The 576,716-nt window shown below is 37.8% G+C and overlaps 3 protein-coding genes, 1 long non-coding RNA gene and 1 pseudogene across 8 annotated transcripts; 3 read left to right on the top strand and 2 right to left on the bottom strand.

Annotated features, from left to right (window-relative positions):
* Positions 1-2,945: 2,945 nt before the first annotated feature.
* LOC109264240 (40S ribosomal protein S20-like) lies at positions 2,946-3,296 on the top strand (annotated as a pseudogene).
* An 85,638-nt stretch (positions 3,297-88,934) lies between these two features.
* REEP3 (receptor accessory protein 3) lies at positions 88,935-185,887 on the bottom strand. The gene is made up of 9 exons (XM_019444300.2): positions 185,730-185,887; positions 144,633-144,705; positions 117,301-117,377; positions 114,739-114,859; positions 114,454-114,567; positions 102,342-102,489; positions 93,657-93,802; positions 92,266-92,569; positions 88,935-92,173 (listed from the first exon to the last, which is right to left on the bottom strand). The coding sequence occupies exons 1-8, from the start codon at positions 185,759-185,761 to the stop codon at positions 92,513-92,515; spliced, it is 768 nt and encodes a 255-aa protein (XP_019299845.2). The 5' UTR covers positions 185,762-185,887; the 3' UTR covers positions 88,935-92,173; positions 92,266-92,512.
* A 280-nt stretch (positions 185,888-186,167) lies between these two features.
* LOC109264313 (uncharacterized) lies at positions 186,168-196,473 on the top strand. Its single transcript, XR_008425069.1, has 2 exons — positions 186,168-186,446; positions 191,941-196,473. It is a non-coding gene; the product is annotated as an uncharacterized LOC109264313 (long non-coding RNA).
* Positions 196,474-244,453: 47,980 nt separating this feature from the next.
* JMJD1C (jumonji domain containing 1C) lies at positions 244,454-505,729 on the top strand. Of its 3 annotated transcripts, none has more exons than XM_053910336.1 (26): positions 244,459-244,854; positions 307,873-308,037; positions 420,134-420,247; positions 460,349-460,454; positions 463,031-463,155; positions 465,111-465,179; positions 465,275-465,467; positions 465,585-467,272; positions 470,699-470,871; positions 471,147-473,356; positions 477,871-478,072; positions 480,158-480,372; positions 481,278-481,430; positions 483,674-483,763; positions 484,256-484,383; positions 484,573-484,786; positions 485,311-485,525; positions 486,212-486,490; positions 489,445-489,613; positions 490,172-490,262; positions 491,262-491,392; positions 491,768-491,890; positions 493,954-494,093; positions 495,864-496,040; positions 504,371-504,502; positions 504,808-505,729. In XM_053910336.1, the coding sequence occupies exons 1-26, from the start codon at positions 244,681-244,683 to the stop codon at positions 504,895-504,897; spliced, it is 7,566 nt and encodes a 2,521-aa protein (XP_053766311.1). In that variant the 5' UTR covers positions 244,459-244,680; the 3' UTR covers positions 504,898-505,729. The 3 variants fall into 3 exon arrangements, 2 of the variants coding, with proteins under 2 accessions (XP_053766311.1, XP_019299844.2); XM_019444299.2 differs by having other exon boundaries at positions 244,460-244,854; positions 465,032-465,175; XR_008425068.1 differs by lacking the exons at positions 486,212-486,490; positions 489,445-489,613; positions 490,172-490,262; ... (4 more) ...; positions 504,371-504,502; positions 504,808-505,729 and adding an exon at positions 485,086-485,190 and having other exon boundaries at positions 244,454-244,854; positions 465,032-465,175; positions 485,311-485,418.
* Positions 505,730-520,115: 14,386 nt separating this feature from the next.
* Positions 520,116-555,244, bottom strand: NRBF2 (nuclear receptor binding factor 2). 3 transcript variants are annotated; one of them, XM_019444294.2, is made up of 4 exons: positions 555,006-555,244; positions 536,886-536,970; positions 531,896-531,936; positions 520,116-521,642 (listed from the first exon to the last, which is right to left on the bottom strand). In XM_019444294.2, the coding sequence occupies exons 1-4, from the start codon at positions 555,033-555,035 to the stop codon at positions 520,932-520,934; spliced, it is 867 nt and encodes a 288-aa protein (XP_019299839.2). In that variant the 5' UTR covers positions 555,036-555,244; the 3' UTR covers positions 520,116-520,931. The 3 variants fall into 3 exon arrangements, with proteins under 3 accessions (XP_019299839.2, XP_053766310.1, XP_019299840.1); XM_053910335.1 differs by lacking the exon at positions 555,006-555,244 and adding an exon at positions 532,406-532,466; XM_019444295.2 differs by lacking the exon at positions 536,886-536,970 and having other exon boundaries at positions 555,006-555,216.
* Positions 555,245-576,716: the final 21,472 nt, after the last annotated feature.

Below are 576,716 nucleotides of genomic sequence, written 5' to 3'. Positions count from 1 at the left end.
GCCCCATTATTCATTTATTTTTGATGGGCATTTAAGGTAATTTCTACATGCAACTATTATGAACAGTGTAACTCTGAACATTTTTGTGTGTCCTTTGGTGAACATACGGGGGTATTTCTGCTGGATAAACACCTAGGGGTACATGTCTACTCCTGGGTCATAGGGTCGGTATATGTTTAGCTTTGATGAGCTTGCCAAATGGTTGTACCAATTTACCCTTCCACCAGCAACGTATGAGCACACCTCCTGTCCCACACCCTTGCCAGCACTTGGCATTTCTGTCTTTTCATTTCAGCCATTCTGGAAAGTGTGTTGTATATATCCAAACTTATGAAATACAGGCAAGTACCTAGAAGACCAGGGATATTAATTTCTTCAGAAGGGATCCACAAGAGAAAGGAAAATATCAAATTCATATGAATACAAGAAAGCTTAAAAGATCAACTCTACATTAAAGGAAAACAGCCATCAGAAGTAGAGGGACCTATGGAAAGAAATAATGTTAATTTAACAAATATTTATTGAAGACATGTTGTTACGTACTGAATTATGTCTCCCCTCCCCTCACAAATTTCATGTTTAACATTCAGGCCCCAAAATGGTCACATCTCACTTACATGGGCATCAACAAGCTTGAGCCATGAAAACAAAACTACAGATGATGAAAAGGTAACAAAAGGGAATTATGAATGGAGCTTAATTAAAGCTTATAATGAGGGGCACCTGAGTGACTCAGTTGGTTGAGTATCCAACTCTTGATTTTGGCTCAGGTCATGATCCTACAGTCATGGAATTGAGGCCAACCTTGGGCTCTATGCTGGGCATAGAGCCTGCTCAAGATGGTCTCTGACCCTCTTCCTCTGCCCCTCCCCTCCCTCAAAAGAAAGAAAGAAAGAAAGAAAGAAAGAAAGAAAGAAAGAAAGAAAGAAAGAAAGAGAAAGAAAGAAAGAAAAAGAAAGAAGAAAGAAAGAAAGAAAGAAAGAAGAAAGAAAGAAACTTATAACAAAACTTATTATAATAATAATTAATAATTGGCTTATAAAAAATCCTTCCTCTGTAAATTGTAGACCCCTAACCAATCCTCATGAAAGTAGACAGAAAATAGATGTTTTATTCAGAAATTTACACATACCAAAAAATGTACCTATAAACCAAAATTCCAGAACCATGAGAACTAGTATCTAATGCTAAGAAAGTCAGCCAAAACTTCAACATTCCAACTGTAAATGGATTCCAAAACAAATTAATTTTTTGAAAGAATCTGACAAAATTTGAAAATAAGTATATTTATTAACTTAAGTGAAGAGTGTTTCATCTTTGTAAAGCAAGAATTTGTGAAGCAAACAAAAAAATAAGAAAAAGCTATATGAGAAAAAATGAATTTTCAATCTTAGAAGCAAAAATGGAGTCACTGAATTTAGAAATTCAATAACCAGGAAAATTCCAGCCCAGACACACAAAACCAGAAAATTAGTGAATTAGGAGATAGTAGTAAAAAACTTATCCAGAACACAATACAGAGAAACAGGCATAAAAATATGAATGATGAAAAAGTAGTTAAGAGGGGTGCCTATAAGCATCCGACTTCAGCTCAGGTCATGATCTCACAGTTCGTGAGTTCCAGCTCCATATCTGGCTCTCTGCTGTCAGCACAGAGCCCACTTCGGATCCTCTACCTCCTTCTCTCTCTGCCCCTCACCTGTTCACACTCTCTCTCTCTCTCTCTCTCTCTCCCAAAAATAAATAAAGACATTAAAAAAAAAAAAGTAGCTAAGAGAAATGAGGGTTTAGGCACCTGGCTGGTTCAGTCGGTGAGTATCTGACTCTTGATCTCAGGGTTGTGAGTTAGAGCCCCACATTCAGTGTAGAGATTACTTTAAAAAAGAGAGCAGGGATGGGGTGGTGCCTGGGTGGCTCAGGCAGTTAAGCTTCCAACTCTTGATTTCAGCTCAGGTGGTGATCTCACAGTTCATGAGTTCAAGCCCTGAGTCCAGCTCTGCACTGATGACACACAGCCTGCTTGGGATTCTCTCTCTTTCTCTCTCTCTCTGCCCCTCTCCCATTCATAGTCTCTCTCTTTCTCTCAAACTAAATAAAAAGTTTTTCAAAAGAGAAAGAGAGAAAGAAGTGAGGGACAAACTGAAGAACTTTGATGTATGCAATGATGCCTACTTCACAAAGACAAACTGAAGGTAACTTAAGAGAAGCAATATTTAAATAGATAATAATTGAAATTTTTCCAAACTTGCAAAAGGGTATCAGTCATCGGAGCATAACTTCGATCCAAATTATCAACCAGGAGATATAAAAAATAAAGCCATGCCTAGACATATTATAATTTACAAGCCATCAAGGATAAAGAAAAACATATTAAAAGATTCAGAAGAGCAGACACATTTTCCATAAAGGAATGATAATTAGACTGACAATAGATTTCTCATCAGCAATAAGCATTGCCCTAGAAATGTATACCCAGCCAATATATCACATAAGAATAGGAGCAAAATAAAGAGTTTTAGAAGAACACTAAGATTGGGGGTGCCTGGGTGGTTCAGTCAGTTAAACATCCAACTTTGGGTCAGGTCATGATCTCACCATTAGTGAGTTCGAGCCCTGCATGAGGGGAGCTCGAGCCCCCCTTCACTGGAGCCCAGCTTGGGGCTTCACGCTGTCAATGTGGGATTCTCTCTCTCTCTCTCTCTCTCTCTCTCTCTCTCTCTCTCTCTCTCTCTCTGCCCTTCGCTCACTGGCACCCTCTCTCTCTCAACAACAACAAAAAATCTCTCTTGTTAAAAAAAAAAAAAAAAAAAACACCACTTAGCTCTTTGAGGAAGATTGGTCCAGATGAAATGGAGCTAGTTCTGCCCAGAGGCAGCTCCTGCAGCTCCTGACTCCTTGGTGTTTACTCTTGCAGAGAAACAGGTGGGTCAGAAAGCCCCAAAGCCATGGCTTTTAAAAGATAGAGAAGGACACTCAAGGAACCGGAGGTGGTGAGTTAGAATTATTCTAACCAGCCAAACTGTAAAATCTTTGGAGGTGGTGCCTGCGGATTTGATCAGAGGCACAAAGAGAAAGAATCTCAAAGTAAAAGGAACAGTCCAGATGCCCACCAAGACTCCAAGAATCACTACAAGAAAAATTCGTCGTGGTGAAGGTTCTAAGACATGGGTCATTTTCAGGTGAGGATTCACAAGCAGCTCATTGATTTACAAAGTCCTTCCAAGATTGGTAAGCAGATTACTTCCACCAGTATTGATTCAGGAGTTGAGGATGAAGTCATCACTGCTGATGTTTAAATCAACCTTTTTTACAAAACTGATTATCCGCTGTTCATTTTTTGTTAATGTTTATTTATTTTTGAGAGAAAGAGCACAAGAGGGGAGGGGCAGAGAGGAAAGACACAAAATCCAAAGCAGGCTCCAGGCTGACAGCACAGAACCTGACACGTGGCTCGAACTCATGGACCACAAGATCATGACCTGAGCCAAAGTTGGATGCTTAACTGACTGAGCCACCCAGGTGCCCCTGATTATCAGTTGTTAAAAGAGGAAAGAAGAACACTAACGGTTTAATATCCACAGAATCTCATGAAGACAATAATCAGAGAATACATTTCAGTAAGAATAAAAGTGAAAAAGAAGGAAGTATAGAATTAAGAAAAAGCAAAAGCGGAAAAAAATGACAAAATGTGTTAGTAGTTTTAATTAATGTGTATGACAAATAATAATATCTCATTTATATGTTAAAAAAGAACAAAAACAACAAAAGAACAAATAAAGCACAACCATAACAAGATGGGAATGAGGTTGAATAATGTGTGGTCAAAATGTGGTAAATATTTGGGAGGGAAACAGAACTAGTGAATAACTGTATCTATTTAGAGAAAGAGATAATTAAATCTATGTTTTTAAATTAAGTATTGGTACTAAATTAGAAACAAAATCTGTAGTTTATAAAACATCAAAGAGGGAAAAAAAGAGGAATATAAAAAGCTTTATCAATTCAATGTAATAATAACAATAGCAAACACAAAGAGTTCTTACCAAGTGCCAGACATTGTAGTTGAGGAAAGAAGGGGAAAGAAGCTATAAAAGAGGTAATACACAGAAAACACAAAATAAGATGTTAGAAATAATTCCAGAGGCTCCTGGGTGGCTCAGTTGGTTGAGCGTCCAACTCTTGATTTAAGCTCAGCTCAGATTCCAGGGTTGTGGAAGTGAGCCCAGCGTCGGACTCCACGCTGAGTGTGGAGCATGTTCAACATTCTCTCTCTCTCTCTCTCTCTCTCTCTCTCTCTCTCTCTATCTCTCCCCCTCTCCCATGCTTGCACTCTCTCTCTCTAAAATAAAAAAAAATAAATAAATTTTAATTTAAAAAACTCCCCCATATGCATTCCTAATGTCTGAATTCTATATTTATAATTTCTAGCTATGCATAGAACCTGAGAATTTCAAATTAACATAAGGACTTCATCACAAGGCAGAGAGGTTTTCTCATGGCCTTGTGATGATCTAGCCCAAAAGATATAAAGGAAGACCAGAGTAAAGAATATATGAAAAGATGCTCAAAAATACTAACAGCCAAAAAAGTACAGTATACAATTTAGGGGGATCTAGGTGGCTCAGTCAGTTAAGCGTCCAACTCTTGATTTCAGCTCAGGTCATGATCTCACCATTTGTGACATTGAGCCCCCCATCCCCATCAGGCTCTGCACTGACAGCATGAAGCCTGCTTGGGATTCTCTCTCTCTCCCTGCATCTCTATCCCTCCCCACTCACCCTCACTTCTCTTCTCAAAGTAAAAAGTAAACATTTTTTTAAAGTACAATATACAATTTAAAACAAGATAATTGGCAAAAATTATTTAATCCAACGATACCAAATGTTGCTGAGGATTTGAATTTGCTGGCGGTGGCGGAAAATAACATGAGTGAGCAATCTGACGTCTAGGAGATATGTAAATTAGCATATCCTTCAAACTAGCAATTCCTCTATACTTCTTTTAGGTATATGTTCTATAATATATAACTAGACAAGTACCAGGATGATGATTGTTCTGTCATCTGCAATAGCAAAAAAGAAAAAGAAAGAAAAGAAAATTTTACAAATCATCTCAGGGGCACCTGGGTGGCTCAGTCTGTTAAGCAGCCGACTCTTGATTTCAGCTCAGGTGGTCATGTCATGGTTCCTGAGATCCAGCCCCACAACAGTCTCCAGGCTCTGGCTCCAGGCTCCGCACTGACAACAGGGAACCTGCTTGGGATTCTCTGTCTCCCTCTCTCCCCTGCTCCTGCATGCAAGCGCTCGCTCTCTCTCTCTCTCTCTCTCTCTCTCTCTCTCTCTCTGGTGCATGGATGCGCTCTCCCTCTCTCTCTCAAAATAAATAAATAAATAAATAAATAAATAAATAAATAAACTTTAAGGGGAAAAGAAAAAAAAGCTCCTTTGGGAGGTAATTAGTTCCTGAGGGCAGAGCCTTCATGAATGAGAATTAATGCCTTTATAAAAGAGGCTCAAGAGGGCTCCTTTGTCCCCTTCCACCACGTGTGGACACAATGAGAAGTCTGTGACCTGGACCAGGGCCCTCACATGACCAGGCTGGCACTCTGTTCTCAGACTTTCTGCCTCCAGAACTGTGAGTAATAAATTTCTATTGTTTATAAACCGCCCCTCTTCCCCGCCCCGTGCTGTTCCGTCATAGTGGCCCAAAGGCACTAGGGCAAGTAGTGAGTATATATGGTGTTGACAAACACCCTCTAGGCAGGCAAGGAGGGGAGTGGAATTGAGGACAAGTACACAGAGGATTTCAACTAAATCTGTACATTTCCACATGTTTTAATCTGAGCAAAATGTATTATGTTAAAAAGGGGGGTTCTCTTTATCTTTGAAATTCAAATGAGGCCCTGAAGCCAGAGACTTGCTAGACACATTTCTGCAGAATTTTATAGAAAATGACCAAGCTGGTCCTTTAAATATCAGTCCCTGTCCCTTATCTCCAGCCATTTTACGAGAAAGCCATACATTCATTGAATGGGATTTCTTGGTTTTTTTCCCCCTCCCATAATCAGGCACTTCTCACTCACGCCCAGGCCAAGAGAAAGGCTCCACGTAAACCAGTCACAGGGACCAGGAGTGCCTATAAGGGAGTAAATCGGCGTCTCACCTTCTGGCTGGATGTTTACAGAGCCCTCACATCGCAGGTGCTGGTGCTGCTTGGAGACCAAAGAGGAAAGCAGAGAGAGTTCTAAGGAAAGCCAACCAGCATCTGCAAGCATTTGTCGGCATCTGCACCTGGGCTCTTGCGCCCATCTGGAGAATTCCAAACGCAGAAGACTGGCTGGAGCAGTGCGGTTACAGGGTGGAGAGGGAGGGCCGACTGGACGGGAAGGCATTTGGCAGGAAAAAGACACATGATGTTTTCCTGTTGACCAAAAGGACCTGCAGGGAGCAGGCATAAGCCATCCTGAAGAGACCCTGCCACCCAAGAACACTGCTTCCTGAGGCCAAGGTCCCTGGCGGGAAGAGGCTGCATAGGGTGAAGCCTCAAAGAGAGCAAAGGCCGAGTGTGGATTTCAAGAAGCCAACTGGAGAATACTTGAAGAGTGTGAAGCATTCACGGGTTCTCCAAATAACCCACATCCTCACCTGAAGAACCTGTACTTGGATGTTTAGGTTAATGGAGGGAATGAGTATCAGCTAGCATTAACCAAGGGAAGACTATATACAGTATCAGCTAAATACAAAGATATTTTTTGCTCCTCTTTAACCCACATGCTGGACCCCGGGCTAGAGCAAATTAGAAAGCAAAAAAGAAGCAAGAAAAGTCAGAAAAAAATCCTGAAAGAACAACCATGATCTCCTTCCTCACAGAGTCAGCAGTATGAGGAGGTAAAAAGATGGCATTCGAGCTGCGTATGAGATTGGACTGAGCTTTTTCACGTCTCCTACAGCCAAATGTGAGCTCTGGGATCTGGCAGAGCTCAGTCACAGAGGGAGGAAGGGAGATTCAGCAGTGGGGTGGAAAGTCCATGGGAAGAAAACATTCTTTCTCTTTGGTAGCTCCCTGAGTTTAGCCCAGGGCTAGTAGTAGTTACACAAATGGGGCAAAACGTTACTATTTAGTAAAGCTAGACGGTGGGCGTTTCAGCCAGCCTTCAAGATGGTCCCAATGATGGCCGCCTCCTGTTTTTCACCCTGTCTATAGTCCCCTGCCACATGGTACCAGGTTCAGGAGTGACCAATAACGTACGGTAGAAGTAAACCATTCCTTGTGAAATTAGATTCTAAAAAAGACTATAGCTTCCCCCTCTCTCCCTCCCGCCCTCTCTTTCTCCCTCCGGCTCCCTCCCCCTCTCTTGCTCTGGGGGAAGCCAGTCCTATAAAGAGGCCCACACTTTCAGAAACGGAGCCTCTGGCAGACAGCCTGCAGGAAGCTGAAACCTGCCGACAAACAGGCATGAGCTCAGAAGCTGTCTTTCCCTCCCCGGTTAGGCTTTGAGATGCCTGCCCAGCTTAGGCTTGCCAACAGCCCCGAGGGAGAGAGGCGCTGAGCCAGAACCACCCAGCTGAGCCACTCGCTGACTCCTGACCCTCAGAAACTGTGTGAGATAATAAATGTTTGCTGTTTCAGCTGCTGCACTGGGGCAATTTGTTATACAGCAGGAGATAACTATTACAGCAAGTGCATAAATGTTTGATATACTGACTTTATGTTCTTCTGAAAGCCTCAACTATTTCATAATAATTTAATATATATCATGAAGATTTTTTCCCATGTTTGTCATCCTGAAGCTAAAGCAAAGGGATCTTTAAGGGGTGAGCACACTGTCTCTAACTTGGATGAAAGTTTTTATGGTGCCCTGAGAACACTCTCACAAAATAAACCATGCTTTGGAAGTAAGAAATGACCTGAAATGAGTTACTCTGAAATCCAATTACTAAAATAGTCTACAGGGGCACCAGGGTGGCTCAGCTGGTTAAGTGTCCAACTTTGGCTCAGGTCATGATCTCATGGTTTGTGGGTTCAGGCCCCACATCCAGCTGTCTGCTGTCAGCTCAGAGCTTGCTTCGGATCCTCTGTCCTCCCCTCCTTCTGCCCCTCCCCATTCTCTCTCTCTCTGTGTCTCTCTCAAAATTAAAGAAACATTGGGGCACGTAGGTGGCTCAGTCGGTTGAGTGTCCGACTTTGGATCAGGTCATGATCTCACAGTTCGTAGGTTCAAGCCCCACATCAGGCTCTGTGCTGACAACTCAGAGTCTGGAGCCTGCTTCAGATTCTGTGTCTCCCTCTCTCTCTGCCCCTCCCCCACTCATGCTCTGTCTCTCTCTTCTCTCAAAAATAAATAAACATTAAAAAATGTTTTTAATTAAATAAGCATTTTTAAAAATAAATAAAAGTCTACAGATTCAGTGGGTCACTGGTACCACTGGGAGTGCTAGTTAATACTAACATAGATCTAGAAGGAAGCTACTGAAGAGAGAAAATAAGCAACATGACTGCAATGCTCCTTACTGACACTAGATGGTGACAAAGTTTTATCATGCAATTGAATTTCACTGACCTCATTTGGCTGGGGTGAAAGTCCTTTAATGAGCATACCTCAAAGAAAGCAAAGGAAACATTTACTTAATTATGACTTAGTAAATACTATTTTAGAATTATTTCTAAGTGGGAATTAAAACTGGATTGCTTGTATTGATTCCTGACCTAAATACATTTTTTTAAAGGAGGAAAATTAATTTTTTTTATATTTATTTATTTATTTTGAGAGAGGGAGGAGGGAAGACAGAGAATCCCAAGGAGGCTCTGGGCTGTCAGCACAGAGCCAGATGCAGGGGCTGGAGCTCACAAACCGTGAGATCATGACCTGAGCCAAAATCAAGAGTCTGATGCTTAACTGACTGAGCTGCTCAGGTGCCCTGAAAGGAGGCAGTTTAAATGAAGTAAATGTATCTATTGTTCACTTTATAAAAATAAATAGTAATTTTAATAACTGTACTCTTAGCATGCGTTCAGTTATTCCTTAGCATACCTGAATTTTGGGATAATTTACATAGAGTTGAGTCATAGTTTGCTTTTGAAAGATTAGTACTTATAAATCGAACCAGGAGAGCACTCTAATAATAATTACAATACATTTTCATTCCTTTCCTTCAAAATATTTCCTGTGATAAGAGGTTGTCTAACTTAATAATTAAGAGCACGGACCCTGGAACCAGACTGTAAAGGTTTAAATCCTACCTCTATTTTGGGTTGTATCTCAGTATCCACCTCATAAATGAGTCACAAGTGAAATAGTATATGTAAAGCACTAAGAATAATGCTTACAATTTAGAAATGCTATTTAAACATAAACTATTATTATTATTCCACAGAAGTTCCCTCTGTCTGAGGTAGAAAGTGCTATGGAAATATATAGCAAAAACTGAAACTTGAAATCTAGGTCAATTTCCCAATGTTACACAATCAATGGAGTCAAAGTCCACAGATAAAAGAGACAAACATTTGGAACTGCACTTTACTGTTGACATAGAAAGTGTGCTTCCAAAGCACAGGCATAAACTAGGACTGGAACACAAACCTGTAAATCTGAGCCAATGAACCTTCCCACTGCACCACAACAGATAATTCTTATTTATTGGCTGAAGAAACTCCTAAAAAGACACGTCCTTGGCAATATTGGCTGCAAGTTAAGTGACAGATGAAATCTTGAAATATTAACAAACACTTCCGTCTATCTGCGTTATTTTAGTTATCACCACCCTCTACCTCATGGGATGTTCTGCCTTAGCTGCCTCAGAGAAGGAATGATACCTCAGAACCCAGAAAAAGAAAACATTTTTTTCTTTTTAAGTTTTTATTTGAATTCCAGTTAACACACAGGGTTGCATCAGTTTCAGGTGTACAATATAGCGATTCAACAATTCCACACAATACCAGGTGCTCATCACGACCAGCGCGCTCCTTAATCCCGATCACCTATTTCACCCATCCTTGCCCCCTCCCCCCGCCCGCCCCCCCCCCCCCCCCCCCCCCGCCGTCCCCTCTGGTAACCAACAGGAAAAACAAAATATTTGTAAAGCTTGGCCCAGGTATTAAGGCAAAATATTTAGAAGGAAACCTGACATGTTAGAACAGAGCTCCTCATACTGTTAATACTCAAAAAGATTCTGATAAGGAGGAATAGGGAGATTCGAAAGAAAAGCAAAGACACCAGTGGGCTCCTAAGAAGGGCCCCTAGGCTGATCTCACTCTTATCCTAAACTGAGCCCTCTGATTGAGGTTGGGAGAGGAATGATAAAACTCCCAGACATGTTTGGGGATTCTAGAGCAAAATATTCTGCCCCCTCTTTAGGTGGAATCCAGAAACTAGGACTCTCTATTCCACCATGTATAGGAGTAGGCAGAAAATCTGTATGCTCTATCTAGGCAGATGGTCCTGTGAGTCCCCCAGAGTTCTCAAAGCCACAGAGTGGTGTGGTGGCAGCAGAATGATGCCAGAAATGCAAGAGAAGTGCAGAAGCAGAGTTTCCCATGGTGCAGCTGGTAAGGAAGCATTAGAATATCACTAACACAGAGCTGCAGCCGCTGAGAAGCAACAGACAGGAAGAGGCTCGGCCATCAGAAACAAAGGGGACACAGCAGGAAGCACCCCGGAAAGTGGGTGTGTCCTTTAAGATACTGGCTCAGCTGCTTTCACAGAGACCAAAATAACAGAGCCTTAAGGAGAGAGAACACTCATTTCTATCACATACAAGGTCAAAGCAGCAGTAGACCAGAGAGCTGGAGCTGCCCCACTCTACCAGGTCATCCAGGAGCCCAGCGTTCCTTTTCTCTTACTGCTCTCCACCCCCCCTGGAATATTGCCCTCCTGCCCTCACAGAAACAAACCTGGCTCATCACCACCATGTCTTCATTCCAGCCTTGGAGAAGAGGAAAAAGGACCACGGAAAGCTGAGGGCCAGCAGATGTCACTTAAAGGCATGACCCAGAGGTTAACACATCATTCCCATTCACCTCCCATTGACCGGCCCTTAGACACATGTCCATACCTAGCTTTAGGGGAGCCTGGGAAATGTAGTCACTGCGTAGGCAGTCATGTACTCAGATAAGAATAAGATGGTTTTTAACTAAAGAAAGAGAAAACGGATACCTGTTTGGTGGTGATCTCTGCCGCTGTCCATATCTCATGATAGCCTGGGGGCTACAGACAAAGTACAATATTGTCCACTTTCAAATGCCTCTGGCCAGGCGCGGTGGCTGGGCGCGGTGGCGCGCGCCTGTGGTCCCAACTACTCGGGAGGCTGACGCAGGAGGATCGCTTGAGCCCAGGAGCTCTGGGCTGTAGTGCGCTATACGTCGATCGGGTGTCCGCACCTAGTTCCGTGACCTCCGGGGAGCGGGGGACCACCAGGTTGCTGAAGGAGGGGTGAACCGGCCCAGGTCGGAAACGGAGCAGGTCAAAACTCCCGTGCTGATCAAATGCCTCTATTCTTTGTAAATCCATAGATACTCTGAATCTTAAATGCGACCCTGGGTAGGTAGGGGAGGCCTGCAATTTAACAAATTTAAGTCTCTTGCACTCAACAGAGTGGAAACATAAAATACAAATTAAATTCAACGATTGAAAAGATGAAAGATATATTTTAGTACATCTTAGTTTGTAGACTGACATTTACAGCAACTATTCTTAATCCATACTACTTAAATATGCTTGAAAAAATAAAGCTGTCGCATTGTACAAAACCTCGACAAATTGTGATTTCACGATTATTATGATATAGTAACAATTTAATAACAATGAAGACCTTGCTAGATATATTTTTAAATCTTCACTATTCAAAACAGTTCTGCCAAATTTATTTATCCATTTTATCCCCAAATTCCTACGCAATTTATTCCCAAACTCCTTTCCGCAGATGGCTAAAACAGGTGTGGGCACATAATCAAGAGGAGTCCGTCTGTAGATGGGCCAGTGCATTTCAGATGGCTTTAAACAAAGGCTCTGCCTAAACAGATCATGATGATAAACAAGACAATAAGACTGTCCTTCTTGGACATCTGATCCTGAAATAGATTGCAGAGAGTAGGATAGAACTAATCAGAGAAGCAAAGAAGTCACAGAATCAGGCCATGAGTCAGCAGCAAAGGTCTCAAGGCACCATCAGTTCAATCAGCTTGAGGTGTGAGATAGAAATCATCAGTACTTGGGCCTGTGAACTCAAAGGCAATTGATATGCTTCCCTACATTTTCTCTTTTTTCTCACAGGCCAGTTGGAGACATGTATCTAATTCCAGCCCATGAAAAGTGAAAGGTGTCATGTATCACTTCTAGCTCCAGGTTGTGAGACCCAGGGGGAGCCCTCCAGTCCTTCCATTCTTTGTCCAATGACTTTGGAAGCCATGTTAATATGGCCACATCACAAGATGAAGGGGCCCGGGGTCTTCGAGTGGAAGAAAATCTCTACTGACTACATCGTTTTGTGTGGGCAAGAAATACATTTTTGCTGCATCAAGTCCCTGAGATTTTAGAGCTGGTTTATTGTGGCAGCTAATGGCTAGTTATCCAGACTAATACAGTAACTAAATGTTTCAGTGTTTCCCATATGATAATTATTCTGGTGATAATAATTGCATGGTTGCAACTTGTTGTTAAAAAGAACCAGTAAGTCTGGAACGGTTGTTCACAACTGGTGTTTGTCCTCACCATGGCGGTATCCATTCTGATTATGCCCTTGCCATCTCCTTCGGTAAATATTTCACATATTGCCCTGCTAATGGGGAAATCCTATTTACTGTGTCCTCCAATTTAGGCTCTAAGTGAAAGGTTAAAAATGTAATGTGTATTTTTAAGTTATAAGTCAGAAACATTAAATTAATGGATCAAATCTGAGACTTACTATTTACATTAGACAAAAAGATAAAAAGCTTAAATACAGGGGAAGAAAAGGAGACCAACTCAGAAGAAAGGAGAATAAAATCTTTATGTCTTGAGTTAGTGAGATCAAGGGGAAAAAAACTGAAAAGAGAAAATGGCTCTCCATGCAGGAGGAAATGCTTTTATATTAGGTAACCTTCAATTATTCTAGTCTGTGAAATCATGGCATTCCAAGAAGAGAAATCATTTCATCTTGCTTCTTAATAATTTACCTGTGCCTATTTGTTATTGCACATCACTTGAATACATTTAGAACAAGAGTAATGTATTTCATATACATTCCTGAAAATAGAATTCATGTTTCTTATGCAGGCAAAATAGGAAAAGAGGTCATCTAACCACTAAAATGAATGTTTTAAAGGATTAAATCCCATTTTCGTTTAGTTCTCCCTCAAGATAAAAAGATTGCCTAACACTTTAGCACGCAGAGAACAAAGGATCTCTCAAGTTGCTTTTGTCTTTTGTGGACTTATGTTGCAATCATTATAGTATTATAGAACACATATGTATCCAAATAATAGAAATTTGATTAAAATGTATATTACCTTGTACTATATAAATCTGTAACATTTAATTATATATTAAAATAATATTTTCTTTAATATGCTGATGATATAAAAGGCCACCATTATTACAAGGCAAAATAAAATTCTCAAGTTTATATATATATTCCATTTATAACCTGCTTTTCCTACAAGGCTAATAACATGAAATCAATTTCATGTTATTATTCACATGAAATCATTCACATGAAATCAGTGTGGATTTAGATAATAAAAGTATGTTTAACCAATAAAAGAACAGGTCGATTAACTTCCAGGCCAAGAGTTGATTGGGAACCTGAATATGACTAAAATTATTTTCCTGAAATTTACCCTCTCATAGGGCATTTCTTTTTTTTTTTTTTTTTTTTTTTTTTATTTTTGGACAGAGAGAGACAGAGCATGAACGGGGGAGGGGCAGAGTGAGAGGGAGACACAGAATCGGAAACAGGCTCCAGGCTCCGAGCCATCAGCCCAGAGCCTGACGCGGGGCTCGAACTCACGGACCGCGAGATCGTGACCTGGCTGAAGTCGGACGCTTAACCGACTGCGCCACCCAGGCGCCCCTCTCATAGGGCATTTCTATATTGAAATACCTTTCAGGTCGATAGTACGTTGCTGCAGCTTACAACACACTTTTAAATACACAGACCCTCTGAACATCTCTGTGAGATAGAGAAGACAGAAAATTCTTACATTCTTAAGGTCCACGAATTGACCCTCTTCAAGTTGAATTCAGTCCACAGACCTGCACATCTACTTTATGAGACTCATAATTTCTTTTTTGTAATTAGTTACCAATCTTGAGAAGTTTCAGACTTTCACATTAAAAAAAAGAAAACTAAACTCGGGGTGTCTAGCTGGCTCAGTCCATAGAGTGTGGGACTCTTGATCTCCTAGCTTGTAAGTTACTCAAAAACATAATCTTTAAAACAAAAAAAACCTCTCTGTCCCACAGGCCACAACAAGTGGCCTCAGCTGAGGTGGGTAGAGGCTGCCCCCTTTTTGAAGAATCTGTCTCTTCAATTCACTCCAATACCCACTACTGTTTATTACCACCCCCCACCCCCCCCACCCCCGCCAAGACCGAGATAACAGAATCGGTGGCCGGTGGCCGTTTATCTTGCTTTGCAGGGCCTCCTTCTCGCTTACACGTGGCCCGCCTGGCCCCCAGGGGTCAGTGGGAAAAGGAGGCCCCGTCAGTCCAGGAAAGGTGGGGATGCATTGCTCCGAGGAGAGGCTGGTGGTGTTTGTTGGAAATGCACACAGCTGAATTTGGAGATAACTTAGAAGGTTAAATATGGAAAAGACCTTCACACATCATCTCAGACTCATTGTACAGAAGAGGAAACTGAGGTCCCAGGGGGCCCACTGACTTGCACCACATCACACCGCAAATTTACAGAAAAGCCCAGCCCTGAGCGCAGGCCTTTTAACTCCAGGCTGGAAAAAGAAACAGGAAAAAGAAACAACTACAGAGAAAGGAAGGAGAGTAGGGACGAGTTCTCCCTTCCCCCTCCCCCAGGCTGTGGCAAGCAGCCAACTGCAGCTCACTGCATATTTAATTTAAACCTTTGTCTGCCCTGGCAAGGACAAAGTACAATCTGTTTTATGTAAAAAGTCTTCCCGGAGGAAAGCCTCGGCCTCCAGCTGCGAAACTGATTGATGTTCTTAAAGCCCCCAGGAACCTCTTCTGGGACGCGAGGTTGCGGTTTCCAAAAAAAGAGTTTGTGAAAAGGGAAGCCCTGAAAACAAAAATTTTTTCCCCTTTATTGTGTTTCTCTCAATCTGGGAGAATTAGACTGAAACATGGGGGGGGGGGGGGGATCATGCAAATAAAGACTATATTTTAAAAGCAGATTTCGGAGCTCCACCTGGGAGGGGCTCCGGAGGCAATCTGCTGGGGGAAGAAGACGGGAGACGAGTCTGGAAGCTTTATTTGCATAGCGAGCTCTCTGCTTTTACTTATTACTTAGATTGCTCATTCCAACCAATAAAGCTATGAAAATGGTCTAAAGACGCTTTAGCCACGCTTGGTGTTGTATTTGAAATATGTGTGAAGTGTCCTAATAGACAGGAAAATCCATTTTATTTTGAGAATTCTGCGGTATTCCTGATACCCGGTTAGGGAGACCCTGATTTGGGATGACCTTTCTTGTGCAACCAAGGCCAGTTTTGAAATCCAGTCCTTAGGTTGCCTCAGAGTGCTCCTGGATGAATTGGGGTCAGGGGGATCTCCTGCCAGGTTTCTTTCCATTCCTCGTGATCTCTACGCCAACTGGCAGCCTAGGGCCCCGACAACACAGCAGCGCCCCCAGTTCTGGAGTGGGCAAAACGACTGCAGAAGTTCTGAGAGTAACCCCAAAGGACCAGCCCTGGCCCTGCCCGTGGGCCCTTAGTCTCACCTGGAGCAGAGGGCATGTCAGTCTGGGAGGAGCACATAGGTTAAGGTTCAAGGGCCTGCCTTCACCTTGTACTTCAGGGGGCTGAACTTCAGTTTAGAGCTAGAACAAAGCCACTGCCAGATCAGGGCTAAGGAGCTTGGGCCGATCTTGGGATAGTGCCAGGACCCAGAAACCATTGCCATGAGCACCAGCTGGCTCTGGTCCCAGGAACATGTGCAGCTGCTGTGGAGGCCAGACTGGGCCTGCAGACTGTCACCGGTGCCAACCGCTCCATTAGGCCTTCAGGGCTGTGCTCTCCGGCAGGCTCACGCCCAAGGTCCCATGTATTTTGGCATCAGCCTGACTTCAGGTATATCCGGAGGTGACTGAATAAACCTTCAGAAAAGCCATGTGACCTGCTGGCTCTGCTCTGGACATTACCCTGTTGTTCTAAAAATCCGCAGAGGTCAAAGTGTATAGTTGCAAATCTCTGAAGTGTGTTGGCCCAAAGAAAATGAAAGAATCAACTATTTCCCTTAACTCCATGTGGGCTAATTTAGGTGCCTGTCATTAGTACAAGAGCAACCCTCGCGCCACGGCTGTGGAAAGAGGAATCCTACCTCATGTGCCCTAACGGTGGGGGCAAATCAATGATCAGCCATCTACACAGCTGTTTCTAGACGTGCTTCCCGGTATCCTGAGCATGCCGCTTTAGTAACAAAGTTAACAGCAATACAATCAAATTGAGAAAAGGCCAAAGGAGGGGAGCATTATTTTAAAAACTATTCTACTGTTCCATTTATCGGTGGCCATTCTCCAAAGCCAAGTTTCCTGACCTGCTGGGAACTTGTTCCAAAAGATCAAGCTTCTTTTCCTAATTTTGTTCCCTTCCAAACTCATTTGGCCCTCTCCAGCTTGGGTGCAAATTCCAGCATTTTAACAGGCTGTACCTAGTCCATCTTTAGATTCTTTTTCATCAGAGAAAATCCTATATAATTTCTTGGTAAACTTTGGCCTTAAGGCATGCTCCCTAATGAGAATTAAGGTCAGGATCCTACAGAGAGGCCAGCAGGATCAGTCCCATGGAGAGCAGCCCAGTGGGGCTTAAGCTATAAAGACAAATAAGACAAGATCTCTATGCTAGGGAAACTCATAATCTAGCGGAGGCCATGGATATGTTGCTTAACAAGGTGATAAGTGTGAGCTAGCAGTGTGAACCAAGTGCTATGGGAACGGAAAGGCAGTAATGATTAATTATGCTGGGTGTGGGGATTAAAGCTCTGGGACTGTTTCCCAGAGAGAGTAACAGTTGAGCTGAAACGTAAAGGATCAACGGGCTTTGATCATGAGGAAATTGAGTGGGCAGAGTGCTCCATGAGACGCATTCCAGGAAGAAGTATGGTGCACGAGTCTTCCAGACACTGAGGGGTGATGATATACAAAATGTTTGGAGCCCAGAAGATCATCTGCTATAGCTGAAGTTTATGGTACAATGTCAGGGCAACACAAGAAAGACTCAAGAGTTAGCTTCATTCAGATGATGACTATATTGGAAAACAAACTCCATGGACTTTCTCCTGAAGGCAGTGGTGAAGCATGTGAAGGCAGTTTTAAGCAACTGGCTAGGAAAAGAGTTTAGGTTAGTGTGGGTGCCAAGCTAAATTTTCTAGAAATGACTCTGGGAGGTCACTTTAGGCAGCCTGGACAGGCTAGCTGGATCAGGGCCCTCCCCCTTCTCCTAGTGGGATGGGCTCCTCCAACTCAACTCAGCTTCCTATATAGGACTGTTGGCTTCCTCCCTCAGGCCTCAAATCTCCAAAGCTGCAAAACTGGCTCTTCTGGACATGCTGAGAACACTTAACACTATTAAACACCCTGCCCCAGTATCTGTTTGTACCCCCATGGACGAGTTGTTCTCTCACTTCCCCTTTATGGAAAGCAACAAGGATATAGTGTCCTTTGCCTGGAATATACACCTTCCGTATTCCAGTATGCCTTTCCTTAGATCAATGAGAGGTTAAGATCACAGACTTGTGCCATTCCTGCCGACACTTTCTTAGTAAGTTTCGCAGTAAAGTCTGTTTCTAAATCCATGCCATAGAGTGTTGTAGAATGCTTTCTGACCACATTGACTTCTGAAGGTACCCATATTGTACCATAATGGGATGTCCTAGGAATGGAGTAAGACATTTCCCACTGTCAGTTAAGATTCTATGTTGTAACAAAAAATCCAACTAAAACTGGCTTTAAAATTGAAGGCAATTTTTGGTTCTTGTAACTTTTGGGTGGACATAGGTCATCCAGTGTTTCAGTGATGTTATCAGTGGCCCATTTCTCTCTGTCTCTCCATGCTGCCTTCTCTAGTGTCAGCCTCATTCTATGGCTGACTTCCTAACAGTTGTAGGAAGGCTGCCAGTCAAAATTAAATCTTGAATGTTCACATCCATTGGCAAAGAGGGCTTCCAGACCAGCATTTGAAGCCAGTGTCCTGAAATCCATCTAAACTGGATAAGCTCGTATCATGTATCTGTGCTCACATCAATTCATGTATTCATTTAACAAATATCTGTTGTCTACTACTTGTTAGCCACTGTTGTAGATTCTGGGCCATTGAAATAACATTGAATGACAGATGGGGTCAAGCCAGTTGGTACCCACCACTAGAACTGGGAGTATGTTCAATTTCCTCCAAAGCATAGAGATCGTATAGGGGTAGAAATAAATACTTGGATAATTTGCTGTGCTATTAGGAGGTCGGGGGGAGAGAATGGATATTAATTAGGTGACCAAAGTAAAAGTGTGGTCCATGGATTGGCATTATTGACAACAGTTAGGAGCTTGCTATAAAGGCATAATCTCAGGTAGTACCTGAGTTCTGCTGGGTCAGAATTTACATTTTAAGAAGATCCCTGGTGGGGAGGGGGACACCTGGGTGGTTCATTCAGTTCAGCATCTGACTTCGCCTTGGGTCATGATCTCACAGTTCACGAGTTCAAGCCCTACATTGGACTCATTGCTGTCAGTGCAGAATCCGCTTTGGATCCTCTGTCCCCCAATCTGTGCCCCTGTCCCGCTTGCGCACACGCTCTCTCTCTCTCTCTCTCTCTCTCAAAAATAAACATTAAAAAAAAAAAGATCCCCGGGTGATCTATTTGAACATAAAATGTTGAGAAGCACTCATTTACAGGATAGATTAAAATGTTATGATTGGGGCTGTAAGGGAAAGAAGTTGGAGAACAAAGCAAACGGTCTCTGTAGCAGACACAGGACGCGATGGCTACCAGACCACGACAGTTCTCCCAATGGGAACTGTGCAGTCAGCCCCTCTGTCAGAGAGGATGATTCACCCAGAAGACTGTTGGGGCAGTCTCAAGTTGATAGAACCCTATTGGGTCCAGAAGTACCTAATCTGAGGACCCCCAAAGTGCTCTGAGGCTTGGTTATTTGGCAACTACTCTGATTCATCCATCCTTAAAATATCCCCCTTTTAGCTTAAATTAGCCAAAAGGGGCTTTTATTGCTTGTCATTGAAACAGTCTTAACTTACATTGTTTCGACTTTCTCAGTATAGTCATCATCATAGATGATGAGAGTGTTTGGTCGGCCCGGGAAGACCAAAGTTAATCCATTTCACCAACACAGTGTCTGAGATGCAAACGTTGCTTTTCTCCTCAGCCTCGGTTGACCTGCAACACAAGCCATGCACGCTGAATTTCATACATTATTGACATAAGCATAAAAAGCCATCTTTGCAGTATTTTTTTAAAATTCTACGTATTCTGAAATGCTCATGGGTTTCATAATAAATGTTCCATTTTGGGTTTACTTTCTGTATATAAATTAATGTATCCTTCTAGAAAGATCAATCCATGTGTCCTCTTTAATCTGACCATCTATTGTTAACTTTTTCCCAAATGCAGCTGCCTTTTATAAATATATCTACCAAACGATTGTTGTTATACCAATTTTTCTTCTTTTACATGCAAAATGTTTTCAATCAAATGTTGGCTAATAGCTAGGCTGTTTGGAAATTAACCATCCTAATAGATGGGAACAACAATATAAGCATTTAAAGCTTAATTATTCCTCCAGGCTCACTATGGGAAAATCAAGGCCTTTTTTTTATTAGTCTGATTCTGTATTCCTTGGAGTATTTCATCTTATTCTACAATATTCTCATTTTCTTCCTCTATTTCAAAAAAAGAAAACAACCCCAATACAACAAAACAACGAGGAGGTCACATCTTACAAGGAACAAACATGACATCACATAGGGAAGTGAGTCACTGTGCATCAGACTGGGAACTGAGTCAGGACTAAACTGACTCACATCTTTCTGGGCCAAGTACCAATTCTAGTTATATCATGTTGGAAAATGACTCATTTACTACCTTTATTAGGTCCCCTCAACATCGAATCAACTGCAAATTGGAACAGGTCTTATGAAACTCAGGTGGCTCTGCTTGAGCCATTACTCTCTGGTAAACAGACAATTTGTGTGTATGAAACTCACCGGTTGTCTGGCCACAAGCGCTCAGAAGACTAGTTTGATCAACAGTGTATTGCAGTGATCTGCGCTGACCCCATCTAATTTTTTTTTTAACACTTATTCATTTTTGAGAGACACAGAGGATGGGTGGGGAAGGGGCAGAGAGATAGGGAGACACAGAATCTGAAGCAGGCTCCAGGCTCTAAGCCGTCAGCACAGAGCCCGACACGGGGCTTGAACTCACGAGCTGTGAGATCATGACCTGAGCCAAAGTCAGACGCTTAACTGACTGAGCCACCCAGGTCCCCAAGCTGACCACATCTAATTTTAGTATATGTGCTGCCGAAGCGAGCACCCGAGCAAACCACATCTCAATAGAAGAGTATGCATAATCTTTGTAGTCTCTCTGTAAGCACATCTGTAGATAATCTATTTATTGGTTGACTGAAAATCTGTTCTCTTTCACGTGTCTTTAAAAAATTGTTTGTCATGGCAAATAATCTGAAAAGGCAAATAACTAGTCAGCACTTTTGTCAGTAGAAGGTGAAAGTTCAGCAATAGTTAATAGCGGTCTTTTCTGCCTTTTAGATATCTCTGCCACTAAACTGAGCAAAACAGAAGGTTGCAGTGGTAAAGTACTCCCGTTAAAACTGGAAAGGAAGACAAGGAAAATTAGAGCTTCAAAATCATAGGATAATTCCCAAAGCATCTTCAATAAATACATTATTAGGAACTATAAATATTATTAACCTCGAGAAGTCTAAAATGGATATTGTTTCTAGCAGAATTCCCTAACTAGCTAATCCAGCCATAAACATATACAAATTTCACATATATATCCAGAAGTTTTGCCAATACTGCTGCCACTCTCTCATCCAACAGTTGGTGAGGACAGAATGTCAGCTGCCCCCTGTAGAGAGGACATTCAGAGTGCTCTCCAATAATCTCCAGCTCTCCAAGCTCCCCACTATTCTCTCTCATCACAGCCAGGATCATTTCTCATTATTTACTTGATCCCTGGCAGGCATTTGAAAGTTTATTGTTTTAATATTTATTTATATTTCAGAGAGAGAGACAGAGACAGATACAGAGCACAGGTGGGGGAGGGGCAGAGAGGGAGGGAGACACAGAATCAGAAGCAGGCTCCAGGCTCTGAGCTGTCAGCAGTGGGGCTCGAACTCACGAACCGTGAGATCATGACCTGAGCTGAAGTTGGATGTTTAACAGACTGAGCCACCCAGGTGCCCTGCCTGGTAGGTATTTGAGTTTGCAATCCCTGGTAAGTAGATTCTAAAATCTTCTTCACTATTAAATAATAAAAAGAAATAGAAACATTTAAAAGAATATAAATATTCTAAAAGCTTATTCATATTGCAGCTTGGCCAATCTTATACTCAATTTTTCAATTAGATCTTTAATAAACATGTTCCCAGGATTTTGTTCGTGCAAGACGGTATGCTCGATGCTAGACATAAAAATGTAGGCTACTGTCCCTTGCCCTCAAATTGCTTATGATGTAATTGGACAGGTCACAAAGGCATGGTCTTTATTTAAAATTCTATCTTCAGGGACACCTGGGTGGCTAAATATTCCAACTCTTAATTTCTGCTCACAGTCATGAAATGGAGCCCTGCCATGAGCTCCGTGCTGAGGGTGGGGAGGCCTGCCTGGAATTCTTTCTTCGGTTGCCCCTCCCCCCATCCCCCCACCCCGGCTCGCTCATGTGCTCTCTCTCTCAAAATAAATAAATAAAATAAAATTCTATCTTCAAAAGCATTAAAACAAGGCTCAGAGACTTTATATAACTTAACCAAAACCATTAGATACTAGAGCTTATCTTTCTCCATTTAGGGACATTTACCTTTCAATTAAGAACACTGAAGTACTTAATATTTGAGTAGCACTATGCGATGGGATATAAATCTTGTAGGGCTCAGCCCTTCTCCTCAAGAAATCTATATTCTATCAGGATTGTGAAGACATTAACCAAATAATTCAAATATCTGGCAACATGTGATGACACACAGGACAAAGAACCCACCATAGTGCTCAGAGATGGCTTTCTGTGTGGATGTGTGAAGGCCCCATCCCACCTCTGAGGCTTGAGCAATTTCTCTGCAGGCATCATCCTCGACTCAATTATTCTAACTCCAACCCAAGTCTGTAAGCCTTGAAGAAGGGTTGAGGTTTTCCCCAGAAAACCTCCATGATTCTAACTAGTAACCACAGGGAGTTTTTCAGCAAGGAAGTAGCGGTGAGGGTGGGAGGAAGGAGAAAGAGAAACAGAAAATCCCGAAGAGAAGCTTAATCAGGTCATCCAAGGACCACTGGCAGACTCTGGAGAACCTTCAGATCTGTAGTCCCCGCCCACCTGGATTCATAAACTCCCTGAAGATTTTGCCAGTATTAGGGGTCAAGAGAGCTCAGTTAGGGTTAGATGGTGACCTCCGTGCGGGTGTTCTGAGTGTATTCACTACATGATCCACTCTCCTCTTCCTTCCCCTTTTGTCCCTCCTCCGCCACCCCACTCTGATCTGTATTGCCAGCAAAGGGGAGGTGATCTCCATAGTTTTCTTCTCCTGAGCTCCTAGGGCCACTGGCTGCCCACTGCAATTGGCCAACAAGAGACACTGGCATGAGTTGTGGAGGAGGTGGAAAGTGGAGAGAAACTTGAGGCCACAGCTTCCTCCACCTTGGATGGCATCTCAGATGACTGAACGGTCTCCTCTCTGGCTTTAGCTCCCATTGGACAGGGCTGTCATGATTCCAGCCAAAGTAGGTAACCCTGGCTCCCACGGCCTTACCTGTGTGTAACTCTGCCTTCTTCACTTCTCTCTCAGTTGATAAACCCGTTTTCCCCAGCTTCATCATCACCTGTGTAAACAGTTCCTGTGCTGAATTTCTTCTCTTGTATATGCTTAAAGTGGGTTCTGATTTCCTTGCTAGGTCCTGATATTTGATCTATTACAATATATATGAAATATATATGAAAAAACCATACTTGATATATTAAAATGGTGACTTGCCTAGTAGGGCAGTCAGTTTCAATATTCAAGAGTAGAGCACAACTACTAAGTCTTTCCTATCCCTCCTCCCCAGCCACCACCCCCCCCCCCATGTAGAAATTGCATAAATGACTATTCAAAGAGAAGATCTATCTCACTGAGCTTCAGGAAAAACTGGGCCACTAGCTGAGTAGGAGCAATTGTAATATGAATCCATTGTCCTGAAAGTGTGTTATAAGCAACCAAGTGCCCCACGGTCACCATATCTTTGGCTCATCACCTATGAGAAACTACACGTATTGTGATTGTAATGGGCAGGCAGCTCAGCCCACAGCTTGGGTGTGCCAAGAGCTCTTGCAATGCTTGAGTTTATTTAAATAAACAGAAGATTTAAAGAGGTAGTGAGAGGAGATAAAAGCAGAAATGTTTCTATTTTTTAAAGAAAGAGGAAGGCAGAGATGAAAATCAGAAAGAGAAGGGGTGAAAGGACTCATGGGGTCTTGTGGTCTGAAAGGCAATGCACTCAGTCCCCATCATGGGACAAGGGACAGAAAGGGAATGAACTAGTGGCCAAATGAGGAAGCAGGAAAAGTGCTAGTTCCTCCTTAATTAGGTCATCCTCATGGCTTCACAATTTAGTCAAAATGTCTGCATTTTGGAAAAACAGATATTTTCCAATAAAATTCAAAGCTGTATTTTGTAGTAAACAAAGAATGATTTTTGCAAATGGACTTCCTTCTTACAAATCAAAATATAAAGTTTCTCTCCTCTAACATATAAAGGAAGGTTTACATACCAAATTTCTCTTATCTCTTAGACTATAATTTACGAACAACTATACAAATTATACACACACACAAAACGCGTGCATATATAAAATGTCTCCACGTATTTAAACTATACCAATTAAACAATTCTACAATTTCTAAGTCACTAAACCAAATCTTCTCTGTCCTACCTTCCAAGGCCTGTTGTCTTTTAAAACACATACCCAAAAACCCCTTGCACTTCTCAAGATACTGTTAAACAAATTCGCTTTATTAATAGAAATCAGGCTCAGATTTTTTATGCTCTATATTCACCTGCATTGGTCCATTAAAAATGTAATAAAAATGCAGGCGCATGCTGCAAATACTAAATTAGAAAAACAGCTGTGCTTTTTACATTGTCCTGCCCTAGAAAAAAGGCACCCAAGACAATCCCAGCAGCTGGCATCTTCTACATGGTGTGCTCATTACCACAAGTAAATAAAGTCAGTAAATTACTGGCAGAGCGCAGGGGGCCATGACGAGTCTAGGAAATAACCCTTTCATCAAACTCTCTGCACACTGTATATTGCCAAGGCAAAAAGCAAATAATGATGATCAATGGAGGATTAATATTTTAGTCAAAGAGGAATGGAGACGAATACATACTATAAATTATTAACCGGCACTTGTACTCTATCCCCTTGGCACAGCGTGAACTGAGCTTCTAAAGAAACAGGATACGAATCTTCTACTTACCTAGCAATATTTTCTTCAACCAATGAATAATATTCATGAAGATGCACGTTTCTGAGACATTCAAGAGGGAAATTTATACCTGAATTTCTCTACCTTTCTACAACAGAATGTAAGCAAAACATAAATATTTCTGTTTCGATTTTATAAACATATATGTGTGTTATATGTTTATAAGTATTCTGAGTGGAAGCAGGGAAACAAAAGACTCCTCAGTTCTAGCTCCTTCTTGACCATGACCAGCAGGGATACCTTAAGCCTCTCTGGGCCTCAATTTTCTGTAAAATAAGGGGTTGGAATCAGAGATGACCTTAAATGACTTTTCACCTTTAAAGTTCTGTATAAGGGCTTTATAATAAGCAAATAGTAGGAGGAGCTAGGAGATAGTTATAACCAGAGTTACAGCATAAAAATGAAAAACAAGTATAAAAAGGGGCACCTGGGTGTCAGCTGTGCTGACAGCTCAGAGCCTGGAGCCTGCTTCAGATTCTGTCTCCCTCTTTCTCTGCCCCTCCCCTGCTCTCTCTCTCTCAAAGATAAATAAACATTAAAAAAATTGTTTTTAATATATAATAATTGTTCACTTGTTTAAGCCAATAAAATATATACTGGTGCAGGAGAAAATGCATATTGTGTATATAAAATCATAAGTACATGCAATCATCTGCATATACAGGTTGCTGTTCCCTTAATGAGAAAAAAAAAGTAATTGTCAACCAATAATTGTATACTTAAGTAAAGGAGCCCTATATCTGCATATCAGTAGCATGCCACAAAAGTTGCACAAGAGATTATTAAATAATGAGCACTCAGGGGTGCCTGGGTGGCTCAGTCGACCTCAGCTCGGGTCATGACCTCGCGGTTCATGGGTTCGAACCCCACATCGGGCTCTGTGCTGACAGCTCAGAGCCTGGATCCTGCTTCAGATTCTGTGTCTCCCTCTCTCTCTGTCCCTCCCCCACTCATGCTCTCTCTCTGTCTCTCAAAACATAAAACATTAAAAAAAAAAATGAGCATTCAAAATTTAAGAAATAGTAATACTTGAAATATGGAGCAGTCATAGACTTGCAATTTCCTGGATATGCAATTCTACCAAACAAAAGGCAAGGCAACACTCACTATGTGCTCACTCTAGTGACCCTAACATGAATGACTTGGGATCTGTTTGCCAAGAGCCCACCACAGAAGAGAGGGGAATCAATCTCCAGAATACAAATTAGTCTGGGATGAGACAACCTAGAGGAGGGTGTTTGTAAGCTAAAGAAAACACAAAGCCAGGGCAGAGGGAGACCATGGCAAGAGAGATCCTTCTGATCCTTTAGGATTTATTTTGAAAATTAGGAAGGCTCCTAATCACGGCTGTGACACAGAAGTAGACATCAGAGCTTAGAGACCATCTAGTCTTATCCTCACATTCTATGGATTGAAAAAGTTAAGGTCAGAAGGGTATGTACTTTGTCCTATGTTAAGTGCTTGGCAGAGTTAGACTAGAAGCAAATTAAGTCTTCTAACTTCCAGTCAGGCTCTCTTTCCCTCACTGCTTCTCTTTTCTCTGTGTGGGTCCAAAACAAATTCTTCCCTGACTGACTTATGGCAAATGGTCCTCCTGGGATGAATAGAATGTACTGTTACCTTTCCCTCCCTGAGAAGTTCCTCCCAAGCCATAAAGTTTTTCCCAAGCTGACTAATGCTTTGCTTGGTCAGAACTGTTTTTAAGTCATCATTCTAAATATCATCTCCCAGCTGAGTGATCTGGGAACCAAGCTGTTCGTACCCACTGACTTTACCGTGTTCCTCCCAGAGTGGAGAGCCAGCATGGCCTGTGTGATGTAGGTCAGTGACTCACAGGCAAAGTATCACACAAGGGAATAGACGCTCTCTGAAGGACTCAGGGTTTGATGTTAGACGGGCTATAAATGTCTCTGGGTCTCAGTTGTCTTATCTGTTTGTTACACAGGGATAGATATTCATTTAAATTTCCAAGGCTGTGGAAACAGAAAACAATTCTTAATACATTTTTTTTTTAATCTGACTTCAGAGATACAGATTTAAGTCTTCGAGTAGGAAGCACATCTTACAAATTATCCAGTGTATTTCCTCATTTCACAAGAGAAAAAAAAGGATCAGAAAAATTTTGCTTTGCTCAGTATGCGCCTGCTAGATGGTTCTAGAGTTGAGGCTAAAAACTGGGCCTTTCCGCGTGCAATTCGGTGCTTTGGGCTCCACGTCACGTTGCTCACCCTCTTTTAAGGGCTTTGTAAATGTGATGATCTAGGACATGTAAAATAATATACTCATACTGAGTCTTGGTAAGACACAAGATGGCAGTCTCCTACACTATCAAGACAGAGTCCCCCCTACACGCACACCAAATTAATTGTGTTTCTCGTAAATTATGTGGTAGGCCTTACCGTATAATTTCAGATACAGAGATGGATTGGGAGTCATCTCCTACAACCTAACAATTTGAGACGATCAAGCTGGGTCATGATGAGGGAGGAAGCCAGAGGAGGAGGGGCTGACTATACTAAAACAGTGCTTCCTAAGACCACAGGGCCACAGATTATAGAGGCAGCTCCAGCCCTCCCTCCCCCAGCCCCCCTGCAGCAAGGGGAGTCAGTTGACCTCTCTCTCACCCAGTTCCACACATATCACTCAAACTTCAGATTACTTTTGGGCGATTTCATTCAGGCTCCTAATCATGTGACAATACCTGGATGAAAATGACAGGTGTGGAGAAATAGACCCAAAGCTTCAAGGCTCTCACTCTCCACTGCGACTGGTCATTATTTGGCACTTGCCTGGGGCTGCTGTACTCCAAAGCACTCAACTATAATATTCTTTTGAGGAATAAATTCTACTCTACGAGTCCCCACTAGGCTCTGCAGAAAATGATTTAAAACAACATAACTGGAATGGATTCCAGAGGAAACATCACCCAGAGCTCTGTGCTGGAGGAGGAGGGAGGAGGCAGAGGAAGGTGGGAAGAGGGCAGGACAGTGGCTAGCTATTCTAGGAGTTTCTGGTACGACTGGGCTACTATGGAGCGGAAGCACCTTGGAGGAGTTAAACTGTTCGCCGGTGCTAGGCTGGGCTCACTGGCCAGAAATGCCTCTTAGACCACTCTTCTCTGTACAAAACAATAGCAGCATTTCAAAATAAGAAAGGAAGCATCCTCCTCAAAGACAGGAGTCATTCCACAGACTTGAAATCAGACCACACTGAAGTTCCGTCTGCAAAAATAATGGTTTTTCCTGACATTTTAAACAGCACAATTTAACGGCTCAATGTTGCACTTGACATTTAAGAAGTCGTCCATCTCCAAAAAGCTTATTGGCAGATCTTCTCAGTTCCCAGAATTAGCAAATGTAGTATGCATGTGAGCTCCTTCTACAAGAGCCCAGAGGACTGCTTTAAGAAGGAAGCCCAGAACACTGAGAACTAGCTGCTACCTCCGCACTGAGCTGGGTCTGCCCCTTACCTCAGGCCCTGCCCGCCCACCCGTGTACGCCATTCACCTTTCTGATCAGTCTCCCCATGACAAGAAGGAAGAAAAATCCCCATCTCAGCTTAGTGAACGGTTGCAGTTAAGAAGATAGCTGTCCTGATAAAGTGGAAGAATTAAATTACTTGGTGCCCACAACGGGAAAGCAGGTATTTAAGGGCAAGATTGTGTCAGATGGAATTGTGACTACAATTCTGTAGATTACAAGCTGTGTAACCTTGGGCACATTAGTTGACCTCTCTGTGACTTGGTTTTCTCATTTCTGAAATGGCAATAGCAATCGGACCTATCTCATTGGGTTGTTAAGATGATTAAATGGGTTAATGTTTGTAAAGTTCCTGGAACAACCAGGCAGAGTAAGTGCTATATAATTGTTAGAAAATAATAAATCTCATGTCTATATGAACTTTTTCAGATAATCTGTGTCCTGATTCTCACTGTATGTGACGCAAGCCTAAGCCAATCAATGTATCACATTTCTCCTCGTCTCTGCGATTTCTATGGAAATGCCCCATAGTCCCCATCACAGCCAATAGGATGATATATGTCTAACTCTAGAGCTCCTGGTTCTTTCCTATTAAACTTGAGAGGATAGAATCTGAGAGGATATCGAGCCTGGAGCTGTTGCCACCATATTTCAAATATGGAAGAAAAATCTGTCAGACAATAACAGCATGAAGCCAATCCATGACAGAAGAAATGGGTTCTGTTGACACTATTTGAGCTGCTGGACCATGGGATGCTGGAAGCCAAACCCCTCCTAGACTCTTAATGACCAGGAGCCAATACATCTTCCTCTCTTCCTTAAATTAGCTGAAGCTAGGTTTTTGGAGGTTTTTGTTTTTGTTTTTTTTTTTTTTTAATCACTTGCAACTGAGATAAATCAAACTGGTATAATTTACAATATATCTCTGGGCCCATGGTAGGTATCATGGCCAAAAACTCACAGACTTACCAACATTTAAAATTTCAAGTTCTGGGGTGCCTGGGTGGTTCAGTTGGTTAAGCATCTAGCTCTTGATTTCAGTTCAGGTCATAATCTCACAGTTCCTGGAATTGAGCCCTGCATCAGGCTTTGTGTGGACAGCACAGGGCCTGCTTGGTATTCTCTCTTCCTCTCTCTCTACCTCTCCCCTGCTCATTCTCTCTCTCCCCACCCCCCTACCCCCCCACCCCCCGCCTCTCTCTTTCTCTCTCAAAAATAAAATAAACATTTAGAAAAAATGAAATGTCAAGTTCTGGCTTTGTAATTTTTGTCAGGTCATTTAACTTTTCCTGGTCTCAGTTTCCCCATCTGAAAAATGCAGAAATAGGGGCGCCTGGGTGGCGCAGTCGGTTAAGCCTCCGACTTCAGCCAGGTCACGATCTCGCGGTCCGTGAGTTCGAGCCCCGCGTCAGGCTCTGGGCTGATGGCTCGGAGCCTGGAGCCTGTTTCCGATTCTGTGTCTCCCTCTCTCTCTGCCCCTCCCCTGTTCATGCTCTGTCTCTCTCTGTCCCAAAAAAAAAAAAAAAAAAAAAAAAAAAAAACGTTGGAAAAATGCAGAAATTGAGCTAAGAAATCTTTATGGACCCTTCCAACTCTAAAATTTTATGACCATGACTTAAATTAAGGTCTTCTTAGCAACCTTCAAGATTCCTCTTAAATTCACTCTTTCCATTCACTGCAAAGCCAAGAAGAATAATTCTAGAAGAATGGATTGTTTTGTTTTTTTTTGTTTTCTTTTTTTTTTTTTTTTGCTTGTTGGGTATTTTTAAGGTGGAGAGTGAGAGGAAGTGGGGAGTCAATCCAGTGATGACTTACAGGAGTTTTCAACAGCTCTGTCTTGTTTCATACATCATCAGTGGAATTGCACATCTACTTTCATGTAGAAGAGACACAGGTTAGGTTAAAAAAACTTAAAAAAAATTTTTTTTAACATTTATTTATTTTTTGAGAGGCAGAGAGAGACAGAGCATGAGCAGGGGAGGTGCAGAGAGAGGGAGACACAGAATCCGAAGCAGGCTCCAGGCTCCGAGCTGTCAGCACAGAGCCCGACTCGGGGCTCAAACTTCACAAACCATGAGATCGTGACCTGAGCCGAAGTCGGTCACCCAACCGACTGAGCCACCCAGGTGCCCATACAAAACCTTTTAAGGAAACCTTGCTAGTCCAGAAGCTCACAGAGAATTACAGCAGTTGTCTGCAGTGAGCGATAGAGTGGAGCCCAGGAGAGACTGTCTAACCATCACCTTCCATGACATCCATTCCTTTCCCCCTTAGCCCACCACATTCTGTGTTATCCCAGAATGATTGTTGAGATATTTAAGCATTTGTATAAATGGGGAGGAAAGAGGAAAACACTGTGATACAGAATATATTTCACCGAATAAAAGATAGTATGATAAACTCTGTTAACAACAGTTAGCAAATGAACTCAATTATTCAGAACATAATTGGTGTTTGGAAGAGGAGGAAAAAGGACCATTCCTGAGCAAGTTAGGTAAATCTCTCCTCATCCAAAAAATAGAGATTTTTCCACTATTCAACTTAATTTTATTTTTTAATTTTATTAACTTTATTTTTTTTATTTTGAAGAGTTAGAGAGAGGAGGAGCGGGGAGGTGGGTGTGGGGAGAGAATGTTAAGCAGGCTCCACATTTAGTGCAGAACCCAACTCGGGGCCTGAACCCACTACCCTGAGATTGTGACCTGAGCTGAAATCAAGAGCCAGACACTCAATCGACTGAGCCACCCAGGAGTCCCTCAACTTACTTTTAGACAAAATTCTAATAAGTTGATATCTTCATTTCCCAGGTCACCACAAATTCACTTAATAAGAGAGTGAGAATGGGTGCTAGAAATGGACTCGACTGGAAACCAACAGAAAAAGAGGAGGCCGAAAAACTGTAAAATCCCAACATAACTTAAAATGAGAACCACGGCAGGTCCAAGGTAACTCACTTAACACCTCAGAAGCACTTGCTGAAATGCATGTATTTTTAACATACACAGAAATAGTGCTTATATGTGAGAAGTACTATTCTAAGTGTTCTGCAAATATGATTTGTACACTCATTTAATTTGTATAATAACGTTGTAAAGTACAAAGAAGTTAAATAGCTTGCCCAAGGCCATACAACTCATTATCGGCAGCACCAGGATTCAACCCAGGAAACTAGCTCCTGGTCTCCTTCATTTAACCACCACGCCATGGTGTTGTACCTGTCCCTGCTGTACAGCAAGCATCCTAACTACCAGTCACTATTCACGACGACTGCCATCAACAAATCTAGAATAGACAACTAATATATTCTGCGCAATAAAGCCAAAAAGCGAAAAATTCAGTGTAAAATATTTTTCTTCCAAAGTAACACACCAATATTACTAATATCATAGCATTGTAATAATAATATTTGGCTTTTCAAATTAAAAACTTGAGGTATCTGGGGCGTTCATTAACCTGAAGGTCCTCATTCCCTGTTAATGAGAGCTAACTAAAATAGCAATGTTGGATCTCAAATTCTTTCCGTTCTAAGTGACAAACATTGTCTTCAACCTCTATATTGAAATTTGCATACTTTACAAAACCTCTAAACACCAAGGCAAAAATCATAGACAAAAAAAGAAATCATTAAGTTGCGATCACAGAAAAAGTTGCAGGGTGCAAGCTCTACCTGGTGATGGGCTTTATGACCATCAAAAGTTTTTTCCTTGGGGAGCCTGACTGGTGCAGTCAGTTAAGCCTCCAGCACTTTGTTTTGGCTCAGGTCATGATCTCGAGGTTTGTGAGTTCAGGCCCCGAACTGGTCTCTGTGATGACAGTGTAGAGCCTGCTTGGGATTCTCTTTCTCCCTCTCTCTCTGCCCTTCCCTTCTTACTCTCTCTCCCCCTCTCTCTCAAAATAAACAAATAAACTTAAAAAAATTTTTTTTCCCTCGGTAAAATATTAAACCTATCGTCTATAGTAGCATAATCCAAATACTTAGATTTGGGCTATGGGAATGGAGAATATGATAAAGAATAACAAGTTTGGGTTCCTGGTTATCTCTTTCTTTGTGGAACAAATAACTTCTTAGAATTCTCTGGGGCATTTTCGTTCACAGTGTCATATTTATACCACCTCTTTTACCCTTGTATTAAATTTCACTCCTAAGCCACTAATTGTAGAGTTGGCTTGATTCAATGTCTTATGAGTAGCTGTGTGTGTGTGTGTGTGTGTGTGTGTGTGTGTGTGAAAGAGAGAGAGAGAGAGAGGGAGGGAAAGAGATAGAAAGGGAGAGAGTTTACATTGTGTGTGGCCAAAGCAAGAACTGTTTACTTCTTTAAAAGAAATATCAATAATGTTCATGCCAAGACAGCAGCCAAAGGAAGAGGAAACCCAGTACTGGCTATAGAAGCAAGCCAGAGAAAGTAGAGCCAAAAATAATCTGGCTGAAAGAAGGAAAGATGACAGAAACAATGAAGCTGGTGAGTGTCCAATGCTGAGCACATTTAACCTTTCATTGTTATGACATGTGGATTTCCTGTAAATTTTTCAAGGCCCAAATCTGACCCGCATTCACACATGTGAACTGGGGACCTGAGTCTGAAGTAGAAGTTTTGACCGTTTCCTTAAATTCACCTTTCCTAATTTTATCAGTAAGTTTGAATTTATATGAGAAGGTATATACTGCCTACGTTTGTTAGCATAAATTTATGTTTCATACTATTCTTGGTCAGTATTTTTGGTGTTGATTCTTACAAGTTCCTCGTCTTTCTTGAGCAAGTGACTGTTATAGAATTTTGTGTGTGCACAGAATTGAGTTAATGATACCTTTTATTTTATAACACTCTGGAATCACTGGTTCTTAAGACCTTTCTTTCTACATCGCGCCCCTCTGTCTTCAACATCAGGCCCAATACCAGCCCCACTGTAGCACCTGATGGATTTAACATATGTATTTGAATATCCACCTGTCTTTGTAAAATGCATGCAGTTGTTTTGTGTTAAAAATAAGTATTCATAATTTATATAACGTATTATTCTATAGAAGTGATTGTTCCTATATATATTTTACTATATGCTATGTTTTTAAGATCTATTCACACTGCAGTATGTCCATCTAGTTTAGTGTTTGTAATAGTTGAGGGATATCCCATGGTAATCATGCTACCCAAATCACTTACTCTTTCTCCTTGTGTGTTCCCTAGGTAACTACCACAACCCTCCCATTATGAATAATGCTGGCACAAACATTTTCATATATCAGTCTTTTGTTAAAAAAAAAAAAGAGGTTTTAATCATATAGACCGTTTCAGACGTCTTTTTTTTTACAACTTTTTAATGTTTATTTTTGAGTGAGAGGGAGCATGCATGCGCAGAAGGGGCAGAGAGACAGAGGGCGACAGATGATCCAAAGTGGGCTCTGTGCTGACCACAGCGAGCTGGATAGGGAGATTGAATTCACAAACCACGAGATCACGACCTGAGCCAAAGCAGGACGCTCAACTGACTGAGCCACCCAGACGCCCCTGTTTCAGACTTCTAGGTCTAACGTTTTTATTTCATTGCCAAGGACCCTATGTTGAAAGAGGTTAAGAATTTTGCATCCAAAGGAGAAAAATCATCACATTGCAGAAAAGTAGTTAGTAGCAAGACCAAGACAAAAACTAGCTCCCCCAGCTCTCAGGCTGCATGCTCTGGCATATTTAACCTATTTACCAGATATATAAAATACAAAACAATCTCTTAACATTAGATATTTTTCGAGGTGCCTGGGTGGCTCAGTCGGTTAAGGATCAGACCTTTGATTTCAGTTCAGGTCATAATCTCACGGTTCCTGAGTTGGAACCCCGCATCCCCTGCTTGGGATTCTCTCTCTCTCCCTCTCTCTCTCTCTGCCCCTCCCTCGCACTCCCTTTCTCTCTCTCAAAATAAATAAATAAACTTAAAATAAATAAATAGATAGATAGATAAAATTAAGTGTTTTTCATCACACAAGTGTTGAAAGTGGGTACTGAAATGGCTCGTTTAGATAAATTCAATATGCACTATCCTAGAAATTGTAAGTTCTGAATATGTTACTATATTCTACTAACTGATAAGAAGGATAAAATCACAAGCTAAGAGGAAATACATTGGCATTGTTGCACACTGGTACATAGCAGGCTGCAGTTATGTAACGTATTTAAAGCTAAAATGCCGGGAAACAACCCAAACTCTACCTCCGACCAGCTGTGTGGTTTGTTATTTTTGTTAAGAAAGCTTCCAAAGGGATGTGAGTCTGTATCTTTGGGGAAATATTCTGTGCTTCTGAGCTCCACTGCCGGGGAATGGCCTCATTTATCATTTTGCATCTTCTGCACCAGGCCCTCTACAGAGCATTCGAACAGAGTCATTTCGGAATCACTGGTGGGAGGCTGGAGCGATAGAATACAAATAGCTGTATCTCCTTGGACAGCTTGCTTTACTTCTATGAGCTTCTGTTTCCTCATCTAAAAACAAGGGAGAGTCTGGCATGTAACAGACAATGAATAAAAGGTATCATTTTTCCTTAGCCTTATTTGTCAGCTAAAGCCCATGTGTTCCACTACTCTTTATAATAAATATGCTTTTATTCTTTTATTATGACATAAAAATGAAATATAGATTCCTTGATGTTTTTGGATTATACTGTGTCTTACAAATAGCGAAATAGTGTGCATGATGTGTGCAGAAACAGATTTACCACGAAGCTGATGAAACCACAAATGCTGGTTGTTGCTGGGGCTTGTGGAGTCTTCTCGGTGGGGAAGGGAAGGCCAACTGCGCTCAGAAGCATTATTGTATGTGTTTCTGGTAAGTTGCCTAAGAGATCTCTGAAGAAAGGGACTGGAATCTCTAAATCTTCAGTAATTTATCTGATAGTTTTCTATTTAAATACATATTCCCTTTTATACTTAATTTTATATTTGTAATTTTATGTCCTTTTAAAAAAAAGTACCCCCCCAAATTAAATTACTTTAGACTCCACAAAATTTGGATTTGCCCTTGGATGTACGAATAGCATTGTAATTAAGCAATTTGAGAAAAGCACATAGATAAATCTCAATTCACCCGATGACTTGTCTGGAGCAGAAGAGGTCCCCTAAGTTGAACTTTTGGGCAAGTGACTCTTTTGTCTGGACCCTTAGCTTTCCCATCTTAAAACGTGCAGGGTTGACTGGCTCCATAAGATCCCTTCCCACTCAGATAATCCTGACTTGATAACTGTCTTTCTATACTTCCAATATTATTTTCCAGTAAATAATGTTTTAAAGGAAGTCCGTAGTGAATACTCAGTTTAAACTTTTCAAGTCTTCAGTACTGAGAATAATCACATCCACCCTCCAACAAGTATTTATCTTGTAAATGTAAATGAATGAATAGAGTTTAAAATAAAGCACACTGGTAGCAGCGCGTCACTATGTAACTAATTTGCTTTATAAGGGCAGGAACATTGCTTCTGGTGGTTCTAGTTCAAAATAACCGAGAGAAAACTACATGCTGATTTTCATTTATATCATACTCAAAATAATCCATTCTGAAAGAGGAAGAGGTATTTTTACCGTCCCAATGAGACCAACTAAACTTGTAAACCAAGTTGTTTTAGAAAGAATGAAGAAAATAGATGAGGCATTTATGAGAAATCAATGGTACTTGTTCTCTTCTGAGCTTAGAGAGTTGACAAGATCTGAGAAGATTTTAAAAGGAAAAAAAAAGATAATCTAGTTTAGTCTTTGAACATAACAACAAAACATTGGAGGTTGGAGTCATTCTTTTCTAGTGGTGAATTCCACAACATATTGCTGCTTATTGGGCGCAGGGGATAGGTTCTGGGAAATCTGGAAAAACAGGTATGATGGAGTCAAGATTTTCTGAGTGGGAAGGAAACTCATGGAGCCAATCAAATTTACGTGTTTTGAGATGAAAAAAGCTGAGGCCGAGACAGAAATGTGATCTGCCCCAAATCAAATACCCAGATGAGGCAAAACTGAGGCCACACCCATGACGTCAAGTCTGGTACAGTTTGCTTCTCACTAACCTGGGTTTACAGAATCATTTATTTGAGTGCTGGCATACTTCAGTGCCCAACTGGGAGCTTGTGGTACAAAACACAGAGCAAGTTTTCACTACTCAATATTATATTTTATGATAAAGTTACAGTAATTAAGAGAATGGGTGTTGGTGCAAAGCTAAGCAGAGACCTGTGGAACACAGTGCGGTACCTCAAAATTAGGTTCACACACATAATCTTGTTGCATGAAAACAATGGATTCGTAGATTAGAAGGTAACAATAGCCCATCAATCAATAGTGCTTGAACAAATGGTTTTCCATATGGGAAAAATAAATCAATAAAACAACCCAGACCACTACTTAAAACCTCTCTCTCTCTCTGTCTCCAGGTTCATGAAATGTAAAAAAATAAAACTTTAATATGTTTAGAAGAAAAATAAGAGAATGTATTTATGACATTGGGATGGGGAAAGACTTCTTAATCAAATCACAAAAACATAAATCATAAAGGAAAAGATTTGTTATTTCAACCACATTCTAAAATTCTAAAAATGCATCAAGATACATAATATATATATATAGTATTTTTATTTCTAAAAAATACTGAACTATATCTTTAAGATTTGTGTACTCTGTTTATGTCTCTTATACTTTAATTTTTTTAAGTTTACCAAAAACAAGACACTATAATAAAAGTGAAAAGGTTGGCCACACTCTGGGTAAAGATATTTAGAATACCTACAATCAACAAAGGATTAATATCCAGAATATATAAATTACTTCCTCAAACCCAGGGGAAAGGATGAATATTCAAATAGAAAAATGTGCAAAAGATGTGATGAGGCAAGTCATAGATAGGAATCATGAATGGTCAACAAAAATGAAAAGATGTTTAACCTCACTGGACACATGAAAATGAAAATCATAACAAGGAAACATTTTATATACATTTAATTAGCAAATGTTAATAAGTCTGGTAGGACCAAGGATTAGTGAGAATATAGAGCATCAGAAACTTTCATACATTGCTGGTGGCAGCAAAACTTGGTAAAAAAAAATTACTTAGGAAGTTTTGGGAATATCCATTAAGTTATATATAAATGCCATGACCCAGCAATCCCTCCCTAAGCAAGTAATGAAGAGAAACTCTTACACGTTCACTGGAAGACATGTACAAAAATATTCATACATTCATTGTTTGTAATAACAAAATAGTAAACCAACTAAAAGTTCAAACAGCAAAAGAACAGATTAATAAGTTATAGTATAGTCAATAGAATACAGACTGTGAAAATAAACGAACTAGAGCCAAATATATCAACATGGGTACATTTCACAGAAATAATATTAAATGGAAAAGAGGAATTTACAGAAGGATGTTGACAGTATGATTCTGGGTCTTAGTCTGACTGTAGTTTCACCGAGAGTTTACCAAACCCCTTTGGAGAGACAGCAGACTAGGCCATGAGTGAGTCCTAAGAAACACTGGACTCACACACTTGGGACAATTGGCAGGGCATAGTATGGGCCAGGTACTGGACAATAGGCAGGAATATGGTCTGTATTTGCTGCTTCTGATCTCATCTTGGTTAACATTCAGCTCTCAGGAACAGGTCCAAGCAGAACATACATATGGGGAACATACAAGTGTCCTCACCTGACCCAAGCAGAAGAGAAGAAATGGAACTTCGTCTGCATATGACCCAAGAAAGCCAAGTACAGGTAAGCAGAGGGCAAGCCTCACTCGGCCATTTTTAGGTTGAAAAGATAATGACATATATGCCTCTGAGTCACACTGCTCCAATGTGGACTGTAAGCATGACACACAGTTTTCACCCTGGGAACTCCCTGCACCATCGTCCTGGGGAGCCCCTTCATCTCTTCCCTGAGTTGTGTGTCCTGTTTTTTGTATCCTATGTTTTCTTCTTTCTTCATATGTTCATTTATTGTGGTAGAGCATATCGCCCCACAACTTTCTAAGAAATTATTTTGGAGAGATAAATGTTTTAAATCTGAAAATATCTGGCCTTGATACTTCATTAACAGTTTGGCTGGATATAAAATTCTGGTTGAGAAGTAATTTCCTTCAGAATTTTGAAGGCCTTTTTCCATGGCCTTCTAGCTTCCAGTGTTGTTTTTTAGTACAAATCTCTTTTAATCCATTGTGCTGAGAATTCATTGGGCCCTTTCATTTTGGAAAACCGATGTCCCTTGATTCTGAGAAGCATTCTTGAACTACCTTGTTGATGATTCCCTCCTTTCCATTTCCTCTCTTACTGCTGTTTTTCTTTAGTTCAGATTTTAGAAACTCTGTTTTTGGTTCTTTACTTGTCTCATGTTCTCTGCTGTGGTGGCAGTGAGGGGCCTTGGGATCTGAATGCTTCTTAACAATACACTTTAGCTTTCAATCAATCATCCTTAGCCAAGCCCTTGCTTCCCCTCTCTCCACCTGTCCCCCAACTCTGGTGCCACCAATGTGGAGGTGTTTCAGGATTGTGTGGTAGAAATCTAATTGGTTCTCATCTTTACCCAATATCAGTTTAGGATTTGGCTTTCTCCGGTTTACTGTCAATTCCCACTCATGCATCTATTTTTACGCTTCTAAAATGCTGTTGCTATGGATTCCCCTTGGCTGTGAAACAAAATAAAAACTAAGCCTGGTCATAAAAAGAAAAGACCAACTAGGAAGTGTATATTACATGTGATTTGGAGGTAGGTTCTCACTGTTCAGTCTGTGGAGATGGTCATACTCTCCTTGTCATTGGAGGTTTATGCCCTCAACTAAAAATGTGTCTCTGTGTGGCTTACATGGGAGTTCAGGAGGGATTGAAATTATACGTGTGTATCAAAGCCACCATCTTTACCCAGCAGTTTATATAATGATGTGACTACTGTTTAATTCCTTATATCTTTTATATATCTTAAGTGTCATACAATTAACTAATGAAAGAGTTGAGATACCACACTAAAGTCATGAAGTTTAAAGAAAGGTTCTTCTCTATATACATAGACACCTTGAAAATTCCGTCTACATTTGGAAAGGGCAGAATTACAGAGCTTGAGACTGTCAGATCCAACACTTTCCCCCTCATTTTCAAGAAGAGCAAACTCTGCAGGGTGCTAATGTGATTTGTTCATGAACATTAGCAGCAGAGCTAAACCTATCAGAAAATCTTGTGATTGTGGGTCAAAGGTCTTTTGCTAAGTATCCAGAGACCTCAGTCTAGTGTTTTTTCACAGCAGACTAAACTGCTTCCCCAATTATTTAGTTATTCTATTTAGTGTTTTTCCTACTGAAAACATTCAAAAGATTCAAATTTCTTATAGGTCACACCATAGTCAAAAAGAACTAAATTTATATACATTGTTTGAACCAGTCAGCCAACTGGGTATTTTTATATGAAAAATCTATTCTTAGATAAGTGATAAAATGGGACAATCTTAAGCAGTTTCTCATGGTGGTTAATCTGGACTAGCTCAGGCCTTCTCCTTCACGTTATCACTCAACTAATTTTATACACACACATGCACGCACACACACACATACACACATACACACACACATATCTCAGATACAGTTTGCCAAACCCTGGGTGTTTCACTTGGTTGGGGACACTAGATGTTAAGTCACACATTTTCATTGTTCCTACAGATGTCTTTAATTTTATATTCAGACTTACATTTGCATTCTCATGGGTAATGTGTTGCAACACCCCCTCTGCTTTTCCACATCGCCTTGGGAACACAGCCATCTTGGGGATTCAGGAAGCACGAACCCCAGAAAGGATTGAATTGTGAAAGTTCATTCCATTTAAACAAAGTTGGTTCCCTGGCTTTTCTCCTTTGCAAACTAATGTGCACAATAGCTTATAAGGTAATTATGCATTCATTTTAAGACTTCAAGAATTGAGAACTCAGAAAGATTTTTCAAAGCAAAGAAAATAATCAAATAGTTTTTATATCCCAGAGTTTTAAAATACTGCCAAATAACACCATAAAAAATGTCTAACACACACACACACACACAGCTACTGGGAAAGTATTTCTGAATAAATGAATATTCCAGAATGTCTTCACCTATTATGCTTTTTTTCCACAGAAAAAATTTTAAAATCCACTCACTTTTATTTCAAGAATCTGAACAGAATTTGTAAATGCCTGCACAAAAAGCAGATAAGACAAGCAGAGGAAGACTACATTCCTCAGACATATTTTTAAACTTAGCAGCAACGCTATCTTCAAATACACTTCATTCTCTATTGATTGTGTTCACGGATCTTAAATAGTGGATAGTTTGAGGTTAAATATAAAGGTAGAATCTGAAACCAGAACACAAGATGATTCACAGATCCTTGATTTGTGGTTTTAAATGTGGACACGAGGTAACATTTGGTAGGGCTTTATTTTTACCTTTGCCTGATGTGGTCCGGAATCACAGGTGAAGGAGGTAAGTGGTTGGCGAGCAGCTGCCTGCCATTAAATCCATCTGCTTCTCAAAACCATGAGGACAGACAGAATGCTGCAAAACTCACCCTTATGCTTTCTGTTAGTTCAATCTCTCAGTTTCAGCCCCATGTCCCTAGTCTCCTTCCTTCTGGGAATAAACAATATTCCTTTCATGAGAGCCTTAAGTACATTAGGACAGAAAAACAAAAACCAGGGGAAAAAACCAGATTTGTATCTACACAGACTGTGTTCTCCCTTCTCTGGAGCTTCATGTTCCCGTAAGGAGTGAAACGAGAAATAATAGCTGATAGTTATGAAGCATTTCCTGAATCCTAGGCTCTTTACATAAGCTGTCTCCTTTCATTTCTGCACACACTACGACACAGAGACCATCGTTATTCCTATTTTATACATAAGAACAGTGATGCTTTGAGAAATTAACTTTCCCAAGGTGACTCAGCCAGCAGATGGTGAGCTAGGTTCAAATCCTGACAGCCTAAATCTAGAGTCACAAAGCCTAACCCACGCTTGACTGAAAAAGAATCACCTCCTAGCATTTGCTAGACAGCTTCCCCAACATCAGTATCCTACTTTTCACTAAATTATAAAAGTGTTCCCTATCTCACCACTGGGCACCATGTTGAGACTAATTTGGATCCTCTATGAAAGAATTATCCTGTGGAAAATAACTTTAGTGCTAAATCACAATAAAGATAGGAGTATTCTTTTTAAATCAACTTGATTGAGGTATAATTTTTATACAATATGTGCCACTTTTGTGTATAAGTTGATGATCTTTGACAAATTTATAGACCATGTACCCTCATCCCAGTCAAGATATATGCTATTTCCATCATCTCAAGAAATCCCCTCGTGTTCTTTTGTAGTCAATCCCCACCAACCCCCCACATTCAGTCCTAAGGAACCACTGATCTACTTTTTGCCATTATAGATTAATTCTGACTGTTAATTCAGATAAATGGAATCATGTTATATGTATTCTTTTGTGTCTAACTTTATTAGCTTTTGAGATCCATCCATTCCTTTACATGTATCAATAGTTAATTACTTTCTATTGCTGAATAGTATTCCATTTTGAATTGAATGAAGATATACCAAAACTTTTCATCTATTTACCTGTTGATAAACATTTGGGTTTACAGTTTGGGCTATCATGAATAAAGCTGGTAAGAACATTCATGTATAAGTCTTGAGTAGAATTTAAGTCATATGATAAATGTGTGAGTGTTCCAATCATTCTACATCCTTACAAATACTTGGTATTATCAGTCTTTTCAATTTTAGCCATTTTAGCGGTTGAGTAGTAAGATCTTGCTATTTAAATTTACATTTTTCTGATGACTAACAATAATAATAACAATAATGTTGAGCATCTTTTCTCATGCTGATTGGTCAAACATATGTTTTTCTTTTTTTTTTTTCTTTTGATGTACACAGCAAAAGTAGCAAACTCTGATACTCTTTTCTTTACAAACTAAAGAAAGCCAAAGGACTGTTACCCCTGTACTTTGTATCTCTCTGTGGGAGAGGTGACACCTGATATCTCCAGTTATAATCTGCTTTATGAGGCCCTGGGATTCACCTGTAGGTTTGAGTAGCACTTGTGGCTTCCTGTGTCTGAAGCCCTGATGCTCCAGCACGAAGTGGACATCCTCAAAATGTTTGAATTAAAATGAATTGGATTGGGGCACCTGGGTGGCTAAGTTGGTTGGATGTCCCACTCTTGGTTTTGGTTCAGGTAATGATCTCGCAGTTCATGGGTTTGAGCCCCATGTCGGGCTTTGTGCTGATGGTGCAGAGCCTGCCTGGGATTCTCTCTCCCTCCCTCTCTCTGCCCCTTCCCTGCTCTCTCGCTCTCTCTCTCTCTTTCTCAAAATAAATAAATAAACTTTTAAAAAATTTAAAATGAATTGAACTGATAAATTCTTTAGACTGAGTAGAAGTTGCAGTGGGGGTGGGGAGGATGGGACTCCCCAGGTTTATTTATAAATATCCATTCTGATACAAGCATTGTTTTCTATGTATTATACTTTCTCACCTTTCAGTATTAACTATTTAATGTCCTCACACACCATGATGACACAGAATAATACACCACCTTTGATTCAGAATAAAATCAGTTACTGTTAGGTTAAAAAATTCTACTTTAACTCTTCATGATTGCTTCTATTGGACCCTTGTCTCATTTCACACATTGTTTGACCTTCTGTGAATAACGCAGGATGGACTAACGTGGGAGTGTTTGTGACTTGCTCCTGATTTCTAGTTTTCCTTCAGCCTTTAAAACTCCCAGATGCCCAGCAAGTTCACACTGCTTCTAGTCTCTCAACTGTAGGTCTCCTTTCTATCCAACCTCCTCAACCTCAAAGCCCAGGTAGGAGATGAAATTTAAGGTGACAGATTGACACAAAAATCTTAACTATTATTTTTATCCATCGTCCTTACCAGATAACACTTGTTTTTAATGGTAGCAATCGATGTCTTATCCCAAAGGAGTGAAGATTGAAATTCACTGGTCCGATGGTAGGACAGAATGATGAGTAGGAAAGTTTTTGGATCACATTTTTCTATGCTTCCAATGTAATGTGGATGCCTTATGACATGCTGTGTTTGAACTTTCCACATAATCTCTTATTTTCAAAAGACAGTAGTCAACCCTCTGGGAAGCTACATACAAGCTTTGGTTTACTCCATGTGAATATTTCAACAATCTAAAAGGATGTGTGAAGGACAAAACCTCAGCGGTATTTGGTACATGTGGTAAGGTGGGCCAGTCATGATGCCATAACCTGACACTGCATGGAATTTCATGCCACCTGCAATTTTCTAAACTAACTTAACAGTAAAGCTGAAATCCATTTGAAATTGTTAGAGAAAACCTACATAAAGCTTCTGCAAGGAATAAAATACAATCCGTAACCAATGTGTCTTTTAAATGTCTATTATTACGTCATGAAAGCGTATTCTTACGTTAACAACAACAAAGTCTACTACAAAGAATACTATGATGAGAATCAAGAAACCCAGAGCCTTTGTTTTTACTTCTGCCACTCACTAACTTTGCAACTCTGGACAAATCATTTATTCTCCACCTACAAAATTGGGATTGTGGGGGCACCTGGCTGGCTCAGTTGGTAAAGCATGGGTCTCTTGATCTCAGGGGTTGTGAACTCGAGCCCTAAACTGGGTGTAGAGCTTACTTAAAAATAAAATCTTAAAAAAAAAAAAAAGAAACTGGGATTGTAATAAATGTTTCTCCCTCCTGAGGATAATAGGAAGATAAATGTCTGCAACAGTGACTTGAGTTGCAACATAAATCCGAGGCGTTATTATTTTTAGTACAGAAAGCCTAGAAATAAATGCCATATTGTCCTAACATTTTTGTTATTTTAATTGGTCCAAATTATATGTTTTCTTGTGGGATTTTTATTTGGCTCTTTGTGCAAGAGATAGACAAAAAAGAACAAAGTCATGGGAAAACAGAGAAATAAGGAGAGGAAACAAATAAGACAACTTTGATTAACATATTATGCTAAAATTACTGTGAGAAATGACAGGCGATTCTAAATTAGATAGCTACAACACAAGAGATCCCCTTCCTGAGCTATTTCAAACCAAAGCTCTGTGCGAGAAAACGAAGCCAAACAAAGAACATATGTCACTGTAAAAGCGAAGTAACCGAAAGCTCAAATAGCTAAATGGTCTCCATGATTAGAAGTAAAGAAAGGCACATTAGCTACGAAGTGGATCCCATAAGTATACAAATCTCTCTAAGGGTCGGGATGTTCTCTCTGGATTCTCTTTCAGAGTAAAAGGCTGAGCATCAGGAGTTTCTACTAGATGAAAATCTGGACTCTTCCAGGGCCTAGGCCTGCAGACATTCAGCCAGGGGCTAGCCACTGGACTTCAACAGCTTCATCTTCTGTCACCCAGCAGAACAGCCTCCAAAAGCAAATGACATCAGTCTCAAGATGTACATCTAGTGGGTGGAAATGCATGTAGCACACTTGAGGGTCATGACCAGCAGCTATTGTTCATTTTCATATAAAAACATAAAAAGATTCGGGACACCTGGGTGACTCAGTCAGTTGAGCATCTGAGTCTTGATTTTGGCTCAGGTCACGATCTCAGTTTGTGAGTTTGAGCCCCACATCAGCTTCGACGCTGGCACTGTGGAAACTGCTAGGGTTACTCTCTCTCCCACTCTCTCTCTCTCTCTCTCTCTCTCTCTGCAAAGATGCAGTACTCTTGGTCTGAAAAAGGTAAATGTTAAAGATACAAAAGTTAATGAATTGTATGGATAAAACAATGACTCTGTCCTTAACTTGCCGGGATAAGTGCCTCTCCTGAAACTTGAGTGAGGTGCACTTGGGACAAGCAAAGGGAAGTTCTACTGTGAAGCATGGAAGGTATCATACTGCTTATCACAGTAGTATAATTTCTGATTACTTGTCTAAATAATCAGTTCCCTGAAGGCTGGATTTAATCACTGTTCTGTCCCTAGCCATTTAGCACAGTGCCAGCCACTTGGAAGGTGCTTAACGAATCTTAGTTCTCTTATATGGCCCTTCCTGGGTCCACTTCTCTCTTAGAGGGTCTGTGGTAATGGTGACCCAGATGCAAAGATTTCTTCTAGGATGGGAAGATTGTGCAATTACTTCATGTTCCTAGAGTAGTCGAAGAAGAGGAGGGGACCAAATAAGCAGCACATACTTCAGTTACTCCTGCTTCATTCGTTTTCTGTTTCCATAGCAACAACACTTCACCTCTCATCCCTTTTGATATAGAAACACTGGTAAATAGCAGTCCAGAGAGGATGAAACATGCAATTTTGAGTGGGCACTTCAGACATTACTTTCTTAATTTCTCCTTTTTTAATGTTTATTTATTTTTGAGAGACAGAGAGAGACAGAGCACAGCAGGGGAAGGGCAGAGAGAGAGGGAGACACAGAATCCGAAGCAGGATCCAGGTTCTGAGCTGTCAGCACAGAGCCTGAGGTGGGGCTCGAACTCACGAACCACGATGTCATGACCTGAGCCGAAGTTGGAGGTTCAACCGACTGAGCCACCTAGGTGCCTCTATTCTCTTAATTTCTGAAGACAATCAAAGTTGATCTTTAACTTGTGTTTATTTCATTAACAGTGCTACACTACTTTTTAAAAAATGTTTATTTATTTGTTTTGAGAGAGAGAGAGAGCATGCACGAGTGCATGTGCATGAGCAGGGGTGGGACAGAGAGAGAGGGAGAGAGAATCCCACGCAGGCTCTGTGCTGTCAGCACAGAGCCCAGTGCAGGGCTCAAACCCATGAACCTTCAGATCATGACTTGAGTGGAAACCAAGAATAGGACTCTTAACCGACTGAGCCACCCAGGCACCTCGCAATGCTACACTACTCTTACCCAAAATAATTACCTCAAATAATTTTCATAGTAGAGATATCATTCGTAATTCCAAAAAGGGCACAACTTAAACAATTTGGGGGAAATCTCAGTCAATTAAAAAACATATAAAACAAATGGATATCTGTATAGCTCAAAATAGCTCAAATATCTATTATGTATGTATATTTATATATATGTATATACACATTTATATATATATACACACACACACATATACATACACACACAATTTATAATTTGCTGTGTGATTACAGGCGCCTGGGTGGCTCAGTCGGTTGAGTGTCTGACTTCTGCTCAGGTCATGATCTCACAGCTCCTGAGTTTGAACCCCACGTAGGGCTCTGTGCTGACAGCTCAGAGCCTGGAGGCTGCTTCTGATTCTGTGTCTCCCTCTCCTTTTACCCCTCCCCCAATCATACTCTCTCTCTCTCTCTCTCTCTCAAAAATAAACATAAAAAAAAAAGAAAAATATAATCTACATTGTGATCACAATGCCATGGACAGATAAAACCAACTTTCAGTAGAAGAAATGGTTAAAAGATGCTAAGCCAGTAGTTCTCAAAAAGGGGTCTCTGGACCAGCAGCAATCATAGACTCCACCCTGGACCTACTGATTCATAAACTTTGGGGCTGGGACCCAACAGTCTGTGCTTTAACAAGCACTCGAATTATCAAATCAACAAGTCATACACTTTAAGCATGCACAATGTTATACATCAATTATACCTCAATTAAAACAAAACAAAAAAACAAGCCCAAGTGATTCTGATGTACACCACAGTTTAGGAACAACTGCCCTGATCTATACATATTACTATCCTTATTTCACCAATGAGGGAACATTAGCTCATACATAACCCAGCTAATGGAGTCAGGGACAAGAGCCAGAACTTGTGATTCTGAATCCTGTGTGCAGCATTGGAAGAAAAGAATCAACTGAAGAACCAGAAAATTTCTGATTCCTAGGATGGATGCTTTTTTTAACTGAGGTAGGAAAAAGTTAGTTAAAACTTCTTGGGCTTCAGGGACTCCATTCTGTGATACAGGATGGTAATATCACACTAACCTCAAAGAGGTTTTGGTGAGAAAAACAAATCAGATAATGTATGTAACCATGATTTTAGGCCATAAAGAGTCATAACATTTTGGCCATCATTATTTCTACAGCTTTTTGATCTTCTGAGAAAACATATTCTCCATCACTGTTCCACATTTCTAGCCACAGGATATACATGAACTTTTAAACACAGTCTACTTCTAATTTTGGTTTTTGCTATAATAAGTTTTTCCTCCCAGCTGCAAAATTACATGAGCTACAACTCTACTCAAAACAAAATTACTATGACCCATATTTTTGTATAAAGAGAAGAGAAGAGTATCTATGTGATACTTTTCTAGAAAAGAATCAAGTGGCTTCAATTTTATAAAAAAAAATTCTCAAAGATTAGATTGGTGTATATTTAATGCTTTTTAGTTCACAGAAGTTGCTTTCACAGCAAATTACCATTCTACATTGATTTTATACAACTGGCATTTTTATGGTATCATTTTTGCAAGCTAAGTGGCCTTTATATAACAATCTCATAAACTATGTGTTCACTTTTTAAAAGTAACTTTAACTTTGTTATAAGGTATTATACTATTATGAGTAACTGGGAAATTAGAAAAATACATCTTAACATTTTTTAAAATCTGTTTTCCTTCCAATCAGCAATATCTGCATTTTGGGTTTTATCTTTCCAGAATTTTTTATATACACACAACACATGCATACCTATTTTAACAAAATAGGAGCATCTGATTTGAACATTTATCAGTATGTTGTAAAAATATTTCCAGGTAATCATCTCTGCTTTATCAGTTCAAATGACTCCATTGTATTCCATTGGATGAATGGATTCGATGAATGGATTCCTTAACCAACCACTTATTAGTGGACATTTGGATTTTTCTGGTTATTTCACTTTTATCACTGTTATCAAGGTTCAATGAACACTGCATCCTGATTTAATTATCATCTAGGAATACATTCTTAGAAGCAGAGTTCCTGGATCAAAGAGAAGCACATTTTTAAGGCTTTTGATTTAGATCCCAAATGGTCCTTACAGAAAGATTGTACTTTACCCTCACCAGTAGTATATGTTTTCCAACATTCTTCTTTTGGGAAAAAAATCTTTTCTAATTTAATATGCCAAAATAATGTCAAAATATGTCAAAAATAACATTTCATTATTTTAATTTGCATGTATTAGATTATCAATAAGTTATTTTTTCATATGAGTAACAGACACTGTCAGGCCCTCCCATATCCTTCTGTATCCATCTCTATAGCTTCTGGTTGCTTACTCCAATGCTGAGGGTGTTTCTTTGGTTGTCTAGAGTGGGAAGCTGTGCAAGGCATGTGGGAAGCACTAGAGAATTAATACCTTCAAAAGCAGCCTCAACCAAGTGGAGAGATAAATACCCAAATTGCACCCCTTAAGTGGGATAAGTCTAGGGAATGTTTCACACTCTCTCCCAGAGTAGGGAGGGAGACACTGGGCTGAGCCCCAGTTGCCCAGGGGAAATGGTTCATGACTCACTCTTTGCTGGTTTCTTTGCCTTTGTGGTGTCACTTCTCCACTTCCTAATTAGTGATCATCTCCCAAATAAACTACTTGAACTTGAATCTTTACCTCAGAGTCTTCTTCTGGGCTAGAGAGCCCAAACCAAAACAATCAGAACTTCCCCCCACCTTCTTTAGCTAATTACCTTATTGTTCATGTATTTTTCCCATTTTGATATAGGAGGTAGAATTACCTATTTTAAAATATTAAGAAGAAAGACATATTTATGAAAGGCAACCTTGATAGAACACAAATCAGGAGATTAGTAAATAATTATGGTTACCACCAAATTGGTTTTTTTTTAATTTTTTAATGTATATTTATTTTTGAGAGACAGAGAGAGCACAAACCAGGGAGGGGCAGAGAGAGAGGGAGACACAGACACTGAAGCAGACTCCGAGCTCTGAGCTGTTAACACAGGGCCCGACGTGGGGCTCCAACTCATGAATCGGGAGATCATGACCTGAGCTGAAGTTGGACGCTCACCTGACTGAGCTACCCAGGTGCCCCCAAATTGTTCTAATAAACAAGTTGAGATTTAAAATATTACAAATTATTATTAATAATAGCTACTATATTAAAAGTTAATTACCTCTTCTTTATTTCAAGTGTGCTATATTGAGCTAAGATTTTCTTAGAAGTATAAATTAATTTAAATGTAGGAAAAGGGGAAAAGCTAGCAAAGTAAGGTGAAGAGAATAGGTTAGCCAAAGTGTACTGTGTTAATTGAGTGCCACCGGAAAACCTACATTCAGCAATGTAAATATGCTTAAAATAGATTGCCATCATTTTTAAGGGAGTGATTAAGTCTCCGTGAGAAGTTTGTTGAGAAGGTTTAGAATGGAGAGACATTTTGTGTCAAAAGACATTTTCTAGTATCTAAAATCAATATGTTCTTAATTAAAATACCAATCTCCCAAAATGGCTCTGAAACAGTAAACAATGTTAAACTAAACTGGCTCAGGGCCCAGAAAGTCAGCCAGACCAGGACTGATACAACTAGGCAAACAAAACTGAACAAAACAAAAAACTTTCAAAAGCAGAACCAACCATTTGTAATTTGGGGAAAGGGACAGGGGAGGGCATGCACAAAACAAAAGAAAATTGTCAGTTTGCATCTTGCTCTGGGCCAGGAACCAGACACAATCACTCCAGCAAAATCTGTTTGGAGGCCCTTCTTCCAGCTGCACAATTTTAGCTAAGCCTTTGCAAAGGTAAAACAAGGACAATTAGTCAACCTAACTCGCCTTGTGTGGACAAGGGAAGTTTTTAAGGAGAACACATGGAATACAGATCCACAAGGGTCACACTTAAAAGCTTCCTAAGGATTACGACTGCCCTGAACTTTCATGCTACCTCTAGAGGAGTCAAATGAAAAAAGAAAAAAAAAGTGTGACTCAGTCATTTTAATGTATTTTGTCAGGACAGTTTTTGGGTTTTTTTCAAACTTACAAGATACCTTAAGGCTGTATGTCTACAAACACTCCGAAGAAATTTTAAAACTTCTGTCCAGGGGCACCTGGGTGGCTCAGTCAGTTGAGCGTCTGACTCTTGATCTTGATGCAGATCATGATCTGTTCGTGGGATCAGCCCACGTTGAGATTCTTGCACTCCCTCTCTCTGCCCCTCCCCCGCTCACACTCTCTGTCTCTCTCTCAAAAATAAAATAATAATAAAAGTAAAAAAGAAGAAATTTTGTCCAGATTAAAGTCGGTGCAAATGATGGCTGGTGGCTCTCAAATTTGGATGTTTGAATGATACTAAAAGATAAATGCTCAATAGTCTGTCAGCTCTGTGCTGGTCAGACTCAAAGAGTTCACAGTATAATTGGTAAGGGGAGATTCCCCTGAATATTTCTGTTTCGAACTAAATATTTATTTTTAATTTTTTTAACGTTTATTTATTTTTGAGAAGACAGAGACAGAGCATGAGCGGGGGAGGAGAGAGAAAGAGGGAGACACAGAATCTGGAACAGGCTCCAGGCTCTGAGCTGTCAGCACAGAGCCCGACGCAGGACTCGAACTCACAGACCGCAAGATCATGACCTGTGCCAAAGTCGGCCGCCTAACTGACTGAGCCACCCAGGTGCCCCTCAAACTAAATATTTATTTACTTAAACACGTTTATTAGGTGCTCATCTTAACATTATCGCTAAATAAAGACAACTTATTAAATTGCCAAAAGACTGAATTCTCTAAGATAGTCAGCAGCCATTAACTAAATAAGCAAGAAAAGAGGTAGCCTTGGACAAACTCCATTAAAGCAATACACCACTTTATATTAGTTGGAATAGACTTGGTTTTCTGTGACAACAAACTACCCCAGATCTCAGTGGATTAACCCAAACAGGGTTATTTCTTGCTCATACTACTAGGTCCATGTGAATCAGGAGAAACTCTTAACACACAGTCACTAAAGGACTCGGGCAGATTGTTTCCACTGGCTTATAGTTGTGCCTTTTGGAACACAAAGCCCAAAAGAGGTGGTGGGAGGAAAGGGAGGGACTAGAGAATCCCACGTTTATCACTTTTGCTCGTATTTCATCAGTCAGAATGAATGCCATAGCTCCTCCTAGCAGAAGGTGTTGAGAAGTTCTGTGTCAGCTGTGTCTGGAAGAGGAAGAGAACTGGGGATTAGAGTAATTTCCACCACAAATTCAGTGACCTGGAACTTTGGATGAATTCCTAATGCAATGTAAGGACAGAAACAAACATTGAGAGGTAAAGCTGAGGACATATAACAAAAGGCTGAGTCATGGCTTAGAGGAGATTTGGAGAGCTGTAAGCAAAGAGACTAAGCATCAAAATCCTGAGAAGGTCTTCAAATGACAAAGGCCAACCTGTCATAAAGCTTTTTTCGATTGACTTTATTTTCACACAAAGTAACATTTTTCTCAGGGCATCTTAATATGTCACTTGATAGCTGACATTACTCCATCTGTATTCTCAAAGTACGTCTTTGCACCATGGGGGACAGATATATCTGAGGGGCGTCACAAAAATACAGATTCCTAGGAAGCACCCAAAATCTAATGGATTAAAGGCTCTGCAGATTTTAGGTTCAGGCATCTGCTTTTAAACAAGTATCTCCTGGGTAATTCTAACACATTCTAAACTTTGAGAATCTGTTTTAGACTTCTGCCAAGATCCAGAGCAGGCCTGAGATCTGGGTTGGGTCTGGGCTCTGGGAAAATGCCTCTACTTACTTTACTCACCAGGTAGAGTCTGCTCTAGTACCAGAGGCATTAGGTAAGGTCAAGGTTGTTCATGTAGGCTAAATGGGGAATTCTCTTGGTGAGGAAAATTTGAAAGTATAGAAACTAGGTTGATTTTGAGATTATGCTGAACTTGGTTTGGGAAAGACTGGTTGAACACAAAGTAGCTTCAAGGATAACAGAATTTATGGGAATACAAGCCGGTGCAGCCACCCTGGAAAACAGTATGGAGGTTTCTCAAAAAACTAAAAATAGAACTACTCTACGACCCAGAAATTGCACTACTAGGCATTTATCCAAGGGATACAGGTGTGCTGTTTCGAAGGGACACATGCACCCCCATGTTTATAGCAGCACTATCAACAATAGCCAAAGTATGGAAAGAGCCCAATGTCCATCGATGGATGAATGGACAAAGAAGATGTGGTGTGTGTATATATATATATATATACAATGAAGTATTACTCGGCAATCAAAAAGAATGAAATCTTGCCATTTGCAACTATGTGGATGGAACTTGTGCTAAGTGAAATTAGTCAGAGAAAGACAAAAATTATATGCCTTCACTCATATAAGGACTTTAAGAGACAAAACAAATGAACATAAGGGAAGGGAAACAAAAATAATATAAAAACAGGGAGGGGGACAAAACAGAAGAGATTCATAAATATGGAGAACAAACTGGGGGTTACTGGAGGGGTTGTTGGAGGGGGAATGGGCTAAATGGGTAAGGGGCAGTAAGGAATCTACTCCTGAAATCATTGTTGTACTATATGCTAACTAATTTGGATGTAAATGTAAAAAAAGAAAACAGAAAATTAAAAAAAAAAGATAACAGAATTTGTAGGTAGGATTGCCAGTGAAGTGGCAATCATGGTGATGGAGAAGAGGCCAGAGTTTCTGCTGAGGTTTTGGAAATGGTCAGGTGGAGGAGATGAGGGCCTTGGGATTTTCTAGGCACCTGTAGCAAGTGCTCTTCCTTAAATAGACTGTGCTGGGCAGGGAGGGGACAGACAGCTCGTGAATCCTGTGCCTTCCTTGCTGAGATTTGGGGGAGGGGTACAAAATGCCATCATGGTTATTAGAAACTGTGAGGTAACAGAAAAAATATACATTGATCTCTGCCTCCAGCTTTTGGCACAGAGTTCCTAAATCCCTTGAAGCTTCCTGCGTGACAGCAGTGTCTTTTGTTCTAATGAGGTGATTCTTGGTAGGCTCCTGGATGGAGCCAATTGGTCACCAGAAAGACAAAAGTCGTGATTAGAAGGCTTAGAATTTTCAGCTCCACTCCCCACCCTCTTCTCTGAGAGGGGAGAGGGGCTGAAAATGGAGTTAATGAGCTACCATGCCTACATGATGAAGCCTCCATAAAAATTCTAAAACGTGTGTGTTTGGGAGAGCTTCCCGGTTGGTGAAAATGTGGATGTGCTGGGAGAGTGGCATACCCAACGAGGGCATGCAAACGCTGCACCCCTTCCCACATACCTTGCCCTTAAACCATCTCTTCCATCTGGATATCCATCTGTGTCCTTTATCACATCCTTTTATAGTAAGCTGGTGCACAGTAAGTAAGCTGTTTTCATGGGTTTTGTGAGCTGGTGTAGCATATGAATCGAATCTGAGGAGGGGGTCGTGAGAACTTCCTATCTATAGCCAATTGGTCAGAAACACAGGTGACAGCTTGGAATTGCAACGGGCATCTGAAGAGGGGGACAGTCTACCGGGACTGAGCCCTTCACCCGTGGGATCTGGTGCTATCTCCAGACAGACAGACGGTGTCATAATTGAGTTAAAGTGGAGGACGTCCAGTGCTGCTGCAGAATTGCTTGGTGTGGGGAAACACCTACACGTATGTTGCCAGAAATGTTGTGAGTGTGGTAGTAGCACGAGGGTGAAGGACAAGCACAGGATGTGACAACTGGGGTTTTTTCCCAACACAGAAACATTTTTTCTTTATTTACTTATTTTTTAGAGAAAGTGAGAGAGAGAGAGAGAGAGAGAGAGAGCATGCAAGTGGGGGAGGGGCAGAGAGAGAAGGAGACACAGAATCAGAAGCAGGCTCCAGGCTCTGAGCTGTCAGCACAGAGCCCGACACGGGGCTCAAACTCACGAACCCTGAGATCATGACCTAAGACGAAGTTGGACACTTAACCAACTGAGCCATCCAGGTGGCCCAACACAAAAACTTTTTTAAAATAAAGAGAAAAAACACACACCAGGTAATTGTAAAATAGAGCTATTTACACTTAACAGGAAGGAGTTGTGAAACGCAAATGAGATACCGGAAAGTATTAACATTTCCACAACTACGAGTAATGGCGAGTCATGGGTTAAAATTCACTGCTGTGAAATCTGAGAGGAAATTTTGATACCCATACAGAATGCAACTTGAATCTTGGGTTGAAAAAAAAGAATGGTGTTGTGTATGTATATGAGGGGGTACCTCCATAATGTAAAGCGTCTTGTCATAAAAGTTGTTTACTATCCCAACAGAAATTACTTTGCTTGAATAGAAGTATCTATTACCTAAAGAAAGGACAAGTACTCTGAAACTCTTCAAACCTGTGATCGGGAAGTGAGCTCTCTTTGGAAGTATAACATCATGGCCTACATGATGTGGGGCCTGGGGTCAACATCAGAGGTCTGAGAGTGGAGAAGTGTAGAGCATTATTTAAGAAACAGAGACAAACGGGTGCCTGGGTGGCCCAGTCTGTTAAGTGCCTGGCTTTGGCTCAGGTCATGATCTCATGGTTTGTAAGTTCGAGCCCCACGTCGGGCTGTCTGCTGTCACCACAGAGCCTGCTTCAGATCCTCTGTCCCCCTTTCTCTGCCCCTCCCCCACTCTCTCTCTCGCAAAAATAAACATTTAAAAAAGACGAGGTACTGAGCACAGTGGCTCTTGGTAAACAAAATGAAAGAATGGTATACCAAATACCTACAAACAATGTTATTTTCAAGGTAATCAATATTAGTGGCTATCAATATACACTCCCAATGCTTAACACTAAAGATTTCTCAGTGCCTTAACAACAGGAATTCCTCTCTTTCTTTCTTTCTTTCCCTTTCTTTCTTTCTTCCTTCCTTCCTCCCTCCCTTCCTTCCTTCCTTCCTCCCTCCCTCCCTCCCTCCCTCCCTCCCTCCCTTCCTTTCTTCCTTTCTTCTTTTTAAAGTTTATTATTTATTTTGAGAGAAAGAGAGAATGAGAGGGAACAGAGGAGAGGCAGAGAGAGAGAATCCCAAGCAGACTCCATGCTGTCAGCACAGAGCCCAATGTGGGAATTGATCTCATGAACTGTGAGATCATGACCTGAGCCAAAATCAAGAGTGGGATGCTCAACTGACTGAGCCACTCAGGCGCCCCATCTTTCTTTCTTTCTTTCTTCCTTCCTTCCTTCCTTCCTTCCTTCCTTCCTTCCTTCCTTCCTTCTTTCCTTCCTTCCTCTTTCTGTCTGTGTGTCTGTCTTTGCTTGTTTTTATTGAGGTATAATTGACAAATAAAATTGTAAGACATTCAGAGTGTACATCATGATGATTTGATATAGTATACATTGTGAAAGAATTCTCACTATCTAATTAAAAGATTTTTCTTTCTCACTTCCCTGCCCAATACAGAATGGGCAGCTCTCCCTTAGGGGCTATCCTCTAGACAGTGATGGAGAGATCTGGGTTACTTCTGTGTTATGACTCTGCTATCCCCTAGAGCCTCCGTGGACTCTCTGTTTGATCATCACTCAGCCATCAAGTAAAGACAGAGGGCAAAGAAGGTCACTGAGGATGTTTTACAGACAAGTCTGGACATGGTGGACGTTACTTGCCTACACACCCCATCAGTCAAACCTAGTCAAATAACACCAACCTGCCTGCAGACAGGACTAGAACATACTAGACCATATGTCTTCTTGTTCATCCAGGAGGAGGAAAAGGGATCGGTGTGCAGCCAGCCAGTCTCAGCCACACAATGACAACTCAAAGTAGTCCATAATCTGCAATCCTTAACCTGCCTCTGTTTCAGTTAAAATCCTACAACTTCCTAAAGTTGTTTAAGCATGTTTTACAGTGTAGCTCCTAAAATATAATATTAAAAGCAGCAGTAAATATTTGAATATCATTATTGAAATAGCTGATTCTCACTAAAACTTTTAGAAATGCAGAATTCTACAGTAGTGTGTAAATTTGAAAAAAAAAAGTATTCAAAGTTCAGAACGGGTAAGTTTAGCAATTTGGTCTTGGAATCTGGAGAGTTAGCTAAGCCCTCATAATATGCCTTGTGAGCTTATTTTTGGAAAGGGTATATGATAGAGAACAATGTGAAGAATGTTTGGGCTGTAAATTCCAAAACTTATTTATGAACTTCTAACACATCATTTATAACCCAAGATCCATTCTAATATGATATCTCTCCGCATGCTTACAGCAGACACAGTAGAAAATCTGTTGACTACTGACAGCTAGTTTTGAGCGTTTCTGAGGTACCCCTCCACATACATATGCACCCTCAATGCACTTTTTATTTTCGTATTTTTACTTTTCAACCCAAGATTTATTGCCTGCATTTTGTTTAAACATTAACATCTCCTCTCAATACTCTAGAGCAAGGAAGTTCGACCTGTGATTCCCCATGAATTTTTGTGAGTTGTGGAAGTTTGAAAACTTTCTGGTGTGTCCATTTGGCATTCAACTCTCTCCCTCCCTCTTTCTCTTCCCTCCTATAAAAGATATAACAGCTCTGCTATATAATTATCCTGCATGTACTTTTCTCCTTATTTAAATTTTTTTTTTCCAATAGCCATGACAGCCTTTTAAGGCTTATACTAAGGAAGGCTATCTAAATATGAAACAGATGAATAAGTATATCTTGGGCAAAATAACTTACAGCTATAAGAAAGAAAATTAGAGCAGGCATATGTTTGTGGTTGAGTAAGTATGTCTGTCCAAATGTATGGGAGAGGATTAGTATGGATAAAAAACCCTGCTATACAGAAGGGTATTGTCTAGTTGTTACATAAGCAACTGAGAATTCTGGAGCGACACCCAACCTCTTTGGCTGACAAAATATCTTCGACTAGATGCCTGGAATTAGAAACAAATGATGCCAGGTGGGTAAAAGAGAAAGTTGACTCCATCTACTTTACCATGTCGTTTATTTCTGGGGCAAGATAGACAAAATATATATGCATCAGCATCAAATGATCATCATGTTTCATTTGTTTGCAAAGCTGTCTGTGAATATTGGCATTGAAAACATCTCAAAATCTAAGCAAGAGCAGCCCTTTATAAAAGAAATTAATGTAAACCATAGATTAAAACCAGTGTAGAAAGCATTTATTACCATATTTCAAATAAACAGTAAGGAAAACTGTGAAAAGAAAAAAAGATAAGTTACAGAGGATCCCAACCATGAGACTTAATATTAAAATGAAAAGACAGTTCTAAATAAAGAGGGGGGCGGGAACTAGCTTTACTATTTTGAGTCAATAATACTGTTACTTATAAAGCTTTGGTCAATAAAAGGCCTTTCATTATAATACATTTTTTTCCTCTATGAAGATTTTAATTTTACATTTGTTATGCAATTTATTGTATTAATTGTTATTTAAAAACTGATTAAAATAGACTCACTTTATGCATCATCTTTGTACAAATGGTGGAGACCTCCTTAGATGGAACCTTCTCTGCTAAGTCATAGTGCAGACCTTGATCTCCGACCACTTTTGGAGAGTAACCAAATCAAGACAGGAAAATCTAATCTTGCCAAAGACCACATAGGAAGTTCTTGGCAAAGTCAGATGAGAAAACAGAGTTCATGAACTCCAAGCATGGACATTTTTAACCACTGTCTTCATTCCTTGTTTTGGGAACCCCTTTCCAAAAAAAAAGCAGAAAATTCTGGAATTTTACTTGTTTTTTTTTTCCACGATCAATCGAATAGAGTGGTGGAAAGAGATCTGCACTGAGTCAGACACTTAGACTGTTTAAAAAACAAAACAAAACAAAAAACCTCTGCATAATGGAACATTTAAATGAATCCTTTGACCCATCAGTTTTGAGAATCTCAAACTCATAGTCTATCTTAGTTCAACGAAATCCCACTGAATTCCTTCCTCCCAAATAGTTTTGAAGCCAATCCAAGACATATCATTTTGGCCATGAACATTTCAGTATGTATCTCTAAAAGAAGTGTCTTCAAAACAAATAGCAAAGATACTGTTATCATACCTAAAATATTTGATAATAATTTAATGCTGTCAGATACACAGTGTTCAAAATTCCAACTATCTCAAAATACAGTACTTTTTAACAGTTGTTTGAATCAAGATCCAAATAAAGTCCACTCATTGTGATTCACTCCATATTTCTTAGGTCTTTAAATTTTTTCTAGGCTTTCAAACTTCCGTCTTTTTTTAGATTTGTAACTTATTTATTGAAGAAAGAAACCAGTTCATTTTTCCTGTAGACAGAGATTGGATTTTGCTGACTACAACCCTGTGGTATTGTTTGATATGTTCTTCAATGTTCTGTTTTTAAATCGGTAGTTGAATCTAACAGGTTTGAAAAGATTCAGATTTGGTTAGCTTTGGTAAGGGTATTTAATAAATGGAGTACATTTCCATCAGGAGGCACTAATGTCTGCTTATCTCTTGTTTTACCATGTTAGCAGATGTTGGTTTTCAATGTGTAGGTTCATTAAGGATTGCATAGTGATGATATTATAATTCTATTCGTCCTTCACTTATTAGCCAGAATACTAAGAAAATTTCCCTCATTTACTATATAGCTCATATATATAGCTCGTACTATACAGTTCGTAAAGCAAAAGCAGTATAAATTCTTAGATCTTTTTACTGTATGTTTTCAAAATAGTGAATTGGGTTACTAGTGTCTGACCCACAATGATATCTAACTAGTTGTTATTTTTTAGTATCAGTTTGAACTCATAGGAGTTCATAGTAGGGTACAACTATAATACAACATGATTTTGTATTATAGTAAAAGTAAGTAAGTCTAAGGGCATGTGGAGGTGAGAGTATCTAACTACTTTCTTGGGTATGACAAAGGCCTCAGAGGGGAAACAGTGCTCGAGTTGAGTGCTGAAGGATGAAGGCCAATGGGCTAAGAAAATCAAGAATCTCTTGTCCTATGACTAACAGCTGAGGCCACCTCTACTAATAGTTCCAACCTTTTTATCTTGTACAACTGACAGAGTGGTGGGAAATGGATGAACTTCACTAAGTCAGGATATAAAAGGGATAAGCAGGAGGAGTCGTGTGGTAGGATGGGAACGGTAAGGATGTAGTGAGGAATTCAGTTTTTATATGTTGAGTGTGTGGTGCTTTGGGGATATCCAGGTAGAAATGTTTGGCAGACACCTGGAAATAATGGTCTAAATCTCAGGTAAACCTTGCCTGTGTGGACAGGTCAATTTAAGTTTCCCCAGCATGTAACACTAAAGTCCTACAAGTGGGGTGAGATCCTTCAAGGAGGGTAGAATAAGAGAAGGGACAGATGAATCTACTATCATATTTAAGGGATCTGCAGAGGAAGAGAAATCTATAATGGATACCAAGAAGGAGCAGAGAATTAGGAAATAGTATAAAAGCCAAAGGAGGGGAGAGTTTCAGAATACACAGAGAGGTCTAGGAAAATACCTCTACTGTAGCCACTAGTGATCTCATCAAAGGCTATTTCAGTGGGTTGCTGAGGACAGGAGCTGTATTTCAGTGGATACAAACTGAATCGGAGATGCTTAAATACGGACAGAAGCAAAATTATTTCTTTTCCAAAAAGTTTGGTAGGGTCTGGCAGCATGAAAACTCAGTATTATAGATTGTGTCCCATATGTAACATAAAATCAACCAATCAATAAATATTTGTGAGCTTATAATATGTAAGCCATCGTGCCATAGACCTTGCTATAAAAGATACAATTGTGAAGGAGAAAGTATGCAAATTTATAAATGCATGTTCAAATAGAAAGCTCTTGGGGCACCTGGGTGGCTCAGTTGGTTAAGCATCTGACTCCGGCTCAGGTCATGATCTCACGATTTGTGAGTTTGAGCCCCGCGTCGGGCTCTGCTGACAGCTCAGAGCCTGCAGCCTGTATCTCCCTCTCCCTCTGCCCCTCCACTGCTCACACTGTCTCTTTCTCAAAAATAAATAAACATCAAAAGAAAAGAAAGGTCTTCAGAAACCCTAAGAAATCAAATTAAATAGGCATTTTAAAAATATGTTGGCCTTTATTATCTCTGAAATTGTATAAAGAATGCATACACATGATTCAAAAAAAAAAAAAAAAGGAAAATGTACGCTGTTAAAAATAAGTCTGATGCATAAAACAAAACCAATTCTCTGAATCCACGTATTTTGATTAGGAGTATAGCATAAGATTCTTGTATTTATTCATTAAAAGGTCAGGTTCAGTTTCTCTGAATATATAAAGGATAATCACATTATCTTACCTGTCACAGGTATAATGGATGCATATAGATTCAGTACAGTGTCTGTGAAGAATTACAATAAACAAATTCCTTATTAGCAGTCCAGTAAAGTCAGCGGTGGCTACTAAAAGGCAACATTCAGTGTGGAGGCCCCCTCCTCAGCCTTTTCTTCCCTACCCACTGACTCGCAACGAAGACTTTTCATATTTAATGAGAGTACCCTCATAGTTCTATAAGTGGTTTTTCACCGCCCTGCTTTTGATCAGCTTTCTAATCACAGCCTACTTCAGATTTAAGCGGAGAGTACAACTGACCGTGAAAGAGAACTTTGGGTCACATAAGCGCTCTCTCTCAGCAGCATCCTGAAATATGAGGAGTCTTTTCTTTTGCTGCCTGTTATGGCAGCACTTTGAAATCCAGGAACCAGGTCTCAACACAGGCAAATTTTGGGGCAACACAGAGCCCCAAAAATATATACCAACATAAAAGGAATCACAGTTGGATGGCACCACCTCTTTCTCTAAGAAGGAAATGTTTCCATTTACCTTTAATTCTATCATCCACAGTAGGTATACAGATAAAGGTCAAGGATGACAAACAAGCAGAAAGACCTTCCATGACACTGGATATATTTGTCTTTTCCTTTCCTTCCCAAGACTCAGTCCTGGCCTTCACTTTGTAGGGCAGACGTAACGGACACTGCACCATGCTTGAGTGCGTGGCTCCCACTGAAAGGATTCTCCATGTGTTCTGCAGGTAGTTCACACCTGGAGGAAGGTTGGGGAAAACTTTTCCCTGTTCCCCATTCCCTAGAGAAGAGAGAGCTCACCAGATGATCCTGAGATTAGGCTCTACAGTTCTGCAGTCTGACCAGAGTGGGCCTTTTTGGTCAGCAGACTGGGCCCAGAATAAGCCTTTCAAGTATCTTGGTGCAATGAACTGCTGCTTCATCTGCGTCATACATAATCACCTTCTTTCCTCTAGCGCCTGAGACCAGATGGCTGAGTAAACAAATAAATTACAACCAGGTCTGTTTCAATGTTATGGCTGGGGAGTTTGAGATAATTCCTTTAATCAGCCATCCAACGAGTTGAGTCTTCTTTGTGTCCCGACCTAGACGTGGGTATCTTTCACCATGACTTTCAGAGTCCTTCGGCGATAAGAGACTTTTCAGTAACAGTGAATACAAATTCAAGTTTTATTACTGAATTTTCTGGAGAGGAGTTAGTGAAAACCTCTGGGTCCCATTTCACAGTGGAAAGAGCTGTTGGCCTTTAAGAACCATTGAAGAATTTGAGAGCAAAATACAAAATTATATCGTTGTTGTAGTTTTAAAACAGAGATTTCAAAAATAAGCCAACTTGTTAGAATTCACAAGGGAACTTCAAAAGTCAAATTCCCAGCCCACAACTTTTTTTTTTTTCAGATACCCAGATGCTCATCTTGCTTTCACATTAAAAAAATATCAAGTACTGGGGTGCCTGGGTGGCTCAGTTGTTTAAGCGTCCGACTTTGGCTTAGGTCATGATCCCACAGTCCCTGAGGTCGAGCCCCACATCAGGCAGCACAGAGCCTGGAGCCTGCTTCAGATTCTGTGTCTCCTCTCTCTGCCCCTCCCTGTTCACACTCTGTCTCTCTCTCTCAAAAATAAAATTAAAAAATTTTTAAAAGTCAAGTGCTTAGTTACAGAACAGTTCTACTCCTATCAAAGATTCAAAGATGACATAGCCATAAAACAAACTATAATGGCTGACTTGGGATTGCTGATGAAAAATAAGCCTATGAGCCCAAATCATACTATTAGAATAAGGAAATATTGTTTTTGTATTAACAATTGATGGTCCATGAAACCCCTGTATTACTGAATTATGAGTTCTTGAGAAAGCGGCTGAGCAACAATCAGAAACCTTAGTGCAATTCACAGTGATTTATTCTAGATCAGTAGTAAACTCCAGCTCCACACTAAAATCACAGGAGTGGTCTCCCTCTCTCTCTGCCCCTCCACCACTCGCACTTTGTCTCTCTCTGTCTCTCAAAAGTGAATAAGCAATAAAAAAAATGTAAAATCATAGGAGAGGGGGCATTTCACAAATATTGACACCAAGAGCCCATCCCAGAGATTCTGATATAATTGGTCTATGGTGTCCCTAAGATCATATTTTTTCAAAACTACTCTTACCCTCCCCCATCCTTAGCCAGGTGTTTCTAATGTGCAAACAGATTAAAAACTCCTGGTCGTCTAGCTTTTTATGATGCTGAACCTTTAAAAAAATTTTTTAATGTTTACTTATTTTTGAGAGAGAGAGAGCAAGCACATGTGTGCATATGTACACGCATGCTTATGGGGCAAAGAGAGAGGGAGACAGAATCCAAAGCAGGTTCTGCACTATCAGTGCAAAGCCAAACATGGGGCTCAAACTCACAAACTGTGAGATCATGACCTGAGCCAAAGAAAGAAAGAAAGAAAATGAGCAGAGGAACTAAACAGACATTTTTCCAAATAAGACATACAAATGGCCAACAAGTACATGAAAACATGCTCAATATTACCAATCATCGGAGAATTGCAAATCAAAACCATAATGAGATATCACCTCACACATGATAGAATGGCTATCATCAAAAAAAGAAGGGATAAGTGTTGGTGAGGATGTGGAGAAAAGGGAACTTTTGTGCACTGTCGGTGGGGACATAAATTGGTGCAGCCACTGTGGGAAACAGTATGGAGATTCTTCAAAAAATTAAAAATATGCTAGTACCATATGATTTAGCAATCCCACTTCTGTATATATATTTAAAAGAAGATGAAATTGGGGCACCTGGGTGGCTCAGTCGGTTGAGTGTCTGACTTCAGCTCAGGTCGTGAGCTCACAGTTAGTGAGTTTGAGCCCTACATTGGGCTTGCTGTTGTCAGCACATAGCCCATTTGGATCCTCTGTCCCCCTCTCTGTTTGCCCCTCTCCCACTCATGATCTCTCTCTCGCTCTCTCTCCCTCCCTCTCTCTCTCTCAAAAATAAATAAGCATTAAGAAAAATAATAATAAAAAATAAAAGAAGATGAAATCACTATCTCAAAGAGATATCTGCATTCCCATGTTCATTGCAGCATAATTGACAACAGCAAGACATGAAAACAACCTAAGTATCCAGTAATGGATGAATGGAAAAAGAAAACGTGGTGTATATATAAAGTAGAACATTATTCAGCCATAAAAAAGAAGGAAATCTTGCCATTAAGTATAACAGGAATGGACCTTGAGGACATTATGTAAAATGAAAGAAGTCACAGGAAGACAAATACTGTATGATGTCACTTATATGTGGAATCAAAAAACAGCAACCTCAGAAACAGTAGAATGAATGGTGGTTGCCAGGGTCTGAGGGCTTGGGAAATGGGGAGAAGTAGGTCAAAGGCTTCAGCCTTTCAGCTATAAGATGAATAATTTCCTGGCATCTCAGTACAGCGTGGTGACTGTAGTTATCAATACTGTTATGAGAGTAGAGCTTTAATATTCTCACCACGACGGCAACAACAAAACGATAATTATGTGAGGTAAAGAATGTGTTAACTCACCTCATCGTGGTACACATTTCCTAGTGTATACATGTATCAACTCATCACACGGTACGCTTTAAACTTACGTCAATTATATCTCGATAAAGTTGGAAAATGAACGAGCAATGAAGTTCTTCACATTTGTTCTTCATTAGCCCGTTCTCTACATCAGCTCTTCCTCATACATTTCAAATGGCCGCATGCTATAATAGGGTACTAAATCAGATAATGTGTGTGAATCATGTAGAGCAATGCCTAGAATATAGTATGCACTCAACAATATCATCTTAGTTGCATTACATAGTGTTGCTCAAGGAGGTGGATGGGAGATTTTTGTTTTTGGGGGGTAAGTAAATTGTGTTTCCAACCTAAATAGTCTGTACTATGCGGACCATTCTTCCATGGAGTCCAAACCTCTTCATGGCACATAATCAGTAACACTGGGAATCAACCAGTTAGCTTATATGTGTGCTAAGTTGCAAAGGAAGAGGATAGCATCTTTATCCTCAAAAAAATCTACAACTTAGTGAAGAGGGAGAGAAAGAAGCTGAGTTCTGCCAGCCAAGGGAAGTATCTGGCTGGCCAACTCGCTGAGCTTCTGTTTGGTGTTAGTGTCCCTCATGTCATCTCCTGTATTCTCAGACGTGAGCTACAGTACCATTTGGCGAACTAGGAGAAAAAGTATCTGTGGGTTTACTTAACACATCCGTTCCATTTATATTGTATTTGGGGGGAAAGAGAATTAATTTAACCAAGAAAAGAAACATTTTGATGTCCTGACCCATCAAATAAACTGACTTTCTGCCAAATGAATGTGATCACAGGCCAAGGGTGAGCTTTCCAATCAGGAAACCAGCAAAGGACAAGATGACACCGGCTCATTTTATAGGCTTTGTGTTTGATTAATAGCACCATCAGAGATTTAAAAAGAAAAGAGATTGTACTAAAATGATGTCATCTACTTACGGAAAAACTACATTTCAACACGCCTATAGTAATACCAAGGTTACAGCTGACAGAACATATTCCAGGCTTAAGAAAGAAAATGTATCATCTTTATTCTGTAATTATGTTACTTTTGCAACCAAAGGTTGAAGCTATTCTATTTCATGTTTGTGAAATGTTTCTACAAATGGTTATAATTGCCTATAATTTCATTTGAGGCAAATAAAGCTTTCAAATAAAAAAGTGACTTTACTATATTCATTAATTTAGCAAATATTTATTGTAAGCCTATTTTGAGTTAGGCATGGTGCTATGGAAAAGAAGACAGTGTCTCTACCCTTACAGGTATTATAAACCGGGAAGGGGTTGGGGAAAAAAGGGTCAGTAAATGAGTCAAAAACCTAACAAAACCACAGAGATCATTAATGAAGTACAATGAAGAAAGTAAACATGGACTATAAAAGAAGACAGTGACTTGAAAGTCAGGGGAAGAGTTATTTAAAAAAAAAATTTTTTATTTAATGTTTATTTATTTTTGAGAGACAGAGCACGGGTGGGGGAGGGGCAGAGAGAGAGATGGAGACACAGAATCCAAAACAGGCTCCAGACTCTGAGTGGTCAGCACAGAGCCTGACATGGGGCTAGAACTCGGGAAAAGCAAGATCATGACCTAAGCCAAAGACTGATGCCCAACCAGCTGAGCCACCTAGGCTGGTGGGAGTTATTTATGCAGAAAGAACTACATGTGCAAAGGTCCTAATGCAGAAGAAAGCTCTAGTAACTGACAGAAGGGCAGATGACTAGCATGAAGAAGCAAGAGAGACTGTGGCACGTGGCTTGAGGAATTGTAGGGGAATATAATTTTTAGAGCCCTTGGGCCATGGTAAGGGGTTTGAATTTTTATCCTGATGTCACACATGAGAGGTATTTAAGCAGATGACACATTCTGATATATGTTAAGTGTGTGTGTGTATGTGTGTGTGTGTGTATTTGATTTTATCTTTCACTAAGAAAAATTCAAATTTCCCACAATAAGTGTGAACTATCAGAGAGATATCAACATCGGTATGACTCAAATGTAACTAAGATTTTCTTTGATGCTTGATTGAATCCTTAACGATTTGTGGGATTCCAGAGTGAGGCAGATGCTACATGAGGGAAGGAGAGCAGAGGTGTAGCAGGAGGCTGCCAACTGAATAATCGAGGAAAAAGGCATCTGGACATAAGACTTTTCAGGACTGGTCTGAAGTCTAGACTGAGGTGACATCCTGAAAATTTGGTCCCATATTGGAAAGCCACTCCATGGCTCTACGCCTTTTAAAGTCACTTACTCATCAGGATCTTTCAGTATTGACAGGGAAGGATGCAGAGCCATAGAGACATATCATCTCAAGATTAGAAAGAAATCTAAAGCAGTGGTTTTCAAACACAAGGTCACCCTGGGATCTTGTTAGAAAGTAGTTTGATGCAGGGGCGCCTGGGTGGCTCAGTAGGTTAAGCCTCCAACTTCGGCTCAGGTCATGATCTCTCAAGCCCCGCCCTGTGTTGCGCTCTGTGCTGACAGCTCAGAGCCTGGATCCCGCTTCGGAGTCTGTGTCTCCTCCTCTCTCTGCCCCTCCCATGTTCATGCTCTGTCTCTCTCTGTCTCTCAATAATAAATCAACGTTAAGAAGAAAAAAATATAAAAAAATAAAAAAATTAGAAAGTACTTTGATGGAAGTGGGGCATGAAATTCTGCACTACAAACAAGCACCCAGGTGGACCAGTGCACTCTGAAAAGAAAAGCAGGCTATTGTGTTCAGCCTCTGATGAAACCTCCCAATTGCAGGATTATCCACAAAGGAAACATTTTGGGGGGACAGTTCTGATCATTGGAAATTCCTTATCTGAACTAAGCCAGCATCTGTCTCTCTATGATTGAAATCATTGATCCTAGATCTGTCCTTTGAGGAGACACCTTTGCAGCTTTCTTTTTTGACACAGTCAGGACTGGTTGTTGCTTAGTGAACAAGAAAAAAATAATTTAAAGTGAAGGGTCATGTTCTAAAAAAGATTCATTGAACATTTTTTTAAACTTGAAACATATGAATGTACATACATACACATTCATTCACTAAACTATGTGGATGCAAGGCTGGGAATATAAATCCTTTGAAGATCGCTATTAGCTTACGTTGTCTGTCAGCATCAACCACACCTACAATAACACATCAAGCACATGTGGAAATAGTGGTAGAAAAAAAAGAATGTGCATTGGGGGGGAGGGGAATAAAAACGTGGCTTGGACCAATATGCAATGATATGGCTCATTCCTAGCAAAGGCATTGGGTTAGATGAGGCAGAGCAAAAGCTACAGAGAGAATAAAAAGAAACCTGTGAGCAGTGCTGTGCAGTCATGTTGTGGAGATCTCTCTTCACTTACACGAAGTCTAGGTGATTTATTAACTGCATCAAGTGAAGAAAGCACTTGTGGTGTTTTCAGACTGTCTTACTCATATCCTAAGTACTAATCAAAACATAAAAGTAATTCCGGGGGCGGCTGGGTGGCTCAGCCAGTTAAGCGTCCGACTTCTGCTCAGGTCATAATCTCACAGTTGATGAGTTCAAGCCCCACGTGGGGCTCTGTGCTGACAGCTCAGAGCCTGGAGCCTGCTTCAGAGTATGTGTCTCCCTCTCTCTCTGTCCCTCCCCTGCTCGTGCTCTGTCTCTCTCTCTCTCCAAAATAAATAAACATTCGAAAAAATTAAAAACAAACAAACAACTAAATAAATAATTACAAAGCTCCTAAAAAGCAGGCCAGTATCAAATACATGTATGTTCGTTTTCCTTTCATTTAATAAGACATTTCAAGATTTACCAATTAATGGCATGCTGACACTTCTTTGATTTCCATTTTGAGAACCGATTTCAAGCTCTGTCCAACAAATTGATTTTGACTTGTTGTATAAGTTTCATTATATTTTCTAATAAATTAATTTGTTTTGCCAATGTCTCTTTTCCTTGAATTTTTGGGTCATGTTTTCCTTCTATAATTCTTCAAAGAGGTCATCTATCTGTTAATGCTCAGTTTAAAATTTAAAGATGGAGAAGAGTCTGTATTTGTTCTTAAAATACTATGATATATTTTATTTAATAGGTAGCACCTACCCCGAAATACTCAACTTCACATTAAGAATTGAACAATGTCTTATATTTGTTTGGTACAGTGTGGTTTCACATTGATTATCTTGCTTAAGTCTCAAAGCAACTCTGGGAGGTCTTGCTCTTGAGTGGTATTGCTTCTGTTCTGAAAAAACAAAATGAAGCTCAGAGGTGGTCAGTGTCTTATAATGTATACAGGCCACCCAGTGAGTAAGTGTGTAGGGTTGGAAGGATCCTAGCCTTCTGATTCTTTGGTCCTTATTTTAAATCTTACGGGGCTCCTGGGTGGCTCAGTTGGTTAAGCATCGGACTTTGGCTCAGGTCATGGTCTCACAGTTCGTGGGTTCCAGCCCGGCATCAGGCTCTGCGCTGACAGCTCAGAGCCTGGAGCCTGCTTCGGATTCTGTGTCTCCCTCTCTCTCTGCCCCTCCCCTGCTCAGGCTCTGTCTCTCTCTCTCTCTCTCTCTCTCTGTCTGTCTCTCTCTTTCAAAAATAAATAAACATAAAAAAAAGTTTAAATCTTACAATTGTATCAACTAAGGCCAAAGAGCAATAAATGGGACTTGTGCCATTTCATTCCGTGCCTCTGTGATGCTCAAACGTATTGACAGGTTCAAATCATGTTACTATTTATCTGAGCTACTATTTATCTCATCCTCCTTCCAAAAGTGTGTTAGAGTTCCAAGATTAAAGTGAAATCAAATGATTGGGGAAGTCCTTTTTTTATTAGTTAGTTTGTTTTAGAACTTTATAATATATCTGCCAGTAGTTCTAGATAATATTCACAGCATTTTGAAACTAGAATTGAAAATCCCTATCTAATGTTGATTTAGCTGTGGGGATTGGCATCACTGAAGCATGGCATCATTACTGGTTTATGGTAATCATCTCTTTATTTTGTTATAGCAGAATATACACTAAAATTTAAAAGGCTGTTTAAAAAGTAAACTATATTACACATTTTTACCTAGGTTAGGGGATAAATACAGATAGACCACAAACAGGGAAGAAAAAAAGAAGTATTTTCAACAACCCTGAATCATACTCTGATTTGGATCAGTCTTTGATAATGACTTTAATGACCTTTCTTAACACTCAAGGTAGGAAATTCAAAATTCAAAGGGAAAAACGTCAAAACAATCCTCTGATTCATTCAGTGTAAATTTGGTTTAAATTTATTCTACCTGACAGAAGTCACATTAACATGGCCACAAGAGATGATTCTATTTCCATACTTTTTCTGTTTATGAAGAACGCTTCTCATATTTTTAGTTATAAGAAAAATACAATCTCTAAGTGTGTACGTAATGCCTGAAGAAATCATTCAAGCATCAATATCCTTTTTTGAACTCCAAATAAAGAGTAAAATATGAAAGGCCTAAGAAATTAATATTTTACCAGAAGCTTTTAGGTTTCTCTCTCAGTTACTTTACATGCTATTTTCTCTGTAAGGTGGTCACATTGGTGGTTTTTTTCCATGACTCCAATGACTTTCTTTCTGGTCAAAATGACCTTCTGGTCCTATACTCCTCCAAACAATAAACATAACATGTATGCTTCTAAATATTTTTTACAAGAATACACCCTTTATGTTTGACTAAAGATCTACATCTATCATCATTTTCATTTGGCTTCTTTGTCATACATACTCAGAACTCGACTTTCTTTTTTACTTACAATGCTACAGATTGTTTTCCAGTTTCCACTCTTACCCCTCACTACACCAGTGATTTCTATCACCTGGGTGGGGAGGGGTTGCTAGGAGTGACTTGTTTAAAAGGTTGATGTTGAAAATTATATCTATATGCATGTATTCTCAACATACACTGTTAACTGTAGGGGAACAGTAAAGTATAATAGCTAATGTGATGTGTAAACTATAATTAAATCTGCTTCACTAGGACCATAGTGGTCCTAACTAAACAGAATGTGTCCACCGTGCCCATTTACAAGTCTAAATGAATGTGCAAGAAAAAAGATGATGTACATATTGGTGGCCCTTTGTTTAGGGCTCTTTGGCCAAGTGGGAAGAAGATGGACTCTCTCTAATACATGTCAGGAGCTCAGTGATGTGGTGCTATCTGCTGGCTTCCTAGGACACCTACCACACTGCTTGTGGATTCGAAAATGGAAAGGAGAGAACTTCAAAAGTGGAAATGAAGTTCTTCTACTTCATTCAGGTAGAGGCGACTTAGGTTAGGGTTGTGGTGGTGACGGTGGTGATAATGGTGGTAAGGATGGAAAAGTGGGGACGAGTTTGGGATAGATTTTGGAGAATTCGTGAAAGGTACTGATGAATTAGATCTAGGGGGTGAGGAAAAGGAGGAACCAAGGATATTCTTTTTTTTGTTTTTAATGTTTATTTTCGAGAGACAGAAAGAGAGAGAGAGAGAGCACGCATGAGTGGGGGAGGGACAGAGAAAGACAGGGGACAAAGGATCTGAAGCAGGCTCCACACTGATAGCAGAGAGCCTCATGAGGGGCTCAACCCCACAAACTGTGAGATCACGACCTGACGCTTAACTGACTGAGGGACCCAGTTGCCTCAAGAATCAAAGATATTCTTTAGGTTATCTGCCCGAGCTGCGGGGTGAGTGGTGGTAGTAACATGTATGAAGATTGAGAGGAACAGGTTTTGAGTATTAAATGGGGTGAAAAGTAAGAGTTCTGTTTTGGACATGACATAGTTTAGATACCGGTTAACCATCCAACTAGAGATGAGAGCTGGAATTTGGGTCTGGGAAGTCAGATATTTTGAGCATATAACCCTCTAGCATTGACTCCAATCCTTTGATATAAAATGTTTCCTGGGTGGTCAGTTGGTTAAGCGTCAGGCACTTGATTTTGGCTCCGGTCATTTTCTCACCGTTCATGAGATCAAGCCCCACCTCCAGTATAGCATGATGGCTCTGGCAGAGTCGAGGTATCAAGTAGGAGAGAGGAGTTTCTCACACACGAATGCTTGAAGTATGGACACCACAGCTGAGATTTCCCATTGCTGGCTGTGCCAACATGCCTTTAAATCACACAACCACTTGAACACTTGGCTTGCAATTTTGAAGGTTAATCGGCCTTGTGTCAGAAGGTGGAGAGCACCCAGATGGACCCCTCGACCCTCTCTGATTGAGGTTCTGAGTTCTGTGTAAATATTCTTGAAGGGTTTGGATTTTCCATATTGAATCTCTCTCAGCTATCATGGCATTTCCCTTTCTCTGGAGGAAGACAAGAAAAGATGTCAGACCTCTCGCACTGTACACATTTAATTCCTGTTTGTTCGTTTATAGTTTTTAGCAGGCTCTATGCCCACATGGGGCTCAGACTCACAACCCCTAGATCAAGAGCCACATGCTCTTCCTACTGAGCCAGCCAGGTGCCCTATGATACATGATCATCTAAATGACTGGAATTCACACATCAGCTAACTCCTCCTCCTCCAAGATGGTCTACAATGATCTTCACCTCCTTGTATTTACATCTTTGTGTAGTCTCCTGTTACATTTAATTAGGGCTGAGCACTGCTCTGAGTTACCAATAGGCAAAGATGGGTAATTTCTAAGGCTGGGTCATGATGGCATTGCAGCTTCCACTTTGTTCTCTTGTACTGCTCACTCTGGGAGAAGCCAGTTGCCATATTCTAAGGACACTCAAGAGTGTCCTTAGTTAGCTCTGGAGAGTTCATGTGGAAAGGAACTGAGGTCTCCCCCCAACAGCCAGAACCACTTTGCCAGGCATGTGAGTGAGCCCCCTTGGAAATGAGTCCCCCAGCTTCACAAAGCTTCAGCTGACATCTGATTACAACCTCTTGAAAGACCCCAAGTCAGAACCATCTATCCAAGCTGCTCTAGAATTTCTGACCCAGGGAAACTGAAAGATAATATTTATTATTATTATTATTATTATTATTATTATTTTAAGTTTTGGGGTGACTCATTGTTTGGTAATAGATAACATCCATTTTGTCTTTAAAAAGATAGCATCGTTGTTGTTATGAACAACTGTATGAATAGAACTTTCTATTTTGTCATGTTAAAAACATGGAAAATAAATTCACCCGTGAGTTTTCCGGAAGAGAAACAGTAATACAATCAACTCACAGACTTTCTTGAATTCCAAACTCCACTTTAAGGAACGAATAAAGCAGAACTGTTATCACTTGTGGATACAAATTAAGCCCTATAACTGAAATTTAAATGGTGGTGTTTCAGGAACTCAGCCTACATGACAAAGCATAAAAATATTTTGGATCTTTTGTTTTTATGTCACAAACAGTTCCAAAGTTCAGAGGAAGGAACTCTGGTGTTTCCTTTATACAAAGCAAACTGAGCTGTGCTATTTGATTTATCTGAGAATGGGAAGTTATGCGATTTTGAATTCTGGGTATCAGTCAGAATTATTCACAGCAAATACCTCCTAGGATGTAACTTCTAATCAGAATTTGCCAGAAAGCACTTCTGTTTTTGTTTTTGTTTTCTGGAAACTTGTACGCCTTTAACAAAAATCTGAACTAGTAGAATTTGTTAAATTGTAAGTTCATTTTCTGTGCAAATCACCCCAAAACTTAAAACGTTACACTTTCTGCTGTACTAGCCTGACCCTGCTGTTTCTAACAGGTGGAAGTCCCTTCTTACCTCCAACATAGTGTCTAAATGGCTAAACACTGACAACCCTGTACCATTTTAATAGATTTCGAGTTTATTTTGCATCCATTATCTCATTTGAATCTTAAAACTACCCCATAGGTGGGCAGCTTATCCCATTTAACAGATCCCATTTAACAGATAAGAAAACTGAGGCCCCGGGAGGTTATTCACCAGCCTTATCTCCTTGAATAATTTATGAAGTTACTTTAATCTCTGAGAAATGAGTGGGTTAGACTGTTTTCCAGAAATGTCTTCCAGTTCTAAAATTCCTTTATTCCACGTGATTTGGCAAGATCAAGTCAGTGTGTGAGATACAGAAAGCACAGATGTGGAACGAGAAGATATGGATGTTTGTTCTACAATTCGCCAGCCTTCAACACTTAGAGGAATCATTGAAACTTTCTGAATCTCAGTAGCCTTGTCCATAAAAGGGAGCTAACAAGATATACCTAATAGAATTATTTTGCAGGGCAAATGAAATAAAATATGTAAATCACTTATTGGCTCTGGAAACTTGATCTAGTTACTCTCCCTATGTCCCAGGTTCCCAGGCATAAAATATGGAGAACAGGCAGGAAGCAAGTTCACTTTTGGTAAAATACAGTGGATGCTGTGATGCGCCCCCCAGTTTGCCTTCAGGACAGCAGCTGCCTGGGGTTTTTCGGCTAACAGTGCTCATCTAAGTCTCTCTAGAGAATTGCTTGCTGCCGAAGGCAGCTGCCTCATCCAAGGTCATGTCCCCTTCCCAGGAAGCAGCTCAGATCCAATGACTGTCAATTCAGGGCTATAAAGGATGCAATTTGGGGAAAATATGAAAAGGACTATCCCAACTCCAGAGCTCCTTGTGAGGTCGGCCAAGCCCCCAGTTACACGGCATCCACAGTCCAACCTCTCTCTGGGCCCAGCGCGGTTTCCTCTCACGCCCTCGCAGAGGCTGTTTCTGAGAGTACTCGCCCCCAGAAAATTCTTGCGTGTAAATTTCCATCTTAGAGTCTGTTTTCTGGGAACCCAACCATCCTGTAGTAACATGACGATAGTGAGATAGCAGATAAGAAAGTGCTTTGAAAACTGTAAATTTATCAGCCACAGTGGATACCACTTACCATAGCATAATGAGGATTATCTAGAAAATATTGATGTGTTTTTTCATCCCTCCCATAAACTGTGTTCCTCTGCAGCCCTCCTATCACTGTGGCCCCAGAGAAGAGAAAGGGCAAATGTCACCTTGCACACGAGTAGGATATGACGGAAGGGTGGTACCTTCCTGCCAAGAAGGGAAAGCTTAGGGCAAGTTTGAGTTTAGGGAGAGGAGAGGAGAGATAAAAGGAAAGATTAGGGAAAGGAAATGGAGGTATCCACAAATTATCCCTCTTAGGGTACAGTCTGTGTAGGGAGACGAGAGAAACATCCAGATAGGTTCAAGTGAGACGGAGAACCTTACGGCTACTGGCTTTCTCCTCTGGGAATAGGCAGAGGGAAGGTGCAAGAAGCAATGGCCTCTCACTGGTATGAAGAACTAGTTCCCCATGCTGTGCATGTAGCTGGTGGAAAACAGGCGACGCACGTCCTTCCGCCGCCCCAGCCAGGGAGAGGACAGGACACTGAGAATAGGGGCAGGCTGGCAGGAGCCCAGGGTTGGAAAGACGAGAAAGGGACTTTGCAGACTACCAAACACCAAGTCCTGCTGAAACCATGACAAGCTGACTTCAGGCAGAAGTCTCGATGAGATAATGCCAGTCTGGAGGATGGTTTAAAGACTGCGCAGTAGTCAGGGAGGTAGGAAAAAAAACAAAAACAAAAAAACCATCACTGCCTGTTGCATTACAGAAACAAGTGTTTTCCTTTAATAAAATAATTATTAAAAACAGGGGCACCTGGGTGGCCCAGTCAGTTAAGCGTCCCTTGATTTCAGCTCAGGTCATGATCTCATGATTGAGCCCTGCATCAGGCTCTGTGTGGAGCATGGAACCCACTTGTATTCTCCCTTTCTCTCTCTCTCTCTCTCTCTCTCTCTCTCTCTCTCTCTCTCTCTTTCTGCCCCTCTCCCCTGCTCAAAAACTCTCTTTCTCTCTAAAAAGAAATAATAATGATAATCATAATAGTTATCATTGTTATTAAAAACATAGATTTATAAGTAGGAATATAGTGACATGTTTTGGTTTGTGGTCTGCTGATGTTCTATGTTTTGGAGATGTTTATTTAACATCCTATTCACTTTTTAACAGCATCAATGCTGTGGACTTTTCTATTTTCTAGTATCTAATGTATTCTTTATTTGTTGCTCTGATAGCTTTCATTTTCTGGAAACTATCAAATTTTGCCATCTGTTGTATCCCATGGAAAGTTTAGTAGAACCCACCGTGATACAGAAGTTATGACTTGTTGCCATTTGCATCATAAGCTCCAGTTTTGTTTATGTGCAAATATGGTTTGACCTTACATTGGGCTGAAAGTTGATAGAATTTCACATAGCCTTAGTGAATACTGACTTAGACTCATTATGTACACCAGAACCTTGGTTTTTATAAGACCATGTGATTTGATTTTTACAACTAAAAAAACCATAGTTTCTTAAGTATAAATTAAGCTGGTAGTTTATGTGAATCAGATTATGTTTTGTTTAAAATTTTTTTTGAAAACTTAGATTTCAAAAATAATTCCTTATGTGCAGTTTGAATCATTTAAATATAATTGGAACATTAGTTGAGAATGTGATGCTTTGCTTTCTATGATTTATATCCTCTAATTCAAAGCCTAAGAGAATAATGTAATACATAAAATGAAACATGGCCAACATGCAGATTTTTCTTTTCTAATTGTATTAAGTAAAATAATTTGAGTGCTTATCTAATGAACCCTAAGTGATTCTCTAATAAATCAATAGACAAGAGATGTCTTTGATTTATAAACGTGTTAATATTGGGGCTCCTGGGTGGCTCAGTCGGTTAAGCATCATACTTAGGCCAGGTCGTGATCTCACAGCTGGTGAGTTCAAGCCCTGCATCAGGCTCTGTGCTGACAGCTCAGAGCCTGGAGCCTGCTTCGGATTCTGTGTCTCCCTCTCTCTCTGCCCCTGCCCCACTCATGCTCTGTCTCTCAAAGATAAATAAACATTAAAAAAAAATCAACTTTCACTGCTATTGTTTTCAAAATTTAGTTTCGACCATTTGATTTTTTTTTTTTTTTAACGCACAACAATTTTATCAACTACCACGAAGGGTCCATATGTGATCGATAGGGAGAAAATAGTAATTTGTGATGCTAAAATGTCAATGTATTGATAATAAAAAAGTAAAAATATTATACTGGTATTTATAGAATCATAAAACAATTTCTTGCCAAACCTTTAATGTAGGGCAAATTTTGTATCTAGTTTTAGTCCATGATGTGGGAAACAGCTAATTATAACTGCCTTCAATTATCTCTCCTAATAGAACAGAAGTTAATAGCTGCATTTATGATTTTTAGATTAAGTTATCTATTAAGTTTATTATTAAGCTATTTTATTTAAGACAAAGCAGAGATATACATTGAGAAGGGGTTATGTCTAAGAGGGTTTTCTAATGTACTATATTTCTGAAATGTAACAGGTAAGGAAATAAAACAGAGACATGAAAAATTGTAGTAAAGTGCATGTTATCAAATTCAATCATTTAGGTGGTCTTGACATGTACTTTTGGTTGAATATAAACTTGAATGCAGTAATTCTTGAAGTATAATTTTTTTTAAGATTTTATTTTTTTAAAGTAATCTCCATACCCAACATGGGGTTCAAACTCACAACCCTGAGATCAAGAGTTGCATGCTATCCTGACTGAGCAAGCCAGGCACCTCTTGAAGTATAATTTTTATTTAATAAATGCACCTGAGAATTAAAAGAATGCATACATATGCACAGAAAAAATATGGCCAGAAAGTATTCCAAATGTTAATAAGAGTTTTCTCCTCTAGGCAATTGATTTTTATTTCCTTTTTGATATTTTTGTATTTTCTAATTTTTTTTATAACGAGTGTATTGATTTTTTATTCAGAAAATATACCAGTTAAGTGCTAGCAAAGAGTTTGAGAGGAATGACTGAGTCCACTGATAAAAATTATCTTTAATAAGGGGTGCCTGGGTGGCTCAGTCGGTTAAGCGGCCGACTTCAGCTCAGGTCATGATCTCAGGGTCCATGAGTTTGAGCCCCGCATCGGGCTCTGTGCTGACAGCTCAGAGCCTGGAGCCTGTTTCAGATTCTGTGTCTCCCTCTCTCTGACCCTCCCCCGTTCATGCTCTGTCTCTCTCTGTCTCAAAAATAAATAAATGTTAAAAAAATTTTTTTTTAAATAAAAAAAAAATTATCTTTAATAAGAAGAAAACAGCCCAGGGGAGACCATGGAGCCTGACATGCTATGGTATAAATCTGGAATCTTATTATAGAGTTTAAGGAGAGCTAGTCAAAGATTGGAGTCTTGCAAAGATCATTCTGGGTACAGTGTGAAGAATGGATTAGAAGGAAGCAAATGAGAGGTACAACATCCACTTAGTAGGCAGATAGAAGGATCTAAAGGAAAAAGTATAAAATCTTTTATTTGTTTATTTATTTATTTACTTACTTATTTACTTATTTTTTTAAGTTTATTTATTTTGAGAGAGACAGAGAGAAAGAGCCTGAGCCAGGGAGAGAAAGAGAATCCCAAGCAGACTCCATGCTGATAGCAAAGATCTTGACATGGGGCTTGAACTCATGAACCGTGAAATCATGACCTGATCTGAAACCAAGAGTCAGAAGCAACTGAGCCACTCAGGCACCCCCCTGAAGTCTTTTTTTTTTTTTTTTTTTTTTTTTTTATAATGAGACACAAACCTGTGTACTTTCTCAGATCTCCTGACCGCCTCACTCCTCTCTGGGTCTGAACTTCCCCTGTGTCAAGCTGCTGCTCTACTTTTGAAATCTGATGATGTACCACAAGTTGGGCATGGGATCTGCCTTCCTGGGAGCCACCAAGTGGTCAAATGATACAACCCAGAAGAAGTTCAAAGGTGTTCAGCTTTCTGGGGGTAAACTTTCACCAATGACAAATAGAGCCAGGAGAGAGGTCAGCAGATAGCCTTCCCCTCTCTTGTAGACCAGTGCAAGAGGTGGTTTCTCCTTGTAACCCTTCCAGAGAAGTCTCACAATTCACTGAGTGATTGTTGTGTCACTGCACAACAGTAACCAGGGTGGAAACACAGTGCATCTCACAGGGTCACATCTTCCCTTGCCTCATTCCCTTTCCCCCTTACTCTTGCTGTCCTGGGCTGGAGCCTCCTAAATAGAGTGCCTCACACTCTGCTGGGCTTAGGTTGCCCTTACAAACACAGTGATGGGGGAGCGAGTGGAGCAGAGGACAAAAATACAAGAGATATTTGAAGGTAGTATAGACACCAGTTTGGTGTCTGATCTTGTATGTGGAGAGCAAGGGACAAAGTGCATTTGAGACGACTCCTAGGTCTCCAGCTTGGACAACCAAGTGGCCAGCACTGGTACAATTCCTAGCACATACTAAACCCTTAGTCAATATTTACTGGATGAATAAATGCATGAATGATGCTACCATAACTAAGGCAAAGACTACAGGAGATATGTTTATCAACGTATCGTGTGTAGAATAATCTCAAAGAGATTTTACCAAACCAAGGGAGTGTTTCCAATTCTTTCTAATGCAGATATGTAAGAAGGAGTGAGTGACCAGGACCCTGGGAGGAGGAGTGAAATGTTGATGCCAGAAGAGTGCTGACAGACTGTCCACAGTTCAAAGAGACTTTATTCTTGTTGAATCTAGCATTGAACCTAATCTGTTCCAGACAATACAGCAGAGTTAAAACTATCTCAATTGTCCACTATTCACAGAGCTGACAGGTACAAATAATATAGTGTTAACTCCTGAACCACTCATTTATAAGCTATTTTCATTTTCATGAAAACCATAGAAAAACAGAGCTAAAGAGACTTCCAGAGATTATCTGGCCCAATTCCCCTGTTTCAGGGATGATTTGGCACACAGGTTTAGAAAAAGCACTGGTACTTATTTTCCTGCAGGACTAACATTCAACTACCAAATAACAATATTATGTTATAGAAAAGCTGGCCAAGAAAAGCTTAAAGAACTGAAGAGTAAGGAACACTTTTGTTCAACTGTAACAGGGGTTACCTCCTGAAGGTACAATTTCTTTTTTGTGAAGTTAGGGATATTTTGACCTAAATGGAATTTATGGGCAAGTATAAATGCTAGAGTAGAAAATGGGTGCAAAATAAATATTGTGCTTGGTGCTAAAACTAAAATTACTAGCCTAAAAACATAATGAAAACTCCAGTGCCAGTCACAGTAAAGCAGTATCTTATACTAAATTCCTTGAGAAGTGGAAAATCAAGTAAAGTCAAACATTTAAATAGGTTCTCTTAAAAAATATTCATACATTGCTTACTATGTTCCAGGCACTGTCCTAAGAACTTTACAAATATTATTTATTTAATCATTATAATAATCTTATTGGCCCCTTTCGCAGATGAGGAAACTGAGGCACTGAAAAGGTAGGTAAGTTGCCCCAGGCCACACACCAATGTGGTGGGTTGAGGATTCAAACTCATTGCCCACCTGCTTTGCATGGGCCACGCTGTTCAGACAATGAGCATGTTGAAACACCCAGCACAGAGCACTGATTTTACTAAGAAAAGCAGGAGGAACAGAGAGGAACTGAGAAGAGAGCAGATTTGTGTCTCCCATCCCATGTTTATTTCAGTACATACACTTGCTGAGTAAAATGGTAAACTAATTACCCACACTATTTACATTGTTTTCTTTCTCCATTTCTCTCTCCCCCTCCCCCATTGAGTGAGTGTACTTTGATCCCCATATTTATATGCACCTACAATTAAACTCCGTTCTAAGAGTCAAGATCCATCTTGGAGCAGGAGCCAATCAGAAAGAAGCCCATGAGACGCGGGATGCATGGCATTCTCTTGAACTTACACTAACTGAGGGATACCTTGTTTTCTTACTGCTGTTCCAAGTGGAGACTTTATATTCATCCATTTGGCAATTATTTTCTAGGTGCCCTTTATAAGACAGGCACTGGTTTAGACTGGAGATGCTTTGTTGAACAAGATCGACCATTCCATTCTACTTTTTGTTTTTCACACCCAGCACAGAGCTTTAACTTATGTCCCTGAGATCAAGACTGAGCTGAGGTCAAGAGTCAGACCCTCAACTGACTGAGCCACCCAGGGACCCCTCAGAGCATACATTCTAGAGAGGAGACAAATAATAATCAAGTAACAGGTAGACATATAAGAGATTTGATAAGAAATATGAAAGGAACAGCTCTTTCTGCCCATGGGTCCTGTCCCTGTGCTTTAATAAAATCACCTTTTTTACACGAAAGAAAGAAAGAAAGAAAGAAAGAAAGAAAGAAAGAAAGAAAGAAAGATAGAAGGAAAGAAAATAAACCAGGGTGATTGATGAGAGAGTAGCTATGGCTATGTTGCATCTATATTAATGGGATGCTCAGGGGTCGGCTCTTAGGTGACACTGGCCCAGATACCTGAATGAATTAAGGGGAAGCCCTGTGAAAATCTGAGTTGAAAACAGGGACCCTGAAGTAGGAGTCTGCTTGACATTTTTTGAGGAACAGTGACAAAGCTGGAATGACTAGAGAGGAATGAACAAGGAAGAAAGTGACAGAGGATGAGGTGAGAGAATCAGACAAGAGTCAAATCCCACAGGCTGTCATTGGGAGCGTGGGTTTTATTCCAAACGTGACGGGAGGCAGAGGATTTTGAACAGGAGAGTGAGCACATCTCATTTTTATTTTAAAAGTGTTGCTGCTGCTGCTGCTTCACAGAGAATGAAATGTAGGGTAAGGGAGAAGACGCGGGGATAACAATTAGGAAGCTATTGCAGTAGGTTTGCCAAGAAACAGTGATGCTAGTATCGGAAGTGGTAAGAAGGGGTGGGGTTTGCCATGCGTCCACATCCATATCCATAGGCATAAATTGGAGTGCCTGACAGGCATGGCTGATAGCATGTGGAGTGTGAGAGAGTGAGGAGTGTGGCGTGTGAGAGAGAAGAATCTAGGGTGACGGGAAGCGGGGGGGTGGGGGGAGCTGCATTATTATTTGGAAATATCTCAGGGAAGACGATGACGGAAAATGGTATGGGAGATATTCTGAGGTAAAATGAGATTAGGGCTGTGGACACAAGGGCCACTGTCCTCCTTTCTTGGGGGACTTTCTTGTTAACATGACAGGAGGCCCACAAAAGGGCACACTTTTCTCATCTGGTCAGAATCACGGACACCTTCTGTTATAGCCCATTCTGCTGGAAAGTCAGAGCAGTCATGGCCACAGGAGGAAAATTCTACCTTTTTTTTTTTTTTTTTTTTTTTTTGCAGGTGGTGGAAAAACTTAGTAGAGGAGGGATCTGTGTATATAGAATCTATGCTACTATAAACACATAGGTATGTACCTCCTAGATTTAAAATAGACACACCAGTGTATACAACATAAATATATCCACTGTGTACGTAAAAATATGTTAGCATTTACCTGGTTATAGGTACTTTACCTTGCTCAAGTCAGTACTGATCTGAGTTCCTTCATCACCGTCCCTCATCACCCAATGACCATCATTCTCAAGCCCAAAGCGTCTCCAAATCCCTTCCTTCCCTCCTGTGGGCCCTGGCATACACAGGAAGTATCACCTGGACACCTCTAGAAACTAAAGAATGTTAGTGCAGGAAGGAAAAGGAAATCCAACCCCTTTACTTTACAGTGGAGGAAACAGAAGAATTTAAGATTCAGATAAATTCCAACAGCTGCCCTGTGTTCACAACAGCCTTTACTTTTTCAGACTTACGCCTTGTGTGCCACCTAAAATATTTCTAAACAAACAAGAAAGAAAAGTACATTAAAAAATAAATACAATAAAATATTTCTAAGTACCCACATTTTCATTTGATATGGGCGCTGCCCTGATCAGATTCCTCTGGGAGAAGGAGATGTGTAGACAAGCAAAAGGCAAAGAAAGATGGTTTTTGTGCATGTTATCATCACCCTAGTGAAATCTTCTCAAAGAAGAGTGCTCTTCTCTGGGAAGTGGTTTTAATGGGGACACCCAGAAGTCAAATTCATGTTACAAAAAAGTCACATTCACGTACCATTGCCATTTCACCTAATTTCCTCTACTTAGACTGAAAGCTCTACCAGGGCAAGGATTTAGAGCCATGACTTCAGGGCTGCAGGTTCAGCAGGTATAAAGACTCATATTAAAGGGGTGAGCTCTGGAGCCTACCTTTTCCAACTGCCATTGCCCACAACTTTTATCTTAGTGATACACAGAGCCTGCTCTCACTGACCGTGATAATAACAGTACTGAATTCTTCCTGTGCATTGGGCTTTGTGTTACACGTTTGATTTGCACTATCTCACTAATCCTAATCCTTAAACCACCCCTGTGCTGTTACAGGCAGTTACATTTTATAATGGTGAGACTGAGGCACCAGGCACCAAGAGGTAGAGTACTCCGCCCCAGGTCACAGACTTAAGCAGTGGAAGAGCTATTCTTTGGACACTGTACCCTGACCACTTCATGGACTATGTGTTCTTTTGATTGTTCTCAGTGAAGCCCGGCAATCCTTGGGGAGAGGTAAACAAGCTCGTCCAGTTTCAGCTGGTGACTAGGGTGGGACCAGAGCCCTTTCATGCACTTTGCCCCTAATGGGGGAGATTTGCCATAAATTGAGGGCTGTGAATAGAATTATTTATTTTATTTTGGTGGAGAATATGTGATGACTGGGGCTGTCAGATGAAGAAGAACCAACATCCTTTAGCATTTTCCTGACGGTTGTGGCTTCATTTTAGGATGTTTTTCTCCTCTGTTTTTCTAAATTGTCACAAAACATTTGCGCAATGACCTGGGGCGTTGTGACACCCTTAGATGAAAATCTAAGGACAACTTGGATGAAGGACAGTTTGCAAGCAAGAACACCGCCCGCCCTCACCTTGGTTAAATAAATCAAATGGAAACGATTTGTTCAGATCGGAGGATCTTCCAAAGTGCCCTGACTCCTTGGCAAACACTGTTGCTTAGCTGGACGTCAAAAGTCCAGCTAGAAACACAAAACGTTGGAGGGGCGCGCCGGCCTGCGCCAAGCAGCCTCCTCCGGCAAGCTAGGGTTTTCGAGAAAGTCCGAAGGGCTTGTGTGGCTCCTCCCTCTCCGGGTTAGGAACTGGGTGAAAGAGCTTTAGAGGAGCACGGCTCGCCGGCTCCCTTCGTCTGGGAGGACGCCTCGGGCGGTCCCTGGGAGGCGCATGGAGGCGGGGGCGAGTTGCGGCGCGGGAGGAAACGGCTGCGTCTCCGCGCCAGAGCGGCGGGCCCACAGGGGGGAACCCCGCCCTCGGTGCCCGCCCCTCCCCTCCCCTCCCCCCCCACCACCTCCCCTTCAGTTGTAAAATCCCACGAAGTGGGGCCGACTCGGGAGCCGGGCGGGCCCTTGGCTCAACCCCAAAACCCCCAGCACCCCAGACCCCCCAGCGCCGTCCTCGGCACGTCTCTAGCCTTTACCCACCATCCCAACACCCCTCCCCCTATCCCTCAGTGTGGCTCCAGCACTCCAACAGCCTCCGACCCCGGCTCCAGCATCCTCCCCACCCCCTCAAACAGCCCCAGCTACCCCTTCGGCTCAACCCGCGCGCCCCGGGGGCGGCTCCCGAGGCTGGACTCCAGCCGTTTGGCCTGCAGGGAGGAGCTGCAGCCGCGGAAGCCCCGCCCTTCGAGTTCTTGGACTCCCCCTGCCCCTTGAACATCTGGGTGCGGGGGTTAGTGTTCCAGATGTGGCTCCTGGGCGGCCAGATGTGCGCGCTCCTCCGCCCGGTGCCTGGCGGCCGGCGAGCCTGCATGGACGTGTGGGAGGGGCTGGGAGTTTTCCCTCCGAGCTGACTTAAAAGCCGGCGGAACCTCAGCCCCCTGGGCTTTCAGCCTTGGCCTCCAAGCGCTCCCCGACTCACGCCAAACGGAAAAAATGTCCAACCCATCGCCGCTGCCCAACAGCCCTCGGAACTTCTCAAACCAGCGGGGAAAATAGAGCAGCTTTACAGGATTCCCCAAAGAAAAACCCTTGTGTTTAGACCAAGCAGGCCTTGCGCAGGCCCTGGGACTCCAGGTGCGCAGCCAGCAAACAGCAGGTGTGGGAGAGAAGTTGCAATCGAGTTGCATCTGGGGCTTGCCCTAAAGCGCTCTTTGACCGGTTATGGATTTCATTTTTGAAGTTGGAGGTCGTCTTCCACCTGGTACAAGCAGTTCAGGACGGGAGGAAAGCCAAGTGAACCCTGTGACTCAAACCCCTTGGAATGTGCCTGGAATAATAATGGGAACTTGAAAGGGTTTTATGGCCGAGGTAGCTGGTGGAGACGAGGCTCCTGCTCCTGCAGTTGGCGGGCGGCCGAGGGGGGCAGTATTGCCTTTTGCAGTGCGGCTGCATCTGCTAACAGGACAAAAATAGTCAGAGCATCTGGTTTAAGTCAACCAAAAAGCACTTCTATCAGCTTAACCCACCGTCTTATGGAACCGACAGGGCAGGACAGGCCAAATGTATTCCCGGTGCTCCCAGTAATGGCTAAACGCAATCATATTTTACCACGGGTATTTCTAAGTGTCCTAATGCACAGTTGTCGTTATTTTAATGTTGCAACTTAGACTTCCTTTTCTGAGGTTGTGTGTGGGCATCTGCTCAAGTATTTACATTTGCGAGAAACGTTCTGAATATGTTGCCTTTTATTTCTCTCTCTTTCAATTTATGTTGTTGAACCATGAGGCCCTAGAATAGCAAAAAGAAAAAGTATCTGAGGCCAACATATGGGTTGTTTACACTACTAAATATATAGCCGTATTTCCCTCCCTTAACGCCCTACTCAGAATTCCAAAGGCAAGTTGGAACAAAAGGAAAATGTGTCTGAGTGTAAAGAGAGAATTTGTGCCAAGAATTACAGTCACAGGGTAAATAACCTTGTTTTCTCCTTCATCAGTGGCCGCTACCAAATCTCAATCTTGGAAGGTGGCCAACAGTCTGTCTGGTGGAGGGTGCTGCTAATTAGAGAGAGCCCATAAACCTCTCTGTCAAAGAGGGCATATGACCTTCCCTTCAAGTCTAAACAATAAAGCTGGCGAACTGCAGACTGCACTCCACACTGGCTGCCCTGAGGATTCCCTAAATAGGAACAGGATGAAGGCCAGGCTTAAGAGGTTACCATAGCTCTGCTCTCACACTTTGAGGAATTGGTCACTCCACTTCCCAGTATAACTTGTTTCAATTACCCTCTACAATCTATTTAGAGGAGAGCAGCTTGCAGAGAGAGCTCATTGTCTAATCTAAATGAGGAAGCAATTATTACTTGCCACTGTCTCATGTACTTTGAGACTGTCCGGTCAAATATCAACCACATCTCATGCAACTATGCTTTGCACTTTGGAAGATGTATCCTTTTAATGACAATTACTTCCCCTTGCTTTTCTGAAACTCCCCCTTTCCTAGTAAGGTTACAATATTAAGGGCTTTTCCCCCTCTTCATGCTTCAGTGTCTTTTCTAATTTTAGAATGTAAGTTATGGTAAGGTAAAGACCACAACCTCTCCTCTACATTGGCTAATGTTAAATATTTTAAAAACTATTTTTTGGTTTTTTGTTTGTTTTTTAGGCATCTTCTCAGACTATAGCAAAACAGAGTACCCCAAGTCTTTCCTTCTTTGTCTCATTTACCTCCCTGGGAGCCCCCTGCAAGTTTGCATTTTATACAACATGTTGCAAACTATAAATAATACAGTACCATTTTCTTCCAACATATGGAAACTGTCCCCTGCTATATATACTCACTGTACTTGCTTTGGACTTAAAAGACTGAAAGGAGTTCATCTCCTATGTAAAGAGGCATTTGGCCTTTTTTGTATGTTTTATTGGTTAAAACCCAGTAGGGAACAATGCACAAAAATTCTTGTGAACGGAGCACATAAAAGGGTTTACAAGGTGTGGTTTGAAGAGAGGAAGCCACACAGCAAGTGCTGGTGGAGAGAGGAAGGAAGGAAAAGCACTTCCCGGGAGGATACTCCTCCCGTTGAAGCTACCACCTCTCTTCAGATCTCTTCCTGTTTGTCTCCACCAATAATTAATAGTAAATTATCTGTCTTTCTTTTTTTGTCTCCATTTGCAAAGCATCCTTTCTCTCCTTACTGAAGCTACTCCTAAGAGTGAAATCTATTCTTAACATCAAATGACTCAAAAACTTCACTCCATTCAGTTTTCTAAGAAATAATCTGAAAATATTGCTTTAACACAGATACGCTAAGAATCTTCTCTAGGTGAGCTGTTAAATATTCTGTGATCGCCAAGATAACCAAGTGTAATGGAGTTAACAAGAGACTGAAGCCACAAGTGTTGTGCCTGGGTCCTAGGCTGGTCAATATTGAGTCCTGGTTTCTCTATCTACAAAACAGGGATGACACCTCTTCCCAAAACGTGAAAACAAACTGACAGTCAAATGTTAGGTTATCACAGGTGAATACGAGAGACATTATAAGCTTTACAAGGTACTGTTCTTCCTCTTCCAAACCAACCATGTGCTGCAACAATCCTTTTCTTTGTAAGATAAATAAAACCCAGGACTTGTAATTTTTACATATAACTTTATATTTCAAGGTAAATATTTTCTTTTGGAACTTAATTAAGAATACCGTGATGGTTAATTTTATGTGTCAACTAAGTAGGCCACAGTATTCAGACGTTTGGTCAGCGGTTTGTCTAGATGTTACTATGAAGGTATTTTTCAGATGAGATTAATATTTAGTTTATCAGTAGACTTTGAACAAAGAATATTACACTTCATAATGCGGGTGGCCCTCATCCACTTAGTCGAAGGCCTGAAGAGGAATTTACCTACGGTAGACCTTGGGACTGGAGCTGTAACATCAACTCTTCCTTGGGTCTCCAGTAAGCCCTCTGCCCTGCAGATTTGGCACTTGACGACCTCCACACTTGCATGAGCCAACTCCTTAAAATAAGTCAGTCTCTCTTCCTTCCTCCCTCTTTTTCTCTACACATGTGTGTACGTGCACACCTGTGCGCGCGCGCACACACACACACACACACACACACACACATCTATTGGTTCCATTTTTCCGGAGAACTCTAATACAGATACCTAGTATTGATTCCTGCCACTACCATGATCTGTCGTAGCAGTCAAATTTAGAGTAACTAGGCCTAACATTCTGAAAGGGGAAAAAAATCTCCACCTATTATCCCATATTCTTTCTCAACACTTTGAGATAGCCTCATGACAAAACACATTATAATTCAGCCAGATAGTCTAACCTGGCTTCATCAACTCTCACTCACTTCTTCCAAATTTAGCATTAAACAATGCTTGGAGGAGAAAAACTTCTTTCCCAAGGCTGATGTGCAAGACCATCTGCCCCTGCTGAAATTCTGCCTTCGATAAAAGGTATGCCCTGAGTATTGCAGGTGAGAGATGATGATGGCTTAAACTAGGTTAGTAGGAGGGGAGGGGAGTTTAACAAATTCAGGATACGGGCACACCTCGTTTTATTGTGCTTTGCTTTACTGAACTGCATATATGTTACATTTTTTTTACAAATTAAAGGTGGTGGTAACCCTGCATTGAGCAAGTCTATTAGCACCATTTTTCCAACCTCATTTGCTCACTTTGTTGGGTTTTTGTGTCACCTTTTGGTAATTCTTGCAATATTTCAAACTCTTCCACTTTTATATTTGTTATGGAGATCTGTGATGAGTGATTAATGATTAGCATTTTAAAGCAATATTTTAAAAATAAAGTATGTACATTGTCTTTTTAGACATAATGCTATTGCACATTTAATGGACTGCAGTAAAATGTAAACCTAACTTCTATATACATAGGGAAACCAAAACATTTACTTTGCCTTGCTTTATTGTGATACATTCTTGACTGCAGTGGTATAGAAACAAACTGGCAGTTTCTCCACGAGTAAGCCTGTATATTTTGGACAGAATCAAAATACTAATGTACTGGATATGAGAGGTAAGGAAAAGAAGGGAATCAAGGATTAAAAACAAAACAAATTGGGGCACCTGGGTGGCTCAGTCGGTTAAGCATCCGACTCTTGGTTTCGGCTCAGGTCATCATCTCAGGATTCCTGAGTTTGAGCCCCACATTGGGCTCTGTGCTGACAGCACGGAGCCTGCTTAGGATCCTCCCTCTCCCTCTCTCTGCCTCTTCCCCACTAGGTGCACTTTCTCCCTCCCTCTCTCACACACAAAATAAATAAATAAATAATAAAATTTCATTTTAAAGCATTATCTTATAAAAAGCAAAACCAGACCATGAAGAGAGTGTTTCAAGGCTAGAATATTGATGGGTAGGTAAAAGGGAGGAATGTTTTCCAGGGAACAATCAATCAATCTCTGACATAATTTTCATTGCATAAATCTTTCTCAAGAAGAGTGAACCATTTAAAGGGAGAATAAAATGGGAAAAATGCCACAGTTCATATATTCATTGTGTTCTTTTGAATTTTTATTTAAATTTCTAACTCCTTTGGATCACCACGAGGATGTACGTCCTAATAAAGATGAAAACATAACTCCATTTGGAAATGCTTTAACACATTACATATCAAAATGAAGTAACACAAAGAAACTTTTTTAAACATGGGATTTCTCTCTAAAGCTTAAATGTGAGGCAGACAGATGTCTGACTTTAAAACAGATGGAACCTCAGAACATTTCCAGGATACATAAAACTGAATTGTGTTATATTTTATGTCTGAGGCAGCTAACCAATACAAATTGATAGCTAGGGTTTCTGTACTTTTTTAAAAATCTTCCCATTCCAACATCCAATTTAACAATTCAATGTTTCTTTTGTAATCCTGTGACCATTCCGGAATGTATATGATTTTTTATAATTTCTTCTGTGATTTGGAATCTTAACTGTGTGCATATGTCATCTATTATATACATACATAAATATATATATATATATATTATACACACACACACACACACACACACAATATTACATACATACTCAATAATAAATATTATAAACTTATGGAACCAACATAGGTATTCTGATACACACACACAAATACAAGTTGTCACTAATAAAATGAGTTTATTTTATATTAAAGTTTTCAAAAAACACATCTGTAAAATTACCCCCAGACTAGGCCTAAAGATAGCCTTTACAAAGAGTTTAAAAAATTATAAAACTGCTTTCTCTTAACTATTAAAGTACACAGATTTAAGAGGTGTTAGAGGTGAAAATGTTAATTCATGGTCCATTTTTAAAAAGTTAATGTACAATAAATCTGTAGGACACTACCAGTAGACGAAATCTTAAGCATTTAGAGGAAAAAGCCATATTTTTCTTTCACAAAGTTTTACTCAGTAAAACTTAGTAAACTTAAGCAAATGTAAATGCTGTTTACTAAGAAATATACACTGCCTACCACAGTAACAATGATCGCCTCAAAATCACCAAATTGCTTTGTCAATGAATCAGCCTATACAGGACAACATTTAGGAAACTGCTTGTCAATACATATTAACTCCTTAATCTTCCCAATACAAGAAAATCAAAATAAAAATTTAGTCCATTCCAATTAAACATACAAATTACTAATATTTCATAGAAGGTAACATTGGGTTATTTTTAACAACACAGAAGTTCAAGTATTACAGAAGCTCAAACTGTGTTATTTAAAAAAAAAGACATGAAATAAAATGTATTTAACTAACCAGTGTTTTACAGAAATTTGGAGTATTTACATATTTTATAACACTGTAGAAATCTTTGGTGGTGACATATGGATTAGTTCCCTGAAAATATTTTAATAATTTGTTCCATCAATCTGTATAGTCAAGTACTTATAATTAGCAAATGCTGACACTTACCACTTTCTAGCCAAATCCACGTACATATATGGAATAGTGAATCGTGTGGAGGGAATCTTGTGCAGGACCTAGGTGGGTTTACATAATTAATTACTTAGCAATAAGACATACTTCTGGCTCTTTTTTATCCCAGAAAAAGCATGGTAAACTGAAGAATAGATCAACTGTCACTTCCAAAACCTCTGGTAATAGTTAATATTAGTGCACAAGTTGAAGAAATATATAATAAAACACCGGCTACAATTTCTGCATAAACTTCAACAGCCACCAAAATAGCGCCCTTAAATAGGCTTGTGCAGCGTCTGATGCCCATTCACCAAATGGTGGTGGTGGGAAAGCAAGGCACTGTGGTCTAGAGATAAGTTCCTTCTTTTAAAAGCAGTGGATTCAAAAGCAGAGAAACAAAAAATGGCCCGCTCCACTTTCAAAGAGGCTAAGATTTGTGAGCTTATCATACAAAGTTCAAAGGAAAGGGCATGCTAAAACACACACAAGAGAAAAGCAGCAAAATCTCAGAAATGTAAGAAAAGGAGAGAAAGGAAGTAATAGAATAGCAAAATGACATCCACTGCCTGTAAAGATGTAACAGGAGAAATAGATCAGAGGGAACACTGTGTGGAGAGAGAGATTTAAAAAGGACACTCATTACCTCTTTGTGACTGGTCTTGTCTTTGTTTGTAGGAGTGTAAAGGGATAAATAATCCCTCCGATTTAGAGCAGTATTTATGAGTTTACTATAATTACAGAATAGGTTTAATACTTTAGTCTTAGGAAACATAAAGTGGCACAGAGCAGCCCCCAGAGGTAATGTTTTTATATAAAGTCACTTACATGACTTTGTCAGGCAACTCGAGATGACGCTGCCTTTGGGTGGGAAAGACAAACATGGTGTAGCATTTACATTGGTAAGTCTAGGACTAGGCAATGTAAATAAAAACTCTCTTCCAAGAGTTTATAATCAGGATTTCTAGGAATTTTGAACACAAATGAGTCTTTTTAGAAAACTAAAAGGCTAAAAATTAGTCACGGTAAAGTAATGAAGACACTCATAGAATTAAACTTTCAGAGAAACAAAGTTGAGGGAATTTTTTCTTGGTGTCACATATCAAGAATGTGAGAGAGTCTAGATGTTTTAAGAGGATGTATCAAGAGAAATGTATGAATTAAACTAAGGTAGTCCTAAGTAAACATTCTATCCTCTGCCAACAATCCGAGGAGGTGCTGAATATACATTGCCAGCTGGTTTCACTTCTTAAAAGGTAGAAAGGTCAAAGATCTCACAAATCTCACTCATTGTTTTCTCTTTTGGACAAACAGAACAGTCAAGTAAATTATCTGAATGGTTACAACTGTACCAATTTGATGAGTGATCACTAAAACCACCACCATTAACAGAGTTAATGCATAGTTATCAATGCAACCTAAAAAAGCCTCCACATTTAGTAACTCACAATCTCTTGGATTAAAATACATTTTTCTAATATCTATTCTAATAGTTTCTAGTATGTAAGATTAACATCTGTATTTTGCATTGGCACCTATATTCAGGAAATGATCTCAGCCAGAAAGATGAGTGATTCAAATGTAGTCAATACAGATTTATAAGTCAGCAGCACATAGGAGGTCAACCTTGTGAATGGACTGACTGCTGGATAATTTTGTGACTCTGTTTCACAAAAGCTACTACTTTTTTTTTTTTTTTAAAGCTACTGCTTCTAAATGCTGAAAATGTCACCAGTGTTAACAAAAACATGCTAAGTTTGACTACCAATGTAGGGTTAAATATGGAAAACTAGTTGATGTCTAAAACAGAGACATCTTATCTATAGAGGAGAGAATTAAAAATAGTTAAAGTTGGACAATTAGGTGTATTTTCATATTATTAGAACCTAACAAATTTAACAAATGAAACCCACAGGAAAAGAGATGATGAAATTCGAGGCATAAATGTGACATGTCAGGATATGACAAATAACAATAAAGTGTCAGTAAAGCTTAAAATAAATGTACAGTCGTAAATAAGTAAACAATTTTCAAGTGTGCAAAACTAGTCAGGAATAAAAGTGCTATGTGGAGACCTGGCTTTCAAATATTTGTTTCGAAAATGTTCAGCTGATGGTGGAAAAACCGACAAGTATGTTAAAAGTAAAAATTTGAAGAATATATAAAACACACTATATCTTACATTATGCCCTTGTCCTATCACTGCTGATCAGAGGCCTATCTAATTACTATCCTCATGTGATAGATATAACATAAATGGAGGTAAACACAATACAATACCACAAAGGCTGATGTATCTTAAACTGTAAAAAGACTCTTTTCAAGTATACTGTGGGTTTGTGTTTCATCTTAATGTCCCAGGCACTCAATGTTGTTGAGGAATTTGAAAACAGATAACACAATTTTCTACTATTTCTGAGATATATATGTATATCTATATATGTACACATATATCTATATATGTACACATATATAGATATACATATATATATATATACACACATACATATGTATATATATATATACATATATATATATATATATATATATATATATATATATATATATATATAAATAAGCTTTGCATAATTACCTGGAGTAGTCAGGACATGGAAGTAATGGTTAAAGAAACAAAAGCTACTTAGACTGATGAAAATAAACCCTATCACCGCCACAGTTTAAAGTATTATTTTAATGTGTAAATCCTGGATAATGTTAGAAGAAAAGCTGATGGATTAGCATAACTTGTCTTGGGATCTTGAGGTGCAGATGACTAAAAATACACCTGTGGTCTCTTCTTCACTTTATATTTTAGTGACCCGTATCGCACCTGAAGAGAGAAATGTGTCATTATTACAAATTAGATGATTACTTTTGAACTCAGAACTTAATAGCTCATGATCATAGTAATATTTTTTTAAGCTTTTCTAATATAAACAATCAATTATCCTATAAGTGTGTATTCAAAAGACATGGCTACTTATGTAACATTATAAAAACATTAACTGTTCTTATTTGTGCTTCGCCTGGTAGGTCAATGAACATTGCTCACAATGATCTGACCATTCACTGGAATCCTCCTTTCCAGACACAAAGACAGTATATTATCATAGATAAACTTCTAGTTAGTCCTCATACAGGGTTGGTTCAAAGAAAACTATGTAGTTATTTTTGTCAGTTGCTTTCTTTGCTTAGGCGTAGGGCTGGCACTGGGTGCTCATGACAACCATATGATTTGCTATATAAGAATACCATCTTCTGCTTACAGGGGAAGACTAGGAATTTATCATTTTGCAAACTTCCAGAGATCCTAATATATCCGATCTGAATAAAGAATTTTTTTAATTAAAAATTTTTTAAAAATGTTTTTTATTTATTTATGTTGAGAGAGAGAGAGAGCAGGGGCAGGGGAGGGGCAGAGAGACAGGGAGACAGAGACTCCAAGCAGGCTCTGCACTGTCAGCGCAGAGCCCGAGGCGGGGCTTAAACTACCCAACGGTGAGATCATGACCTGAGCCAAAATCAAGAGTCTGATGCTCAACTGACTGAGCGACCCAGGCACCCCTTGAATAAATAATTTTTTTTAAAAGTTTATTTATTTACTTTGAGGGAGAGATAGAGAGAGCAAGCAGGGGGAGGGGCAGAGGAAGAGAGAGAGAGAATCCCAAGCAGGCTCCACACTGCCAGAGCAGAGCCTGACGTGGGGCTTGAACTCACAAACTGTGAGCTCATGACCTGAGCTGAAACCAAGAGTTAGGTGCTTAACTGACTGAGCCACCCAAGTTCTTCCTGAAGAAAGAATTTTAAATGTAACTGCTGATCTACCACTGGGTTCCTTCCTTTATGGATCGCTAATATCCTGGATGATAATGCCTTCAACACCAATCATTAGGAAAACAACTCTGTACGGGACTAACCTCTTTGCGGCCTTTCACGGTTTTCACGGATTTCATGCTTTGCGATCTTCGAAGCCCTTTGTGCGTTAACATCTCATCATCTGAATACGGCCCTTCGGCTTCTTCATCGGTTTTCTCATCTCCGTCTTTCAGCGGAATTCCATAACCTAAACAGGTCAAAACCAGCATGTTTCGGGGAAAGGACACCGCTCCATCCGAGCACACTTCGATGCATGGTCTGCATTTGCCTGCTTACTCCTTCCTCTCCCTTTCTCCTCTGGAATGTGCTCCCCGCCCTTTATCATCAATCATTGCCCCGTGCACTATTCTAGATGAGGCTCATAACTCACTTCTTCCCCTGACTATTCCTGTTTTCACCATGCATTTTTCAGAATGATTTTAAATAACTGACTTTTGAGGAGGTAACACTTTGTCCAAAACTCAGAGAACATAAGCAGATCTCCTCCCTGCCCTTTCTCCTTTTCCTGAACTCTAAACAATCTAAGCAATTTTGTGTTTCATTTAGTCATTTGTGCCTTTGACTTTAGTTAGAAATTAAGGGTTTCCTCCCACTGTGTGTCAAAACTTTTGTCAAGATTGGGAAAGGGAGGGTGAACGTAAGGAGTCAGATAAGACCCAAAGGGGCTAGAACTTTGTGAGAGGTTGGGGCGGGGGCAGGCCATGGAGATGTTAAAGCAACACTGTTGCAGCTGCTGAGATGAAAGCCAGCCAGGCAGGCCTCAGCAATTACAAACACCACAGGCTACGATGACAGATGTTAGTCAAAGAAAACAGCCGCATCAGGAAGGTCAGCAAGAGGTCCTGCGGGTGTGCTAACAGGGCGCTGTGTGTTGCGACAAAAGACGGGTCATTGGCCAATATGCAAACTTGCAGGTAGTCAGGCTGGTTATTGTCAGGAAGTCTGACAGCATCCTGATGCCCAAGATTCAGAGACAGGAACACTCCCATTCCTGAAGCAGTGGTTATCAAGCTTAGTAGAGTTTATTAGTAAAGGCACATACTAAGAGTCAGAACTTACTAATACAAAGACTGCTAGGCTTAGGGTGGGGCTGAGAATCTATATTTCTATCAAGTTCCTAGGTGATGCTTATCCTAGGGTCCAGGGCTCGAAACATTTGAGAACCATTGCCTGGATGGAGTAAGAGAGGGGCCCAAGTCTGTGGCAAGAAGAGTGCTAGGCAAGTTATCAAGACAAGGGTGAGGTTACAAGGCCCCATTAAGTTTCAAATTCTCCTTTAATAAAGATAAGGAGCATAAATACCTACATCTTCAGGTGAGAAAAAAGTAGTTTTTCCAGGCTCAGGTGGGGGCAGTGGATGGACTTCTTGCATGTGAAGAAAAAGATACTGAACAAACGTTTATTAATCCGCTCTCCCAGGCCATGAGTAACTTGAAACTCACTGAGCAAACCATGAAGAGTTGTTAATAAGCTTTTCTGTCTCATAATAAGAGACATACCTTTAGATGTAAATTATGCAAGCACAATTTTATGCTGCCAGACTACTAGGCTAAAAATTAGGGAGGATTTGGGGATAGAATCGGTCATGATTTAGGTCAAGATCCATTGTCCCCCCACTCCTCCCCCGTCAGTCCAAGGAATTGTGTTCCAGGAAGAAAAGAGGGCACTTGCCGGGAGCGAGGGCAGGGGGCACACGACTGCTTAGAAGAGCTGCAAGCAGGCCAGTGTGGCCAGGGGAGGGGAACGGTCAGTGGTCCTGGGAAGATGCTTCTGATGGGATGGGATTGGAACCTTATTCAAAAGATGATTATATACACACCTTATTCTTTCTTTGTTTCCCAATTTCAGGTAACAAATCTTATTAGCTTTCTAATTATGGTTTCAGAGAAAGTTAATGGATTGATTCATTATTTCACAATATTCAAAAAATTCTGTTTGGCATACAGTGATGAAAAAGACACAACTGTCATCTTTTACCCTAAGAAACTTAGTCCAACAAGGGAAGGGAACAGACTTTAACAGGCATGACAGCACTATAATAGATGCTGTAAATTGAAGATAAGGATGGGGTGGGTGCTATGGGAGCCTACAGTAAGATAATTAACTCAGCCTGGGGGTGGGGGAAAGTGGGCTGTGAGAGAGGACTTCTTGTAGGAGGTGGTGGCTAACTTCTGGAAGGCTCATGATTCAATACAGCCAGCACATGATGGAGTGGGAGAACAAGGCAGGGGAGCGAATACACCACATGCTACTGAGTTTGGACTTCACCAGAGAGCAACGTGGGGGGCCACTGAGGCATTTTAAGCGGACGGGTGATATGATTACACTTGGGTTCTTTCAGGGATTCCTTTTGCACTTTGGGGAATGAAGTGGATGACACAGGACACAGGGAGGTTACTGCAGTATGGCAGGTCAGAGATGACGGGGTCCAAGGAGCAAAGACAGAGACAGGAGCCAGATTTGGGATCCACAAGGAGATGAAATTGACAAGTTTAACTTAGCAATTGATTAAACCAAACTATGCATCAAAGAGCGAGGAGTCAAGTCAAATATCTTCGCTAAAATATGCATTTTTCTATTCCACTTAAAACCTGGAAACGAGTATGTATGAACATTCTGCTGTGAGTGCTGGAAATAGTGTTAATCAAAGTTGTCCAAGGATTTAAAAGTGTTCAGAGTAGGAGGGAGACCTGAGACTATGAGGGAAGCCCAAATCTGGGTGTCCTATCACAGCAGGCGCTCAGTGAGATGGCTGAGTGGTTTACAGGTCTGCCAAGCCCAGGGAAAGCGAAACTAGTGGGGTACTACGGGGCCATACAAAGGTGATGCTAAGTTTACATTAGTGATCTACACTGGACGGAGTCGTTCCACACACATTCCTGAGGAGCAGTGACTGGGGACCCAAGGCTGGGGAGCCTGTATTGCCCGGGGCCCTGTAGATGTCTGGCCAGCTTCAGCCCAAAGCTCTGTTACCATTTTAGGAAACCAGCAGATGCTTTTGCAAACTGACCTGGTATTCACAGCTCACACATGTTACAGTTGGTATATTTTAAGTTTTCCCATCTTATATTAATATAGGTGTAGAATCACAGAAAGTTTGACCTGGAAGGCACCCTGGACCTCTTAGAGGACTTCACTGCCTATTAGCTGTGAGAGCCAAAGTACATCTTGCCTCTCTCTAGGCCTTTCTTTTCTTTTTTAAATGTTATTTTTGATTTTTTGAGAAAGATAGAGGGGGAGAGGGAGAGAGGGAGAGAGGGAGGGAGAGAGAGAGAGAGAGAGAGAGAGCAAGAAGGGGAGGGGCAGAGACAGAGGGAGAGAGAGACTCCAGAGCAGGTTCCGTGTTGCCAGCACAGAGCCCGATGTGGGGCTTGAACCCACAAGCCGTGAAACCATGACGTGAGCCGAAGTTGGACACTTAACTAACTGAGCTACCCAGGCTCACCAGGCCTTTGTTTTCTTAAATGGTAAGGTAGTGAGACAGATGAAAGATGATGGATAAGTTTCCATGTGAATGTGAACTCTGACCCCGTTGAGCTGTTGGGAGCATTATGTTGAGGGGGACTGTGAACTAGTGTCGGAAAGTGCCACAGTCCTTCAGCAATGTCTGCCACCATGGGCACGGGAGCAGGGAGCAGGCATGTCACCCATCTGCCATCTTTGACTAAAGCATCTCTAAGGTCGCTACCTACTCAAATTATTTGAATTCAGAGTTCCAGCCCCAACTGTCTCCCTAAGTGTAGCCTTTTTATAAATTAAAAAGAGAAAGAATAAGAATTTGCTTAGGAACCTTGGATACCTCATTTATGTCATTGACTATGTCAAGGGCTATCTTGACAGGTAATTTAATCTCCTTATGTCTCAGTTTCATCATCTGAAAAATAAGTATAAAATATTTAACCTGTACAGTCATCTTAAGGATTAAGTAAATATGTAAAGCACCTAAAACAAAGAATATGTGCTTTATTTCTTTATGTGCTGGTACTAAAACTGAATATTGAGCCAATTTTAAATAATATGGGAGAAGCAGTTTCTTTGCAGAAAAAACATTCCCACTTATCACAACGTGGTGTTCTTTCAAGGGATGTGAACATCATGTTCAAGGAGTCCATTTTCTTACAGAAATGCATCTGGAGGGAGCTCTTTTTTCCATGGTGACAACATGAAGATTTGAATAGCTTCATCAAAACAGAATTTTTCTTGACCAGCCAACCTCAAACCAGTCAGAGCAGGCCATGAGGAGTTTTCAAAATGGACCCACTTTTCCAAATAATTTGAGTTTGCTTGTGTGAACAAGCAGATCATCTGGGGTAAATGTATTAATCACGTGAACCAGTAAAGAGACTTTGCAATGTGAATGTGATTACCACACTGAAAAACTTATTTTTTTCTTGAGGAATTTTGGAAGTCAATGAAATAAAAAATAATTCATGACCTAAAAATTGAGTACCTGAATTGTTTTTCAAAGGAAAGAGTACTGTTCTTTCTGATTTAGGAAATAGGTTGATTTAAAAAAAAAAAAGATCACTGAAGTCCCATACTCGAACTGAACACTGTTAACATTTTAGCAATACCCTTCCAGACTCTTCCCTATGTATACACATTTGAAAAATAACTTACATATATTAATTCATTTCATCTATTTATTGTGTCTCTACAGTGTTGGATTATAACACACAGATTGTTTTGTTATTGTTTATTTCCCCACAATCTGGATATGTTTTTATGTCAGTAAGTAGAGAATGACATTATCAATTTTCATGGCTAATAAACCATGCTTTTGCTTAACCATTTCTTTTAGGCGTTTAGTTTGTTCCAATATTATGTTACTATAAACAACAAGATAATTGTTCTTGTACCTACATCTTTGAACACTTGTCTGATTATTTCTTTATGACATAGTCTTAGAAGTTTCTTGCTGAGTTAGAGGGAATACATTTTGATAATTATTGCCAGATTGTCATCAAAAGGATTATTCCACTTTAAACTCTCATACAAAGTGTATGAGAGTGTTTGTTTCCCAACATGCTTGCTGTGGTGATTTTCAAACATGTCCACAAATTCTGACACTTTTCTCCTCTTCTATTAAATCTTTTTTCCTTTTTTCTTTTTAAGGTAATCTCTCTGCCCAATGCAGGGCTCGAGCTCACGACCCTGAGATCAAGAGTTGCACGCTCCACCAACTAAGCCAGCCAGGCGCCCCTCCTCCTCTCGTAGGTACCAGTCTCAACAAACTGTCATGAGGCGGAAGTGAGGCTGCATGACTTCTGCCACTTGGGTTGAAACACCCTCTCTGCGAGCTTTTAGCTGCCAGATAAGAAGCCCCCCACACTCTCAGGGACCATGTAGAGAGACGTTGAGAAGGAGAGGCCAGAGAAGCCCCAACTGTTTCAGCCATCACCTGTTTGACTCTTCACAGCTGAAACAGCACACATGTGAATGAAGAAGCCTTTGAGATTCTGACTCGACCCCCAGGTGCTGTTTGTAGCTGCCTAAGACCTTGAGCAAGATCTCCTTCCCTGAGCCCAGTCTCCCCCAGTTCATGAGCAAAAAAATGACTGTGACTTTTTCAGGTCACTGTTTATAGTTCGTTACACAGAAACAGATAACTAGAATAATTACCAACACAGAGAGCACTGCTAATTAAAAAAATATTTTTGCCAATCTGGTGAGGAAAAATTACTGTCATTACTATTTTAATTTACTCTTTCTTTGATTGTGTGTGAGGCTGAATGTCTTTTTCATGCTGTATTCTTTAGTAGAATTAACAATAATTGGCTTGAAAGAATTCTTTGTATTGTTAAAATCTGAACGCTTTGCCTGTATCACATAAGAATATTTCTTCTAGTTTGTTTTGTATGGTATGAAGTATTTTTCCCTTATATGTTATATATATATATTTTATGTAGAAAAACCTCTCAAGTTTTTCCCTTATGTCTTCTAGTTTTGATGTCATGCTTAAGAATTCTGGTTTAAATATATACTCAGGAATTTCCTACTATATTATAGCTTAGTATCTTATATTTAAGTCTTAATCTTTTAAGTATTTTGATGAAAGGTTTGAGATAGAGGAATAACTTCATCTTCTACCCCATCTTCTAAGTCTAGCAATTATCCTAACACCTCCCCCACTTGCCTGAAAGGCCATCATTCTCATCTGATAAATTTCCATGTATATCTTGGACTTATGTTTCTATAGACTGTCTATTATTATCTTCTCTTCAACTCTTCCTATCCTGGAACCTTATCACTTTTTAAAAAAGAAATTTTTTTAATGTTCATTGATTTTTTTTTTTTAATGTTTTTATTTATTTTTGAGACAGAGAGAGACAGAGCATGAGCAGGGGAGGGCCAGAGAGAGAGGGAGACACAGAATCTGAAGCAGGCTCCAGGCTCTGAGCTGTCAGCACAGAGCCCGACGCGGGGCTAGAACCCACGAACCGTGAGATCATGACCTGAGCTGAAGTTGGGTGCTCAACCAACTGAGCCACCCAGGCGCCCCGTTTGTTCATTGATTTTTGAGAGAGATAGACAGAGCATGAGCAGGGAGGGGCAGAGAGAGACAGAGACAGAATCTGAAGCAGGCTCCAGGCTCTGAGCTGTCAGCACAGAGTCCGATGTGGGGCTCAAACTCTCACGAGCTGTGAGATCATGACCTGAACTGAAGTCAGATGCTTAATCGACTGAGCCACCCAGAAGCCCCTAAAAAAATATTATTTAAAAAAAAAATTTTTTTTTAACGTTTATTTATTTTTGAGACAGAGAGAGACAGAGCATGAACAGGGGAGGGGCAGAGAGAGAGGGAGACACAGAATCAGAAGCAGACTCCAGGCTCTGAGCCATCAGCCCAGAGCCCGACGCGGGGCTCAAACTCACGGACCGCGAGATCGTGACCTGAGCTGAAGTCGGAAGCTTAACCGACTGAGCCACCCAGGCGCCCCAGAAAATATTATTTTTTTAATGTTTATTTTTGATAGAGAGAGAGAGAGAGGGAGAGAGAGAGAGAGAGACAGGGCATCAGCAGGGGAGGTGCAGAGAGAGAGGGAGATACAGAATCCAAAGCAGGCTCCAGGCTTGGAGCTGTCAGCACAGAGCCTGATGCGGGGCTTGAACCTACAAACCGTGAGATCATGACCTGAGCTGAAGTCAGACGCTTAACCAACTGAACCACCCAGGCGCCCCCTAAAAAAATATTTTTAAGACAGATTGTTTTTGTTAAATTTTTTCCTTAGGGAAGAGGGCTCAAAGTATGCAGCATTCTGTAGGAAACTTAGAACTTGTGCAAACTAATGCATATTAAAATTTTAATTTAATAACTGAATAAGTTTCTTTCTTGTACTTCTAGTATTTACTTCATATTTCTCTAATCTTGTTGTTTTAATTTCATGGCTTAAAATCTAACAGAAGACCTAAATAGCATCTTACTATCTTAAAATATTTTAGCCCCATTATTTTAAGTTTAATAGATGAATATCACAAAAACAGCTACGCATTTTCATATTTGTAATCTTGTTTTCATTTAACTATTAGAATATCACTCTTAACCAATTCTAAAGTATAATTATGAATAAACTACTGGTAAAGTTGTCAGATAACTGTTCCAAATCAAGCAAAATATATACAGCAGACTCCATAATCAAAATCAGTATATCTAATTTTAAATGTATATTAAGAAAATGCCTATATTATAAACTACTTTTACACTGTTAATGTATTAAGGATGATGGTTCAAAGTTCACTGGTTCTCATTCTTAAAAATATTACTACCTCAATCAATGGCTAATGCTTAATTACTACCTTTTAGGTAACAGCCACCAACTTGGTAAAGTTATTCATTCTACGGAGAACTCAGAAAAAGTTCACTATTTTTTGTCTGTAAGAAGGGACCGTTGTTTTATTTCTCAAATTGGTTTCAATGTAAAGGGTGATTTTTAACCTCCCTCAAAAGAAAACTACCTAAACACACACACACACACCAAAAAGCCTTGTACCTTAAGGAGTTAATAATATATTAATAAGAAATGTCATAATGATCTTAATTTTCATCTGAGCCTTGAACTATAATTTTCTTATATGTGACAAAATAACTAAGGAGGTATATCTTTTTATTTATGTGTATATTTCTAAGATCAGAATGCTTTATCAAAGTTTTAGAACATATCAACTATGCCATGCTCATAATTTATATTAGAAATACCTACAAGTTAGTTCTTGAACTAGACTATGGAATTTCAACATATTTTCCATTGTAGTAATCCTATTTACAAACTGAGTCACCCTTTGTCACCCACTTAAAACTTTTTATCTTGTGAGTCAATATCCTTATTTGTTCATAGCATTTACAGTAAAGAGTGTTTAACTATAACACTCAGATGTCACCACATGACTTGAGTAGAAAGAGCACTGATCACAAGTCAGAACTGGTGCTGGTGGCAGGGAGGTGGTAATAATCACACCCAAGGTTTCTAAAAATTCATGGCAACACAAGAGGCTACTGTTACTTTCTTAGTTGGATTATCTCTGGAGTCAACAAAAGGCAAGCACCAACTTTATTTAGAGAAAATTTAGAGAACGAGAACTATAGTTAAGCGTAAATTTGCAACATAAGCTTAAAAGTAAATTTCCCTCTGCTCAAATTCAGATAGTTACCATGTATTATTTTAGTACCTACCTGGACTCAAAATTCTAATCCTGAAAGGAAAATATATTAAAACAAACAAACACACCTGCTGATTCACCGGAGACTGATTTACTTTTCTTTTTTGCTTCTTGTAGAGATTGGTATGATCTTTGTCCCACAGGCTCATCCCCTTGGATAGCTGTTAGATCGTGCATACTAAAACTTCGTAAACGTTCCGTTATTGCTCCTTGGCTCTATTTAACAGAGAAGTGAGAGATCCGAGGAAAAAAGTACACTTTAAAATACTTAGTATGCTTACATTTAAATTCCTCCCAACACTTTATCATGAAGCTTTATTGATTTTATTATGAAACTTTCAGAAAAGCTGAAAGAATTGCAGAGTGAACACCCATATATTGTTTACATTTTCCTGTATTTTATCACATATCTACTATCAATTATCCATAAATCCATTAAAAATTTTTTTTTAATGTTTACTTTTGAGAGAGACAGAAACAGAGTGTGAGTGGTGGAGGGCAGAGAGAGAGGGAGACACAGGATCCCAAACAGGCTCCAGGCTCTGAGCTGTCAGCACAGAGCCCGACGTGGGGCTCGAACTCATGGACCGTGAGATCATGATCAGGGCCGAAGTTGGATGCTTAACTGACTGAGCCACCCAGGAGCCCCTCAATCCATTTTTTTTAAAGTTTATTTATTTTTAGAGAGACAGAGACAGAGTGAGTAGGGGAATGGCAGAGAGAGAGAGAGAGAGAGAGAGAGAGAATCCCAAGCAGGATCCCAGCTGCTAGCACAGAGCCTGATGTGGGGCTTGAACTCATGAAACCACGAGATTGTGAACTGAGTGGAAACCAAGAGTCAGAAGCTTAACCAACTGAGCCACCCAGGTGCCTCCATCAATTCTTTTTGAAAATGCATTTCAAAGTAAGTTGTAGACATCAGTACATTGCACTCCCAAACATTTCAGTTTTGTAATTTATTTTAAATGTAAAAAAATGTATGATGAGCTTACCCTCAGGGTAGACAGCATCCATTATTTTGCTCTCTCCTAAAACTGGCACTTTGGGGTTTATGATTTAGAATAACTTTTTAAAGTAAAAGACATACTGTTTTAAAGATAAGCTAAGTCAGCAGTGGTAATGGCTCTACTTAGAACAGTAAAAAAAATTAAAAGTCAAAGAATCTTGGATGCAAAATGATATTTAGTTAATGAATTCACTATCTGGCAAGGTGTATGTACTACTATGCAATTTGACTTCAAATCATTTTAAAGCCTTAACAATATGATAGACAATGGGCACATGTGGGTATTTAATTTAAATTAACTAAAATTAAATAAACTTAAAATGTAGTTTCTTACTTGCACATTTCAAATGCTCACTAGCCACATGTGACTAGAGGCTACTGTATTGGATAGAGCAGATACAGAACATTTCCATCACTACAGACAGTTCAGTGATTTTCATCACTGCATGGCTTTGAAAGAGACCCTTCTGAACTTTACAGACCTAATTACATTTCTTTCCCAAATATAAAGAGAAAAAATAATTTCTAAATTTACCCACTTTGAAAATTTGCATAGCATACAGATGACTCATTTATAGCTGCTTTAAAAATATTCTTTTAAAGGTTTTTTTTACTCCTATTATTTCTTCTCACACATGCGAATTTATGATGGCCTCTAGTTATGATGTTACTGTAGAAACTCATCCATAATGGTCCATCTCTAAATTTCCAGATTTCAAAGCCTGAGGCACTATAAACATTTGGACGTTACTGTATTTTACACTGAAAAAAGATCTTCATTCAACTACTCTACTTCATATCATATTCATATTATGTCAAAACCAAAGGCTATTCCTATACCCCACTTGGACTTTGTATTTCTACTATATTTTTTACATTGTGAAAAGAAATGATTAAATTAAAGGGTCTGCATCCTCAATAAAAATAATTGGGTCCCATATATCTTTCCATTCTTGTCATGCCATATGTCCATCAACTGACAAATAGATAAAGAAGATGTGGTATATATGTACAATGGAATATTACTCAGCAATCAGAAAGAACAAAATCTTGCCATTCACAACAATGTGGAGGGAATTAGAGTGTATTATGTTAAGTGAAATAAGTCAGTCAGAGAAAGAAAAATACTGTATGATTTCCCTCTTATGTGGAATTTAAGAAACACAACAGATGATGAACATAGGGGAAAGAAAAAAAAAAAAAACAGAGAAGGAGGCAAACCATAAAACACACTCTTAACAACAGAGAACAAACTGAGGGTTGCCGGAGGGAGGTGGGCAGGGGATGGGCTATATGGGGGATGGGCATTGAGGAGAACACTTGCTGTGTTGACCACTGGGTGTCATATGTAAGTGATGAATCACTAAATTCTACTCTTGAAACTAATATTACACTGTATGTTAACTAACTAAAATTTAAATAAAAACTTGAAATATAATAAATAAGTAAGTAAATACTCTTGTCACGGTTTAATCCATTGTACTTTCTTCCACTTTATCAGATGTCCCTTTAAAGACACGTGAAAGAAGACATCAGAGACACACTAAAAGGAAATGACCAGTGCACATCTGAAACAGACCCTTTTATTTTCTCACAATTGTCACTTTCTCTAGCCCACCTTTGTATTTCTGTGCCCCCTCACAGCAATTCTTGGCTTTCTACCTACTGCCAAACAGATGGTAACTGGTATGCACATCTAGGACACCCTCTATCTGACTCAGGTGCTTTCCAAGACTGGCTGTAACCATACAAACCCTCTCCCTCAAGAAAGAACATCTCAGAATGCAAGTAAGTCAAACTGCCACTGAATCAATCTAACATGGTATCATCTACAAACTTTGGTATCTTTAACGAGTATAATCAATAAATTAGTTAGAGCATGCCTCACAAGTGAACTCACACATTATTGTTAGTTCTATTGCTGTGCTGTGTATATCCTGTCTTCAGAGGAGGAATTTCAGAAATTAATTTTAGGCTTCTTGCATTCTCCTAGCATACTGGTATGGTACTGATGGTGAGCATGTAATAAGTAAACTAAATATTCTTTTTATGCCTCTTCTTTTTCATTGCTCTTGATTGCTAGAGAGTTTTCCATAGACAGCAGTGGGTTTTAATGTACGCACTGGCCTGGATAAGAGAGGTTCGGCAGTGAACTCCAGGTGTGGTCGTGGGTATTCACGCTGGTCGACTACACCATCCACAAGGGGTTTGCTGTGAGTTTAGATTAAAGGTGAGCAATGACCGACCCTGAGGTATCTGGATGAGCTATTTACAGCCTGAATTTTAATGGAGTTCTTAAGTAACCAAATCTGTAGCCCAGGTATTATCAATGTCCTCAAGACTTAAAGGAAGGCCAAGTACTGTAGGGAAAAGCAAAAGGGGGCTGTACACACTTTCTGAGGACTCCCAACACTTCAAAAGTCATTATCACCTCAAAAAACTGGGTTTTCCACTATATATGTTCTCAGGGGCTCAGAATAGAACTAATGTGTGAAGAGAGAATGCTGTATTGTGAACTTCAGAAACATGACATAAATTATAAATATCCAATGTGATCACTTTAAAGAAGTGTAATTTTAAAATATTCACATTTAGAGGCAGGCCTATTCCCTCCAATTTTAATATCTTCAGCACAAAAAAGTCTACTAACAAAGAAATTATGTTCATAATAAAATGTTAAGTGGAAATCCCTCTCCCTGACCTCTGAATTCTAAATCACATCCATAATATAGTTACAAGTATGTAGTTGTACAAGTATAACTACAAGTTACAAGTAGTATGGTTTAATGAGGCAGCAAAAATACGCAAAAATAGAAACTGTATGATGTTTAGGCAGATGGGATGGGCGATTTTATTCTTTTTCTCAACAATTTCTTTAATATTAAAAAATTAGTCATAAATAGATGGTATAGTGAAGTTTTTATTTGTTTGTTGTCTTAGATTTGAATACTATTTATTATAAACTGGATGAGATCCTGGTTTCTTTTAATTTCCTCCAATGCCTGGCTACAACTCTCCAAATGAATGAACATTTTCTAGTTTCATGGTGAAGTTTTAATTGTATTGTGTGCACTGTAAGAATTTCTGATCTATTTTCTGCTCATCTTCCCTATATCCACTCCCTTACTCCCATCATTAAGAGAAACACTGTTTTCTATTTTGAGGGAACAAGTAGGTTTTATAGTTGCTTGTCAATAACAATGCTAAAAGTACTGAGGTTTTGTTTAAATTAATAATGCTTTATTTATTTTCTTCTATTTGGTTTATACTGTATTAAGCAAGAAGTATAAGAAAAATGAAGAAACGTTCTAGTTTGCAGAGCAAAAGATGTGTGGAAACATTAGTCTTAGTCATTAGTCAATAAGGAGGAAGGGAGTTACCATCCACAAAGAAAGTCAATATCTCAGATTTTAGGTCCTATTCTCTACAGAATTGCATGTACGCTGCTTGTGTTAAAATTGATCCTAAAAATTGAAGAGAAAGGAACAGAAAGATTACGATGAGAACACAAAAATCAAAATAATTAAGAACACTTTTGCAGAATAGTTTACATTAAAAATGATCATCACCAGCAGCAGTGTTCCTAAACCCTTTGGGTGACTCAAAGTTCTCAGGGTTTGAACTTGAATGGGCCCAGAACATCCGTTTAAAATGAGAATGCGGGGCACCTGGGGGGGCTGAGTCCGTTGGTTGCCTGACTCGTTGGTTGCCTGACTCGTGGTTTTAGCTCAGGTGAAGATCTCCCTGTTCCTGAATTTGAGTCCTGCATGGGGCTCTGTGCTGACAGTGAGGAGCCTACTAAGGATTCTCTCTCTCCCTCTCTCTCTCTCTGCCCCACCCACGCATGCACACTCTCTCTCTCTCTTTCTTACTCTCAAAATAAATTAATTAATTAAAATGAGAACACTTATAAGGGGCTGACTGGGTTGGGGTCCTGGGTTCAGATCTAACACATTCATCCTCTGGGAAATATTCTTCAGCTGAGAAGTGGTAAAAGGGGACCCCGTATGTATAACTAATTCCAACTTTGCTACTCCCAAACAATTCTTTGTTTTTTTTATTATTTATTTACTTTTTTTTTTAAATTCTGCTTTTGTTTAAATACTTCATTTCCTGGTTAAACACTGTTAAAATTATTATATTTTGTGTTAAATAAGAATTTACTGAGCTTATTAGGTTTTATATAAAAACTTCAACTTACTCTCTTATTTTTTTAAGAATTTAAAAACAATCTTTGTAATCTTACAAGCAAGCTTTTACAGAATAATTTTTACTATACTGTTCAATAATGAATAAGCTCTATTTCTTGTTGATCTCTGACATACTACATTAAAATGCAGACAAGGTTACTTCCAAGTTTTTAGCGAAATATCCTTTTCTTCTAAGGACATTCGAGAATTAATCTGATTAAGCCTAGAATGGAATTGATTGCATTCCTGTTAAGTGAATAATAAATTTTAGTGGTTTTAAGATTAAAGCAATAAAGGGCCGCCTGGGTGGCTCAGTCAGTTAAGCATCCAGCTTCAGCTGGGGTCATGATCTCGCAGTTCATGGGTTCAAGCCTGGCGTTGGGCTCTGTGCTGACAGTTCAAAGCCTGGAGCGTGCTTTGGATTCTGGGTCTCCCCCTCTCTCTGCTCCTCCCCCACTTGTGGTCCCTCTCTCTCAAAAATAAACATTAAAGAGTATATATGTATATCTATATATATTTATCAAAGAACATCTGTAACAGACAAAAACATAAAAAAGGAAGTATATTATTTGTAGCCCACACCAAACTATCTATACATATTTATATGTCCTTTCCATTTTTTCTGACTCATTGTACCTTTAGAGCAGGCTTTCTCAGTCTCAGCACTGCTGTTTTGGAGCTGGATCACAGGATATTAAGCAGCATTCCTGACTTCTACCCCCTAGACACAAGTTGTGACAACCCCAGTTGTGACAACCCCAAATGTCTCCAGACATTGCCAAATGTTCCTTTGGGGGCAAAATCTTCTCCCAGTGAGAGAACCAACTACTGTTTTGGAACTAGAAGAGGTTTCAGAAGTCAGGTATCACCTCTTTGTTTTATAGGTAAGAAAATTAAAACTTAGATCAGTGCAGATGATCTGCCCCAAATCTCATGACTAATTAGGGCAGAACCAGGGCTAGAAAATGCAGATAACCAGACTATTGGTGAATTAAATATTCGTTATAACATTCTGCTTCCCTAGATTGTAGGGAAAATAGTTTGACCCTTCTTTCCATTGTCTGGACAAATGCTCTCTTTTTAAATGGATGATACTAAGCCTGTGAATATCCTCAAATCCTTTCACAAACAGAAAGTCATTAAGGCAGACAGCAAGATGTCAGGATTTGGACCTAATCATCATCATCATTTAAAGTTTATTAGCTTTTAGCAATTTTACCTGGAAGGGTCTAATTTCTGTGATAATTGATTTTTTAAAATAATATTTGCTAAATAGTTTGCCAAGAAAAGGCTGCCAGAGAAAAGTCAGAGATGGTTAATATGACGTTATAATGGTACTTTTCTTCATCGGCCCTTTATCTGGTAGTAATGTTGCTCATCTGTACAAAAGCCACCTGCATTTCTCATGTGAAAGCTATGGAATGCTGAACATCCTCAGCAAAATCCTTGAAGGTCCTTCATATGTCTCTGCTTTGCTCAGCCAAAATAAACTTGTACACTGACCTTGTGAACAGATGCCTGGTAATGAGGTCACAGAACTGAGTAACATTTTCAGAAAATTGCTTTACGGTGTAATAAATGTTCTGATTAGATTCCTATTTTCATCTTTAACATGCTCAGGTGGTTCAACTTGGGAATCCTAGTCAGGGAGTATTACCGATCTTTAAAGGTCATACCAAGAGTCCAATCATTTTTAGCCTGAAAGATATTTTTAACAAACTATATGTTGTAAAAATCATAAATTAATTCTCAAGCTTTACTACTGGCTTTCTTGGAGTTTCTCCTTAAACTTGACCTATTTTCTATTTCAGTTTCAATTTACTCTTTAGTATGAAGTGTCTGGTTCAGTGATTTCTTCCATCATAGGGCCTTTCTTTGACATCTCCAGAGATGAAACTAATTTCACTTACACGAAAATAGGCACAGTACAAACTGAGGCAAATAGTGTTAACATTATGCTATGTTTGGCATATTTAATGCCTATTCCTAATGAATAAAATCCAGGCTGAAGCCAACATTCACAGTGTTCATGCTGAGAATGGTGAGGGCTACCTGACATATAGTGATCTTGATAACAAAAGGACCACCACATCACAGACAAGGAGGGAAAGTTCCAAAACGAATTCAAATTATGGGACATGCATTTGATTTGCAGTGGTAACTTAGATGAATGATTCGTATGCTATTTCCTGCCTTTGAATGGAAAGGTGGTTTTATGATGCTAAATATATAGATAAACACAAACCATGAATCACAAAGAAGAAAGCAGAGAAATATAGGTATAGGATTGCTTTTATAGCCTTTCTAAAGGAAAGTATTTCTGTGAGTTAATGCTTATTTTAATAATGGAGGGCAAGGGGAAAGCTTTTAGCAACCAAAGATGAGATAAAATTTTCAGTTAATGAAAACAGACATTCAGCGAGACAGCAGGCAGTGAGAGTAGTGACCGTATCTATCTTGTTCTCGGCTGCATCCCCAGCACCGACCATACAGTAGGCATTAAACCAGCAGATGTTGAATAAATGTGCAGGATGCTAAACACTGATGGCAGCAAAGAATAAAATAAAAACAAATGAGGAAGGGATGGGGATAAGACAATATAGTGGGGAGTAAGCAAGCAGGCTTGTGGAGAAAGATGTGTAGGGAGAAGAGAGAATCTTAAGCAGGTTCCATGCCCAGTATGGGGCCCCACAACGTGTGAGATTATTACCTGAGCCAAAATCAAAAGTTGGACCTTAACTGACTGTGCCACCCAGGTGGCTCTAGTGGGGATTTTTCTGATCCCCCACATAGAGGGTTTGGAAGCAATAAACATAAGTGAAAGTAAAACACATATCCCATGAAATAGTCACAATATGTATGTAGGAAGGTGTTTCACAGAGTAGCAGGACTAGAAACTACATTTAAGTGTTGAATTGAGTAGGAAAAATGGGATTTGTATGCTTCTACATTTCCCAAAACAATGTTCTAAAATGTCCATATTTTCTAAGCACTTTTTCAAGTTGAAATTTAATGTTTAGGTTTTTGCCATAGAATCATGTTGAGTGATGCTTTTAAAAATGTTAAACTGAGAAAGCATCTTCGTGGCAGGGTGGGGGGGTAATAATACATGTACCATTTGACCCTTGAACAATGTGGGGGTTATGGGCATCAACTACCGGGCAGTGAAAAATCTGCCTACAAGTTTTGACTCCTTTGAATGGAAGCCTCACTAGTACCAGCCGATTAACATGTATTTTGTATGTTACATGTATTATATACAGTGCTCTTACAATAAAGTGAACTAGGGAAAAGAAAATGCTACTGAGAAAATCTTAAGGAAGAGAAAATACATATAGAGGACTGTATTGAATTTATTGAAAAAAACTGGCATGTAAGTGGACCCAGGCAGTTGAAACCCTTATTGTTCAGGGATCAACTATACTTCATTTGTAAAGTCAAATAAAAGTACATTTTATAACAAAGGAAAGCAACAGGCTTTCTTGTTTTGTCCCTGGTCCCCTTCTCCTCTGTATCCTCTTGAAGGCACCACTTTAAACCCTCTACTTTCCAGGGCACATGGGTGGCTCAGTCGGTTGAGTGTCTGACTTCGGCTCAGGTCATGATCTCAGGGTTTGTGAGTTTGAGACCCATATCGGGATCTGTGCTGACATCTCAGGGCCTGGAGCCCTCTTCAGATTCTGTGTCTCCTCCCCTCTCTGCCCCTCCCATGTTCATGCTCAGTTTCTGCCTCTTTTTTTTTTTTTGAATGTTTATTTATTTTTGAGAGAGACAGAGACAGAACGCGAATGGGTTAGGGGCAGAGAGAGAGGGAGACACAGAATCCGAAGCAGGCTCCAGGCTCCAAGCTGTCAGCACAGAGTGCAACGTGGGGCTCGAACTCACGAGCTGTGAGATCATGACCTAAGCCGAAGTCGGATGCTCACCAACTGAGCCACCCAGGCGTTCCTCTCTGTCTCTTAATAATAAATAAATGTTAAAAAAAAAAAAAAAATTAAACCCTTTACTTTCCTAGCTGACAGGTGAGGATTTTCTTTCTCTTCCACTTCCTTTTCTCCTTCCTCCACCTTCCTGAGAGAGCAAAATCACAGTTGTTCAATCTACAGTCTGTGTTCTCATGATTCTGATATAAATGCTGCTTGCTGCTGGGCCTAGTCATGCTCCATTATTACACTTCCTTTCTTATATAACTTTTGTTATTTTCCAGAGTCAACAATTATCCCGTTTTTAAAATACTCCTTTGATTAGTCATGCTATGCCTCCCTCTTCACATTGCCTCCAGTATATTTTTCGTGGTGTTCAGTGTCTTCTGACTGGCTGTAGCATGTGCTGACTAATTTAAGTATCATCCCTGCATAGGGTTAAACCTATTAGATACTCTCATCCTCATACGTTCCCCTGAGATACCTCTCCTGGCACCCTGCACCCATCACATCCAATTTCGGCCAATTGCACTTGACTTGCTATGTAGATGTACATTCTGGGAAGTACTGTCCCCTCCCTTCTGTGCTAGATACCCTATCTCCTGATCCCATGGGTTTCCTTCTTCATGGATTATTCCCTAATTGTGGCAGAGCATATCTACCCTGACAAAGAATTTAGGAGGTAAATTTTGTGACTTTGCATATGCTTTAAAAAAAAAATTAGATTGATTCTAAGCTCACACATGACTGAGAGCTTGACTGTTTCAGAATGTGAGGGTGAAAATTATGGTATCACGGATGGTATTATTCTTTGGTCTTCAAGCTTCCATTGTCACTATTCAGAAATTTAATGCCTTTCCGATTCTTGGTCATTTGGATGTGACATACTTTTTATCTTTGGAATCTTTAAACACTTTTTCCTTGTCTCTGGTGTCTCTGGACTATTCCAATGACCTTGCTTACAGTCAGTCTTTTATTCATTCATTGTGCTGGGTACTATGTGGGTTCTTTCTATTTTTTTTTTTTTTTTTTTTTTTTTAAGTAAGGTTCATACCCAGTGCAGAGTCCAGGGCATAGCTTGAACTCCCAAGGTGAGATCAAGACCAGAAATGAGATCAAGAGTCAGATGCTTAACTGTCTGAGCCACCCAGAGGCCCCGTGGGTTCTTTCAATCTAGAAATCATGTCCTTCAGTTCTGGGAAATATTATTGTAGTATTTCTTCAATAACTGCATCTGTGGTCTTGTGGTAGAATTTCTAGTTGTTGAATATTATGTCTCTTGGATGCTCTTTTTTAGGACATATGGAAATCAGGAATGTATTCTCATTAAGCAAGAAAAAAAAGCAAATGAACTTCTTTTACAATGGATAACAGTCCAATAAGATTTAAAATCTTTAGTATTAAAATTTAAAATTTTTAGTATATCTATACTAATAAAAGAAAAAGCCTTTAAAAGTCAGGTAGCAGGTAAACTATTCTTCACTAAAGTGCTGATAGTTAATAATTATTAATGATACAGTTGTCTTACATGTCTAGGGCTGCATAGTTAATAAGTTTACACTTAATTCTGAATGTAACACTTCTGGGGATATAATCTGAATATAATTTAGATATTTAATGTTTATTTTTGAGAGAGACAGAGAGAGAGGGAGAGGGAGGGGGGAGAAAGGGGAAGAGAGAGAGAGAGAGGCAGAGAGAGAGAGAGAGAGAGAACAAGTGGGGAGGGGCAGAGAGAGAGGGAGACACAGAATCTGAAGCAGGCTCCAGGCTCTGAGCTGTCAGCACAGAGCCTGACGTGGGGCTCAAACTCACAAACCGTGAGATCATGACCTGAGCCAAAGTCGGATGCTCAACCAACTGAGCCACCCAGGTGCCCCGAATATAATTTTGGGTTTTAATTTTGTTGATCATATTAATTGTACTTGAGCCAAAGTTCACTCTGAAAAATTAAGGATCATTCTGGAAACCCCACCGACATTTTATATCCCATCACCATTGTTATTATGCAGAATCACCACTTAGAATATTTATTTCCATAGCATTGTTATTTTAGTTCAAGATAACCAAGTTGAAAAAGTCTAACTCAGAAGCTGGAATACTATTTAATCTCAATTTAACTTCATAGCAACAAACTCAAATTTTCACTTGAAAGAGAGACACACACACATGATATTAATGTTTATTGGACTCCTACTATGTTTTGGCAAGCACTGTGCTTTTTCATATGCTCTGGCAGACAGGTATATTACCCCTCTTTTATACATGAAGCAACCAGTGAATACAGAGGTTAAGTAAATCACCAATAGTTATTTAAAAAGTCACACTCAGCATTTTCGGGATCTGAAGCCTGTTTTCTTTCCATATACTACACACCAAAATCAATTACGCTATGGTATTCAAAATAAACCACACCAATTACTACATGCAAAGAAATCCAAAAGCCATAACGCAAGTTTTCACAGAAGGCATACATTTGATAACTTCACTTGCAAAAAAACACAACACATGACATTAGTAACTGGCTAAGTAAAATCTCAAGTTTTAAGAACAGAATTTTTTCATGCCTTATTTTGAATAATCAGTTACCTCAAATTGGTTGAAGTAGGGGTGCAGGAGTAAGCCAGAAATCCTACCAAGATATTGCCATCGGGAGAGAGAGAGAGAGAGAGAGAAAGAAAGAGAGAGAGAGAGAGAGAGAGAGAGAAAGAGAGAGAGAGAGAGACCAGAGACAGGGAAAGAAAGAATGGTCATCTTTACTATAGGTGATTTACTCAACCTTATTTTAAGGCTATAAAGTAGGAAAATTATGACAAAATGACATCTTCAGGTATGGTTTTATATATTAACTAGCTCTCATTTTGTGATCAGTTAAGACTTTCAGAATATTGAGCAGTTATAAAACACATGCATTAAAATGTTTTTTAAATTATCGTTTACATTTACATTACAAAAATAAGCAAAGCAAAATTCTGCCAAAAGTTTATAATGATCTAGAATAAAAAGCCACCCTACTTTGTCCATTGACTTAATGTGACATTGAATAAAAAACATAAATAATTACCTTCACCGCTGCAGTGACAGCAGCAGTGGCTGCGAAAGCTAAACCTTGCCGCCCGAAGTTTACCACGGTCTCATAGCCCCGCTCCTTTGCTTGTACAATATAGTCATCAATCTCCTGGGGGAAAAACAAACAAACTCATGGGTATAAATTTTATTTAACAATAGTGTCAACAAGCCAAAAACAAGGACTTTTCCCCGAAGATATAATAGTTTTACTTGTTTAATAGCACAAAACATGTGATGATGTCCATTTCTAACAAATGATTTATGGATTTATAGATCTTACCCTTTCCTTTGAAGAAAGAAGTGGATGAAGGAATTTTCTATATATTAAACTTGCTCCTTTGGTATAGGGAGAGAGCAGCCATATGACAAAAGCAATCTTAAGCTCATAGTACAGGGGGAACCTAACAAGAAAAAATTCAAAAAAACCACTGGTGAAAATAAACTACAATGAGGAAATCAATCTCTCTCTCTCTCTCTCTCTCTCTCTCACACACACACACACACACACACACCCTTTCTTTTAAGAAAGTTCAGTCATTGTATTAAGTTTTCACATGTAAAAGTGAGTGATTAAGGAAATAACTATGTTTGAATTGACGAATTAATTTCATTAACTATAAATCAGTTAACCAAAGAGTGACCTGATCCCTGCTGAGATTCCGAAACTTCTACTACAACTGTATAAGCAACCATAGGCAAGCTGCCCGCTGACTGTAGCAGTCCAGAGAGAACATTAACAGCATTTGACCATGGCAGTAAGGTATACCAGCCACCATTCTGCAGAGCCCAACGGGGGCGTCAGTACCGGACATCTCTCCAAGCGCCAGGAGGAAGCTTTGTAATACTCCAAGGGCACAAAGTTACCCCATGAACACATGTCCTTCTCTTTCTCAACACTCCCCCCAGAACTCCCCTTCCAGTCTCATTTGGCCGGAAAACGGCACTTGGCAGACAATCATTCACTTGTAAGGGGAATGGAATTACCATTGTGGTAGACTGGGAATTAGTGTCAGCTACCCATGCCCCTTTCCATGTGACTTTGCACTGTTTTCCCTACGGGCTGAGTGCACTTCCTCGAGGAATGACTGCGGGGTTAGCCATGTGACTTACTCTGGCCAACATAATGTGAGTGTGACATATCACATGCACGCAGAAGCTTTAAATGCCCTTTGACTTCCTCACCCCAACACCCCCAACCTCTTGCTTTAAACTTTTGCTTTCTGCCATGAAACAGCTGCTCCTTCAGCCTTGGGCCTGAAACGAGAAGACACTTAAAACTGAACTGAGCCCCGCAAAGCTGCAGCCAACCTTTTGCCCTTACATAAGTTGAGCAAGAAATAAATGTTTGTTTTTCTAACCCATCATGCCTTTAGGGTTGTTTGCTGCCACAGCAAAAGTGAACAATATACCACAGAGGGCTAGCATCCCATGGGACACAGATTATTAAGATACATGGTTTAACTGAACAAATCTGGGCTCTTCTGATGAGGCAGAGGGGTCCAGGGCAGTAAGAAAAAGCTGTTGTGTAGTCAACAGAGGGTCTTTACCATGGGGCAGTTACAGAGGAGTTTCTGGGCTTTCGCTATTCACAGTAAACTTTTTGTACACCACTCGCTTCTTAATAATATATATAGGTGACATTTGCAATCAGGAAAATATGAGAAGTCTTGAAAAAGAGAACTTGGAAACTTAAGAGACCTAGCATGGTTTGAAATCTGTGTTCCGCCATTTAAAACCACACAAAAAACCCTCCCCCAAAACTCTCCACCAAACATTTAACAGGTAAATGAATGAGCTATGGGACAGAGGAAGAATAACTCACATTTCAAGTCAGAAGAGAAAGATGGCTGCAGACACAGAAAGGTTCATAAATAAGGGCAAGTTGTTAAGAATGTTAAAGTCTGGTGACTTCTTTATTTTTTTCCTAGCAATCCAATATGACCTAATGTGCTGTGAGAATACGATGAGAATAGCAAAGCCAGAAAGACAGTTTAAAGGAGAGAACAGCAAGTGTCTGAAACAGATACAGGAGGGCAGGGAAGCAGCAAGTAAAGGGAATGGGGAGGGTCAAACTGGTACCTACGTGAGAGCAGCTGAATGATGTTCTGGGGGTGCTGCATTTGTAGCCCAGGAAAGGAAACAAAGAAGGGCTAATTTAGGCTGACGGTTTGTACAGCGAGGGCAGTTTAGGATACTGGCAAGGTATGAAGTTTAAAGATTTTGAAAGGAGGACTTCTCCAGTGATGGTAAGGTTTAGATGGAAACGCACCAGTGAAATATGGCACAGGAGATTCAAATTGTTCCCTTTGGTATCGCTTCTTGGTAAAATGTTAAATCCTTGAGGGTACAAACATGCTTTAATTTTGTCTCAGCTATTTGGAACAGAGCAGCCAAGGAGCTGGTGGTGAGTGGGCGTCCACGTGGATGCTGATGTCATCCAGTTTGAATGTTTGTAGTTGAGAGTTTTAAGGATGGGGAGGGAGTTCTAGAACCAGATGCTGTGGGCTTCAAAGAGGGAGTCATTTAGGAAGTGATAAAAATAGCCTCAAGTCATCCTGTGGAAAAAGGGTGATGACAACTAAGTTTTTGTATTCCAAGATATTGGGACCTGTGTGGGAGGAGGGCAGGGAGCAACCCACTGGGAAACATGAGCTGCTTTAATTGGAGGGGGGACTGTAAGGAAAGTAATGTTCTTATGGGGAAACCAGATAAAGAAAGTGAAACACTGGATAAGTAAGTAACTTGATCAAATTCACCGGGTTACCAGCCAAGGGCAGAATAAGAACTCAGGACACCTGATGAGGTGTCTATAGACTGGCCCTTTCTCAGTGCTAGAACTTACCAAGCAACTGTTTGATCTGTTATTGTTTCAATCACAGTATAGAGAGCAAAAACAATCCAGTACATCATCCATCGGACCTGGAAATAATAAAAATACTTATGAAATAACAGATGAAAATTATTTGCAACTCTTAATAATTACATATATGTTTCCACATCTATAGTTGGACCAAGCACGAAGTTGATGGTTTAATTCTCAATAGGTTTATGTCTGAATTCCTCGTACCACAACATCAACAATCTTGGGATACAAGACAAGAATCAAAGAATAACAAATGTAGGAATCTGAATGAAAGAATCAGCACAATAGGACAGATTTTTCTTAACTGGAGGAAAGTTCTTTGAAAGATCTTACTCTTATCAACGTGCTTCTTTATGGATGACGATTAGCCATTTACTTGTTATATAAATAACAGCATAATAAGATATGACCACACTTAATCTTGACTTGTCTTTTAAATTTTACATTCCTTAATTCTCAATATATAGAAACTGTTCAGAAACCAAAGAACGATCCTGGGTTTATTACATCCATAATGTTAGTCACCCAGTTTGAAAATCAGGTACTGTATTCTCTCTCTCTTTTTTAATGCTTAACCATTTATTTTTTAAAGGTTTATTTATTTATTTTAAGAGAGTGAGAAACAGACTGTGAGCAGGGGAAGGGCAGAGAGAGAGAGGGAGTGCAGAGCCCGACGCAGGGCTCAAACCCACGAACCGTGAGATTTTGACCTGAGCCAAAATCAAGAGTTGGATGCTTAATCAACTGAGCCACCCAGGCACCCCAAGTTAGTGTATTCTTTTCCCCCATATGTAAGCCTGTAACTTCTCATATCATTTTCCATCTTCTACCAACACCACAATGGCAGCTGCAATAGGCTGAACGTTTGTGTCCTCCTCCCCCTCAAATCCATATGTTGAAATCCTAACCCCAAATGTGTATTAGGAGGTGGCGCCTTCAGGAGCTGATGAGGTCGTGTTGGTGGAGCTCTCATAAATGGAGTTACTGTTCTTCTAATAGGGCCTCCAAAGAGATCTCTTATGCCTTCCACCATGTGGGAACACAGTGAGAAAATGGCCACCTATGAACCAAGAAGTGGGTCTCACCAGAAATCACACCTGCCTTGATCGTGGACTTCCTAACCTCCAGAACAGTGAGAAATATATTTCTGTTGTTTATAAACCACCTAGTCTATGGTATTTTTGTTACAGAAATCTGGATGGACTGAGATAGTAGTTCAAGACGTTTTTACCTCTTTCCTGGAATAGAGCATCCTAACTGGTCCCTGAGACTCCAGTGTCTCTTTGTACCAATCCTTTTCATTGAATGCTACCAGATTAATTTTCTTGAATTCATTTCCCCGACTATACTTTTCTACCTACTTGAGTACACAAACTCTCTTATCGCTCAAGTAGGTTGGATTTTCATTAAGGATTAAAATCTCTGCTCTCCTGCTCAATATTATAATAATAGCTAATATGTAAAACCATGCCAACTATGGCCTTGGGACTACACTAACTATATCACATATATTAAGTAATTTACTCTCCACAGCAATATTACAAGGTAGGAAGCATAATTATTTCCACTATAGATAAGGAAACAGTGACAGAGAGAGGTGAAATGACTTGCTCAAGGTCATTTAGCCGGAATTTGAATCCAGGCTCTCTGACCCTGGATTTGGTGCTATTAATCAATTATACTATGTAGAGAAAGAATTTGTGAGGATTGGCTAAATGTGAAATCCAAGAATAACCACTGCTTCCCTTGTTCTCTTCTAAATGAGAGGACAAAAAAATTTAGGTCTCTATAAATAGCTAGAAAATTGACCTACTATTTGGTTTTAATATAGAAGCTTGTTTGGGTATTCCATAGACAATAGAAATGAATTACAATTCAAGTGGCTTTTATGGTTTTCTATTTACATGGACAAATCAATTAAAAATAGCCACGAATAACTTTTGAAGCAGTGTATTATGAAATAGAAATCATACCAATTTACTCTAATGTATAGACTCCTGAAAGCTTAAAAAAATTGCCCAAAGCAAATAATAGGGCATCTTATCTATATCTGAAAAACAAAGCAATGGATTTACAATTATCATCTCAAATTAAAAAACAAAACAAAACAGCCCAAATGTACTCTTTAGTTGTTCACTTTTCATGGGTTCTCTAAAATCTTTCACTGCCACCAATTCCAAGCTTTTGTCCAAATATGGGGATTTTCATCCTATGTATACTTTCTCCTCCCCCTCCCTTTTTTAAGTTAAGTGATACTCTGACAAGCTCTGATTCACCTGCCCCTCCAGAGCCAAACACTAACTCAGCACTTTGACCTCTCAACTGTATTCAGAGGGTTAGCTTGTACGCTGATTGACTGACTATATGCCTCTCCCCAAAAAGAAAAGAAAGAAAAGGTTGCAAACAGAAGAATGAGGTTTTATACAGCTAGAAGGAATCTAAGGAGTTTTAATTTTTTAAAACTATACAACTCTTTACTGAAAAAAACCGAGCCAATTACAAAAGAAATGGCTCCCGAGGGGCCCCACCGGTCCACCCACGGTGCGACTCTGGAGGAGACTCGAGCGCTGCATGGGCCAGAGTTTGAGACAATACGGTAAACTCCTCTTACTTTCCTGAGGGGCCTAAATAATCAAGCCGCATCAGGCGGGTGAGCTAAGAAATGGCAGGAGTAGGAACAAGTCTATCAAGGGGGCGGCTTCTCAGGGCGCGGCGGCCTTCGGACCAGATCTTTTCGGTCCCCCGTCCCCCTCCTTGTACTCACCACGGGGATTTCAGGGTAAACTGTTCCCTTCTTGCCCAAGAAAGAGGAGGCTTAAATTGACTCTGAAAGCTTAGGAAACTTTCAGCAAGGTAAAATTATTTAAGTCGGTGCTTGTTACTTTTCGTAATTTCACTATTTCCCGCCGCTGTTACCGTTGTGAGTTTCCAAATGGATAACAACTCCCCAAGTAGTCATAATTTACTGGTTAATAGAGGAGAAGAGAGAGGAAAAGGGGACTGCACGGAGAGTGACTGGTGATACCTCCAAATGACTAGTTCTCTAATGAATGAGAACCGCTAAACGTCCCAGATTTCAAGCGCACACTCGCTTCAGTCAAGTGCTTACTCAGTTTCCAAAGGAAGTTATTAAATTAATTTTAAATCCACAAAATAAAAGTGCTTTAAAGAATGTAATGTTTATCTCTTTAAAAACCCCACTTTATATTTAGTAATGTCAAAAATAAAAAAAGGAGAAAAAGGTCATGCCTTTTAAAAATAGATTTTTTTTTTTTCTTTTAGAGAGAGTGTGAGCAGGGGAAAGGGGCAGAGGGAGAGAGAGAGAATCTTAAACAGGCTTCATGCTCAGCACAGAGCCTGATAGGGGACTTGATTTCACGACTCTGGAATCATGACCTGAGCTGAAATCAGGAGTTGGAGACTCAACTGACTGAGCCACCCAGGAGTCCCTAGCCATGTCTTTTTAGTTAAAACACAACAAAGTATCCAGTCAAGAGGGTATTCCTGGACATTTTCCTGGATTAACAACAATTTTATATAAGCAAAACCCCATGGTATATTAATTTGTCATTAATGAACAAATTCTTTGATAATCTGCTCTTAAACTTAAGGTTATTTTTTGGTTGTCCTTACCAGAAATATGGATCTTAAATTATAATAGCAGGCAATAATTAAATGAATGTAATAAGTGTGTATTATTCGTGCGAGCAACCAGAAAGAAAGTTAACCTTGAAAAGACATTGCTTATTTTTCTATTAATGGATTTGGTTGGGACTTTATACCAAATGATTACTCAGCACAGCTTTTATTAAAATTACACCTCAAGGCCATGAAGCTTACTGTTTAAGGTTTTGCTCCAAGGAAATAGCAAGGAAGAAGTCAAGGTCAAAAAAAAAAAAAAAAAACAAAAAAAAAAAAACAAGTCACAAAACTATAAAAGTATAATTAAGCATGTGAAGAATAAAGATAAAATATTCTTTAGATCAACAGAAAACATCAATAACAAAATGCAAAACTAAAACCAAAAATTGGCAGGAAAACGATCACACTGATAATCTTTTTTTTTTTAGTTTATTTATTTTGTGTGTGTGAGAGAGAGAGAGAGATAGAGAGAACACAGGGGTGGGGCAGGAAGAGAAGGCGAGAGAGAGAATGCCAAGCAGGCTCCGCACTGCCAGCGCAGAGCCTGACACGGGGCTCGAATGCATGAACCATGAGATCATGACCTGAGCCAAAATCAAGAGTCAGATGTTTAACTGACTGAGCCCCCGAGAAGCCCCTCACACTGGTAATCTTATGAATGTATATAACCAAATATAGTCACTATTAAAATGTTATGCAAATGTAAGTTAGTAACTTAACTGTTAAGTTAATAAGTCACACATCTTTTAAGTTCCTGGGGAAAAAAAGTTATTGGCATCATCTTTATTTGGTAAAAATTTATGTTCTTGGGAAAAGTGGGAACAAATAGTACAGTATCTTTCTAGTTCAGAAACAATTGGTAAAATCAGCAAACCATTGTCTAAATATCTCCATGAGGATGAGTAATAAGAAAGCTGTATACCCAACTTTTTCTTAAAAGTCTCTTTGGTCCCAGAGAACTGAATTATCCAACAAGGTGAAGATTATACCTATAAGCACTAAGATGGATATACACACACCATACTTTTGATAAATCTTTCATATCAAACATAGTTTAGACAATTCTTAAGGACTCAGGTGGCATCATTACCTATAACACTGATACAACTGTAGTAAACCCTACTTTATGTTATGAGAATAGAAACATGAGTATGATAGTTCCTGTCCTCACAGATTTAGCATTTTACTAGGGAAAAGAAAAACAAACAAGTAAAAAACTGTGATTAAAAACAATGTTCTGGGGTGCCTGGGTGGCTCAGTTGGTTAAGTCAGTTAAGCTCTGCCTCGCTTTGGCTCAGGTCATGATGTCACGGGTCGTGAGATTGAGCCCTGAGTTGGTCTCTGTGCTGATGGCTTGGAGCCTGCTTGGGATTTGCTCTCTCCCTCTCTCTCTGCCCCTCCCCCACTCATTCTCTCTCCCTCTCTCTCTCTCTCTCTCTCTCTCTGTCTCTCACTCAAAATGGACAAATAAACTTAAAAAAAAAAAGTTCTGCTGTTTTTACTACATTAGATGCCCTAGCTTCCAGTATGAGTCAAGAGTGTAAGAATCTGAGGAAATCTTACTAAAGGGACTATTTATAAAGTTGTGGGCAAGGTTCAGGAAACCCAATGAAAGGATACTGAAGCACCCTGGAGTTAGCAACAGTAGGAACTGGAATCACCCCTGGATGTGAAGGAGGGAGGGCAGGGGAAAGCTTCCTGGAATCCAGAGAGGGCAACTGTAGGGGAGAGTGGTAGCCTCAGGTAGACAGTCACAGCCAACCCCTGGTGGCAGGGAGGAAGGGAGGATGCTGGGAGAACAGTACTCTGACCTCATGCTCATCCTGCCTTCTGATCTTCTGCAGAAGCCTTTCAGGGGCCAAACTAAACGGAAGCCAGATATGATACAGTCTGTATGGATCAGCCTCCTGGGCCATAAGCAAGGTGTAGAAACGTGGAATGTGGAGAGGAAAGTCCACTGGCGGGGCGAATGGAAGGTGCCAGCACTGCTTAGCCTGTCATCTCTTTGATCCACCCAGAATAGATTTCTCTCTGCTTCCACAGATACCTCCCCACCCAGATGACCATCATCTCCTGTCTGCATTATTCTGATAGCAACCTAACTGATCACTCTGCCTTTTTGGGGTCTATTCTGCATACAGCAGAGTCTCTCCTTAAAACAGAAAGAAGGGGCGCCTGGGTGGCTCAGTTGGTTAAGCATCTGGCTCTTGATTTCAGCTCAGGTCATGATCTCATGGTTCATGAGTTCCAGCCCTGGGTCAGGCTCTGTGCTGACAGTGCAGAACCTACTTGGGCTTCTCTTTCTCTCTCTCCACCCCTCCCCGTGTTCCCTCTCTCAAAATAAATAAGTAAACTAAAAACAAAACAAAAACAAAACCAAAATCATGTCATTCCTTTGCTCAGGCCCCTCTTACGGCTCCCATCAGAATTCTCACCCTAGTCTAGAAAACCCTGTGGATCTGGCACCAGCTACATCTCCGGCCTCATCTGCTATTCCTTCCTGCCCTGTTCTGCTCCAGTCATATTGGCCCTTTTACTGTCCCTTGTATGTGCAGATATGCTCCTTGTATGTGCAGATATGCTCAGGGCCTTATTACATGTTTTGTTGTTTTTTTGTTTTGTTTTGTTTGGCCTGAAATGCTCTCCTTCCAGTTATCCACATGGATTGCTTTCTCACTTGCTTCAGATCTCTGCTCAAATATTTACCTGTGAGGTCTTTTAAAATATCCATGTCCTCTTAGCCCCCTTATATCCTGACTCCGTTTTGTCTTTAGAACATTCCACAGATCACTGACACACCTAACAGATAGATGTTTACTTTCTGCCTTTCCCTACTAGAATGTAAACTCCAGGAGGACAAAGACCTTTATTTTGTTCACTGCTGAATTCCCTGTGCCTGGCACAGATCGAGCTCAGGAGTACATGTTGACGAGTTGTTGAATGAACGTGGGCTGCACACAGCTCAGGGTGCTCCTTTTCTGTAAGGATTGCAAAAGGCTGGACACTAGACAGGAGGTGCAGACAGGGCAGGTAACATAAACTAGTCTTTTAAGAGATCTGGTTTAAAAAGGAAAAAGAGGGGCAATAAAAAAAAAAAAACCACACAGCATGAAGCAAAAGAAAGCATGTTTACACTCTCAATGATTGAAAACTTTACCAGCAAGATAAGATTCTCTTCAGAGAAAGCAGGAATATTTAGTGGAACAAGATCCCACAGGAGATAGAAAAGAATTACACTGGGAAGGAGAGTGAGCTTGAGACAGAGGTAGAGATGTGTCCTCCACTGGGATGGAAGGAAAGAGTGGCTTGTCGGGGAGAGGACCACAGCCAGGGCCCCGTATCTAGGGGGCAGGTCACCAACCTTTCAGGCTGGTGTGAGTGGCAAGGAGGGTGGATCTGGGGACAATGGTAAAGGTTTAGACAAGCTGTTGATCTGGATGGGAAAGGGAGCAGCCTAGGGTAGAGATGCTGCAGATCACGTGACGGAGGATGCCCTCAGCTGCTCTGGAGGTTAGATCTAGGAGGCCGCCAGCGGTCTAGGTCTAGGACAGTGCAACAAGAGGGAGACGAAGGTGACAGCTTGCTGTCAAGCAGAAATGTGACTGGAAGCGGCCCTTTGCAGAGAGGTGGGGCCAATTCTTTCCAACCGAATGTGAGCCGAGGCTTTTGAGAAGTGGGGGTATCTCCCCCCTAGGTTCTTCCCCTTTCCTGTGGGCTGGAAGGGCAGAGAGCAGAGCAACCTTGGAGGCTGTGTGTTGAAGACAGGCAGAGCCCCCCTCCCCCCAGTTCTTGAACGACAGCACAAGATTTGTTGCCAAAATGAACACCTAAGGTGGACTGTTATGTGAGAGAGAAATAAACTTCTATATTCCTTCAGCTGTTGCATTTTTGTTACACATTACAATTATAGCAGCTGAGACCACCCTAACATGAAAGGCTGAACTCTAATTTCTGTGGAGACTGAGAAAGCAGGGCCAGAGTAGCATGAGGTTTGCATCAGTCACAGCGCCGTCGGCTGCCATGCGCGACATGGTTAATGCCCTGTGGTGGTGATGGGTGATACCTCCACAGTGCCCTGAAAACAGAGAAGAGGACTGCCATGCTAAGAAATTCTGGTTGAGACACCTTCAGGGGACTCTCAGAAGGATCTGGAGGATAGGAAGGTTTGATGTTCTCATGCAGCAGATTGGAGCAGGGCCAGAGAAATACTACTTGAAATTATTTTTGTGATCCCTTGCCAAATGTGGCTCTGTCTGTGTGAATTTGGTCATTATCACCTGCACTGTCAGTACGGATGGCTTCAGCGGCAATCCCTTTCTACTTCCAGTAGACCAGTAAGTCAGACACAGAAGCTTGTTAGAGATCTGTGCAAAGATTGAAGTGGATATATTCTGAGTGGGAGGCCAAGATATCCAAAGAATGAAGCACATAAACGTCAGTGGGAATACTACATGAGAAAGGTTGTTCGATGGTCTGTTTTTGCAAACTTTGTTTTGTTTCTCGAGAATATACCTGATGCCTACTATGGTACCTGGAACAAAAAAGATGCTCAAAAATATTTAGTATGAGAATTAGTAAACTGGGCTAACTATACGCAAGACTGTAACTTCCATTTTTCCTAACTATTTGGTAATCAACTTCTTTTGAGAGCGGTCACAATGAAATGGCAGTCATATTTAAATCTTGGAACCCTTTATGCACTATATTTTTCATGACTAGAGAAATGTGAATATTTTAATTGAAAATACAATATTTATAAGTAAAAGATTCCTCAAATAGAATCTTAAAATCATTTAAGTATCAAAATGAATTTATATTCCAAGAAAATATACTCTTATAATTAGGCAAGTTCTTTTGGAGATTACGGAATCATCTGTGATGTAAAACCATAGTATCTAAAATTACATTCTGGTTTATATAGTGGATGGATCAGATTATCTTTTTTAACAAGCCAGCACTTGCTTTATTATTACTCAAAATCCATAAGGCTTATACAAAGCTTTAGCATTTCAGAAACCCAGACAGTCACGTGATGGCGTTCTTCGCTTTACTCTCTCAAAGGCATTAGAGGATATTTTAAGCCTGAGTGAACACTGTAAAATGAATATACCCATAGGCTAAATTTACTATCAAAAGACCATGCTCCATTTAATAACTACCCTTGATGCCAAAAGAAAAGTAGGCCTCATTTCATAATCTTTTAACATTTTTAAAGGAAACCAGTTTTTATGATTTACATTCTTAGACAATGAAATTGATTTAAATGCCCAAATAAAGCAAACAAAAAGTCAACAGCAACTGTAAAACAATCCTCATCATTTCCATCACAGAAACTGAGAGTGATGGACAGGCTCCAAATATATAGTGGGACATCATGTTCTGGGGGAAGGGATCTTGCTGTAGATTTATGAGTCAAGGCAATAGCAGTAAATGGCATATTAATTAAAAAATATTTTTCTTAAAAAATTTTTTTAATGTTTATTTTTGAGAGAGAGAGGGCACAAATGGGGGAGAGGCAAAGAGAGAGAGGGAGGCACAGAATCCAGAAGCAGACTCCAGGCTCTAAACTGTCAACACAGAGCCTGAGCTGGGGCCCGAACTCACAAACCACGAGATCATGTCCTGAGCCAAAGTTGGACACCCGACCGACTGAGCCACCTAGGTGCCCCCAAAATATTTTTCTTAAATTGTATCTTTGTATAAATTATTCTTTGTATGCTAGGACCCGTGTGATATTATAACAACAACGATGTTAACAGTAATGTATGTTAAATGATACAACTACTAAATTACACTAGCATGATAGAAAGAAAAATTATGTGATATATTAATGAGAAATATTACTCAGGGCCTTTTATAAACAAAGCCCTCTGACATGAAATAGGCATAAACTCTGATGTCAAGGTGTTCCTGCTGCCAAGAAGCTTTCATGGGAGGGATTAGTAAAAGAAGATAAGGAATAGTTGATTACCAGCATAATGTTTGATCTACCATATAACTACTACTATTTCATGTTATATTATATACTATATATTGGCTTTGTGTGAATGAAATTTCTTCAGTTCTAAAGGAGAGCCTTCCCTAACTCCACCCCCTCTAAAGGTCATATACAATCTTTGTGCACCATACTTTTTCTTTGTAGCATATCTGAGCAACGGTTTGTATAACATCTGCCCCTGTCTTCTGACTGTAACAACCAACAGGGACAGAAACCATCCTGTTCCTCATCATGTTCCCAGTACCCATGGTGAAGCAAGTACAGAGGAAGACTTTTACTTAAAAGTTTCTTAATTCTAAGGTCTGAATTGATGCAAGACTCAAACAAGTAACTCTGGACTGCAAATAGCAGTTTCTAACATCTAAAATAGTCTATTTTGTCAAAGTTGTTCTCAAAGTTATCAGAGATTAAACAATTTTCCAACATTTCTTAACTTCAGATTCTTTGAGTCATAAAGCAATTAATGCTGGTCTTTATGAAAAAATGAAAAATTATATATGCCTAATGATTTCAATTATAACCACACTAAGTAAATCCAGATCATCAAATGCTAAAATATGCTTCCCTGGGGGGGAAAAAAAAATCTTTGCTGAGTCTGAAAAGAAATAAACACTGCTGAATTTCAGACCACCCAAAGAGAACTTTATTTTCTGACCATTATTATTCACTCAAGTCAATTCACCCAAAACATTCATTCTATACCACATTTCAGAGACAACAGAGACCTTCCAATATAGAATTCTTTAGAAACAGTGTAGAGTTGAAAAGATTTCTCCCCTTTCATTAACATTATGCAATAATTTGGTTATTTCATAATGATTTTCCCCCATTAAAAACAAAAAGGAACAAAATGTGAGAAATCAATAGAAAAACTCCCTCTTTTATCCAACCCAGATGGCTCAGTTATGGGATTTTTCCCACAGCTGTGCCAAGTTAGAAGCATGCTTGAAAATGAACTAGTTGAAGTTCAATCCCAAGTGCATAGAGACCATGGCTGAAAAGAGTTCTTTTTAAAAAGATGGGGCATGTGCTCTGGGTGAATACATTAGGCTAGAATTGATTTGAGCTTCCTCAACTCTGAGGTACTTCTTCCCTCCCTGCCCCATTTAAGACTATCTTAACTTTGTACAGCTTGTCCAAACTCAGATGTTTGGGGGTTATACTTTCAGATGCTGAGGTTGCTGCAACATAGTTTACCTGCAGATTCCAGGCATCACTGCCAAAGAGCTCACAGATTATTCTTCAAGTATGAAGGACTGTAACTAGAAAGGGAAAGCTCTGTCAACGACACTGCTTTGGTCCTCCCCAGTGAGTTTTAAAAAAATTTAATATTTATTTATTTTTGAGACAGAGAGGGGGAGAGAGAGACAGAGACAGACAGACAGACAGACAGACAATGAGTGGGACAGGGGCAGAGAGAGAGGGAGACACAGAATCCGAAGCAGGCTGTAGGCTCTGAGCTGACAGCACAGGGCCTGACACGGGGCTCAAACTCATGAACCATGAGATCATGACCTGAGCTGAAGTTGGACGCTTAATCGGCTGAGCCACCCAGGAGCCCCGCTCCCCAGTGATTTTGAATCACAGAAGCCCGGTGTATCTCATCCCTGACCTCAGCAGTTTGAGGAACATGAAAGAAAGCAAAAGTGCAAAAATGTTTAAAAACTAACTGATAATTAATTTAAAAGGAGTGTTGGAAAGAAGACATAAAAAGCAGGATCTGCTTATGGGAACTGTTCCTGGGAGCAGACTTTAGGAAGAAATGACCTCTCGGTCCAAAATAACTCCCCATCCACACTGGCTGAGAATTCAGAATTTGCTTTGTTATGCTATTGAAAGTATTATTGATTTATTTGGAATAATAAATATTTTTGAGAAAGACATTTCCCTTCTACCAGAACCACACAGAATTTCTCAGGATTTTAGCATGGGAAAGAGCATATCCAGATAGGAGTGACATGTGCTCATTTTAACACTAAATTGTCACTCTACCTTCTTCTTTCCCTTAGTGTTCCCAAAGTCTTGGCCCATCATGTTTCCTACTTGAGGTATTCCCAAGGTATTCCATTTCTTAGGCACCTCGGTACCCCCATTCCATCTACCTTCACACAGACAATTCCATTGTACTATTTCTATGAGTGAACCAACCGAGCTACTAAATGGTATGCTCCTTTGTCCAGGTGACAGACAGGTTGATGACTGAGCTAGAAAATGAAGATTTTCATTCTTTAGGTAAGATATGCTCTTTTTTATACAACGTGTAGCTTTATAGTCTAGGCTCTACAGCATATTTTATTTATTTTTAAAGTTTATTTTTTGAGAGAGAGAGAGCGTGAGCAGGGGAGGGTCAGACAGAGAGGGAGAGAGAGGGTCCCAAGCAGGCTCCACGCTGTCAGCACAGAGCTGGATGTGGGGCTTGAACTCACAAACTGTGAGATCATGCCCTGAGCCGAAATCAAGAGTCAGACACTCAACCAACTGAGCCACTCAGGTGCCCCACTGACAGTATACTTTAAATGTACAATAATCATTCAAAGAGTGAGAACCAGCCTTTATACCACATGGGATAACACAGTGTTCTTGAGAAACAAAGACTGGTAGGAAAAAAAACCCAGGAAGAATAAATCTGTCACGACTGAAAATGAACCTACGATATCAAATTACTTTCCTTCAAAAACATGTGCAATCAACCTCACCTAGAGAACCGAAGTTCACATTTGGATGAATGTAGAGACAAGTGACAGGTCACAGGATACTTGGGGTAAGAAAGGGCTGGCTCAGTGCCAGAATGCAAGACAGCATGAAGGACCTAGGTAAACACAGTGGGAGGAATGAAGAGGCTGGAGTAAGGTACAGAAATTTCACTGATGTAGAAAATTTTGTTTATGGTCAGCCCTACAACACGGAAACTAGGAGAAAGTCTAATTCAATATCCTTACCCCGATAATTGTATTGTATGGTTAATTTTGTTAAAATATTATTTTTCTATAGTATGTTCCAAGTTGTTAATCAATCCATGTACATACAGATGTTTCTAAAACAAACTATTTGCTATTTAGTGTCCATATGCATATATAAACTTATAGTAAAAAAGTACAACGTGGTAACTATTCACTTTTCACAATAAGATACCTCTTAATTATTTTCACCTTGGTTGTAGATAAAAATTCCTTGGGAATTAAAAAAAAAATTATTTAGATTCTAGGCCTCATCATTACCATGCCCAGAGAGAGGGCAGACAGTAATTTAAAAGACAAGAGGGTTTTGGGGTGCCTGGATGGTTCAGTTGGTTGAGCGGCCGACTCTTGATTTCGGCTCGGGTCAAGATCCCAGGGTTGTGGGACTGACCCCTGCATCAGGCTCCGTGCTGAGTGTGGAGCCTGCTTCAGATTCTCTCTCTCTGCCTGCTTAAGATTCTGTCTCTCTTTCTCTCTCTCTCCCTGTTCCCTCACCCCCTGACAGCCCCTCTCTCCTGCTTGTACTCTCTAAAAAAAAACACTTTAAATTAAAAAAAAATAAAATAAAAGACAAAAGTGTTTTTGATATGTAATCAGAGATGAGAATGTGCCCAAAGTCTTGCTATTTGAACTGTGGTATATACACAAGTCGTATTGGCATCACCTGGAAGCCTGATAGAAATGCAGAATTTTAAGCCCAGGGCAGACCTATTCGATCAGAATCTGTGTTCCAACAAGATCCCAGGGGGATTCCTATGTGCCTTAAAGTTGGAGAAGAGCTGTAGCAGGAGAATTCTCTGACAATATCACCTAGGGGAAGGTGGGTGTCATTCATGAAGAGAATGTAAGAAGAGTCTTGGGTTTGGAGAAAAGATGATGAACTCAGTTTTGTGTGATAATTTATTCAATGTGGACAGTTAAAATGTACTCCTATTTTCATAACACTGTTTAGGTACACCATCATTTAAAGAAAAAGCTCAAAAAATGAAGAAGCTGAACCTTTAGCCCACCTCTCAGAGGCACTGTTTATAACTTAGAGTAAATTCTCCTGGCAGAGCAGCCTACAGGCTCTTCTACACTGAAGAGGTTCCGTGAGGAATGTCCCTGTTGTCTACCCATCACCAGAACCCAGAGTTATTTGGACACTGACCACTTGGTGCAGACTCCTCCCTCTCCCAAGAAGGAAGTGCCCTTAGATTCTCTTTCTTAGGGTAAATCTAAATCTGCCTCCTACAGGGAAGAGGTAAGAATGTTGACTTAGTAGGCTGAAATTACATTCAAACATCATATCAATGGTAGAAACTTCTCTTGGTGGCTCCAATAATTGATTTTGACAATCATCGTAAGAAAAGATATACCATACTAAAACAGAAGTGTTAAAACTTCATTTAAAAGATGCCTTTTGACAACAACAGATGTTGGCAAGGATACGGAGACAGAGGATCTCTTTTGCATTGTTGGTGGGAATGCAAGCTGGTGCAGCCACTCTGGAAAACAGTATGGAGGTTCCTCAAAAAACCAACAATAGAACTACCTACGACCCAGCAATTGCACTACTAGGCATTTATCCAAGGGATACAGGTGTGCTGTTTCGCAGGGACACATGCACCCCCATGTTTATAGCAGCACTATCAACAATAGCCAAAGTATGGAAAGAGCCCAAATGTCTATTGATGGATGAATGGATAAAGAAGATGTGGTATATATATATAATGGAGTATTACTCAGCAATCAAAAAGAATGAAATCTTGCCATTTGCAACTACATGGATGGAACTGGAGGGTATTATGCTAAGTGAAATTAGTCAGTCAGAGAAAGACAACTATCATATGACTTCACTCATATGAGGACTTTAAGAGGCAAAACAGATGAACATAAGTGAAGGGAAACAAAAATAATATAAAAACAGGGAGGGGGACAAAACAGAAGACACTCATAACTATGGAGAACAAAGTGAGGGTTGCTGGAGAGGTTGTGGGAGGGGGCATGGGCTAAATGGGTAAGGGGCACTAAGGAATCTCCTCCTGAAATCATTGTTGCACTATATGCTAACTAATTTGGAGGTAAATTTTAACAAAAAAAAAATAAAGTTAAAAAAAAAGATGCCTTTTGAGGGGTACTTGGGTGGCTCAGTTGGTTAAGTGTCTGACTCTTGGTTTTGGCTCAGGTCATGATCTCACATTTCATGATCTCATGGTTCACGGGTTCGAGCACTGAGTTGGGCTCTGTGCTAATGGTGCAGAGCCTGCCTGGGATTCACTCTCTCTGCCCCTTCCCTGCTCTCTCTTTCCAGAAATAAATAAACTTAAAAAAAGCTAAAAGAAAAATAAGATGTGCCTCTTGGAAACCTTTCAAAGTTAATGTAATATTTTAAAATAAGACTATTCAACTCCACCGATTTTTGTGACTTTTTCTGTCCGGCAGAAAAAGACAAATACCATAGGATTTCACACATATGTGGAATTTAAGAAACAAAACAAATGAGCATAGGGAAAAAAGGAGAGAGGCAAACCAAGAAACAGATTCTTAACTATAGAGAAGAAACTGATAGCTATCAGAGGGGAGGTGGGTGGGGGATGGGTGATTCAGGAGGGCACTTGTGATGAGCACCGGATGATGTATGGAAGTGCTGAATCACTGGGTCATATACCTGCAGCTAATAGTACACTGTGTATTAACTGGAATTTTAATAAAAACATTAAAAAAAGATGTCTATTGGAAACCTTTGTAAGTTAATACAATATTTTAAAGTAAAATTACTCAAGTCAGTCTATTTTTGTGACTTTTCAAGACCTTTTGAAGTTTGCTTTCCCATGTTACCTACCGAGTTTGGATCTGTGGTTTAAAAAAAAGAAAAGGAATCACTCTATATTCATTCTGATAGCCAAAAGATAGGCAAAATTTCATATATTTGAACTTTAAAAAAATTTGTTTATTTTTGAGAGAGGGGGAGAGAGAGAGAGAAAGAGAGAGAGAGAGACAGAGCATGAGCAGGGGAGGGGTTAGAGAGAGAGGGAGACACAGAATCTGAAGCAGGCTCCAGGCTCTGAGCGGTCAGCACAGAGCCTGACACAGGGCTCGAACCCATAAACCATGAGATCATGACCTGAGACAAAGTCAGATGCTTAACTAACTGAACCACTGAGGTGTCCCAAAATTTCATATATTTGTATAATTAGATATACTTTAAATTTTTTGTAGTCTTTCAAAAGAACTTCATGTTTTTACAATTCTATTATATTTCTGAAGTAACATTTCTCATGAGCTTTTAAAATTACATGAGGTTTGGGGAAAGATTTAATTTTTCTAACTTAGCTAAAATCTTAGGGAACAGTTCTAGCTTTTATATTTTTAGGAGGACCTTTCACAGTGTGGTGGTGATCTGGCTGACAATCTCATTATTACACCTGTGGTTGGGAAAGCACTGTATTTCTAAAATTATGTTATGGAAAGACGAGGTCCATATCTAAACATATCAGAGGTAGATCCTGGTGCTGTGTAAAAGGGAAAATGTCTCTGGAAAAATATTGTCAACTTTAGCTGAAAAGGCAAAAGCTTAGGTATATTTTAGCAGAGAAGATTCTATTTTCTAAAAATAAAAAATTTTTAATAAAAATATAAAATTTAATAAAATTTTTAAACATTTTTTTGGTTTGTTTTAGAGACAGAGAGTGAGTGAACGTGCATATGTGAGCAGGGGAGGGGCAGAGAGAGAGGAAGAGAATCTCAGGCAGGTTCCACACCCAGCACAGAGCCCAATGTGGGGCTTGATCTCATGACCATGAGAAATCAAGAGTTGGATGCTTACCCAACTGAGCCACCCAGGTGCCCCAATAAAAAATTTTAAATGAGAATTTTAGGTAGTTTATTATCTTTAAATTTTAATTTAGCATTGCTTGCTTATATCTTTTCTGATTTCTCATTGTGTCAATCCCTCTACTATTCTTCTCCCTACTTTAACTATTTCAAGTGTTTACCTTATTAGACTTACTTAAGGGAACAACTCTTCCTTTAATTCCCTCAATTTTGTTTTTTATTTGTATTTCTGCTTTTTTATTGCTTTGTTTGTTCTACTTCCTTTACAGATTATTTTATTTTGGTATTTTTTCTTGCTTTGCGAGTGTAGTGTTTCATTTTCTTCCTTTTTAAAATATAGGCTCTTTCCTTTTTTAAAAATGTTTATTTTTAAAAGAGAAAGAGTGTGGGCAGGGGAGGGGCAGAGAGAGTGCAGGGTTGGGGGGAAAGGGGGGACAGAAGATCTGAAATGGGATGTGAGCCCCATGTGGGGCTTGAACTCATGAACCATGAGATCATGACCCGAGGCGAAGTTGGACGCTTAACTAACTGAGCCACCCAGGCGCCCCTAAAATACAGGCTTTCAAAGTGATTCAGAATATAAATTGTAATATGAATTACTGTCATTTTTATTTTTGAATTCATCTAGTACCGCACTTCTGATTTTCCCTTGTACTCAGTTGTTATTTCTTCTTTTTGTAACTTACTGGAGGTTTCTTCACAGCAGAGAGGTTATGGGGTGTGAGTAGATAAGGGGGGGGGGAAGCAGAACACTGGCAGCCTCTGAACACGTTCTCCCCACACTGAGGGTGGTGGCAGTCCTTTCTGGCTGCTGTAGCTTTTCGGATTTTAAGCTGTTCCATCACGGGATTAGGGTGGAGGTGGCTAGGCCTCCCTCCAATTTACTACTTAACAACATTTCCTTTAATGGAAACAACGGTTTCTGTCCCTGTTTTTAAAAAGTCTATTTCCATTGGCACTACAGTTGGTAAAATTCTTCCTAGACATTAGCAAAAGCCCAAGTTAGCCTCTTAGGTTTGAATGTTACTGTGTGGTTTTTTTTTTTTTTTTTTCCCCTTTGTGCATGTTTTCCAAAGCATTTGCACGGGAAGTTAGTAAAGGATAAGACTGCTGCAGTCGGCCGGCTGCATCTTAGCATGAAAACTGTGGGGATGCTTCTGAATTACTTCATAAAAGGTCAAGGGGTGCTCTAATTCACATTCTAAAATTTTATTTTATTTTATTTTAAAAGTTTATTTATTTAGTGAGAGAGAGAGAGAGAGACAGAGAGAACAACAATCGGGGGAAGGGCAGAAAGAGCGGGAGACACAGAATCCGAAGCAGGCTTCAGGCTCTGAGCTGTCAGCACAGAGCCAGACACGGGGCTCACTCACTAACCATGAGATCATGACCTGAGCTGAAGTTGGAGCTTAACCAACTGAGCCACACAGGTGCCCCTCACATTCTAAAATTTCAGAAAAAAACCGTGCTAGGTGTTCATTAAACATCCTCCCCAAGTAAATAACCTTATTTAAATTTAACACTTGTTTCCTAAAGTGGATCCACTGTAATGGTCATGAGATGATCATGAAGAAATCATTTCTAGAAAACATAAGGAAGATATAAGTCACTTAATTATAACAGCATCAATTACTTCAGCAGTGAAGTTACATACTGATATGTATTATACATACAATATGTAAACTTGGCACATCAAGAATTAGGTTTATAAAACAATATTCGTCACCCGCTTTACTTTAAGTAAAAGTAAGTAGGTTTAGTTCATTAAAGGATAATAAACTGTCCCAAGTGACTTTATTCAACTGTCCTAAGTGAAAATTATGATTTTTATGTATCAATACTTGATTTACAAACCATATAACTCAAGACATGATACACATGGATTCCCTGTATGTCAGTTAAAATTAAACTTCAAAATTGTTGTCAAAGATCTAAAACAAATGGTATCTATTACTACTTTAAATCTGTCTTCTATGTGAGCACATTTTAAAAACCAACAATAATGGTTTATTTCATGATAAGTTATATTTGATATCACAGTATATTTCAACCAGAAGTGTTCCACTCACACAGTCAATTTGGGAATCTGGGTAAAGATTGATAAACTGCACATAAACATTTAATTGCATCCTTACCACAAATCTCACTAAAACAACAGTAAACGTGATTTTTTTTAAAAAGACAAGTCCAGAAGAATGAAGAAAAGAAGACAGCAATCTGAATTTTGGGGAGGTAGGAAGGAAGTGGAAGAGGAGCACCTGAGTTAGGAGGCCTGAGAAAATTGGATATTAAGCTGACAGTGGGAAAGTTGAGAAGCAATCCAACTTTACACTGCAGAGTTCCCCAAAGGCTCAAGAACTGGTGACACAATCCTTGGTCACGAGGGCAAAAGCCAGGAAGTATGGCTGTTAAGTCTGCCTGAGGAGCAGGTAGGCTCCCAGATGCCCTCCCCTTTTCGCGGTCAGGCGATGCCCCTCCTTCCTCCCACAGGAACCTTGCGGCTGATTCTCTGGGAAGAGTCAAAGGGCCTCTGGATTTGCAAATCTCTGGCACAGTTGAGAGTAGGCATTAAGTTCTAGTTTATAAATTAAATATTGAGAGCCCCCAACCCTTAGTCTCTCACCGGAACGCTAGAAACCAAGTAGCTTTCAGAATGGAAGAATCTTGTCTGAAGACTCTGACATGAGAGAAAATATCTAAACATACAGACACTGATCATTTTCCCAGGGAACAGTTGTAATGGTTTGAACTGTGTCTCCCTCAGAAAGATATGTTGAAGTCTCTTACGGACTGACCCGTGATTCCCCCAAATTGATATGTTGAAGCCATAACCCCCAAGGTGACTGTATTTGGAAACAGGGCCTTTATGGAGGAAACTAAGATTAAATGAGGTCATAAAGGGGCCCTAATTTGATAGAACTGGTGTCCTTATAAGAAAGAACTCACCAGAGCTTTCTTAACACAGGCATCCAGAAAAGGCCACGTGAGGACACAGAGAGAAGATGGCTGTCTACAAGCCAGGAAGAGCCTTTACCCCAAATCAACCCTGATGGCCCCCTAATCTTGGACTTTCAGCCTCCACAACTGTGAGAAAATAAATTTGTGTTGTTTAAGCTACTCACTGTGGTATTTTGTGATGGCAGCCTGAGCTAATACAAAGTTCTTACCCCCAGTACCTCAAAATGTGACATCATTTGGAAATAGGGCCAATGCAGATGTAATTGGTTAAGATGAAGTCATGCTGGGGTATAGTGGGCCCTGAATCTAATATGCTTGGCTCCTTGTAAGAAGGAGAGAAGAGACTGATACACAGACACAAGAGGAGAACGCCATGTGACGACAGAGAAAGAGACCAAAGTGCTGCACCTGGAAGGTAAGGAATGCCAAGGACTTCTGGCAACCACCAGAAGCTGCAAACAGGCAAAAAAGGATTCTCCTCAGGGTGCCTGGGGGGCTCAGTCGGTTAAACATCCAACTCTTGGTTTCGGCCCAGGTCATGATCTCGCAGTTAGTTTGTGAGTTCAAGACCTGTGTTGGGCTCTGTGCTGACAGAGAGCCTGCATGGGATTCGCTCTCTGCCTCTCTCTCTATCCCTTCCCCCTCCCAAAATAAATTATTTAAATAAACTTAAAAGAAAAGAAATGAAAAGAAAAGAAAAGAAAAAAGAAAAGGATTTTCCTCAACAGGTTTCAGAAGGAATTGGCCCTGTCCACATCTTGATTACGCACTTCTAACCTCTAGAACTGTGAGACAATATATTTCTGTTTTTTTAAGCCACTTGGTTTGTGGTACAACCGGGAACACTGGGAACAAATACAGCTGCCTTGTCAGATCACCCTACAGTAAAGATGACATTCAGCAAGCCTCTTCGTGGGTGCAGGCCTTGTAACCAGCTTTTGATTATCATACTCAAATGTGAGTGGAGGACCAAATATTATCCAACATTTGGGAAAATCATGCATGAGAGACAGAGGCTCAAACAAACAAAAACCAGAAGTCAAAGGAGAGACTATGCAGAAAGAACATATCTAAAAAAACCCCCATTTTTCATATACATAGACAAAAAGAAAGCTATTTTAAACAACATAAGGATAGAACACTATAGGAAAAGGAACATTCAGAAAATAAAAAGAGCTCTTAGAAGTTAAACACACAGAGACAGAAATTAAAGATTAACTAAAGGGTTAGAAGATGACATTGAGAAACTCATAAAATAGAACAAAAAGTGACAGGAAAGAGAAGAAAAAAGATCAGATAATTAGATAATTGGTCCAAGTAGCTTTACAACTGAATAAATGGAATCCCAGACAGAACAAACAGTGAAAACAAAGCAGAGAAAATCGATAAAGAAATAAATTTTAACCAAATTTCCCAGAGCTGAAGGACAAAGGATTTCCCAAGTTAAAAGGGGAGGATTTAGCAAAATCTACCACAATCGATTCACACCAAGGCACATAATCATGAAATTTTAAACCTAAATTTTCCACACATGGAAAAGATCCCACAAGCCGGTGAGAATCAGAATGGCTTCAGACTCTCCACAGCAACACTACAGGCTAAAAGGCAATGGAGAAATGTCTTCAAAATTCTGAAGGAAAATTATTTCCAATCTGGCATCTCAAAAAATTTGTCTTTCACACAGTCTTCTCCGGAAGGATGTACTTCATTAAAATGAGGAAGTAAACTTAAAAAGGAGGAAAACAGGAGATTAAGAAATCTGAGGATCTAAAACAAGAGCTAGTCTGGAATATCCATTGGATGATAATACACTGAGAAGAAATCCACACAACTGCGGCAGAGTTCAGGTGTAAATGTGCAATAATAGAGAATCCCACATAAGTGAAAAACCAACCAACCAAACAACAAACCAGAAAACAAGACAATGAATAACAAGCAGGGAAAACAAACCACTGTGCAGGAAAAAAAATGGTAATGATAGGATACCACAGAGACCAAATGCAAATAGTGTTTCTATCATGAAAAATCCTATACAACAGGTACTATTCTATGTCAGGTACTGATTTGAATGCTTTATGTTCATTAACTCATGTAATTCTCACCACCACCTGAGGAGCTAAGTACTATAACAGTTCTCATGTTACAGATGAGGAAACTGAGGCACAGAAAAGTCAGATAACTTGTACAATGACATAGCTAGTAACAGATAGGACTGGGATGTTAACCCTGGCAGCCTGGTTCTAGGTGCTGTGTTCTTTATTTGTTTAGTCTATTGCTTCTTTCTTTCTAACTTAGCCTACGTAATGCAAATACTGAATACTGATCCAATACAAATTACACTGTAATGACCCTGGGAGGCTATAATGGACAGGGAAATATGCATGTGTATAGTTATATGTGATAACTACTATTAATCATCCTTAATGATAGCAAGAAGTCAACTGATAATGCCCATCTGAAAAATTAAGAAATGGTAATATAAGCATGTCATTTAGATATGGAAATAAATACTAAAGGATTCAGCTAGAAGAGCTGAAAGTAGTTGCCTCTAGAGAGAAATGGGGATGGGGAAGGTGGGGAATTGTTCTTTTCATAATAAGCCTTAGAAACTATTTGATTTTTAAAATTTAAATAATTACAGCTTTGATAAAAACAAAAGCTAAATTAAAAGTAGATCAAAGTGGAAAATAAACAAATAAACATGTGGTCTAACAAGACTAATTTTCAAAAATTCCATCTCAATCAGTGGGTTAACCTTTACACTTCCCAAATTAAAACCCTTGAATCAAATGAGTATTTTTAATCCAAAATATGAAAAGATGGCTGGGGAACACTTCTTGACAATAAAAAAAAAAGTACTTTATTGCATTTTTTCCCTTCTATATCCACTCTAAAACTAGTAAATAACTTCAGATTTTACCAATTGACAAGAACTATAAAGCTAGTATGTGGTATATTTGTTCATTTTCATATCACCCAAGTATTTAGGAAAAATTAGGTCACTTTCAAAACCAAGTCAATAGGGTTTTAGAGGGCTAGCTCCTTTTTTTTTTTTTTTAATGAGTTTATTTATTTATCTTGAGAGAGAAAATGGATGTGTGAGTGGGGGAGGAGCAGAGAGAGAGGAAGAGAGAGAGAATCCCAAGTAGGCTCTGCAATGTCAGTGCAGAGCCTGATGCGGGGCTCGAACCCTGAACCATGAGATCATGACCTGTGTTGAAGTCAGACTCTTAGCTGACTGAGCCTTCCAGGCATCCGTAGAGGGCTATTTCTAAGCCTTTAAAAGAGTAATCTCCCAGAATTTTCCCTGTTCTTTGTTCTTGCTCACAGTAAATCTCTGTGATCAGACCAAATGTCTGATTTTGATTTTTAAGTGCTGTTAGCCAATCTTTTCATTGCCACGTTCTCCAACATTCTTAGAATAAGAACACGGTTTCCTAGAAAAGCTACAGCAATTACACACGACTTGGAAATAAACACTCTATTTTCAAGTCACGAGATGGTATAAGCCTAAAAAAATTTGCAAAACCATACTAATTCTTCAGTAAGTTTACATTTCAATTACTGCAAGGCTGAAAGACTTTAAGTAGGCCATATCAGCCACACTATACAGGAAATTATATCCTAGGAAAGCTCTGTTTTAAAAATAGGCAAAGGAAGAAAGGAAGGTTGCCAAAATACACAGCACTTTCCATTTGTTTTGATTTGAGCACAGCATCTGTTTTATCAGGTGCAATCTACTGTTTGTAGGCTTAAGGGGAATGGTAGTAGTTAGGGTGGAAAGAAGTAAATTAATCTAAAATGTTTGCTTTCTGAAAACAATTTTGAAGTAGATATCAGTGGAATTTAGGTAACAACGAAATACCACAAAGACACTGAGCTTTGGGTTAAGTCAGACTGGACTGTGTACTCCTTAACCCAGCAGAATCAAAGCTGAGAACCTAGACTAATCCCCTTAAGAAATGTACATGTTCTTCAACTCTTCTTCCTTTTCTTAATCATTCATTCACTCATTCATTTAAAAAATATTGAGTACCTATTATATATACCATGTACTGTTCTAGGTAGGGAAATGTATCAGTTAACAAAACAACCAAACTCCATTAACAAAACAACCAAACTCTATGGAGCTGTTTCTGGTGGGGAGGACAAATACACATACAAATAATATAATATCAGATAATATAAAAGGCTATTAAAATATAATAGGGAAATATGAAGGTTAACTTTACTAAGAAATTACCATATGCAAAACAAAATCAATTAGGATGGGATCACTATATAGGAAAACTTTCTGAGAACAGAGTTCTAATAAAACTGTTATAATCAAAGTTTAAAGTAAGGCTAGGTGAGACTCAGCATGATAATAATATTCAAACATTTTGTCAAAAGTAAATTTAGGTTTGGGCACCTGGGTGGCTCAGTGGGTTAAGTTTCCAACTCATGATTTTGGCTCAGGTCATGATCTCGAGGTTTGTGAGACTGAGCTCTGCGATGGGCCCAGCACAGAGCGTGGAACCTGCTTGGGATTCTCCCCCTCCGTCTGTCTTGTCCTCACTTGTGCAGGCACGTGCATGCACCCTCTCAAATTAATAAACTGAAAACAAAACAAAACAAAAAACCCAAAAAACAACTAAATTTAGGTTGGAAATAGTTACCTGCCAACCCTTTCAAAACCTAATTTCATCTTTAGCCGTTCTGATCATAGTTGATTTCGATATGTAAGAGTCCTGCCCTAAGTACTGGTTAAACAGCCTCATTGCCCTTCTTTGAAAATATCCTTATTTTTGTGGCTCCTGGAGGTCTACTTTGGAAGCACATCCACTGGCTGGTTGTGAAAACTGTTTTACAACCTAGAATCCTCACCTACTTTTGGTAGAAGAGACAGAATGAAATATTTGTAACAACATATCCAATCTGGTATGATTCCTGCCTTAATGTTCCATGTTACCCTGGGTAAGTCAATTTATTTCTCCGAGACTGTAACATCAAAACATTCTCCCTGACTTTATTTATTTATTTATTTATTTATTTATTTATTTATTTATTTATTTATTTATTTTTGAAGTGAGGACCAGTGAGATATTATGGTATGCAGAAAAATGTCTCCCTACCCCAAAGATGTCCATGTCCTACCTAATTCCTAAAACCTGTGAGTATGTTACATGGTAAAGGAGTAATCAGGCTGCAGATGGAATTCAGGTTGCTAATCAGCTGACCCTAAGATGCGGAGAAGATCGTGGGTTACTCAGGTGGTCCCAAGGTAACCATAAGCATTCCCGTAAGTGGAATTGGGAGGCAGAAGAGAGAACTAGAGGGATGGAAATGTGTGAAGTTTCAGCTCAACGTTTCTGGCTTTGAAGCTGAGGAATAGAACCATTAGCCAAGGATGCAGGCAGCCTGTAGAAGCTAGAAAAGGTAAGGTAAAAGATTTTCCCTTAGAGACTCCAGAAAGAGTACAGCCCTGTAAATCCATTTCAGATTTCTGTTCCCTAGGATGGTAAGAGAATAAATACATTTGGGTTGGTTTAAGCCAGTAAGTATTTGGCATTTTGTTATAGTAGCTATTGCAAACAATAATATATAAAAGTATTTTTGAAATTGGTAGGAAATCATATAAATGCAAATGTTTTAATATGATATCTCAGCTTGGTCTCTCTAGCAGCCTTGATGGCAGTCAACTTGGTCACCATGTCTTCCGAGTTGTAGCACATTTCCTTGTCAAAAGCAAATGCCCTGCCTTCTGTTTCAATGCCTTACCATTTTTGCTTTTAGCTTTTTCATTTGTGGAGAGTTGATTACCATGTAATTATCAAACCAATTGCCTTTCTACTTCCCTAGTTTTTCCATCAGTTTCAATAAGAATGTTACTGGATTCTCGTCCAAAGGTTATCTTTAACTTATGAAGTAGAATTAAAATTTCAGGGTTAGAACCATTCTTATTCATCCCAAATTTATAGAATAATACAGGAATAAAAATCTGAGTGTTTATTAAGGACTCAAACACAGAAACCCATGTTTTTAAGTCTCTAAAAGATAATACTAACAAAGTTAAAGTGACACATAGTAAGAAATGGATTGGGGTGCCTGGGTGGCTCAGTTGGATAAGTGTCTGACTTCAGCTCAGGTCATGATATCATGGTTCATGGGTTCGAGCCCCGTGTTGGGCTCTGTGCTGACAGCTCAGGGCCTGGATCCTGCTTCCGAGTCTGTGTATCCCTCCCTCTCCCTCTCTCTGCCCTTCTCCTGCTCGTACTCTGTCTTTCTCTCTCTCCCAAAAAATAAACAAATATTAAAAAAAAATTAAAAAAATAAAGAAATGAATTAATATTTTATAATGGTTCTTAGGCTAATCCCTAAACACCATCTTTTCTGTTCTTTTAGCATTAGTTTATAAATGACAGGCCTATTATAATTTATTATAACTTACATACTTTATTTATAGCTTTGTATATTTATTTATAATTTATTATACCTTCATATTTCTTACTGTTACCTCCTTTTTATTTTAGGGCATGGTATCTGTGTGCCCACTGATATCTTTGTATCACTAGAGCTTCTCATATAAACTTCATTTTCAATTTGTACTTATTTCTTTTCCCAACAAAATCACCCAGATTTGGAGGGAAGACAGGAGTATACCGTAAGCACAGAAATATACACAAAGACACACAGAGGCACACAAGTTCTTATCCTGGGTTTATAATACTTTATAGGTGAAAAAATGGGCACAAAGTTGAGAAAATTCACCCTGTGTTTAAACTGTAGAGCTAATCAGATTTAGAAAAAAAGATCTCCTTTAATAACAGTATGACAAACATTCCAAATGAGGAGGAATGTATTGGCTGGTAGAGTTGACCCTTGAACGACACAGGTTTGAACTGTGTAGGTCCATTTACCCATAAATTTGTTTTACAGGCCTATTAACGTATTTTCTCTTCCCTATGATTTTTCTTAACCTCTTTTCTCTACCTTACTTTTCTCTTTTCAATGTTTATTTTTGCAAGAGAGGTGGGGGAGGGTCAGAGAGAGAGGGAGACACAGAATCTGAAGCAGGCTCTAGGCTCCCAGCTGTCAGCACAGAGCCAGATGCAGGGCTTGAATGCAGGGACCACGAGGTCGTGACCTGAGATGAAGTCGGACGCTTATCTGACTGAGCCACCCAGGTGCCCCTCTAGTTTACTTTTAATATAGTACATAATACACATACATGTGTTTACCTTATGGGTAAGGCTTCTGATCAACAGTAGGCAATTAATAGTTAAGTTTTGGGGGAGTTAAAAATTATACTGCTGTCCGCCAGAGCCTGCTTGGATCCTCTGTCACCCTCTCTCTCTGCCCCTCCCCTGTTCACACACTCTCTCTTTCTCTCAAAAAATAAATAAACATTAAAAAAAAAAATTATACTCAGATTTTCCACTGCAGGGGAGGGGGAGGTTGGTGGCTCTAACCCCTGTGCTGTTCAAGGGTCAACTGTAGAGTCTGATTTAAGAAGAAAAAAGACTGCTATTGTCAGCAGTGATAAGACATCTGTATACTTATATGAATTAAAAAGTGACAAACCAGTTATGAAAAAAGGAAAAGGTTTGGAGTAAGAAAGAACTGTGTTCTCTCTCAGTGTACCTATAAATTCACAAGGCTAAAAACCAGACAGCCCCCTAACTTCTTATACTGGAACTGAGACAAAATGAGTAAGAGATCCAATTACTCACTGGATCATACACTTATTTAAATACCAACTGACAGTGAACTTTTTTCGAAACTCCACTTTGGAATTGTATTCAAAATTATTTTTAAAAGACTAACTTCATTAAACTCATATTCATGTAATATTTTTAACCAAAAACAGTATCCCAGCTATTTCTAAAATAATGATTTTCTGGTCTTGTATATCACAGATACATTAAATTAGAATCAATCACTCATAAAACTATACTTACATATTCCTTCACGTTTTTTGTTTTCACAGCTTTGTACGAATAATATGCAGGATAAAGCATTCCAAACACCAACCTAAAAGTAAAAAGAATGAGAGACTAATCACATACAACAATGCTTTTGACAGCTCATGAAAATTTCACCTAATAGTAAAGCAGAAACTACATAGGGAATATGCAATAATATAAATTTGTGTAAATGCATATTTGTGCAGACTAAATCCGCTCAGAAAGCAAAGTAAAAATACTTTTGTAACGAAAAGAGGATTTCAATATTCTAGGTATAGTATCATGGGAAAATCACCTTTAAAAAAAATTTCTCTTTGTATACTTGAAACTAATAACACTGTTAATTATATTTGAATTTTATTTTTTAATTTTTACTTATTAAAAAAAATTTTTTTTAATGTTTATTCATTTTTTGATAGAGACAGACAGAGCGTGAGTGGGGGAGGGGCAGAGAGAGAGGGAGACACAGAATCCGAAGCAGGCTCCAGGCTCTGAGCTGTCAGAACAGAGCCCGACGTGGGGCTCGAACTCACGGACTGTGAGATCATGACCTGAGCTGAAGTCAGACGCCTAACCGACTGAGCCATCCAGGGGCCCCTATATTTGAATTTTAAAATAAAACCTTTTTCATCACAAAAAATATGATTCCTCGAACATTTGGAAAAGGTAGAAAATCACCAAAAATAAAAATTGTCCCAACTCTCCCAGATATAACTGCAGGCAACATTTTACTGTATGCAATCCTACTTTTTATCCACATGTAACATTCCCAAAATCTAAATATAACATGTATGTACACGCACAACCTGTAATACAAAAGTGTCCTTTACTCCATGATTTTGAGAAGCACTGGCTTCTAATTATCAATACTTGATATATTACAACATGCATTAAAATAGCTCTCTGTAAACATTTATAAAATACCTAAATCATTAACAGGACTTAATGCCATCTGTGAAGACTATTTCGCCAAATCCCAGACCCAACAGATATGTACAATCACACATAAAATGAAAGAATAGACATAGAGGTAGCATAACAGTATATATATGGTTTACAGTTGGCATTTTCATGTGACACATCATGGGATTTTTTTGCCCCCAAATATTCTATAGTGTGTATTCTTTTTTTTTTTTTTAAATTTTTAATTACATTTATTTATTTTTGAGAGACAGAGTGAGACAGAGCACGAGCGAGGGAGGAGCCAAGAGAGAGGGAGACACAGAATCTGAAGCAGGCTCCAGGCTCTGAGCTGTCAGCACAGAGCCCTATGCACGGCTCGAACCCACAAACTGCGAGATCATGACCTGAGCCGAAGTCAGACTCTTAACCAACTGAGCCACTCAGGCACCCCTAAATTGTTTTGAATTTTAGAATGTGTCAGGATTAATCACTTTGCCTTTAGCATATTCTAGATTGTATTTTTTAAGGTAAGTGATTTCCAAAACAGGTATTTTCTCATATATAGTAAGGATTTGGTGCTAGTTTATACAACGCATATAGGTGCTTTACCTTTATTTTTTAACCTCTGTATTGAATAGAATCAGTCAAATGAATAAACACAATATCCCCTAACATCTCACTCTTGTAAGAGTAGAAAACAATAATGTATTTCAATTGGAACACAGGAAAGGCTAAATGTCTTAGTAAACAGTGGGACAATTTTTTAAGGACCACCACTATTATAATTTATTACTGCTCTAATGTGAATATTACTGAGTAATTTATTACTAACATCTGTAATATTTTCTAGGTTTTTTTTTTTTCTGGTTTATTTTCTTTAATATTGGGTCTTACTCTGGATGTTTGCGACATGGGAGGTCGGGCATAAAGCCAGAGTATGAGCACAGTGTATAAAATCATATAGTTTATTTTAAAAGGCCACCTACAAAATAAACTCATGGTTTATAAAGAAAGTGTTTGCTACAAATAAAATTCACTCATAAATTTGAATACTGTTTCAGTTCTGGAGGCAGGAAGAAATAGTTACTCATTTCCTCTTAATCTTATTTCTGCCTAAAGAGGGAAAATTTTGCCAAAATACTCATGATACCCTTTCCTCCCACTAAGGTAAAGTTTTATATATGAACACTGGCTATATTGAAAATTCTGTACCTTTTTTTAAAAAGGAAATTTTATGAGAATGTAGTAATAGGGGTGGCCCTTATATCGTATTTCATATGTAGAAAATACCTGAAATAGCTATTTTCTGGACAGATATTCAGACATAAATCCATCATTCACCAAAACTGTCCTAGAGAAAGAAGAACAGTGTATTCAAAGACCAGTCTCTGAAGCAACAAGGAGGAGTGCTCTTAGTACTAGAATAAAATCCTTAATTTTTTTTTTAATGTTTATTTATTTTTGAGACAGAGAGAGACAGAGCATGAATGGGGGAGGGTCAGAGAGAGATGAAGACACAGAATCTGAAGCAGGCTCCAGGCTCTGAGCTCTCAGCACAGAGCCTGACGCGGGACTCGAACTCACGGACCTTAAGATCATGACCTGAGCCGAAGTTGGACGCTTAACTGACTGAGCCACCCAGGCGCCCCTAGAATAATATCCTTAATGCATAAAAGTTATCTGGATTTCATCAAATATTGATTAAAGCTTTTCCTTATTAAGGTTCTAAACACAGTTTACTGTAGAATTTTTAGAAGATGTAAAATAGTAAAAAAAATGACAAAAATCACTAAGTAATCCCATTACTGAATGAACCATCTTTTCTGTTAAATGCCATTCCAAATATTTATATGTATTTGTTATAATTTTTATCAAATGGTTTCAAGTTTGACCTATCATTCTCTTTTTTTTTTTTTTTTTTAAAAGAAGGCCATATATTAAGGTATTAATGGTGACCCTTGGGGAATAGGAATTCTCAGTCTTTTTGAATTTTTTTTTTTAATTTTTTTTTTTAATTTATTTTTGATACAGAGAGAGATAGAGCATGAACAGGGGAGGGTCAGAGAGAGAGGGAGACACAGAATCTGAAGCAGGCTCCAGGCTCTGAGCTGTCAGCACAGAGCCCGATGCGGGGCTCAAACTCACGGACCATGAGATCATGACCTGAGCTGAAGTCGGACGCTCAACCGACTGAGCCACCCAGGCACCCCTGACCTATCATTCTCTTAAATGCTTTAAAAAACCTTCAAGTACCAATAAAATTTTAATAACAAAACTGGCCAAGGGATTAATTTACATCTAAACAAGTCACAAAACACTAATTCCAAGGATTTAAACTTTATTGTCATTCTTTTAAGAAATCATGAAAAATGAAAACTACAGTATAGAAACAGAATAGTATTAATATAACTTCCCTATACCTATCATCTACTTTTAAGAATTACTAACATTGGGGTACCTGGGTGGCTCAGTAGGTTAAGTGTCCAACATTGGTTCAGGTCATGATCTCCCAGTTAGTGGGTTCAAGCCCCACATCAGGCTCTCTGCTGTCAGCACAGAGCCCACTTTGGATCTTCTGTTCCCTTCTCTTTCTCTCCCTCTCTCCCCTTCCCTGGCTTGCACTCTCTCTCAAAAATAAATAAACATTAAAAAAATAATTAAAAAAAATCTTTAACATTAATCCTTAGCATTTTGGCATTTTCCAGTTTTTTCTATGATCTCTTTAAAGAACATTATTTTAAAATATAATTAACATATTTAAAGACAATATTTTAGAAACAATATTTTATAACCTAATTAAAACATAATTTAAGCATAATTAACTGACATCTTAGGGCAGGATAAAAATCTATATACTCTTTCAGTAAACGTGATATTATAAGCCATTTTGTTACGTCTTTACATATCCTTAAAGAATGTCATTTAAAAAGTGCATGGTATGTATGGGGCACCTGCGTGGTTCAGTCAGTTAAGTGTCCGACTCTTCGTTTTTGGCTTAGGCCAGCATGCAGAGCCTGCTTGGGGTTTTCTCTCCCTCCCTCCCTCTTTCTCTCTCTTTCTCTGCCCCTCCCCTGCCAACATGTGCTCTCTCAAAATAAATACATAAACATAAAAAAACTACATGGTACGGGCGCTTGGGTGGGTCAGTTTGAGTGTCCTACTTCAGGTCAGGTCGTGATCTCACGGTTCATGGGTTCGAGCCAGGAGTCAGGCTCTGTGCTGATGGCTCAGAACCTGGAGCCTGCTTCGGATTCTGTGTCTCCCTCTCTCTCTGCCCCTACCCTGCTCACGCTCTGTCTCTGTCTCTCAAAAATAAATAAATGTAAAAAAAAAAAAAATTAAAAAAAAAAAGACATGGTATAATATTAACTCATACGGATGAAAATCATTTAAATCCTTTCCTATGTTTACTACTATTTTAATTAACGCTATGGTGAACCATCTTTCTATGACTACTAATAATTAATAATTATTGACATTTTATACTATGCAGGATAGTAAGCAGTTTCCATATATTACTGCACTTAATTCTCACAATAATACCCAGAGACCGGTACTATTTTCATACCTATTCTACAGATGTGAATACTGAGGCTGATACATTGTATTATTGTTTTTGTATGATTGTTCTAATCCATATCTTAGAAAAACACAGTTCATCTGCTGAAAAAAATGTCTACTGACTATCTATGTGACTTTTTTCTAAGCCTGTTAAAAATAGTCCTTGAATGAGTAATTTCCCCATAAGAATATAAATTGATGCTACTCTTCTAAAGAATAGTTTGGCCTAGTTATTCCACGTTAGGATGTCATTAGGAAATAAACACTAATTTTTAAATGTGGGTTTTGGAGAGTGCATGAGAGAGCCAGTAAACTTACAAGGTGTATGACATTAGTTTAACTTCTGTATCATTACTAAAAAAAAAAAAAAAAATCCCCAAATATTATAGCTAATGATATTAACATTTCTGAACTATTTTAATTTCCTCTGAGATTGTCTTTAGATAATAAATTTCCTCTCTAATAACATAAAAGAATTTGTTGTAGTTCATTAAAAGTAAGTGCAACAAGTAGCTCATTGCCAATAATAGGAACTACATGATACTAATGTGTAACAAGATAATGCTCCCACAGGAATTACGTGACAAATTCTCCTTATTTCACTGCTTTTAGAATCATACTCCCAAACAAACAAACAGTAATGATGATGTTCTATTAGATGAAAGAACTGAAAACAACTCAGACTGGAGATGAACTAAAATGGGATACCAAATATTAAATAGACAAAATAAACTACAGAGTCAAAAACCAGAATGATGATAAATGCACCAGGCTGTTAGCATGAGTTAGTCACAATTAACACAGATACCATATATACTCTCAAAAAGCGACACAGAATATAACACTCCAGGTCCTTATCGAAGATTGTAAACTGCATTTGTCTGCAATCCACTTTACAGAGACCGGTGAAATTTACGTAAGATAGCCTGCATAAGGATGGCAAACACACAGAAGTTTCTCTGCTGTTCTCCATTCCTGTAACCCAGACAGACTGTACTCCTTTCTGCTGACCCTGGTCTCAGAGTCCTCTTCAACACAGCACCATAAACTCACACCTACAAAGGACAGGAGCTGAGTAGACTTATTTGCCATGTTTTGTCAGCCTTGTTCTAAATCTTTATTCCTCTAGGAGGTGTCATTCCAAATTTGAATCAAGCTTGACCATCAGGTTACTGTTAAACCTCTCCTTTAAGGGAAAAGTCATTTCAACTGAGATGCTTTTTAATATTACATTCTTGGGGCGCCTATGTAGCTCAGTTGGCTGAGCATGTGACTTGGCTCAGGTCATGGTCTTGCAGTCTGTGAGTTCAAGCCCCACATCCGGCTCTGGGCTGACAGCTCAGAGCTTGGAGCTGGCTTTAGATTGTGTCTCCCTCTGTCTCTCCCCCTCCCCGGCTCGCACTCTGTTTCTCTCTCAAAAAAAACATTAAAAAAAATTAAGAACCTATTTTTATGGTTTAAAAATTTTTTTTCTTGAGGTATAGGAAACAGCCATATGAAACCCATGGCTATAAATACTAGAGGAATGTGTTAAGGGCATTGTCTATGAGTACCCCTCTACATGAAATTTCATGTATGTGATTTACTTTGGAATTCAGTAAATGCAATGCTTAGCATTCTAGGAGAATATGATGGTAAAAATATTATGCCCTCCCTCCTCCCAATCCCTGATTGCTAGGAAGCTCAGAAACAAAAAATCTGTTGTTCAACTCGATTATCAAGTATGGCGAACCTTAAGATTGGCATATTTGTATTTACAAATTCTGATTTCCGACTTTGCAATTTTTTTCTAGCAGTGAAACTCTTATTTTTCTTTGCATTTTAACATCTACATTTGGCAAAAAAAGTTCTCAAATCATTCTGAAGAACATAAGAGCATGTAAATTAATAGGATATAATCATCACTGCGATGAAGCGCAAAATCAGCTCTAAGGTGCCAGAGAACCAAGAAAAACATTTTTAGTTTAGGAAGCTAGTGGCTGAGAACCATTAGTAGTTCCTCAACTTAGACATACATCAGAATCACCCAGAGAGCTGCTGCTTTAATATTGTGTTTGTTGTTGCTCATAAATTTAACACCAGTAACTAATTTAAAGAACATAAGAATGAAAAAGCAAAGTAAAAGTCTTTTCCTGTTTTGAAACCACATAGTTCCCCAAAGATAGGCATGCAAATAGTTTCCTGTGTATCCTATGGTAAAGTAACTTAAATACATAAGACGTATTAAAAACCGACAGTAAATATTCAAACTACGCATTTTCCAATCATCTTAGTACATTTTACTATGTGGTCTTGAAGTTATTTACATCTATTCGTCTGTATGGTGGAAATGCTCATTGCACCATGTGTCTCTCCTCCCAGCTCCACATTCAGTGACCTCACATTGGTGGCTTGAAAAGGCTATTATTGTGGGGAGAATTCACATCAGGGAAATTAGCAAACGATATGAATCAGACCTTTTTCTCTCAGTTGGTAAGCATTACCAGCACACCACTGGATATGTGTTTTAGCCAAGGGAAACTACAGTATCTTTCCATCAGAAAAACCATGAAACACTGTATGTAGAGGGAATTCACCGAATTTACTGAAGTAAATAAAAGGCAGGCTATTATGGCAACCAAGTTTATAAAGGGTTTCATGCAAGACAGAGAAAAAGAAAAAAAAGTGTTCTGCCCTTTACCATAATTCACTTCAATTCTGTTTGACTATTAGATCTCTAATATTAACAAAGACTCTTGTGAATTTCCAAAATAGAATCTTAACTGATAAGGTATCCTAGAAACAGTATTTTTTAAAAAAATTTATTTTGAGGGAGAGAGAAAATGCATGCACATGTGCACACGAGCAGGGGAGGGGCAGAAGGAGAGGCAGAGAGAATCCTAAGCAGTCTCCTAGGCTGTCAGTGCAGAGCTGGATGTGGGGCTCAATCTCATGACCGTGAGGTCATGACCTGAGCCAAATGACCTATGCCAGACACTTAAATGACTGAGCCACCCAGGCATCCCTCATTATGCTGCTGTTTAAAGCAGCCATCAAAGTTTGTGCATGATCACTGCCAGAATAATACACAACTCTGTTTTACACAAATTTTGAGAAAGATTTATTGCTAAGAATCTTGGCTAGTAGAGAATTCCCATTCAGTAAAACACAGTTAAGTGGCCATCAGGTAACTACAGCCCTGAAGAGAATTATGAAAATTACATAAAGAAAAAGTCAAACCCATGAGAAGAAAACCTCAGATCCTGAATTCTGTAACCAATGATACAAGTTTAAAACTGCCAAGGAGAGATAAAGACAGTAAAAATTCCTCTGAAAGACTTTATACATGTTTTAATTATAGTCATCAAGCACTAGGAAGCTTGGAATTTTCATGTTGTCAGAGCTAAACTTCTAATTTTACCCCAGAGCTTCTCATTTCTACTTTAAAAGGAAAGCTAAAGATAAACTAGGGGACAGAAATCAGTCCACAAGCAAATCAGACTTCATCTCCCCTAGCCACTCCCATCCCTTCCCACCACTAGAGCCTATTATGTGGTAGACCCAAACCAAAGAAAACTGTTTAAAAAGAATGCTGAACTCAGTACACTATAGAACCAAGGGCTGAAGACCCTTGAAGCACTCAAGTAACCTTGCATCCGGTGGGCAGAGTTCCACAGAATGTGGGGACTGTCATCTTGTAACTAAGTGAGCCAATCTCCAGCATTCCCCAGTTTACCAAGTGTAATTTTTCTGAGTGTCACTACAAGTAAACTCCAAGGTGGGGTAAGTATTATTCTATTTCTGCAGATGATAAATGTAAGGCTTGGAGATATTAAGGAAGTTCTGAATTAAGTACCCAGCAAGTGTCAAAGCCAAAACATAAGAAACACAAAACTTCTAATTTTAAGAGTTGTGCTCTTCCCTCCATAGCAAAATAAAACAAAAAACCCACCAAAAATCAAAACAACTTCCTACTTCATGTAATCTATAACCCATAGCAAGCAGATCCTCAACATTAGTTGAATGAAGTCAGTATTCAGAAGTTACCTAAGAAATTGTGACCCATCAATATACTACTCTCATATATAGAAAGATTTCAGAGACACATTTCTTGGTTGTGTACAAAGTCTACATGGAGGAATACCTGCATCTTTAGTTTAAATTTATAGGTTCTCCAATTTTTATCAAACTGGTTAGGTGACTATACTAGATGGGGTTAAGAATCACTCCTATGAGCTGACCAACCCCACTCTTATGTTAGCTGTTAATTCAAGAGGAACGGTTTTCTTTATTCAGCCTTTCAGCACAGGGTATGTTGAAACCCAAACTTAGCATTAGCTCCATCGACACTAATAACAAGAGTTCAGTTGTAATCTAAGGTTTTAAAAAAGCTTGCATTGAAGGAAAATCCCAAACCACTTTTGAAAATGTTGGGAAAATTTCCTTTTTAAAAATACATGCCTCAAAATGACTACGGAAATCCGTAAATGTGGATTCTCTCTTGTTCTGTGCAGTTCATTCAGCACTACATGACCATGAAGTGAACTTCCATGAATTGCACTCAGATCTAAAATTGCTGCCCAGTGGTGCCTGGGTGGCTCAGTCGGTTAAGTGTCCGACTCTTGATTTTGGCTCAAGTCATGATCTCATGGTCTTTAGATCAAGCTCTGTGTTAGTCTTCACACTGGGTGTGCAGCCCGCTTACGATTCTCTCTCCTTCTCCCTCTCTCCCTCCCCTGTTCACGTCTTCTCTCTCAAAAAAATAAAATAAAAAATAAAATTGTGGCCAAGTCCTCCCTTTGGACACTTTGTGTAGCTTGGACTGCACAGCAGTCAACTATGGTCACCTCACAGATGCACATGACAACTCTTCTAGGTTCCACCCACCCTAAGGTGAATTTAATATTCTGCTTTAAAATAATCTTTTAATTCCTCTCCATTACACAAAAACAGGTATCACTGATGGCATCCTATGTGCCAGGTACTGTCTTCTAGCACTAAAGATACATCTGTGAACTCCCCATTGCTTTTTAATTAAAACTAAGTTTGCAGTGATTTGGAAATCAAAACATTCTAGTATGTTTGTTTGTTTTGTTTTAAGTAGGCTCAACATAGGACTAGAACTCACGACCCTGAGATCAAGACCTAAACTGGGATCAAACGTCGGACATTTAACCAACTAAGCCACCCAGGTGCCCAAAACATTATATTTTTATATTTCTTAAACCACTTCATTTCATTCATCCAAATCTTTCCAGTACTTCCAGTATCTCCAACTCAGTGATTTTTTTTTTCCTCATGCCTTTCCCTAGAACTAGAATACCTCCTTTTTCATAAGCATCCTACATGTTACTATTTCTCATTAATGAGGTTGCATGGTTTGGTCTCCCTATTTTGTATAGTGAATGAGTAACAGGAATTTTTATGTTCTGGTCATTTTTGTAATTTAAACATGAAAGAATTAAATAGTCTTTATATTCTCTTCTCTTGAGATAGTCAACTGATTAGAGGATGTCTAAGTACTTTCTTTGTATAAGAAAATTAGAGGGGGAACTTTATACTATCTTGGACAACTCACTAGCAGAAAAAGCAAGCAAACATGTGCTGCAAGAACTACACCACCACCTAATTTAATTCTGATGTCAGTAAGACAGCACAAAACCAGCATGCTGGCTGGTTGGTACTACCAAGCCCTCTGCCTCTTATGAAACATCATTCATTGTTTCATGAGAAGCAGTTTTAGATGACCCTACTCCTGTTTTTGAGAAATAGTATAGTCTCTACCAATTGTGACTTTGCTTTTTGCTCCTTAAAAAAAACCAAAAAAACATATGTGTGTGTGTATACACATGCACACACACACACACACACACACACACACACACACACACAAATGATTAAACAAAGGGCAATTGATCTATCAATTCTAAAGAAAGCGGCGTTAAAATTCCTCTTTATCAGAGGACTGCTGTATGTTAAAGGGACTAAAGAGAAATGACAATTAAGTGCAGTGTGTAATCTTTGATTGGATTCTGGATTAAGAACAACAGTGCAGGGACACCTGGGTGGCTCGGTCATTTAAGAGTCTGACTCTTGATCTCAGTTCTGGTCTTGATCTCAGGGTCAGGAGTTCAAGCCCTGCGTTTTTGTTTTTGTTTTTGTTTTTGTTTTTCAAACAAACAAACAAACAAGCAAACAAACAACTGTGCAGCTACATAAGGCATTATCAGGACAATGTCGGCAGTTTGAATATGAACTGTACTTTTGGTGTTAATATCTCATCAATGTTACATTTTTGGGAGGATATTAGTCTTGAAGCTATATAAGAATGCCCTTGTTTAGAGACATAATAATCAGGGCTGAATGTCACAATGTCTTCAACTTTCTAAAAATTTTTAATTTTAATAGAGATTTAGATTTACAGAAAAATTGTGATAATAGTACAGACAGTTCCCATATATCACAATGCAGTTTCCCCATTAAAATCTTACCTTAGAATGGAACATTTGCACAACAGTGAACCATTAACAATGCATTAGTATTAATTAAAGTTCATACTTTATTCAGATTTGCTCAGTTTCTACATATATCTATTCTAGGATTCCATCTGGGATCCCACCCATTTACCACATTACATTTGATCAGGTCTTCCTGGGCTCCTTAGAAAGTTTCTCAAGCTTTTCTTATTTTTGATGCCTTGACAGTTTTGAGGAGTACTGGTCAAATATTTTTTAGAATGACCCTCAATTGGGACTCTTCCTTTGTTTTTTGTCAGGATTGGATTGGGGATAAGGGTTTCTGGGGGGTTTATCACAAACATGATACGCCATCTTCATTACATATCAAGAGTATGTACAATCAGCATGACTTAATCATTTATGATGTTAACCTTGATCACTTGATTGCAGCAGTATTTTTCAGGACAGTTATAACCATCCCCCACCCCCAACCCCCTCCAAAATCCTGCCCCACTTCCCATACCATACATTTGGGAAGAAAGTCACTATGTAAATCCTGTGCTCGTTGAGTGGCAAGTTATGTTCCACCACCTTGAGAGCAGAGCATCTATATACACTCTTTGGAATTCCCCTGTGTGGGAGATTTTTCTATTTTCCTCCATTCATTTATTCAATCATTATTTATATCACTATGACTCACAGATATTTATTGTACATTTTGGGTTCTATTACACTACTGCTTTATTGTGATGCTCAAATTGTTCTAGATTTGGTCATTGGGATCTCTTTCAGTTGGCTCCTATGTCCCTTTAACATACCATCATTGTTCTTATTTTTATCTTTTTTGAGCACTTTGCTACTTTCTGGCACTGCAAGATAGTCCAGGCTTATCTTGTCAATACTTTTTGCCGCATTCCTAGAATCAGCTATTTTGCCAAGGAGCCCTGGTTCCTTCTATTGGAAAATGTATCTGAAACCAAGATCTGAGTGGTGGGTGTGCTCGCTACTACTAAAGTATTCCTGATTCTAGGCCCTCCTTTGTTTACTTTATATCTTAACCAATATTTTTCTAGTATGTTGTCTTTTGATTTTGTTTATGAATTTTGCTAATATGAACATGGGTATTTGTGAACCCTGGTAATAAGTTTGCGTTGGTGTTAGATTAGCTTTTCTTCTATTTTTAGTTCGCTCATAGTTTAATTTCTTATGGTGGGGGGAATGGGCAGTAAATCCCTGGGACTTCATTATCCCTCACAAAAATGAATCCTGGGTTTGGGGATGATGTCACCAGCTCAGAGGAATACCAAATCTTCCGCTGGGGATTTTATCTTCACCAACTGGAAGCCACATCAGTAACAGTCTCTGTCTCACCTAACAACACTACTAGCAGGAGACAATTCACAGACTCTGGACATGGGATTTTTAGCTGTGCCACAGAACCTAGGGCTTTACGATTTAACACAGGGCACCCCCCCAAAAGGCACAGATGCTATCCAGCCTAGTGACTTCTGAGAAAGCGACTAACCTTAAGAACTTAACAAGAACACAATTTCCAGGTCTGTTGTGTGTTCATCCCCACTGCTGACACGAGGTACAATCCCACAGTCATCATACTTCGAGTTTACATATGCAAGTTAATTTCAGTCCACTTTGTATTTCCCTCTAGACTATGGATGAAATCAATGTATTATCCTCGTATGCCCATATAATCCAGTACCACTGAATTTAAATTCCACATGAAATTCTTCAGGGAAAAAAAAAAACCTTTTAAAATACTTATTTTACTCCATAAATTATAATGATAGTGATATTCTTTTGTAAAGTTGAAGAACTTACAAAACATTTTATATTAAGCTGCTATGAAAAAGTCTTTCTATATTGCTAGTCTGGAGTGGTTCAGCTCACTTGGCCTGTCCAGGTTTGGTATCAAGATAGTATTTTTTTTTTTAATGTTTAATTCCCCCCCCCCTTTCTTTTTTTTAAATTGAGGAGTAATTTACCTATACCATAATAGTTTCAGATGTACAACACAACAATTTGATACCTGTATATATTGCAAAATGATCACAGTAAGTCTAATACCACTCAGAGTTATAAAAATTTTTTCGTATGATGAAAATTTTTAAGACCTACTCTCAGTAACTTTCAAACATGCAATACAGTATTATTAACTATAGTCAGCATGCTGTATATTATATCCTCATGTCTTACTTATAACTGGAAGACTGTACCCTTCAACCCCCTTTACCCATTTCTACAATGGATTTTTGACTCCTCTTTCCCCTCCATCCAACCTGTAACCCAGTCCTGTTGGTTTTTCCTTGGTGAGAGTCCAAGGTACATCTTTTCTATGTGCAAACTGGGAGTGGTCAGCGATACCCTTAGGCTCATGCATCTCTGACTTACTGGATAATTTCCCAAAACGTGCCTCTGGCTCCACTGTCGGATCAGTCTTCCTAATATACCTGCTGTACTTCCTTGCTTGAAGACTTCAATAGCTGGCCTCCTTATCCCCTTGCCCACCAGCCTCTGAAGGGACTCATTAGAACATACTTTGAAAACCACTGCCTTATATAAATCACATGTTCCCACATGGTTTCCTAAATACACCTCTTGTATTTCTACTTCAACCTGGGAGAGTGTGTGCATGCCTCCCTCCGTCATCTTTTTTCTCCACAAGGTCCTCCTGTCGCTTACGTGTCACCATCCATTCCAACAGTGAGAAACAGTTAATTCTAGTATGCATGTGTAATGGTTTCAAAATTGTTAACTCACACTTTGATTGGATACAACTTTATCAACTAGAGGACAGTGCCATTTATAGTTCTTTTTTACTGGAGTCTTAGATAAGCCTTCAATTATTTCCCAAGTTACTTAGATCGGCACTTTTTCCCTCTACTCTCTTCAACCAAAGCTGTTTAATACATTCATATAGTTCGATTATTTTGTCACGTTTAATTTCCCATCCTGATTCCTCAGTCTCCTAAAATGACATTTTAAAATTTGTATATAAAGATTTACTCTTTGTGCTGTAAAGTTGTAGGAGTTTTGACAAATGTGTAATGTCATTTATGCACCATCATAGTATCCTACACAACAGTTTTGCTGCCCTATTAAAACCCTTGAGAATCCTCTATTTAACACTCCCCTTAATGCCTGACAATCACTGTTGTCTAAAATCTCCATAGTTTTGCTTTTTCCAGAATGTCACACAAATGGAATCATACAGTATTTAGCCTTTACAGACTTGCCTCCTTCATTTAAAATTCACCCACATCTTTGTGTGGCCCTGATAAGCTCTTATCTTTTTATCATTGTAGTGTTCTATTGTATGGATATACCAGTGTGTTTATCCATTCACTAGGAGCTAGCAAAGGACATCTTGGTTGCTTCCAGTGTTTGGTAGGTTATGAGCATTCTTCTACGAACATTCACATATAGGTTTTTGTGTGGACCTAAGTTTGGTTCAGTTGGATGATTATGTATGAGCATTATTGAGAGATTCTATGGTAAGATTATGTTCGGCTTTTTAATAGCCAAACCGTCTTCCAAAGTGACTGTACCACCTTGCATTCCCACTAGCAATGAATGGGAGCTTTGTTTTGCATCCTTGCCAGCAATTGGTGCTGTTAACTTTTATGATTTTAGATATTCTAATAGGTGTGTACTGGTATCTCACTGTTTTAGTTTCCATTTCCCTAATGACATATGGGATGTGGTATGACTTTTCGTATGTGCAATTGCCATCTGTATCTCTTCTTCTGGTGAGGTGTCTGTTCAGTTCTTTTGCCCATTTTTAATTTAGGTTATTTATTTCCTTGTTAAGTGTTCCTTGCATACATTTTCTCTCAGTCTGTGGCTTATCTTTTTATTCTTTTAACAGTCCTCAGCAGAGCAGGTTTTTAGTCCAATTTATTTTTTTTTTTCTTTCACGGACCATGCTTTTGGTGTTGAATCTAAAAATTCATCAAACCCAAGGTCACCTAGATTTTCTCTTATATTTTCTTTTGGAGGTTTTATAAAAGTTTTGCATTTTACATTCAGGTCTGTGATCCATTTTTGAAGTCATTTTTGTGGAAGGCACAAGGTCTTTCTTTAGCTATATATATATATATATATATATATATATATATATATATATATATACACACACACACACACACACACACACACACACACATACATTATATATATTGCACAAGGACATCTAATTGGTACAGTACCATTGTCGAAGCAACAAAAGTAGTAACAAAAACTTGTTGCTCTTGGGGGAAGAGGAAGAGATACAGAAATTATGACAAACTTAACAATAAGTGATTCTAGGTGAAGCGTAAATGGATGTTCCTTCTACTTGTTCACATTTTCCATAGCTTTAACATTTTTCTATAAAACCAGTGAAATAATTTTACAAAGAAGGTAGGGAAGAATAAAATGCATTTTAGAAGAATTTTCATTAAGTTCTTTGTCTCTCAAAAGGTTAAGTTTCAGTTATATAAAAGATTGTAATTATGTACAAAACTGGATAACCTAAAACTGAATTAACAAACTACCATATTCCCAGAGAAGAATATAAAAGAGGAACAGCAGCCACTAAAGACAGAAATAGTTAAAATATTCTATATTGAAAAATTCCTACCCTAACTGTGGATTCATCTATTCTTATAGTTTGGTTAATTTTTGCTTAAATACATCCTCTTGTAAATATGTAACTAGATTTGTTATGCTGTCTAAAATCTTTCAACTAGAATTATCAGTTTATACACATTTATTGTAACTTTGAAATATTTATGCTTAAATCTAACATCTTATTCTGTACTATTTTTTCTACTTGTGTTCTTTTTCTTCTTTCTATGGAATGATTGAGACCTAGTCCTCTAGTCCTTGGTTTCTAGCGTTATGGTATTAGACTGCCTACACTGGGTGTTGTTTCTGATCCCAATATGCCCCATGAGAACAGGAAAACCACTCAAGGTCATCAGGTTACAGGAAATGCCCCTAGGTAAATGCTAGCTCCTTTGTGCTCTCTTTGTCTTGCTGGGCTACCAGCCTGTAAGCAGTGTATACTTCCTAGTGACCTCAGTGGTGTATTATTTTTTTTCTTTTCAATAACTCCAAAGGCATTTCTTTTGATTGTTAGAGGAGATCACCATCAGACATTTCTAATTTCCAGCCATTATATAAAACAATACTATTTTCTTTACATAATATTGATTGGTTGTAAAGCTTTTGATTGATTATATTGCTAGCTAGTATTTTCATTTTATTTATAAGAATACTCAGGACTTTAATAGCTTTCATCACTGGTACATTTGAAAACATGTCATAAAATATTTCATCAAGCCGTTTTTCATGTTTTCAGTTCCAGGGCCCATCACAGTTACATTTTTGTCCACCAGACTGCTCAAAATGAAACCCTAAACTGCTGTTTATATTTAAATTTTCAGAGGATTTGCTCTGAAAAGGAGAATCGGAACATTCCATAAGGAGAAAAGAAATCAGTCTCTTATCAAGCACTTCTGGGGCTGGAAGACATAGCTGAGAGATGGGAGTTCCTTATATCTGATGTGAAATATGTAAATTAATCACCTAAACTGCTTATACCTGACAGTACCTAACATTATTTGATGCTTATGGTAAAAGAGCTTAAAATAGTAGTCTCATGTTCAGGGATATACTTTTTTTTCTCCCTTGAAATGTACAACCATTCAAATTTTTGGCCAAATTTGAACAATCTTAATTTCTATTCAATCCAAAAAATTTAATAGTACAAAAAAAAAAAAAAAACAAACCACTTGGGAGCTCTAATTCTTTCCCCAAAGATATATAAAGAGGATGGAAATGTGGTTCAGCATTACATAATGTTGCCACCCACTCTAGGAACAGAAATGAGTGCCTAGCAACAGGAAAGGGTCATCTCAGGAGAGTGCTGATTGCTCATTGGAGCATTCTAAACACAGATGCTTTTCTATCCTTATCACTTCCAGTCCCTGCTAAACACACGCTGGTTACCTTGGATCCCAGGGCCCTCTCATGAAAACCTTCCTCCTATGACCATCAATAACTGACACTCATGGCAACCTCTGCCTTTAGGTTACATTCTTAAAAAAAGGGACAAAATAAATTTTGAAACATTATAAGAAAATATGCATTTTGTGTACAGAATAGTCTCTGCATTCTTCTTTCTCAGTGATATTTCCTTTAAGATATGAAATGTTAGTTTTCATGTTGGTATTTGTCTTGCCTGGCCCCTCATACCCACAGGTTTGGACAGCAAGGCCAAAGCACCCAACTCATAATAATGAGGTTAGGCATGAGTGTGTCTAATATTGCAGGTGCTTATGTTAGGAGAACTCTTCTTAAGACTGTAATCTCATGTTCAAGAATTGGTTTTTATTTTCTTTAAACAGCCATTTAAGTTTTAGATTAAATTTGAACAGTCTCAATTCCTATTCAATTCTAAAGATTTAGTAATACAAATAAAGACCCAAGAAGCTAGATTTTTTTTTTCCTGAAAGATATATGAAAAGGATAGAAATGTGGTTCAGTATTACATAATTTTGCCACTACTCCAGAAAGAGAAGGGAGGGCACCTTTACTCATGTTTATTGCCTATTTGCATGTGTTCCCACCCCCTCTTTTGGTGTGAAGTCCCTTGTCCATTTTCCTTTATGTAGTCTGAATAGGAGCCATTTGTTGTGTTTTATAAATATTTTCTCCCAGTCTGCCTTTTTCTCCACTCTCTTAATGGTCTATTTTGATGAAAAGTATTTTAGTCTGTTTCAATTTATCATTCTTGGTCTTTTCCTTTATGACTAATGCTTTTTGTGCCCTCTTTGTTTGCTTTTCCTTATTTCAAAATCATAAAGATATTTTTCTATATTATTTTCTAGAAACTTTTACTTTTTACCTGTAATGATATTAGAATTTTTGTGTGTGATCTGAGTTTGGGGCTATGATTAAATGGACTTATGATATCCAATTGGCATAGGACTGCTCTGTGGTGCCACCTCTGTCACAAAATAAGCATCCACATATGTATGGGACTCTTTCTAGATCCTACGGTCTTTCATTGGCCTATTTGTCTATCCTTGCCCCAGTATCACATTGTCTTAATTACTGTAACTTTTTAATCTTCATATCTAAATAACTCATCCCACCAGTAATAGCTGATCAAATACGTCATCCCACTATTTTTGCTCTTCTAGTTCAACATTGTCTTGGCTACCCTTGGGCCTTTGCATTTCCATCTATGTTTTAGAGATAAGTTGTCAATTCTCTTCTCTAGGTCTACATACTCCTTAAGTGAACTCCATTTCATGACAGCATCCATAGCCAATCTGTCAAACAGTCCCCTGGGTTATATCCTTAAAACTAAATCTAGAATCTGATGACTGCTACCAACCCGGTCCAAGTAACCACCCATCTCTCACTGATTTATTAACATAGCCTCCTAATTGATCTCCATACTTCCACCCTTACTCCTTTACAGTCTGTTTATCATGGCAGAGAAATCTTTTAGAATAGGATCTGATAATGTCACTCTTATACTCCTAACCCTCCAATGGCTTCCCACCTCCCTCAGAGTAAATTCCCATGTCCTTAACAATGGCCTACATCTCTTGCTGCAGTACTGCTCTGCCCTACCACACTGACTTTCTTTTGCTGAGCACAAGTCTACCTTGGAGCTTGTACTGAGTTAACTCCCTTCCTGAGAAGCTCTTCCCCAGGATCTGCAAGGCTAATGTCTTCACGTCCTTCAAGTCTTTGCTCAAATAAATGTCAACTACTCACCGAAGCCTTCCCTAGCTACCCTAATTAAAAATTCCAAGTCACCCCGAGAGTAAATGGAAACTCTATTCCAACAAGATGCTTTATCTTTTAACAGAAACATAACATAATAAATTATGTCCCTTAATAAATGTAAGCAATTTAAAAAGGAAAGTTTTAGGGTTTTTTTTTAAGTAGCGCTTTCAATATTCCTTGTATTTGTTAAAAATAAGACAGTCATGGAAATTAACCTAATGATGAAAACTACCACAAAGCAGCAGAAGGTAGTTCCTTCTGCTGGCCATTGATCCCATGGCTCTTTTGTTACTTAGTTTTAAATTTTAGTGTGCAGAGAAGGGATTAGGTAAATCAAATAGCCTTTGCTTTAATGGCATTTGACTAAACTCTAATGCATATAAGGAGAATTGGGAAGGTTTCTCAAAATCTTAAGGTGTTAAGAGTATTTTTATTTCTAGAGCAGTTTTCCCAAATGCTACTTTTAAAATTTACGATGTAATACCTGCTCTATACTCAGTATATATAATATATATGCAAGTATGAAGTCAAACGATGCATGTGAACCCAACCCCAGATTAAAATGAGAGCAGTGCCTGTAACATCCCATCTACCTCTGCATGCCTCCCCTGTCCAGAGTGCTCTGACGACCCTTTGTTCCACACCTTGCAGTTGCTGCTGCTCTTGCTCAAGCTTATCATTCCTTTCCCTCTCTAAACCTGTTCTTCCTCATGTTTTCCATCTCACAAAATGGTGACGCATCGCACTCAAATAACCCGAGCCAGACACCTGCAATTCCTTCCTCCTCATCGTTTTTGTCAAATTCCACCCCCAAATCTCTCTCATGTCTGTTCCCATGTCCCAAACACTTACTTCAGCCTTAATTCTGATCCTTTTTAATTTTCGTGGGGACCACCTGGCCTCCTCACTTTCCCCAGGCTTCCTGTTCAAACCTTTCACTGCTTTTCCTTCCTTTCTCAATCAAGAAACAGCTTCTCATCACGCTATTAGAAGTTAGACTGAATTGATCTTAGGCTTCTGACTTCTCTAATCTCATCGCTGGCAGCTCTGTGCTCCAATACTTTTGAACTACCTGCTTTGCTGTTCCCTAAGACAGTCATGTCACTTTGTTTCTATGTCTTGGCATACTTTCCCTCTCTGATTGGGAGCTCTTCTCAAGAAGGATCACTTCAGAGAGGGAATTGGAAAGCTATTTCCTCTCAGAGTATTTCCTTGCCTCCTCTAGGTGAGGAAGCCTTCCTCCCTGTTCTCACAGCATCTTGTATGTAGTTGATGTGATTACTAGCAGTGTGGCTTTTGGTAAGTTATTAACTTTTCTGTTCCTGTTTGCTTTTCTGTAAGATATGATTTAACAGAGACTACCTTGTATTAAATACCTTAAGCCATGTAACAATGCCAGGCATGTGATACACAGTTGACAAATATCAATTATTACTGTCCCACAACAATATGTTCATGGACTTACCCATCTGCTGTCTGTGTGTTTAGCATTCTTCAGGATATATTTAGCTCTTCATCCTCAAAGCCTAGAACACTCTGATACATGATAGGTACTCAATAAATACTTGCACAAAGTATAACACAAAAACAAAAACTCTTTCCCCTACTGTACACAAAAAGGGAGAATGGAATAGTTTTGTATGCATAGTTTGAAAGACAAATATTGCCCAAGCTGAGGCCAGAAAAAGTGACAAAAGAAATGGACACAGTGCTATTCAAACTGACGGTTCTACAATTTTCTTTTATGGCCTTTAAAAATATATGCAGTGGCTACTTCAGATTAGAAAATATGACGGCAGTAGCATCTTTTTCTAGTGGGTTAAGTATAATTACCACTTAGTTAAACATACGTATCAGCAATTCTAATTCTCAATTTGACACATGTGATTTATCCTAATTTATTAAAACATAAATTAAAAACACAGTGAGAAGTCTACTTTCCTTCGGTAGCAGAAGTCTCAATGTTGACATACATATACAAATGGTCATATTTCCCAATATTATTATATTCATTTGGAGTGCTGGTTTTCCTCATTTCTGATTCATCCTTATTTTGTGGAGAGCATTTATGCTCAACTTGTTTAAAATGTATTTGCTTCATTAAAAAAAACCTTCTTTTCACAGAATGTTTTTGTTATTGGTTGATGGCCAAAGATTTACTATTTATTTATTTCCTTCATATGTTTTTAGTTTCCATAGAAGCACACTGAACTATAAGTATGAACATAGCTTTTTCTCGGGGAAGGGATATAAAAAAGAGGAAGGACAGATTCCGAAAATTTCTTTTTAAAGCACATACACACACATATCAGCTGCAGAGAAACAAGGTTCACAAAATGAATACTCCAAGCATTGTATGCTAGAAATAGTATCGTAAATTGTGTGCCCGAATTTGTCACTCCGAAAAAAAAACACTTCTAGAAAATTATATTCTTTCCCACCCAAATGTTTAAACCTGTTAAGTAAGGTTGTTTCAGAAAAGATTTATTCTCTAACAATCAAAGCAATGTTTTTAATAAGCGAAAAATTAAGCTACTTACACTAGTATGAGTCATAATCACATAAGAATTGACAAATTATCTATTTTCCTCTTTACTTGAATCAGTTTTTCTTTCTTATTGACCAAAAAGAGGCAACTTCATGAATTGTCCTAGAACCTGAGTCAGCTTATGATAAAGACAAAAAGCATGGTTTGCATACGGGGGAAAAAATGTGAGTTAAATACTTAAAGATGACACCTGTAAATTTTGTTATTCTACCACTAAATTTAAGGCATTAGGTCTACTAACTAGTACTAGAAAAAAACTTTAATGCACCAGAATCCTTCTAATACATGAAATCATTTTAAAAATTAATTCTAATCAAAAGCAATTGCCATGGGATCATAACATTAGAAAGCCAATTTCCCTTTTCATGTGCAACAGAATCATGAGCTAGACTTTTTCCCGAAGCCATTAGGTATTGGGGTGGTTTGTCAAGCAGCAACAGATCACTGAAAGCAGCCGGGAACTCCAGGTGGCCCTGGTAGCGGTGAGCACAGACTCCCGAGGGCATGGAAGTCCAGGTGAATCAATACTGCCTGACGAATGGCTGTGGAGCAAGTAGGCATAGTAAAGCACAGGAAAGGTGGCATCGATGGCACAAGGAACAGCCAGAGCAAGAAGAGTGTATGCAGGTAGCAACTATATAGGTGGCACCCTATACCCTTAAATGTACCCAGAGACACAGAAGTGAAGAACTGAGGTCTTACCTAAGTCAGATGGGTTAGGATTTGTAATCTATTAGACTAAGGGTCAACTGTTAAGGTGGCCTTACTGAAGTTTACTTAAGGTTCACAGTTGGGTGTTGAGAGAACAGGAAGATATAAAACAAAACTAAACTAAGTCTGTTTTTCCTCCTCTTTCATTTCTTTGTAACTCTAATGACATTTAATGGAAGAGTCGCAACTCTGAAATACTCATTAATGCCTTGCTGTAATGCAAACAGACTGTTTTAAGGAGCAAGGACTGATAGATTTCTGCGTAGGCTCATGTTGGTATAAAGGACATTCACACAGAATGTCACATTTGTGCCTCAAGCAACCTGAGTTAATCAAGAACAGAATTATCTACATTTTAGGGATGAAGTAAAGTCCTACTACTACAATTGACCCTTGAACCACACAGGTTGAACCGGGTGGGTTCACTTACATGTGGATTTGCTTCAATATAGTACAGTAAGTATAAATATATTTTCTTATGATTTTTAAAATTTTTTTTTCTAGTCTACTTTATTGTAAGAATATAGTATACAATACATATAACATACAAAATCTGTGTTAATTGTTAATGTTATTGGTAAGGCTTTCAGTCAATAGTAGGCTATTAGTATTTAAGTTTTGAGAGAGTCAAATGTTCTACACAGATTTTCAACTGTGCAGTGGTCAGTGTCCCTAACCCCTGCATTGTTCAAGGGTCAACCGTACTAAGAAGTAGTGATGTCACTTGTAGTGACTCAAAAGGATAATGATAATGTGAGGTTGCATTTTATGAAACTCTGAATTCTGTAAATTAGAAATAATGACATGAAAGTATTTGTATTTTTACCTTATGCAAAAAAGCCTGAAATGTGTAGCCACAGAGTTATTAGAATTTCACAATAATTTTAAAGCAGGCTGAAGAAAAGATTAAATCTTGTTTTTATACTGCTGCCAGAGAGCAGTGCCATTTTAGCTGGCAAAAAGAAATACCTATCCTTTGTTGAGACCTTATTATTATGAAATCCCGAAGAACTTAAACATCATGTAAAATGCTACCAGCTTATAAGCACCCAATTCTGTCCCTAGTATAACTGGAGTTTCTTAACCTTTAAAAAATACTTTTCTGTATAATAAATGTTAGAATAAAAGCCATTAGTTTTTGTTAAGTTCTGTTGGCAGGTGGTTTTCCTTCTCTATCTAACACATACTGCTATTTGGGTTTAAATGCTACCACTTAAAAGATTTTAGTCTTGTTTGGTATTAAAAGTTGAGACTATAAAATAAAGGCATTTATTTTTCTGAGGGAAACTATTAAAACTAATCTTTGATTTAAAGAATACATATTTTAAACAGCAACATATTTAAAGAATGTTTTTAAACAGAAATGTTCATATTTTTAATAGATACATTACCAAAAAGAACAAAGAAATCTAAAACTCACCCCCAGATGTGCTCCCCAGACATAATGATACCATTTGATGATCCAAACATCTCTTTCAGTATTATTAGTGGAGAAAGAAGATTGATAAAAAGGTATGTAAAGTGGGATCTTAAAATAGATGGCATTTAAAATAACCCCAATTTTGTTTAATTGAACAGATGATAAATAAAACTGAAGGAATAAATAAAATCTTATTTAAACAGCCGAAGTGTCAGAACCTCAAGTAATCCTTTGATTTTAAGAAAAGGAACACGAAAGGCTGGTGCTCCAGCTCCAAACAGCATCTGGCTTTCTCCCATGAAGGATGAAATTTGCCTCGAGCTTCCTCCCATCCTCCCCCTGCCTCCAGATTTCCATTACCTATTATATTTTTAGCCACTCGTAACACATTCTAATCGACAATATTAATTCTATGGATGCTTTTAAAGGCAAGGAATGATTTTAGATGAATTTAAAAATAAATATAAATCCCCACACCAACAAATTTTAAAATGATCTTTTTAAGGCAGTGTAAATTGTGTAGCGCTGCAAATGTGCTATTTAGCCAATCTGACAAATGTGATATTTGCTAGACTTTGTTTCACACGCTAGCTGGGAATATGAAATGCATTTCCAAGGTGGATTTCATGAAGTAGTACTACAGAGAATGCTGTGATAAAATCCAGACATTCCATCCACTACATTCCTTTCCTCTAATACTTTTGTAATTCAATCTAAAAGGACAAGCAAATCTGTCTGAGACGATTACTGCTGTATAGACTACTAATGTTGCTTATTGCTAGGCTTCAGATAAGTATTTTCTAGGTATTCAAATATCATGAAATCACTGAAAACCAAACTAAGGATATTCTACAATTTTTCTCTCCTTGTTTTAAAATGGTAACAATTCATGGCCACCTGCGTGGCTCAGTCAGGCTCAGTCAGTTAAGCATCCGACTTCAGCTCGGGTCATGATCTCACAGCTCATGAGTTCCAGCCCCGTGTCAGGTTCTGTGCTGACAGCTCAGAGCCTGGAGCCTGCTTTGGATTCTCTGTCTCCCTTTCTCTCTCTGCCCCTCCCCCGCTTGTGCTCTAGGTCTCTCAAAAATAAATAAATGTTGAAAAAAAATTTTTTTAAATGGTAACAATTCAGCAGCTCAATTCTGTTATAGTTTCCTGACACTACTATTTCTCAAAATCCTCACTAGGTTTTCTATTTCATAATCTCCAGTGTAAAGATTTTCAAACTAGTACATTCTAATTGCTTGAGGAGCTTTTAAAACTAAGGATGTCCAGGCCTTATGCCAGATCAATTAAGTCAGAATCTTTGAGAATGGGGTCTAGGAAAGGTGTTTTAAAAATCTTTTAAATACCATACAGTGCCTTGTGAGTTCTTATTCTAAATAAAGAATCCAAAGCATCTCTATGTAATTGAGCTACTCTCAATTAAAACTGTCAGAAACAGTGAAAATAATTTTATTAGGATTTTTAAGAAGTGAATGTTATCGTTGTATCAACCATATTTCTCAGAAACAGCATTAATTTTCAACATTTGTAAAGCTATATAATTGCTTTTCTGGTCCAAAGCCATAATTTTAAAGTACCCCATTATACAAAACTTCGTTTTATTTTTTTTATTTTTATCTTTTTGAGGGGGGTGAAGGGAACAGGGTAAAGAAAAAAAAACATCCACAATTTATTCTCCAACAATACAGAGAAGACAAACTTCTTTTTAAAGGGTAAACAGGGTTAGGAAATCTTGTCTGATTATTGGGACGTTTTAGGATTACTTTGAGGGATTAAATGTTAGCAAAACGTAAGACTGACAAAACAATAAAACAAGAATCTGGCAAAGAGTAAAAGGAATAAATGGTCATTGATTTCAGAGCTCATTTGTAGGCGAACTTTTTTTTTCATTTGTTTTTTAGCTTATCCCAGTTTCCAAATCTTTGACTGTTTGTATTAGTTCCATTTTATTTCATGAATTTCCAATCATGTTTCATATGAAATGTTCCATAATAACCCACTTCATTTATTCCCCTAGTACATGCTAGGCTTTGGGCAGCATCATGCACTTGTTACAGAAGCTAATTGATTCATTTTCTGATTTCCTTCTTCTTATACCGTTCTCCCCAAATCCTCCAGGATTCCTCATCAAACAGAATTCTTTCACATTAAAAAAAAAAAAGTATTATTTAAACTAAGTTGGCAATCTTGTTGGTATTTCTGGGAGATGCTAGGCTAGTACAGAATTATGGATAACTTTTGAAGTTAAAGCTACTAAATTTATTTACTTTGCATTCTCAAACTAGAAAAACATACAGACAAATCTCCAAACCTACTAGCTAATCATCTCACAATCATGTTCCTGAGATACTGCAGGGTTCTGAACGTCCTCCTCTACTAACCAAGTGAACACAGCACGTGGAATGACAAGGGAGCAAGGGGACAGCCTAACAGGCCAAATAAATCCTGGCCATCAGTGGGTGACAGATGTCTTAGCCAGATCACCCCCACAGCAATGCTGACCACATGGAAAACACACAGCTCGCTATTCTTTTCCATTTTCTTCCTTTTCTATAAATGAGGTTCAGCATGCATAAGAAATCAGAGCTACACATTGGTATAAAAGGTTACTATTAGACATTACTTCCCTTGATAGGTTCAGACCCATCCCATGTTCTAGGACACATACCCCTCCTTAGTACTAGGCTTAGTACTAGGCTTTGAAACACATAACCTTAAAGTTAAATTATTCTTCTGTAGGCATTAGGGAGTTTCAAGTAACATAAAATTTCTGACCAGCTAAACTCAAAATGGACAAGCAACATCATTAGAACACAAAGCATACTATAGAGTTGAGACTATTATTCTGCATTTCAACAGTAACACTCTCTTAGGTCTGGTTTAGTCTAGAAGTAGCTATAGTGAAGGCACATTAATTTATACATTTTTTAGACATCGAGTTGCTTTTTATAGCAACATCCCACATATCAAACATGAAAACTGTCATCTGAAAATAAGTGGGGGGAAAAAAACAAGAAAACTCCTAAGTGTTTATGTACCTACTTCTAGAACCCCAAAAATCCTTTGGATACATAAGAAATTGGACATTCTTCATTGGACTCCTACCAGCTTTAAGAAAAAGAAGGAACTAGAGACAGCCTGCCTGGCAATTTCATAGGGGTTCTGGCCTTCTGTTCATAAACTCTTTGTGACAGGTGCGGCCCCATCCCTCCCTCCATCTGGGGCCTGGCTAGGCACTAAAACTGGCCTCTCCACCAGCAAGAAGCATATGGGCTGGGGCAGGGGCAGCCTCTCCTTTCTGATGGTATCTGCTCCCCGTTGTCTAAGCTTGTCCCTTTAGTTTCTGTATCTTCGTCCTCACTGTGTTGAGCATTTTTGAAACGTAACAGTTGATATGAAGAAACCAGGACACATGCTTCTAATTTATGAAGCGCAACGAAGTGAATCAGTCATCCAAAATCAAGGTAGAATACCACCATTACCATTGCTTCTGAGCTTTTTCCTCTGCTAGGATATTCCCTCAGGGGTTACTTTGATCCTAAAATTTGCATTTATCATCCTCTTTTTGGAAAAATAGGTTTGCCATATATGTATTTATGTCCTATATTGTTTAGTTTTACCTTTGTTGGGGTCTTTAAACCTGACCTATGTCCTCTATCTCCTGTCCCCTTTAATTTTGGTCTTCTATATCATACTAAATGTAATCCCATCTGGCTTGTTTTTAAAAAACAAAACAAAACACTATAATTTCCCTAACAGTCATCCATGTTGATATTTATAAAGTGGTACCACATTCAGTTTTGTTGCTGTGTAATATTCCATTATGTAAAAATTACAACATTTACCCAGTCTCCTCTTCGTGTAATACTTTGTAGTATACTTTATAGATTCCTGCTTTAAGAACTTTCCTAGAAATATTTTTGCAAATGTCTCCTGGTGCAGGTATTAAGGTCTACTGAGCAGTGGAATTGCTGGGTCAAAGGGTATGTGAATGATGAACACTGTAAGTTTCCATGACTTCCTCTCCTGTCATTCCCAAAAATGTTGCTCTGCCCATCCTTGCCAACACTTGGCATTTTCAGACTTCTTAATTTTTGCAATCTAGAATGTGTGAAATGGAATTTCAATGTGGTCTTAATTTACATTTTCTTGAAAACTAATGAGTTTTGTGATTCTTTTTATATGTGCAGTTGCCATTGGTTTCATCTTCTAGGAGATGCCTTTTACTTTTGTCCATTTTTTTTTTTTTTTAGATCGCTTATTTTCTTATTGGTTTTAAGGAATTCTTCACATTTTCCATCCTACTTTGTCATATATATTACAAAATGGTCTTCGTTCTTTACCCTTACTGGGCCACAATTCTAGTGCTGGCTTCCATTACATCCTCCTCCCCAGCCCTTAAGTTACTGAGGAATTGAGAAAAAAGAAGTATGGGTTTCTAAGCAGAGTTTTAAAACACATATCCTGAAGAGGATATTTAAAATAATTGGGTATTTTTTCCACAGAAATTAGCAAAGATAAAATCATCAGGGATAGTGAAGGTGGTAGAAATAGACATTCAACTACTGCTGGTGAGAATGTAAAGTGAATCTCGATCCTGTTAAGGGTGGTGATACCTGAGTACACACATTTGACAACACTCACTGAAATTATGGCATGCAAATTCTATTACATGGGGAAATGGTGAGGCATATTGGCTAAGGTCTGGTGCTTGAGCTAGACTGCAACTTAGCTCTGTCACTTAGTGAGTTATATGACCACCCTGGGCAGGTTATTTCACTTCGCTAAGCCTTCAGTTTCTTGATGGCAAAATGAGGATAATAGCACTAACTACATTATTAGGGCTATTGTGAGAGAGAAGTATATTTGTGTAAAAGTGATTAAAATAAGGTCTGATGTAGCAGACATATGTTAGGCTGTACCATCAATCATTTATGGTTTCTTGTAGAGTCCGAAAAGTTCTTCCCTTTCGTAACCATAATGATATTCTTTGACATTTTCTTCTAAAAGTGTAAACATTTTCGTTTTTTCACCTACAGGCAGGTAGTCCACTTATAATTTATTTTGGAGTTTGCTGTGAAATAAGGATGTATTTTATTCTTTTTTCGGAGAGATGACCAAGTTGTCACAACACTACTTACTAAGTTACCCATCATTTCCTGCTGACTTTGAACACCAGTCTGTCATATCAGATTTCCACGTGTGCTGGGTTAGTTTCTGGATTCTCGACTATGTTCCCTTAAGTTTACTGTCAATCATTGTGCCAACTCTATATTGTCTCAATTACTACAATATTATAATCAACCTTGATAGGTAATAGGACAGGTCTTCCTTCCTTGTTCTTTATAGCTATCTCGTTGATTGCTGGGCTTTTGCTCTCTCCTGTGAACTTTAAATAATTGGTCTGTTAGGTCCCATGAAAACAAAAACCATAAAAATTCTGTTGGAATCCCAGTGAAATTATAGATCTACTTGGAAAGAATTGATAATTATCAGCTAACACTGATCCATTAACATGGGCTATCCATTTACTCAGACCTTCTTTTATCTTTCAATCATGTTTTACAACTTTCTTTATAGTTTCATCCCCAGTGTTACAGACTCTTTTATTTTTTATTAAAAAATTTTTTTAATGTTTATTTATTTTTGAGAGAGAGAGAGAGTGAGTGTGAGTGGGGGGGGGGGGGGCAGAGAGAGAGAGAGAGAGAGAGAGAGAGAGAGGGAGACACACAGAATCCCAAGCAGGCTCCAGGTTCTGAGCTGTCAGCACAGAGCTCGATGTGGAGCCTGAATTCGTGAACCACAGGATCATGATCTGAGCTGAAGTCTGACACTTAAGCGACTGAGCCACCCAGGTGCCCCACAGGCTCTTTTACCAGGAGAGATGTAATCTGTGTACCTTTACTGTCATTACTGACCTAGGTCCTCCATCTCCTGTCCCCTTTAATTTTGGGCTTCTATATCCCTATAGCCTCCTCTTTCCCAACCCCGCTCTGTTTGAAAACTACAAATTAATATCCTTTTAAATTATCATCTCTCTGCACATGACACAGATAGTCACGCCTTTATTTAGAGTGAGAGGAAAAATAAGACATAGAGAGAAAGGTGAGGCAAGCATAAAGGGGAGGACAAGAGATAATGGTGATGGTGGAGAGCAGAGCTGAGCTCTTCAAAGAAAGGGGGCTGCGTGCTTTCCTTCCTCATGCTGTTCCTTCTCTCATCACATGCTCCGAGGGCATTGAGGTGGTGGCACTTCCAAGCAGTGGGTTGTATCATCTGCAGCGTTTCCTTTATATTTCTCAGTCATTCGAGGTAACCAAGGCCTCTTTTTAATTGTAACTATTTCTGTTAAAACGGCTTACCACTTTTGTTTTTCTCATTAGTTGTAGGTGAGCTATTTTAGCTCAAACACTACAAGAACTTGTCACTAGCAAACATTTAAGGTAATGTGGTATAGATTCACTAGAAAACAGTATACTTTATTTCTTAAACTTAGGAGACCATTTGCAACAAAGCCATATTTGCATCATGTTTACCACACAAAATAATACAAGACTTAGGATTTAGAAATGCCTAAAAAAGCATTTAATCATAATTTAAAAAGCATTAACTGTGCGTGTGTGTGTGAGCGGGGGAGTTTATCTCCAATTTGCATTTCTGTCATTCAACTCGGCAAAGGAAAACACCAGATACCCTTTCAGAATATTTTTACACAAAGCTTTCAGGCCACTTTTCTCACATAATTTATTTTAACACCTTAATGTTTTCAGATTAAGATTTACACACTTCTAAGGCCCCTTTATATGGATCTAGAGGTGTATCTTTAAAGGGTACCTTTCACCTATCCATTAATGATCCATTAAACACCTTAAAACCACCAACATTTCTATTTGCAAGATTAACTTACGTATATAAAGTGAAAATTAAAAGGCCTTATGTTTCAGAAAACCATAAATAAAAACTATGGTTGATGAAATTAATGATTTAAAAAATGTAAATAAATAAATATTGAATGGACAACTGGAAAGTTTGTTCAGTAATCCTGAGATGAATCAGCATCTGAACAGAAAACAAAGACCATAGGCACAAAGCAGCAAGGAACTGATCATGGCAAAATTAACCCCCTTAGGCAAATATCACCAAATTCTCTTCTGTTCTCATATCTGCACTTTTTAAAAATGTTTTATTTATTTTGAGAGACAGAGAAGGTGGGGGGGGGGGAGGGAGGGAGAGAAAGAGAGAGAGGGAGGGAGAGAATATCCCAGGCAGGCTCTGTGCTTTCAGTGCAGAGCCTGATGTGGGGCTCGATCCCACAAACCCACGAGATCATGACCTGAGCTGAGATCAAGAGTCAGATGTTTAACTGACTGAGCCACTCAGGCACACCCTGCCCCCACCCCGCCCCCTGCACCTTCTTTAAATTCACAGTCAAGAATGTCTACTGCTTGGTGCACCTGGGTGGGTCAATGGGTTAAGTGTCCGACTTTGGCTCAGGTCACAGTCTCCCGGTTTGTGAGTTCAAGCCCCACACTGGGCTTGCTGCTGTCAGCCTGTCAGCGCGGAGACCACTTCTGGTTTTCTGTCCCCCCTCTCTCTACCCCTCCTGCCTGCACTCTGCCAAAAGTAAATAAATATTTAAAAAAGAAAATAAAAGGATGCCTACAGCTCATTGTTTCTGTGGGCCTCTGGAAGTTTAAACATGGAAAGGAAGTCCCATTTATCCACTTTACAGTTTTGATGGATGTGTATTCTAAATTTTGGGAGTCCTGAAAATTAGTGATTAAAGTTTGATGATGAAAAAGTGTCACATTGGCAGAATCTTTAGCATATCATTTATTCAGTGCTGTATATATTCATGTTATTTTTTAATACCAAATAATGCCGCTTATTATTCATCACAGATATTCACTTAGTACAAGGTTAATGTATTCATTTATTTAAATATTCAAGTAGTTTTTTTACGCTTTAGATTTTTATTTTATTAAATTTTTACAGTACAGTTGACACTAATGTTACATTAGTTTCAGGTATACAACATGGTGATTCAACTTCTTTATACCTTATGCTGTGCTTACCACCAAGTGTAGCTACCATCTGTCACCATGCAACCCTATTACATCACCATCGATTATATTCCCCATGCTGTAACTTTTATCCCCTTGACTTTTTCATTCAGTAACTGGAAGCCTGTCTCTCCCCCTCCCCTTCACTCATTTTGCCCAGTCCCTCCCCCCCCACCTCCCTTCCCTCTGCCAACCATCAGTTGGTTCTTCGCAAATAAGTAGTTTTATTAAATACAAAGTCAGCACTTCACAGCTTCTCACTGAAAAGTAATCTATCTATGGTTCTCCACTGGAAGCATACAAGTCATAAAAGGCAAGATCTTCAGCAAGGGTTCTACTCTCCCTTTCCTGCTTCAAGTGATAGACAACACACTGTTCTCATGAGGTTGTCCGTCTCAATGGTGAACAACTCTGGGTATTTGAAAGCTCTCCCTTATCTACTGAATTAAATTCTTCCTTATAACATCCACTTATTGCTCTAACCTGGTGTTCACAAGAAGAAAAAAATCAGTACTCTTTCCCTCATGTGACAACTCTTAAATTAAGACAGTTATTTTGTTAGTCATTAATTTTTCTCCTTTTCTGATCCAATCCCTAAAACTTCCTTGGCTTTTTAGTTTTTCTCAGGATATGTAAAAGATATTGTTTTAAGTTGAATTGTGCCCTCCAAAAAAGATATGAAGGAGTCCCAATCTCCACTACTTCGAATAGTGACCTAATTTGGAGACAGGGTCCTTAAAGAGGAAATCATGTTAAAAGGAGGTAACTAGCATGGGCTCTAACCTACTGTGACTTACGTTCTTTATAAAAAGAGAAAATTTGGACACAAAGACCTTCACAAAAATGAAGGCAGAGATGGGTGTCATGAATCTACCAGCCAAGGAATGACAAAGATTGCCAGCAAACCACCAGAAGCTGAGAGAGTGAGTCTTGGAACAGATTTCTTCCTCACAGCCCTCAGAAGGAACGAAGGAACCTATTGATACCTTTGCCTTGACTTTTAGCTCCCAGAACTGTGAGATAATAGATTTCTGTTGTTCAGGCCACGAGGTTTGTGGTATTTCATTACAATAGCCCCAGCAACCTAACACATTTCTCAGAAATGTGACATGATAAAAGGTTAAGGAAACTTGTCACAGCAGAATGCTTGGTTTTATTTACAGGTGAAAATAATTCTTTCCTAAAATAGACTTATTATTCCTTGGAAACATAAAAGGTCTCAGCATTAATATATTTGAATACTTCCTGAAATTATGTTTTGAACTACTGGTTAGTACAAACCTATTATGTTTAGTTTTTTCCTATGACTTTTGCTTTCATGATTTCCTTAGTATCTATGCTTTTGCAGAGCTGATGAAACTGTTAAAAGTAAGGACAGCAAATACTGGTAACTCTCAGCTCTGTATTCAAATCTTCGTATCTGAACAACTTTTAGGACCAAGAAAACTGTAACTTGTAAACTACAATTTACAAATTTAGAAAATAAGGAATAAGACCATTGATGGGGAGAATATGTGATTATATAAATTATTTTCAAAGTATACTATATCAGTGATTCTCATCAATTTTGGGAACTTCTCTGTAAATACTGAAATAGAAATTAATTTTGAGGGGTCCCCGGGTGGCTCAGTCAGTTAAGTGTCTGATTCTTGATTTCAGCTCAAGTTCGTGATCTCAGGAACTGTGAGATTGAGCCCCTCATCAGGTTCTGTGCTGACCGCATGGAGTCTGCTTGGATTCTCTCTTTCCTTCTCTCTCTAGTCCTCCCCCACCTGTGTTCTCGCTCTCTCTAAATAAATAAACTTAAAAAAATTAAGATCAGCAACAGAGTTTTATACAGAAAATTCTTAAGCAAGAGATATCCTGAGACACTTATAAATTTCCAAGTATCATTATAGCCTGTAATTTCTCCCACAAAGTACACAGAAGCAGCAAACAAAGCCATTTTCAAATGGAAATGCTGAGCGAACCATGCCTTATAAGGGCTCACTCTAGTTGAACTTTCTGTAATGATGGAAATGTTCTATTTCTGTGCTATCCAATAAGGTAGTTACTAAGCTTGAATGCCTACTGAACACTTGAAATGTGGTGTGACTGAAGAATTTAATGTTTAATTTAACTATCTAAATAGCCACAAGGGACCAGTGGCTTCCATATTGAACAGCACAGGTTTCTTCTCTTTTCACTTAACACAGTGGTTCTCAGCTAGTGGCAATTCTGCCCACTAGTGACCTACGACAATATCTGGAGACATTTTTGGCTGTCACAGTTGGGAGGTGCCAATGGCATCTAGTGGGCAGAGGCCAGGGATGCTGGTAAAACATCCTACGGTGCACAGGACAGGCATCCCCAAGTAAGGATTACCCAGTCTAAAATGTGAAAAGTGCTAGGTTAAAAAACTTAGACATATTTAAAAGATCTTCAAATGAAATAAAAAATATTTAGAATAATATACAGCCATTCATAATGATATTCAAACATTAGCTAGTCTGCTATTGAAATCTTTTGCTCAATATTTCCAACCTAACGGCTGTTTTCTCTGTCCATAGTATCTTAGCGAGTATGCTACTTCACCTGATTTTCCATCCTAGCAGCCTTTGTAAATTTAACATGACTGAAGCTGGTAACTTTACTTCAGAAATAGCGAGCGATAAGTATGCATAAATGCTTAACAGTTTTGTGAATGTGAAAACACTTATAACAGAATAACTTTTACTTAAAAAAAATTTTTTTTAATGTTTATTTGTATTAGAGAGAGAGAGAGATGTGTAAGCAGGAGAGGGGCAGAGAGAGAGGGAGACAGAATCTGAAGCAGGTTCCAGGCTCTGAGCTGTCAGCATAGAGCCCAACATGGGGCTCGAACTCACAAGCAATGAGATCATGACCTGAGCTGGAGTTGGATGCTTAACTGACTGAGCCACCCAGGTGCCCCTAGAATAACTTACTTTTAACCTTTCATTTAACCTCAGAAATACATGAAAGGGCTAGTTTAGTGCAAATACATAATCAATGACCTAAAAAGCTCATGTTCTGCTAACGGAGACTCACCAGTAATCTTTTTCCACATGACAAAACAGTAATATATTTACAATATTTAAATTACCCATTTATGCCATGATTATTGTAATATACTCTTTATTTGAACATTACAATCTACGCCAAAAGGAGAGAACATGGAAATATCCAAACTAAAAGGGCTCAAAAATCCAGTGGAAAAAGAAGTTATTAAAATAGCTGCAGTAACAAAAAGTGAACAGAAGCAAACTGTTTCTGAAATGAAGGCTAATAAAGGAATCTTGTTGAAGTTCTGGCCTAGGCAATGAAAGCAAGACCCAATAGTTTAGGATATGTTTTCTGTCTCAATGAAGGAAGACAGAAAGGATGACCTCTTGGAGGGCATTCATGACAAATTATATTTTTAAGATTTTAACTTTTCCAATGTCCTTGAAAACATTGCTCCTATTTACTTTATTTCTCATTGCCTAACAGCAATTTCAGTAAGCATCCTATTCTTAGACATAGCTCCTAATTATTTGTTATTCACATGACAAATCTCATCAAAACTGGAAAACAAAATCTACCTTAACCTAATTGAAAGATGATATTTTAGCCATCACTGAGATTTTACAACTATTTAAAAGTATGTAAAGCACATATAAAGGAAGAGAAATATCACTTACAGATTGTGACTGACCTCAAACTTCCACAAGGATTTAAAAAGTACTCAAGATGTTTTTCATTAATCCTATCACGATCTTAACCCACAAAGGGGAGAAACAGGATGCCGTTATAATGATGCATTTAAGAGATGATGCTGGCTTGGACTACAATAATGTAAGAAAGGTGATGAAAACTATATTTTGAAGGTATAGAGTCAACAAGATTTGCTGTAGGATTCAATGCAGGTAATGAGAGAAAAACTGGAATCAAGGATGATCCCAAGGTTTTTGGCCTGAGCTACTGGAAGGACTGAGTTGACATTAATTGAGCTGGTGCAGGCTGCCAGGGTAGCCACACTGGGAAGGACATTCAGAAGCTCAGTGTTGGATATCTTAAGTTCAACATGACTCTCAGATGTTTCCAAGTAAGGTAGGCACCTGAAAAATAGGATCATGAGTTCAGCACAGAGGTCTGGGTTGGAGATGTAAATTACGAGTCCTTATAGAAGATAAAAAAAATTCTAGGAACTGAGCTCCTGGACCTGCCAACTTTAATCAGTCAGGGCATGTGGAGGAATGTGGCAGGGAGACAGAGAAGGGAGGGAGTGGTCGGTGAGTTGTGAAGAGTACAAAAACAAGGCTTCTTGGAAACCAAGTGAAGAGAGCATTTCAAGGACAGAGTGAGCAACTGTACCAAAAGTCCTGGTAAGTTAGGTGAGGACCAGACAGTTTGGTCATGTAGAAGTCACTGATGACTTAGAGAACAGGTATTTCAGTGGAATGGTTGGTGGTGGCAAGGCCTACATGGTGTGGGTCTGAGTGACCCGAAGGAAGTGGAGAAAGTGTATATGGACTGCTCTTTTGAGGAGTTTTTGCTTTAAAAGGAGGGGGAGAAATGGGATAATAAGATGAAAAGTATAGCAGGCTGAAAGAGTTTTTTGTTAAATGGGAGAAATGACATCATGTTTTTGCCTGCTAAAAAGAAAAATCTAGGAGAGAGGGAAAGTATGCTAGAAAGAAGGGGGAAAGCTGCTCGAGTATGGTTTTTAAGGTATACAATTTAGACTTTATAGATAGCCATTAAATATAATTGAGAAGGATCAACTTACTTCTGACAGATAATAAAAGTATCTAGAGTGATTGGTATTCTATATTTAGAGGTGAAAAATAAATCACAAAGTAAAACATGAACAAGTTGAACTGTCTTAAAACTATAAATTTTCTCTTCAACTAAAAACAAAATCTCTAAAGAGAAGTGTAATTAGATTGAGAAACATCTGCATCAAACATGACTTAAGGTTAATTAAGTAAGGAGCTCAGACCAACAAGTAAATTATCCAGTAACCAAGAGTTAAAGTGCTAAAGTACATACTGACCATTTGTACAACATGAGATACAATATATATTAGGACAAATATTAAATGTGGTTAATAAGAAATAAAATACAAAAGAAAACAATGAGATCTATTATATATATTAGGAAAATATGAAAAAATTAAAACACCCAAATCTAGCTACACTGTGATAAAGACCGTGATCATACATTGTTGGTGGCCATGTAAAATATTAACATCCTTTGGATAGCAGTTTGGCAGTTCATATCAATAGTCATAAATATTCATATTCATAGCCTTTGACTCCCTTGGATATTCAGCCTAAAAAAATACTTAAAGAGGGGTGCCCGAGAGGCTCATTTGGTTGACCATCTGACTTTGGCTCAGGTCATGATCTCATGGTTTGTGAGTTCAAGCCCCACATAGGGCTGCTGTCAGCACAGAGCATGCTTCAGATCCTCTGTCCCTCTCCCTCTCTCTCCCTCCCTCCCTCTCTCTCTCTCTCTCTCTCTGCCCCCCCAACTCTTGTGCGTACTATCTCTAAAAAATAAACAAGCATTAAAAAAGAAAATACAAAGAAAAAAGCATATATAGATGATGTCTGGTATAGTCTTATAATTGTATCAGCATTAGTTATGAAAATAACATATTAAAATGATCTAAAAGCAAAATTAAAAAATGAATGGCTATGAAAATTAGAATATTGGCCTGATCATCAAAGAGACAGAATGATCTCAGAGAACACATTAGATGCCTACAATATAGTAAGAATAAGAAAACTTTTTTTTTTTTTTTAACTGTAATTACAACTATGTCACCTACAATGAGACAAAGAAAGATGTAAATTGAAAACAGTTTAAACATTCAGTATTCTGGGACAGTTGGGGAATATGTTCTTCCTTATCTGGTAACAACTACTAATACTTACTGAATACTTACCATGTGTCCAATGCTGGACTACAGACATAATGTATAGGGACACAGTTAATCCTATGGAGTAGGTTATAGCTAATACATGGCAGGGCTAATATTTGAATTCAGGCAGTCTTTCATCTTGATCTTAACCACAATGATATATACTCAAATTAAGAAAACTTAGAAAAATGGGATTTCTCTTAATCTGTAAGTCATGTTTCAATAGGTAAGGTACAGGTATCACAAATGAATGAAATATCATTTGGTAATCTCAGACTACTAACCTTTAATTTTCAAAAAATATTTTAATATTTGTTTCTTTTTGAGAGAGAGTGTGAGGGACAGAGAGAGAGAGGGAGACACATAATCTGAAGCAGGCTCCAAACTCTGTCAGCACAGAGCCCTATGTGGGGCTTGAACTCACGATCTGTGAGAGTATGACCTGAGCCAAAGTCAGATGCTTAACTGACTGAGCCACCCAGGTGCCCATTCCTTAATAATTGCTAACTAACTTTCAATCTTGCCTGCAAAGTTAAAATTGATTTTAGACAGACTGGGAAAAAAAAAACCCAACAAAAACCAAAAAGCCTTTTCATGGCATTACAGAATGCTAGAGCTGTACAAGAGAATACAGATTAACCAGATCCTTTATTTCCACAGAGAAAGAAACAGGTATCTAATCAGTAAGAGGCTGGTTCAAGGTCATTCAGCTGGTTAATATAACTAAAGCTAGTTCTAAATTCCAGGTTTCCTGATGATAGCCCAATGATACTTCTTTCTATATTATCTTATTCCCCTCCCGCCTAAAAAAATATGTTTTATGTGCACAATAAATGCCAGGCATCACATCTGGTGTGTTTTAATTAAACAAATCTTTTTTTTTTTTAATATATGAAATTTATTGTCAAATTGGTTTCTATACAACACCCAGTGCTCATCCCAAAAGATGCCCTCTTCAATACCCATCACCCACCCTCCCGTCCCTCCCACCCCCCAGAGTTAAACAAATCTTTACAACAGTTTTAAGGAGGTAAATATTATAACCACTTTAAGGTGAAGGCACTGAAGCCCAGATGGGCTTCGTACATTGCCCAGCACCACGCAGCTAGTAACTGGCATCCATATCTGATTCCAAAGCCAGGGTTCTTCCTCCAGTATGTACCACAGGGTTTGGGGAGAAAGTGCTCAAGCACACAGGGAGCTCAGGGTATGGAAGGTCCTTGTGTTCCCTGCCCAATCCACCCAGAGGTTCGTGTTGAGAGAACTGTCTGATCTCTTTTCTTCAGGCTCAAAGCTAGCCGGCTGTTCCAGTGGGTTAAAAAGAATGTGAAATTCTATCTCATGGTGTGAAAAAGGTTTCCAAGTTTGTTTAGATCCTGGGATTGGGCTTTTGTGTCCCTAGAGTACAATCAAGGGAGTAGAAAACATTGAGTGCTTAGAGATCGAGAAATTGAGGACCACAGGGGCAAAATATAATGATGCTTATATTCCTTGACAATTGTGCTTTCTAGTATGCTAATAACTCAATGGCTCATGAAATACATTTCCGTGACCTTTTCTCCCTCACATTTTTGCTTCTTTTCTTTTGTCTCACACTTCAAATTCCATAGATTCTAGCACTGCAAGCTTTAATCTTCTCTCTCCAGTTAGGGAGCCCCCTAAGTGGGCTCCCTGTCTTTAGTGTTTCTTCATTTATAACCATCTCACTCAACAAGGGAGAGAATCTCCCAAAGCAAAGCTACTACTGCCTAACAGAATTTATCACTTTTCCCTTAAATTCCTTGAAAACAGGCCCCACTCTACCTTTCCAGCTTTCTCTCTCAACCAAGTCCCTCAAGTCCTCTGTAACTAATCTAGGTTGTTCCTCTGTGCTTTGGCTCACAATGATCCTTTTATCTGGACTCCTTTACGTTTTCATCTTTGGCTGTCTAAATTCAGAATGTCCTTTAAGGCCCATCTCAAATGTAATCTCCCTTGTTTTTGCTGATTCTCCAACCAGATATAATTCCCTCCTTATCTAACCCCTACAGCACTGGGTGTAACTCTTACAAGATTTGACATTCTCACCTGTACTGCAGGGATCAGTGTATCTGAACTGTCAGTTCCATTAACACCAACACTGTTACTAATGTTTGTGTTATAGGTAACACCTAGAAAAGACATACTCATAGTCAGTGATCCAAAACAAGAATCTGCTTTGAGTAATGCAAACTATATCAAAGTACTTCACAATTTTCTATCTCTTGAAAAAAGAAAATAGGTCAAAGGAAACCAGAGTTAAAAAAAAAAAAAAAGTACAGCTTCTTAATGGGGCACTTCATTTTCTAGGTGCAGACACAACAGTTGATATACATCTACTAGGTCAAGAAAAGTATGCCTGTATTATGTAAATGACATTCAAAGGCTTAAAAAAAAAAGCCTTAAAAAAATCTGAACACACCTGTAGTATGCTTTTATTTCCTGACTTTTAGTTCTGTACAGATGAAGCAGGAAGCCCTGCAGCTTTAAAACTAGTAACTGTACAGAGGAAGGACAAACCTCATTAAGACGATCAAATGACAAATTTAGAAGGGTACTGCAAATCAGGTAGAATAGGGATGCTGAATGATTCACTCTCAAACAAAAAACCAAATCTCACGGAGAAATTTTCCTTCTCTCCAGTGGAAAACAAAATTTGAAAATTTGGAAATATTATTTTTTCCACATTCTAAAGCTAATTAGAATAGCCTGCTGCCTCACAAAAACATTTCATAAAGGTACTGAGGTAATATTACCCCTACAGAGATCAAGAATAATGAATCCAAGGCCCCCTGACTGTCCCTACGTCATTGTTTACTTTGTGACTTTTTTTTTTTCTTTGAAAAGCGGGGGCGTAAGATGGGGGAGAATGGGAGAAAATCAGTTTAAAATGTAGTCAAATACCTTTAGTTGAGTTGCGGTGTTTAATTTTTTTTATGGACCTGTAGCACTTGCTGGTAAGAGCACAATGAAATTAACTGATAATCTGAATAAAGGCAACAGGCACCTGCAGCCTCTCAATCACTTAGCAAATATTTCCGACAAGAAAGGGCCAGATTCTGCGATCTGGGCGAACAAGCGGGTGTCCCCATTCAACAAGGAGAGTCTCTCTAGGTAAGCTGTAAATCTCGGGGGAAGCTGGAACCTTTCCCAGAGATCTGAGCTAGGAGCGGTCTCAGGTTTTTAGACAAATCTCTCCTCCTACCACACGTGACCGAATGGTATTCAGCAGCCGAGAGAGACACCTCACCGCACCAACCGCGGGATACAAAGGCTCGACGCCGCCGCCGCCGCATCCCTGGGAGGATCGCCGAGCCTCCCGCGCTCAACGCCTGCGGAGCCTGCGCAGGGCGCCGCCGCGAGGCGCGCCGCTCCCGGGCCCACAGGGCGGTGCCGCGCAGCGCGGGGAGCGGGAGCGGGGAGCGCGCGCCGCCTGCCTTGCGCGCCTGCCCGCCCAGCGCTTCGGGAGCAGGGCCGCCGCGCCGCACGCAGCCCGGCCGCGCCGCAGCCGCCGGGCCCTAGTCCGCCGCAGGGAGCTCCGCAGCGACGTGGACCAGGGTGAGGAGGCCGAGGGCCCACAGCCCCCGGGCAGGCCCGAGGCCGGGGCAGCCCATCCCTGCCCAGGCCTGGGCCTTCCCCTCTTCTAGCCCCTACCCCTCCCTACGCCTTCCCGGGACTCGCGCGGGCGGCGGGGCGCCGTGAGCTGCACTTACACCACGGCTCTGGAGATCATCCAGGACACCATCTTCCCGGGGTCTTGCACCCCAGCTAGGGGGCGGGTGGGCGCCGAGCGTGGCGGACCAGGCCGCCAACGGCAGGCCGCGCGCTCGCCGGCTCCTCGCGCTCCCCGGGGCCGCGCTGGCGCCCTCGGGAGCCGGGCCGGGTGTATGCGCGCAGCGGCCGGAGCTGCGCGGCGGTCGGTCCCCCCTCCCGTCCCCGCCCGTCCCCGCCCGCGGCCGAGCCGCAGCCGAGCCAGCCGGCCCCGCCCCTGCACTCCGCTGATAGGCGGCGGCGGCAGCGGCGGTGCGTCGGTCGTGCCCGGGTCTGGGCGGTGGTGCTCCGGGGGCAGGGCGGTCGGGACCCCGGCCGGCGCCGAAAAGCCTCGCGGCCCACACTCCTGAGCTCCAACCTCCACCTCCCTACTCGTTACATCTCTGGGACGCCCACCTGGCGTACAGGGGCCGAGGGAGTGGCCGGAGGCTGAGGCAGGGGACTTGCGGGTAGGGGTTATCCTATGTGGGAAAAAATAGCAGGAACTCTATGTCCGGTAGACTCCTCTGGACCTGGCCCTAGATTCTAGGGAGTTAAGATTTTGAGATGTGTTTAGCCACATCGGGTGTCCTCACTATTCACTGAAGCCCAGCGCCCTGGGCATCCTCAAGAGTACGGCATTTTAAGGAAACGTCGGGAGGATCTTTGCACAGGCCTCGGTGTGTGCCAGGAGTCGCGTGGTGCGTGGTGCAATGCAGGGAGGGGCAGAGGAGGGTGGCATTGGATTTCATGTTTGCAGCGGTGGGTGTATTGATACCAGTGTTCTAGGGCTTTCACAGCACCTTTCCCATCACAACATCTGCAAGGCCTGTTTTACAAACACACGTCTGAGCCTGCCAGATACACAGAGTGAAAACTGGGCTTAGGATTCCTGCCTTGCCCTGCTATTTACATTTGTCTTTTTTCAGGGGAGGTTGGGTTACTGCTTACTTACACCTTGAGGTTCTTGTAGATAGCATAATTTCAAGAGATGGAATATAAAAACAGCTTTTGGTGGCGGTACCAAATTGAGAAAATGATCTTCAGGTTTAGTCTTGTCTTTTTTTCCCCCTCCAGTTAAGAAGATGGTGAAAGGTAATTCTAATATTCAGATGGTACGAAGAATAAAGGATGAAATGTGGGCTTCAAGCCTTTAATTAAAGTCCAAGAAAATAGCTTATTCTTTGACCATGTTGTAATTTATTCTTTTTGTTCCTCAGTTTCCCCATAGTAAAAACAGACAAATTATACTGTAGCCTGCCTCTTGCCTTTCAGAGTGACATGAGGCACTGCTAAATAACATGTTTAGGAAGTTCTCCAAATTGCTTAGAAGAAGATCAGGGACATATATAAGATCCTGACTTCCTTTAAGTTCCAAGGTTCAATAAATTTAGTAGTATTTTGATTATTTAAGAAGTGAGCTCAGAAGCTGCTTTCTACTTTTAGGTTAAGTTCTTTTTCTTATTTACTCATTAAGAATATATATTTTAGTTTCAGGGATCTCATTAATGAAAACTTGTATTTGTTTGGAACCTTTTATTTTTGGCTGTTATTTCAAGCATTCTTTGGGGATCAGGTGTGTCACATAAGCACCAGTTTTCTGGAAATCTCTCTTGCCCAGTAAAACTCAAACTCATTTGAATAGTATTTAAATCCATCCATGAACAGGTCCTGAAATGTTTTTAAAACTTGGAATTTTACTGCCTTCCCAACCCTTTTGGACCCCTACCCTTTCCCTAGTTCTCTTTTGGGAACCAAATTATATTTACATGCCCAGTACCTTTGCCTAGATTTCATTTTTTCTTTAATGATTTACTCTCTATTCTCTACCTATTAGAATTCTTGTTTTTCAGTATCCTATGCCATGAGGATGTTCTTGATTTTCCCCAGTGAGAATTATTCATAATTTTTCCTAGGCCCCTATGATTTATTAGGTGAATTTCTATTTAATGCCTATTTCATTCTGCTTTATATTATGGCTATGTTTTACTGATGTCTAATCTACTGGATCGTAAAATGTTCGAGGATAGATATTGTATATTAGATATTTTTTGTGTTTTCCAAGTCTCTAGGGTAATTGCCCAATGAAAGTTGGAAAGGTTTGAAAAGTTTGTTAGTACAGTTATTCTCTTAATTATTGAAGCTTTATGAAATTTCAGCCTCATACCATAGAGGTCTCTTAAAGATGTCTTTTTTGCATTCTTGGTTTGGCGGTCATCATTCTGAATATTATTTTACTGCATTGTAATATATGCCTTCAGGGGTTGCTGAGATGTGTAAGACTGTTGGCTGCTCTCTGAAATGTCCCTAGGCTGCTGTGTGTTAAATTTCATTTTGTATGCTTATTGTATCTTTGGCCTCCTTCACATGTCACTTTTTGCTGCTCTCAATCTGGAACAGCCTCCTTCTTTATATATCTCAACATGCCATGTGTTGGAAACCACCTGCCCTGTGTTAAGCACATGCTGTTGAGTCAACCTGCATAACCCAAAAAACATAGGTTTATCCCCATTTGATAACATTGGAAACTGAGGGTTAGAGTACTCAGTGCCAATCACCACGTAGCTCACAGGTGGTAGAACTGGAACTCTAATCCATGCTTCCTGAGTGTTCTTCACATTATACTGTGATAGTTGAGTTGTGTCTAAGGAAGTGGGTCTAAATGGGAGGTGCCCTCTTGGAGGAAGTTGGGAGGCAAATTTTTTGTTGTTGGAATGACTGGGGCTAACCACTAGTATTTAATGGGTGGGGACTAGGGATGCTATACTTTTTGCAGTGCATGGGCTATACTGAACAAAGACTGTTCCCAGTGTCCTGTGTGGTTTACCAATATTCTGCCTGACATTTGTGTATGTAACATTCATAATTATCTGAATCTAGAAACTCCCTTTTACATAAAAACTCCTAGTTTTAACTGAGACTGAACTTTGCAGTCTCTGTTTCCACGCGAAAATGTTGCGTGGAAAGGAAGATTTGTTTTGTTCACAACTTGACCAAGGGTTATTTACAGTTTTGGAAAATTGCATCACAAACAACTTTGTTGTTATGTTCACCTGCTAATTACTTTGATATGTCTTCTAGTTCAGTTTTGTTTCAGGATTAACACTGAAATACTTATCTTATTATAAATTATTTTCATTTCCCTTTTACATTTTTATTTAGGGTATAAAGTTTTGTTTGAAGTAGTCTGTAGGAAGATTGTTACTCCTTTCATTTCAGGGTGATAATGCAGAAATTGGAAAATATTTTATGCAGGGGAAACACTTGAGTCTGATATGGTTGAGAATTCTTGGTCTAAATTAAGAGTAAATTCATCTGATGAGGAGTCTCTTATGGACAGTGCCCAGATTTAGTAGTAGGTGTTTCTCATCTCTATATTGGGCCAAATCTTGGATGGTAGAGATCTAGTAGGTGGCCATTAATTAAGTGCTTTATGGTGTGAGGCAAGGCTTTAGAGACTTGGGAGAAAAGGAAATACATTACCTCCGACCTAGAAGCTTTTAAAGTGTTGCCTCATTTGGCATACTTGAGACATTTCTTGTATAGAAAATATAAAATTATTTTTTTTTATTTTTTTTTTAACATTTATTTATTTTTGAGACAGAGAGAGACAGAGCATGAACGGGGGAGGGTCAGAGAGAGGGAGACACAGAATCTGAAACAGTCTCCAGGCTCTGAGCTGTCAGCACAGAGCCCGACATGGGGCTCGAACTCACAGACCCCGAGATCATGACCTGAGCCAAAGTCGGCCGCTTAACCGACTGAGCCACCCAGGCGCCCCTAAAATTATTTCTTTACATACTAAATTGTTTCTTTTATTTTTAACATATATCACTAGTATTCATTTGTTGTGCTGTGGAGTGCCTCCTTCATTGCACTCTGCAAAGACCCTTTGGGTTTTGAAATTTAACATGGTGGGAGGCAGTATATTTAGGTCAAAGGACTTTCTATGAGGAGACCCGTTTCTACTCTCAATAGTGTGATGTTTGGCAAGTCATCTGGGTTTTAAATGGGGTTGATAATGTTATGATCAAATGCAACGTGTTTTAAACCTTAAAACTAATTAGACTATTAAATAAAGAATTTCTTTCTCTTCAGCATTTTCACTTAGTGTTCCTAGGAGATGTATAGAATGTGCATCTTCTACATGTTAAAGGAGTTCATTTATCAGGGGAAAAAAAAGTAAGAAAGTACATAGGAGAGCAGATAGTGAGAGCAGAATTACATGGTACAGAGATAGTATCTAATTTGTGTAATTATTAATGAGTATACCAATGAGACTAAATACTAGGTCACCTTCCCCTCTCTATTGGGGGAGTATTTTCACATGCTTGAGAATATTTTATTTGGAGGAAGGCTAAAATTACTAAATGAGTCTATGTTAATAGTAGTTTGAAAATAGAGTGAGGGAAAGGATTCTAAAGAGAATAACTTAAAAGATGAAACCTGTTCTTTTTCCATCTCCTGCTAGATGAATATTTCTTTTATCTTAGCCAGTCTGTTTTATAGTGTCATGGTGACAACAAAGGTCAAATTTGCCATCTGACATTGAAATGAAATTTAAAAAAAAAGTAATATTGAAAATACAATAATCAGATTGCAGGGGAATAGAAAGATTCTGAAGAAGATGAAAGCAAAATATGTCTGTGATGGCTGGATCTGGGGAACTCACATAGTAAGGAATTGACCATACATGAAGTTCTTATACATTTGAAGTAGCTTTACTTACAACAGTTAGGGATTTATGTAGAAGAACTTTTTTCCCCCTTCAGGTCATTTGTTTGACCTTGTTAAATGGCAGAGAAACACAAAGCTCAAGACTTTTGGAGCACTTTCACTATTCATTTAAAATAGAATAGATTAGGGGCGCCTGGCTGGTTCAGTTGGTTAAGTATCCGTCCAACTCTTGGTTTTTGCTCAGGTCATGATCTCATGGTTTGTGGGTTTGAGCCCCGTGTCAGGCTCTGTGCTGACAGCTCGGAGTTTGGAGCCTGCTTTGGATTCTGTTTCTCTCTCTCTGTCCCTCCCCTGCTTGTCTCTCTGTCTCTCTCTCAAAAATAAATAAATAAACATTAAAAAAAAAAAAAAGGACAGATTAAATCATAGTTCCCAGTTTTATTTATTATTATTTTAATGTTTATTTTTAAGAGACAGAGACAGAGCACAAGTGGGGCAGGGGCAGAAAGAGAGGGAGACACAGAATCTGAAGCAGGCTCCAAGCTCTGAGCTGTCAGCACAGAGCCCACGCGGGGCTCAAACTCAACAGAACACAGATCATGACCTGAGCCGAAGTCCAACGCTCAACTGACTGAGGCACCCAGGTGCCCCTGGTTCGCAGTTTTAAATTCGAGGCAGACCTGTGATTTCAAGAATTGTTCAGGTACATACAGGTGTTATGATATAATTTGCAGAAAGCTGAAATATTTGATAATTCTACCATGTGTATTAAGCAGACCTTAAAAGTTTTTTTATTGATGTTTTTGAGTGGTAGCTCAAGGCACATGGAATAAAATTCAAAAAGGCTAAACAGTGAAGTTAGTCTTTTATCACCTGTTTCCAGCCATCTAGTTCCTTTCACAGGTTGTCTCTGTTGGTAGTGTTTTGTTTTGTTTTGTTTTTGTTTTTTGCCAGAGCAAAGTCTAGAAACAGACTCAATTATATATAGGTAACTAGTCTAAGATAAAGGTGGAATTTTATATTAGATGGAACATGATATATTTAGTAAATGATTTTGTGACAGCCAGCCATTTAATAAAAACCAAAGAAAAAGTAATTTATGGAGAAAGAAATGTAAATGTGAAAACTAAAATTACCATGAAAGTACAAAAAGAAAGCATGTGAAGGTAATAGGATCTTGATAGTGGAATCAGAAACCAAAAAGGCAAATTTCATAGACATGATTACATAAGAATTTAAAAATTCTTCTGCCTCTAAAAACAGTATAAATGGGATTTCAAGACAGATGACAAACTGGGAAAAAATATGTGTAAAACCAGACAAAGGGTTAATAGTCTTACTATACAATGCACTTAAAAAAATCCCACTAATTAAAAATGTATCTCAAAACTCAGAATCTCTGGTTTCCAGTCTAGCATGTAAGAAGTTGCTTAGGAGTTGCCTCTGTAGTCTAACAAGTAAAAAGCTGAACAAATTCAAAAAATCAACTCTTCTTAGATTCTTCAGGGAAGTGAAGTCACAGAGTAAACTGCCGTCCCCAAATTGGAGCAACAAGAAGGCACAGAGAATCACAACTTACCAGACCAGAAACCTCTGCAGCAACCTTGGCCAGGGTAGGACCACCTAAACTGTAACTGATGAATCTGGAGGCATAGTGTGGACAACTCTGAGAGTTGAAAACTGCAGGAGAATCTAGTCACGGGAGACCCCCACACTTTGGTGAATTTTACCTTCAGGAGCTCTTACCAGGTGCTCACAGTTAATATTGGAGAAAAATACCCAGTGTTTCCAGCAGGAGGAGGGGAAAAGGAACTATTTCAACATTCACCAGAGAATTCTGCTTTTCTTAAGAAGACAGGCCCTCAAGAGAAACTATTTCATCAGAGCCTAACCTTAGTGGGGGAAGGCAATTCTCAACATCAGCCAGCTCTAGCCTTCCACCCGGGAGAAGGGAAAACACCATTTGGAGCTCATTTAGCCATGTAGGGAGAGAGAAATGCGTTACTCCAGCTATCCTGTCCCATCCCTGGGGAGTGAAAAGGTAGGGACTAAAAAGCATTGGTGAAGTTCATGGCCCAGAGCTACCAGCTCACTGAGAAACTGAGCCCTAATCATAGGACTGTAGGATGCCTCCCCCTAACAACCACATACCATACCACTACATTACTGAAGACCTGTTTACCAAACTTCTTTAGCCTAGTGCATCATGCCTGCCTTTCAACAAAAAATTACAAGGCATGCTAAAAGACAAAAAATACAGTTTGAAGAGACTGAGCAATTATGAGAACTAGAGTCAGATATGGAAGGAATGTTGGAATTACCAGATGAGGAATTTAAAAAAACAACTATGATTAATATGCTCAGGATTTTAATGGAAAAAGTAGACAACATGCAAGAATAAATGGATATTGTAAGCAGAGAGGTGGAAAATCTAAGACTAAAATATTAGGTCAAAAATACTGTAACAGAAACAAAGAATGTCTTTGATGGGCTCATTATTGGACTGGACACGGCCGAGGAAAGAATCTCTGAACTGAAGGATGTGACAATAGAACATTTCAAAATTGAAGAGTAAAGAGGAAAAAAAAATGAGAAAAGCAGAACAGAACATGCAAAAACTGTGGACACCTACGAAAGCATACATGTAATGTGAATACTAGATGGAGAAAAAAGAAAAGAGAAGCAATATTTGAGGCAAGAATGACTGAGAATTTCCTCTAATTGAAATCAGACAGACACTGGATCACAGAACCAGGAAGCTTAGAGAGTACCAAGCAGGATAAATGTCAAAAAAAACCCCTCCTATGCCTAGGCAGAATATATTCAAACTTCAGAAAATCAACGATAAAGAGAATAATCTTGAAAGAAGCCAGAGGAAAAAAACACCTTACCTATAGAAGAGCAAGGGTAAGGATCACATTCTTTTAACCTTTCAACCTTGCAGAAAGTATGGAAGCAAAAAAGTTGAGTAGAATGTTTAAAATATCGAGGGAAAACCCCCACCAACTTTGAGTTCGGAACCTTGTGAAATTTCTTCAAAAGTGAAGGAGAAATACTTTCTCAAACAGAAATTAGCAGAATTTGTTACTAATAGCCCTGCCTTGCATGAAATGTTAAAAGAAGTCTTCAGAGAAAAGGAAATGGTACATATCAGAAGCTGATCTACATAAATAAAGGAAGAGCTTTGGAGAAAAAATAAGTGAAGGTAGAATAGAAACTTTTATTTATACTTAATTGATTTAATAGTTTTTGGTTCAAAATGATAGCAGTAGATTCAGTTTGTGTGTATGTGTGTGTGTGTATGCTTAATGTATGCTTATGTATAAGTGAAATGAATGAAGGTAATGATATAAGGGATGGGAGAAAAGAATTAGGAATATTTTTATTCTAAGGTATTTGCGCTGTGAAGGAGTACAGTATTATTTGAAAGTGGATTTAGATAACTTGTAAATATATACAGGCCTACCTTAGAGGTATTGTAGGTTTGGTTCCAGACTGCTATAACAAAGCAAATATCAAAAAGTGATTTTTTTTATTTCCTGGTGCATGTAATCATTGTGTTTAAACCATACTGTGGTCTATTAGTGTGCAGTACCATTATTCCTAAAAATATATACATACCTTAATTACAAACTACTTTATTGCTAAAAAATGTTACCATCTGAGCTTTCCATGAGTTGTAATCCGTGATCACCGTAACAAATATATTAACAGTGGAAGTATTTGAAATGTTAAGAGGATTACCAAAATGTTGACAGAGAGACGCAGAGTAAGTAAATGCTGTTGGAAAAATGGTACCCATAGACTGGCTCAAAATACAGTTGCTATGAAACTTTAATTTGCAAAAAACACAGTATCTGTGAAGTACAGTAAAGCAAAGCACAATAAAACGGGATTTACCTGTGTTGCAAAGTCTAGAGTAATCAGTAAAGTTAAAAGAAAGTATCATTGGTAAGAGCGGAAAGGGAATATAAAGTATTCAAATTCACAAAAGGCAAAAAAAGTATGGAAGTCAAAAGTGAGAACTAAGACAAGGGCAACAAGTAGAAAACAGTAACAAATATGGGGCGCCTGGGTGGCTCAGTCGGTTGGGCGGCCGACTACAGATCAGGTCATGATCTTGCAGTCGGTGAGTTCGAGCCCCACATCAGGCTCTGTGCTGACAGCTCAGAGCCTGGAGCCTGCTTCCGATTCTGTGTCTCCCTCTCTCTCTGCCCCTTCCCTGCTTGCTCTCTGTCTCTCTCTCTCAAAAATAATAAACATTAAAAAAATTTTTTTTAGAAACAGTAGCAAATATGTGTAGAAGTTCATCTATAACAATTCCCTCTAAATACATCATTTAAAAGACAGATTATTAGGGTGGATCAAAAACAAGACCCCAGTATATGTTGCCTACCAGAAACTCACTTTAAAAACACATGTAGATTGGGGTGTTTGCGTGGCTCAGTTTGTTGAGCATCTGACTTCGGCTCAGGTCATGATCTCACAGTTGGTGGGTTTGAGCCCTGCCTCAGGCTCTGTGCAACATCCCAGAGCTTGGAGCCTGCTTCGGCTTCTGTGTCTCCCTCTCTCTCTGCCCCTCTCCTGCTCACACTCTGTGTGTCTCTCAAGGATAAATAAACATTAAAAATTTTTTTGTAAAGAAAAATATGTATAGATTAAAAGTAGAGGGATAGGGGCGCCTGGGTGGCTCAGTCGGTTAAGCGTCTGACTTCAGCTCAGGTCATGATCTCACGGTTTGTGAGTTCAAGCCCCGCGTCGGGCTCTGTGCTGACAGCTCAGAGCCTGGAACCTGCTTCAGATTCTGTGTCTCCCTCTCTCTCTGCTCCTCCCTGCTCACTCTCTCTCTCTCTATTAAAAATAAATAAATGCATAAAAAAATAAATAAAAGTAAAGGGATAGAGGAAGGTAACAGCATACTACCACTAATCAAAAGAAAGTGAGAATAGGTATATTAATTTCAGACAGAAATTGAGAGTGAGGACAGTTACTAGGAATAAAAAGGGGCATTACATATGATAAAGTGGTCAGTACTCCAAAAAGATGTAACGATCCTTAATATGTATAAACCTAACAGAGTGTCAAAATATGTGAGGAAAACTGATAGAGCAGCAAGTATAAATAGATAAATCCACTATTATTGGAGACTTTAATACTCCTCTGTCAGAATTGGACAGATCCAGCAGGCAGAAAATCAGTAAAGACCTAGTTGAATCCAACAGAACTATCAATCAACTGGATGTAATTGACATCTATAGACTCCTTTATCCAATAGCAGCAAATTACATATTCTTCTCATGCTCACATGAACATTCATCAAGATGGACATCATTCTGGTTATAAAACACACCTTAACAAGCTTAAAAGAACAGATAATACAATATCTGTTCACAGACCACAATGAAATTAAACTAGAAATTAATAACATGAACAGAGTTGTAAAGTTCCCATATATCTGGAGATTAAAGAGCATAAGGTCTAAAAAACAGATGGGTCAAGGAAGAAATCTCAAGAGAAATTGAAAAATATTTTGAATTAAATGAAAATGAGTTTATAGTTTACCAACAAAAGCAGTGCTTAGAAGGAAATTTATAGCATGGAATGAATACGTTAGAAAACAAGAAAGTTCTAAAATTAGCCATTTAAGCTTCCATTTTAGGAACTAGAAGAACAAATTAAATCTCAAGTAAGCAGATGTGAAGAAACAGTAAGAACTAAAGCAGAAATCAGTTAAATTGAAAACAGGAAATAAGAGAAAATCAATAAACCCAAAAGCTGGTTCTTGGAAGAGATCAATAAAATCAATAAGTCTCTAGGCAGGCTAACTAAGAAAAAGAGGAGGACACACATTAGTGATCAGATGTGAAAGAGGGGACATCACCACAGATCCCATCAATATTACTATGATAAACAATTCCATGAAGAACTCTATGCCTACAGATTTGATATCCTAGGTGAAGTGAATCTACTGTTTGAAAGTCACAATCTGCCAAAACTCACACCAGAAGAAATAAAGTCTGAATCAACCTATATCTGTTTAAAATTTTGAATCAATTAATAAATACCCTTTTAAAACAACGCGTCAGGCCCAGACAGGTTCATTGGTGAAGTCTATCAAGCATTTAATACCAATAGTATCTATACAGTCTCCCAGAAGATAGGAGAGAGAATAATTTCTATTTAGCATAGTCAGTATTTACCCTAATACTAAAACCAGACAAAGACATTATAAGGAAACTGCAGACCAGTATCTCATGAATTTGGGGGGAAAAAAACCTCAACAAAATATTAGCCAGTTAAATCCAACAATGTGTAAAAAGAATTATACATTACAACTAAGTGGAATTTATGTCAGGTATGCAAAGCTGGTTCGGCTTTTGAAAATCAGTTAGTGTAATCCGTTATATCAGTAGGCTAAAGAAGAAAAATTACATGATCATAACAAAATCCAACACCCATTTGTGATTAAAAAACTCTGTAAAGTGGGAATGGAGGGGGGGAACTTTCTCAACTTGATAAAGAACATTTACAGAAAACTTGCAGCTAACAGTTGATGGTGAGAAACTAGAAGCTCTGAGGCACTATTGCTTTTCAACCTCATATTGGAAGTCAGAGCTAATGCAGTAAGGTTAGAAAAGGGAAAAAAACTATATGAATTGGGAGGGAGGAAATAAAACTGTCTTTGTTCTTGGTTTCATTTCTACATGATCATTTATGCAGAACATCTGTAAGAATTGGCAAAAAAAATTCCCTGAGAATTGGCAAAAGAATTCCCTGATTATGAGGGATTATAGTGATATTGTAGGATGTACTAAAGGTAATTGCTTTCATATAAATTTGAAATTGAAAGCTCAGTACCATTTATGTTAATACTTCCAACCCCAAGTGAAATACTTAGGTATGAACCTAACAAATTACATATGAGATCTGCAAGAGGAAAACTAAACTGTGAGTGAATCAAAGAACTAAATGAGAGATATTCCATGCTCATGGTTAGGAAGACTCAATATTGTCAGGATGTCAGTTCTTCCCAACTTGATCTGTAGATTCCATACAATCCATATCAAAATCTCAGCAGGTAATTTTGTGCATGTTGGCAAACTGATCCTAAAGTTAATATATCATGGTGCCTGGGTGGCTCTGTCGGTTAAGCGTCTGACAATTGATTTCAGCTCAGTTCATGATCTCACAGTGAGGTCGAGCCCCTACTTGGGATTCTCTCTTTGCCCCCTCCCCAGTTCACGCACATGCATGCATTCCTTCTCTCTCAAAATAAATAAGTAAATTAAAAAAAAAAAAAAAAAAAAAAGCTTATATGCCAAGTCAAAAGCCCCTCAAAAGGCAACTCTGTTTTGAAGAAGGACAGTTAGAGCACTGACACCTCACTTCAAGATGTACTGTGAAGCTATGTTAACGCGTTGTGGTCTTGGCAAAAGCATACACAAGTAGATCAATGGAATAGAATAGAAAGTTCAGAAATAGATCCATGTAATTATAGTTAACCGACCTTTGACAGAAAGGAACAAAGACAATGTATTTAGCTAATAGTCCTGTCAACAAATAGTGCTTGTATAACTTGACATCCACATGCAAAGAAATAAATCAAGACCTAGATGCCCTTCACAAAAATTAAATAAAAATGTGTCATAAACCTAAATGTAAATTGCATATCTCTAAAACTCCTAGAAGATAACATAGGAGAAAACCTAGGTGACCTTGGATATACCAGTCATTTTTTTTAGATATAAAATCAAAGGCATTATCCATAAAAGAAATCATTGATAAATGGGAATTCATAAAATAAAAAAAAAAACTTCTGGGGGCGCCTGGGTGGCTCAGTCGGTTAAGCGGCCGACTTCGGCTCAGGTCATGACCTCATGGTCCGTGAGTTCGAGCCCCGCGTCGGGCTCTGTGCTGACAGCTCAGAGCCTGGAGCCTGCTTCGGATTCTGTGTCTCCCTCTCTCTCTGACCCTCCCCCGTTCATGCTCTGTCTCTGTCTCAAAAATAAATAAACATTAAAAAAAAAAAACAAAAAAACTTCTGCTCTGTGAAAGACACTTTCAAGAGAATGAGAAGATACGTCATAAATGGGAGAAAATATTTGGAAAAGATATATCTGATAAAAGACTGTTGTCCAAAATATACAAAGAACTCTTAAAACTCAGAAAAAGAAAACAAAACCTCATTGAAAAATGGGCAAAAATGGTGAACAGACACATCCCCAAATAAGATACACAGATGGCAAGTAAGCATATGAAAAGATGTTCAACGTCACATGTCAAATCATTAGGGAATTGTACATTAAAATGAGATGTTACTACACACTTAACAGAGTGGCCAGAATCCAAAACGTTAACACCAGCAAATACTGGCAAGAATGTGGAACAACAGGAGCTTTCATTCATTGCTGGTGGGAATGCAGAATGGTACAGCCACTTTGGAAGAAAGTTTGACAGTTTCTTAAAAAACTAAACATACTCTTAGTCCAGCACATCCACCAATCACACTCCTTGGTATTTACTTAAAGGAACTGAAAACTTATGTCCACTCAAAAACCTGCATATGGATGTTTAGAGCATCTTTATTCATAGTTGCTTAAACTTGGAGACGACTAACATGTTCTTCCGTAGGTCAGTGGATATATTTTGGTATACCCAAACAATGGAATATTATTCAGGGTCAAAAGGAAATGAGCTATCAAGCCATGAAAAGACATGGAGGGAACTTGAATGCATATTACTTACTAATTAAAAAAAAGCCAATCTGAAGAGGCTAGATACTGTGTGAATCCATCTCCATGACATCCTGGAAAAGGCAAAACTATGTGGACAGTAGAAAGATTCGTGGTTGTCAGGAGTTAGGAGCAAACTAGGAAATGAATAGACAGAGCACAGAGGATTTTTAGGGCAGTGAAAATATTCTGTAAATACTATGCTGGTATAAACATGACCTGTAGATAATCTGTGGATTTGGGGTGATAATGATATGTCAGTGTAGGTTTTATCAATTGTAACAAACGTACCACTCTGAAGGGGAATGTTAATAGTGGGAAAAGTATGTTTGTGGGGACGGTAGTTATATAGGAACTCTCTGTCCTCCTCCCTCCAATTATGTGAGCCTAAAACTGCTCTAAAAAATGGTTTATTAATGAGAAATCTAAGTAGAAAAAATGTACAAGGACTATCAACAGGCAATTTACAAAATCAGTACAAATGGCCAGGACAAAACTGTAATCCTAACTAATTTAGAGATACACATGGTCCAAATTCAGGACTGGGTCTTATTCAAGAAGCATAGTTCAGCACCAGAAGTTATTAAAAACGTAAATCCATTTGTCCTCAAAGAACATTAAAGGGAATTTAATTCATAACCAGATTAATAATTCTTGCAGGATCTTTTCTCCTCCCCATTTCTTTAACAGCCCTGAATCTTTTCACAGGTCAGGCTCTAAAGCTTTTTTCTCAAATGCCAGGTAACAAGGTCACTCCCCCCTAAATATTTCTTACTTGTTTCCTTTATTATGTTGATCAACTTTGTATCAGCAAGTCATTCCTTTTTAGAAAGGGAAAAATAAGTGGGGGGGAGGAGGGCTGTGGATGTTCATATGTTAATAAATTTTTCCAGGTTACACTAAGAAAATACTTTTGGTTTCACTGATTATTAAGGAAATCCAGATAAAAATTTTCCTCCTTACTGCCACATTAGCAAGCATTAGAGTGTTGCTGCTTTCTGTTGGTGAGGGCGTGTGGTACTCCCAAGTCCCTGTTGAAATTTTTGAGGGAGAAATTGCACACGTTTACCTGTTTGTAGACACCAGACCTTGAATATTGAGGCCCACCTCCAAGAACTTATCCTGGGCCTTTTGGTTTGCCTGGGTGTGAGGTGGCCCATCCAGTATGTGTTTAAAAGCTATTTTCATTTTCTCTGTTATATTCTCAAAAGCGATTTCCATATCATATATCTCAAAGTTGTTTGTAGAACCTGTCTTCAAATCACCTGTAATGCTTCTGAAAAGAACAGATTCTCGGTTCGATCCCAGACCAACTAAATCAGAATCTCTGGGTAGGGCCCAGGAATCTTTTTAAACAAGCTCACCATAATTAGATATAAAAGTAACTGGGTAAATAATCACAGCCCTTCTTTCAGACTCTAAAGTTTGTGAACTGCTGCTCTGATAAAGCTTCAGTCTCATCTAGTTTTAACCCTGGAAGGACTTGACCAGAATACTTGTCCATCTTTAATTCTTTGTGTTTCTATTGTATTGTCCTTACTTTGAAATTCTTTTAGGGGCGCCTGGGTGGCTCGGTCGGTTAAGCGTCCGACTTTGGCTCAGGTCATGATCTCACGGTCCATGGGTTCGAGCCCCGCGTCAGGCTCTGTGCCGACAGCTCAGAGCCTGGAGCCTGTTTCAGATTCTGTGTCTCCCTCTCTCTGTGACCCTCCCCCATTCATGCTCTGTCTCTCTCTGTCTCAAAAATAAATAAACATTAAAAAAAAATTAAAAAAAAATTCTTTTATATCATTTATCATTCTCCTTTTATTATTATTATTTTATTCTTGGTTCTAAGAAAACATGTTACCCCTTAGTGCAAGGAAACTCGATCCTTTTTTTTTTTACACCTCTTTCCAGATACTCTGTGCTCTTCTTCCTTCTCTCTGTCCCTACTACTTTTCCTTCTTTATTTCATTCAGTGTTTTTGCGATTTATCCAGTTGTTACTTGTGACTGTCATTCGTGGATTCCCACTACTATGTAATATTCCAATATGTGTGTGTGTGTATGTAAATATATAAATATATTTAAATAAATATTATATTTAAATAAAAATGTATTTAAATAAATATATAAGTATATATAAATATTCCAATGTGTGTGTGTATATATAAATACACACAACAATGTATTTTTCTTTCTTTATTATGTTTATTTATTTTTGAGAGGGGCAGAGACAGAGTGTAAGCCGGGAAGGGGCAGAGAGAGAGAGAGAGACACACACACAGAATCCAAAACAGGCTCCAGGCCCTGAGCTGTCAGCACAGAGCCTGATGTGGGGCTCAAACTCATGAACCGCCAGATCATGACCTGAGCCGAAGCTGGATGCTTAACTGACTGAGCCACCCAGGTGCCCCTACAACAATGTATTTTTCATTCTGTGTAAGGATATTCTGGAGGCTTGAAAAAAATTTTTTTTTTCCTGTAGCTGTCTTTCTTTGTCAAGGTTTATCTAAGATATGTGATTTTGAAAGCATCATGTTTCAAAAATTATAGACATTTTTAGGATTATCATCCTTTTTACTAGATTTTAAGCTTCTTGAAAGCAGAGATTGTATCTTATACATCCTTACCAGCATTGCCAACACTACATAAAATAGATAATAAATGTTTCATTGAATTGAATTTTGTTTTTTACTGTTCATGCAATACCCTCTTGAAAACTTAGCTTTCTACAAGTTATTTGTGTATTTATTTATTTATTTTTAACGTTTATTCACCTCTTGAGATACAGAGAGAGAGCATGAGCGGGGAAGGGGCAGAGAAAGGAAGACACAGAATCTGAAGCAGGCTCCAGGCTTTGGCTGTCAGCACAGAGCCCGATGAGGGGCTCAAACCCACAGACTGTGAGATCATGAGCTGAAGCCGGACGCTCAATCGACTGAGCCACCCAGGCTCCCCACTTTCTACAAGTTTTAAATCTCATGAGAGAACTATTGATAAGTTACCTAGGCATGTTATAATAGATGAAAATTGCATAAAAATATCTCAGTAACCTGATCAAAATGAATGCATGAGCAGGACAAATGTAGAAAATTCTTAGGTTTTTTTTTTTTTTTTTTTTTTTTAGTTTATTTATCTATTTTAAGAGAGAAAGAGCGAGAGCAAGAGTGCTTGGGAGGGGCAGAGAAAGAGGGAGAGAGAGAGGGTCCCATCCAGGTTCTGCCATCAGTGCAGAGTCAGAGGTGGGGCTCTATCCCACGAACTTGAGATCATGACCTGAGCCGAAACCAAGAGTCAGATGCTTAAATGACTGAGCCACCCAAGTGCCCCCCAAAATTTAGTTCTTGTTTGACAGTTTTAAATTGGCATATCCTTGAGAAATCTTTTGAAATATTATTACTTTAGTTTCTCTTTCTGAAGATGGAAATAATCTCTAGTAAGTTGTATAATATTTAGTGTTTACAAGAAGCTTTCATTTAAAATTTTTTTAATTGTTTTTGAAAGAGAGAGAGACAGAGTGTGAGCAGGGGAAGGTCAGAGAAAGAGGGAGACACAGAATCTGAAGCAGGCTCCAGGCTCTGAGCTATTAGCAAAGAGCCTGATGTGGGGCCGGAACTCATGAACCGCAAGATCATGACCTGAACCAAAGTCAGGTGCTTAACTGACTAAGCCATCCAGGCGCTCCAAGAAGCTTTCATTTTAGAGGTCTGGAGTAACATGAGTAATAAAAAATTCTAGCATAAAAAGAGAAAATCGGTTGTAATTTTAAACATTGAGTGTTTAGCTTTATGATAGGTTTTTATTATAGTACTTGTACTATTGTAATAAAAAAACTGTATAGTTTTTTTTGTTGTTGTTTTGTTTTACTTAGAGAGAGAGAGAGAGCATGAGCAGGTGAGGGGCTGAGCGAGAGGCACACAGAATCCGAAGCAGGCTCCAGGCTCTGAGCTGTCGGCACAGAGCCCGACGCGGGGCACGAACTCAAAAGCTGTGAGATCATGACCTGAGCCGAAGTCGGACGCTTAACCGACTGAACCACCCAGGCACCCCAAAAAACCTCTATTGTTAATAGGGTCGTATTGGTACTACCTTGAAACGATTCTTGAGAGAAGTTCTCTCGTTCTATTTACTCACCTGTCCTGGGCCTGACACAGTGGCTTTAGTTCACATCAAGCACTACACCAAAGAACGTGGGATTTATGAATCAAGCTCCATTTCTCATTAAATGATTAGACCTGGACAAGTCCATTGATCTCACATGACTTCTGTTTCCTCATCTGCAAAAAAAATGTAATACCTTAGACTGCTGGTCTCTATAGGGTTTTAGGGTAATACTTTGGACTGTTTATCTTCACAGGGTGATTAAGAAGGTTAACTCTTCACAGGGTATTAAGAGAATTATTATAAGAAAATGCATGAAATCTCTTCATAAACTGAACACTGAAATGGGTATAATAGATACTATTTATTTTGAGATTAGTAAAAATCCAGCACAAATATTCAAGACAGCCTTTTGTAGCAGAACACTGAATTTGAGAGAAGCATACTGTCATGTGTGGGAAAAAGAACGTATATGTAGATAATGACTACAGCCCAGGATAATGTGCCAGGCAAAAACCTTTACTAATTTGCAGAGATTCATAGGAAAGAGAGAGATTTCTCTGGAAGAAAAGAATCAGATGCTTTCAAAAATGATATTTTGGTAGTCTTGCGCTAGTAGAAGAGAGAAAAGAGAACACAGGCAGGAAATCTAGGAAGTGCAGTGTAATGCTGGAAATCAAGTTAAAGTACTGTATTGGAGAAGCAGATCCTGAAGAATGTAGCTATCAATGCCGTGCTGTGCCAGAAGCTATGAGGAACCCTTGCAAGGACTTTAAGCAGGGGAGTATTGTTGGTAGATTGGCCTTTGTGATCTTTCATCAGGATGAAGGATAGATTTGAGGAAATACTAAAGGCAGGGTAATCAGTCACAAGGGGGCTGGCTACAGTGGTCCTGACTCTTCTTGCCAAGGGTATGCCTCTTTGCTGGGTTGCTCCTTCAAGTATATGCATGAGATTGTTCAGAACAGTTAGACTTTCCATGTTGGGGCAGTTTCAGGAATTGTTTCTGGCTAGAGAGACTGGTATCCTTCCAAATCTAGCATTTGGGGTATGGAAAATTGTGGTGTGTGTAGGGCTTTTGTTTTCTTTTGTTTTTGAGTTTTTATTTTTTCCTTTGGTCTCTTGGCTTTTTCCTAACCCTTTCCTTTCTCCTACACTGGCCAGCTTGGGCCTTCTCTCCATGTCATCCCTATAGGAAGGCGCCTACTCACCCTCTCTGTCTGCCTGGAGCATGCATCCAAGGCCAGAGCTCAGGACCGCTGGGTTGTGGAGCTGGGAAGGGGCTTTTAAGAAGTAATAAAAGGAAAAATAAAGTCTTTGGCAGTTTCCACCTACTCAGGTCCTCAAAGGCTGCAAGGTTTTGATGATGTAGATTCATTAGGAATGTCTCCTTGCCAGTCAAGGCCAAGCTCCAGGTCTGCTCAGAGCAGAGGCCCCACAGTACCCAGGTTGCCACCACCCCAGGGGCCCTGTTTTACAAAGGCCCAGGCCTGAGGCTGCAGAAATCTGGGGCAGCCACCATCGAGAACCTGGGGAAAAAATGATCAGGGGTTTAACCAAGGGCTTAATCTGGGGTCTGCAAATTAGGTGATCCTGGATAGAATTCAGGAGGCCATGAATTTAGAAGGTGAAAAATTGCATTTTTTTGGACTAAGCTTCTTCTAAAATTTAGCTTATCCTTCAGTCATGAATGTAGGAAACAAAGCACCACAGTAATTTTAGTAGTACTTTTCACTTTTTGCCAATAGAAATCACACATTTTTCTATAACATTAAAGTTGTTGCAAATATCTTGTGCTATTGCTTACACCATGTATCATTACTCTGGAATTATAGTAGTAATGAGATCTGCTATGAGGTCTTATTATTTAATGAGTTGATAAAGAAATACACATAGTGTTAATAAATCACTTTTTTTTTTTTTACTATTTTGATAACTATATTTCAGTACAATTGGTTTATTTTGTAATTCCATCGTTTAAAACTTCTTTTTAAACTAAATCATTATTTTGAATCCAAGCTTCATCAGCCTACTAAAGGAGCCTATGGCACAAAAAGGTTAAGAATGCTTGGTGAACTGGGCTCCTGGGTGGCCCAGTCGGTTAAGCATCTGACTCTTGATTTCAGCTCAGGTTTCGTCTCACAGTTTATGATTTCGAGTCCCACATTGGGCTCTGTGCTGACAGTGCAGAGCCTGCTTGGGATTCTCTCTCTCTCCCTCTCTCTCTGCCCCTCCTCCCATCACAATAAATAAATAAATTTAAAAAAAAAAAAAAAAAGCTTGGTCAACCGAGAGAGTGGCTCTTCCAGAGTGTACTTTGCCATTTTTGGCAAGTTTGAGTCACTGTTTACTTCTCTAGAATAAAGTGGTCAAATAAATGATCTATAACATCTCTTCCGACTCCACAATTCCCCTTTTAATTTCCCCTTTTCAAGCCAGCATTTTCCATAGCCTTCCCCAGCTCACTAAATTGTACTTGTGGCTTTTCCCTTCACTAAACCCAACATCTTCTCTTGTCTTGTCTTCCCTATCCCACTAAATGACATCACTCCATCCAGTTTCTCAACTCAGAAACATAAGATTTATCCTTTTTCTTTTTTTCTCACCTACTACACCCAGCATACCGCCAAGTCTTGTCAGATGTGCTTCCTAACCTTTTGAATCTGTCTGCATCTTTCTATCTCAACCACCTTTCTCAGCTGCAAGTGCCCTATTTCTGTTCTTGACCTGTTACAGTCTGTTTTCTGCATAACGACCAGAGTGGCCTTTTTAGTCCACAAATGATAGGACTTTGTTAACTGCTTAGAACCCGCTCCGGTGCCTCTCCTTGCACTTGAATTAAAATCCCTGTGTGAGCTGGCCCCTGCTAGTCTTCCCGCTTTGTCTCGTAACACTCTCCTCCTGGCCTACTAAGCTTAGCTACCCTGGCCTTTTTTTCTGTTCCTATAAATATGCCATCTTACTTTCTGTCATAGGGTCTTTTGCATTTGCTGTTCCCTGCTCCAGAATGTGAGCAACTCTTTTCCCTGGATTGGTTTCTTAATGCTATTCAGATTCCAGGGTGCCTCCTTCATTTATCATCCCAGTAGCCTGGATCATCATTCCAATTCTCTGCAGTTCTGCTGCTGTTCTTATTTTCTGTATCCTCCTCTACTTAGGATGTAAAGTCTATTAGAGCAGGAATATTGTGTGTTCTGATTTCGCTGTTATATTCCCAATGCCTATAATAAATATTTACTGAAATAATTTGGACTACATTAAGTCTTTAACATTTTAATTTTTTTAATGTTTATTTTTGAGAGAGAGAGAGAGATCATGAGCAGGGGAGAGGCAGAGAGAGAGAGGGAGACAGAGAATCCGAAGCAGGCTCTCCAGGCTCTGTGCTGACAGCAGAGACCCCGATATGGGGCTCGAACTCATGAATTGTGAGATCATGACCTGAGCTGAAGTCAGACGCTTAACTGACTGAGACAGCCAGGTGCCCCAAGTCTTAATGAATGAGTATTTGGGACTACACTAAGTGCTGTGACACTATTCAGACTAGACAGGGTTTCAAAATTCAAGGAGTTAAGGAAATCTTGAAGAATGAGAAAATGTGTCCAAAGCAAGTAAAATGGGCAATAAGAAAGAGTTTAGAGTTATCGTTGGTTTGATAATGTCAACATATTACAAATAAAAATAACTTCTAAAGATCCCAAAATGAGTCCTAAATTATTTTATTAAGGGGTTGGGGGATGGGGAAGATGTGAGGGTAGCTATATAACATCCTTTAGGATTTTGAGTGGATAACTAGCTGTAAAAGCACAGAAGTAATGATTTTATACACTGGGTGTGATACTATATACTTCTTGTCCACAGGCTGCCCATAGTATTTTGTGGAACATGCCCCCAACCAAAATCAGCCATAATATAATGATCATTTTAGAGTGTCATGGTAGAATGTGCCTTGCAGCACTCAAGTGGAACTAGCAAGGAAGTAGAATGGGGAAAACAGCACTTGTGGGACACAAGCATGTGCACACTGGTGGAGTGAGATTCTTCTAAATCTGTCAGAATGATCCAGATCCCAGAGAGGGGGGCTAGGATGGAAACTTCAGTGACCTACTAAGCAACTGCGGGAAGTGTTCAGTAGTTGAACAGAAAGTAAGTCAGTCAGCAAGTAGCCAGGAGAATCAGGGGAAAAAAAAAAAAAAAATGGAAGAAACCAGGTAATTGAGAGAAAGAATTGCCCAGGATTCACAGCAAAGAATAAATGTTGAGTCAATGCCAGCTGCCTTTGGTCCGCTCATCCCACTGAGAGCTAATCTCAGAGTTTCCTAGGCCAGCTAGTGATAATAGAAAGCAGCTGGTGGATGATTGTGAGATGTGGAGGGAAGGAGGTACCAGAGTGAGGGTGGAGCAAACATATTTCTGGAGTAGAAACATTTGTTTGACAGACAATCAGATATTGTTTGAGCCATCCCAGAGCATTGAGGTCTCCGCAAAGTTTTACACAAAAGATCTCTTAAGTTGTTTTTCTATTGTGAATCCCGTATTACTCATATTACAAAAATATTTTTCCTCAAGGCCTTATTAATAATATGCTTCCCCATTTTTAACCAAAAGATTATAATTAGAACAGCATATGCTATCCATACTGAATTGATGTTAAGTTCATCTAAAGGCAAAAAAAAAAAAAAAACCCTACAGTTTTTAGCTACCTTGTATGTATGCATTTTTAGTTAAATGGTTGTTTCATTTAGATTTTTATGTGGACTTCAGATTGGGAGCTTTGGAACTTGGCCATTGAAACCCTAAGTTTATCTCTCAGGTCCTTTGATGTCAAATCTTTGTTACTTAGAGCAGTGCCATTTTGCACTCTGGTTACTTTGCTCTAAGTTACTTTGGTTACTTTGCTTTAAGACTTAGTTTCTCCATCTGCAAAATGAATTTAACAATATTATCTCCTTCAATGAGTTATGTTGAGGATCAATTACATGAGCTAATGCCTTTAATCACTGGCATATTGCTTGATAACATAGGATGACCTTAATAATTATTAGCCATTATTCTATTTTTATAAGTGTTACTGCTGTTTAGAGCAATGCAGCTCCATTTCCTGGAATTGTATTGTAGGTCTTGGATTCAAAGTTTGATCTTTTTATCCATAAGAATTGATTCTCTTTCCTTAACTCCAAGAAAAATGGAGTTGAGCAAAAGATTTACTATATTGGCAGTTGTGGGTGGAGGGAGAATTAAAGACCTGGCAGGTTTTTTTAAAGCCTCCAGCCTATACAAAAACCCAGCTGTTCTTCATTCACTGAGCACAGGATGAGAGGAAACAGGCTTCAACTTTAATCATAAAGGATTACTGAGGTGACATGATGAGCTGCTGGTGATATTTTAGAGGTCACCTTATGTCAAAGTAAGGAGAGGGATAAAAATTGCAAATTGGCAAAATTTGTAAAAATGCTTCTGACCTTAAATGTCTTTCATGCCTTCCCTTTTACTGCAACATATTTCATCATTGGAATCAATATGAAGATGACTGTACATAAATGAATAAAGTGTATTTCCTTGGTTAGCGATGGGCATGTTATTTTAATATAGGAACAAAAATATTTCCCTTTGAAGTTATAATTTAGTCTTACTAGTTTTAGAAAAAGATTATCAGTGGTGAATTTAAATATTAAAATGTAGTCTTTCCCCTCTCCCTGCCTCCCTCTCTCTTTCCCCTTTTCCTCCCCAGTACCACTGCTGGTTTGTTCTCATGGTGATCTTGCTGGAGATTTAGTAAAACAGTCACCTGGCAGAAATAGTGGTACTATTCTTTATAAAATGATTTTTTTTTGCCTTGAAAATAATCTTATATTTAGTACCTTCTAAGAGTTAAGTATAGGGAGAAAGAGCTGGAAAATGTGTGACACAGTACTGTAATTTTTTTACTTTAAAAGCACAATTACCATTAGTACCTTTGGTTCAGTCTTTTTCAATGAGTCACTTCTTTGTCTTATGCAATACCTTTGTAGGTAGTGTAAAATTTACTGATAGTATACAGTTAAATTTCATGCCTCTCAGATTTTTATAACTAACGTGTTATAAACATTCATAACATCCAATAAAGTGGTATTGAAGTGAGCTGATAATACGGGCTCATGTGTCCTGATTAAGCTACAGTGTCCAGCAGGTCTAGGAGCCAAGACCTCAGTTCAGACTCTGACCCTACCTCTTATTGACAGAAAATCTTGGGCAAGTTACTTAGTTTTGTTAGTCTTTTCATCTTCATGCATAAGATGGGAATTAATGAAATCTATTTCATAGGAGTGTATTGATTCATATGTGCTATAAATTCTGAAGTGCCAGCTGAGGGGAAAAGTGTTGTTTATTTTTAAGATACATTACGTTAACCAGGTTGGTGGTTCTCTACCAAGCCACCTTTGATAGTTAAATATTCATTTGTGGTGGACAGTTCCAAAATAACACATGAAATATATGCCTGGCATTTCAGTGGGTTATTTTTTTTTTATCCCTAGTTAAACCTTAAAATATGACTAAGCCTACTCTACTTAATATGTTTAAATAGTCCAAGAAGAGGACTACTAAATGTTAAGTAGTAGAGTTCAAAAGGATGATAGCATTGTAATAGGTAAAAGTGATTGTAAATACCACGTGAAACAATTTAAAATACAGGGTAGAGTTTCACTTAAGACAAATGAGTCCACTTAATAGTTTTTCTGAGGTATTTAACATGTCTCCTTCTATCTGATTAATTTGCTCTTTAAATACTTTCATAAACTATATTTCAGAAGTTTGAATGTATAAATTTTTAGTGAACAGGGCTTGAGATTTTACCCTGAATTTGTTTTGAATGGATTTGATTTTTCCATTTTCTTTCTTTCTTTTTTTTTTTTTTTTTTTAGTATTTGCATGTGTAACCTGCCTTTCAGCTCGCTGAAAGGATATCCTTTAGCATTTCTGAATTGCTGTTTTTCCATGATATATTTACTATAGAGACTATTCTAAATTTAGGTCTTTTTCAATTGACATGAAGGCCAAAATTGACATTAGTACATTGGTGTTTAATCAGTCTTGCCGATAGATTTTACATAAGTTTATAAGTCCTCTTGTCTACTTTTTTATAGATTAAAAATTAAAAGTTAATAGCTTAAGACTTTTAACAAACTTGAATAATAATACATCTTTTTATCTGTTTCATGCAGGTGTCTCATAATAGCTGGGCATTGTTTTTCCCAGGCGTGTGTGTTTGTGTGTGTTTATCACTCTATTTCTTAATAGTTATCTGCACTTAATACTTTTTCTTTAAACTTTAAAAAAAAAAACTTTCCTTTTTAATGTTTGTTTACTTTTGAGTGAGTGAGAGAGAGAGAGAGAGAGAGAGAGAGAGAGTGTGCCCACACAAGCGGGGGAGGGGCAGAGAGAGAGGGAGACACAGAATCCCAAGCAGGCTCCAGGCTCTGAGCTGTCAGCACAGAACTCAACATGGGGTCGAACTCACGGACTGTGAGATCATGACCTGAACAGAAGTCAGACGCTTAACTGACTGAGCCACCCAGGCACCCTTATACTTTTATCTTTTAAAAATGTAGTTCCCTTGCTTGAATTGAGATCAAAATGAGATCTGTAGTAGTCTGTCTCTTAAAGTTTTTTGATCTCTAAATTTTGCCTCCTCCTGCCCTCTTTCCCTTTTGCTTTTTGTTGAAGAAATTAGGTTATTTATTCTGTAGAGTTTCCCTCAGTCTTGATTTTGTTGACTGTATACCCATGGTCATTTAACACGTTCTTTTCCTCTACTATAAATCGGTAGTAGATTTAGAGGCTTGATCAAATTCAGGTTTGACTATTTTGGCACAACTGTCTCAAAAGTTGTATTTTGTCTTTCCATTAAGAGTGTTTAATGTCTGGTAGCAACTATTGATGGTGATTACATAGATCTGTTAATTCACTAGATATTGTAAAATGACGATATTCTTTTTTAAATCATTTCTAACTCACATTTAATAACTAAAATATTTTTTTTTTAATTTTTAATGTTTATTTATTTTTGAGAGATACAGTCAGAGTGCAAGGAGGGTAGGACAGAGAGAGGGAGACACAGAATCCAAAGCAGGCTCCAGGCTCTGAGCTGTCAGCACAGAGCCTGATGTGGGGCTTGAACTCACAAACCATGAGATCATGACCCGAGCCGAAGTTGGATGCTTAACCGACTGAGCCACCCAGGCGCCCCAATAACTAAAATATTTTTAAATAAATTTTTCCTTTTCAACAATTTATTACCCTAAAGTAAAATTTAAATGTGAAGGATAATGCTTAAGTATTTCCCTTTATTTATCAATTTTCAAATGAATGAATTCATTCCTTTGGATCCTCCAAATATGATAAATGAATTAACTTTAGATTAATATTAAATTTAATAAAAACATACATTAATATTAATACACAAATATTAACTTGTGGATTTAAAGATATTTAATGTTTCATTCCATTACTCCACTGGTGCTCAAATTGACCAGTGAAAGTTTTTTCAATTTGGCTATTATATCCTCTTGACATGACCCTAGTATTCCTTGATTGCTTTCTTGATTTTGGTGTAAGATATCCCAGGATCATCTTGTAAATGTGTTGACCCAGACCAAGATTCAGCCATTTGCTTAAAGAACTTTGGTATGTAGAGAGACCATAGTCTAGGTGCTAGGGGTGCTCATTGCTATTTGGATTTTCGATGAACAGAATTTTTTGTTTGTTTTTTATTTTTTTAGAGAGAGAGAGACTGCAAGAGTGGGAAAGAGGGACGGAGGGAGGCGTAGGGAGAGAGAATCTCAAGCAGGCTCCAAGTTTAGTGTTGAGCCTGACAGTCCCTCAACCCTGAGATTGTGACCTTAGCTGAAATCAAGAGTTGGACGCTCAACTGACTGAGCTACCCAGGTGCCCCACTTTGTTTTTGTTTTTGTTTTTTTAATGCATAGGCACTGTGCTTGGTAATTGGACAAATAGATCTAAAGCATGATCCCTGTCTTTGTTAATAATTAAATGATGACGTTAAAAATGCTGAAATGTTTGGCTTTTGGTATGGAAGCGTTATAGGGAAAGGGGAGGTCAAGGAAGGCTTCCTTAAGGCGATAGCACTTGATCTTAGCTTTGAGGAATATAGTGAAGCAGCGATAATTTCAAGGGTTGTTTATTTAGGTCATGTATTTGATATGCCTTGTCTTCCCACCAGTGACCTGACCAGGATGAGGCTCAGTTTCCTCTGCTATAAATTTGACACTTATCAGCATATACTTTGTCTTTTTCCAAGTTTTCTCTGTCAGCAATAATATAGCAATACTGCAAGACACTGTGTGTCTACTCTTGTGCATTTGTCATGTAATTTGATAGGACAAGATTCTTAGAAGGGAAGTTACAGAATCCAAGAGTATGTACATTTTAACCTTTGTTATAGATACTGTGAAATCACTAACAGAAAATTTTATAACAATTTACAGCTTTTACCAGCAGTATACTCGTGCCCATTTCTTCACACCTCTGATGGTAAAATCTTAAAACTAAATTTTTTTCATTTATTCAGTATCAGTTGTTTTGATTCCTTCCCAGAATATCAAAGGAAGTTCACTTAAATATGTTTCCTTATAATGGAACTTTCTAATATTTTATTATGAATTAATAACTTTTTATATTTTGTAAAGTAACTCAAAGTTAAATACCCAGTAATCATATACCCTGTTTCCCACCAGCTACAGGAAGAAAATCTCTCATTTTTTTCTTTTGTTTTGTATTTTGGAATATGATCTGGAGATCTGGATTGGAAAGAAAACATTCTTTTTTCAATTGATTGATTGATTGATTGATTGATTGAGTGGGAGAGAGGCAGAGAGAGAATCCCATGCAGGCCCTTCACTGTCAGTGTAGAGCTGGAAGCAGGGCTCGATCTTACTAACCATCAGATCATGACCTGAGCCAAAATCAAGAGTTGGACGCTTAACCACCTGAGCCACCCAGATGCCCTGGAAAGAAAACCATTCTTGAAGTAGTTTGGGAGCCTTCTGATTTTATCAGCCTCTTTCTCCCTTTATGTGACTTTATTAGCTCAGTTTGTGGTGGCCACTTTTGTGGTCTGTGAAAATGGCTAACCCATAAATTAATTTACGTGTGAAAATAGAACATCGGTGCTCTTTTAGGTGCTGTTGAATTTATTATCTTAATCTTTGTTAATAATGTATTAATAATACATTAATAATCAAAATGTATAATTTTGTTTGTCTACTTAAAAATAGACTGTGGTTCTTACATATGTGTCAATCCAGATTTTAATAGTATTGTATTTGTTTTAATTTTTCTGCTATAAATATATAATTCTGTCAGGTCTCCATACCCAGATAATTTTTTGGAATTATGAATGATACTGAAAAAAATGAAAGATCAAGGAAGAATAAACAAAAGAAGGCAAGGAAGTTGGAGAAAGAAATCCAGAAAATTTAAACTCTTTCCCCTTTAGTCAGAACCTCACAGCTCAAAGTGAATACTTTAGGATGGGTGTCATTCAGACAGAATGGTGGTAGGTTATTTGTCTGATTTTCAATTGCTTTGATTCTCCCTCCCCAACTTCATTTTGGATTTCCCACTTTGAGTTTGATATGTAAAAGTATAATTTGTTTTCTTTTTCTTACATTTTTAATGATTTGTTTTTATAAATTAGCTTTTTAAAAATGATCCTTTAAGTCTTTGTCATATATTAAAAGTTTTCCTTTAAATGTTTAATTTTATCAGACTTAATTCCTATAAGAAGGAACCTTTTTATTTTGAGATTCAGCTTACCTTTCAAAGAAAAAGTGATAATTCTATGTTTTTTAAAAAATAATTTCTCTATAAGGGCAAGGAATTTCTACTAGATTGAATGTTATTTTTCTTTTTTAACTGAGAATGAATTATCTTTTGTGGTGACAAATAACTGTTTCTGAGGCTGGCAAGAGAGCTCCCTGTTGGGACTCACAGAAGTGTTGTGGCAGCTATCTGATCCAGCTGCTTAGAAAACGCTCTCAAGGTTGCCTTATTTGTCTGGAAAGAGTCTGGAGCTCAAACTTGCTTTTTCCCCTGAGGAGGATTGTAGCTCTAAGCTGTTATGGGAACAACTATGAAAGATTCTGTGGTGACAGTATAAAATAGAGCAGAACCAAGGCATAAATTCAAATTTGTATTCCAAAGCAAATTTTCAGACACAGTAATGAAGGGGCTCTTTACAGGTTGGCTTGCACAATATTTATATTCATGTTCACTTTCTTAGGAGACCAAGAGAAAAGAGAGGAAAGAAAAGGAAGTCTCTCCTTTTCTTATTCTTTCCTATTTATTCTAACAGTCCACAACCAAGCTGATTGCTGTATGAGAGTCACTGTGTAAAAAACAGGAGAGTCAAGAATATCGGTGCAGATGCCTCCTCCTTCTTCCTCCTCCTCCACCTCCTCCTCCTCTTCTTTCTTCTTCTTCTTCTTCTTCTTCTTCTTCTTCTTCTTCTTCTTCTTCTTCTTCTTCTTTTAATGTTTATTTATTTTTGAGAGAGAGCTTGTGGGAGGAGCAGGGAAAGAGGGAGACAGAGGATCCAAAGCAGGCTCTGTCTATGCTGACAGCAAAGAGCCTGAAGCAGGGCTTGAACTCACAAACCGTGAGATCATGACTTGAGCTGAAATCAAATGCTTAACTGACGGAGCCACCCAGGCGCCCCAGTGCATTTTCCTTCTTATTAAAAAATAAAATTGTAGATCTTTGTATAATACTTTAGTGAATATTAATTACCTTATGTTAAAATATTCTATATTAAAGTACATCATGAAATTATTTTGTATCAGATAAGTGGAACAGAGAAAAGGGTCAGTAATTAAAAATGATTGGGGATCAGGAGAAAAAGTATCGATGACAAAAGCTAGATGAGAAAGGCAAGAGAAAGAAGGAAGTAGAGGAGTAAAGGAGAAGAACAATTCCAGTTTTCTCCATCTAATGAGTCAGTTCCTCTCTGCCAACTTTGGGGCTGTTCTGTGGAGAGGCCCACACACTAAGCTGTGTGACTTTGGGGCAAAGTAACTTAATAGCTCTGTGTCTCCGTTTTCTTATCTCTAAGGTTGCTAAACTAGTGCTTCATCTGTAAATTGCTCAGTAAGAGTACCTGGCAGGTGATAAATACTCACTAAATGTTAGCTAATATTATTACCATCACTATTGTCGTTATCCGTACCTTCTGTATTCCTGTATTCAGCAAAAATATTTATGAAGCTACCTTATTGAAAGTTGGTGATTAAACAAGAGGAGGTTCCCTGCCCAAATGAAGCTTCCATTCTTGTTAATGAGACCAATGCAAACTAGTAAATAAGTAATTATAGGTTGTGCTAAGGGCTCTGAAGGAAATAAGTAGAAGGGTGAGAAACGAAGTGTAACTGGGGAGGTCACTTTAGGTGAGGGTATCTGAGAAGGTCTTCTGGAAGAGGCCTGAAGATTGACAACGAGCCCATTAGGTCAAGAGCCTGGGAAAGTGCATTCCAGCAAAGGGAGCTGCACATGCAAGCTTGAGGGTTGGAGGCACCTCTGCACATCTGAGGGTAAATAAATAAGTAAACAAGTGTGCCTGGACCACAGAAAGCAGAGAAGGGGGTCTGAGAGGGCCCGGGGCCCCATCCTGCTGTTTTTCCTCAGCAGGCTCTTGCTCAGCTGTTCAGTGCCTGGTGAACTGTTCAGTGCTCCCTGAGGCCCCGAGGGAAGGTCACCCCTGTGGATGCACTGGAGCTTGAGTTAGAGGACCTCCAAAGCCATCTCTTTCAGCCTGGTCGGGAAGCCAGTTATGTATTAAAAGCCCTAAAATTTCAGTTCTGAACTTCCTTAAACTCAATCAATTATTACTGGTTGTTTCAGAAAAGACATTGTTTGGCTTTAGTTTTTTTTAATTTTAATTTTTGTTCTTTTTGGTTGTGCTGCCCATGGCTTCTCATAATTACCGTGTTAAATTTATTAAGTTTTACAATAACTTTAACTTAAAGTTGTATTTTGTGAAAAGAAGACATGAGTAGGTAAAAACTGAAAAACAATAGGAGAATAGAGTAGGAGGGAGTGAATGCGTGGGTGTGGTTTTAGTTGGGAAAGACATGAGCATTTCTAAATGCCCATAGTAAGGTCATTTGAGGGGGAAACATTAAAGTTATAAGAAGAAATAGAATAAGCTAACTTGCTGCAACAACTTATTTATTCTCTATCCATCTTCCATGCTGCAGTGGATTAATCATTTTAAACACAAATCTGATTCTTAGACTTCCCTGCTTCAAGTCCTTAAATACCTCCCCTTGCTCTTAGTCCAAAACCCACACTTCATAACGGTGCTTTATACTAGGTCATGGCCACTTGGTCGCTGCCTACGGGTCCCCCCTCAGCTCTCGCTGCCCGGTTTCTCTCAGCTTATACTTCCTCTGCCCCTAAACATCCACTACCCCAATCCCCTACTCCTACCCCTACCCCAGGCTTTTGTCATGTTGTACAGAATTTCCCTCAGTTCCTCAAATATGCCATGGTCTCAAGCTCTGTTTTTTACATTTTGCCCGAAACACTTTACTTTTCTCTTTCTTTGGCTGACTTTCATTTATTCCTCAGGCTTCATCAATCCTATCATTTCTTTCTGCTCACTGCTCTGACTCCAGGCCCGGATTAGTTGCTCCTTCTGTGTGCCGCCATTCATCTGTCCATTTAATATCTTCTCTTGGATTTCTCATACCTTAATACCAAATGGTAAAGGTCTTTTTACTCGTTTGTGTGTCTTCTACATACAGACAAACTCTGTGAAAGTAGAGAACATGTCTTTTCCTGTTCACTTTTGGATCCCCATGCTAGTCACCAGTGCCTGGCATATGGTAGGGCCTTGACAGATGTTGTTGAATAAATTAATAGATTTAATTTTTAGTTAAAATGAGAAAAACTTTGATCCACTTATATAACACTTCTACTTAACAGTCTGTGCCAGGCATTGTGTTAAGTGCTATGGGGGATTCAAGGGTCCCGGTCATTGTTTTCAAAACACTCTGGTCCAGTTCTAGAAGTAAAGTTAGTGCACAGTGATGCTTGTCCAAATACAGGTTCTTGTAATTTGGATTTTGAGAAGTTTGTATATATTTGTAATACCACTTTGTCAATTGTGAGAATTTTTTTGTAGGATAAGATGTCACTCCTCATTATTCTACATTTAACTGTCACAGGATCAAAAAGAGAAAAACATTGGCCTTGAGAAGGGGAGAGCAAATACCTTCTTTTTTTTTTCCTGCTACTATTTTGTTCTGTTTGAATAAAGATTTGTGAGGTAAGATAAGGTTGTAAGAACAACTTGCATTATTTGAGGATAACCCAAAACAAGGGAATTTTAAAAGAACAAGTACAGAAAGGGGAGAGCACAGAGGTATTTCAGGAAGGACCTTGAACACTAGGACCTTTATACTAGGGGTGCCTGGGTACCTCAGTGGGTTAAGTGTCCAACTCTTGATTTCAGCTCAGGTTGTGTTCTTGCAGTTCGTGGGTTCAAGCCCTGCATCAGGCTCTGTGTTGACAGTGTGGAGCCTGCTTGGGATTCTCTCTCTCTCTCTCTCTCTCTCTCTCTCTCTCCCTCTCTCCCTCTCTCCCTCTCTCCCTCTCTCCCTCTCTCCCTCTCTCTCTACCCCTTCCCTGCTTGCGTTCTCTCTCTCTTAAAATAAATAAGTAAACTTTAACAAAAAGTCTTTGTACTAACATTTCCTTTTAACAACAACAAAAGTTACAAATACATATCATTTACTGAGTATTTACTCTGTGCCTGGCCCTTTGTGAGTCGTTTTACATGAATTATTTCACTTAATCCTCATGGGGCTAGTGTTTTTATTGTCCCTTTAGAGAATATACTTCTGTTCCTAGAGTTTTCTTAATTTGTGCAAAGAAGAGATAATTCTGAGCAGTTTTTTTTTTTTTTTTTTTTTTTTTTTGAAAAACAAACGTATCATGTTAGATCTTAACTCATCTTCCAAAGAATGAGGGTAGAGGAGAGCAGCATGAACCCTAGCTTTACCTCCGGGCCTTGTAGCAGTGGGGCCAGGAAAACGGAGGAAAAGTCGTTTCCTTTTCTTTTCCTGTATTTTTACCACGAGTCTGGGTCTTGTAGGAAATGTGTCGTTATTATCTTCAAATCAAAGGTCAATACAAATTAAGTGTATGGGGCTTTTTAGATATATTAGTTGGAATGGGTGTTTTCTTTATTCTTGCCATCATATATACATTATATATATCAACATAAGTTACAAATAAATATAAAAATAAGATTGTTGTTGCTTTCATTGTTTTGATCCAGATCTTATTATTATGTTTGTCAACACAAAATCTTAAGTTCTTCAACTACAGATTCTTCTATCACAAAGGCCACTACTGAGGCTCAAATAAGTGTTGTGCTTGTTCTGAGGAGAGGGGACTAAATACTAGGGAAAAGGTATTGTTCATTTAGAAAAGTTGGATGCACTAAAAGTTATATATTCAGAAATTGTTGAGTGAAGAAGAAAAGGCAGTACCATGTCGAAAGATAAGGATTGATTCAGTATTTTGAAGTGATGTTTCCAAGGGTCGTTTATTCCAATACAGAGAGTGTGAACTCTGGTTTAGGAGACTTGCGATCTCATCCTGATTATGTCACTAACTAGCAGTATGACGTAGGAATGTTGTTCTTTCTTAGCCTCCGTTTTCTCATCTTAAAAATTGGCGGTAATAATATTTCTAAAGAATATTGTTATGACTAAATGAAGTGATACATATTAAATGCTTATCACAGACTTAATAGATTTCACATGCTGATAAGTCTAAGCCATTCCTTTACTGAAGTATTGTGTTCATGATTGGCAACATAATGTGTCTGGTTTAAATGGAAGCTATAATTAAAATTTGCAATCCAAATGCCTAAGGGGAAAATTTTAAATGAATCATAGTTTTAAAAAATGTATTAAGAATTACATCTTTCTGGTTTCTGCAGAGAATCAAGTAAGTGTAAAATAGACACCAGCAGCAATCTTATTTGCAAGTATTTCAAGATACTAAAATGCATTGTGGGTAGATAATTCATCTTTTTTGTGAAGTTTTCAAGGAAATAGCCCCAAAAAGGGGGGGGGGGGAGGGGAGAGAAAACCTGGCTGTTATTATAACGTTAGAATTAAAAGAACTTCTCGCATAATCTAGAGCAACTAGGGGCAATTTTGCCCCTCAGGGGTCATTCGATAATGTCTTCAGACATTGTCACAAAGGGGTAGGGGGTTAAAGAGTTGAGAGGGGAAGGTGCTGCTCACATCTAGTAGGTCAAAGCTAGGGATGCTGGTGAAACATCCTGTAATGCCCAGGACAGCGCCTCCTCCAAAGAAGAATTACTTGTCTCAAAATGTTAGTAAAAGCTTAGACATCAGCTTACCTGGGAGCTATTAGGGTGTGTTTTGTGGTGAATATTTTGTAGAAATTACTGGATTGTTTTAATGTTTCATGCTTTATCTGTAACTGAAAATAGTGGTTTATCCTCTTTACATAGTGTTAGTTTTTATGGGGGAATTAAACTAGTAAATTTCTTTTTTTATTATTTTTTTATTTAAAGAAATTTTTTTAATGTTTGTTTATTTTTGAGAGAGACAGAGATAGAATGCGAGTGAGTTGGGGGCAGAGGGAGTGGGAGACACAGAATCCGAAGCAGGCTCTAGGCTCCAAGCTGTCAGCACAGAGCCTGACACGGGGCTCGAACTCACGAGCTGTGAGATCATGACCTGAGCCAAAGTCGGTCGCTTAACCAACTGAGCCACCCAGGTGCCCCTAAACTAGTAAGTTTCTTAGGTAATCACTTCATTGTTTTCATGAGGAATAATAAGAAACAATCCAGTTGACCCATTTTAAAGATGATTTTCATTGACTTATAGTTCTTTTATATTAGATTTTATGATTACTGTAATTTGAGTTCCTTTATGAAAATAGTTATATGGACTAGAGATGTTAAGATTTTACAAAATGATCATAGTTGGATTAGATCAACTGTGTATGGCAATTAGGAATTTAAAAATTTTTTTTAATTGGAAGCATTTCACTAATTTCAGAGAATAAACAAATGGGCAGTTACTGACCTTTCTTGGCAATATCCAATACTTACTGAATTCTTCCTTTGTGTCACTCTGTTCTAAGCTTGTGACATGTATTCACTCATTGGATCTTCACAACCATTTCTTTATATGCAAACTATTATAATTTCCATTTACAGATGAGAAATTGGGGCACAGAGAGATCAAGTTACTTGTACAGGGTCATACAACTAGTAAATGGTGGAGCTGGGATTAGACTTTAGACAATTTAGCTTAAGGTTGCTCACTTAACCACTATGTTACATTATACTACTGTCAACAAAGAGTATTAAAATATTTTTCGATTAATTCCATCTCTCTAGATCAGTAGAGAGAACATACAGGGGTTAGGGACTCCCACCCCTGCACATTTGAAAATCCGCTCTCTATAGAGAGAGCGTGGGTAGCTCAGTTTGTTAAGCGCCTAACTCTTGATCTTGGCTCTGGTCCTAATCTCAAGTTGGTGAGATCAAGCCCCGCCCGCATTGGGCTCTGCACTGACAGCACAGAGCCTGCTTGAGATTCTCCCCCTCCCTTCTCTGCCCCTTTCTTGCTCTTGCATGTACACACACTTTCTCTCAACATAGATAAACATTAAAAAAAAAAAAAAGAAAATCCACTATAATTTTTGAGATTCTCCCCCCTCCCTTCTCTGCCCCTTTCTTGCTCTTGCATGTACACACACTTTCTCTCAACATAGATAAACATTAAAAAAAAAAAAAAGAAAATCCACTATAATTTTTGATTCCCAAAAAACTTAAGTACTAATAGCCTACTCTTGATTGGAAGCCTTACTGATAACATGAATAGGCAATTACCACATATTTTGTATGTTATATGTATTATATACCATACTCTTACAGTGAAGTAAGCTAAGGAAAAGAAAATGTTTTAAAGAAAATCATAAGGAAGGCAAAATACATTTACAATACTATATTTATTGAAGAAAAAAAAATCCGTGTGGACCTGCACGGTTCAAACCTGCATTGTTCGAGGGTCAGTTGTATAGCCAAAACTAAATTGAAAGACATAATTTAAAAATGTACTTGTGGCATTGGAATGTACTGTATCAGTTTATATGTTCTAGATTAGGATGTGAAAGAATGGAAATTTGGAGTTTTTCATCTCCATGCAGTTTCTAGTGTCTTTAATCCAAAAGACACCTAGGATTCTTTCTCTGATTTCAGTTTTTCTTTTCCACATGTCTTTCCAGTTCCTTTTTGTCTCTTCCTCTCCTATGTTTTACTACTTTTTTAGGTTTTGTTTGTCCACTGAATTTTATCTTTGTTCTATCCTTAAAATGGTTTGATAAACCAGAAGTTAGCTACCAGTGGGAGAGTCTGCATTATGCAAATGGAGGTCTTGGTTGTTTTATTACTTCATTTTTTTTTTTTATAATTTTATTTTTTTTAATTTACATCCAAATTAGTTAGCATATATATTACTTCATTTTTTTTTAAGTTTTGTTTGTCCACTGATTTTTACTTTTGTTCTGTCCCTAAAGTGGTCTTAATAAACTAGAGATTAATTTATTCTTCTTTAAATCTTTTTTTTTAATGTTTATTTATTTTTGAGACAATGCAAGAGACAGAGCACAAGCAGCAGAGGGGCAGACAGAGGGAAGCACCGAATCTGAAGCAGGCTCCAGGCTCTGAGCTGTCAGCCCAGAGCCCAACGTGGGGCTCGAACTCACGAACCGTGAGATCATGACCTGAGCCGAAGTCAGATGCTCAACCGACTGAGCCACTCAGGCGCCCCAAGATTAATTTATTTCTAAAAGAAGTGTTTATGCTACTAAGTGAGCTCATGGGAAAGGTCTAAAAATGTACTGATTGGCAGGAGAAAACATCAGAAATAGAGAGTTAATAAAACATGAATGGATGATCTGTAATTGGCTAGTTTATTTCAGAAATGTCTTAAGTGAAACTTCTAAGTGAGCTATCAAAGCCACAGAATTAAGGACTATTTGTTCAGTTTGAGTACTCATATTTTTATTTTTAATTTTAATTTTAATTTTTAAGTTTATTTTGAGAGACAGCACAAGCGGGGAAGAGGCAGAGAGACAGGGAGAGAGAATCCCAAGCAGGCTCCATGTTGTCAGTGTACAGCCCGACCCAGGGCTCTATCCCACAAACAGTGAGATCATGACCTGAGCTGAAATCAGGAGTCAGGTGCTTAACCGTCCAACTTTGGCTCAGGTCATGATCTCACCTTTCATGAGTTCAAGCCCTGTGCTGGGCTCTGTGCTAACAGCTCAGAGCCTGGAGTCTGCTTTGGATTCTGTGTCTTCCTCTCTTTCTGCCCATCCCCTGCTTGCATTCTTTGCCTTTCTATTTCTTTCACAAACAAACATTAAAGAATTTTTTTTAATCTTAATTTTTTTTCAAATCCTAAAATACGAATTACCTAAAGTAACACTGAAAACTATTCTATTCTACAGCTTTTTTAAAAAAACATTTTTTTTAATGTTTATTTTTGACAGAGAGAGAGAGCATGAGCAGGGGAGGGGCAGAGAGAGAGGGAGACACAGAAACCGAGGCAGGCTCCAGGCTCCGAGCTGTCAGCACAGAGCCCCATTCGGGGCTCAGACTCACAGACCGCAAGATCATGACTTGAGCCCAAAGTTGGACGCTCAACCGACTGAGCCACTCAGGCCCCCCCCCACCTTTTTTTTTTTAACGTTCTTTATTTTACTTTTGAGAGAGACAGAGTGCGAGCTGGGGAGGGGCAGAGAGAGAGGAAGACACAGAATCTAAAGCAGGCTCCAGGCTCTGAGCTGTCCCCTACGCGGGGCTCGAACCCACAAACCGTGAGATCATGACCTGAGCTGAAGTTGGCTGCTTAACCGACTGAGCCACCCAGGTGCCCCTACAGCTATTTTTTAATGTGTCAGCATATGAATGGCATTTGTAAAATTTATAAATGTGAGCCTCTGTTGTTCTGATGAGTCTACAGTGTGGTCATAGTAGACATAATTTATCTAACATATAAATATGAATTATGGGCTGGATGATGAAAATGCTTACCATTTCCGCCCCTGAAAATTAATATCCTGTGATGTATAGAATGAAAGTAAGGAAAGGACTGTTAAGGCTCACAAAAAGGGACTTTTTGTGTGTGTGTGCGTGTATATATATGTGTGTGTGTGTATACATACATACGCACACATACACTGGTGCCCATGGTGGTCCTGGGCTTTCTCATTTTCCATCTATCCATTTTTTATTGCGTGATACATCAGGAATCTAGGGCAAGAAACCCACTTTGAACCAGAAACATTATCAGAAATGGTGACTCTGCATATAGGCATTCAAACTATCTGTGAGCAGTAATTATTATTGTTAGGTAATAATATTTTAAAATTGTCAATAACTGCACTGAGGGAAGCTTGAGTGCATCCATTCCATAACTCTGTGTTCACGGCTCTCAGTGCTAGTGTACTAGGCTTTTGAGTGGTCCTGGCTTATAAAACTACATGTTAGGCTGTTTCTGAAGGATTCATTATTGCCCACATTGAATATACCCAGTTAGGGGCTGATCTTGCTTCAGAAGATGGGCTCTGTGTGTCTTTTACATCTTTTTTTTTTTAATTTTTTAAAAAAATGTTTACTTATTTTTGAGAGAGAGATAGAGGCAGAACATGAGAGGGGAGGGGCAGAGAGAGAGGGAGACACAGAATCTGAAGCAGGCTCCAGGCTCTGAGCTGTCAGCACAGGGCCTGACGCGGGGCTCGATCTCACAGACCATGAGATCATCACTCGAGCCAAAGTCAGATGCTTAAAACTGACCAGGCCACCCACGTGCCCTGTGTCTTTTACTTCTTGATTAAATTTGATTCCTTCCCAACTGGATCACAACTTGCATATTGGCCATAGAAAATTGCTGAATGTTTGGACAACCTCTAGAATAAAACTAAATACTGTAGTTTAAAAAATACTATTTGAAAAAATACTATTTGTTGAGATGATTTTTTTACTTGTCAAAGAAACAGATATTCGTTCTTCCATAGTACTTTTCCACAGTCCTGTGTTTGGAAGATCCAGAAAAGTAGGAAGAAGAACGACCACAAAATCTGGTAATCCTACTTGAAAGAAACCATGGATCTTGTTTAGGCCTTTTTTTTTTTTTTTTCTTTTCAAGTTTTTATTTAAATTCTAGTTAAAATATATGGAAAAATTGGCTTCAGGTATAGAATTTAGTGATTCATCACTTATATATAACACCCAGTGCTCATCACAGTAAGTGTTCTTCTTAATCCCCATCACCTATGTTGCTCATTCCCTGACAACCTCCCCTCCAGCAACCCTCAGTTTGTTCTCTGTAGTTAAGAGTCTCTTATGGTTTGCTTCCCTCTCTTTTTTTTTTCTCCTATATGTTCATCTGTTTTGTTTCTTAAATTCCACATGAGTGAAATCCTACGGTATTTGTCTTTCACTGACTGACTTATTCCACTTAGCATAATACACTCTAGCCCTATCTACTTTGTTGCAAATGGCAAGATTTCATTCGATGGCTAATACTCCATTGTGTATACATACCACATCTTTTTAAAAAATGTTAAAGTTAAAAAAAATTTTTTTTAGTGTTTATTTTTGAGAGATAGAGACATCGAATACAAAGCAGACTCCAGGCACTGAGCTGTCAGCACAGAGCCCAACGTGGGGCTCAAACTCATGAACTGCAAGGTGTTGACCTGAGCCGAAGTCAGACGCTTAACTGACTGAGCCACCCAGGCGCCCTTTTTAAATTGTTTTTTTTTTTTTTTTTTTAATGTTTATTCATTTTTGAGAGACAGAGAACGCAAGTGGGGAAGTGACACAGAGAGAGGGAAACACAGAATTTGGAGGCTCCGGGCTCTGAGCTGACAGCACAGAGCCCAACGCTGGGCTTGAACTCACGAACCACAAGATCATGACCTGAGCCAAAGTCAGACATTTAACCGACTGAACCACCTACGTGCCCCTTTATGCGTTCATCAGTCTATGGACTGTTGGGCTTTCTGTATTTTTATAGTTGATAATCCTGCTATAAACATTGAGGTGCATGTGCCCCTTTGAATCAGTATTTTTGTATCCTTTGGGTAAATACTTAGTAGTGCAATTGCTGGGTCATAGGGTAGTTCTATTTTTAACATTTTGAGGAACCTCCAAACTTTTCCAGAGTGGCTGCACCAGTTTGCATTCCCACCAATGGTGTAAAAGGGTAATATCCTCCGCATCCTCACCAACATCTATTGTTTCCTGTGTTGTTAATTTTTGCCATTCTGACAAGTGTGAGGTGGTATCTCCTTGTGGCTTTGATTTGTATTTCCCTGATGATGAGTGATGTTGAGTGTCTTTTCATGTGTTTTTTAGCCATCAGAATGTCTTCTTTGGAAAAGTGTCTGTTATGTTTTCTACCCATTTCTTCACTGTTTTGTTTTTTGGGTGTTGGTTTTATAGGTTCTTTATAGATTTTGGATATTAACCCTTATCAGATACATCATTTGCAAATATCTTCTCCCATTCTATGGGCTGCCTTAATGTTTTGTTGTTGTTTCCTTCGTTGTGCAGAAGCCTTTTATTTTGATGCAGTCCCAATAGTTCATTTTTGCTTTTGTTTCTCTTTGCCTTTGTTTCTCTTGCCTTTGGAGATGAAAAAAAAAAAAAAAAAATCTCTTCTTTTTTTGTTACTGGAATCCTCTTTTTCTTAATACCCCAGAGTAGAAAACTGTGGTTCATCTTTGGTTTGTTACATTTAGTAAATCCTAGTAGCTCTGTTTCTGCTCTGGCTGTTAATTTGTTCAGCCCCTCAACTCCTGATTGACTCCTTTTCACAGTCTTTGTCTTAGGCATTAAAAGTCTTCTCTATATAGTCATTCTGTTTCTATTATCTTTCCTCTTTTATTCTTCACATTATTTGGTTTATTTCTTTAAAAACCAAGTGTGATCATGCCAGTAGACTTAAAAATATACCGTGTCTCTAAATGCTTTAAAGAGAAAGTATGGACAACATATTATAGCATATATAATGTGCTAGAAGCATAGGAAACATAGTGGCTTCATTTATAGTGGCTTCTGACTAGGTACTTTGTACGCGACTTATACAAGTTGATTATCCCCTACATGCAACCCATATTTCCAAACACCAGTGTCATCTTTTGTGCTGTTTCTTCTGCCTTGAAATCTTTTTTCTTTTTACTTTCCCCCAGAAATGCTTCTTTCAGAACAACTTGGATGTCATCTTCCTTGGGAAGCATTCTTAAACTGTTCCAGATACAATTCCTTATGCAGGTGTTCCAGGAGGAACTAATTATACTGCTTTATAACCCTTGCCATGTCCTCTTATACTTAGTTGTATATATCATGTACATTTCTGCTCTCTCAGGCAGTTAAGGGAGGTATAGATACCCTGTATTTTGGAATCACAAGATGCTTTTTACTTTTAGAAACTAATTCTGGGGAAGTAAATTTTGTTTCTCACCTATGACTTTCTCTATTGCTTGAGATATTTTATAATGTTGCCTTTATAGTTTATCTGCCATATGCCTATAGTATTCTCATTGTTTTCCTATATACATCCATGCTTTATGCCAAAGATATCCAGAAGATTTGCAAGACGTTTTTAGGGCAGGGGTGCCTGGGTGGCTCAGTGGGTTAAGAGTCTGACTTCGGCTCAGGTCATGATCTCATGGTTTGTAAGTTTGAGCCCTGCATCGGGTTCTCTGCTGTCAGTGAGGAGCCCCCTTAAGATCCTCTGTCTCCCTCTCTTTCTGCCCCTCCCCCCACTCACATTCTCTTTCTCTCAGAAATAAATAAACATTAAAAAAGAAATTTTTTGGGGCAGTGTTTTGAAATAAAAAAAAAAAAAGTCCAGGACACAACGTCCAAATTGCTTTGATTTTCTTGATGCTACTAATTGTCAGTTTCTGAAAGAAGCCCTATTTTTGTTAAAATTAGTTAGTACATCTTTTCAGTGTTAAAAGTTTTCAGTACTTCACATTAGCAGTCAGGAATCTGTCCAAAGAATTCTGAATATATTTATTTCCATAGAAGTTTATTCCATAGAAGTCTGTTTATTTCCATAGAACTCTGCAAGATAATACAACTTAAATGTTAGTAAGAAGGACAAAAAGAAATTGATATTAATAAATAGGTATCATAACTTTGGAAGGTGCTAGATCACCTGTTCATTATTTTGAGAATTTATAAATAGAAAGAGTCAATAATTCATACAGTCTTTCCTGTGTAAACTGTATTGCAGGGCAACCAAATAGTTAATTAGGGAAAGTCCTTTTTAGAAGAATTTCAGGTAATAAATGCAGATGGAATGATAGAATTAGCAAATCCCATTCAGGCAACCCCTAAGTAAATAATGGAGAATGACCACTGAGTAAATAAGACTGGCAACATTTGAATACAATATCCAATATGAATATCACTTTAAGTAGGACAACCAGACATCTTATGAGTCTTAATGTGATGGATTGGGAACATAGATGTATCACCCATGGAGTATTCTTGGCAAAAGACATGAATCATGTCCCTAGATCTTACTAAGTTTACAGGAAATATGGGGAATTGAGGAATAAGTCAACACCAGGAGGAAACAGCTAAATTAGGATGTGATAAATTCTACAGGACAAATGACTTGTTACAGATTAAATGAGATTTAAAGAGACGTGTTAATCAGATACAGTGTGTAGTTCTTGCTTTTGTTCTTGGTTTAGAAAAGCCAACAGTAGAAATTTCATTTTTGAGATGATTGAAATGTGGACATAAAATACATATTAAATGATTTTGAGGCATTACTGCTAATTTTGTCAGATGTGATAATGGCATTGTAGTGTCAAAGTAAAATCTTTAGAGTGGCTCAGTTGGTTGAGCATCTGACTCTTGATTTCAGCTCAGGTCATAATACCAGCATTGTGGGATTGAGCCCTGTGTCGGGCTCTGAGCTGAGTGTGGAACCTGCTTGGGATTCTTTCTTTCTCTCTGCCTGTCTCTAAAAAACAAACAAACAAACAAAAAGGTCTTTAAATGATAGTGATACATTCTTTACTACATATGGGTGAAATGATATGATGTCTGGGATTTGCTGTAAAAATACTCCCATTCCCTGCTCCCCAAAAGAGAGAAAAGTTGTAGGATGGGAGAACTGAGATAATGAGACATTTATGAGTTGCATGGGCATTTGTTCTACAGTTATCTCCTTATGTGAATGTTTGAAAATTTTTAGACCAAAAGTTGAAAAAATCAAAAATGTGTAGCATGGTTTCTAGCAGTCTACATAGGAAGAAAACTGGGTCAGTAACGTAGTGTCTATATGATGAAAACAAACACCTGCTGGGAAAAAGCATGACTCTTCCTATTAAGACCAAAAAAAAGTTTTCCTTGATAGTGTTCTTGAGGACACGATGTAATATATTGTTAAAAGCATTTTAAATTATATTCCTTCTATAAATTGAGTTTTTGTCGTTGTTGTTTTTTGGTAGCATTCCAAAATGGCTAAATGGCTAGTGGAATACAATCCATGGTTAATTCCAGTGAAACCAGCTTTATGGCAAACCATTCTGATACATTCTAGAAACCTTACTTCAAGCTGTGTAGGGTTCCCCAAGGAGAATTCATAAGAGGTCTTATTCCTGTCTTTTCAAAGCTTAGAGAAACACGGGCACCTGGCTGGCTCAGTTGGTAGAGTGTGTGGCCCTTGATCTCCTGGTCATGAGTTTGAGCCCCATGTTAGGGGTAGAGCTTACTTTTAAAAATTAAAAATAGGGGTGCCTGGGTGGCTCAGTTGGTTAAGGGTTTGACTTTGGCTCAGGTCATGATCTCACAGTTTGTGAGTTCAAGCCCCACATAGGGTTTTGTGTTGACAGCTCAGAGCCTGGAGCCTGCTTCAGATTCTGTGTCTCCCTCTCTCTCTACCCCTCCCCCTCTCGCACTCTATTGCTCTCTCTTTCTCTCAAAAATAAATAAACATAAATAAAAAATAAAAACTACAAAAATAAAATAAGAGCTTAGAGAAACATAAAAACTTCCTATCCCATCATCTCTCCTTCGTTCCATTTCTGTCATGACTTTTTTATGTAACCCACCGTTGCAAAATTAGTTAATATAATAGATAAAAGGGAATTTTCCTTATGCCTGTTTCTTTCTTTCTTTTTTTAATGTTTATTTTTGAGAGAGAGACACACACAGAGTGCGAGCAGGGGAGGGCAGGAAGGGGCAGAGAGAGAGAGAGAGAGAGGGAGACACTGAATCTGAAGCAGGCTCCGGGCTCTGAGCTGTCAGCGCAGAGCCTGATGTGGGGCTCAAACTCACAACCTGATCATAACCTGAGCCGAAGCTGGACGCTTAAGTGACTGTGCCACCCAGGTGCCCCATCCTTATAGCTGTTTCTGTTGGCAAAGAAAATCTTACTGAATTTTGTTTTCTCTGGTTTGTCTCAAAAACAAGTCTTTTAAAGTAAAAGTGTTATATTAAAATAGGCATTTAAAATACCATAGCCATTTACTCCCTCAGAGATTTTGATATTAAATTCCCCTCCAGCCTCTCAGAGAATCTGTGTTAAGAGTAACTAGATGGACTGTATAAAGTATCCTGCAGACAGTTCTCCATAAACATTGTTTCACATGGAGCTTTTCCTGAGTATTGAGCAGCAGTGAATTTGAGATTATATTTCCTGGCAAGTGTCTGAAATACAGATCTTCTGTGTTATTGATTAAATATGAACCATTATTCACTGAAGCTCTGTTAAAGTGCACATTCTTCTCTGAAAATAGGAATGACTAACAAGAACAGTACATTAACTCTAATATGACATGAGCCAAAGGAGTACCCAGGTAAAGCCAAGATTCTCCAAAGAATAATTTTAATTACTGGATTAGTTTTCTAATGCTCTGTAACAGATTGTGACAGTTAGCAGTTTCAAACAACACAGATTTATTATCTCACAATTTCCATGGATCATGAGTCTGGGCACAGTTTAAGCTGAGTCCTCTGCTTAGGGCCTCACAGGCTACAAATCAAAGTGTTGGCCAGGGCTGAAGTATCATCCAGGCTCTGGATCTTCCAAGCTCACGTGGTTATTGGCTGAATTCATTTCCTTTTAGTGGTACAACTCAGGGCAGCTTGCTTTTCCAAGGCCACAGGAAAGTCTCTTATCTCTCGACTCTCTTTAAAGGACTCAGCTTTATTAGGTAGGCATGTCCAGGAAAATCTCCTCTGATTAATGTAATGCCAATTAGGGACCTTAATTGCATTTGCAAAATTTTTTCACCTTTGCCGTTTAAAATAACATAATCATGGGAGTGATAGCCCATTTCCTTTGCCCTGTTCCATTGGTTAGAAACAAGTTATAAGCCCCACCCACACTCAAAGAGAGAGGATTATACTTGGGCATGGGGCCTTGGGGGTTGCATTTCAGTATCCTGCCTACCAAGATTATACTATTGCCTGTTAAAAAATATTTTAAGTATCTTATTTTGTTTGTTATTACACAGATGACATTATGATACTTAAAGTAGAATAGAAAAAAGTCACCCCATAATCCTGCCAGCCAGTGTATCAAAATGTTTTCCTTTGGCTGTGTGCATGCATAATTTTTACAAAGTATTATGGAGCAGAGATACAGTTTTCCATTGCTTTTCACTTAGCAAAGGCATTTGTCTGATTGCTCACATAATGTTTATATGTACCATATTTAAGGGATGGGATTGCTTCAGGTGAACATATCTAGATTATTGAAATTGCTGCGGGTGAATGAATCTGTATTAGGCTAATAAAGGTATAAGTCACAAACAGTAGAAATCATTATTCTGTGAGCTTTGATAAACACACATATTTGTGTAACTCCCATCACAATCAAGATAAAGAATATTATTGGGATGCCTGGGTGGCTCCATTGGTTAAGCATCCATCCGACTTCAGCTCAGGTCATGATCTCACCATCTGTTGAGTTCAAGCCCCGCATCAGACTCTGTGCTGACAGCTCAGAGCCTGGAGCCTGCCTCGGATTCTGTGTCTCCCTCTTTCTCTGACCCTCCCCTGTTCATGCTCTGTCTCTCTCTGTCTCAAAAATAAATAAACATTAAAAAAAAATTAAAAAAAAAGATAAAGAATATTATCTTGTGCCCTTTGGTAGACAAGCCCTCCTCCCACAGTGCAGCCTTCAGTCAATGTATTCTTACTATTTCTTCAGTGTCATATGAGTAGAATCACACACCTTGTATACCTTTGGGTTTGGTTGCTTTCACTGAATATAATGTTGTGCAGTAAAGGCATAGCATTCCTGTGACACAATAAGAAATACATATTTGGTCTGCGTCCCTGGTTCCTGGTACAGAGCTCCTAAAATCCTTGCAATTTCCTGAAAGGAACATCTTTTATACCTTTATACCACGTGAGTTTTACTACCTTTTTAAACCTTTATACCACGTGAGCTTATGCTAATAAAGTTACTTTTGATAGGCCCCTAGACAGCTTCAGGATGGTAGTTGGTTGTCACATGGTTACTAACCCTGTGATTAGAGGGTTGGCACTTGCAGCCCCACACCTGAACCTTCATGGAGGGGAGAATGGTTGGAAATTGAGTTCAGTCACCAGCGGCCAATGATTTAATCAGCTGTGCCCACATAAAACCCTTGAAACAATGGGGTTTGGAGAGCTTCAGAGTTGCTGAACATATCCACTTGCTGGTAGGGTGGCATAGTCCGACTCTGTGAGAGAGAAGCTCCTGTTCCTAGGACCCATTTGGACCTTCCCTGTGTACCTTCTCATCTAGGTGTTCATTTGTCTTCTTTAATAAACTGGTAATAGTGAATAAAGTGGTCTTTGGAATATGATGAGCTGTTCTAGCAAATAACTGAAATTGAAAGAGAGATATGGTTTTGGGAACCCACCACCTTGTAGCCAGGTCAAACAGAAGTATGTGGACCTGGAGATCCAATACTTAGGACTGACATCTGAAGTGAGGGCAGTCTTGTGGGACGGAGCCCAAAAGCCCAAGGAGTCTGATGCTGACTGAGTAGTTATTATTAGAATTAAAATGAATTGTAAGATATCTGGTGGCATCTGTAGAGTTAGAGAATTTCTTGGTGTGAGGGAGAAAACTGACACATTTTATGTCACAGAAGTGTTGTTTTGAGTAAAAATACCTTAGTTACTCAAAGAATAGGCAACCGTGAGCTGCCTAAGGTTTGGCCCTTGCCATCTCCTGGAAGGTAACCTCTAAGCCCTTGGGATATCTTGCCTGAGAAGAGTCTTTGTTTACTTGAGGGCCTTTGGCCACCCCACGTTGCCTGTGCCGACAATGTGGCTGACAGTGTGGTAGGAGGCTTTGTGTGGTGTGGTATCAGCTTGACCTCTGGAGGAGTTGCAGGCTAAGGCCACCTATGCAGATGGTCAGACCTGCCTGTGCGTCAGACCCCTGACAAAAATGCTTGACACCAGGTCTTGGGGGGGTTTCCCTGGTTGCCAGTACTCCATGTGTGCTGTCACATTTCTTGCTGGGAGAAATAAGTGCTGTCTCTACAACTCTACTGGGAGAGGACAAGTGAAAGTTTGGTGTCTCCTGGACCCAGCCCTATACCCCTCTTCCCTTTACTGATTTTAATCTTTTTTTTTTTTTTTTTTGCTATAATAAACTGACCATGAATAAAATGGCCCTTTTGAATTTCATGAGTCCTTCTAGTGAATCATTAAACTTGAGGGTGGCTTTGGGTTTAATGATGCTGAACTGTAGAGGTTCATCCATATTACTGCAAGCATCAATACTTAGTTGTTTTTTTTGTTGACTAGCATTCGAAGTTTGTTCATTCTCCATTTGCGCTGGTTGTTTCCATCTATTGGCAATTATAAATAAAACTGCTATAAACATTTGGGTACAGGTTTTTAAAAAAATGTTTGTAATGTTTATTTATTTGTGAGAGAGAGAGAGAGCATGAGCAGGGGAGGGGCAGGGACAGAGGGAGACAGAGAATTTGAAGCAGGCTCCGAGCTGTCCGCACAGAGCCTGACTCAGGGCTTGAACTCTTGAACTGTGAGATCATGACCTGAGCCAAAGTCGGATGCTTAACTGAGCCACCCAGGAGCTCCCAAGTACAGATTTTTGTGTGAACATAGGTTTTTATTTCACTTGGATAAATAACTAATAGTCAGATTGCTTGGTTATATGAAGGGTGTCTAACTTTATTAGAAACTACTAAATTGGCTTGCAAAGTGGTTGTACCATTTGCACTCCTCCCAGCTACCACTGTGTGAGAATTCCAGCTTCTCTTCATACTCCTCAATAGTTGGTATTGCCAGTTTTATTTTTCTTTTAATTGTAGCCATCATGATGGATGTAATAGTATCTCACACAAATAGTTGTACTTTGCATTTCCCATAATGTTAAGTGTCTTTACATGTGTTTATTATGCCATTCACATAGCTTATTTAATGAAGTGTCTGTCTAAATCTTTTGCCCGTTAAAATTTTTTTTTAAGGTTTATTCATTTTTCAGAGACAGAGAGAGAAAAAGCGTGATTGGGGGAGGGGCAGAGAGAGAGGGAGACACAGAATCCAAAGCAGGCTCTAGGCTCCCAGCCGTCAGCACAGAGCCCAACGCCGGGCTCGAGCTCACAGACCTTGAGATCATGACCTGAGCTGAAGTCGGACACTTAACTGACTGAGCCATCCAGGTGCCCCTAAAATTTTTTTTTTTATTACAGAGTTTTGAGAGCTCTCTAAATATTCTGGATACCAATCTTTTATCAAATAAGTATTTTGCAAATATTTTCTCCCAATCTATAACCTTTGGAGAGGAGTTTTTAATTTTAATAATGTTTAATTTTTAATTTTATAAATTTTGTGGATGTTTAAAAATCTTAAAAAATTTTTTTATGTTTTCATCTAAAACTTTTTTAGTTTTATATTTTACATTTAGGCCTTTCATTTTGAGTTAATTCAGTAAATGCAATTTGAGTTAATAATGGTGTGAGATATGGGTCAGGGTTCATTTTGGGGGACATATGGATGTCTGATTGTTCTGAAACCACTTGCTGAAGAGGCTCTTCTTTCTCCACTGAATTGCATTTTTACTTTTGTTAAAAATCAATTACCCATATATGTATGAGTCTATTTCTGGACTCTATTTTGTTCTATTTATCTATTTTTTGCTGATGTCATGCTGAGTTGATTAATGTATTTTTATAAGTATAGTCCTCAGATAAGATAGTATGAGTCTTCTGATTTTTTTCAAAATTGTTTTTGACTGTTCCAGTCCCTTTGACTCACTTTGCTGATTTTATAAAAAAAAAATTTTTTTTTTACATTTATTTGAGAGACCAAGCACCAGTGGGAGAGGGGCAGAGAGAATGAGACACAGAATCTGAAGCAGGCTCCAGGCTCCAAGCTGTCAGCACACAGCCCGATGCGGGGCTCAAACTCACAAACTGTGAGATCATGACCTGAGACAAAATCGGACACTTAACCGACTGAGCCACCCACGTACCCTTTACTTTGCTGATTTTAGAATCAACTCATTGATGTCAATATAAAAAGCTTTTGCTTTTCTTTTGATTGACATTGCTTTGAATTTTTTAAAAAATGTTTTTATTTATTCTTGAGGGAGAGAGAGACAGAACGTGTGACTGGGAGAGGGACAGAGAAAGAAGGAGACACAGAATCTGAAGCAGGCTCCAGGTTCTGAGCTGTCAGCACAGAGCCTGATGTAGGGCTCGAACTCATGAGCCGTGAGATCATGACCTGAGCTGAAGTCATAACTCTTAACTGACTGAGCCACCCAGGCACCCCTGATTGAAATTACTTTGCATTTGTAGATCAATTTGGGGAGAACAAGTCTCCAATAAATGCTCATGATATATTGCTCTGCTTATTTAGGTCTTTTTCATCTGTACTTTGTAGTTTTTCAGCATAAATATCTTGCATAAATTTTATTACATTTATACATATTTTTATGTTTTTTGGCTCTTTTGTAAATGGTATTGTTTTTTAAGTTTGGATTTTCAACTTCAGTTCCTAGTATATCGAGATATAATTGTTGCTTGCTTAATGATCTTATAGTTTGCAACCTTGCTAAACTCACTTATTAGTTCCAGGAGCTTTTTTTTAAAGATTCTTTGTCATTTTCTACATCCAGTCATGCCATTTGCAATCCGTATGCCTTTTATTTCTTTTATTTCTTGTCTTACTGCACTTTCTAAATCTTGAGTGTGTTATTGAATAGGAGTGGTGACAGCTGATGTCCTGAATCTTTGGGGGAAAACATTTAGTGTTTTATTATTTGATAGGATGTTAGCAGTAAGTTTTTAGTAAATGCATGTTATCAGGTTGTATAAGTGCCCTTCTATTCCTAATGTGCTGAGAACTTTGCCATGAATAAAGGTTGGATTTTCGTAAATGCTTATTTTTTTTGCATTTGTTGATGCCATCATATTTTTCTTCTTTAGTTTGCTGACCTGGTGAATTACACTGATTTCATCTTTCAGTGTTGAATCAACTTGTATTCCTGGGATAAATCCTTATTGGTTTTGGTATTTTATCTTTCTCCTAAGTTACTGAATTTGAATTTGGTTTGCTAACATTTTGTTGAGGATTTTTGCATCTGTGAGGGATAATGATCTATAGTTGCTTTTTCTTGTGATTTCTTTGTCTCATTTTGTTGTCAGGGTAATGCTGGCCTCATAAAATGAGTTGGAAACTGTTCCCTTCTATACTGTTTAAGTTGATTTTTTTCCCCCACTCTTTTTCCTGGTTAGTTTCAGCTTTATGATCTCTGTTGACCTACCTTAAAGTTCATTGATTCTTTCCTCAACTGTCAAGTCTGTTGCTGAACCTGCCAAAGGCTTTTAAAATTTTGTTACTGCATTTCTCATAGTCTTTATCATTTCAAATTGTCTCTTATAGGTTTTTCTGTTCAACTCTTATAGTTTCTATCTCTGATGTTTGCCACCTTGCTCATACCTATGGTTTACCTGTTCCATTTGATCCATTATTAGTAGTAGTAGTTACTTTAATTAATTGGCTGGCTGAAAGTTCCAGCATTTCAGTTACGGCTTCGTCTGCTTCTTTTGACTGTTTTGTCACCTGACAATGATTTGTTTGCTCTTGAGATTTTGCGTAGCTTATAATTTGGACAGGGAGGGGATGTTACCAAATTATTTACTTGAAGGAATGATGCAACTGAAAGAACTTCAGATGTTTTCATACAACTCATAGAAAAGGTAATGGTAACCTCAACATGCGTGCACTGCCTTCAAGACCACGGAAATCACCCCTATGGCCAAGCTTATTCTTTTTGTTTGAATGCGAGCCATCATTTGCAGGATAGTAGAGACTGAAATATATAGTATTTATGTTAAGAAATGGGTATGACTCTTGTTATATTGAGTTGTTCCTATGCAGGGTTGAATTAGTCTTACTTGATTAGGGTTTTGTTTGTTTGTTTTGTTTGTTTTTTCCTGCTCTGGTTACATTCAGTGCATCATCAATTTTAAATACTTAATGGCATCACTTTGTGCTTAAGGGTGGGGATGATTTGTTGAAAAGTTTTTACCTTTAGTCTTAGGCAGGCTTTGTTTCCCTAATAATTTCCCTTTTCCTAATAGTCCCACTTTTTTCCCCACTACCAGTAGACCTCTATTGTTTGGGGCCAGGATATTTCCTGTCCCTCCATCAGAGGTGGATATTATCATCTAATTTTGAAAGAATTATAAAAATTTGAATTATAAAACTACTAGAAGAAAATACAGAAGAATACCTACATATTTTCTTTTTTTTTAATAATTCTTTTTTTTTAAATGTTTTATTTATTTTTAAGAGAGAGAGAGAGAGAGAGAGAGAGAATGAGCAGGGGAGAGACAGGGAGACACAGAATCTGAATCAGGCTACAGGCTCTGAGCTGTCAGCACAGAGCCCAATGCAGGGCTTAAACAGATGAACAGTGAGATCCTGACCTGAGCAGAAGTCGGATGCTTGACCAATTGAGCCACCCAGGCTCCCCTACGTACATATTTTCTAAGCATGACTTAAGGTTGAAATGTAAAGCTACTAGCATGTTTGTATAAAAAAATTAAAACTGGTGAATATCAAAACCAAATTACTGGGGGGGGGGGAGGTAAACATTCATGCAAATGTAGATATAGAAGCAAATGAAACAGTTAATTTTTTTAAGTTTGAGAGAGAGAGAGAGAGAGAGAGAGAGGGAGAGAGAGAGAGAGAGAGCATGAGCGAGCTCATGTGCTTGCATGTGAGCAGGGGAGGGGCTGAGAAAAAGGCAGAGGGAGAGTCCCAAGCAGGCTTCATGCTGGCAGCCACACGTGGGGCTGGAACCCATGAATTGCAAGATCATGACCTGAGCTGAAACCAAGAATTGAGCTTTCAACTGACCTAGCTACCCAAGCACCCCAAAAGAGTTGATTTTAAGATAATTTTCACAGTCATAACAGTTGAAAAGAAGGACTTTTATGTATTATAAACAAAGAATATAAAGGCATACAAGGTAAAGGTTTCACATATAAAGGTTATTTGTAATACAGAGAATCTCAGAATTCCTCCATTTGAAGTTATTTCTGACAGATTATTTTAATGTGATAGCTTTAAGAGCAAATTTGGAGAGCAGACAGAAGAAAGCAATGCTACAGTGTTGTTTAAAATTGTTTCATTGGGAAGTCCTTTGGCCTTTACTCTTGGTATGTATGTATTAGTGTATATATATATATATGTGTGTGTGTATATATGTGTATATATATAAGATATATAAGATATATAAATACATATGTGTATATATATATGTGTATATGTGTATATATATACACGTATATATATACACATATGTATTTATATATCTTCTGTGAGACCTTTGAGAGAGAACCTTTCTGGCTAAACATGATTGTTTTCCTGATGCAAGATTACATTCGTCTGTACTTTAATATTTTTCAGCTTTGAAACTAGCATGTGACAGGAGAGGATATTTGCTATTTGATGAATTATTCAGAAGTCTTAGATGTAAGCTTTTAGGAACTTTCAAGATTATATCGGCCTCTATGTGCTATATATTATTTAAAAAAATTTTTTTAATGTTTAAATATTTTTGAGACAGAGAGAGACAGAGCATGAATGGAGGAGGGGCAGAGAGAGAGGGAGACATAGAATCCGAAGCAGGCTCCAGGCTCTGAGCTGTCAGAACAGAGCCCGACGTGGGGCTCGAACTCACGGACTGTGAGATCATGACCTGAGCCGAAGTCGGATGCTTAACTGACTGAGCCACCCAGGTGCCACTATGTGCTGTAGTATTATTATTCCTAGAGCAGCAAAATGGTTTGCCCCAGGTTAGTGGTAGAAGTAACCTAGACTTGTTTGACTCCTGTTCTTTGATTATACTGTGGTGTGTGATTGCTGATTTCTAATTTGATACATCTGGGATATACATTGTAAACATCCATTTGTAAACGGCTGTATGGAATGGGAATTGACCAGTTTTAACCTAAGTATTTGTGCACTTTGTGAATAGTGAAGCTGGTTAGCCTTTTGAGTATTTCTCTTGGCCATTTGATTTTAGGTAATATAAAAATGTGCCCTGGAGTAACAGAATGTTTGGGGGGATGTTGATTTCAATTTTAAGTTTGTAGTTAAGGTCTTTTTTGAGGTCTGTTTTTCAGTTGTAATTTTTAAGAGAGAATTCTAAGGCCTCTTCTCCTGTGAGCTCCTGTGAACATAGGCCTTGGAATTGGAACACTATTTTATACACACTCCTTTAATTGAATAAATAATTTGTAGTGGTGAAGCACATGTGGAGCCAGAAGACAATATTTTCCTTTATATGGAGTAATTTATTTTTACTGCATATTTATATTTTGTAGTATGTTATAAATCTTATTATATGTAACCATGTGGCCTTTTCTAGAATGTGCCAAAGAAAAGAATGACTGAAGATTCCCCATATTTTACTGCTAAGTCTTGTTTTGTTTGGTTTCTTTGAAGCCAGATGCCATTAATTTGAGAAATGTGCCTCCGAGCTGTGTGTTCTTGATCATAGAGTTCCTTCATTATGTAGAATCTAGTTGCATCTGTGGGGAAGAACATCGATGGAGTATAGGTAGCATGCTGAGGTTTAGAGTATTACTTTTTAGCTTAGATTTTACTTTGAATTCCCCTCATTTATAGCTTTGAATGTATGTAGAGTAGCTCTTTAAACTTAATTAATTTTCATGGACATGAACAGAAGCATTCTTTAGGACTTTTAGCTCTGCTACAACTAATGTGGCAATAATGAAACCTACCCTGTTTATACATAAGAGCACTAATATAACAGTTGAAGAGGAAAAATGCAGACTGCCATCTAGCATGTTTTAATAGTAGTTAATAGTTGAAGCATTTATGAGAGGGATGATGAACAAACAGTTCTCTGGGACACCCTGGGAAAACCTTGCTGAATGCTCAGTGGCAGCTGTCTGGTTCCCTGTTGCTTGTAGTTCCTCATTCAGCAGATTAGGAAAATTCCAATGTTATGTGTATTCTAAGTTAAAAAAATTTTTATCATTAAAAATCAGATTTCAAGGCTCATTTTTAATAGAAAATGTTGAGAAGTGGCTAGGTCCCTGTGCAGCCAGAATATAAATTGGAAAACTGGGTAACAAATGTGCAGAGCATACAGTTAAAAGGCTGAGGGGAGATTGCTCTTTTCCCTCTTTCCTTCCTTTACTTCTGCCTTCCTTTCTTCTTTCTCTGTCCTCCTCAGTCCACATGGGATCAAGAGGACAGTGAGGAAATTATGTTTGTATGTTGGCTTCATCAAAGACATTATCTGAGATTGTTCTCTTTAGAATACTAAGAATAGACTGGTGTTTTGGATATGTACTCATAGGATCATTTTTGGGTTTGCATCAAATTGGTAGTTTGGTAACGAAATGAATGTTTTTCTTGTCAACTGTAACTCTTTCTTTGTATGTGTTCTTTAGGAATTATCCCCAAGAACAACCTTCCTTTTCGGGGAAGCTCAAGTTTTATGAAGGCTTTACATTGTACCTCTATAATGATATGAAATAATGTGTATAAGCCATTATTTTAAAGGCAATGAATAACTGTAGAAAGAACGTAAACTCATATTTATGACTCTTGATATAGAGATTTGAAGTTCTGCTTAACTTGGTTGGATTTAGAAAAAGGTGCATTTTGATATATTCATTACTTGATTTGATAGCATTTACTGAGTATCTACTCTGCACAAAGTTTAGTTGATACTGGGGGTATAGTTAGGAAAAAGATACATTGTGCTTGCCCTTATTGGAGCTTATACCCTATCAAGAGACACAGATACAAAGCAATCAATTATACAATTAATGGTATAAGTGCAGTTGTGGTAAAGTACTAAGACAAATAGGGAATGTTTTGAAAATCCATAGTTGGGGGGGGGTGGGATTCGACCTAGTCTGGGAATCAGAGATGGCTTTCTTTAGGAAGTGACATTTGAGTTATATTTTCATTAACATAAATATGATCAAGGAATTCAGTTTAAATAAGTGCTTAGGGAAATACTTAAATGGAAATTATTTAAGGTTTAATAATAACCACAGTAACATAAATTTATTTCCATTCTGTTCTTGGTCTTCCACTTGTGTAATTCAGTTGTAATTCTTGGATTCCTTCATTTTATTTTTTTATTCTTATTTTTTATTTTTAGATTTATTTATTTATTTATTCATTTATTAATTATGTAGAAGAAGTACTTTATTAAACACATTACCCTGGCTTCCTTCATCGTAATATTGACTTTCACAGTTCGTAGATGGGCTTGTGTATAAAGTCAGTGACCCCCATAATTCAATCCAGTCTTTACATTTGACAATTAATAAAAGCCTCTAAGTTATAATAGATTTGAAAATTATTTGTTAAAATACACTAAACTTATCTTGTATGCCATTCTATTGATGCTTCCTTAAATAAACAAACTGAAGCATTTCTATTGTCTGTTTTTCCCACATACACTATGAGCTTCTCAAGGACACAGGACCTATCTCCAAAACTTGCAGGTGTGAGACACATAACAAGTGCTAAGTAAGTAAATAAGTTATTTAGCAATTTGTTGACTGACCTTCATGGTTTCTTTTAAGTGACAATTTAGCATAATGCAGGGGCTTTGGAATCGTAAGGCCTAGTTTTGTAATCATCCTTATGTGTATGCTTAGATGAGTAACTAAACTTCTCTAAATCTCATTTCCTTCATCTTTAAAATAAAGTAAGATTATAGATGTAAAGTACTTAGCATAATGTCTGACACATAGTGTAAGTGTTCCATAAATAGTAAATATTATTATAAGATTCATGCACTCAATTTTTTCTCTCTGTGTTTTTTCTGTTGTCACTTATAGTGACACAGAATACTGGTATTTAGGAGAGCAAGATAATTGGCCTTTTCCTATAATTACACCAAATCAAAAAGTGAAAAATTTATAGCTGGTAGGCTATTTGCTTACTGAAACTAAGCTTCATGAGCTACTAATTATTGATAATTAAGTGGGTAATTATGACCCTTATCATTGCAATGAATATATTTCCTTCCTTTATAAGTCAGCTTTTAAAAAAATAAAAGAAATAGTTTTTATGAATAAATTTTTATGGTTTTTTAAAAACAAAATAATCTTGGGGCACCTGGGTGGTTCAGGTGGTTAAGCATCTGACTCTTGATTTCAACTCAGGTCATGATCTCCCGTTTTGTGAGTTCGAGCCCCACGTAGGGCTCTGTGCTGACAGCGGGGAGTCTGCTTGAGATTCTCTCTCTCTCCTCCCTTCTCTCTGCCCCCTCCCCTGTTTGCATGCTCTGTCTCTCTCTCTTTCTTTCTCTGAAAATGAATAAATAAACTTTAAAACAAAACAAAAAAAGACCAAAGTAATTTTGCAATGTATCTTTTATATAAAAATATTTGATGTATGAGGTTTGCTTGAATTGAGGGGGGTGAGTTTACTTAATGTAAACATTACATGGGGGGATGGAAAAAGTAGAAGATCAAGTTTATATTTTTGATTTTTGAGCTTTTCTAAGTAAACCTAGTCATTTTAAACACTTCTGTGTCACTCTTTACCTATATAGTGAGAGGTACTATAACTTGAAGTAAAACGGACTAATGCATTTTTCTGAGGATCTTTATAAAAGTAAAGTATGTAAAGTAACAAAATTCTGAGGTTTCAAATCTGACTTTAAAATTTATTTTAATTCCATATTACTTACAGTTACGAGTTGCTTGCAAAACCGTATCAACACTACCCTGAAACAAAGCAAAAAATGCCAGCAAGCAAACAAAAAATCCTTTAAGGCCTTTTTATTCTACATTAAAAATATATACACTTCAGTCTTCTCAAAAAGCAGAATATCCACAAATTCGTGATCTTTTTTCTTATAAACCATAGACACTGGCCAGAGTCAGGGACTTCATAGAATACTATTTGGAATGTAGTACTGGGAATATAAGACATTTGATTGAAAAGGTTATGAAACATAGGGCCTTCTGCCCTTGAAATCCTTTGATTGATTTGGTGGATTTACATGTTTTTCAGGGTACTTAAAAGGATAGCACTCAACATGTTATGAGGGTTCTTAGGAGTCCATTTAGAAATTCGCCTATAAAAATGAAATCAGGTGGCAGTTTTATGTAAGGCAACCTGACAATCAGTACTCCAACTACATAATTTAGTGAGTGGGATTTATGTAATAAGAATGTTATTTTCATCTCTTAAGTGACTATTTATATTTTCTCACTTGCTCCTAGAAAGTGAGATTGGGAAGCAAGCAATTTCCATTGGAACAGTTGTGTGGTGCCCAAGATGCCAAAGCAGATCATTGATAATTTGGTATCTGAATGTGATCTTAACTCTTTTTTCCTGCCATGTTAGGTAATTTTCACCAGATTATTTTACAGGCTCCTTAATTCAAGTTGAGATTTTAGAAATCTTAGTCTGTAGTTCTCAAGATGTATGTCTGAAATCGAACTGCTCACTGACATGTATAAGATACGTTTGATTTAGAAGAACTCGAGGATTGGATCAAAGAAGGAGTAATTATTCCAAGTTTGAGATCTTTGTGTGTATAGGTTAAAAGTCTTGTGATTGGACGGGAAGTAAACATAATATATTTTCCTGAATTGTGATTGGCTAAAAACCTTTTCTCTCCACAGTATTTTCTAATAACTGAATCCGGAGCCTTTCCCAGTTTTTATTGTATGACTAGTGAGTTTGAGGTATGTGCTGGTACTGAAAGGACTCAAATTGGCACAGAGACTGTAAATATTAAGGGCAGTGACAGAAGCCCTCCACGGGGCGTTTGGCATTCTTACAACAAAGCTGTAGCGAGGTGTAAATCTCTGAATAGTTCAAACATGTAATTAGTGTCGTTGCAGACGGGAAGGATGAAAGGATGACAGTGTTTTCTTCATTTTTTGTTTAGAATTGTGGACTGTTCTGCAGTGACTGTTTTCAGTGGAAAGTGTTGCTCTGCTTTGCCGCTGTCACTACAGGACTGCTGTTTAGGGCGAAATTCGGGCTAACTCAGGCAGCAGGCGGCATGTGTTCCGAAAAACAGCGCTCTGGAGATGCGGCATTTAACCTGGGGTTTATTTTGTGACCCAGAGTGGAACCGGCACGCCTCACTTTTGGGTCACCTACCCCCTCCATTCTGCGGGAGCGGCTATTAGAGAGGTGAACCTCAAACGCTCTTCCTAGTGCCACGGAAGGGGAGCATTCTTTCTACCACCGCTCTCCTTACTTCTTAGACTGGCTCGTCCCGCGGCCTCCGCGCGGCAGCGTCGTGGGGCACTACTTTCCGAGTGGGGTTGTTCCTCCGACCGTCTCCCGCGGCTCCCTGCCCGCGCCGGCGGAAGGAGACGCGGCGCTCGCAGCCGGCGAGTGGAGGGGGAGGCGGAGTAGTGCTGTCCACGACGAGGTGGCGGCAGTGACCGGGGCTGCCTGACGGCGACTGGTGTGGGGATTTCTGTCAGTTTGTGTGTGTGTGTGTGTGTGTGTGTGTGTGTGTGTGTGTGTGTGCGCGCGCGCGTGTGTGCGCGTGTGTGTGCGCGCGTGCGCGCGCGACTACAGTCAGAGGCTGCGAGTCGGGAGTCGGGAGTCCAGGGGAGTGTTGAGGACTGCCACAGACCGAGGTCGCTGTGCCCTTCTGGGCAGAGCGTCCGGTGCGCCCCCGAATCGACGCTCGCTTGCTCGCTTGGCTGCCGCGGTCCCCCAGTCCTCTCTCCTCCTCAGCATGGGCGGCCGGTAGGAGCGGGGTTTCACCGATTACCTCGCAGTGGAGGAGGCAGCAGCCGCTTCGGCAGTGATGGCTATGGCGGTGGAGACGCGGCTGGAACTGGTGGGGAAGCGGTTCTTGTGCGTGGCGGTCGGCGAAGAGGCTCGGCCAGAGCACGGGGAGAGTGGACGCTGTTGGCGGGGCTGGCGAGCAGGGGTCATCCGAGCTGTGTCACACAGGGACAGCCGAAACCCGGACCTGGCGGTAAGAGAGCGAGTGTCCCTCAGCCTCCTGGCCCACGCCTGCACCACTGGTCCCTGGCGGCAGCAGCACCTTGTGGGGTTACCTCTGGTACCTTGCGCCTCCCAGCAGGCTGGCGGTCACGCCCCTCTTTGGAGCAGTCAGCCGCTTAGCCGTCATCCCCTGCCGGGGTCTCTTCGCAAGTGGCTCCCCCGTGGGAGTGGTGTGTTGTCCAGTGTCCGGAGAGGGAGACCCGGGCTCCTGCCCACGCCCCGCCGGGTCCCTTGGCTGCTGTCTGGGAGAGGGGCGGGGGGGTCATGGCCCGCGGTGGCCGCCGGGGAGACCTTACCGAAGGCGGGGCTGTGAGCCGGAGCCGCTGGGGCAGGTGGGGGTGGCGGACAGAACACAAGACCACTCATGGCGGTAGGGGGCCATCTTCACCAGCATCTCTTTCCTTGCAAAAGTCTTAGTAGTGCAGGGGTTGGAGACTTAAAACTTAGGCAGTAAGGCTGCTGAAGGGGAGAGAGAAAAGGAAAAAGACAGATCTTTGGTTTTTCCGGCAGTCCTGGGATTGTGTATGTTTTCGAGGCAAACACTGTGTAGTGGCGACGTCTTGATACAACCTCTTTATACAGATGCTTGGATTTCTAACTGGAAACGATGAAAATGAAAATTTTTGATTTGACGGGTTATAGAAATTAACCCACCCCTTGTTTTCATTTTTTTTTTTTTCCATAGTGTTGTGGTTTTTTAGAAAGTGAATAGTGCTTTAAAAGACATCCTGGGTTTTATACGATTTTAAATAAAGCAAGGAATATTATAAATTAAAATGCTACTCCCTGCCGAACCTGAAGTGTCCTTTGGTTTGCTTTCTTTCTTTTCCTTTCAAATGATCCTGCCAATATTTTCTTTCAGTAGTGTAGGAATGTACACAGTTTCAAGACGGGATATGCTGTGTGTTAGTGTTCCAAGCACGTTTTCACTTGGGGACAGGTTGGAGGTAAGGGGCGGAGTAGAGGCTAGGCATTGACTGACTAGCCTTTGCACGGTTGATTTACGACTACATAATCCATGAAATTTATTGGTAGTGTCCTGCGGTATTTAATTTTTTATTGATAACTTCAAACGGTAATATTTTTCCATTTGTATATCTTCGAATTTACATTTCCAAATTCACTCTCTCTATACATGTGCATACCTATTTTAATATTTACATTGGTCTGTGTTTTTGTAAACCACTGTTTAATGACTGTAGTCAATGGTTCGGTTTTGTAGGGCATGTATTAATGTTGACTTGATTTTACAAAATAGGTTTGTTTCGCCAATAGGTGTTTCTAATAGGAAATAAGCAGGATAATGGTAATTTTGAAGATTTTGGTTATTCTCATTGGAAAGAAGAAAAAGAATCTTTAAAATTTCTGATCTTAGTGATTCTACAGATTGTGTCTATTCAGTAACTTTTTTGTGTGTAAAAGGCAGGTGCTAAATTTATTTTTCCTCCTCTTAACTGTGATATGATTTGGTTTTTATGTGGAAGCTAGTTGGATTATGGTTTAGCATTTTAAAATTATTTCACAGCAAACCTGGAATAATTTTTTGTTTTCCACAATATTTTGTTTAAGTAGATGCATGAAAATTAGGAAATATAGTTTTAAATTATGAATATCATTCATGACAGTCAAGTCGTCAAAGTTAAATATACTAAAAACCTTCTTATATGGAAATTTAAATGATGCAAAGAATGGATTTACAAATAATCACGTTTGTAAAAGGCCAGGTATTAAGCTGGGTATTTAAAAATGAGAAATAGAGGCACCTGGGTGGCTCAGCTGGTTAAGCATCAGGCTCTTGGTTTCAGCTCAGGTCAGGACCCCATAGTTCATGAGTTTGAGCCCTACATTGGGCTCTGTGCTGACAGCACAGCCTGCTTGGGATTCTCTCTCTCCCTCTCTCTGCCCCTCCCCTGCTCATGCTGTCTCTGTCTGTCTCTCTCAAAATAAATAAAGAAACTTTAAAAATATGTATGAATGATGGGGATCAATTACCTATTACTATTTATTAATTTTGAGTGTCTCTTTTTTTGTTGTTTTTGGATTTTTTTTTTGTTTTGTGACATTGTGTACCTTGGTGGTTATTTCCGCAATATCCATTATCTATTGTGTGGTTTGGCTAAACTATGGGCCATGGTATTCCTTAGATAATCAGGCAGTTAAACTCCTCTGGCTACACTGATGGTTGCAGGCCTTAACTAATTAGGTCCAATCAGAATGAAATCAAGTATAGTGGTGTGTGGGTATGACGCTGAAATTGCTACAGCCATTTCCCTGCTTTAAGGTCAGCCAGTTTGAGGGCAAAACTGACAAACAGATCAAATTGTTTTCTAAAGCCCAAATACTACTGTTGGATTTTTCATGTATGGGATTTTTCATTTTGGGAGAATACATTTTATTTTGTCTCTTTCTGTTGTTTTTTCTGTGGAACTAAAAGCATTTTAACTGATTGATATACATGGTAATATTCTATTCCATTTTTTTTGGAAAGCACATATAAGAAGTATTTTCATGACATTCTTGCCTTGTTTGCTATTTGATATTGAGACATTAAGACTTTTGTCATACTTCAGTGATGATTTTCTGAAATGATGATACATTCTGCTTTGTGTCTTCATGTCTTCAAAGCTTTGAAAAATTGGTTTAAATGTATGTAAGATACACAGATATCTAGGTTCCTAAATAATGGAAAATAAGAAATAACATTTGAATATTTATGTCAGGAAGTATGCTATAAACCCCTTGTAGTTACAAAGAAATTTCAGGAAAGAGGCATTATTAATATTTCAGAAATTAACAAGAAATTAACCTTTATTTTTTAGGCTATATACCATAAATGTTGTATGTTTATTGTTGGCCAGATAAATACCTATAGGAACACTATTCTTTATCCACAGTTCTGAAATTCAAATACTGTAGTTTTGTACCAACAAAATTTTTGTAATGATTCATCAGGAAAACCTGACCAAATGAACTTTTTAAAAAGTAAAACCTAATATGAACTGAATATTCTTATTTTGTAAGAGAAATGTTAATGTGTTTAATTTTAGGATGCTTCTCCAAACTCCACAGGTTTATGTACAACATAGATACTTTTACATGTAATGTACATATGACATATGGACGGCAGTGTGTCACTATTTAGCTATCACTATATATGCCCTAGTTAACTTTATAAAATTTTGAATTCTAAAATCCATCTAGTTGGAAGGGTTTGGGATAAAGGATTGTTATTTAAAAATTAATATTGATGTTTTTTAATGGTGATTTAGTGATAACAAACATTACTAGTTTCATTTGTTTCAATTTGACAGTGATTCTATTTCTGCCTGATGTTCAGGTAAACAGTTGTTTTCAATGTAGATTTTTTTTTTTTTTTGAGTTTATTTATTTATGCTCAGAAAGAGAGAGAGAGAGAGAGCAGGGGAGGGGCAGAGAGAGAGAATCCCAAGCAGGATCTGTACAATCAGAGCAGAGCCCAGTGCAGGGCTTGAACCCACAAACTGTGAGATCATGACCTGAGCCAAAATCAAGAGCTGGATGCTAACAGACTGAGCCACACAGGTGTCTCTTCAGTGTAGATTTTTAACAAACTTACATTTTATTTGATAAAAAATTCTTAATCTGCTAAATCTTTAAGAATTACATAATTTGCCCTTTAAGATGCTTACTGAAATATTAAAAAGTTTCAAAATGTTGAAACATGCTTTGAAATTATTTAATTGGATGGAATCTTTTCATGTAGAAAATTTTATATTCTAGCTATTTTATAAAAGTATTCTAGTAAACCATTGATGAAAGTCTTTATTTTATAATGTAGAACCTATTGATTTAATAATGGAATAAGTGATTAATTAGTAGAAAACAGATTGTTATCCTTTCACTGTTGGACACAGGGCTTAAAATTCTGAGATATAACAGTCTAGTCCCCATTTCTCAACCATTTGGGACTGGGAGTCATATAGGAATTCATTTATTGAAATTGAGCAGGGTAGATAAATGCTTAAACCTTTTAATAAAAAGTATGAATATGGTAGAATCTGACTTTCGGGATTGATTGGTGGCAGACCCCTTTAGAATTAATAAAAGTTTTGGATTACATATTTCTTAATACATTACAAATTTCGGGTACAGTATTTCATCTGTATTTGTTCAAAACAGCCCAACAAAATAGGTCTTAATAGAACATTTTTTGAAATTAGTTTGAAGAGATAGGAATTGCTTGTAAGTATGTATAGATAAATCCATGTAACTGAACATGTAGAAGATCTTAGGTTTCATTGAAATATTTCTCAAAAGTACTGGATTTATAGTTTATACGTTTCACTTGATTTACAGTTTGGTTCTCAGTTTTCTCATTTATCTAGTGAGTGAATGAAATTAGTCTAGGGGCTCCTGGGTGGCTCAGTCAGTTGAGCATCTGACTTCAGCTCAGGTCATGATCTCACAGTCTGTGGGTTCAAGCCCCACATCGGGCTCTGTGCTGACAGCTGGGAGCCTGGAGCCTGCTTCCGATTCTGGGTCTCCCTCTCTGTCTCTGCCCCTCCCCTGCTCATGCTCCATCTCTCTCTCTCTCTCAAAAATAAATAAAAAACATTAAAAAAAAATTGGTCTAGATTCAGAGTTTTTTCTATTCTGTAATTCCAGAATTATGATATTAATAGTTTTTACCTGGAATGTCCTGGAATAAAATGTTTATTAAGCAGAAATAAATTTCAGATTCCTCCCAAAAGCACTTAATTCTGAGTCAATGAAAGTTTTCATTATGATACACTTTTGTGTTACATTCCACAAATCTGTTATAAGATAATGTGATTTTGTGTTAAAATAATGTGATTTCTGTTGAGGATTTTTTAAAGTTTATTTTGAGAGAGAGAGAATGCGCACATGCAAGCAGGGGAGGGAGTGGGGCAGAGGGTGGGGGGTGGGGTGGGATGCAGAATTCCAAATAGGCTCTGTGCTGTTGTGGGGCTTGAACTGTTGGGGGCTTGATCTCACAAACTGAGATCATGACCTGAGCCAAAATCAAGAGTCAGATGCTTAAGTGATTGACCCACCCAAGCGACCCTAGTATTTCTTTTGGATGGTCAAGATGAGTTCATAAGATTTGAATTTTTATGATTGTAGAAATTGCAGTAGAATAAATATCCCAAAGTTACAATAATAATTGTATAATTATTCAATAATTAATTCAATAATATTTTCAATAATATTGAAATAATTCAATAATATTTTCTCATACACTTGGAATGTTTTATCAGCTTATATTTGATTTTTTGATGACAATAGTCTATAGTTCAAATTGATTAAAAGGAGTGAAAAATTACTTCTTTAAATGATTAGTAATTCACAGACTTTCAAAGTAAAAACAACAACAAAACACAGGCCTCTTCTATTGCTATGATAAATGTTCTTCCTGGGGTGCCTGGCTGGCTCTGTCGACAGTGCATGTGAGTCTTGATTTTGGGTTGTGGGTTTGAGCCCCTCTTTGGGTGTAGAGATTACTTAAAAATAAAATCTTAATAAGATCTCCCTGAACCTTTGCTCTTTTTTAATTTTTATAGCCCCATTATTCAAGTCCTTTTGGGACTTCCTCCTTTTTTGACTAGTTTCTTCCATCTTCTTAATTTAGTGGTAGAGATTCAGTTCTTTGATTACTGTTTTCTTCTGTCTTGTTTTTTTTTGTTAACTCGTGTTCTCTTTAGAGAATTTATTGCTACTATCTTTGCATCATGACTCACAGGTCTGCCTGCAGCTTAAGCATTGGAGTTCAATTTGAATCCACCATTTCTGCCTTCTTCTTTGATGTCTTTACATGAATGTCCCACCTTTGAGTATGATATAATGTCTAGTGTTCATTATCTTCATATGGAACGAGTGCCCCTTTTGAGACTTACCTTAAAGTAGTCTCATACTGGCTTTAAAACTGTCATTTACTTTCACCTTTCCACTTAGAATGTAGGTATGAGTTCTGCAAATTTCTTCCTTCAAATTGCAATCTGTTCTCCCTACTTGTTCCCTCTGTTTTTTCAATCTGTACTGCCAAAGGCTACAACTTTCACTGCCTTATGCATATAGTAAGTGATCTTTTCACTTTCAAGTTTCTTCCTTTTCCAGTCTGTTCTACACACTGTGGACAGATTATCAGACTGAGTTTCCCATTAGCTCACTTAAGTAGTTTTTCTTTTGCTCTTCCGATAAAGTCCAAACTCCATTACCCTAGTGTTTATACCTCCTCAGTCTTGTCCCCTATCTTTGAAATTTAAAATTCTCTAATCCCTTATGCAAACTGTTGTGGTATTTAGTAAAAGTCTTTTATTGCAATTAAAAAATTTAATAACCAATTATTTATGAAATAATGAAATGTATTTTATGTTTACTTTCAAATTTCATTTGCTGGTAAAGATTCTCATGTCAAACTGATAGGCATATTCTTTTTTTATTAAAATTGGTATTACTTTGGTATTGCATGAACTGAATCAAATGAGAAAATAGACTCCTAATCAAATTATACATAAAGTGTTACTAGTTATTCCACTTGTTTTTGAAAGAATCCAATTTGTTATTCATGAATTTGGAAGTACTACTTTTCTTTGATTTTAAGATATACATTTTCCACATTTTAATGTTTTTGAAATTAAGTCACAGTTTGTAGTTCATGTCAAAAGTGACTTATCACTCATCAGGAATATCAAATGAGATTCTGGTGACTCAGTCGGTTGACCGTCTGACTCTTGATTTCAGTTCAGGTCATGATCCCAGGGTTGTGGAACCGAACCCTACCTTGGGCTCCATGCTAAGCATGGAGCCTGCTTAAGATTCTCTCTCTTTCTCCCTTTGCCCCTCCCCCCCTCCCCCCCCCCCCCCCCCCCACCGCTCTCTTGCTCTCTCTTTAAAAGAAAAAGAAAAAAGAATACTAAGTGATGATATACTGGTAGTAGTCTAACTGCAAAGTGTGTGAACTTGTAGAACTTTTCAGTCTTAGTATCCCTTTAAACTCTTAAAAATTATTAAGAATCCCATAGAGCTTTGGTTTTTGTGGGTTATATCTGTTGACATTTACTGTATTAAAAATTAAATTTAGAAGTTAGGACATAGAAATAGATATTCCATTACCTGTCAGAACAGTGCTATTATGCTACATGTAGCCTGTAAAAAATTGCTTGTACACTGATGAGAGAATAAAAGTGGAAAAGGCAAATAATGTCTAAGTATTATTATGAAAAGTTTTAATTTTACTAACCCCTTGAATGGGTTTAATTATAACCCTTGAAAACTTGTAATGAAGATGCCTGTTCATCTGTTTCCTTAGTTAGAATTATTTACATTGGTATAATGGCAGGTGCTTAAAAGTTTTAGTTGAATTTGGCTTCTTCATCATCATTTCAGATGTCTTCTAGTATTTGCTATGTTGCTATATTGCTGTGAACATTATGTATTTTAAATGTAGAAGATTTCCTGTCACATGCCAGAGAATATAAAAACAGTAGAACATGCAGTAGAAACTCACTATTCCTAGAATAGATTTTAGAATTTTTCAAAGCTAGAAGAGGTCTGTGTGACTAATTCATGTGTTGTGAAAGACTGTCACTTACGAGCTGAAACATCTGATCCATCTGTCAAAATTATGAGTTTAAGTATGATTCAGAAAACATCTTTAGGCTCAGAGGAATGTCAGAGAAAGAAGTAGTATGGCAATGTGTGGATAAAGTTATGCATTGCCATTTAATGTAAAATGAATTTATATATATTGAATATAGAATTTATTTCCTCCCTAAATTGTCATTGCTTAGATTGAATCTTTACATCAAGGCAATGTAAGTACTTGGTAAGATATTTAATTTCGAGACAATTTGAAGTTGATAAAGTGTTCCAATATGTTATATGGCACCACTATTAATTTAGTCTGTCTTTCTTTTTCAGAGTCACATTGATGAAAATATGTAGATCATATTTTAAAATGTTTCCCTTTTTCCCTTAAATGTGTAATTGCCTTAACTTTCAAAATCTCTTATCATATATTACTACAAAAGTGAATGTTTTAAGGGAAAACATTTTACATTGTTCATATGAATAAAGGAATAAATAATGAATATGAATATAGACTATATGTGTCCCATCTTTCCATAATGGTTTTGAAATCTAGAAACACACATACATTTTTATGGAAATAAGGATTAATTCCCCTTGAAATATAAAGTTAAAGCTGCAAAAAAGGAAAAAGGTATAAATTTGCTTATAAAGAGGGCTAACATAATATTGCATAAAGTTTGCTTCTGAATTTCTTAGCTTTCAGAGCCAAAATGAGAATTGATTTTCCTTGATAACATTGGTTTTCAAAGCAGTTTTCACTAAGCCTTGCTTACTGGCTTTTTGGATTGCTTTCTGCTGTCTGTTGGAAAAGTGAATGGCCAGATGGTGCAGGAGAAAAGGAGGAAACTGAAAGGTGCTGAATTTTGGTCCTCAAGCCTTTCAATTAGAACAGCTTTGATTTTATCATTTTTATTTAATAATGACTTTCAGGTCAAAAAAATTAGGTTATGCCATTCTTTTACCAGGGAAAAGAAAGTATGCTATTTTTAAAGAGAAACTTTTCCTCACAAACAATTCTGAAACTGGTAACTTATACAGGAGAATTAAGTAGCATACAAGTTTTGTTAAAGACAGTGAATATTATTATAGCAAATAAAGAGTTCTTTTTTTAGTAATTAAGGATCAAAGGTATAATTATAAAGTGGCACTTGATGATGATATTTCTGCAAGAGATTAATGAGGTCCAGGTCTATAATGTTTTAGTGATCAGGAGAACCTGGAGAAGAACCTAATATTTATTTAACTTAGTATAATGTTTTTAAGGTTCATCCCTGTTTTAGCAAGAATCATAACGTCATTCATTTTTATGACTGAATAATATTTTTTTGCATGTACATACTCCTTTTTCTTTATTCACTTATCTATTGATGGACATTTAACAACTCAAGTTACACCTTTTGGCTATTGTGAAAAATGCTGCTCTGAACATTGGTGTATAGATACTTGTTCAAATCCATGCTTGTTCAATTCAGAAGAGGTGTTGCTGGATCATATGGTGATTCTCTGTGTAGTGCTGTGAGGAACCACCATAGTATTTTCCTCAGCAGCTGCACCATTTTTACATTACCTCCAGCAATGCATGTGAATTCCAATTTCTCAGCATCCTAGTCAGCACTTGCTCTTTTCTGAGCTGTTTTGTGTGTATTTAAATAGCTATCCTAATGGGCATAAAGTGGTATATTATTATGGTTTTGATTGGCATTTCCTTAATGATTAGTGATGTTGAGCACCTTTTCAGGTGCTTATGGCTATTTGTATATCTTCTTTGGAGAATGTTTGATTTTTTGCTCATTTTTGGATTAGGTTGGTTATTTTGTTTTGTTGTGGACCTCCTTATATATTGTGGATATTAATGCTTTCTCAGAAAGATGATTTGCAATTATTTTCTCTCATTCTGTGGGTTTCTTTTTTGTAGTCTTACACAAAAGGTTTAAATTTTGATGTAGTCCAGTTTATCTTTTTTCTCTTGTTGTCTGATTCTGGCCTCATATCCAAGAAGTCACTGCTAGATCCTATGCTGTGAAGCTTTTGTGTGTGGTGTTTCTTTCTTTCTTTTTTTTTTTTTTTTTAAGTGTATTGTAATTTATTTATTTAGAGAGTCAACACACATAAGTGGGGGAAGGAGAGCAAGGGAGAGAGAAAGAATTCCAAGCAGACTCTGCAGTGTCAGCACTGAGCCTGACATGGGGTTTGAACTTACTAACCCATGAGATCATGACCTCACCTGAAATCAAGAGTTGGATGCTCAACCGACTGAGCCATCCAGGTGCCCCGTGCTAATGTTTTCTTTATAGTTTTTTTATGTTTATTTATTTATATTTTTCAATGTTTATTTATTTTTGACAGAGAGAGAGAGAGAGAGAGAGAGCGAGCATGAGTGGGGGAGGGGCAGAGAGAGAGGGAGACACAGAATCTGAAATAGGCTCCAGGCTCCCAGCTGTCAGCACAGAGCCTGACGCGGGGCTTGAACTCACCGACAGTGAGATCATGACCTGAGCTGAAGTCGGATGTTCAACGGACTGAGCCACCCAGGTGCCCCAAATGTTTATTTTTCAGAGAAAGGGCGTGAGCAGGGGAGGGGCAGAAAGAGATGGAGACACAGAACTCTCCAAGCAGACCCCAGGGTTTGCATTGTCAGCACAGAGACCAACACAGGGCTCAAACTCAGGAACTGTGAATGAGATCATGACCTGAGCCAAAGTTGGACACTTAACTGATTGAGCTACCCAGGGACCCCATCTTTTATAGTTTTAATTCTTGTGTTTAGTTCCATATATATATATATATATATATATATATATATATATATATATATATATATGGTAATATATATATATATATATATACACATGTAAGACAAGGATCCTTCATTCTTCTGAATGTGGTATGGTTTTCCCAGCACTATTTGTTGAAAAGACTGTTCTTTTTTCATTGAGTAGTCTTGACACTCTTGGCAAAAAATCACTTGACAGTATATGTGAGGGTTTATTTCCAGGTTCTCTATTCTATTCCATTGGTCTGTGTGTCTATATTCCAGTACCACACTGTTTTGATTCCTTTATATTTGTAGTAAGTTTAAAATCAGGAAGTATGAGACCTCCAACTTTTGTTCTTCTTACAAGATTCTTTTGGCTCATTGAGTCCTTAAGATTCCATATGACTTTTAGGATTGATTTTTTTTTTTGTTACGGAAAAAAATGGCATTGGGATTTTGATATTGTATCAAATCATAGATCCTTTTGGGTAGTGTCAATATCTTAAAAGCATTAAGTTTTCCAATCCGTGAACACAGAATGTCTTTCCATTATGTCTTTAATTTTTTTTTTCAGCAGTATTTTGTAGTTGTCAGTGTACAAGTCTTTTGCCTCTTTAGTTAATTCTTAGTATTTTATACTTTTTGATGCTACTGTAAATGGAATTGTTTTCTTAATTTCTCTTTTGTATTCCTCATTATTAATATATAGAAATGCAGCTGATTTTTATGTGCTGATTTTTTTATCCTGCAACTTTTCTGAATTTTATTCTAACAGTTTTTTGTTTGTGTGAAATTCTTAGGAGTGTTCTACATATGTGATCATGTCATCTGTAAACAGATAATCTTCTTTCCAGTTTGGAGGTCTTTTTTTTCTTGTCTAATTTTCCATCTACAACTCTAGTAACACACTCAATAGAAGTGGCAAAAAGTGAGCATCCTTGTCTTATTTTTAATCTTAGAGAAAAAGCTTGCAGTCTTTACTGTTGAGTATGATGTTAGTTGTGGAATGTTCATTTATGGCCTTTATTATGTTGAGGTAGTTTTCTTCTTCCATTCCTAGTTTGTTGAGTGTTTTTGTCATGAAAGGGTATTTAACTTTGTCAGATGCTTTTTCTGTATCAATTGAAATGAGCTTGTGGTTTTTCCTTCCTTCCATTTTTTTTCTTCTTAACTATAGTATATGTTACATTGATTTTTGTATTTCAAATCATCCTTGCATTCCAGGAGTAAAACCCACTTGGTTATGTGTATGGTAGATTTTATTGTGTTTAATTTAAAAAAATTTAAAAAAAATTTTAATGTTTATTTTTGAGAGAGAGAGACAGAGTGTGAGTGGGGGAGGGGGAGAGAGAGAGAGAGAGAGAGAGAGTGAGTGAGTCTCACAGAATCTGAAGCAGGCTCCCGGCTCTGAGCTGTCAGCACAGACTGCGAGATCATGACCTGAGCTGAAGTTGGACACTTAACTGACTGAACCACCCAGGCGTCCCTAATTTAAAATTTTTTAATGTTTATTTTTGAGAGAGAGCACGTGCTCATGAATTGAGTAGGGGAGGAGGATACCAGTCAGGCTTCGCAGTTGTGAGGACAGAGCCCAATGTGGGGCTCAAATCCACGAACCATGAGATCATGACCTGAACCCAAATCAAGAGTTGGACGCTTAACCCGTTGAACCACCCAGATGCCCCATTGTATTTAATTTAAAAATAGTTTTGTAATTGTCATTTTCCCCTTTCTCCCATAGATACTATGGTTTAATTTTGCTTGGAATTGTATACAATTTTATTATAGACAAATTTGGGAGGAATGAATACCTTTCCATTATTGAGTCTGTAGTTCAAATGACGTGGAATATCCCTCTCCCTATTCAGGTTTTCTTTTTTTTTAAGTTCTACAGATTTTCTTCATGTAGGTCTTGTGTTTTTGTAGGTTTATTCTTAGACACTATATATTCTGATTTTTAAATATATGTGGATATGTCCTAAGTCATTAATACATACCTTTGTAAGTCATTGATTTGATTACCCATGCACAGTTTTTGGACTACAAATAGTGTCCCCTCTCTATTCCTCTGTGTATATTTTTAGCTTATGTAGAGGTTATATGTAAGAAAATGTTTTAAAAAAAAAGTTGACATAATAATATTACTAGCATCTTAAATCTTATCTTGCCTTAGGTTTGTAATAGACTGTTGAAGTTATTTCCTTTACATTACTTTCATTTTATAATTGTAATCAGTGGAAATGTATAGAGTTTTCCTTTTAGATTAGGTATATAGCAGTTTGTCTTTGAGTAAAATTGCATCACAATTTTCTGTATTCAAAAATGTAGAAAAAAAGTACAGATATTTTGATGGTGGTTATTTACTATACAAAAGAGGTACATATCAGAATACTTTAAATTAAAATTTTTAAACTGTATTTAAATTATTTCATGAGGTATCAATTCCTTGTAGACACTACTTTTTCAAAGTTTTATACTTATGACGTAAAATTACAATCTGTTAAGGATGGCATGTATATGTGTAGACTTTTTATAGGGTTTTTTCTTTAATCTCCTCTGCAATTAGACTCTATTCTCAATTGATTCCTCATATATATTTTAGAAAACTGTTCTGTTTTTCTCTCTCAAGAAATCTTGTTTAAGGAAGGTTAAAACTTAGAGAATAAGGGGTGCACCTGGGTGGCTCAGTTGGTTCAATGTTTTACTGATTTCCACTCGGGTCATGATCTTGTGGTTCATGGGGCCGAGCCCCTCGTTGGGCTCTGTGCTGACAATGTGGAGCCTTTTTGGGGTTCTCTCTCTTGCCCTCTCTGTCCTTCTCCTGCTTGCACACACTCTCTCTCTCAAATAAATAAATAAATATAAACTTAAAAAAAAAAGCTTAGAGAATAAGGAAACTGACCGTATGTACCTTGTAATTTTATATTTTATTTTAATCTTTATTTATTTTTGAGAGTGAGAGAATTGGGGAGGAACAGAGAGAGAGGGAGAGACAGAATCCAAAGCAGGCTCCAGCCACTGAGCTGTCAGCACAGAGCTGAATGCGGGGCTTGAACTCACAAACTGCAAGATCATGACCTGAGCCAAACTTGGGTGCTTAACTGACTGAGCCACCCAGGTGCCCCCTGCCCTGTAATTTTTTAATATGTTTTGTTCAAGTTTTAGTATTTTGAACCTTGGCAGAGTTGAGGAAATAGTAAATCAAAATGTATTCATTTTGAACAAATGTCTATACTTTCTGGATTCTTGACTGAGACAATTACTTGTGAAGTTAAAAAAAAAAAATTTTTTTTTTTTTTCAGTTTATTTACTTAGAGAGAGAGAGCAGGGTAGGGAGAGAGGAGATAGAAAGAGAATCCCAAGCAGAGTCTGCACTGTTAGCCCAGAGCTGGATGCGGGGCTTGAACTCACTAACCATGAGATTATGACCTGAGCCTAAATCAAGAGTTGGACACTTAACTGACTGAGCCACCCAGGCGCCCCTTTTCATTACTTTTTTTTTTTTTTTAAAGTTTATTTATTTTGAGAGAGAGACAGAGAAGGAGAGAGGAGATCCCAAGAAGGCTTCACACTCAGCACCGAGTCCGATGCAGGGCTTGATCTCACAACTGTGATGATATGACCTGGGCTGAAATCAAGAGTCAGATGCTTAACCGACTGAACCATCCAGGCACCCCACTTGTGAAATTTTTATATGTATGAGGAAAACGTTTAGTTTTAATAAAATCAAAAAATGCAAAAATAGTGAAGGGATCATAAGTACATTAGATACTAACTTATTGTCTAGTCTTTATTTTTTTTTAATGTTTATTGACTTTTGAGAGAGAGAGAGAGAGAGCGTGCGCATGCGTACAAGCAGCAGATGGGCAGAGAGAGAGAGAGACACACACACAGAATCCGAAGCAGGCTCTAGGCTCTGAGCTGTCAGTACAGAGCCTGCTCGAACCCACGAACTGCAAGATCATGACCTGAGCCCAAGTTGGATGTTTAACTGAGCCACCCAGGCATCCCTAGTCTATATTATTATAATTTTTTTTACATACATAGGTCAAAAAAAGAGAAATAACCCAGCTTTTTACTGTTAGTCTTATAAAAATTAAAGTTATTTTACTAGCAAAAAATGGGTTATTCAGGAATGGCAGACAGTTGCAATTTGAAACATGCAAGTTGTGGAAAAGCCATAGTCAAGTCCAACAAATGTAAGAAAAGTTATTCTGTGTAAAAGGAGGAAATTGGGAGGGGTTGTTTTGAGCTAACGTCTGTTAGAACAAGATTTCAGTGTGATGACAGTTTCTCATTGGCTGAATTGCCGGGTAGTTGATTTCTTATAGGAGGTACAATGTACATCTTTCCCTGTTGGGGCCTGTAATCAATGATTGTTTCCTCTTCAGGAATCTTCTCTTGGGGTCTGTAATTGACCTCAAATGTATGACTCCCACCTTCTATCCTTATACTCCACTTTAGTGAGATTTTTTTTCTCTTATTTTGTTTTAGAAAATATGACAAAACTTTTATTCAGATTTTGTTCCAGGGAAGTTCTGTATTTCTTTTAATGTTTAATATTTTTGAAAGAGAGAGAGCAAGCAAGCAGGGGAGGGGCAGAGGGAGAGGGAGACACAGAATCTGAAGCAGGCTCCAGGCTCTGAGCTGTCCACGCAGAGCCTGACACGGGGTTCAATGTCACTAACCATGAGATCATGACCTGAGCCGAAGTCGGACACTTAACTGACTGAGCCACCCAGGTGCCCCTTGTGTTGTTGTTTTTTTTTTTTTTTTAAAGCAGTTTTGATCTTGACAAAATTAACAATCAATGGACACTTTTAAAAACTCTTAAATTTTTTTAATGTTTTATTTATTTGAGATAGAAAGCACACATGTGTGCAAGTTGGGGAGGGACAGAGGAAGAGAGAGAATCCCAAGAAGGCTCCCTACTAACAGCACAGAGCCTGACGTGGGACTCGATCCCATGAACTGTGAGATCATGATGTGAGCCAGAATCAAGAGTCAGACACTTAACTGACAGTCACCTAGGTGCCCCCAAAACCCGTAACTTTTCTTTTTAATGGTTATTTATTTTTGAGAGAGAGAGAGAGAGAGAGAGAGAAAGTATGAGTGGAGGAGGGGCAGAGAAAAAGGGAGACAGAATCTGAAGCAGATTCCAGGCTCTGAGCTGTCAGCACAGAGCCCAACGTGGGACTCAAACCCATAAAGCATGAGATCATGACCTGAGCTGAAGTTGAATGCTCAACTCATTGAGCCACCCAGGTGCCCCAAAAGCCCTTAATTCTTATCTTAATATCTTCCAGGTGAGCTTTTTTCTGTTGTAATAGTACAATAAGCATAGATTTTTTTTTTCTCTTGCACCTTATCCCATGTTGACATATTAGAATTAGATGGACAGTGCACTTATACAGATGATTCTTTTTAGTTGCAATATTAATGCCACAGAGACACAGAAAGATTTAATCTCTTCAAATTATAATCTATTACCTTTTTATTTCTGTCCCGTAAATTAATGTGTGATATTATCATTCAGGTTAGAGTGCCCTGAAGGTTAGAAGGAAAATGTACAGGCTGGGTAAAATTTGCTCACTTAGTGCTGCAAAAGGAAATGAAAGAGGCTGGAAATATGTTCACTTTGATTACAGGGAAAAAAAGGAGAAGGGTATCGACATCAATCTTGTACCCTTTAAAATTATGTATTTTTTCTTTTTCTGTTTTGAAGTCTCCTTTTTATTCTGGTGAAAAAGAGGAGGTTTCTGAGAAGCTTTGTAGATATAATGTGGGAATGTAGGGAAAAACTGAGTTGAGGTCAGGAAAGCTATAAACCTTTGAGTGCTTTTGTGATGTGCTGTGCTCTATGGGAGAATCTGTACAAGGTCAGGCTTAAGAAACTTGCTCGTTATGAATGTGACCATTAACACTTAGAGTACCCTATTAATGTTGAGTTTTGGGGAAGATTGATTTTTATTTAAAAGTTTATTGTATCTTGTTTTTCTATTTAAAATGCTTATAAACATTTTGTCCCTAAAGTTCTACCAATCTCTTACAAATAACCTGGAACATAAATGTGATGAAAACCGAGAAACTTGTGTTGCAAAGGAAAGAATTTTCTGGTTTGGAAGGAAATTGGAATCCCTACTTTGTGCAAAAAGTGATCTTTACTGTATCCTTGGCCCCTTGACCATATAAGGTATATGATGTTATCCAAACTGTTGCCAGTTTCTTGACTCTCATCCCTTGAATGCCTTCTAGTAAGCTTTTGGCCCCTCCCCCATTCGTCCAGGAAAACTCCTGTGATCAAGGTCACAAATGACCTGCTACTTTCTAAATCAGATGTCATTTCTCAGTCCTCTTCTTATTTGACCATATAATATGGTTAATCACCCTCTCTTCCTTCAATATTTTATTTTGCTTCTAGGACATTATGCTCATGTCATTTTTCTCCTACCTCTTTGCCTCTCTTTAGAAGTTTTCTTTGCTTTTTTCCTCATTTCTACACTCCATTAAGGGCTCAGTTCTTAGACCATTTTTCTTTTATATGTACACTCTTGTCCCTGTTTATCACATCTGTTCCCATCACCTTAAATACCATGTATATCCTGGTGATTCCCACATTTATACCCTAGTTTGGACCTTTCCCCAGACTCACGTTGGAACAATTCATTCATTGTCTCCATTTGGATGTCTAAATGAGCATCTCAATCTTAACATGTCCACAACTGAGCTTCTGATACTAGTCCCCTAAACCTGCACTCTTCTGTGTTTTCACCATGCAATGAGTGACAGCTCCATCTTTCCATTTCTGGTACCCTGAAGTCCACCTTGACTTCTTTCTCTCACATCCCATATCCAAACTGTCAGCACAGTCTTTCTGATTGTACCTTCAAAATACATTCAGAATCACAACACATTTCACCTTGCATTACTACCCCTCTGATCTAAGCCATTGTCATCTTTTGCCCAAATTTTCCCGTTGTTTCTAACTAGTTCCTATATGCTGCTGATAAAAACCAGGTACTTAATCAGCCTCCTAGTTAGTTCTCCTTACCCATGAAATTGCCTGCCTATAGCAAACAGATTATGTCAGTCATATGATCAAATGCTTCCAAAGATATTTAACTTGATTCAGAGGAAAAGCTGAAGGCCTTTTAGTAGCTTGAGAGGCTCTACATTATATTCTGCCCCCATCAGCCCACTTTGACTCTTCTTTCATTACTCTCTGATTTATGTATTCTTTTCCAGCCACAGTGGCCTCCTTGCTGTTTATTGAACATTCCAGGTATTGTCCTCCCTTATGGCCTTTACACTTGTTTCTCTTTTAGCTAGTACTGTTCAGATGTCAATATGCTTGCTTATTGGGCAGAGAGAATCTCAAGCAGGCTCTGTGCTGTCAGCACAGATCCTGACAATGTGGCTTAAACTCATGAACCGTGAGATTGTGACCTGAGCTGAAACCAAGATTCGGATGTTTAACCAACTGAGTCACCCAGGCACTCCTTGATTTTTAGATATGTCAAGTTTGAAGTGTTTATGGTACATTCAAGTGAGGTAGGCAGTTGGTTAAACTATCGTGTCTCTTTGTTCAAGAGAGAGGTCTGACTGGAGGGTCTGCCTGGGAGTATTCAGTATATAAACAGTATTAAAAAGTATGAGTGTGGATGAGTTGATGCAGAGAGTGAATATAGATACAGACATTTAAGGATTGAGCCCTGGAGTAATGCTTAAAGGTTGGATAGATGAGAAATAAGGGCCAAGGAGGTAAGGAAAACCAAGAGAAAGTGATGTTTAGAAAGCCAGAAGGAAAAAAAAAAATGTTTGAAAGTGGAGGGATTGATCTGTTGTGTTAAATGATACTTAATATTTCTCAGAGGGAAAATCTGATAATGAATTATTTTAGTTCATGCACATCTGTGAAAGTACTTTTCCACCATTTAAACAGTTTATTTATTTTAATTAGCTTATTTTTACTGGAAATAGAATTCTAAGCTGACAGGTTTTTTTAAATTTTATTTTATTGCTTTGAAGATGTTGCTCTGTTGTCTTATTTTCAGTGTTTCAGAAAACAAATTACATTCCTTTGTACATAACTTGTACATATAACATGTACATATTCTTTTTTGCTAGCTACATTTAAGATTTTCTCTCATCTCATCAGAGATTTTAAGCAGTTTGGTTATATGATTGACCTTGGTGTTGATTTCTTCATGTTTCTTGATGCTGAGTTTAAAGAGCTTTTTTTTTTTTTTTTGTTAAATTTGAGAGAGGACATGCGAGTTGGGGAGCAGGACAGAGGGGGGAGAGAGTATCTTAAGCAGGCTCCATGCTCACCATGGAGTCTGACTTTGAGATCAGTCCTACAACCCTGGGATCAATGACCTGAGCCAAAAATCAAGAGTTAGATACTCACCTGACTGAGCCACCTGGGTGCCCCTAATTGAGCTGTTTTGATCTACAGGTTTAGTTTCCATCAAATTTGTAAAAGCATTCATCCTTAGTTTTCAGAATTGTTTTTCTCCCTTAGTTCTCTACTTCAGGGATTGCAATTATACATACATTATTCAGCTTTTAAGTTGTGTCACACACAACTCAGTGACACTCTTTTTTCCCCCAGTCTTTTTGTGCTTAATTTCATATAGTTTCTGTTGCTTCTTGTCTTCAATTTCACTAATACTTTCTTTTGTAATATCTCATGTTCTTAGATATCACAGTTATCCTTGTCCTGTATTGGGGATGTATAGATGTCCCCTATTCTTTGAGAGTGTTGAGGTGATTTTAGTTAGAAATTGAGTTTGGTTTCACTTAACCACAATTCCAGGTAAGAGTGGTTAGGTACTTTGTTGTCCCCGCCATAGGAAGAAGTCTAGAAGTAGATATTCCAGGGTTGATATGGTCACTTAATAAGGATGTTGCTTTTGAAGATAGGGCAGTTCTCTCAGTCTTTTTCTCAGGGTTACAAAGTAGCTGATGCTGTTGCCTTGCTCAGTGTAGCTCTAAATAAGAAGGAAGAGAAAGTGGAAAAGAGCAAAAAGGTTCACATCTGTGTTTGCTCTATTTAAGAATCTTTCTAAGAATTTTCATCTCGGGTCACCTCAAATCTTACACGCTTATATCTTATTTTCCTGAAATCTGTCACATTGCCATTTCCAAGGGGCTGGGAAATGTAGGATAGGCCTTTATTGCCCCTAACAAAAACTCATGTGCTTTTCTTAGGAAAGCAGGGGTGGATGGATATTGGGTATACTGCTTGAAGTTTGTGCCTCAGAAATCATGGTACTTTGGTAAAAGGCTCTTACAGCTATAGGCTGGACCATCTTATTTCTCATAATGATGCACTTCTGAAACAATAAACTCAATATATCATTCTTCTTTTCCCCCATTTTTTTAAATTCTTTTAGCCTATTCTGTAATTAATTTGGTCTTTTAGAATACAATATAATGGTAAACACTTTTAAATGCTTTGTTGAAAGGTTGAGAAGTGATTGTTGTTTGCAAATCAATATGCAGTTAACCCTTGAACAACACAAGGTTTCAACTGTACGGGTCCATGTATACATGAATTTTTTTTTTTTTTTTTATAAATACAGAACAGTATTGTAAATGTATTTTTTCTTCCTTTTGATTTTCTTAACGTTTTTTTTCTTTCTAGCTTAATTTATTGTAGGAATATGGTATGTAATACATATAATGTACAAACTATGTGTTAATCAAATGTTTATGTTATTGGTAAGGCTTCTGATCAATAGTAGACTATCAGTAGTTAAGTTTTTGAGGAGTCGAAAGTTATACATGGATTTTCAACTGTGTGGGGGTTGGCACCCTCACCCTTGTGTTTTTCAAGGGTCAACTGTACAATTTATTTGAACATAATCTTATATCTGTCTGGGCTACTCTTTTAGGGTTCCCAGACCCAATTCCATTGAGGGAGGGGGGGGGGGCTCTGCTACACACAACACCTAGCACTTCTTGGTCACCAGTGGGGTGTCTGAGAATTCAATTCAGTTCTGACACTTCTCTACTTGAATAGCATCAGATTCCACAGTTTAAGGGTTCAGTCCTCAAGATTGCTCCTCCACCCCCACATTTTGCATGCCAGTTGCCAACCCCAGGCTGTTACCTGTGCTTCTGACAGATCAACTACAGATTGGCAGTCCCAGCTACCTCCTCCTTAGGTTTGTTTAATTTGCTAGAGCAGCTCACAGAACTAAGGGAAACACTTAAACGTTTACCAGTTTATTAAAGGATATGATAAAGGATACGAATCAACAGCCAGATGGAATACACAGGGCAAGGTCCTAACAAAGGAACTTCTGTCCTTGTGGAGTTTGGGACCTGGCTCAGTGGTACATGAAAGTATTCTGGTTTCCCAAGTCTAAAAAAAAAGAAAAAAAAAAAAATAGAGATGTCCTCTTGGATTTTACTGTAGGTTTCATTACATAGTGATGATTGACTGAGTCATTGGTCATTGGCTCATTTAACTTTCTGCCCCTCTTCCCTCCGGGAGGTTTGGGGATTCAGACTGAAAGTTCAGACCTTCTAGTCACATTGTTGGTCCTCCTGGCAATCAGCTCCCACCCTTTGGTGGGATCCAAAAGTCAGACCTTTATTAATGACACACCCATTTCATTTTTATGGCTCCAAATTGTTTTCAGGAATTGTGGATAGAGACCAAATATGTCTGAGAAATGACCAACTCTATATTTCTTAGAAATCATTTCTCTGCAGCTACAAATTAGAGGTTCCCATGACCTCCTTCCCTCTTTTAGGTCAATTAATTTGCTAGAGCTGCTCACAGAACTCAGGGAAAATTTGCTTATCTTTCCAGCCAGATGAAGAGTTACATAAGGTGAAGTCTGCGAGGGTCCCAAGTACAGGAGCTTTCATCCCCCTGATTGAGGTTCATCTCCCTCCCACTGTGGATGTATTTGCTAACCTGGAAGTTCTCTGAACCCTGTACTATCGGGATTTTATGGAAGTTTCCTCATATAGTCATGATCAATCATTAATGCCAATTTTAGCTCCTCTTCCATCTCTGGAGGATGATGGATGGGACTGAATATTTCAAGCTTCTAATCATGGGTTGGTTTTTCTGGTTACCAGCCCCATCCATCTAGGAACCCACTCAGAGTTATCTTAATAAAACAAAAGATGCTCCTAGTGCACTTAACCATTTAGGAATTTTTTAAAATTTATTTTTATTTTTATTTTTATTTATTAAGTAGGCTCCATGCCCAGTGCAGAGCCCAACACAGGGCTTGAACTCCTGACCCCAACATCAAGTCCTGAGCTGAGATGAAGAGTCAGACACTGAACTGACTGAGCCCCATCATTTAGGAATTTAAAAGGGTTCTGGGAGAACTGTGCTAGGGATAGAGTCAAAGACAAATATTAGAACAAGAGATTGTCCTTGGTTTTTTATCCCTCAGGAAATTACAAGGGTTTCAGGAGTTCTTTGCCAGGGACCAAGGTCAGAGACTAATAATATTTTCTGTTATCTCAGTCATTTAGAAAAATTTGAGCAAGCCTCTTTAAAATGACCCTAATCTTTATATATAAAAAATTATTTTATATGAGAAATGTTATTGTGTTCTTCATTTCAAAAGTATACATGATCATTTATCTGATAGTGATGTAGTATCCAAAATATATGAAGAATTTCTTTTTTTTTTTTCTTTCAAAATTTTTACTTAAATTCTAGTTAGTTAACATACAGTGTGATACTGGTTTCAGGAGTAGAATTCAGTGATTCATCACTTACATACAACACCCAGTCCTCATCACTACTAGTGTCCTCCTTAGTACTCATCACCCATCTAGCCCTTCCCACCTCCCTCCGTCAACCCTCAGTTTGTTATCTGTTAAGAGTCTCTTATGGTTTGTTTCCTTCTTTCTCCCTTACCATATGTTCATGTGTTTTGTTTCTTAAATTCCACATATGAGTGAAATCATAGGATATTTGTCTTTCTCTGACTTACTTTGCTTAGCATAATACACTCTAACTCCTTGAAAATATATGAAGAATTTCTAAAACTCAATAACAGAATGACAAATGACCCAATGTAAACAATGGGCTAAAAGACTTGAATAGACATTTCTCTAAAGAAGATGGTTTAGTAATAGCCAATAAGCACGTGAAAAGTCCGAATATCTTTAGTTGTTAGAGAAATGTGAGTCAAAACCACCATGTATTACCACTTCACACTTAGTAGGATAGTTATAATAAAAACAAAAAACAAAACACCAAAAACCACACACAACCAAAACCCAGAAAATAACAAGTATTGGCAAGGATGTGGAAAAATTGGAACTTTTATATATTGTTGGTAGGAATATAAAAAATGGTGCGGCCAATATGGAAAATTGTTTGGTGGTTCCTCAAAAATTGCTAAAACAATTACCATATGACTCAACAATTCCACTCCTAGATATATCCCAAAGAATTGAATGCTCAGACTCGAACTGACACTTGTATGCCTGTGTTCATTGGAGCATTATTTACGATAGCTATAGAGTAGAAACAAGCTAAATATCCAGCAAAAGATGGATAAATAAATTGTTGTATATAGATTCGGAAAGCCATGAAAAAGGAATGATACTCTGATATACTACAACATGAATGAACCTTAAAAATATGCTACATGAAATAAGCCATACACAAAGGGACGAGTATTACATGATTTTACTTATATGAAATATTTAGAATAAACAAATTCGTAGAAACAGTATATCAGAGATTACCCCGGGCCAACAGGAGAGCAAAATGGGGAGTTACTGCCTATGAATAAAGAGTTTGTTGTGCTAAAGAAGTCTTGAAAATAGATAGTAATGATGGTTGCACAACAGAGTGAAAGTAATTGTCACTGAATTATACTTAAAAATGGCTAAAGTGACAAATTTTATATTGTCTATATCTCATCACAATAGGAAAAAAAGGCATGAATGAATACCTTTTCACTAAACTGTCCCACTGTAGTATGCAATAGCAAAATCTTATATTTTCTATGACCGGGATTTTAATTACACTCTCAAGTTTCAATGTTTCTTTTTGTGGTTTTCACATTCAGGGGGTCTGTCGTCCATCTGCTCTCTATTTATTGTGGGAGTTGGGTACAACATTTATTCTCATTTGGCTGGTTCATCTGGAGAAAAGTGCTTAGACTAAGTGGAAAATATTTCAGGTAGAGGGAATGCTGTAAGAAAAGTGTGAAAAGGGTGAAATAAATCTATCAGTGTGTTAGGCTGGGCAATTTGCAAGTGTTTCTTTTACAATATTGTTACAATTAAAATTATTTTACAATAAATGGCTTCTCCCTCGCCTATGGTATCCAAAATTCTATTTCATTTTTAACACCTGTCACCTTCTATTTTTTTACCTTTCAAAATATAAAACATAACTATATTGATCTGCTAGGGCTGCCATAACAAAATGCCACAGACTGGGTGACTTAAACAACAGAAATTTACTTTCTTATAGTTCTGGAGGTGAAAAATCCAAAATCATGGTGTTGTTAAGATTAGTTTCTCGTGTGGGCTCTCTTCCTCGATTGCAGATGCATGGCAAAATGCATGGTTAGTAGTGCTTTATCTATGGGGGTTTTTAACCTCTTCAGGTTCTTAGTTCAATAATTCTATCTTGTTAGCATTAGCAGTTTGCTTTAAAAAACCCAGACTTGAAATATATTTTATGTAGCATTTTAATTAATACAGAGATGGTGATGGTGATATGAATTATACAGGAAGCAGAAACCACTACATGGCATTTTGATTATTTGTTTACATATATGTCCTTTAGTTAGAGGTAGTTTTTACTCTTTATAACTGCTCCTGGCTGTGCCTGATAATATAAGTACTTGGAAAATATCGAGTGATTTTAGCATGGCTTTAAAAAATATTATGTAGACAGACTTTCCTTTTAGCCATCAAAGAAAAATGAGATTAACGGTTTAATGGCTTTATTTCTTGTAACACCTTCAGTGTTAATGAATGAACTAGTCTTAATGAATTTAGATGGTATGCTGTGTGCAGTGGGAAATCATGGAGAGATTTCTGAAAAAGTATTTAGTTCTTTTCAAGTGTTGTTAAAGAGAGATTAATTTGAAAACCGTGTGCCAGAAAGATTAGATAGTTTATAGGGATGCATGTTAACGGGTATCCTCCAGTATGGCAGTTTTCAAAGTGTAATCCTTAGATTAGTAATATCAGCATCACTTGGGAACTTATCTTTTTATGATGATAATATTGGAAAATATTTAGCATAGACCTAATATTAGTCTTTCTTTAGAATTAGATTATAATCCTATATAAAGTAATGAAGGTTATTAGAACAAAATTATAAATAGTTGAGTTCATCAAAAAATAAAAACTCGTCTGTATTAGGAAAATGATGTAGTTCTAACTTGACAACACCCGTCTTTAGTCTTTTGTTGAGATTGGATTGTTTAGGGCTCAACTTTTCCTTAACAGTAGTCTCTTTAGAAGTAAGTTACCTGTTTTTCATTTTTTGGAAGGAAATAATTTATATCTATAATATGATAGAAGTTCCCTAGTATGTGGCATTATCACAGGCAGGGTTTTATGATTCATCTCTTTCCTAGTAGCTTTAACATATTTTTGAATGAGAAAAGATTCCTATGTTACATAAAAATATTAACATTAAGCTTCTGAAAAAAAAAAAACTTCAAAAAGTCACTTGATCATTTAAGTTTTGCTCATTAATTTTCTGAGAGTCTTTTGGCAAAGTGTTTTAATCTAAGATTTAAGACTGTCCATTTGTAATTGGGTAGGCTTATATAAAGGAGCACGTTTCTATATTTAAAAATATATTTCATTTTATGGCTATTGTGTAAAACTTTGGCAGCAATTTGAGTATTTAATGGAGTGCATGGTACTTTGAAGGGGAAAGTACTTCAACTGGGTTTTTTTTTTTTTAAGTTTATTACTTTATTTTGAGAGAGAGCAAGTGAGTGTGAGCACAAGTTGGGGAGGGGCAGAGAGAGGGAGAGAGAGAATACCAAGCAGGCTCTGTGATGCCGATGCTGGGATTCAATCCCACAAACTGGGAGATCATGACCTGAGCCAAAATCAAGAGTCAGATGCTCAACCAACTGAGCCACCCAGGTGCCTGAGTACTGTAATTTTTATTTTAGCTTTAATATTTCTGTTCTTAAAAAATAGAAAATTCAGTAAAGTAGTACCTCACCTAAATATGTACATTGACAATGCTTCTTGTAATATTTAACTATAATTCTTCAGTAACCTATTGCATTTCATTACTTTCTTTATACAATTGATCAAGTTTCCAGAGTTGTAGAGTATGGAATATGTTCAAGGTGATTCGTATCAAAAATTTTTTCAAAGTAACTGAGACCAGTCTCTGTGATCATAGAAGAATCTGAATGTTCCTATGACAAATTTGGTTTTAACAATAAAACTTCTTGTAAACTCAGTCATCTTAATGTGAATTAGTTGCAAAATCAAACACCCACTGAAATAAGTGGCCTACTATTATAATTTTCATACTTGTAAAAAAATACCTATAAATATTGTTTAAATTATCCTTAAAATTTCATTTGGATATAGAGTGCTATTTCGGAGTATAAAATTAAAAAATTGATTATGTAGTTTTTTTACCAAATGGCAGGTAGTTTTATAAGCATACTTCAAGAACATAAATAAAATGCAAATAGAATTTTATAACCATGTTTTAAATGTATGAATTCTGTTCGGAGAAGCAGATAGACTTTGCTACAGTTTAATACAAAGCTAGGGTTATGTTTCATTACTTATGTAAAATAGTGTTCTTTGTTTAGCTTCCTTTAGTGCTTGGAGAATTGTGTAGTTCCATTGATTGCTTCCATGCAATAGAAATCTGACCTTTAGCAGATGTTTGAGAAATTGCCAGCACAGCATGATCAGCCGACTAGACAGTTTTCCCCCTTATTTGACAGACCGTTAGTGGTGTAGTAACACCAAAGACATTTTAAACATTTTTTTGTAATATCAAAAGTTTTCTAAAATCCTAAGAACATATTAAAATATTGACAAAACAAGATAGATTATTTTTCTCAAATCATGGATTACAGTTCAGGTAGTTTTACATTTTCATTTCTAAAAAATACACTAAGAAAATACTGTTGAGTGGAAGATATTGTATTTTGTTATTTAAAATATTTTTGCTTATGACATTGTCATTAAGGGTTGAAGTATGTAATTTTTTTCCTCGATCATATTTTTTTTGTGCAGTTTAAACATTGCAGGTTTTTTCTTATTTTAGTGTTCTTACCTAGTTCTTATTTAATTGTAAGTATCTTTTAAAATATGGACTCTTTTAGAGAGGTTAAATGTATCATGGAACAGTTATCCTCTCTGCAACTCCTAGCTAGAAGCAAGATGCTGCACTGTTGTGTGTTTAAAGCCTGTTCTGTGAAGGACATTATTTTGACAGGATGTACAAGCGTCAGCTGTGTAGTTGTGGGAGTTCAGCATGAACACTCTAAGCTCTGTTTTCTTCGTTTCATCAACTGAGTGTACAGGAAGGGGGAGAAGAAGTGCCTTGATGTGTGAGAATCAAGTAATGAATTGATAGTATCAACCGTTGCTAGACTGGGTCTTTTCCTGCAGGTGCTGCTGTTCCATAGGGCATTGCAGTTGCTTTTTATTGTGTCACATGAGCAAAAAAAGATTTTATTTGAAGGAAAGTTAAAGTAATAGTCTTACATAGTTCCGTTTTATGGTTTTGTAACAATTATGTATGCCTTAGGTTTTTAAACTGAATTAGTTTTTCTAAAAAGAGGTTTATGATTTGTAGTTAAGTGTTGGTATGTGCTTATATGTCACCTTAAAAAGTAAATAGGTGTTATTTTAAAGTTACAGATTCAATAGATTCAGTATCAGGAATTCCACAATAACTATGCTAAACCAAAACTTAAAAAAAATCAAACATCTGGGGCACCTGGGTGGCTCAGTCAGTTAAGTGTCTGACTTCGGCTCAGGTCATGATCTCATGGTTCCATGGGTTCGAGCCCCGCATCGGGCTCTGTGCTGATAGCTCAGAGCCTGGAGCCTGCTTCAGATTCTGTGTCTCCCTCTCTCTCTGCCTCTCCCTTGCTCTCTCTCTAAAAAATAAACATTAAAAAATAAAATATATAGATAGTTCGGCCACTAAAGTTTGTAGGCAAAATTCTAATGAAGTCTATCTCATCTGTCTCTAATACTTGTGATATTACATACTAATATTAAAGTTTTAGTTAAGTCATTTTATGTGAAGAAAAAATAGGTTCTTAAGTGAGATTTGGTAGGTAACCATATTCTTACTTATACTGTTAACATTTACTTATTTTCAAAACCAGTGTAAAAGAGTTGCATTTTAAGAGGAGATTAAGTTGTAGAGTTGGCAACAGCAGGGGAAAATGCATGTAATCAAATTTACTCTTAAAACCTTTTGGAGAAGACTAACTTGTCATTTTACACCTCATCCGACACAGCTGGCTTTTTTGTTTGTTTCAGAATGGAAATTTTTTTTTGTACATTAGATAAAGTGATTTTCTTACACTTACATCTTTCTTGCATCTCTAAATGCTAGACTCATCTTTTGGGTAGGGTGCTCACGTTATGAGAGCCCAGAGAAAGCGGTGAGGAAAGAAGCTCTAGCATTGGAGATCTGGTTAGCCTTGAGATCTCTAAATAGAAACTTCTAAATCAGAAATTCAGAGACTCAGAGTATGCTTTGTTTTAATTTTTTTTTCTTTTTTTATGTTTGTTTATTTATTTTGAGAGAGAGGGAGAGAGAGCGAGCAAGCAGGGGAGGGGCAGAGAGAGAGGGAGACAGAGAATCCCAAGCAGGCTCCGCACTGTCAGCACAGAGCCCAATGAGGGACTCGAACTCACGGCCATGAGATCATGACCTGAGCTAAAATCAACAGTCAGACTCTTAACCAACTGAGCATTAAGTGTTGAGGCGCCCCTCAGATATGCTTTTTAAAAAAAAAATTTAATGTTTATTTAGTTTTGAGACAGAAAGAGCATGAACGGGGGAGGGTCAGAGAGAGGGAGACACAGAATCTGAAGCAGACTCCAGGCTCCGAGCTGTGAGCACAGAGCCCGACGCAGGGCTCGAACTCACGGACTGTGAGATCATGACCTGAGCTGAAGTTGGATGCTTAACCGACTGAGCCACCCAGGCGCCCCCTCAAATATGATTTTTAAAGAGAGAGGGAAAAAAAAAAACTTTCCTAGTGAAGATTTTCTATTAAGTAAAGTTTTATAATTACTGATAGTTTTGGAAGAATATGTAGTATTCAGCTCACATTTTAAGAAATCCAATTATCTTTGTTAAAGTATATACTTTTTAGTCTTTCAGTATTTGTCATTCTTTTACTCTGGTTCTCTTTCAGATATGGATAGAATCAGTCAACCTGTTTTCTTCATTGATGTGGAATTCATTGTGTTTGTAATTTTGAAATCCTCTGATTGCATCACAAAAATTTGTGACTGTCTTCCGTTCAGCTTTTAATTTGACTTGAGGGAGAAAAGTTTTAATGCTTGCTAAAGTTAAAAGAATTGCTTTACTTAGATTTCTTTGCACATCTCCTCTCTCTCTCTCTCTCTCTCTCTCTCTCTCTCTCTCTCTCTCTCTCTCTCTCTCTCTATCCAGCACATGCACAGACTTGCAAAGATCCTCTGCCATTATCTCCTGGTATCATTTTTTGTCTCCTACCAAAGCAGGAAAAAAGGTTCAGCTTAAGGCAGCTGTGAAGGAAGGACAAGTTTAGCCAACTATTTTACTAAGTAAATGTAAGATCTCCTCCTTGTCAATAGTTGAAACTGTTTACATAAAATATTTCTACAGTATGAGATTGTGTTTTTATTTTGTAAGTCTCTGCTCAGGAAATTCATTATTAAAAATCTGCATCTTGAACTAGAACATGTCATTTAAAAATTTTATGTAACAGACATAAACTTATTTCATCACTAATAATATATATTTAAGATGACAAAGCACAAATCAAATAACCTGTTTTGGTATTCACCGAAACTGTTTAAGTCCAAACAATGCTGTCAGATTAAAATATTGAAGAGTACTTGTCTTTTACCTTACTTTCCTGTTAATTTCTTTCAGATAAATACATAAACACGTATCTTGAAAGATGAGACTAAGTATTTGGAAATTATATATCTTTCAGTGTGCCTGATTACAATGGCTTAAGTCTTAAGTTAGCTTTGAACTACTAGTAAGTCTTCAATCACATTTATTTAGCAAGTTTTTTTTGTGATTATTATGTAGATATATGTATCTCTGTGTTGTGGTCTTTTTCTTATTTTTTAAAATTATACAGAATATACACTATTCTTTAATTTAAAAATTAATTAATTTTATCTACTTATGTACCTACCACCCAGATCAAAATACAGAATGCTTCTAACACATCATCCTGTTAACCCTTCCCATTCTGTCTATACTGCTCATTTATTCCACTAATTCTGTCACCATAAATGAGATTTGCCTATTGTTGAACTTCAAATAAATGGAATCATGCAATGGCTTTTTATTTACTTAATTTTATTTTTTATGCAGTAGCTTTTTAAACTCTACTTATATAATCTGTGAAATTCCTGGTATTAGTTTTCAAGGGCTGCCATATAACATTACCGCAAACATGGTGGCTTAAAACAGAAGAAATTTATTTTCTCGATACTGGAGGCCCGGTTTATGAAATCAAGGTGTTCAGGGCCACTCTCTCTTTGAAGACTCTAAAGGACAAGAATTTTTCCTTGCCTTTGAAGGGAAGCAGGACGCTGAGGACACCTGATTTCATAGTTCTCATCTCCAGAAGTGTGAGAAAATAAATTTCTGTTGTTTTAAGCTACCACGTACTTTTGTGTTCTGTTAATACAGCCCTAGAGAAATAATATATTCATCTGTATTACTAGATTTACCAGAATTTCATTCTTTTTATTGTCATGTAATTTCCTATTATAGGAGTATATCACTCTTCAGCTGTCCTTCAAATGATAGGTTTTGGGTTGTTGCCACGTTTTGGCTTTTGAATAAGTTGGATTCACCTGGAAATTTTAGCCATTCCCATGGGTGTCTAATAGGAGCTGTTGTAATTTTAATTTGCATTTCACTGATGAGTAATTTGCTTAGTACCTTTTCATATGTTTATTGATGAGTGTGTGCATTCTCTCTAATTAAGTCTCATGGCCATTTAAAAATTTGGTTTGTCCTTTTGTTTAGTAGGAGTACTTTATGTATTCCAGTTATAAAATATTGCTAGCAGGATTTGGGACTAGAGTGAGGCAAATGAAGCACCAAGGGTGCAAATTTAAGGAGGCACCTACTCTTAGGGTTGAGTTTCCTGTGTTCCCAGATTGCATTTCCTCCAAAGCATTCCTGGTGGTCCCTCTCTAATTCAAGACACTGTTAAAATGTTGCCTCATTAGAAAGGTCATTATATCTAAATTAGCACCCCACTCTTCTGCCATTCTGTCATCCTGAACACTTCGTTTTTCTTCATAGCACTTACCACCAACTGACATATACTTATATATACTTATGTATACACTTTCTTATTTTTGGTTTATTGCCCTCCAAAAGAAAATATGCTCTATGAAAATTGAGGGTTTTCTTTTTATCCCCTGCTGTTTACCGGTCACTGGAGCAGTGTGTGCATGTAATGAAGCCTTAACAAATACTTGGTAGATCTTAATAAAATAGGGAACTTGAGATGAGCAAGTATCCAAACAAAACAAAACAAAACATGAGTTCCATTTTAAGCATGCTAAATATACATTGGGGGATAATACAGTTAGATTGAAGTGGTCAGCGATTGGCAAATATTTTCTGTAAAGGTCCAAATAGTAAATGTTTTATGTTTTGTGGCCCTTAAAGACTATGTCACAACTGCTCGACTCTGATATCCATACGAAAAAACATCCATGGGCAATGCAGTTAATGAGAATAGCTATGTTTTAGTAAAAGTTTGTGTGTAAAAGCAGGTGGTTGGCTTATAGACCATATTTTGCTGACCCCTGGACTAGGTAATGGAGAGCTATAAACGTGAGACTTGGAAGCTTGATCTTGATTCAGAAGGTAGTCATGATATGTTTTACGTTAATAAAGTGAAATGACCAAAGAAATTGATCCAAGAAAATTAGTTTGGCAGTAGTAGGTAAGCTGGAAAAAAAAGCAATTAGAGGCAGAGAAAATAATTATGAAACATTTAAGCTTATATAACGCTTACTATATGTGAGGCACTTGTACTGAATGTTTATATATGTTAATTTATTTAATCCTTACAAAACCATGTAAGGTAGATACTGCTATTAATTCCTTTGCACAGATAAGGAAAATACAACATGGAGAAGTTAAATAGTTTATCCAAGTTCACACAAGCGTTAAGTGATAGAGCAGTATTTGAACAAAGACTGCTCCTTATCAGTGTGCTGTTTTATTGCCAACTTACAAAGTAGTTAAGAATTGAACTAGAATGTTGACAGTGAAAAGGGACAGGCCAATAATGATGAATGTGAATAAACTGTGGATTGATTGTGGAGACAAACTAAAATGTAAGTGAAGGAGAATGATTAGACAAAGAAGATTAGGGGGAAAAATTCCCATACATTGCACAAAGAAGACCAGAAATACTATTACTAGTACAAAAGGAATATGAGAAAGAGCACTTACTAGCAAAGGATGATGTGTTTTGTACCTTGTGTGAGATGGGAATGAAACACTATTGCATGAAGCTGTATCACTAAAAATAAACACCTGAATGTTGGATGAAAATATGTCTAGAGATGCAAATCTTGGAGTAGCATTATTTTAACATATTTTGAGTACCTGTTTTATTCAAGACTTTGAATGGGAGATGAAAGAATAAAGATAATAGTTTAAGCAATGTGAGAAGATGATTTCTCTGAAGGACTGGATAAAGAGAACTTAGAGGGCTTGAGTAGAAATACACCTTTATTGGGGCACCTGGTGGCTCAGTCGGTTGAGTGTCTGGCTTGCGGCTCAGGTCATGATCTCACAGCTCGTGAGTTCGAGCCCTGCATTGGGCTCTGTGCTGACAGCTCAGAGCTTGGAGCCTGCTTCGGATTCTGTGTCCCCCTCTCGCTGTGCCCCTCCCTCCCTCATGTTCTGTCTCTCTTTCTCTCAAGAATAAATAAAACATTTTTAAAAATTAAAAAAAAAAGAAATACACCTTTATTAGTAGAGAGATAGGAAGTGAGATAGATAATTAAGTAGGTGGGGGAACATGCTGAATCCAAAGTTATGAAAATCTAAAAGGGGATGATTTTTAAAAATTTTTCTTTTTTAAAAGCACGCATGTGAGAGGAGAGAGGGGTAGAGGAAGAGAGAGAATCCCAAGCAGGCTCCATGCTCAGTGCAGAGCCAGATGTGGAGGTTTGATGCCACAACCCTGGGATCATGACCTGAGCTGAACTCAGGAGTTGGATGCTCAACTGACTGAGTCAGCCAGTTGCCCCTGAAAGGGGGTATTTTTTAATTAGAAAATATTCGTTACAAATATTCCTTCCAGGATTTGAAATTTAAAAATTTTTTTAATTTAAGTTTCTTAAGGAATTAACTAGATAAATTTTAGTATACCCTTGCATTGGTATTAAAATGGTTAGTTGATATGATGAAGATACATTAACCACTGAATCATATAATCTAGTGGATTTGCTCAGAGAAGAAGAAAAGAGAGCAATGAGAAATCTCTCAAATCCAAAAGCTAATGGAGAGATCCACATTTCAAGGTAAGAAACTAAAATGTGCCATGACTTAGAGCAGGCATTATGAAAAATAGACAATCCATTTTATCTTGATACTTGATACTTCTTTAAATGGTACATACAGTTGATTAGTGACAGGATTTACTTATCTTTATCCATTGGTTATACAGTGACCAATAGTTTTTATGTTGTGATCATTGAACTATCTAGCCTATCTGGCTGAAAGTTGACTATTTAAGGACCTGAAATGTTTGGCATTGTTTCATATTGGGAAAACATGGCTCATTCTGACTCACTTTTATCCAGTAGAACTCTAGTTCTCTTGGTTCTGAAAAGGAGGAGGTCTGATCAATATACTCTGAGGCAAATATTATAAAAATTTTTAATAACCAGGGTTTTATAATAAGAAATAAAAATTATATATAATAAAAATCTATATAAAATTACCAGATTGATTCCAGTATATTCTTTAAAATTTTTTTCATCTTATTTTATTTAAAAAAAAATTTTTTTACTTCCAGTGTAGTTAACATATACAGTGTTATATTAGTTTCTTGTGTACAAAATAGTGAATTCAACAGTTCCATATATTACTTGGTGCTCATCAAGATATGTGGACTCTTAATCTCCTTACCTACTTCACCCATCCTCCCACCCACCTCCCTTCTGGTTACCATCTGTTCTCTGTATTAAGCGTCTGTTCTTTGGTTTGTCTCTTTTTCTTGTGTTCATTTGTTTTATTTCTTAAATTACACATATGAGTGAAATCATGGTAATTTTCTTTCTCTGGCTTTTATTTCGCTTAGCATTATGCTCTCTAGATCCATACATGTTGTTTTAGATGGCAAGATTTCATTATTTTTTGTGGTTGAATAATATTCCATTGTGTGTGTTTGCCCATGCATGTGTGCGTGTATACCACATCTGTATCAATTCATCAATCGATAGACTGAGCTGCTTGGCTATTGTAAATAATGCTGCAATAAGCATAGAGGTGTGTATATCCTTTCAAATTAGCATGTTTGTATTCTTTGGGTAAATAGCCAGTTGTGGATTATTGGATCATAGTGTGGGTAGTTATATTTTTAATTTTTTGAGGAACCTCCATATTGTCTTCCATAGTGGCTGCACCAGTTTTGTATTTCCACCAAAATGAGGGATGCATGAGGGTTCCTTTTTCTCCACATCCTAACCAACACTCTTGTGTTTTTTATTTTAGCCATTCTAACCAGAGTGAGGTGATACCTCATTGTTTTGATTTGTATTTCCCTGATGGTGAGTGATGTTGAGTATCTTTTCATGTGTCTGTTGACCATCTGTGTGTCTTCTTTGGAGAAAGAAGTGTCTATTCGTGTCTTCTGCCCATTTTTTAAATTGGATTATTTGTTTTTTTGTGTGTTGAGTTGTATATGTTCTTTATACATTTCGGATACTAACTTTTTATTGGATATGTCATTTGCAAATACCTTCTCCCATTCAGTAAGTTGTCTTTTAGTTTTGTTAGTTGTTTGCTGTGCAGCAGATTTTTCTTTTTTGTAGTCCCAATAGTTTATTTTTTTAGTAATCTCTATACCCAGCATGGGCTCAAACTCACAACACCGAGAGCAGGAGCCACATGCTTTTCCAACTGAGTCAGCCAGGTGCTTCCCAATAGTTTATTTTTGCTTTTATTTCCTTTGCCTCAGGAGACATTTCTAGAAAGATGTTGTTACAGCCAGTGTCAGAGAAATCACTGCCTGTGCTCTCTTCTGGGATTTTTATGGCTTCAGGTATCGCATTGAAGTCCATAATCCATTTTGAGTTTGTTTTTGTGTATGGTGTAAGAAAGGGTCCAGTTTCATTCTTTTGCATGAAGCTCTCCAATTTTCCCAATACCATTTGTTGAGGAGACTATCTTTTTCCCATTGCATATTCTTGTCTCCTTTGTCAAAGATTAATTGACCATTGTAAGTGTGGGTTTATTTCTGGGCTTTCTATTGTGTCCCATTGATCTCTGGGTCTGTTTTTGTGCCAGTACCATATTGTTTTGATTACTACAGCTTTGTAATAAAATGTGAAGCCTGGAATTGTGATACTTCCAGCTTTATTTTTCTTTTTCAGGATTGCTTTGGCTATTAGGAATCTTTTGTGGTTCCCTGCAAATTTTAGGATTGTTTGTTCTAGTTCCATAGTAAATGCTGTTGGTATTTTGATAGGGATTGCATTAAATCACTAGATTGCTTTGGGTAGTATGGACATTTTAACAATTGTTCTTTCAAATGTTGAGCATGGAATGTCTTTCCAGAGTACATCCTTCACCTCTGTTGTTAAATTTTTTCCTAGGTGTTTTATTATTTTTGGTGCAATTGTAGATGGTATTGTTTTCTTAATTTCTCTTTCTGCTCTTCATTATTACTATACAGAGATTCTGTACATTGGTTTTGTATCCTGTGATATTACCGAATTCATTTATCATTTCTAGTAGTTTTTTTGGTGGAGTCTTTAGGATTTGCTATATATATATATATAGTTATATCTGCAAATAGTGAAAGTTTGACTTCTTCCTTACCCATTTGGATGCCTATAAATCCTTTTTCTTGTTTGATTACTGTGGCTAGGACTTCCAGTAATGTGGTGAGAGTGGATATCCTTGTCTTATTCTTGACTTTAGGAGAAAAGCTCTCAATATTTCCCCATTGAGTATGATGTTAGTTGTGGGTTTTTCATATGTGGCCTTTCCTATGTTGAGATATGTTCCTTCTAAACCTACTTTGTTGAGGGTTTTTATCCGGAGTGGATTTGTACTCTGTCAGATACTTTTTTTGCATCTATCCTTTCTCTTGTTGATGTGTTGTATCATGTTGATTGACTTGTGAATACTGAACCAGTCTTGAATCTTGGGAATAAATCCAACTTAATTGTGGTGAATGATTTTCTTTTTCTTTTTCTTTTTTTTTTTAAAGATTTTATTTTTAACTGATCTCTACACCCAAACGTGGGCCCAGACCCACAACCCTGAGATCAAGAGTTGCATGCTCCACTGACTGAGCCAGCCAGGTGTCCCTCTGAAAGATTTTCTTAGTGTGTTATGAGATTTGGTTTGCTAATATTTTGTTGAGAATTTTTGCATCTATGTTCATTAGATATACTGGCCTGTAGTTCACGGTTTTTTTTGTGGTAACTTTATGTGGTTTTGGTATCAGGGTAATGCTAACCTCATAGGATGAATTTGGGAGTTTTCCTTCCTCTTCTATTTTTTGGGATAGTTTGAGGAGAATAGGTATTAACCCTTCTTTAAATGTTTGGTAGCATTCACCCGTGAAACCTTCTGGTCCTAGACTTTTCTTTGTTGGGAGTTTTTGATTACTGATTCAATTTTATTGCTGGTAATCAGTCTGTTTAAATTTTCTGTCTCTTGCTTCAGTTTTGGTAAGTTACATGTTTCTAGGAATTTATCCATTTCTTGTAGGTTGTCCAATTTGTTGGCATATAAGTTTTCATAATATTCTCCTACAATCTTTTGTATTTTTGTGGTTTAAGTTGTTATTTCTTCTCTTTCATTTCTGATTTTGTTTTACTGAATTTTGTCTCCTTTTTTGTGATGAGTCTAGCTAGAGGTTTATCAGTTTTGTTGATCTTTTCAAAGAACTAGCTCCTTGTTTTATTGATCTGTTCCATTGTTGTTGTTGTTGTTGTTGTTGTTGTTGTTGTTGTTGTTGTTTTAGTTTCTGTATTATTTATTTGTGCCCTAGTCTTTATTATTTCCTTCCTTGTGCTGGGTGATTTGTTTTGTTTTGTTTTGTTTTAGCTCCCTTACATGTAAGGTTAGGTTTTTATTTGGGATTTTTCTTTCTTCTTGAGATAGGCCAGTGTTGCTACAAACTTCTCTCTTAGAACCACTTTTGCTGCATCTCAAAGATTTTGGACTGGTGTGTTTTCATTTTCATTTCTTTCCATGTAATTTTTGATTTCTTCTTTGATTTCTTGGTTGACCCATTCATTGTTTAGTGGCACATTATTTAACCTCCAAATATTTGTGCTCTTTTCAAGTGTGTGTGTGTGTGTGTGTGTGTGTGTGTGTGTGTGTGTGTGTGTGTGGTTGACTTCTAGTTTCATAGCATTGTGGTCAGAAAAGATGCATGGTATGACTTTGATCTTTTTGAATTTGTTCAGTCTTGTTTTGTGGCCCTAATATGTGATCTGTTCTGGAGAGTATTCCATGTGCACTTGAGAAGAATGTGTATTCTGCTGTTTTCAGATGGAATGTTCAGAATATATCTGTTAAATTCATCTGGTTCAGCCACTGTTTACTTGTTGATTTTCTGTTTGGAGGGTGGCTGGCCAGGGAAGATCCACAAAGTGTGCATGGGCGGGGCACGCAGTTTTAACAAAGTATGCACAGGTCTTTTCTGGGAAGGGTCCTCCACCACCAGATTGAGATCTCATAAAGCACAGGGCTCTGGAGATGTGTTGGCAAGGTTTGGGCTAGTCTTCCAGGTGAGGGACCTGCAGCTCTGGGACTGAGGCAAGTGTAACTGTAAAGAGCGGATCCACCAAAGTTTGGGGGGCGGGGCTTGGTTTCAGCAAGTTAAGTAATTGAATGTTGGTGTGCTGATTCCTGCAGGTGGCTGTGTGTTTAATGTTGGGGGGCAGGGGAGGGAAATGGCGCCTACCAGCTCCTTTGTTCCTCGAGGCATCTCCCACTGATTTCTGCCCCTTTGGGACAGCTTTCAGGTTAGTAAATAACTTTCCCTCCCATATGCTCTAGACCTTTTTTCAAACTACTGCTTCTATGCTATATCTCTATGGGCTGTTGTACTCTCTTTAATGGTAGGTACTCAGCTTCCTATTGCCTTAATTGCTTTTGTGTCTTTCAGTCCTTACGGAACATGTCTCCCATTTTTTATATGGCCCTTGGTATTTGCAGTGGTTCCCAAGTTCTCAGATACCATCAATTTCTTACCTCTTCACATACTCTTCTTACCTTTAGGAACATTGAACCTTTTTATTTTCTTGGTACATTATTACTTTACAAATGTTAGCTTATGTTAGACTAAGTTGAGATTAATAAAAGATGTGTTGATATAGGAAAGATTCATAGTTGTGTTGAGCTGTGGATGCTTTTTTGTTCATTACCAAGTTCATTTAACAAGTAATTTCCTGGGTACCAGAGCCATGAAGTACATGTGATAAAATTTGTGCCTGGGTGAAAGCATGTTGTTTTTATGTCATAGACTTTTGGGGTCATTCATAAATGGTTAAAACATACTAAATCAAGAATAGTTAGGCCTATTGCTCCATTGATTTCTTTGGTAGATATTTGACAGTACTTCCAGGCATTCAGAAAGGGGGTTATGAGACTTTTTGCTATTTCCAGAGGGTAAGATAGTTCCTCATGTGATTTCCCCCCGCCCCCAACCCCTGTTATTCAGACAGTATTTATTGATGACATATTGTGTGCCAGGTACTATGTTCCTAAACATCCCAGCTACAGTTCTGTCAGGCTTAGAGCATTCTGTCTGTGGTATTTTCATATGTAAGAAGATTACAAGTTACAAGTGGTTTCTCGATGGCCATTCTTTTGAAATGCTAACAATACTTATTAAACTTTAGGAATTCCTGAAATTAACATGCATGAGAGGGAACATTTAAAAAAGAAGATATAAAAGTTGTTTCCATGGGTACCTGGGTGGTTCAGTGGGTGGTTGAGCATACAACTTTTGATTTCAGGCTCAGGTCATGATCTCACAGTTCATGGGATCCAGCACCACATCTGCTGTCAGCACAGAGCCTGCTTGGGATTCCCTCTCCCTCTCCCCCTCTCCCCCTCTCCCCCTCTCCCCCTCTCCCCCTCTCCCCCTCTCCCCCTCTCCCCCCCTCTCCCTCCCCCTCTCCCCCTCTCCCTCTCCCCCCTTCCCCCTCCCCCTCCCTCTCCCCCGCTCATGCTGGCTCTCTCTCTCAAAATAAACATTTTTTAAAAAATAAGTAAATGAAAATTGTTTTTCTAAAATATCAAGATTAGATAAAAAATGTAAAAACTAGATAAACCTGTATCCTACCATACTTATGATAAAATTATAATTTTGATTAGATGGATACCTGATATTTATATTATCATGACGTATAAACACTGTTTTTGGTTGCCTACTTACTATATATTGACTTAATCTGGGGGGAGATATTTTATATATTACATAGTAATAGTCCTGCATTTCCTTTATTTAGTTTCCAATGTACTTGTCACTAATTTAATTACAGAGTCCTCAAATTATGTGAAGTATTTTTAGTACATTCAAGTATGTATATTAGGTATCCTATCCATTTTATCTTCTTTATGTAATCTTTTCTGGTGACTTTATATGTGGACTCTCCAGACCTCTTGTAATCTTGTTTTGCCATCATACTGGTATTTCTTTTTTTTCTTTTTCTTTTTTTTTTAATTGGATTCTTATCCTGTATTCCATGTCTTGGTTTATTCTCTAATATTGGTGGAATATATCATTCATTAATCTCTTTAAAAAGTATTGCCTGCTGGGGCACCTGGCTAGCTCAGTTGGTAGAGTGCAGAGCATGCAACTCTTGGCCTCAGGGTCATGAGTTCAAGGCCCATGTTGGGTATGTAGCCTACTTAAAAAAAGAGAAAAAAAAAAAAAAAGATTGTCTGCACATTTTTTGGTGGCCTGTTCATTTGAAAGGATCTATATATATATTTTTTAAGATTTTATTTTTTCAAGTAATCTCTACATTCAACATCAGGCTTGAATTTACAACCCTGAGGTGAAGAGTCACATGCTGTACTGACTGAGCCAGCCACGCTCCCTGAAAGGATCTGTGTTTTAAGCTCAAACTTGACTCATATGTGAGTGGATATAGAATTCTAGATTAGAGATTGGAAGTGACTTTTCCTCAAAATTTTGAAAGCACTCATGTATTGTCTTTCAGATTCTGTTGTTGCTTTGAGAAGTCATGCAACTTTACTTTTTAATCTTTTATATGAAAGAAGTATGTGGGATCTTCTCTTTTAATTGTGCTTTGAAATTATACAATGACATTCCTAGATGTACATCTCTTCATCTGAATGCTTATTAGCTTTTTAGGAGTTACTTTTTAGTTTGGGAACTTTGAGTTTCAGTTCTGGGAAATCTTGAATTGTTTTTTTTTGTTTTTTTTTTCCTCTCTCTCTTTTTTCCAGAACTTTTGTTTGGGATATGGGACCCCCATTGGTCCCCTTTTTATCATATCTTTTCTCTCCTATATTGTATTTGTTCTGGTTAGTGGGGAAATTTTTACAAGTCTGTATTCTTTTTTTTAATGTTTTTATTTATTTTTGAGAGAGAGAGAAAGAGGCAGAATATGAGTGGGGGAGGGGTAGAGAGAGAGGGAAACACAGAATCCAAAGCAGGCTTCAGGCTCTGAGCTGTAAGTACAGAGCCTGACTTAGAGCTGGAACCCACAAACTGTGAGATCATGACCTGACACAAAGATGCTTAACCAACCGAGCTACCAAGGCGCCCCTACAACTTTATATTGTAAACCTTCTATTGAGTTTTTTTCATTTCTTCCATCACAGTTTAATTTCCTAAAATGTTTTTGTTTTCCCACAAAGTTATTTTTTGATAACTTCCTATTTCTGTATTTTGATTGTTACATTTATCTTATTGAGAATATTAATATTAAGGTTTTGTTTTCTTCTCCCTTCAGAATCTTGTCGTCTTCCGGTTACTTTTTTCTCTATGTGTAATTTAGTTCCTGTGTTTTAAATTTGACATTTTCCTCACATGAAATATATGATGATTCTTTCTGACTTCTCAGATTTAGTAGTTTAACACTTAAAAAGTACACTGGGAACTCTGGGCCACATGAGCAAGTTTTGGTAACTGTATTTTATAGTTTGGAGATCATGCTGCTTTTTTAGGAAACACCTAATGTCTGTATATTTAGCTATGTTGTATGTTAAACTGCTCAAGTTTCCCAGAGGTATCTACCAATCTTTTCCTTCTCAAAGTTTGTACCTATTGAGGTAAACAAACAAAACTAGGTGTTGCAGGAGGGGTTTGGTTCTCAGCATATTTCAGAATGTAAACTTCCACTTGATTTTCCTGTCAGTAGTAATCTCTGCCTTCAGTTTGCTTTAATATATGCTCCTCTATTCAGAGACCCTGTAATAACCTTTTTCTAGGAGAAAAACCTCCCTTTTCTACAAAGAGAGAAAGGAGGCAGTTGCTAGCCATGAAGAGATCTGTGTGTCTAGCTGCTGCTTAAACAGACAGTATCATTCTTGGTAGCCCTACTTTCCTGTCAACCAATATTGAGCCATTGTCGGTTTCTGTCTTATAAATTGGAGTGTTTATCAGCTTTCCCAAATTTTGACCTTAGCTTAGCCTTCTTTTATTTCATGAAGTCGACTATCACTACTATTGCTATTATTTTAATATTAGTTGATTCTGCTCATTTTTCCAGTCTGTTGAAATTTTTTGGAATCTTAATTTTGTCATCCAGTGTGTTATTTTCCTTTGCATCCTATTGAGTCAGCTAAGTATCTTGATTGAAGTGTGAGGTTAGAGCCCTATGCATTACTTTTGAAGGCATTCAATCAGTTTTACTTTAGTTCTTGGTTAATACTGTCAATTATGTTTTTTTAATCCAGCTATGAGTTTATATATTTTTTCTTTCATTCAAAAGTATATTCAGGATCTTTTTCTACAATATTATAATTTTAAAAATTTAGTGTATTAGCTACACTAGCCTCTCTAAAAAGAAGAACTTTATCAATGAAGAAAAAATTTAGGATCACTGTAGTGAAATAAAATTTGCTCTTGGTGTGACCTTTTTCTTTTTTAGTGCTTATAATCCAACTTGTAAATAACAATTTTTGTACTTTGGATATAGATCAACATAAATGGATTGTCAAGAGCCTTTTCAACTCAAGGGTCTTTCTTTGATAAATAATTTTCTTAAAAAAAAAGTTTCTCCATTTCCCAAACCAGTGCATTTTAGAACTTATTTTCCTATGATGTTTTACATATTACACACATTAGAGTTGCATGTCTAATTCAGACCTGTAGACAGCAGTGTAGGCAAAAACTAATTTAAAAAGTTAGCTAGGTATTCTCTTACTGTCTTCTTTTCTCATTTCAACTTCATTTACTTTTTAACTATGTTTCTTCTACCTTTTCCAGTTTTCTACTCAATTCTCCTTGGTGGAGAAGATGGATGCAAAAGAGGAGGTGTGAGTAGTTCTTTATTCTCTCTGCATCTGTTAACATTACATCATCTTTCCCATGCAATATTCTTGTTTCTTCTTAGTTCGTCCTCTTACATTTATACAACCAGTAGGCTTGTTTGGTTTTCCTTTGTATTACTTATAAAATTTAGTCTATTCTGCAATATTATAAATAAGGTTTATGATATTAATTCATATATATTAGTTACATTTCCCTCCTTCCATTATTTATATATGTCCTTTAAAATCAGAAAACTCTGTAATAGCCATATTGTTTCTCTCACTCATCAACTTCATTTATTCAGTACACTGACATTTATTAAATTCCCCAGGTATTTTAGGTCCTGAGAAATAAGATATTGATATTACTTTTACTAATAGAATTCATACTTTCATAGGTAATATCTCCCATTTCTTACTAGAATTATCCATATTTATACAATTAAAAACTGTAACTTTGCTTTTTGGCCTTCCATCCACATTGTTGAATACTCTCTTCCTTTTGAGCAGTGTGTGATATTGCAAAAGTAGACTCAGGTTTGAGTTCTGGCTCTGCCAAATGTTAACTGTGTGATATTGGATAAATCACTCAGTCTTTCTGGGTTTTACCTCTCTCAACTATAAAATGTATGTAATATCTACTTTGTTGGGTGAATTGAGAGAATTTAGATCTAAAAATGAATTGAAAGAATGTATATACATATATTATGTAAAAATTGAATTTAAGGATCCATACTGTGGTATTTTTATAAGGATTACTGTCTAGATATTTATTGCAATGCTTTTGAAATATGATTGTAAGTCTCTTTGGAAATAAGAACTATATCATATTGATCCTGATCCATTGCAACTAATAAATAGCAATGACTCATACTTTTGGATTGAATTTCCTAAAAAACAGACCTAGAACAAGTGTTAATGTAGTTGCTGTTTCTTTTCATATCTATGTACTGCCTCTTGGTCACAATTCTGATGTAACAATGACAAATATGTGTGCACCTGACAGTATAACTTCAAAATACATGAAGTAGAATTTTACAGAAATATATAAATTACATATAGGCAACTTTACAGCCATAGTTGGAAATTTTAACACTCTTCCCAAAGCGTTGGTAGAACAACTACATAAAAAAACAGCAAAGACATTGAAGATTTGAAAAACATCATCATTCATCTTGATTTAATTGACATTTATATAGCACTACATTTCATGCTGTAATAATACATGTTATTTTCAAGTGCGCATGGTATATTCATCAAAAGAGACCATATGCTGGGTCACGAAACAATTCTAAATAAATTTAAAAGGAAATAATACAGGACTATTTTCTTGAACCATAGTGGAGTTAAATAAGAAATTAATAACAGTATGATGGCTAGGGGAAAAATTCAAATGTTTGGGTATTAAACAGTACACTTCTAGACAATTTGTGGGTCAAAGAAGAAAAGGGAAATTAAACATTTTGAACTGAATGATAATGAAAATGCAGTATATCAGAATGTGTAGTTGCATCTTCAGGGTTGAGAGAGAAATTTATATCTTTAAATGCTTCTATTAGAAAAGAAGGAACCTGGGGCGCCTGGGTGGCTCAGTTGGTTAAGCGTCTGACTTCGGCTCAGGTCATGATCTCACGGTCCGTGAGTTCGAGCCCCGCGTCGGGCTCTGTGCTGACAGCTCAGAGCCTGGAGCCCATTTCAGATTCTGTGTCTCCCTCTCTCTCTATCCCTCCCCTGTTCATACTCTGTCTCTCTCTGTCTCAAAAATAAACGTTAAAAAAAAAATTTAAAAAAAAAAAAAAAAAAAAGGAAAGAAGGAACCTAAAAATCAGTGACCCAAGGGTTTACCTTAAGAGAGAAAAAGAAATGCAAATAAAACCCAAACTAAGAACAAGGCAGGAAATAAAAATAAGATTAGATCAATGAAATAGCATATAAATGTGAATAAAACTGCCCTTAGGTGATAATCTTCATCAGATTCTTTCTCCCCTCTCCTTTTTTTTTTATATAAATTTTTTTCTTAATATCTGTTTATTTTTGAGAGAGAGCGAGTGAGTGCACAAGCTGGGGAGGGGCGGGAGTGGGGGGAGGTAGGCAGAGGATCTGAAGCTGGCTCTGCTCTGACAGCTGTGAGTCTGATGGGCTCAGACCCACAAACTGTGAGATCATGACCTGAGCTGAAGTCAGACCCCCAACTGACTGGGCCACCCAGGTGCTCCTCCCCGCACCCCCCCTTCTTTCAAATCAGCAACATATCCATTTGCTGAGACTGGAGGAATAGGCACTCTCTCACACATTGTCTATTGGAATACAAAATATTACAACCTTGTGTATTGGGAATTTGACAACATCTAGCTAAGTTAAATACTCATTTACTCTTTGATCTAGTAAATCTTCTAGGAATATATCTCAAACATAGATTGGCATAAATACAAAATGGCATGCACAAGGCTACATTCATTGTAGCACTGTCTAAATAGCAAAAGACTGAAAGGACACGGTATTCATCAGTAGGTTTCTGACTGAATAAAGTGTGGTTCATTTACCCAATAGAGTATTGTGTGGGTGTAAAAGCAAATGGGGAGCATCTTCTATGCCATGATGGCCAATACATATTATGCAGCAAAAGTAATAAGATATAGAAAAGTTCATAAAGAATGTTACTGTGTATCTAATTAAATATATTTGTGTGTGTACCTTTCTACTTTTATTTATTTTTTAAGAAGTTTTTAAAATTTTATTTTAAGTTTATTTATTTGGAGGGAGAGAGAGAATCCCAAGCAGGCTTCACACTGTCAGCACAGATCCCGATGCAGGGCTTGAACTCAAAAACCATGAGATCATGACCTGAGCCAAAACCAAGAGTTGTACACTTAACCGGCTGAGCCACCCAGCCACCCCGTCTACTTTTATTTTTTAAATTTAGGAATTAATAAAAAAAACTAACCCATTTTAGGGAACAAGGATAGAGGGAATAGCTAAAGTTCTATGAATATACAGTACCTTGATTTCTAGGTATGATTTTGAAACTATGTAAATGTACATAATTCTAAAACAAGTTTTAATCATTAAAAAAAAAACAACAAAAAAAAACTAGGGGTGCCTGGGTGGCTCAGTTGGTTGAGCATCCATCTCTTGATTTTAGCTCAGGTTGTAGTCTCATGGTTCAGGAGACAGAATCCTGCATCGGAATCTGTGGGGAGTGCAGACCCTGCCTGGGATTCTCTCTCTTCTCTCTCTCTGCCCCTTCCCCCGCTTGCTCGCTCTCTCTCAAAATAAATAAACTTAAAAAACTAAAAGTGAAAGCAAAATGAAACAAAGAAGCCTAAGTGGTATAATTATAGGAAGGAACTATTTTAAGTGACTTTAAAACAATTTGATTATACATGCCTGGTGGATTATACCCTGAAGATATAAGAACAATATAAAAACCTTATATGGTTTTCATTAATCATAGTGTTGGTATTATTATTCCTAAACTGTTGTATGTATATTGTACAACAAGGCAAATGAATTTGTGTTGGTGGCATTGTATAACAAGAATTACAGTATGGGAGAAGAAAGACATAGAAATATAAGAACAACACAATTTAAAAAAAATACTATAGAAGTTTTTCAGTATCAAGTCATACTAACTCTTATCACTATATAAGGTCTAGATAGATAAAATGACAAACCCTGGAGTAATGAGCACTCCTTAGAATCCAGACTGTTGTCTCTGAGTAATGCTGATTCCCGTTGAAAAGTACAATGTTCCTTGGGTATGTGGTTGGTTTCAGGTTTGGGTCAGGAGATGGATAAGATGATCCTGGAATATTTTGTTATACCAGAAGCAAGAAAGCTGTTAAAGACTGCTAAGTCCGTGTCTAAAAGACTCAGAAACTAATTGAAGAGTCTCTCATTGGTCAAGATGGGAAAATTTGACACTAATAGAAATAACCAACTGCAGTTAATTTGAAGCATACTACATTTATTTAAATCCAAAAGTTTGTAATGATCCCTCCCCTAAAAAATGTGTTCTCATTGTTTACCATTCTGGGAGGTTAGGATACCAACTCATTTTTTTTCAAAAACTCTTAAAAAACAAGCATTTATTCTTCCTTTTCTAAACAAACTACCTTTTGGAAACCAAAGATTTGATAGAATTTTCACTTAATAGGCACATTACAGATAGTAAATAATGAAGGAATGATAAAAGTAGAATGTCACTTTTTTGTAGCTCTCAATGAAATGTATTTAGGCATTGTTCATCATTGGCTGTTATTATCACAGATACAAGGCAATATGTGTATGCCCCTTAATGAAAAACACAGTACCGTGTATGAGGTTGTCTTCTTTATCAATTCTGAATTTGATTAAGACTCTAACTTCGACAATTACAAAAAATTACGTGGACAGAGAAACATGTTTAAAAATGTCACAGGGGTATAGTCCACAAAATTCAGATACTTGAAGACTACATGGGACAAGCGACTTTATTTCTTTAACAAAGAAGTTTCAGGAGGAAAAGAGGTAAATGAAACCTTATAGATAAAAAGAAATGTAAATTTCATGTCAATGAGTTGGAATATGTGGTACTACTATGATCTTAATTTGAACAAATGGAAAAGGAAAAAAAGGCCCATGCTGGGAAACTTGAATGCTGACTGATAATGGATTAATAATTTTTTTTTTTTAGTTGAAACAAGATTGACCATGAGATAAACATTGTTGAAGCTGGGTAATGGGCACATGGGAATCCATTATGTTATTGTCTCTACAAAAAAATTAGATTTTTCAAAATAGCTTTTCATATATAAGCATACCTCTCAGATATTGTGGGTTCAATTCTAGATCACTACAATAAAGTAGATACTGCAATACAATGAATCCAATGAAGTTTTTGGTTTCCCAGTGCATATAAAAGTTATGTTTACTTTATAGTCTAGTAAGTGTGTAATAGCATTATGTCTTAAAAAAAAAAAACAATGTATTGCCTTACTTTTAAAACACTTTATTGCTAAAAAAATGCCTACCATCATGTGAGCTTTTAGGTAGTTATCTTTTTGCTGGTAGAGGGTCTTGCCTTGTTGTTGATGGTTGCTGACTGATAGGTGGTGATTCCTGAAGGTTGGGTGACTGTGGCAATTTCTTAAGGTAATGAAATTTGCTGCATTTATTGACCCTTTCAGGAATGATTTCTCTAGCATGTGATATTGTTTGATAACAGTTTACTGATTGTAGAACTTCTTTCAGAATTGAAGTCCTCTCAAACCCTGCTGTTGTTTTCTTAACTAGGTTCATGAATATCCTAAATCCTTTGTTGTCATTTCAGTAATCTTCACAGCTTCTTCCCCAGGAGTATATAACAACTCAAGAAACTACTTTGCTTATCCATAAGAAGCAACCCCTCATTCATTCAGTTTTATCAGGAGATTGCAGCAATTCAGTCCCATTGTCAGGTTTCCCTTGTAAGTTCTTTTTGTTTCTGCCACATCTGCAGTTAACTTCTTCAGGTGAAGTCTTGAGCCCCTCAAAGTCATCCATGAGGGTTGGAATCAACTAAACTCCTGTTAATGTTGATATTTTGACCTCTTTCCATAAATCACAGATGTATTTAATGGCATCTAGAATGGTGAATCCTTTCCAGAAGGTTTTCCATTTACTTGTTTAGATTCATGAGAGCAATCATCATCTGTGGCAGCTATAGCCTTATGAAATGTATTTCTTAAATAGTAAGACTTGAAAGTCAAATTGACTCCTGGATATTATGTTAACAAGTATGAAAACAACATTAATCTGGTGTTTCTCCATTAGAGCTCTTGGATGACCAGGTTCATTGTCAGTGAGCAGTAACATTTTGAAGGGAAATTTTTTTCTGAGCAGTAGGTCTCAATGAGTGGGCTTAAAATACAGTAAACCATGTTGTAAACAGATGTGCTATCATCCAGGCTGTTCCATTTATAGAGCACAGGCAAAGTAGATTTAGCATAATTTTTAAGGACCCTAAGATTTTCAGAATGGTAAATGAGCATTGGCTTCAATTTAGTCACTAGCTGCATTAGCCCCTAACACGAATCAGCCTGTTCTTGGAACCTTCTGTAGCTATGAAAGTCTTAGATGGCATCTTTACCAATAGAAGGCTGTTTTGCTTTCATTGAAAATCTGTTGTTTAGTGTAGCCACCTTCCTTAATTATCTTAGCTAGATCATCTTTAAACTTGCCATATTCCTCTACATTAGTTCTTGCTGCTTCCTTTATCTTGTACTTTTTTGTTCTGACTACTTAAACCTCACGAACCAACCTCTGCAAGCTTCAAACTTGTCTTCTGCAGTTTCCTCACTTCTCTCAGCCTTAATTAGAGTTGAAGAGAGTTAGGGCCTTGCTCTGGATTAGGCTTTGGCTTAAGGGAATGTTGTAGCTGGTTTGATTTTCTATTCAGACCACTAAAACTTTCTCCGTATCTGCAATTAAGGATGTTTTGCTCTATTATTAATGTGTTCACTGGAGTGGCATTTTTATTAATTTCCTTCAGGAACTTTTCCTTTGCATTCACAACTTGGCTGACTGGCACAGGAGGTCTAGCTTTTTTGGCCTGTGCTGGTTTTCGGCTTTCTAGCTAAGCTTAATCACTTCAAACTTTTGATTTAAAGTGAGAGGTGAGGGGCGCCTGGGTAGCTCAGTTGGTTAAGTGTCCGACTTCTGCTCAGGTCATGATCTCAGTTTGTGAGTTCGAGCCCCGTGTCAGGCTCTGTGCTGACAGCTCAGAGCCTGGAGCTTGTTTCAGATTCTGTGTCTCCCTCTCTCTCTCTGACCTTTCCCCATTCATGCTTTGTCTCTCTCTGTCTCAAAAATAAATAAACGTTAAAAAATAAAAATAAAGTGAGAGGTGAGTGACGTCTTTTCACTTGAACACTTAGAGGCCATTGCAGGATTATTATTTGGCCTAATTTGAGTATTATTGTGTCTCAGGGAATAGGGGGACCTGAAGAGAGGGAGAGAGATAGGGAAATGGCTGGTTGGTGGAGCACTCAGAACCTACAAGACATTTATTATGTTCGCTATTTTATATGGTGTGAGTTTGTGGTGCCCCAAAACTGTTAATGCTAGTGACATCAAAGGTCACTTACCACAGATTGCTATAACAAATACAATATTAATGAAAAAGTTAGAAATATTGAGACAATTACCAAAATGTGACAGAGATGTGAAGTGAGCAAATGCTGTTGGAAAAATGACATCAGTAGACTTGTTCTTACTCAGGGTTGCCACAAACCTTCACTTTTGCTTTACCAAAAAAAAAAAAAAAAGGCAATATCTGTGAAGTACAATAAAGTGAAGTGTAATAAAATGAGGTATATGCCTATATGTATATAAAATTGGAGGCGTTAATCCAGCATACTAAATAATTGACGAATTGTTTATGAATTTATATTTGTAGATTTCACTCTCTTGTGGTAAAGACCCATAGATTAAAAGGTGAGATCAGGGGCTTTTGGGTGGCTCAGTTGGTTAAGCTTCGACTTTGACTCAGGTCATGACCTCGTGGTTCCTGGGTTTGAGCTGACAGCTCAGAGCCTGGAGCCTGCTCTGTCTCCCTTTCTCTGCCCCTCCCCCGCTCATGTTCTGTTTCTCAAAAATAAACATTAATAAAAGTAAGTAAATGAAAGGTGAGATCAGTAAATAGTAGTGATTTTCATTTGAAGGACTTTGTGTTATTTATTAAATTCATGAATTACAGTTGACCTAATAAGAATTAAGAGATCAGAGCAATTCCTGTTAATAAGGTTTGATAGAAGGAAACACTCATTCCATGAATTTGATTGCTGAAAAAATGTGTACATTTAGATCCAGTTTTGTAAAGTCTTTCTTCAACTAACAATAGAAATTTTATGAAATGGAGATATAGTATACATTCCAGCTGTCTCCTACCCCCTCCATAACCCCCCAATCCTAGGGTAAGTCCTGAGGTATATTAGAAGACATACTCAATACTTTGTGCTTCAGTGCCCCCTTGTGCCTATTATGAAAAGTCACCATTAATTTCTCATGGAAAATTTGATATACATTCTAAGAGATCCCTGGAAATAGAACATTTGCAAGCTTAGAGATAGGGTTCCATATTCTAAACTTTCTGGGACCCAAGATTTATGTCCTGCTTCTCTGTTAATATATTCTCTTCCCACCAAAGCTGCTTCATTAACAATTATATGGCATTTAGGGAGTGAATAGTATATGTATATTTAATCTTAGTTTTCAGTGTTTTTATTTATTGTTTAGTGATTTTATATGTCTTTCCTCACCCTTACCTCTATTCCCACATTTTCCTTTTAAAAGCAAAAAGGAGGGAAAGCTGAAAGTGGATATGTCAGAGGACTCCCTAACTGGGGTTTTTCCTTCCTTTCTCTCAAGGGAAAAATCCTGGAATCAACCTGTGCCATGATAATGTGGTATAATTATAGAAATTTTTGCCCTACCAACATACTAGGTGGCGGCCTACATTTGAGATTGCTATTTCATTCTTCTATCTTTTACCCTAAAAAGCATATGAGACTTTATAGGGGCGTCTGGGTGGCTCAGTCAGTTAAGTGTCCACCTTCAGCTCAGGTCATGATCTCACAGTCCATGGGTTCGAGCTCCACATGGGGCTCTGTGCTGACAGCTCAGAATCTGCAGCCTGCTTTGGATTCTGTGTCTCCCTCCCTTTCTTTGTCCCTCCCTTGCTCATGCTGTCTCTCTCTCTCTCAAAAATAAATAAACATTAAAAATTAAAAAGAAAAGAAAGAAAAGGAAGAAAGAAGGAAAAGAAAGGGAAATAAAGAAGATAAAAAAGGTTTGGGGTGCCTGGGTGGCTCAGTCGGTTAAGTGTCCAACTTCAGCTCAGGTCATGATCTTATAGTTTGTGAGTTCAAGCTCTGCATCAGGCTCTGTGCTGACAGCTCGGAGCCTGGAGCCTGCTTTGGATTCTGTGTCTCCCTCTCTCTCTGCCTCTCCCCCGCTTACATTCTGTTTCTCTCTCTTTCTCAAAAATAAATAAACATTAAAAAATTTTTTTAAACGCTCCTAGGAATTGGAATTATATTTACATTATGGGAGCTTATGCATTTGACCTCTTTTCTGTAGAAACAGTATATCCTTAGCATAATCTCTAATCATGCCTCAAAAGATCAAAATCAGAATTTGAGATTTTTTCTAAATAAATTATGTTGGGGATTTATTAACAAGCATTTGTAATATTCAGGACTTTGCATTTAACTTGGATTTTTCTTCCTCAGATTGTTTTTTGGTTGCTGTCCCACTCCTTTAAACTCTTTTCGTTGCATCCTCATGCCTTCAGATTTGTAAACTACTCCCCAGGTATCCCTTTTTTCTTATATAGAAAAGCTCTATTTATTGATTTTACTCCCGTGCTTTAAAAGCATTCTCAGAATTTGAGATTCTGGAAGGCTCTTTCCTTCTTGTTTGGTCAGGCTGCTTCACTCCTTCACTTTTTCAAATGTCTAGAAATTACTGTTTTGTCTGTCAAGCCACCTTACGCTAAGAAAGAACTGAACTTGATGGTTTTCCTCCTCCTGAGCCATTCAGCAGTTCTTAGTTTGTTAGGTGGAGCTACTGAAAAAAAGAGAAGTCTAAACTTAGGTGTTTTCATGTGTGTATCATTATTTACATAATTGCCCAAAAGCTGTTAAGTTGCTCAATTTCTCTATGCCTTAGTATTCCCTTCTGTAAAACCTTGCCTGACACATTGTAAGTACTCCCAATGACAGTTTATGCTGCCATTACTGTTGTTATGGACTCAGTATTTCATGTTACAAAATTCTAACCCCCATTGTGATGGTATCTGGGATGGGTGTTTGGGAGATAATTAGGGTTAGGAGGGAGGGGCCTCTCTTGATTGAATTAGTGCCTTAATAAGAGACAGCAGAGAGCTTCTCTGTCTCCCCACTTCCAAGAAGAAAAGGTTATGTGAGCACAAACTGAGAAGACAACTTGTCTGCAACTTAAGGAGAAAGTCCTCTCCATGAACCCACCACGCTGGCACCTTGAATTCAGACAGCTTCTGAAACTCTGAGAAAATACATTTCTCTTGTTTAAGCCAACCTGATATATGGTATTTTGTTATGACTGCCCAAGCCGAATAAGACAATCATCATCATCATCAATGATATTACATTAAATACTATATATAATTTATTCAAAAGATAGCAGTGTGTATATATATATATATTGATTTTGTAATAAAATAGGAACTTTGGTGACAGGTCAGGAATATAATTCTTTTCATTAGATGTAAAGAAGGTAATTGAAACTTAAACATCTTTGAATAGTTTGTAATTCTTGATACATCTTATTGTTCACCAAGTAGTCTTGTAAAAAGTTATTAGGCAAGTGATTCATAGAAAGGAGTTCACATTATGGATATTGAAATCAAAATTTAGTCTCTCTTTTTAATTTTGCTGCTTATATCTTCATATGACCATCATTTCCCATTTTTGCCCTTACCGCCCCCCCCCCCCCCCCCCCCCCCCCGGAATCTAACTTACAGACTCAGTGTGGAAAATCTCAGGGCCATTTTAAGTGTGTGGTCTTTGACCTTTAAGCCGAAAAAGAATCAGCTATTCAAACTTTATATTCAGTAATTTATCATATGCTGTGTATATGCTTTGGGGACTATGCTGCTATGACTGTTAGGCCTCTTATGAGCTATTTCAGTGTTTTCATTGACTCCATCATTTATTAGTTGCTTGGCCTTGGGCAAGTAATTTCTATATTTTAGCTTCCACATTTTGAAAAGTTGTTAATAATAACTATTTACTGGGTATATGTAATGATCAAATAGCTTAATATATGTACCTGGCATATAGTAGGCACTATTCACATGTTAGCTGGGTTTTTTTCTTTTATTGTAGTCATTGGTATTACTTTTGTTACCATTATCAATAATACTAGTAATCTTATAGGTGGTTGTGTGATGATCAAATGATTTAATATAGGTGCCTGGCAAAAATTAAACACTGTTGAAATGTTAGATGTTTTTATTGTTACTGGTATTGCCTTAATTACCATTATCAATAATAGGTTTGAATGCCCCTTGGGAGATGAAAGATTATCCCTGTGATCTCCAGACTTTATAACTTTTAGAACCTAGACTTATATGCCATCATATGTACTTTAATTTCACTTGTTATGATTATCATTCTAGTAATATATTGGTGTGAATACATACTGGATTCCTCTATAGAATTGTACTTACATTTTTAGTTCACCACGGCAAATTTAATATAACTACATAAAATGCAAGATTTAGTTATTAAAAGGTTAAATTACACCTGCTAGGATGACTATAATAAAAAATAAAAAAAGAGAAAATAGCAAGTGTTGGCAAGGATGTGGAGAGATTGGAACCCTCATAGATTGCTGATGGGAGTGCAAAATAGTGCAGCTACTGTGTAGAATAGTTTATTGGTTCTTCAGAAAATTAAACATAGAATTTACCATATGATTCAATAATTCCACGTTTAGATATATACCCCCAAATAGTTGAAAACAGGAAGTCAGGGAAATATGCCAGTTTTCACTGCTACATTATTCATAACGGCCAAAATGTAAAAACAACCCAAGTGTTCATCAGCAGATCAATGAATAAAATGTGGCATATACATGTAATAGAATATTATTCAGCCATAAAAAGGAATGAAGTTCTGATATATGTTATAACATGGATGAACCTTGAAAACATTCTGCTAAGCTAAATATTCCAGACACAAAGGGACAAACAGTGTATGTTTCCATTTATATGAAATATGCAGAATAGGCAAATTCATATATCTGAAAGTAAGATTAGAGGTTACCAAAGGACTGGGGAAGAGGGTAAGGGGATTTATTGCTTAACAGATAAAAAGTTTCTCTTTGTGATGATAAAGTTTTGGGTCTAGATTGTAGTAGGTTCTATAACATTTTGAGTGTAATACCACTGAATTGTATGCTTAAAAAATGCCTGAAATGGCAAGTTTTATGTTATATATATTTCATCACAATAAAAATATTACTTAGTTGAACTTTAGTTTTGTTTGGATAAGCATTTCTAATTAATGATGTGAATGGCAAATAAATGTCCTTTGTTAACATGTTTGAAAGACCTTTCCTCCTCTGTACTTGGGAGTCAGAGAAAGGATGGGTGCTGCTTACCTATTTAAAGATACATAATTCTTTTTTGTTGTTATTATTTTTAAAAATGTTTTTAAATTTACATCCAAGTTAGTTAGCATATAGTGCAACAATGATTTCAGGGGTAGAATCCTTAATGGCCCTTACCCATTTAGCCCGTCCCCCCCCTCACAATTCCTCTAGTAACCCTCTGTTTGTTCTCCATATTTAAGAGTCTCTTATGTTCTGTCCCCCTCCGTTTTTATATTGTTGCTTCTCTTCCTTTGTGTTCATCTGTTCTGTGTCTTAAAGTGCTCATATGAGTGAAGTCATATATTTGTCTTTCTGTGGCTAATTTCGCTTAGCATAATACCCTCTACTTCCATCCATGTAGTTGCAAATGACAAGATTTCATTCTTTTTGATTGCCGAGTAATACTCCATTGTGTGTGTGTGTGTGTGTGTGTGTGTGTGTGTGTGTGTGTGTGTGTGTGTATACACACACATACCACATAAATATACATAATTCTTATTGCCCTAAGGTCTCTAGAGAGAATTATGGGGAGCTATGATTTCCAGAGAGCGTGTAGCTACCTTCCTTATATTTAATGGAAAAAGCCAGTAGAACAAAAATCCAGCTTTTTATATCTAGTCACTAACCTCCTTCCCTTGCCCCATATAAAGTAGAATGAGACCTAGGTCAAGGTAAATGCTTCTTAAGCCTCCAAAGGATGTCTGTCCTTTATTCTATTTGCTTCTTTTCATCTTTTGAGGCTTTTTCTAGATTGCTGCTGCAAGGTTTGCAGCCTTGTGCCTATTAAAGGTTTTTCTCTTCACAGACATGGATGGGATTGGGATCTTCCACTCTAGTGTTTGGATCTTTGATGTTTACTATTTAGGACTATTCAGAGATGTTTGTGCTTGCTTCTGAAGTTTTGGCTATGCAGCTGATAGTTAAGTAAGTAAGTGACCTCTGGATAAATGAAGAATATGGTCCGTGCATTCCTGAAACCAGATTACTGTGAACTATATGCCAATTTATAGCACCTACGCTGTGTAGGCCCCTTCTGTATTTTGGGGCTCTCCATGTACTCATAAAGTCAAATGGTGTTGATTTTTATAACTAAAGGAGACTCTAACACCTTCTGAAAATGTTAAGAAAATATAATTTTAAATCTTAATCTTGGGGCAGAATCATTAATTCAGAAGCCACTTCTATTGTTTCAAATTGTTTATACCTTGGATTATACCAGAATGTTTCCCAGGTTTAATTTCAGACTTTTAGTTCATTATTTTTTAAGATCAACCAATTAAAAAAAAAAAGAGCAACTAGTTTCTTTAGAATAATTCTTAGAATTGTTGATTATTGCTCAATGCACTACTTCTGCTTAAGCTTGGGCTAGTTCATATGGGTGCCTTTTATCTTTTTTTCTTTTTCTTTTTTAAGTTCATTTATTTATTTTGAGAGAGAGCAGGGGAGAGGGGCAGAGGGAGAGAGGGAGAGAGAATCTCAGGCAGGCTGTGTGTGCACTGTCAGCACACAGCCTGATGTGGGGCTCGAACTCATGAACCATGAGATCATGACCTGAGTTGAAACCAAGAGTTTAGGGGAGCCTGGGTGGCTCAGTCGGTTGAGCATCCGACTTCAGCTCAGGTCATGATCTCACAGTTCGTGGGCTCGAGCCCCGCATCGGGCTTTGTGCTGACAGCTCAGAGCCTGGAGCCTGCTTTGGATTCTGTGTCTCCCTCTCTCTCTGCCCCTAACCCACTCACATTCTGTCTCTGTCTCTCTCAAAAATAAATAAACATTAAAAAAAAAAAAAAGAATCCAAGAGTTTGATGCTCAAGCAACTGAGCCGCCCAGGCACCCTTTGGTGCCTATTAATTTTGACCGTTTTAATTTAACAAATGATTTTAATTTTATTTAGTTTTCAGAATCTTTTCCAAACCCTGTAAAACTTAAGTATGATTCTAAGCCATTCATAATAGCATTACTTAAAGTGTGTCAATTTATCATATTTTCTCTATTTGATTACTTTTATATAAAATATCCACTTGCAGTTTGTTTTTTATAATAAATATGCTTTATTTTTTAAAGCGGGAGTTAATTTAATCTGTCATATTATATTTTTAATTTGGTAATCTGATTTTTAACATGTATGAACTTTAGGCCATGGTTAAATGTTTCTGGTTTTGTGAAAGCATAGGACAGTGTTTATGTTCTCAGTGGAAATGTTTTGGAGTTTACTGTGCTATATTCTAAACCCCATAAATTTTGTATCGTATTTTAAATTTTTGAGTATTTGGGCAGCAATGACCAGATTTTGGACATCCCCCCCACACACATTTGTTATCCACCAAATTCTTTATATAGATTTGTAGATAGGTGAATTTTCTGGAAAAACTAGTCCATTTTTTCCTATATTGCTATTTTATAGAGCAATATTCTGTTAGGTATCTCATAATGAAGATTTAATGGACAAATAAATTGGGGGAAATTTCATGGTGTAAAACTCTTACTAATAATGCACAGGGAACATTGGCATCATTAAAAGCTTTGAGACGACCGACCCCTGATAAAGTGAGACATTTGTGACTTATTAGTTCATGATTGTTCATAGCTTGTTTGGTTTCCCTAATGTTTATTTATATACAAACAAATGACATTTCTATATTGGGGTACCTGAGTGGCTCAGTTGGTTAAGCATCCAACTCTTGATCTGGCTCAGTTGGTAAGATTGAGCCCTGCATTGGGTTCTGTACTAACAGTGCGGAGCCTGCGATTCTCTTCCTCTCTCTCTGCCCCTCTCACACTTGTGCGCACACACACACACTCTCTCTCTCAAAATAAATAAACTTTAAAAAGAAAAAAAATGAAATGACATTTCTATAATGTAGACTATAATTTGAGGAATGCTAATACATAGTTCAGTGCTTTTATTTTTAACACAAAAGATTCTTTAGAGTCTAGAGGTTTTAGCACATGGTTGGTTGTTGCTTTTGGCAGAACCAATCCTAGGAACTCTTCACAGTTCTCACATGACATCGTGTAGGTCACGCTTATTTTTAGGTGCATAAGAAGGTGAGGCTCATCATGCACCATGTTGGTATGATAATATTGATACCAAGGTAAAAATAACTAAATTTGCTTTTATCATTTGATTTAACAGTGACAACAGTGTAATTTTAAATTTCTTTATAAATATAAGTGAAAACAGCATATTGTGAGAGGATACAAGCTTTCTTAGTCATTGGTCATTGTTTTACTTATAGTTCTAGAAAAATAAGGGATTCTCCTAGGAGCTTTCAAAAATTTTGTGATAATTATTGATAAATTTTAATTCCCAAAATGTTCCATCATACCAATCTGAATATTTTTTTCAAATTGGTACATTAGTAGAGTTTTATTTGCAAATATCTTTACTATTCCTGCTTTATTTCCCAAATTAAGTGTGTAATTTTGCAGATAGATTTTGGCTTATTTGGAGGCCCTAAAATAAAGTGGCAGAGCTGAAAGTACAATTTAGACAAAAATAATAACTCTGAGCTTTAATATGCTATTATTTTGATATATGTAAGTTGAATATAGGTCTCCAGACCAAGGGACCATAATCTATTTGCCACGTTCAAGCAATCAACCCATGCAGGAGAAAAGAGACATTCTTCATTTAGATGATACTTGTGTTTGAAAAGTTTAAAGGTTATGTTAATTTTAATGGGACATATAGCAGAAACTGCATCGCATGACTACTGCTTATACTTTTTTCATCTTGCTAGTGATCCCTTTGACAGTCTGACTGCTTTTCTTCTGTTGCCTGTTACTGTGCACATATAAAACTGAGAATTTGTGCGTGTTGAGATCTGTTGTAGAAGACATGTATTAAAAGAGATATGTGACAGTCTTTTAATTATCTAGTGACCAGTTCTTAGAAATCACTGTTTTATATCTTGGGCTAAAAACTGCATTTACCACAAATTTTTATGAAGTAATTATTTAAAAAAAAATTTTTTTTAACGTTTTATTTATTTTTGAGACAGGGAGAGACAGAGCATGAACAGGGGAGGGTCAGAGAGAGAGAGACACAGAATCTGAAACAGGCTCCAGGCTCTGAGCTGTCATCCCAGAGCCCGACGCAGGGCTCGAACTCACGGACCGAGAGATCATGACCTGAGCCGAAGTTGGCCGCTTAACCGACTGAGCCACCCAGGCGCCCCTGAAGTAATTATTATTATTTTTTTTAACGTTTTATTTATTTTTGAAACAGAGAGAGACAGAGCATGAATGGGGGAGGGGCAGAGAGAGAGGGAGACACAGAATCGGAAGCAGGCTCCAGGCTCTGAGCCATCAGCCCAGAGCCCGATGTGGGGCTCGAACTCGTGGACCGCGAGATCGTGACCTGAGCTGAAGTCGGACGCTTAACCGACTGAGCCACTCAGGCGCCCCTGAAGTAATTATTTTTAATGATTATTTTGCTTAGCCTCTTTCTCACATCATATTCACTCATGGTAATTACCACAATGTCCACAGCTGTTAACTCTTGATGTATGTCTCTCATTTCTGAATTCTTCGTGTTCACAATGATAGGCTCTAATATGCAATCAGAAGTGTGTATTGAGTGAAATTTTCCTTTTCTTTTTCTTCATAATTATGAATGCAATGATTAATTAGTAAGTGAAGCAACTGTATTCATATTGCATGTAGGAACTTTCCTTCCTTCCTCCCCCGCCCCCCCTTTTGCAAATTAGCCATTTAATTGTACTCATGATATGTTTTACATGGTGCTGGGTAGTCAGAAACATTTACTGAGCACTTTAGTTTGTTAGGCACCATGCTAGGTACTAGAGATGCAAAAAAAAAGGCGAGCTAATCCTTGCCCTCAGGGATCTTGTATTTTTAGTTATTAAGACAGGAAAATAAGCAGACAGAAGGACCCAATAGAGGTGAATGAGGAGGGAGTCAATATAAAGTAACATATAAGTAGAGGTGCCTGGGTGGCTCAGTCAGCTAAGCCCCTGACTCTTGATTTCGACACAGGTCAGATCTCACAGTTTGTGAGTTCCAGCCCTGCGATGAACTCTGCGTTCACTATGTGAAGCCTGCTTCGGATCCTATGTCCCTGTCTTTCTGGCCCTCTCCCGCTCACGCACACTCTCCCTCTCTCTCCCTCTCTCTCAAAAGTACACATTAAAAACATGTAACATATAATTAAACAACCAAGTATGTACAGTGTTTATATAGGTTAGGTTTGCAGATTGATGGAAAGAAACTGTGTCTCCCCAAACCTCACCCTACATACATACCAATACATCATAAGTCTAGATTACTTATTTGGTTAGCCAAGATACAAAATCGTATCTGCATTGGTTCAGAAAATCCAATGTGGGCACTGATCATCCCTGCATGTTCTTGTGAGATATACCAAGAATGGAAAAACCTGACCACTCTTTACCAGGGCCATTTCTTAGAGTTGTGAGCAGCAATGAAGGGTGAGGTAATAACTTCAATAGCAGGCTTGCTTCTACTTATTATAAAAGCTGGGGTGGGGGAGTGCCTGGGTGGCTCAATCAGTCAAACCTCAGACTCTTGATCTCAGCTCAGAACTTGATCCCAGGGTTGTGAGTCCAAGCCATGCATTGGGCACTGCATTGGGCTCCATGCTGGGTGTGAAGCCTATTTAAAAAAACTTTTCTCCCTTAGGGATGCCTGGGTGGCTCAGTTGGTTAAGCATCTGACTCTTCATTCCAGCTCATGATCTCATGGTTTGTAAGTTCAAGCCCCATGTTGGGCCCTGCACTGACAGCACAGAGCCTGCTTGAGATTCTCTCCCTCCCTCCCTCCCTCCCTCTCTCCCTCTCTCTCTCCCTCTCTCTCTCCCTCTCTCTCTCCCTCTCTCTCTCCCTCTCTCTCTCCCTCTCTCTCTCCCTCTCCCTCTCTCCCTCCCTCTCTCCCTCCCTCTCTCCCTCCCTCTCTCCCTCTCTCTCTCTCTCCCTCTGTCTCCCCCTCTCCCTCCCTCCCCCTCACTCCCTCTCCCTCTCTCTCTGCCCTCCCCCCTCACATATGCATGCAACACTCTTTCAAAATGAAAACTAAAATATAAAAGGGGGAACTCTCCCCTCCCCACACACATACACACACTCACACAATCAGCATTCCTCTCCTATGGCACAACTCTCTGTGTGCACAGGTGTTCATCCTTTGGTGCTTGGCAACCTTTCCATGGGTCTCGGGAGGCATGAGGAGCCAGCACAAGCAGCACACTGGTATTTTGCTTTAAGTAATGAGTAGGTTTTGCTTTAAGTAATAAAGTCCTAGGGGGTCTCATGTATTTTGCCAGAATCCATGTAACAATAATAGGCTAGCTTATTAGTGTCTGTCTATCTATGTATGTATTGACATTCAAACGCCTCACTGTCCTGATAATATGAAGGTAAGTTGGCTACACAGCAAAGGAAAAGAATTTCATTTCCTTTTGTCCCCAGGGTCCTAGCAGATTCCCAAAAGTCTGTGATACTGTCCATGCAAGATAAACTATGAGTTTAGAAAGTTCACTCCATGCTGAAAATTTTAATTTTATATCAAAGACTTTGCATCTGGAAGAATTTACATTGAATTTATGCCCTTTAGATATGGAAATGTTTAAAACCATGGCTCTTTAGGTTTTTGATGGAAATATTTTGTCAACAAGACCATATTATTGCCCATGTGGGGAAAGCAAAGATACTACCCAGGTTTCCCTGAGCATTGTTTCTGCTTCAGTTTTCTGTAGTTTTCGGCAATGTTTTTTTAATGTTTATTTATTTATTTTGAGAGAGAGAGAACAAGAGGGGGAGGGGCAGAGAGAGAGGGAGACAGAGAATCCCAAGCAGGCTCTGCATTGTCAGTATGGAGCACAGTGCAGGTCTCAGTCCCATTACCTTGAGATCTCAACCTGAGCCAGTATCAAGAGTCAGATGCTTAACTGATTAAGCCACTCAGGCGCCCCCAATTTTCTGTAGTTTCCAAGAACTCATTTATACCACAATTCAGTAATTAATTACAAGACTCTTGCAAGATTTCAGGTGATAGAGATATTGGTATATAGTTTAAAACTTCTGCGTAGCACCAGGTGGACCTCAGCTCAACCCCTTAGGATGTGTTTTTAGAAGAAGCCACCAGTTTTGTTGGCTTCTTTCTTGTTGGGCTCCTGCTCTGACTTGGCATAGATAACTAGGAATAGATGTTAATTCCTTGAACAGTATTCCTTTTTCCCAGTTGTAACAGGTAAGCATGTCTAACTAGCTTCCTAATGAGCAGCAACACAAAGACCTCAAAATCAAACATACACCAGTTTGTGTCCATGTTTAAAAGTCAATGATTGCAAGAGTCAGGAGATATTTAATATTATTAAGTACTTCGCATGTATGCAGCGCTGTTCTGGGCACTGTAACAGCTGAACCCTCAGTGAGTTTGCACCCATAATATAATAATAATCTCATTTTATTTGAATATAGGGCAGAATTTGATTATACACTAATATAAACTATATGAAAAATAAGTGCTTGTAGGAGTTCAAAAGTAAGTTTGAGTCAAAGTGGGGGTTATAAACATTCCAGAAGAACTTGGGTGAGGTCTGAAGAACAAACAGGATTTAAACGAGGAGGAAGTGAAACACTTCACATATAAGGGAGCAGAAGATGGGTTGAAGAAGGGTAAGACCAAGAATGCCTCCAACAAAACTCATAATGTGGTAGAGAAGACAGCTCTATGAAGAGATCTTCTCAGGTAGTGAATGGAAAAAGGATGAAAATGGGAGAAGAAAGAGTTGAATGAATGAATGTAAAGAGTCTGCTTTGGTTTTCCAAATACAAACATTCATGTTTCTATTTTAGAGGAAAACCTTTCAGGCTTTCACCATTCAGTATGCTGTTAGTTGTAGGTTTTTCAATATTACCATCATTGTGTTGGAGTAGTTTTTTTCTGTTCCTAGTTGGAGTATTTTTATTATGCAAGAGTATTAAGCTTGTCAAATGCTTTTTCTGTGTCAAGCAAGATGATCATGTAGTATTTTTCCTTCATTCTGGTAATGTATAGTACACTGATAGATTGTCGTATGTTGAGCCATCCTTGCCCTGCTGCTTGTCTTTTTAAGTAATGTTTTGTTGGAACAAAGCCAAAGTCATTTGTTTACATATTATTTATGGCTGCTTTTGTACTTATAAAATCAGAGGTAAGTAGGTGTGACAGAGACCAACCATATGATTTGCAAAGCCTAAAATATTTATTATTTCCCAACCTCTGCTTCTAGAATCATCAGTATCCACAGTCTTTTCATATGTCTTTAGTTAGGACTAATTAGCCAGTCTGGACTGATTAATATTGTGTAATTTGCTTTTCTTAATAAACTTCTTGATATACAATAAGTAGGGAGTTCTAATGAGGTTAATGAAAATTCGTTAAATAATGATTTTAAGAGAAATGTTAATTCAAATAATGAATTTGTTGATGTCTTTTTTAATTCAACTTCATGGCTTGTATTTTAAAATATCATACTTTGTATCCACAAACTTAGGGAGTTTTATGTTTGTTTTTTTTTTCTATAGGTGTATGTGGAATTTGATGATCTTGAATGGGATAAACGAGAGTGGGTTAAAGTTTATGAAGATTTTTCAACTTTCTTGGTGGAATACCACTTAATCTGGGCCAGAAGGATCGACCCTAGCCAGACTCAGGGATCAAAGAGCAAACAAATTCAGTGGCCTGCATTGGTAAGATCTATTCCTGTTTCATTAAGCATTTTCAGTTGTTTGTTTTAAAAGAACAGTTATTGAATATAATTTCAGATTTATCTTGGTGATTATAGATTATTGCTGAAGAAGCTCTGTAGTATCTGGCAGAAATATCCAAATACAGCTTTTATTTTGTTAAACAATTTTATATGTCTTTTTTGTTAGTACCCTTTTAGCATATTTAGTCTACAGATAGTTTATTCCATCCAATTAGGAGAAATCTATAAATTGCGTCAAAGGTTACTTACTAACAAATAGTTGACTAGTTTGAGTGTCATGGGGAGCAGTTTTGCTGAATGACTATGTATGTGGACGATAAGAGGATACTTTTTATAAAGCATTCAGTAGCATGTAATTTTCCTTTGGTTAAATTTAGTAAAAACTGAGTGAATTCTTTGTGGACGATAGCAGATATTTAATGTGAAATTATATGTTCATGTAATAGGTAAAATTCATATCAGGATGTGTTCTATTTAAGAAATAATAGGTTTCACAATATTTTCAGCTAGAGTTTGAAGAGTTTTGTAAAAGAAGCATACTAAGGATACCTGGCTGGCTCAGTCAGAAGAGCAAGTGACTCTTGACCTCAGGGTCGTGATTTTGAGCCCCATGTTGGGTGTAGCAATTACTAAAAAATACATAAATAAACTTAAAAAACAACAACAAAAAAGAAAGATACTAACTAAATAAAGTAATTTTATTAAGAAAAAAAACCATATCATGTTTAACCATTTTGCTGTATATGTTCGAATGAAATAATGTTTTTACATTGATATTGACATATTTTTAAAGCCATTGAAATGTCATTCTAGGTATTTGGTATAACTACCATCAGGGTAGATACTTTCATATATTTTTTGACATAAATATTTACAAGAATGGATTTTCTTGTTAATAATTGTAGTGCCTATACATTTTCTCTTTTAGTTAGACCTTATAAGTCTGAAGAGATAAGTGGTTAAAAAGAAAATGTAGGGAGAGAAAGAGAGAATGAAGTGAGTTGTATAATATTTTTAAGAGGAAATACTTACAATATCGAAAGATGAAAAATGATATCCATGAACTATAGTTTTCCATGAACTATAGTTTTGGCCAGATACTTTGAATACTCCAGCAAAGAAGATAATTTTATCTATGAAAGATTTTAAGAAATACTTTTTGCATGAGTATATTGAATTGTTAACATGAAGATTTTAAAGCCATGACTAACATGTTTATTATTTTATGAATTTTTTTTAATGTTTATTTATTTTTGAGAGACAGAGGGAGACAGAGTGTGAGCAGGGGAGGGGCAGAGAGAGAGAGAGAGAGAAAGACACAGAATCTGAAGAGGCTCCAGGCTCTGAGCTGTCAGCACAGAGCCCGTTGCAGGGGTCGGACTCACAAGCCATGAGATCAAGATCTGAGCCGAAGTCAGACACTTAACTGACCAAGCCACACAGGTGCCCCTATGTTTATTTTATAAACTTTAATTCAAAAATTTGTTAAGGGAAGCCTGGGTGGCTCAGTTGGTTAAGTGTCCAACTCTCGATTTCAGCTCAAGTCATGATCTCACGGTTCCTGAGATTGATCCCTGGGCTCTATGCTGACAGTAGAGACCTGTGTGGAATTCTCTCTCTCCATCTCTCTTTGCCCTTTCCCTGCTTGCACTCTCTGTCTCTGTAAATAAATAAATAAACCTAAAAAAAAAAATTGGTTAAAACTTGACATGTGAATTTTGTATGAAAAGTCTCAAAAGTAGGAAGCAGTAAAAATAATACTAAAAAGTATGCTTCAGTATCGTAAAGAATAAACAACTTTAGAAAACCTTTGCCATGTCTTAGAGACAGTTATTAAAATCAAGGTGAATTCCTAATGTATATTCATAAATTACTGACTTTGGAGAAAATATATCTTAGGAAATATTGTTTAATGATAATTTTTGTCAGGGGCACCTGGCTGGCTTAGTCAGTTAAGTGTCTCACTGTTGATTTCGGCTTAGGTCATGATCTTGTGGTTCATGAGATCAAGCCCCATATTGAGCTCCCTGCTTGGGATTCTCTGTCTGTCTGTCTCTGCCCCTCCCCTGTTCTCATGTGCGCATCCATGCTCTCTCTCTCTCTCTCTCTCTCTCTCTCTCTCTCTCTCTCAAAATAAACTTTAAAAAATAGTTTTTGTCACTATTTTAGAAATTTATTTTGAAAACCTTTTATTTTCTATTTTTTTTAGTGTTTATTTTTGAGAGTTTGTGCACAAGTGGGGGAGGGGCAGAAAGAGCAGGACAGAGGATCCAAAGCCGGTTCTGCTCTGACAGCAGCCAGTCCAATGCAGGGCTCGGACCCAGGAACCATGAGATTATGACCTGAGCTGAAGTCAGACACAGCCACAGAGCCACTCAGGCGCCTCTTTTGAAAACCTTTTAACCTCACATAAGTAATTAATCATGAGGCCTCTTTTTAAAATTCAGTTCATTTTTTTCTTATGCAAAAAACCCTGCACATTATTTAAAAATTTGGAAAATGCTAAATGGTATAAAATAGAAAATCATAATAATCATTCTGTTTTCATTACCAAATAATAGCCAGCTTACTTCTTTGACATATTTTCTTATAAAGTATTTCCCTGTTCTTTTTGCACCATAGAATTAATGAATTTTTTTAAATTGTGGTAAAATATGCTTAATGTAAAATTTTCCACCCTAATCATTTTTAAGTATAAAAGTTCAGTGGCATTGAATACATTCACCGTGTTGTATGTACAATCATCCATCTATAGAACTTATTCCATCTTACAGAACTGAAACTCTGTACCCATTAAACAGCAACTCCCCATTCCTTCTTCTTCCCAGCTCCTGGCAACTATCATCTTCGTTTCAGTCTCTATGATTTTGAGTACTCAAAGTACTTCAGTATAACCGGAATCATACAGTATTTGTCTTTTTGTGACTGGCTTATTTCACTTAGCATGATGTTTGCACGGTTCATTTATGTTGTAGCCTTTTCAGAATTTCCTTCATTTGTAGGGCTGAATAATATTTCATTGTATGTATGTACCACATTTTATTTATTCATTTGTCTGTTGAGGGACCCTTAGGTTGCTTCCACCTCTCAGCTATTGTGAATAATGGTGCTATGCATATGGGTGTACATACATCTCATTGAGACCATGCTTTCAATTCTTTTGGAATTGCTGAAGAAGTGGAATTGCTGGATCATATGGTAATTCTGTTTTTAAATTTTTTGAGGAACTGCCATACTGTTTTCCACAGCAGCTGTACTATTTTACATTCTTGGCAATACTTGCTGGTTTTAATTTTTGATAATAGCCATCCTAATGGGTGGTACCTTCTTGGGGTTTTGATTACATTTATCTAATGATTAATGATACTGAGCATCTTTTCTTGTGCTTATATGGTATTTGTTTATCTTCCTCGGAGAAATATCTATGTAAATTTTGCCCATTTTTGAATCAGGTTGGTTTTATGTTTAGTTTTAGGAATTCTCTGTATGTTCTGAATATTAATCCCTTGTCAGATGGGATCTGCAAACGTTTTCTTCCATTTTGTGGATTGGCCTTTTACTCTGTAGACATTGTCTTTTGATGCACAGTTTTTCTTAAATAGTCATAAGGTCCAGTCAGTTTGTCTTTTTTTTTTTTTTTTTTTGGTCACCTCTGTCTTGGTGTCATATCCAAGCAATCATTTCCAAATCCAACATTGTGAAGCTTTTGTTGTATGTTTTCTTCTAGGAGTTTCACTATTTTAGGTTTTACATGTAGTTCTTTGATCCATTCGGAGCTAATTTTTACTTATGGTTTTAGGTGAGTGTTCAACTTCTTTCATTTGTTTGTTGATATCCAGTTTTCCTATTTTTATTTATTGAAAAGACTTTCCTTTTTCCTTTGAATAGTCTTGGCACCTTGTGCAAAAATTATTTGATCATATATGCAAGAGTTTATTTCTGGGCGCTCTGTTGTAGTCCCATCAGTCTGTATATCTGTCTTTATGCCAGTACCGTACTGTTTTGATTACTGTATAGCTTTGTAGTAAGTTTTGAAATCAGGAATTGTGAGTATTCCACCTTTGTTTTTTTTCAAGACTATTTTGGCTACTTGGTTTCCCTTGAGGTTCCGTATGAGTTTCAGGATGGATGCTTCTTCAGCTAGAAACTTTGGAATTTTGATATAGATTGCGCTGAACTTATAGATTACTTTGGGTATTATTGACATCTTAACAGCAATAAGCCTTTCAATCCATGACCACAAGATGTGTTTTCTCTGTGTTTTCTTTAAATTCTTTTAGCAGTGTTTTATAGTTTTTACTGTACGAGTCTTTGACTTATGTGGTCAATTCCTAAGTAATTTACTCTTTTTGTGATGCTGTCATAAGTGGAGTCAATTTGATAATTTTGTTTTCACATAGTTCATTATTAGAGTATGGAAACAATTCTTTTTTATGTGCCGGTTTTAAATCCTTCTACTTAGCGAGCATCATACTCAGTTATGAAAGACTGCAAGCTTTTCCTCTAAGATGGGGAATAAGACCAGGATGACACTTTTCTGTTCAACATAGCATTGGAAATTCTAGCCAGAGCAGGTAGACAAGAAAAAGAACCAAAAGGCATCTAACTTGGAAAGGAAAAGTAAAGTTATTTGTTTGCAGATGATGTGATCTTATATACAGAAAATCCTAAATAATAAAGATGGTATGCGCCCTCCCGCATATTAAAACTAATAAACAGCAGGATATAAAATCTCTGCTTTCTAATCATAGTTTTAGCTAAGTGTGTATTAAAATTGTAGATCCTGCTTTTTTTTACTTGATATTTGATTCTATACATTTCTGTCACAGGTAGCAGTTGTAACAGTTTTTAATGGCTGCATAATATTTCATTCTAAAATGATCCATTTCCCTAATGTTTGGTATTGTTCCTAATCTTTTTGTGATTATAAGTAACTGATAAATATTATTGTGATAAATATGTAAATCTTTGTTTGCTTCTCTGATTATTTTAAAAATTTAGATTCATAGCAGTAAAATTACTGGTCAGAGGGTATGAACTTGAAAAAAAGATACAGAAATCTCCTGATACTCTTCACAGATTGTTTAAAAGGTGCACTTACTGCCATAGTCCCTAATGTATGAGTGTTTCATCTCACCCCAGTCCTGACCCCCCAACTCACCCCTGCACCCACAAACACTGATTACTTGCTTCAGACCATCTTGTTTTAAAAACCCAAACATTTAAAAAAGGATTTTTACAACTTGAGTGCAGAATTGAATATTGTAATTTTTATATCTACTAATTTCATATTTTAAAATACTATTTTATTATTTTAATTTGCATTTCTTTAATGGATGAATACTTTTTCATATTTATTAGCAACTTGTATTTTTGTGATTGTGTTTTTTCAAATATTATTAGGATTTTGTGTCTTTCTAATATTTGTTCTAAGCTTTCTTTATATTATTAGAGATACTATAACCCTTTTTGTATTTGTTTCATGGTTTGCTCGGCTAATTTTAGCAAGTCTTTTTGAATTGTATGTTTATATTTAAAGAAAGTCTATAATGAGATATCTTCCTTAATTTAGATAGTCAGGATGTGTTTTCCTTCTTTTCTTCCTGTTTTCTTTCTTTATTTCAGGAGGTTGTCAAAATTTATAGAATAAGTCATTGAAATGAGAGTGCTTGGTATACTTTAGACAATCATTTTAAGTTTCATAGCCTTCTGCAAACACTCCTTTATGTTTTAGTACATGTAACTGAGATTATTGTTTCTCTACTGTTCGTTCAAATGAGGCTTATTTAAGGATATCTATAAGCAGCAGTTATGAATTCAGAGTTTTTAAATTCATTTGGTAGAATAAAATGCTATATCTACAAATTTGAGAAATTTGAGGGATACATGAGATAACAGTGGAATTAAACAGCCAGAATTGTCTTTAATTCTCTACAGATTTAATGTTTCTGATTCTGTGTACATGATACTTGATTTCATGTTCTTTTGTACTGAACATATGTTTGTATTATCTTCTTTGTAGTTGTTTCACCCCTCGTGTGGTACCTGTTAAATATTATATATTGGTTATATTATCTTGCCTACTTACTCTAAGAAATCAGTAGAAACTGGCAATGTACCTGCTGGTTCTTGAAGTCATGACATGACACACAGAAAAAAAACCCCTGTTGTCTTGTTAGCCTTTTCTAAAGTTTATTTTAAATTTTTAAAAAATTGAAAAAAAGTAAAAATTTAAAAATTAAAGTCAACAAAATATGGGATAGTATGATACCAATTCTCTGGAATTGTCTCTGCATCTTTCCTCTCAGTGTATCAATAGCAAAACATGTATTGGAGTACCCACCGCCTATAAACCTGCTGAAGTGGTATCTTTTTTTGTTTTGTTTTGGCTTGGTCCTCTATGATCAGGGTACCACCTGAGGCTATTCTGATGATGAAAGCCAAAATATCTTACATTTTTATGTAAGTTACTTAATACATTGTTAAATTTCATTTTTAAAAATAAAGTAAGATATTCATGAAATCACATTTATCTGCACCAGAGAAAGAAAGTGTTGGCATTCATAATTGAAATCAGCGAATAACCTACCTAACTGGATTAGGGCCCTGGCTCCATCTCCTTTAGGAAAACCTTCTGTGGGGAGTGGGGCTTCGACCCTAACCCAGCTGGGCTGTAACACTGCTGCATTTTCTAAGGGGCAGAGTTTTCTACTACTTTTCTTCTGGCTCAGCCTTCCAGATCACCCCAACCTCACCATCCTGTGTTCCTGTAGAACTTTGTTTGTACCTCTGTTTTAACAGCTAGCACTTCTGCTTTGTATTATACCTATTTGTTTGCATGTCTGTCTTTCCCTACTAGATTGTAAGTTCTTTGAGGACAGGAATCATGTCTTAGTCATCTGTGAATCATTCCTAGACATCTAGCACAGTGCCTTATCCATCTTAGTAAGTGCTCATTTTAAAGTGATGAACTTATTCTACCCCAGCTAGTGAAAAAGAATTTTACTGGGACTTATAGCAAGTTTTCTGGCTATTACTTTATACTCAGATAAAAATTGACAGGAAAGCATAATCAGCCAGTTGTGGCAAAAATATGCAACTAACCAATTTTAAACATGGCAAGTAGTCAAAGACAAATAATAAAAATGTTTATAATAGATACCCTCATTCTAATCAAATACAAGTATGAGATTTTAAATTGTTATGGAGGAGAGGAGGTGATGTAAAATTACCCAAAATAGGTTATTTTCAAGATGTAGAGGGAAAGAACTTATATTATTTGCTTGGTGAAAGTACTTTTCAGTTGTTTTCTGTTCTGAAAGAAACCCTCTCAACGTAGAACAGAATTAACTGCTCTTTGGGACAAAATACCATTACATCTGGCTGTTACATTGCCAAACTTGGTTTTTAGATTAGGACCTCAACCAAGGTTTACTGAAATGTGAAGCTATGCCATACTCCAACTATGAATTGAACTTTGAAATAAATTCATTTAAAGAATATTTGCATATTGATAATTGAGTTTCCAGATTTAGAATGAGTAGTTTTACAGTTCTTTGTGCTTTGGTAAATGATGAAATGGTAATAAAGACCTTATACCTTCATGATTATTATTTCTCTGCAAGGTAAAGCATTTTATGAGATCAAATTAAGTGTAGTAAAGTATCACATTTTTTAAATGATAAAAGCTAATGTTGAGAAAGACTACAGTGAATGAGCACGCTTACCTTTTCTTGTGGGTCACAAATTACATTATTTTGGGGAACAGTATATTGTAAGAACCATAAGGAAGTTCATACTCTTTGATTCATTAATTCTACTCTTAGGAAATTATTCTAACAAAAAAAATTTTTTTAAGTAATAATTATAGATGTGCTTGGGTGGCTCAGTCAGTTAAGTATCCAACTCTTGATTTCGGCTCAGGTCGTCATGATCTTCCAGTTCGTGAGATCAAGCTCCAGGTTGGGCTCTGCACTGACAGCGTAGGACCTGCATGGGATTTTCTCTCTCCCTCTGTCTACCTCTGCCCCTTCCCTGCTTGTGTGTGTACACACACGTGCTCTCTCTCTCTCTCTCTCTCTCTCAAAAAGAAATAAACTTAAAAAGTAAAAATTATATTCAATTCAGTTAATGTTTACCACTTTATGTGAGCCAGATAGTGTGCTAGGCCTGCACATACAAAACTGAAAGCCAGAATGTTACATGCAGAAAGATGTTCATTGTAGTCCTGTGAAAAAAGGAGACAACTTCAGAGCCCAAAAATTAGTGAATATTTTGAAATTAATCAAATATTATGCAGCTTTTAAAAATTAGAATTATGAATACTTCAGAGAAGTGTAGACAAATAACATTCAAGTAAAAAACATCTTGATTATAGCAGTGTCAAAATCACTTATAAAATAATATAAAGTATTTAAAATAATTGTTTGAAAGAGTGGGATTATGTCTGACCTAATTTGTCTTTTCAATAGAAATAGCTATTATTTCCCAAGAAATTGGAAATTTCATATAATGACTTTATCATATATGTTTTATTTTGGAAATGATTTTCTTCAAATGAAGTCTTTCAGTAGATTTGTTTTAGTCTTCTGTTAATATACTTTGACATTTGCTTTTTAAATTTTGTTAATATAGGAGTGCCTGGGTGGCTCAGTCAGTTGAGCGTCCGACTTCAGCTCAGGTCATGATCTTGCGGTCTGTGAATTTGAGCCCCGCGTTGGGCTCTGTGCTGACAGCTCAGAGCCTGGAGCCTGCTTTGGATTCTGTGTCTCCCTCTCTCTCTCTGCCCCTCCTGAACTCATGCTCTGTCTGTCTGTCTGTTTGTCTCTCTCTCTGTCAAAAATAAACATTAAAAAAATAAATAAATTTTGTTAATATAGCATTTTTAATATTTTTCCTTTATTAGTACAAAGAATTAAAACTTTCTAATAAAAATAACAGTTCAAACAATGACAAAATATAATGAAGCTTATTTAAGGTTTGTTTTTAACTCTGTCTGAATTACTGCTTACTCATAGATTTACATGGCTTGATGTAACTTTAGAGATCTTCTAGTCATAGATTTAGAGAATGTAGTTGCTGAAAAAGAGAACCTTAGCAGTCATCTTAGGAAGGCAGTGTAATATACTAAGAATGCAAGTCTTCATGTTGCATTTCCTTGTTCAAATTCCTACTGTGCCATTTGTGGCTAATAACAGGATGAATTTGGGCTCCTGGGTGGCTGAGTCAGTTAAGCGTCCAACTCTTGATATCAGCTCAGGTCATGATCTCACGATTTGTGGGTTTGAGCTCCATGTTGGGCTCTGCTAATGGTGTGGAGCCTGCTTGGGATTCTCTCTCTCTGTCTCTCTCTCTCTGTCTCTCTCTGTCTGTCTCTCTCTGTCTCTCTCTCTCTCTCTCTCTGTCTCTCTTTCTCTGCCTTCCCCTGCTCATGTTCACTCTCTCAAAATAAATAAGTAAACTTATATACACACACACACACACACACACACACACACACATATTTGTATATATCAGGATGATCTTGAGTTATTTATTCTGTCTTCACTGTATTCTTAATAGTAGCACCTACTATATAACGTTGTTGTGAAGGTTAAGCAACAAAATATATAAATAAAAGCCTTAGTATAGCACTACAGTGAGTTTTGTCAACTGTACAGCTTTAGGGGAATCCCCAGAAAACCACCTTCTCTTACACCAATTGTAAGTTTGAGGGTTTCCCTGTCCCACTCTCAGGGTTGATAGTTCACTAGAAGGACTCCTAGAACTCAATGAAAACTGTGATACTAGTGCCTACAGTTTATTGCAGAGAAAATATGAAGATTAAAACCCACCAGTAGAAGAGATGCATAGGCCACAGGGAATAGGAGGGGTTCACAACGGGGGGGTTATGAAGTCACAGAGAGTATTATGTCCTTCCAGCCACAATGTGCAACAATATTCTGACTTTTACCAACCAGAGAAGCCCACCCATGCTTTTGCTGTTCACAGTTTTTAATGGAGCTTAGTTCATATACTGTCTGCATACCTGAGCTTTAGTCTCTATTTTTTCCTGGACATCGGATTGATACCTATAGTTACAACTTCCTCTGGAAGTTGGAGCTGATGATACTGAAATGCCCAAAGGGCCTATCAGAAATCACATTGTTAGACTGTTTAGTAGGCAAACCAAGACTCTTACCAAGCAGGACATTCCAGGTGGCTAGAGATCACCTCTCAGTAGCTGACATCTAGGCCAGATCTCTCTTTGGGAAGGGATGCTTCTTCACCGTACAGGCTAGTCTTTGGCCTGTGCTCTCTTACAGCAAAACAATCATATTTGTCTGGATATCTATACTTATAAATATACTTATAAATAGCATTTATGTGATGGTCATAGCACTAGCAACATTATGAATATGCTCAACATTTGGAGGAGCTAGTGTGGAGTAGGGATAGATATAAATAAATAGTTGATCTGACTTATAAAGCCATTTCATACATTTTCATATTCTTGTACTAACTTACCCATTTACTTCTGTGATTTACTGCTGTTTGTAACTTACGATAAATTTATAACTTGATAAACTTATTTAGCATAGAAATTAGCTGATGGCCAGCTAGATGTAGTTTTTCCTCAGGCCATTCTTTTTCTATCAGCATTGTATCCCGAGAAGGCTTTTACTCAATCTCCTGATACATATGATTATCATCAGTATTATTTTTAGTTTCATTAGAGAATGATTTTCAGTTTCATTACAGAATAAATTGCAGAGAAATTTGTCTCCTCAACAAAATTGACTCTTGCCCATATACCATTGTCTTAGTTACAGTTGGCCCTTATTCCATTATTTCTGGGTCCCAAGTCAGATTGGAACAAAGCCAGTTCACTCTGTCTCAGTTCACAAGCTTGTACTAAGACTGGTTTTGACTGTGTGTTGTATATAGTAGGGCCCACCTCTCTCATACGGGGAGGATTCAAGTAGTGTTCAGAATAATTCCTGCCCCTGTTAGGTTATACCGAAGGGTATGCCTTATTTTGGTCGTTTCATGGGGGCAAGGGCAGTCATAGTACATTTATGTATATTACAAGTACCCCAGAAGAACTTCCATAGGTTTGGAGGTCCATAAGATCCTCTTAGGTGTGCCCCTTGAGCCTTAGCAGCTAAGATGGAGGGCCATTGTCCCATGGCTACTTTAGCCCGCATCTATATTAAATCAGTCCAGGGGCCCTTTTAGGTCAGAGTACACAGTTCTTTCCCAATGTTCATTCCTAGCCTTATTTGCTGAGTCTGCCTGAACCATTTCACTACAACCGCATTATCTTCATAGACTGATTCTCCTCCCTTGCTTTCGTCTTAGAAGAGAACTCCTTCTAATCTGCTTATTCTAGTTAGTAGGTCTTTATCTTCTGAGTGCCACTCCTCATTAAAAGCAAATTCATCTTGTCCTACAATGCCTAGATCAGTAGCAATACCTTCTAAAGTCCTTTTCTGTTTTGTGTGCCTGTGTTGTTTAATTTACCATGCATTTCATTACCAATGGAGTAGTTACTCTAAACTCTAAACTCTAATGGAGTTTTTTACTCTAAAATGTTGAGTCCCCCATACTAGGATTAGATGAGTGGTAATCACACCTAGATGTAAATTAGAGTGTGCCATGAAGCCTCCCATAGGCCTTCTTTCTTCCTTGTCTCAGGATGGAGGTGTTTCCCAGGGGGTTTCAGACCCACCATGTGATGCTTATTGCTTTAATCTCATGAGAAACCCATTGTTGTTTGTTTGTTTGTTTGTTTTTTATTTTTTGTATTCCGTGTAATAGCTTTCCACCGACAAAAACGATATGGGTTTGTGCATAGTATACTGTAGCATGTTGGATATACCACTGCTATGTTTTCTCTGTTATAAACAGGGAACTTCTTTAGCATTTAATCAAGTTATTTTGTGGTCAGTTTGTCAGACATTGTATACCACATAATCCAGTAGCCCAATAGGACCAGTACCCAGAGATTCTATTCCAAATGGTATCCTTTATAATTGATGTAGCCTGAAAAATAAGAGCCAAATGATACTGGCACTTAAGAGTCCTGTTCACAGAGCTATTGTACAAAGAATTTGTCTAACTTTTCTATACTGTTTGAAATTAACTTGTGTGGTTTAGAGCATTCTCTTTGGTTCACACTTAGCCAACTGCCCTTAAAATGGCTTTATATGCCATCTGTTTTATAGTACTAAGTAGGAGAAACCTTCCCCAGACATAATAAATAATTTTTGTAATACTTTCAGGTAAAGGAGATGCAACCACTTTACGTAAAGTCTGTTCAGACACTCCAGTTTTCATCTAAACTTTTACCTTAATCCTATCAACCTTTATATTTCTGTATCCCCTTAATCTACCTGTAGCCTCCATTAGATTTATATACTTAGTGCTTGGGGCTCCCATAGCAAGGAGTCCCAGAATCATCTTTTTTTGGTCTTATTTTACTTACCTAATGTGCCTCTGATCTTTGGATCCCAGCTGGGGCTTAGCCAGGGGTCTCAGGCATTCTTATCTCTAATCTTGATTAGATTGTAGAAACATCAGCTCAGGAAATTTGAAGTTAAGTTTCGTATAGTCATCTTCCCCCTTTCTGGTTTTTAAGATTTTTCCAAACTTAGAGTGAATAAAGCAGATCTGTTTAGCTCTTGTTAATGTTGGGGAGACTATCAGGGCCTCCTCTCCTAAACTCTGAGAGTGCTGCAATAAGATCTTTGTTTTGACAGTCCTCAGTGTCTGCTTCAGTCATCTCATTTCTTTAAAATGATTTAAAGATTTTCACTCAGCCAGGATGAGTCTCTTGACTCTTCTCTTTCCCTGTTCTCCTACAAATCTTTATTATCTGTTATTTCAGCATAACTTTTCTCTGCAGAAATGGATCTGTGGCTAGTGGTTATAGCTGGATCTGGCCAAAACCCAGGCTTGGCTCAGCATCAGGATCTTCCCCAACACTCTCCCTTACTTTCTCTTTAGCTATTAAATATAGCAATAATTAAGAGATTGTATAGTTAGCTCATTTTTAAAATTTTGCATTTTTTTAAATGTATCTAATGAGCTAACTCCTTAGGAGTTAGATCCACCATCTCTAAATTCCGTTGGTAAATTTCACCTCTGGTAACTGATCACAGTAGAGTTGTAGTTTCATACCATGGATTGGCCCTGTGGCCACCCAGAAATAAAAGGTTTGTCATTTCCTACCTTCTCATTCTTTTTCTTCCCAAACCACACAGTTCAGCAGGTTAGCATCTGTCTTGCTGATACCAACTGCAGTGAATTTAGCAATCTGTACAATTTGAGAAAACCACCTCCACAAGACTGCCCTCACTTCTGACACCATTGCAAGTTCAAGGGTTTCCCAAAACTACCTTCAGGTTTGATAATTTGCTAGAAAAACTCACAGAGCTGACTGAAAATTGCTATGCTCACACCCACAGTTTGTTACAGACAAGGAATACAAATTTAAATCTGTCAAGAGAAGAGTCCTAGGGTACAAAGTCCAGTAGGAGTTCAAACATAAAGCTCCGGGTTCATCTCCTATTGAGTCATCGACAGTATTCCCTTTTTTTAGCCACAGTGTGTGGCACCATGCAGAATAATGCCAACCAGGAAGGCTCAAATCAAGCCTTTTGTGTTCATTGTTTTTATTGGGGCTTGATCACATACTGTCCACATGACTGACCTTTAGTCTTCAGCCCCTCCCGGGTCAGTCTTATACCTTTAGTTATCACTTCTCTGGAGGTCACAGCTGATACCGTGTATCCCAGAGCTCCCATCACGTATCAGATTGTTAGACTGTCCAGTGGCCAAAGCCTCTAGACAGATAGACATGCCTATTAAGCAAGACATTCCAGATGCATAGAGGTCCCCTCCCAGTAGCCCAGGGTAGAGGCCAGACTCCTCTTTGGATCAGGTTAATTCTTTACCATACAAGCATATATCATATGTAAAACACTTTATAAAAGTCTCTTGTTATGGTGTTATCATTAGTCAGTTTAATGTCCTCTATTTCCCAGCAAGAAAAAAAAGTGGGGGGGGGGTGTTAGAGTAATTATGTTAGTTGATTTGTTTACATTTATTTTCAATTTAACTAGCACAATGGAAATGGAACCCCAAACTCCTATCTCCAAGATAGTGCTTTTTTTGTGTGTGCAGTAGAACATACATCCTGCTAATTATTGAATCTTACTGAGGAAAATCATGGGAAGAGCATTTATATTTTTCAAAAAATAGGCTAATTTTGGGAAAACTCTCAGAAAGAAAATGACCTAATACTCATTGTACTTTATTTCTGATCACGTAATTTAAAGTTTTGCAGATATAACCAAGACTAACCTGAAAGAAAACTTTGGTCAGGAAGTCCAGAGAGTAAGGAGAGAGACAGACATAGGTATAAAATGAACCAATCAGTGATACAATCAAAGTTTATAAGAAAATGGGAGAAGTGGGAAAGCTCTCTAGCTTGGCAAGGGAGCTAAGGAAAAGCTACACAGAGGAGAGTGATCCTTGATGTGACTTTATATGCTGAATTGATTATTTTCTGACTAGAAAAGGGTAGAAGCCGTTTTATGGGGAAACAGTTCCTGATTGAAAAATTCCAGGGATTTATGCCAATCTGGAACATAGATTGTGATGGAATGGCAGAAGATGAAGTAAAGAAGAACAAGCAGAGACTAGATCATAAATGGTCTTGCGTTACAATGAAGATTTTGGACGTTTCCTGGTGTACAGAATGTACAGTCACCGAATCACAACGTGTAGGTTAAACAGTCACTTTTGTATTTTAGATAGATTATTATAGCAAGAGAGTGAAGTGATGGGAAAGAGACTAGGACTTTGTCATTTATCCCTTTGTTTAAAAAATCTAAGTGAGACTTGGATAAATGTACCTGGTGGAATATATGTTTATCTTCATTCCTCCAAAATTTCACCAAAATAACAACAAAAAATAGGAGAGGACAAAGAGAACAGGAGACGACAGTAACAAGGTATTAATAACGTTTTAGAATATACAGTGGATGAGAAGCAGTGACCCACTTAGCAAGATTCAGGAGAACTGAAACATAAATGTCAGCAGAGAATGCTATCAGATCACAGAAAGTTTCAAAAATTGGAGCACCATATGCTTTGCACAGTAGAAGTAATGGGTGGGGCTGAAAATGGAGGGATTAATTGAAAGGTGGTAAGAACAGAAGTAGCCTCTCTCAGGACCTTCCCCACACTCCCATCCAGGCAGCCAACCCTTCTCACTGTATGGGAAATGGGGGTGGGAGGGTACATTATCAAGAATCTGAGCACTAGAGGTTTTGGCTTCAAGGACATTTGCATCAGTATTTCTGGTGTGACACGAGAGGACTACATTAAAATCCTTTTACTAAGTGGTGCATCTTTTCCTTCAGCCCCTTTTCCTACATTCTGCATTTTGAACATTGTTAGCCCCTAGGGAAATGAATAGAGGATTGACTTCTTAGGGAAAGTGAAGGTCCCCAGAGAAAAAAAGCGACAAATACTATTAAGGATCCTCCAACAGAATGGTCATATTTCCACCCATTCAGTCTATGGTGAGACACACCAGAAATCCCACTAAAATTGCAGCAAACCTGCAGTGATTCTCACTAACCCAAGGTCACTCACAAAGCCTTTTCCGTACGTTTTTAGTGCCTCATGCTTAAATGGATAGTCAAGGCTCACCTTGACCGAGGCTCACATCATAGTTTTAAAATAGTATATAAATAATAGATATTAACCTAATGAGATTTATAGTTAACTTTTTGCCTGAATGCGGGCAACAATTATGCACTTAAATGTATTCAGTACAGGCACAGGACCTGATACTGTTATTGAGTAACAATGAATGAATGAATGAATGAATGAATGATACTTTAGTGTGGTTATGAATTGAAAGGTTTTCTTGTTTTAAATGTTAAACATGTTCTTTCAAACTAGTAATGTTAATATATCAGTATTTCTAAAATCACATGAAAAAAGAAGTGAACTCTAGTATTCCAAGTATCCTTAAATTTTTTTCCAGAATTGAGTACCTTTGACAGACCTAAAATTTTTTTTAAGTTTATTTATTTTGAGAGAGAGACAGAGTGAGTGGGGGAGGAGCAGAGAGCGAGGGAGACAGAGAAAATCCGAAGCAAGCTCCTTGCTGCCAGCGCAAAGCCCGATGCAAGGGCTCGAACTCCTGAAACTTTGAGATCAGGACCAGAGCTGAAACCAAGAGTCAGACGCTTAACCAACTGAGCCACCCAGTCACCCCAGATCTAAGTTTTTTCTAATCCACAATTTGGATTTTGCTTTCCATGTTTGTTGAGTGGGATCAAATTGAGGAGCAGGATATGTTTACTGAGTCATAAATATAAGACATGCCATAAATGAAATTAGGAAGGAGCCAGCAAAGCAATTATATATCAAACCCCAGAGGCATTTCTTCTTTTATCTGTTAATTTGTTTTTCCTAACTTCAGTATGCCAAGTTCTAGGTATACAAGTACCAAGTAATAATGTTTCTTTCTTAAGACATTTAAAAAACTCATTTAATATTAAAATCAGAAAGGTTACATAAAAAGAAACAAAAAATAATTATAATTTTAAGGCAGTAGCTACTGTTAATGTTTGAAACAGTTTAACATTTAAAATCATCAAAAGCAATTTAAAAGTATTTAAAAGAAATGATTTTTTTTATACAGATGTGGATTTTTTCCATTTTAAAATCTTATTTTTATGGAGACTTAAATTGAGGGGAAGTTACATATTACTGAATTTGCACAGTTTTTTTCTTTTTGCTTTTTTCCTCCTTTTCTAACCCTAATCCATGATCTGTCTTACATTTTTTTCTGTGTTTTATTTATTTTTAATTGTTTTTAATGTTTATTTATTTACTTTGAGGGGGGAGGGCAGAGAGAGAGGGAGACAAAGAATCCCAAGCAAGATCTACACCCTCACGCAGCGCCAGATGTGGGGCTTAAACTGACAAACTGAGATCATGACCTGAGCTGAGATCGAGAGTCAGATGCTTAACCAGTTGAGCCACCCAGGCGCCCCTTTGTGTTTTAGATTGTTGTCACATTTTATTGTTTAAACCTAAAATGGCAGTTAGTTGCAGTTAACTAGAATTTATTTTTCAGAATGGTAATTTTTCTCAGTAAGGGTATTCATGATGTGGTAGGGCTTTTTGTTCTTGCCATTTTCTTAAGCCACAGTGAATTATTCCTCTCAGGATATAATTTGTGAAAAATATCTATACACTGAAATTATTTTGGAATCATTTACTTGATTATTTGACCTTTCCAATTCTTATATCTATTAATTATTTCTTATATCTGTTAATCTTTTTTGTTATACTTGTTATACTTGCTATGAATTTTCATTTTGTTGCTATTATAATTTGAAGCAGCCAAAAGCAGCTAGCCATGTAAAATAAAGATGGGAGAGTGTTGATTCCATTTTCTTCCTGTCTAGAAATGTAGTTATGTAGTTGTCATGTCTACCATTTGTTCTAATTTGAAAAAAAAAAAAAAAATTTAGCTTTTAATTTTAATTTATAAATGGTTACAAATAACTTAAAATGCAGTAACATCATATATGTGTTGCATGATAATTTCATTCATTACATATTCTTTGCCATTTACTGTGTGCTAAATAAGAATTATGTGAGTACTGTGATCCTTGATTTGGACACGGTTATTTAACTGCGCTTGTGAAAAGTTCTATGAAAATTAAATACAGATTGGGTCACCTGGTTGGCTCGGTCGGTGGAGCATGCAATTCTTGATCTTGGGGTTATGAGTTCGAGCCCCACAACTGGGCATAAATCTTACCTGAAAATAGATAGGTAAACATCTCTTCTGTTACTGTTTTGAAGTATTTATATTTACCTTCTGAAAACATTATTTATATTAAGTTTTTATTATTTCATTACATATACTAGTACCAATAATATAACATTATTCAATTTTTGAAGTCTTAATTTCCAGGCATTTTTTTCAGTGTTTTGTATCTTTTATTTGAGGTAGATACTTTTATTATCCTTGTTTTGCAGATGAGTAAACTGAGACATGTAGTTATGTAACTTACTGAGGACAGAAGCAACTATGTATTAGAAAGTGGGGGAAGGGAGAGAGAATCCCAAGCAGGTTCAGCACTGTCAGCACAGAGCCTGACACAGGGCTCAAACGCACGAACTGTGAGATCGTGACCTGAGCTGAAACCAAGAGTTGGACACTTAACCAACTAAGTCACCCAGGCGCCCCTGGAAAGTTTAAATAATTGTGAGTTACATAAGGTTAAAAGTGATAATTTTCTCTTATTCTCATCTATGTATTTCTCATAGATATCTGCCGTTAACCAGTTGTTACGTGTTCTTTTAGATTTTCCTACCCCACTTTTCTTCTTCTTTTTTTGGTAAACATGTAAATTTTTTCAAAAAATCTTTTAAAACTAAATAGAAAACTTATTATTCATGTACTACTTTATGAATTAAATGTGATTTTGAATATCTTAAGTTGAAGTAGATGTGTGAACCATGAAAGAACCTGTCAAACCATTGTAATATCTTCTAAACTGGGTAAATTCAAAGATGATTGTGCTAATCTTGGGCTCAACTACAGATTTCTAGGAATGTAATTATTAGCAAGGTTTTTTCTGTTCTTCAGGGAAGGTTTAGAGGTAAAACATATCAAAGTAATTCACTTTCAGAGTGAAAAAGGAAGTGCTCACCTTTTCTGGTGAAGAAATAATTACAGATTTGGGAATATTTTTATCATTGGAAATGGTTCTGTCTCCCACTTTTTAGTGAGTAAAGCCAGTAAATCTCTGGTATTCTGACATATGTCGTGTTTGCAGACAAATGTTGTCTTCTGTTTTGTAATCTGTGAAGTGTAGTGGTAAGGAATATGTATGTAGTGGTGGTATGTGTGGGTTTGGATAAAATCTTCTGCAACCCTTTTGTTATGATATAGCACTGCTATGCACTATAATATAGATTGTGTAAATCTGATACTATTATAATTTTAAATGTGAGATAAATGGTTTTTAAGCTTAGGTTTTTTTTTCTTATTGAAGTGCAAGGAGTCCTCATTTAAATATAGTGTATTTAAAGAACATATGAGTAATTTTGGAGTACCAGATGAGTTTTATTTTAGAAAATAGTGATGCATGTAGCCTATTTCTGCTAAATTATGGTTTTATTGGGCTTTAAATGAGCTAGTCTTGAAACTTCATCATCGTGTGGTCCAAATAAAGCTGGGTCTGCTTGCCTCTTAATGTGGTACCCATATCATTATTTAAATATGAGCATATACTATCTTTTTTAAAGAAGTTACTGGAGAAGATAGGACAGAATGTGGGACAAAACTACCAGGTCTTTGCATATCTTTGTCTCCAACCAAGAGCTACTCTCACACAGCTGTTCCTCGAAAAATCTTTTTTGCCTTTTCTTACACCTTTGATCTTTTTTATCTTTTCCACAAAGTGCAGGAATCTTTCTTTTTGCGGAGTAGCTCTATACACTTTCTTATGTAAATCAGTTTAAGCTTCATTTCAAGGTTTTAGTAAAAGGTATGAGGGCAATAGGGATTCTTATGGCAATGGAACACATTCCACATCATGGTTGTGGTGGTGGTTACATGAATATACACTAAGGATACAGTCGAATAGATTGTGTGCACATGTGCACACACATATACACACGGCTATGAGTGCATGTAAAACTGGTGAAATGGGATTTGTAGTTTGTACCACTATCAATTTCCTGGTTTTGACATTGTCCCATAGCTATACTAATGCATCTGTTAGGGAAAACTAGGTAACTATGTACTTGTTTCCTTTTTTGCATTTTCCTGTGAATCTATGATTATTTCAAAATAAAAGGAAAAAGTAAGTAGATCAACTGGATGACAATACGTGAGAAAAATCAAAGAAACTCTTGCTTTTTTTAATTTGTTTTTTAAATAAGATCTGCACCCTCGACAAAGTATTGAAAGGCATTTACTTTTCATTAAAGTAGATTAAGCTTTAAAAAATAAAGATTATTGATAAATACAAACAGCTAAAAGATATAGGAAGTGATAAAAATGATAGAATAAACTAAAAATTCAAATAGAAAATACTCTGAAAAAGAAATAAATGTAAAAGATAACTAAAATAGTGGTTGTTTTTAAAACTGGATGGAAAATGAGGGGCACCTGGCTGGCTTAGTCAGTGAAATGACCAACTTTGGCTCAGGTCATGATCTCATAGTTCATAAGTTTGAACCCCACACCAGGCTACTTGCTAACAGTGTGGAGCCTGCCTGGTATTCTCTGTCTCCGTCTCTCTTTGTCCATCCCCCATGTGTGTATGTGCTCTCTCTGTCTCTCCCTCTCAGAAATAAATAAATAAACTTCAAATAAAAAGCTAGAGGAAAAGTGACATATACAAGTTTATGTAAAAGTCAGTGTTAAACATGCTCAATTGTAATAAAATACAATTAAATTTAGAGATCTAAAAATACATAAAAATTTAAAAAATGGTTGAAATAAAGAAATGATTAATAAGAAAGATCCAGCTAGTTAAGCACAGTAAATAATAAAATTAAAAATTTTAAAGTTAAATGGAGAAAAGATGTCAAAACAATGAAAAACAGTTTCAAAGCAAGGAAATTAAAAAGTTAAAATTTCACTGGCATAAAAGAAAATGAAAATCTGTTGATCACCTTTCTCCCATCTCTCAGTGACATGAGGGAAGTCTTTAATCTTTAAGCCATTTGTTGCAGTTGTGGTTGTACAACTGATTATATTATACTTTATATTATATTTATGTTTATAGTTAAGTTCCTGATTACTATAAAATGTTAATGAGGTAATAGATTTAGCAATAATTCCCAAAGTTATTTGGTTCCCAAAAGACAATTATTATGAATATTTTCCAAGTGAGAATCTAATTTTTCACCTCCTTTGCTTAAATTACTTTAGCATTTTCTCATTAATCTTATTAGGAAAAAGATCAAATTTCCCCATTTATAAGATTTTATATGATCTTGCTCTTCTAGCTTTATGAACTACCCAGGTACCCCTACCCCTTGCCCCATTTGTTCTTCATTGATCATCCCTATAATTTCAGGTTCTAGGAAAATAGCATATTTTCTCCTGCCTCATGCCTTTGCATATACTGTTGTCTATGCTTAGAACACTTTTACTACTTAACTCAATTCGTACCTTAAATATTACTTCATGTCTTCATGGAAGGGCTCTCTAAACCCAGGGTTTAAATTGAGGAAAGTACTGCAAGGGGCAAAAAAAAATAAATAAACTGAGTAAAGTACTTAGTAAATTTTCCTAATTTGATTTTTCACAGTATAATTTTATATATTTTATGTGACTATTTGGTGAATGTCACCCTTTCTTACTGGAATCTATATCCAGTGAAGACAGGGTCATATTTGTTTACTATCAGAATTGTAAATTCTCTCCTCAATTAGTGGAATTCTGAATTAGACTTAATGTAGACTTCATCACACTTTCCCTATCTATAATCTTTTTTCACAGTTTGTTGATGTTTCTCAGTATTGCATTTCCTCTGATCTGACTTCTAGTCTACTTATTCTTTTCAGTGGTATTTAATAAGCTCTTTTTTTTCATTTTTTTTTCATTTATTTATTTTTGAGAAACAGAGTGAGACAAAGCGTGAGCGGGGGAGGGGCAGAGAGAGAACGAGACACAGAATCTGAACCAGGCTCCAGGCTCTGAGCAAAGGTCAGCACAGAGCCTGATGCTGGGCTCGAACCACGAACTGTGAGATATGACCGGAGCTGAAGTTGGGTGCTCAACTGACTGAGACTCCCAGAACCCCTATATTTAATAAGCCTTTATCCATCCATTGTGTTTTCAGAATCTTTCAATAAATCTGGCTTTTTTATATTTAGAAGTTTTATCTGGTTCTTTTCCAATTCTGCTTGCCTTTTTTAAAAAAAAATCTGTTTTCTACACATATTTCTAAACTTGTCTTTCATTTGTTTAAACATACAGTACTCATGATTATTCTGTATTAACTTGTGTCTATTAATTATCATGTCTGAATTTTTTCCTTTTTGTCTCTGCTGGTTCTCAGTAATGTTACCTTATTTTCTTGTTTTCAGTTACCTTTTTATTCTTTACACCACTCCCTCCTTTTCCAGACTGAGATGGTTGGGGGAGTTGTGTGAGGATGTTTTGAGGCGTAGAATGAAGGTAGCTTTCTCCAGAGAGGAGAGGCTGACATATATTTAGGCTGGCACCATCATGATAGCCTTAGATCTCTTTACATTTAAAGCTTGAAGGTTTTTTTGTATCATTAAGGTGATGTGAATGAATCCATATGAGAGCTAGTTTGTAGTTACAACTTACAAAGAATTTTTTCTAAACTACATTTGCTTACTGCCAACCTACCTTTCTTTGCAGACCCAAGAAAGTGAAAAGAATGGAGTGAGTCTATTCTTATCTCAAGGTATGCTTAGTTAGCCCTTTATGGTTCCAGGTTTCTGAGGGGCGAGTCTCTTGTTAGCCTTCTTGCTTTGAGCTGACTGTGGCATTCAAGTGTTGTTACTCTTTTCCCAAAATCTCAAGTTTGCCTCCATTCAGCAGATGCTCTTAGGGTAAAGCATCTGTGTGTGTGTGTGTGTGTGTGTGTGTGTGTATGTGTATATATATATACGTATATATAGTGAAATTAGTGAAATTAGAAGTGAAATTAGTATTTCCTACGAATTGCAGACCCCAAATTAGTGTTGTCCTGATTTAATCTATGAATTATTCACATGTAGATTATAATTGTAAATTTTATTTAATTTTTTTAATGTTTATTTTTGAGGGAGAGGGAGAGAGAGAGTGTGAGCAGGGGAGGGGCAGATAGAGAAGGAGACACAGAATCCAAAGCAGGGTCCTGGCTCTGAGCTATCATCAGCACAGAGCCTGATGCAGGACTGGAACCCACGAACCATGAGATCATGACCTCGGCTGAAGTTGGACGCTTAACTGACTGAGCCACCCAGGTGCCCCTGTTTGTGAGTTTTAAAAGCAGTTTCTTATATAGAACCCTTCAATAAATTCATGGCATATGTTGGTGCTATTACTATGCAAAACTTACTTGACTTTGTAAAATAAAAAGTTCTGAAACAATTGTTGGTAGATTTGGGGTTTTATTTTTGTTTTTTTTTATTTGTTAATCATAAGTAAAATGGTGGAATAATTTTCAAGTTAGTGCATCAGGTTAGATAATAAGATTTTAAAACATATGGAAAAGAAACATAAGCACTTATTACAGAAAAGATTAAGTATTCATTTGTGAAATTTCATTGAAACAAATGGAGAAATCTTTTCAGATATATAATGAATAAAAATCATTCTTTTTGCATGATTTTTTTGGTGGAAATTTTTATTGACATTGTAAGATATTTATGATATAGAAGTAATAAGTGCTTCCCTTGTTAGTTATAAGCCATGTTTTGTATTTTTGGGGGACAAAATGTTAAGGGTTCTTAAAACCATGTACTTTTTAAGTTTATTTATTTATGTTGAGTGAGAGAGCAAGTATTAATACTTTACCCAAGTATTAGAGCACAGTATCTTGAATATCATTAACATGTAGTATATGACAACACAAATACATTATTGATAACTTTTTGCTCCATACCAGAGCAAAATCACCTTTGTATCATCTGAGTGAATCTTTACAACGTCCTTTTCATGTACATTTTGCACGTGAGGTAACTGAAGTTTATGATGTAAGCAATTTGTTTATGTATTTGCAGTTTTTGAGTGGCAGACCTAAGATTAAAACCTAGACTATCCTGACCCATCCTAGAAATCATCCTAGTAAATGAATAACACCTAGAAAACATCCTAGAAATGTATAACACCTATTGATTACATAAAGCTTCTTGTTAATCATATTTTAAGCTCTGGGTCAGTCTTAGTCCACAAAGTTTGTACATCTCCATACTTTCATGATCTGTGGAGATGACTCAAATTCTTATGGATGACTCAATGGTACCTATGTAGGATATGTCTCTTGGTCAAATGCCGAGACTTTGGTACCTTAATGATACTTGGAGGTTTTCTTAACTTTGTTATCATTAGTAAGCAGTGTTTGCATTTCCATGCTTGAAAAATAGGTAATACTTAGTAAGTTTTAGATCTTAATTTTGTATTTGATAAAACTTTAAATATTTGTTTTTATTATACTGATTTCAGGATAAATGCCTTGGGCTCAAATTAACAGATAGAATTTGCCTATTGAAATTATTTTTACAAGAAGACAAAGTTGAAGGTGACATGAATCCAGGCTTCATTATAGCTCAAACAATAGAAAGTTTTTTGTTTCTGTCCCTTGACTGAATTTAAAAGCAGAAGAAAAATCCCATGGCACAGTTTCTGGGGTTTTTATTTTAGATTTTATTATTTTTTTCATTATTTATTTATTTTTAGATGTTTACTTACTTATTTTGAGAGAGAGCGAGCAGGAGAGAGGTAAAGAGAGAGAAAATCTTTTTTTTTAATTTCTTTTTTCAGTTTTTATTTATTTATTTTCAAAGAGAGAGCAAACAGGATAGGGGCAAAGAGGGAATCCCATGCAGGCTCCACACTGTCAGCACAGAGCCAGATGCCCTGCTCAAAGTCACAAACCATGAGATCATGACCTGAGCCGAAATCCAGAGCTGGACGCTTGACTGAGCCACTCAGGTGCCACGTGTTTCTGGGTTTTAATGTTGCTGGTTCTTTGTTTTGCTACTTTGTGCCATGAGGAAGTAAAAGTTGTGATATGGTATTATCTATTTATGAAATGTGTTTTCTCTGTTCAGTTGTATGTTTTTAGCCACTCTACCTAAATAGCTGCTGTGCTGAAAAATTTGGAAGTACCTGATACAAATTTAGTAACTATCATTTATATATTAAGTATAGGCAGGTTAAGCTTTGAAGTTGCCATACTTTAAAGAGGCATTTTGGGATCTCACTAAGGTTAATGTTATACTGGCGATAGGGAAGCAACCTCAGCTAACTCCCAATGAGTCTTGCTTCTCATTTACAGTTGTAGAAATCATTAACATTTTCTTAATGTTTCACCTCAGCACTCCTGATGGCCTTGAAACCTAAATTTGTAAGTGTATTACATATTACATTTCATTGTAGGACTTTTATTGAGCCTTATATTTCACATTTTGTTTTTATTCTTAGTACTTAAAAGATATTAACAATTGAATATAACAATGCTATCTCATATTAGTAAGAAAAGATGTGGAGTTCTCCATATGGTTTTCTGCTTTTTTTTTTTTTTTTTGCAAAAAAATGGTAACACAGGTGAGAAAAGTCAATACACATGCTTGTATTTATTTATTTACACATCAAGGAACTTGACAAGGAGGCGAAAGAAACCAATAATCCTGGTTACCTTTGTGTGTGTATTTCAAATGGGGATATTTGGGGAATAGAAATAGATACAGGAAAAGGGGGAAAAGGAATGGAATATTCTCTGTATATTGTTTTAAGTATTTTGAGAACTATTTGAAAGTATAGTCTATTAAAAACCTTTTTTTTAAAAAAGCTTTTTAATATTTATTTTTGAAGGAGAGAGAGAGACAGTGTGAGCGGAGGAGGGGCAGAGACATAGGGAGTCAGAATCTGAAGCAGGCTCCAGGCTCTGACCTGTCAGCATAAATCCTGACTCGAGGCTCAAACTTACAAGGCGTGAGAGCGTGACCTGAGCTGAAGTCGGAGCTTAACTGACTGAGCCACCCAAGTGCCCCTAAAAATCTTTTTCAAGCTACTTGCTGACCTCTGTGCCTTTCCTTAGCTGCAATTAGAAAACTTACTTCCTTTGTATATGATTGAATGTTCATATATGAAAAAAAACAGTTAAATCAGAGATGGCATAAAAAGAGAAGTTACACACTTGTATAAAAATGTAATTTTCACTTGTTCCTTTTATTTCTATATTGTGGAATTGTAAAAGTTGATTGAAAATGTCACCCGCAGGAGCCAGCTTTACTATTGGCATGATAATATAGTTGGTGCGTCCTCTCATGAAGAAACACCTAAATCCTGAAATTTTTGGACATACCTCTTTTCACCAAAACTAAAGTTCTCAGTAGCAGATGAATTTTAAATTAGTTTTTTAAATTGCATCTTAATTGAGTTAAATTATGATGTGAAGTAGAAGGGATAATATACTGTGACACTGAGTGATACTCTAAGGTAATTAAAAATAGCAAAGTAGAAGGAAATACAAATAGACTGTTGTTTATCACAGGCTTTAATGCCTCCTCTTCATTTGATTTCTTTTTTATTTTTCCTCTTCCATGGTTTGATTTTAGTTGTTTTTCAGCTACTCAAAGAAATTTTATAAGTGGTATATAATCCCACTTTTTTTTTTTAAGTTTATTTTTGAAAGAGAGCATGTGTGTGAGCAAGGGAAGGACAGAGAGAGAGAGAGAGAGAGAGAGAGAGAGAGAATCCCAAGCAGACTCCCCTGTCAGTCCAATACAGGACTCCATCTCACAAAGGATGAGATCATGACCTAAGGTGAAATTAAGAGTCAGTTGCTTAACTGACCGAGCCACCCACATGCCCCTACAATCCCACTTTTTAAAAATGGCATATAATTCCTGATTTTAAAGTAATATCCATTCTAGGACTTTTGAAAGACAAAGCAAGTTGTAAGGAGTAAAGTAAGTTATCTTTAATATTTTGCAGAAAATAACTATTAAAGAATTGGATACATTTTCTTTTAATCTGTATGTACTTCCCCCCCTCCTTTATGTAAAAGTAAATAGCTTCACTTTTATAAGTACTTGAGTACAATTTCTGAAAAAATTGTTGGATTATTAAAAGGCTTATATACAATAAAATTTATTTTTTTCACGTATAGTTTGTGAATTTTGGCAAATTTACAGACACCTGTAAACAACACCACAATAAGTATATAGAATGGTTTCCTCACTCTCAAAATTTCCTTGCACTGCTCCTTTTTTCCTATTCTTGACCTCTGGCAACCACTGAACTGTTCTTCATTTATAGTTTTTGCTTTTTTTCAGAACATCATGTAATATATAAATGTAATCGTATAATATGTAATTCTTTCAGGCTGGCTTCTTTCATTTAGCATCATACTTTTGATATTCATTCGTACTATTTCATGTTAGTAGTTTGTTGCTTTTATTAAGGAATATTCCGTTATATAGGTGTATCATAGTTTATGCATTCACCCATTGATAACTTTGGTTGTTTCTTATTTGGGGGAATTGTAAATAATGCTCCTGAAGACATTCATACACACATTTTTGTATGAATGTAAATTAAAAAAACTTTTTTTTAACATTTATTTATTATTGAGAGACAGAGCGTGAACAGGGGAGGGGCAGAGAGAGAGGGAGACACAGAATCAGAAGCAGGCTCCAGGCTCCGAGCTGTCAGCACAGAGCCCGACGCAGGGCTCGAACTCACAAACCGCGAGATCATGACCTGAGCTGAAGTCGGACACTTAACCGACTGAGTCACCCAGGCGACCCGAAAATTTTTATATCACTTGGGCAAATACCTAAGAAGAAGATTGCTGGGTCATAGGGTAAGATGATGTTTAATTTCATAAATAACTGCCAAACTCTTGTCCAGAGCAGTTGTTCTATGTTGAATTCCTACGCGAAGTGTTTGAGAGTTCCAGTTGCTTTTTTCTTCACTACGTATTGTCAGAGTTGGGTTTTGGTGATTTTAGAAATCCTGTCCAGTGTACAGTGGTCTATCATTGTGGTTTAATTTGTTTTTACCTTATAGTAATAATGGGTGTTGAGCTCTATTAATTGGCTTATGTACTGTCTATTTTCTTTGGAGAAGTCTCTGTTCAAATCATTTGCCCATTAAAAAAAATTTATTTGGGGGGGGCACATGGGTGACTCAGTCAGTTGAGCGTCCAGTTTCAGCTCAGGTCATGATTTCATGGTTTGTGGGTTCAAGCCCCACGTTGGGCTCTGCGCTAGCAACTAGGAGCCTGCTCCGAATTCTGGGTCTTCCTCTGTCTCTCTCTACTCCTCCCCCACTTGTGCTCTCTTTCAAATATAAATAAACTTTAAAATATTTTGAGAGTTGAGAGAGTTGTTTTCTTTTAAAACCTTTGGATATAAGTCCCTTTTCAGATATGTGACTTACAAATATTTTCTCCTGGTTTGCAGCAACAGGTTTTAATTTTTGTGAAGTCCAGTTTACCAGATTTTTGTTTTTAATTGATCAGAAATTTGGTATCATATCTAAGAACTGTGCTTAACTCGTGTCATGAAGTTTTCTTCCTTTGTTTTCCTTTAAATATTTTATAGTTTTAGATTTTCCATTCGAGAGAGAGAGAATTGAGATACTGATCGAAGTACGGCAGAGATAAAAACTATACATATTGATAAAATACTTATGCTTAATATATTATGTATGTATGTTTATGCTCTATTAATGACAGTAGAAAAACTAGTGAAATCACCAGCCAAACTCAGCGGTACATCATTAGCCCATATATTAAGTTAAAATTTGTAATTTGTAAATATATACTCTTTTTTTCCTGCTTCAACTCCAGTCATTAAATCAGCCTGGAATGTTATTTCTTAATTCTTCTATTATCTTCTCATCCTATGTATATGCAAGTTTTATTTCTTTTAATTTTTAATTTACTTTCATTACTTTTTTATTGACCTATAGTTGACATACAATGTTATGAGTTTCAGGTACGCAGCCTAGTGATCCAACAATTTTTCACGTTATGTAATGCTTACCACAGTAAGTGTAGTTACCTTCTGTTACCATAAAGTTACATTACAATTTTTATTGACTATATTCCCTATGTGTACTTTTCATCCCCATGACTTAGTATTTTATAACTAGAAGTTTGTACTTCTTAATCCCCCTCACCTATTTTGTCCATTACCCCACCCGCTTCTCCTCTGGCAACCACCCATTTGTTCTCTGTATTTATGAGTCTCTTTCTGTTTTTGTTTGTTTTGTTTTTTAGATTCCACATATGAGTGAAATAATATGGTAGTTGTCTTTATGACTTATTTCACCTAGCATAAGATCCTCTAGGTCCATCCATGTTGTCAAGATTGGCAAGGTTTTTTTTTTTTTTTTATGGCCGAATAATATTCCTGTGCGCGTGCGCGCGTGCGTGTGTGTGTATACCACGTTTTCTTCATCCATTCTTATATCAGTGGTCACTTAGGTAATTTTCAAATCTTGGCTGTTGTAAGTAATGCTGTAAGACATAGGGATGCATATATCTTTTTTTTTTTTTTTAGTGCGCTTTTTTTTTTTTTTTTTTGAGGTGGTCGAAATATCCAGCAGTGGAATTAATGGATTGTATAGTATTTCTGTTTTTAATTTTTTGAGGAACCTGCATCCTCTTTTCGTTGGTGGCTGCACCAGTTTACATTACCATGTTCATATGGTCAATTAATCTATGACAAAAGAGACAAGAATATACAATGGACAGAGGATAAGTCTCATCAATAAATGGTGTTGGGAAAACTTGGCAGCTACATGAAAAGGATGAAACTGGACCACTTTCTTACATCATACACAAAAATAAACTCAATGTATTAAAGAGCTAAATGTAAGACCTTAAGCCATAAAACTCCTGAAAGGAAACATAGGTAGTAATCTCTTTGACATTGGCCGTAGTAACATTTTTTTTTGGATAGTTCCCCTCAGGCAAGGGAAACAAAAGCAAAAATAAATTACTGGGATTACATCAAACTGCAAGTGTTTTTTTTTGTTGTTGTTTGTTTTGTTTTTGTTTTTGTGGTTTTTTTTGAGAGAGAGAACATACATGGAACAGAGGTAGAGGGAGAGAGAGAGAATCCCACGCAGGCTCCATGCTGTCAGCACAGAACCCAATGCGAGGCTCAATCCCACAAACTGTGAGATCATGACCTAAGCTGAAACCAAGAGTTGGATGCTTAACCGGTTGAGCCACCCTGCAAGTCTTATTTCCTAATAAGTTTAGTTGGGATTCTATTTTCTGATCACTCATATTTTTTTTAATCCTTTGCCTAAGAATGAGAAAGGGTTTAGAGAAAAATACAAGGATAAAGCTGGTATATAGTTGCTTGCAGTATGAAATTTCCTAAAATATCTGTACTTGTTTTAGTGTAATTGGCCTGCTTCGCCAAATATATATTAGAACAGAGGTTGGCAAACTTTTCTTTATAGGACTAGACCATATTAAGACACTTTGATGTGGAATTAAGTTAACAGAAACTTTGCAGACTTAAGTGTGTATTGACTCAGTTCAATTCAAATATAGATAAGCCAAATGGATCTTTGAGGGATATCCAGTACAGATTTAAAGTCTCGGTGTCTTTAATTTTATTGCCAAATCTGACTCTTTCAGTCTTTTCTTTTTATTTAGGAAAACACAATTACAGCAGGTTTTCATAAGATCCAGTTAACACTAGACAGTTGTATTGCTGCATCATACTATTGTTGTTCTAGGTTAATTATTAGGCCAGAACAAAAATGGATTGATTTTAGACATGGTAGTGACCTTAAATTTAAGGCGGTAGGAAAGTGTCTAGGGAGATCAGAAAATACTGTGTTCCTTGTTTGTTTTTTTAAGTTTTGTTTTTGTTTTTGTTGAGAGAGGGAAAGAGAGAGACAGAGACAGAGTGTGAGTGGGGGAGGGGCAGAGAGAGAGGGAGAGGGAGACACAGAATCCAAAGCAGGCTCCAGGCTCTGAGCTGTCCGCACAGAGCCTGATGTGGGGCTTGAACTCCCGAGCCACGAGATCATGACCTGAGCCGAAGTCAGATGCTTAACTGACTGAGCCACCCAGGCACCCCAAAAATTCTGTGTTCCTTGAGCTATTCAGTGTATTACATTTAATACAAACCAAAAAAAGTAATTTTTTACCTTCATAAAATTTAACATATTTAATATGTAAAAACAGTAATAACATTTCATAATCTGCCTATAAAATATATCCTAGCCACCATAATGCCAAATATTTTAGCATAGTTATTTTGTAACTATGCTAAAAATTATCCTCCTTGCTGAAGGTGACACACTTTCTCTGAGAACTGCTTCTTTCCACTTTCCCTTTGGAGAACCCCAGTGGCTTACTTGGGAACTGCAGAATCCTTCATTATTCTTTTTCCATACTTCATGATTGTTTCAAGGATGAATACCTACTCTATATAGTACTAAACCCAATAACAGGTAAAGCTGGAACGAGTGACCCTCTTTGAATAGGTACAGATACAAAAGTTCTTAAGTTTTAGTTTGTCTCTAGAGATAGAATAAAGCCTCAGATGTATAAAGGGAAGCATCATTGAGAAAGATCAAGAGAATGGTTTTAATTTTTAACAACTTTCTAGGTTTCGGTATAGCCTTGTGATACCCAAATTTGCTTTTTGGTTTCTGAGATACCTGTGAAACCTTACAATTCTGCTTTTTGTTCTCAAGCTTCTTTTTTGTTGTTTGTAATCAAAAATACTTTGTGTTATATATACTACACAAACTCATTCCCATTCTTCAAGTGACTGGCCAGAAGAAACAAACTAGTTCTTAAAACATCTGAATCAAATAAGGAAAAAGTTCACAGTACCTCAAAATGGAAGTGAAGAATTACAGTCTTTTGAGTTCAAAAGATCAAGAGAGAACTGAATGATTTATGGAATGGTTGAATTCTTCAGGACTCCGATCAGAGCTATCTCCTGTCAAGGTTAGGTTAGGTCAGGTCAGGTCAGGTACCCTAATGGCACTCTTGGCACCTCTGTCTTATTGCAGTTGTTTCAGGATATGGAAATTATTTTTACTTTTATTTTTTCTATAGCCTCTTAGGAAAATATCATAATTAGATTACATGTGATACACCTGGTTGACTTTTTTCTGAAACAAAACCCTACCTATTTAACTTGCAGATTTGCTTTCTGTACCTAGGCACTGTTTTGTTAAACTCTTATCTTTTGAAAATAGTACCAAACTAATCCCAGATCCTCCAAGTTCTCTTCTAACCCCTTATTTTCACATATTCTCTTCATTTTCACTGTATTCATTCTGTCTGTTTCACTTAAAATCTTAACTATCTTTTATGTAGGTACAAGGAAAGACTGAGAAGTAGATGAGAACTGTTAGGAAGGTGTAGAGGTTAGACGCCAGAGAATAGTTACGCTTTAGCTCCCCTCGCCCAATTTCATCATTCTTTGCAAATAACATCATCTTTATTTTATCTTATGAGCCTATCCCACAATGGTTGGCATTTGGTGGGTATTCAGTAAATACCTTTTTGTTGTTTGTTTTGACATTCAAAATGTGTCCTTTATTTTTATTCTTACAGATGCATAAATCACATTAAGTAAAATTCACTCCATTTAATTGTGTAATTGGATAAGTTTTCGCATAAAATGTTTTCATCACCCCAAAAAGTTCCCCTCATGACACTTGTTATCAGTCAACTTATCAGACACCCAGATCATAGCAAGCACTGATATGATTTCTGTCCTTTTTGTTTTGTGTTTTCTAAAATTTACATATACATATATAAAACCTTTTGCGTTTGGCTTCTTCCATTTAGCTTTTGAGCTTTACACACACACACACACACACACACACATACATATAAAAATATAATATTTATGTATATGTAAGCAATTCCTTTATATTGCTAGAAGTATTCCAATGTATGGATGCAACACAGATTGTTTATCCATTCACCAAATAATGGACATTTGGGTTGTGTGCGTTTTTGGTTGTTACAAATAAAGTTGCTGTAAACATTCCAGTACAAGTCTGTGCATGGATGTATTTTCATTTCTTTGGATAGATACCTAGGAGTAGAATTGCTGGGTTGTATGAATGCATATTTAACTTTGTAACAAGTTGACAAACTGCCAAACTGTAGTTGATGATGAGCATTTTATATGTTTGTTTATTTTTCATGTATCTTTTTTTGTAAAATATCTGATTAAATCTATGCTTTTTTTTTTTTTTAATGTTTATTTAGTTTTGAGAGAGAGAGGGAGAGAGAGACACAGAGTGCGAGCAGAGGAGGGTCAAGATAGAGAGGGAGACAGAATCCCAAAGCAGGCTCCAGGCTCTGAGCTGTCAGCATGGAGCCCCACTTGGGGCCTGAACTCAGAAACAGTGAGATCATAAGCTGAGCTAAAGTCACACCCTTAACCAACTGAGCTACCCAGGTGCTCCACTTTGTTATTTTTGAAATAAACTTTTTATATTTTAGTAATTTAAAGTGGTAGAGAAGTTGTAAGTTAGGAAAAATAATGTTCTTATTTTTTATTTTATTAAAAATTTTTAAATATTTATTTATTTATTTATTTATTTATTTATTGAGAGACAGAGTATGTGAGCGGGTGAGGGAAGAGAGAGAGGGGGAGACACAGAATCTGAAGCAGGCTTCAGGCTCTGAACTGTCAGCACAGAACCCAACGTGGGGTCTGAACTCAGAAGCCAAGCCATGAGATTATGACCTGAGCTGAAATGTGAATGCTTAACCCACTGAACCATCCAGGCACCCCAGGAAAAATAATTTTACCTTATACCCCTCACTCAATTTCCCTCATTGTTAACATCTGACAATACCATGATATGTTTGTCAAAATTAAGAAATGACTTTGAGGGGCTCCTGGGTGGCTCATTCGGTTTAGCATGCGACTTCAGCTCAGGTCATGATCTCTCATGGTTTGTGAATTAGAGCCCCGCGTGGGGCTCTGTGCTGACAGCCCAGAGCCTGGAGCCTGCTTCGGATACTGTGTGCCCCTCTCTCTCCACACCACCCCTGCTTGTGCTCTGTCTCTAAAAAATGAATAAACATTAAAATAACAAAGATGACATTGATACCTTATTGCTAACTTGACTTTGTTTAGATTTCACCAGTTTTTACATTGATGTCCTATCTGTGTTTTAGGCCAGGATACTGCATTGCATTTAGTTGTCAAGTTTCCCCAGTCTCCTGTGTTTTTTGACAGTTTTTTTCAGAGTTATGGACTAAATGTGTGTATCCCCCAAGATTCATATTTTGAAATCCTGACCTCTAGAGTGATGGTAGGAGGTGGAGCCTTTCAGAGGTAATTAGGTTTTAGGTTAGCCTCCATCCTATTGACTGGGGTTAATGCTCTTATAAAAACAGCCCTGAGAACCTCCCTTCCCCCTTCACCACATGAGGACATAGTAAAAAGGCACCATCTTTGAACAGGAGTAGGCCTTCACACACTGAATCTGTCCACATCTTGATCTTGGACTCTTCAGCCTCCTGAGGAGTGAGAAATAAATTTCTGTGACTTATTTATCAATTTATTTATTTATTTAAAAAAATTTCTTTAACGTTTATTTATTTTTGAGAGAGAGAGAGAGAGAGAGAGAGAGAGAGAGAAAGAGAGAGAAAGAGAGAGAAAGAGAGAGAGAATGAACTAGCAGGGGAGGGGCAGAGAGAGAGGGAGACATGGAATCTGAAACAGGCTCCAGGCTCTGAGCTGTCAGCACAGAGCCCGACGCGGGGCTTAAACTGACAAACCATGAGATCATGACCTGAACTGAAGTTAGTCGCCTGACCAACCAAGCCACCCAGGCACCCCAATTTATCAGTTTATTTAAACTAAAAGGAAAACCAAAAACAGTTCACCCATTTTTCCCACCCTTCACTCCTACATCTGTCATTCACCAATCTTTTCATTGTGTATGTGGTCTTGTTGGATTTTTTTTAGATTCCATATAAGAGAATATACAAAATTCGTCTTTTTTCTTACGTCACTTGCCATAATGACCTTGAGATCTGTCCAAGTTGTTGCAAATGGCAGGATTTTATTCTTTATGGCCAAATAATATTCCATTGTGTGTGTTTGTGTATACACACGTATATACACTACAGTTTCTTTATTCATCCATCAGTGGACACAGGTTTTTTCTGTATCTTAGCTGTTGTAAATAATGCTGCCGTGAACAAGGGTTACATATATCTTCTCAAGCTAGTATTTTTCTTCAGAAAAATAACCCAAAAGTCACATTGCTGGATCATATGGTAGTTCTATTTTTAATGTTTTGAGGAACCTCCATACTGCTTTTCGTAGTGGCTACAGAAATTTACATCCCCACAAATAGTATACAATTCATGCTTTTTCTTCACATCCTCACCAACGCTTGTTATTTCTAGTCTTTTTGATAATAACATTCTCATAGGCATGAGGTAATATCTCACTGTGGTTTTGGTTTGTGCTTCCCTGTTAATGATGTAGGGCATCTTTTTATGTACTTGTTGGCCATCTGTTTGTCTCCTTTAGAAAAATGTCTGTTCTGATCTTGATTGGGAGTTTTTTGTTTTGTTTTGGTGTTTTCCTATTGAATTGTATGGGTTTTTAATATATTTTGGATATTAGCCCCATATCAGATATATGATTTGCAGATATTTTCTCCCACATAGTATGTTGTCTTTTCATTTTGGTAATGGTTGTTTTTTGCTGAACAGAAGCTTTTTACATTTTTTTTTAGGTTTATTTATTTATTTTTGAGAGAGACAGAGACAGCATGAGTGGGGGAGGAGCAGAGAGAGAAGGGAGAGAGAGAGGATGCCAAACAAGTTCTGCACTGCCAGCTCAGAGCCTGACGTGGGGCTCAAACCCATGAAACCATGAGACCATGACCTGAGCCAAAACCAAGAGTCAGATGCTTAACCAACTGAGCCACCCAGGCGCCCCCAGAAGCTTTTTAGTTTTATATAGTACCACTTGTTTATTTTTGCTTTTGTTGCTTTTGCTTTTGATACCACACTCAAAAAATCATCTCCAAGATCTGTGTCAAGGAGATTTTTGCCTATGTTAGAAGTTATGGTTTCAGGTCTTACATTCAAGTTTTTGATCCATTTTGAGTTATTTTGTGTATGGTAGAAAGGCATGGTCCAGTTTCATTCTTTAGCATGTGACCAATTTTCCCACACCATTTACTGCAGAGACTGTCCTTTCCTTGTTGTATATTTTTAGCTCTTTTGTCATAAATTAATTGGCCCATATATGCATGGGTTTATTTCTGTTGCTTTAAAGCTTACCAAGAGTACAGTATTTTTTTTCAACGTTTTTTTTTTTTTTTTTTTTTTTTTTATTTATTTTTGGGACAGAGAGACAGAGCATGAACGGGGGAGGGGCAGAGAGAGAGGGAGACACAGAATCGGAAACAGGCTCCAGGCTCCGAGCCATCAGCCCAGAGCCTGACGCGGGGCTCGAACTCACGGACCGCGAGATTGTGACCTGGCTGAAGTCGGACGCTTAACCGACTGCGCCACCCAGGCGCCCCAAGAGTACAGTATTTTTGTTATAGCAGCCTAATAAACAAACGGACACTTAGCCTTACCTCGTTTTTCATGACTTGACAGTTTTGAATTACTGATTTTGCATATTTTTGTTGTTGAGTTGTCTTAACTGAGTTTGAAAAGACCTGTTAGTATTCTATGTCTATTTTGATTTTTTTAATTATATCCTTTTCATTTTCTTAATTTCTTGCAGAGAGCAGATGTTTTATGTTAGATGAAGTCTAATTTATTTTTTCAGAGATTTTGTTTTTAAGTAATCTCAACACTCAGCATGGGGCTCAAACTCACAACCCTGAGAGCAAGAGTCACTCACTCTACTAACCGAGCCAACTAGGTGCCCCTAATTTTGTGTATGGTACAAGAGAAGGGTAGACATTTTTCTGTTCTTGGCATATGAATGTCTAGTTGCTCCAGTACCATTTATTGAAAAGACCTATCATTTTTCTATTGAATTTCTTTGGAATATTTATTGAAAATCAGTTGATACATATGACTTGCTCTATATTTGGATTCTCAATTCTGTTCCATTAACAATAAATGTCTTGGAGCAGCTGGGTGGCTTAGTCGGTTAAGTGTCCGACTCTTGGTTTCAGCTCAGATCATGATCTCATGGTTGGTTAGATTGAGCTCTGTACCAGGCTCTGTGCTGAATTGTGTGGAGTCTGCTTGGGATTCTCCCTCTCTCTCTGCTCCTTCCTCATTCGCACATGCTCTCTTCTCTCTCTCTCTCTCTCTCTCTCTCAAACTCAATAAATGTTTTTAAAAAATAATGTCTTGATTTGAAGACAATAGTATGAATTCTGTACTACTCAGTAATCTTATCCTGGCATACCATATCTCCTTTTTATGTTGTTATTTTACTCACCTCATTTTTGTTTTGTGGTCTTTTTTCCCCCATATTACCTATGTTCTACATAATTGAGAGTTAAAAATAGTTTATGTTTACTTTAAAAACAATAACACTCTGGGGTGCCTGGGTGGCTTAGTCAGTTAAGCCTCTGACTCTTGATTTCGGCTCAGGTCATAATCTCCTCAGGCTCTGCACTGACAGCACAGAGTCTGCTTGGGAATCTCTCTCTCCCCTCTCTGCCCCTCCCCACTGATGCATGTGTGCACGCTCTCTCTCTCAAAACAAATAAATAAACATTAAAAAAATTACTAAAAAATATATTTTTAAAAATAACACTCCAGGACCAATTCTGTACCTTATGAAGTATAATGTTTATCAGTGCGAATATAGTTTCTCCAGTAGTAGCATGTTGTACAGCTGTTGTAGTATAATATCACAGTCAGCAAATTGACATTGATACAGTTGCCAACTTTTTCAAATTTCATGTGTGTGTGTGTGTGTGTGTGTGTGTGTGTTAGTGTTGTATGCAATTTCATCACTTGTGTAGATTCCTACGACTACCGCCACAGTCAAGATTCAGGGAAGTACCATTGCAAGGGTCCCACGTTCATGCTTTTATAGCCATGATGACCCTTCTCCCCAACCCCTGGACAACACTAATCTATTTTCCATCTTTTTTTATTTTATTTTTTTTTTTAATGTTTATTTTTGAGAGAGAGAGAGAGACAGAGCATGAGCATGGGAGGGGCAAAGAGAGAGGGAGACACAGGATCCAAAGTAGGCTTCAGGCCCTGAGCTGTTAGCACAGAGCCTGGTGTGGGGCTTGAACTCACAAACAGTGAAATCATGACCTGAAGTCGGACGCTTAACTGACTGAGCCATCCAGGCGCCCCTCTTTTTTCCATTATTATAATTTTGTCTTTTAAGATTATTGTATAAATGGAGTGATACTGTATCTTTTTGAGAATGCCTTTTCACTCAGCATAATTCCCTTAAGTTTCATTACAGTTGTGGGCCTCAATAATTTGTTCCAATTTGTTGTTGAGTAATATTCCCATGGCATAGATGTACCCAGTTTATTTAATCATTCATCTGTTGAAGGACATTTGGATGGTGTCTGGTTATTTACTCTTAGGAATAAAGCTGCTGTGAACATTCACGTACAGATTTTTGTGTTAATATAAGTTATCTTTTTGGGGGGATCAGTGCCTGAGAATGCAGTTGGGAGTCATATGGCAAGCATATGTTTAGTTTTGTAAGAAATTACCATATTCTTACCCCGAGTGGCTATACCATTTTTTATTATCAGTAATGTATGAGTGATTTAGTTTTTTTCATCCTTGCCAGTATTTGAAGTCATCAGTGTACTTTTATATTAGCCATTCTGGTGTGTATGAAGTATCTCACTGTGTTTTAGTTTGTATTTCTCTAATGGCTAATGATGTCGAACATCTTTTAATGTGCTTATTTGCCATCTTAATGTATCATCTTCAGTAAAATGTCCATATCTTTTGCCATTGCATTGTATGGGTTTTCTTTGTTTGTTTTGCTTTTTACTGATGTACACTTGTATTCATTGTTATGGAAGTGATTGCATCTGCTGTTAGGTACTACTAAAATTTCATTTTGGTTAATCACTTGTCTCAGCAAGATGGAGTCCATTCTTTTCCTGTCAATCTTGATGCCTGCTTTTGTCATTTGTATCCATATATGTTTGGCTTTATTTGGAGGCTTTTTCTTTTTTTCCTCTGTTAGTCCCCCATATTACTATTCTTATATCATACAAACTTCATTACTGTGGTTTTGCTTGGGGTTTGGGGATTTTTTTTTTTTTGGAAGTTTATTTATTTATTTATTTATTTATTTTAGTTCTTTGAAGGTTTTTGGTTTTATTTTAAATTTTTTTCCTTTCTTTTGTGTCTTTTTTTCTCATACTGTTTTGTTACTATGGCTTTATCACATGACTTGGTATCTGGTGGGACAAAATATTGTGCTGCTTCTTGTCCTTTTGTTCTCACATATACATTTAGAATCTTGTCAAGTAGGGAAGGTATTTTGAATCAACTCTACTATTGAAAACAACTGTAAAAGATGAATCAAAATAAAAATAAAGAGCTTATCTTATAAGATACCACAGTCTCCAAGGCTGTGAAGAATTACAGAGCCAAAGCCCTGGGGTGAAAAGAAAACCAGTCCACTGAGAAGGACATTTGAGACCTTCTTTCCCCCTGATGGTGTACAGATTCCAGAAAAGGCCACTGAGAGGTTGAGAAGCTAAGCAGTTGTTTTGACATACTTACTGGACTAGGGAGACAAAAGTTGGAGTTCAGGACCTCTAAGGACAGAGCTGTTTGCTAAACAAACCTCTCTGGTTTTATGCTAAAACCTCAAGGAGCTGTACTCTACATCAGGGTTTCTCAGTTTTACTACTGTTGACAGTTTGAACCAGGTAATTCTTTGTTGTCAGGAACTGTCCTGTGAACTGAAGGATGTTTGGAAGCATCGCTGGCCTGTAGACTCAATAGATGCCAGGACCCACTGTGACAATCAAAAGTATCTCCATATATTGCCAAATGTCCCCTGGTTAGCGAAAATCACCCCTATTTAGGGAAGATAGCCCTAAAAGTATACTTGAATAAACTAGGCCTTACAGGGATTAAAGCCCATTTTGAATTGAAGCACCTAGTGCTCATCACAAGTGCCCTCCTTAATACCCATCACCTATCTAACCTATCCCCCGCCCACCTCCTTAACCACAGCTCACTCTCTGTGGTACGTGTGTCTTGTGGTTTGTTTCCCTTTCTCCCCTCCCACCCCCCACTTCCCATATGATCATCTTATTTGTTTCTTAAACTCCACATATGAGTAAAATCATATGGTATTTGTCTTTCTCTGTTTGACTTATCTTGCTTAGCATCATACCTTCTAGTTCCATCCACGTCATTGCAAATGGCAAGATTTCATTCTTTTTGATGGTTGAGTAATATTCCATTGTATGTGTATACTACATCTTCCTTATTCATTTGTCGATGGATATTTGGGTTCTTTCCATAGTTTGTCTATTGTTGAAAATGCTATAAACATTGAGGTGCATGAACCCCTTCAAATCTGTATTTTTGTATCCTCTGGGTAAATAGCTAATAGTGTAGTTGCTGGATTGTAGGGCAGTTCTATTTTTAGTTTTTTGAGGAATTTCCATACTGTTCTCCAAAGTAGCTATACCAGTTGGCATTCCCACCAAAAGTGCAAGAGGGTTTCCCCTTCCTCCACATCCTCGCCAACACCTGTTGTTTCTTGTGTTGTTAATTTTAGCTGTTCTGATAGGTGTGAAGTGGTATCTCATCATGGTTTTGATTTGTATTTCTCTGATGATGAGTGATGTTGAGCATCTTTTCATGAGTCTGTTAGCCATCTGGATGTCTTCCTTGAAAAAGTGTCTATTCATGTCTTCTGCCCATTTTTCAACTGGGTTATTTGGTTTTTTTGGGAAGGGGGTTGTTGAGTTTGATAAGTCCTTTGTAGATTTCAGATACTAACCCTTTATCAGATATGTCATTGACATTTATATATCTTCTGCCATTCCGTAGGCTGCCTTTTAGTTTGGTTGATTGTTTCCTTTGCTGTGCAGAAGCTTTTTATATTGATGATTTCTAGATATTTTAATAATGCTTCTTTAAAAAGTTTTACTTTAAAAATGATTCCAAAAACTAGAAGAGGAAGGAAAGCTTCCAAACTTACTGTGCAAAGCCAGCATTACCCTGGATACCAAAACTACAAAAAAAGAGAACTACAGGCCAGTAACTCTCATGAACGAACAGAGATGCAAAAATCCTCAACAAAACGTTAGCAAACTGAATCCAATAATACATTTAAAAAAAATCATTCACTCTGATTAAGTGGGATTTATTCCTGATGCAAGGATGGTTCATTATTTGCAAATCAATCAACATGATACAGCACATCACCAAGAGAAAGGATAAAAACCATATGATCATTTCAATAGATGCAGTAAAAGCATTTGACAGAGTACAATATCTACTCATGATAAAAAACCCTCAACAAAGTAGGTTTAGAGGGAACATACCTCAACATGATAAAAGCCATATATGAAATACCCACAGCTAAGTTCATATTCAATGGCAAAAGACTGAGCTTTTCCCCTAAGGTCAGGAACAAGACACAGATGTCTACTCTGACCAGTTTTATTCAACATGTTACTGGAAGTCCTGGCTACAGCAACCAGACAAGGAATACCTTCCATATTGGTAAGGAATAAGTCAAACTTTCAACTATTTGCAGATGATATGATAATATACATAGGAAACCCTAAAGACTTCACCGAAAAACTGCTAGAACTGAACAGTGAATTCAGTAAGGTCTCAGGGTACAAAATCAATGTACAGAAATGCATTGCATGTCTATACACTACTAAGGAGAGGGCAAAAAGAGAAATTAAGCAACAGTCCCATTTATAGTTGCACTAAAAATAATAAAATGTCTAGGAATAAACTTAACAAGGAGGTGAGAGACCTGTACTCTGAAAACCATACAACACTGATAAAAGAAATTGAAGACCGGGATGTCTGAAGGGGCTCAGTTGGTTAAGCATCTGACTTCAGCTCAGATCATGATCTAATGGTTTGTGAGTTCGAGTCCCTCATTGGGCTCTCTGCTGTCAGCCCAGAGCCTACTTTGGATCTTCTCTTTCCCTGTCTCTCTGCCCCTCCACTGCTCGTGCTCTTGCTCTCTCTCTCTCTCTCTCTCTGTCTCTTCCCCCACCTCAAAATAAATGAATAAACTAAAGAAAGAAATTGAAGTCCACACAGATGGAAAGACATTCCTTATGCTCATGAGTTGAAAGAAAAAATATTGTTAAAATGTCCATACTATCTAAAACAATCTATAGATTTAATGTAATCCCTATCAGTATACCAATAGCATTTTTCACAGAACTAGAAAAAACTACCCTAAACTTTTTATGGAACCACAAAAGACCCTGAATAGCCAAAGCAGTCTTGAAAAAGAAAAACAAAACTGGAGGTATCACAATTCAAAACTTCACAGAGAGAAAGCACAAGTTAGGGAGGGGCAGAGTGGGAAAGAGAGAGGATCTCAAGCAGGCTCTGCACTGCCAGCACAGAGCCTGACACGAGGTTCAGCCCCATGAACTGTGAGATCATGACTTCAGCCAAAGTCAGATGCTTAACTGACTGAGCCACCCAGGCAACACTGAACTTCACATTTTAATTACAGATCTGTATTCATCAAAAGAGTATGGTACTGGTACAGAAATAGACATAGCAATCAATGGGACAGAAATAGGAAGCCCAGAAATAAACCCACACTTATCACGTGGTCAATTAACCCTTAACAAAGTACGCAAGAATATGCAGTGGGAAAAAGTCTCTTCAACAAATGGTATTGGAAAAACTGGAGAGCTGCATGCAAAAGAATGAAACTTGACCACTTTCTCACACCATACACAAAAATAAATTCCAAATGCATTAAGGACCTAAATATGAGACCAGAAACCATAAAAATCTAGAACACAGTAATGTCTCTGACACTGGCCATAACAACATTTTTCTAGACGTGTCACCTGAAGCAAGAGAAACAAAAGCAAAAACATATTATTGGGACTACATCCAATTAAAAAAACTTCTGCACAGCAAATGATACAACTAGCAAAACTAAAAAATGGAAGATATTTGCAAATGACATTTATAAAGGGTTAATATCCAAAATATGTAAGAAATTTATACAACTCAACACCCAAAACCATATAATCCAATTAAAAAATGGGGAGAAGACGTAAACAGAGATTTCTCCAAAGGAGACATCCAGATGGCCAATAGACACATGAAAAGATGCTCAGCATCACTCATCATCAGGGAAATGCAAATCGAAACAACCATGAGATATCACTTCACACTGGTAAGAATGGCTAAAATCAAAAACACAATAAACAAGTGTTGGTTATGATGTGGAGAAAAAGGAACCCTCTTGCCCTGTTGGGAATGCAAACTGGTATAGCCACTGTGTAAGACAGTATGGAGGTCCTTAAAAAAGTAAAAATAGAATTACCGTATGATTCAGTAATAACACTACTGAGTATTTACCCAAAGAAAACAAAAAAGATAAATTGGAAAAAGTATACACACTCTTGTGTTTACTGCAGCATTTTTTTACAGTAGCCAAATCAGGGAAGCAGCCCAAGTTGCACTGATGGATGAATGGATAAAGAAGTGATATATGTATACAATGGAATATTGTTCAACCACAAAAAGAATGAAATCTTGCCATTTGCAACAATATGGATGGATTTAGAGTGTATAATGCTAATCAAAATAAACCAGTCAGAGAAAGACACATTCCACATGATTTCACTCATGTGTGGAATTTAAGAAACAAAAGAAACAAAGGAAAAAGAGAAACCAAGAGACAAACTCTTAACTATAGTGAACAAATGCATGGTTACCAGAGGGGAGTCAGGTGGTGGGATGGGTGAACTAAATGAATGGGATTAAGAGCACACTTACCCTGATCACTGAGTAATGTATAGAATTATTGAATTTCTGTATTGTACACCAGAAACTAGTATAACACTGTATGTTTATACTGGGATTAAAAAAAAAAAAAAAAAAAACCTTGGGGCTCCTGGGTGGCTCAATCAGTTGAGCATCCGACTTCACCTCAGGTCATGACCTTGTGGTTTGTGAGTTTAAGCCCTGCATTGGACTTGTCAGTGCAGAGCCGGCTTTGGATCCTCTGTACCCCTCTCTCTCTGCCTCTCCCCTGTTCATGTTCTCTCTCTCAAAAATGAATAAACATTTATTTAAAAAAAAAACTTTTACTTTCTAATAGATGCAATTAATTAAATGAAATTAAATTTTTACTTCTGTATCTAACAACCTGACAAAATTTTCTTAACTTTCAACATGGAGGATATATCCATCTGCAAATAATGACAGTATTTCTTTTTTAGTCTCTTGTGTTTTTAATATTTCTTTCTCTCTTTTTTCTTTCAATAATTTTGGACTACCATTTTATATTGAATAGATGTGATTGTGGGCTTCTTTATCATCATTAAAGTTGGTCTTTGCTGTAGATGTTCTTTATCAAGTTAAGGAAATTCTCTTTTCATTTTGCCTGATTCTTTTTATCATGAGTATGTGCTGAGTTGTATGGAATACTGCATCTGTTGACTGTATTTTTCCATGTATTAAAAAAAATTATATGTAATACTGTTTTCCTCCAACAAATTTATTAATTTTTTGAAAGGAATTTATTTTTAGAAGAAAAAACATAGGGCAGAGATGAATGGAATGGAAAATAAATACAAGATATTTTGCTAATATTTTAATAGCTACAACAAATTAGTACAGAGAATGCCCTGTACAAAACAACACAGTTTCAAAGATTGAAGTGTTCCTTTAATCAAGGTTGAAGATTTCAGGAACTGGTGTTGGGAGTTTAGGCTGTGGTCCTTGTTTTTGGATGGATCACTGGGTCTAGAATAGTCTATGCTTTTTTGTTTTAATTTTTTTTTAATGTTTATTTATTTTTGAGACAATGCCAGAGACAGAGCAAGCAGCGGAGGGGCAGACAGAGGGAGACACAGAATCTGAAACAGCCTCCAGGCTCTGAGCTGTCAGCCCAGAGCCCGACGCGGGGCTCGAACTCACGAACCATGAGATCATGACCTGAGCCGAAGTTGGACGCTTAACCAACTGAGCCACTCAGGTGCCCCTAGAATAGTCTATACTTTTAACCAGTTTTAAGAAAGACTATTTGGCCTTGATAGAAGTAGATGAAGTATTGGGTTTCATGGGTGAGGTAACTACCAAAGTTCCTCCCAACAATGTAGTGCCAGGTGGGGTTGAATTCTTATTACACTATTTCTTAATAGCCATATTTCTTTTTTTTTTTTTTTTTTTTTTTCCAACGTTTTTTATTTATTTTTGGGACAGAGAGAGACAGAGCATGAACGGGGGAGGGGCAGAGAGAGAGAGGGAGACACAGAATCGGAAACAGGCTCCAGGCTCCGAGCCATCAGCCCAGCGCCTGACGCGGGGCTCAGAGCCTGATGCGGGGCTCGAACTCACGGACCGTGAGATCGTGACCTGGCTGAAGTCGGACGCTTAACCGACTGCGCCACCCAGGCGCCCCGAGCCATATTTCTTAATATGGGCCACAATGCCCTTTTCTATATCATATTTCTTCAGTGTCTCAGGAACATACCTCACAGAGTCCTGTTTCATCTCCTCCAACATATTGGCGATTTTTAATCATGGTTTTTCATTATTATGGTAGAGCAAGGACTGGCATATGCCTACAGTCCCTTGGAAGAGGGCCTGACAATGCCCAGACCATGAGACCCACTGTTGCTGTTGAAGCCGTGGTGCATGTCTCACTATTGTACTATATTGAGTGACATTTATAACATTTTCTAAGAGTACTACCCCTAGATTTCTTGGGTTAACCCAAATCAGTTTTAATGAATGATCTTTTTTCATATTGTTGGCCTTAGATTGCCATTAACTTTTTTCAGGAATTTTTGCATCTGTAGTCCTGAGATTGGCCGGTAATTTTTCTCTTATATATGTTGTTGGCTTGCTTTTTGTCTGAAGGTTATGCAAGACTCAAAAGATGAGCTGAGAAATACTCTCCCCTTTTATTCTGGAAGATGTTTTAAGGATTGGAATTAAGTTTCTTGAAAGCATGGTAGAACTTAACTGTAAAGCCCTTTCAGCATTCAGGCTGAAGGAAAATCATTCCAGATAAAGGCATGTAAGTGCAGGAAGGAATGAAGAGTGTCAGAGGAGTTATAGATAAATATAAAGATATTTTATAAAATACAAAATTGAGGTAAATACAAATATAAAATGTAGGTAAATTTTAAAGTATTGCCTTTAAGAAACTATTTACTGTGATCTATAGAGTTTAAATCATAAAAGTAAAACATATGACAATAATAGCACAGTGAGTGACAAGGAAGGTTAATGGGATTAAACTGCTATAAGTTGCATTATTTTTAAAATTATTAAACTGCTAATTATGGTAGGTAAAAATAATTCAGGAATTTTTTTCAATCTATTAAGGTAAACACTAAAATACTTACTAAAATTGTATAACTTAAAAGTGAATAAAATAGGAAGTAAAATAGGAAAAAAAATGGAACAATAAAACATCTGTTTAATCGAAAATGCATTTAAAAACAGGTAAACTGAGGGGCGCATGGGTGGCTGAGTTGGTTGAGTGTCCAACTTCTGCTCAGGTCATGATCTCCTGTCTCATGAGTTTGAGCCCCACATTGGGTTCTCTACTGTCAGCCCAGAGCCCCCTTTAGATCCTCTGTCTTAATGCTCTCTCTGCCTTTGCATTGCTTGCTCGCTCTCTTTCTCTCTCTCTCTCTCTCTCAAAAATAAATAAACATTAAAAAAGAAGTAAACAGAGCAGATGGGACAAATAGGTAACAAATAATCAGATGGTAGACCTTCACCCATTTATACTAGTCATTGTATTACATTGAAATGGATTAAGCAGTTCAGTTAAAATCCAATGATAGGCAGACAAAATAAAAAACAAAACCCAACTCTGTGCTGTTTATTAGAGCTATACTTAAAATATAAAAGAGATTGAAAATAATACAGTGGAAAAAGGTAAACTGTTCAAAGGCATCATTAAAAGTTGATATAATTATAGAACTATTCTACAAATACTCAAAGTAAGAATTATTACTAGAGATTTAGAGAAACATTACAATGTTAAAATGCTCAATTCAATAAGAAGATATAAGAATTCTAAATCTATATGCTTTCATTAAGATTAGCTTCAAATTCGCTAATACAGAGACTTAAAAACTTAAAAGGATATAGATAAAAATCCATGGTCACTCATGGCTTGTGAGTTCAAGCCCCGCATCGGGCTCTGTGCTGTCAGCTCAGAGCCTGGGGCCTATTTTCTTCTCTCTCCCCTCCCCTGCTCATGCCCACGCTCGCTCTCTCTCTCTCTCTCTCTCTCTCTCAAAAATAAACATTAAAAAAATTAAAACAAAAACAAAGATTACAAGCGTTTTTAAATTATAAAATTTACTTTAGTATGAAATGATTAAATGTAGAGCCGTACAGTATTTGTGTTAAAAAGAACCAGAAGAAGTTTAAGTTCAACTGCCTCTTTAGACAGATGAAGAAACTATCCTGCTATTGTATTTCCTCTGTACTCCTCTGCATTATGATTTTTCTCATATGAGAAAGTTATCATAGGTGTAAGGTAATTATCATAGGTAAGGTAATATCATATGTGTAAGGTAATTATTCTTAGGGATTTTAGAAGAGACAGAGAGGGTGCCAAAGTCACATTAGTTAAATATGGCCAAAGGCACCTTTCTTTCAGGAACATTAGGGTGGCTGGTTCTCTTACTAGTTTCTCTTGCTTATTAATTTTAAGAACTGTTAAAGCTTCTGCACAAATTAGGACATACGCATTCTAGGTTTATATGACTTTTTCTTTCTGTTTTTCTTTTTTGGAGTTGTTTTTTTTTTTATTAGAGGCTGAAGTGAGTTTCCACCAAGGTGTCTCCAGGAGGCAGAGAGGCTACCCTCCCTCTACCCCTCAAAATAAACCCGGATAGCAGAAGTGATGATACTTTGAATATAAAGAGCCTGAGGGAGAGCTGTAAAAATGAGTCACAGAGGAGTCCACAGCACCACTGTGCTTGGTGTACTGTTCAGACAGGCTTTAAAGCATACTGTAGGACTCTTGGCCCAACTTCCAAGAGGAAGGAGTTAAGAATAGAAGCACCAGGGAGGTAGCAGAGGATAAGTACTAATTAGCTGCCCTTTCCCTTCATTCCATCTAGTTGCAGAAAAGACAAATCTTTCCATTTAACCTTTATATCTTGTATTTTTTACATTGTCTTGTAAATTGAGACAATGGTATCTTCCTTTGCTAAAGTAGAAAAATATAGTAGAGAATGTAGTTCATCTCCTTGAAATAAGAGGGAACTAGAAATATGGTAGATAAATTTTATAATATACTTACTTTAGTGGTTTTAAATAGCAAGTGGAACTTTAAGGCATCCAAAGTTAATTCTCCCCATTATACTAAATAGTCACCTGTTCACTGTAGATCTTCTTACCAGTTCTTTGTTAAAATAGTGAAACCAACTAAGACAATTTTAAGCAGAAAAAGGACTTCGGTAAAGAACTTTGGAACACAGGTTCCCAGCAAGATCTGAGACCATGCTTGCAGACTGTGCAGGAACCAATATAGACAGGAAATCAGATCAGAAAAGTGGTTCTGTGCTGGACAGAGGCACTATAGCAATACCATTAATGCTTATATAGCCATACATCTTGGTTTTTCTTGGTAATAATTGATGGTTCATTTCAGTCTCAGAAATGTCCCAGTTTGGACAATAAATTACATCATCACTATTCTGATGTTGGAACATTACTGCCTCTGGAAAGCAGATGAAGATACTCCTACTTCTTGGGATACCTGGGTGGCTCAGTCAGTTGAGCACCCAACTTCGGCCCAGGTCATGATCTCACAGCTCGTGAGTTCGAGCCCGTGTTGGGCTCTGTTCTGACAGCTTGGATTCTGTGTCTACCTCTCTTTCTGCCCCTCCCCTGCTCTGGCTTTCTCTCTCTCTCTCTCTCTCTCTCTCTCTCTCTCTCTCTCTCTCTTTCTCTCTCTCTTTCTCTCTCTCTCTCTCTCTCAAAATAAACAAAACAACAAAAAAAGATACTTTTACTTCCAGTACCCTTGCCAGCATTGACTTTACTTGTCCTTTGCTTCTTCCTACAGGCTTTCGATTCAAATTCTGGGGCAGATTTGTCTGAACGATAGACTTAGTTGCTAAGGAGTCTGGAAATGTATTGGCATTTTCCAGTTACTATAGGTGAGAGACTGCCTGAAAAGGTAGGGGTTTCTCCCAAAATAAGAGTTTCATAAGCTAGACATTCAAAGAATGCAGATATTGAGTGTATTATGTTTCAGTGATTGTCCCATTTTACTTTGTCCCATTTTTTACATACCTTTCCTTTGGTATGTTCATTGCTGTCCTCTTCCTGTGGGGCTGTCTAGATCTGTTAAGCAGTTATCAAAGTGAGTTATGTATCTGTTCAAAGAGAATGTTACTGAAAGTATAAACTAGTTTTTTTGTTCTTAATTTTTTTTTCCTATAAGCAAGGAGACTCCACTGGGATGAAGGAAATAACATTTGCCCATTCTCATGTCTTAATTATGTGAAAATATAACTGGTCCCACTATAAAAGATAGAGAATTTAGCTTAATAAAAAGCTAAAACATCAAAAGATTATTTCTTCAAATTTTTTAAGTTTATGGAGTTCATGTAGCATATGTAGTCAACTCTTAAGCATCTCTAAAATTATGCCATTACATCTGGGTCTATCTTGGCAATAGATACTTAAATTGTATCTGAATAACCTTTAGAAAAACTCTAGGGGCGCCTGGGTGGCTCAGTTGGTTAAGTGTCCGACTTTGGCTCAGGTCATGATCTCACGATCCGTGAATTCGAGCCCCGCGTTGGGCTCTGTGCTGACAGCTCAGAGCCTGGAGCCCGTTTCAGATTCTGTGTCTCCCTCTCTCTCTGCCCCTCCCCTGTTCTTGCTCTGTCTCTCTCTGTCTCAAAAATAAATAAACGTTAAAAAAAAAAAATTAAAAAACAAAAAAGAAAAACTCTAAACTCCCAATCATATTTATATCTGTTTTAAAGAGCTCCAAATAAGCTTTTTAGAAATAGTATTTCTGGGGGCGTGTGGGTGGCTCCATTGTGACTCTTCATTTTGGCTCAGGTCACGATCTCAGAGTTTGTGAGTCTGAGCCCTGCATTGGGATCTATGCTGCCAATGTGGAGCCTGCTTGGGATTCTCCCTCCCCCTCCCCCTCCCCTCCCCCTCCCCCTCTCCCTCTGCCTCTGCCTCTCCCTCTGCCTCTCCCCTTCCCCTCCCTCCCTCCCCCTCCCCTCCCTTCCCCCCTCCCTCCTTCTATCTCTTTGCCCCTTCCTGGCACTGTTCATTTCTTTTGGTTTTGAATTTTTGCCTGGATAGAAAGAACACTTGGGTTAGTTGTAAGATTACATGTACTTTATAAACCTTATGAGTTTATATATCTTTTAAACTCTATCAGTTTGTACCAGTTTCATTGGAAGTTGTTATGATTAAGTAAAATAATGAATGTGTAGATTTGTTTTTTAGATTATCAAATACTTTTTAAATGGGAAGTATTTCCTTACTTAGTAATAAAACCTGCAGAATGTCACTAAGTATACTTTATGTCTAGGAAAACAGGGCAGATGCCTCTGGCTCATCTGCTTTCTGTTCCTCCTGTAGCTAAATGAATGAAGCAAAGCAGGAAAGACACTTGAATAAAGGATGGCCCAGGGAACAGCTTTGCCACTGTAAGGGGAATACTATAAGAAAGAAGGTGGGGGCACCTGACTGGCTTAATAGGTAGAGCATGTGACTCTTGATTTCAGGTTGTGAATTCACAACCCCACGCTGGCTGTAGAACTTACTAAAACAAACAAACAAACAAACAAAAAAAGATAGTGGATTTTCTACGACTTTACAAAGCATCTCAGAAGGATATGAAAACTAAGGGGTTAGGATCTAATGCAGTGGTCACTAATTAGGAATTAGTTTTTCTAAGGTCCTCTTAGCATTCTTCTGTTGTGGGGCTCTTCTTGTGTGAATTCTCAAGGCCTCCTAACAGGATTTGTGTAAAACCAAGGAATCATGGTAACATCTTGATGATCACATTAAAACACATTGTGCTGAGAACTTTTATGGTATTTGTCCTTTGTATTCTAACCATTATGACTCAAATTGAATTTTTCATTCTTTTCCTTTTTTTTTTTTTTTTTTTTTTGTGCCCTAGATTTTATTAAATATCGCAGGAAGTAGCTCTAGGAATAAGATTCTTTCAGATTTCTTCCTCACATACATGCCTTCTACTTCCTTCCCCCCAGCAACACATACAGTTGTTTTTTCCTCCATGTTTCTTTACTGGGAAGAGCAGTGATTCAGAACTTTTCAGTTCTAGATGAGGTTTAAAATATAAGCAAAGTAAACATTACTGAGGTTAAAAAATTTTAGAGGCAGGGTTCCTGGATAGCTCAGTCGGTTAAGCACCTGACTCTTGGTTTCTGCTCAAGTCATGATCTCAGGGTTGGTGAGTTCAAGCCCCACATCGGGCTCTGCACTGACAGCATGGACCCTGCTTGGGATTCTCTCTTTGCCTGTCTCTCTCTGTACCTTCTTGCCTTATGCTCTCTCTCTCTCAAGAAAAAAAAAAAAAAATTTTTTTTTCAAATTTAGAAGCATATGTGCAATACCATAATATCTTACCTGATCTTACAAATGAAGTTGAGGGGAGCCTGGGGGGCTCAGTCAGTTAAGCATTTGAGTTCGACTCAGGTCATGATCTCATGGTCGTGAGTTTGAGTCCTGCATTGAGTGAGCTTGAGCCCCATTTGCATGAACCCCACCTCTCTCTCTCCCTCCTTGTCTCTCTCTCTCTGCCCTTCACTCACTTGTGCCTTCTCTCTTGAAAGAAAGAAAGAAAGAAAGAAAGAAAGAAAGAAAGAAAGAAAGAAAGAAAGAAAGAAATCTTTAAAGAAAATCAAGTTGAAAGGCATTATATAGTCGTAACTTGTAAACTTGGTAAGTACATAGTTACGTAAACCCAGATGCCTAGATTTGATTCTACTCTTATATGCTTACTAAAGACGTTAACATGGTTTAGATATTTCTATCCATTATTTTTCCAAACAATTATAATGGTTCAAATTGCATGTCACGATCAAAATGCCAGGTTTCAAGAGGAATTGTATTTAGAATTAAGTGTCCTTTTAACTGAATATTAAGTAGAATATTTGGTTTTATACAGTACTGTAAAGGCCTTTCTTGTATTTCATTGTTCTCACAACTAGATAATCATCATTTTTGGATAAGTATCCAGTTGGTTGTCTTATAAATTTTATTTTCAAGGTTGAAGCTACCTAGAACAGCAGTCTCTGATAGCAACATTAGAGGCACTTTCTCAGACTGCTGTACTGACCTTATCCTCTGTGAGGTAGTGTCTCCATTTTTCTGGGTCAGTTCTTTTTGTGAAGGACTAGAACTCCTTAGCCTAGGGAACAAGACTTGAAAACAAAAGAAACCACAGTTTTAAAAAAAGATCCTGGATTGTATGCTTAGCATATATAATTATAGGTTATAGTAACCTGTGTTAATTACTATTTTTATGCAGGAAATATAAAATTGATACAATTTAATTCATTAAAGTGGTGAAAGCTAAGTTAAATTTTTTTCCTTATTCTAAAAAGAGGAAAGTCTGTCTTTTTTTAAAAAAAAAAAAACTTGTTTGAACACAAATTTATATTCAGAAGGAATAGCAAAGACCATGTTTCATTTCTCCTTTATTAAAACTTTTGATGCCAATAAATCAAATTTAATGGTACTGAAAAAGTGGTATATGTTTAACAGTAATGGAATATATTTATTACCTTTTATTGGGTCAGCATCTAATGTATTCTGTGGCTATACTTTTATATCAGTATTGTCTGTGAAGGCTTTTTAAGGGTGCTGTGAATCACTGAAGTTCCTTCCTTTGCTTTTTATCAGTTACAAAATAGGCTCTCATTTTCATACATTTTTTAATTAAAAGAAATTTTTTTAAAAATTTATTTATTTTTGAGAGAGAGACAGCGTGCAAGTGGGGGAGGGGCAGAGAGAGAGAGGGAGACACAGAATCTGAAGCAGGCTCCAGATTCTGAGCTGTCAGCGTAAGGCCGGATGTGGAGCTCAAACTCACAAGCTGTGAGACTCTGACTGGAGCTGAAGGTGGCTGCTTAATCGACTGAGCCACCCAGGCGCCCCTTAACACATTTTTTTAGTTGTCTTGAGGAATGGCTTTGTGAGTTCATTTTGGTATTTGACTTTAGAAAATTTTGTCTATCTTTATAAATCAATTTTGCTGAAAAAAGTTGTACTTAAATATCTAAAATTCAACTGAGAAAAGACATCAAGGTGAAGTGACCTTTATACTTCATTTGCAAGAATTGAAAAACTCTGAGACAAAATTGTGAGTGCTCAAATGAAAAGATTGTCAAGAAACATTTCCTCATTTTTAGAGCAGGGTAATTGTATTCTTAATACTCTTAAGTTTCTGCCTCCTAATTGTCTGGTGATACAACTAAGTGGGAAATTTTTGCAGGGCGGATGGTAGTAGCATTTTTATTCATTGAGATTTGTCCTTAGGAGAAATTTCTAATAGCAGTATTTTGCCTTTCACATATGCAGGAAAGGGAGTACAGATACTGTGTTTTAGCTTTAAAAACTGTGTAATGCGAATCATTATTTCAAAAAAATTTGTCCTACCTTTTAAGGTCAGTAGTTTATCAGTTTCTGTATAGATGGTAAATGCTAAGGTTCCTAAACCTTGTGAAATGTAATTAAAATATGTGTTTCTACATATTGTCTGTTTAGATTTCTTAAATGTAACCAAAATCAGTGCCTCAAATTAATTAAATTAAAACAACCTCTTTTTAGCAAGTTAAAATCTATCAAAACTGGATTAAACATTTTGATATGATTCTATTGTTTAGCCATTTATTAGATTGTGTTTCATGGTAAGCACATGTTATGTATTTGGAATAGAAAAATGCAAAAGTATGCATCTATGCCCTCAGGAGATACACAGTTTAGAAGGGAAAACATTTAGTTTTAGGTGAAAATTATTCCTATATTTATGTACTTTTGTATATATGTGTGTGTTGACTTTCAATTTTGTAAAGAAAAAATTATATCTAATATGAAACAGCCATGACATTAAGTCTTTACCAATAAAAATATAGAAATAAAGCCAACTCTTAATGTTATACCTTTCCACAAATATAATATTAAGTCATTTATGAAAATGTCCATATAGGTATTTGTAATAAATTTGGAGCAGAAACTTTTCTTTTCCTATAAGTATTTCATTTTATTTTTTATTATGAAAATTTTTGAATATACACAAAAGCAAAAGCTATCAGAGTACTTTTTCCTTAAGCCCCTCAAATCTGTTTGTTTATTGGTGTTTGCCTAGATATCTCAGCATTTTCATTACTTTCTTAAAAATTTCAGAATGCTTTAAAAAAAAAACAACAACTTGGTTTAAAGATCATGGACAGCAAAATAAAAATCGGAAACCTGGAATCTCTAGTGGATCTTTCCTTAATTTTGTGATTAAGACCAAATCATTTACCTTTTGTAAGCTTTTTGAGCTGTGTGTGTGTGTGTGTGTGTGTGTGTGTGTGTGTGTGTGTGAGCTTCTTAGAATATATAGCTAGCCCAAAATTTATTCTTGTAAGGTACTAAAAGACTTTAGGTACCTGGGGGAAAAATATATACACACATACATGTAGACATATTTATATATTTATTTATATCTGTCTGTCTTCTTTTTTTTTTTTTTTTTTTCAACGTTTTTTATTTATTTTTGGGACAGAGAGAGACAGAGCATGAACGGGGGAGGGGCAGAGAGAGAGGGAGACACAGAATCGGAAACAGGCTCCAGGCTCTGAGCCATCAGCCCAGAGCCCGACGCGGGGCTCGAACTCACGGACCGTGAGATCGTGACCTGGCTGAAGTCGGACGCTTAACCGACTGCGCCACCCAGGCGCCCCTATCTGTCTGTCTTCTGGCAATGAAGTAGCTTTCCATTTGTTCCACCCTTTTACAAATTAGGTTACAGTTGATGAAACTGTAGTTGTATAGGCTTATGTAAATTCATGAAACATGGTAGTGGCATGAAGATGAAGCATCTTTTTGTAGACATGTGTCTTCGCTCTAGATATTACTGTATTCTTATAAAGTTTGTCCTTTTTCAGGTTGGATGCTCCCTGGTTCTTTTAAGGAATCACTACATAAGTTAGTACAGTGATTCCTAACTAATCAATTGCTGTTGTGTTTAGGTTTTTTTTTCTAATTTTTTTTAACCTTTATTTTTGAAAGAGAGAGAGAGAGAGAGAGAAAGAGAGGGAGTGTGAGGGGAGTAGGGGCAGAGAGGGAGACATAGAATCCAAAGTGGGCTCCAGGCTCTGGGCTGTCAGCACAGAGCCCAATGCAAGGGCTCAAACTCACGAACTATGAGATCGTGACCTGAGCTGAAGTTGGACGCTTAACTGACTGAGCCATCCAGGCACCCCAGTGTTTAATTCTCTTTAAACAGAACTTTCAATGGGTTGTTACACTTCTTTGAAACCTTCAGATTTCTACCTAGTGCCTTCTCTGTCAATTACAGACTTCTTTTCTTAGTTGTCATTCATTCGTGTTACCCGTTGTTCTCTCATATGATCATTCACTGTACGAAATAATGTTGCTTTAGTTGCACCAGAATGTATAATACATCTTTGCCTTCTTATATATTGCTGTTATTATTGAAAATAATTTTTTGTAATTCAGTAAATAGCTATAGTGTAACTAACTTAGCAGTTAACATGTACAAGCTACGTGGGATGAGCACACTTACAGTGTGTTAATCTACATCGAATACATACTGAAGTGATGGGGACAGCTGTAATATATGGCTCTAAAAACTTGGAAATATGATAGTTCTCTGAGATGTAAACTAATATAATTCATCCTAACAAGGATTATACTTAACGGTCTCTGGAATCAGCAAAATATTTTATGTAAATTAACTTATTTGTTATGTAAATGAACTGTCAAAAAAATACTCTAGGGATTTAGGAGATAGGCCTAAAATGAAATCAGAATTTACTAAGTAGATATGTTATCTAATGAGTTGTACTTGCTCCTATTTAGAGATTGGAAGAGAAAAAACTGTTCAGCTTAGGTTATAATAGAATCAGACAGGGGAAATACAAAGAGCCAAAGTTGACATTGCCCATCCAAGTACTGTCTGCCGTAAATGATATCCTATGTTACTGTTGTGGCTGATTATCCCCCTATTTTACATCATTCATGTTTATCAAGTAAAAAATTTTTATTGTAATTTGCTTTCTTAAGTAGCTTTTCTTTTTTTTTTTTTTATGTTTATTTATTTTACTTTGAGAGAGATAATGAGAGAGGAAGGGAGAATCAGGGCTTAATTTCACAAGGCATAAGATAATGATCTGAGCCATGATCCATCACTTAACTGACTAAGCCACCCAAACACCCTAGGCTTTTCTTTTTTTAATGTTTATTTATTTTGAGAGAGAAAATCCCAAGCAGGCTCCATGCTCAGATTGGAGCCCAATGAGCCTGACTCAGGGCTGGATCTCATAACAGTGAGATCATGACCTGAGCTGAAATCAAGAGTCAGATACTTAACCAAGTGAGCCATTCAGGCACCCCTCTTAAGTAACTTTTCTAAGGAAGAGATCATACTATTGCTTATCCATGTATTCCATAGTAACTGAGAGCTAATGTTAATCATTTTTAAATAATAAATTTACATTGTTTTATATGTAACTGTTAACAAGCTTAATTAATGTCTGTCCCTAGGTAGTCTCAGTGTGCTTATAAGAACACATTTGAGTTTGTAACACTGAGAATTATCTGTGCATTTTGTTCAGTTTGCTGGGGTAAAGACCTATGAAGGCTCAGGTAGATAGCCAGCTGGTGTTACATGGTAAAAATAAGTGTTTGGTTTGCAACCCTAAAATTTGTACAGAACCACAGAAGATCCCAAATAGCAAAAGCAATCTTGAAAAAGCAAAGCAAAGCTAGAGGCATCACAATTCTGGACTTCAGGTTACATTGCAAAGCTATAGTAATAAAAACAGTATGATCCTGACACAAAAATAGACCCATAGAACAGAATAGAAAACTGAGAAATAAACCCATAATTATATGGTCAGTTAATCCTCGATAAAGCAGGAAAGAATATCTGATGGAAAAAAAGACAACCTTTTCAACATATGGTGCTGGGAAAACTGGACTATCTTCTTATACCACATGCAACAGTAAATCCAAAATGGATTAGAGGTGCCTGGGTGGCTTAGTTGGTTAAGCATCTGAGTTCAGCTCAGGTCATGATCTCATGGTTTGTGAGTGGGTTCAAGCCCCTCATGGGACTGTCTGCTCTCTGCACAGAGCCCACTTTGGATCCTCTATCCCCCCTCTCTCACTGCCTCTCCCCCACGCATGTGTGTGCACCGTCTCCCTCCCTTCCCACCCCCCCCCCCAATAACATAAACACTTGAAAAAGTGGAATAAACACCTAAATGTGAGGGGTGTCTGGCTGGCCTAGTTGGAAGAGCATGTGACTCTTGATCTCAGGGTTTGAATCCCACATTGTGTGTAGAGATTACTTAAAAAAAATAATAATAAAAATAAAAAAATTAAAAAAAAAGACCTACTAAATGTGAGACATGAAACCATAGAAATCCTAGAAGAGAATATAGGAAAACTTCTTTGGCATTGACCCTAGCAACTTTTTTCTAGATATGTCTCCTGAGGAAGGGAAACAAAAGTAAAAATAAACTATTGGGACTACATCAAAATAAAAAAATTCTGCACAGTGAAGGAAACAATCAGTAAAACTAAAAAGCAACCTACAGAATGGGAGAAGGTATTTGCCAATGACATAGCCAATAAAGGCTTAGTATCCAAAATAATAAAGAACTTAAAAATCTCAACAGAAAACAAAGAATCCAATTAAAAATGAACAGAAGACTGACTTTGGCTCAGGTCATGATCTCACAGTTCATGAGTTCAAGCCCTGCATCGGGCTTTGTGCTGACAGCTCAGAGCCTGAAGCCTGCCTCAGATTCAGTGTCTTCCTCTCTCTCATTTCCTCCCCTACTCACCCCTTGATTTTGGCTTAGGTCATGTTCTTGTGGTTTGTGAGTTCGAGTCCCATGTCAGGCTCTGCGCTAACATCACAGAGCCTGCCTTAGCTTCTCTCTACCCCACCTCATCCCCCACCCCTCAAAAATAAATTAAAAATATTTTAAAAATCTTTTTAAATGAATATACTAGATGGTGTTACTTGAGGACATACAAAATAGTTTATTTGAAAATTGAATATGTATAACATGGTTCATCTTATGTAGTAAGCTTAATAAAATGCAGACGTTATTGTCTAGATGATAAAAGCATTTATTCATTACTTTTGATTAATTTATATTATTGTTTATAAAAATTTTCAAAAAGGAAAAAGTCTATCTATTATCTCATTTTATATAACATCTAAGTATGCCAAGATATACGAGAGGTTATTTTTATTTTTTTTTTTGTTCCTAACCTTTTTATACTCAGTGTGATTTCTGTTTTATGAGTGAATAATATTTTTTTCCAACTTGTGCTTCAGGACACACAAGTGCAATCTCTAGGCTTAGTTTGTGTGGCCAGCATGCTTCCCCGTGTTTGGCTCTGACACCTGTCCTTCATGAGTAGGAGTACAATTTTCTGATTATCCTTTCTTTTTACTCTCATCACAACCCTACTTAGGTCTTACCCAAGTAGCCATTTCTGTCCTGTTCTTCCATCAGTATTATCTAATTTTCATATCCATTAAATTTTCACATATATAAAATATATTTTTCAAAACCCTTTTCTCCATTAGGAATCTCATACCATTTTTTTTGACTGGGTATGGAAACACATCATATATTCTGTTCTGAACTGTGCTGTAACAAATATAGAAATTTTTAACTGTTTCAATAAATGTAAAGGTGAGGAAACACCTAAAGTAAAAAAAAAAAAAAAAAAAAAAGAAAAGGAAAGAAAAATCACAAAAAACTAAAGTATCCTGACTTTAGGTTCTTGTAATTTGTAGTTTAGAATCTAGCAACTTAAAAATTTTTTTTAAACGTTTATTCATTTTTGTGAGACAGAGACCCAGCATGAGTGGGAGAGGGGCAGAGAGAGAGGGAAACAGAATCTGAAGCAGGCTGCAGGCTGTAAGCTGTCAGCACAGAGCCCAATGCAGGCCTTGAAGTCACAAGCCCTGAGATCATGACCTGAAGTCAGACGCTTAACTGACTGAGCCACCCAGGTGCCCTGAGAATCTAGCAACTTTAAAATCTTCATACTAAGTAGTGGGAGTTCCTTCCCCTATGCTATTTTCTATGGCTTCTTCCCGGAATACTGTTGACTTTGGCATATACCTCCTAAGTAAGAGATTGGAGGGAGGTTTCTTCTTACAGAAATTACAGTTTTTCAGAGAAGAAATACTCTGACCCTTAGGAACCCTTCACTACAACAGTCAGCATTTACCTAGTCATTTTTAGTGAGGCGGACACCCACTCATTTTCCAGCCAGAGTTTTCATTTCTTTTTAATATAAATTAATAGTGAAGAGTGCTCAATACTTGAAAAGAGCTTCCCAACATGAGGGCATACAAACACAGGGGGAAAAAATGATACCCAAGAAATTGCAAGGAATAGTTATGAAAACTTAAGGGGAAAAAATCTAATATACTCAAGAGATGAGAAAATATTTTATCATTAAAAAGAATGTTCACATTCTTACAAAGATGTTCAAGTTGTGTGACTGTTGGCTCCCTTACCCAAGATCAGCTTCAGTAGTCTTATAAAGAAAACTAAAGGTTTAGAACATATAGCAAAAAACTTCTAAGATGGTGGAAGAGTTTTGAATGGGTGTATGGGCTGGGAGTTTTGTTTGAGGGCTAGAAGCAACTTACTTTGGCTTTGTGAAGAAAAATTGGAAATGAACTATTGGAGTTCTGCTCTTGCTTCTCCCCATTAAACCCAAATTGCCTAATCATTCCATATCTGCAGTGTCTCAGAACCCTTGTCCTGGTATCCTCAGGAAATGAAATCAGGATGGTGTTCTTTGCCTCTTAGGGGATGAGAGAGAGAAATGGACTGTTGCTTCCCTACCTCATGCCCACCACATTCCTAGTACTGATAAATTATAGTCTGAAGAGAATCTCCCTTGCATGACATTTTTTCCTGTGAACAGAGTGAAGCTCCCTTCCTAAGGAATTGGTTTTTGTTTTTTGTTTTCTTTAGATTTTATTTTTTAAGTAGTCTCTATATCCAGTGTTCAACGTAACTTGAACTTACAAAGCCAGAATCAAGAGTCACATGCATGGGGCACCTGGGTGGCTCAGTTGGTTGGGCGTCCAACTTCAGCTTAGGTCATGATCTCGTTGGAGTTCTGGCCCCACTGTGGGCTCTGTGCTGACAGCTTGGAGCCTGGAGCCTGTTTCGGATTCTGTGTCTCCCTGTCTCTTTCTGCTCCTCCCCCACTCACACTCTGTCTCTCTCTCTCTCAAAAATAAATAAACATTAAAAAAAAAAAAAAAAAGAGTCACATGCTCTGCAGACCAAGCCAGCCAGGTGACCCGCAAGGAATTGTTTTTTGAAAAAAAGAAGAGAGATTAACTGTAGTTTTCTGCTGCCTAAAACTCTTTACTTTAGGTGTTTGCCACTTCAACATCCTGAGCTCACTGGGGCTGACAAGTGGTCTGGCATTGTCCCATATGCATTGTTTGAGTGAGTTTTCTTAGAAGAAAATGAGCACACAGGCCAAAATAATAAGATATTTCAAAGAAAAAAATAGTGTACTCAGTTACAGATTCAATTCATAGTAGAAATACAAAAATAGATTGAGAATATAAAATTATCCTAATACTTATGCTAAAAAAATTGGGGAAGAAAGATTAATAATATAAAATAAGAAAATATAAGAGAGGAAAAGTTATTCAATATAAGAAACATAATAGCTGACATGAATACAAACAATAGGATAAATAACAGAATAAATCCTTTGAAGAGCAAAAGTATTAACATCCAGATGATAGGAATCTGAGGAGGGAGAAAAAAGTGATCAGAAAATACGTGAAGGAATAAAGGGGATAGAGTTTGGTATTTTTAAAAATTTGAAGGAAAGAGCTTGGAATTTTTTTATACATCCAAACTGTCATTCAGATATAAAGACAGATGCTGAAAAAGATAGATGAAGTAAAGGTAATAAAACACGTTGGTAAAGTTTTGTTTTCTTCCTTAAAAAAAAAAAAAGTAGCTAATACCAAAGAATAGAGATATGTTCATACTAATCCTAAAATAAAAGCCTAGTTAGTTCTTTTTATTTTTATTTTTTTAACGTTTATTTTTAAGACAGAGAGAGACAGAGGATGAACAGGGGGAGAGGCAGAGAGAGAGGGAGACACAGAATCTGAAACAGGCTCCAGCTCTGAGCAGTCAGCACAGAGCCCGACGTGGGGCTCGAACTCATGGACCGCGAGATCATGACCTGAGCCGAAGCTGGACGCTTAACCGACTGAGCCACCCAGGCGTCCCTAGTTAGTTCTTTTTAAACTACGTTGAAGGAATATTTAAAAATTTATTTCAGTTTCATACCTAACTTTTATATATTATAAAAAATTATGTGTTGATGTCCCAACAATATCAAAGTGGTGTAAAAATTTTTAGATGTATATTCTTAGTTCCTGTAGTTTATGGACGAGTAACAGGCTATTCGAACAGGCAAACTGTCAGCAGAAACAGATGCAACTAATGGCAGAAATGAAGTAAGTGGCAAACCAAGACAGTAAAACACTATTATAAATTTACTCAATATTTACAAGGATAAAGGAAAACATGAATATAGAAGAAATCTAAGATATATAAAAAAGAACCAGGTAAACATTTATAGATAAAAAATACAGTAATTAAAAAAATTCTTTGAGGGGCGCCTGGGTGGCTCAGTCGGTTGAGCGGCCGACTTCAGCTCAGGTCATGATCTTGCGGTCCGTGAGTTCAAGCCCCGCGTCGGGCTCTGTGCTGACAGCTCAGAGCCTGGAGCCTGTTTCAGATTCTGTGTCTCCCTCTCTCTGACCCTCCCCCGTTCATGCTCTGTCTCTCTCTGTCTCAAAAATAAATAAACGTTAAAAAAAAAATTAAAAAAAAAATTCTTTGGATGGGCTTTACAGCATATTAAACATAGCAAAAGAAAAGATCAATGACCTTAATGTAACAACAGAAACTATTTCATAGTATATTTACAAGAACTTTTAATGTGATATCAGTTCTTCACCAAATTCGTTTAGAGATATAATGCAATTCTGATTAAAAAACCTAGTAGAATTTTTCTTGACAGTTGATAAAGAGACTTTAGGTTTTATTTGGAAAAATGAAGACTAAGAATAATCAAGATACTTTTTGGAGGAATATCCAGATGTGGACGGTCATTTTTCCTACCAAGTATCAGGACTGCTGTGAAGCTTGAGTTATTAAAACTGTGTGGCTTTTGTCACAGGAATAGACAGATTGACCAGTGCAGTAGACTAGATTTCTCCAAAACAAAATAGGGCGTGTTGTGGAATTTTGATTTCTGCAATGTTCAGTAAAGGTTGATAAAGCTGACTTTTTCATGGTTAATTTTTCTTTATCTTAATGTGCCTTTAATTTCTACAAATTAAGTAACATACAGACAGAAAAATGGGGTAAGAAACAAGAGGGAGAATAAATGACTAGACATTTCACAAAAATACTGCATGGCTAATAATCACATTAAGAGGTATTCAGCATCATTATTGATCAGGAAAATGCACATTAAGTGATAACTATTTCACAGAAACATTTTTGACACAGATTTTAAAATGACAATACCAAGTGTTTGGGAGAATGTAAATCCTTGGGATCTCTTTTACTTTCCTGGTGGGAGTGTAAAATGATGGAATAATTTGCTAAAATAGTTTGGTATTATCTTCTAAAATTGACTATTCACATAGCTTTTGTTTTGTGAATGGTTGTTATATTAAAAATAAAATAATAAGACTAAGAGCCAGGGATAAAGCACATTATCATAAATTTGATTTTTGTATTTTTATATTGTCAGAAGAGCACATTTCCTAAAATCTAATCCCCCCCCCGCCCCGCTCTTCACTCCATCCCTAAAAGAATTTTGTAGTCTTTTTTTCTTTCATTTCTATAACATTCTTAGGTTTCTTTTTTAAATGCAGGACATAGCTTTTCTCTTTATCATATACTCAGTAAGTGGCAAAACTACTATTCAAATACCTTGTCAGTTTAGCACCAGAAGTTTATTTGTACTCCTTGTGGCCAACCAAACTGTTGTTAAGAGAATGCTTATGCTAGTAAGAAAAGCACTTAGAAAGCAGTCATCATTTTTATTATACTCATTTGAGGAGAAAATATTCTTGACTTTTCTTTTCTGCAATTTGAGTTTCTAGGTTTCCAATCTTGTAAGCTATTCTGAAATGCTGCAAGATAGAAAAGTTGGTGTGAAGAAAAATAAATTATTGTCTCAGATTTTAAGTAAGTGATTAATTAGCAGGAGAAGTAAGTATAAGAATGAGAAAAGAGAAAACTCAGGAATTAACAGTATTGCTAGATACTGTATAAGGCATTTAGAAAAGTCTTCCTGCAAAATCATTTACTTCACATTTCACTTCTTACAAACTTTTTTTTTTTTTCCCATAGGCTCCATGCTTGGAGCCCAACATGAAGCTAGAACTCATGACCCTGAGATCAAGCCCTGAGCTGGGATCAAGAGTCAGATGCTTAACCAACTGAGCCACCTGAGTGCCCCGACTTCTTACAACTTTTAAAATATATATCTCATATAACACAGGTTTTTCTTTTTAAAAGCTTGTACTTTGAGTATATTCAGTTCAGTTCTTTTAAGAAGATATTTTTATTTAGATTTCTTTATAGAGTTAAAAAAATGTTTTAGCTCCGATTAGGTTAATTCTTTCTTTCTTTCTTTTTTTTTTTTAGGGTTAAAAATTTTAGTACATTATAACTAGATTCCATAAAACACTGACACTAAGCTAATTACAATTATACACAAGTATACAAATAAGTTGTAAAAACAATATTTAACAAAAGTCGTCAGACAAAAAAAGTACCTGCTCCATGATTCAAACACAGGCAAATTTAATTTATAAAAGTCTCGAAAGTCAGTATAGTGCTTATCTTTGCAGAAAGAGGAAAGAGAGGTAAGAAAAGATAAAGAGACACTACTGGGTTCTTTAAGCTGCTAGTAGTTCTCTATTTTTGACTGAGATTTTTATTACCTAGATTTGTTTTGTGTTAATTCATCAAGCTCTACAATTATTATGTGTGAAGTTCTCTGTATGTATATATTAATTCAGTAAAACTTTTAAAAGTTCTAAGTTCATCAAAAAGAAAATAAAGAAAAATAAACATAGAACAAATGGGACAAATGGAAAATTCAAAGGAAAATTATAGGGAGATGTAAATATAATATAGTAGTAATTCCATTAAATGTAACTGTACTAAATTCATCAGTTAGAACCAAGCTTCTTACTCTTTATTAAGTAGTAAAACATGTTTGTACAAGACACACATCTAAAATAGCTAAGGAAAAAATATAAGTGAAAGTAAAAGAATGGAAAAATAAGTCAAAAAGTAATAAAAAAAATCTAGGATATGTTAGATCTTAAGGCAGAAAGCATTATTAGAGTGATATATACTACAAAATTACAACATTCAGTTCATGAGAAAGAAAGAAATATCCTGATAAGATTAGATTATATTTAAAGCAAATACTGAGAAAACTACAAGGAGAAATAGAAGAATCCACAACAATTCTTTGAGTGACAAAAGATAAAGCAGTAAAATAAAAACAATATAAACAACACAAGTGACAGCTCTAAAGTACTGGATATATGTTGAGAGAGCATTACACCCAAGGATTGCAGAGTATATATTCATTTCAAGCATATATAGTACCTTTATAAAAATAATCCTCATGATATTATTCAGCACAAAGTTGGGAATGATAATGGATGACCACATAGGGTAACTTTTTTTTAACAATGCTTTTTAGAAGCTATAGATGAAATGAATATTTGTATGTTAATTTCTAGTTTATAGGACATAGTAGATATTCAATAATTGTTGAATCATTTTTTTCTTTTAATGCTGCATTTATACATGCCTATATTTGTGTTTTCTTCTGTGCTGACAATTAGATACGAATCTTGATGTGTAATCAGTAAGATTTTTAATCTACTTAACTTGAACTTCTAGTGATTATTTTATGATCTTTATGGGTTGAAGTATGTATTCTCTTCTGGACCTCAAAATCAGATTTTATATGTCTTTTATTTCTGTTCACATTGTTTCAGGGGTTTGACATTACAGGGTGCACAGGATAGGCTTAATGTTTAGATTTTCTGGAGTAAATTAGTGAGAGATTGGAAATAGTCCTTATTATGAGCAATTTTGTTTGCTTTTTATTTTGTTAAAGAATTGAACTTAACTTGGTTTTTAATAGATATATGGTTTAATTCAGATTTTTTTCAAATTGAAGGAAAAATGAGGTGGATTAAAAAAAGCCTGCAGCAAATAAGAATAATGTAATATGCCACTGTGTTCATACAGGGCAGCTGCGTCATCTTAATGGTTTGCCACGTCTGCTCTAGATTTTTTGACTGAAATAAAAGTGTTCCTCAGATACTTCTTAATTTATTTCTCCTCTTTCTCTGCAGGTAATCACTATCCAAATTTGTTGTTTCTTATTGTATGTGCTTATATCCTGTGACTACATACATAGATATTCATAATAATATGTGGTATTATTTTTGCATATTTTAAACTTGACATACTAGGGGTACCTGGGTGGCTCAGTCGGTTAAGCGGCCGACTTCGGCTCAGGTCATGATCTCAAGGTTTGTGGGTTCGAGCCCCACATCAGGCTCTGTGCTGACTGCTCAGAGCCTGGAGCCTGTTTCAGATTCTGTGTCTCACTCTCTCTGACCCTCCCCCATTCATGCTCTGTCTCTCTCTGTCTCAAAAATAAATAAATGTTAAAAAAAATTTTTTTAAATAAATAAATAAACTTGACATACTATATGTCATTTTGTAATTTGCTTTTTTCATTTAACTTTGTTTAACTTACATATAGTATTCAGTTATATGATTCTTCAAATTTATTTATCCATACCCTGAGAAATAACATTTAGGTTGTTTCTTACTTCTCTGTAAGAAATAATGTTGTAGTGCACGTTTTTGTGCTTATCTCCATGACGTACAGTAAGACCTTTTTGAGGGTATATTTCTGGAAGTGTAATTGTTGAGTTTAGGGCATACTTACCTCATTAGACATTGCCAAATGGCTCTCCAGAGGCAAAGTGCTCTCCATATATTTTCCCATCAGCTCTTATTGAGAGTTCCTATTTTTTTCACATCTTTTTAACATTTAATGTCAGTCTTTGTAATTGCTGATGTCATAAAATACCATCTTAATGTTTGCATTTGTGCTTCTTTGATAACTAAGAAAGCTTAATATCTTTTCATACATTTGTTGACCCTGTAGGCTTCTTCTTTTTGCAGTAACTTGTCCAGTATTTTTTGTCCATTGTTCAGTAGGAGGATGTTGCTTTTAAAAGATTGATTTGTAGGATTTCTTTATATATTCTAGATACTAATCCTTTATTGATTCTACACTACATATGTCATCTCCCAGTAGCTCATTTTTTAATATGTGATTATAAGGTTTAGTGAATAAAAGCTTCAGATTTTAGAGTAGTAAATTTTGTGTATTTTATGAGGCAAGGATCAAAATTTTTCCATGTAGTATATTAATTTTCTAAGCAACATTTTTTTTTTCAAAACAATGTTTATTAAGTCATCCCTTTCTACAGATATTCAGTGCAGTCTCTTTTAAATACCAAGTTTTCTTAATGAATAAGTCTCTTTCTGATTTCTCTAATCTGTGCCAATTGTATTTCTTGGACTTATAGAACCCTGTCTTCAATATTGTAATTTTATTATAAGTCTTGTTACCTGATAAAGCATGTGCTCATATTTGGTTGTCTTTAAGTTCTATCATGGCTATCCTTGGCAGTTTGCACGTTTAGCTTGATATGTAGAAAAAAGAATTCCTTTGACATTTTTTATTGGAATCATATTAAATGTGTATATTAATTGAGGGGAGTGTTTGTTTTACCATATTGAATCATTTCCTCCATGAATGGTGTATATGTCTATTTATCTAGGATCTTGTCTTATGCTTTTAGATAGAGTTTATAGTTTTTTTTCACAAAAGTCTTGATAATCTTTTGATAACTAATTCCTGTACTCTTCTAGTAGTTACTGCTATTGCAAGTAAAATCTTTTTATGCTGTACTTTATAATAGATGCTAATATATAGAAATATGATTTTTTTTAAGTTTTTAAAATTTATTTTGAGAGAGAGAGAGAGAGAGAGAACATGGGGGAGGGGCAGAGAGGAAGTGGGGGGAAAGAGAGAATCCCAGGCAGGTTCTGTGCTGTCAGTGCAGAGCTTGATGCAGGGCCTGAGCTCACAACCTGCAAGATTGTAACCTGAGCGAAAATCAAGAGTCATATGCTTAAATGACTGAGCCACCCACGCGCCCCAGAAATATGATTAAATTTTGTGTAACCAGGAGACTTCCTGAACTCTTTCAAGTGTTACAATGGTTTGACTATAAATTATGTTGGATTTTTTGCCTACTGATCATTTTACTCTTCTTCTCCAAGGATTATACTTTTTTCAAAACTTATTTTTCTTGTCTGCTATGTTCACTAAAACCTACAGGTCAGTGTTGGATACAAACAGTCATCGCAGGCATCTTTGTGCCATTTGTAGTAGGCATTATGATATCATTCCTTTTTTTTTTAATGTTTATTTATTTATTTTGAGAAAAAGAGAGCATGTGTGAGTGAGGGAGGGACAGAGAAAGGGAAAGAGAGAATCCCTTCGCTGCACTGACAGCAAAGAGCCACATGTGGGGCTCGAACCCATGAACTACATGATCATGACCTGAGCGAAAACCAAGAGTCAGGTGTTTAACTGACTAAGCCACCCAGGCTTCCCCATCATTATATCATTCTTGATGGTAAAATGGAATACTAACTTCTATGATGAAAAGGTTTGCAGTAGCTTTTAAAATTAAAATATAGGCTGGGCACCTGGGGTGGCTCAGTCGGTTAAGCCTCCAACTTCGGCTCAGGTCATGATCTCAACATTCACGAGTTTGAGCTTCGCGTCGGGCTGAGCTGTGCAGACAGGTCAGAGCCTGGATCCTGCTTCGGATTCTGTGTCTCCCTCTCTCTCTCTGCCCCTCCCTACCAATGCTCTCTCTCTTTCTCTTTCTTTCTCAAAATTAAACATTAAAAAATTTTTTTTAATAAATTAAAATATACTGTGTCAGCATTGATTTCTCAACCTTGTTCATGTCATGGCATACATAGAAAATGTCACATCTGTATATAACACATTAAAATAAGCTAAGGCAGCTTCTTGTAATTGGGGTTCGCATTGCCTTAGGCCTCATCCACCTGCCTCAAAGGCTAAATAGAGCAAAATCAGCGCTTCTACCCTGATAGGTATTGCAGGCATTGCAGTTGGAAATCTGTCCTCTAATCTTGTACCACTAAAGTGCTGTTAGCCCTAGATTTTACATAGATTTATTTGATTCATTTATTAGTGTAAAACTCCTTGTTTCTTTTATTGCTTAAAAGTTGTTGTTTGTTGTTCATAAATGATTATTAAGCTTCATCAAATGCTTTTTTTTTAATCTAATGAGATAGTTATATAGTTTTCTCTTTTAATATATATTTTTTGAGAGAGTGTGCAAGTGTGCACACTTGTGCATACCATCAGGAGAGGGGCAGAGGAAGGAGAGAGAGAATGTTAATATCTTAATATGGTGAATTACATTTATAGAATAGCCTGCATTCTTAGGAGAAGTCTGCCTTGAGCATTTCTAGATCAATTTAACAGAAAAGTTTTTATTTATGTGACTCATCTTGTTGCTAGCTCAGGAAAATAAACATTATTTTTTTAATTGTGAAATGCACTATAAAAATAAAAACATGTATAAACATTTTTATGTAATATTTTATTTACATAAATTTATGTAATTGAATGACCAACTCTTTAATTGCCACCGAGGTTAAAAAGTAGAGCATTACCAGTGCACCTCAGTTGCATTTCTTCCTCCTTCCTCACCTCAAAGGGGGTAACTAGTATCATGACTTCTGTGTTACCATTCCTTTGCTTTTATTTATAGCTTTAGAACCCAAATATGTATCTATAAACAGTTATTATTTAGTTTTCAAAAGTTGAGTAAGAACACAGATTTAACTCTGTATAGAGCATATTATTGCTACCATTGGCTAAAGGCTTTCAGAAGCAGATATAAGCAGAACAGTTTCTAGGTCATTGTGTGTCTTCACAGTCTCTTTTGGGGGAGATCGTAATGACTCACTCATAAAGTGAATAGTGTTGAGTGGTGAGTCCTCTTTACCACCATTGAGGCATCTGGTGGGCCCTTACTAATACAGATACTATATAGAGTGAAATCAGAGGGAATGGGCTACTATCTGCCTCATAATTCTAAACTCACTATGGTTTACCCCAAGTTCAGAGGAGTAAGTCAAAGCAGAAGAGGTTTTAGCATGAAATGCATGTTTTCCATTGATAATATATCCAGCACAACACGGAGGAGAGAGCATGAGCTTCATTACCACATAATCTAGACATGTCAAGTATATATTAGACTTAAAACCAGGAATTCTATCCTCAGACTACAGAAAGTTATTTAGGCAGAGAGGATCTCATTGATAATAGATCTCAACAATCTATTTCTTTTTCTTTTAATGTTTATTTTTGAGAGAAAGAGTGCCCATATGCATACCTGCACACAAGTGAGGAAGGGGCAGAGATAGAGGTGGACGGAGGGACCGGAATGGGCTCTGTACTGACAGCAGAGAGCTCAATGCGGAGCTCAAACTCCCAAACCATGAGATCATGACCTGAGCTGAAGTCAGACACTTAACTGACTGAAGTCACAGTATGCGAGTGAGGATTGCTTTCTGTGTTGTTGTTTTTTTTGTTGTTGTTGTTAAAGATTTTTTTTTTTTTTTGAGGGGAGGGTGCCTGGGTGACTCAGTCAGTTGAGCCTTCAACTTCAGCTCAGGTCATGATCTCGCAGTTTCTGGGTTTGAGCACTGCATCAGGCTCTGTGCTGATAGCTTGGAGCCTGGAGCCTGCTTCAGATCCTGTGTCTCCCTCTCTCTCTGCCCCTCCCTCCTCACTCTCTCTCTCTCTCTCTCTCTCTCTCTCAAAAACAAGTAAATATTAAAAAAAAAAATTTAAGTAAATATTTTATTTTTAATCTCTATACCCAACATGGGGTTCGAATTTACAACCCCGAGATTAAGTGTCGCACTCTCTACCTACTGAGCCAGCCAGGTATCCCCTAGATTCTTGCTACCTTTGCTCATAAAGGTTGCCTTATTCTCCTTTGTGTGCTGGCTCACTTGTTTTCTTTATTCCTGTCTTTCTTTTTCTTCATTTATTTTGTCATTTTGGTGGACATACATCCTGAATAGCTTTTTGAGTTTGGATGCTTGAGAGAGATATTTTTTGGTCTTTTTCTTTTTTCTTCTTTCTGTTTTTTATTGTTGTTGTTGCTATTTGTTTTTTAAGATTTTGTTTTTAAGTAATCTACACCCAGCATGGGGCCTGAACTCATGTCCCCAAGATCCAGTTGCATGCTCTACTGATTGAGCCAGCCAGACCCCCCTGGTCTTTCTTGATAATAGTTTGTCTAGGTATTTAATTCTAGCTTCAAAATAAGTTTTTTTCACTATTTTGAAGATACACCATTTTATTTAAAAGCTTCCATGCCAGCTGTTGAGACTATGCCCCTTTTTTTTTTCTTAAAAACTTTTAATATTTATTTATTTTGAGAGAGAGGGGGACAGACCATGAGTTGGGGAGGGGCAGAGAGGCTGAGCCCTCAGCACAGAGCCTGAAGCAGGGCTCGAACTCATGAACTGTGAAATCATGACCGGAGCTTAAGATGGACGCTTAACAGACTGAGCCACCCAGGAGTCACCTTTTTTTTTCTTTCGGGAAGCTCGTAGAATTTTGTCTTCTCCCCAAAGTTTCTGAAGTTCTACTGCGAGGTTTCTTTTTATCTGTTTATTTTCATCCATTGTGTTTAGGCCCTTTTAATCTGGTAGTTTACTTTCTCAAATCTGGGAGATTGTTTTTGGTTTGTTTTGTTCTACCCCCTTTGATTATAGCTTTCCCTTCTTTGTTTTTGTTCCCGCCTAAAATGGACATTGGCCCTTCATTTTTCTTCTGGTTCTCTAATTTTCTCTCCTGTTTTTCATTTCTCTGTTTTTATTCTACTTTCAATTTCTAATTTCCTAAGAAGTAAATTTCCTCAACTTTCCTTTCATTATGTTGTTGTTTCTTTATTTTGAAAGAGAGAACCCATGAGTGGGGGAGGGGCACAGAGAGAGAGAGAGAAAGAAAGGGAGAAAGAGAATCCCAAGCAGGCGCCATGCTCAGTGTGGAGCCCAACTTGGCACTTGATCTCATGACTCAGATCGTGACCCTAGCTGAAATCATGAGTCAGACACTTAACTGACTGAGCCACCTAGGTGCTCCTCAACTTTCCTTTTAAGATTCCAACTGATTTTCTTTTACAGCATCTTGTTTTTGTTTCGTGGACGAGATATCTTATTCTGAGAATATAAATTTTGGTTTTGTTCATGTTTTAGTCTCTGTTCCTAGCTTCTATTTCTTACATGTTATGCTTTCCCTTTCATCTGTCTATTTATTTATAGACTCTGTCTTTTAGAGGCTTTCCAAAGATAACCAAATATCACTGACTGGCTGCTCGTGATTGAGAAGGAAACCAAAATGCTGATTGGAAGTTTCAAGTGCATGGATAGGGTTTGTCTGTTTTAGGATTTATTGGATGGTGATCTGGGAAGACTGTTTATGGGCCAAATTCGTGTGGTAGGATTTTGAGTTATCATTTCTCAGATTGGTTACTTTCCCCAGGGAAGAGTCACTGTTCTGCATGCATGGTAAGGATCTGAGTGTAAGGATTCTGGGTTCCAATTGGAGAAGAAGGCTGGATTCTCTGACTTTAGATATTAATATGTATAGTCACTTAATTTTCCTGTTTTGGTTTGGACAAGATGATGAAACCCTGAACTGAGTTTGTGTTCTTTATCCAGAGACCCTCTGTTTTAAACTTTTTAGAGAAAAAACCTTTCAAGACAGCATATCTCCCTAGGCATGGAGGGGATTGAGGGATCTGATTTTATTTTCTTCTTAAATGGCTCTCACTGACATGCTTCTTGCTTTATTAGCCCTGTACTCCCTTTACCCTTAGTTCCATTGTTACCTGATACTGCCCATTTTTGAAAATTCTATGGTGTGAAATAGATTGGTTTTCACCTTCTTTCTATCTCAGCCTGGAACTTAGCTTTCTCTAGTCATTTACCATTGGTCCATTTCCGTTCTAACTTTCAAAATGTCATTGATTTTTCTACCTCTTACCTACCCTTTTTCTCCTATCCTTCTAAAGTATATTTCCTTCTAAGGGAGTTCCCTGATGTAGTTTTTAGTGGAATTTCAGGAGGGACTGAAATTAAATTCATGTATATCATTCTCCATCTTAACCCGGAAACCTAAACCTACTTTTTAATTGTCCTACTTATTTTTAGTATGTACAGTATTTATGTTGAAGCATTGAAATATCCTGTAAAGGATAATATCTAGGTGTTCCATATATTAAAAAAAATAATAAAACATTAAGATATTAATTCTTTTTGTGACTGTCAACATTCCTACTTCCCTTTTGGAATAGGAACTAGATAAAAAGAAAGGACATACTAGGAAAAGTCAAATGAATCTGTCAAATTATTCAATGTGAATGCCAACCACTATAAAATATTGAAATAAAAATTACGTATTTTATACTTTCTTTTCAGATGCAGCTACTAAGAGGTAATGTCAGAAAAATGTATTTTAATTAAATTACTTATGGTGCTGTAAACTTTGATTACAAGCATAGCAGTATGCCTTTGAGAAAGACCCTCTAGTAAATTAAATTCAGTTAATTCAGGGATACATAAGCCATGAAAAATGAAGAGCAAATGATTGACCACACTGAATAATGATCTTTACATATGTATTGGAAAGTACTCTTGTTTTACATGGTAGTAAAACTACCCACAAAATTTATCTTATTGTGGTGCTTACTTGAAAATTTGGAAAACAGAAAAATGTCTTTCTGTTAGCTTAGCAATGCATCTGGTGTTATTAATAGGTTATTGATATTTAAAATTCTTATACTTCCTCTATAGGCTTAATGATGGGGACACTTAAAAGTCATTGCTCATGAGGGGTGTCTGGCTGGCTCAGTTGGTAGACCATGCGACTATTAATCTCGAGGTTGTGAGTTTGAGCCCTATGTTGGGTAGAGATTACTTAAAATCTTAAGCGGCACCTAGGTGGCTCAGTTGGTTGAGTGTCTGACTTCGGCTCAGATCACAGTCTCTCAGTTTGTGGGTTCAAGCCCTGCACTGGGCTCTGTGCTGACAGCTCAGAGCCTGGAGCCTGCTTCGGATTCTGTGTCTCCCTCTCTCTCTGCCCCTCCCCTGCTCATGCTCTGTCTCTCTCTCAAATAAATAAACGTTAAAAAAAATTTTTTTTTGTAAGTTAAATCTTAAAAAAAAGGTCATTGTACTTGAATATATATTTTCAAAGTATTTTGGATGTCTTTAAGATTAAAAAAAAAACATGGAGTAGGTAAGTCAAGTTACATAGTTTTTCAAAGAGTAGTCTTATGTCACATACAACTAACTAGTCCCTATGAAGTTTGGGGATCTAAATCATAGAAAAAGATCCAAAAAATTATGTCAAAGTCAAGGCAGAACTTAGTCATTAGTGCATCATGTGTACTTTTAAAATTATTTATTTTACCATTTACTGTGAAGAGACACTTAACAGTTTTTATGTACCACTATATTCATGTTGTTCTGTTGAATTAAACTTAGAACTTATACAGTATCCATTACTTAAAAACATGTTGCTCTGCATATCAGAGCTTGACTAAGATAGTCTCAGTCTTCTTGAAGAATAAAAGGGAAGAAGGAGCAAATTGTTGTGTGACCAAGTCCTTTTTTTTTTTTTTTCTTTCTGCCATAAAACATCCTACCCAAAAGCCCTGTTTCAGTGGAGGCTAGAATTGTTTAGTGTGAGTTTTACTCAGGATATAGTGACTCATTGTGAGATTTTGCTCAGAAGAAAGAACTCTGTGGTGATAGCATATACATTGCTCACTTTTTTTCCTGAGTTCCCTGTAGTTTCACTAGAACTTTATTTTGTGAAGTATGTTAAGTGATAAAACACCTGCTATATTAGTTTGGCAGGGCTTCCATAACATAATACCAGAGACTGAGTGGCTTAAACAACGGAAATCTATATTCTCAACAGTTCTTGTGACTAGAAGTCCAGGATCAGTGTGTCAGCAGAGTTGGTTCCTTCTGAGGGCTGTGAGGAAAGGATCTGTGCCAGGCATCTCTCTTTGACTTATAAGTGACTATCTTCTTCCTGTGTCTTCACATCATCTGCCCTCTGGACCTGTGCCCAAATTTCCTCCTCTTATGAGGACGCTAGCCTCACTGGACTATCTCCCACCCTGATGATCTCATTTTTAACTTAATTACCTCTGTAAAAAAAAAAAAAAAAAAAAAAACCCTGTCTTCGAAATGTCATATTTGGAGGCACTGGAAATGAAGACTTTAAACATAGGAATTTAAAAAATGTTTTTTAATGTTTGTTTGTTTATTTATTTGTTTATTTATTAAATATTTTTTAATGTTTATTCACTTTTTAAGAGACAGAGACAGAGTGTGAGCAGGGCAGGGGCAGAGAGAGAGGGAGACACAGAATTCGAAACAGGCTCCAGGCTCCCAGCTGTCAGCACAGAGCCTGACGCGGGGATTGAACTCACAAGCTGTGAGATCATGACCTGAGCTGAAGTCGGATGCTTACCCGACTGAGCCACCCAGCTGCCCCAAATGTTTATTTATTTTTGAGAGAGAGTCGGAACACAAGCAGGGGAGGGCAGGGAGAGAGGGAGACAGAATCCAAAGCAGGCTCTAGGCTCCAAACTGTCAGCACAGAGCCCAATATAGGGCTCAAACTCACAAACCATGAAATCATGGCCTGAGCCAAAGTCGGATGCTTAACTGGCTAAACCACCCAGGCACCCCTAAACATATGAATTTTTTAGAGGGGATACAATTCAGTCCATAACACATGCTATTATAAAAATGTCTCTTCAAAATAGAGGATATATCTTGAGAAGTGAAATAATTTATTAAAATGTGCTTGGATATTATTATAATCAATGAGAGCTTAGTTTGCCTATTATCAGAAACCTGTTTTTTGTTTTTTTTTTTTTTTAATAAAATCTATTCATTTATTTTGAATGAGAGAATCCCAAGCAGGCTGACAGCATGGAGCCAGATGCAGGGCTCCCAACTCAAGAACTGAAGTGAACAACCATGAAACCACGACCTGAGCCAAAATCAAGAGTCAGGCGCTCTACCAACTAAGCCACGCAGAAGCCCCTACAAGCATGGTTTTGAAAGGGAAGCAGCAATGAAATCTCAGCACCAGTTCTGGGAAGAGCCAACTCCCCGTTAGATAGATCCTCTTAGAGGCAGCTTGATAATCACTTTTTTGTTACAGGAACTCAAGCCAAGTACTAGATTCACTCAATAATAGTCCCAATACTAAACACTTTACAAATGCTTAAATAGATGATATTTTGCACTTATCTTTACCTAGATACCTTTCTTTATAGGATACTGAAATCTTTCTTGTTTTAAGATTTTATTTTCAAGTAATCTCTATACCCAGTGTGAGGCTCAAACCCACAACCCCGAGATCAAGAGTTCTATGCTCCACTGACTAAGTGGCGCCCCCCTGCCCCCAGTCTTTATCTTTAGTTAGGTATGCTGAGCTGCTAAGGTTAATTGTTAATTGGAGTATAAGAAAAGCTATTATTTGAGAATTTGAATAGATTTCTTACCATGTTTGAGTCCTAACTGTGGCTTAGCTTTCTGTGTAAATTTTTTTTAACGTTTATTTATTTTTGACAGAAAGAGAACATGTGTGGGCACACAAGCGAGTGGGGGAGAGACAGAATCTACAACAGGCTGCATACTTTCAGCACAGAGCCCAATGTAGGGCTCAAATTCACAAACCTTGAGATCATGACCTGAGCTGAAATCAAGAGTCAGATGCTTAACTGACTGAGCCACCCAGGCACCTCTTGATAGCATCTTTTTGAAAAAGGTGTGGGAAACGGCCACTCATTCATTGATGGAATAAGATATAGAGATAACAGCTTTTATGGAGAACAGTTCTAGTTATATACTCAACTCATTTTTTTTCCCTAGGAATTTGTTCTACAGCGTACATGGGTTTGTAGGAAATGACTTATGTGGGGGTTTCTTCCTGTGTTTATAATAGCAAGAGATTGGGAGCAGCCTAAATATCTATTAAATAAATTATGAGGAGTGCCTGGTTAATCAGTTGGCTCTTGACTTTGGCTCAGGTCATGATCTCATGGTTCATGAGTTTGAGCCCCATGTCAGGCTCTTTGCTGACAGTGCACAGCCTGCTTGAGATTTTCCCTCTCTCTCTGCCCTTCCCTCTCTGGCACTCACTCTCTCTCTCTCTCTCTCTCTCTCTCTCTCTCTCTCTTTCTCTCTCTCGTTCAAAAAATAAATAAATAAACTTAAAAAAAATTATGATCCATCCATCTAGAGGAATGGAATGCAGCCAGCCATTAAAAAGAATGAAGTGGCTCGGTATATACCGATAGGGAACAGGATGACTTCTGGAACTTCTTAGTTTTATTTCATTTTTTATTGTTTTTTATTCGAATTCCAGTATAGTTAACATACAGTGTTATATTGGTTTCAGGTATACAATATAGTGATTCAACTATTCTGTATATTACTAGTGCTCATCATAAGTGTACTGAGAGTAGCTTTTTAAAAAATGCAGTACAAGGTATATACAGTTTTTTAAACCATTTGTTTTATATATGGTCTCTATATTGTGTATACGTGTAAGCATGCCTGAATATACATACAGTATCTATGAAAGAATTTGTGATAAAACTTGTTGCATCTGAGCTAAAGAAATTGGATGTGCTTACCTGGACTGAAAGGGTAACTGGTGTTTCCCTGAATATATTTTAATATTGTGTACCCTGTGTGTTTCTGAGAGATAGTGATTCTCAAGCATTTTCCTTTATTGCTCTTCCTATAAATTTATGCTTTAGTGGCTATTAAGGAAATTTGCTGAGGTCTTTAAATTGAATATGCAGCCCTTGTAGATGGTACTTTCTTAATGTTTTTTTTTTCCTTAGGTCTCAGTTTTCACCCTGAAAGCAGTGCTGTGCTGTTTAAATGATCTACCTTTAACATTTAGAAAAGAAAACTAGTTGACCAAAGGTTTTGTGCATGTAAGAGGGATGGTTCTGTAAAATTCCCTTCCTGTGATGAAACATTTTCCTCTTTTCAAATTCTCCAAACTATTATCATTTCCTAAAGTAGTAAATTTGAAAGATGTACAAAGTTGTTTTATGTCTAGACAAAGAAGGATAGCCTCCCATTCCCTGTGGCACAAATATTTCATCAGTAATTTTGTTGTGCTTTTAATCACAGTGCTGACCTATTATTTTAGGAGGTAGTTTGTGGCTCTGAAACCAAACATCTATTTGAGATAGAGTCCCTAACCTTGGCCTCATTAGTAATATAATTACCATAGCTTTCCAACTATATTGAATTAGCATATTACCTTAGATATTTGATTGGATGTTATAGTCACTGAAGTGTGATAAGGCCTAGTAGAGTAGACATTTAAGAAATATATTTGTTTAATGTATACTTCTCTGTTTCTTTAGACAATGCAGTTTATCAGCAGTTCTAATAATACATACCCATTAATTCAGACATTCCACTTCTAGGAATTTATTGTACAGTCTACATGTATTTGTTAGAAATAAAGGATCATCATTGTTACTGTAAGTGACATAATTCAGAGGCTTAATCATCCACAGAAAACTGAAAATTCAAGAAGACTGGGTTCTTTGAGAGGCTTTCTCTGTGTTTCTTAGGGAGATGACTTTTGGGATGGTCTTGAAGTTTGACCACAAAGATAAGGGCATTCATGCAGAGCCTCTTGGAATTCATAGGAATTGACCTTGTTATCTGCAAATCATTTTATTTTTATATTTTTCTAAAGATTGTAAATTAATATTTTATTTAAAAATTATGGGCAGCAGTAACAGAGTAGGTATGTATTTATAGGGTATTTAAAACAGGTGAGTTATTTATTTTAAAGCGGACTTACCAATATACTGTAATACAAAATCCAGTTTTTGTGTTTAAGGTACAATAATTGAAATATCTTAAGTTCTAAACTTTTTCCAAATTGCACATTTTCTAGAATGGTTCTTGACATTATAGGCTGTCTGTAATGTTTATTTAATCTGTAAATCATTGATTTATGATTTTGAAAGATTATAACAAATACAGCATTCTGTCTTTTTTTGTTATAATGTGTGGAAAGAACACTTCAAATATGTAAATATTTGGAAATAATATGTTTGAGGTTAAAATGTATTCACCAAAAGGTATTTTGAAGCCCTAACCCCTGGTACTTACAAATGTGCCCTAGTTGAAAATTGAGTCTTTGCAGATGTAGTCAAGTTAAGGGGAGGTTATTAGGGTGGGCCTAAATCCTCTACAGCTAGCGTTCCTTTAAGGGAGAAAGGGAGGCAGATAGACAGAGATTGGAGTGATGCAGCTGTATGGCAAACAACACAAAATTGCCAGCAAACCACCTACACAGAGAGAGACAAGGAAGAAACTCCCTTACAGGTTTCAAAGGGAGCAGTAACCCTGCAGACACCTTGCTTTCAGATGTCTTCTTTCTTTCTTTCTCTTTCTTTCTTTCTTTCTTTCTTTCTTTCTTTCTTTCTTTCTTTCTTTCTTTCTTTCTCTTTCTTTCTTTCTTTCTTTCTTTCTTTCTTTCTTTCTTTCTTCTTTTCTTTCTTTTCTTTCTTTTCTTTTCTTTCTTTCTTTTTTAATGTTTTTATTTTTGAGAGAGAGTGAGCGAGTACAAGCAGGGGAGGAGCAGAGAGAGGAGACAGAGGATACGAAGCAGGCTCTGTGCTGACAGCAGAGACTGATGCGGGGGCTCGAGCTCATAAACCATGAGATCATGACCTGAGCCGAAAAGTCAGACACTTCTTACTTCTGACTTCTTACTTCTAGAACTATGAGCCAGTAAAGTTCTGTTGTTTTAAGCCACCCACAGTACTTGATTGCAGCAGTCCTAAGAAACGATAAAACACAAGTTTAAAATAATTTTGTTTTTATACTTTATATCATATATTCTAATGTCTCATTTTTAACCTTTCCTTGTTTCTTGTTTTCTCACCTTTTCATATTTCCTTATTTCCTTTGCCTTTTTTGGTCATATACAGTTGACCCTTGAACAGTTTGAGAGTTGGGGCACTGACACCTTCCCGTGCACACAGTCAAAAATCTGCATGTAACCTTGGATTCCCCCAGAACCTGACTTCTAATAGCTGACTGTTGACCAGAAGCCTTAATAACATAAACAGTTGATTAATACATATTTTCTATGTTATATGATATAAACTGTATTTTTATGATAAAGTAGGCTATAGAAAATACTATTTAAAAATTTAGAAGGACGAGAAAGTACATTTATAATACTGTACTGTATTTATTGAAAAAAAATCCATGTATAAGTGGACTCACGCAGTTCAAACCCATGTTGTTCAAGGGTCAGGTATAATCTCATTCTCTTCTCTAGCTGAGGTTGTAATTGAAGTCCTTTTATCCAAGCTTATCTATCAGGGCTATAAACTGAACCTTTTTTTTCTTCAGACACTGAAGTCTGTAATACCTGGGCTTGATGAAACCCTGAATCAGTCACCAAAGATATTGCAGAGTGTGCCTTTATGGTCTGGTCCCTAATGGTCTTAGTGAGAACCTTAGACTATGTAGTTGTAGAGCAGTATAATGGACTTTCAAAAGTCATCTTGTCCAACTTTTTCATTTTGTGAATAGAAAATTTTAACTGTCTCATTTCTTTCTTTATTGTGCTCTCATTTTCTTTTTTTTTTTAATGTTTATTTTTGAGAGAGAGAGGGGCACAGGGTGTGAGCAGGGGAGGGGCAGAGAGAAAGGGCGACACAGAATCTGAAGCAGGCTCCAGGCTCTGAGCACAGAACCCGACGCGGGGCTCGAACCCACGACCTGTGAGATCATGACCTGAGCCGAAGTCAGACACCCAAACGCCCCAATTGTGCTGTCATTTTCTAAAATGGCCTGGCTAAATAAGTTCTTGGTGTTAATATAATTTTTCTTCTGGGCTTTTGAAAATCAAAATGTTAATGAAGAGACAGGTGTCTGTGAAGTTGATGCATTTAAAAGTTAACATTATTTGTTGTGTGTAAAAGTGTACTTTGTACATAGTATACACAATTTGTTCAAAATTACTAATCTGGCTTTAACGTTTCTGTGAGGATAACTTTGTGCTCTATTTATAGCTGAAATACTAGCTCTAACCAACCAAACTTTTTTTCCCCCACTAAACCCAGGAATGACTTAAACCCAGTAATAGTTGAATTTTTATACCAGAAGCATATTATTTCATAGGTGAGAAAATTAAATAAGCTTCATTTAGACGTGAGTTGTAGTGCTGTTGGCCTTGATTTCAATATTAGTGATTTCTTAAGGTGTCTTGAAGCAGAAAAACACATAAAAGAAGGCTGTGTATTGATAGGTTGATACAGATGTGACTCAGCAACTTGCAGGAAGCTACTCATACTTCTTCATTAGGAGCTGTGTGGCTCAATATTTGGTAATTCAGTGTTTATGGTAACTTTATAGAACATAACTACTGCAACTATACTTATCAATTGTACTTATTGACTAAAATATTACAAAATTTGTCCTCTGACACTTGGAGCTAAATTGTAAATTTTTGCATGTAAGGAACCTTGGTCATAAAAGTTAACTCAAAATTAAGTTCCTGTTTTCTTACAGCTGATTTTTTTAATGTTTATTTATTTTGGAGTGCCTGTGTGGCTCAGTCAGTTAAGCATCCAACTTAGGCTCAGGTCATGATCTCATGGTTCATGACTTCAAGCCCCACCTTGGGCTCTGTGCTGACAGCTTGGACCCTAGAGCTTGTTTCAGATTCAGTGTCTCCCTCTCTCTCTCTGCCCCTCCTCTGCTTATGCTCTGTTTCTCTCTGCCTCAAAAATAAACATTAAAAAAATTTTTAAATAAATGTTTATTTATTTTTGAGACAGAGAGTGCATGCTCAAATGGGGGAGGGGGACAGAGGATCTGAAGCTGGTTCTGCTCTGACAGCAGAGTGGGGCTCGAACCCACAAACTACAAGATCATGACCTGAGCCAAAGTCAGCTACTTAACCGACTGAACCACCAGGGCAACCCTAAAGCTCATTTTTTCTTGATCAACAGGCTAACTAGTGAGCCTGTATGCATTCAGAGCAAGAAAAGAAGCTATGAAAAGACAACTCATGAGCTTGAAACGGTTGATTTCTTTTTTTATTTTTTATTTTTTTTTAATGTTTATTTTTGAGAAAGAGAGACAGAGACAGAGTGTGAACAGGGGATGGGCAGAGAGAGAGGGAGACAGAGAATCCAAAGCAGGCTCCAGGTTCTGAGATGTCAGCACAGAGCCCAAAGTGAGGCTCAAACTCACTAACCACAAAATCATGACCTGAGTGGAAGTTGCCCTTAACTGACTAAGCCACCCAGGCAACACTTAATTTCTTTTTTTTTTTAAGTTTATTTATTTTGAGAAAGAGAGGATGCGCTCAAGTGGGGGAAGGGGGAGAGAGAGAGAGAGAGAGAGAGAGAGAGAGAGAGAGACAGAATCCTAAGCAGGCTCTATACCACCAATACAGAGTCCAGTGCAGGGCTGGAACTCATGAACTGAGAGATCATGACCTGAGCCAAAGTCAGATGCTTAACTGACTGAGTTACCCAGGCGCCCTGAAATACTTAATTTCTTATTCAAGTTTTCATTTTATAGGGGCCCCTCAGTGGCTCAGTCGGTTAAGCATCCATCTCTTGATTTTGGCTCAGGTCATGGTCCCATGGTTCTTAAGATCAAGCCCCACATCAGGCTCTGTGATGACAGTGCGGATCCTGCTTGGGATTCTCTCTCTCCCTCTCTTTGTCTCTCTGCCTCTCCCCCACTCATATTCTCTTTCTCTTTTTCTCAAAATAAGTAAGTAAACTTAAAAAAATAAACAAGTTTTTATTTTATAATACTTATAGGTACCCTCAGAATTCTTCTAAATGCTAACCAACTAAATACTAACTAGTGTACTAACTTCATAAGATTTTTTTTTTACTGTTTGTGGGAGAATTCCTTAACTGCTATTTCCCCTTTTTAATTTAGTGGTCTCAAGATGCTTGTGACACTACTTTACATAGTAGGCTCATATAATAAAACAACATGCTGGCTATAACAGTTTAGATCTACATTTTCTTTTCTTTCTTTTTTTATTTTAAGTTTATTTATTTTGAGAGATAGAGTGTGTGTGCAGTCAGGGATGGGCAGAGAGAGGGAGAGAGAGAATCCCAAGCAGGCTTCAGAGTCAAGGAAAGAGTAAGTTTCTAAGAACATTAATGTGAAATGCTTATGAGTTAAGTAGAATTGAGTACTGAAAAGAGACAGGGATTTGGCAATAAATGGGACATTACTTTGAGAGCAGTTTGAAGAGAATGCAGAAATAGAAAGGTAGATTATATTGGTTTATCAAACTAGCATAACTTGAAGATTTTATTTTGAAGTCCTATTTTAATGTCAAGGAGTGTGTTATGTAAAGTGTTTTCCATAAAGGATGACAAGTAAATGTTACATATTGCCAGCTATGTTGTAGCCCTGTGAGAGTGGTAGCAGTAACCATAAAAAAAAAAGACCCGAAAGAAACAGCAGAGGTCTTCACATTGGAATATGGCTAGGAAAGTAGTGATTGTTGTATATTCACCCCCACTTGGAATGAAAGCTCTGTGAGAGCTGGAGATGTTAGTTTGGTTCTACACAGTGCTTATCCCCTAGATATTTGTGGTCAAAAGATTAAAAAAAATGAAAGATTAAAAAAAAATTTTTAAGTAACAATAGTGGAAATGATTATGGTTGGGGGTTAGAATACATGATCCTGCTGGAAAAGAGAACTTGGCTAAGGGGCACCTGGGTGGCTCAGTGGGTTAGGCATCAGGTCATGATCTTACGGTTTGTGAGTTTGAGCCCTGCATCAGACTCTGCACTGACAGTGCAGGACCTGCTTGGGATTCTCTCTTTCCCCCTCTTGCGGTTCCTCCCCCACTTGTGCTGCCTCTCTCTCTCTCTCTCTCTCTCTCTCTCTCTCTCTCTCTCTCAAAATAAATAAATTAAAAAAAATTTTTTTAATAAAATAAGACAATTTGACTAGGTTGGCGGTATGACTCTGCAGAAGAGAGTAAGAATGGTGGCTGATCTTATATTATCATGTTAATAATGAGGGACTATAAAGTGGATTTGACATTAGAATGTAGGATATTAGTATGACATGATGATGTTTGTCCTGTCTTAATTACTCCCACAGACTTAAATAGATCCTAGGGTCATTCAGTCTGTGGGAATGACCAGTAAGATGACTTTTAAACAGTTTCTTAAAACAAGTTTGTAGGAGTCCTGGGGCACCTGGCTGGCTAAATTGGAAGAACATGCGACTCTTAATCTAGGGGTTGTGAGTTCAAGCCCCACAATGTGTGTAGAGATTACTTAAATAAACTTAAAAAATAAAACAAGTTAGTAGGAGTGCAATTAAAATATAGAATGGAAATGTAAATATTTTATGTCTCTACATATTTTCCCTTCGATTTCATCTTTTCCCCTTTCCCACAAAAAAAGAAAGAAAAGAAATGTTAAGTTAAAAGATTAGTCTTTAGGGGCGCCTGGGTGGCTCAGTCGGTTAAGCATCCAACTTCAGCTCAGGTCGTGATCTCGTGGTCCGTGAGTTCGAGCCCCGTGTCAGGCTCTGGGCTAACAGCTCAGAGCCTGGAGCCTGCTTCAGATTCTGTGTCTCCCTCTCTCTCTGCCTCTTCCCCCGTTCGCTCTCTGTCTCTCTCTGCCTTTCAAAAATGAATAAATGTTTAAAAAAAAAAAAAAAAAAAGCTTAAAAAAAAAAGATTAGTCTTTAAAAGTAGGCTTTATTCTAAGAAAAGAGTAACATAGGTAATGCAAAAGTTGTAATTCTGATTTGGTTTTTCTTAATAAATAGCTACGAGTATTTGGAAAAGATCCTACAGATATATAACTGATATATTTAATACTCTTCTCAACACTGCCTCCAAAAAAAGCACACGTTATACTGATTCTTCACCTTGTTAATATTCTTTTCATGAGTTCATCACATATATTTCTACAGGCATTCCTCATTTTTCATTTTTGTCTTTTTGTTGTAAAATCAATTCCAACCCTGTTTTATATTAACATCAAAGTCGCAAGAATTTTGTAATAGTGTATATGTTAATCGTTTTCATAAATAAGTATCAGGGAAATCATGCACATTAGAGATGTATTGTCATTTTGTTTGTGTCTTGCCAGTAGGATACAGTATTTCCCGGTAGTATAACCTCAGGAGCTTTTGTTCAGTTTTAAGTGTTTTCTTAAATTTCATAAATTTTCAGAGTTCCCCTAACATTCTAATTCATACCTGTATTCCTTCCTTTAAGGATATTTTGTCATTGTTGGCCTAAACATGCTTGTATTGCTTCCTAGAACATTTATATAATTTATGTAATTTTAGAGTATTATCCTGTTTGTCATCTCTTTGTTTGAAAAAGGCTATATTATATATGTTTGATTTTGTGCATCTACTGTTAATCTTCCTTCTAGGTATTTTTCTGTGATTTTTATACTCATGTTTTTTATAATTTTTTAAAATTTTGTAAGTAACAAGGGCATGTGGGTGGCTCACTCACTTGAGCATCCGACTCTTGATTTGGGCTCAGGTCATGATCCCAGGGTCACGGGATTGAGCCCAGTGTCAGGCTCTGTGAAGAGCATTGAGCTAAGATTCTCTCTCTCCCCCCACCTCTGCTCTTCTCCCCTACTTGTTCACACTGTCTCTCCCTCTAAAATAAAATAATAAAATAAAATAAAAAATGTTATAAGTAACAGAGACAGTCATCTTAGAATTTTGCTCTGGGGGCACCTGGGTGGCTCAGTTGGCTGAGCAGCTAACTCTTGGTTTTGGCTCAGATCCCAGGGTCATGGGATCAAATTCTGCATTGGGTTCTTTGCTGTGCATGGAGCCCACTCAGGATTCTCTCTCTTTCTCTCTCTCTGCCCCTCTGCCTCACTTGTGCTCTCTGTAATGTAAAAAAAATGTTAAAGAAAAAAAGAATGCTCTGTAATCAGGTTTTTGAATAATAAATGACATTTTGAGAATGCCATAATTTTAAAATATATGTGACATCTGATTTTATATTTAGGTAATATTATAGTAAGTATTGCTATATTGAAAGCTATGTTAAATTTTTTTTAAGATTTTATTTCATTTTTTAATTTTTATTTAATATGAAATTTATTGTCAGATTGGTTTCCATGCAACACCCAGTGCTCATCCCAACAGGTGCCCTCCTCAATACCCACCACCCACCCTCCCCTCCCTTCTACCCCCCACCCTCCCCCCCCCACCCCCCATCAACCCTCAGTTCTCAGTTTTTTTAAGAGTCTCTTATGTTTTGCCTCCCTCCCTCTCTAACCTTTTTTTTTCCTTCCCTTCCCCCATGGTCTTCTGTTAAGTTTCTCAGGATCCACATAAAAGTGAAAACGTATGGTATCTGTCTTTCTCTGTATGACTTATTTCACTTAGCATAACACTCTCCAGCTCCACCCACATCGCTACGAAAGGCCAGATTTCATTCTTTCTCATTGCCAAGTAGTATTCCATTGTGTATGTAAACCACAGTTTCTTTATCCACTCATCAGTTGGTGGATATTTAGGCTCTTTCCATAATTTGGCTATTGTTGAAAGTGCTGCTGCCATAAACATTGGGGTACAAGTGCCCCTATGCATCAGCACTCCTGTATCCCTTGGGTAGATTCCTAGCAGTGCTATTGCTGGGTCATAAGGTAGATCTATTTTTAATTTTTTGAGGAACCTCCACACTGTTTTCCAGAGCAGCTACACCAGTTTGCATTCCCACCAACAGTGCAAGAGGGTTCCCGTTTCTCCACATCCTCTCCAGCATCTATAGTCTCCTGATTTGTTCATTTTAGCCACTCTGACTGGCATGAAGTGATATCTCAGTGTGGTTTTGATTTGTATTTCCCTGATGAGGAGCTATGTTGAGCATCTTTTTATGTGCCTTTTGGCCATCTGGATGTCTTCTTTAGAGAAGTGTCTATTCGTGTTTTCTGCCCATTTCTTCACTGGATTATTTGTTTTTCGGGTGTAGAGTTTGGTGAGTTCTTTATAGATTTTGGATACTAGCCCTTTGTCTGATATGTCATTTGCAAATATCCTTTCCCATTCTGTTGGTTGCCTTTTAGTTTTGTTGATTGTTTCCTTTGCAGTACAGAAGCTTTTTATCTTCATGAGGTCCCAATAGTTCATTTTTGCTTTTAATTACCTTGCCTTTGGGGATATGTCAAATAAGAAATTGGTGCGGCTGAGGTCAGAGAGGTTTTTTCCTGCTTTCTCCTCTAGGGCTTTGACGGTTTCCTGTCTCATATTCAGGTCCTTTATCCATTTTGAGTTTATCTTTGTGAATGGTGTAAGAAAGTGGTCTAGTTTCATCCTTCTGCATGTTGCTGTCCAGTTCTCCCAGCACCATTTGTTAAAGAGACTGTCTTTTTTCCATTGGATATTCTTTCCTGCTTTGTCAAAGATTAGTTGTCCATGTGGGCCCAATTCTGGAGTCTATTCTATTCCATTGGTGTATGTGTCTGTTTTTATGCCAATACTATGCTGTCTTGATGATTACAGCTTGGTAGTAGAGGCTAAAGTCTGGGGTTGTGATGCCTCCCGCTTTGGTCTTCCTTTTCAAAATTACATTGGCTATTCGGGGTCTTTTGTGGTTCCATATGAATTTTAGTATTGCTTGTTCTAGCTTCAAGAAGAATGCTGGTGCAATTTTGATTGGGATTGCCTTGAATGTGTAGTAGATAGCTTTGGGTAGTATTGACATTTTGACAATATTTATTCTTCCAATCCATGAGCAGGGAATGTCTTTCCATTTCTTTATATCTTCTTCAATTGCCTTCATAAGCTTTCCATAGTTTTCAGCATACAGATCTTTTACATCTTTGGTTAGATTTATTCCTAGGTATTTTATGCTTCTTGGTGCAATTGTGAATGGGATCAGTTTCTTTATTTGTCTTTCTGTTGCTTCATTGTTAGTGTATAAGAATGCAACTGATTTCTGTACATTGATTTTGTATCCTGCAACTTTGCTGAATTCATGTATCAGTCCTAGCAGACTTTTGGTGGAGTCTGTCGGATTTTCCAAGTATAGTATCATGTCATCTGCAAAAAGTGAAAGCTTGACTTCATCTTTGCCAATTTTGATGCCTTTGATTTCCTTTTGTTGTCTGATTGCTGATTCTCGCACTTCCAACACTATGTTAAACAACAGTGGTGAGAGTGGACATCCCAGTTGTGTTCCTGATCTCAGAGGGAAAGCTCTCAGTTTTTCCCCATTGAGGATGATATTAGCTGTGGGCTTTTAATAAATGGCTTTTATGATGTTTAAGTATGTTCCTTCTATCCCGACTTTCTTGAGGGTTTTTATTAAGAAAGGATGCACATTTATTTGTTTTTGAGAGACAGAGTGTGGGTGGGGAGGGGCAGAGAGAGGGAGACACAGAATCTGAAGCAGCCTCCAGGCTCTGAGCTGTCAGCACAGAGCCTGTTGTGGGGCTCGAACTCATGAACTGTAAGATCATGACCCGAGCCAAAGTCAGACGCTTAACTGACTGAGCCACCCAGGCGCCCTAAGATTTTATTTTTAAGTAATCTTCTACACCCAACATAGGGCTCGAACTCAACAATCCTCAGATCAAGATTTCATACTCTTCCAACAGAATGGGCCAGGCACCCCCTAAAAATTTTGTTTCTAAAAGATTCAGCCAGTAGCCTACGAACTTTAATATCAGCTGCAATAATATTTACTTTAGAATTAAGGAATTTGTACAGTCTCTTTCTTGGAGTTTTATTATGACAAGATTTAATTTATAAATACATAAATTTAAGCTATAAATAAATATGCAAATACCATCCATCAAGTAGCTTTAGTCATGAAAAGCAGGTCACTGCTCATTGTCTTAATTTATAAGCCAGAGCACTCCTGCTATTGCTACAAGAGAAAAGAAATACTTATTTCTAAAAGTTGTTACTATCTATCAGTTGTTTTTTCTGTTTTAATTAACATTTCTAGCCATGAATCTACATCCGTGGGTTTTGTCTCTTCAAGTCATAAATAATTTTTATCATGTGCCTACAAAATGGATATTAGAAAGTAAATTGTTCTCCAGGAGAAAAAATTTTTAGTTTTCTCTTATGACATTCTTCCATGAATAAACCAAATGAAAGCCTTTTGACATGACTATCAAAAAAATGAACTGAGAAGAAGTACAGTAATTTAAACATAAGTAATTGTGAAGTTTTTGATAGGTGAGCTGAAGTTTACTAGTGTTGTATAAGAAATTACCCTGATATAATGTACTTTTTATGCACACTAACTGGCAAAGTCTCTAAGAAGCTCTGCAACAAAAAGATCCACAGATCATATTAAAATACTGGAATTACAGAACTGTTAAATTAGTTTTAAAATATATAGCAACAAGTAAGGGGACTAATAGAATGAGAAGACAGGCCACAGACTGGAAGAAAGTATTTTCAGAAGTACATGTCTGATTAAAGACTATCATCAAAGTCTATCAAAGTCATTAAAGACTATCATCAAAAATATACAAAGAATTCTTTTTTTTAATGTTTATTTATTTTGGGGGGAGAGAGAAAGCGCGCTCTGGGGTGATCACAGGAGCGGGGGGGGGGGGGGGGGGGGAGGAAGGACAGAGAGAGAGGAGAGGAGACACAGAATCCGAAGCTGGATCCAGGCTGTGAGTTGTCAGCACAGAGCCTGACACAGGGCTCAAATTCACGAGCCGTGAGATCATGACCTGAGCCGAAGTCGGAAACTTAACAGACTTAAGCCATCCAGGCACCCCTACAAAGTGCTCTTAAAACTCAACAATAAGAAAACAAACAGTTGATCAAAAAATTGGCCTGAACAGAACCTTTCTCCAAAGAAGATTTATAAATGGCAAACATGCACGTGAAAAGATGTTCAACATCAGATTCACTGGAGAATTGCAAATTTAAATAAGGAAATACCACTACACACCTCCTAGAATGGGAAACACTGAAACTACTAACACCACCAAATGCTGACAAGGATATGGAGCAAAAGAAACTCTGATGCATTGCTGGTGGGAATGTACGGTGGGTATAGACACTTTGAGAGACAGTGTGGCAGTTTCGTACAAAATTTGAACATACTCTTAACCATTTAATGCAGCAGTTGTGCTCCTTGGTATTTACTCACATGAGCTAAAAACTTACATTCATACAAAAACCTGCGTGAGAAGTTTACAGCAGTTTTATTTACAGTTACCAAAACTTGGAAGCATTCAAGATGTCCTTCAGTTAGGTGAATGTATAAATAAACTGGGATACATCCAGATGATGGAATATTATTGAGCACTAGTAACAGATGAACTATGAAGCCATGAAAAGACATAGAGGAACCTTAAATGCATGTTACTAAATGAAAGAAGCCAATCTGAAAAGGCTATATACTATATGATTCTAGCTATGTAACTTTCTGGCATCAGCAAAAGTATGGAGACAGTAAAAAGATTGGGGGGAGGGAGGGAGAGATGAATAGGCAGAGCACAAACAATTTTTAGGGCAGTAAAACTATTCTGTGATACTCTAATATGATTATGAATCATACATTTGTCAAAACCCATACATTTTTAGAATATACCACACCAAGAGTGAGCCCTAATATAAGCCGTGGACTTTGGGTGATAATGATGTGTCAATATAGGGTTCACCAGTTGTAATAATAAATTCACTCTGTTTCAGGATATTGATAATGGCGAAATTTGTACATGTGCAGCAGTAGGGGCTATGTGGGAACTCTCTAGTTTTCTGCTCAGTTTTGCTATGAACCTAAAACTGCTCCTATAAATAAAATCTATTAAAATTTTTGAAAACAGGGGCACCTGGCTGGCTCAGTTGGTAGAGCATGCCACTCTTGACCTTGGGGTCATGAGTTCAGGCCCCCATGTTGGGTATAGAGTTTACTTAAAATATGTATACATATGTATAAAATTTTGAAAAGAAAGAAGGAGAAAGATACGAGGTTGAGGAACACATTGAGAATAGGGTGCAGATGAGATGAAAGGATCATAATTCTGAGTCTTAACCAAGACTCAGAATGTATATGCCACACAGCCTTCCCAGCTGATAACATAACTAAAGATCAGAGTTACATATGAGCCTGGAACTCAGCCAAGGGAAGGGGCCTGGAATCAATACATGCTTATTTTTGCAGGAGTAAGTAAGCCTGGCCGCAAGTATTACTCACCAAAGCCTTGCTGAGCAGCCATTCCTTAAATCTTTTACATATTTGGCAGAAGACATGTAAGGCCATAATGAGGATTACCAATGAATGAGCATTTAGGGGTGACATAGCTATCATTATATAGGTGACATCTGAGTTTAATGATTAGAATTACTTGCTGTTTCTGTGTATTCTCTTTCTGTCTGTTCTCTTTCTGTGTCTACTGTGCTACACAGGGTGCTTGCTGTCTATACCAAGCACATCTTATGAGTTTCATCCTTCCCATTTTTATTGTTGTTAGCTAGATCAGAATTGGATCTTATCCCAAAAACACAACATATTTTTACAGCCATTTATTATATCATATACCTCCTACCCATAAATAAAATTTTTACATAATAATGATTTTAGCCTCTAAAATTCTTTTGATAAATGTTGAAAACTCTTATTTTCTTGAAGTATGTCTGCAATTTTTTATACCATGGTGTCCTATATAAACAAACACCTTCTGCATAAGTGCTTTCTTTTTGAGATACTACGGCTGTTATAAAGTAGCTCATTCTATTACTGGGCACCTAAAATTGTTATAAAGCTTTTTCTAACTTTTTTTTTCTTTTTTCTTTTGTTTTTTCTTTTTCTTTGTTTTGTTTTGTTTCGTTTTTTTGAGAGAAAGAAGAGAGACAGAGTGTGAGCATGGGAGGGGCAGAGAGAGAGGGAGACAGGATCTGAAGCAGGCTCCAGGCTCCAAGCTGTCAGCACAGAGCCTGACATGGGGCTTGAACTCATGAACTGTGAGATCATGACCTGAGCCAGAGTTGGACGCCCAACTGACTGAGCCACCCAGACACCCCAGCTTTTTCTAACATTGAACCAAAATCTGGTTATATGTTATATTTACATATGTTATATCTAGTTAATGTTGCCTCCATTAGTGGACCTCATTTATCCTATAGGCACCATTTTTTAGATCTGTTGGATCAGAGGCTCATTTGAAAACCTTACAGAAACTATCAATTAACCCTTTTTTCTAGGAAGAAAATGCTTATATGCATAAATTTTTATAAATAATTTCAAGGATTTTCTGGACTCCTTGAAGGTCTTTACTTGTCTTTCTTTTCTTTCTTTTCTTTTCTTTCTTTCTTTCTTTCTTTCTTTCTTTCTTTCTTTCTTTCTTTCTTTCTTTCTTTCTTTCTTTCTTTTCTATGTTCCTATGTTCTAAACCCAGGTTAAGATCCTCTACTCTAGAACAAGTTATGTTATAGGGCTGACTCAGTCAGTAGAGCATGCGACTCTTGATCTCAGGGTCGTGAGTTCAAACCCTGCATTGGGTGTGGAGCCTACTTAAAAAAAATCTTGGGGTGCCTGGGTGGCTTGGTCAATTAAGCGTCCTACTTTGCCTCAGATCATTACCTCATGGTTCGTGAGTTTGAGCCCCACATTGGACTCTCTGCTGTGAACACAGAGGCTGCTTTGGATCCTCTGTCCCCCTCTCTGTCCATCCCTCCCCAAACTTGCGCTATCTCTCTCTCTCTCTCAAAAATAAACATTAAAAAAAAGTTTTTTTTAAAAAAAGAACAAGATATGTTAAGTTTTTCCTATATATTAAAGTATAGTAAATACCTCAGGTTAAACATTCTCAGTTCCTTTAACCAGTATTAGTATGACTTGATTATAGACAGAGCTTCACTTTGCAGATTTCCTGCTTTTGTTTATATTCTAATGTCAATGTTTTTCTGAATGGGATGCTTTTCATTTTCATGTGAAGTGATCTCAATATACTGGGACTGTTACTTAACATATTTGGAACACTCTATAACAGCATTTTTAGCATTCACACCGCAGTACATTCTTGCCTCATAATGAGTTTCTGTTTAGCCTCATCTTTGCATCATCCAAAACCTGTGGGACAGTGCTTAACACATTGTAGATGTTCCCCTGAATATTTGTTGAATGAATAAAACTTCCTAATCCTTTTTTGCATCAAAAGCTGCCAAGCAAGTTTTACCACATATTATACTAATGTGTGCTTGTGAGGGATGGGGTGGGAGTATATGTTGCACCATACTTAAGTAGTAGCTTTTTGGAACCTAAACCTGGAGATTTAACATTTACTTTTGTTAAATATCATTGTGTAAGAGCAGTTCCTTTGTTATCTAGATAGATGCCAGGGAAAATAAAATATTGATAATTTTACTTTCCTGTGTATAATACCATGCTCTTTGGTATAGGTAGCACATTATAGGTGCTTCACAGACATTTGCTAACTAAATGAATAATGAATGGCCATGAACTTATAGTTATCAAAGCTTGTACTTTGAGAGCTTGATTCACTAGTAGTAAATGTTTTATGCTTTTATATGTCAAAATGAACATTTTGAATGTATTTTTTCACAGATGAGCATCTTAATTATAACTTCATGTATACTTTCTAGATGTCAGGGTAGGACACTTAACCTTAGTTTCCACCCTTACTCCATCCCCTAAAATAGCTACAATCAATTATATGTGATAGAAAAGTTTATGGTTCAATTTTGGTCCTTCAACTCCTTGGGCCACAGTCTTGAGCCAACTCATTCTGAGTTCATAGTTCATGTGACCTGGGAAATTTTTTTTGCTGCTTCACAGGCGGTTTTAATCAGCTTTGAAATCTTTTGTTGAATGATTAACCACACTTCTGGCTCTTCATATCTTCTCTGGAGGAACTTCCTCTTTGTTCCTCCTACTATGAGTAGAAAGTAGGGAACAATGATTGGAAACCTCATCTTTTTTAAGCATCAAGAGGAAACTACCTTTGTGGTTATATTGTTTACTATTTGGACAGTGCTCTTTCTGTGTAATCTAGGGAAGCAGCAGTGCCACTTTCTAAGCCTGCTGCTTTAACTGCTTGATATTTTTAGGAAGCGAAGACATCTTTAAATAGTTATCTCTCTGCATAATAGGAATGAGCTTAGCCTCTGCTAGCCCTAGGTTATTTGATTTTGAAAACCTGATGAGTGAAATTGATCTCTCCGTGGCTCAAATATCCCCACATTGAGAATGAACAGCTTTCCAATGTAAGCTATTTAAAGATCCTGTGCTTCCTGAGAAGGTAGGAGGTTAAGTTAGCAAAGTGACAAGGAGACTGATCTGTCAAGAGAATGTCTAAGACCTGACTGGGGCATTCTGTCCTGAGATATAGTCACAGTAGGCCAGGTGTTTTCAACCAAGATTCATGGCCTCCCAAAGCTGACTGAACCTCAGATAGCATTTTAAAACTAAGGATTCCTGGGCCTGTTCTGTGTTCTTTGTGATGTTCAGTCAGGTGCAGCCACAAGAGAAGACACAAGAGAGGCACAGGGAAACAAAGTTTATTACACTTATAGGTCATAGAGAAACAAAGTCACTGCATGCCAGAAGGGAGTAGGTTCAACCAAGTAGGTGTGGAGCCAAGAGGGAGTACAAAGATCTGTGGGTTAGTACCTTTGTTGGTGGTCTGCATGGAATAAACAAAAAAGAGCAAGGGTATTTTATTGGTATATTTGAATGTTCTTACTAGGTCAGAGGCAAGGGCAACAAGGGGATCTTGTGGGCCAGGGGCACCTGGTCACCTGGGCAGGGTACTTAGAGCTTGTTTGTGGGAATGTTGAGGCAGCAGGGGAAAGATTTGAAAAATATTTTTTAAAGTATTTTAAAAGTATAGTACCCCCATTTTCAGAGTTTTTGATTCAGTAGGTCATCAGGGTTAAAACTTAGGAGTATATATTCTTAGGTTCCAGATGATCTTGGAAACCCCTGAAATTGTGATGCAAAATTAGGTATTTTCATGTTTCTGGGTAAACTATAGCTTTCTTGAGACTCTTAAGAGTTCCTCAACTCCAAAAAGGTTAAGGACACATGCTTTAAGTCACTGGTTCTCAAATTACACAGTGCTTCAGAATTACTCAAAGACTTGTCACAACACAGATTGCTAGGCCCCACCCCTAGAATTTCTGGTTCAAGTAGTGTGGGATGGAGCCTGATAATGTGCATTTTTAGCTAATTGTTATTGCTGATGCTGTTGGACAGGGAGCTACCCATTGAGAACCTCTATCCTAGAACTTGGTTGACACCACTCCGTGCCTTCAACATCAAGCTCTGGGAGGAAAGTGTACCTTTCAGAATTTCTCACCAATTAAAATAGTAACAAACATAATGAAGCATAACAAAGCTCAATCCAGTTCACCACCATAAGAGAATAGTAAAGAAAACTCCTTCCTGGCAAAGGAAGCAGCAGTGGAAAGTACACAGGCATTTTTAGTTGACCTATTAATTGATAAACTGGTTTCATAAACAATTGCTTTTCTTTTTTTATTTTTCATTTTTTAATGTTTATTTTTGAGAGAGAGAGAGAGAGAGAGAGAGAGAGAGAGAGTGTGTGTGTGTGTGTGTGTGTGTGTGTGTGTGTGTGAGAGAAAGTGGGGGAGGAGCAGAGAGAGGAAGACCTAAGGTCTGAAGCTGCTGACAGCAGAGAGCCAGATGCAGGATTCCAACTCAGGAACCCTCAGGTACGGACCTGACCCAAGTTGGATGCTTAACCAACTGAGCCACCCAGGCACCCCAACAATTGCTTTTCTGTGTGGCATTTTTTCTACGAGAGTAGAAAACTGCATAGTTCCATGATCACTTAAAATATTTTTTTTCCTTTAACTAAGTAATGTAGCTTTTAAAGTATGCTTATGTTCTCCAAGGCCAAGTAGAATAGAACTCAAAGTTAAAGCATTAAAATATAAATTGACCTGTGATAGGAAGCAGGAAATATAACCCTAAGGATTCCTGAAAGTAGGAAAACTTGTTCTATTTTAAAAATCTCCTGTAGCAGGTGGTCCAAGTTGTCAATGCAGGGAAGCTTTCAAATCCCCAAGGAAAAAGCAACTGTTTGAAAAGCTATAAAGCACTACTAAATCCACAGGAGTCCAAAAGAAGTTTATTTGAGTAGACTGCTTCCAGGCTATCTGAAACTTTGAAGAAAACTAAGGCCCTGGAAGGAATCTTTATTATCCATGAAGAACCTAATTTTGAAACTTTCCTCTCTCTACAGAGATAAACTTAAGCCAGGCTTCTGGGCATCATTAATGAGTCTCAACTTTTTCATTTCCCAGTTTTTCTTGGGATTTTTGTTGCCTCATCCTTTAGAGGGAAGGAAAGTCCTTAGTGAAACAGGAACTGACCTGAATTAAGAAAACTTAGAGCTTTAGAGGGGAGGGTCTTTGTTTAAAGGAAGTGTATAGAAATTACATTAGTAATTGACCTGAAATTACATTAGAAATTGACCTGATATTACATTATGGGTTTTCATTTTCTTTGTATTCATTTGCAATATAACTTTCATTCCAGTTTTAGTATATGTGCTGTTAAAATGAGCGTGCAATATAACTTTAAATTGTACTATAACACAACATAAAAGAAGAAAAGTTCATTTTAAAGTTTATTTTTATTTATTTTGAAAGAGAGACAGAAAGCAAGCCAGGGAGGGGCAGAGAGAGAGGGAGACAGAATCCCAAGCAGGCTCTGTGCTGTCGGCCCAGAGCCTGATGTGGGGCTCAAACACATGAACTGTGAGATCATGACCTGAGCCCAAGAGTCGGACACTTAACCAACTGAGCCACCAATGCACCCCAGAGGAAAAGTTCATTTTGTCTTATTTATTTTTATTTTTATTTTTATTTTTTTTAAATGTTTATTTATTTTTGAGACAGAGAGAGACAGAGCATGAATGGGGGAGGGTCAGAGAGAGAGGGAGACACAGAATCCGAAGCAGGCTCCAGGCTTTGAGCTGTCAGCACAGAACTCAACATGGGGTCGAACTCACGGACCATGAGATCATGACCTGAGCTGAAGTCGGACGCTCAACCGACTGAGCCACCCAGGCGCCCCTATTTTTATTTTTTTAATGTTTATTTATTTTGGAAAGGGAGGCAGAGCACAAGTGGGGGAGGGGAAGAAAGAGAGGGAGACACAGAATCTGAAGCAAGCTCCAGGCTCTGAGCTGTCTGCACAGAGCCCGATGCGGGGCTCCAACCCACCAACTATGACATCATGACCTGAGACAAAGTCAGAAGCCCAACCAACTGAGCCACCCAGGCGCCCCAAGAAAAGTTCATTTTAAATGAATCATTAATTTGTTGGTAATTGAAAGAAACCACTTCAGTACAAAAGTCTTTATGTCAACTTTTCTCTTCCATTTTAGTTTTTAAAATTTTTTTTAATAGTATTTTTTTAAAGTTTTTTAACATTTATTTATTTTTGAGAGACAGAGTGAGACACAGCACGAGTGGGAGAAGGGCAGAGCGAGGGGGGCATACAGAATCCAAAGCAGGCTCCAGGCTTTGAGCTGTCAGCACAGAGCTCAGCGTGGGGCTTGAACTCACGGACCGCGAGATCATGACCTGAGCCGAAGTCGGACACTCAACCAACTGAGCCACCCAGGTGCCACTAGTTTTTCAACTTTACATAGCAGTATTTTGATATATTATGACTGTCTAAATGTTGGCATAAGTTATCAATAGTTAAAGAAACATGATTGAAATTTTGGTAATTTTTGTATTAACCATATTTTGAATCTAAATGGTACTTCGTATACATGATCATCACCACCTAAAATGCATTACTTTAAAAAAATTTTTTTTTAATGTTAATTAATGTTTGAGAGACAGCGGGAGCAGGGGAGGGACACAGAGAAAAGGAGACACAGAATCTGAAGGAGGCTCCACGTTCTGAACTGTCAGCACAGAGCCCAACATGGGGCTTGAACTCATCAATGGCAAGATCATGACCTGAGGCGAAGTCTGACACTTAACCTACTGAGCCACCCAGGTGCCTCCTAAAACGCATTAATTTTTTAAATAAGTAAAATAATTACAATATCATACTTAATGGAAATTGTGAATCCCCCTTATTAGTTGAAAAATCCAGCTTCCAGATTGTTGCTGACATCATCAGATGATGTTTTTGACAAACAAGGAGGTAATGGGGAAATAATTGTAGAGCCTTGTTGACTTGTGCTGCACAAGAAACAGATGTTTGCCAGATGGAAATGAACAAAACTAGTAAAGAAATAGATATTCTATTCAAGTTTCCAAGAGTACAAACAGTGAAATGATTAAGAAAAATCGGAAAATACATTTTAAATTCGTTTTTGAACAAAAAATGGCCAGGTAATCAGACATATGCAAACATAAGTGCATATGTACTACTTTCTGAAGATGGTATGTATGACGGGACTGAAGACTATAAGTCATATTTTAATTTAACTTTTAATTTCTTCTGTGATTTTGTGATTAACCATTTTAACACATACTTTGCATTAATGGTTGGGTTGAATTAATTTTGTAATATTTTAATTCCCACAAAATTACATTTGCTTTTTTATCATAAGAGATAAAGGGTCTGTGGATTACAGAAATTCCATGTCACAGAAGTCTCCCATGGAGTTTTATATCTGCCCAGAGGTACAAACCTTGGTTATTAATTTATTCTGAAATAGCAGAAGTTACTATTTACTTTTAATTCTGCCACTTTTTCTAAATACATGAACATTCAGCAGTATTTGTTTTATGCTTTTATATATGCAAAAGTAGCAGTGTTTATGAAAAGTTTGACTTAATCTTATCTTCACTTTGCTCATAAACATGAAGTGGCTTAAATAACATAGTATTAGAATTTTAGAATTGGAGAGAATCTTTAGTGTTTTATAAATCACTCCTTGCCAAAGCCATAAAGTGGATCCTTCAGTGATAGACTTGTCAAGTGTTTGTCCCAGATTTTTCTTAACTGCTTCTAGTTTTTAGAAGCTTACTACTTCGTAAGTAAGTCTGTTTTGGTATGGTAATATTTAATTATTGGAAATTTGTTTATTCTTTGTGCTGAGCTAGCATTGTCTTTCAAAATTTTAGTTATAAGGTCCTTCCTTTCCAGATTGCCTAGCCCTTTATTTTATTTTATTTTAATTTTAATTTTAATTTTAATTTTAATTTTAAATTTTTCAGTTTATTTATTTATTTACAGAGAGACAGACAATGCAAGTGGGGGAGGGGGAAGAGAGAGGGAGAGAGAGAATCCCAAGCAGGCTCTGAGCTGCTGGTGGAAAGCTAGACTTGGGGCTCAAACCCATGAAACCATGAGATCATAACCTGAGCTGAAACCAAGAGTCAGACACTTAACCGACTGAGCCACCCAGGTGCTCCTAGCCCTTTAAGTAATTGTAAATAATTATTATTTGTCCTTCTCCTTTTCTCCAAGCAAGACATTCTCCATTCCTTTCAATGATCCTAATAATCCATGATTTTTTTTATTTATTTAAAAAAATTTTTTTTAAGATTTGTTTATTTTTGAGAGAGAGGCAGGGACAGAGTGTGAGCAGGGGAGGGGCAGAGAGAGAGAGACACACACAGAATCCAAAGCAGGCTCCAGGCTCTGACCTGTCAGCACACAGCCCGACTTGGGGCTCGAACTCATGGACCGCAAGATCATGACCTAAGCTGAACTAAGACACTTAACCGTTACGACTGACCCACCCAGGCACCCCCTAATAATCCATGATTTTTAAATGTCTTTGACACATCTTAGTTTGTAATTTTTTCTCTTATATAGTGATGCCCAAACTGAACAAGATATTCAGAGATAGTATGACCAATGTAAGATCTAAGGGATTATTGTGTCTCTTTTTGAATCATTCTGTCATTTGTTAATTTGCTAATAAAGATAGTCAGCATGTGATAGTGTGCAAGACAAAAGATGAAGGTTAGACAGAGTACAGGTACAGGTTAAACATTCAGGTTAGAAACAGTACTATTATTTAGTATTTCTTTAATCAGTTTCAAATGCATCAAAAACTGTCATCCAGCCCATATTTCATTGACTTTACCTTGATGAAAGTAGCCTTTGTTTTTATTAGAAGACAAATTATTCTCAGTGAGTATATTTGGCTCTTAGTAATCACTGTGTATTAGTTTTTTTCATGATTCTAATTTTCCATCTTGGAGTTTTGCTGGAGTTGCTAGCATGTAGTTTGTTCCTGAATTGCCCCCTCTTTTATAAATATCAGTAGATGCCTATGTCCATACTATCTTGATAATGCCTTGATTTATTTTCAGAGACTACCAGAAACAGCTCTGAGTTTATATCCAACAAGTCAGTATGCTAACATGTAATTTATTTGAACCCATCTAAACTTGGATCGTTAGTTAATGAAAGCACGATGATGTTTCTGTTCTTTGTAATAATAGAAGAGTGAAAAAAAGGACTTAATATCCAACACTAAGAAAATGCATAATAAAATTAAATGTTCATTTACTTGATTACGTTTTTATTAGGTAGCTATTTAAAATAATGTCAATGTAGTAAAATGAAAAGAGTTTCAAGATACCATTTATAAGCTGCTCCTTTTAAATTGTATCTTGGTGGTGCCTGGGTGGCTCAGTCTGTTCAGCATCCGACTTTGGCTCAGTTCATGATCTCACAGGTCATGGGTTCAAGCCCCATGTCAGGCTGTGCTGACAGCTCAGAGCCTGGAGCCTGCTTTGGATTCTGTGTCTCCCTCTCTCTCTGCCCCTCCCTCCCTTGCCCTCTCTCTCTGTCTCAAAAATAAATATAAAAAAGTTTTTAATTATATCTTAAAACTTGGTAACAAATATACTTGTGAAAAAAGGGCTGAAAGTGCAATTACTTTTGAACTGGCTGAGAAAAATTGTTAAAACCAGGGGATCCTTTTTACGCATTTATTTTGTTTTCCAAATTATCTCTAATGTAATTATGTGATTTACTAATTTAGTTTGTTTTTTTTTTTAATTTTTTTTTTTTTAATTTTTTTTATTTTTGAGACAGAGAGAGACAGAGCATGAGCAGGGAAGGGGCAGAGAGAGAGGGAGACACAGAATCGGAAGCAGGCTCCAGGCTTTGAGCCATCAGCACAGAGCCCGATGCGGGGCTTGAACTCACAGACTGTGAGATCATGACCTGAGCCGAAGTCGGACACTCAACCGACTGAGCCACCCAGGTGCCCCACTAATTCAGTTTCTTAAAAAGAATCCTCTACTATCCTTTATGGCTTAGTTTATTTTTAGTCTCCAGTTTATACTTGCCATATTGAAAATCATTTTCTCGACAGAAAGTAGAGTAACAAAATAGGAATTAAATTAAACTTTCCTTTTATTTTTAACCATTAGGGTTTATGATCTTCCCAAGTGTTCTTTTTATGAACACAGCTTTAAAAACCTCTTCATGTTGAGTTGCTTTTTTTTCTTAATCCTGCTTATTTCTCCTTTCTGAAAGGTGGCATATGTGTTATTAAGGCATATTAGAAATATGTAAATTCTTAATGTCTACCCTTTTTTCCTTGGGTGGTATATGATTTTGTAGTTTGTTATAGACTGGTTTCATTTTCCTCCATTTTATGTTCAAAGTTTAAAGTTTTATTCAGCAGATAGCAAAACACCTTCCTCTGTGCCGCTTCATGCCAACAAGCATGAAAACAGTACAGTTTTTACACCATCTTAGAAAGTAAAAATCATTCAGCTATGAATTAGGAAATCCACGTTCTAGTCCCAGGGCTTCTATAAACAAGGTTGGTTATCTTTTTGTGAGAGAAAGAGTGCATGTGTATGTGCATGCAAGTGGGGGAGAGGGGCAGAGAGAGAGAGAGATGAAAGAGAATCCCAAGCAGGCTCCATGCTGTCAGTGCAAAGCCCAGAGCCTGATGCAGGGCTTGATGTTAGGAGCCATGAGGTCATGACCTGAGCCAAAACCAGAGTACAACACTTAACTGACTGAGCCACCCAGGTACTCCAGACACTTGAATGTCCATTTCTTCATCTGTAAAAATTAGATTATTACTCTCAGGGCACCTGGGTGGCTCAGTTGGTTAAGCATCCAACTCTTGATTTCGGCTCAGGTCATGATCTTACAGTTTTTGGGTTTAAGCCCCATGTCAGGCTCTGCACTGGTAGCAGAGAGCCTGCTTGGAATTCTCTTTCTCCTCTCTGCCCCTCCCCCTATCACGTGCACATGCTCACTCCCTCTCTCTCTCAAATTAAACTTTCAAAAATTAGACTGTTATTCTCTCAAGTTCCATTTCCCTTTTTAAAAGCCCCCCCCCCCAATTATTCAGTTTTCTAATTCACTTTTTCTCCGCCTATGACATGAAAATCCATCTTTATCTTACACAAAATTCTCCTACTTCACTGATGTTATTTAGGGATTTTCTAAACTATCCACTGATACTGTTTATTCATGCTCCAGTTTCACACTGTTGTATTAATTAGAGCATTCAAATATGGTATGTTATTAGGGATAGTTCCCTGTCATTGATTTTTTTTCTCTTCTTTCTCTCTTTTTACAACTTTTCTGATTATATTTACTTTTCCAGAAAATTGATTTTTTAGTTCCAAATCTTATTGGCACTTTTATTGAGTTCATATTAAAGTTATAGAAGAATGTATAGAAAAATTACATTTTCGTTACAGACAGAGTTTTAAAGGAAAATATCAGGTATACAGAATAGTATATGAGCAAAGGAAACAAACTAAATTATCAATCAGGATCATTTTATTAATTAATTTTGAGGTATCGACATCTCAATTAAGTAGTGCTAGTACTTACACTGGTTTGGAAAGAAGTATGAATAACTTAGGAATGGTTAAGCATTTAGTTCTACTCATATTTGGCTTTATGTGGTGACAGGATATAAGTATGACAGTGTCCTAACAACAGTATGAAATACAAGTCTAAAAATACAGTCTGGAATTACTCACTTATTTGTAGAACGAAAAATTGATTATCTTAATGGCACATACCTGCAAAGTTACAGAGACAGAAGAGGAAATGGAACCTCATAATACTGGGAGGAAAGAAGTCTGTCTAATCAGGGAGATTCTGAAAGAGAAAACCTAGAAATGACAAACTCAAAACTACTGTAGAGTGGATGGCTTATTCAGAAAGCTTAGAAGGATAAAAACAAAACAAAGGAAACTGAATTCAGCCATATGCATATTGAAAAATATACAGACTATTTGTGTAGACTTTTTATGTTTTAGTATCCTCAACAGTGAGTTTTCTTTGTTCAACTATATGTGATTAAAATTTACCAAGGTTTAAAGAATGGACACATTTAAAAAATATTTTTTTTAAATGTTTTTATTTATTTTTGAAGGAGAGAGAGAGCCTGAGTGGGGGAAGAGCAGAGAGAGAGGGAGACATAGAATTTGAAGCAGGCTCCAGGCTCTGAGCTGTCAGCACAGAGTCCGACGCGGGGCTCGAACTCCCGAACTATGAGATCATGATCTGAGCCGAAGTCGGGCGCTCAACCCACTGAGCCACCTAGGTGCCCAAGAATAGACACATTTTGTTGCACTCCCCTCCTCTCATGACTGGGTCCATTATGAAAGATATACTGAAGAAAGGAGGGAAAGGAGCACTAATTCTCCAATTATTAATTAAGTTCTTAACAAGGCTGTAATTTTTTATTTCTATGATAATTATCTGTTTCCTACCAGAAGTGTGGAATATGGGGCGTCTGGGTGCCTCAGTTGGTTAAGCATTGGACTTAAGCTCATGTCATGATCTCACAGTTCCTGGGTTTGAGCCCTGCGCCAGGCTCTGTGCTGACCAGCTTGGAGCCTGGAGCCTGCCTCAGATTCTGTCTCTCTGCCCCTCCCCTGCACGTGCTTGGTGTCTGTCTGTCTCTCTTTCTCTCTTTCTCTCTCTCTCTCAAAAATAAATAAACATTAAAAAATTTTTTTTGAAAAAGTGTGAAATGTGCGCTAGGGTAGAATTTGTTTGTCTTTTCCTCACCATTGTTTCCTTGGGGTCAAGCATAGTGCTTGGCAAGCAAAAGATACCCCATACCTGTTGGTTGAATGACTGCGCTGCATGATTGAAGGAGAGAAAAGAGTTTAAAAAATCAGCAAGAGTAGGCCAGTATCATCTGGAAATCGTTGTAGAACTCACAGTCTGTTGAAAGGAGGAAACAGTGCTACATAATCTTTGCAGTCCCAGGAAGTTCTGCATGGATTCATTTTTGTAAAGAAGTTAATCCTTTGAACATTACCACAATGCAGTAGTTATGTGTTTGATTATATATTTTCATATATTACAGGACAATAGGGCATATTGAAAGATATTTTCCTGAATCTAGTCAGCCTTCATGTAAGGCCATATCATGTTGAAATTCTCTGAACTACTATTATTCATCTTTCTTACCTTTATGTCTACTAAAATATTTACAATGCTAGGCTATTGAACTTAGAGGCTCTTGGTTTTTTTGAAAATCTATACTTAGAGAAATCCACTTGTTTCCTTAGACTTCTACATCTATAAAGATGAGGGATTTATTTCTTTCATGACCCAAGATAAATGGAACCAAAATGCTCATTTATTTTAACTCTTAATTACACATGTAATTAAGGTTCTTACATTATTGGAAAGAACAGATTTTCTTTAGCTAGCCATACCATGTTGCTTTCCTTTTAGCTTCTGTTTACTTTCTCACCTCTGTTGATTTATTCAGCTTGTAACCTAGAAACCAGCTAAAAAGGAAGGAAGTCAGACATGTGTATTTCTGGGCAGTAACTGGAGTAGTTTCCTCTTCCTCTAGCCTGGTTTAGCTGCCAGAGAAAACTTTTTGCCCCCCATCTTCACCCAACCAAAAAAAAAAAAAAAAGGCAGGTGGGGAGGGGGAGAAATGAAAGAAAAGAAAAATTAGCAATAACTGTTCAGCTTACTACCTTAATCCATTAAGATATAACCCATAAGAACAACCAATCTAAAGGCCCAAAATGCTGCTCTCCTCAAAATGGTGCTTTTTGCTGTCTGAAAGGTGGCATCTACCATCCCTAAGGAGTTCTAAGAACAAGAGAAAAATTAAGGAGATTTGATGTAAAAGCTGAGCAATTTATTATATGCTTGCTACCAAGTATGTTCTCTATATTGTTATTTCACTGTTTTTATTTGTGTTAGAAATACTAATACTCTGTTACCAGAGTACCAGACCAAACTCACATTGATAATGTTTTTAAAAATATTTAAAAACATTTTTTAAACTGTATGTCAAGCCCAATTTATTAAATAGATATTAAAAAGATATTTATGGCTTTCAACTAGTTGCATCTTTGTGCCCCGCTCATTTGCATTGAAAGTTGACTTATAGTATTTCTTTATCCTAATGGAGAAGTATTTAATTCAGCCATGATATAGTATGAAATAAAAATGAATGGTTTTTCTTTACTAATGTTACTTATTTTTATTTTTAAAAAATTATTGCATTTGGGGCACCAGGGTGGCTCAGTTGATTAAGCTTACGACTTCAGCTCAGGTCGTGGATCTCAGTGCTTGTGAGTTCAAGTCCCACGTCGGGCTCTGGGCTGACAGCTCAGAGCCTGGAGCTTGCTTTGCATTCTGTGTCTCCCTCTCTCTCTCTGTCCATCCCTTGCTTGCACTCTGACACACTCTCTCTGTCTCTCAAAAATAAATAAACATGTAAAAAAATATTGCATTTTATGTCACTAGGAGTATATAAATATCGTGGCAGGTGGATTGTTAGCTAACTGTAGTTCTATGTGCTGTTTGATTCTGTAGGGGGACGGATAGTACTTGAGGAGAAAAGACAGCTGTTTCTAAGTATACGTTATATACAGTCAAACCTGAATTTACGTGAGCTTGTAAGATGAATCCTATGAAGTATTAAACTCATTCTCTAATGAACAAGAAATTGTAGAAATGTAGTGTGAAATGTATTTAAAATGTGATGTTTTATAATATAATAGCCTGAATTAAACATTTGATGTTTCTTGTGTTATTGGAGGGTCAGAATAAAACTGTCATATTTATCCAGTTGTTGTGGGCTTTTTTGTAAATGACATTGTGAATTCTTTTCATGTATGTTTTATATTCATGTGTGAAGTGATTATGAATGAATTATTGGAATGGTGTGTATGAGGTAATATGCAGTTGATTTATTAAAAAAAAAAACTGTTCTAGGGGCACCTGCATGGCTCAGTAGGTTAAGCGTCTGACTTCAGCTCAGGTCATGATCTCACTGTTTGAGCCCTGCATTGGGCTCTGTGCTGACAGCTCAGAGCCTGGAGCCTGCTTTGGATTCTGTGTCTCATTCTCTCTGCCCCTCCCCAACTTGCACTCTGTCTCTTAAAAATAAATAAATGTAAAAAACAAAACAAAACAAAACTTTGTTCTAAAGTTGTATTTTAGTACTATTAGTCTTTTAAAGTTGTATCTTACTAATATTTTTAGAATAATCATTATCCATCTCTTTTATCCTTAAAACAACAAAAAAAGGTTGAGAGTTTTGTAGGTACAGTCAGTCATATACCATATACTAAATTGAAAATATCTTTTCAGTAGTGAACCTGATGTTTTCTGTGAAATGAAACTGGTACATCTGGAATAGGTGTAGAGAGTCAGGGCATTGGCTGGTGGTGGGAAGTTTTTTTCTTTCTTTCTTTCTTTTTCTCTCTCTCTCTCTCTCTCAGAGAATTCCAAGTAGGTTTTGCACTGTCAGCATAGAGCCTGACTTGAGGATCGAACCCAGGACCTGAGCCCAGATCAAGAGGTGGATGCTCAATCCAACTGACTGAGCCACCTAGGCGCCCTGGGAAGTTTTTCTCTTAATATGATTTGATGAACTGGTTGGATATGCTGTATGAAAAAAAATGTCAATTTTTAGGTTTATTAAAATTGAGGGTGCCTGGCTGATTCACTCAGTGTAGCATGTGGCTCTTGGTTGTTAAGTTCAAGCCCCATGTTGAGTGTGAAGATTACTTAAAAATAAAATTTTTTTAACTTCTTTTTTAAATGTTTATTTTTGAGAGAGAGGAGAGAGAGAGAGAGAGTAGGGGAGGGGCAGAGAGGCAGGGGGGCAGTGGGGACAGAGGTTCAGAAGCAGGCTCTGTGCTGATAGCAGAGAGCCCTATGCAGGGTTTAAACTCACTGAGATCCTGACCTAAACCGAAGTTGGATGCTTAACCGACTGAGCCATACAGATGCCCCCAAAATAAAATCTTTAAATAAAATTGGGAGATATCTGTGTTTGATATCTACAAGATATCAAATTTATAATAAAAGAACATTCATGTCATTTAAAAATAAGTGTTTTCTTATACTCACAGATATTTAACATTCTTTTTTCAAATTCAGTGTGTATATTATACCTACAGCACACTTCTGAATCTAGGCTTACCTCATTTCTGGTGCTGAGTAGCCATGTGTATCTACTGGCCACCATATTGGACAATATAATTCGAGATTAGAAAGAAGTTAAGAGCATATGTTACGTAACACATCAGAAAAATATATTTTATGCTTTCAACTTACAGATTTTTATAACTGTGAATTGTCTAGATTAATTGTTTTCCTAAAGAAAAAAAATGTTACAGGAGTATCTTTTTAAATCTGCTAAAATAAATATTACCAGTTTTCCTTTCAAGTGTTGTTGTCATTTGATTTCATTTAGACTGTTAATCCAAAAATGTTTATAACTCTTTTTCCTGAGAATTTTTTATGGCACTATATATTTAAGGACAAATGATTAAACTAAAAATAGGTACTCTAAAACAAAGTATTTTCAGTGGTTTAATGTTATGCTTCATTTTTGCCAACTTGAGAGATGTTTACATATTATTTGTTTTCTGCACTTTCTCACCTTGGTAAATCTGGAAAGCAAAAACTTTGTATTTGCATTTGCTTTACTGAAAGAGACAGTAAACTTGAGGTCTCCGTCTCACCACTAGTCTGTCTTTGTCTGTTGTTAAAATTATGAGCCAGTCTCTATGGCCGCAGCCAAATGAGTAATCACCAGTAATGTGACTCGTGCTGGAAGTGACTCCATCAGCACCTGTGACGGGGGATTAGTTACAGTTTACAGAGCACCGCCCCTTCCCTTCTCTCAGTGTGCCCTAAGCCAAGTAGTCTTTCTCATTTGGGTGTCTGCACTGTTGGAAGCTACTGCAGTGTGTTTCCACGCAGACAGAGTACAGTGGGAAAGGCTTTCTCTAGCTGATGGATGGCTGTTCTCTCTATTTGGAGTATCTCACTGGTTATGTAAGCGACCTCGGGAGAAATTATCCTGACCCAGATCGGAGGATGCAGTAGTGCTTCAGCTGCAGGATTTCTTAGTCGTTAACACCACAGTGCTGATGACAAAGAGCGAGTTGTAATCCTCATCGCTGCCAGGGCTGAGCCAGAGCAGACAGAAAATCGTCATTTGCTCGTCGGAGACTTGTTAGGTTACAGCTCTGCTTCGTTCTGTGGTCTTGGCTTTTCTTCCTATACAATGACGACGCTGCAAGTGAGCTCAGAAATGCTTGGTTTGAGAGCCATTTGCCTGTGATTTTTGAAGACTAAAGAAGTATTTAGGCTAGATAAAAAATCCTGCTCAAGAGTGAAATGGAAATGTCAGCTACTTCTTGACCTTTAGAGCGGTGTCGTGGATTTCTGAGATTTAAAGATACTTAAAAATTTTAAAGAACAAAGTACGGTTTGTATTTTTCTGCTTCCTTTTTTCTTTTGTCTTAATTTACATTTGGTTTTACTTCTCAGCCTTAGGAATTAAGGTCACTGCCTTTTATTGATCGAGCCTTAGTGTTCTTAGTTTTAAGAAATTTTAACTATCTCGTTTGTTTAGAAGGAATTGTGTGTGTAGTAATTTCATAACACTGTAAAAAGATTAAAAACTAGAGTTTGTTTAAAGTATTAGAGCAGAAATGTTTCAGATTAGCATTTTTAGAATATAGTGTTTTAAGGGAAGTGAGGGTGTTTGTTTTGTGAGGGTTTTTTGTGTGGTGTATTCCAGTCCCCACCCCCAACTTGTTTTCTAACAGTATCGTGTTTTTCAATAGACCTGCTTGGGTGGGAATTTGGACTTTGTTCTTTCAAGTCACTCCAGTCTTTGTGTGTGTGTGTGTGTGTGTGTGTGTGTGTGTGTATAGACTAAACCTTGACTTCTAAAATGTTGGTTAGTTTTCTGCTTCCTTATTTTCCCTTAGTAAAGCTTATATCAGATTTTTGTAGTTAATGAGCATGATTTTTTTTTAACTTGGAAAAGGAATTGTTAAATGTTAACTGGAGATTGTTAGAAACTCAGACTGCAGACATAAACTCCATGAATTTCTAGTTAAACGTTAAATGTGAGCTTTAACGTGGTTTGTTTGAGCAGCTGAGTTATGTTTGAGAGCTGTAGCTGATTTATTTTAAAAATGTTTTTTTGAGGAGGGCTCATCTGTTCTCCTCTTCCTCATGTGAATGGAATGTGGTGCAGCATGGAGCCCCAAACAGGATACAGTTGTTCTAAGCATTCTTCCTATAGCGTGGTGTAGGCCCTACTAGAAATGCAGGCTCTCAACTAAGTATTTATTTTAGCTTTAGACTATTTTTAAAGTATCGTTAACACAGACAAAGAGACCTTAAAGGAACTCTTAATCCATTAATAAAATTACAAAAGTTTTTTTTCCAATTATGATTATTCAATTTTAAATTAGTAATTTTTATTTAAATTTTCAAAGGCTTTTTTCAGCATTCGAATAATAGTCTTTTTGTGATTAGGGCCATATTCTGTGACTTTCATCAGATGGTAGCTCATTGCTTCCCCTTGGGCTGTGGAAGTTCCTCATAGAATGATATATCTTTAGAGTCTTGAATTAGTTATGTATGAGTTCTAGTTTCTTTACATTCCAGTACACCTAGACCCATGAAATATTTACTACAGAATCATCTTAAAAGCTGTAGGATCCATTCACTTTATTTAAATATTTTTTTATTTTTTAAACTAATAGGTCTTTGAAATGTGTTTGACTTGGATACAAATACTAATAATGGTTACATCGTTGATTTCCACTTCAAAAAAAATCAGTGTTTTTTAACTACTTAATTACATATGTCGTTTGTCTTTAATTTTTCCATAAAGTAGTAAAAATCACACATTTTCAGGGTTGTTTATTTAATACATATTGGAACATTTCTTTCAAAGTACTGTAAAAGTGTTTATCAGCACTTGCTTGGAACATATTTGTAGCTTAAATATAATTAGTACATTTTAAAATTTGCAAGTTGTGGCCCTATTTAATACTATTTTAAGAAGCATGTATACACTTGACCTCCATTTGTACATGAGTATTATCAAAATAGACCTTTATAAACTAATTTTTTTAACATTTCTGGTAGCTAAATTCTCCCAATGGCTTTCAATTAGTTACCTTAAGAGAATTTTTTTTATTTTAGCCTAGAAACTAAACTTAGTAATTTAAATCATGATTAGTTGGCCTGTTAAAATTTACCCTTAGCACTCTGACCTACCTTAAATAGCTGAGTTCTGAGAGATTTTCTTCACAAGAATGTTTTTCATATTATAAAATGACTAGGTCTCATAGGAAATGCAAACCACCTGTATTATTTGCGTAAGAAAGAGGCACTCAGACAGGAGTTTACTTCTTTTTCAAATCCTACTTAATTGAATTGTACCTTTAGCCACTTAGATAATAGCTTTTGTGGACCTTTTTGTTAACCTTCCCGAGTTGACCTGACATGGTACTGTTTGAAAAGAAATAGAGCATTTGAATAAAGTTCAAGGATTAAATCAAGTCTTGAAAAGGTGCCAGTGTTTTCTAGTTTACTAAAAACTAAACCGAGATATAATATGAAAAATATTACGTATTTCATGTCAATCACATAGTGGTAGGCATTTTAAAGTCTAAATAAGATAAATGCTCTTGAATTGCTTACAAAACTTCAGTCACTTGTTAGGTAAAATAATAGGATTTTATGAAATAATCTTAGGAATTTAGTCTTGGTAAATGGAAACTTGCTAGATGGCCACAGTAGCAGGAGATAGCTAAATAATGGGAGAATGTCTGTTTTGAAATGTAATTTCTCACCCAGATAAGAATACTCCTGATACATATGTAGTACTTAAAAGGTTAGCCTTAGGACTGACTGGGGAGGAAAGAACTTATTACTGTGGTTCGATTTTCTAATTATAAATACTGAAAATAAGTGGGAATGTAAGAGGATTTTTTTCATGTTATTTTAATTTTGGAAGGAAGATATTATTTCTAAGTTCATGGTATCGTGTAGAAATTAAGTTTTCTTTAAAACGCTTATTTTTCCCCCATGTGTTTAACAGTTACAGACTCCTCAATGAATCAAATCGAAAGCTTTAAAAGGAATTTCTTAAATACAGAAATTAACTCCTTAAGAGCCACTCTGAACTAAAGATCTTGAAAACTTTTTCCCCAGAGTGCATATTAGTTGTGATTAGCAGGATGTTAGATTTCTTTAAGACCTAATAAGAGAAGGGGAAACACAATGGCTTTGAATCTCCTGGGCATTTTTACTGTCTGTGGCCAAAAGCTTTGGTTTGCATCCAAACCAAAGTTGGCTTCTAACAAGAAAGATTTCTCCATGTTCCATAGGTAATTTATAAACTAAGTTGGTTAATTCCATTTTCCAAACTTTGATTCTTTTATAATAGTAAAGCCATTATATGTTAAGTTTTTACAAAAGTACCGAGGATATGACACTTGGGTTTTTATTCAAGCTGCTTCTGCTTCGAAAGTGTGACAGTAATTAAAAAAATGCATACATAGTGCGTTTGTTTCCTTCCTTCCTCTTCCGCCTCCCTCACTCCCACCCTACCCCAAGATATAGGTTAAAAACTCCTTTATGTAAAAGATGAGCCAGTGTTCTTTAAAATAATCAAATCACCATGGATCCTCTATTTTTGGTTTGTTTGTGCCTTCGTTTGATTTTTAAAGTACTAGAGTCTGGACTGAGAGGTGGATTTTGTGTAATACTTCTTACCTCCCTCTTTTCCTGCTTCCCTTCCCCCACGCTGCTCTCACTGAAGCAGCTGGATTTTTATTTGTGCTTGGGGCAGGGGCAGGGGCGGGGGTGGGTAGTACACGGGGTGGAGTTAAAAGACCAGATGCATCCTGATCATTTAAAATCCTTGATGTGAATGAGCTAGGAAAAAAATAACTATAAACTGTACCTGCTCTGTTTTTATAAAGATTAATACTTAATACTTTTTAAAAAGAGAGTTGGAGTAGAATGCTCTTCTACCAAGTTTATTATTTGAGAAGCAATTTCTTTTTTTATCTTAGAAATTTTTATACACCACGTATATTTGATTTTTAAAATAAACAACCTCTACATCTACTTCATTCCTTTCAAATACAAAATATTGTATGGATAAAAGCATTTAGATTATAATATAAGAACTAATGTTAATTGGTATCCTAAAACCATTGTAATAATGACATTTATACGTTGTATTCATATATACCCTTCGTATTTGAATATAAAACCCAGAAAATAACCATTATAAATTTTTTTTCTTTTACCAGACTTTCAAACCCCTGGTTGAAAAAAGTATACCCAGTTCAATCACTGCGGTAGAATTCCTTGTAGATAAACAACTGGATTTTTTAACTGAAGATAGTGCCTTTCAACCCTACCAGGTAAGAAATTTTAGGTTGCTTTTAAAAGTTAGCTAATCTTTAAACTTCACTGGTAATGTAGATATTCTTTTAAATAGTCAGTTTGAACTAACATGTAGTGTGCAAGAAACCCAGTGCTTTCAATAAATTTTAATTATAGGATAAATGGTTAATTTATCCAGTCAACAGATTTATATACCGAGAACTTAACTATGAGCCAGGCAGCATTCTGTCACTGGGAATACACAAGTGAGCAAAATTAAGTCCCTACCATTATAAATAATGTTCATTGTTAGAAAATAACTGGTTAGATATTAGTATAAATTACCTTTTCTCCAAGCTCTAAAGGTTAAGAATTGGGTCAATTAATGTAATTAAATGAGATTAATGTTTATGCATATAGTAATAGTAGTTCTTTTTCTTTTTAACTGAGAAGTTTCCATTAGACTGTCATTAATTGAATTGTTCATTTTCTAAATTTTAGTTCCCAGTTACAGTCTGAATACAAATACATTTAATTGGAAAAATATTTTCTAGTAGACCTTAAGATAGAAATCATGTGAAGAAACTCCTATCAAAAATAGACTAAGTGAGTTTTAAAATTTCTAGTGAAGTTGTCGGTTAGTTTCTTAAGGTATAAGTAAAAATGAACAGCAGTTTGTTTTCTTTATATATTTGGATTTCAGATTGAATTAAATCTCTTTCATGCATTTTTTACTTAAGTGATTAAAATAATATAATTGCATTGAAAGAAAGGATGAGTGAACTAGCTTGACGTTTTTTTTTTTTTTTTAATGGAGCTGAAAGTCAGTACTCCTATTTCATTTCAGAATAGTTACTGTTTTCCGAAAATAAAATATAGAGGCATCGTTTCCATGGAAAGAACAAGAGCTGAATTAATGAGCAGTGATTTGTTGTGTGTGGAGTTATAATACTTAGGGAATTAGAGTAGTTATGTGCATCTTCTGTTAGATCTACCAGAATGGGATGATAGTTCCTGAGTTAAATGTTATTTTGAAGTCTACAAAGATATTTGTCCTTTCACATTATTTTTCTTATTTCATTAAATGACCTAGTTTTTGTACTGTTAGCTTTTTTGTTCTTTGTTTACAGTATTTATAGCTAAAAATTCATAGCAAGTTCCGGTATAATATTGGAGGTGTTGAGCTTTTCCCTTGGGTTTTATTTTGTTTTGTTTATAATTGTGAATGCCATTTAGCTTAACTCTAGGCCTTATTATAATTTCATTTCTAACAGTCTTTTAGTGGGAATTAGACTGGATGAGTCTAGTAAAATCAAAGGAACCTCCCAGCCCTTAATGTTTTAATTTTGTGGTTGCTGATTAGCAGCACTTTGGAAGTTTCAGCTTGGATTTGATTTAGAGAAGTGAAATCATTATGTAGAAATTACTTTTAAAAATAAACTCTTTTGCCAGGTGGCCTAAAACTCCACAACATGTTTATTAAAATTATAATCATTGAAAGAATGTGCTAACATTTTATAGGGGTTTTGGGGTGACTTTTTGTTTTTTACATGTTAAGCTTTTAGATTCTGATTAATTACATAATTTTATTTAAAAAACAAACCACAAGAGCTAAAGTCTTATTTAATTTGGTGAACTGTATGATTGTCTTTGTTAGTAAGCTGTTTGTATTGCTCTGCTAGTATAAGCCAGTTGATCTCTAACCTAGAAGAATACTGTGTCTTCTAAAGGTGAAGTGATTTCTCTTGACCTTTTTAACCATTTGTCTTTCACAAATCTGAGTTCTCAGTTTTAAAAAATCAGAAGGAATTATACTAACAGCACTTGATTCAGGGATCCAGCATACCTTAATTTTAGAATTTCTTAGGAGTTTTAAAAGTAATAGCTGATCTATAATAGAGCTATTTTATGTGTATTTTAATAGATTTAGTGTCTTATTAATCTGGTTAAAAAAAATGTAAGGATATTTTCTCTAATATGTAAATGAGACACCTATTGTAACATTTTGAATGAAAATGTACTCCACATACCTAAGATGGCTCAGTCTAGTTTTTCAAATTTATTTATTTAGATGAGTTTGTGAAATATAGCTAGCTACATTCACAATAAAGGAAACAATTTTAGAGTTCATGTAATTAGAGTGGCTTTATCCCAGAATGCTTTTCTCTAACCACTTGTCCAAACAGTACATTAAATTCCTTGGCATCTTAAACATGGCAGCTGTTACTGGCATAGATTTTGTAAATAGTGTCTTGACATATCTTAACTTTAGGGTAACCTTATATAAGTCAAAGGGAGTTTGGGGGAAAATTGAACACATTTTTTAAATGTTCTCCTTATTTTTTTCTCATTTCTTTAAATTGCATGAGGCAATTTCTTCTGAATCTAGATGTTAATTACCCTTTATAGACTTCTTAAGTGTGATGGAGGAAAACCTTCCTTAGAAATGGCCTTTGTGTATGGAGTGATGAGTACACATAACTTTTGTTCTAAAAATTCTCACAAATGTTTTTATAGTGGGAATTCCCACCTACCATCTTTCTCCTTGCATTCTCAGCATTTTATTCTGTAGTAGTATGCTCCCTTTAATTTCCTTCATATAGTTGTACAGCCCTATTTTTTGATATATCAGGAAAGTAACATTGTTTAAGGTAGTGGTTAGGAAACCAAGATGAATATAGATCATTTCACTTTTAGGTCACTGGTTTGAATCCTACACTTAACCTCTGATTTCAGTGCATTGAGTATCACATGCCACGTATTAAAGTTGATCTGGTCACTTTTTTAGGTGGCATGTAGTTGGGGAATTGGGGTACAATCGTAGTTTTCACTCTTTTGGAAAGAAACTTGAATGAGGAGAAAAACCAAACCAATATCTTCTAAATAATATAATCTATGCATATTAATTAGGTCACTGTAGCAGCATGGTATTGTTAATTCTGTTTTTTTTCCTTCCTTATGCACACAAATGAGTTTCTGCTTCCTCCTTTCAGATTTCCTGATCATGCCTGGCTGCAGTTAACTTTCTTTGAAGTAGAGGGGGAAGGGAAAAGAGAGGAAGTAGGAGGGAACTCTGCACATTCTACTCTGTCTTTCAACTGGCTGGGAAGAAGGAGGAAAAAATCAAATTATTGATTCTGAAAGATGCCTTTCATAGTTTGGGGTTTTGTTTTTGTTTTGTTAATTGCTATTATTTTTGTGTGGTATGGTTGCTTTTCTTTGGAGGGTGATTACAGAAAATTTTAAAAAACATTAAAATTTGAAGTTTTTTATCAAGTTCATGTAAAAAAGTTTGATAATGAAATATGAACATTGAACTCTTAGCATGATTTTGAAATCATCTTGTTCAGAATTTTGGCTTCTGGCCATGCACACACCTGCAGTTTTCAGGTTGGTTGCTTCATAGAGGATATAGAAGAGATTATTTCTTACCTGAAAATTGTACATGACTCATCTCAACAAATCTGGGTTGGTCTGGCTTGTTAGTCCAGTATTTTCTAGGGATCACGATTCTCTTTGTTTTTAAATGTAATAAAGGGATAATACCAAGGGCACTGCTTTAAAACCATTAGAGATTTGAAGCAGAATGTGCTTGTTCAACTTTATACCCTATGTTTGTCTTCTTGTGTATTAAAATTCATTGTAGTAATGAGGTATTTTTCCTACTATAAGGTAGATTCATCACAGACCTGAAGGAAAGATCCTTTTTGAAATTCTGGGTCATAATAAAGTGATAAAAGTTTAGGGATAGGACTATTAATGCTGCAGTTTCTGTCATCATAGAATGTACACATTGAATTGCTTTACTAAATATTAGATATAGTACTACTGTGCTGTGAATTGCTGGTTGAAGAAAAAGGGAACAGGTGGAGCAAACCTCAGTATTTTCTTAGTACCTGGGCTAAAAATTGCTTAAAGACTTGAACAGAGAAGAGTCTTAAAATATTTAGTTAATGAATGTGTCTGGACTGTGTCACATCTGTGTATCTGTCATTTCTGTATTGCTCAGTGAAAAGGTTGTTATCCCTGTTTGAGTCCATTTTGACCCATAAGTTTTACATCATTGACGATACAAATTTATTGGCTCTGGTTTCAGAATATCCCTAAGGTAGCTGTTGCCCAACACATCTGGTTTACTAAAAATAGCTCAAATGATTGCCTAGGATAAATTACCAGTAGTTTGGGAGTGGAATGTAGCAGAGACCTGTATTTTTTCCTTATAAACTTTTGTTATTGTCCTGTGGACTTTGGAACTGCTTTACAACCAAGATGAGATAATATTAGTGAGGTAAAATTTAGTCCTCAGTCAGCTAAGGTGAACAATAACTGCTGGTTTAGTTGTTACTAGCCAGATGTTATATTTTGTTGAATTAAACACTTGACATAAATGAGCTACTGACAAAATTTTGAAAATCTTGTTGGTAGTAATTCATTTCATGAACAGATTTATTCCCCAGGGTACTGTGGTGGTACTGATAGTTTACAGAAGGAAGTAAACAGAACTTCATGTTAGTATTACTTTGGTGGGTAGAGAAAAAAAATATTTTTTAAACTTTTCTTTACCCTCACTTCAATTTATAGTGTAGGTCTATCATTTTAAGACTAACATCCCTATAGAGGAAATGGTATTTTTGCCGGGTACAGGATTTATTAGTATAGTTATATAAATGTTTCTTTCCCAGAATTCCTCTCTGATTTGTTCTCTTCCTGGTATCAAATTACTGCTTCCCATTAATCTAATGAACTAAAAGAAAAAAAATAAATGGACTTCCAGATACTGCCCAACAAACTGTTGTTGTCGTTGTTACTGTTTTAAAGAAAGAAATTAGGTTTTTTCATGATAACTGAACTTTCTATTAAGAGATATGTTTTATAGAAATTTATAAGAAACACTGGAAAGCATGCCTTTTAGAATATGGGAGTGGAACACACACATACGCACCCAGCCCCCAAGAATGAGAGCATCTACAGTGTAGTTGAGAGAGGGAGAAACCAGCCCAGAGCAGAGAGAGAGGCTAAAACTCTTTGTGTTCCACTGACTATTGACTCACTTGATACTTCCCCAGAAAGGAGTCTTTAAATGGAAATTTTATGCTTAGACTCTACTTCCCTTTGACTTACCCTTAAAATTTTTTGATGTCTGATCTTGGAAACATCCCAGCTGACTTCATTCATTTAACAGTTATTTAAATTCTGTGGTTTCCCTGTGCACAGCATCCTGCTAGGTGCTTAATGGTTTAAAAAATTGATATACTAAGTCCTAGTACTTTTTTTCAAGGTGTTTATAATTCACAGCAAGAACTTATATTAAAAATAGACTCGATTTAAGGAGCCAAAAATACATAGTAAAGACTAGGAAAACGAAGAAAAGAGAAATCAGTAGAGCTTGAAATAGTTAAAGTCTCATGAAGGAAGTAGAATTTGAGTGGGATTCATTTGAAGGGAGATGGAAGTGAAAAATAAGAACAGTAAGGCCAGACATTTGGCAGGATGGATAGCATGATCCATCAGTAAGGAAAGGAGGTAGATGCAGAAGACAGTAGAGGATCAGCCCAGCTGGAGAAGAGCATTTGACTTTGAATAGTAGACCTCACACTACATTAATAAGTATTGTGGGGTCAGATAAAAGAGGAAAAGGGTTGTTAAGTACAGTTATTAGTGAATTTTATCTTGTAGGCCAAATGAATCATTGGAAGCTTTGAAGCAAGAGAGTAACAAAATTTTCTACATTAACAGTGGCATCTGGTTATTATACACATCAGAAGCAGCTAATTGATTGGGTCTTCATTTAGAGTCTTTTGTCCTAGACAGTCAGTATAGCATAATGGTTAAGAAAGAGTTTTGAAGTCAGTTCATGCAGACATGGTTTCAAATCCTAGCTTCGCCATTTGCTAGCTATGTGACATTGGGAAAGTCTAAAGCATTCTAAATAAATGGTTTCTTCATGTATAAGATAAAGCTGTTCTCTACCTCAGAGTTGTTAGATTAAATGAAATGACATATTTAGGAGTTATTACTACATACAAATTGCTCAGGAGAAGGTACCTATTTAGACATGTTCTTTATTTCTCTTTATAGATGGTATCTAGATATTTGAAACTCCTTTCTCTTATGATACATAACCATTGGATATTTGTCTTCCACCATCTGCACCTCTTTTAACAATCTGTCTTATTTGTTGTCTCTGGATCTCTTACCGTTTCTTTCTACATCTGATTGTAGATAAACTTGTTAGCTGTCTGTACAAGCCATGGTCAGCTTGTAACAACATATCTTTGTAGTAGTGTTTCTTCTCTATGCCCCCCCACACCATTTAGATAAGATTCTATGGTGACTTAAAAGTATTATTTTAAGAAAATGGTTTTAGAAAAGATACAGAACCCTTGTGTGATACTACCCCTCCAAAAAACTCTCTTACCTTTTTTTTTTTTCCCACAGGGAAAGTCTTAAGCTCCATTTGCTGCTGATAGTTATTTTTATCTCAAAAAGCATAAGTGTTATTCAGGAAGTTACAGAATTGTTTTTCTTTATTTGGCTCTGGTGAGAAGCCATGTGGACACAGTACTATGTTTTGGAAGCCCTCTAAGCATTGAATAAGTTGTTAGACTATATGACCTTTGAAGTTCCTTCTCAACACTAACAGTTCTGTGAACTTGCTCAAGGTGAAAAAAACAACCATTTCTGACCAACATTAACCTAAACAAGTTTATCGCTGACTAATTATTTTAGTTTCAGGGGTAGGAGACATTCGACTTAACTCCAGGTTTATCTCAAAAGAGAAAACTAATGAGTCAGACAGTGCCAGATGCAAATCAAAATTATACAGGATTAGAATAACAGAATTGTGTGTATTAATGGTACTTATTGAGAGAACCTTTAGCCTATATTTTTCTATATCTGTTTCTGATTTATATTTTGACAGAAAGAAGTTGAGCACATTCTCAATTAGTCCCTGAGTTTTTTTATGCATCTCCCTTTTCACTCCCTTTGCATTCATATTAACATTTGATTGAAATTTAGAGGTGCTTTGTTGCCATAAAGTCAGTGAAAACGAGAACTGTGAGATTGTGGAATATATATTCTGCCAAGAGTGTAAAAAAAAAAAAAAAAAAAAAAATACAGGATCATAGCCCTAGCTGTGAACTGACTGTTGGTGGATTTTTGGCGTGGTAGGATCAGCATCTGTGGGCAGGCATTGGCCTGGGGGTGGTCTAGAAGACAGGCCAAAGCAGGAAGCTGCTATTGTGTAGTACTTGGCTTTATTCCATTTCTAGGCAAAAGTGACAGCTTGCAATAGTGGAGCCAAGCTGAAGCCTAGAAAGTAGGATGGACTACAAGAAAAGGGGAACCAGTAGCTAAAACAGTCCACTGAACTTCCTCATTTAAGTAGGCTTTTTTAAAATTTAAAGTTGGTACATAATGTTTTAATATTCAGTAGTTTTTCACTACATTCTGTTTAAAAGTACTTTTATGTCCCACCTACCTGATTTTTATATCACCATAATTTCAAAAGTAATTATAAAATATGCTTCTTAAAGTCCCACAAATCAGGTATGTTGATTTATCTAAATGCATTTCTGCTGCCATTAAAAAGGGAGTTCTTCATTTGTGAAAATTGGTTGCAAAACTTGGTGTGTTGAAAATGTATCCATGGAGTCCAGGAACATGTTATTTTGACTGAAATTTGGCGCAAGTATGAGCTGTTCTGCAATATTCAGATTAAAAACATTTATAAGTCACAGTCTGCAATAGTTCTCTCTTGGTCCCAAATCTGCTATGATCATATGCTGAAAAATCTGCCAGTCTCTTTGTAATTTTTTTGTGACTGCTGTTATGAATTTAAAGTATGTAAAATTATGCTTCTAGACACCAGATTCAAAGGATCCTAAGCCGTCACTAGTTACCATTGAGAAAGATTTTCTAGTTTCTTTCTGCCAGTCAAAATAGGTTGATATTATTTATTCCTTTTACCCAGTTGCAAATTCTTACTAAGGCATAGCCATATTATTTTAAAATCTCAAAATTTTATTTTAGTGTGTTAATATTTTACATTTGTAAAGTTCAAAAATTTGCAAAATGTTTCCATGTGCATTATTTTTGTAAGTCCTTATGTTATCTTTATGAGGAAAACATTGTATTATCTTAATTGTGTGTAATGTTTTCAGGGTATATATATTAATTTATTTAATTCGTAACAAGTCTATGAGAAGCCTAACTTACAAATGCATAGGTGGCAAAGTAGAATCCCACTTAAACTAGCTTAAATAAAAAGGGGGTGGGGGTGTTAAAAAGATACAACAGGCAGTGTCATGGATATCTGTAGCAGGAAAGTACAGCTGAACCTTATTTGGAATGGAATTAGGAACTAGAAAGTCAGGAACTCAAGTCACATATTCCTTCTTCCCCTCTTCCTCAGTGTCCTTTCTGCAGACAGGTTTCTTCTGCTTACTCATAGGTTTTGCTTCTCATAATAGTAGTTTCCATGTGACTTGTGTGTGTCATTGTCAATTTGCCCACCTGCCCCCCACCCCCAAGACCTTTTAGAACTAATATTTGTGTTTCTTTGTAAAAGTAGAGATAGAGTGTAGGAGAATGAAAGTCCGAAAGGGGAAGGTGGAAGGATTATGAGGAAGGGAGAGAATATATGATAGCAATTTTTATAGGCAAAGAAAGTGAGGTTTAAGGAAGTTGTGACTTGGCATCGCGGTTCACACAGTAGCTAGCATCATTGTTTGTCACTTTGTTATTTTTCTTAGAGTTGACATCCTTCCTAAATAATAAGATTAAATTTTTTCTTAATTTTATTGTGTGCACAATTTCCCTAGACTTTTCAAACACTGGCGTCTAGCTGTACTCCAGATCTGTGCATCATTTTCAGATTCACTCCTTCCATAGATAGAGAACCCAAACAGCTATTCAAGATATTTTGCACTCTCCCTATTTTCTCAGCTGCTCAGTTTTCTCTCTTGTGCGTACAGGTGTCCTGAAGTCCTAGATTTACTCAAGATTAAAATTGGAAAGTAATGGAGTCCTTGGGGCACCTGCCTGGCTCAGTGATTACAGCATGTGACTCTTGATCTTGGGGTTGTGATTTCGAGCCCCGTCTTTGGTGTAGAGATTACTTTTTATTTTTTTAATTTTTTAAAGTATATTTATTTATTTTGAGAGAGAGATGGAAACAGAGAATCCCAAGCAGGCGCTGCACTAACAGTACCCTGATGTGGGACTCGAACTCCTGAACTGGGAGGTCATGACCTCAGCTGGAGTCAGATGCTTAAAGACTGAACCACCCAGGTGGCCCTCTTAATAGCTATCCTTGTGGGTATGAAGTTCTTTGCCTGTTTTTTGAATTGAGTTGTTGGTTTGTTGTTGAGGCCAGGAGTTTTATCAGTCCCTTATCAGATATGGATTGTTTGCATACATTTTCTCCCATTCTTGTGTTGTCTTTTCTCTCTCAAAAGTGTTTTTTGATGTACAAAGTTTTTAATTTTGATGAAGCCCAACTTGCCTATTTTTTTCCTGTTGCCTGTACTTTTACTATTCTATACAAGAAATGTTTACCAACTCCAACATCGTAACAAATTTCTCCTAAGAATTTTGAGGTTTTAGTTGTTACATTTAGGTCTTTGACTCCTTCTTAATTAATTTTTTTATAGGACATAAGGTAAAGGTCCAACTTAGTTCTTTTGCATGTGGATATCTAAGTTTCCCAGAACCATTTACTGAAAAGAATGGTCTTTTTCCCGTTGGACGGTCTTCGCACCCTTGTTGAAAACCAGTTGACCATTGATTCTAAAATTTTATTTCTGGGCTCTCTGTTCTATTTCCTTAGTCTATATGTCTGTCCTTACACTGTTGATAACTTGAGGTACACACTGTTGATTACTTGAGGTACCACTTTTTTTCACTTTTCTACAACTACTTAATTTGTCCAAGTGATTGTTTAACCCTAAAGATAAATTATAATTAAAGTATTTTATTCTGCTGAACTGGTGAAATTTTCTGACACACCTAATCAGTCTTAAGATATAGTCATTCATTTATTGCTGTTTGCCAGTCACTTGGCTAGTACTAGGAATTTAAGACAGATAAAATACTTTGTTCTCTTTCAAGTCGGGGGAGAGACATAATTATAGCTACATGCTGAAGGTTCTAAAATTGAGGCACATTCATAGCGTCTGTGCTGTGGAATCAACTGATGCAGTAATACCAGAGTTTTGCCTGTTTCTTTTTCTTGCTTTTATTTTATTTATTTTTTTCAGAAGGCAAGGGTTTAGAAGATGGGAAAAAGATATGTAAAGCTAATAGTATTATTTCTCAATAGAGTACTGTATTAGGATTCTCTAGCAAAACAAAACCAATAGAGTGTGTGTGTGTGTGTGTGTGTACGTACGTGCACACACCCCAAACATGTGTAGAGAGAAAGGAAGTAGAGGGAGGAGTTCTAAGGAATTGATTCATGTAATTGTGGGGGCTGGCAAGTCTGAAATCCACAGGGCAGGCCAGCAGTCTGGAAATTCTGGCAAGATTGATTTTGAATCTAAAGGCAGTATGGAGGCAGAATTCTTTCCTCTTTAAAAAACCTCCTTCTTGCTTTCTTATAAGGCTTTCAACTGATTGGATTGGGTCGACACATATTATGGAGGGTAATATGCTTAACTCAAATTCTACCGATTGAAACGTTGATCACATTTGAAAAATACCTTCACAGCAACATGTAGACTGTGGCATCATAGCCTAGCCAAAGTAACACACAATATTAACTGTCACAGGTATTGCTGATACTTGATTCTTTGCTTTGTAATGAATTGTAGGATGGTAGGCATCTTTGGCTTTGGTACAGTTAAGTGTCTTTAGCATCTCTGTTATGCTAATAGAAGAAAAACTTCCTCACACATCCTTTCCTCTTTATTTCAAACTATTAGGGTGTAGATTAAGAAAACTGGAAAGGTTAGAAACCTTCAAAACAGTCTTGTCAAATCAGCTTAGAAGTGGTCTGCAGACAGTGGCCGACCAGCCACTGCCAACACCCTAAAATGTGAGAAGAAAGTATCTGTCAGTCCTTTTTTTTTTTTTAAAGTATCCATTTTTTTTTAATGTTTATTTATTTTTGAAAGAGCATGAGCAGGGGCGGGGTAGAGAGAAGGAAACAATCTGAAGCGGGCCCTGGGCTCTGAGCTGTCAGCACAGAGCCCGACGCGGGGCTAAACTCACGAGCCGTGAGATCATGACCTGAGCTGAAGTCGGACGCTTAACCAACTGAGCCACCCAGGCACCCTCTGTCATTCCTTTCTGAATGTTACCATAGTTCTGCTTCTTGAGTCTCAAGAGTGTGATGTTTTCTCATGGCTATCAGTGGTTCCCCTACCAACCCAGTTTCATTCTAGATCAAATTCTTGTATCACTCACATTCTCTTGTGATCTTTATACCTAGTCATTTGATAGAGGTTATTAATCATAAATGGGTCCTGTTTTTCCATCAGATTTGCACTTAAATAGGGATACCTATAGTGACAGATCTTAAAAATCCAATGTTTTCCTAGATGTTCTTTGCCTGTGTGTCAGGTACCCTATAAGGGAATAACATGATATTATTACCAATTAATAACTCCTCTCCCCACTGCCATTCATGGAATAGCCATGTCTGGAAATAGAAAAATTCTGTATAACAGGGGTGAATAAAAAATCTGAATAGGTAAAGCCTCCTCATGTATGTAATAGACCTCAAACTTATAGGTCTTTAAGGCATTATCCAGTATGTAGACTTTAAAAACACAATACCTAGAGCACCTGGGAAGGATAGTTTTTTAATCTTGTTTCTCCCACATCCACTTCTGTTTTCAAGGAATTAAGTTCTATCACATGTTAATGATTCCTTCCAATACTTAACAAAGTTCATTGTTGAGAATTTTTCTTAATGTTTATTGCATACACATTATGTCAGTCGAGCAAACTTGGCATTAGTTGGTATCATCTAAATAGCATGTTGTTTGTGTTATGAAGGATTATGAGACTCTGCTCTGGCCAAGGGTGTAGTTAATTAATGATGCTCACTACCAGTGCTGTAAAGGAGCAGACAGAACTACTGGTTTGTTTTTATTGGTCTTGATCACTTCCTCTTTCCCATTCTGTCTTATTCTACACATAGGCATAAGTATACATATTTGTACCAAAATTTTTTATGAATTCGATGTCGATCATGGTACAACTTGGGTAACTCTGCCTTTTGCCCCTAAACTCCATGGACATTACTGTATCTGATTTAGTGCCAATATATATATTTGTTGAGAGAGAGACAGAGACAGAGACAGAGACAGAAGAGCAGAAGGAGAGGGACACAAGATTCCAAGTGGGCTCTGTGCTGATAGCTGAGAGCCCAATGCAGGACTTGAACTCATGAACTGTTAGATCATGCCCTGAGCTGAAGTCAGAGGCTTAACTGACTGAGCCACCCAGGCACCCCTAGTGCCAGTAATAGTTTACAGTGAATCAAATTTAAAAATAAAGAGGGAAAATCAGCATACATCAATTAATAAGCTGCCAAAGTTTTGAAATTTTGTTTTTAAGATTACAATGTAGTCGTTTGCATATATACACATATCTAAAATGTATCTTATTAGGGAATTTTGGCCCTTTGGTGTGGAAGAAAACATTTACATCTATTAAAGTATCAGAATTTGGTAGTAGAACAACAGGCGAATTTGGACTCAGATCCCAACTCTGCTTCTAATTATGAAATGTTGGGCAAAGCATGTAGCCACTTAAGAATTTATTTTTCATATATGAAATTAGATATGTAATACCTGCCTCATGATAGTGTTGCCATTGTCTATGAGATAGTGTATATGGAAGTACATTATGCCCTATAGAATTGGGGATAAAGAGAATAAATATGCTAGAAGTTCAAAAATAAATATGTCTGGTTGGGTAAATCTCAGTTCATGATATGTGTACTTTCAAGAGACTCATTAGAAGAAGTAACTTTTTGGGGCACCTCTGTGGCGGAGTTGGATAAGTGCCTACTTTGGCTCAGGTCATGATCTCGTGGTTTGTGAGTTCAAGTCCCGCGTTGGGCTCTGTGCTGACAGCTCAGAACCTGGAGCCTGCTTCAGATTCTGTCTCCCTCTCTCTCTGCCCTTTCCCCTGCTCGCACTCTTTCTCCCTCTCTGACAAATAAATAAACATTAAAAAAATTGGGGGGGAAGAAGTAGCAACTTCTTAAAACCCTAAGCAGACAAAATAAATCTCATTCACAGACTTTACAACTTTACCAGTGGGTCGTATATTTGGAGAATTTCCTGTATTTTCCCAGTTTTACTTTCTTTTCTTTTCTTTTTTAATATCTAATTTATTTTGAGAGAGAGAGCACGAGCAGGGAAGGGGCAGAAAGAGAGGGAGAAAGAGAATCCCAGGTAGGCTCCAACACATGACTCGATCCCATGACTTTGGGATACCATGACCTGAACCGAAATCAAGAGTCCAACGCTTAACTAAGTCACCCAGGCGCCCCTTCGAGTTTTCTTTTCATTTTTTTCAGCCAAGATACTTCTGTGGTATATTATTTTAGCCATTCTTACCAACACTTTAACTCCCTTATGCCTTTGTCTTTCTGCCACATCTGCCTTTTAATTTCTGATCCTAGAATAGTCCTCTACCATTTATTTTCTTCATTTTTACACCCTAAAAATGCACTACCCATTATTGATAGCCACTAGTCACATGTGACTATTTGAATTTAAATTAAGTAAAAGTAAACTTAAAATTTTGTCTGTTAGACCAGCCACTTTTCAAGTACTCAAATAGCCATATGTGGGACAATACAAATATATAACATTTCCATTATTACAGAAAATTCTGTTGGAAAGCCTTGCCCCAAATGCTTAAAAGCTTTAAGACTTAAGCAGGAGAAAAATACCCCCATGTATTTTGGTGTCATTGTATTGTGTCTGATCTCAGCTGATCCTTTGGTACCAGTTGGCATCCTTTTCTATGTTCCTTGAGTTTGCATTTCCTAAAGTAGTTATTTTAAATTATCACTGTTCTACTTAGCTTCCTCCTTTTCTCTTAATAGAAGACCTTTCTCCTGCAGCACAGTGGAAATGTAGGTTACAAGCAGGAACCCCCTTAACTTCCTGCCCTCAAACCTGTTTTTGCACCTTGCCTTACCTCCGTTTTTCTCCTATCAGAAATGTGTTCCCCTTTTCTATAACTGATGCAGTTTTACAAATATTTATTGGGCACCTGCTATGTCCCAGGCACTATTTCTGATAGTTAAAGTACAACCATGAGCAAAACAAAAAAATTTTCCTGCTTTCATATAGCTTACCTTGTAGTGAGAAGAAATAGCAGGCAAAGTAAGTATTTTAGTGTATTAGGAGACTGTAAGTGCTATAGAGGAAAATAAAACCTGATAGGAAGTATTAGCTGGAACAGAAAAATAATAGATTCTAAAATGAAAGCATTCATAGAATAACAAGAAGACAACTATATAGAGATGAATAGGAAATGAAATAAGAAAGATAGATTAAGTAGGGTTTTTTAGGCTATTATACTTTGGTTTTTGTTCTTATTAAAACTGAAGTGGAAGCTTTTGGAGGGTATTTAGCAGAAGTGTGATACGATAAAACTTTTTTCTCAGATAATTTAAAACATACAGACATAGAAGAGTAAAATGAATTCCCATGTACCTGTCATCCACTTTTAACAATTACCAATAAATGGCCAAAATTGTTTCCTCTTACTGTTCCTCATACATTTTTTTTTTTTTAAGATTTTATTTTGGGGCATGCCTGGGTGCCTCAGTCTGTTAAGTGTCTGACTCTTGATTTCGGCTCAGGTCATGATCCCAGCCAGGCTCATGGGATCCAGCCCACATTTGGCTCTGTGCTGAGTATGGAGCCTGCTTAAGATTCTCTCTTTCCTCCCTCCCTCTCTCACTCACGCAGTCATTAAATCAACAAACAAACAAACAAATAAATAAATAAGATTTTATTTTTTTAAGTAATCTTTACATCAACATGGGGCTCAAACTTAACAACCCTGAGATCAAGAGTCATGCTGTATTGACCGAGCAAGCCAGGCACCTCCTCATGTATTATTTTATTTGTTATTTTTTTCTTATGTATTATTTTAAAGCAAATTCCATATATCATATTTTCATCCCTAAATGCGTATACATATATAAACAAGAAAGTTTTATATATATAGTTGATTCTAATTCACAGTTGACATTCTAAATTGTTACAAGTTCTCAACAACATCAGGAATGATAGACTATCATGATGCATATATATAAAATAATTTTTATTAAATCAATTATATTTAATGTTAATATTAAAATAATTATTTATAAATAAGACTTATTTATAAACAAATAAATTGTCGTCTCAGTAGATGTCACTGAGCAGGTAAAACCCATATATTCTACTCTCTGCTGTGCTAAGTTTCAGCACTCAGACCTTGTCATTCTTCCCAGTCCTTCTGTATCCTGGCTAAATGGCATGACATATCGACCCTGTTTTGTCACTCAAAAAGACACCTGGGAATTTTTATGTTCTGCATTTGCCCTTATTTATTGGCCTTCAAATATTTTTGATTCTGCTGTAGCATCACTGTGTCCATGCTATCCTCATCTTAATTGTAAGGCTTTCATTCTCATCTTGCTGGTCTACTACAGAGCTCTCCTACTCACCTAATCCTTAGTCTTCCTACTCACCTAATCCCCTGTCCTCACTCGGTTCATACCAGTGTACTTACACGTCTCCACATAGGCCATACTGTGTCATCTGTATGTGCCTGCACCTACATTTCCTTCTTTTTGAAAGTCCTTTCCTGATCTCCCAGAGCCTGGCAGGTGTCCTTGAATTTTTAAAGTTCCAAAGTTCTAGGTGTCCATGCTTTTCTCAAGTCCCAACTCAAATATCTCCTCTTCTGTGATACCTTTCCCAATACACCTAGCTAGATTCTTCCCCACTATCTTTGTCTCTCCTCTGTAGCATATGTAAAATTCTGTTTAATCTGTATTGCAGTGAATTGTGTTAGTCCCTGTTCCTACAGACTTGTTAAGATCATCAAGGGCCTAAACTCATATGTGTTGCCAGTTTCTTCACATAGTAATTAATAGACACCTGGTGTTCAAAATCTTATCGAATGAAATCTATTCCTAAAAATTTTGCTCATAGGGAGCCTCTTAGTCCCACCATAATTCCAACAAGCTGTCTAATCTTATTTCCTCTACCACAGAACAGGAGAATCCAAAAGGAGGATTTTTAACGTGGGATGATGGTAGTAGATTGGGAACCTGAGAGCACACGAGGGTACAAAAGAAACTAAAAAATAGTTACAACTCAAATTTTGTCTTTTTGGAATGCTTTGATAGAGAGGGAACAACACTTTACATCAATTAAGAATTATGAGTGAGTCAGTCAGAATAATCAATGATGGTGATAACCATGAATACTGATGACAAGCTTAAATTGTATTTAGTATGCTATTTAGTGAAGGAACTATAGAAATACTTTCAGAATTAGTATTTTTGATAAATTTTCTTATTTCTCTCAGTTACCTTTTAAAACTTCCCTTTTTGTAGACAAACCATATTGTTTAACACACTTTGTTATGTTCTCATCCCTTTTTTCTTTTTTTTTAATGTTTTTGTTTATTTTTGAAAGAAAGAGACACAGAGAGCGGGGGGAGGGGCAGAGTCTGAAGCAGGCTCCAGGCTCTGAGCTGTCAGCACAGAGCCTGATGTGGGGCTCGAACTCACAAACTGAGATCATGACCTGAACCGCAGTCAGATGCTCAACCGACTGAGTCACCCAAGTGCCCCCCTTGCCTTTTCTGATTAGATTTTTAGATGAGCTAAACTTCTCCTTTTAGGAATAGCAAAACAATGATTGCTAATCATTGTGAAGTACATGGTGCCATACTGTCTTCCTTAGCAGTACTAGGTAATTAAGATGTTCTGTGTATGATCCCTAAGAGTTGTAGTTTTAACTCCTTCTTTTTTTCTGAATAACTTAACACATTTCTCATATATTTGCATTTACTCTACCAGATCCTAATGAAGAGAACAGATAGATTTAAATAGGGGTCATATGATAAAAGATAAGTCACTTGGCAGATCTAAGTCTGTTAAGGTATAAGATTTGTTGATGTTACCAGTTTGCACTGGATTTCTGAGAAGAGAAGTATAGTACACTAGTTCTCCAAGTTCATACTTTTATCATCTCCGTAGCTGGAAATGGTGGAAATTGGAAATAGTGAAAGTCAGCCCCAAGTAGTACGCGGTGTGATACTAATTTTGAAATTATACTTTCATTTTATACTTTTTAAATATTTTATTAAAGTTAATGTTCACCATGTACAATCAGGATAGTTATTGGCACAATTGTATATATACTCCAGCTCAGTATTAGTTGGTACCTAGGAATTATTTTTAGTAGAATACTACTTATTTAAAAATACTAAGCCAGCATATAATTTTATGTCCTCCTTAGGTTGAACTCCCTCTCCTACCAGGAAGGGGGAATACAAGGTAGAGTGAGACTGCCATAGGGGAGTACTCATTCAGAGCAAGGAAGTTGGTGGTTTTTTGGTCTCATTTTTTTTTTTTAAACAGGGGCTGTTCTGAACGAGCATTTTCAGTTGCTGCTTTGGAAAACATTAAACAGTTCCTAGGCCTTCTTGAGTTTGTTCAGTTGTAAGTTTGAGGAAGCTGCAGTTAGTAAATTGTGGTTGGCAGATGCTGTAAGCAGGTGACTCAGTAGGTTGAACTCATGATGACTCAACTGTGTTAAAACCATGCTGATAAATAGCTTGAAAGAAAAATCACCTTCCAAACTTTTGAACTGCCATAAAAAGTTCAAAACTATTATTAAAGGTATCACAAAGAATATTAACATGTGGCTTTAGAAGGAAACACCTTTCCCTTCAAGTGGTTTTAAAAGTTTAATTGTTCTGATTTTTGCTCTGTAGTAATTCTGAGCAGACTTTACACCAGTGACACTTAGCAACTTGTAGTTAAAAATGCAGAAGTATTGCAGGTCTGCATAAAATTTAAGCAAGAGAATATTTCTTTGAAAGCTTGATTTCAGCTGGGAGATTAGCAGAGAAACCCAAATGGTGTTTATTTTTTTAGATTTTAGGTTTAAGTAATCCACACCTAATGTGGGGCTTGAGACCATAACCCTGAGATCTAACGTCACATGCTCCACCAACTGAGCCAGCCAGGCACACCCTTTAATTAATATAATAAAAATAATTTAGTTAGCTTTTTATTTAACATTGATATAATTGAACAAAATGAGGCAAGATAAGTAGTCATTTTCTTATGATTTGATGTAATAGGACATGTATGTTAATATAGTATGTCCCATTCTAAAATCCTTTTTGATGGTTTAATAAATTAATTATATCTGATAAATCATATTCTATATTTTGCTGTTTATGATATCCATTCCAAATCTTACAATACCATATTCCTGTGAACTGATCCTTTTTTTAAAAAATTTTTTTAATATTTATTTTTATAAATATTTAATAATAAATATTTAATATTTATTTTCGAGACAGAGAGAGACAGAGCGTGAGCAGGGGAGGGGCAGAGAGAGAGAGGGAGACACAGAATCTGAAACAGGCTCCAGGCTCTGAGCAGTCAGCACAGACGCGGGGCTCGAACTCACAGACTGCGAGATCATGACCTGAGCTGAAGTCAGACGCTTACCTGACTGAGCCACCCAGGCGTCCCTATTTTTTTTTTAATGTTTATTTATTTTTGAGAGACAGACAGACAGTGTGAGTGAGGGAGGGGTGGAGAGAGGGAGAAATAAAACATGAAGCAGGCTCCAGACTCTGAGCTGTCAGTACAGAGCCCAGTGTGGTGTTCAAACCCACAAACCATGATGTCATGACCTGAGCCGAAGTTATACTCTTAACCAACTAAGCCACCCAGGCACCCCTGAACTGATCTGTATTTAAAATAAATAATTTGGTTTGTTGGGGTTTCTTTCACTTTTTGTGAGTATATTACTAATAAAGTTACTGGAAACCCAGCAGAGAGCATTCAAAATTTTGATTCTACAAGTAGATGGTTTAGGAAAAGTTTGAGCGGGAGGAGCTTTGACATTAGTCAGACCCTTGCAGAATTTGCCTTCAGCCATGTGATTAAGGGCAAATTATCTAGTCTTTGAGTATGTTTCCTCATCTGTAAAATGGAGAGCATGTCGAACTAGCAAAGGGTTTGTTACATTTAAATGAAATTAACATTTTATTTATTTATTTTTTTTTTTTTATTTATTTATTTTTTTACCATTTATTTATTTTTGAGACAGAGAGAGACAGAGCATGAACGGGGGAGGGGCAGAGAGAGAGGGAGACACAGAATCAGAAGCAGGCTCCAGGCTCTGGGCCATCAGCCCAGAGCCTGACGCAGGGCTCTAACTCACGGACCGCAAGATCGTGACCTGAGCCGAAGTCGGACGCTCAACCGACTGAGCCACCCAGGTGCCCCTGAAATTAACATTTCTATCAGTTCTGTCAGTTACAAAATGTTTTTGTTGATTTTACTGATGAGTATAAATAATTTACACTTAAATAGATATTTTTTAAAGGTTGAAAATAGATTTGCCCCATAAATCATACACAGTTAATTTGCATATAGTTAAGTTATATTGAACCTAAGGATGCTACTCAGCTAGGATGATTGAAGACTGGTAATGCCAACAGTCCACAGAGTCTTTAAATTTTGATTTTGTAATGTTTTGACAGGTAACAGTTGTGAGTGTCATACTATCTTCATTTTGCTTAAATTTGAGTTAAGTTGCAAAACCTATCATTGGAGGTGCTTTTTTTCAGGAGTGGCCATATAGAGATAAACTTTGTATGGCCCAGGGTACATAAAATAAGTAATTTTTCTATGAATAATTGAGAACTGAAGAAATTTAGTTTTTTCTTCATTATATGGGTTTTCTTAAATTGATATGTTGTCTAAATACTTAAAATAGGCATTTAATTCTCTGGCACAGGATCTGAAATGCCACATCCAATTTTTTACGATGCATATAAAATATTTTATTTTACATGGGTACTGTCTAAATTACCTTATTTAAAAAGTCGTTTATTTGCACGTGTTCTTGTTTTTTCCCCCTGAACACTCACCAAATGCATTGTAAAGTGTTTCTTTTTGTACCACAGCCTCTCAATTATTGAGGGAAAAAAAGTATTTCCTCTAGCTCAGTGAAATTTAAATTTTATGACTTAATATTTATCAAAAATGTATTATAAAATTAAAGATTTTTATTTTTATAAATATCTTTTGTAAGACATTCAGTTGAACCTCTTTGGTATAATCAGTGACTTGTTAATAGAATTGCATTTAAAATAACCCATTCTTTTTGTAGGCCTTTAACTATTTTTAGAAACAAATTATGTTTTATTTTATTTTAAAATTTATTTATTTATTTTGAAAGGCAGTACAAGCAGGGGAGGGGCAGAGAGAGAGGGAGAGAGAGAATCCCAAGCAGGCTCCACACTGACAATGCAGAGCCGCACATGGGGCTTGAACCCACAAGCCATGAGATCATGACCTGAGCTGAAGTCAGATGCTCTATCAGCTGAGCCACACAGGTGCCCCAGTAACAGATTTCAAATAGCAGTGTTTTTAAGTTTCTGATTTTAGTAATTTAAAAAAATTATCTAAGGAGTTTTATCTTAATTGGGAGATTAAGAGAATGCAAAGAGTATTTTCAAGTATATCAATATCAACAAAATGTCTGAGCTAGCTAAGTTTCTATGGAATGTACTCATTGTCCTTAACTATCAGATTTTATTGTATTTGTTATTGAAACTAAGTTTCTTCAGTTGGAACCTTAATGTATAACAAAGGAAATTATTAATATGAACAAATTGTTGACATTCTTTTGCATTTTAAAATTAATTTCTTTTATCACGACACAGATCTATTTATTTTATTTTATTTTTTATATGAAATTTGTCAATTGGTTTCCATATAACACCCAGTACTCATCCCAACAGGTGTCCTCCTCAATGCCCATCACCCACTTTCCCCTCCTCCCCACCCCCCCATCAACCCTCAGTTTATTCTCAGTGTTTAAGAGTCTCTTATGGTTTGCCTCCTTCCCCCTCTGTAACTTTTTTTTTTTCCTCCTTCTCCTCCCCCTTGGTCTTCTGTTGAGTTTCTCAGGATCCACATATGAGTGAAAATATATGGTATCTGTCTTTCTCTGCCTGACTTATTTCACTTAGCGTAACACTCTCCAGTTCCATCCACGTTGCTACAAATGGCCAGATTTCATTCTTTCTCATTGCCAAGTAGTATTCCTTTGTGTATATAAACTACATTTTCTTTATTCATTTGTCAGTTGATGGACATTTAGGCTCTTTCCATCATTTGGCTGTTGTTGAAAGTGCTGCTATAAACATTGGGGTACAAGTGCCCCTATGCATCAGCACTCCTGTATCCCTTGGGTAAATTCCTAGCAGTGCTATTGCTGGGTCATAGGGTAGGTCTATTTTTAATTTTTTGAGGAACCTCCACACTGTTTTCCAGAATGGCTGCACCAGTTTGCATTCCCACGAACAGTGCAAGAAGGTTCCTGTTTCTCCACATCCTCTCCAGCATCTATAGTCTGATTTGTTCATTTTAGCCACTATGACTGGTGTGAGGTGGTATCTGAGTGCAGTTTTGATTTGTATTTCCCTGATAAGGAGCGACGTTGAACATCTTTTCTCGTGCCTGTTGGCCATCTGCTTGTCTTCTTTAGAAAAGTGTCTAATCATGTCTTCTGCCCATTTCTTCACTGAGTTATTTGTTTTTCGGGTGTGGAGTTTGTTGAGTTCTTCATAGATTTTGGATACTAGCCCTTTGTCCGATATGTCATTTGCAAATATCTTTTCCCATTCCATTGGTTGCCTTTTAGTTTTGTTGATTGTTTCCTTTGCAGTGCAGCTTTTTATCTTGATGAAGTCCAAATAGTTCATTTTTGCTTTTAATTCCCTTGCCTTTGGAGATGTGTCAAGTAAGAAATTGCTTCGGCTGAGGTCAGAGAGGTTTTTTCCTGTTTTCTCCTCTAGGGTTTTGATGGTTTCCTGTCTCACATTTAGGTCTTTCATCCATTTTGAGTTTATTTTTGTGTATGGTGTAAGAAGTGGTCTAATTTCATTCTTCTGCATGTTGCTGTCCAGTTCTCCCAGCACCATTTGTTAAAGAGACTGTCTTTTTTCCTTTGGATACTCTTTCCTGCTTTGTCAAAAATTAGTTGGCCATACGTTTGTGGGCCCAGTTCTGGAGTCTCTATTCTATTCCATTGGTCTATGTGTCTGTTTTTGTGCCAGTACATGCTGTCGTGATGATTACAGCTTGGTAGTAGAGGCTAAAGTCTGGGGTTGTGATGCCTCCTGCTTTGGTCTTCTTCTTCAAAATTACTTTGGCTATTCGGGGTCTTTTGTGGTTCCATACAAATTTTAGGATTGCTGGGGCACCTGGATGGCTCAGTCGGTTGAGCGTCCGACTTTGGCTCAGGTCATGATCTCGGTGTCCATGAGTTTGAGCCCCTCATCGGGCTCTGTGCTGACAGCTTAGAGCCTGGAGCCTGCTTCGGATTCTGTCTGTCTGTCTGTCTGTCTCTCTCTCTGTCAAAAATGAATAAACTTTAAAAATTAAAAACAAATTTTAGGATTGCTTGTTCTAGCTTGGAGAAGAAAGCTGGTGCAATTTTGATTGGGATTGCATTGAATGTGTAAATTACTTTGGGTAGTATTGACATTTTTAACAGTACTTATTCTTCCAATCCATGAGCACGGAATGCTTTCCATTTCTTTGTATCTTCTTCAGTTTCCTTCATAAGCTTTCTGTAGTTTTCAGCATACAGATCTTTTACATCTTTGGATAGGTTTATTCCTAGGTATTATATTTGTTACTCAAAGTTTCTTCAGTTGCAACTTTAATGTATAACAAAGGGAGTTATTAATATGAGCAAGTTGTTGACATTCTTTTGCATTTTAAAATTAATTTTATTTTTAATAAACAATATAATAAATTAATTGTCTTTTTACTATACATACATATATTTTTTTTAAATTTATTTTTAAGCACTCTCTATACCCAGTGTGGGGCTCGAACTCACAACCATGAAATCAAGAGTCTTATAATAGGGGCACCTGGGTCACTCAGTCAGTTAAGCAATCTGACTCTTGATTTTGGCTCAGGTCATAATCTCTCAGTTTGTGGGTTCAAGCCCCACATCAGGGTCTGCACTTACTGAACAAGGCCTGCTTGGAATTCTGACTCCCTCTCTGTCTGCCCCTCCTCACTTGCTCTTTATCTCTCTCTCAAAATAAATTAATAAAAGAGTCTTATAATAGATTTTGATAGTAATGAAACATGACAGTAATTCTGTAATATTTTATTTTTATATTTATTTTATATTATATTATATATATTATATATTTTATAATATATATTATATTTATATTTATTTTAAAACATAGACTCTTCTTGTCCATGTGTTATTGTTATTTGTTCATTTATTTTCTTAGATTCCTCTAAAGTTAATTGTGTGGAAGACTATGTACGAATGATCTCATGTTTTACAAAATCTCAAACTATAATGACAAGGATTGGGGGGAAATGGTGTTCACAGAATAGGTTGTTTAAACCTTATGCAAATTTTTGATGAGGACAAACCTAAGTAATAATCTTATAACATTTTATTTCTTTCTTTTTAAATGTTTATTTATTTATTTTGAGAGAGAAAGAGTGTGTGAGCGCCAGCAGGGAAGGGGCAGAGAGAGAGAATCCCAAGCAGGCTCCTCACTGTCAGCACAGAGCCTGACAGGGGGCTTGACCTCACAAACCATGAGATCATGACCTGAGCTGAAATCAGAGTTGGACACTTACCTGACTGAGCTATCCAGCACTCTTGTAACAGTTTATTTCTAATAAAGTTAGTTAAATATAGTACTTTGCATTTAAGAAAAGGGGGAAAGTTGCTTGAAAAATAAGAATGTGTAAGGAAGAATTGAGATTGCTGAATTAAGGAATCAAGGCAAAAGAAGATTGGGGCAGTCTAATCAATATGAACTTGTAAGTCAGCATGTGGTCACATTAGAAACTAAGAGAAGAAAGTGAAATGGATGAGTATTGTATCTAGTACGATGTTCAGCTTTATTCGTGTACGTAGCATTCAACTACTTCATAGTGGGTAGTGCAAAAAAAAAAAAAAAAAAAGGACATGTGAACCAGCATTACTTCTATGTTATATACTAACATCATTCACCTATGTTTCCAAGTCCCTTCAAGCCTATTTGAGTTATAGAAAACAATATTGCTTCAGAATAGGATGTGTAATCAAACTGCCTTTCAGAAAAGGCAGGTTTTTTTTCTCTTACGATTAGTGTTTATGTATGTCTTAATTTTGCTTTGTTAACCCCAGTGTCATAAATTTTTTTAACTTTAACAATCTGATCAACCAAAATATTAGAATATATTTAAATTTTGTGTTTCCTGAATAATAGTGAAATAGAACTTTTTTCAGGGTTTTTCTCATATATATATTTTTAAACAAATTTTTTAATGTTATTTTTGAGAAGGAGCAAGCAGGGGAGGGGCAGAGAGAGGGAGACACAGAATCTGAAGCAGGCTCCAGGCTCAGAGCTGTCAGCACAGAGCCCAATGTGAGACTCAAACCCATGAACCATGAGGTCGTGACCTGAGCTGAAGTCACATGCTCAACCGACTGAGCCTCCTGGCAGGTGCCCCTCTGCAATTAATTAATCTTGAATAATTTAGGAAAGTAATGGTTCTTGAAAATGTTGTATTACTCCCTTTCTGGTTGGAAAAGTAGTGACAAAAAAGAATGTTATTGTGATTGTATTTGTAATCTTTTAATCCAAGATACAGTATTTTTAAAGCTGTATCCATTTACCTAAGTGAGTATTCTTTGGGGAAATATTTTAATTCCAAGTTATAAATTCAAACCAATAATGATAGAAAATTATATTAAAATACTTATTTTCATGAATTTTGTTTCCCTGGTGTGTTTATTGTGATTTGAGATGTGTCTTTTAGTTAGACATGAAGTCTGAAGCTTGGTTCTATTTTATTTAGTCTGTTTTTATCAGTATTAATATTATAAGCAGTGTTTTTGTCAGGGAAAATGATTTTACTCTTTACCCAGAGAAATATATTTGATAAATAACATAAGTTATCATTATGCCATGAAGAGTTTGAAAACAGTAGTAATGCTCAGGGTGCCTGGCTGGCTCAGTCAGTAAGGTATGGAACTCTTGATTTTGGGGTTGTGAGTTCGAACCCCATGTTGGGCATAGAGTTTACTAAAGAAAAAAGTAAAATAAAAAAAATTTTTTAAGAAAGAGAAACAGTAATGCTCAGTTCAGCATATTTTATTTATACAGATTAATTGGACACATTTTTAACTATAAAGAATTAACCAAAACTATGGCAACCTTTTCTGAATTGGGATTCTGTTAAGTGTTCAGTTTAGGTTTTACTTTTTTTCTTTTGTATTGATAATTTTTGGTGAAAGTCTTCAGACCAAAGTCAGTTTTGCAAATCAGAATGTGTCAAAATTAGCTAATGAAGGGCATAATTTAAAATGTTCAGTGGAACACTGAAGTTAGAACATTCACTGTAGTTAGAACATTTCTCACTTTAAATGATATTTATAGTAACATTTGAGTTCCCCAGAATTATGGATTGTCATATATTTGAACAGAGGAGATATTTTTTAAGTAAATAGTAAATGAACTTTGAAATTCATTCAGTGATGAAGATCTATATAATGAAAATAATATTAGAATGTTGTTTCACGTTATCATATTTCAGTTGGTACAAAACTGGGAAGTCATTAAGACCACAGAAACATCATAGAACTATAACTATACATGAAATTAAAATGTCTTAAGACTTTTTAAAGATTAAGAATGTTTTCACTGCTTTATAGTTTCTGGCAATATATACTTCTCTTAAATTAATTTTAACCATTTCCTTTGTAGTTATTAATGAATTAAGTAATGGTAAATAGTACCAAGTGAAAGTTTCAAGGGGAGATTCCTAAACTTTTGGATTGGTCTGTAATGACTCTTTGCTTACAGTGGCAGAAAGCTTCAAGGTAGATTTTTGAGGATGATTCTTCTCTCCCCTGTCCCCTACCCTCTCTCAGTTAAAACTCAAGGATCAAGCTACATAAAGGTTGTTTTTTTTTTCTCCCCCAAGTGTAATTTGGGAGAGAGTAAGAGCAGTAGAGGGTTAGGGGTAAAGAGAGAGAGGGGAAGAGAGAATATCCCAAGCAGGTTCCATGCTGTGAATGTGGAACCCAACCTGATTGCCAGTTCCACAATCTGAGATTAGGACCTGAGCCACCAAAACCAAGAGTTGGACACTTAACTGACTGAGCCACCCAGGTGTCCAGGGATTAGTTTGTTGTTGTTGTTGTTTTAATGTTTATTTATTTATTTATTTATTTATTTATTTATTTATTTAGAGAGAAAGTGAGAGTGATGGGGGGAGGAGCAGAGGGAGAGGGAAAGAGAGAATCCCAAGCAGGCTCGGTGCTGTCAGTGCAGATCCCTGCAGGCTGAGTCCCACGAATCCTGAGATCATGACCTGAGCTGAAATCAAGAGTAGGAAGCTTAATCAACTGAGCCACCCAGGTGCCCCATACGGGTTTTATAGATAAAGGTAAATTATGTTATTGTTGCAGAAGGCCAAATATAGTTGTTGTATTTTTTTTTTTAACATTCATTCACTTCATAAAATTGCTTTTCTGAAACAAGGAGCCACGAGATGTGGTGAATACAGGCACACATCAGAGATATTGCAGGTTCGGTTCCAGACCACTGCAATAAACTGAATACTGCAATAAAGCAAGTCAAGTGATTTTTATGGTTTCCCAGTGCATATAAAAGTTATGTTTACACTATACTGTAATCTATTTAAAGTGTGTAATAGCATTATGTCTAAAAAAGGCCAACATACATAGCTTAATTAAAAAATATTTTGCTAAAAATTGCTAGCCATCATGTTCACTTTTAGCTGGTTGTAATCTTTTTGCTTGTGGAAGGTCTAGCCCCAGTTTTGTTGGCTGCTGACTGAGCACAGTGGTAGCTGTTGAAGGTTGGGGTGGCTGTGGCAATTTCTTTAAATAAGACAACAGTGACTTTTGCCATATTAATTGGCTGTGTTTTATCGCTAATTTCTCTGTAGCATGTAATGCTATTGGATAGTATTTTACCCGACTGTGTTTTATCACTATTTTCTCTGTAGCATGTAATGCTGTTGGATAGTATTTTACCCACAGTAAAACTTATTTTAAAATTGGAATCAGTCCTCTCAAACCCTGCAGCTGCTTTATCAATTAAGTTTATATAATATTCTGAATCCTTTGTTGTCATTTCAACAGTCGTCAGAGCTTCTTTACCAAAAGTAGATCCCTCTCAAGAAATCTCCTCATTCATTCAAGTTTTATCATGAAATTACAGTAATTCAGTCACATCTTCAAGTTTCACTTCTAATTCTAGTTTTCTTGGTATTTCTGCCACATCCGTAGTTACTTCTGTCACCGAAGTCTTGAACCCCTCAAATTTATCCATGAGAATTAGAATCAGCTTCTTTTGAATTTCTGTGGATGTTGATATTTTGACCTCTTGCCATAAATCACGAATGTTCTTCATGGCATCTAGAAAGGTGAATGCTTTCCAGAAGGTTTTCCATTTACTTTGTCTAGATTCACCAAAGCAATCACTACCTATGGCAGCTATAGCCTTACAAGATCTATTTCTCAAAGAATAAGATTTCAAAGTTGAAATGACTCCTTGATCTATGTGTTGCAGAATAGACGTTGTATTCGCAAGCATGAAAACAACATTAACGTACATCTCCATCAGATCTCTTGGGTAGCCAGGTGCATTATCAGTGAGCAGTAATATTTTGAAAGAAATCTTTTTTCTCAGCCATAGTTTTCAACAGTGCACCTAAAATAACAGTAGACCGTGTAAACCTATGTGCTGTCATCCAGGCTTTGTTCCATTTATGGAACATAAGCATGGTAGATTTAACGTAATCCTTAAGGACCTAGAATTTTCAGAATGGTAAATGAGCATTGGCTTTAATTTAAAGTCATCAACAAGACGCCTAGGTGGCTCAGTTGGTTAAGTGTCTGACTTAGCTCGGGTCATGATCTTGAGGTTTGTGAGTTCAAGCCCTGTGTCGGGCTCTGTGCTGACAGCTTGGAACCTGGAGCCTGCTTCAGATTCTGTCTCCCTCTCTCTCCGTACCTCCTCTGTTCTCTCTCTCTCTCTCTCTCTCTCTCTCTCTCTCTCTCTATCTCTATCTCTAAGAATAAGTAAATATTTAAAATAAATACATAAAGTCACCAGCTGCATTAGCCCCTAACAAGAGTCAGCCCATTCTTGGAACATTTGAAGTCAGGCATTGACTTCTCTCTAGCTATGAAAGTTCTAGATGGGATCTCCAATAGAAGGCTGTTTCACCTACATTGAAAATCTGTTGTTTATTGTAGCACCTTCATTCATTATCTTTTAACAAAGTCTTCTGGATAACTTGCTGCAGCTTCTACATCAGCACTTGTTGCTTCACCTTGCACGGTTATGTTATGGAGAGGGTTTCTCCCCTTAAAGCTCATGAACCATCCTCTGCTAGCTTTAAACTTTTCTTCTGCAACTTCCTCACCTCTCTCAGCCTTCAGGGAATTGAAGAGAGTTAGGACCATACCCTGGATTAGGTTTTAGTTGAAGAGAATGTTGTGGCTGGTTTGACCTTCTGTCCAAAAAACTACTAAAACTTTTCCCATATCAGCAATAAGACTATTTTGCTGTCTTAATCATTCGTGTTTTCGCTGGAGTAGCACTTTTTTTTTAAAGTTTATTTATTTTGAGGAGGGGGGGGAGCAGGGGAGGGGCAGAGAGAGAATCCCAAGCAGTCTCTGTGCTATCAGCACAGAGCCTGACACAGGGCTCAATTCCATGAACTGTGAGATCATGACCTGACCTGCAATCAAGAGTTGGACGCTTAATGGACTGAGCCACTGAGGCGCCCCTAGAGTAGCACTTTAAATTTCCTTCAGAATTTATCCTTTGCATTCACAACTTGGCTAATTGTTTGGCATAAGAGGCTACCTTTCAGCCTGTCTCAGTTTTCGTCATGCCTTCCTCACTAAGCTTAATCATTTCTGGCTTTTGATTTGAAGTGAGAGATGTGTGACCTCTTTTCACTTGAACCTTAGAGGCCATTGTAGGGTTATTAATTGGCCTGATTTCAGTATTGTTGTGTCTTAGGGAATATGGAGGCCAGAGGAAAAGGAAAGAAAAAGGGAGTGGCTGGTTGGTGGAACAGTCAGAACACACGCATTTATCAATTGCATTCGCTGTCAAAATGGGCATGGTTCATGGTGCCATAAAAGTTACAATAGTAACATCAAAGATCACTGAACACAGATCACCATAACAAATATAATATTAATGAAAAATAAATATTCTGAGAATTACCAAAATGTTTTGCAGAGACACGAGGTGAGCAAATGCTGTTGGAAAATTACACCAGTGTGGACTTAGTCAAGACAGGGCTATCACAGATCTTCAATTTCTTTAAAAAAAAAAAAAAAAAAAAAAAAAAAGGCAGTATTCCTGAAGCACAATAAAATGAGGCATGCATGTAAAACAATCTAGAAAGATTAGTAGGTTATTTTAACCTGGACAATGTCAGAAAGGAGGTTTTCTAGAAGGGTGATACGTTTATTTTCATAATAATGTATTGACAAGATTGTTAAGACTATGGCAAAAAGACTTTAGAAGAAAGAAACAGTATAAACGTAAGCCCTTAAGATGAGTAGAAGAAAGAGTCTATTTTTTGTTTTATGTGCTTGTAATCATAACCTAAGCCCCACTTACGGATTCATTGCTGACCTCAGGTTTGCTCACTGATTTCTACAAGAAGTCAATGCCTTTGATTGTGTTTGGCAAGAATTTATTAAGGCCACCCAAGCTATTTGCAACAGGTCATTGCTTCTAATGCTTGCTTTTTTAGAAGTGAGGCTTAATTTTCATTGAAGTCTGTTTTCTCAAAAAAGAAATCACACAAATTAAGGATCAGGGCTCAGTGAATTATATATTTCTGGTTCAGGTACCAGCTTATTTCTGATTCATGTACATTGTGGTCTTGCATAGTGTTTCTGTTTTTTTGTTTTTGTTTTTTGTTTGTTTTTGGTTTTTTAGTGTTGATATATGTCTCCAACATTCTTGACTCTAAAATATTGATATTTTAGGGCACCTGGGTGGCCGAACATCCGACTCAGCTCAGGTCATGATCTCCTGGTTTGTGAGTTCAAGCCCCACATCAGGCTTACTGCTGTCAGTGCACAGAGACAGTTCAGATCCTCTGTCCCCTTCTCTCTGCCCCTCCCCCACTTGCACTCACTCTCAAAACTAAATATTTAAAATATTGATGTTTTATTTATATACAGGTAATCAAGTAGCTACTAAATTATTATAATTTAAACTTCTGCCTAAAGCTTATAATTTTAGTAATGATAATAAATCCCAAAGACTCAACGTCTTATCATATAATGTGTTGTAAAGAGTTTAGTCACCAAAATTGATTCACATTTATGTTTTGGAAACATTTTAGAAGTAACAGCATTATTTTTATTCAGAAAATACCAGGTAAACTATTTGAAAGCAATTGATCATTTCTCTCAGAAGTATATGGAGACAATTTTGTGGCAAGATGAAGTAACATTTTCTTCCTCTTCAGCCCTAATGGTTTTCTTTTTCAGAGTATCCTATAGTTAGTGCTTGGAGGACATAAAAGAAACAAAGAATTTTTCTCCATATATGTATCCCTCTTTGGGTCCTCCCCTCCTCTGTGTTTTGTTTTGTTTTGTTTTTCAGTGAGTATCTATGTTCCTTATAAATAAGATTAAGTTAATCTCCCCATACAGAAACAGTTATATTACCTCCTCATTGAGAAAACACTCAGTTTTCAATGTTTTTTTTTTTTTAACGTTTCCTCATTTTTGAGAAACAGAGACAGAGCGCAGTTGCGGTGGGAGGAGTGCAGAGAGAGAGCGGGAGACACAGAATCCAAAGCAGGCTCCAGGTTCTGAGGTGTTAGCCCAAAGCCTGATGCAGGGCTTGAACTCACAAACCACAAGATCATGACCTTGGTAAGTCAGTTGCTTAACTGACTAAGCCGCCCAGGCACCCTCAATCTTTTTTTTTTTTTTTTTAATAAAGATTTATTTCTTTATTTTGAGAGAGACAGACAGCACGAGTGGGGGAGGGACAAAGAGGGAGGGAGAGAGAATCCCAAGCACACTCTGTGCTGTCAGCACAGAGCCTGACGTGGGACTTGAACTCAAAAAATTGTGAGATCATGACCTGAGCTGAAACCAAGAGTTGGATGCTTAACCAACTGAGCCACCAAAGTGCCCCCAATCTTTTCTCTTTTTTAATGCATATTTATTTTTGAAAGAGAGAGAGAACAGGGAATGTGTGCTGCACACAAGCAGGGAGAAGCAGAGAGAGAGGGAGACAGAGGATCTGAAGCAGGCTGTGTGCTACTAACACAGAGCCCGATGTGGGGTTTGAACTCCCAAACCGTGAGATCACGACCTGAGTTGGATGCTTAATCAACTGAGCCACCCAGGCACATCTCAGTTTTCAATCTTAACTTCTAACCAGAGATTTAAAAAATTTATACCTCATGTGTTTATAGTCCTGTAAACTACCATTGTGATTACAACTCAAAGCTCCAGTTGTGTTTACATTTCTTATTTTATGAAAAGGATGAAACATTTAGCTCTAGGATCCTATGCAGTTAGTAGAACCTTCTGGATATTAGATAATTTGTTATTCTCTTGTGATTAAGTGATGATGCTGTGAAATGGATGGAATTGAAAACATGAAAAATGTGGGGGGAAACCACAGTGGTGTTTTCATTTTATGCCTGGACAAACTTAAAATGACTTCCTATTGACATGCTGGATATCGTCTTAAATGACTAGAAGGCATCACTTACCTTTAGGCCACAATGTCTGATGAAGATACTTATAGAAAAGTTAGTTTTGAGAAGAAACATAATACACCAAAATATTTCTAATTTTCTGTAAGTTGTTGACTGAAATTGTTTTGTTTGGATCAGTGTAGGGTGAAAGCCGTTCATCATTTTTTTTTTTTGTTTTTGTTTCTAAATAAAAATAAAACTAATGCTGAGAATATTGTTTAAAAAACATATTTAAAAGTTATCAAATATTGAAATGTTGGGGACTGCTGTTTGTCTTGGTACAACAGAATCATTTTTAACCAATAAAAATACACCTAAATGTCACTTAAACTTTCTGAACGTTACTCCCATTTCCAGAACTGTTTTCCCATTGGTGGCTATTAATTGAAAATAGAATTTAGGGGTGCTTGGGTGGCTCAGTCAGTTAAGCATTAGACTTTGGCTGAGGTCATGATCTCCCAGTCAGTGGGTTTGAGGCCTGTGTCTGACTCAGAGCCTAGAGCCTGCTTAAGATTCTGTGTCTCCCTCTCTGTCTGCCCTTCCCCCACTCATGCTCTGTATCTCTCTCTTTCTCAAAAATAAACAAACATTTATTTTTAAATTAAAAAAGAAAAGGAACTAGAAGTTAATTGTAGTGACGATTTACCTCATTTTTTTGAGAAATTAATAGAAATTAGATTTTTTGATTTCAGGACATAATTTAGAATGAACGTATCACATTATTTCCTTGATTATATGAGTGAAGAAAGAATTGTGTGGATAATAGAAAACAGTCCATTCTCTCTGTCATTTGAATCTTTATGATTTTAGTTTTTTTAATGTTTATTTATTTTTGAGAGAGAGTGTGCAAGCTCACAAGCGGGGGAGGGGCAGAGAGAGGGGAAAACACAGAATTGGAAGCCTGATGTGGGGCTTGAACCCTGAACTGTGAGATCATGACCTGAGCCAAAGTCAGACACTCAACCAACTGAGCCACCCAAGCGCCCCTATGATTTTGTTTTTGAAAGATAGATATTATGTTTTTTTGATTTAAATCATAGTCTAGATTCTAGGCTTCTGAATTAACCAAAATAAACCAGGAATTATGAAAATATGTATACACAGGACTTAATTATCTATGGATTTTAATTATGTAAAACTTTTAAATCTGTATGTCTTAACATATATGTACAGAAATTTTAAAATCTCTGGTATTCTTAACAAGTCAGACATGTGAAGCATAGGATTAATGTTGGAACACTATCTTTAGGAAAATTTTCTCTTTTCAGTGCACATACCTGTTTTTACCCTCCTGTGAAGTCCACAGATGTGGATGGTACCAATCTTTGTATTTAATGAGTATAATTCCCATTGTCCTAAGAGAATTAAACTTTATCTTTCAAAGTAGGTGATTTTTCTACTCTGAAACCAGATATGTTGTTATATTTGGAACACTAAACATGGCACAGGAATATATCAGGGAAACTTCATTTATTTGTGAAAGCTTTAAAAAATGACTTACCTAAGTATATTTTTTCTTTAATTATTAATGAGAAGGATTTGGTCACTGAGTTATTTTCCTGTTATCGTGTGTGTGTGTGTGTGTGTGTGTGTGTGTGTGTGTGTGTGTGTGTGTGTGTGTAAAATGCAGCCATTTATGGAAATAGAGTTTACAGTCAATTTACCATCAAATTGCATTGCCTTGATTAGAAGTTTCTAATCTTGCTTTGTACCAGTAATTTATTCTTATTTTAAATCCTGGGTAGGCAGACTACTACCACATGCCAAATCCATCCAGACACCTGTTTCTATAAGGCCTTTTCTTTTCTTTTCTTTTCTTTTCTTTTCTTTTCTTTTCTTTTCTTTTCTTTTTTTGCTGGTAAAATATTTAGGTCTTTTACATTTTTAAACAGGAAAAGAGTGAAAGGAAGAATAATATGTCATGGCACGTGAATGTTCTGTGACATTCAAGCTTCACAGAATGTCAGTAAATAAAGGTATTAGAAAACAGCCTTACTCTTTCATTTGTGTATTGTTCATGGTATTGTTTGGCAGCTTGTGGTGCTACAGTAGTAGAGTGGAGTCCTTGCATTGGAGATAGTATGACCCTCAAAGCCTAATCTACTTTTACTCTCTGGCCAAGTTAGGAAAAGTTTGCCAACCCTTGGTTTAAATCATGAAAATATGTGGAGGCTTTCATTGATAGATTTAGTTAAACTGCAGATGGTTTAGGCAACTCTGCTTTTTCTTTTTTAAGATCTTTGTAGTAGTTCTCAGACTAAGTAGATTTCCTGTTCAAGTAAATCCTTACTAACAAAGTGGATTCTTTTATAAGTTATACAAGAATTGTTGTGATAGCAGTGGATGTCACTATTGACCTATGTGGACTTAACATTCATGTTTTTTAACTGTTGGCTAGCAACCCCAGGGATCTAAGGACCGGCAATTATTTGTAGTTTTGCTGAAGCATGAATTTAAATGATGACTGTGGGAAAATGGCATGGCAATGAATGTTCAGTTACTTTACCTGACATTCAACATACAGGTAGTTGCTTTTATGAATAACTCTGATAAAATACAATCAAGTGTCATTTTTTTTTTATGGGGAAGTGTGTGTAATATGGGATTTAAGAGGTTACTACAAAGGTCAAGGATTTTATTGTAGGGGAAAAAATCATTCCATTACTAAGCCACATATCAGTATCAGTTTGAAAGCAGGTATTAGGTCATTCTGTAACAGAAATTGTCCAAAGGGAGAGAAACTTAGTTTTGTGATATTGTATTCTAAAATGAAAGTGCTATTCTAGACATCGGTTAGGACTTAAGAGCAAATCTGTTATAATTAAGCCAATCCGCTCAGTCACCTAGATAGAAACTAACAGCTGGTATATTCTCTGATTCAAGCCTCTGTTGGCTGTTCTGTCAGTAGTTCCATCCAGAGTGTATGTGACATAAAGAAAATATTTGTTGAATCAGTAAGGAGCACTGTGTTATGGTAAGATAAATCATTTCCTTATTATCTTAGAAAATTTGTTCACATATATTTTGAACACTGTCATAATATTCCTGTTCTTAAACCTAGTCAGGCATATCTGAATATCTTAGTCCTGTGATCTTATTTTTTATGCTATTATAATTATAACAATGTAAATTAAATATAAATTATAATTTTTTTCCTTTGAACTGGAATGAAGTAGAGAATTGGTTCAAAAATAAGGGTAGTACAGTAGTCTTAATGTCAAAGTACAGATTCTAACCTGATTTTAAAATTTTTTATATTTTGAGGAATACTTTTTTTAAAAAAAATATTCCATCATATTCTTCTCTACACAAGAAAAAAAATCTGGTGTTTTTTTTTTTATTACCTCAGATAGTAATTTAGGGCAGTGTTTACCTAGAAATATACCATTTCAGAGTCTGTAGGTCATGATGAAGTCATATTGCCAAAATATTCTCTTTTATGCTTTCTGATTGTAAGACTGCATCAGTTTGGGTCACCTGGGTGGCTCAGTCGGTTAAGTGTCCGACTTCAGCTCAGGTCATGATCTTACACTCCGTGAGTTCACGCCCCGCATCAGGCTCTGTGCTGACAGCTCGGAGCCTGGAGCCTGCTTCGGATTCTGTGACTCCTTCTCTCTCTGCCCTTCCGCCTCTCACTCTGTCTCTCTCTCTCAAAAATAAATAAACATTAAAAAAAAATTAAAAAAAAAAACTGCATCAGTTTAACATCCAAAGTCTCCCCTCTTAGATAAGTGTTAGACTGTTGCTACCTATGAATTTCACATAACTAATGTGAGGGGGGGTTACAGAAAGATAACTTCCACCTGACTCTGTTCAATTCTTCACTTGACCCATTCTGACTTCATAAGATAAAGTTGCCTTTTACTTCTTACATATAATGTGAAGAAATATATCAAATTTTGAAAGGCAGTTATAGTAAACAGTCTTATTCATTCCTTTTCATTGTACTAACTCAGGGGAGAAAGAGTAGGTGAAAAGAGCCTGAGCTCTCTAGAGTTACAGAAGTAGATTAAAATGCTGTATCTCTCCATCATATCCTGATTATATATCACCATGGACCTCTCTGGGTATATAACATGTAAATGGGCATAATAATTTAGACCTCAGAAAAGTGTTGTAAAAGTTGATTTGTATGGAAGCACCTAGTATGGTAGCATGGTATCTGCCATGGTAAACATGCAATCATGTTAGCTGTTGTTATTTATAGTCAGGTACCCCACTGATGTTTAATTAGAGCAAGCTTCTGCTCTCTTTGCAAACAGAGGAACAGCACACAAATGAACCGTAAAGGTCCAGAACCTAATCACTTAAGGCATTGTTTAGAACTTTCCTGTGTTTTCTATATAAGCTTCTAGTTAAAACAAATCTTGTTGATCTGGTTAAGTCATTTGCTGGAGGTTATAATTCATAGAATAATATATTGGATAGAATTTATGGAGGAGAGGAGATTCACAGAGGGTGCTGTTGCTTCACTCTCTGGGTGATTTGTTTTGGGGAAATTAAAGAATACGTATTATTTTAGTTAGTCAATATAAAAATTATGTGTATAGGTAACTTAATTACTAAAAAGTGAAGTACTGTGTAATTTTTTAAAATCTCATACCAACTCAGGGCACAGCTGAAGTTCTTTATTAACCAGTTGTATTCCAAAAGATTCTGAATAATCATATTAATAATTAATACTAATTACAGATCCTTAGTTTCAGTTCTCTGCGAGTTTGCCTTATAGACTGTATCTGATTTTTAGCACTTTCACAAAATTGTTCAAGTCAATAAATGGAAAAAAAAAAAAAAAAAACACCTTGTTTGGCTACCTGGTAGTGGCTCTTGTAAGATTTGATCCTTTGTCCTTTAAAATGGGAATGATGACTACAATAGAAATACCTGTAACTTAGCACAATTCAAAAAGGAGTACTCCGGCAACAATAGGACTGTCATAACTGGACAGTATGTTGGGATAATTTTCTTGGATTTTAACTAATTTAGTAATACATGTCATCCAATACCATAGATAATTAAGAATTAGATGTCTTAAGAAAGCTAATTGTAGTTATTTTTTAAAAAATCTTATTGTAAAAACACATTCATTAAGATGGAAAGAGGCAGATATTAGTGACTGCTTTATAGATGAGGAAATTGGTCCATAGAAATTTGATCTATAAGGTCATTTCAGTAAATAGATTCAAGTTGTCAGTTTTTAATGGGGTGTTTTTCTCACTAGAAATGGGTCATTGTTGAGGAGATATTTGTATGTTTAATGATCCTGGAAATATAGCCTGTTATCTTAATGTTTTAAATAAAATATAAATAAATATTGAGCAATTTATATATCCCAGTAGGTGTGTTTTTTTTTTTTTTTTTTTTTTTAAGTAAACTCTACACCTAATGTGGGGCTTGAACTTGTGACCCCGAGATCAAGAGTCACATGCTGTACTGACTGAGCCAGCCTGGCCCCCCTACGCCTAGTAGTTTTAAACTGTGAAGTTTCATGGGTTTCTTTCTTTTTTTTTTTTTTAAATGTTTCTTTATTTTTGAAAGAGAGAGAGAGAGAGACAGCATGAGCAGGGGAAGGAAGGACAGAGAGAGAGGGAGACACAGAATCGGAAGCAGGCTTGAGGCTCTGAGCTGTCAGCACAGAGCCTCACTGGGTGGGGTGAGGGGGCTCGAACTCACAAACTGCGAGATCATGACCTGAGCCAAAGTCAGATGCTCAACCGACTGAGCCACCCAGGCACCCCTCTTTTCTTTTTAAATGTTTATTTACTTATTTTTGAGAGAGAGAAAGAGAGGGAGACACAGAATCCTTAGCAGTCTTCAGGTTCTGAGCTGTCAGCACAGAGCCCAACACGGGGCTGAAACTCATGAACTGTGAGATCATCACCTAAGCTGAAGTCAGATGCTTAACTGACTAAGCCACCCCAGCGCCCAAAACCGTGAAGTTTCAATACAGGAAACTGTTTTTTTAGACCATACCCATGACTGTCTGTGAAGTATTGCCAGTGTTGCTTTAACAGCAGTTTATACCCCTTCTACCCCACAGTATGAAAGATTGGAAGTAGTAGACCATAGTAAACTTAAAATAAGTCAGCAGTGGGGCATCTGAGTGGCTCAGTTGGTTACGCGTCTGACTTTGGCTCAGGTCAAGATCTTACGGTTCATGAGTTCAAGCCCCACGTCAGGCTTGAGCTGACAGCTCAGAGCCTGGAGCCTGCTTCAGATTCTGTGTCTCCCTCTGTCTGAACCTCCCTTGCTTGCACTCTGTCTCTTGCTCTGTCTCAAAAATAAATAAACATTAAAAATTAAAAAAGAAGAAGTCAGCAGTGACACCCAGGTGATTGTGTAGTGTTTTTCTAGACAAGTGCCCATCTTTTTTCCAATTAAATGTCTAGAATAAGGGAAGAGTGGTTATAATAAAGACAGGTGTTTAGAGAAGATTCATAGCTGTGGAAACAAAACCAGAATGCACATGTTTGAAGAACTATAAGGTAGGGAAGTGATTAGACTTGTTTGTTGACTTTGAAGAGTTAAGCTTGGATCTGTGTGTGGAAGCTAAAGTAAGGAAGACTTTGAAAGAACTTGATAGTTGTCAGAGCTATCTGGAAATGGTAATGGTTTTCCTTGGGAGATAGAATGTTTCCTTTGTTTTGTTGTCATAGAATAGACTGTCACCTGGTGTGCATCAAGAGGTTTAGAGTCTGAACTTTTCCATGGTATTTTCTGTTCCTAAAATAAAGAGGGTAAGTAAGTGTGCAGTGTATTATTAAAGGGGTGTGGAAAAAAGGGATTGCTAGAAAGTTTCTTTACAAAAAAGAAGACCTGTCATGGACATTCCACCCCCTCCCCCAAAATGACAGATTTTATCTACATTTTGTATGATACTTTTCCACTCTAGTATTTCCTTCTGTAAAGTAGCATTTCAGTTTATTTGCGAAGGAATATAGTTGATAACTTTGAAGGCCTGTATTTCTTCCTCTTGGTTGGTATTCACTAGGTATAAATGAAATATCAGCGTATTTGCCACACTATTATTGCAAAAATACATACATGATAGCCCCTTAAGGTCATCATGAGATGAGAAGAAAAAGCTTTATTTAGATAAACTTTAGACTAGAAGACTGAAGTATGACCTGCTTGATTAGGGGTCCTTCTTTGTACTCTTCAGCTACTTTTCGACTTTTCCAAATTGCCACATTATTTTTATTCACCAGATAGAATTCCCTTCACTCTGCTCCCTTCTGTTCACTGGTTTCCATGATCTGCCAGTCCACTTTCATAAGGGCCGCCAATTGACAGTGCTGCTTTGTTGTTCTTCCCAGCTCTACTCTAGGGCTCCTGCCGCTGACCTCAAATGCAGGAGCAGCAGAGGTGCTTTGAGAGAGAGAGAACAGAATGTCAAAGAGTCCAGCGGGGGACCAACAGATTGTGGGAAACCATGTGACTGTGTGATTCACATCTCCAAGGAGAGAGAACCGGTTGTTTCTGTGTCTAGATCCACCCTGTTATGAGGATAATACCATCAATAATGTAATTTTAATTGCCTGGATGCTTTGACACTGGGTTTTAGCAGTGAAGTTACTGGTCAGATGAGTTTGAGTAGAACTGAATTTGATGGCATTTAAATCAAGAGAGTGGATAATGACTTTTGTAGTTTAAAACATTTTAGGCATTATGGGAAGAGGGTAATTCATCTATGTATATATGTATTGTCACTAAAATATTCAACTCGATTCTTTTGCTACCAGCCTTAGATGACCTGATGCTATTTGGTTTGTATATTGCTTCTCATCCTGAAACCCTTAAAATTGTGACTTATCTAAGGCCACACTTAAAGTTAGAAAACACATTAGTAAATTTCAAATTTTGTCTAGGATTGTTGTCAAGGATCAAATCTTACATAGGTTAATTTCTTATGCTCTGCTGTTATGTAATTGCTAATGAACTATAACTTATGAATTTGTGTTTTTACATACATTTAGATGAAGGAATTTTCTTCAATCCTTAGAAAATATAGGAGGGAGAGTTCATAATATTAACGTTAGGACAGCGTAACATGGACCTTTCTTTTAATCTGTAATTCTAGGACGACATAGACAGCCTAAACCCAGTTCTCAGGGACAACCCGCAACTTCAGGAAGAAGTGAAAGTCTGGGTAAAGGAACAAAAGGTTCAGGAGATTTTTATGCAAGGTAACTATTTTGAAGTTCTGCATTAAATTTTTTTGGAACTGGGCAGTTTTTCATGTTTGGTTTTGGTTGTTCAATTACATGCAATATAAATAGAAGACCCAGTTTAATATTTTGAGTTCTGTCCAGTCGAGGGAAAATAGCAAAATCATAATTTCAGTAGAAAGCTCATAACTTCACCAGCTTACTAGCTCATCTGAGTTAAATGACTGGCATGAAATTATAACCACACAGGTGTTTTGTTGATAGGAAAATTTCCATATTACAGAATAAAGTTAGGTGTGTCCTTCCTGGAGAAGGAAGCATTGTTTGAGTAAAGGATTGCCCAAAGCCACAAATGATTTCCTTTGAAGAATGCTGTTAGTATCTGATAAAAGTGGCCTATTTCAGTTCACCTTCCTCAGCAATGACCATCATACTAGTTTTAGTTTTGTTTCTTTTTTTAGTAAGTTATAAATTTGTCTATAACATGTGACTTTCAAACCAGTGGGGTTTTATAATTCTTAGTGATTTCTTTTTCTATTTGTAAAATCATATAAGCTTTTTGTGACATTGAATTGAAACTAGGACAGTATGGCATGAAGTATTGATATTTTGTTGAATGGTTTTAAAAAGGAATTTTGTTTTTAAATACCCATATTTATCTCAACCCTCAACTTCCATGTCATTTAACTTCAGTTATAATAGAGATCATCTCTAAGGTGTGGCTACTCTGCTTTGTATGGGTACTTATAGAGCAGATCATCTATGTATTAAATTCTTCTTAGGCTAAATATTCTTTAAAACTTACTATAGAGAATATGAAAAAATGCATAGAAATAGTATATTTCAGCAAACTTCCATGTGCCTATCTTCCAGCCCTAACAGCTATAAAACCTTGGTTGGTCCTGCCCCATCCACGCTCCTGTTTCCTTCCATCAAATTCAGTCATCGCCGAATTTTTTAAACAAAGCCAGCATACCATTATTATGCCCCCCCCAAAATTAATAGTTCTTTAATATTAAATACTGGATACTCAAGTTCAAATTTTCACTTATTTTGTAAATGTCTCAAATGACTTTTAACAGGTTTGATTGATTTTTATTATTTTATTTATTTATATATTTTAGATCAGGGGATCCAAAAAATGTCCACAATTTAATGGGTTGATGTGTCCCATCTCTTTTCCTCTTTTCCTTGCAATTTATTGAAGATGCCAGGCTAATATATTTTAGCAACTTTTGTTTTCTTACCCTATTTATAGAGGTGAAAAATTGAGGCAGTATAGTCCCTGTTCAACCTAAGCAGAATTATTTGAGGCTGACTCTAAATTGTGTTTTGTGGTAGGAATAAGACAGTTAAAAATTGAAAATTGTGCTAATAGAAATTGAAAATTGATCATACTTATTCTGTAAGCTGTTGCTATATTACATTCTTAGAGTCTTATTCTTCCACAGTTAGAAAAGACTAGAGTTTGTATAATCGATTATCATGGCTCCGAATATATTTAATTTATAGGTCAAGTGGAACATTTTCTATACATTTGTTAATTGACTTATATTTCAGGCCAACATTAGCATAGTTTTGTTTTGAAACTGGCAAATAAATATTAAACCATTAATTGGTATGTTAAATGGCTTATAACTGTGTGCCCAGGAATTAAAAATCAATTCATTCCTAGATCTCTCACCTAAATGTTTTATTTGACCTGTCAACTTCATATTCTTAATTTTTATAAGAGGCAAAATAATGAGAATTAAAGAAGGTTAAGCACTTACACATTTTGAAAGCGTTTGTAAATTGTCCATGTATAATGCTGTCATCAAGGTGTATCAGTTTCCATCCGATCCCTCACAGTTCTTGTTAAACTTTTAAATATTTGATACCATTTTAGTACCTGAATTGAAGAAATTTTTATCTCCCATTATTCTCTTCTGTGGACTGACTTTTGTTTTAATAGGTAAATGTGAATATATGCAGATATATATTATTATTATTTAATCCTTCCCTTTAAAAAGTGAGTTTAATCTAAAAGTACACCATAGTTCTTTATTTAGAATGCCTTTTAGTGCCATATTTATAATTCACTTAATAATCTCTGTATGTTGCAAGACTTTGGCAGCTTTTTCTAGCTGTCAACAGAAGAATTAAAATTTGTAGTTGTTATGTAGAGTTTTGGCAACTAGAAAACTCAAGATAATGGAATCCCAAATTACCTTTTCATTTCAGCCACATAGTCCTGTACCCCACACCTATTAAGTAGCTTTGTAGCCTTATGACTTTCTAGATGACTATAACTTTACATTTTATATTGACCTTTTATTAACTCATGATGCCAGAAATAGTCTTTCTGACTTAAAGTATTTTATTTCCATTGAGTTAGAACATATATGTGTAGTAGAGTGTGTGTAATGATAACTTCACAGTGATCTGGCGCTAAGGTATATGTAGTCACTTCTAATACATTTTTTAAAAACCAATATTTGAAAATGATATTACTCATCTATCACAAAGCTCCTGTTTCTCCTAAAAGGTATTCTTCAATGAAAATGTCTCCATTTAAGATACCCCTATTTCTTGTGTGTGTGTGTTTTTTTAAGGTCCTTATTCCTTAAATGGATACAGAGTGAGAGTATATAGACAAGACTCTGCCACCCAGTGGTTTACTGGCATAATTACTCATCATGATCTCTTCACTCGCACCATGATCGTTATGAATGATCAGGTAACTAGTCCAACTAATAATACTTTTGAAGAGAGATACTTACAATTCAGATAGTCCATGCCTCCCAAAAAATGGTTCAATAAGTTTGCAGTAAATAATTTTCATCTCTTAAGTTTTTTCTGTAGTAATATACTTCTAATAAGTTTAAGTGTATCTGATGTTTATTAGAGGTCACTTTAGGTCACAGTGAGATAGTAATACCAAATTTATTTCAACACTGATCAAATAAGTCTCTGAAATAGAAGCATCAAACTCTTTTGAGTATTCTTTTTTTTTAATCCTTTCATCAGCTAATATTTTCTTTCTTAAAATCTATTTTTCTATCTCCAGTAATAAATGTATTTCCCAAATGATTGCTTTTCACTAATGAAAACTAATGCACACCATTGTAGTTCTTTTCAAGTCAAGTTTCATAGTTGGTATGCTCCCTTAAGTATTAAGGATATAAATTTCATATGAAGTTTTTTAAATTTTTTTATCTTACTATTTTTTTAATGTTTATTTATTTTTAAGAGAGAGAGAGACAGTGTGAGCGGGAGATGGGCAGAGAGAGAGGGAGACATAGAAACAGAAGCAGGTTCCAGGCTCTGAGCTGTCAGCACGGAGCCTGACGCGGGGCTCAAACCCACGGACCGCGAGATCATGACCTGAGCCAAAGTCGGACGCTTAACCGACTGAGCCACCCAGGCACCCCTCATATGAAGTTTTAAAGAACAGTCTGAAAGTCTTGATTTCAAATCTTTCAAAGCTGTAGCTAAAAAAAAAAAAAAATATTTACACCTTGCTACCTGAGTGGATTGTGGAGGGTTTCTGAATAATTGAGTACCCCTTTAGAAACAGTTCAAATGCTTTGCTTAAAATTTTAGCCAAATTGCTGAATAAATTATATTGGTTAATTGTATTTATTTGTTTTTCCTAAAATGGTGGCAAACTTTCATTTCTTAATGGAACATAGAATTGCCTTTAGTTTTTAAAATAGTTACTTGTTTAACATGTCTTTTTAAAAAATTATTACCATTTGTATTCATTTACACAATTTTTGTCATTTTCTTCTTAAGTTCTACTTTCCTAGTTTTATTTTATAGCTGCTTTTTGGAAATTCCTTTTTTTTTTTTTTTCATTAAAATATTTATTTTAATGTTTATTTATTTTTGAGAGAGAGAGCGCGCAAGCAGGGGAGGGGCAGAGAGAAGGGGAGACACAGAATCTGAAACAGGCTCTAGGCTCCTAGCTGTCAGCGCAGAGCCCAATGTGAGGCTCAAACTCAGACTGAGATCATGACCTGAGCTGAAGTCAGACGCTTAACCAATTGAGCCACTCAGGTACCCCTTAACTTTTAAATTTTTTCAAAGTTTATTTATTTATTTTGAGAGCAACAGAGGGAGTGGGGGAGGGGTAGAGAAAGAGGGAGACAGAGAAATTCTAAGCAGGCTCCGTGCTGACAGCACAGAGCCCAGTGCAGGGCTTGAACCCATAAAACCATGAGATGGTGACCTGAGATGAAACCAAGAGGCAGATGCCCAACCAACTGAGCTATCCAGGCGCCCCTAGAAATTCCTATTTTTAAAATACATTTTATGACTTGGCATTATACTCCTAATTGATTCTTAGCCTTGCTTTTTTTAAGATATACTTGCAATAAATATATTTGCTTTTAAATTTTTGGTTAGCAGAAGAAACAGTAGGTTTCAGAATGTTAAACAAGCTAATATTATGTTTGATGACTAAAACTGATTTATTGCAAGTCTGACAGTATCTTATGAATTAAGTATCCCAAACTGATTTTTAAACATTTTCTACTCAGTAGTTATACCTAATATTATATCGACTAGCTGATTGGATTTAATTTTTGTTCTTGTTTTGTGTTGTGGATTAGGTACTAGAACCACAGAATGTCGATCCTTCTATGGTTCAAATGACCTTTCTAGATGATGTTGTTCACTCTTTGTTAAAAGGTGAAAATATTGGCATCACATCACGGCGAAGGTCTCGCGCCAGTCAAAATAGCAACGCTGTTCACGTATGTATGTTGTTAATGATGTATTATTATATACATATTTTTCCTTAGATTACTTAGGATCAGGTAATAAATAATCATTGTTCAATCGGTTATTTTTAGGGTCATTATACACGTGCCCAAGCAAATAGTCCCAGACCAGCAATGAACTCCCAAGCTGCTGTACCAAAACAGAATACACACCAGCAACAGCAACAAAGAAATATTCGTCCAAGTAAGAGGAAGGGCTCAGATAGCAGTATACCAGATGAAGAGAAGATGAAGGAGGAAAAGTATGAGTATATAGCACGAGGAGGTAGGACTCAATTTTTTTAAGGGAATGAGAACAAATAAAACAAAAATACACTTAAAAGGTACTTATTTAATATTTTAGTTATGCAAAATAAAACTGTTCCTTTTTTTTATCTTACAGAAAATGCTAAAGGGAAAAACAAACAGTTGATGAATAAAAGAAGGAAACCTGAGGAAGATGAAAAGAAACTAAATATGAAAAGACTACGAACCGACAATGTTTCAGACTTTTCTGAGAGCAGTGACTCAGAAAATTCAAATAAGAGAATAATAAATAATTCCTCAGAGCAGAAGCCAGAGAATGAGTTGAAAAATAAAAACACTTCAAAGGTAAATGGAGAAGAAGGAAAATCCCAGAATGATGAGAAGGTAGGAGAAGAGACACTAATAATAGACAGCCAGCCTCCCTGGGATCAAATACAGGAAGATAAAAAACATGAAGAAGCAGAGAAGCAGAAGTCTGTTGACACTCAGCTTCAAGACAAAATGATTATTCGTTCATCAGAGCAGGCCACACTTTCTGATCATAATCCTAACGATTTACTTCTTCAAGAATGCAATATGGAAAAAACACATACAGTGGAATCATTACCAAAGGAGAAATTTGTGTCCAGACCACCCACACCAAAATGTGTTATTGATATTACGAATGACACTAATTCAGAAAAGGTGGCTCAGGAAACCTCCAGTACCTTTGGCCTTCAGACACTTCAGAAAATGGATCCTAATGTTAGTGATTCAAAACATTCTATTGCAAATGCAAAATACTTGGAAACAGCAAAACAAGATTCCGACCAGAGCTGGGTCAGTGATGTAGTTAAAGTAGATTTAACCCAATCAAATGTTAGGAGTGCTTCCTCAGGAAATGATCACCTGAATATGGAAAAAGAGAAAAACCAGTATGTCTCTTATATGTCTTCTCTGAGTGCAGTTTCTGTCACAGAAGATAAGCTGCATAAGCGAAGCCCACCCCCAGAGACAGTAAAATCTAAACTTAATACTTCAGTAGATATTCACAAGACAAAATCAAATCCCTCACCTGAAGTTCTTAAACCTAAAATTACCCATTCTCCTGATTCTGTAAAGTCTAAGGCCAATTATGTGAACAGCCAAGCTGCTGGTGAGAGAAGACTGGCAAACAAGATAGAACATGAGTTATCAAGATGCAGTTTTCATTCAGTTCCTACTCGAGGCAGTACCTTAGAAGCTACAAAGAGCCCTCTTATCATTGATAAAAATGAGCATTTCACAGTTTACAGAGATCCTGCACTTGTTGGGTCAGAAACAGGAACTAATCACATTTCACCTTTCTTAAACCAGCATCCCTTTCCTCTTCATTCTTCATCCCATAGAACCTGTTTAAATCCAGGTACCCATCACCCTGCCTTAACTCCTGCACCTCACTTACTTGCGGGATCATCTAGTCAAACTCCAATACCTACCATTAACACTCACCCTCTGACTAGTGGTCCACACCATTCTGTTCATCACCCTCATTTACTTCCTACTGTGTTACCTGGAGTGCCTGCTGCCTCCTTACTTGGTGGCCACCCACGACTAGAGACTGCTCACGCCAGCAGCTTGAGCCACTTAGCATTAGCACACCAGCAACAGCAACAGTTATTACAGCATCAGTCCCCTCATCTTCTTGGACAAGCCCATCCTTCTGCTTCATATAATCAGCTTGGACTTTATCCAATTATTTGGCAATATCCAAATGGAACACATGCATACTCAGGACTTGGTCTACCTTCTTCTAAGTGGGTTCACCCAGAAAATGCAGTTAATGCTGAATCTTCTTTAAGGAGGGTAAGTTACATTGTGGTTTGGCACACATCAATATATGTGTATTAATCAACATGTATACAAGTGCGTTTCCAATATCCCATTAATTTTTTGTCTTAGTATAAAATATGTTAGAATCTTTCAAGCACTAATTTTTCCAGTCATAGTGAAACTTTTGATACTTAGTAACTTTGGAACCATGGAAGCTGATATCTCAGAAAAGCCTACATACTTTTAAAAGCCAATTTAAAGAAGTAAAACTTTTAGATTGGTTCTGACATATCTATTATGAAGAATGAATGTCTTGATAACTTATTATGGTACATATCTATAATTATGCTCAGCTAAATTACAAGTACAATTTGTGGATTAAAATTTATGTAAAGTTATATGTAAAATATATATATATATATAAATTATATATAAATTGGATATATATCTTAAATTATTCTCAAGACAAATTTTTATGTTTCCCAGCTAGATATAATATTGATGGTATGTTACAGGCTGTGACTCTCTGAGGCTCTTATTCTCAGAAGGGTGCCTAAGTTGGAGACTTCTGATATTTGGGAGTAAAGTTGGGACTGAAGTCCTGCCAACATCAAATGTGAGGAGTTTTGCTGAAGGTGGTGGTATAGAGAGCTCCTATTCCCTCATGGGCTAATGTGGTTTCTCTAGCCACATTTATTTTCACGCTAAGAAGTGATTGTTGAGGGCATTACCATCCACAGTATCAAAAAGAATGAGAATGGGTGTCTTAAACTCCACCAGACAACTTAGTCCTTGTCCTTGGTGCAGCTCAAGTTGCTCTTCAACTGTCTCCCCAGAATTTTTCTAAAACTTGATTGATGGATTGATTGATTAAAATCAATTAACATTAAATTTACCGTCCTAATCATTTTTAAGCGTACAGTTCAATAGTGTTAACTTTATTCACATTGTTGTGCAACAGATCTCTAGAACATTTTCATCTTGCAAAACTGAAACTTTATACCCGTTAAACACTAATTCCCTTTCCTCTTCCCCCTATTCTTTGGCCAACCACCTTTCTACTTTGTTTCTATGATTCTGACTGCTTTAGATACTCCAATTGATGCAGTCATACAGTATTTGTCCTCTTGTGGCTTCTTTCATGTAGCATATCTTTGAAGTTCATCCATGTTGTAGCATGTAACATGATTTTCTTTTTTTTTAAGCTGTGTAATATTCCATTATATGTATATTCCACATTTTCTCTATGCATTTGTCAGTGGACTTATGGGTAACTTCTACCCCTTGACTATAATGGATAGTGCTGCAATGAACTTCTGTATTTTTGACATCTTTCACAAGTTAGGCAAGAGGGGGTGATGATTTGGAAGGTAATGCTAGTGAGCTTCTCACTTAGGGATAATACTGCTTATGTAGAGCCTTGGTAATAAATGCAAGGGTGGTGTTCCTCATGCCAAGTCTGTCAGAGGAATTGTTATATTCTGGGTAGCAGTGGTGACATAGATAATGGTAGTAAGTCCTTCCTTGATTCCTAAGTTGTGATTGTTTACCTTGTTGGTAAAGGGACATCAGCTAGCAGTTAAGAGTTCTGACAGTTTTAAAGGATATTTCTTGTGGTTTAATCCCATAATAAATAATCAACTCCTTTGGACTCCATTTCTGTGTGAGTTTTGGTCTTCTTTAATGAAGTCACTAGTGAACTCCACAATTTATTCTGCACCAACATCCCCACATTTGATGTTGGCAGGATCTCATTTCTAGAAGAATTTTGCTTATGTTGATCTGATCCATAAGCTTCCCATTTCCATTCTTGATGGTGCTATTGAACTTGTGGCAGGTAGAATCTTACTGGAATGTATAAATTAAGTAGTTGAAGTCAATGAAGAGTCACTAATTACTACAGTATCCTCTTTACCGTTATTGAAAGCAGGCCTGGTGACCCTAGTGCCTAATGCACCCACATTTTACTCTGACCGTTCACTCTCATGTGTCACTAATGTAGATGCAGCTGATACTGGACAAAGACAGACTAGAACACATGGGAACTGAGAGCTGGCAAATCATTTTGAGTCTTCCATAATTTCCCAACCCTGAAAAATCAGTCTAAGTAACTGTTAGAAGTGGCTTGGGTAGTATTTTTCTCTCAGTTGTGTCAATCTAGCCTCCGTATATATATTTAAGGGCATAAAATGTCTTCTTAACTGGTCACAAACTTGTTAAACTAAAAACAAGCATATCACATTTTCATTTGTTATGTAAAGTTATAAAGCAGTGAATTTAAGTAACATTTTGAACAAAAATGAAGATCTCTTAATCCTAATATTGTGAGTAGCAGTGAAGAAACAACTAGGAAATAATTTTTGTTGGTATTTTATAGTCAAAAATTTAACATTGCTATAAGTGATTGTAGCTTAAAATTTCTGGATAGTGTAAAACTGAGGCCTTTTAAACATATCTGCATGATCTTTATGCATATGTGCATGTGTGTCTAATGTGTATATATGTATTTTTTCTGTTATGTGAGGTTTATGCTTTATAATGTATATTTTTAATCCAAATAATTTTACAGCAGCATGTTTTTGTTATGATATCATACTGCTTTTGCATTATCACTTTGAGATGTAAAATATACTCTCTTTGTTAAAACCAAAGGGGATTTTCCCAATATCTCAGTGAAGTATAACTCCACAAAGTATGTTCTGGAAGAATGTCAGTGTGTATGTGTGTATGAATGTCAGTATAGAACGAATCCTTACACATGTGATTAGAGAGTTTTAAGTATCAACATAGAGATCAGTATCACCAAATATTCAGTATGAGAAAGGCAGCATATTGATATATAAAAGATTAATTTTGTTGTACTTCCACGCTTCCAAGTTTAATGGTCCAACAGTGCTTATAGCTTGTAGTGGAAACAAAGTACAAGTGGCTTTCAAAATGTAATATTCTGCCAGTTCTAAGTAAATTGATGCATTGAAAAAGTTTGTTATTTTTGACAACAGAAATTGGCAAATGAACTTGATATTCTATTTCTGGTGACATGTACTTCAGTAATAACAAATTCTGTTTTTTGTATTAGCAGTATATATTTTTATGGTATTAGAATGTTAGGAAATCTGATGAACTAGGTTCTGTACATTTAGAAGTTAAAAGACAATGCTTTCAAGATCTGCATTCAATATAAAAAAAATAACAAATGTTTGGAAATTACTATGATGATACTGATTGATTTTCCTACATCACATGGAAAAATCCATATAATTATGTTATTTATTTGTCTGAATAGTTCTTGTAAGATATATTTAGAAAAGGTCACTTATGCTTCATAAATATACATTAAAGTCCTGCTGTGATAACTGTGTTTAGCTTTTTCTAGTAATTGAAGTCTGATATATATATATATATATATGTATATATGTATATGTATATATGTATATGTATATATTTTTTTTTAAATAGAATTCTCCCAGTCCCTGGTTACATCAGCCCACCCCTGTGACCTCAGCAGATGGTGTTGGATTACTTAGTCACATTCCTGTCAGACCTTCCAGTGCAGAGCCTCATCGGTCTCTTAAAATTACAGCACATTCCAGTCCACCATTGACAAAAAGTTTAATAGATCACCATAAAGAGTAAGTTCACCAATGCTTAAAACTTACGAGTACCTCGTCTTTCATAGTTTTTCTTAATTTGATTTCTAAACAGATAATTTTAAGTTAAGAAACATCTTAAAACTAGGCTTTGAGTAAGTACTATTGTTTCCATTTTGATATACTTTCTAATGTACTCTGTATTATTAAAGTACATGCAAAGTCATGTTTTCCTTTCATAATATTATGCAGAAGCTATCTTCATATCATACCAGAAAAAGTTGTTACAGAAACCTTTATGTGTATTTTCTTTACAGAGAACTGGAGAGGAAAGCTTTCATTGAACCATTACGTTCTGTTGCATCCACATCAGCAAAAAATGACCTAGATCTGAATAGGTCACAGACTGGAAAAGATGGTCTATTGCATAGACATTTTGTGGATCCTGTATTGAATCAATTACAGAGACAACCCCAGGAGACTGGAGAGAGATTACACAAATATAAGGAGGAACACCGTCGAATCCTTCAAGAAAGTATTGATGTTGCTCCCTTTACAACTAAAATCAAGGGGCTTGAGGGTGAGAGAGATAGTTATTCCAGAGTAGCATTGTCATCTTCTAGCCCTAAAAGCCATGTCATTGTCAAACAAGACAAGGATGTAGAATGTTCAGTATCCGATCTTTATAAAATGAAGCACTCAGTGCCTCAGAGTTTGCCCCAAAGTAACTATTTCACTACATTGTCTAATAGTGTGGTCAATGAACCACCAAGGTCCTATCCATCCAAAGAGGTTTCACATATTTACACTGAAAAACAGAGTAATACCCTTGCTGCAACAGCTAATCCTCAAACTCTGACTTCATTTATATCATCTCTTTCAAAGCCTCCACCCTTAATTAAACACCAACCAGAAAGTGAAGGTTTAGTAGGCAAGATACCAGAACATCTTCCCCATCAAATTGCTTCTCACTCGGTAACAACCTTCAGAAATGATTGTAGGAGTCCTACCCATTTGACAGTCTCTTCTACAAATGCACTCCGGAGCATGCCTGCTTTACATAGAGCACCAGTATTTCACCCACCAATCCATCACAGCCTGGAAAGAAAGGAAAGCAACTATAGTAGTCTTTCCCCTCCAACTTTAACCCCAGTGATGCCTGTAAATGCTGGTGGGAAGGTTCAAGAATCACAAAAGCCTCCAACTCTAATTCCAGAGCCGAAAGACTCTCAGGCCAATTTTAAGAGTTCTTCTGAACAGAGTTTGTCAGAAATGTGGAAATCTAATAATAACCTCAGCAAAGAGAAAGCTGAATGGCATGTGGAGAAAAGCAGTGGAAAGTCACAGGCTGCTATGGCATCTGTCATTGTTCGTCCACCATCTAGTACAAAACTTGAGAGTGTGCCAGCAATGCAGTTAGCTTCCAAAGATCGAGTTAGTGAAAGATCTTCAACTGGGGCAAATCAAACAGATTGTCTCAAACCAGCAGAAGCTGGGGAGACTGGAAGAATCATTCTGCCAAGTGTGAATTCAGACAGTGCTCACATAAAATCTGAAAAAAATGTCCAGGCTGTCTCACAGGGCAGTGTTCCCAGTTCAGTCATGTCTGCCATAAATACAGTGTGTAATACCAAAACGGATGTATTCACATCTGCTGCCACTACCACCAGTGTTTCCAGCTGGGGGGGTTCAGAAATAATTTACTCTTTATCGAATACCATTTTGGCCTCTAAATCCTTAGAATGTACCTCTTCAAAAAGTGTCAGTCATTCAGTGGCTCAGATACAAGAATGCAGGGTCAGCACCACAGCTCCAGTTACACCAGCCAGTAGTAAGACAGGAAGTGCTGTTCAGCCCAGCTCTGGGTTCTCAGGCACAACTGATTTTATCCATTTAAAAAAGCACAAGGCAGCATTGGCTGCAGCTCAGTACAAAAGTAGTAATGTCAGCGAGACTGAGCCTAATGCTGTGAAAAATCAGACATCTTCAGCCTCCCTTCTCTCGGATAGCACTGTAGCCTGTAGTACAATAAACAAAGCAAACTCTGTAGGAAATGGGCAAGCATCCCAGACAAGTCAACCTAACTACCATACTAAACTGAAAAAGGCCTGGCTTACTAGACACTCAGAGGAAGATAAAAATACTAATAAAATGGAAAATTCAGGGAATTCTGTATCAGAAATTATCAAGCCATGTTCTGTCAATTTAATAGCCTCTACATCCAATGACATACAAAATAGTGTAGATAGTAAGATGATAGTTGATAAATACATAAAAGATGATAAAGTCACTAGGAGAAAAGCCAAAAGAACTTACGAATCTGGCTCTGAAAGTGGAGACTCAGATGAAAGTGAAAGCAAGTCAGAGCAAAGGACTAAGAGGCAACCTAAGCCAACTTACAAAAAGAAGCAAAATGACTTGCAGAAGAGAAAAGGTGAAATAGAAGAAGATTTAAAACCCAATGGGGTTCTCAGCAGGAGTGCCAAAGAAAAAAGTAAATTGAAATTGCAGAGCAACAGTAATAGTGGTAAGTTAATTACTTTTTTATCTCAGGCAAAATGGGCTGCATGTTCTTGCAATAATGGTGTAGGTTCTGTCAAGATGAGTGAGCACAGGGGCATCTTTTGACTTTTATTTGTCTGCCCTAGCATAATGTATGTGCTCGTAGACCTCATTTCTGCATTTCCCAAGTACCCTATAAAAGAAAATGAGAGAACACCTATCTCTCCATTTTTAAAAGACTTGTAGAAATATGTTCTACCTAGCACTCTGACGAAAACCGATTTAGTAGTTACTCAGAATTTTGACCATTTCTAAGTACTGTCAAGTGGATTCCTAAAATTAGCTATTTACCTTTAACATGATGTGGTTGTGAAAAAAATCCTAGTCACATGTACTTCCTTTAAGTCACATTTTTAGAAGAATACTACTTCAATTAGTGTGGATACGCCCTGTATCCCTTCTCTCATCTGGTAACAAAATTGAAAGCTTTTTGAAATTACCTTCTATTTAACTAATATTGCCACTCATTCAAAAAGTTCTTTATTTTGGGTAAAAGTTAAATAAAAGGGGATTCTGGTTTTGTGTGCTCATTTCTACATTCAAGAAAAATTTCTGTAAGTAAAAGTTTCAAAACTGATTGTATTCCATTTGTGGCCTTAGCAAGGCAAAATAAGTGTAATGTTCACTCCAAAGTGTTTTTGTAGGTTTTTAACTCTAGAAGTAGTTTTTCTCAGTTTGCTTATTTCTTTTTAGGTATGTTGCACAATGCAGAAAGCACTTAATAGTTTCACTATATCCATGTATTCATCCACATACAATATATGAAATATCTGACAGTGTGGACATTCAAGAAGTACTTTGGATGCTTGAAGGCTTGTATTTGGGCCTTTTCACTGAATGAGGTTTTTTCACATGCCTGTGTGGAAACCAGAGGCAAAGTGAAGGACAGAAAAACAGGAGGATGGAATCATAGAAAAGGACAGTCAGAAAGTGAAAGAACGAAGCTCTACTAGAGACAGAAAGGCTGACAGACTGAAATGCAAATATAGTCAGAAGAAAGAGAGGGAGATTGACATCGGAGGATACAATATACATGCCATTTATTTGAGTATTGGATTGTGTACTGTGTTGCCTTTTCTTTTCTCATGTGTTTTGCTTCCCCAGTGAATTCTTAAGGAGGCATAGTGTGGTCAATAATTGTTTCTTTTCTGTTTCACGTGACATTTCCTTTGGTGTTGGGTATACAGATAGATACTTGAGTTAAATTTACAGAAAACAGAGATACGAATCTTCCAACTTTTAACACTTAGAAAACTCTTGTGAAGTTAAGTTTATAAAATTAACTCTTAAGTACATATTCTAGTTCATGTTGACAGTGAATGTACAGGTTCCCAAGTAAGAGTTCAATGACAGACTGGAATCAGCATCCCACCCCCTTCCAAGTTGTGCTGCTTAGTCAAATCTCTTCTCCTTAGTAACTAACATTTAGCCTCAGAGAGGGTATTCTAAGCCCCATCTATTGTCAAGTCCAAAATAATATTGACTGTTCATTGCCATCTGTTAATTATGGGCAGAGTTGTTCTGCCTTTGTTCTGGCTGTCTAGAAAAGTTCTCTAAATTGGGAGTTCATAAATCTAACTTCCATATTTGAGTGGATCATCTGCCTCATGAATTAAATATGACCTTTATCTAATGGTTATTGGGGTTGTCATCAGTCATAGTCAAAAAGAGTGAGTTAAGTCAGTACTTAGAGAGTGTAATGTGATTACATACACTGTTACACATGTGTAAGTTATATACACATAACTCCTATAATAGTGTGTTTCTTAGTACCTTCTAAAGCCAGGTACAAGAGATTTTATCTATTGCTTTGGAATGTCTTTGTATCTGCTGCCTTTCCATACTGCTAATTAAAAGTTGGTTGTTTTTCTGTGACTAATTTCTTATATAATTTTATGAACTGAAATTACCCATCAAATTTAAATATGTCCAAAGTCCTATGATACACAAAACCAGACTATATAATCAGAATTAATTGCTATATCTCAAAAAAAAATTTTTTTAAGTGATGGACTATCAAAGATTAAAGGTTAGCATGTATTTGTTTCCTATTTTCTTCCTCCATAGTTTTCTGTTGGCTAGAGCAGCTGATTGAGTATTTGCTAATAAATTGAGAACTAAGGATGAAAATGTTCTTATGGCATAAAAGAATACTAGGTATTTTTTGTTGATTTAAATGTGTTATTCTCAAAGTTTAGATTTTAGATATTGGCAATAAATTAGATGTATAGATTTGAAAGATAAAGTTATTTTATTATGTGAATACTTTTATAATAAAATTCATAAAAGGAGTCCGCTACCATTGTGTGTCGCCTAGTTTAGAAACAAAAATCACAATATCACAAACTGTCTCTATGACCTGGGACTTTGTGTCTTTGTAATTCATCCATTCATTTAAATTAAAAATAGCTTCAGATTGTCTATTTTGTGTCACAGAATTGAAATTTGCTTTGAAATGTCCAGTTCTATAAATACTGTTTAAATTGTTCATAGTGGTATGGTTATCCATACTCTCTGAACTGTTCCATTACCTGTAATGTAAAAGCATATTGGTTAATAGTTGTTTTCTAGTCAAAATAGAAATACATTGAATTTAGTTTATTCTAAGTGTAACAGAAAAAAAAAAAGTCAATAAATGATTGGAATCACGTGTGCCAAGTAAAAATCTATGAGCAGTGTACCATTCTTGTTCATTCTGACTTCTAAAAGCTCTGAATTTTTTATACTGTCCATAGGGGAAATCTGCTTTATGTGCAGTGGAGGAGATAGCAAACTCTTCATACGAGCCTTATGGAAACATTTTTATTCCATAAGTGGTGTGTGCATATAATATGTCTTTCTTAGTGGATTAAGCCACATGGCTTGTCCTAAGTTAGAGACAGAAGAGGGGAGAGCAGGTAGTTTAAAGAACCAGGCAACAATCCTAGAAGTGCTTAATAACTGGAAGCAGATTTTAAATGAGCCATCCCGAAGCTTAAACTCTGTACTTCCTATGTTAAGATGTGCTATCTTGCTGTCATTGTACTCCTCACACTGTCAACAGGTAAGTAATAGTGGGAGCTCAAGGCCAGAGATCTGCTACATATTTCTGCAAGAATTAGATCGTCTCCGGAGAATAGTTGTACTGCCTCTTTTCCACACATCAGAGTGATTAGAAAGCACAGGGTAGGAAATATCTTTGAACATGACAGAAATAGCAAACTATGTAAATCTCATACCTGACATTCAGATGTAAGTACACTTTTAAGAGTCTGATATTTGGGAGCACCTGGGTGGCTCAGTTAAGTGTCCGACTTCGGTTCAGGTCATGATCTCACGGTTTGTGAGTTCGAGCCCTGTGTCATGCTCTGTGCTCAGAGCTCAGAGCCTGGAGCCCACTTTGGATTCTGTGTCTCCCTTTCTCTGCTCTTCCCCAGCTCACGCTCTGTCTCTCTCTCTCTCTCCTTCAAAAATAAACATTCAAAAAAAATTTTTTTTTAAAAAGGAGTCTGATATTTGCTTGTCCCAACATAGGTTGTTTTAAAAAGAATATGCTTTAAATTTTTTAATAGGCAAAGTTTAATTTATGTATAATATTTTGAGTTCTGCTCTGTAGATGACAGATTATCTACTTGATACTTGAGCCAGTGTTACAACAATTAAGTTGAAGTTAGTAAACATGATGGTGCAGTGATGTAGAGCATAGTAAATAATTTCTTCAAATGTTAATCATTTGAGGTTTTTTTTTTTTTTTTCTTTAGATTTCCCTGATGCCTTTTCTACCATCAAAAAAGACCATCAAGTTAATACTGGCTTTTTTCTTTATTTTCTTCATCCCTTTTATTTTCTAAAAGATACTGCTTCCATCAGTATATTGAATCAAATGGAAGACATCATAATGAGGGAGAGATACTAAGAGACAGCTTATTAGCCCCTCTTCTCTCAAATAATGGTTATATAAAATTACCTCTTATCTTTAATGGACCATACTTACCTTGGAGAATCATATTAAATATTTCAAAACAATATAAGTATGTTGGAATTAGTCTGTAGTTTCTGAAAGCACTAACTTTTGGTCTTCAGATTCTTCCTGAAATATCTTGATCTTGAAATAACTTTCTCCTACATATACCAAATCCCTGTGTAGAAGGGCTATATTTTTAGCTATAGACTCACATAGAAATGAATGATTCCTGTGTTTGCTATTGTACAAATATAAATATTTAATACATAAAAATTTCAATCAGCTGGAAGATTTACTCAGCTCTGCATTTCCAGTATACTGACATAAGAATTCATTTGATTAATAGAATAGTAAGTAAATAGAAATGCTGCTGTGGACTTTTAGTTATTAATGAGGACCTAGAAGTATAATGTCTGCTTCTTTTTTACAGTCTTAATATGTTGTGACAGTTGTATACTTGTCTTGAACTTTATCTCAAGGAGTGTACTTTTTTAAAAAGTTGTAATCTTGCTAATAATTTCCTACTGGTTTTACAGCTGGCATCCCTCGTTCGGTATTAAAAGATTGGCGTAAAGTCAAGAAGCTGAAGCAAACTGGGGAATCCTTTTTACAGGATGACTCCTGCTGTGAGATAGGGCCTAATTTGCAAAAGTGCCGAGAATGTAGACTTATTCGGAGTAAAAAAGGAGAAGAACCAACCCACTCCCCGGTGTTTTGTAGATTTTACTACTTTAGACGGTGAGTAGAAATATGTAATTGGGGAAAATATGTCTATAGGATATTGGAAATTATACTGCCATTCTGAGGGTCTCTTTTAGAGGTGGGAGTGAGTCTTTTGAGTTTGTTTCTGAAACATCAGAAGAGAGTATTAAACTTTTTTGTGATAAATTTAATAATATCTAACCATGTGACTAAATTCATATTCTCTTGTTACTTGTGGTCATATGGCCTTTCTCTTCTGAGATCTTTATTTTTCCTTAATGAGAAAATAGTATTTTCTAGAAAATGATAGGAAGCAGCAATTTGTTTGGTTTAAGGAATTTTTAAATGGTTATATACTTTGACCATTTATATTAGTTAGCAATCACAAATCGTCTATAAATCTAGGTAAACAATCTAGGTATCAAACCAAAGTCATTCCATTACATGGACTACCCACATGTTTTGTTAAACATGTAGCTATAAAAATATGAGTTATAAAATTAGAAAAAGGGTTTGTCAGTACCATATCATACTACCATATCACTTTTCACAGGTAGAATCAGTCATTCCTGAGATTCAGCTCTTTCTCTTGCTTCCTATATGACTTTATTAACTGTAGTAGGATTATATAGCTCATCCTATCTCATATGCATAATGCTAATTATAGTGGTACCTACTTCAGAGAGATTTCATGATTAAATGAGATAAAGTACAAAAGGTCCTTAGTCGTACCAAGCACATATGAATGTGTATGAATATAAGCTGCAAATATTTTCCTAATCATCAACTTCCTAAGAAGTTAAGAAACACTTTGCTCTGGCAAATACACCTCTGCTGGTGGCCCAGTGGAGACCCCAAGAACATGTATTGTTAGGAACAGAACCAAGTTCTATTTCTTACTTTTACTTCATGGTTTTTCCAGCCAACAATCCCCAAAGGATCAACAACTTTAAAGAATAGTTGTAGAAAGTAGGGCACATGGAATTGCAGTAAAAAAGAAAAAGAAAACAGAAGGAAAGTAGATTTGAAGGAAAGAAATTTTCAGGTAGAGATAATAACACAAAGCTGAAATAAGATAATAGATTATAACAAAGGGAGAAATCTGGTTCAAAAAAGGATGATGGATTATAATGAAGGGAAAATTTGGTTTAAAAAAAAAAAAGGTTTAGGTAATAAAAGAATGAGAAAAGGGCCTGGGAAAAGGAATGTTGTTGGTGTTGTCCATTTGAAAAATAGAGAATGAGTTGTAATGAATTTCTGATATCCCCCAGTTGAGAGTAAATAGAATAAGTACTATGATACTGAAGAATAACTACCAACCCGGAAGAAAATGGCAATTTTGCTTTCCATTTACCCTAAACTTTTCTGAATTGAGTAGTTAAGTAAATTGGATGGCAAGCTGAGAGGAACTAAGTATACTTAGTTGGGTTCCTAATAAACTTTTAAGAGTTTCATCCTTTCCTCTAAATCATAAATAAATAAAGTGTCATTTTAATTAATGAAAACTATGTATATACTTGGTATTTTTTAAATCCTCCCAGTGAAAGTCTTAAGGTGATTTAGGGCATTTTCAGTATTAGAGGTTCTTGATTTAGATTATGTATAAAGTGAAAGAATTGCTCTAGGCAACATTTGGCCAACATTTTAACTCTTGTCCTCATCGAACACTCAGACACAATTTTCATTTGACTGAAATAAATAGTTAAGTATAACTGATAGGAAAAATCCTATTTCTTGAAATAACCTAAAATTGGTGCTGCTTATCATTGCCATTTGTGTAACACTATGGGAGTCATTTAAGTTTGTTAAATTTAATTAATAATGAAAAGTGTGTGTGTATATGAAGGACTACCCTATTTTCTTGTTTTTTTTTTTTTTAACAAATGTAATTTACATGTTTATAATACAAAAAATGTAAATTAATTATAAATTTACAACTTTATAAAACTGGACTGGTGTCTTGGGGTGCCTGGGTGACTCAATCTGTGCTGACAGCTCAGAGCCTGCTTGGGATCCTCTCTCTGCCTCTCCTGTACTCGCACTCTCTTTCTCAAAATAAATAAGTAAACATTAAAAAAAAACTGGACTGGTGTCTAATCCTTTTATGTTTTAATATTTCAGATTGTCATTTAGTAAAAATGGAGTGGTTAGAATAGATGGTTTCTCTTCTCCTGACCAATATGACGATGAAGCTATGAGCTTATGGACACATGAAAATTATGAAGATGATGAACTAGACGTAGAAACTTCAAAATACATCTTGGATATAATAGGTGATAAGTTCTGTCAGTTAGTAACATCTGAAAAAACAGCTTTGTCCTGGGTGAAAAAGGATGGTAAGGAAGTTAAATACTTAGAATATACAACTGTACAAATTTGATTTTAAGAATTTCTCTTTGACGTATATTTAATAGGAACAGTCCCTTATTTTATCTAGTGTTACTGACATTTTAATTTGATAACACTTTTTTTATGTACAAAGGCACCTATGTGTACTTAAATCAACATCTTTTCCAACTGAATGTATTAACAATTCATGAAGTCACAATAGCACTATGCTGTTTCTGCCATTATGACATAAGTTAGCATGGTAAGGATACTTCAGATGTGGAATGGGGAAATTTCAGCATTTGCCAGCATAAGACACAGTCCATACCATTTATTTTTAATCTGCTGTGGTTCATCACAGGTTTTAGAATCAGATAGATTTATATTTGAATCTCAACTTCATTTCCTGCTTTTAACTGTATGACTGTAAGATGGGAGTAACTACCTCATAGCTTTGTTTAGAAAGTAATTATATTTACATATGTAAAGCATCTAATATATGAGTTACGCTAAATCTTCCGTTCTCCTAAATCAGTGGTTTGTCCCCCAAGGGATGTTTGGTAATGACTGGAGACATTTTTGGTTGCATGACTGAAAGGTCAGGAGTGGATGGTAGAGTACTAACATCTAATGTGTGGAGGTCATAGATGCTGCTGAACTTCCTACATTGCACAGAATAGTCCCTCATAACAGAGAATTATTCAGTCAAAAATCTTAAAAGTGCTAAGGTTGAGAAACTCCATTAGATGTAAGTCTTCTGAAGAGAATTACTGATTCAAGAAATCTGTTGATCTTTAGTTATATCCTTCAGAGTTCTTGGTTTGCCATAAAATTTTTGTGTTTGTGTATTTCAGCAAAAATTGTGTGGAAAGGAGCATACTTGCCTTTAAATTTTTATTTCTCTGTGTTTCAGCCAAAATCGCCTGGAAAAGAGCAGTGAGAGGAGTCCGGGAAATGTGTGATGCATGTGAAGCAACATTGTTTAACATTCATTGGGTCTGCCAGAAATGTGGATTTGTGGTCTGCTTAGATTGCTACAAGGCAAAGGAAAGGAAGAGTTCTAGAGGTTGGTTTATAACTTTCTGTAAATTGAAATTTTTATAATGTTCATTTTCTTTAGGATCATTCATCTGGAAATGATATGTGTGTGAGGTTCCCCCCCCAATACATTAAAGAAGTTTGGTAAATTTATTAATGTCCAGATTTCCTAGAATAAAAACTGCGTCTACATCTTTTTATCCTGATTAGTAGATCCACCCACTCCTTTCAGCAGGTAGTTTTTTAATGTAGCCCAATTTAGGATAGGCTTTGCTCCCTTCAGACTCCAGTGTGTAGGAGCCTGAAGCCTATTCTAAGACCTGTTAATTACACAGTCGTGCACATAAGTCACAATTGAATATTTAACTCATGTGAACTGATTTTTCTGAGTAATTGGTCCATAAAGTTCAGATCAAAATGTTCAAGAATATGCTTCCACTAGTATCAATTTGTCCCGTAATTCTTAGAGAATGAAGAAGTCTTTATTATATTTAACAGTAGTCTTTGAAGCTATTATTTTAGATGAAATGTCACTAAAACAGTGTTCTACTTGTTGATACAGTTAAAGATAATATAAAATTTAAAAAGAAGTAACTAAATTCACGTTTTCTCATGATAAAAGTGTTTTTAGAAAAAGCTTATCCAAGGCAGTTTTAGAAGTAGCTACCTCATATTGGTAACCTGAAACTTTTAGTTATTTGTTTGGGATAAAGTCTTCATGAAATGAGAGGATTTGAATTGTGGAAGTATTAGAAGTAAAGTCATGTTTAGTGATAAAAAACTGTTTAATGTCTAAAAATGATATATGTCATTTTCATATCCAACAAACTCTTTCAGAATACTTAACTCGATAAACCATGATTTAGCTATCAGTATCTTTTCCACTGATAAAATTACTAGAGCCTTTTTCTTAGACACCCAGCACATAAACAAAAAGACCCCTAGAGTGGGGACACATTTCCAAACATCACAGCTGGGTGTTTCTGTGACATGCAAAAGAAACATAAATATAAGTAAAATGTGAGGCTATAATAAGGAATGCAGTCTGGGCAGTTACCTATCTTCAAAACTATACAAATATATTTGGATATTTTTAGTTAAAAAATTAGCTCCACTGTTATAAAACTTCATCACATGCATTTTATATTCTTTTTTCTTGTTTCCATATTACTTTTATTTTCCCTCTGCCCAAGTAAAGAAATTAATTTATCATATTTTTCTATACTGTTTGCATGTATATGAGCATGTATCATTTTTGGAATAAGATAGGGTATGTATGTATAATAAACCTTAGTAGTTGCATTGCTATTGATATTCACAGTGCTGTTAATTTTAAAAGTATAGTCATTGTATCTTTTTTTTAACCTCTATGCCTTCAGTTATATATTCTGTTATCTATATATTTCTATTTCACTGTCAAATATTGTGATAAACTCCTATTGGCTAGGTTATAGCTTTATATAACAGTAATTAGCATAATATTCAGTGCCTTGATCTCAAGGAAATCTTTTTCTATAAATTTGATGACATACACAGTTACTTATGATGTGGCTCTGTGAGCTTCAGTATATATCATAAAGCTCATTAAAGTCAGCATAAAAAAATCTAGAACTATTGTTTGATGAAGTTTCAGACTAAATAAAATTCAAATCCAGTCTAAAACTGGTTTTCTTTAAAAACTTTCCAACTTTCCCCTCCAGAACTTACACAATAACTTGTAAATGCTTTCTAACAGCTTATATTTTAGACAAGGAAGATAGAGGTAACTAATACGTTAATGACAATAAAGAATGGTAATTTCAGAAAAGGATAAATAACATTATATCAGTTTTGTATCTTGTTTTTATAAAATTCTCGGAATGGTGGAACTTAGTCTTTTAAAAACCAACCAAACCAGGGGCGCCTGGGTGGCTCAGTCGGTTAAGCGGCCGACTTCGGCTCAGGTCATGATCTCGCAGTCCGTGAGTTCGAGCCCCGTGTCGGGCTCTGTGCTGACCGCTCAGAGCCTGGAGCCTGTTTCGGATTCTGTGTCTCCCTCTCTCTGACCCTCCCCTGTTCATGCTCTGTCTCTCCCTGTCTCAAAAATAAATAAAACGTTAAAAAAAAATTTTTTAAAATGATTATTATTAAAAAAAAAACAACAAACAACCAAACCAATTTGAGACCTGCTGTTGGTATTTTATATAATTGTTAAGCTCTTTATATATGTTATCAATTTTATAATTATAAAACCATGACGGATATAAAAGTATGTATGTTATAATCATACAGATAAAGAACTGTATGCTTGGATGAAGTGTGTGAAGGGACAGCCTCATGATCACAAACATTTAATGCCAACTCAAATTATACCCGGTTCTGGTAAGTATAAATGTACATTATTTACTTAGTAGTGTAACAGCTCTTTCTTGGTCTAGATTATTTAGGAGTGTGTAGAAATATAATAGAATGGAGAGGTAAGGTTTTTCTAATCTTGAATTGTTTTTGTTCAGTTCTTAGAATCTGGTGTGTAATAAACCTAATGAGGCCAGCCCAGACCCAGTGATGAAGAAAGTCAGAGGAACCATTGTAGAGGGGGAAACTAGAGTGTGGCAGAAAAGCTTACTAGATTTATGATGAAAGGTTATTTTCCTTTTTTTTTTTGAGCATACTGAGTTTTCAAGAATAGAGGTGAGAGAAAAGAATAGAGAACATGAATTTGGTTGAATAATCAAACCTGAAAGAGATGGAAGAATTGAAGGAAAAAATGGGAAGCAAGGTGAAAGGACATAAGAAAACCTGCACAAGAAAAGACTGGAAAAAATTTTATTGTCTTAACTATCTTTTTATTAACGACTCTTATATATTTTGTAGTTTTGACAGATCTTCTAGATGCGATGCACACTCTTAGAGAAAAATATGGTATTAAATCCCATTGTCATTGTACTAACAAACAGAATATACAGGTTGGAAATTTTCCTGCAGTCAATGGTGTATCTCAAGTAAGTAAAACTTTCTAATTATTCAAATGAAATGCATAGTTAAATTAATCATCTTTGCTATTTGAAATCAGTTTAGGACTTGTGTTTTGTAAATTATGTTTTTTATGTTACTGTATAAATATTACTACTTTTAACTCTGAATAATTGAAGAGGTAGTATTTTTAAAGTTTAATTGTTCTACCCTTATAGGTTTTACAGAATGTTCTTAATCACAGTAATAAAATTTCTCTGTGCATGCCTGAGTCTCAGCAGCAGAATAACCCTCAGAAGTCTGAGAGTAATGGCAACAGCAGCCCAGGGAGTGACGTAAGCACAGACAGCAAGTTAACTCCTCCAGAATCCCAGTCACCACTGCACTGGTTAGCAGATCTTGCAGAGCAAAAGTCCAGAGAGGAAAAAAAAGGTAAATGAAGTTATCTAAGTATATAATAGATGAGTATAATATAACCAACAATGTACTATGCTACATTATGATATTCACTTAGAACAGTTTACATTTGTGTTTTGCTTGCATTATGTATGGCTTGGATACAGTAAAACATTTGTTTTCTATTGTTAGGAACTCACCTCCCTGTGATTGTATCAAAAGTAGTTAGAATCATTTGTGGATGAGCATATCATTAAAGCCACCAGGGCAGTAGATTTGTAACTTAAACTATACTTTCTCCCTGTTTTAGCTATAGCATTTTTCATTTGTGACAGGTGCAAACTCAGCTACATGTCTAAGATATTGAGGAAGGCCTTTTCATATTCAAACTGTTTGACTCCATTTTGAAGGATCTAACCCATCCTCTGGTGTGTGTTCAGGTGAATAAATCACTAGTGCTACACTTTTTATCTCTCACTATCAAATGTAGGGTCCCAGTTTTGTCTGTACTTTAGCAGCATGATTAGTTTTATTTGAATTTTGTAAATGTTGTATTTCAGAAAACAAAGAATTTGCCCTTGAAAATCAAATTAAAGAAGAGAGAGAACACGACAATCCTGATTCTCCAAGTAGCAGAACATCACCTCCTGTGTCCCAGAATAATGAACAAGGCTCAACCTTACGAGATTTACTGACCACAACAGCTGGCAAGCTCCGTGTGGGTTCTACAGATGCTGGCATTGCCTTTGCCCCAGTGTATTCGATGGGAACCCCAGTGAGTGAGATGCCAGATTTTTGGTTTTCATATGGACCTTAAATTTAGATGATTTGGGGATTTGGCTGTGAATTACACAACAAATAGATGCAAATGAAATAAAATACACCAATTACCAGACATACTCCCAATTGCATTATAAATCTCGTAGCTTAAAAGTTGGAGATTTTAGGTTTTTTCCCATGTGAAAAAGGTTGAGGGAGGGGCGTTTCATGCCAGAAGAGCCCTAAGATAACTCCTTCAGAATTTGAAAACCATGTATCTATCCAGTAGGGGAAATAAACCACATGGAAGTTAATGTTTTTTACTTAAAATATTTAGTAATCCATTTTTGTTTTAATTATGCACCAGAAGAAAATAAAAACCAGTAATTGCATAGGTAGGCACAAATTTTTAGTGATCTTTAAAAGTATATGGGAAATTCCACCTATCTGTCTTGTCTGCCCTAGTCCTAAAATAATGTAAAAGGCCACAGTTGCAGTTTTTGCAGACCTGGCAGATTCTCACATGGAAGACCACCAGACTTCTGGTTCATACCTGTTAGGAACAGTGTAGGGACTACAGATCCCTATTTGCTGACATGGTTAGATATTCTTGAAGGCAGATAAAATGTTAATGTTCGTTGTTAGTGAAAGTTTAAAAATGTATATATGTTTCCTCTCAAAATACAACTTTTCCCCTAATAGAGTGGTAAAAGTGGAAGAACTATGCCAAACATTCTTGATGACATAATTGCTTCAGTTGTTGAAAACAAAATTCCACCAAATAAAGCCTCTAAGATAAATGTAAAACCAGAGCTGAAAGAAGAGCCTAGAGAGTGCAGAAATTCGTCCACGGAGGAAAACAGTATGTTGTACAATGACGTGCCACATTCTTGGATCTGCGAGAAGCATATTCTGTGGCTTCAGGATTATAAAAATATTAATAATTGGAAGCTTTTCAGAGAGTGTTGGAAACATGGACAAGTGAGTATTTTATGCTGATTAGGGAAACAAACTGGTTGGATAAGAAGAAAGGGGAAAGATAGTACTTACTGGATTTGGAAGTCAGATCTCGAAAACAAAAAGGTTACCAGAATTACTGGTTCTGAATTTATATTCTTTGGTCAGATTTATATGAATTAACAGGGAAGCACGGGTTGTTTGATGTTTCATTTTTTTAGCTATCAGTCAACAGATTTTTAATAAAGCCATATATTTACCAAATTTGGCAGTGCCTTTTTTTACATTTGTACTTTGATCCAGTTAACAGATACGTATCTATTATTAAAGTGTTAATACTAGAAGCACTTTCCTTGGACTAATGAAAAGTGTAGATGTTTTTGCCTTTAATGTTTATCCGTAGAGCATTTATTGGTGTGTTAGTTCATCAGATCTTGAATGACAAATGCCATTATTTAATTCTGTTCAAATAAAAATGATTTTCCCTTTGACCAAAGTTTTGATAGAATGTTTGGCACTCATGTGAGATGGCAGTTTATTACATTAATGTGAACAAAAATTGTGAACAAAATTGAGAATTTGCATGACTTACTATTGTCATGTTGTTTTTTCTTGCTTTCTGGAAAACATTCTTTGCTATTTTATTTTACTTTCTTCATTGAGCAGGTAGTTATTGAGTACCTAATAAAACCTGGTCTTTTTGCTGGCCTTTAAAGATATATAAAATGAGTAAGTTATATAAAAATAAGTACATGAGCAAACTATTTTAGTGCAAAGTTTCTTAATCTTTTTAAGTCACTAAACCTTTTCACATTGTGAAGAAAGCTTGTTTCCTTTCTCCCCAGAAAAAAATCATACCCATTCATTGCACATACACAATATTTAGTTCCCCCTCCTTTCTTTCTTTTTTTTCTTTTTTTTCTGGTTGGCTCTCCTTGAAGCCCTGATGCCATTGGTGGGTCATAATTTAGACCTTTTGATTTTCTGTGTGCTTGAACAGTCAACGGAAATATTTTAATAAATACATTAAATATGCTAAGGACCATTTTAAGGTACTCTAAAAAAACCAAAAGAGGGAATGATTAGGCTAGAGTACTAATTCAAAAGGGGTAGTCTGAATTGATGTCTCGGGTTAAGTGAAAATTTTCTGGATGTGAACAAGATACTGGAAATAATCAAAAGCATCAGGTGCTTGGGAAACTGTTAAGTAGTTTTGTTTGCCTGGAACACAGATAAGAGTTCTGTGGGATAATGGTGAGGAAATGGTAATTAGAGTTATGATTATGAAGGGCCTTAATCACACTAAGGAGTTTGAATTTTATTCTGTAGCTGTTGGTTTTATTTGAGGAATCAAAGTAATCAGATTGACATTTTAAAATTAACTGACAGCAAAGCAGATTGAAAGTTGAATTAGGGGAAAATAAGACTAGAGACAAGGAGTCAAATTAGGTAGGTTTCCATTATTTCAGGAAGATGATGATGATGGTACGTACCCTAGGAATCTGCTTCAGAAGATTCTAATACACTAGTTATTTTGCCTCTATCATTTTTTTTTTTTTTTTAACAATATGGTTACCATTAGAAAGAGTGGCATTGGGCTGGTTAGGAGTATTCCTGGATAGCCATAATAGGGGCTGGGAATTAATACATAAATTGCCAATAATAGTTAGTTATCTAATAGCTGATAAGATTTTTTTTTTAAGTTCACTTATTTGAGAGAGACAGTGTTTTGTGCACGTACGTGTGAGGAGAGGAGGGGCAGAGGGAGGGGGAGAGAATATCTAGCAGGCTCCATGCTGTCAATGTGTGGAGCCCAGTGTGGGGCTCGATCTCATGAACCGTGAGATCATGACCTGAGCCGAAACCAAGAGTCAGTTATTCAACCTACTGACCTATCTAGCCGCCCCTAACTGAACCTATTTTTAAATGTTGGATGTACATCATTACTCCCTTGAAAGGAGGTTTAATGGAATAGTCACCCAAGTAGTTAACTAGACTCAAGGATGGTTTTTGTTGTTTTTCTTTTCTTTTGAGATACCTTTTCTGATAACCCAAGCCAAAGGTTATTATGCTCTATGGTTCCCCAAATTTTAATTGTCTTAATGAAGTTTAAGATTACTTACTATATATTATATTTTACAAGAGATTCTCAAATCACAACTTTCTTTGTTCTCCATATCCCAGATTTTTGCTTCTTTTATAATAAAGGAATTAAAAAAAAAAAAAAACCTTAAGAACAGTACATCAGACTATCTTAAAGGTTTTTGTTTTGTTTTTTGTGTGTTTGTTTTTTGTTTTGTTTTTTACATCAGCATTGGAGTCTTAGAAGCTATAAATCTTCAGTTGTTAGTTTTAGGATTAAATAGCCTTGAGGGAATTCAAATTTCATATGATTTCAAAGGAGAGACTTACTTTTAAGGAATCAGCCATTAAGCTTGAAATTTAATGTTATGCCTGGTTATTTAATGTTTTTATTTATCATGATCCTTGTGGAGGTAAAGAACCTCCTGTGTGTTTTAAGTGATACAAATTATGTTTTAATCTCAATGACTGTATGTATTTTATTGTAAAATCTTATTATGTATGTTAGATACATACAAATGTGTAAGTAGCTTGTGTTCTATCTTCAAAAATTAGTCTATAGATAAAGCAACCAAAAATCCATATTTATACTGCCCAGAACAAAAATTTTTAGTATAGCTTTTTTGACTTCTTTCCTAAAAATTACTACACATTTTAATTTTCAAAAATGGCAGTGTACTTTATATGGCATTCTCCCGTTATCTTTTCTCTTTGACAGTATATTGTAAACATCTTTCCAGGTTAGGGACTATTTTTAATAGTCTCTTTTATTCTCACAGTTTGTCATTAGTCCTGAAACTTAAGCTGTTATCCATTTGTTGTATGTGCATATAAAATCAAATTTTGAGTGTCCTTATATACCTTTTAACTTATTTATTGATCTATCTATTTATAAGCCTGCAGTGGTTTCTGGTGTGCATAAGAAAATGAACATTAGCTTGTGGAAGGCGGAGTCAATTAGTCTTGATTTTGGAGACCACCAAGCTGATCTCTTGAACTGCAAAGACAGCATTATTTCAAATGCCAATGTTAAGGAGTTCTGGGATGGTTTTGAAGAAGTTTCAAGTATGTTGTTTTTTTGTTTGTTTTACTGTTTTCTGAAACATACTTCTCCAATAATGATAAATTACAAATATGACTTAACAGATTTTTAATCTTTGAAACTTCTATATTACTTTGGCTAATAAAAAAAGAAACAAATACTTAGAAACAAGAGACTGAATCTTATTCCTGGCTCCACCCCTAATTTCCTTTGACCATACATAAGTTATTCATACCATGTTTCCTTATATGGCGAGTATTTTTGGCAACCCCATAAACCTTTGAGAGTTATGTATGTAAAACACTTAGAAATTAAAAGTAAAAATGTAAGACTGATTTCAATAACAATTGTAAAAATTTTTAAAGAATATTTTTGCACTATTATAAGTACCTATATACTTAAGGAATAAAATTCCTAAAACTATGTAAGTACATAAGAAATTAAAGGCAATGAGCAAGCATTCATTAAATACCTACTGTACAATTGAATCATTCATTTTACATCTCTTCCTTCCTCTCCAAACATTAATAACAATGAAAAGGCAGAGATTATCTTTTAGTAATAAATTGCATTCTTTATAGAACGGCAAAAAATGAAAAGTGGAGAAACAGTTGTTTTAAAATTGAAAGATTGCCCTTCAGGAGAAGACTTCAAGACTATGATGCCAGCAAGGTATAGATTTTAAAACTTGTTTTTTTTAACCCCTGGGTTTTTGAAATTGAGCTGAGATTATCCCCAGAAGTAGGATAAGGAACTGTATATTTGACCTGTAGGCATTTTCTTTGCCAATTAAAAGCAAAACCCAATCTCTGTAGCCTCAGCAGGATAAAGTCTTTATGTTAGGAAGTAAAGAAAAGAATGCTAATGTCAAAGGACATGGAATTCTTTTTGGAACCTCCATTCTGTCGGTGCTTTATGTACGTATTTATCTGTCTGCCTATCCATCTATCTATCTACGTGTCTATTTTGAGAGACCGAGCAAGAGTGGGAGAGGGGTACAGAGAGAGGGAGAGAGAGAATCCCAGGTAGGCTCATGCTGTCAGTGCAGAACACCATGCAGGGCCTGATCCCACAAACCACAAGATCATGACCTGAGCTGAAATCAAGAGTCTGACACTTAACTGATTGAGACACCCAGGCACCCATTCATGCTTTTAATTTTCTAAGACTAGAGAAGCAGAACTGCAATTTTAGTCATTGTCACTTCTGTTTGATGCTTGCTTGCCCTTGTCTTACGCATTCATTTAAACTGAATGAGGTCAGGGGTGTCCTCTTTCTCAGATGTTTAAAAAAAATTTTAACTGAATGAGGTCAAGGAAAGTGTTACCTGTCAAAGTCCTTAGAGAAAGGTTGTATTAACTTTTGAACAACTTGAAAATTATGAAAGCACTGAAGAATGTAAATCTGTAGGGGCACCTGGGTTGCTCAGTTAGTTTGTCAACTTTGCTCAAGTTATGATCTCACGGTTTGTGAGGTTGAGCCCCACGTTGAGCCCCGCATTGTGCTCTGTGCTGATAGCTCAGAGCCTGGAGCCTGCTTCAGATTCTGTGTCTCCCTCTCTCTGCCCCTCTCCTATTCGCACTCTGTCTCTCTCTCTCAAAAAATGTAAACATTAGAAATTTTAAGAAAAGAATGTAAATCTGTGTTCAAGTCAGTGTTATTATTCTTCAGATATGAAGATCTTTTAAAAAGCCTGCCATTGCCAGAATATTGTAATCCAGAAGGAAAATTCAACTTGGCCTCTCATTTGCCAGGATTTTTTGTGCGCCCTGATCTAGGACCCAGGTTGTGCAGTGCCTATGGTAGGTATATATTTACATTTCCATGAATTTGGAATTATATGAAATTTTAACTTCTGTCCAAAGATAATTGTCATTATTTTTAGGTACTACTAAATCTGTTTTCTAGTAATCCATTGAAATCTTTTTTTCCTCTCAAATAGTATATTGGAAATTAATAGCCAATATAGTTAAGTACTTATGGATTCCTTGCAAAATATTTACATTTTCTATTGATTTTTATGGGAATTTCTTGCATTGTGGCTTTTGGGAAGCAGGTTTTGAAACAAGGAGAGTATAGCTCAAATTATAATTAACAAATGTTCCTCATAGAGCCGATTTTGGGGAGAATATTTAGGATATGTGTTCGGTCAAGTAAAAGTTTTTTTTTATACACAGGTGTAGCTGCTGCTAAAGATCATGACATAGGAACAACAAATCTCCATGTTGAAGTCTCTGATGTTGTAAACATTCTAGTCTATGTTGGCATAGCCAAAGGAAATGGCATTCTTTCAAAAGCAGGTAAAGAAACTTGAATAGTGGTCTTTGGGATGACAGTTAAATAACCACACACACTAGGACTTATTGTCCAGAATGTCAGCCTCTCAGTAAACAGCAAAGATTGCAAAAAGATTTGCAGCAGATAGAGAGATATTCTGATCTTTATTACTTTAAGAGTGGTTGATTTGCCTGTCTTTTTTTGATATAATAGGAATTTTAGTTTTAAAAATGAGTATTATTATTTGACCCTTGCTATCTTTAAATGTTCTGTTTGTGAAAATAAACCATTAGGCTCACTTATAAACATTTATTGGATATTAGAAACTGGGCACTGGGTGTCTGAAGATGAATAAGATGTGGTTTGTGCCTCAAGCATTCTTCATTTTTTCCTCTCTACTATCAGGGAAGGAATCTTTTCTCCTAAGTAGAAATAAGCTCTCTACCCAGTGTATAGGTTTTAGGTTCCATCCTCTGGATTTCTTTCTGAAACCTCATTCCACCTGCTGTCCTCTTCTTTATACTTTCCCTCCTGACTGGTTTATTTTCTTTGGAATAGGAGTACACTCTAGACTATTTCTTCTTTATCAAAAGGAAACGTCCGTCAAATCTTGTCTTCCTCACTGCCATCCTATCACTCCTGCCCTCATAACAGATTCTTTGCTGTCCCTGTCAACCGCCATTCACATTTCAGCTCAGTGCGGGTTGGCCTTGTACCTGCTGCCCTGCTGAAATTACTATTGCTGCGGCCCTCACAACATTCACAGTTTAAGTGGTTTTAGTGGTTTCTTTCTGGTCTTAATACTTACCCTCTGTAATAAATGGCACTGTTAGTCACTGCGTCTTCTTCAAATGCTGCCTTTGGCTTCTAGAGTACTAGTCCCCTAGTTCTTAACACCTTATGGAATCACAGGCTTTTCTAGGGTCCGAGAATTTTATTTATTTATTTTTTATCTTTTCTAGTTTGCATTTACTTCATGTGAAATTCTACACATTACCCACCTACCACATACTTCACCAGTTCTATATCTGGAGCCAAGGATGTATCTAAACTTAGTGACTAGGTGCTGAAAACATGGGGGTTCATTTGTAGTATTCACTCTGTTTTTCTGTGTATTTGACAGCTTCCATAAAACACAACCTAAATTCCCCCAAAACTAGAAAATCCTTTTTACACTCTTTTTTAGCTTCTTAGATTGACCCTTGATTATAATAGATAAAAACTCTTTGCCCCCGAGCCCCCCCCCCTCTCCAGGATTTGAGTTGGGCATACTTGGGTTATAGTCTTAGCTCTAATACAGAAATGTGTGACTTATGGTTCAGATTACTGTTCTTTTTAAAGCCTCTGATGCTACGTAGTTAATTAACTCTTTTGTGCCTCATTGTACTTCATTCAAATCAACCCCTCTAGCATTTATTTTCCAATACAGAGGTTATACCTGCATTTCTCTTTAACTAGTCTTTCATGTCCTTAAATGCTGAGACTGTTATTTATCTTTATTCTTGCACAACTTCAATCCCTCATTTGTAGCATAGTATTTGGTCTTTTGAGAAAACATCCATTTTAATCCTTTGGCTGTCTTTATCTGAAGCTTTTGCCACTGTTTATAGATGATCCCAAAAAAAAGGAGTGTTTTTTTAAAAAGGAATGTTTCGGGTTAATGCTTAAAACACATCAAGAAATACTGACCTACTGAAAGCATACGCTTTTTCCTCCACCTGTAATGGCTCTCCTGCCTCCTATCTCCTCCTGGGCATATTCTTTCATATAGTTGTCTCCCCCTAGAGGCCTTTATTATAAAAGATAAGCTTTCTCTACCCCAATAATCCCCCTCCTCCTTTTTTTTTAATTCATAGAACAGTGAAGTTTAATGTCAGAAAACAAATGATCTGGGAAAGTTACTGTTACTCTCCCCCTCCTTAGGGTCAGTGTTTTCTGTTTTCTAACAGTATAACTGTGTGTGTACCTCCTCTCTTAAGAGTCCTATCTAGTCAGGCACTGTGCTGCTCTCGTAGGTCACTTCTAGGACACTTGGCTCCCTGGTGCTCTTTAGTGACTAATTTGAAAATATTTTCCTATGTTTCAGGAGTACTCAAGAAATTGGAGGAAGAAGATTTGGATGATGTTTTAAGAAAACGATTGAAGGACTCAAGTGAAATACCTGGTGCTCTGTGGCATATTTATGCAGGGAAAGACATTGACAAGATAAGGGAATTTCTTCAAAAGGTATAATTTGGGTTACGAATAGTTTACTTCTTCACCTTGAGCAAGGACTTAGTAATTCTTTCTAAGTTTATTTATGTTTAAAGAGGAGAGAGAGAGCATGAGTGTGAGTGGGGGAGGGGGAATCCCAAGCAGGCTCCCTGCTGTCAGTGCGGAGCCCAACACGGGACTCGATCTCACAAACTGTGAGATCATGAGCCAAAATCAAGAACTAGTCACTTAACCGACTGAGCCCCTCAGGTGCCCCAAGAACTTGTTCATTTTCTTTTTCTTTTTCTTTTTTTTTTTTAGTGTGTGTTTGTTTGTTTGTTTGTTTGTTTATTTATTTTGAGAGAGAGAATCCCAAGCAGGTTCCACGCTGTCAGCACAAAGCCCAGTGCAGGGCTTGAACTCCTGAACTGTGAGATCATAACCTGAACTGAAATCCAGAGTCGAACACTTAACCAACTGAGCCACCCAGGCGCCCCTAGAAATTTTTAACGTAACTTCATTTATCATTCAGCAACATAAGATCATTAAATAATTTTTGCTTCGAAAGAGGACAGGATTTCTTGTTGCTGTTGAAAGTCAGAAACTCCTTTCTCTTACTCCTTTTAAAGCCCATTTCATGTTGAGATATTTGAATGGCAAACTTCTTCTCAGTTGCTAGTGCTCCCCTATCTCCTTTTTAGTAAAGAACTAATCTGTTGATGAGTCAGATGTTTCCCTTGGTGAAAAGTAGTAAAAAGTACAGGATACAAAAACTAATATGTCACAGAAATATCTAAAGAAGGTAGGATCTTTATTTTAGTAAAAGTGTCCCTTGAAATTGGTTTTTCAAAGATTAAAAGTTTAGTAATATAAAGGTATTTACCTTTGTACGTATATGTTTTTTAATGTTTTTTATTTATTTTTGAGAGACACAGACAAAGCATGAGTGGGAGAGGGGCAGAGAGAGAGGGAGACACAGAATCCAAAGCAGGCTCCAGGCTCTGAGCCATCAGCACAGAGCCTGACATGGGCTGGAACCCACGAGCCATGAGATCATGACCTGAGCCGAAGTCAGACGCATAACTGACTGAGACACCCAGGCGCCCCTGTACTTACCTTTCTAAAAAGATCAGGATCAGGAAGTGTTTAAGAAGTCTATACATATGGATGGTTTGGCTCTTGGAAAAAAAGCTACTAAACTGAGCTTTCCCTAATCTCTGTGCTGTACTCTTGAAATAACAGTAAAGAAACCAAATGGATAGAATCTTCATGGGGCAAGGAGGAGCTGAGAAGGTGATAGTATAGGGGTACTGGGTGTCTCGGCCAGTTAAGCATCTGAGTCTTGACACAGGTCAAGACTCTCGTCTTGTGCTGAGTCTTGTGCTCAGGTCATGATCTCGTGGTTTGGGAGATCAAACCCCAAACCCCTCAGGGCTCTGTGCTGACCCTGTGGAGCCTGCTTGGGATTCTCTCCCTTTCTCTTTCTCTGCCCCTCCCCCACACTTACTCACTCTCTTTCTCAAAATAAACACATTTTTTTTTAAAAGGTGGTAGTATGATTCACTTTACTAACAGAACCTCTTTGTGCAATATTGTTGTAATGTCCTTTGGCTTTTCAAATTGTCGTAGAATATTATTACCTTAAGTGCACACATTCCATAAGATTTTAAGAACAAAAGATGGTTAAGATTATTAGAACAAGAGATGGTTATTGTAAAGAAAATTGAAATTTAACTGAACGGGATTTATCATTTTCCTTACTTAAAACTGAGGTATATATTCTAATTTTAATCCATATTGCAGATTTCAAAAGAACAAGGCCTTGAAGTTCTACCAGAACATGATCCAATACGTGACCAAAGCTGGTATGTGAACAGAAAGCTCCGCCAAAGACTGCTTGAGGAATATGGAGTCAGAACTTGCACTCTCATTCAGTTCCTTGGTGATGCCATTGTCTTACCAGCAGGAGCACTTCATCAGGTGCGTACAAACTTATTTCCAACACGTCTATTTACTGAAAGAACCAATTTTGAAAAATGAATTGTTCTGGTAAGTAGGAGAATGACCCGCACCCGTTTGTTTTCCTTAAGAAATTACCAAGATAGCTTTCCCGTGCTTGAAGAGATCTGACGTAGTTAAATGGTTTGAGAACTGAAATTATTTTAACATGAGCCAGATTTCCATTTTTGTATTGTTTCTGGTTTAGTGGATGTAAATCTAATTTTTAAGTCTTTTTAAGGGGAAAATGAGATACTATATATTCGGTTCCTGGTAGTGAGACTTAACACTTAAGTTATTAATAAGACTTAGGAGATCACACATTTTCCAAGGCACCAAATTGAGCAGAATGAAGTATTGACTAGACCGTTCGGAAATTCAGGCTTTTGTGTAACTCCCCCCTTGTCAGGTTGCTAACATAGTGATAATGTTTCCAAAGAAAGATAGTACGTAATTTTCATAGCTACTGATCCACAAAATTTAGAAACTAAAACACCTTATCTTACTTCTGTGGCTTGACTATGTGGCACTTGGCAAAATGGCATAGTGGGCTTGGAGGATTGTATTAAAAGCATACAGTGGATTCCTATAGACTGGAGCCACTGTGGACCAGCTTAGCGTTCACAGTAACGAAGTGTGTAGGGGAAACCCAAGAACCCAAAAAGCTAGTTTGCCCCAGAGTGGGTTCGCCACCTTTCCCACCACCTGGTTATTAAGATATTATACATATCTCATATGTGTACTTTTACATAAGACATGGAAAATTTTCCACATTTTGTATAACCATATATGTGCAATAACTGCCTATGTAGTGTTGTGACATTGTTATATAATACCACAAATACTCCATAAATGATAATAGTTACTTAGTTTTTAATATGTCAAGCTCAGAGTTAGATTTATCATTCTTAAATATCAAATGGCATTTATGATAGTAAAACACAAACATAATACACCTGTTTCACCACAATAACTTCCTGGAGGAAAAAATATATTAAATGTGTTGATTAAATTAATACATTATTTATATTAAATTGTTTTATTGTCCCATGGTCAGTGATCAGAGTTGTTTCATTTTTGATTCAGCTTTATTTTTTCATTAATTTTTCTTAAGTTTTTTATTCATTTATTTGTTTTGAGAGAGAGATTGTGAGTAGGGGAGGAGCAGAGAGAGAGAGAGAGAGGGAGAGAATCCCAAGCTCGAACCCACTAGCCGTGAGATCATGACCTGAGCAGAAACCAAGAGTCACTCAACCGACTGAGCCACCCAGGTGTCCCTATGGTTAAAGTTTAAATGGGATTCACCCCACATCCCCCTTTTTTTTTTTTTTTTTTTTTTTTTGCCTTCTAGTCTCTTATCAGAAAAGAGCTAATCAGTAACAAAAAAATAAAATATCCTCAATGAAGCAGTCTTTTTAAGAGAATAGTGCAGTGAATCCTTTTGTAAATAGAAAGAATTCTTTGATAATATGAAACAAGTTCTCCTGAAAATCCTTACATATTTAACTTTATCTAGTATCTACTTTCTTCAAGTTAATAAAACTGTACAGTGTAGTTTTTTAAATCGAGGTATAATTTTATATATGTGCATTCTGTAAGTTTTGAGAACTATATAGTGAGGTAACAACACAACAAAATAGTGAACACTTCCATGACTCCTAAAAATTCCCTCCTGCCCCTTATTAGTCAACTTTTCCAACTTGACTTTCCAACAACCACTTGTTTCCTCCTATAGTTCTGCCTGTATTAGAATGTCCTATGATATGTCGCCCTTAGAATCTGACTTTTCTTACTCAACATGTAATACATTTGAGATTTATCCATGTTGTGTGTATCAGTATTTGGTTTCTTTTGATTACTGGGTAGTTGTTCTGTGTATAAATACAATGTTTTTTTTTTTTAATCCACTTACCAATTAAAGAATATTTGGGTGGTTTCCATCTGGGGACAGTGATAAGTCAGTACTTATTGTCAGTTTTGTTTGCAAGCATTTGAATACATGTGCATTGGTATCTCATACTTTTAATTTACATTTTCTTAATAACCAGGTATGTTTAGCATCTTTTCATGTCCTTATTTGCTATCATCTTTATATCCATTTTGGTAAATGTGTGTTCAAATATTTTGTACATTTTCGCAGTTGGGTTTTTTTTTCTTTTTTAAAAAAATTTTTTAATGTTTATTTTTGAGAGAGATAGAGTGTGAGTGGGGAAGGGGCAGAGAGAGAGAGGGAGACACAGAATCTGAAACAGGCTCTAGGCTCTGAGCTGTCAGCAACCGAGTTCGACTCAGGGCTCGAACTCAGTAATGGCAAGATAATGACCTAGGCTGAAGTCACATGCTTAACCTACTGATCCACCCAGGCACCCCCTTAATGGTGTCTTCTAAAGAGAAGTGTTTTAATTTTGATGAAGTTCAGGTGATCAGTTTTTTTCTTTTATGTATCATACTTTTATTATTGTTGTAATTCCAAAATTTTTGTGTAGCCCAAGATCATAAATATTTTCTTATACGTTTTCTTCTATAAGCTTTATTGTTGTTAGTCTTAAATTTAGGTCTGTGACTGGTTTTTAGTTAATTTTTGTACATAATGCAAAGTATTGGACCGAGGTTTTTTTGTTTTTTGTTTGCATATGGACATATCAGTTCTATTATCTGTTGAAAGGACTATTTTCAAATAATTTTTATGTTTAAATGTAATACATTTATATGATTTTTAAGAATTCAAACAGTACAAAGGGTTCACAGTAAAAATTCCGTCTTTTTCTCACCTTTGCCCCCAGCTCCTCTCCTTCAAAGGTAACCAGTGTTACCACAGAGATTCTATGCCATGTACATGTCTCTCTGCTGCTGCTTTTTTGGGGGAAAAAACCATGTTTTCTCAAAATACTAGGCAGAGTGATACTGTTAAAAAGTTTTGTTCATAGAACACTCCACTCAAAGCTTCCCCAGGCCATAAATGATCTTTATTTGTATCCTGTCCATGCTCTCATGTATACACACACGCGCACACACACACACACATACACAATTTCACTGCCTTCCTCCCCTACTTCTCTCCTCCTTACTTCTCTCTGACCACCCTGCCTGCCATTGCTACCGTTTTCACATACACCATACATGTTTGTACCCCAGGGCCTTTGTACTTGCTAATCCTTTGGCCTGGAATTCTTTTTTCAGATATCTGTTGTAAGACTTCCTTCTTAACATTCTTTACAGGCTTTATTTGCTCAAATGTCACCTTCCTCACCCTAGTTTTTTTTTTTTTTTTTTTTTAATTTTTAAAAAATGTTTATTACTTGGGGCGCCTGGGTGGCGCAGTCGGTTAAGCGTCCGACTTCAGCCAGGTCACGATCTCGCGATCCGTGAGTTCGAGCCCCGCGTCAGGCTCTGTGCTGATGGCTCAGAGCCTGGAGCCTGTTTCCGATTCTGTGTCTCCCTCTCTCTCTGCCCCTCCCCTGTTCATGCTCTGTCTCTCTCTGTCCCAAAAATAAATAAAAAACGTTGAAAAAAAAAAAGTTTAAAAAAAAAAATGTTTATTACTTGAGAGAGACAGAGACAGAAAGCAAACAGGGGAGGGGCAGAGAGAGAGGGAGACACAGAATCCAAAGCAGGCTCCAGGCTCTAGACTCTGAACTGCCAGCAAAGAGCCCAACGCGGGGCACAAACCCAGAGACCGCGAGAAAATGACCTGAGCTGAAGTTGGCCGCTTAACCAACTGAGCCACCCAGGCATCCCACTCACCCTAGTTTTAAACTGCAAATTGTGTCTCCCAGTTCCCTGTCATCTCCCCTGCTTTATTTTCCTCCATTTTGGTCATCACCTTCTAATATTATTCATAATTTACTTATTTATTGTCTTTTAATCCACACTGGAATAGAAGGTTCTTGAGGACAGAGCTTTCTGTTTTTCATTGCCGTCTCCCATGTTTAGGATAATACATTTAAATATTTGTAAGTCCTGACAGCTTGAAAATATGTTCTCATATACAACATATTTTCACACAAGTACAGATGAAAACAAAGTTATGACTTTCCACAATTTATATATATTGTGCTCTTTGTACAAACATGTCAATTTTAGCCTCATTCTGTATGTGTCTTCTCTGGCCACTTCAGAAAGTTTACTTAGGTTGGAATATAACTTCCACTTATGACTGTACACATAAGTACATAGAAAAACATTCTCTCTTTTGAGCTAGGTAGAAATATCACTTAGATTCTAGAGAGCAAATTTCATCGTAGATTTCTAGAGTATAAAAGATATCCCACTCCGGTACACTGAAACTGCATGGATAACCTAGACTGGCAGATTCTATTCTGAGCTTCGCCGCTAGCTCGCTGAGTGCTCTAGGACAGCTCCGCAGCAGATTTTGGCATAGAATCGCCAGCTATAAGCACAACAATTTCTGTCTTCTTTTCCTTATGTGGTGTGATAATGACAGCATGGTTATTTGTACTCTGTTGAAAGGGTGCTGTCCATGACTCACAAGTGATGATAACGTGGTTTTGAGAGAAAATTAAAAGGAAAAAAAACGTTCACCATATTAACTTGGATTTGAGATGTATTACCATTTACAACTCATTTAGTCCTTAGAGGTCCTGAAAACTTTTCGTTGATGACTTCACTTCCAACAGACTACAGGTAGCCCTTAAAATAAACCCAAACTCTAATTAGTGGTTCTTGTGCTTTAAACATACATCAGAATTTCCTCAAGGGCTTAATCAAACACAGATTGCTAGACCCCACCCCTAGAATTTCTGATTCAGTGGGTCCAAGGGGGGGACCTGAAATTTTGCATTTCTAACAAGTTCCCAGGTGATGCTGATGGTACTCTCTGAGGACCACGCCTCGAAAACCAGGCAGATAAGAAGCCCTTGCAAATCCAGGGCATCTATCAAAACATGGCTTTGACCAAATGATCCATTGTATTCTTTGGTTTGTCATCAGTGAGCACTTTGAGAGGCCTAGCTGAGGGAAAGTATCATTGACACAACTCTCCATATGTATTAACTACTCAGGGCACCTGGTGGCTCAGTCGGTTGAGCATCCGACTCCAGCTCAGGTCATGATCTCACAGTTTGTGGGTTCGAGCCCTGCATCAGGCTCTGTGCTGACCACTTGCTTAGAGCCTGGAGCCTGTTTCAGATTCTGTGTCTCTTTCTCTCTCTGCCCCTCCCCTGCTCACACTTTGTCTCACTTTGTTTCTCAAAAATAAATAAATAAAATTAAAAAAAAAAAAAAAAAAGAACTTCCCTCTTCAGTTAGTTGCCGGCTTATCTTCACTGGCAAACATGACTGAATCTGTGAAAGTCCGATATATCATTAGATGGGGCAGGTGGACCTTCACCTCCAGGATTTCCTTGGTCTTAGCTCTAGTACCCTGACGTTCATAGTGACCTTTATTTTAAAAGAAACCCCCCCCTTTTTTTTTTTCCTTTTTTAAAGCCACAGTGGTGTTGGGTGGCTCAGTTGCTTAAGTATCTGACTCTTGATTTCGGTTCAGGTCATGATCTTACAGGATCAAGCCCTATTTGGGGCTCTGTCTGCTTATGATTCTCTCTCCCTTCTCTTTCTCCCTCTCTCTGCCCCTCCGCTGCTCACACATGTGCACTCACTTTCTCTCTCAAAATAAAAAAAAAACTTTATTAAAAAAAAAGTCACAAAATCTTCAGTGATAAATTTGTCCTTAACTATTTATCTTCATTGATTGTGTTTGGCCATTTGTAGTGAGTTTATAATATTGCTACTTGTGAATTCTCTGCATTCATAATGCTAAAAGGACTTTGGCAAAATCTTTAACTCTGAAGTTCTCACAAGTCACTTGTGTATATGGCAATCAGTGGCAAGATAATAACCTGTGAACACAAAGAGTTACACTTTTTTAACATTACCTGTTTATGATTATAATTGGTCCTGAAGGCAAGTATGAATAAGACAGTTTGTCAAGAAGGTGAGAAATTTGACTCAAAGATGGCCCAGAATTAATAAGTGGAACGAAGAGTTCAAATGTGTTCTTGACTCTTCACACTAACTGTAAGCCTTTATGTAAAATGTATCAAGTTGAGGTCATTAGAAAACATAACAGCATTTTTTTTTTAGTTTATTTTTTGAGAGAGTGAGTGAACACGAGCAGGGGAGGGGCAAAGAGAGGGAGACAGAATCCCAAGCAGGTTCTTTGCTATCACAGATGTGGGGCTCTAACTCACGAACTGTGAGATCATGACCCAAGCCGAAATCAGATGCTTAACCGACTGAGCCACCCAGGAGCCCAGAAAACGTAATAGTATTTATAAGCAATAATAAATGTCATGGTCCTAAAAATGATTTTAAAACAACCATAAACTGGTAAAACCAACAGAATCAACTTTTTCAGAACTCTGGAATTTAATCCAAATTTACATCAACCAGGGGACTGCTCAGTATAAAGAAAAGGACAGCTGATTTGGGGCATTTAGAAAATCTCTGGCAGGTCACTGCCTGACCACAGATAATGGAACAGCGACTTCAGTGATCACACCCAACAAGGAATAATACAGTCTTAACAGAAATAGTGTTGAAAAGTCACAAAAAATATAGATGACTCCAGCCTTCAGCAGTCAGCAGCAAACCCTAAGGCACAGGGAGAATCTGACTTCCAGTAACCACATTATAATGTTCAGGTGTCCATTTTTCAGGAAAAAGTTACAAGGCATAAACAGAAACCATAAAGTAATGCCTAATAACAGGGGAAGAACAATCGACATAAATTGTCCCTCCTCAAGGAAGCCCAGACATTGGACTTACTAGACATAGACTTTAAGTCATGTGTCATAAGTGTACTCAAAGAGCTAAAGGACTCTGGTAAAGAAAATCAGGAAGATGATGTATGAACAAGATTAGAATATCAATGAAGAGAAAAATTACAAGTAGACGCAGACATGCTAAAAGGTACACGGCAGAACTTTTGAAGGCCTAATCCCCACAGTACATTCAGATAAGTGAAAGGACATTTGGAGAGTGTATGCTGGACCGAGTTAATATAGGACTATAAAGCATCTGTTAGACAAAATGTTACAGGAGCTGGGTTCCTGTTGGCTTGCCATTTGTTGGCTGATTTATCTTGGAACAGGCACTGAACTTCTTATCCATCATTTCCTGTTCTGTGAAATAGAGCATCTGTTCTAGAGACACATGGTGAAGATCCAGCGAGACTATATAGCAGTGCTGAAAATGTGAGGCATCACTGTGTTCGTCCTACAGAAGAACCAACAACCTAGTGACTAACGGAAGAGAATGTTTATATATGCTACCAAGTTATCAGTGGAGGCACAGTGCTTGACTTAACTCTGCAGACTTGAGCAGGTGGACATTATTCCCAGAGGAGAAATTCCAGCACTTTGGGAATCCATCACTCTATCACATTTTTTCACAGTTCTCTATCCCCACTTACTATCTTACTTTTCACACCTCCCAATTAGACTTATTTTCATCTTTTAAAAATTAGAATTAATTTAAATGTTTAGTTTTCAGTTATTTCTCCTTTCCCAGGAATTTTATGATGTCTTTAAATATCACTGTAAGACCTAGAACATCACAAAAATCTGGACTGGATCAGCTTTGTTCTCTCTCTGTCATTATACTAAGCATTAATAATAAAAAAAAAAAATAACAATTCCAAGAAATAGTGAAGTACCAAGTCAGTTTGTACATGGTGTATAAATAACATAAAATTGGCTTTTTGTGAAAACCATTTTAGTCAGGGGAGACATCAGTTGTAGTAATATCGCCACTAGAGACTGAATGTATCTTTAGTTGTTTAATTTGAAAGGCAAAAATAAAATCCTAGGATAATTCTAAAACTGTCATGAGCAATACATCTGTCTAGAACTGGATTTCTTCCCAGTTTTTCACAAACTAATTTCATTTCTTATGCTTTAACCCACTCTCTGGTGTAAAAATTAACAGTGAAATGACCCAGATGCTGAAAGCCAGAGGAGCGACATCAGATTGTTTGCACCAAACAGGGAAGCAGATCCTATCAGCTGCGCTCTTTTTTTTTTTTTTAAGTAACACCAAGAAATCCACCATGACCAAATTGGTAATTTAGAATCTAATTATTAGCCTCTCTGAAGGATTTCTGGAAAAGTTCTTTTCATCACTTAAAAATACTACATTTACACAGTCCCTCCACATGAAAGCTTTTCAGTGATAGAACTCTCATAAAAGCGTGGTGTTCTGCTTTGAAATGCATTTGATGTTCAGGAGAAAATAAGTTCTCTGGTATTCCTGCCTCCTAAAATTTTTATTTTACTGTTTTGTTTCGGGGATAGGTACAGAATTTTCACAGCTGTATTCAGGTAACTGAAGACTTTGTGTCTCCAGAACATCTTGTACAGTCATTTCATTTAACACAGGAACTGAGACTCTTGAAGGAGGAAATCAATTACGATGATAAACTACAGGTAGGAGATGAATTTTCTAACTGACTCCTGTTCTTATGTGCCTTTTATATTCAGAAATACGATATGTGCATAACCACTTAGGCAGTCATTGTCCTTGTTTGTCACATTAGGATAACAACCACAGCTTAATAACAGTATGCATTTAACTGTATGATTTTCAGTGGCCCTTATTTTAACTTTCAGTTTAACATTTTTTTAACTTTGACATTTATTTTATTTTGAGTGTATCTTTCCCTCATTAAAAAAAAAAAAAGCTTTAATTTATCTCCAGCTTAAGTGATTAGAAATATCAAAATCTCTTTCAGGTTAAAAATATATTGTATCATGCAGTTAAGGAAATGGTGAGAGCTTTGAAGATACATGAAGACGAAGTAGAGGATATGGAAGAAAATTAGGTGTGGTCCAGTTTGATACTTTTAGGCCATTGAACTGTAATTACTTTCGAACGATGATAAGTATGCACATTGACTTAAGCTTCATAAAACCATCAGTGCCAAGAAATTCTCTTTTGTAGCAATTACTTGTTACTGATACCGCAGCAGTATAGCATAAGTCACAGTTCCTGTGATGCAATGTTAGTTATGAAAACAAGCTAAATTTAAAAAGCAGCACTTCATGGCTGTTTTTGTATTATAGTGTATATGATGTTTGTGAAAATGCCAGATTTAAAATGATGTATTTATTTTTGACAAAAAAAACCCACAAAATTCTACGCTATATTGTTGATCAAGTGTAAATGTGACCTTGTACAGTTTACTAAAATAACGGATATTTTTCACTACATTGAGACAGTTACTGTGAGAATAGGACACAAACACCAGCTATTGCCTGCATTTGGGAAATTGCTGAATCGCACAGCATTCATGTCATAATCAGAAATTACTGCCAAATAATTGTAAAATTTGTAAAATATGAAGTATATAAAGTAGATACTAAATACGGACACTTCAATATTTTGTTGAAGCTATTGACTGTACAATTTAACATTTTCAAAAGGTGTAATTTATTTAAAATTGTCTCATTTTGGTAAAATTTATGTGAACTTTTAAAGCTAAATATTAAACTTAATATGCTATGTAAATATATACATATATACATTTAATGATGTATTTTTTTAAAACATTGGCTTGCTTTTATTTGTTAAAAGTGCAAGTGTTACATATGGCTTTGTACATTAAAGTTGAAAGGGGTTTTACATTTTCCATTAAAAGGACTTTATCAAAAAATGGCGTGTTCCAGAGTTCTTCCTTTTATGATGTGCATACTACCAAGGATTCATCATCATGATGACTACTAAGCATTTTCTTACAATGTTCTCTTCTAGGACATTTTTCCTTTGTTTTATAAGTTTTGTGCTTTTCTTTAGACTTTATGGGCCATCACAAGTGCCTCAACTCATTTGTCCTATGGCACAACTGAAAAAAGGAATACCGGTAACTACTATTTGTTATCTATGAACACATTTTCACTGAAAGAAGAATGCATATGTGAACTTTTAAAGCCATGATTATGCGCGTATGTGATCAGTTTCAAGTAAGTGTGTTTCACCACAGAGCTAGCTGATAAGATAGTTTTGGGGGTGGGAGGAAGACAGGGGACACAGTGGCCTACAGTCAGCCAGTCTAGGTCGAATATGAGTTCTGCTACTTACTGTGTGGCCTTGGTAAGTTGCTTTAATTCGGAGTCTTCGTTTTAATAGCTATTACCAGTTGGTTACTCTGAGGCTCACATAGACCTATCCATTTGAATGTTCCTGGAAATACGTCATCCTCCACTGACACCTGCAGGATACTGAAGGGGACAGCCTTTTCTTCTCATTTGAAAGCACATAGTTAAAAAGAAAAAAGTAGTAAGTAGCCCAAGTTGTGACCATGCAAGTTGCTTTGTTTATATCTACCATCGTTAATTTTTTTTAATGTTAATTTGTATTTTTGAGAGAGGGTGTGCAAGTGGGGGAAGGACAGAGAGAGAAGACAGATCCAAAGCAGGCTCCAGGCTCTGAGCTATCAGCACACAACCCAGTGCGGGGCTCAGACTCCTGAACCGCAGGATCATGACTGAGCCACCCAGGTGCCCCTATGTGTACCATCTTTTAACTCCCTGTGGGCTATGATGTCACCTACTCCAGGCAATATTCAGCCAGGAGTATGAGGTTACGGGTCACATTAATGTCCCACGTGACGCAGGGGTTAATGGGATGGGTGACGACTACTTGGCTAGAAACACTGGGCTGAGGAATCGTTCAAATGATAATGTGAATCTTCTATTTTTTTAAACATGTTTCGGTTCATTTAAATGGTATTTGCTGCTTAACACTTTCAAAAGTCCCATCTGATTTAATTTTGATGTGAAATTAATTTCAAGCCCAAGATATTAATTCTAGAGTAGACTGCCTGCTGCTCCCTAAAGTCTGCCAAGAACCTAAAGTCTTGTGACTTTTTTCCAAAAGGTTTCAAAAGGTTTTGCTGCTTTTGCTGTTGTTTGAGCCACCTTTTAACCGTACTACAACCCCTACAAGAGAGGCTGAAACTAAGGCAGGTCAAGCCTGGCAGTGTGGCTTCTTTCAAAACAAACTCATCTGATACAAGTATTCTATCCATGGTCTGAATTCCATGCTAGTGACCTAATTCTTGGTAAGGCAGGGTGGAGAGAGTGGACTATAACGCTCTCATCATTAAAGACGTGACTTTTTGGAATGCTGTGAGTTGTTTTACCGGTCACATCCCTGGTGGAGCGATTCCTCTGCCCACTTAGCTTGTTTCCTTCATCCTTTTGGTTAGCTCAGATGCTTCTCACATATGAAACCATCTGAGCATGTCCGTTTCCTCCAGACAGTGATGGAGTACATAATATAAACGTGTAAAATAATCTTCAAAGAGACTATACAGGGAAACTTGTGCTGAATATTTAGATCCCTCCCATTTTACTTTAATTTGGACTTGAATTTGAATTCTTTTTCCTGACTAATGATTTACATGAGTCCAAACCCATTTCCCTTCTGCCCAGCACATTCTGGGATTGGAACACCCATAAAATGTGTCGTTCTTGATGCTTCCCTTTGATAGATGGAATATGGGTTTGGTGATATCTGTGTAAGATTAGTGAGCTTCAGAAGAAAAATGTGCTCTCATACCTTTGTTCTGTGTGTGTACATATACAGTGATGTAAATTTGGCATTTTTTTTTTTTTTTTTTAACATTTATTGTTGAGAGAGCACAAGCAGGGGAGGGGCAGAGAGAGAGGAAGACACAGAACCTGAAGCAGGCTTCAGTCTCTGAGCTGTCAGCACAGAGCCCGACCCCGCGAAATGCAAGATCATGACCTGAGCCACCCAGGTGCTGCCCCTCCCCCGTTTTTTTTGCTTTTGTTTTTTTGTTTGTTTGTTTTTTAGCATCTTCTATTCCTAAATGCCAACCTATCAAAGATCATCTCCCAGATCAGATCAGGAATGCTGGCCATGGAAGAGGGGGGAAAAAAGAAAATTACTTAATTACCATTCTACAGCTATTCAGTATACTGTGCACTATGAATCCTGGGATGTAGCAAGTGGCCAAGATTCAGACTCAAGTTATGACATACCTGGTTTCACAGTAATTAACCTTGATAGTGACACCTTCCAACCGAGTAGTATGTAGTTTGGCTCTCACAGAAATCTGGTTCTTTTAATGAAAGCAAAGTTCCTTTCAAACAAAAATGAAATGTTGGCGAGCCCCAGGTCACTGGCTGCACACAAAGTGGGTTCCCTTTCCTGACTGGAGAGATTTTCACAGCTGACTTAAGCTGTTCACTCAGTTGTCTGTAAATGAGCCAACCAGCTGCCCTTAAGCCTGGAGGATTGCCTGTCTTTTCTGTCTTGTCTTACCAAAAAGACCTCAGCCCTGGGGTCAGTGGAGGGGCAAATCAAGAATGGTGTGTTGTATGTGTGGGTCACAGCTGGACTCCCATTTTGAGAGGAGGTACCTTCCCAGGACAAATGAGCCCAACAATGCGCTCCTGTCCCCTGGTCTTTGACCCCAGGTTTGACAGATGATGAAACGATTTGGGGGGCTGGGTCGGTGAACAAACCAAAATGAAGAAGTGCAAAACAAGGTGGAGAGCCAGCATGGTCCTCTGCCAACATAGGATGGTAACTGATTCAGAGGTCCTACCAAGCTAGTAAAGAATACAGGGGCGGCGGCGGGGAGTACAAGATCAATGCTGATGTTTTGTTAGCAAACTTTTTTCCAATCAGTTCCTAAAAACCCCTGCACTATGCTGGTGAAAACCACAGGACTTTTAAAGGAGGAAAAACAAGGATTTGGGCATAACATTGAAAAACTTACCAGTGACACGTTTTAAAAAGTGAGGCAGGAGCACCTGGATGGCTCAGTCGGTTGGGTGTCCGACTTCAGCTCAGGTCATGACCTCATGGTTGGTGAGTTCAAGCCCCACATTGGGCTCTGTGCTGACAGCTTGGAGCCTGGAGCCCCCCCACCCCACCCCCACCCCCCACACTCGCTCTTGCACTCTCTCTTGTGTCTCAAAAATAAATATGAAAAAAAAATTTTTTAAAGTGAGGCAGCAGTGTCTTAACATGTTAAATATTTAAGAATAGGTTAACACTATAAAATAAATGGCACTTTACCCTAAAGAAGAAAGAGTAGAAATTTGCATTGGAAATGGGCATCGGAAGGGTTGCTGCTTGGTGAGAAATACTGTGCCGTGTTGGAAGAAGGGTTGTGTGGAATTAGAGGGGAAGGTGTAATACCAGGTGTGGATGGATGGAAAGGTGTGGCTCAGCACCAGCATGAAGGTTCAGATGATGCAGTTTTCTGTGTTCACTTAAGTTTTTCTTGCAGGCAAAATTGCCCCTTAAACATAAAGTTCACATCGTGCTCAAATTGTTTCCTATAAATTTATGTTGGGACAGATTTGCAAGCAGCAGACAGGGAAGAGTATGGAGCCTGAATAAAGGCTCGAGTTCACCCAAAGCAGGTACTATGCCATTCTAACTTTTAAGCTAAATATTTCTAGCGGTGTTGTAAACCCACAGATTCACCACTACATAACCACAAAAAGACAATGAAAAATAGCATTTAAAAATAGCCAAAGATGGGGGCACTTGGCTGGCTCAGTTGTTAGAACATGCAACTCTTAATCTCAGTGTCTTGAGTTTGAGCCCCACGTGGGGTTTTAGAGATTACTCTTATTTTTTTAATTTTAGAGAGAGCATACGTGAGCAGGGGAGAGGGACAAATGGGGAGAGAGAATCAAGCAGGTTCTGCACCCAGCACGGCAGCACAGAGGCCAACGCAGGTTTCAATCCCCTGGGATCGTGACCTCATCCAAAATCAAGAGTCGGATGCTCAACTGACTGAGCCACCCAGGCACTTCTAAAAAAAATGTTTAAAATAAATAATAGATTAAAAACAAATAGTCAAAGTCCAAGTCTCTCTGTCTTGAATTGTGAGCCTGTTCATTCTGTCACCAGTCTTCCAATAATATGAGCCTCTTTTCAAAAATTCAACAAATACCTCAAGTATTCTCTACAACTTTTTTTTAAAAATTGTGTAATTCTAACTTCATTATAGTTAACATAGTGTTCTGTTTCAGGCGTACAGTAGAGTGATCCGACAGTTCTATAATTCAGTTCTCATCACAGTAAGTTTCACCCTCACCTGTTTCACCCATCCTCCCACCCACCTCCCCTCTGGTAACTGTCACTTTTCTATAGTCAAGAGTCTTTTTGGTTTGTCTCTTTTTTCTTTGTTGATTAATTCCACATGAGTGAAATCATGCTATTTTTCTTTGACTTATTTTACTTAGATTTATACTCCCTTGATTCATCTGTGTAGTCGCAAATGGCAAGATTTCATTCCTTTTTATGGCTGAGTAATAGTCCATTGTATACATACACCACATCTTTATCCATCATCTATCCATGCAACTTGGGCTGCTTCTGTAATTTGGCTATTGTAAATAATGCTGCAGTAAACATAGGGGCACATATATCTTTTCAAATTAGTGTTTTTGTACTTTGGAGGTAAATACCCAGTAGTGGAATTACTGGATCATATGGTAGTTCTATTTTTAATATTTTGAGGAACCTCCATACTGTTTTCCACAGTGGCCATATTAGTTTGCATTCCTACCAACAGTGCAAGAGGGTTCCTTTCTCTCCACATCCTTGCCAACTCTTGTTGTTTCTTGTGTTTTTTTATTTTAGCCATTCTTTGCAATATGATGGGAGGTGATATCTGACTATGGTTTTGATTTGCTTTTCCCTGACGATGAATGATGTTGAGCATCTTTTCATGTGACTGTTGTCCATCTTATGTTTTCGTTAGAGAAATGTCCGTTCAGGTCTTCTGCTCATTTTGTAATTGGATTATTTGCTTTTCTCATGTTGGGTTGTGTAAATTCTTTATATATTTTGGATACTAACCCTTTATTGAATATGTCATTTACAATGTCTTTTCCCATTCAGTTAGCCTAGTTTTGTTGGTTGTTTCCTATACTGTGCAGAAGATTTTTATTTTGTTGTAGTCCCAATAGTTTGTTTGCTTTTGTTTCCCTTGCCTCAGGAGATCTATCTAGAAAAATGTGGTTATGGTTATAGGGGCACCTGGGTGGCTCAGTCGGTTGTGCATCCGACTTCGGCTCAGGTCATGATCTCACAGTTTGTGGGTTCGAGCCCCACATCGGGCTCTGTGCTGACCGCTTGCTCAGAGCCTGGAGCCTGCTTCGGATTCTGTGTCTCTTTCTCTCTCTGCCCCTCTCCTTCTCTCTCTGCCCCTCCCCCACTCACACTTTGTCTCACTCTGTTTCTCAAAAATAAATAAATGTAAAAAAAAAATTTTTTTTTAAGAAAAATGTGGTTACAGCCAGTGTCAGAGACATTACTGTGTTCTCTTCTAAGATTTTTATGGTTTCAGGTGTCACATTTAGGTCCTTAGTCCATTTTGAGTTTATTTTGTGTATGGTGTAGGAAAGTTTCATTCTTTTGCGTCGAGCTGTCCAGTTTTCCCAACACCATTTGCTGAGGAGACTTTTTCTCGTTGCATATTTTTGCCTCCTTTGTCAAAGATTAATTGACCATTTAATCCTGAGTTTATTTTTGGGCTCTCTGTTCTGTCCCATTGATCTATGTGTCTATTGTGCCAGTACCATACTGATTACTACAGCTTTGTAGTATTTCTTGAAATCTGGATTGTGATACCTTCAGCTTTGTTCTTCTTTTTCAAGATTGCTTTGGCTCTTCGGGGTCTTTCGTGGTTCCCTGTAAGTTGTAGGATTTTTTGTTCTAGTTCTACGGAAAATGCTGTTGGTATTTTGATAAGGATTGCATTAAGTCTGTAGGTTACTTTGAGTAGTATGGACATTTTAACAATATTTGTTTTTCCAGTCCATGAGCATGGAATATCTTTCCATTTGTTTGAATCATCTTCAGTGTCTTTCATTAGGGTCTTATAGTTTTCACAGTACAGGTCTTTGACGTTTTTGGTTAAGCATATTCTAGGTATTTTATTATTTTTGGTGATATTGTAAATGGGATTATTAATTTGTCTTTCTGCTACTTCATTATTAGGGTATAGAAATTTCTGTATATTGATTTTTGTATCTTGTGACCTTATTGAATTCATTTATTAGGTTCTGGTACCTTTTTTGTTAGAGTTTTTAGGGTGTTCTATATGTAATATCATGTCATCTGAAAATAGTGAAACTTTTATTTCTTCCTTACCAATTTAGATGCATTTTATTCCTTTGTCTTGTCTGGTTACTGTGGCTAGGATTTCCAGTTCTATGATGAATAAAAGTTTAATGAGAGTGGACATCCTTGTCTTATTCCTGACCTTAGGGGAAAAGCTCTCAGGTTTTCACCATTAAGGATGATGTTAGCTGTCAGTTTTTCATATATGGCCTTTATTATGTTGAGGTATGTTCCCTCTAAACCTACTTTGTTGAGGATTTTCATCATGAGTGGATGTTGTTCTCTGTCAAATACTTTTTCTGCATCAATTGAAATGGTTATATGGTTTTCATCCTTTCTCTTGTTGATGTTATTTACCACATTGATTTGTGAATATTTAACCACCCTTGCATCCTGGGAACAAATTCCACTTGATCATGGTGAGTGATTTTTTTTAATGTATTGTTGAATTTGGGTTGCTAAATTTTGTTGAGGACTTTTGCATCTGTGTTCATGAGACAGACTGGCCTGTAGTTCTCTTTTTGTAGTGTTTTTATAGTATCAGGGTAATGTGGGCCTTATAAAATGAATTTGGAAGATTTCATTTTTCCTCTTCTATTTTTTGGAATAGTTTGAGAAGAATACATATTCACTCTTCATTAAATATTTGGTAGAATTCACCTGTAAAGCCATCTGATTCAATTTCATTGTTGGTAATTGGTCTGTTCACTTTCTTCCTGATTCAGTTTTGGGAAGTTATGTTATTTCTAGACATTTACCCATTTCTTCTAGGTTGTCCAATTTGTTGGCATATAATTTTTTGTACTCTTTTATAATCCTTTGTATTTCTGTAGTGTTATTTCTCCTCTTTCTTTTTTTTCCCCAAGTGTTTATTTATTTTGAGAGAGAGCATGCAAACAGGGGAGGGGCAAAGAGAAAGGGGGAGAGAGAGAATCCTAAGCAAGCTCTGTGCTGTCAGCACAGAGCCTGACATGGGGCTCAATCTCCAGATGGTGATATCTTGAGTCAAGCCCAAATCAAGAGTCACATGCTCAACCAACTGAACCACCTAGGTGCCCCTCTCCTATTTCTGATTTTGAGTCTCTCCTCTCTCTCTCCTCTCTTTCTCTCTCTTTAGTGGTCTGGCTAAAGTTTTATCAATTTTGTTGATCTTTTGAAAGAACTAGATCCTGATTTTTTTTATCTTTTTGGATTTTGTTTTTGTTTTTTTTAGTTTCTATTTTGCTTATTCCTGCTCTCATCTTTATTATTTCCTTCCTGCTTTTGGGTTTTGTTCTTTTTCTAGCTCCTTTAGATGTAAGATTGGGTTGTTTGAGATTTTTCTTCTTGAGGCAGATCTGTATTTCTATAAACTTCCCACTTAGAACCACTTTTGCTACATCCCAAAGATGTTGGACTGCTGTATTTTGGTTTCTATTTTGTCTCCGTGTATTTTTTAATTTCCTCTTTGATTTCTTGGTTGACCCATTCATTGCTTAGTAGCATGTTATTTAACCTCTATGTATCTGTTCTCTCCAGAATTTTTCTTGTGGTTGATTTTTAGTTTCATAGTGTTATGGTTGGAAAAGATGCATGGTATGACTCTGATCTTTTTGAGTTTGTTGAGACTTGTTTTGTGGTCTAATAGGTGATGAGACTGTTCCATATGCATTTGAAAAGAATGTGTATTCTGCTGTTTTAGGATGGAATATTCTGAATGTATCTGTCAGATCCATCTGGTCCAATGTGTCATTCAAAGCCACTATGTCCCTGTTGGTTTTCTGTTTGGATGATCTATCCATTGATGTAAGTGGGGTTTATTAAACCCCCTTACTATTAATGTGTTATTATCAATTACCTCCTTTATTTTTATTATCTGCTTCATATGCTTGGCTGCCCTCATGTTAGGTGCATAAATATTTACTATTATATCTTCTTGTTGGATTGTTTCACTTATGTCCGTCTTTGTCTCTTCTTATAGTCTTTGTTTTAAAGTCTATTTTGTCTGATATAAGAATTGCTCCGTTGGCTTTTTTCTTCACTTCCATTGGCATAATAAATGCTTTTCCATCTCTTCACTTTCAATCTGCATGTGCCTTAAGTCTGAACTGAGTCTCTCATAGGCAACATAAAAATAGATCTTGTTTTTTATCCGTTCCATCACGCTGTCTTTTGATTGGAGCATTTAGTGCATCTACATTCAAAGTAATTTTTGATAGGCATGAACTTATTGCCATTTTGTTACTTGTTTCATGGTTTTTATAGTTCTTCTCTGTTCCTTTCTTCTCTTGATCTGTTCTAAGTGTGCTGGCCTTTAGTGATACGCTTGGATTCCTTTCTTTTTATTTTTTGTATATCTGTTACTCGTTTTTAATTTGTGGCTTCCATTAGGTTCATATGTAACATCTTATGCATATAGCAGTCCATATTAAGCCGACAGTCACCTAAGTTTGAACCCATTCTTTACTCATACCACCCTCATGTTTCAAATGTTTGCTGTCATACTTTACATCCTTTTATTTTGTGAATCCCTTAACTGATTTTTATAGGTAAAATTTTACTGCTTTTATGCTACTTCCTCCTACCTATGGTCTTTCCTTTCTACCCAAAGAGTCCCCATTAACATTTCTTGTAGGGCTGGTTTAGTGGTCATTAATTCCTTTAACTTTTGTTAGTCTGGGAATCTCTATCCCTCCTTCCATTCTGAATGATGGCCTTGCTGGATAGAGAATTCTTGGCTGCATTTTTTTTCTTTCAACATTTTGAATACATCATGCCACTCCCTCCTGGCCTGAAAAGTTTGTTGAAAAATCAGATAACCTTATGGGCTTGTATGTAACTTTTCTTTTGCTGCTTTTAAAGTTCTCCCCTTATCACTACTTTTTACTATTTTAATTACTATGTGTCTCAGTGTGGAGCTCCTTAGGTTGACAAGTGTGCTTAAAATCCTCCCATTCTGCTGTCTTCCCCAGAAGTGTCCATCAACTCTAAAGAATGGAACAAAGGTCCTTCTGGAATTTACATTACCCAAAAGTGTTGGTTTATTTTTTATTTTAGAGAGTATGTATACACCTGCACAAGTGAACAGGGGAGGGGCAGAGAGAGGGAGAGGGAGAATCTCAAGCAGGCTCTTCACCATCAGCACAGAGCCTGACATGGGGCTCAAATTTATGAAACAGGAGATCATGACCTGAGCCAAAATCAACAGATGCTTAACCAAGCTACCCAGGCAGCCCTCAAAGTGTTGGCTTTTTTTTTTTTTAATTTTTTTTTTCAACTTTTTTTTTTTTTTTTTATTGATTTTTGGGACAGAGAGAGACAGAGCATGAACGGGGGAGGGGCAGAGAGAGAGGGAGACACAGAATCGGAAACAGGCTCCAGGCTCCGAGCCATCAGCCCAGAGCCTGACGCGGGGCTCGAACTCACGGACCGCGAGATCGTGACCTGGCTGAAGTCGGACGCTTAACCGACTGCGCCACCCAGGCGCCCCAAAGTGTTGGCTTTTTAAATAAATGAAAACTACCTAAAGATGAAAATGGGTCTATGACCCTTGTCCCACTCAATTTCTTGCTGCATCCATATTTAGTTTTAACCCTGAAACTAAAGGGTTTGGGGGCAGAGGTTAACATCTGTTTCAAATAGGCCCCTCCCTGTGAGCAGCTATTTTCTCATAAGAACAGGGTATTCATCTGATCTAAAGCCAACAAAAGGGGCACCTGGGTGACTCAGTCGGTTAAGCATCCGACTTCAGCTAGGTTATGATCTCACAGTTTGTGAGTTCATGCCCCACATCGGGCTCTGTGCTGACAGCTCTGAGCCTGGAGCCTGCTTTGGATTCTGTGTCTCTCTCTGCCCCTCCTCTGCTCACACACTGTCTTTCAAAAATGAATAAACATTAAAAAAAAAATTTGTAAGCCAACAAAAGATGTACGGTGGCAACAGAGAGGCTCTGGTTCTTTATAATAACCCTCAGCAGCAAAATTTTTCTTTGGGGAACCAACTTCAAGGGAGCATAGAGCTAAAAGTCTGGTTCCTCAAACCAAGAACCCCTTTTTCAGACTACAACCTTTCTTTCTAGAAAGTATCCTTTGCCTTTGGGAATCCCTTCTGAGACTTTAGTACTTCAATCCTACTATGCTCCCTAATCATCTAACCTGTCTTACATCTTTTGTACATCTTGGACTGTTTGTTGATACTAAAGACATTCTCACTTGGGGGCACCTGAGTGGCTCAGTTGGTTAAGCATCTGACTTTGGCTCAGGTCACGATCTCACAGTTCATGAGTTGAAGCCCTGCATCGGGCTCTCTGCTGTCAGCACAGAGCCCCCTTCAGATCCTCTGTCCCCCTCTCTCTCTCTGCCCCTCCCCTGCTTTCTCCCTCTCAAAAATAAACATTAATGGGGAAAAAAAAAACCTATATTTTCATTTGTATCCTTGATTCCTTCACTTTTTGTCCTATGTCACACCAAGAACCCAACCCTCTTTTCCCAATTTAACATCTACAATGGAGAAGCAAGCTAAGAACCACAAAAATTGAGCCCAGCTTCTCTGAGATCCTTTTGGCTCCTGAGCAGTCCTAATCTTGGGAGCATATTCCAAATATTTTCCACTCCTCAAGACCAGGACCTGATCCCAGCCCCCTCATCATTAGGAAATGAGCGGACAATCTGTGTGAGCCTCCACCAGATTTCCTCACGTGCCTTGCCAGGATTTGACTGTGACCAAGCTTACAGTTCCTCTTTCCCATTTCGGACTCCATACTGTTCATGCTGTTCCCTATGGAGGAAGCCATTTCCCCATCCTCTGGTCACATTCCATCTTCCATGAAGGCTGCACCAGCTACCTTACAGGTTTAGTGGCAGAAGAGGGTGTTTGTTAAATATCTGATTTAAATTGAGGCTTTCTTTCCCTTTTTGCCTATGCATATCTACAAACGACTTGAATAAGAGAATATTTACTATTAGAAGAGTATTTAAATATGAGGTATTTACTAGTGACCAGTTAAGGAGTTCCTAACTGCAGCCCACACTCCCCTTTTGACCCAACGAGAACCAGAAAAGTTCCTCACCGTCCACTAGATGGCACTGCTTGCTCAGCAGTGACTTTTCAAGGACACTATTCCAACTGTGGCAAAATAGGCGAATCTTGAAGAGGCTCTCCTTTTTCAAACTATACCATTTGCTCCCGCAGAGGTCTCCAATTCAGCTATGCTGGGATTATGACAAAATATAGTAATGATCACTTTTGATGTTTACATTTATAGTCTACTGGTCTAGAATGATCCAACAATAGCTACTGTTGTTACAGTTCATGAAAGCCTGGACTCTTCATGTATATTATAAACATCCTATGGCCAACTGCCTCACACTTGTATTCTTCACCATCTAAAACAACACTTTAATCACAACCCTGCACGGATGAAAAGGGACACCACAGGAAATGGAGACAGGCTTTTCACAATGGAGTGTAAGGACCAACAACCTTCAGCAGGTGGTCCCCAACTTGTCCTTGGGAAGTACCTGAAGAGGAATGGGAACGTCCGGGTCACTAGCCACAGTAGGAGAACTCATCCCCCTGTGGCCCCGTAACAACAGCCCAGGACTGTCAAACCACTTCACTCTTGGCTCTGTCTCCAAGCTGGTAGAAAACTGCAGGTAGGTCATGACCTTCTGGACCTCAATTTGTTTCATTATGAGGTAATAGGTCTTAAAGGCTTTAAAAATTGACATCCAAAATACATGAAATAGTACCTACAAAGGGTTAAAAGCAGATAATGTACTTAACATTTTGAATGGATTTAGAGACAAAATATTTTCAATAACCTTGATAAAACATGAGGGATAAACAATGGCTTTGAAGAAACGATCTTGGAAATAGTTTCTTGTTCTCTTTTCTCTTACGCATGGTTTCCAGGAACTAGAGGTTACCTGTGGTTACCATGGCAGGACAGCTAAGACTTACCACTTAATTTCTGAAAGAAATGTTTATCATTCTGCAAAAGCCAAACCTGAGCACCTTCCGGGCCTTCTAACATCCAGCTAGCCATCTGGGTTCAATAGTGAGAGGCCACCAACTAAGTAAGTTAGTACAGGAGCCCACTCAGCTTCCCGTACAAGCGTAATGCCTTGCCATTTAGTGGAAACAGGCTATTCCTAAATCCCATGCGGTGCCTTAAGCCAAACAGAAGACACAAGAACACCTGGAAACCCCAGAGGAGATGGCCATGTGTTTTTATTTAATTAGTCAGTGGAAGACACCGCTAGGATGCCCCAGAGGTGCCAAGTTGTGTTGGTCAAAAGACAACAGATGTTAAGATTCAAACACAAAATTTAACCAGATTGAAGAGTAAATTAACTGGTGTAGGAGCTTCAGAACAAGTGAAGAAGTCCATTAAGCATGTACTTTTCGGAGATGGTCAGAATGGGGTTCTGATAAGCATGGGCCACACTGCTGATGGAGAAAGAGGGAAGGGAGCAAGGGAGACACTGCTGGTGGAAAAGGAGCAGGGCTTACAAAGGGCTCCTGTCAAAATACAACCAGGCTCATTTTATTTATTTTGAGAGCGCACAAGCAGGGGCGGCACAGAGAGAGATGGGGGGGGGGGGGAGGGAGAGAGAATCCCAAGCAGGCTCTGCATTGCCAGTGCAGAGCCCAACGTGGGGTTCAAACTCACTAGCCACAAGATCATGACCTGAGCCAAAAGCAAGAATCCGACGCTTACCTGACTGAGCCAAAGAGGTGCCCTACCAACCTCGTTTTTCAGAGACAAATATCAAGACTCATAAGTTTATCTGAGGCACAAACTTTTAAATCTGAAGTTTGATAAGTCAGAGTCTGGGATATTCCAACACTGAGATGGACAAACTGACATAACATTTTATTGTATTTTGAGAGAGGACGCAAGTGAGCAAAGGGCAGAGAGGGGGTGGGGGGGAGAGAGAATCCGACGAGGGACAGAGAGGGAGAGAGAGAGAGAAGTGGGGCTCACCCGATGTGGGTGATAAAACCACGGTTTATGGGATCATGACCTGAGCCAAAGTCAGATGCCTAAGCGACAGCCACCCAGGCGCCCCCAAACTGACATAACTTTTAACAGAGAATAGAAGTCTTACTCGTAAGAAGCTAGCTTATTTTTGCTTTCATCTGCAGCAAGATGAGACCTGAACAAATGGGGCCTTGGCACAGTCACCTGGACTCCTCCTACTTCTGCTAGTTTCATCACCCCATGTGTGAGCCCCATCCCACCCTCAACCCAGCAGTCCCTGACCCAGTCTCTAAGGCAGTGTGGCGCGCTGGTCCATCTGTCTGTCCCTCCCACAATCGCACACAATAAGCCAAGTCCATGCTTTAAACACCCCCCATGGTCTGTACCCAGACGTTTCACTTTCACCCCACCCCCACTCCTACTGCAGCGGTGGGACCGCGCCCGCGTGGTGCTCCCCAACCACCGTGCCCTGGCTGGTGGCAGGGACCCGGGGATAGCCGCCTGCAACTGAGCACTGTCCAGGCGGCCAGGCACACATTTAAACCTCAGGACCTTCCTTATGCTCTTTCACCTCAGTTGTGAAACTGCAACAACAGACTGCAACAACGGAGAACAACTTTAACATACCAGAGTCGTTTGTCATTGGCTGAATCTCTTCAAATTCATCTTCAGGATTTACAACAGAGAAACCATACAAAACGTGCCTTTAAACTACCAACACATTTGGGGCGACTGGGCGGTTCAGTCGGTTGAGCGTCTGGCTCCGGCTCAGGTCATGATCTCGCAGTTCGTGGGTTCGAGCCCCACGTTGGGCTCTGTGCTGACAGCTCAGAGCCTGGAGCCTGCTTCGGATTCCGAGTCTCCCTCTCTCTGCCCCTTCCCCGCTCATGCTCTGTCTCTGTCTCTCGAAAATGAATAAACATTAAAAAAAAAAATTTTAAACTACCAACACATTCAACAAAGGTATAAAACACAATTACTTTATTGATCTCTTACAATCAAACACTGTCAACTACCATTACTTCCACTCATGCATCAGTAAAGGATATTTCCTTAGTATTTTCAAATGATACATTTAAACGATAAACAAAAAAGTTAGAACTTAAAATGCACCCTGATTAATTATGTAAACCGGTAATTTTTTTTTTTTAAAAGCATAACTAACAATTTGGTTCCTTTCTTCATAAAATGGAAATTTAAATATTTCTCCTGATAGTCTTGAGGTTCTCATTATGTCGTGAGTAGTGCAAAGTGTGGCACAGTTTCATCAAGAAAGGTGTGTCTCACACGCCTTATTCAACAAACGAAATGTGCATAACAAAATGCATACAGTCAATGCATGATAGAAAGCATGTTTCAAACACAAGGCGGCCCCTCGGGCCACCATATTATTTAGGTTTTTGCATTATCATTTATGGCATTATAGATTAATTATACATAACATACTTTTATACATTTTAACCCTGAAGATAAGAAAAATAACTGTTGCTTGAAAAAGTTATTCCAGGTAGCCATTTGGTTTGTATCAGGAGAAAGTGAACCTCCGAGAGTCTAGTGTCTGCCAAGTCTGGAATCAGCTGGAGTCAGTCAATCGGACATGACAAACTTCACAGTGACTGTTTCCCAAGTCCCGGCGACGCTTCTTCCCACAGTGCGCCAGACGACGAAGCATCTCTGGAATCACCCTTGCGTGTGGTTTTCCCTTTTTTTTTTCTGGATCAACTACTATTCTATTATTTTGTCCTTTCTTCTCAGCTCCTTTATGGCCTTTCATTTTAATTATTCATAAATCCTTTCAGAATATCCTCAGAGAGCTCCATAAGGGGAAGTTCTGGAGACGGAAAATCCAAGGGAGGAAGGTTGGGTATGGGGATATCCTTGGCTTTGCCGGTATTCGCTGAAAACTTCTGCCAGGTGGGAGAGGCTGTGGCAGTTTCCGAATGTGGTGGCAAGCTCCACAACTCTGACTTTTCTACAAAATCGGCATCCACATCCAGCTCCTTTTCTACTGGGCCTTTTAGAAGTCTGGCCTTTTCAGCCTTTAGTTGTTTGTTTTCTTTCCTTAACCTTTCGTTCTCAGCCACGAGGAATTCGACGTGCCTCTCCAAATCTGCGATCTTGGTAGCCTGCTCCTCTATGATTGTCTTGTCGTCCTTGGGGGCTTTGCTTCCAATGCACGGCTCTGCCGGCTCCCTCTTCTGCTGAAGTAAAAACAGCAGTGTGTCTGGATCCCTGTCAAAGACCCCCTGGATTTCAGGCAGATGTTTCTCCGTGGAAGGGCTGTATTTCTCAGAGAGAAGGGGGCTCTGGCCCTCTGCATCCTCAGAAGGGGGTTTGTGCGGGGCCTGGAGCTGGGCGGCCGCATCCTTGTCTGTGCTCTGTTGGGCTTTCAGTCTCTCTTCCCGCTTGGCCCTTTTCCACCTCTCCTGGATGAGGAGGAGCTGTTTCATGTGGCTGTCCCTTTGCAATTCCAGTGACAGATGAGCCTATCACACAGAAGGAAAGGTGTCATTTAACATTTAAGTCTCTTTAGTAATCTCCAATGAATATAATCCCAAGATCCTCCTTTCTAAATAACTTTATAACACTTAAAATTTACATACTATGTTTGCAATTCAGTAGAACCCCTGATTTTGTTAAAGACAACTGGGTCTTTAAAGACAACAGTCATGGCCCCACCACAAAAAGAGGGTGCGTGCGGGCCACACAGGCGACTAGGGAGGTCTGCGCTTCTGAGCCCGACATCTCCCATGTGAGGCCACTCCTCCAAGACCAAGATGTAGCTGAACTCCCTAATACATAAAGAGAATCAGCCAAAATAAGAAGACCGAGGCACACATTCTAAATGAAAGAACAAAAGACAAATCCTTAGAAAAACAACTCAATGAAACAAAGATAAGCAATCTACCCCATAAACAGTTCAAAGTAAATAAAGATGCTCACCAAACTTGGGAGAAGAATCAACATAAAACTTCAACAGAGAGACAAAAAATATCTCCATAATATAAGAAATTATCAATCAGAACAGAAGAATACAATAAAAGAAATGACAAATACATTATACAGAACAGAGTAGATGATACAGAAGAACAGATCAGCAATCTTCAGGACAGGGTAGCAGAAATCACCCAAAGTAAACACCAAAAGAAAAAAATTGGGGGATGAGGATAGTTATTTAAGGAAAATATCAAGACTAAGAAAATTCACATGAAGAAATAACAGCTGAAAACTTCCCTAACATGGGGAAGAAAACACACATCAGGTCCAGGAATCAAATAGAGCCCCAAACAAAATTAACCCAAAGAGATCCATACCAAGACACATTATAATTGTCAAAAATTAAAGACAATCTTAAAAGCAGCAAGAGAAAAACAACTAGTTATGTATACGGGGATCCCCAAAAGATTAACAGCTGTTTATATATATATATGTTTATATATATGTTTATATATATATGTTTATATATATATTTGGAAACAGCAAGATTCTATTCTGGGAAAATGAATTTTTGGTATTCTCCTTCCTCATCTTTGTAACAACATCTAATTTTTAGGGCTGTTCTCTGGATATCATTTCTTTCTTTCTAAATTTATTCTGAAAGAGAGATTGCAAGTGGGGGAGGGGCAGAAGAGACAGGGAGGGAGAGAGTCCCAAGCAGGCCCCACATTGTCAGTGCAAAGTCCATTGTGGGGCTAGAACTCACACACGAGATCATGACCTGAGTCGAAATCCAGAGTTGGATGTTTAACAGACAGGGTCACCCAGGCACCCCATGAATGTCATTTCTGTAGAGATCTGTGCACTCTGGTTTCGACGAAACTTATATAACCTCAAGTATAAAATAACATATTGGGTTTTGTTATTAATTATGTAAATCAGTAATTTTATTTTCACCATCAAAAGGATCATGTTCTGTCAACAGCAGTATAAAATATGCTATCTGTCTGGCCAACAAAAACATGAAGCCCCCATACGAACTGGGTGGCAAGGGAAAAGTACAACATGGGAAACAGCAATTTCAGAAACAAAAACACTTTTCCAACATACACACATTCCAAAAAAAGGCCTCTGTAAAGTGTACAAATGGTAGAAGAAAATGTAACAAGTGGAGAGCCTGTGTGGTTCAGTCGGTTAAGCGTCCGACTTCGGCTCAGGTCATGATCTCACCTTTCCCAAGTTCAAGCCCTGCATCGGGCTCTGTGCTGACAGCTCAGATTCTGTGAGATTCCCTCTCTCTCTGCCCCTCCCCCTGCTCGCACTCTGTCTGGAAAGAAGAAGAAGAAGAAAAAGAAAAAAGAGAAAGGGAAGGGAGGGAAAGAGAAAGGAAGGAAGGGAGGGAGGGAGGAAGAAAAGCAAGAAAAAATACAACAAGTACCACACACTGGTAAAGAACTGAACATATCTGCTGTTCTTTGGCAACTAAGCCAAGTGCAACGGCTAGAAGGAAGCAATCACTGACAGGTTTTCACAATCTCACATTTAATTCTCCACTTTCCTGAGCAGCAGCACAGCCTGGAGAAGTGTCACTGAAGACGGAGACAGAAAAACACTGCAGGAGTTGACCACAAATCACATGGTACACACTTTAGGGAACTGCAAGAATCCTGTATAAAACTGTGTGTTTCTGACCACCACAATGAAGATATCACAAACGTGGAATGATTCATTTTTTCCGAAGGTCTTAGGTCTTCTAACATCATGACCGTGCTGCACACTAAACAATACCAGAGTCGTAACAAATACCAACTATGCCAATTACAGAATTTGGAAGGAAATGGAGAACGTGTTCTATTTTTCAGGTGCTCTGTTTCAGACCAATTAAAGCCCCCGGTCACTGACACTGTCTTTCTTAAAAGCGTGAAGGGCTCTGGCCTTTTAAGATTAATGCTTCTGGCTGGTGCCTGTGTCTGTGTGAAGCAAGCCTCCAAGCTCCTGGATTCAGGGCTCCTGGTGACCCAGCGCCAGCGGTAGGAGCTCCTGGCAGGGAGAAGAGGGAAAGGGGTGGCTCTCTCCCAACCCTCCCACAGCAAGCAGGGTAGGAACTGCGGCGCCTGAGCAGGATGCCTGCGACCCCTGTGCAGCTGTGACCAGGCACCAGTGCTGGGGGCACACGCAGTCCACTGCATTCCTTGATTAGAAGACCCAGGATACTAAAGATGCCAACTCTCCCCAAATCGATACACAGGCTTAATGCAATTCCAGCTACATCACAGAAAGATGCCAGTTACAGAAGGGGGGAAGGCTAGGCCTCTGGTGATAGTGTTACAGGAGGTGAATCCTCTGCCAACTATTGGCTGGTTTCTAAGCAAAAAGTCTGTAGGCCAAGAATGGCACAAAATATTCAAAGTGCTGAAAGGAAAAAACTTACAACCAAACATACCTAGCAAGCTTACCACTCAGAATTGAAGGAGAGATCAAAGAGTTTCCCAGACAAACTAAAGCTAAAGGAGTTCATCACCGCTAAACCAGCTCTACAAGAAGCATTAAAGGGAATTCTTTAAGCAGAAAATAAAAGGCCAAAAGTAGAAACAAGAAAATACCTGAAAGAAAAATCTCTCATTAGTAAAGCAAAACATACAGAAAAGGAAGTAGATCGACCAGGACAAAGCTGGTATGAGGGTCAAAAGACATAAGTACTAAAATCAACAAAATCTCCAATAATTAGTTAAGGGTCTCATTAAATAAAAAGGCATAAAACAGATGTCAAACACATAAAACGTGTGGGTGTGCGCACACGAAGGTGATAAGGTGACTAAAGATGTAGTGCCTGTAGAATGCATGCCTACTTAAATGACCAACTTAAAACAGACTGCAATATATGCATGTTATTATATATAAATCTCATGGCGACCACAAACCAAACCCTTACCACACACGTAGGAGCCCAAACATAACACTAAAGAAAATAATCAAATACAAGGGAAGAGAGTAATAGAAAAAAAAGGAACAGGAACTACAAAGACAAGAAAACAATTTTTAAAATGGCAATAAATACATACCTATCGATAATTACTTTAAATGTAAAGACTCCAATCAAAATGCTCCAATCAAAACAGGTAGGGTGGCTGAATAGATTAAAAAAAAAAAAAGGCCTATGTAAATATTCCCTACAAGAGACTCACTTCCAATCTAAAGACACATACAGACTAAAAGTGGAGTAATGGTTGGGAATGCAAGCTGGTGCAGCCACTCTGGAAAACAGTATGGAGGTTCCTCAAAAAACTAAAAATAGAACTACCCTAGGACCCAGCAATTGCACTACTAGGCATTTATCCATGGGATACAGGTGTGCTGGTTCGAAGGGACACATGCACCCCCATGTTTATAGCAGCACTATCAACAATAGCCAAAGTATGGAAAGAGCCCAAATGTCCACTGACAGATGAATGGATAAAGAAGATGTGGTGTATATATGTACAATGGAGTATTATTCGGCAATCAAAAAGAATGAAATCTTGCCATTTGCAACTACGTGGATGGAACTGGAGGGTGTTATGCTAAGTGAAATTAGTCAGTCAGAGAAAGACAAAAATCATATGACTTCACTCATATGAGGACTTTTAAGAGACAAAACAGATGAACATAAGGGAAGGGAAACAAAAATAATATAAACACAGGGAGGGGGATAAAACAGAAGAGACTCATAAATACGGAGAACAAACTGAGGGTTTACTGGAGGGGTTGTGGGAGGGGGGATGGGCTAAATGGGTAAGGGGCACTAAGGAATCTCCTCCTGAAATCATTGTTGCACTGTATGCTAATTTGGATGTAAATTTTAAAAAATAAAAAATAAAATTAAAAAATAAATAAAAGTGGAGTAATGGAAAAAGATATTCTATCCAAACAGAACAAAATAAAAGCTGGGGTAGCAACACCTATATCAGGGAACATACGCTTTAAAACAAAAGCTGTAATAAGAGACAAAGAAGGACACTACACAATGTTAAAGGGATCACTCCAACAAGAAGAAAATATTTGGAAATATTTATGCAGCCAACAAAGGAGCACCTGAATATATAAAGCAAATAGTAACAAATGCAAAGGAAGAAACTGACAATAATAAACAACAGGGAACTTTTAAGGCCCCACTTACACAACAGATAGATCATCCACACATAATAGTAGTAAGGAAACACTGTCCTTAAAAGACACATTAGACCAGATGGACTTAACAGATATATATAGAACAATCCATCCAAATACAGAATACACATTCTTCTCAAGTGCACACAGGACTGCCTCCAGGATAAATCACTCAGGTGATGATCAGGCTCAGGTCATGATCTCGCGGTTTTGTGAGTTCAAATCCCGCATTGGGCTCTGTGCTGACAGCTCGGAGACTGGAGCCCACTTTGGATTCTGTGTCTCCCTCTCTCTCTGCCCCTCCCCTGCTTGCGCTCTGTCTCTCAAAAATAAATAAATGTTTAAAACCCATCATACTCAATGATTAGAAGCTGAAAGTTTTCCCTCTAAGATCAGGAACAAGATAAGGACTATCAACTCTTGCCATTTATTCAATATAATACCAAAGTCATACCCAATAATCAGATTTAAAAAAAAAAAGAAAAGGTATTCAAATTGGTTAAGGAAGAAATAAAACTCACTATCTGCCGATGACAGAATACTATATACAGACAACCCATAAGAAGCCACCAAAAAACCACCAGAATAAATGATTTCAGTAAAGTTTCAGGATACAAAATATACAGTAATCCATCACATTTCTATACACTAATATCAAAATAGCATTAAGTGAAATTAAGACAACAATCGTATCTACAATTACCTCAAGTAGAATAAAATACCTAAAAATAAATTTATAACCAAAGTGGCCTTTGGTCTGAAAACTAAAACACAGATGAAAAAAATAAAGATTACACAAATAAATGGAAAGACATACTACTGAAATGTCCATGTCACCCAAAGCAATCTACAGATTCAGTGCAATCCCTACTAAAATACCAATGACACTTTCCACTGAACTAGAACAAATAATCCCAAAATGTATATCGAAACACAAAAGTCCCAAATAACCAAAGCAATCTTGAGAAAGAACAAACCTGGAGGTACTATGCTCCCAGATTTTATTGCAAAATAAAAGTATATTAAGTATGTATGTATGTGTGTATACACACACACACACACACACACACACACACACACACACACACACAAGTATATTACAAAAGCTATGTAATCAAAACAGTATGGCATGGCACAAAAACAGACATATACATCAATGGAACAGAGTAGAAGTCACAAAAATAAATGCACATAGAGTCAATCCATGACAAAGGAGAGAAGAATATACAATGGGGAACGACAGTCTCTTCAATAAATGGTGTTGGTAAAACTGGTGTTTGCACTACATGCAAAAGAATTAAATTGGACCACTTTCTTACATCATATACAAAAATAAACTCAATGAATTGAAGACCTAACTGTGAGACCTGAAACTATAAAACTCCTGGAAGAAAACATAAGCAGTAAGCTCTTTCACACTGGTCTTAGTGATTTTTTTTTATCTGTCTCTTCAAGAACAAAAGTAAAAATAAATGGGACTGTATCAAAATATAAAGCTTTTGCAGTGAAGGAAACCATCAACGAAATGAAAAGGGAACCTACTTTTCATAAGGGACAATGTATTCACAAATGAAGTATCCACTAAGGGGTTATCATCCAAATTATATAAAGCACTCATAAAAGTCATTATGAGAAAAACAATCGGTTTTTAAAAATGGGCACAGGATCTGAGTACACATTTTTCCAAACACATACAGATGGCCAACAGATACATGAGAAGATGTTCAACATCACTAACCATTAGAGAAATGCAAATAAAAAAACACAATGAAATATTATCTCACACCTGTCAGAATGGCTGCTATGAAAAGTCAAGAAATAACAAATACTCGCAGGACGTGGTGAAAAAGGAACCCTTATGCACCGCTGGTGGGAATGTTAAGTTGGCGTTGCCACTACGGAAGCCAGTATGGTGGGTTCTCAAAAATTTAAAAATATAACAACCCTACAATCCAGTTATTCCACTACTAGGTATTTACCCAAAGAAACTAAATACACTAATTTGAAAAGATATCCACACCTCTGTGTTCACTGCAACATTATTTACAATAGCCAAGATACAGAAACAATCTGTATCTGTGGGTAGATGAATGGATTAAAAAAGATGTGGTACAAGGGGCGCCTGGGTGGGTCAGTAGGTTCAGCATCAGGTCATGATCTCAAAGTTCTTGGCTTTGAGCCCTGACGTCAGGCTCTATGCTGACAGTTCAGAACCTACTTCGGATTCTGTGTCTCCCTCTCTCTCTGAGCCTCCCCCACCACTCACGCTGCCTCTGTCTCTCTCTCTCAAAAATAAACATTAAAAAAAAAAAAAAAAAAGATGAAGTATATATAAATAGTAGCGTATTATCCAGGCATAAGAATGAGACCTTACCACCTGTGACAACATGGATGGACCTAGAGGATCTTACACTAAGTAAAATAAGTCAGAGAAAGACAAATATCTTATGATTTTACTTGTATGTGAAATCTAAGAAACAAATGAACAGAAACAGACTCATAAATACTGAGAATTGGTGGCTGCCACGGGAGTGGGGGGAGGGGTGTGGATTGATGGATGAAACAGGTGAAAGGGATTAAGAGGTACAAATGTCCAGGTATAAAACAAGTAAGCCATGGAGATGAAAAGGACAGTAGAAGGAATATGGCTAATAATATTGTAAGAACACTGTATGGTGAGAGATTGGAACTATTCTTATGGTCAGCACTGCATAATGTACAGAATCGTCAAATCACAATGTTGTGCACCTGAAATTAATGTAACATTGTATTATCAACTGAACTTAAAAATGACAGAATGAATGGCAGTTGAGGAACAGAGAGGCTCAGGAACTTGCCCAAGGTCACACAGCCAAAAAGGCAAAGCAGAGGTGTGGACCAACCAGGGCAGTCCAGCCCCAGTGAGGTGGTTTTAAAACACGTCTGAAAAAAATAAAATAAAATAAAATAAAAAATAAAAAAATAAAACATGTCTGTAACTTTTTGAACAGTCCTATCAAGAGATGGAGTCTAATTCCCCTCCCCTCGAACTGGGCGGGCCTCTGTGGTCAATTCAAGGAACAAGGCAGATGGAGGGACAATGCTGTGGAACTTCCACTATCTGTTGACTTCTCCTCAACCACCATGTGGGCAGATTAGAGAGAGACGAGAGAGGATGAGGATGAGGAGAGATGCCTCGCTGCCTGAGGAGCCCTAGCAGTTTCAGACCCAGCATCAGAGCCCTCCCAGCCCAGCACCAGAGAGAGAAGACACCTTTGAGATGACACCACCAGCTACCACCATTGACCGCATGACAGCCCTCGACCCCTGAGAACTGCCCAGCTGAGCCTGAGCCCCATCAACCTGATTTGTGAGCAAAAAAAAAAAAAAGACTTTATTATAACGTGACAACCTTGGTGATCTCCTTCCACTTAATGATCAGTCAACCATCATCATGCCATACAGCTAGGAAACTTATCTATGTGTGCGTGTGGAATAGTAACTGTGCTGCAAGAACGTGGGAGATGTTTTTGGGCCACCACCATCACCGCCTAAGTACTCACACCGTGTAGGATGTCGTGTGCAAGGCTTGTGTGCAAAGAATAGTCTACCTTCACATGGGCGTCGTGATTAAGTTTTCTTACCATTTTACAAGTTTGCTTTCAAAGAATTACACTACCATAAGGTATGCCTCTCTCTCATAATTGGGAGAAACTGCATATTGGCCTATCATCACACATAAGTGAGTTTTTAAAAATGTTAATAATGTTTCCAATACTGTATTATGGATGACTGTAATACTGTAGACCATAAACCCTTTATAAGGACTCATACAGTGGTGTGGAGGTTAGGCTACTGTGAAACAAGAGTATGGATTACACCAGGCTGCCATAAAGCAATCACACTGCTACGACTTCATCAGTGCATGAACTGTTATACCTGCACATAAACGAGTTTTTCACTTTCATTTTAGATGTCTAGTGTTAGTAATACATATTAATTTCTACAGTCTTGTATTCTGTAAGACAGTACTGATATAGGTGGTAACAGACAATTCATCTCATAAACAGACAACATAAACTTATTTTATCGACAAATACAGGATAGTACTTTAAATGTTTTCCTTGTTATATTAGTATTTTCTTTTTTCTAGCTTACATTCATGCAAGAATACAGTATATAATCACCTAACATACAAAATATATGTAATCAACTGTTTATGTTATCATTAAGGCTTCTGCTCAACAGTAGGCTATTGTAGTTAAGTTTGGGAGAAGGGGTATAAAAATTACAGGCAGATTTTCAACTGTACAGGAGGCTTGCATCCCTAAGACCCAAGTTATTCAACAGTTGACTATTCAACATTTTCTAAGCTGAATGTGTTTTTTGTCAGTGAGTATTTGTGGAAACTTTCTGTTAACAATTTTCTACTTGTAAAAGTAACATTCACTATAGATAGAGTATGTGAAACAAACTTTTTAATATTTGGTTTAAAATATTGCCTGGCAATATGTGAACCATACTATGTACTTTTTAAATTTTTTAAAATGTTTTCATTTATTTTTGAAAGTAGGGACAGAGAGAGAGATAGAGCAGAGGAGGAGCCGGGGATTGGGGAGGGGACAGGATTCAAAGCAGTCTCTATGCTAACAGCAGAAAGCCCAATGTGGGGCTCGAACTCACAGAACTGCAAGATCATGAATTGAGCCAAAGTCAGACGCTTAACCGACTAAGCCACCCAGGCACCCCCACACTGGGTACTTTAAAAATTTTCTAAATGAGAAAAACACTGGCCTAAAAAAAAACGACAATGCAATTTAATAGAATTCTATCTGATACGATTTTTAAAAACTTAAATGCCATCTGTATTCAGCTTGAAATTAGAAAACTTTCTGCTTTAGGGATGTATACTACAACTAGCTAAAATCCCTTTTTATTAAGGGGCTCAGAAGGCTCAGTGCATGTATGTATTATGTGGCCAACATGAGCAGTTCTACACTGTCAAAAGGAAGTGCAGGAAATAAAACACAACTTTCAGATTTTCTTGGTTCAGTTTGAGGAAGTGGCATTTTCTCCCTGCCACTGACATCCCCTCACAGAAAAGATCTCCTTAATTCAACTAGACAAACATTTACTGAGTATCTCCTAAGTACCCTGCCACTTGCATAATCAGAAAATCATCTTTGGATGAAGGCATTTTCAAAACCTAGGTACACCCTCCCCTAACACGGAAAACATTTAAAGCCATTGGTGAAACAAATATAAAGGTACCAGAACTGTTTAGGAATTCAGGAAAAGACAAATTCAGATTTAAATTATTTTTGGCAAGCAAAGGGAAGTCCAATTGGTCGACCCTTGGCCAGGCCTGCTTACTTTCTGTGAGCTAAGCTAATACTGAAATGAGTTAATGATCAGGAAAGACCCTAGAAGTCTCTAAGGAAAACACTCGATCTGAGATCTAGAAGTAACTAATAGAAAACAGAAGTTTCTGCATGCCATCTCTGGGATGTCGACAGTAGTTCACTGAGTTTTAATTTCTGAAGTACTCCTATCTTTTCCATTTTATGTATTTTTGACTACAGTGTTTTGAGAAGGGCATACTTTATTTTACACACAATTCAAGTATCCACAAGAAAATCCTTCTAACCCTTATGCAAATATTAAGAAATTGTCTCACCTGCTCAGACTGTGTGAGCTTCATGGCTTCAGAAAGATATGCTGGTTAAAAAAAAAAAAGGCACATTAATGAGTGTCATAATTTTGTAATCAACAGGTCAAAGGAAGAATTTCAACACTCCTATGACAAAAAAGAACTGGTTTTAGAAGCAATTCCAAGCAATTCTGCTACATAATTATCTTCCCAAAATCAAACAAGGTGGGGATTTTAAGAAGATAGGATTTTTTTTTCCCTTAAGTTGTATTTATTTATTTTGAGAGAGACAGAGACAGTGCAACTGCGGAAAGAGCAGAGGGAGGGGGAGAGTGAGAGAATCCCAAGCAGGATCCACACTGCCAGCACAGAGCCTGACATGGGGCTTGAACCCACGAAGCTGCAGGAACATAACCTGAGCCAAAACCAAGAGTCGGATGCTTAACTGACTGAGCCACCCAAGCCTCCCAAGAAGACAGGATTCTTAACTTCTCCAAGAAGTCAGTGGTAATCAACTGTAGATATTCTCTACCCCACCTTGAAGGAGTCTGCTCTTCAAAATCCTTGTAGATTTCACAATTAAGAAAGTAAAGATGGCCTAATAAAAAAATAGGATTAGGGAGGATTAAAACTAAGCAAAAACCTTATCAAAACCTTATTATTATGATCACAAAAATGTCAAGAGATTGATTACAGTGTCTTTTTAACCACATGAATACTTGGACTAAATCATTTTGGCCTCCTTCAAAACTACTTTTATTGAATTATTTCTGAGCTATCCCATCAACCTAACCTACCACGCATGAATCAGGTAGTTAAAAGCCATTAAGAACTTGTTGACATATTTATTGTAAGTTGTTGTCTTTTACTAAGACCTTAAATAGTCCTAATAAATAATAAACTTAAGCTTCTCTTTGACCTTAGGATCAGTTCCTGGGTGACTTAATTTACTTGAATTTAAATAACAGTCACTGTAAAAATACATTTTTCCTCTCTGCTAAAAAGCTTAAAGCCAAATTCTCCTTCTATCAAATAAGCAAGAACTCATGGTACACTTTGTGAACAATATTTCCAGGCACTCCTCATTTTATCTTTCTAAGGATTCCTCATCTGCTTATTTTTAATTACATTTTGTATTTTGTTGTATTCCTCTGGAAGACCTTTTATATACTGCCTGGAACAAAAGAGAGTATAAACAAGTATCATAATAGATCATACACAATCTCTATTTCTTATTTCTTATTATCAACGTCTCAGTATCTCAGTTCTTTTTGCCTTTTTGCAGATCTTACAGGGCAATGTTTCTGTCATCTTAAAGCCAAATATTTTAATGATTTTGAGTTCATGACTTAGAACTGTTGCCTGCTAGGTTATACCATAATCTTTAAGATACGGATTAACTGGATGGTCCTTCCCCAACAGTAAAACAGAGTTGGCTATATAGCCTTTGCTCTAGCCATACTTAAATTTTTTCCTCAACTTTTGTGTCTTTTATTCCTATAGTAAGTCTATATAACTGCATACAGACTATTTCTTTGTCTTTTTCTTCATGTTTAAGGCTGTTGAGACACTCTTATCTATTGCAGCAATACAGTGTGGATGAACTTCCCTATTATTTCCACATACCATCGTCTCCCCATCTGAACTACAGTTTGCTGTAAATTCACTTTTTAAACAAAGGGAACAGTTTCATAAAACCAGGCTTAAACCAACTGGACAGCCTTTGTAGAACCTTGCAACTATAACATGACAGTAGAGAATACCCAAGGACATGAGTTTCCAAAGCCAAAAAAAAATCAAGAGTCACACTGCCACTTAAAGTATTTCCCATGTTTTAATTTACAATTTGGGTCTTAAGGGGGCATCTAGCTGGTTCACTTGGTAGAGTGTGTGACTTTTGATCTTGGGGTTGTGAGTTCAAGCCTCACACTGGGTATAGAGATTACTTAAAAAAAAAAAAAAAAAAGTAAAAATAAATAAATAAATAATATTTGGGTCTTAATAAAAGAAAAAAATTTCATCTGATTACATAGTCATGAATTTGTTCCAGAGTCACAACCGAATATCTCACACACACAGCAAAATATTGCCTCTGAATGACAAAGACTGATCTGCTCAGAATCATTTTCATGCTGCCACAGCTTCATAGGAAGGTCCAGGTCAAGATAGGTTTCAACCAAGTATATGTAGACACTGTGAACTCTGAGGTCTGCTCATCTTCTAAACTGCTGGAGTTCTAAGCACTATAAATGGCTATTATCAACTTCACATTTAAGCTTTTGCTCTTTTTGCTGTTTGTCAAAGAAGAGAAACCCACTTAGGCAAGTGGACTGTGTAAGACTATGAGCAAGAATTCTATCCAGCTATAGCTGCTAATCAAGGTTTCTGAGCAACAGATTTTTCTGACAATCCTGGAGTCAAGCCATGTCAGGTGTAGAGCTTACTTAAAAAAAAAAAAAAAACCCATCAGAAGATCACAAAGTATAGAGGCTATGAGTTTAGCTATGTAATATCAGGGTAAATGTTTATGTCCCAGAATCTCCTCTGATCTTTCATAGTTTGATAAGAGGCACCTCCTTTGCCCTTAAGTTCTCTATTTCAGGCTTTCCTTTTTATCAGTCATTCTCAGATGATGACCTTCCCTATCATATTTTTTTTAATGTTTATTTCTTTTCGAGAGAGCAAGCAAACAGGGGAGGGGCAAAGAGGGAAGGAGACACAGAATTGGAAGCAGGCTCCAGGCTCCCAGGTGTCAGAACAGAGCCCAACATGGGCTTGAACCCACAAACCGTGAGATCATGACCTGAGCTGAAGTTGGACACTTAACCAACTTAGCCACCCAGGCGCCCTTCCCTATCATATTTCTAAAATAAATCCCTTCAGAATATATTTACACCCATACCTCCCAAAGCATCTCTGCTATAAGCCCCAGATATAAGTCAATTTAGAAAATACTAAGCTTATTCCAACCACGTCAATTTTCAAATTAGCATTACATTCACAACTCCACTCTAAAAAACACAAGGCTATTTTTAACCCAGTCTAAACTCCAAATCAAATCAGCTCAGTGGGATTAACTGATCACACTTGAGTTCTATCTCCCTAATTAAAACTAATGGGATCCAAAAGGCTGCCTTTATCTTTTCTACCCCTGAGAATGTCACAGATTGTAGATACTGAGAAAGTGGGGAAAGGCGTGTAAAGCCCAATATTGGTTTTAATTCCTCAAAGACAGGGACGCAGATTAGGAATGAAAGAAACGTTTCTCCCTTTTATATATTCAGAACCTCCTAACGCTCAATGCACAACATATACTGATCATTCCATTGTGATATATTTTATATACATGTAACCACAAAGACTCTGGGTTATTTAACCAGAGGTATTACTTCACTGGGGCATTCACCCACAACACTATTGTTGTTGTTTTTTAAATAGTGTAATATATTTTCTTTTTTTTTTTTTTAAGCTTGTTTATTTATTTTGAGAGAGACAACACGTGAGCAGAGGAGGGGCAGAGAAAGAGAGAGAGTGAGAGAATCCCAAGCAGGCTCCACAGCACAGAGCCTGATGTGTGGCTTGAACTTATGAACTATGAGATCATGACCTGAACAGAAATCAAGTGCCACTTAACTGACTGAGCCACTCAGGCAACCCAGTACACTGACTTTTCTGTATAGTGACTATAACAATTTCATTCATAACAAAATATGGTTTATGAAAGATTTAAAGAGTACTAGCTGCCAAGTTTAATGTTGCATAAAGCTCCCCATAAAACTCCCTATAAAAATTCACAAAGACTTATGGGGTATGCACTCAGCCCTACAGCTGAAGGAGTACACTTCAGTGGCAAAACTCATTCTTTAAAAATAAGACTTGAGGGGTGCATGGGTGGCTTAGTCAGTTAAACGTCTGACTTTGGCTCAGGTCATGATCTCGCAGCTCATGGGTTCGAGCCCTGTGTGAGGCTCTGTTCTGTGTCTCCCCCTCTCTCTCTGCCCCTCCCCCTCCTCGCTTGTGCTTTGTCTCAAAAATAAACATTAAAAAAATTTTTTTAAATAAGACTCGAATTTTTTTCTAAAAATCATGGACATGTAGGCAAAAATCACTAACATAAAAGGACTTATTCAAACCAGGGCCCACTGTGTGGTATTTCAGCAGTAAGGCAACACTGGAGGGGTATATTCTGCCAAGAAAGAACATGGCTTTAATCACTGCAGTGGCCTAGAAGAAAAAGAAAGTGTTTTCCTCTAACAGAAAGACTATAAGATTTGTTCTAAGAAAGGTGGCCTATTTTTAATGCAGCATAAGTAAAACACTCCCTCCTCAAAGCTTTTAGGTTAATTAGCCAACTGAAACCAGTCTGTACAAAACAGACCCCAAAAATCTATTTGAGTTCAGCATATGCTAGACTGTGGGACTGATTGGGATAAAATTAGGTGTTTGATAAGAAGTCATTAATTCTAAATTTCATACCTAAAAGCAAGCTATCATCAGCATGACACCATAGGCATGAATGTACAGATGAAATATTCAGAAGGAAACTAAGGAAGACCACAGAAGAGTATTATCAGCATCTTAGAAATCCAGTGAAAATTAAATGGTTAGAATTAAGTTGGTTATTACCTTCATAACCCAAAATGGCTAACTGAAATCCATTTTCCATAGTAACTAAGATGTATATTGACAGATATCTTGCAATCACTTCTATCTTTAGGGTTCTCCAGGTTCAGAAAGCTGTGTCCAGGAGTCATTTTGCATATACAACCAGTATTGCATATACAACCTTCATGGTTTAGAAAGACAAGGTTAGGAAGAACTGGGAAATCCAAGATACTCACTTGAAAAATAGTCCAAACTGACATTCTGGTAGGTCAATACTGTCAACCTTGTATATGCAGGCCAACAGCACATCATTACTATTGTGACTTTCATTCTGAATAAACTGTTGAGAGATACTGGAGAAAAGAAACTGCCCTCCAGTTTAGACATGGTATTTCTTTAAAAGAATACTCACCTGAAGCCTTTTTGTGACAAGAAATAGCCTCTTCGTATTTTCCTGCAGCTAATAAACGATCTGCTCGTCTGCTCTGTTGATGAGCCTAGAAGACAAACATTCCTAAGTTCCTCCAAATTATATAAAAAGACACGACTTAAAATTTTTTGACAAGATAAATAATGCCTTTTTTTGCCACCCAGCAAACCATTACAGATGTATCTATGAGAAATCTAACAGGTAGCATCTGAGGACTGGCATCTTTTCTCAACTCTACCAATAAACTATCAAGTTTAACACCAGCGCTGAGCTCCTTCAATGAGTCACATTCTTCCATTCTTCAGAGATTAACCAAGAGTTACAATCACAGATTGTATATTTATTTACTTGACTTTTAACAACCTCCTTTCAAAACAAAAGCTATCTTGTAGATCCTTTCACTAGTTTGTATAGTTTATAAACTACAATAAGGAAATTATAAAATAGTAAAATTCAAGCTATTAACTCATTCTTTCCTTTCAACATTAAAGTTACTATTTAAGATAAAAATCTGTATACTGTACAGCTAAAGAATTATACCAATATTTAATATTACAGTGATTTTTTTTTCAGGTAACACTGACCAAAACAAACTCAGATGTGAAAGCAAATGGCTCAAGTGCCCCCAAATGTAAAGGTAAATGGATTAATAAGTAGTCACTGGCCTCTTTACCTGTGTGCTACACTTTAAGAATTACTACAACATGGGACACCTGGTGGCCAGTCGGTTAAGTATCCAACTTCGGCTCAGGGCATGATCTCATGGTTCATGAGTTCGAGTCCGCACCAGGCTCTGTGCTTACAGCTCAGAGCCTGCAGCCTGCTTTGGATTCTATGTCTCTCTCTCTCTCTCTCTCTGTCTCTCTCTCTCTCTCTCTCTCTGTCTCTCTCTCTCTCTCTCCTCCTGCCCCTCCCCCACTCATGCTCGCTTGCACTCTCTCAAAAACAGATAAACATTTAAAAAAATTAAAAAAGAAAAAAAGAATTACTACAACTTTATGAATGTGATTCCCTTTCTTACATGAGGATGTGCAGCAGACATATCTGACCTAAGGTTCCACAGTTAGCAGACAAGGAGCAAGTCAGAAATGATCAAAGTCAATTTTTCTAACTAGGTAGTTTTCCTCACTAACAAACTCACAGATGATTTAGAAACGCTGCTTTAAAAAAAGTAAAAAGCATCGTACACCCATCTTCATAGCAGCATCAATCACAACAGTCAAAAAAAGGTGGAAGCAACCCAAATGTCTCTATATATTTATATATGTATATACATACATATATAATAGAATTATTATTAAACCTTGAAAAAGAAGGAAATTCTGATGCATGCTACAACATGAACTCTGAGGACATTATGTTAACAATAAAATATAAAAGGGGCACCTGGGTGGCTCAGTCGGTTAAGCATCACTCTTGATTTTGGCTCAGGTCATGACCTGTTTAGGAGTACAAGCCCCGCATTGAACTTGTGCTGACAGAGTGGTGCCTTCTTGAGATTCTCTCTCCCTCTCTCTGCCCCTCCCCTGCTCACCCCCCACAAAATAAATTTTAAAAAATTAAAATAAATAAGCCAGTTACAAAAAGACAAATACTATATGATCTCACTTATATGGATATCTAAAGTAGTGAAACTCATAAAAACAGAAAGTGAAATGGTGGTTGCCAGGGGGTGGAGAGAAAAATGAGTTAAGGTGGAGAGTTTCAATTTTACAAGGTGAAAGGTTCTGGGGACCTGTTGCACAAATGAATATACTTGCTACTAAACTGTGTACTTAAAAATGAGAAAGGATAAATTTTACGCTATGTGTATTACCTCAATTTTTAAATCTTTATTTATTGTTATTTTTTTTTTAGTAACCTTAACTTAAATGTGGGGCTTGAACTCGGGACCAGAGATCAAGAGCTGCATGCTCTTCCGACTGAGCCAGCCAGGCGCCCCTTTACCTCAATTTTTTAACAAAGCAAAAAGCAAATCTGTTCTGTCAGGTGTAAAGTGATTTATCTTGAATGCTTTTCAAAAACTGTGCCACAGATGTCTCATAAAAATACTTCAGAGAATCACTTTTGCAACAGAGTAGAAATATTCTGGGCATGTTTGCAAATCACACTCAATGTAAAACAGAGGTGAAGACAAAAGTAGAAATCAGCAATGCATGCTTGTTTACATTTTCCCTTCTATTTATGTCAGGAAGACACAACACTATTTAAAAGCAAGATCATCCATTTCAACTGTTTCAGAGGCTGTTTACTCTTCAAATAATAACTAAACAAGCTTTGTCCCTAAGTCTCAATTTATTCCTGAAAATAATGACGGGTAAAAGAAATGGCTAGGGGCTTAAAATACTTTTAACTGAGCATAAAATACGTCCTGAACACAGGAGTATCTTTTGGTACCTAGAAATGACACAGATCTTTTGGGAAGAGAATATACACGAAGAAAACTAAGTTATAATCAACATGATTTCTCTATGTGTTCTGATAATATAGTTAAAGCAAATGGCAATCAACAAGGTTCTAGGTGTGTGTGGGGGGGAACCCACAAAGGAAGGGGTGAATTTGCACGTGCCTTAACCTTTCTGAGGTTTGAAAGAAGCCCTACATAAGAGACAAAACTCAAATTCCAAAGTATCTCCTAACTGTGGACGGCAAAGTACAGATCCAGCCTTACCACGAAGCCAGGGCTCTGCGCACAAGTCTTGGCTCTCCCACTAACCAGCTAAATTATTTCATCCTTCAGGGTCTGTTTACAGGTGATGAACCTGTAAGACGACAGAAATGGACTATATCGGTGCTACTCAAGTTTTAGTGGAATACAAATCACCTGGGGATCTGGTTAAAATGCAGACTCTGATTCAGTAGGTCTAGAACAGGGGGTCGAGATTCTACCCGCATGTAGCTGAAGCTGCTGGCTCTGGGATACCCTTTGCAAAGCAGGAAGAGATGCTCTCTGAGGTTGCCTCTTCTATGCCTCTGATGATATTAACCACTTTCTACGTTGTACTATGAAGTACAACTCCCTAAATAAACTTCAAGCTCCATAATAACAGAATAAATTATTAAATACCAAAGAAACACACAAAAAGTTCTCAAGTGGTGAGAATAGGATCTCATACCTGTCCTGACTTCCCTAAAACCTTCCCATGTAAAGTTCAAGCTCTGATCACTCTGCCAATTCAAGAGTTACATCTCATTTAAAAATACACACCTACTCTAGGTTATCTGGCACCACAGCAATCAAATTCCCTATTTAAAAAAAATGCAGGGGTGCCAGGGTGGCTCAGTCAGTTGAGCGGCAGGCTCTTAATTTCGCCTCAGGTCATGATCTCCCGGTTTGTGGGATCCGCACTGACAGCACAGAGAAGCCTACCTGGGATTCTCTCTCCCTCTCTCTCTGCCCCTCCCTGCCCTCCAAATAAATAAACTTCAAAAAAATAATAATAATAAAATACAGTTACTACTAAGCTCCTGTTACACACCCAGCAAGCAGAGTCTCTGTACAGAGCTTGACTGCCTAGATTCAAATCTTAGCTTGAACACTTATTAGACACATGAAACTGGCTTTCTTAACTTTCTGCCTGAGTTTTCCCATCTCTAAAATGAGAGTACAGTGAAAATTAGTTAAAAGACAATAAAAGCTATGGCAATCCCTGCCATTAAGTTCACAATATATAGTTGGGGAGGCTAGACTAAATTGTTTTGTTTTTTTCCCCTAACTGAAGATACTATAGGAAAATTATCTTGGTAATATTTCTTATTTTTATGATTATTTTTAATACCTCTTATTTTTAAAACAAAATTTAAAGATCTCTAATTTAGGGGCACCTGGGTGGCTCAGTCGGTTAAGCGTCCAACTTCGGCTCAGGTCATGATCTCATGTTCCTGAGTTCGAGCCACATGTTGGGCTCTGTGCTGGTAAGCTCAGAGCCTGGAGCCTGCTTCAGATTCTGTGTCTCTCTCCCTCAAAAATAAACAAACATTTAAAACAAATCTCTAGTTTAAAACTGATCTCTTTAAATACTGCTCTTGGTAGAATCACAGCCATTAAATGTTAAGTCCATAACTATGTTTCTTCAGTAACTCAAAACAGCAACAAAAAGCAACTGAAATGGAAAATGTTGGTGAGAGATTCTAAAAGCAGTTTGGGCACTCATATACATATATATATCTATCTACGTAGATCTCTCTCTCTCTCTCTATATATATATATATATATATCTTTAATTTTTTTAAGGGGGGGGAAGAGGGAGGGAGAGGGAGAGAGAGAAAATCTTACGTGGGATCCACAGTGAGGGTGGGTCCCAACAAGGGGCTCATCCCACCATGACTGTGGGATCATGACCCAAGCTGATATCAAGAGTCTAATGCTCAACTGACTGAGCCACCCAGGTGCCCCTGGGCACTCATATATTTTAATTCTGTTAACACGTTTTTCTTTTGCCAAGTATTTCAAGATGCAGTAAGATTTATGGAAAAGGCTTTATCTTAATATTGCATATTCATTCAGAAAGGATAAAAGACACTCCAGGTCTTTGAGTGGTTTCACTAACAATTCAATTTAATGTTTAAGAATGCATCTATTTTGAGTACTGACCAAATTAAGCTTTTTTTTTTTTTTTCTTAAATAAAGTATCAATACTGACCAGGAAACTGTTAGACAGAAAAGGCAATGTAACACTCTTCAAGAGCGTAAACTCCATTAACTCATTTTCATCTCCCTAGCTGGTAAATAAATGAGCTCAATTTTTTGTCTGTTTTAACCCTCTGGATTTCTTATAAAAATGTATAAATCTTTCATAAAAATCCGTGTTTTCTAAACTAACAAACAAAACAGAAACAGACTCATAAATACAGGGAAGAGGGTGGGTTGACAGATGAAGTAAAGAGGACTAAGAAATAAAAACTTCCACTTATAAGTCACAGAGGTGAAAAGTGCAGCATAGGGTATAAAGTCCATAATATTCTAATAACATTGTATGGTGACAGATGGTGACTAATTATGGTGAGCACTGAGTAATGTATACAACTGTCAAAACACTATGTTGTATACCTAATACTAATATATAACACTATGTCAACTATACTTAAAAAAAAAAAAATGGTGTTTTCTTTTCTGTCCTAATTATCTTTTATCATTCTAATAGGTCACAGTTAACTAATCATTAGTAGCTGTGTCCCATAGGATATACATATTTTTTAATTCAGGTATAGTTGACATATAAAACATTTATTTAGTTTCAGGTGTACATGATTTGATATTTGTATATATTGCAAAACAATTACGACAGTAAGTCTTTTAACATCATACACCATACACTGTTACAAAAAAATTTTTTCTTCTGCTCAAGACTTTTAAGGTCTACTGTCTTAGCAACTTTCAAATATGTAATTCAGTATTATTAACTATAGTCACCATGTTATATATTGCATCCCAGGACTTATTCATAACTGCAAGTTTGTACCTTCTGGCCTCCTTCATCCATTTTAACCTTAGTCACCGTGGCAACTACCAATCTATGAGTTTGGGTTTTTGTTTTGTTTTGCCTTTTAAGTTCCATCTGTAAGTGAAATCACTTAAATTTGTCTTTCTCTGACTTTTTCAAATAGCATAATGCCCTCTATCTCCATTTATGTTTCATAAGTGGAAAGACTCTGGGTTTTTTTGTGGCTAAATAATATTCATTATATAAATACCACATCTTTATCCATTCATCCATCAATGGACACTTATTTTCATATCTTGGTTGTTACAAATAGTCTGTATATCTTTTCAAGTTAGTGTTTTTGTTTTCTTCAAATACCCAGAAGTGGAACTGCTGGATCATATGGTATCTCTATTTTTCTTTTTTTTCTTTTTTTTTTTTTTTTAATTTTTTACTGTTCACTCATTTTTGAGAGAGAGTGAGAGCACAAGCAGGGGAGGGGCAGAGAGAGGGAGACACAGAATCCAAAGCAGGCTCGAGACTCTGAGCCATCAGCACAGAGCCTGACGTGGGGCTTGAACCCACAAACCACAAGATCACGACCTTAGCTGAAGTTGGACACTTAACTGACTGAGCCACCCAGGTGCCCCATGATGTCTATTTTTCATTTTTTGAGGAACCTCCATACTGTTTTTCATAGTGCCTGCACCAATTTGCATTCCCACCAATAGTGCACAAGGGTTCTCTTTTCTCCACATCACAGCCAACACTTGTTATTTCTAGTCTTCTTGATACTAGCCATTCTAACATGGGTGAGATGAGGGGTGCCTGGGTGGCTCAGTCAGTTAGGCATCCGACTTCGGCTCAGGTCATGATCTCACCGTTTAGGTCATGATCTCACTGTTTGTGAGTTTGTGAGCCCACATCAGGCTCTGTGCTGACAGCTCAGAACCTGGAAGCCTGCTTTGGATTCTGTGTCTCCCTCTCTCTCTGCCCCTCCTCCCCCTTTCAAAAATAAACACTAACATGGGTGAGATGATATCTCATGTGGCTTTGATATGCATTCCCCTGATGATCAGTGATTATTAAGGATCTTTTCACGTACCAGTTAGCCATGTGGATGTCTCCTTTGGAAAAATGTCTTTTCAGATTCTCTGTCCATTTTTTAATTGGACTGTTTGTTCTTTTTGCTATTGAGTTGTATGAATTCTTTATGTATTTTGTTGGACACTAACCCCTTATCAGATGCATGATTTGCAAATATTTTCTCCCATTCAGCAGGTTGCCTTTTCATTTTTCATTTTGTTAATGATTCCCTTTGCTGTGCAGCTTATTAGTTTGATGTTCCACAAAATTATATTTTCTTGATATTCTTTGTTGATTTTCTTATTTTCTTTACTTCTTTATCAACAACTGTTGGTAAGCAGTTATATCATAGCTATATCATAGCTCCCAATGACCCCTGCCTTCCGGTATTCATACCCGTATGTAATCTCTTCCCCTCTAATGTGCACTAAACCTAGTGACCTGCATCTAAGGAATAGAATACAGCAAAGGGGAGGGGATGTTGCTCCTCTGATTAGGTTACAAAAGACACTGGCTTCCATCTTGGTAGCATTCACTCCCCCCTTGCTCACTTTTTTAAAATGTTGATTTGATAGAGAAAGAGAGCTGGGGAGAGGTGGGAGGGGCAGAGAGAGAGAAACAGAGAGAAGGAGGGAGGGAGGGAGGGAGGGAGGGAGGGAGGGAGAGAGAATCCCAAGCAGTCTCCACACCTGTCAGCACAGAGCTGACAAGGGGCTCAATCTCAGGAACCTTGAGATCATAACCTGAGAGGAGATCAAGAGTCAGGAGGCTTAGGGTACTGAGCCACCCAGGTGCCCCTCCCTTACTCACTTTAATAAAGCCAAGGGTCATGTTGCAGGCTGCCCTACCAAAAAGCTCTCAGGGAAGGAACTGAGGGTAGTCTGCCAACAGCCAGCAAGGAACTGAATCCAAAAGCTGATTCAAAAGTCCTCAAGGAACTGAATTCTACCATCAGCCATGTGAGTGAGCTTGGAAGCAGCTCCTGCCCCAGTGGAGCCTTCAAATGGGACCACAGCCCCAGATGACACCTTGATGGCAGTCTTATGAGAAATCCTGAAGGAGGACCCAGCTAAGCCATATCGTTATTCCTGCCTCACAGAACCTATGAGAAAACAAATGTGTGCTGTTTTAAGCTCCTAAATTTTGGAATAAGTTGCTGTATAACTCATATCTCATATACTAATAGTATGGCATCTTTGTCTTTTATTGTAAGCTGCCTCAAATTCTATTTAGAAATAAATCTTTTTTTTTTTTTTTTTTTTTTTAAAGTAAGCTCTATTCCCAACATAGGGCTTGAACTCACAATCCCAAGATCAAGAGTTGTGTGCTCTACTGACTGAGCCAGCCAGATGCCCCTAGAAATAGATAATGTTTAAATAGGGAAAGCAGTGACTGGCCAATCCTCGTAAGACTGTGATACCCTACCACTGAGTATTAGATTTCATGATACTATAATCTCATATTTAAGTACTTTCTGGCATTTAGAGTTTATTAATAAACTGATGTAATTTTGCTTTGAGAACCTCTTGAATTCTCATGGAGATGAGCAAGCTAAGCATTGTCTTACCCTCCAGCTGTAGACAATTACAAAGCTGGATACAATATATAAAAACATTTTACACTGAACAAAAAAATAACAGAAGGCTACAACTTTAAGAAAAGGAAAAAGTGCAAGGTGAGGCTTTCTTTCTGAGAGCACTTTCCAAAATGCAGTGCAGAAAAACAAAACCCAAGCAGAAGGTGGTATCTACTTGGGGAAAAGAAATGAAGAGTAGAGCAAAAAGGTTGGAATTTGAGGAGGGTCCAGGATTGGAAAGAATTACACTGAAGACGACAACCTAAAAATATGCATACAAAAGTCCTTTCAGGTCTGTAGCCAACGTCTAAGCTGCACATGCACCAGGTTATAATTCCAGGAGGCCTAGCAGACACTCTAAGCAGACAATTCACAAGCTACACGATGTTGGGAAGACAGGCTGTAGTTTAGACCTGAAGAGTATAGTGATGCTGGTGAACACCGGAGACTTTCAGTTGAGAATCCAGAGAGGTCAGCCCCAGGAGTAAGAATCACACTCTAGGCATTATGGGTAAAACTAAAATAGACCCACCCTAATAAAGCCTAAAACCAAGTTTAGATGGATCACGGTGATCTGCCAGTATTTTAACCGCCAACCAGAACAAAACACTCTTTAGAGAAGATGCTAACTTCAGTCTCTACAACATATCATCCACAATGCATGAAATATTAAAATAACCTTACTAAGCATGTGAAGTAGGAAAAAGTGATTGATAATAAAGACAAAGACAATGAAAACAGATCCAGAGATAATCCATGTTGAAATTAACACCATGGAACTCAAAGCAACTATGCTTAAGATGTTAAAGAAAATACAGAAAGAGGATACAATAGATGAAAAGAAAACTAGAGACATGGGATGAAAGTTCTGTAAGAATTGGGGACTTTGTCCTATTCACTGTTAAGTCCTTGAGGTCCAGAACAGTACCTGACAAGAAGGTAGTTACTCGTAATATTTGTTGGTTAGTTGGAGGAGGGAATGAATGGTAAGTTGCAGGGAAGAATGGAAGAAGTCATGTTTACAGCTGGTAACAGGGGCGCCTGGGTGGCTCAGACGGTTATGCATCTGATTCAGCTCAGGTCATGATCTTATGGTTCATGAGTTTGAGCCCCGCATCAGGCTCTGTGCTGACTGCTCAGAGCCTGGAGCCTGCTTTGGATTTTGTGTCTCCCTCTGTCTCTGCCCCTCCCTCACTCATACCCTGTCTCCGCCCCTCTCTCTCTTAAAAACAAACATTAAAAAAATAAAAAATAAAAATAAAAGTTGGTAACAAAACCAAAGACTGGAAAATGCTGACAGAACATTACTGTATTTCAGAAAAATATCAGAATCAAATTCTGCATCAAAATTTAAAATAACTATATATATGGATATACATATATACAGAAAAAGAGTTGGTCTTTGATACATTTACTTCATCCACTATTTCATCCACCCAATCTCTAGGACATTTTAATCAGAATTTTCCTACTCCCTCTCAAGTAAAAATGAAAGCACAAGGGGCACCTGGGTGGTTCAGTCAGTTAAGCATTCGACTTAGTTTCGGCTCAGGTCATGATCTCACAGTCTGTGAATTGGAGCCCTGCATGGGGCTCTGCACTGACAGTGTGGAGCCTACTTGGGATACTCTCTCTCTCCCTCTGTCTTTCTCTCTCAAATAAACTTAATTTTTTTTTTAAGTTTTAAAAAAAATGAAAGCACGCTACTACAAAATGTTCTAAAACCTTTATAAAAAGTAAAACAGTAACGTCTTACTGTGTGCCCTGTACAGATTCCTCCCTTGCTGAATCCTCCTCAGAAGAGCCAACCCTTTACACACATCCCACTGGTCTCTGTGAACTGCTCTTCTTCCAGGCAATCAATATGATTCTTGTGGAAACTGCCATATTCTTAATTACCTCATCCCCTGGACACTAAAGAATTCATTCCACTGCATTTTCAAACTTAGGGACAGAGAATATGTCAAGAAAGTGTTAAGTGGTTCTAACTACTGTGACATTCAGGAATTAACTAAGTCTGCAGAGACATAAAGCAGTCAAGCCTGAAGTGGCAGAGGGAGAATCTGATCATCTTTAAGCCTCAGGTCCCATACTTTCTTAGACCTACCTGCAATGTAGCCCTGCCCTTCCTGCACCTTTCTTTGGATTCCAATCAATTACCCTTTCAATAAATTATCCCTTTTGGCATAAACTAATCTGAAGTGGCTCTCATCACCTGCAACCAATGAAAATCCTAGCTAAAACTAGATCACTTAATGACTGCAGCCACCAAGAAGTACCTTCTACTTGCACATGCTAACTGCTTCAGAAATAGATTGGGGCGCCTGAGTGGCTCAGTCCGTTAAGCGTCCGACTTCAGCTCAGGTCATGATCTCACGGTTCGTGAGCTCGAGCTCCAGCCCCATGAGTTGGAGCCCCATGAGTTCGAGTCCCGTCCGTGTCTGGCTCTGTGCTGACAGCGGGGAGCCTGGAGCTTCTGATTCTATGTATCCCTCTCTCTCTCTGCCCCTCTCCTGCTTACTCTCTCTCTCTCAAAAATGAATAAACTTCAAAAAAATTTTATTTAAATACAGATTAAATATTGTCTTTTTTTCCCCAAAGGAAAACAGTGTTACTTTCTATTACTTTCCATTTAATTATTTCCGTGTCCCTGGGGAAAGCTGTGTATGTAAAGATGACAAGAAAAGGAACACCATACCAAACACAGTATCAAAAAGGCAGAGGAAAATATAATGTACTCTTGAACCTTGTGGTAGGGTCTTCAATAGAGAGCAACGGAGAAGTCGCATTCACTCTCCCTTCCACCATCAATTCACTGTAAGTGGCAAGTGCAAGTGGTATCTCCTAAGTACTGAATTGACCTCGGTCAAACTAATGTAATGCAATCACACTTAAGATAACTGCTCAAGTGTTAGAGAAGGCCAAGACCTGTTTTTGATTTTAAGTCTAAGGATCAACTTCTCCCACATGCAGCTCTGCTGCATCTTTTTTTCTACCTCATTTTCAGTTGCTTTTTTTCAGAACTGCCGCCATCTGCTGTGAAAGCAAATTACAGGATACAATCCACCAATGAGTTCTGAAATCAATTTAGTGGGTCAAAACCATCATTAAAAAAAAATTTTTTTTTTTTTTTTAACATTTATTTGTTTTTGAGAGACAGAGACAGAGCACAAGCAGGGGAGGGGCAGAGAGAGAGGGAGACACAGAATCGGAGGCAGGCTCCAGGCTCAGAGATGTCAGCCCAGAGCCCGATGCAGGTCTGGAACTCAGGAAGTGAGATCATGACCTGAGTCAAAGTCAGACACTTAACCGACTGAGCCACCCAGGCGTCCCAAAACCAGCATTTTAAAAAATCTTAGTAAATATTAGAGTGCATGATACACAGTATTATAAATATATATATACATACTCTATATATGTGCATATACACACAGACATACATTTATGGCATCATAATGTTTCAGTTTCAGTTTTTGTTTTGGGTGAAATTTATGAGGGCCCTTGCATTTTACACAATCCCAAGAGACATATGCATAATGTGACAGCTCTACATAGTATATACATATGTATGTGTGTACTGATCATTATGTAAAAATCTCTAATTGTGGATCCCAGTCAAAACATGGGCAAACACTGATCTAATAGTAAGACCAATATTTTAATGAGAACCTTGCTTTCAAATCCCACTGTCACCACTTATTCTGCATGTCAATGTCTTCATCAGTAAAATGGGGAAATAACAGTTACTAAGAAGATAAATAACACAGGTGACCCTTTAACAACATGGATTTGAACTGCATGGTCCACTTATATATGGATTTTTTTCAATAAATACAGTGCAGTACTATAAAGTATTCTCCTTATGACTTTAGTATTTTCTTTTCTCTAGTTTATTGTTAGTACAGTACATAATATGTATAACATATAAATACGTGTTACTGTTTATGTTATTGGTAAGACTTCCAGTCAACAGTAGACTATTAGTAAAGTCTTTGGGGAGCTGGGAAAACTGAACAACATGAGGAATGAAAGTGAACCACTTTCTTTCATCATACACAAAAATAAATTCAAAATGGATGAGGGATGGCTGGGTGGCTCAGCCAGTTAAGTGTCCAACTCTTTTTTTTTTAATTTTCTTTTTAATGTTTATTTTTTTATGCTATATTTACTTTTATTTTTAAATTCCTACTGTTGGGTTTTTATTTTTTTATTTTTTAAAATTTACATCCAAATTAGCATACAGTGCAACAATGATTTCAGGAGGAGATTCCTTAGTGCCCCTTACCCATTTAGCCCATTCCCCCTCCCACAACCCCTCCAGTTTGTTCTCAGTTTGTTCTCCATATTTATGAGTCTCTTCTGTTTTGTCCCCCTCCCTGTTTTTATATTATTTTTGTCTCCCTTCCCTTATGTTCATCTGTTTTGTCTCTTAAAGTCCTGATATGAGTGAAGTCATGTGATTTTTGTCTTTCTCTAATTTCACTTAGCATAATACCCTCCAGTTCCATCCACGTAGTTGCAAATGGCAAGATTTCATTCTTTTTGATTGCCGAGTAATACTCCATTGTATATATATACCACATCTTCTTTATCCATTCATCCATCAACGGACATTTGGGCTCTTTCCATACTTTGGCTATTGTTGATAGTGTGTGCATGCATGCATGCATGCACAATGGGGGGAGAGGCAGAGGGAGAGGGAGAGGCAGAGGGAGAGGGAGAGGGACAGAGAATTTCTGTCAGTGCAAAGCACAACACAGGGCTCAAATTCAAACTGTGAGATCATGACCTGAGCTGAAGTCAGATGCTCAACTGACTGAGCCACCCAGGCGCCCCAAGTGTCCAACTCCTGATCTCAGCTCAGGTCTCGATCAGGGGCAGAATTCAGGCCCGACGTGGGACTTGGTGCTGGGTGTGGAGCCTACTTAAAAAAATAAAAAAATAATCAGGGCACCTGCATGGTTCAGGTGGTTAAGCATCCGACTTCAGCTCAGGTCATGATTTCGTGGTTCATGAGTTCAAGCCCCATGTCAGGCTCTGTACTGACAGCTCAGAGCCTGGAGCCTGCTTCAGATCTGTGTCTCCTTCTCTCTCTCCCCTCCCCTATGCTCTATCTCTCTCTCTCTCTCTATCACACACTCACTCGCTCAAAACTAAACATTAAAAGATTAAATTTAAAAATAAATAAAACCAAGATGGATGAAAGACCTAAATGTGAGACAAGAGATAGTGAAAATCCCAGAGAACACAGGCAAGAATCTCTTTGACATCTACCATAGTAACTTCTTACTAAACACATCTCCAGAAGCAAGAGAAAAGCAAAAATGAACTATTGTGACTTCAAGATAAAAAGCTTCTGCCCAGGGAAGGAAACAATCAACAAAACTAAAAGGCAACCTCTGCAATTGGAGAAGATATTTGCAAATGGCGTATTCGATAAAGGGTTAAGATCCAAAATATATAAAGAACTTATAAAACTCAATACCTAAAAAACAAATAATCCAGTTTTAAGAAATAGGCAGATGACATGAATAGATATTTTCCCAAAGACATACAGATGACTAACAGAAACATGAAAAGATGCTCAATTTCAATAACCAGGAAAATACAAATCAAAACTATAATGAGTATCAGGCCACACCTGTCAGAATGACTAAAATTAACAACACAGGAAATAACAGATGTTTGTGAGGATGTGGAGAAAAGAGAACCCTCTTGCACTGGTGGTGGGAATGCAAACTGACAATAGCCAAATTATGGAAAGAACCCAAATATCCATCGACTGATGGGTAAAGAAGATGTGGTGTATATGTGTATGTATGTATACACACACACACACACTGGAATATCGTGTATATATATTATCCAGCCATCAAAAGGAATGAAATCTCGTCGATGTGGAAGGAGCTAGAATGTATTATGCTAAGTGAAAGAAGCCAGAGAAAAGCAAATACCATATGATTTCACTCATATGTGGAATTTAAGAAACAAAACACATGAACATAGGGGAAAGAAAGAAAGAAAGAAAGAAAGAAAGAAAGAAAGAAAGAAAGAAAGAAAGAAAGAAAGAAACCATAAAAGAGACTCTTAACTATAGAGAACAAATTGAGGGTTGCTGAAAGGGAGGTGGGAGGGGGATGGGCGAAATGGGTGCCAGGTATTACGGAAGGTACTTGTGATTGAGAGCTAGGTGTTATATGTAAGTGATATCACTAAATTCTACTCCTGAAACTATTATTAGGTGATACTGGAATTTAAATAAAAATGTGAAACATTTAATAAATAAAGGCTGTTAGGGTCATGGAAACAAATATTTAAATTTATGTAAATACTGGTAATACAATGGAGGCATATTTAAATTATGTTCTCATTTATTGTCATGATTTCGTGTCATGAGTTCCGGCCCCACATTGGGCCCACTGCTGTCAGCCTGTCAGCACAGAGCTAGCTTCGAATCCTGTCCCCCTCTCCTGCCCCTCCCCCACTTGTGCTCTCTCAAAAATAAATATTTTTAAAAAAGGGTCAAGTGTATATATAAAGTGCCTGATGCCAATCCCAGCACTTAGTAATTGTTGTGTAAGTCTTAGTGCTCTACCACCTTTCCCCAGTCCTTCCATTGAGCCCCACCTAACTTGTGACAGGATGAACTTTACTTGAAATTTTTCAGGGCAACAAGGAGTGGTTCAAAACAGCCTCATTTTTACCTTAAAGATTTTACCGCCAACATAATTAAGATATGATAATTACAAAGAATTCAGGTATGTAAAAGGCCATTCTTTGAAACATGATATTGGATTCCTTGTCTTAGATGAGAACTGACCACTCTAGAGAGAAGCTCAGTTACTCAACATTCTCGGCACCCTTAATACGGCCAAAAACATACAACTGTGGCCACAGTCACATGGACCCTGTTCTCAGAGTCTGCAGAGTAGGTAAGCAAAGCATGAGCAACAGTCATGTGTAAATTAGTCTGACATCACTTCCCAAATAGGCAGTAAACAAATTAAAGAACTACAAATTATGTCACACAAGTTTTGACATTTGCTACCAGCACAGCACCCACTTTGCCAAAATTAAATGGAAAGAAAGGCCTAAATACACACCAAGTAACTTTACAAGTTACAATTTGTCCATATTAAAAGTTCACAAAAAGAAATAAAAAACTGATGAAACAAAACTTATTCAGTCCAAAGACTAGCTATTCCCAACGATGGAAATATGATTTAGTTTATTTTTCGTTTGTCCAATTTCAAAAACAAGAGAACTAGAATACAATGTCTGTATTACATATGAAAATGACTATTTTGGGGCACCTGGGTGGCTTAGGTCATGATCTCACAGTTTGTGAGTTTAAGCCCTGCAACTGGCTCTCTGCTGTCAGCACAGAGCCTGCTTCGGATCCTGTCTCTCTCTGCCCCTCGCCCCCCTCAAAAATAAACATTTAAAAAATAAATTTAAAAAATGACTAAGTTGAACCAGTCTTTTCTGTATCTTAAAAATCTACTACCAGCAGTTAAGCCTATACGGCCTTTACTCCAAACATAACATAAGAGAATCAACATTAAAGCAGAGACACTAAATGACACAGAATCCACAGTTCAATATAAGGAACATATTGAAATGAAAATGGTGAGTACTGTACATTAATTCAGAAGTACTGCTAGAAAAGGTCATGATACTAAAATAAGTTGTGACCCACTGATCTAAGTCATTACTTAATTTCTCTCAGTCTAGGCTTGTTTCTCTGTAGAACTGCGAAGCAGTTCTTCCTAAATTCCAAGGATGCTCTGAGAACACATATTTATAAATCTAGGTACTGTAATAAGTCCTTATACAACAAATCTGGACTACACTATAATGTCATTAGAAAAAGCCTGTATAAACTACTGGGATTTTCAAAGGTACTCATTAAATCCTAGTATTGAGAACTATTTCTCAGGTTCAGTCAACTTGATACTAAGTTGTTTAACTGACATAAAAAAAGTGATCACCTTCAAAAAACAAAAACAAACAAACAAAAACAGTCTTTTAAAACTGAGTGACAAATTCCGAGGCCTGCCACTGGTACTTATTTACAAGTACAATTCCAATGATTCAAGTTAAATGTTAATCTCTGTTCAACTGTTCTCTTCTAACTGCTCGGCTACAACTCAGATCTTTCAAATCTCAAATGGTTTCAGAGTTCAAGATGCCAAATTTCTGATACTTGTCCACATACATTTTATCCTAGCCTGCTTAGCGAGGCTCTTTCCAAAATTCTCCTCTATAAAAATACTATTGTCACCATTTAACTAATTTTTCCTAAACTGGTGATTCTGCTGCCCCATCTACAACTCACCCAGCTGCCGTCTTCTCACAAGCTACCATACACTAGTGGGGCACTTGGCTCAGTATATACTGCAGCCTCTGGCCAAATAAAGTGAAGCTAACTGGAACTGAACCAATGGTCATTTTGCAAGGACACTTGAACTTTGAAGCACTCTGTAAACTGCTGGTTATTTCTAATAATATTCCTGTGAAGTTGCAGTATTGAGCCACCCATTCTATTTCACTGTAAACTATATGTGACCTTAAAAACAAAAAGTGCAAGATGTGTCCCTGGTTTTTAAAAACTCACAAATCTAGTCCAATTCTTTTTAAGTGTAAACAACTCTTACCAGTGGGGGTGGGCTTAACTTAAAACTAGGAGGCGCTTCTCAGAGCAGCTAACCTGGCACCAGTCATTTGGGAAAAACAGCTTTAGGTCCTAGAATCTTAGGCTTTTCAAGCTCAGCAAATCCAAACCTCATTTTACAAATGAGATTTTAAATTAAGAGCTTATGGTCTGATTACTATAATAGCTAACTCTTACACTGTACTAGGGACAAGGTACTGTTTACACCTATTTACTCCTTTAATCCTCACAACAAACCAGGAAAGAGGGTGAGGTCAACAAATGTACCCAAGGTCACACAGCTATTAAGTGTCAAAGCCAGAACTGATACCGAAGCGGTAGAGCTCCAGAATCCATAGTCTTAAGCCACCGTGCTCCATTGCTTCTCTATAGAATGGTTTAAATGAAGCCGGGGGTCTTTCACGACACTAGGATTCAGAGTTCCAACCTGAGAAGCGAATTCTCCACACACCCCTTTCCCCAATGCCAACATCGCCCACCAGCGCAAGTGAACGGCATGCAAACCTGTGCCTGTACAAGTTCCTCCTGTCTGGCTACAACCTTAAGGAATCTTAAGTAACCAAAATAGGTACCCTCTAGGAAACCAAAAGATGCAGGGGTCAGTCAGAAAAGAACTCGTGCTTCTCGTTTCTGTTTTAATGAGATCATCAGAAATGCCTAGAGTAATAAGTAAATGGCCTATGAGCGCTTTTTCTGAAGGAGCAAACATCTACCGTATTTTCACGATGCCTAAAGTGATGAAACGGAGCTAAAAATCAGGGACGGCCCTGTTTTCTTCCAGCTGTCTCCAACTTATTCGAGAAGGGTGATCCTCAGTTTATGCATCTGAATGTAGGCGAGAAATGAATGGGTGGAGGAAGAGAAGGGGGTGAGAGGGGGTATTACTCCAACTCTCCACCGTAATGAAGCTGAGACTTCAGACCCTCTGTATTAGAAGTTAAAACCAGTATTTCACACCACTGCTGCGCTGGCCGGCTTCAATGCCCCTCCAGGCTGCAGAGAGGTGGTTACGTGGCGCGTTGAAGCATTTCCTCTAGCCTGAAGAGTAGGTGGCTTTCCCGGCTGGTGGAAGCCCCTCACTCACTGCACTGCAGCAGGGTACGCTTCGGGGAGCCGGGAAATGAGACGTGATAGCTTCCCGGGGATGCCAGAAGGAGCAACGTCTGGGGCGCCTTGCGCGTCGCCGATGTGGGACCACGCCTGCCCCCCTCCTCCACCCCTCAGGACCACCCCCCGCCAAACCCGCCTCCCGGCCTCGAGGGTCAGCAGCACGCTGGAGACGCGACAGGACTCCTGAAGCAAAGGCTCCCGAGGGCGGACACGACCCTCAGCGGACTACTCACCAGATTGAGGGGTCCTTCCATTACTTCCATAGACCCCGGGGTAAACGGCGGCCTGAGGAAGGGGAGCGAGGGCGCCGGAGCACATGGAGGGAAACAGTAGTAAGCAGGGCGACGGAGCGGCGGCGGCGGCAGCTGCCCCTCTCCGCGCCCCGGGAGCCAGCAGTGGGCGCAGAGGGAGCAACAACCGCACCACTTCCTCCTCCGGTGGCGCGCCGCGGGCCCGCCCCCCGCGCCGCGGCCACGCATGCGTCATGGCGTCACACGTGGCTGGTTCAAGGTGGGAGTGGGTGGGGCTCAGGGAAGGCGGGGCCGGACTGGCGTACACTCGCTCGCGGGCTATCTTTCCTCTCGCGAGAGGGGTATCTTCAGCTGCTTGAAGTCTTCTCTGACGTCACGCGGGGGTGGGCAGCCTTGTTGAAACTTGACTAAAATGGCTGAGTTGTGCTTTTGGCCTCTCAGGTTTTCTTCCAGCATGATTTTTTTTCCCCCAAATCCCTCAGATTGCTACGCCTTCTCTTACTCTCCAGTCCTCACCTTTATTCGTGTACCTGATTGATATTTTTCAAAAATCAGATTTGAGAGGTGCCTGTGTGGCTCAGTGCGTTAAGCCTGCGGCTGCAGCTCAGGTTATGATCTCGCGGTCTGTGAGTCAGAGCCCCTCTTTGGGCTCTCTGCTGTCAGCACAGAGCCCGCTTTGTAGCCTCTGTACCCCTCTTGGTGCCTCTCCCTCACTTGCTCTCTCTCAAAAGTAAATAAATGTTAAAAAAAAAAAAAAGCAAAAGCAAAAATCAGATTTGAGCAACGCTAAGCCAGGCCCTGGACTGGGGAAACATAATTACGGGCTCAGCCCTCAAGGTGCTGGCAAACTAATAAAATAATATGGATTACAAATAGCCAAATATAATACTTGATTAAGTTAACAATTGTGCGCTAAACCACTGTGCTAGGTTCTTTCTGTCAAGGAATTCACTGACAAAAAAATTAGTTGTGATTTATGCTGTAAAGGGAACAGACAGGGAGCTGTGATAGAGGCACCATGAGTTGCACAACTTCAAAAAAATGAATTTGATCAAGAGTCATGTGAGCTTGGAAGAGGACCCCAAGCTTCAGTTGAGACCACAGCCCTGGTGTACACATTGATTGCAGCCTTGTGAGATCCTGGGCAGAGGACTCACTGAAGCCATGCCCAAACTCCTGACCCATGGAAATTGTGAGATAATGGATGTGTGTTGTTTTAAGCCAGTAAGTTTGAGATAATCTGTTATATGGCAAAGAATCCTATTACAGACTCCTTTGAGGCAGTAAAATCCAGAGGCAGAACTTTTCTTGATAAACCATAAATGTGGGTAGTAAATTCATGTTACTGCACTAATAACTAGTGGATGGTTAGTGGACAGTTTTAATACCTCTAAAGGAAACTTCAGTGGCAGATGGACAAGGAAGGAAGGAGAGTATGAGGTGTTCAAGCACTCACCAGTGTTTGAGAGAAACTTCAGATCAGCAAAAGAGAGGACATGATGGATATACACAGCCAAGTGGTGAGACAGACATTGTATCCACCAGCCCTGTTCTCTGCCACTTGCTGTCATGCTGTTGACCTGACCAGTCATAGGCTATGAAGAGCACTGGGGACATGGCCACGTCATCAAAGGAAAAGGTCGCAGGCCTGCAAAGACTTTAGAGCTATCCCAGCTGATTCCTTTGAAATTTGGGAAACAGCAGCTGCACTTGAAGCTTGCCAATGGCTGTTTTCACTACTTGCAGGTATGTATTCCTTCAGACATGTGGACGACTTCTTTGCCTATTGGGAAAAACCCATTTATCTCCTGAGACCATCAGTGGAGGGTTATAGAAATCCTCAGGCTCTCCTGACTGGGAACATAGTGGACATGCCTATTACTGAGTCAGATGAGAAGAGCTCACACTAGGTCTTTGCTGCAACTCGCAAGATGGGGCCAGAGGCTTTTGGAAGAACATCTAAAAGCTGCAAAGCTTTCTGCTTTCTGTGGCTCACCTGGAAAATATATTTCATGTTAAAGAATCCATTCCTAAATGGCCCACCACTGACAGACTTGCCACATTGGAGAGGTTCCAGAATTTACCACAAGACTCAATTTCAGATATTCCTTATATATTACCTGCTCTTTGGGGCGCCTGGGTGGCTCAGTCGGTTAAGCGTCCGACTTCAGCTCAGGTCAGGATCTCACGGTCTGTGGGTTCGAGCCCCGCATCGGGCTCTGGGCTGATGGCTCAGAGCCTGGAGCCTGTTTCAGATTCTGTGTCTCCCTCTCTCTCTGCCCCTCCCCCGTTCATGCTCTGTCTCTCTCTGTCTCAAAAATAAATAAAAATGTTAAAAAAATTAATATATTACCTGCTCTAATCTCATACCCATCTATTTTTTTTTATTTTTTATTTTTTTATTTTTTATTTATTTTTTTTAACATTTATTTATTTTTGAGACAGAGAGAGACAGAGCATGAACCGGGGAGGGTCAGAGAGAGAGGGAGACACAGAATCCGAAACGGGCTCCAGGCTCTGAGCAGCCAGCACAGAGCCCGACGCGGGGCTCGAACTCACGGACCGCGAGATCGTGACCTGAGCCGAAGTCGGACGCTTAACCGACTGAGCCACCCAGGCGCCCCTCATACCCATCTATAACATCATGATAGTTCAGTCTCTTCTTGAATGCTTACTACTCCAATCAAAGCAGATGGGTTTTTTAAAATCTTTTGTTTTAATGTTTATTTATTTTTAAGAGAGAGAGCATGCACACACATGAGTAGGGGGAGGAGAGAGAGGAGGACAGAGGATTTGAAGTGGGCTCTATGCTGACATCAGAAAGCCCAATGTAGGGCTCGAACTCACAAACTGAGATCATGACCTGAGCTGAAGTCGGAAACTTAACCAGCTGAGCCACCCAGGCACACCTGTTGTCACCTCGATTGATGACCTCAAAAGTTTGTGTAGTTATAAGCCTTTGGTGTGCTCATTTACAGGAGTAGAGGACAGCAGACCCTTCTGGTCTCCTGCTCCATCTTCTCTACCTTTGTTGTTTCTGCTCAGCACAGGAACTCCATGGAAAAGGGCATCAGGATAAGGTTAGTATCAGGAAGCTTCACATGGTCCTTGAGGTGCCGGGGGGACCCCTCTGATTGTATCGTGGAAAAGGGAGTCCAATATGCCTCCCACACCTGCTTCGTTTATAGACTGCCCAGTGAATCCACCCAAAGCACAGTCTCTTCTGTAGTCAGGAAACCTACAGGGCCACCAAAGGGGCAATAACAAGGGTAGCAGCAGGGGCAGCAGCAACAGTGCTGGGCACAAGGCAGCAACCAAGTCTGCAGGCCGAGGACAGATCATCAACACAGCAATGTCAGGAGCAGCCAGCAAGGGCCCAGGAGGGTGAGGAGCCAGCATGGTTATGGCAGAACCACTGACGTGCCCTCAATGGGTATTTAAGTGGTTGTGGCAGGTGCTTCTCACAACGTCCTTGAAAGGTACTTCCAGACGTGATGGCAAGTCCCAACTAGATGGGGAATTGTTCTGTATCCAAGCAGGGCGGCAGGTAGATGGGTGCTTACTGTTGTAATTTCCCTACTTTCCTATGTCTGAGGACATATAAAGCGATCTTATAATCACTGACAGCCGGGTGGCAGTTGTGATGAAGTTGCATTGCCTTAGAAAACCTTTGACCAGAGGGGAACCTGGGTGGCTCAGTCGGTTGCGTGTCTGACTTCAGCTCAGGTCATTATCTCACAGTTCTGTGCTGACAGCTGAGAGAGTCTGCTTTGGATTTTGTGTGTCTCTCTCTCTTTGGATTCATTCTGTCTCTGCCCCTCCCTCACTTGTGCTCTGTCTCTCAAAAATAAATAAATGTAAAAAAAAAAAATGTTTTTAAAGAAAACCTTTAACCAGAGGCATGCCACTCTTGATCTTAGGGTCGTGAGTTCAAGCCCCACACTGGGCACGGAACCTACTTAAAAAAAGAAGAGGATGGGGTGCCTGAGTGGCTCGGTCGGTTAAGCGGCGACTTCGGCTCAGGTCATGATCTCGCGGTCCGTAAGTTCGAGCCCCACGTCAGGCTCTGTGCTGACAGCTCAGAGCCTGGAGCCTGTTTCAGATTCTGTGTGTCCCTCCCCTGTTCATGCTCTGTCTCTCTCTGTCTCAAAAATAAATAAAACGTTAAAAAAAAAAAAAGAGGAGAAAAGAAAACTTTTAACCAAATTTCTTTCATTTATGTTTACCTTTTTATGTATGAACAAGAGTGATATGGGACAAAAATATGTCTTAGTCTGAAGAACCAACCTCTTTCACTATACATAAAATCAAAATTTAAGTAATTGAAACAATGGCTAAATTTCAGAGAAAACCACTTGGCTGGAACAGTTAGCATGTAAGTGGATAACCCTCTTACCTGTATTGCTTGGTATGAGGACTTACCTTCCTGCTTCGTCATTCCTTGATTTGAAAGGAGCCACCAAATTCTTCCCCTTTCCAGATTCATCATGAACAAAAGTAGGACTGCCTTCAACTTTAAATGAAAACTAACTATAGTTTTAGATGTCTGTTTTTAAGACTGAGCTTGATGTTGAACAGAGGGTGAACGCTATCTTGCTTCAAGTTGATTCAAGTGCTTCTTGAAGATTTAAATTTCTTTTTCCTGAAACTTTTTTAATCCCCATTTCTCAAAAGCAATGGGTTTAACTTTGTAGAACACTTTGCAGGGTTCCAAGCACTTACATGTACAGTTGCTCATTCAATTCCAACAGGCTCAAATTAGTGACTTGCCCAATGTCATAAAATTGCTAAGTAGCCCAACTAGGTCTGAAATCTGGGTCTGTCTGGCTCTAAGCCCAGTACTCTTTCCGCTACAAGCCGCTGAATATCTACTGGATTGACATTGAATGTTGGTAATAGCAGAAATAGACCGTTAGGGTAACCCACTGTAATTACACAGGTTATTTTGGGTTTTCCTAAATTCACAGTCCTGAGTACCCAGCCAGTCAAGCTAAAAAGGGAGTTTCTATTGTTAGTGGCTCTGTTTTCCTCCAGGGTATTTGCCAAGAACTATTCACAAACCAGACTGGGCAGGAACAGGCTCTGTGAGGGAGGGGGAGGGTAGCTGTGAAGTAGCAGGCTCTAACTCCTCGGTCTCTGAGCCAAGCTGTCCAGTTGCTTCAGCGTGAGCCAGGATGAAGAGAGCCAAGTTAGGCAGGAGTCAGGCATTCTATTCAACAAAGTTCAACAGAGGAGAGGCCAAGGAAAGTAGAATTTCAGGGCAGGTTTCTTACCCAGTAAGCTGACACCTGGGAAAAGTCAGTCAAATAAAGGCAGAAAGGCAATGATTCAACCAACTTTGTATTAGGTTAGTGTTTGTCAAACAAGAGAGCAGAAGAGAACTCTCCAGAATCCCAAAATGTCCTTGGACTATGTGTCTGCTGGTGCACCAGCAGGGCTCCTTTGTTTCCATCTAGAAAAAATAACTTCTGTGTTTATTTGTGGTGGCATGAAGGAAACCCTTTTCATATATATATATGTATATACATGTGCATGTGTGTGTGTGTATGTGTGTGTGTGTGTATATATACACACACGATTTTTAATTTGTTTTTAATGTAGTCTCTACACCCAATGTTGGACTTGAACTTGCAACCTGGAGATTAAGACTTGCATGCTTTACAGACTGAGCCAGCTAGGCACTCCCCCCTATATATTTTTTATAAGCACTTCAGAACACTGAGACATGTATAATCAAATCCTCTTCAACCATTATAGTCACCACCCCCAATTACACTGACCTCAAACTTCCATTTCTACCTCTTGCTCTGACCCTTTGTGGCAAAGTGCTGATTCATGTGGACTTAGTTTCAAACTGAGGGGTCACACATTGAGAAGGGATTAAGGGAATCATGAGATATTGGAAGATGATAAGGTTTGGTTACTCTTAAATAAATATAGATGAGGGGAGACTTAGAAACTGAATGGTAGAGAAGAAATGATTGAAGTCATAAGGCAGAAGTTTAGAGAATTTTCTTCCTTAAGTTTCTAGGAAAGATTTGCCTCAAGTTTCCTTTTAAAAAGTATTTTCCAAGGTTGTCAAAATTCTCAAGTCCATTGTTAACCTATTTAGTGCCTCTGTGTCCATGCTTCCTGCTGCCATTCTACCTAAGCAGCACTAGCACAGGAGACCTTTGATTGACAGTTCTGAGAAGACATGTAAGGGCTTCAGGGAAGGAAGGGGTCATAGCAAAGTGGTACAGACAAAATAAGAATTTTACCATTAATTGGATATTTTACCTCTCACTTTCACTGTACTCTTTACTTCTGAGATGGTCTTTCCACAAGTCATTGTACTTTCCCCACCCTTCAAGGAACTGGAAAACCCTCTTAGAATCCTGTAGCAAATGATTCTAAAACAAACAAACAGTAAAAAGGCAGGGGAGATGGGGGTGGAGAGAGGGAGAGGATGGGGGGGGCGGGGGGGGGAGCGAAAGAGAAAAGAGGAGGAAGAGGAAGACAGAAGAAGACAGGAAGAAAGGGAAAGAAAGAGAGAAACGGAGAGAGAGAGAAGAGGGAGGGAAGAAGAGGAGAAGGAGGAAGGGGGAGGAAGGAAAGTATGACAAATACATTGTACTTTCTATCCTGACATGTTTACATCATATGCTGTTGACATTCAGTCCAGAAGCAACTGTGGGGAGAATGGTAAACCTCAGATGTTAGGACCTTGGGACTACAGCCAGAGAATTTTCATAGCATACCTGGAGGCTGGCCAGTCTTCAGCCTTGACCAGACACTTAGGTTATTCCGTGCCGAATTCTCTCTCACCAGTTCTAAAACCTGAGGGACTCTGATTGGCTTCCATGGCTTGACTGCCATGTTCATCACACTATTCTTTTCCAGTTTGGGTGTTGGGGGAAGGGAGAAAAATAATCGGGGAAATAAACCAATTGGAGAATTTTTGGTCACAGTGGTGAAATAATTTACAGAACTCTCTTAAATTCTTCAATTATGACAGAGTAAATATCCTACTCAATTGAATCGTAATTATTGTCTGTGTTTTATAGGAAGTATATTTTAGGAGATCCAGTGGCTCAATCCGCGCACAGCGCATGGTACTTACATAGGAAGTACATTTTGTAATTGTATAAACAAAGCCTTTTTTGCATAGATGCACTGTTTGTATCACATATGAAAATTTTCAAATATAGTAGTATCACGAACACCAGTATATACAAACTCTGTATTTGGCAGTTAACATTTTACCATATTTTCTCCATCTATTGTTAGCTAAAAAATTTTTAAGTAAATTATAAATAATATTTTACTTTCCTCTAATTACTTTAGTATTCATCTCTAAAAAATAAGAGCATTTTCCCTACTTTATAATACTTTAGTTGTACATAACAAAATTAACATCAATTCCTTAACATCAACCTATACCATAGTCAGATTTCCCCAACTGCCCGCAAAATGCCAGAATTATAGCAGGTCAAGATCCCATCAAAGTCCACATCTTGCATATAATAGTTATGTCTCTTAATTCTCTTAATTTCCTTTTGATCTAGATAAATCCTGACTTTTTTTTTTCTTTCGTGACATTTACTTTTTGAGAGTCTTGGCCAGTTGTCCACTCTCCTACTCTATTTTTATTTTTATTTTTTTTATTTAAAAAAATTTTTTTTGACATTTATTATTTTTGAGAGACAGAGAGAGACAGAGTGTGAGTGGTGAAGGGGCAGAGAGAGAGGGAGACACAGGATCTGAAGCAGGCTCCAGGCTCTGAGATGTCAGCACAGAGCCTGACATTGGGCTCAAACCCATGGACCATGAGATCATAACCTGAGCCAAAGCTGAATGCTTAACCAACTGAGCCACCCTGGCACCCCTATCTCCTACTCTGTTTTTAGTCATTGATTACACTTTTTAAAATCATTGTGGGGGTGCCGGGGTGGCTCAGTTTGTTGTGCGACCGACTTTGGCTCAGGTCATGATCTCATGGTTTGTGAGTTCAAGCCCCGCTTTGGGCTCTGTGCTGACAGCTCAGAGCCTGGAGCCTGCTTCTGATTGTGTTTCCCTCTCTCTGCCTCTCCCCCACTCATGCTCTGTCTCTCTGTCTCAGAAATAAATAAACATAAAAAAATAAATAAAACCATTGTGTGTGTGTGTATATGTATATATGTGTATATATATATATATATATATATATTTTTTTTTTTTTTAATAGACTCCACATCCAACGTGGGGCTTGAACTCACAACCCTGAGATCAAGAGTTGCACACTCTACTGACTGAGCCAGCCAGGCACCCCTAGATATATATATTAAATGTACTTTCTTCATATATTCACTTATAAGAAGCCTTAAAGTAATATAAAGAACATCAAATTTTGATTTTATGACCATGAATCTTGTGCCACCTATTTTAATTGTTACTCTTTTTGTTGCAAATAGCAGAAACCAGCCTTGACTAGACCAAATCAAATGGAGAATTTAATAGAACTTATTAGTTATGAATTGCATTTTCCTGCATATAATACAAAGTCCCAGAATAAAAATGACTTAAGATAGAAGTCTGTAAAAGAACTCGAGAGAAGAGCAGTCTAGGCTTGGCATAGAAGATCTATAACAGGGGCCCAAGCTCTCTCTCCACTACACGTGCAGTCACACAGTTTTCATCTCAAGATTGACTCTCAACCTGTTACCTCTTCCTTTGCTTTTATCATCAGCATGCTTGGAAGGAGTAGTGCCTCCTCAGGGACCATTCTCATTAACAACTTACACCTCTCCCCTTTCTTGTGGACCTCAGTGAAGATTTGAGTCAATTATAATCCTTAGTTCATGACCATACATCATTAGTAATCCATGCAGGGCACTTTTTTATTTATTTGTAACTGATGTATTTGGAATATAATAAACACCCATGAACCCACCACTACTACAAAACAAAGCTAATATGAACATTCTTGTCCATATATTTTGGAGCACATATGCATGCATTTTTGCTGAGGATATACATAGGGCGAGGATTGCTGGGTATGAAGAGCAGACCTAGGCCGGCTGACTAGTGACTATGTCCCCAACATGGCCACAGAAAGAAGTTCCTGCTCAAACCTCAGACCATGCATCCTCCCCTTGAGTAACTTATGTTTTCTAAGAAAGCAGGCTACCGATTGATGCATTCTTCCTAAGTCTGAGGTGGGAGGAAGGGGAGTGTGAGAGGCGTGGAAATTGTGAGTAGAAGAAGGAGGGCTTCTCTCAGGTAGGGGCCAGAGGCAGGAGCCCTCAACCCTGTCCAGGCTTAGAATGACCTGGGAGCATTTTACGCCTACCCAAACCAATTAATCAGAGTCTCTGGGGATGGTGTTTGGTGCTAGGTATTTATATAGCACAGCAAGGCTGACAGCCAATGGTTAATAGGTGACCAGTGAGAAATGTTCTGTATACACCGAGGCCAAACATGTTAGAGATCCTCAGACACAGTGGTTCTTAAACTTCAGGTGCATCAGAATCTCCTGGAAGACTTGTTCAAACACAGATTGCTGAACCCCACCCCCAGAGTTTCTGATTCAGTAGGTCTGTGACCACCAGGCCCAACATTTGCATTTTTAACAAGTTCCAGGTGAAGCTGATAATTGCTGATCTGGGACCACACCTTGGCAGCCATTGTGCTATCCTTCCCCAGCCAATCGGCTGAGGCCATGACCCTTCCCCAGCCAATTGGCTAAGGTCATGATCCCTATAAAACCTTTGTGCTTTTGATAACCCTCTCCCCCCTCCCCCCCTCTCCCCCCTCTCCCCCCTCTCCCCCCCCTCCCCCCTCCCCCCCCCTCCCCCCCCTCCCCCCCTCTCCCCCTCTCCCCCCCCTCTCCCCCACACTCTCACTCTCACTCTCACTCTCACTCTCACTCTCACTCTCACTCTCTCACTCTCACTCTCACTCTCACTCTCACTCTCATCTCATCTCATCTCATCTCATCTCATCTCATCTCATCTCATCTCATCTCATCTCATCTCATCTCATCTCACCACTGCGTCGGTGCAGGTAGGGGGTTGAGCTCCAGCTAGCTCGAATAAAGGCCCTTTGCTTTTGCATCAGACTCGGCTCCCTAGTGGTCTTTGGGGATCATGAATTCTGGGCATAACAGGTATGTGTATGTTCAGTTTTAGTAGATAAAGCCGGTTTTCCAAAATGCTTATGCCAATTTACCCTAACACTGACAGTGAATGAAAATGCCATTTGCTTTAAATTGCTGTCAATACATTGTATTTTTTGTCTTTATCATTTTAACCATCTGTTGATGTGTAGTTTTTCTTACTGTTCACCTCTTTCAAAGTTGATTTGTGCTCCCATTACTTTATCCTGGTAAGGGATATTCTCCTGACATCTCTGTTAATTTTTTGATCACCACATCTAATGACTTTTCTTCAATTTATGCCCTTCACCTCTCAGTAACATTTGATATCACTAGCCACCACTTTCTTCTGGAAACTCTGTTTCATTGACTTCCATGACTTTGCATTACCCTGGAAAGTACACCTTTAGCCACAATTCCAGAATCCAGTACTCCCTGAAAACAGAAAGTTTTTATATTAATTATTTGGTGGCAAAACCCATTCTGACCTATTATGAGACTATTTACTCCTTCTTTATCCCACTCATGTTTACATGATTCATTGAGGATTTGTTAATGCAAATATTTATTATGAGATACTGCCCCAGTCTCTGTTCTGTAATATGCAGTATAAGCACCATATGAACTTTTGAAAATTCAGAAAATTCTGAATTTTGAAGTATATTTGACTCTTATTTTTCTATTTTTGATTTTAGAGCATGCATGTGATTGGGGGAGAGGGGCAGAGGGAGAGAGAGAGAATCTTAAGCAGGCTCCACGCTTAGTGCAGAGCCTGACTTGGGGCTTGATCCCAGGACCCTGGGATCATGAGACCTGAGCTGGAATCAAGAGTCAGATGCTCAATTGACTGAGCCACTCAGCCACCCTAGATCTTTGGGTAAAATTTTGTGGGCTATTGTAGAAAAAGCATAGCCCTTGGAGTCAGATAAACGTGTTGATTCCACTTCATTCAACCTCTTAATTCAACCTCTTGAAATACCAGTTTTGTTTTTTTAATCTCATCTCTACACCAGGGGCCGAAATAACTAGCTGATAAGGCTGTGAACATCCTTACTTGTATGACTCATACAGCTAAAACTCAATATATTGAAGACTGAGCTCACCATCCTCCCTGCCCCTGACCACATGTTTCTTTGTTCCTTATCTCAGGGCGTGGCACCAGCTTCCCACCCATTTGCCCAACTCAGAAACCCGGCACCATCCTCCATTTAGTCCTCCTTTCCCAGTCCATTAGCAAGTCCTGTCAATTCTACATCATGAGGGGTTCTCAATTCTGCATATTTCTCTCCATTCCCACTACCAGCTTGCCTATCTCATTATAAGAGACTTCTAGGTTGTCTTCCTGTCTCCAGTGCTGCCACTTTTCAGTTTACTGTCCATGCTAAAGCCAAAGCGATCAGTGCAAATTTGATTATGGCACTCTCCTGCTTACAGCTATTGCCTTCCTACTGCCCTAAGATAAAGCCCCAGTTCTATCATGATGTTCAAGGTCTTCCCAAGTTGTCTGCTTATCTCTCTCTAGATTAATGGGGAAACTACCTTTAGTTCCCTACCTTGCCATATCCTTTCTTGTGCCCTGATCTTCTTTTTTTTAATTCTTCACAATGTTGCCAATTTAAATGCTTTTATTTTAAAGATTTTTTTTTAATGTTTATTTATTTTTGAGAGGCAGTGATAGAGCATGAGCAGGGGAGAGGCAGAAAGAGAGAGGGGGAGACACAGAATCCGAAGCAGGCTCCAGGCTCTGAGCTGTCAGCACAGAGCCTGACACAGGGCTCAAATCCACAAACCATGAGATCATAACCTGGGCCGAAGTCAGACGCCTAACTGGCTGAGCCAACCAGGCACCCCTAAGTGCTTTTAAAAAAGATGTTTATTTATTTTCAGAGAAAGAGAGCATGAGTGAGCAGAGGAGGTGCAGAGAGAGGGAGATAGAATCCCAAGCAGGCTACACGCTGTCAACCCAGAGCCCAGCACAGGGCTTGAACCCACAAACTGTGAGATCATGACCCAAGTTGAAGTCAGACACTTAACCGACTGAGCCACCAAAGCACCTCCCTCACCCTGGTCTTTGACTATGCTTTATCTGTAGTTTGAAGCATGCTTCTCCCACACTTTTACCTGGGATCATTTTCATGCAAACTTAAGATTTTACTTTGAATGAGACTTGCTTCAGAAAAATTAGTCTGTTTTGGACTGAACTGTGTTTTTCCAAAATTAATATGTTGGAGCCCCAACCCTCGATGTAACTCTGTGGGAGAGGGTGTGAAGGAGGGAATGAAGGTTAAATGAGGTCATAAGAGTGGGATCCTAATCCTGGAAGACTAGGATCCTCCTAAGAAGAAGAGACACCAGGGAAAAGCCCATGTGAGGACACAGTGAGAAGGTAGCCATCTATAAGCCAAGGAGACTGAGACCTTAAGAGAAACCGATTCTGCCAAACTTGATCCTGGGCTTTTAGCCCCCAGAACTGAGAAAATAAATTTCTGTTGTATAAGCTACTTCATCTGTGGTGTTTTGCTCTGACAGCCTTAGCAGACTAATACATAATCCTTCCTCTGTCTTCTCATGGATGCTATCATTCTTCCATCAGAATCTTCATCATGTGCCATTGTAATTATCTTTGTTTTCCACATCTCTGTATGTCCTTTTAGACTGGAAGCTACGCGCCCCCCCACCCCCACCCCAGGGCAGGGATTTCTCTTTTATTGTTTGCCTTGTAGCCTAGCTCCTCACATAATAGCTAGCATATCATAGGCACATAATAAATATTTTTGAATGAATAAATTAATTAATAGAATAACATGTAAATGTTCTTGTGTGGTTAACAATACGTATTAACACTCAGTGTTTGTTGCTTCTTTCTGTTTCTCCTGTTTCTAATTGCTTCTTCCTATCACAAGCTCCTTTACCCACCCAATAAATGTTACTGCAGTTGGAGTCTACTGTTTATTTATTTTTTAAATGTTTATTTTTGAGAGAGAGTGTGTGAGCAGGGGAGGGGCAGAGAGAGAAGAGAACAGAGGATCTGAAGCAGGCTCTGTGCTTGAGAACAGAGAGCCAGATGTGGGGCTCAAACTCACAAATCATGACCTGAGCCAAAGTCGGACACTTAACCAACTGAGCCACCCAGGTGCCCCAAGTCTACTATTTAAATTTAGACATGCCCACGCAAGTCTGAAGATCTTATAGGACAAACCCACAAGCTGTGTCTATGTATGAGATATTGTGTGTCTCCTGAGAATCCAGCATGACACATTTGACCTAGGAGTAACAAGCCTTTGTCTGTGGGGAGAAGTGACCCAAAGTGTAGTGTGACGTCTGTTAGTAGGAGAGCCTGCCAGCCTGGTTCCATTCTAATACAGGCCATCTCCAAAAGGGAGTGTACTATTTGGCTAGGGCTGACATAACAAAGTACAACAGACTTGGTGACTTAAACAACAGAAATTTATTTTCTCTAAATTCTGGAGGCTATTCTTTGAGGGACACCTGTCATGTTGCATTGGGGTCCTCCTAAGTCATGTCTACACTGCCATTGAATGTTGCAGTTTGAGTACCACACCAGGGACAGGAGCCAGAGAAGTGGCATATTGCCTAGCAGAGGCGATAGGACCACTCACAGGAGAAGGAAGCCACAGCGGTAGCCAGCAAAGAAGAACTAACCAGAAAAGGGGAAATGGAAGTTCTCAAGAACTCCAGAAACACTTGAGGGAAACTCTGAAGAGAGAGTTGTGTCCTATTCTAACAGGAAAAAGCTGCTGTGATACGTTACTTTGGCATTTTCCAAGACTGTGTTCTGAGCCCTCTACCCTAAACTCCCTTTAGACAGTGCACAATTTCATTTTTTAAAAAAATTTTCTTAATGTTTCTTTATTTCTGAGAGAGGGAGAGAGAGCATGAGCAGGGGAGGAGCAGAGAGAGGGAGACACAGAATCCAAAGAAGGCTCCAGGCTCTGAGCTGTCAGTATAGAGCCAGATGTGGGGCTTGAACTCACAAACTGTGAGATCATGACATGAGCTGAAGTCTGAGGCTTACCCAACTGAGCCACCCAGGCACCCCTAGACAGTGCGCAGTTTCAAATTGTGATGATCACCTTTTCAAAGGTTCTAATGAAAAGTACTCCCTTATTATCCTCAACCTATTTCCTATACCTGGATATTCTACCTGTACTTTATTTCTAGCTTCTGGCTTTCCTGTTTTAGTTCATAAGCCAAACATTCTTTCATCTTTGATCTTCTGGTTTTGTCACTTCCAAGATCCCAAAAGTTAATCATAAAGATTCTACCTCTCTAACTTTTCTGAAGGATGCTTTCTTTTATTCATGATTTCTCACTGGTTCTACTAAATAGCTTTCAAACTTTTCATATTAAATGGCTTCTAAATTTTCTTGGCATTCCAATCAATCCCTCATAAATTATGATGATAATGATGATGATGAGGCTTTGGCCACAATAAGCCTCACTCTTCTCAGCTTTAGTCATAGCTAGACTTACAGCAGGACCTGAGAAAAATTGAGAAATATTGGAATAAGCAGGCAGTGAGGCACTATATAGCAATGAAAATGAATAGCAGCCTACACATTGTCATGGATGACTTTCAACCAGGGTTGAGTAAAAGAAGTCAAACAATAACATGTGTGATATAGTTCTACTTATTGATCAAATCATAAACAAGAACAAACAATGTTGTTCCGGGTACATAATTTGGGAAAACTGGAGAGGAAACATGTTAAACTCAAAGTTTAGGAGAATGGCTGTCTCTAGGGTGGAAGGAGGGACATGTGGTGGGGAGTTTTATCTATATCTATATCTATATCCATATCTATCTTGACATATTGCCATGACAGTATGGGGAACTGATCTGTATCTCAACAGAGTGGTGGGTAGTGGGTGCTTACTGTTATAATTTTTCCCACTTTACCATCTCTGAAATTAGGTGATCATACAATCACTGTCAGCCAGGTAGCAGTTCTGATGAAGGTGTATTGCCTTGGAAATACATTAATAGGTATGAAGACTCATCTTCCTGCTGCACCATTCCTTGTCCTGAAGGGGAATTCAAGTCTTTCCCCATTTTCAACTTCACAGAATGAAGCTGAATGAAGTTTCATAGCATGATACTTCTTTAACTTTAAATGGAAAGGAACTATAGATTTGTTTAAGACTGAGCATGGTGTTATATGGATGGTAAGCATCATCTTGATTCAAGTGCAAAATCCTTGACCCTAGAGTCAGTCTTAATTACCTCTACTATTCCCCCCTCCACCTATAGTGGCTCACCTAGTATTTTGTGTGTAGGATAGTAGGTGAAATTCTTAAATAAATTTCAATACAGCTGAAACATGCTAAACAGTTAAATGAAAACTAAAATGTGCATTTAGTGGTCTATACCTGTAGTTTCATGTCAAGACCTCTCAAATCAGAATATATCCACTCCCAGAGGTGTTTTATGGTGTGTTCCAGAGATTCTCAGAGTAGAATACTTCATTCATCACCCTGCATTGTCAATATTACTTGTGAATAAGTAATTGAAAAAATTATTTTATTTGTACTTCAGACTTTAAAAAACTAATTAACTTGTTCCAACTGATGCAGCCTGCTTGGGTCCAAGGACCCAGAGTGGGTCTTGCAGGACCAGACAAGAGGGTCCTTGGCTTTACACAGGATGGAAATCAAACATGAGCCAAGAGGAAGTGAGAAAAGAGTTTACTGAAGATATAGAAAGAGAGCAGGTACAGAGTGTCTGGGAGACTCAGAAAGAAAAGGAGAAAGTCTTATCTTTTATTGGGGTCTGGGGATTTTATCAAGGACTGTGGTCTAGTGCAGGTGTCTTCTCAGGCATCTGGGAACTGGTAGAACAAAGACAATTGCTCAGGTGTCCTCCATAAGTCACTTTTGCCCTGGAGCCAGAGTTCTTGGTGTCAAGGTGTCAGTGGTCTCGGAAGGCATTCATGAGGATCTCACTCTGTTACTCCTATTATGCTGAAACACTCCAAAGAAATCATTAACTCCTTGACCTGTACAAGGAGGGCATACATTAAGGTATATGTGAGGTGGTGATGTAGGTCCTAGCAAGAACAGAGACTGGAAAAAAAAAGTCTTTTATGGAGGTCCCTTCAGTTTCCCTGTCTCACAACCTCTTGTACACAAACCATAAGAAAATTAATAGGTAATAGCAAACTCCAAAATGCTCAGAAATAACTGAATGGATTTGGATTTGGTTTTGTAATTCTGGCAGAATGAGTAACTTTGGTTTTGTTTTGTGCTATTTTATTTAGTTATTTTCCATTTTATAGTCATTAAAGGAGATATATTCTTTGCAATAAGCAATGACGAGGGCATCCCCAGAACAGGGCTACCCAGGGCTAGCATTCAAGGCTTGGAGTTGTTAAAAAACTGAAACCCAACACAGTAAATTTGAATATGTAATTGGCTTTATTCGTTGATTCATGAAGTGAGCAGCATCCCATCTAGCAAGTAGAAAGACGCTCTGAGGAACCATACAGAATGGAAGGTGTTTATAGGCAGAAGGGGGCAGGGACAAGAATGTCATAAAGAAAAGAAAGGATCATTTCAGGCAAGGTCACCTTCCTTGGGGAAAGGGTGGAGATATACTCTGCAGATTAACTCAGAAGTGTTGACCAGGAAATTCCAGACTGATTGGTGTAAAATTCCATTCCTGGGAGAGGCTAAAACTGCAATTAAGTTAGGTATTAAGTCTTGGTTTGCTGGTACCCAGCTCCGCAGAAGTGACTCCATTTTGGGCCTGCTGTTTCTTTTTTAACAGAATGTAGACTTTTACACTTGTCTCCAAATGAAATTACTCTTACCACCCCCAGAGATACAGAAAAGACTGAGAACAGAAGGCATTTATCACACAATTTGAAATGTGTATCCCTTCCTGGTTGCCATCCTTATAGTGCACTATGAATTAATATGTTTTATGAATCTTCCAATTATCTTTTGAATGACATGGTTCAGTTTGTTAGATGTGAATCTTTATGCCCCAATTTTATACCAGTTTTTAGCATGTCTTCATCATTCAATATGGTGAGGCTTGGACCTCTCTGTCTCTCACACACACACACACACACAAGGAGCCTATAGAACTACTGATTGTCTCATTTTGTTCACTATTGAATGAACACAACCTATGAAGCATTTTTTTGTCAGACTTACCTGGGATGTCTGTTCCCTATTTCTCACCAGCTTCACCTTGAGTGAGAACTGGGGTCAAAAAAAAACAACAAAAAACAAAAAACCAACCTTCCAAAGCAGCATTTCTCTAAACCCCATCTCTGAGGAAACTCAAATTCTTTCCAAATAGGTCTAGAAATCCCTAGTGCCTCAAGTGTGTGTGTCCCATGCATTGAGTTCTTTTGTCTTCTCTGCTTAGGCTAAGATGCTAGAAAGCAAATAAAGGATGATGTGGATTCTATGACAACTACTATTTATTGAATGTTTGCTATGTGTCAAGGCTACACAAGTCACAAGGAGAGGAGCAACCTGGAAATGGCAGCAGACATTCCCCTGTTCTTTGTAGAGACTCTGGGGAAGAAGAAGTCTTATTGCCCATTGACATCTGATTAAAACTTAGTCTTAAGCGGGAGCCTGGGTGGCTCAGTCGGTTAAGTGTCTGACTCTTGATTTCAGCTCAGGTCCTGATCTTGATGAGGGAGCATGTGAGGCGGGGTGAGGGGCAAAGCACAAGCTAGCACACTACTACCTCCCATCCCCCATCTCCCGTGGGATATGGTGATATTTTTTGGACACTCCCAGCTACCCCAAAACAGGAAAGGACAAAAACAAAAACAAAAACAAATGGTTAAACTGATAAGTCTCCACCAGTTTACCAGAAAAAGGCAATCCCTTTGTAGCCTAAAGTCCAGGAACTCCCTACTATCTTAATGTTACTGCTTTGCTAGAGGGTAAAACAACCTTAGCTTGGCAATAGCTAGGCCTCCAGTAAGTCTTTAGCATATGAAAGTCTCTTTGGAAACTCTCTTGACTTTATCTCTCCTGACCCAACAAAACAGTCAGCCCCCCAACAATCCCAGTGCAGCTCTTTCTGCCCACGGCCCTGTCCCTGTGCTTTAATAAAATCACTTTTTTGCACCAAAGACATCTTATAGAATTCTTTCTTGGCCATCAGCTCTGAACTCCACGAACCCCCATTACCCAAATTTTATCAGTCTCATGGTCTGTGAGATTGAGCCCTGTGTTGGGCTCTGTGCTCACAGCACAAAGCCTGCTTGGGATTCTCTCTCTGTCCCTCCCTGGTTTGTATTCTGTATTTTCTCTCTCTCTCAAAATAAACATTAAAACAAAACAAAACAAAACAAACAAAAAAACCTTGGTCTTAAGATCCTTAAAACCTTGAGAAGACTGGAAACCAGAAAACATTGTAATTTCAAAGTTTTGGATGATTCTCCATGTTTGAAGTTGTAGAAACCTGAAGTCACTTTTGTGGCTAACTACCTCCTAATCTGGAAAAGTCTTCTAATAGGTGGTTAGTCCTAAAATGAGAAGTAAAAACCTTTGTTGACATAGTGACATTTTGAGGAACTTCACTTTGGGCAGCTGCACAGCTGCCTTGGGAGTGACCATGGTTTTAAAATGCTTTTTGTGGGGAAAGGTGGATTGCTTCTGGGAGATTAGTAACTTTTCAGGGGATTGCCTTTTAGCTGAGAGGCCAGGAGCACACCAGTCAAACGCCTATATTGGTACTACCTTGCATAGAACCTTCTCTTGTTACTCTCCAAAGTGATGGCTTCTCCCTTTCTCTCCTCTTCAGGCTTTCTGCACCCCTGGCACCCCCTCACTCTTAACTGATGACCTTGCTTCAAACTTTACCAGGAAAATTAATGAAAATAGAGTTGCTCAGTTGCAAGTAATTCCTTTAAACCTCTTCCTTTAACCAAATCTGCCAATTTGCCTTCAGCTGTACCCTCTCTGTCTTCCTTCTCTGTGTCCACAGACCCTGAACTGTCATATCACGATTCTTATCTAATCCTAATCAAAGCCCCACTGTGGCCCCTATGTAAAGTCCTGCCTCAAACAGACTCCAAAACTTCATAAATATTCTGAGTTTGCCCTGCCCCCCACTCTAAGACACCTAGACTATGCAGGTGGAGACTCCCTTAATTTGGTGAAGACAAACTTACCAACAGGCAGCACTTCCTCAAGAGAGCTAGATGGCTCGGCTCCCCTCTCACCACAGGCACTCGCCTTCTAGAATTAGCCTTTGTCTTCTGCATTATTATTCTCTTTCTCTCTACTGGATCAGCACCCAATCCCACCCATCCTTAAATGCCCATCTCTTCCCACTGTGTATCCTCTTGGCTTCCTGTACTTGGAGAGATATACATACCAAAGCATCTAGCAATAGTACCATAGTGCACATACTGTTCTTTTCCTTTCACTGAACTACAGATCCTGGAAGGCTTGGAACTTTTGGAAGACTTTAGGAAGTCCTGAAAGACGTCTTTTGTCTCACTTTTCTAACCTTCCATTCTCTCTTTAATCCATTCTAAGGTGGCTGCTGCCCCTTCCAGTGAAATGGCTACCTCAAAGTCACCAGAAATCTCCACTTGCTAAATCTAAATGTTGCAGGGCCATCTATAACCGGGGTACAGGGGTGCTAGAACACCTGGCTCCAGGGGTCCCACACAGACCGGGTTCAGCCACCCGCCACTGACAAAATCCAAAGGCAGAGAGATGAGTGGTGGGGAAACAAGAAAGGAATTTATTTCAGTGAGGCCCAGGAAGACAGCAGACTAGCATCTCAAAGACTGTCTCCAAAGTGCCCAAAATACTTCTAGGTTTATCTAAGGAAAATGTGGAACAAAGGTCAGGGAATACGTGCCGGTGGGCAGTGAAAGTCAGGCCGATCATTGACTTGGGGTCAATCACAGGTGGGCAGGAACTTGCCGGTCAGGGTAGTCCCTGTTCTAGAAGCAGTAGATTCAGTTCCTGTCAGAGGATGCTGTGCCTGCAAGGTCTTTTATGTGAGTTAAGAGATAAGCTGGAAGGAAGAACTTATCCAATTAGAAGGTATAGACTGAAGTAAAAATGGAGGCAGTTGAAGTCCTCTTTCAAGTCCTCATCCTATTTCTTCTTGGCAGCCCTTGACACAGCAAACACTCTCTCCCTCTCACACTTTATCGCCTTGCAGAAAAGAATTTGCTGCACAGTGCATGAAGCATGGGCCACAAGGACCCTCACTGGCACCTGCTCCTCCCAAGGACCTCCAAGGAGTTCTAGCCAGGTGTTCACAGGATCAGGTAATTTTGTTCAATTTGCAAAATGCTTTCACTGCAATCAGTCAAGACCACTGTCTCTTTTCATTCCGATCTCCACTTCATCATATTTCTCCCTGCATTAAGGATCCAGCTCAGGGGATTTGAGTTGCAAACACATTTAGTTTGGGTTTAGTCACACCAGTGTAGTGGTACCAGTATGGCGGGACCTCTGGGAATATTCATTCAGCCCACTTTGCCAATCCCTCACCCAGAGTTGTGACATGAAAATGCGGACCTGGGGTCTTATCATGGCATCAACATGTCCTATGGCACCTTCTCTGTAAGTACATAGGATGTAGGGGATAATGTTTGAAACAGATTGAGCCGGAAGCTAATCTGTGAAAAAAAAAACTTCCCATCTTCACACACATATATTTGTAAGCAAGGGAATTGGATTCTCTTTGACAGTTTATGCAATTAGAAGTCCTCTCCTATCAGGTATGCGCTTCATCATACAGCACATGCATTAAAAACGCACTGTGCTTTTACAAATGGTAATCATGCGGGGCACCTAGGTGGCTCAGTCAGTTAGGCATCCAACTTCAGCTCAGCTCATGATTTCGGTGAGTTTGAGACCCACATAGGGCTCTGTGCTGACAGTTCAGAGCCTGGAGCTTGCTTCTGATTCTGTGTCTCCCTCTCTCTGCCCCTCCCCCTCTTGCACTCTCTCTCTCTCAAAAATAAATAAACATTAAACAAATGGGAATCATGCAAAACAATTTATCAGAAGCAAACTATAGGGCAGGAACCTGAACAGCACTGCAGTGAGTATACATGTGTGTAAAGTTGAGTGTTTTATGCATCTTGTCATGTTGGATTACATTTTAATGTGCTTGCCACTTCTTGTCCTTCAAAATCGAGTGGTTCCAGATGAAATGGCCCCGAAATTGGCACCAAGAGATTGAAGTGGTTGGAAGAAACTCGTGTTTCAGACACAAAATTCTTATACATTGTCATCTATAAGTATGTAGAATAAAAGAGATTTGATTTCACAATTGCATTGCTCTATGCAATGTCACAGCAATTTACAATTTATTTGAATTGCTCTTGTGTATATGTTCATTTTAGATCTTTATTTTTTGGTACTAGTGATTATTTCACTATTCAACTATGATGAGGTGGTACTGAAAAAAAGAAAGGGAAGGTAGAAGGTTTAAAATGCCAAAAAAAATTTTTTTTATTACATCACAACGGAAACTAAAGGCCCTGGTATTCAGAATCAGGAAGATTAGGGAAAGATTCATGATAGCTAACAGAAGGGATAAAAGCAATTATGAT

This window comes from Panthera pardus, unplaced genomic scaffold (genome assembly GCF_024362965.1).
Source record: "Panthera pardus isolate Hobbes unplaced genomic scaffold, ASM2436296v1 HiC_scaffold_22, whole genome shotgun sequence".
Classification (NCBI taxonomy): Eukaryota; Metazoa; Chordata; class Mammalia; order Carnivora; family Felidae; genus Panthera; species Panthera pardus.
This window is presented reverse-complemented; position numbering and strand designations above follow the sequence as displayed.

Excerpts from the sequence above, each read along its gene's own strand:
- REEP3 (XM_019444300.2), bottom strand. The coding sequence starts at position 185,761 with ATGGTGTCCTGGATGATCTCCAGAGCCGTGGT. Across the intron at positions 144,706-185,729 it reads ATGATCTCCAGAGCCGTGGT|GTTGGTGTTTGGAATGCTTT; the intron begins GTAAGTGCAGCT and ends TTTTACTTTTAG. Across the intron at positions 114,860-117,300 it reads ACAGATCAAACAGTTGCTTG|GTTCCCCCTGTACTATGAGC; the intron begins GTAAGTTCTAGC and ends TTTTCTTGTTAG.
- JMJD1C (XM_019444299.2), top strand. The coding sequence starts at position 244,681 with ATGGCTATGGCGGTGGAGACGCGGCTGGAACTGGTGGGGAAGCGGTTC. Across the intron at positions 483,764-484,255 it reads TCAAATTATACCCGGTTCTG|TTTTGACAGATCTTCTAGAT; the intron begins GTAAGTATAAAT and ends TATATTTTGTAG. Across the intron at positions 496,041-504,370 it reads CAGCAGGAGCACTTCATCAG|GTACAGAATTTTCACAGCTG; the intron begins GTGCGTACAAAC and ends TTTCGGGGATAG.
- NRBF2 (XM_019444294.2), bottom strand. The coding sequence starts at position 555,035 with ATGGAAGTAATGGAAGGACCCCTCAATCTG. Across the intron at positions 531,937-536,885 it reads TTGTCACAAAAAGGCTTCAG|CATATCTTTCTGAAGCCATG; the intron begins GTGAGTATTCTT and ends TTTTTTAACCAG. Across the intron at positions 521,643-531,895 it reads AGCTCACACAGTCTGAGCAG|GCTCATCTGTCACTGGAATT; the intron begins GTGAGACAATTT and ends TCTGTGTGATAG.